At 43.2% G+C, this 548,593-nt stretch overlaps 23 protein-coding genes and 1 long non-coding RNA gene across 40 annotated transcripts; 15 read left to right on the top strand and 9 right to left on the bottom strand.

Moving 5' to 3' along the window:
* The first annotated feature begins 2,884 nt into the window (after positions 1-2,884).
* On the top strand, positions 2,885-10,598 carry pgls (6-phosphogluconolactonase). Its single transcript, XM_088932700.1, has 6 exons — positions 2,885-3,059; positions 4,247-4,531; positions 4,982-5,089; positions 5,866-5,967; positions 6,928-7,068; positions 8,932-10,598. Exons 2-6 carry the CDS (start codon positions 4,259-4,261, stop codon positions 9,076-9,078), a joined length of 771 nt encoding a protein of 256 aa, XP_088788826.1. The 5' UTR covers positions 2,885-3,059; positions 4,247-4,258; the 3' UTR covers positions 9,079-10,598.
* Positions 10,599-15,617: 5,019 nt separating this feature from the next.
* On the top strand, positions 15,618-30,019 carry LOC148820857 (protein Niban 1-like). Its single transcript, XM_088931510.1, has 14 exons — positions 15,618-16,102; positions 18,814-18,944; positions 19,062-19,187; positions 20,200-20,314; positions 21,346-21,507; positions 22,006-22,121; positions 22,942-23,046; positions 23,735-23,897; positions 24,343-24,521; positions 25,415-25,576; positions 25,657-25,773; positions 26,118-26,225; positions 27,205-27,316; positions 28,345-30,019. The coding sequence occupies exons 1-14, from the start codon at positions 16,048-16,050 to the stop codon at positions 28,821-28,823; spliced, it is 2,130 nt and encodes a 709-aa protein (XP_088787636.1). The 5' UTR covers positions 15,618-16,047; the 3' UTR covers positions 28,824-30,019.
* Positions 30,020-34,987: 4,968 nt separating this feature from the next.
* LOC148820856 (procollagen galactosyltransferase 1-like) lies at positions 34,988-64,661 on the top strand. The gene is made up of 12 exons (XM_088931806.1): positions 34,988-35,316; positions 53,882-53,992; positions 54,525-54,642; positions 55,060-55,194; positions 55,540-55,744; positions 55,967-56,086; positions 57,762-57,838; positions 58,612-58,718; positions 58,986-59,118; positions 59,572-59,699; positions 60,895-61,101; positions 62,507-64,661. The coding sequence occupies exons 1-12, from the start codon at positions 35,099-35,101 to the stop codon at positions 62,772-62,774; spliced, it is 1,827 nt and encodes a 608-aa protein (XP_088787932.1). The 5' UTR covers positions 34,988-35,098; the 3' UTR covers positions 62,775-64,661.
* Positions 64,662-67,432: 2,771 nt separating this feature from the next.
* nxnl1 (nucleoredoxin like 1) lies at positions 67,433-69,946 on the top strand. The gene is made up of 2 exons (XM_088933318.1): positions 67,433-67,758; positions 69,619-69,946. Exons 1-2 carry the CDS (start codon positions 67,433-67,435, stop codon positions 69,944-69,946), a joined length of 654 nt encoding a protein of 217 aa, XP_088789444.1.
* A 3,448-nt stretch (positions 69,947-73,394) lies between these two features.
* gmip (GEM interacting protein) lies at positions 73,395-125,653 on the top strand. 2 transcript variants are annotated; one of them, XM_088933166.1, is made up of 22 exons: positions 73,395-73,735; positions 78,701-78,844; positions 96,174-96,264; positions 97,968-98,055; positions 98,895-98,955; positions 104,882-105,007; positions 106,820-106,884; positions 107,466-107,573; positions 108,110-108,190; positions 109,342-109,527; positions 110,421-110,558; positions 112,487-112,677; positions 113,199-113,290; positions 114,805-114,891; positions 115,747-115,839; positions 116,774-116,943; positions 117,521-117,697; positions 118,311-118,448; positions 119,300-119,502; positions 119,875-120,169; positions 123,417-123,519; positions 124,293-125,653. In XM_088933166.1, exons 1-22 carry the CDS (start codon positions 73,468-73,470, stop codon positions 124,967-124,969), a joined length of 3,582 nt encoding a protein of 1,193 aa, XP_088789292.1. In that variant the 5' UTR covers positions 73,395-73,467; the 3' UTR covers positions 124,970-125,653. The 2 variants fall into 2 exon arrangements, with proteins under 2 accessions (XP_088789292.1, XP_088789293.1); XM_088933167.1 differs by lacking the exons at positions 73,395-73,735; positions 78,701-78,844 and adding an exon at positions 85,375-85,781.
* Positions 125,654-200,050: 74,397 nt separating this feature from the next.
* On the top strand, positions 200,051-212,294 carry ptger1a (prostaglandin E receptor 1a (subtype EP1)). Of its 3 annotated transcripts, none has more exons than XM_088933500.1 (3): positions 200,051-200,146; positions 204,202-205,075; positions 210,048-212,294. In XM_088933500.1, the coding sequence occupies exons 2-3, from the start codon at positions 204,236-204,238 to the stop codon at positions 210,312-210,314; spliced, it is 1,107 nt and encodes a 368-aa protein (XP_088789626.1). In that variant the 5' UTR covers positions 200,051-200,146; positions 204,202-204,235; the 3' UTR covers positions 210,315-212,294. The 3 variants fall into 3 exon arrangements, with proteins under 3 accessions (XP_088789626.1, XP_088789624.1, XP_088789623.1); XM_088933498.1 differs by lacking the exon at positions 200,051-200,146 and adding an exon at positions 201,075-201,466; XM_088933497.1 differs by lacking the exon at positions 200,051-200,146 and adding an exon at positions 202,987-203,207.
* Positions 212,295-220,152: 7,858 nt separating this feature from the next.
* On the top strand, positions 220,153-241,700 carry b3galt8 (beta-1,3-galactosyltransferase 8). 2 transcript variants are annotated; one of them, XR_016094159.1, is made up of 2 exons: positions 220,153-221,536; positions 241,684-241,700. XR_016094159.1 is itself a non-coding variant. In XM_088933366.1 (1 exon), exon 1 carries the CDS (start codon positions 220,480-220,482, stop codon positions 221,449-221,451), a length of 972 nt encoding a protein of 323 aa, XP_088789492.1. In that variant the 5' UTR covers positions 220,153-220,479; the 3' UTR covers positions 221,452-221,811. The 2 variants fall into 2 exon arrangements, 1 of the variants encoding a protein (XP_088789492.1); XM_088933366.1 differs by lacking the exon at positions 241,684-241,700 and having other exon boundaries at positions 220,153-221,811.
* Positions 233,848-236,339, bottom strand: LOC148820852 (CD276 antigen-like). The gene is made up of 4 exons (XM_088933401.1): positions 236,294-236,339; positions 235,490-235,804; positions 234,980-235,264; positions 233,848-233,876 (listed from the first exon to the last, which is right to left on the bottom strand). The coding sequence occupies exons 1-4, from the start codon at positions 236,337-236,339 to the stop codon at positions 233,848-233,850; spliced, it is 675 nt and encodes a 224-aa protein (XP_088789527.1).
* A 171-nt stretch (positions 241,701-241,871) lies between the features above and the next one.
* LOC148820850 (uncharacterized) lies at positions 241,872-254,015 on the bottom strand. Of its 2 annotated transcripts, none has more exons than XM_088933363.1 (8): positions 253,977-254,015; positions 253,437-253,579; positions 247,918-248,271; positions 246,342-246,626; positions 245,620-245,745; positions 243,981-244,317; positions 243,316-243,389; positions 241,872-242,473 (listed from the first exon to the last, which is right to left on the bottom strand). In XM_088933363.1, the coding sequence occupies exons 2-8, from the start codon at positions 253,480-253,482 to the stop codon at positions 242,160-242,162; spliced, it is 1,536 nt and encodes a 511-aa protein (XP_088789489.1). In that variant the 5' UTR covers positions 253,483-253,579; positions 253,977-254,015; the 3' UTR covers positions 241,872-242,159. The 2 variants fall into 2 exon arrangements, with proteins under 2 accessions (XP_088789489.1, XP_088789490.1); XM_088933364.1 differs by lacking the exon at positions 253,977-254,015 and adding an exon at positions 253,817-253,889.
* Positions 254,016-255,313: 1,298 nt separating this feature from the next.
* Positions 255,314-266,058, bottom strand: LOC148820849 (uncharacterized). Its single transcript, XM_088932587.1, has 6 exons — positions 265,975-266,058; positions 263,990-264,266; positions 262,548-262,673; positions 261,164-261,509; positions 258,712-258,785; positions 255,314-257,878 (listed from the first exon to the last, which is right to left on the bottom strand). Exons 2-6 carry the CDS (start codon positions 264,159-264,161, stop codon positions 257,610-257,612), a joined length of 987 nt encoding a protein of 328 aa, XP_088788713.1. The 5' UTR covers positions 264,162-264,266; positions 265,975-266,058; the 3' UTR covers positions 255,314-257,609.
* A 4,637-nt stretch (positions 266,059-270,695) lies between these two features.
* Positions 270,696-283,121, bottom strand: LOC148820848 (uncharacterized). Its single transcript, XM_088932219.1, has 8 exons — positions 283,002-283,121; positions 282,550-282,692; positions 276,830-277,183; positions 276,084-276,368; positions 275,362-275,487; positions 273,717-274,062; positions 273,077-273,150; positions 270,696-272,221 (listed from the first exon to the last, which is right to left on the bottom strand). The coding sequence occupies exons 2-8, from the start codon at positions 282,593-282,595 to the stop codon at positions 271,899-271,901; spliced, it is 1,554 nt and encodes a 517-aa protein (XP_088788345.1). The 5' UTR covers positions 282,596-282,692; positions 283,002-283,121; the 3' UTR covers positions 270,696-271,898.
* Positions 283,122-291,610: 8,489 nt separating this feature from the next.
* LOC148820847 (uncharacterized) lies at positions 291,611-299,426 on the bottom strand. The gene is made up of 8 exons (XM_088932734.1): positions 299,357-299,426; positions 298,827-298,968; positions 298,192-298,545; positions 296,974-297,258; positions 296,522-296,647; positions 295,359-295,695; positions 294,718-294,791; positions 291,611-293,860 (listed from the first exon to the last, which is right to left on the bottom strand). Exons 2-8 carry the CDS (start codon positions 298,870-298,872, stop codon positions 293,538-293,540), a joined length of 1,545 nt encoding a protein of 514 aa, XP_088788860.1. The 5' UTR covers positions 298,873-298,968; positions 299,357-299,426; the 3' UTR covers positions 291,611-293,537.
* Positions 299,427-306,168: 6,742 nt separating this feature from the next.
* ilf3b (interleukin enhancer binding factor 3b) lies at positions 306,169-334,124 on the top strand. Of its 3 annotated transcripts, none has more exons than XM_088931996.1 (20): positions 306,169-306,271; positions 311,076-311,193; positions 312,127-312,371; positions 312,773-312,953; positions 313,467-313,614; positions 314,935-315,026; positions 317,067-317,162; positions 317,726-317,837; positions 318,239-318,336; positions 318,986-319,097; positions 319,413-319,526; positions 320,111-320,316; positions 321,279-321,452; positions 322,838-322,975; positions 323,439-323,582; positions 325,610-325,739; positions 326,655-326,702; positions 331,584-332,054; positions 332,711-332,818; positions 333,274-334,124. In XM_088931996.1, exons 2-20 carry the CDS (start codon positions 311,191-311,193, stop codon positions 333,402-333,404), a joined length of 2,751 nt encoding a protein of 916 aa, XP_088788122.1. In that variant the 5' UTR covers positions 306,169-306,271; positions 311,076-311,190; the 3' UTR covers positions 333,405-334,124. The 3 variants fall into 3 exon arrangements, with proteins under 3 accessions (XP_088788122.1, XP_088788123.1, XP_088788125.1); XM_088931997.1 differs by having other exon boundaries at positions 306,189-306,271; positions 312,145-312,371; XM_088931999.1 differs by lacking the exon at positions 306,169-306,271 and adding an exon at positions 309,066-309,258 and having other exon boundaries at positions 312,145-312,371; positions 333,274-334,122.
* A 4,009-nt stretch (positions 334,125-338,133) lies between these two features.
* Positions 338,134-342,732, top strand: LOC148820845 (beta-1,3-galactosyltransferase 1-like). Its single transcript, XM_088932554.1, has 2 exons — positions 338,134-338,374; positions 340,630-342,732. The coding sequence occupies exons 1-2, from the start codon at positions 338,272-338,274 to the stop codon at positions 341,694-341,696; spliced, it is 1,170 nt and encodes a 389-aa protein (XP_088788680.1). The 5' UTR covers positions 338,134-338,271; the 3' UTR covers positions 341,697-342,732.
* Positions 341,972-343,967, bottom strand: LOC148820844 (uncharacterized). The gene is made up of 2 exons (XR_016094120.1): positions 343,665-343,967; positions 341,972-342,493 (listed from the first exon to the last, which is right to left on the bottom strand). It is a non-coding gene; the product is annotated as an uncharacterized LOC148820844 (long non-coding RNA).
* A 4,774-nt stretch (positions 343,968-348,741) lies between these two features.
* On the top strand, positions 348,742-365,983 carry acp5a (acid phosphatase 5, tartrate resistant a). 7 transcript variants are annotated; one of them, XM_088933115.1, is made up of 7 exons: positions 348,742-348,821; positions 355,751-355,804; positions 359,112-359,228; positions 360,255-360,460; positions 361,325-361,452; positions 362,201-362,546; positions 364,176-365,983. In XM_088933115.1, the coding sequence occupies exons 3-7, from the start codon at positions 359,132-359,134 to the stop codon at positions 364,413-364,415; spliced, it is 1,017 nt and encodes a 338-aa protein (XP_088789241.1). In that variant the 5' UTR covers positions 348,742-348,821; positions 355,751-355,804; positions 359,112-359,131; the 3' UTR covers positions 364,416-365,983. The 7 variants fall into 7 exon arrangements, with proteins under 7 accessions (XP_088789241.1, XP_088789242.1, XP_088789239.1 ...); XM_088933116.1 differs by lacking the exon at positions 348,742-348,821 and adding an exon at positions 348,919-348,932; XM_088933113.1 differs by lacking the exon at positions 348,742-348,821 and adding an exon at positions 349,222-349,788.
* A 2,397-nt stretch (positions 365,984-368,380) lies between these two features.
* On the top strand, positions 368,381-395,137 carry farsa (phenylalanyl-tRNA synthetase subunit alpha). The gene is made up of 13 exons (XM_088932046.1): positions 368,381-368,547; positions 369,708-369,845; positions 371,891-371,989; positions 373,133-373,251; positions 377,622-377,714; positions 383,140-383,268; positions 384,153-384,268; positions 384,589-384,673; positions 384,994-385,093; positions 385,345-385,513; positions 388,004-388,081; positions 391,784-391,898; positions 394,264-395,137. The coding sequence occupies exons 1-13, from the start codon at positions 368,401-368,403 to the stop codon at positions 394,367-394,369; spliced, it is 1,494 nt and encodes a 497-aa protein (XP_088788172.1). The 5' UTR covers positions 368,381-368,400; the 3' UTR covers positions 394,370-395,137.
* Positions 395,138-402,990, bottom strand: LOC148820841 (uncharacterized). The gene is made up of 2 exons (XM_088932047.1): positions 401,856-402,990; positions 395,138-398,808 (listed from the first exon to the last, which is right to left on the bottom strand). The coding sequence occupies exons 1-2, from the start codon at positions 402,085-402,087 to the stop codon at positions 398,540-398,542; spliced, it is 501 nt and encodes a 166-aa protein (XP_088788173.1). The 5' UTR covers positions 402,088-402,990; the 3' UTR covers positions 395,138-398,539.
* Positions 402,991-411,301: 8,311 nt separating this feature from the next.
* On the bottom strand, positions 411,302-413,074 carry LOC148820840 (inositol 1,4,5-trisphosphate receptor-interacting protein-like). The gene has a single exon (XM_088931640.1). It carries the CDS (start codon positions 413,072-413,074, stop codon positions 411,302-411,304), a length of 1,773 nt encoding a protein of 590 aa, XP_088787766.1.
* Positions 413,075-415,921: 2,847 nt separating this feature from the next.
* On the top strand, positions 415,922-418,458 carry syce2 (synaptonemal complex central element protein 2). The gene is made up of 4 exons (XM_088931513.1): positions 415,922-415,987; positions 416,792-416,883; positions 417,589-417,784; positions 418,264-418,458. The coding sequence occupies exons 1-4, from the start codon at positions 415,922-415,924 to the stop codon at positions 418,456-418,458; spliced, it is 549 nt and encodes a 182-aa protein (XP_088787639.1).
* A 2,561-nt stretch (positions 418,459-421,019) lies between these two features.
* gcdha (glutaryl-CoA dehydrogenase a) lies at positions 421,020-433,315 on the bottom strand. Its single transcript, XM_088931546.1, has 12 exons — positions 433,172-433,315; positions 431,650-431,760; positions 430,647-430,682; positions 429,679-429,819; positions 429,362-429,424; positions 429,110-429,280; positions 428,311-428,440; positions 426,954-427,170; positions 426,243-426,346; positions 425,188-425,313; positions 424,289-424,449; positions 421,020-421,732 (listed from the first exon to the last, which is right to left on the bottom strand). Exons 2-12 carry the CDS (start codon positions 431,747-431,749, stop codon positions 421,659-421,661), a joined length of 1,323 nt encoding a protein of 440 aa, XP_088787672.1. The 5' UTR covers positions 431,750-431,760; positions 433,172-433,315; the 3' UTR covers positions 421,020-421,658.
* A 3,975-nt stretch (positions 433,316-437,290) lies between these two features.
* Positions 437,291-484,573, top strand: slc44a2 (solute carrier family 44 member 2 (CTL2 blood group)). 4 transcript variants are annotated; one of them, XM_088931507.1, is made up of 22 exons: positions 437,291-438,389; positions 466,582-466,630; positions 466,985-467,058; positions 467,860-467,944; positions 469,554-469,638; positions 470,023-470,139; positions 470,987-471,047; positions 472,552-472,675; positions 473,613-473,696; positions 473,814-473,926; positions 474,389-474,520; positions 474,897-474,996; positions 475,085-475,177; positions 475,328-475,415; positions 475,752-476,014; positions 476,438-476,532; positions 476,894-476,997; positions 477,580-477,653; positions 477,760-477,830; positions 477,926-478,014; positions 478,431-478,515; positions 482,504-484,573. In XM_088931507.1, the coding sequence occupies exons 1-22, from the start codon at positions 438,353-438,355 to the stop codon at positions 482,608-482,610; spliced, it is 2,130 nt and encodes a 709-aa protein (XP_088787633.1). In that variant the 5' UTR covers positions 437,291-438,352; the 3' UTR covers positions 482,611-484,573. The 4 variants fall into 4 exon arrangements, with proteins under 4 accessions (XP_088787633.1, XP_088787631.1, XP_088787635.1 ...); XM_088931505.1 differs by lacking the exon at positions 482,504-484,573 and adding an exon at positions 479,556-481,999; XM_088931509.1 differs by lacking the exon at positions 437,291-438,389 and adding an exon at positions 460,735-460,948.
* A 4,636-nt stretch (positions 484,574-489,209) lies between these two features.
* odad3 (outer dynein arm docking complex subunit 3) lies at positions 489,210-505,496 on the top strand. Its single transcript, XM_088932203.1, has 14 exons — positions 489,210-489,294; positions 490,659-490,780; positions 491,379-491,456; positions 491,831-492,010; positions 493,236-493,271; positions 494,303-494,404; positions 494,808-494,933; positions 495,331-495,453; positions 495,783-495,929; positions 496,954-497,114; positions 498,898-499,054; positions 500,706-500,861; positions 502,986-503,070; positions 503,993-505,496. The coding sequence occupies exons 1-14, from the start codon at positions 489,210-489,212 to the stop codon at positions 504,121-504,123; spliced, it is 1,689 nt and encodes a 562-aa protein (XP_088788329.1). The 3' UTR covers positions 504,124-505,496.
* Positions 505,497-519,453: 13,957 nt separating this feature from the next.
* Positions 519,454-542,844, top strand: rgl3a (ral guanine nucleotide dissociation stimulator-like 3a). The gene is made up of 17 exons (XM_088933028.1): positions 519,454-519,651; positions 529,397-529,680; positions 530,277-530,333; positions 530,704-530,873; positions 531,172-531,305; positions 531,704-531,922; positions 532,217-532,320; positions 532,687-532,771; positions 534,805-534,876; positions 535,597-535,677; positions 536,206-536,238; positions 536,927-537,048; positions 537,632-537,727; positions 537,963-538,095; positions 538,267-538,503; positions 539,096-539,210; positions 539,539-542,844. The coding sequence occupies exons 1-17, from the start codon at positions 519,454-519,456 to the stop codon at positions 539,685-539,687; spliced, it is 2,289 nt and encodes a 762-aa protein (XP_088789154.1). The 3' UTR covers positions 539,688-542,844.
* The last annotated feature ends 5,749 nt before the right edge of the window (positions 542,845-548,593 follow it).

Here is a 548,593-nt window from a genome sequence, read left to right as displayed (position 1 = left end):
CATGTGAGGAGCTAATATATTCCATCCTCCATCCACCTTCTGTGGAAAGAACTGCTTCTTTGTTTCTGAAGCAAATGCTTTTGAATGTGCTGCTCTTAAACTCTGAAATGAACGATCGTGCTTAAAAGGGAGCTGGAAAATGGTACATGCTTTGGTGTTTTACATAAATAGCGTCTTTGTGTGCCCTGGATCAGTTTTTTTTTTATGAAGAGAAATAATTAATCCAACAGCTTTATCCAGTTTGGGGTTGCATGAGATGTTGGAGCCTGTCCTGGCAAGTAATGGGCGAAAGGCAGGATACACCCTGGATGGGACGCCAGTACATCTCAGGTCAAACACGCACACCAGGACTAGAGAAATGAATTTCCCCTAAAATAAAAATGATTTAATGTTCTAAGTATATGTACAGTATGTATAACATGAATTATCTCATAGTTGTGACCCTGGTATCTTCTGGTTTTCATTGCAGCTAGACATCTTTAGTTACCACAAATTATAATGAGTTCCTTCACTGTACACTTACAGTAACTGAGGGAATATTTAATTTGAACTTTTTCTGCACCTGTAAGGAGTAGATTTCATAAAGGTCTAATTGATAAAATGTTGGTTAAGTATGAGATTCAGTTATAATAAGCCAGGATCCCGAGTTGGAAACCCTGATTTGGGCTAAATTCTGATCCCAGCTTCTGTAGCTCTTAATTTAATATCCTTTTTTTTAATAAAGCAGAAAACTTTTTCTAAGTACCCTAGGCTGTTGAAAGGCCTTTGAATACATTTTGGGTGATGTCATTTAGACCCACATTAATTGCAATAACGATTTCCGGAGCTCATCAGTCTGCAAAAGATGGTCCCTTTTTTGTTTTCCTCAAGCCAGCTGGGGTGCGGTTTTCCAAAAAACAGGGCTGCGTTCATCAGCAATAAAGAGAGCTGTCAGTGTCCGGAACTGAAGAATTAGCAAATGCAAATGAGCCTTGTGCTTTGGAAAAGGATGAATGAGCAGGGGGCCATTTTTTATGTCCCACTGGGACTGTATGCCTTTTAAGAGCCAAGGGTGTAAGGGAGAAAGTAAGTCTCCAAAAGCCAACTGAGACTTGCAAGAGCGCTCTCATTTTTTGAACAACTAAAAAATGCTTAGTCATGCTGTCTGCGGCCATCTTTCCCAGCAGGCTTTGCAGTTCAAGACCTGTCTCGTTAGTACAACGAAGCTGGTTCGGGGCTAGCTGCTACACAAGCAGGAAAGAAATAGGATACACTCTGCAACTCATGCAAACTTTGCCAAGGCTCTGAACCAGAAGTCATACACTCAGCCAAAAACAGACAAAAAAACCACTTCCTTCACTCTCTGGTTCTAATCAATTTTGTGTGCTAATAGCAAAAAGCACAAAGTTTACTCCACATAGTCCTTACGCTTTGAATTGTATTTGTGTATAATACTTGACGTGTTATTCTCTATCACCTTATTCTGCATTTTAGGGAGTCAAAGAAGTCAATAACAGTCCCCCAGGGCTGCTGTCCAAGAGGATTCATAGATCCAGCTTTGTTTCATTTGTTTCAGCTTATCCAGTTAAGCAAATAATGAGTTTCATTAGGTTAAGAGCTCCAGTGGAAAGAACCGGAAGCCTTACACCCCTCCCTATGGAGAACTGGAAATGTGCCTCCCCCTTAGGTGGTTATGTTAGCTACAGGTCTTCTCTGGAACTTTCTGGAGTTTTCCAGTGCAATGTTAATTCTGTATTAAACCTCAGTTAAAGCAAAGTCAGATTTGACTGTTATCTACCTCAATACTTTGCCCACCTTTTGGTGACCCAGGAAACACTGCAGACTTGGGATGGGGTGTCCCCTTCCAAAATATGTGCTACTGATTGTTATAGACATTTTAAACACCCACGACCCACGACCACCATACACAACAATACTGAAGCTGCAGTTGGCACAGCTGTGTTAATACAAAGAAAAAGTACAGCAATATAATACATCTATGAAATTAATTAGGGTGACACAGAGTTTAGCACTGCTGCTTCAGAGTGCTGGGGCCCTGGGTTCAATTCCAGACCTGGGGTGCTGTCTGTGTGGAGTTTGTATGTTCTCCCCTTGTTTGTGTGGGTTTTCTTCCAGTGCTCCAGTTTGGACTCCCACACTCCAAAGACATGCTGGTAGGTTCATTGACCTCTGGGAAAATTGGCCCAGGGGTGTGTGAGTGTGTGTCTGTGATTGTGTCTGTCTGCCTTGTGATGGACTTGTCCTGTCCTGGATGTATCCTGCCTTGTGCCCATTGCTTGCCAGTATGGTCCCTGCCTCCCCCACAACCCTATACTGGATAAAGCAGTTAGGAAATGGACGGATGGATTGATATAAAGACAATTAAAATAGTTGTGATATTAATATTACAAATATGACACAAGCAACAATAGCTGTGCTTTTAACATAATTATTATGAGCGCTATGCCACAATACGGAAGCTGTTGGTCATGCAAAAAATCGTAAGAGTCTTATTTACGTATGTGAAGGCTGTCACGGATAAAGTCTGATCTTCGTGGCCCAGTATCTTTGTAAGATAAGCAACAAACGACATCTGCAGATGCACTTCCGTTTTAATTTTGCTAGCACTAAATGCTTAAAATCGTTTTTTATTATTATTATAAAATACTATTTTTATTATTACAGTACAACCAATGAATAGAGCATATCCCAGCAACAGTTACAACAGCAGACATTATTGCACAAAAGACTGGACTTTGCTTTCCAGCAAGATATGCTACTGAGCAAACACTGCCAGCTGCTGGTGAAGTGGTTTGCCTGGGATTTCGGATCGTCGTATCAAAGACTACGTATCCCGAAATGCAACGCGACAGGGGCACTGCGGGATTGGCTGTCCCGCGGCGTCATATGAGGAACTGGAGGTGAATTGGGGCGTGCTGAGCAGTTCGGTCTTTTGGAATGACTTGTAATACAAATAAAAATTGATTTAACGATTTTTAAACAAAAAAACGTGTGGAAGAGAATAAATCGGAAGCGCATTTACAGTAAGGAAGGCCTGGGACTGTTACTTTCTGAACATAGTAAGTACTCAGTGGATGCAGGATGTTGCAAATGAGAAGCGACATTAATACTATGTCGAATTAGAGCTTAAACCGATATTCCTTATTTGTGTAATTTAGTTGTTTATATGAAAACGATAAATTGTAATTTCAGGTGGAGCATCATTCTCTGAGCTAGTTTGAAAAAATCGGAGACGGGAGAGACAGTAGTCTTTTAATACATTTATTTTTAATTGGGCGAAGTAGTGTGTGATTGCAAAACTTTGCATTAAGCAATCTAAAAAACCGCTTCCTTGTAAAATGAATAAATATTTTCATACAGTATGAATGCAGTAATGTCTTCGAGGGAAATTGTTATAGGATACCCGAGGCTCTTCTGTTGTATCGTTAAGTTTTGTGGTATAAATAAATAAAGGGGTTCAGTCCATAAATCACATTTTTAAACAAACCTACAGTATTGGGTATTTACATAATTTAGTTAAGAGACTAAAGGACGGTTGCCTAAACTCTAAACACTGAAATATGCGTATGATACAGAGAACGTACACTGTGTTCATTTGACATATAAAAAATATTTTGCGGCTCAAAAGGAAATGTTAATGGACTTGTATTTTTCTACATAGCTCAGTATCACTGGTAACTAAAATGCATCACTCCCTTTTATGTGTTTGGGCTTAAGGCAAATCCTTTATTGATTTATTAATCATTAATTAGTTATAAGATAAGATCACTTTATTGGCCATATACAATTTCTTGCATTAGGAATTTGTCTTTTCACATACCCCAACTTGCTCTCCATGAGACACACAGACAGGGAAAGAAGCTTGGGGTCAGAGCGCAGGGTCAGCCATTTACATGGCGCCCCTGGAGCAGCTGGGGTTAAGGGCCTTGCTCAGGGGCCCAGCAGAGTAGGATTCCTCTGCTGGCTGCAGGATACGAACCGGCAACCTTCCAGCCACAGATGCAGATCCTTAGCCACAGAGCCACAGCACCGCCCCAACATTATAATTTTTAATAGTTTGTAGCAAAAAAACTTACCGTACAGTGGCAACAAGTTAGCATAGTAGAATGTTCCAGAAAGAAGTACCAAGTTAAAATTCCATTGGACATCAATTAATACAGTAGCAGGACCCCAAAGAGCAGTGGCTTTAGGAGTAAGTACTGTAGACTGTTGTAGACGGGATTACAGCCGTGTCTGTGTTTCTCAGCCCCCCTTGGAGATGTCCGGTGGCGGTCGGCGCATTCTTGTATTCCCGTCGGCGGCGGAGCTGGGGCCGGCGCTGGCTCGCTTCATTGCGGCGCGGGCAGCTCGGGCGACGGGCTCGGAGCGCACCCGCTTCTCCCTCGGCCTGTCCGGCGGCAGCCTGGTCTCCATGCTGGCCCGCGAGCTGCCCGCCCTGCCCGGCCTGGACTCTGCCAAGTGGCTGGTGGGCTTTTGTGACGAGCGCCTGGTTCCCTTCGAAGACCCTGAGAGCACCTATGGACTGTATAAAGTAAGGTTGTTGCACACATGGTGAGGAGAGCTGCCTGTTGCCCACTGCACACTGCAAGGCAGACCTTTCAGTGACTAAAGGCAGGGATTTTTCTGGAGGGCAACAGGTCAGCAGATTCAATTCAGTCACCAATTCAATTTTGAGCGAATAAAAAGCTGGTTTGTTATATGAGATCATTTTGAGATCATTTGGGACTAATGGGACTAAGTCCTGCCTTTAAGTGAAGAGATTGATTGATCAAGATGTTCACAGGCGTCCTATAAGACTGACTTATAGGACACTTATATGACTTATGGATTGGGTCTCTCAAGCAGCAGGGTTGGAGACCCCTGATCTAGGAGACACAGTACAGTAGGGGTGGAGTTGGGACTAATTCAGTATTTCATGGTCACTTTGTGGTATGAGACATGGTGTGGGAAGGGACATTGAAAAGCTGTAGCTTTGTTTCAGAGTCAACTGTTCTGCAAAATGAGCATCTCTGAGACTCAGGTCTTGGCCATCGACCCTTCGTTGAGTGTCGAGGAAGCTGCGAAAGACTACGCCAAGAAACTGAGTGAGGTAATTAAGGCCTTTACTGGTTATTGTTCCTAGTCTTGAGTAGAGACAACTACCAGGGGGGTCTGATAGATGGATTCATTGACAAAGTCTACCCAGGAGACATTTTATGAATGAACACTGAAACGCCAACCAGAAGGTATACTGGGAAGTATGTGAAAGTGCAAGACGTTGCTTCTTTATACAAAGGGTTGTGGGAGTATGGAACAAGCTGATACTTGGGTTCCTTTCCCCAGGATTGATCCCAGCTGGATGAGATCCTGGGATCAATTCAGGATTAACTACCAAACAGACTAGATAGGCCAATTGGTCTCCTCTCGTCTGTAACCTTTTTTCGTGTCGCCAAGCTTGGCTCTGCTTTTTCTCCCCCTCTCACCCTCTGTGCTCTTGATAACATTTAAGATTGGTGGATCTGAATTGACCTGAAAAATAAACATGCTTTGTTTTTTAAATGTAAAGTCAAATGTAGAATATGTTTGGTGCTGGTGGCACAGTATTAAGTGATTAGCATTGCTGGCTCGCAGTGCTGGGGTCTTGGGTTCAATTTCGGACCTGGAGTGTTATCTGCATGAAATTAGTATGTTTGCGTAGGTTTCTTCTGGGTGCTGTAGTTTCCTCCCACATTCCAAAGACATACTGATAGTTTATGTCGTTTCTGAGAAGACTGGCCCTGCTGTGACTGTGTGCGTGTCTGTCTACCCCATTGTAACTCTATAGTAACTCCTTTTGTCCATGTTGATTCTTCTGGGTTAGCTGTTTCCTTATCTGTTCCACTGCAGGCATTTCCAAACGAGGAGTTTCCGGTTTTTGATTTGCTGCTGCTGGGGATGGGGCCTGATGGACACACCTGTTCTCTGTTCCCAGGGCACCCCCTGCTGGAGGTAAGGGAGCACCACACCTTGAACCTTCAAATTAAGCAAAGCAATTATTCTGTTAATTTTAATAGGTTCTGTTAATTTTAATCTGTTAATTTTCTTTAGGTTTGTAGCCTAAAACTGTGTAAAATAAATTATATGTATTATTTTATATTTATATACAAATCTTTATTATATTGTATTGTATAATATTACAAAATATGTTATTATATTTGTGATCACACAAAATAAACGTAACGTCCAAAGTCAGTTTTTGCAACATTCTCTCTGCTGTTGCACATGCACTAAAATCATATGTTCATTTCAGACCAGCCTGTCTGCCTAGGAGAAAGTTCTGTAGGTGAATTTACAATGGGACTAGTTAGCTTCAGAAGCCTTGGGTTTTGTACAATATAGGCTTTTTGCTGTTCTACAACTGAAAGCGACATGGCCAACCAGTAAATCCTATATATATTTCCATTGTTCTTTTCAAGATCTTTACAAGATCAAAAACAAAAACTAAGAAGTCTTAATCAGAGCTTTAAATGGAATAATAGATTCAGGAGTCCCTTATGCCTGACAGAGGAAAGTCCTGCTACTTGCTGATTTCAGTCATTCTCCGGAGATGTTCCCGGGTGGAGAATCCTGAAAGAAGGAGCTGAGATCTGTAACTCCTCATAAATTCAAAGAAGATTTTAAGGAAGTGTATTCTTCAGTCTTAGTGAGTAATCAAGCATCAGACCTCTAAACTAACTGCAACTTTCAGAGCAGGACTGGTGGGGTCTCATGCTCTTTCACAGAGTTTTTATTCAGAAAGAAATAATTGTATGCCTGTGACAAACTTATTTTTTCACACATGCAGAACATTGGATCTGGCTTGCTCTTTACGAATTTATCACAAGCTGGGACTCAAATTTGCTTTAGGTGTCCTGCATGTCAGAAACCACCCGTTCTTGTTTGACCCCCCCCCCCCCCCCCCTCATTTAGGAGAACCAGCGGACAGTGGCACCCATCAGCGACTCCCCAAAGCCCCCACCTCAGCGCATCACCCTCACCCTGCCTGTGGTCAATGCTGCCCGCTGTGTGGTCTTTGTGTCAACAGGGGGCAGCAAAGCACCTGTGCTCAAGGTGGGTCTTTAAAGCACTGCTTAGCGAGTGTGCTTGTGATATTTTGTGACATTATTTCTCTTACATCATAAGTTTATTATGTCAGGGTAATAAGTTATATGGGTGACACAGTGGGGCAGTGGAGTGCTGTGTGCGTGTTGGTTGTGTGTTCTCCACATGATTGTGAGGGTTTTCTCCAGGTGCTCTGGTTTCCTCCCACAGCCCAAAACATACTGGTACGTTAACAGACTTCTGGGAAAATTGGCCCTGGTGTGAGCGTGTGTATATTTGTGTCTGCCTGCCCTGTGATGGACTGGCACCCCGTCCAGGGTGTACCCCGACTTGTGCCTGTTGCTTGCCAGGATGGGCGTTGGCACCCCCGCGACCCGGAATTGGATAAAGCAGTTAGAAAATGGATGGATGGAATAACTGATATGTCAGTTGTATAGAATTGTCTTGATTTTCACACTTCACAAGTTTCAGGTTTTCATACAAACTGTACTGCTGAAACAAGAAAGCAATACATTACTATTATTTCAGCTTTTCCTAGCCTTCCCTGCAGCTCTCCTGATTACACAAAATAGGATTAAAAGTTGTTAATGCCTTAGAACATGTTTTATTGCTGAGTCTTCTTTGCACAAAGGGTGGTGGGAGCTGTTAGGGCATCTTGTTGAACCTGTTGATACTCTGGTTTCTTTCAAGAAACAGCTGGGTGAGATCTTTGGATCAATTAGCTACTAATTACCAAATGGGTTAGATGAGATGAATAGCCTTCTCACATTTGTATCTTTTCTTATGCTATTCCATTCTTGCACATTAAGTCCTGTTTCTGTGAAGACATAATAGCTTCAGACTAAAGCAATTTTAAAAATATCCAAAACTAAACTGCCTCTATCTAGCAACTATCAAATGATTTTCTGCATATTTAAAGTGACAACAGGTATAAGATCGTGATCATTTTATCACGCTCTGCCCTTAAATTCTAAATCCTTATGAAACCAGCTTCCAGGGTGGTTGAATTTCACAAAAATAAGTAGCTAATGTTTAAGGGAAAGGGCTTTGAAGCCTGTTCATTTGTGTTCTCGTCACAGTTCTGCATGCTTTGGCTGGGGAGAGGCTTTTGGGGGTTGTCAACAATGGAAAATGAGTGAAGCATAAATTGTTAAACAGAGCACATGTGTTAATTAATTAGATTGCATTAATTAGAAACTTACAGAATATAACAGATGTCCTCACTGTGGTTCTCCTTAGGAGATATTGGTTTACTTCATTTTTGGTATTAATTTGGACAAAGTCATCCAAAGACGTGAAGGAGACCTCTGGCACACACTTCTAAAACTTGCAGGGCAATTCTCTTTTATTGAAAAAAAAATTAACAGCTGATGAATCATTCCACCCGGAGGTCAGGAGCAACCGTGACACCAGAGGATGCAAGTGGGAACGAAAAGGAAGTGCATGATTTAGGACTAAAACCAGGAAGGAAGTAGTTCTTTACATACAGAGTTGTGGAGGTCTGGAGCAAGTGACACCACTGAAACAGAGGTCCGTGGATTCCTAAAGAAAAAGCTGTGTCTGTCCTCTGCTCAGTAAGCCACTAGCAGCCAACAGAGCACAGGATGGGCCAGAAGGCTGTCTCTTACTTGTTACTTTTGTATTGTTCGGATGTTGAATTAGCAGTTATTTATTTGAATCTGCACTGCCTAATGAAGCCCAATCCCCTTCCACACTGCCTTAACTAGGCTTTCATCTGATCACCGCTTCAGTCAGTAGAAAGTAACAGACATGAAAGGTTGTGTTGAGAGCAGTGAATTGCTGATGCTGGGAGTGTTCTGTGTCCGGGATGTCTGGGGCCTGACCTCTCTCTGCCTCCTCTGTTCTCCACAGCACGTTCTGGAGGGAGGTGAAGGCCCGGCGCTGCCTGCAGCTCGAGTTAACCCAGCTGGGGGGGAGCTGCTGTGGTTCCTGGATGAGGCAGCTGCTGCTTCCTTAACTAAGGATGTGGAAAGGCCGTCAGCCACTGCAGTGCTGTGATATCCCACCCACCTTGGCCCCCACCCTACAGATAGACACCTAGGAGAGGTTTCTTATCTCCTGGAAAGGGTTTCCCAATCTCACACTCACGGGATATTTTCTGTGTCACTGGTAGGGATTTCCAATCCTGGTCCTGGAGGTCCACACACCCCCTGGTCTTCATTTTTCAGAGCTTCATGACCTAATTGAAGCTTTAATTGAACTAACAGCTTGCTTGAGTGAAATATGTTAAAGTTTTTTTGTCTGCTCGAAAGTATGAGATTTTGTGTTAACTTATGCAGTATCTAAGAGGCAAACCTGCAATGTGTTTAAGAGCTGAAAGCAGTCAAGCAGTTCCAATTAAGTCAATAAGCGTTTGTTTCGCCGGAACAAAAAATCTAGTAAGTGTGTGGAACTCCTGGACCCGCATTGGGAACCCCTGCCTTTGGATACATGCAAAGAACAGATTAGTGTCTCCTACTGCAAAAGAAAGCAACATTGGTACCCTCAGTACAACACAAAATTTCATTTGGAGAAAGCATGGTTTCTATGCTACAGTGGCGATGTGGTTATTGATGGTAGCACGTGGTTATTCACAAATACATGCCGTCTCACTTCAAATAGGATGTGAAACGGCTAAAAATAAGATAACAGGAAGCACCTTTGGGTTCATTACAAGCAAGGATAACTGGGCTTCACCTGCAGATACACCCAGATACACATGGCCTGTCTCGCCTCTTTTAGATGAGCGCTGGGGATGCCATCTGTGCCACCACAGCCCAGAGCAACAAGAGAAAGGGCAAGGAGTGAATTAATCAGGGCAAGAGTGAGCCTGAGACGTCTAAGAACATGTCTTGCAAGTTTGGCATTAGGATTGAACTTAAAGTATCTTGATCTTGCCAAGGCACCTTTTCAAAGACTGTAGGGGAGTCAGCATTCCCTGTTGACAGTTTGCTTCAGACACTGGCTACTCTTTTGGTAAAGAAGCGCCTCTTCATGATCAGATTTTCAGTCCACAACATGTATCCTCTTTAATTTCCTACTTGGATCTTTGACGTTCTTGTTTCCTAGCTGAGCCGGAAGCGGTTTCTCTCTTGGCGTCTACTTGATTTTATTCTTCCTTCTCCAGTGGCCTAAACGTTGCTTCCAGCTGCAGGGGGGTGGCAGCCCATGAGCCACAAAAGAACAGCGATGAACGCTTCCGTCTGAATCATTGTGACTTCTGGGCGATTGTATCTTTCCACCAGGAGTTTGTTCCTGTCAGAGAATACATGTGAGACCTCACTAGGGCTCGGAGTTCAGTGTCTAGTGACCAACTTTAATAATGGGTGTAGCTGACATAGCTCTGTGTATTTTTAATTATTATTCATGGAAGGCTCTAATGTCAGCACACAGTGGTGTGATTAGTGGGATATTTCTAACCTTAAAACTGCTTTAGTTTACTTTTGTAATTCTTCCCAACAATCAGAAAGTGTGGAAACTAGAAAGCTGTGTCCTAAATGCTTTGTTCAATAAAGCAGAGTTTTTCCGCCTTCGAAAAAGCTGCAGTTTCTCTTTTTCACTTTCTTTTCCTGTGGTCTTTTTTCTCGCCACCCCCCATCTTTCCATCTGCATTTTCACGTTTCTTTCTCTTCCTCTTTTTTTCCCCACCTGCCCTCCTGCAGCCCCCATTCTCTTTCTCTTTTTTAATCTTTTGTGATTTGCCATGCTACACATCTGCCACGAATAATGCATCCCGCCCCTTCTCCTTGCTTTTAAAAAGTAAAATGTTCAATTTTGTGTATCTCGCCTTTCATCTCTGGCATCGGCACCGGACATTACTGGGACCCCAAGGCTGGAGGGTGTGGAGGCAGGGGGAATCGAGACAACTGGGACACTCTCTCCTCTCACACCCACCTGCCCTTCTCTCATAGCTGTTCGATATTTAACATACTACGAACCCCCTCACACACACCCCTGCCCCGTAGGTGAGTGAAGAGGTCGGCGCACCAGACTGCGACGCCCACGGTGACCTGGGGGTTGCCATGACGAGGAAGTGAGGGATACCCTCGCTGACTCGAGCGAGTCCACCCAGCGCCCTGGTGACGCGTGGTCAATTGTACGCCCACTGCCTGAGGGGACCCCCAGCTGTGAGGGGCAAATAATGTACAGTAACTCCGACCCGGAATCAGCTTGGTCTGCTCCCGTACTGTTTTGAGTCGCTTTTATTTAAAAAAAATACCAGTTGCTATACCAGTTTGGTATTTGCTTAACCTGCTGTTACTATGTTGATAACCATCATGTGCTACAATGGATGGGTTAGCAGTGCTAACCACTGTGCCACTGTGGCTCCCACCACATCATTCCATCCTAACCAAAATGGACCAAAGCAAAAGTGTCCATCCTGGTCCAGGAGGAACCGCAGTCTCTTTACAGCAGGCAGCAGCACTGTGGGAACTAGAAAAGGCTGGTAAACTGGTCCAGTTAAGACAGTAACCAGCTGGTTTAGCTCATTAAGTTAGAATAAAAACCTCTGGACACACTGGTCCTCCAGGACCAAGGTTGCCCACCTCTGGCCTAGAGGCACTGTCATCTCTGAGCCATCCTTGGAGTTTTGTGGTCAGAGAGGCGTGGTGGTGCTAATTCCTCACCAGGCTGCGCAGTGCGGCTGTTTCATACTCGGCCCTCAAACAGAGAAGGCCTTTTTCAGACGGGATAGAAAGATGTTTTGTTCTGAGGTTGTGTACACAGCAGTGCTTATTGTTTCACTACAGTGGAGAGAAGCATGGAGGTGGCAAGAGACGTCTGTTGCCTTGATGTGAAACAGCCTTTATTTATCCAGACATGACTGGCAGCTGGCCTGAAGAACCAAAACAATACAAAAGTCCCATGACCTCCTAAAAATAGAAATTAAGAACCAGCAGGAAAGATCCCGTGTAGTACACCAGCTTGCTGTCTGATCTGGTTCAATTCAATAAAATAGCAGATCTATTTTACTGTGAAGTTCAAATAATCTGGTATTTAATTTGGTGCCTTTGGAGTATTAAGAGTCCTGGTTTCAAAAGCATGGGGTTGGAGTGGCAATATTGCCTTCCAGTGCCTTGATTTGCTAGAAGATAAGCATCATGTGCTAGAAAGGATGCATGTTCAATAAGGTTGAAGGTATGTATCATTAGCAAATAATAATGTGCTCCTTACATTTAATTGGTAGCTATTAACTTTGTTTCAGATTCAGGGGGAGAATACATATGTCTGTGACTGTAAGAGATACTGGTTTCTAATGAATAAATCAATGAACTTGAAAACTGTGACCTGTGTAGTTTGCCTCTTTAATATTATGTTTCCAAAAACACAACAGGTCTAGGATGATGAAAATAAAATCAGGACAGTTGAAGCCAAGTAGTCATGGAAGAGTCCTGCAGTAGTAATAGTAAATAACTTTATTTTATATAGTACCTTTCAAAGCATCTTTTTTAAGCGCTTACGAATTAAAATTTTACACAATGAAAACAGTAAGAAAGATTGTAAAATTAGCACAAAGACACAAAAGTTTACAGTGCAGTAGAAGATAAGATCTGCGCCTGTGGCTGGCAGGTTGCCGGTTCAAATCAAGAGCAAGTTGGGGTATGCGAAAAGACAAATTCCTAATGCAAGAAATTGTATATGGCCAATAAAGTGATCTTATCTAAAAAGGGGCAGACAGGCAACAGTTCAATAAAAGCTTTACTGTCACAGCCCTCGGTAATAAGAGCAAACGCGGCTCCTGGTAATCAGAAACAAGCACCTTCCAATTCCCGCAAACACTGGTGCTTGGCCTAATCATCCTATCACCCAGAATACTTAAGGGCTCCTTACCTTCATCACAGTGCTCGGTATTGGGTATCCCAGTGGAGCTCCTTCCCTAGTTTTCCTCGTTACCTGTGATCTTCCGGCTAATTGACCTGCGTTTCACTACTACAACGATTTCGGATCCGACGTATTGTCTAAGTACACCCGGCTTTCTCTCTCACTCTCTAACTCTGTGCTTAATATCAGTTCGGATACAGCATAGGGTCCTACCTCAATCTTGGCTCTGTGCCGTTACATTTACAAGAAGCTTTAGAATTTAGTAGAAGGTTTTAAGTCTGGATTTGAGAGCTGATATTCTTTGGGATAGAATTCCAGAGCTCTGGGGTGTAAGCAGTGAAGGCCCCATCAGCACATAGTACTGTATGTAGGGCGTTGAGGGACAAACAGGAGACCAGTCTCAGAAGGGTGTGAGGCAGGGAGAAGGACGATAGTAGCTCAGACAGGAACTGAGGTGCCAAGCCACGCAGAGCCTTATAAGTGAGCTTGAGGATTTTGACATCAACATAAAATCTGAAAGAAAGCCAGTGCAACAACTCCAGACAGGAGTAATGTGATCCCTTAAACTAGACCTGGTCAGGATTCTGGCTGCCGAATTCTAGAGAAACTAGAGAAGTTTGTTCAGTGTGGATCAAGATACCCCAGCGACTAGGGCATTGCAGCAATAAATTCTAGAGAAGACGAAAGTGTTACAGTAAGAGACAACACAAGACATACTCTGGCGATCTATAAAAATGGAAGAATGCTATTTCTGCAATGTACATCAAATGTCAAGCAGGAAGTCTTCAATTTAAGATTGCCGTGAATTAATGAACGGTGATGATGATGATGATGATGATAGAGTGTGGAAGAGGACCGTAGAAGACAAGTAATCATTGATGAGTCTTGGGGTGACCCTCCTCCCATCATTAATCAATAATAGCTGATGATAATACATTAAGGTTTGATGAAAAACTATGATAGTTTTCTTCATACAATAATTTAATGTTTCAAATAAGATATTAGCATCACCAAAAATGATCAAAATTGATCAAGTTCATAAAGATGCAATGATATAATTGTCTAGTCAGGACATAGTGGGATTAATGTTTCTTCGGGTAGCCCTGTGTGTTTTTATTTACGATTTTTATGATGTTCAAACAGGTGCCTGTAACCATTAATAGTAAACAGATTTCTGAATTCCCCACATACTCCCTATAGGCCCTCAGAGACTGATAGAGAGTCATTAGGTGCTTCAGTGGTCTGGAACTTTCTGTGCTGCCTAACCAGTTTCCATTCTCACAGGGCCCTGTACCCCGCAAGGGAAACGCCAGAAGGGTGTGCCGTTCCTTGTGCACGTGAAACTGGAAACTCTGCCATTTCTGATCCCTCCTCAGTTCTGGCTCTTGTCTTTGTCTGTTCGATGAAGTGTTAGGTTTGCTAGTGCATCTGTGACCATTCTCCACTGTTCTGTTGGAAATTGGTTGGGTTTTGAGTCCCAACAACGTTACACCTGTCCTGCTATCCAATTTAGGATCAAAAGCTGTATCAAGATTAGGATTGATTTTTTGTGTTGCTGCTGTGCCTGGATAAACAGTCTTGGTCTCACTGCATTAACCTATGATCCACAGTCCTTACACTTGTCCAGAATAAGACTTTGCTCTCTGATTGTTAGACTGTTCATCATTTTGGCTGCAGGACTGTTCTTAAAGTTCTCAAAAATGTTTATGTTGCATCTTTTAAAGCTTTCTTTCTTTTGGCTTTATAGTCTTATATATATTTGAACAATTGAGCAATTTGAAAAGTTCTAAACAAAGGGCTGAACATAAACTGGTACCAAAGAAGACGTGTGCGAAGATCACTGTAAGGTTTGACTGTTTGCAGATCTGACGGTTTTTGCGTGGGTAAGAAAGCTCAGTGGGATGTTTATTAATGCCTCAGTCGCTGGTTGCCCAGTGTTTTGAGAACGGCAAGCGAGTGCAAAGAATCGGAACAATTTAATTGCTTGGTGAAGGGAAGGACAGGGAGCTTTGAGGGCGGGTGAGGGCACACTCAGCACAGATCCGAGGCTCCAGAGGAAAGCAGGACAGAGGGTGAGTGGCAGGGCGTAAGACACAGAGTCAAACTGAACCACCAAGGAATACAGTGGAATGGATACTAAACAATAATTGATGCCCAAGCATGAGAGAGGGATCAGGAGGGAGACTACACTTACAAGCAGAGAGGAGAGAAAGACGGAGCAAAAGAGACAGGGAGAGAAGACCCAAGAAGATGGGGGAAAATAATGCTTCAAGGAAAAGAATTGTGCAAGATGGAAAACACAGTTATAATTAACACAAAAGGTGCAAAAATGTATTAAAAAGCAGCTGGTGTTCTGCATAGTTGTTGGGAGTGTTCAAAATGGGAAGAGAAGAGGATGGAAAAGACAGGTTTGAGTTCTGAGGAAGAGAGGAGGCAAAACAGCTCTTCTCCTCCTCTGTTACAGCTCTTGAAAGGCACAAAGCAGAAGGGGGGTCTTGGTAGTGGAGGACAATTAAGACAAGTGTCCCAGAAGCAGGACTGAAGAGAGAAGAGAGCATTTGAGAATCCTCAATGGAGGAGGTAGAGATTTCCTAGCTTGCAAGATCGAGAAAAAGCCGGAGAGGACAGAAAGCGGCCCCGTGTTTACAGCAAACAAGCTGGTATCCAGAAAGGGAGTGGAGGGGGGCGGGGTGTGGAGAGAGAGAGAGAGAACAACACAGAAAGGGGAAGGATGAAGAGACCTGGGCCAGAAGATGCAAAGAGAAAAGTCAGAGGCTGGGGGCAGAGATGCACAAACCGTAACCGCTGATATTTGTAAGGCGCAGACTTGATAAACATCACAGGGGAAGCAGAGATAAGTCTGTGAGCTGACCTGGGAAAGGAAGATCAGTCTCTTTCACCGTACTGCAATCACAAAAGAGCCACAGCGTTAGCAGAGTGGGATACAACAGAAACCTGTCTTTACTACTTACCTGCTCCTGATCAAAAGAGAAGCCATGTGGTTAAGACTCCCTATGTCCTGAGTGCTCTTTTGATATCTGGACGTATGGTATCACATTTCAGGAAGACCATCTGTCAGTATTTCATTATTTGTACTCTGTGGAGCATTTGTGGGTTTCTGCATTGCTGATTGTTCTTCTCTTATTCATTTCAAGACTTTGAGAAATGGGGGGACTACATTCTGGACATCTAGATGCCAGACAACGCAAACACTTAGCAGGTAAGGTTGTAGTGACTTACACTGTATCATACCTTTCAGGTGGCACTGTGGAAGTCAGTCTGTTGCCATTGTCAATTCGTGTGAAAGGAGAAATTCCAATAGCAAGTCACAGTAGCACTTCCATCAGGACCAGACAGCTAGTAACAGAGAGATCTCCTTAGGTGTTCTCTTTTTTAACACCAGTCTTACAAAGAAGAGCTGAAAAGAGAAGATGTTCGATTATCAGATGTGAGTATAGAATGAGGCAAGCACTGGGGTCATGGTTGTAATCCTACCCTACTCGGATGAATGAAAGATTAATTTCTCAGAATGGAAACCGGACGAAAAGCAAAGCTTCTTGTTTGCGATTTGTGTGTAAATTTAAAAAGCTGTCTGACCTTGATAGGTGGGTGTGAGTCTGAGCCACGTAGCTGTCAGGGACTAAATGAGCAATCCTTGTTTATTCAACATACCTCAGTTTCGGGCATCAATGCCACTCTTTACTATCACTGTACACAGTCCAGGGATATAGGCACAACTTGGGGAATGTGAGATCTGCTGATGACAAGCATTACGTTTTGGCATAGGAGTTCTGCTTGTTTTGTGTGAAATGATTCCCAAATACCTGTCTTATAACTGGTGCTTGATATACAATTTTTCTGGTTTTGCACATGGAACTGTCATTTTCCTAGCAAAAACTGGCTTTCAGGAAATCTATTTAGCATTTTGTGTTAGACCATTCACTGAAGTCCTGGTTGAACACCTGAACTCCCATGTGAGAGCCAAACTCATAGGAAAAGACTGATCCCTTGGCCAGGGGTTTCAATGCTATTGAGAAAACAGAAGTGAAAACATCACCCTAATAGACTCGTTAAACACTGCTCCCACAGTGGCTTAAGGTCATTTTTGATGAACTGAGATGAGATTGCTTTTTAGATAAGATCAGATAAGATCACTTTATTAGCCATATACAATTTCTTATATTAGGAATTTGTCTTTTCACATACCCCAGCTTGCTCTCAATGAAACACACAGACAGGGAGAGAAGCTTGGGGTCAGAGTGCACCCCATCTTCTAATTTAGGAATAGAAGATGGGGTGCAGATGTCAAGAAAGGTAAACCACAAAATACGTTTCTGTGCTTCGTGGTACTTTAATCTAATCTGACTTGGGCTGTTGTCAGCAATGCTCAAACAAAAAGCAGTATTAGGTGAGATCTGTGTTGAATGGTCACCGAGAAATTGAATAAGCAGAATAATTCTTGAGATATCATTAATATAAATTTATAATCAGTCGCAAATGGGGACTCTCAGAACTTAAAACCATTTTAAAAGCTATATGACTTAAATGTTTGGACATTAAACACTAATGTCCAAACATTTCAAATTCTCACATGCCCGAGTCTTGAACAGGTTAAATGGTATGAAGAAATTAATGGGAAGATCAATACAGAAAGATGCATTCATGTGAGATTCCCAGAATGCATAATATTCTTGTAAGATCAGTGTGCTATAGTGCCAATTTCACTTTAAAGCACCCGCCTGCTTATCAAAAATAGAAAACTCAAAATCCATTAGTTCCTTGCCATCTTTCCAAACTCCCAAGTGTGTAAAGTTGAAGGAACAATTGATTGTTGTGGAGCTTGAAACAGGCCGTCCTGTCTTCTCCTGAAGAGTCTCAATTCCCCCATTCTCCCCGCCGACTGTGGGGAGGGTTCAAAGTTCAATGTCAGCTGTCCCACAATGAGACGTCTTTGTCTAGGTGTCTGGTGATCTCACATTATTTCCAGCATCAGACGCCCAAAATAGCGGAACTGCAATGTCACTCTGAACTGTAATGTGACATTCTCTCCAAAAATTAATATAGTATACAGTTTGCATTGTTTTGAAAGAGGAACTTGACATTTTTATAAGCTAGAGATTTAATCTGTAGTTGCATCATTTAGATGTTTTGAGGAGGCTTTCACAGACTTGTGGAGTTATACAAGTTCCAAAAATGGTAATAATTGCCTTGTTATGCTGGTTTGTTGACACTGGTTAGATGATCCAAGAAATCTATCTAGACATGGTTCCAAGCCAAGGAAGGGAGGTTATCCCACTATACCAAAGACTCCATTTGCAAAGAAAAACCTCCTATTTACAGTTTCCTCGTGTCCCAGGCCCCTTCTTCATTTTTTTCTGAACTTCAGAAAATTGAATTATTACAGTCTATTTCAAAATTGCCAGTTACTTAAAACTCAGCTTTCGTACTTCAGTACCTGAGGAATGGCTCTAAGACAAACTCAACTGTCGGAGCCACACATCGTTTTTGACATGCTGTGAGCTCCACAGAGTCTTACGGGTGCTCTGGTGCTGATTGGAGGAGAGACACGTCCCTTGCTGATGTCACAGCAAGCATCGAGCTATTGGAACTATTGGCTATTCTGCACTCATTGGAGAGGATCCTCTCTGGCCAGGTGACGCCCATCCTCCTGCTTTCTTCCAGCTGGCTGGTCAAGAGACCCCAGGATCGTTCCGGAGACATCTGGGTGATAAGGGCTCAGCTTGCGCTCTGAGCAAGCACCTTTACCTGCTTGAACCTCCTTGGAGCTCTGCTTGTTTGATTTGCGAATGAGATGCCAAAACCCCAGACTTGATCTCTCCTGCTCAAGAGGGGAAAAAGGACGCAAATGCAGTGATTCCTGCCGATCCGCATTTTTCACTGTGCTCTAATCTCCGTCTCTCCTCCCTGCAGGTTACACAGGAGCAGTGCTGAAGGATTTTGCCCCACACTATCAAAGACAGCTGCCGGTCGCTCTCCTGGAGCACATCCAAGAGGAAGTGGGGCACAGGAAAGGCTGTGACACTCGACTTCTGCACAATACAGTAAGGGTTACGAGTCACAATTTCTCATATTATGCCACAAACAAATCTGTCGCTCAATAATGCAGTTTTTAGCAATTCCAGGCATGACCAAATTGTATGTATCATCCTGTATCCCAGGATGCAGTGTCAGGAAGTGACGTGGTTTTGGAGGGGAACTTGCAGGTGTTCCACGATGGCAAGTGGAGAGAGCGCCACCTCCTGGTGACAAAAGAATTTGCAGTGGAGAGTCGGGACTCCAAAGAGGTAGGGAGTGGAATTTACTCATTGATAACCATTGTTATCAAAATTGTAACATTTTTATTCAGGATGACGTAAAAATGTTGCTGTTTTCCAGATGCAATGTTTTGTCTTTTAACAATGCAATTCTCAAAATTAACACAGTATAATAATACAGTACAGGTGTTGCCTCGTAGCATTGGGTTCAATTCTGGACCTGGGGTGCTGTCTACATGGAATATGTATGTTCTTCTTAGATTTCCTCCAGGTGCTTCTGTTTCCTCCTACTGTCCAAAGACATACTGGTCCGTTATTTGGCTTCTGGAATATTGGCCCTGGTGTGAGTGTGTGTGTTTGTGTTTGTGTTTGTGGACTGGCATACCATCCAGGGTGATCTAATGTTGTGTCCATTGCTTGGAAGGTTAGGCCCCAGCTTCTCCTACTACCTTCTTCTGGATATGCATTGGATGTACAGCAGTAATTGGAATGGGTTAGCCTTGCCCAAGTCTTAAGCTTTTTATAATTGATAATTGAAAATCTCTCTAACCCCCCATTTGTAGTACTGTGTTATTAAATCAGAAGAAGCAGAATTGATCGATTTAAGGGTATTGCAGTCTTGGAATACATGTCAAAGATATATTAATATCTTCTCTTTTTTTATTATGATATTGCCAGTTCCTATTTTTATTATTATGCAAACACATAGTTTGGCATTAGTAATTGTTTTAATGTACAGTAGCACCCTCTGAAAATGTGCCCGGGAGAGAATGAGACACGTGGACAGGCTCCTGTCCACATGGAGGAGTCTCATATCTCTAACATTGTCACCAGCCCATGAAGTATGGGAGACCCTGTTTGCCAGGAAGTCAGAAAAACGGATCCTCCGTGAACACTTTTCACATGAACCACAATGCAAAGATTAAATTAAGCAGGTGTACAACAAGGCAAAAATTGAATGAGTGAATGTTTTCTCCTGCTGTGAAGTGTCAGGTTGTGTTAATTCAAGAAGTCAACAGCTCACCCACTTTGTGCTGTGCAGGTATTTGAGAAAGGCTGGGAATGCAAAACCACTCTAATCTTAACGGGCTGCCAGATCTCCACATCTGTAGAGGAACACTGCCGCCTGCTGGACACAATGTGCCAACACATCAAAGGTATTTGATGGACTGTGCATACAGCTTTTCTACACTCTGTTAATGTTAAATTCATTAAATTCAACAAGTGTTCAATTAAAAGTCACATCATTGACAGATAAACACAAGGAAGTATTTTCTAGCTAAGTTTCATTTTCAGGCTGCCTATATACCTGTAGAGATCTGTATAAAACTGAGCAGATTTATTGGATGACCTTGAGGTCTAACTAAAAATGTATTGGATAACTTTGGAGGTGAACTTTCAATTGTTTTTTTCAGGCATAATTTAAATCCAGCTAAGGCATAATTTGAGGTACAATTTACATCCAACAAGGCCAAAATTATAGTTATGTTTGAAAATGTCTTTAATTTTAATACAGCCAACACTGGCACTTGTATTTGCTTGGCTTGTTTTTTGGTGCTGTGGTTTTGTATTTTCACAATGTTTTAATTTTTTGCCTGGCATTCTAGTATTTTTAACTAAAAAAATTCTAAACAAATTCTAACTAAAAACAATCAGGATGCACAACGAATGCAAAGTAGTGCAAAAACAGGGTTCCTTTTCTCAAATGTGCTTGTGCAAGGAAAAGCACAAAAGAAGGGGTCAAAACACATTATTAAAAAATTAAATCTGTAGTTTTCCAGAAAATTCCCCACCAACAGTTTTTAAGAAGTGTAAAGTTAATACAGTCCCAGCTTTGATACAGCACTCACACCAGGCTACGCTAACCAAACAAATACACAGACTGACTAGGAGTGACAGGTTAAATACCTCCATTTAAACTAGAGGCTAGTCAGGATCTGTAACCTGAGACAACATGGTGCAACAGACAGGAGATATTGTGAATCCAGGACAGGTTAGACAGAAATAAAAATATTAGTTAATAAGAAGTGGGACAACAACTTTAATAACCAGCAACGTGAATAAAGAATATGAACGGTCTCATAAGTAGTCATGCAACGAGGGCAAGAAATAGTCCTTAGCCACTCAGTTACTTGCAAAATCACATTTCTCAGTGGTTCTCCGTCCATTAGAGTCTGTTATATTCTAGGTAGCCAGGGTGGCAAGATGCCCTTTTCTGAATGCCCCACTGAGTTCCCTGTCTTCATCCACCACCCCTACCTCGCCCCGTTGTGCGTGGCAACAAACTCCAAGGAAACGCAGCTACAGTGGCAAAGGGTTCTGCAGTCCGTTGTGCTGCACCATAGCACAGGTAAGAAAACACCCTGTTCTCAGTGACACGGGAGGCGAGTTTCAGAGCCTATAGTGCCTGAGGAAAAACAATCCTTCTGTAAATTACTGAAGCTACTCATTCGGCAAGAGGGGAAACAGATATGGAAGAGAAATGAAATGCTAAAATATTTCCACTTGTATGCCAGATCTCTGGTTAAATCAGACTAGGATATTACAATTGTGTTCTTTTTTTTTCAGTGCTCTCTTTTGGCAACATGGCAGCATTAGGTTATAAATGAGGGGAGGCCATAGCTGTTGGTTCTAGCTGTTTCCTGAATGAATCCAAGGTAGTGGCTTAAACAACATGGCTGGGTAGCTTGTTCCATACTCCCACAATCATTCAGTGGATTTACTTTTGGAGGTCAGGGGAAGGGGGTAGCTGACTTTAACACCCAAGGAGCTGGTGCTTGCAATTGCTTTAGACAGTGACATAAAAAGAGCTTGGACAACAGCTTCACCCAGAAATTATATCTTTCAGTACTCCAGAGGAAAGGGAATGTTGAAACCAGAGCCTTCTTGGAAGCTGTGCATTTTTACAGGCAAGAGAAGGGCAGCTATGCCACAGGGGTCCTGGCAATGGGGTCAGAGGAGGAGGTAAGAAAATGGCTCCCATCTCAAACAAATCCCTGGTACTCTTTCCATTATTTCCAACATATTTTGTTATTTATTGAATACAAAGAAACAAACCAACAGAGGGTAAATAAGAGGAAATTGGGAAATTAGTTATTTGTTCTGGCTGAAACACTCATTTTGTTTTAATGGGTGTCTCAAGTTGTTTCCTGGCCATCTGGTGTGCATTTTGTTGTCTAAATTTCATTTTTTATTAATCCAATTTTGTGCTTTCTGTTGCTCATCTCTATGACCTCTCATCACTAAGGAAGGTTTACTGTGTAACTTTTGCACAGTACGTTGGAGGTTTTCCCATGTTCTTTCCAAGCTTATACCATGAACTGTGCCATGGTTTGCCATGTCTATCAGAGTGTATCACCTAACACACTATTTTGCCATACTTCACCATGCATTTACTCTGCTTGCCTATACTTTGATGTGCTTTCTTGAGATTTCATGAGGAATACCATGAAAGATGGACTTGTTGTAAGAGTGGATTTAACTGACTTGGCTTGTCAGCGTTTGATCTAAAACCATGACAATTTCTCATAAAGTGTATTTAAACAGTGTTTATATAATCTAATTCTTAGTTGTACCTCTTTATATAAAACCACCACAGGGAAGCAAATAAATGCCACCCTTCTTTTTTTAAGAAAGCACCTGTTCTCAACTGCCGGAGAGAGTGACAGCTCCTCCTGCTCGTGTTTTTGTTCATCACATTGGCTAGGTTTTTCAACAAAGGCTGTGACAGCTCTCACCTCCGAGCGTGCTGTACATCCAGCGTATGTTCTATCTGTGTCTTTAGGTCTTGTCCAGCGTCATCGTCGAAGATCTCCTGCCTGCTCTGAGAGATCAGCTCTTTCCCCGATTGGTGCATTCGAAGAGCAAGAAGGGATATGTGTGGTTACAGGTGAGATGCCTTTGCTTCCTCCCTTCACAGAACCTCAGCTCTCTATTAATTTCCGATATCTTGTGTATTGTATGTTTTACCATGTGGATCACAGGCATCAGCCTGCCAGAATGTCTTTGTTACTGGCGTTAAACTGTGATTTTTTAATGAATTAAAACAATTAAAGTGATGTGAGGATGATCAAACAAGCCTTAGACATTTTTATCACCACTTCTATTTGTTATCACAACCTGTTCACTGTACAGTACTGGCTTCTTTCCTAATACCAGCGATCCTTGCACCAGGTCTTGAAAAGTTTCCATTCAACCCAAGCTCTTAATTAGTTAATTGGATTAATTACTGGTGTACATGGAAGCAATTTCGACTGGTTCTAGGATTTTGGTTATCAGGGAGTTTGGGTTCCCTATAAAAGCTGCAGAGCTATGACTCATGAGGATCGAGATTGAGGGGTGATGTATGAGGCTTAACAATTCATAAAATAAAATTAAATGCTCAAAGTGATATTTTCCTGTTGGGAATCGCACCACTAGGTGAAAGCAATGGAAAAAAAATGCAGAAAGAGCAGGGAAATATCTGGGTCAATTAATTACTTGTGTGGGTTTATGAAATAAACAAAACTTTATGAGAGAAAAGCCCAGAATGCGTAATGAGTGCTTGTATTAATTCTGTGCCCTATCTTTTCTCCTAGCTACTTTCACAAGTGTACAGTCTAGTCCTGTCCCAGGTGACTGTGGAGCTCAGTGTGCTGATGAAGGAGGTCACTCAACGGCGCCCCCAGCTGGAAAGACAGATTCGCTCTGACCTTGATCAGATCAGCACACTGCAAGACCAAATTGCTCAGAGTATCACAGGTAGAGAGACATTCAGAAGGAAGGTTTGAAGACTCAGAGCCAGTCACGTGCCCGGTTACAGTGTAATGTCATTGGCAGAATTAGAGGATAAAAGGTCGATCAAGGTCAACAAAGTTTCCTCACGTGTGGTGGATAAATCAGGCATTTACAGATGTGGTGTTCAGGAAAGACCTGCTTTTGGTTTCTCTGCCCCAGCAGGTGGATTGATATTTCGGGTACTAATCCAGAGGGCAAGAAACGGATCAACGACATTCTCGCATTTATTATTTGCCCACAAACTGAATATCAGAATGTGAAAGGTACACAAAAATGTGAGATATCTTGATCTCTGCCTTACTGAGGGAGATGAAACATCATGATAATGATACTTTGTAGCTGTGTTGCTTTTAATCATTTCACCATGACATCCAACATCTGTCTTTGTGTGTCCGTTTCCTTTTGGCAGATGAAATGTCCCTGGAGATCGAGCAGTGTGTAACACGTCTGGTCACTCCTACTTTGAACTCAACCTACGAGGAGCTGGCCGCGCCCCTCCACGCCGGATTGGCTGCCATCAGACAGCTGTTTCTGGATGTCTGCGGTGACATCATCTGCACAGGCTGCACTGGCCAATCACTGCAGGAGGTGGGACGTGAGATATTTTATGATTATAATATAAAGAACCAAGGTGTGAAGCTCATTTAAAACAGACCACAGTTAAGCTGCCCTAGCTGTGCAGCGGCTAAGAGTCGACTTGAAACAGTGTTTCTTTAAAAAAATATATAAGAAAGGTTTCAAACAAGAGGAGGTCATTTTGCCCAGGAAGCCTGTTTTGTAGTTTGTAGTTTTATTGAGCCAACTATCTTATTTACATATTTCTCAAAAGAAGCCAGGGTATCAGCTTCAGTAACACAGCTGGGTAACCTGTTCCATACTCCCACCACCCTTTGGGTAAAACAGTGCCTCCTATACTCAGTTTTAAATGCACTTCCACATAGTCTATTCTTGTGTCCTGAGTTTCATGTTTAACTGTTCGTTCTGAAATTTCACTGGTCATTCTGAAAGATGTCACAGGCAAGTTAGTTCTCCACTGTTCCTGTGCTGATTTGAGATGAAGACATATACACAATGAAATGATGGCAAACCAGTCTGATTCTGTTTAAAATCGGCATAGGCTGACTTGGGTATTGCAGCATATTCCCAAAGAAGGGGATTTAGCACACCATTTACAGACTAGAGTTCTGCAAAGGACATGCATGATTAAAGATGGACCAATAATACTTCACCTCACAACTTTTCACATAATGTAACCTGACAGGAAGTGGCAGGAGGAATGCGGGGCTGTTGTGCACAGGCCTGAGTGCCTGGGAGCTTTGCTACCTTTGTACCATGTTTGTACCTTGCTTCCCTCTTAATAGTTTTTAGAAGTTTTGTCAAAATTGAATGAGTACTTCAGTAAGTAGCAGCATTGCCAATAACAGCCCAAGAAAGTCAAGAACCACGTGTTCCACTTAGCTGCGGCCTCCGTCTCTCCACAGCTGGTGAGCCCTTTGTGTAGTCTCAGTGTCGGCTCGGCACGGCTGTCAGACTGTCTGCTGCTCCTGGAAACAGCAGCAGAAAGGCAGAAAGGGTGGCAGGAAAGCTGGGGGATTGAGAGCTGTAGGCCTCTGGTACTCCAGGCACAGAGCGCTGTGCAGCAGGTAGGTGGCAAGCACGCTATTATTAAGAGGCCAAGATTGTTAAAGGCCAGGGGCAAATTTAACCCTCTCTGACCCTCCAGCTGCTGGAAAGTGCAGTCTTCACCTTCCGACGTCTTCTGACGCTGCAGTTCAGCTACTCCCTGAGCCCAGCGCAGCTCAGCCAGGCTCTGCAGAGGGTGCACGACCGCGTCCTCAAGGTCAGTCTGCGCTCAGGAAAGTGGTTTTCCTGCTGGTGAGCGAGAGGTGATCGTGTGCACGCTTTCATTTCACATGTTCACACAAGTTCGCGCAGTGGAGTGGGCAAGTCAAGCCCTGCACTTGACTGCATTTTGCAGGTATTTTGTCAGCAGTCTATGTTTGAGGAATGTACTCCTGTCAACCCAGCTATGTAGGTATATTATGAGAGTTAAGTAGTAATGGACTAGCACTCCATTCTATGAGACTTTAAGTTTGCTTAATGTGATGTGACCGGAGCCAGTGACTGGAGCCACTCTGCTTTGCGACACACTTTAATCTAACTTTACCTGTTTCCTGTCCACAGCAGCTGGATCATGACCTGGTAGTACTGCAGGGACAGCTGGCAGGCGACGCCTTGCTTCACATCGCCCTGCCAATGCTGCTCAAGGAACTTGTGCCCAGATGCAAACTGGTAGGTGGAATGCCAGCCTTCCCCTGGCATCATTATCTAGCCACGTGGTCTATAAAGAGGGTATTCTTACCAAATGCCTATAAAGGGGAACTGCAGTCCCAGTTTCTAGACTGGTCATTAAATCTCGGTAACAAAAAAAACTCATTGAAATGTTTTTTTTACAAATTTCAAATTGAGCACAAAATCATGAAATCTGTGAAAGTACTAGAAGTCACCATTTTATCACAAAGCCCTGAACTCGCCAGAAAGTAGGAGTTTGCGCTAATTATGACCTCCTGCTTGCTAGCCTCCATAGTGACTAATGTAATGTGATGTGAGAGCAAATGAGTGCAGGTTGTGCAGCAGACATTTCACCACAGAAGTGCTCCAACGTGTTCTGAATGCAGAGTTAACAAGTAAGTTGGATTTGTCGGCAAAACCGTCTCGAAATCGAGAGCCATTTTTCTATTGGATTAAAAGAGACGTACTGCATTCACAATCCTGCTTGTTTACAATGTAATTGGGCTGCTTTCACATCACCGGAAGTTTTTTTGCCTCATTCTAAATCGCAGAATAAGGTGCTGCACATTCCTGGAAATTTCGTCTACTTTATGATGCAAATTGGAGGTTTTAGGAGCTTTGTGCACATTTCACTTTTATTGTGGTTTGAAATGCACTCATCAATGCTAATTCTTTCTAACCCCGAACTATAAAAATGGCATTGCAGTTCCCTTTTAAAGCTGTTGCATTTTTTATTTGTCTTTGTCCTCATCCTTTGATTAAGGAGCAGGTTATTTAACTACAGGACTAGCTCAAACATTCTGCTTCATGAAGACAATCATTTTGTTCTGTTTATACTGCTGGTTCCATAAATGAAAAAGATTCCCTTACTTAAAGGTGCCCTTGTTAAACTGATCAACAAAACCCCAGATACTAACCAAAGAATTAACTGAAAGAATTGGGTTTGGAATTACTCTGTTCTGTGTTTCTCTGTGTGCAGCATTTGACCAAGTATGAACAGATGGTGTTTTCAGACTACAGCGATTTCCTCCACATTGACAACATCTTCCACAGCGTGCTGAAAGAAGCTCTGACAACAGAGATTAGAGGCGGTAGGAACTGATTTTCAAACTGTCTTGTTAAGGGGTGGTTTGACTGAGAAAGTCCCGACTACATGCTGTTCCAAACCAAAAATAGGATCGTGTGAAGACAAAGCAGATAATCCAAATGTAAATCTATGTAAATGTAAATCTAACTAATGTAAGTTTGGTATACCATGATAGTGAGAAAAATTAACGCTGCATTAACAGTTAAGAACAGAGGTGTGGAAGTGAAAAGTTGCACAAACTGAAAATCCATTGTAAAGCAGCAGCAATAATGTTCCAAGCACAGTTAAACCACAGGAAGACACCAAAATTGATCAGATTTGCAAGGAACCACATTTGAAAGCCAAAACTTTTGTAAGTTGTAAAAAAATATACAAACATTAGATTAATGCCAAAAAGTTTAATTATGCAGTATTATGTCACATGTAGAGCATTTAGTTCCACTGAAAACTAAATGTCAAAGACTGACTCATAGGCTCATTATAGCCCTATAATGCTTGCAAGCCATAGGCCAGAGGTCAGATGTCAGTAAGGCTGTGACCCACTGTCATTCTTAATAGTACACTTAAAGATACTCTCAGAATTCACAACTGTGAATTAATTTTTTTAACTAATAATTCTCAAAAAAAAAATTGTTCTGAGGTGAAGAGCTATTTTTTAATTCCAACTAAACCATAACAATAACTATGTTCACTAATAAATGAATAAATTCCTGCGGCTACCTAGCAACCTGCTCCCCACTCAAAATTGGTAATTTTGAAGAACTGTATTTGTGAATCTGGCAAATTTATATCTGCAAATATTCTAAGTGTATACAGTAAGGCTAATATAAAAAGCTGGCTGTGTATCATTTACTGTACTATATATGTCTATTTTGTCAAGATTAATGAAGTCAAAAGCTTTAGATTTGGTAGAGTGGGTCAGAAATGTCAAATAATGAGGTGCTTTAGTGAAGCTGCATGTCAGTGCATATTCACTAAGAATATAAGAGTGTATATTGCTAGGACACTGACTGCGGCTCCATTCTATTACAGTTCTCAAGGACACACCCAAGCAGTACAAACTGAGCTTGCATTGTCCCAGCCTGGCTTTACTGAACAACCCCGAGCAATCATATGGTGTATGGCCAGCAAGTTCCCGAGACAGGTCCTACAGTCAGCTCTCGGGCTCCACCACGCTAACATCAAGTACCAGCTCCTATGAGAACCTATGGACCAGCACTGAGGACAGCACAGTAGACAATAGCATCACCAAGCAAGCTAACAACCTGAAAACCAGAGCCATGTGCCACCCAGTGCATGCTGGGAACCCAGAGGACACCACCAATCAGATGTGTCCAAACCAGAGGCAATGGGGACAAAACAAAGGAAGAAGGGTTGCTGTTTCAAACATGGACAGTTCAATGCAAGATTTCACTACAGCAGGGCAAGCTTCTAGGCTGAATGGGGACTATATCTCTCTGGTTGGCACTGGCAAAGATCGGCATCTGTTTCCTGAAGGAAAGCAGCAGTAAGAATTTGAGTCTGGGCAAAATCAAACAGAATGTTTCCCGAAGATGTCCCACACTGTCAAATTCCTTGAGACTTTTTACTATCTTTTACATATCCGTGTATACATTAAAATAAATGGTTTCTCAGACAGCTTCTTAGCATTGAAGCTTTTGTGGAGATGAACAATAGTGCAGTACCAATCTCTAAAGCACAGTGCAGTGAAACCTGTGCAACATTATTATGGATTCCCAAGACAACGCATCAACCAGCATGAAGGATTAAGTTTAAATTAAAGAAATGGTACCAACCACTCCATTAAACGTTGCCCTTGTGCTTTATTTTAAGGAGAAAATGCTGAATTCAAAATCAACAAGACACGCTAAGACTGTACAAGTGCAATATCACTTAGGATATTGTGTCCTAATCTAGTCACTGCATTACATAAGGATATTGTGGCTATTCTAGACAACGTTCTACAGAGAAAAAATCCCAGATGTGTAATTCAGAGTTATAATTCCGGCACTATGGCATGTGCATAGAGGGGAAAAGACTGAACCTCTTCATTGTGGAGTGTTTTGGGAGATATGGACCTATTGACAACGCTGAAAGAGAGTGGCAAACAGTAATATCAAACTGAGCTCAATGATCACCCAAGAAAGTATCATTCAGGTAGATTCAGGACTAGGGACTGGTGGCAGAGAAACAAGAGTTGAGAACTTGGGAGGAGAAAAGGCCTGACCAACTGGTTTCACATTCCCATTCTCACACTGGCCAGTTCTCAGTCCTGCCTAAAACGCACTCCAGGAGATACCGGCCCAGGTGGATCTTCATCTCGTAATTTCAGTTCTCTTCAACACTGTGGGAGATTTTAACTCTTTTATGAGCACATGCAGGCTGCAATGGGCTGACGTGACCGAGCACACAGCCAGCTAGAGTCATGGGACATGCAATGCATGCTGGGAGCACCAGCACAGAAGACCCTGCAGTCAACTGCCTGAAACAGAGACATGTCAGTAGAGTGGACGGATGTTTTAATGGTCATTTACTATTACCTAATGCCCTAAAGAGCTTTTATTTTTATTCTTACTTTAATAGGGAATCCTTTATAAGGCTTATTAACATTTATAGTTTGGGTTGTTTGTTTCAATTGTTTCTTAGTTTGTTGAAAGCTGATTTAATTTATTATTTCCTAGTGTAATAAACTGCATGTCCTAAAACATTTTGATTTGAAATGTACAAGAGTTTCAGGAGATCACTGCTGCTCAGGATGAAGGGTAATTTGTTTAAATTAGTTATGGGATGGTAATGCAATTCTTGCCATATTTAGTTAAAATGAAATGAAGGGTTTATACAAGAAATCAACAAGTCATACAAATAGACAGCAAAGGAACAAGTAATAGGTTTATTCCATGCTGAAAAAAAGAAGAAAGATAACACAATGTTTCGGCCGTGGAGCCTTCTTCAGGTGTGAGAGAGACAGGGCAGTAGGCAAAGGTAAAGTAGCAGGAGAACAAAGGTTGGGAGGGAGGAGGAGTGAGAGGCGGGAGTAGGGGACAGAAAGAGAGGCCTATCAAGAGGTGTGAAGTCAGAATGGGTGCAAAGAGGTGTGAAATGAAACTTCCAATGAATGGAGAAAATTTAAAAGAACAGTAGTCTGTTCTTGTAGTCTATACAAATAGACATGCTTTTAGGGAGCTATGACTAACGTAGGTAAAAAAACAGTTTTGAAAATGTTGCATTAGCCAATAGTTATGAATGAAAGATCCACCTTTTCAACAGAAACATGGCTGTAAAGGAATTTTACATTGTTGTGCCTTAAAAAGCTTTTAGTCCCAGTTTTAATTTATTTTTAGTGAGAAAATTGTTTTTCTGTTTTTGAACTTTTTGAAATATTTTGCTTACAGGTTGACAGTATAACGGTTCTGTTTGAGAGTGTGAAGTCAGTCAAATGTCAAACCAGTGTTTAATGCTGAAATGCAGATGTCATTCAAACTGTCCAGTTAAGCTCCAGGCTGTTCACTTCCATTTTTAATCTTCTGTTCTGCTTTGGGTTATAGAACCATATTGTATCTCTAACTAGAGACTGAAATAAATATGTTATCTTACCTATACCTTTCTAAGAGATGTAAGTTATTTTAAAATGGCAGAACATGCTGGAGATACAGCTGGTGGGCTTGCAGTCATTTTATAGCACCAAAATGCCATCATAATAATCAATCATCTGCGTGTGAGTTGCAATACAGCATTATGCCAAAGGGGGGCAGTGCACACCAGCTTTATGATGATATCAACAACAGCTATTAAAGGTATAGGGGTTTAGAAATCACCAATCTCTTCTTTCCAGAAGTTTCAAAACTAGTAATCATGGCATCTAGCTGAAAACACGACGACAATTTTAAGAAGAAACGGGTTTTTCAGACAGTCATGCCAAACGTGTCTTAACTTTTTACTATTAATATGATACTGTATTTGTCAGAGTCTGGCTCGAGTTTCTCTGGAATTTCTACAGAATTCTGCTTCATTCCTAACCAATGTTTTCATTCACTGCTCTGGATATAATTACATCACAGAGAACAGCAGCAGTCCAAAACCACGGAATGTGGGAAGATGAAATCCGAATCACTCTCTGGCAAATTAAATAGTGTGCCGGCATTATGTTACAGCAGTTCCAGATTTGTATTTGGAAATGCAGTTTTGTTTCTCTTTTTTTGCTCCTCTTTGCAGATTTTGTTTTTATTTCTGACTGTAAATTCTAGGCCGTCTGAACAGCTGCTTATTGTCTGATGTGGGTGGCGGGATGTAGTCTTTACAATGCAGACATCTCCCAGCTGTGTGTATGTATATATAGACCATATGTGAAGTGGAATGCGAGCAACTCCTTATTCTGCATTCTCAGGTACTGTTTCTCACCATGTAGTGTCCAATGTGCTCCATCGATAGAAGAATGATCTACTGTTCAGTTTGGTCGAGGAGCTGACAGTAAAACAGTTTACATGCTTACTGGAATGTGCCAATATTGCATTTGTGAAAAAAATTCCCACTGAGCCATTTACAGGTAACTTTACAGTAATTAAACAGCAGTGGACACACAGAAGTGTCATCTCTTCCTGTAGTTTTTATAAACAGAAGTCTAGTAGAACCCTGTCTTCACTTTCAAGTCAAAAAAATCCACTTACTGAAGTATTTTCAGGAGCTGTGATATTCAACTGCATTGGTAAAAAATGTTCAGGATCCTAGTTTTTTTTTAAATACAATGGTGCATTTATAAATTGATTACACTTTGGAGTGGACCAACATTAATTTTTAAATTAGTATTAGCAAATTTATTACTGTCTGTGATGGACTGGCACCCCATCCAGAGTGTATCCTGCCTTGTGCTCATTGCTGGCCAGGTCCCTCATAACCCTGAATTTTATGAAGAGGTTAGAAAATGGATAGATGGGTGAATATTTTCGACTGTTTTATTTTTTACCATAATGTGCAATTTTTCTTACTTTCACCCAGGAAAAACATTCCCTTACACACCCTTTTCAAGCTTTGTTAATCTACAATCACATGGGTTGCAAAACAATTGGGCTAAAGCCATCTCTCTCCTCTTCAACGACATAAGGAGTCAACTAATGAAAACGAAAACCAGTCCTTACTCGGAACTGGAGCAGCACGCTTTCTCTGACCTAGTGAAATGATTTAAACAGCAGCTCAGAAACTGTTACTGGAAACTCTCCATAAAATGGACTTGGCTTTGGAAATGATATATTTTTTTTTAATTTTAGAAAACTGCCGTTAGAGTAAATCTTAACAGGCACACCTTGTGGGAATGAGTTCACTGGAACTTCGCTGTCCTTCTACTTTAAGGATTTTAAAAATATCACCCCGCAACTCACAACTAGCAACACACTGAAACTTAGCAGGTGTGAGTCTAGTCAATGCCAATACCTGAATGGGAGACCTTCTGGGAAAACTACTGTTGCTGCTGGGAAAGGTGGAAGTGAGACTGGGCAGTGAGTAGGGGCAGTCTGTGTGGGTCCTAAAGCCCCAGCGCTGTCCTTTGGATGAGATGTAAAACCGAGGTCCTGACTCGCTGTCCGACTCTCATTGAAATCCCAGGGCGTTTCTCGAAAAGAACAGGGTGTTGTTTCCCTGGTGTCCTGGCCAAAATGTCCTCCTGGCCTTTACCAATCATGGCCTCCTAATAATCCCCATCTATACATTGTCTTCATTACTCTGTTCTCTTCCCCACTGATAGCTGACGTGTGGTGAGTGTACTGGCACAATACGGCTGCTGTCATATCATTCAGGTGAGGCTCCGTATAGGTAGTGGTGGAGGGGAGTCCCCATTACCTGTAAAGTGCTTTGAGTGGAGTGTCCAGAAAAGTGCCATTTAAGTGTAAGGAATTATTTTTTGAAAACATCTGCTTTATTTTGTATCGAGTGAGCAGTGGCTTGATAGAAACTCCTATTTACAGTATTTCATTTTTTGAATGATCCTCATCATTTTTTGTAAGGATCTTTTATTATTGGTTATCAAGGTCAAAGATCCCCAACGATTATGGTCCTGAGGAGCCCCAGCCCATCAGTCTTACAGGTCACCCTTAATCCCCTGTTATTAAAGATGAGGACCACAAGTGAGAAATTGATCAATAAAGGGAGCTCGGGACCCTGAGGGCTGATGGGTATTCTGATCTGTGTTCCACATGCATCACTGAATTACCACTTTAACAAATCACCCACAAAAAAGGTTCACATTTAACTTGTTCCAGGTCTTTGGAAAACTGAATCTTTGGATTATTTAGTGATTACTACCTCTAAACCCAGTTTTAGGTATGGAGGATTCCCCATCCTAGGAAATAAAGCTGAGAGATGATCGGCAATGATAATTTCCTGTGAAGTGCTACTACTGTTACTTTTCTGCTCTGTATATATTGTACAATACCTCGGCAGCACATATACTCAGATCGGAACGATACAAACAATATTAGCATGGCCCCTGCCTGAGGATGTACCTTGTATATATTGGCTCAGTGAATGGTGACAACTTTCTTACCTCGCAAAGTATTTTCGTCCAGTGTAAAAACAAGCAATTCTCTTAAAATAAAATCAGGGAGAGTCCAGCTCAGTTTTCAGATTTATGTGTAAACAAATAAAAACGAAGCTATATCCCTGTTTTCAGAATTCCTCTTTTCTAGATCTGTAATTTTGTAATTAAGATTTTAACACTTTTTGGAGAGGTTTTTAATATTGTTAAGTTGAACGGAAAACTAAGAGGGGATTAGTTAATCAAAAGAACGATTAATAGGAAAGGTTTTTAACAAAAACAATTAAGCCCTGTGATTTGTTAATACCCACGAATACACACTCGCTAACAGTCCAGTGCTGTGAAATTCTGTGCCTGTTTATTATTCTACTGGGACTAATAAGACTGCGCCTACAGTAGCCCATCCCACCCAGACCTTCTTCAGCCCTTAAGTGTCCAATCAGCTGCCTTCACCACGCCCACAGAACGTTCTGGCACATTCCAATTTAACGCCGCGATCTGCACCTGGATTCTCTTAAAGGGAGGGATAAAAATTAAAGAGATCGTGAAATGCCGCTTCTGTATGAAAAAATAAAGTTGATCCTGGATTCAGCGTCCGCGTATGTTTTGATAATGTAACATGAACACTAAAGGCGAAGCACCTTGTGAAGTTAATTCTGGTATTTAGATTCTACTTTAAAACGAACGTTTTATTTACTCTGGATACCATTTGGCTCCCGGTCGGTACTTCCGATCTGTCTATGCAACAAAATCCTTTAAAGATTTGAGATAGAAAGCCGGACGTCTGGCATCAAAACACCTATCCTGGAGTTCGTTGGTTCCTATGGGTCCCATACGGAATGATGGTGTCGTGTCTTTCTCTCAAGGCTGATGTACGTAAGGAGGAGCTGTGTTAATGAATTTGTATTGGAAAGTAATACTTAAAAATGACTGACAGTGTTTTACTCCACAAACTAAACCATCCCTCTTCTCTCTTATCCGTCTTAGTACATACCGTTTCCACTCGAGGCGGATAAAATGCCTTTAAAGGAAACGTCTCCTTTTTATCTGCACACACAAAACGTAAAATAGCCGAACTTCCCCTTTAAGGAAGTTTTTTTTCCCCTTTAATAACGTCTTCCCCCTTAACGCCAAAAAAAACGCTCTGCGGCGTTGTATTTTTGTCGGTGGTCAATAAATCGTGGATAACGTTTTCGTCAACCTTACTCTCCGTTTGCTGTGCGTCTCCCTGCTGGCAATTCCTCCCCAAAACCCTCGTCTGCAATGTTCCGGCTCCCCTTTCTGCTGCCTGCCCTGCTGTCGCTTCTCATCCCTGGGCCGGCCCGAGGATATTTCCCCGAAGAGCGCTGGAGCCCCGAGTCCCCGCTGCTCGCACCCAGGGTGCTCCTCGCTCTCATCTGCCGCAACTCGGCTCACTCCCTGCCGCACTTCCTGGCGACTATAGAGCGCCTCAACTTTCCCAAAGACCGGATTGCCCTGTGGTAAGCCCGAAACCGGAGAGCGTTTTAAAAAGGGTTTTTTTATGTAGTAAAGCAGCGTGAAAATGCAAGGAGATGCGGGTTTCTTGGAGTTGTAAGATGAAAACTTTTGCTAAAATGTTGGAATGCTGTTGACATATCACTGCAGGCTGGTGAGGTCCACTGTCCTAGCCGAGTACTATAGTATTAGCGAAGGAATTATGACACATGCATGACTTTTTAATAAACACGAAATTGGGTGACTCGAACTTTTCCAAAGATCTTTTTCTAAAGTTATCTCGCAGTTATCAGAAACTCGTTAATGTGTCGTGATCAGCATTTGTAGTGTCTGGGAGTTACGTTATAGAAAGTGGGTTTTGTGAAACAGCACAGTCCGGATAAAAAGTTATGTGCCTGCATATAGTGAGGTTTTAAATCTCTGTCAGCGCGTGAGTGAAGTAACTTTTAAAAAAAAGTTTAGTAGTCCACATGCAATAACGGGTCGCTGTAGTTTACCATATAATTCTCAGTTCCTCGCTGTTTCTGTAGGAACTTGAGCAAGTGTGGCAGTTGAGCATCGAAATGTGATGTATGATTTAGTAATTGAGGGTAATAGAGTTTAAGTGCAGTGGATTTTAGCGGATCGCTTTGCTTTTCCCTCAGGGGCTGTGTATCTACGTGTGAATCATCGCACAAGCTGTCTTGAGGGGAACAGCGCATCCGTGCTCTTGCGCATCGCAGCAGCTGCTTTTAGCTCCTTTTTAAGTTATTAAAAAACCAGGCCGATACATGTTCAGAACCTGGAACAAAGGCACCGTTTTCACTCCATCCTTTCGTAATGAGGTGAACAGTGCAGATTTGCAGACTTTTCCGTTGATAAGTCTATACGATCGTGCAACGAGAGGGAATTTAAGAGAACTCCTTAGGACCGATATTCCTTATAGTAGTAAAATACTTTGGGGAGGACAAAAACGACACGTGCAGGCTGTTTGAAAAGAGGAAATGTCGACGTACAACGATCATATGAGAGGCACACTTTTACTGTGCTCAAAACAGGAACGTAGAAAGGCTGATGTACCAGGACGTCACCCTGGCGAGCGGTATTCAAATAAAACCTTAAAAGTTTCCAGCAGCAGCCCTCCAATATAAATGACTCCAGGCGTTAACCATTCATTTTAATAAGGTCTCAGCCGAGCGTCCGTCGGTATGACTCGGAGGCAATCCACCACTTAATTTTTCTAAAACGGTTTTCTGGTTTGCGGCAGAAGCAGAGTAAAACCCATTGCAGGTTTATATGAACTACATAATGGAAACAATCCCTCGTTTCAGTTACAGTTCGAAAGCCTCAGACGCAGGAGGATTTCATTACCATTCAGGGGAATCCGCGACGTCGCCTACGTGTAAATCGCGGGACCTCTTTGGAAATGCTCCAGAATTTCACATTTTAACTTTTGCTCGAATTTAACGCAAATCCTTAAAAAAAAAACTCCAAAATTGAAAATGCTCCAAAATGTGAAATTTTAACTTTTGCTCGAGTTTAACGCACCTGGTACGACTAATTCTTTGGTGACAGCAGTAGTATAAAGTATTGGCGTGTTTGTATCCGTGCGTATTTGAAACGTGTTAAGCAGAGGAGACGGACTGTGTAAAATACACTCGGTCGGTTTCGTGTCGTTTGGCACGTCTGATATTTTGATGAGGATGCACAACAGAGTAGTTCGTATTGAAGGCAATAAGCTGATCACCAAATTGCTTATCACTTTCCGTAATATAGATATAATAGTTATATGTCTATGAATGTACGAAATAATCAAAGTTTTTGTCAAGGAGTTTGGTTAGTTATTTGTGCTTGGTGGAACGCAGTGTAGCAGCCCGTGGGTCTCCAGAACCAGGATTGTGAAACCCTGCTGTAGGTAACTTCCTTCAAAAATGAACTGGCTGTTTTCGACAATTGAAGTGTTTTGCAGTATCTGCGATGATGTGGTGAATAGGGTGCAACACAGGTGAGACGAGGTGTGAAAGTTCAGGTCTAATAAACTAAAGGTTTCCTCACTCAGTCCCTGTGTTTGTGGCTCGGACTGGACCGTTGGAATGCCATGTAGACTGTGTTTACTTTGTGCCTGGCAGAACTGTGGTGCTTTGCCTTCAGCAGCCAGCGTGTAATTACAGTGGAATAAAAGACCCAGTGGTGGTTATCTCACGCCGCAGAACTGTTGCCAAGCCCAGATATTATGAATGGACAAACCTGATTTTTTTCCCCCTTCACTGGGCATTAGATTAACCAAAGAAATTGTCCTTTAGATCCCAGAATCAAATGCCCCCAGCCTTCCTTGCTCTAAGGAAGAACTAGAGGTTTATTTGGGCTGGGAAAAGTCATTTTAATCTTTCATTTAATTCCCCCCCCCCCCCCCCCCCCCCGGGATTCTTCTCTGCTTGTACCGTTGCCATCTTGCTTCAGCTGCTGTCTCCTCGAGCCTCTTTCCTATTTAAAGCCGAAGAAATGTCGGCTCGTTTTGATATAATCATCAGAAGTCCCGCACAGTTCGGTCCAGGCTCTGTTAAGCTTGCTCTTTGTGCACTTGCAGCATGGAGAGGTCTCAATTTAAGGGCGCAAAGGGAATATAGCACTCCTTGATCTTGCGAGCATGTTTTGTTGTTCTAACACCTACCTTAGCTGGAGCTGGCACACTTTTGCCGCATATCCAAGCGTTCTGCTGGCTATCGTGTGCTGCTGTACGCAGGAGTGAGCAGGTCTCTTGGGTCGAAGCAGCCTCAAGTGTTGCCAGTGGGTTTAAGAGCCCGTTCTGTTCTGAAGTGCATCAGGGCCTGGCTACACTAGCTGTTGTAGGCCACGGTTGGGCGGTCAGGCCTGAGTCTGGCTGTGTGGGCCTGGACTGCGAGTCTGAAGCGTGCCAGAATATTCCCCGCGACTGGGCTTTCTGAGGGCTGATGTAACTGTGGAACCTGAAACGGCGCAGTGAAGGAGCTCTGCCTCTTTCCTTCGGGGGAGTCCTGGTTTCCTCTCCACGCTGGCTGTGTGCGCAATACAAAAGAAGCTGTGTGTCTCATTGCTCACCACACCTCGGCCTCAAGAAGCCTTTTAATAGCTGAAAGATGAATATTTATGACCCTTTTCCTCTAGACTCAAGATGTCAAACTCCAAACTTCAGAGACTGCGAGCATCCTCTTTTTCTCTGCATTATTGTACAGTGAGCACTGTTTTATTGGACCTTCTCTGATCGATTTAATTTGCTTAGTTTAGTGAGTATCTTGTCATTTTTCTTGTCATTCTTAAAGTGGGCATCCGTTTCAAGTCGGATCTCAAAGTGTTGTTTGTTTCTAACATAAGAAAATAGTTTATGAATGGGAACACTTATAGGTCCCTCTTCCTTTTCCTGGTTTGTAGTTCTCTCCATGATTAATCCAGGGATCTCATGTGTTTTGCAAGATTTGATGGTGTCGGCTTCAACAAGGTGGATGTGCATGTTCCAGACACCCACCCCCCTTTGTGTAAAGATGATCTTCTGGTTCTCAGATCTAAGTGCACTACCTCTTGATTTGCTTTTGCACCCCTGGATTCTCATTTCATCGTTGATCCTAAAGTTCGCTGGATTAACTCCTGGCAGTGTCTTTGTACAGTATATTTTGTCCCATAATAATCTCCTCTTTTTCCATTTTCAAATTGCTGTACCCCATCAGCTAGAAGGTAAGAAAGGTAATGCATCACTCTCAGAACTGAGTTTGCTTCCTCTGGTTTCTGAGGAGTATTCCAATTGCATGCATTTAAACTTTTCAGATTAGCAATATCTAATTTTTGTGCTTATAACCTTGTTGGTCCTGCATAGTAATTTGTGATTTTTACATTGCTTCCCGTAATCAATATTGTCTAATCATTAAGCCACCTAAGGGATCAAGCCAGAAGATTCAGGGTATCTCCAAGATCAGTTGGAAAAAACGGATAAAAAAATTCTGCCCAGTCAGGGACATAGATCCTGCCCGGAATTCTTCACAAGAAGATCTCTTTATCCAGCATCCATATCACCCTGCAACTCACAACTGACAGCCCACTGAAGCTAAGCAGGTGTGAGCCTGGTCAGTACCTGAATGGGAGACCTCCTGGGAAAAACTAAGGTTGCTGCTGGAAGAGGTGTTATTGGGGCCAGCAGGGGGTGCTCACCCTGCGGTCCATGTGGGTCCTAATGCCCCAGTATAGTGACGGGGACACTATACTGTAAACAGGTGCTGTCCTTCGGATGAGGTGTAAAACCAAGGTCCTGACTCTCTGTGGTCATTAAAAATCCCAGGGTGTTTCTCGAAAAGAGTAGGAGTGTAGCCCTGGTGTCCTGGCCAAATTTCCCATTGGCCCTTACCAATCATGGCCTCCTAATCCCATCTATGAACTGGCTTCATTACTCTGCTCTCCTCCCCACTGATAGTTGATGTGTGGTGAGCGTTCTGGTGCACTGTGGCTGCTGTCGCATCATCCAGGTGGATTGGTGGTGGTGGAGGGGAGTCCCCATTACCTGTAAAGTGTTTTTGAGTGGAGTGTCCAGAAAAGCGCTATATAAGTGTAAGCAATTATTATTAATTAAGAAAGAGGAACCGCTCACTTTTATATTAAGTTACATTATGGTAGATAAATATTTGTGTTGGGGACATGATCTGTGTGCTTAATTACATTCTGAAAGCATTGAGCACAATAAATGATGGCTTGGCTGGGTAGTAGCATTCAGTCATAGCTAAACTGTTCAGATTTTTGAAGCCTGCTCTTTAAGCCGTTTTACAAGATGTAAAATGTTTTAATTGGCAGTTTTCCGGAGTGGCAGCATTTGTGAAAGTAGTACTCCCTCTTATCATAGAGTGTTTAGAGGGTGGCCAGTGTTTATGATGGCTGTTTTCTCCAAATATCATTGTCTGAGGGAAAAGGTTCTTGGCTGCCATCACACGTCTCCCATTGAACCACACACAATGCCAGGTATTCTTTGCTCCGGCTCCAGGGACCACATGTAATGTGACCCAGCAGCTGTGTCCTATATTGGTGTATGCACTCTGCCAATAGAGCCCCTTGCGCTGTAGATCAGAAGAGAGCAGTCTTTGCTATAAACCTTCAGTTCAAAGGGATGTTGGAGGCTTTGGGACGGATGTTTTGGATTTTTCTTTTAGATCTTGTTAACACTGTTCCGAGGCACGTAGCCCCTGCAGGCAATGGAAGAGCATGTCCCAAAATGTCGGAAGAAGAGCAGTTGTTGGCAAAGGGGTTGAGGCAGTAGTGCAAGACCTTACTCACCGCTCCTGAGAGATGTGTCCTGTCGCCTTTCCGTTTTGTCAGCATGCTTCATAATGTGCACGAAAACAATTTGAAATCTTCCGATGCAGAAGTATAGGTGTTATATGGTCGTACTTTCTGCTCCTAGTAACAATTCTAGCTGCTGCATTCTGAATTCGCTGTAAGGTGTTGAAAGAGTGCTGTGTCCTCCCTGATAGTAGGGCATTGCAGTAGTCTAACCTGCTGTATACAAGAGCATGTATTAATTTCTCTGTCTTGAGTGGAGAGAAACTATCTTAGTTTTGCAATATTTCTTAACTGTAGGAAGCATGTTTTCGATACTGTTTTAACATGAGAGTTAAACGAGAGGCTTGTGTCTAATATGACACCAAGGTTACGAGCTGAGTCTTTGAGGCAAAATCCTCTGAGTTAAGTGCTGAAGTGATGGTAGTCCTGTCAGTATTGTTTCCTCCAAACAACAGAACCTCAGTTTTATCAGAGTTGAGTAGCAAAATGTTTTCACACATCCAAGTCTTTACTTCATTAGTGCAATTAACTAAAGGGATAATAGACGAGTTGTTGTGAGGTGTAAACGAAATGTATATTTGAGTGTCATCAGCGTATGAATAAAAGTTAATATTATGTTTTTGTATTATCCTACCTAGCGGCAGCATGTACAGAGAGAACAATATTGGTCCCAGCACTGATCCCTGTGATATCCCAAATTGAACTGGTGACAGTAACGAAGCAGTACAATTATTAGATATTTGAACATAATGAAAACGATGAGTTACATATGAAGTAAACCACTTAAGGACGGTTCCACATAAGCCAACCTCAAACTCAAGCGTTTTTTGTAACAAAACAGAGTGGTCAGCCGTGTCAAAGGCAGCACTAAGATCTAGAATCACAAGCACTGTTGCATTCCCCGCATCAGTAGCTAACAGAATATCATTTACAGCTCTATTTAATGCAGTTTCAGTGCTGTGGCCAAGGCGGAAACCAGACTGGAACTTCTCAAGTACATTATTTGAGTCCAGATACGACTGAAGTTGGGCTACAACTATTTTCTTAAGAATTTTAGATAGAAATGGGACGTTTGAGACAGGCCTGTAGTTGTTAAGAACTTGCGGATCTAAATTTGGCTTTTGTTCTTCTGCTATATCCAGTTCAAGGTTGTGGGGGAGCCAGATCTTTGCAAGTAACAGGCTCTAGGCAGAACACCAGTCCATCACAGGGCAGACACGAACAGTCATGCACACACTTACACCAGGGACAGTTTTTCCAGAAGCCAATGAACCTCCCAGTGTGTCTTTGGACTGTGGGAGGAAACCGGAGCTCCTGGAGTAAAACCATGTGAACACTGGGAGAACATACAAACTCCACACAGACAGCAGCCCAGGTCTGGAATTGAACCCAGGGCTCCAGCGCTGCCAGCAAAGCTAACCACTGTGCCACCGTCCCCTCAGTATGAATTACAGTGTTCAGACTTCTTTTCACCATAGTCTTTTGTATTGATGTTTTCAGCAGTCCTGTGTGGCTCAAAGTACTTTTTTGGGAAGTGTGGGGATACAGTTCGAGATCTGGCTCATTGGGTACCTAAATGAATGTTCTTGCGAACGAGGTTTAGGATTTAGCACGTGCCGATGCATGTCTCTGCACAAGACTGGCCCTGCAGCAAGTGAGGTTATAGGAAATGAATTCCTCCTGTCGGCTTCCGTGGTGCTGACTGACACAGTGTTCTGCCCTGGTATTTCTTCACAGACAGCTTACAAGAGCTGGAATATTGTTTCTAGCAAATGTGTAAGAGTCTTGTTTATTTGCTTCAGACTTCTGTCTGCAGGTGCAGTATATGCAAAAGCTTCGGTTATTTCCATAAAATGTAATTTATTAAATGTTATTTTGCTGCTTGTTATATGCTAGTATTATTCCTTTCACGTGAAAGGTGCAGTTGAGTTTTGTCAAAACAAAATTCTATTGCTTAATCTTGTCTAGAGTAAGTGCTGTTTTACTCTACCTGTATACATTCAGACATGTTTCCAGTCTATGACTGGTGCTGCAGGTTTTTTCCAGGTATTCTATAAAATGCTTTACAAGCCTAAAATTCCCATCTGGCCTGTCGAAATGGAATTCACGCACACTTAGCATGTCAACCTACACCTTGATTTCTGAAAACAGTATTGGTCGTTCCCCTCAGAAAGCCGAAAATTCCCAGTAAGGATCACGGCAAAGCAGAGCTTATCCTAGAAGCATAGGTTTGAAAAGGGGACGTCTTCAATTGACTATCGTGTTAGCAAACTATTAATGTCCTAGAAAACACATTTACATAACAACTTGATGTTGTCACTTTGGACAGAATGCCAGTCATAGCTATCGATTGCAGAAAAATCTGAGGACAGTGCCACCAGCGCGTTGCCATCACACTCCTGGTCTTTTTCTTGTAGGAATGAAACTTGTCCTGCAGTGTTGTAAAAGTGCAGGAAGAGCCAGGTGAAGCAGTTTCTTTCTCCATTCGGATGAGGTTTTGTGGGAGGGGTTTGGAATGATCCTGACTGAAAGGGTTGACTTGTCAGCTGAAGGATTTTTATGAACAAGTGCAGGTGTTTAACTCATTTACTGAGGGCCATCTGGCCCTTCACGTAGAAACCTGTAGTAACTAATGGACTCAAGGATCTCGTCCTGCTGTTTCGTGACAGAAGCCAGCTTACCTGCTTCAACAACATGGTAGCGTAGCTTGTGCCAGTCTCCTACAATCCTTTGTGTAAACAATGTGCCCCCTGATTTTTTTAAAAAAGTGCTCTCCTCTAGTTTCCACTTGTTCTGGTATGTGTTTGTGTCAAATTTCCATTGTGCTGCCTTTCTCGATGCCTTTGAGGATTCAGTATTCAAATGGTAGCTGTTCTCTTCTCGGTCTTCTCTGTTCAAGAGTCAAGACTAAAACAAATTTGGTTCTTTTACACTGTCAGAGCTGTACGTTTTTTAAGCCCTTAAATATACAATGTATGTTCTTTCTTTTCTAGACTGATTTCAAAACAACTGTATATTTATAGGAGCATCCTGACCAAAACTCTCCTCAGTATTCGTATTCAGATCTTACTAGTGTATTATACAAATTTAACAATTTTAATAGGAATATGTTCTTTATTGCTTCCCTTCACTGTCTAGAAAACAAAAAGGATTTATAAACGGGACATCTTCATCATAGATGACTACCAAGTAAACATCCATTCTTTGCAAGCAAACTTGAAAAAGCTAAAAACGGTGTGGGTTTATTTTCATCATTCTTTTCATGTACTACTATGGTGATATCAATATGAGAACAGTAAAAATAGACCTTGAAAAATAGTATAATACCATAATGAGTATCATCAGTGGTTCTAAAATTTTGTGTTATCTATGTTTAGGTGTATGACACTCTTCTAATACAGCCTCTTGGTTAAGGACCAATGGAAAATAAGAGTCTAAAATAGTTTTTATGGAAAAAATTAATTTCTCCTACTATCTTATCTATCAATTTTTTTCTGGATCATCCAACAGAAGCCTGATTTCAGAAAATGTCAGAATAAACACCTACATTGTTTATCATAAGTAACTTCTTTGAGTTAATTGTTTTTGCTTTTTAAACATATTTTGCTTTTCCTACTCGCATTCATCACTCCACAAATATTTATTTTGAAGTCATCTGCTAGGCATTTCCTCCGATACAGTACTGTTGTGTTTGTTGCCACTTCTACTAAGTTTACTTTCCTCCTAGTTTGGCATAAGATACAAATGTTTCTGGTTGACTGAACCAGATTATAGTTCAGAGGTGACCAGTCCAGGAGAGCTAAAATTCAGGTTTCAATTAAATATAATGAAGAAAAAAGAAACGCAACATTTTCTGGAATGGGAATTTATAGTTACAGCTTATGTACTTCCACAAAAGTTGTCAATTTGTTTTAAGCCCTCTGACCAGCAATACAGCTTGTGCAGTGAGGCATTGCAACTTGCCAATCACACAAAAGCTCGTTAGGTGCACTTTTACCCAACAAGGTCCAGGTGGAACAATGCCTGATCAGGTCACCTTTAAAAAGGCCTTCATTCAAAGCTTAGGTCACTGCAAGAAAAAGGCCACACTTAGTCCGTTTTCTGTGCATTCCATAATGCCTCAAATGTCACCAGAAGCAAGGGAGAGGGCCATTGGCATGCTGCAGGCAGGCATGTGCCAGAGTTGCCAGACACTATGGAGTAAGCTGGTCCACTGTGTCCTGACTGCAGAGAAGGTTTCAGGAGACCAGCAGGACAGATGACCATCCAAGATCCGGTCACCCTCAAGTGACCACACTAGAGCAGGACCAACACATCAGACTGGTCCATCTGAGAGATCGTTTCAGATCTGTCACCTGTACTACTGATGAATCTGCCGGCAGACACAATGCCCGCATCACTGACAGGACAGTGAGGCTCCATGCTGCTGGCCTTAGAGCAAGGTGACCTGTCAGAGGCCCTCTGCTCACACCCGACTGGCTTGGGCCAGACCGAGGCTGCCATGGACTCGTCAGCAGTGCCATCAGGTCCTCTTCACGGATGAGTCGCCCTTCAGCCTGTTCCACTCAGACGGGAGGGCCAGTGTGGAGGAGAAGGTGTTTCTTTTTTCCATCAGTATAAATTGGGAAGGGCAGTGGTCCTATGTACAGCACTATGTATAATCAAAGACTTAATGGTCTGTACAGTATGTTCTATTTTTATTCATACCCCACATGAAATATTTTAAACCTTAAAATATCAGAAAGATTTACAGGTTGGATATTGTTTCTTCCTTAATTCTCAAAATTCGGTAAAATGTTTATTACCTTTGTCTTAAGTGGCTGTTGGCAAAGATCCTTATTACCTTGTGTAATCAGCCTTCAGTGGGAACAGACAAAACAAGGCGATTCAGAGAGGGGCAATTAAATGTTTTTTTTTAGACCGATGAAAATAAAGTCTAATAAGTTGGTGTTGATTTGGTTAGCATTGCTGCTTTGCAGTGCTGGGGATATGGGTTCAACCTGGATTCTGGAACTGGGTGCTGTCTGTATGGAGTTTGTATGTTCTCCCCGTGTTCACATGAGTTTCATTCAACTGTTCTGACTTCCTACATCAGTCCAAAGACATACTGGTAGGTTTTACTGACTTCTGGGGAAATTGGCGCTAGTGTGAGTGTGTGTCTACTGTATGTCTGCCAGCCAATGGACTGGCATCCTGTCTTAGTTGTATCCCGCGTTGTACATGATGCTTGTTGGGATAGGCACTGGCTCCTCCATGACCTTGAATTGGGAAAAAGCAATTCTAAAATAAATGGTTTTCCATTAGTTTTTTAACGACTATTTAAGCAATTTAATGGAGACATTTTGTGCTTTGCTCGTGCTATTGGAATGTGTGCTCTGAGCTCCAGACATAACCTGGAAGCTCATTTCTTAAGCAAATCTAAACATGAGAAATGAAGGGAAACAGTTTTTCTGGAAGGGTGAAAGAGGGCCAGTGACGGAGAGGAAGGCACGTGGCACTCGTGTAGCTCCGTCCTGTGTGTGGGTATTTAGCACAAGGATGCTGTGCACTGACAAGTACGTGTGAGATACCAGCAGGGTGTAGGAAGTGTCCATTCACTTGCACAGGGGCATGCAAAGTTAGGATGGGTAGTTCTCGAAATTCATACTATCCTGTGAAGAGTTGAAGGCCTTCTGGAGAAGGGATAAGGCCCCTCTTATAATAATGTTGTATCTGGCTTTTTTTATTGTTTGTTTTTCTCTAGTGTGCATGCTTTTTTCTGAGGTTACCCAGATTTCACCCTGCTTTCCAACTGTGGACTATAATAAGACGATTGACTGGTGTAAAGTGTCAAAAGCAATTGTGATCCAATTGATACCTCTGTCTTTGAATTCCACTATTAGGACAAATTCACTACCACCGGATATTCCTGTTCAGTTGAGCTTTCCTTTATTTTGTAAGCTTTCAGCTATTTGGAATAAATCTTTTTTCAGATTCACAGACCTTTATAAACCCATATACCCACCCTTGTCCCCCAGAGTGTGACCGTTTCTTTGCGACCTCTTTAATGACAACAGCCTGGACACATCTCAGGGACCAGGGGAGGTGTACTCCCTGAACATTCCCATGTTTTACATCTCAGTTCCATTCAGCCTTTCTTCTGCGCTCTAACTTTAGTCTCGACTTTATCTTGGCTGGAGATGGAGATTGAGATAATCCTGATTGGACTGCAATCTCAGACCAGCGCTGTCTGTTCCTTAGAAAAGCATTAGTGTTGGCTGAAATCCATCCTCCTTTTGGACAAAATAAACACGTTATTTGCCATTCACGTTAGTTTATTTGCCATTACATTTGTTGTTCATAGACTGATTGATAATACAGACATAATAATACATTTAATTTATATAGCACATTTCATTACAGAGAAGCTCAATGTGCTTCATATAAAAAAAAGCTAAAAGAGAGGTGAGGGAACTGAAAACATACTAAGAAGGAAATGTTTATAGTGCTGTAAATTGATAGAGAAGTCTTTCAAGATCTCTTTTAAAGGTCTCAGTTGTGATTTGCATGATCAGGGATGGCTATTCCTCAAGCAAAGAGCAGAGGCAGAGAAGGCATGGTCTCTCAAAGTACGTCCTTTGGTTCTGGGTTAAAGACGGTTATTGTGGCAAGTCTAGTTCTCAGTCCAGCAGTGAATGGTGAGAGAGGGGGGGCATGCATGTAGACAGCACTCCAGGAGCGGTATCAAACATCTTCTCAAAGTTCATCAGGTAGGGACACATCCTGTTCTCTCCGATCCTTGTAAACATCTCCACCCTATCAGCCGCAGTAGTTTTCCCTTCTGGTGTTTCCACATGCAGGCATGCAGAAACAAAACACTCAACTGCTTTTGAAACCTTTTATCCTTACTGTAAGCATGGATGTTACCGGGTACTGGGACACGGGTCTGCAAAAAAGGCTTCTCAGTCCCTGTGAAGTGGCCCTAGAGGAGTTTGCTTGAAAGCCAGTTCCACAATCCAGAAGGTTTAGGTTCTCCAGTAAAGCACAGATCTGAGGCTACAAGTGGAAAGTAAAAGCAAGAGCATTTAGGCTTGAAGGAACAGGGATGTTTGGTTACTGTATGTCACAGGGTTTGAAAACAAATTATGCAGCTGATGTTGTTGGACATCCTTCAGGGAAAACCCTGGCAACTGGATTATGAGATAATCCAACTGCGATGGGAGCACAGACTTTAATGGGCGTCTCTATGGTAGGATTAGTCAAACAGGGCTTTTTTTGTCTTCCAGTTTAAATGCAGTGCCTGCAGTGACACCTCACCACCAACTGTAACTTTCCTGTCAGTTGTGTAACACTTCTGAACATGAATGTGCTCAGAGCATGTCATGTGACAAACAGCTGTGAAGCTGTGCGCAGTGGAAGTACATGTCTGAGTGTCTCTACAGCAGGGCCAAGAGCTGAAGCCGCAAGGCCAAGTCATTAAGAAAAAGGGCAGTTTGTCATTCGGGTGGGTAGAAAAGTAAATCGTGATTCCAGTTTTCTTGGAGGAGAGGGGGAAAGATGCTTTATGAGTGCTTAGAATAATAAACTTCAAGTTGTTTGCCATTTAATTGTCACCATACTCCACTGTGGTTTTACTCTTCTCTATTGAACCACTGTATTGTGCTACATATGCAGTACATAGTTGCAGTAGCATGTCCCAGAGGACATTATTAGTCAGCTCTTTGGCAGCAAATCATTTTATCATGACTTAGTGTGGGAAAGTATAGTAAACTCTGGATAAATCCAAAGGAAAGTGACCTTAAAAGGTGCTATAGTATGTGGTAAAAGTGGTTGTTAATCTTTAGATTTGAGGAAACCTGCAGTAAGTTTCTTACAATGCTGTTGAACTGATATCTTCAGTAGCCTGCACATCCATGCTGACAACACAGCAGCCTTTTGCTAAACACACACAGATTACCATCCTGCAGCCTTCAGCCATGTCTGTCTGCCAGACTGACCCTTCCCTGCTCTCGACCAGCACCGAAACCCCACACCCCCCCACTTTATCATGACTAAGGTCGGGGTTGAGAGGCAGGCCAGGTGGGTGTTGTGGAGAGAGGGGGGGGTTATTCCAAGCACATCATTATAGGGCTGTTTATTGCTTCCACCTGCAAGTGCGTTGTGCTGTAAGAAAGACCTGAAATTGGCATGGATTTTTGGAGCTCTTTTTCTTTCATCCTCATATCATCATGACCTGATTTAAAGGAAAATGCTTCCTCTTTCTTCTCTCTCAGGGCTTGGCTTGGCACTTCCTGTGTCAGCAGAAAAACGAATAGCCTCAGACCATGCCATTCTGATACACAAGCAAAAAAAAGTCTGTTCTTCTGCTTCCTTAAATTTTACACTTTAGTGCATTTTCAACTTTAGTGCATTATCTGCAGTTAACCTCCCCTCTCAACGTTTTTTCCTGTGTTTTTGGCTTCTCTGACTGCAATTTCCGTTTTTTATTTCCTTTTTCATTCCTGTGCTGCTGGGACTGCAGGACACATTAGTAAACACCCATTAGTAAATCAGAGGAGACTGAGATTTGATCTCGCTTTGTTTTAAAGCTGACGCAGTGGCCACCAGTTTTTGTTTCATGCCAAGATCAACTTGTTCACCCACTGTGCAATTTAGAATCTATGCACAGATCGACACTCACTGGCCAAAATATTAGGAGCCCCACTGCAGTAACCTCCTGGGCTTCTATAAGAACAGCTTGAATGCGACTTGGATGCAATAAAATATTTGCCAGTTGCACTGAGCTGCATGCTCTCCCATTTTTCAGCAGGATTAAAAATCTGCAGTTTTGTCTGACCATGAAAGGCAAAAGAGGTCTGGGCTTCTGCCTCACTACCACTGAATGCACACCAACTTATTCAAAGCATGATTGACTACAATAGAAGAAAACCCAAGTCCTTTATTATATCGAAGATTATTATTGGTTGCAAACCCTCAACTTTGAAGTGCTGGGCAAGGCAACCCTGGGTCATCTTCAGTGTATTGCCACTATTAATTGCAAACAGAATTACAGTGGCTTTTATGGGAAATTGTGAGTTTTTTGATCCAGCTGTGTTCCAGCTGCACAGGATTTAGCCTCCCACAGTGCACTTCAACGTCAGGTCTGCTCCGCTCACTTGGGGTCAGCTGGTTTGCCTCCAAATGATCTGAGTCTCTTTCAAATGTCTCTGAATGCCACAGGCTATTTAGGCCAGTACCTCTCCTTCAGAAGCATTCTTATATATTCAAGAAATGGCTACATTCAGTGCTGATCAGATTTAGTTTTTTGGCAAGATCTTGTGCTAAAGGCTGGGGCCCCTGTAGGCAGATGGCAGCAGTACAGCTTATCAGAGGTGACTTCTGTAAACCTCATTATTTGGAAAACCTGTGACAGAACTGGAATTGAAACAGTGCGTAAAGATAATGAAATGCTTGGGGGACTTTTGACCTCCGATCAGGAATATATTATTAATAGAATATGTCTGTGCCCATCACCTGAAATTCCAGTGGGCTGTCGCATATTAACTGTTGCTTTCAACTATGGAGAGGCAGGCCGGCTCTCTTGTCCTTTGTGATTTATGTCCACGTTGCCTGTGCCTTTCCCAGTACAATGTAAACCAAGAGGACTGTGGTTTTGGCAGTGCAGCTAATTACAGGATCAGCCAGCGGTGCTCTGTAAACACACAGAGTGCTTCAGGCACCAGAGTCCCGTGCATCTCAGTTCATTTTTCAAAGGGAAAACTTACAAATGTGTGGAGGATGCCAGTATGATATTCATCCAGGCAGCCCATCTAGATGGTTTTTGAGATTCCATTTTTTTCTAGTTTCTAGAAGGTGTTTAGGGAGCGGATTGTTCCGATCCAAGCGCCTGTACCTCTCACGGTAAAGAAGCACCTCCTGTGTCCTGCCTCTTCCAGGATCTCTTCCGTTACTTCAAGGCGTTCTGGTTTCTGTACTGATTGCATTGAGCCAAGCTCTGTTCGTTTCTCCTCTCACCTTTCTACTGCTGCTGAACCTAGTTAGATGTGCTTCTTGTAAAGGAAATCCAGCACTTCATAGATGCATAAGGCTTGATTTTTTTTAGTCATTTTCGTGTCTTTTATGGTTCCTGTGCAGACAAAAAGCATAAGCATAAGTAGTATATTGTAATTGTTTATTTATATTTCACATAACTAACTAAGGGAGTGGAGAGGAACGGTGGTGTAGTGGTTACCATTGCTGCCTCACAGTGCTGGGGCTCTGGGTTCAATTCCTGACCTGGGGTACTATCTGCGTGGAGTTTGTATGTTCTCCCTGTGTTTGTGCAGCTTTCCTCCAGGTGCTCTGGTTTCCTCCCACGGTCAATATATTGGCTTCTGGGAACACTGCCCCTGGTGTGAGTGTGTGGGTGTCTATGTCTGTGTGTGTCCTGTGATGGACTGGCGTCCTGTCCCGGGGAATCCTGCCTTTTTGGCTGGAATAGACTCCTGCTCCCTGCGACTCTGAATTGGATAAAAGTGGTTAGAAAATGGTCAGGGGAGCAACTGACTTTGAGAGTGGAGTGTTGAGAGGTGCGCTCATAACTCCCAGGCAGGATGTTGCTGTAGTGCGTTTGAGGAAGGTACTGTATGTCAGTAAAATATCCTACTGTATGAAGGGGTACACAGTGTGGAAACCACTCTGGATAGTGTTAACCAAGTGAATCCAGTACAGCACATGCTATTCATAACAGCTTGTGTTATGCTTCTGCATATTTCAGACTCTTGCCTTTATTTTAAAGTGTTGATTTTGCACTCCTTGTGTTCACATCCTGTGCAACCTCCCTCAGCCAGCTCCTTCACTGACGTGCAGCAGCATGACCACAAATTTATTGTTCTTTACAATGTTTGTAATGTATTTTCTACAGTATGTGATGTTGTCTGTCGTACTGTGTTGGCTGCTGTACTGCGTATGCCCTGGGAGATCGGTGTGAATAAGAGTTCCAAGGTACATGTACATATAATAATAATAATGATAATAATAATTGCTTACACTTATATAGCGCTTTTCTGGACACTCCACTCAAAGCGCTTTACGGGTAATGGGGACTCCCCTCCACCACCACCTATGTGCAGCATCCACCATATGTTAATAAACTCCTCTACTGTACTCTGTGATTCTGAGCTCACGACAGTGAGTCTCGCAGTGATGTCAGATCTACTGCAGCAGAGTAGCCTCCTGATCTGTGAGCCAGAGCTAACATGACAGCAGCTTTTGTTAGATGTTCTTTGTCATTCCTGACCTCCTCCGGGGTTTTTTTGTGTGCGAACCGCAGAAAATAAAAGTATCTCCGTTTATAAAATGAATCATTCATAAGATGCTTGTCTAATACCTTGTCCTATTTAAACAATGGTGTCGGGGGAATTGAGCACTGGGAAAGAATCGGATTTGATAAATGTGCAAATGGGAGAGTGAAGACGGTTTGTATGGACAGTACAACGCCAGAGGAAATTAACATCACATTATCATCTGCTATTCTTAGAACACTGTCTTCTAGTGGACACTTGTGGTTCTTGTATCAGGTACAAATAGTACTGATGAAGTAAGACCATGTTGAAATCTTATTACCACGTCTGTTTATTGAATTGATTTAGAATAGGGTGAGAGTCTGGAGTTGGCTGACATGCAACAGGATGTATTGGAAAAAACTGGGATTCAACTGGGAACAAGCAGAGGAGGAAATGGACCAGCAGCACTCTGGGAACTCACCCTTCAGCCTCTTGGGTAGTTCAGGGGGACACTCACTGTTTCACAGTTTAAAATCCAAATACCACACTGGAAATATGTGGAGATACACATCAAGATAAACTTCCTGAGGACGGCCTTCTGGAATTCAAACAATTTCTGTCATGTCTGTTTTTCATATTTAAGCCTCCACATCTACAGTATAACCAATATTGGATTATCACTAGTTTAAAAACACTATTATTCTGTTTTGGGTGTAAAAAGATTTTTTTAACTCGCTGTGTGGTTCTGTGACCTAAAATGGACCCACACTTAGATGTAGGGCGGCCTAGTGCAATTATACAGGCAGGTCTGCCTATAACTTTGCCATTGAAGAGAACATAGTGGTCATTGCCTGTTCACAGCAATACCTCTGAAATCTACCCATAACTCTGAAATCTCTAAAAATTCCCAGGAACCCAGAAAGCACTAAAATAGATGCTCATTTTACTTCCCTTGATGTTTATTAATTTACTTTTTTCCAAGGTTTCCATTAAGGGGCACAGTTGTTTTCACGCCCAGGGAGTTTGTTTTTCCACTCTTCCTGTCTGGCTGAAGCGCAATATCCTTCATGATGTTCTGCTTTTGACTGTGTTGCAAGGGCACATTTGGACAGATTTTTGTATAAACAACACTTTGTGTATAAACTCCTGCCAGCGTTGGAGTTCCTCGGTTTCCCCCATGCCACCCTCGATGATCACACTGCAACACAAATCTGTTATACATACACTAGAGTGATGAGTGAGTTTTATTCTCATTTTGGTAGATGTCGATGCATTCTCTTGTATGTCACACACCAACTAGTATTAGCCAGGTTTAAAAATCATTTGCATCAATGCAGGATTGACTAAACCATAATTTGTACATCTAAGTGTGTTGCTTTCAAACAAAAGGGTAAATATTAAGTTATATAGACTATTGAACACATTACAAAAACTTACATACTGTATGTGGTTTCAAGCACAATTGAGAACTGAATGTGGTGACCCACACACCTGCTGGTTTCATTCCATCCCTCTTTCATTAGATAACTGAAGCCTTACACGAGAGAGGAAGTTGCTTCATTGAAATATTTGCAGTTTGCTTCTAGTCACAAGTTTGGGATTTTATTTCACTTACAAAATACAACAGTTAGAGCTGAGAAAGTAAGTCAGCGAAGGTTCAAAGTGTGTAACCGACGGCTCGGCTGGAACCAAATCCAGCAGATGTGTGGGTCACCCAGACCAGGATTGGAAACCCCTGCTTACAGGAAGAAGGACTGTTAGTCAGCATCCTTGCTCTCGAGGGTAGTGAGCCATTGGCTCTTACAGTCATGTTTGAGAAAGCAAAAGATGTCAACAGTACAATTACTGAGTCCAGTGCATTGGATCTGACTAGAATGTCTTTTAATAACTGATGCAAAATTTGATATCGCTGGGAGCTCTGTTTATCATTATATACGTTTGTTTTCAATAATAACAGTCCCATGCTTTCCCAACTCTTTCCACCCTACAGGACAGTGCTCTCATTACCTGTCCTTTGAATACCAAAGTCCTGTCCTTCTCTTTGTGTCCACAGGGTGGCGACCGACCACAATTCAGACAACACAACAGCGATCCTGCGTGAGTGGCTCATCAAGGTGCAGACATACTACCACTATGTGGAGTGGAGACCGCAGGAGGAGCCACAGTAAGGAGGGCGGGAGCCTGCGATGGAAATACAGAGGCAGTAGTGGTTGATGGTCCAATTTCACAGTGTTGTAGAACAGGTCCCCTGTCAGGACACTACGGTTGTACCCTTGATCAGAAATGCCACATCCTGTTTGACAAAATTAAGCGATTATCCTGTAGATGTTGACTCATTCTTGTGCAACCCAAGCAAGAGCAGTGCTTTCCTATCATCTCATTTATTTGAATATCACTTCAGTTATTTATTCCAGTTCTTTTTTAAACTATCAGAACTTCGAGTCCTTCAGTCAAAGGCTCCTGGTTATTTCAGCTCAGTTATTGGATTAAATAACAAAAACACCCTTCTCCAGGACTAGAAGCATGTTATAGATGCTGTACTTTCAATCAGTCACATTTTTGCCCTTTAGCTTTATACAATAAAGGAGAACATGTACACAGTAGTGGAAATTGAAATAAAATCCAGAAGGTGACACAACACTTAAGTAATGGTGTTTAAGGGCACCTGCTCAAAACTGTGACCTTTTTACTTCTAGAGCTTATGAGGATGAGGCAGGGCCCAAACACTGGACTAACCTGCGCTATGAACACGTGATGAAACTGAGACAGGCTGCGCTGGAGGCAGCAAGAGAAATGTGGGCTGACTACTTCCTGGTAAGTGTCTTACCCCCTGTAGCTGTCAGCCTGAACTGTTGTTGGGGGAAGGAATTGAAAGGTATACACATGGCTCTGCAGTGCTAATTAACCTCTGTCTCTGAGTCTGAAAAAATGAATGCAGTGAGAAATCGGTATTTTATATCTTTTACTGGTTTGTGTGTAGCATATTTCAGGCATTCTGTGAGACAATCTACACTGTGTGAAACTTTTTTTAAATTCATACTTATCCAATCTATTTGGATATGACTTTTCAGAGTGTCTTAAGTGTTTCTTTTTCACTTGGACGTTGTGTGCTACGATGTGTAAATAAAGGTGAAATAAATTCTGATTTCATGTGTCTTGATTTCAGGCTGTTAGGCCACAACAGGGCTGTTAGTTCCCTTCCGCCACTCCATTTTTCTCCCTGCGTTTCAGATTGTAGACTGTGACAACCTCCTGACAAACCCTGAGGTCCTGTGGAAGTTGATCACTGAAAACAAGACCATCGTGGCTCCCATGCTTGAGTCCAGAGCCGCCTACTCCAACTTCTGGTGCGGCATGACTACGCAGGTAAGATGGCAGGCCAGGAAAAAGGCCTGTGGTCACCGAATTTTCCGAAAGTACAAAAACCAGGAGGCGCAGAGTTTGGCTTAACAGAGCCAAAGCTACTTGCTTGGAACAGTCTTGACTCACACATATACAGTATGGATATATGGTAGGTATGGGAACCAACTTCTAAATTGACATCAGATGAATGCCATTTTACAATCTACAAAGCAAAAATGGTTGATTTGACTACTTCATTGCCCGTGGAGGCTGGCTGCTTTGTGCCAGCCAGTTTTCAGCTGAACTGTTGTCTCTTTTCAACGCTGACGTTCTCTGTGTCTCTCTCCGTCCACCCCCTGCCCCTCTCAGGGTTACTACAAGCGCACCCCGGCCTACATGCCCATCCGGAAGCAGGAGAGACAGGGCTGCTTTGCTGTTCCCATGGTGCACTCCACCTTCCTCATCGACCTGCGCAAAGAGGCGTCCCGCGAACTGGCCTTCTACCCCCCTCACCCCGACTACACCTGGGCCTTTGACGACATTATCGTCTTTGCTTTCTCTGCAAAAATGGCAGGTGAGAATAAGAGATTTGAAACCCCTTCAGTTGCTTTTGGCTGATACTCATGTCACCTGGTGTAGAGAAGGGCCATGCTTCCTTACAAGTGGAACACTCAGCCCTGTAGCTGACGCTGCGTCATCAGGGTGAGGTTGTGCCACGTGGCATCAGAGGTGAAAGGTCACCATGAAAGGGGATGGAGTTCCCAGGATTCACTCTGGCGTTTTGTTTCTTTTGCAGACATTCAGATGTTTCTGTGCAACAGAGAAAGTTACGGGTTCTTCCCAGTTCCCTTGCGCTCACACGGCACTCTGCAGGATGAGACGGACAGCTTCCTACACACCATGCTGGAAGTCATGGGTGAGGCGACTTGGCGTCAAAAGTTGACCACGTGGTTTTCAAGTCCTTTGATAGCTTCATATGTCTGCGTGTCCTGACTTTGTCCCAGATGCGTGAATTGGATATTCAGAGGGCATCTTAGTTGGCCATCCCTTTCCTCTGTAGCTGTAAATTTGCTTTGACAATACTTGTCATCTAGACTTTTCTGTTCTGAATCCCTTAAATCTGGATGTGTTGTCCTTTGTTTTTTAAATCAAAGCCAAGTAGCCAGTTTAACTTTCAGCAGTCTATTAGAGTTACACTCTGGAAGCTTTTCTCATGCTGATAATAGGCAGAATGAAAAGTATCCAAGGGATGGGCTTCAGCAATATGGGTAGTTTATTTCACACCCTCACAATCCTTTGCATCCAGATTTAGAAATATCCTTCCATGTAGTTTCCACTTATGTCCTCTGATTCATGTGTCGCAGTTTATTCTGAAAATGTCCACTAACACATCCAAATAGATTTTGCCATTGCCTTCAAGGATTTTGAATCTTTGTATTGGGGCCCCTTGTACCCTTCTCCTTTCAAAGCTAAAGAGGTTGATTTGTTTTTAAATAAAGATTTTCGCACTGCCTCACTTCCCAGGCAGGTCAACATAGTTTCCCTCACGAGGCAGGTTTTATCAAATAGCAAAATGTGCCTTTAGAAGGTTTTGAAAAGTGGTCCTTTATGTAGGTCTTCAGATTTGTACTGGCCATAACAGAGAAGTGTTTCCATATGTTGTAGAATGTGAAACCATCTTACCTGTTCCATGCAGTGTGGAACAAAGAATGATTGAATGGCAGAGAACTGACAGGACGTGACCCCATTTAGTATATTGCTATTACTTGTTTGCCGTTTCTCCTAATGGTTTTCAGTCTGCCTTTGAATGAAAATATAGAGCGAGTCTTTTCCTTTTACCAGTATTTCAACTTGTGTCTATCACTCCAGATTTTGCTAGGCATTTTCTGCTGAGGAATAACTGCAAGGGAAATCGTTTTAGTGAAAATTCTACACCACTATACAGTAGGGTCTTGACATTCGTAAGGGTTTGGTGCAGAGAACAGTCTTCAGTAGCAAAATTTATCTATAACTATGTTCACTCCTATACTGTCACATAGTGTACAATACTACAGTTTATAGTATGGATAGTTGAAAGACATAAGTAATTCTGCCTTATGTATTAATTAAAGTGTTAACTTAAAATAATCAGTTAATATAAATAACATCCAGCCTGCACATTCTCTCTCTGCCTCTGTGACCTGCACACCCCACTGTAGTATAAAGATCAATAAAACTGTCATCTCCAGCCTGTCGTTCCCCACACTGCTGACACAGAACCTGGAGTGTATGTTACAATACATAAACAAGACCTTGCGGAGATGCATAGTGGGTATTTGGTCAGGGGGGCAGGGAGAGGCTCACTCACAAGCTACTGTAGATTCATCTCGCGATCCTCGTCTGTTGCACAACTGAATTGAAAGTAGCTCTAAACAACTTTCAATTAAGATTCATCCAGCTCTGCTCTTCTTCCTTCTAAGACACCGTCGGCCAAGACCGAATCGCTCATAAACAACATTCGCAAATTTAGGTAGATGTCAGGACCCTACTGTGGATTTTGTGTGAAATCAGGATTTACAAAGTACAGCACTGATTTTTACTCTCTCCCCCAGTTCGAAACCCACCTATAGAGCCCTCTCAGTTCATCTCCGTACCCCCCAAAAACCCAGACAAGATGGGCTTTGACGAGGTAAGAGGGTGCTGAGGGAGTCTGAAGACAGACAAAATAAATTGTGTGGCCAATAAACCAAAAGAGCTAGAAGCATGTGGATGATATCAAGATATCAATGTGCTTTCATGGGTATCACATGGGTTGTTGTACAAGAAGGATGTTTTCTAACAAAGGACCTAGGTGTTTTTGCTGACGGGTCAGCATGCACTTCGAGTGAGGAAGGAATAGAAAAGATCAATGTCGTGCCAAGCTGGCTGGTAAATGGCCCATGTTCCTAGAACAGGGATACTAAACCAGTAATCTCTCCATTACAGAATTTTGCAGCAACCATCCCCTTATTTAGTTAAATAACATCAGACTGGATCAAAATAGCAAGGAAAAAAGCTGGTGGCATCTAAATACTGTAATCAAGTACATTTGAAGGGCAGCCATAGGCATTCACATGCTGTCAAGGTTCAGTGATCCCATGGGGGAGCTGGGCTGCTTCCTCTCCCACTACCACACCTGGAATGAGGAGAGGGTGCAGGGGCAAGGCCCAGGCTTCGAGGCCTGCATGAGGTGGGTTGAGTTTACCCTGTCCAATGGTAGGCAAACTAAACTGTCTGGAGGGCTGCCTTTGTGGCTCTCATGTGCCGTAGCACACCCCAAAGTACAGAATTGATAACTGAAGTGAGTAAAATCGTTAGCACAATGCTAGAAGTACTGTATTTGCCACTCCATAAAGACCAAAGTCTGTGAAAAGCACCATTCCCTAAGCCAGGGGTGATGCTGGGATGCGGTCAATCTTACAGATCTTCATGATCAACCTGAAGAGGAGGAAGGACCGCAGAGACAGGATGTTGCAGACTCTGCACGAGCAAGAGATTGCCTGCAAAGTGGTTCCCGCTGTGGATGGCAAGTAAGTGTCCCACAGTGGCCAACCAGTTCAGGCACGCTGTTCTTATCTCCCAATTCGTACCAATTTTTTATTTGGTGCAAAGAAGGCCATTTAGTGTGTGTATCCAACAATATTTCAACATAACAAAAACTAAAATTAGGTATAATTTGTATTAGGGATTCTGTTTGGTTGTCAGTAATGTCACTTTTCACTATTTTATTGTAAGAGTGGCAGCCGTATCCACCGTGACCGTCTCTTCTTATCTTTGACTCTCTTTTTGTGTGACAGAGCTCTGAATGTCAGTGATATTCACAACATGGGCATTCACATGCTGCCAGGGTACAGTGACCCCTACCACGGCCGTCCACTCACCAAGGGGGAGCTGGGCTGCTTCCTTTCCCACTACAACATCTGGAAGGAGGTGAGGGCGCAGGGGCGAGGCCCAGGCTTTGAGGCCTGCATGAGGTGGGACAATATGTTTGCCTGAAAAGTCTTCTCCCCTTGGATTTAATTAATTTTAAGACATAGGCGTTACTATTTCGGTATCCCAACAGGTGTCTGTGATCATGTGTCATAAGTCAGATTGTTAATGACAGTATTATTTTCTCACCTTTTTAAGCTTAACAATCATACAACAAACTTTGAGAAGGCATCATTGATGAAGTAGGTCATTTTAATTGCACTTAATTAAGTAATGTTTCCATTATCGTGACAAGGTCCAGTTACTAGTGTCTTGTGATTGTGTAGATAAAGTAAATGTGACTTCTGAGCAGACCTGGGGGTGGGGGTGTCTGCTGTATTGCAGACCCGGAGCGTTTGTGTGTTTCTGTCTCTGTGTGTGTGTGAACACGGTTCGGACTGTGTCCGTTCACAGATCGTGGACCGCGGTCTGGAAACATCTCTCGTGATCGAGGACGACTTGCGGTTCGAAGTGTTCTTCAAGAGACGTCTTCAGAACCTCATGTATGAGGTGCAGAGTGAAGGCCTGGACTGGGACCTCATGTGAGTACAGAGGGGAGAAGAATATTTGTTAGAGCACTTCAAAATCCGTGGAAGATTGAGCTCGGATCACAAAACAACATGTTCTGAATTTAATTAAATGTTTTTGGAAACAGTATTATTGTGGAATAACACAGGAGTAACTGAATTAGCAGCTGTTCCTGTGCTGTCATCCCCTCTCTGTACACAAGATGATCAGAAGAGAACACAGCCAGATGTGAACTATGGGTCAGTCAATATCCAGCTGTTTAGAATTGCTTTTTTTGCATGCTCTTAACCCAGCTAGTAAATTCTTTACCTAGGTTAGTTTAAGACCAAGCAGGGACTGGTCACAAGGTAGTAGTATTCGTGAGCTCAGAGAAATTTCAGTGCTGGAGAGACCTGACCAAAGGGTGTCCCTGTAACATACAGAGATAACACACCAGTGTGTCTCATGAGCTATCTATAGGAAAGGGTGCTCGTAAGAAATCTCCATAGTGTTGTTCTCCCAAGGTGGGACTCGGAGTGCAATCCAAGAGTTTTAAAAACCCAATTGCTGAGCGAGAGCAGCCGAGCCCCGGAGGAACTGCGAGCAGTGTGCTGACGGTGTTGCAGGAGCAGGGCTAAGCAGGGGTCGCGCACAGTGAGAGTGTGTTGCTGAAGCAGGGTAGCGACAGAGCAAGGTGAAGGAAAAACACGGTGCAGGATGTGAAATCCAAACAAAGTCAGGGTCGTAACGGGAGTAGATGCAGTCCCAAATGAAGCTGAGGGAGTGATCTGCGGACGCGGTCAGGAAAAAAGCAGGGGTCAGAGCACAGACAAAGCCAGACAAGGGGAAAATACTCCGAGACAACGCTCGATTGGTCCAAGTATTTATTCTTATGGGACGGGCATGGTTGTAAACCAACCCCAGGTGCTCCGAATCTCCAGGCGATTAGTCGTTTGCGGCAGCCGGAGAAGGGAGACAGGTTGATGACGCCACCACCTCCTGCGCCCCAGCTAGCTCACCCCCCAGTCCATCTGCCCGGACCAGAGCGACAACCTCCATTTCAAATTGTCGGTCAAGACGTTCTTCGGGGGTTTCTTGAGGATGTATGAATTGGTGAATGTGAAGTGTCATGCACAACTGCACCCCCGCAACAGGTTTAGAAGCAAGAACAGGGAGCCAAGAAGGCTTGCCAGTTTTCCTGAAACTCTCCTTCTTCTCCTCCTCTCGCAGTTATATCGGCCGCAAGCGCATGCAGGTGGATCACCCCGAGAAAGCGGTGCCCAACATCCACAACCTGGTGGAGGCTGACTACTCCTATTGGACCCTGGGCTACGTGATGTCACTGCAGGGCGCCCGCAAGCTGCTGGAGGCGCAGCCCCTCAGCAAAATGCTGCCTGTGGACGAGTTCCTGCCGGTCATGTACAACAAGCATCCAGTGTATGTATCCCAACACAAGGAACATGGGGGGGGGGGAAAGGAATTACAGTTCCTGCGAAATAATATAGCCAGATCCTGCATGGGTTAGAGATGGAAAAACTGAAAAACTGTCAAGGTAGGATGTGGAGTTGAGACTTATTTTTTACTAAGGAGCTATAGAGCAAGGATGAGTCTCTTGTATAGAACAAGCTATCCAGCCAGGATTTTGAAGCCAATGGCTTCTTCATAGAAACTGGATGAGATCCTCAGTTCGATTTGCTACTAGCTACCAAACGGGCCAGGTGGGTCGAATAGCCTCCTCTTGTTTGTAAACTCTCTTGTGGGTTTTTTTTAATGAGTAGCGATCTCTCGGTCCGTCATATGTGTTGCTGTGATAATAAGAGGGATCCATGAATTATGTCCACCCTGCAAAAGCCATAGGAGAGCTTAGATTTGGAAGTCAGGAATGTGCAACATTTGGGGTAGACTAATAGACTAAGTTACTAATTCAGAATTCATCATTACTATTATGAATTATTAAAGTGTAGTGAGTAACCAGTGGTGTTCTGTGATATTCCTGACTGCATTCTGGCAAGAAACCAGTCCAGATCTAATCCATCACATTAACTTTATCTAGACATCAATGTCTATGTGCAGTAAGGTCTCAGGTTGAAAATTTAACAGTTGTGGATTTGTGATTCAGTCTGGCTGGAGGGGTCTTGTGTGCAAGAAGAGTAGAGCTGGATAAAACCAAGCTTAAAGCTGTTAACTGCTACTTTCAAATTAGTGGTGCAACAGACTCGGGTCATGAGACCAATCTAGCTCATGAGTGAGCCTCGCCCTATCCTAGTACCCACTACCCAGCATTCCCATCTCAGCATGGTCTTGTTTTTATACAGTAACGAACGCTCCAGGTTCTGTCAGTAGAGTGGGGAATAACAGGCTGTAGACAGCTTTACGGGCTCACTGACAGTTTCATTTCCCCTTTCATTACAGTGAGATATGTTTATTAAGAGGCTGAGAGAGAAAGTACAGGGATCCAGGAGGGATTTGTGTTATTTTAGCTAATTACTATGTGATTACTGTTGTTTCTTTTAGTTGCTTGATGTTATTTAACTTAAAGCCAATGCATTAGTACTTTAATTATCGTATAATGGAAGATTACTTATGTTTTTTAATGATACATACTATATGTATACTGTAGTATACAACAGTATAGGGGTGGATTTGGGTATATGTAAATTTGGCTGTTCATGATGGTTCTCTGCACCGAACCCTTGTAGGGTCTCGGCATCGACTATATGCTAGGAAAGACATATGTGCTTAAAGAAAAACTTCAAAATCCAATGCATTTTAGAAACGCAACAGCCTATTTAGCTGCGACTTAAATTCTGTAATCCAGCTGCCTTCCCCTCCATCTCCTCAGGTCGGACTACATGGAGCAGTTTGAGAAGAGGGACCTCAAAGCGTTTTCCGCCGAGCCCTTGCTGGTCTACCCCACGCACTACACGGGCGATCCCGGTTATGTCAGCGACACGGAGACCTCCACCATCTGGGACAACGAGCAGGTGAAAACGGACTGGGACAGGGCCAAGTCCCAGAAGACACAGGAGCAGGCGGAGCTGAGCAGCGAGGCCCAAAATTCTGACGTCCTCCAGTCGCCCCTGGATAGCACAGCCCGGGATGAGCTATGATCTTCGGGGTGACTGGACCTGAAAGCCTTCTTGAAAGATCCACTAGCGTCCACAGGCTTCACTGGAACACTCCCAAGATGGATTCGAAGGTTCCATTCCAAGAGAAGATCCCATCTGGGGATCTTTAAAGACTGCCCTGCTCAGTCCTTGTCTGCAGGACTCTTTCGAATGCCTTCTCACTCCTAACCTGAATGTCTGTCCCTTTAATTTGAAACATTTTATTCTGCGGGATCGAAGATTGAGGCAGGAAAACCCCTGTTTCGGAAAATCACTCTACTGGACTGGAGCGTTCAAAAAAGGGTTATTGCTTTGGTTTTGGAACACAAGCTTTATTCCTGTTTTTATTGTCAATCTTGTGTGATTTTAAAGTCTTTGGGTTTAAAGGTCGGTTTTAGGATGAGGCATTTTTAAAATGTGATCTAGGTTTCATGATTTGCTTTCTGTATTAGGCAAAAGCATATCCCTACCTTGAACTTGGACAATCAAGTTGACCTCTTTGTTTTTATACAACTGCAGATTTCATTTTTTGTTTGTGCACAGAAGAATTCAGCGTTGCATTGTGCCTTCCGTTGACCTGTTACTCCGCAGCAGTTGTTACCAGAACTAACAATCAGCAAATTATACTGAAGCTTTTCCTGGACTTTGCAGATTTTATACTCAGAGGGTGCAGTTCTGGTCGTTGCCATAGGAAAAACAAATATCTCTTAGTGCAGTCTTGTGAGAAACCTCACAGTCAACTCTGCGTTTTAACTGAAACATCTGACACTACTGTTAGCTTAAATACAGAGTGAAAAATCAGAGATGAGATGTACTGTTAAGTAGCACCCACTAGGGACAAAATCTTCAAAGTTATAGGCTTTGTTCATCCTGTATATAAATATACAGTACATACACTGATGTGTTTCAGGATGCACAGGAGGGTTAGGATAAAGGGCTACATAATAGCCTGCTGTACCATGTTTTTTTTCCTCCAAATGTTTGATAGAAGTACAAGAATTAAAGGATAGAAATTTACTTTTTTTTTAATTCATTTCTCTTTTAATGCAACCCCTGCCTGCGTCTTTATTGTGCAATATCCCATTGTTGATTTTCCTAAGAATTGTTATGGCACCTGCCTCCTCAGACATGCACAGATCAGCTCAACATGTCCGAGTTGGGTTTGCAGTCTCAAAGGAAATGTATATCCAGTTCCATTAAAGTAGTGAATACTATCTTTCTATTTGCTCATTGAAACAGAGTATAGTAGTGTAATTTTAGCAGTCCTTTGTAGGGTAAGGGTTTTCTGATCATGTTTTTTAGAAGTTGCATGTCCAGTTTTGCACACTCTGTGTTTATTTTTGGACCTACTTACTGTGCTACAGAATGAGGAATAATTTTAGAACCAGAAGTATATGGTCAATATGATAATTTGTAAAAAACTAGAGCTTAGCATATAGTAGAGAAATGCCTAACATGCATATTTAAAACAACCCTTTAATATAACAAGCAATAATAGTTTGAATCAGAGATTGGATTTGAAGTACAAGAGAAAAAACCCTAGTACCTTTTGTTTTTTATTATTATTGAAGGAGGGGGTTGTTGTCTTTATTGCGTGTTTGGTTATAGAACACATTCTATGATCAGTGTAAAATGATCTTAACGTGTGCTTTAATTTATTGCCAGCCCTGTCAGTGCTGATCTGTTGAGGGGGCCCGATTTGCAGGGCTATCACGGAGTCATGGTAAAGAGCCGATTGCCCTAGCCTATAGCACACCCCCCTGGCCTCGCGGTAGATTGCAGGGAACCTGTGGGAGCCCTGCTTGTGTGCAGCCTTGGCTTACATTTCGTTCCATGTTCACCTCCCCCCAACGTGCCTTCCTGTCAAAGAATAAAATATTTTTACCAAAAGCTGCCTGGGCTTCAGAATTTCTCATGAGCTGATTTTGGTTTAAATTGAACAAGAACAGAACTGGAAGAAGTGGGCTTGACAGCAGCTGTCCTGGATCTGCAACTGTTTGTGAGGATGGTTACAGTAAACTGCAGAGGCTCTGCTGGTCAACCCCGAGAATCACGATCCAGTTGACTGCTAGGAACATTAGTCAACCCACTCCCCATGATAAATGGGAGATTTAATCCTTTTTTTTAAACCACGGAACTTAGATTCCTGATTCTGAAAGGAAGCTTTCCAACAAGTCAGCTCCTTTCAGAATCAAATTCTAGGTGAAGTCTTGAAAGTTGCCACTTTTACTCCAATATGTATCGCATCATAAGCATAATCTGAATGATACCCTGTTAAAGTCTAATGTCCTTTTTAGCTCTCCAGTTGGCTGTTTGCCAAAAAAAGACCTAGGTCTGTTTTTTTTTTTGCAAAGATTCAATGTCCTGCAAGTACTGCTCACACAGTGCAGAGCAGTGACTGGGGCTCTGGACTGGAGTCTGGAGGTATAAATCCCAGGTTGGATGCTGATGATGTTGGACCCTGAAATGACTCTTTGCTCCAGTGGCTCTGGTGAATTCCTAACTGGATAATAGCAGGATCTTCAGGTCGACCTGTAAATTATAATTTGTTCTCCATCGACTTCTCTGCCTCTAAACTATCCCCACCCTGCTTTACAAAAGCAGAGTGCCTGAGGTTTGTACTTCCCAACCTTTCAAGCTGCTCAGAGATTAATTAACTGAGTGTATTTCTGGCCAAGGAGGCTGATGGGATTTGTGACATTCTAATTCGAGTCCAAAATTAGCAGTCCATAGAACATACCTCAATGCAAAGAGGCTGCAGGTTGCCTTTCTGAAAATATGTCCTTAACCTCAGGGGTTCGCTGTCCTGGTCCTGGATGCCCACACGCCTGCTGGGTTTTGTTCTAGCCTTGCTCTCAGTTTCACAATCCAATCCTTAGTTGACTTAATATGATTGACTTTGGCTGTTTTTATCTCTTAAACATGGTAATTAAGCTGGGCTAGAATGAACACCAGCATGTATGTGAGCCTCCAGGATCGGGATTGTTTTAACTCAGGTTTTTCACAGAGGGGTTGTTTTGTGTCACTTGTGTGTGATGAACTGTTTCGGCTTTCTGCTTAACAATATCCCTTTGCAGTTCTATTTACTTTTACTTCCATTTCTGTTTTAAAGTGTGGCGGCAATAGTCAACCTAAAAGCTCATGGAAGTACACCGGGTCTAGCTCAGATGGTGGCTGTTCCAAGGAGCTCAGCACACCATATGACAAGAGGAGATTGAAAAATGAGAATCGGTGTCATGTGTCAGATCTGGAACAAAACCAGGACTGCAAAAAGCTATTCCCACAGTTACAGTAGACTCTGTCTATCCCGGAGTGACCTCATCTTTTATCTTCTGTGATGCTTTCGTGACAAATCGAGATAGGAAAAGGCTGTGGCTGTAGTGCCGCCTGCTGGTCAAAAGTAGAGCTGCACCTGAGTGGTAAATAGCAGACTTGTTTCTTGCACTGTGGGTCCGTGCTGTTACAATCTGAGCTCCTGGTTAGCTTTAAACACAGCCAGTCTTTCCTAATAATTAAGCAGAAAACCAAGAGCAGGATCCATAATACCCAGTACAGCAAACTTAATAAAAGCTTAGACACTCTTGCCTTTACACACTCCGTTAAAATGTCTGTATGTTGGCGATCAGAGGATCTTTGTGGGCTTAAAGGATCCCAAGGCACTGGATTCAACAGCAAGTGGATTCTTCCAAAAATGAAAAACGCAGCCCTGCTTGCACTTTTTTTGCAGGATGTGTTTTATCATTCCTGCATTAACCACAATGCTCCTGAAGAGAAGTCATTGGTGATCGTATCGCCCAGCACGGGACTCCTCTCCTGTAAATCCTCTTCAGTTCAGCAGAGCTCAGTCTCTTAGGTACTTTAAGCTGAAAGCAGGGGCTGCCTCCTCAGATGCGCTTTCTGCATTTTACAGACGCAGCAAGATTAACTAGCCCATCTGCTGCAGTTCAGAAGCTGATCTGACCACGGGCAAAAGAACAGGACTGAAAACCGAGGAGGGACGAAACTTCGACTGCCGGCTCCCCAAAGTTATTTTGTTTTGCACGACCCATTTAACACCGGCAACATCATCACCAACGTCTTCGTCCTGATGCAAGCCAGCTTCTGGCTCACGGTAAACATCATTGGATCTGGCTGTGTCTTCGCCCCGTTCAGCACGAAGAGGGAAGCGCTGCTAAGATTTTTACTGAGCAACTGCAGGAAAAGACGAGCACCGGGCGCCTTGTTGAAAACAGATGCAGAACAACACAGTTGCGTGGCTTTAAGAAAAGCAGACTCGGGTTTGTTCCTGCAGCTTTGTACCAGGAATCATTCCTAAACAAACCACGTGGAATTCACTCTTCTGTTCCAGTTTTATAGCTTACTACTATTGACATTAACTACCTCTACTGTAGTGAATGTCAGTAATGGACAATAACCTTTTCAAATGACCTCATATTGCCAGAACCGTGTTTAATAGAGATTTTGGTACCACTGTGGAAGATCGGTTCTGCGGCCAATTTAATTCACCCCATTTCTATATGCATTTGTGTTATTCGTAGCAAACACAAAAGCCTATTCGGGCTTTTTTAAAATGTAAAACACTAACTATAGAAAGCAACGGAGCTGTGCCTAGCTCGCCTGCCGAAACGTTTCAGCGTGTTCGTTTTCTTTTGCCTGGCGAAATGGTGGACTTGTTCGTCGGTAAAGTGTTGGTGAAAAACAACAAGGACCGCGACGAGCTGGACACGGAGCGCGAGGTTCTGCTGCGGCTCCAGAACCGGGTCGTCCTGCTGTTCTTCGGCTCGGGGGACTGCCCCAGGTGCCGGGAGTTCGCGCTCACCCTCAAGGAGTTCTTCGTCCGGCTGACGGACGAATTCTACGTGGAGCGAGCCGCCCAGCTCGTCCTGCTGTACGTTTCTCTGGACCAGAGCGAAAAGCGACAGAGCAAGTTCCTCAAGGACATGCCCAAACGGTGGCTTACCCTCCCTTTCGAAGATCCATACAAGAAGTATGTACAGTAGTTTGGTTCATACGCTTGTCTTTTTTCAGCTTTTTCAGCGTTCGTCTATTTTTATTGGTTGTTTTTCCAAATGAAATACCCCAAATATATGTTAATAGACGTAAGAAGCGAATAAATAAGGCTTTATTTTTCTTAAATTAGGCAGTTGATAAGCAACTATCCTTGGAATGAGCACACTCTTTCCAGACTTCAGTGGAATGGTTTTCAGTGAAGCAACCCAGTACTTCTTTGTTTCATCCTTTAAGACGAAACGGTGGCGACTGTAGCAGATTCCTAACTTTGTCAGTTTTGTATTCCTCTGGGAGAAAGAAGAGCAACAGTCTCAGCTGTCATGCTTAGTAGGGCTTCTACAATAATAACTGTACGTTTTCTGTTGGATAGAGGGCATCTTCTTACGGTATGTTATTGCTGCATAACCCAGCACTACGAAGTAATAACCCCCCTCACAAGAGTACGAGAGCCTCCATCCAGTGATGATCCAGAATTATTTCTAAAAATAGGGCTTTAGTCAGCACAGGGAGGCTCACCCATGAAGCAAAGACATGCTTTCCTCTTGTTAAGCTGGTGTTGGCTATCAGTCATTAGCCTGCTTTGCACCTATGGGGAATGGTTTTAAAAATGTCTTTCTCAACAATTATTTTGGCAGTTTTATCCAGACATCTAAGAACCAGTGCATACCTGCCCAAAAAATAAAGATATTAACAGAATCAGGTGACACGGTGGTGCAGTATTTAGCATTGCTTCCTCACAGAGCTGGGGCACCAAGTTCAATTCCTGAGGTACTATGTGTATGGAGTTTGCATGTTCTCCCTGCATTTTGCATGGGTTCCTCTGGGTGCTCCGATTTCCTCCCTCAGTCCAAAGACATACTGGTAGTTAAATCAGCTTCTGAGAAAACTGGCCCTGGTATAAGAGTGTGTGTATTTGTACCTATGTGTGCCCTGCGATGGACTGGCATCCCATCCAGTGTGTACCCCTTGCGCCCATTGCTTGCTGGAAAATGCTCTGCCTCTCCCACAATCCTGAATTGGATGAAGCGGTTAAAAAAATGGATGGATAGATTCCCAGAGAAGAATGTCTGGGACAGAATCCCAGAGAAGATGAAAAGTGGCAGTGTTGAGCCAGACATGATCTGGGTCCTTCCAGGATATATCCCAGAAACTGGTCAGACAGCATAGCGATGCATCCTGTTCAACCCTGTTGATTTGCGACTGGGTGTTCATCACACTTTTCCAGAACTCCAGCTCGTCATTTTCAGTTTTGAAATGTACTGAATTCCTCGTTGTCACTTGGTATTTAATTACCAATGGACATAAGGAAGTGTGGGGTCGTGGCCAGACTGAGATTCTTCATTTTCCTTTTGTGACCAGAATAACTGGTCTCCAGCCTGATCAAAAGTAGAAAAGACTGAGAGTCATTAACTCCTCTGCTGGCGTTTGTCTGCCAAAGTCTGTGAGGCAGGAAGCAGCACTGTTTGTGGTTTTCTGGGGAATTTGACTGATTCACCCTTCCAGTGATCTGATACCCTTTCCATACCGGGATGTCAAACAGACTTCCAATCCACAGCTGTCTGCTCCATTTCAGGTATTACCAGCACAAGGTTGGGACCTTGTTTCCAATGCATTAATGCTGTGGACAAGCTTATAAAGTTAAAAGGACATTAGTGAGGTGGTTTGTTGATTTCAGATTTCATTCCTTCCTTCTCTGAAGCCCGTGTTATTCAAGCATTAATCCATTTGATAAAGGAAGTGAAACGCTCCTTGCATTTCGTCATGAGCCTGCACACTCAGGGACTGTGAGGGCTAAAAAACTCTTTTTAATTCTCCTTCTCTCCCCCCTGTGGCGCAGGGAGTTGGCGCTTATGTTCGAGGTGGCGGAGATTCCTACGGTGGTGGTGCTGCGACCAGATTGTACCGTGATCTCCCCAAACGCGGTGGACGAAATCAGCCGGCTCGGGCCGGACTGCTTCAAGAACTGGCAGGAAGCGGCCGAGCTCATCGATCGCAGCTTCATGATGAACGAAGACTTCGATGACATGCGCATGCGCAGCGCCACAGACCCCCTGCGCCGCCTGAAATACAAGCTGGAGAAGAAGAAGAAGAAGGAGGAGGAGGAGTCAAAGGAGGGGGAGGGGTCACAGAATGGGGAGGGGGAGGGGCAGGATCCATGGGGTTGAAGGGGGAGGGGCTTGGTCTGAATCAAGCAGCCAATCAGCACTGGCTCTCGCTGAAAGGTAGTTCTAGTGTAAAGATCCGTGTAATGGTCCTTTCTAGGCCTGGATGAACTAATTGGAAGTGTTCACATATTATTAAGAAAAAATACTTGATTAGAGTTTTTTCTTTACTTCCTCCAGGCTTATTGCCCCTACCCAATGGAAGCTTGCCATCATGTTCTGGGCAATTTGCAAATTACAGGTTGGTCATCTTTAATCAACACTTTGATTAAATTCAAACTCGGGTAAGACTAAGATCTGTTCAAGAAGCAGAACACTATGTAACATTTTCTGCTGAATGCCCTGCTAGCTCATAGTGCTTTTTAAACAGGAGCTAACATTCTGAGGGGCTGACTGACTGGACATGTGTATGAGAGGAAAGATGCAACAGGACCTGCAGTCGGGTTCTGTACTTACCGAAAAAGCAGACCATACCATTCCTGTGTCTGCTTTGAAGAACAGGGCGTCTCTTTGGGGAATAGCACTTCTCTTTGAGGAATGGGAGGTCTCTTTTAGGAACATGAGATGTCTCTTTGAGAAACAGCACATCTCTATGAATAGCACATCTCTTTGAGGAACAGAACATCTCTTTGGGGTATAGCACTTCTCTTTGGAGAACAGCACTTTTCTTTGAAGAACAGGACATCTCTTTGGGGAATAGCACTACAATGTTTTTAGATGTACTTATTGCTTATCCTTTCATAAACTCACAGGTTACCTTATCTTAACAGATGGAGGACCGAATATCATTTGTCTAGAAGGATAATCATCCAAGTGAAAAAAATCAATATTATGATCCAAATGATAAATATATATATTCTCTGTGGGGAACTGCAATTGGATTATTCCATAACTGCTTCATGAATATTTATTTTTGCATATTTTTCCGTTTTGTCATTTCATATTGCATTTTTGTCAACAGAAGTTGTGTGTACATATTTGTCTGTGTAAACAATTTTTGTTTTGCTCTTCTTATTGTGTATAATCTGGCTAGGGGTGTAGCTTCTCAGTATGCCGAATTATAAATTACTGAAGAGATTGCTACATGTATTTTAACTTTCCCCATAATTCCAAAGAAAATACAGAATTCCCAGTTTCTTTTTTAGCCTTAATTTGACACAGTGGTCAACTATTCCTATGTCATTATATAATGCATCTTATGACACAATTAGTTTTCTTTCTAATACAAAATGTTTGTTTTCTTATGTTAGAATACAATTATGTACAGTTAGTGGATCTGTTTCCTCTTGTTTTATAATGTCTTCTGTAAATTAATATGGAAATTGTTGTAATCAAAATGACTCACAATTAGTGTGTATAGATATAGATATACTGTGAAGCGTTAAACACACAATATTAAATTAGTACTGCAACCAGTAGCATTTGTTGTGTTTTTAATGCCTCACAGAATATATAGATACCAAAAAAATACCATCTGTGTTAATATAATCATTTGTGCTTTAATCAAAATATTAAATTAATCATCGACAAAATGTACAAATATACTACAAGCCTTATGGCACTTTAAACAGTGTCTTTCTTGTGTTTAATGTAAAGGCCATTAATCCAGACGCCATCAAAATGTGGCTTCCTGCTTTTTAGAGAGCTTATTAATTTGATAGCTATAAGCAATTTGTATATGCATATTGAAATGATATGCAATGATGTGTCCCCGTTGAAAGACCTTTTGAACAAGATTCAAGGAAAACGCCTTGCCTGCTGTATGCAAAATGTCCACTGGGTGGAGACATTTAGCAAAAAAAAAAATGCCCAGCTAATGTTGCTCCACATCGTTTGTCATTAGGCGATTAAGAGGTTCGCTCATATCACTACTTTTTGCAGTACTGGGATACTTGAGATTCCTAGACAGTCTACCTCGGAATTTAAGCTTTGTGATTGCTGTGACAGGCGACATGGCAACGCAGTGGTTAGTATTGCTGAGGCAGCGCCAGAGCACTGAGGTCAATTCGGGACCTGGGGTGCTGTCTGCGTGGAGTTTGTATGGTCTCCTCTTATTCGCCTGGGTTTCCTCCCATAGTCCAATGACAGGCTGATATCCTGGCATCTGGGAAAACTGGCTTTAGGCATGAATGTGCTTTTCTGTTTGAGCCCTATGATGGACTGGTGTCGTGTTCAGGGTGAACCCTGCTTGGCGCCCATTGTGCCCTGAATTTGAAGAAGCAGTTAGAAAATGCATTGAATGAGAAGTAAAAATGCTTACACATCATTCAATCAATCAAATTGCTAGTTCAATTAAGCCTACAATCAAGTAATTATGATGAGCTGGAATGAAACCCAACAAGTGTGCAGTCTCCACAGCCAGGCACCTCTGGTAAAAGTGACCGTTTGTAAAGATTGGGAATATGACATTAACATGTCCTAAAGCATTTCTAAATTACTTACTGTAATCTAACAGGTCACTTGGAAAAAGTGGTTAGAAAATGACTGGATTTAAGATATATCTATTAAAACGTGTACTGATATGCCCGATTTTGGCGTGGGTTGATTCAATTTAATTAAAATTGAGGTCAGGTGGAATAAAAAAAAAACTGGGTATCTCAGACAATTCACTAATCACTTGACTATTGAAGTACTGCTGGCAACAAAGGCAAGCGAGCGGCCGGATAGAACGAAAGCCTTGCCTACGTCTAACAAGTAATCCTGACCTTAATTTTCTCACCAAGACTGTAATCAGCTAACCATGGCAACCACTTAATGTCCGGGGGTTATAATGACTCAAATTGGCCAGACAGGGGGCCGCTGTGTGAATGAAAGCGGTGTCATCGTGGGCGAAGTCTCTTATCAGAGTCCTGCTCTGCAGTCGGATTCATTACACCTTATCTATTGCGAGCACGCCAGGAATGTCGTACAGGAATGCGGTTCACCAAGTTGTGCTCCAGTTCTGCCGAGTTTTACGTGAACCGTAGCTCGCTCTCTGCTTACTCAGTTACGGAAACACTTTTTTTTTTTTACTTATGATAATCACAGGAAACAATATTTCCCCCCCGAAAACAACAAATCAAAACTTTGTGTAAAGTAATTAGCTAGCACACGTTGCCACTTGTTACCTAGCAGAGACACTACAAGATAGAGGCGCGCAAACAAGTTTAATTTATTGAGGAGTTTTGTATAACGCAATCCTTTTTAGAGTATCTTATGTCAGACCTGATTTAATGGGGCAACCATTTAAATCAGCTTTATTATGGTAGAACATTAGTCTTAAAGCACTTTGTTATTGTTTTTAATTACCGTGCAACAACCAAATCGTCTTTAAATTTTTGAAGGCGTGACTGTTTTGAAGGGTCTGTTGTAACCGGACAGCTTTGGGATTTCTCTGGCGAGGTTGTGTTTTAAACCGCTGCAGGCGTTCGGATTAATATTAGAACAATTTGTCTTCGCGTGTATATGAATATGAGTCAAAGTCGAAATTTTGAGCAGCTTCTAGCGATGTGCCAAGATTGTTTTGCGTTTTAAAGAAATCGCAGATGTCCTTCGAAAAAGGACCCCTTCTTTCTGAACGAAATTCGTGGAACATGGAGGATCTCGATGACCCCGGGAATGGGGCATCTCGTCCGGCCTTCGGTGCGGGCTCTAACTACTGGGTGAGAGACGAGAGCCAGATGATGGAGACTCTGCGCTTTCTGGCCCGGGACCCGACTTCGTTAAACCACGACCTGTCGTGGATTGTATCCAAATTGAGAGCCGTAGTCTGCAGTCTCCAGGAGCTCCGCCAGCTGTTTGTGCTTAGTGACGGTAAGATTTCTCTTTAAATGGTTACAGTAGTACTGTCACTTGAACTTTGGCAGTAGTGGTTTTAAATGGTATAAAACGTAAGTACTGATACCCTCGGCGAATACAGTACATTTGTTAATGAGTTATAAGCAAAGTATGTCTGTGGACTACTGTATATACTGTACAATTGAACGTTTAATGGTTTACGCTGTGAAAGCATATCTGTTTCATGTGGTTTTGTTGATCGCGAGCAACACTGTACTGTAGCTCCGTTCACAATGGGGAATCCAACCGATTTTATGCCTTAGGAAAAGGCACAGCCAGGGATAATTAAATGAATAACGCCCATTTTATTTTACCGGGGCAAACTGCAAACTTCCTAATTGAAAAGACGACACCCAGACAAACGAATGAAATGTAAAACTTACACCCATTTTGTATTCTAAGTTCGGTATTTGTGACATCATGTTGGAAATTTGAGTACAAATACTGGGTAGGTGTTGGGTATTTGGCAGGGAAATTCGTTCCTGGCCTGAGACAACTGCAGACCATTAGGTTTTAGAAGTAATTTATCATCATAAAGACCTGGAAACTGTGGTATCCAAACCTGTAAAAATTCCTGAGTCTTTCTAAATTATTGAGGTGTGTTTTAAATACTGTTGAGTTGTCCTTGATAAGATTGGGCCCATTTTGTGCTGGGATGAAAAACCATTAAGAAAAAATGGGCTGCTGTTGTAAGTCAAGTAGGTGGAGCAGTAGGTGGCGGTCCTCCTTCTCGCTGAGGCTTTTCAAACCAATGTTCCACTTACTGTAGTATGGGGACCAGAGACACTGTGGTCTAGGAGGTGCCATCCTTTGAAAGAGTTGTCCAACTCATCAGGATCTCAGTTTAACATTAAAGATCCCATGGCACAGCTTGTAAGAGTAGCGGTGATAACACTATTGTTTGCGCTAGATTCCGCTATAGTCTTGTATAATCGGGCTTCCCAAGAGTTTCCCCTGAATTCAACTGTCAAAATCTCTTTTCTTCTTCTGATCTGTTCTGTAGGGGAGCAGCTGGTGAATAATGTGTCGCTCAGCTGGGTGCTACAATTCAGATGTGGATGAAATGAGTCTTCTTTTTCTTCAGGAATTATTATTATTGACTACTGAATTGATCTAAAACAGCAGTTCCCATCACTAAGTCCAAGAATCCAGAATCCATCAGGCCTTTAAATCAATGCCTGATGCCAGTGAGCAAAATTAATCCAGTTAGATCATCAGTAGATCCCATTCACATGTGATATGAAAAACCTGTGGGGTTCTGGACCCCTATAACCAGCGATGGGAACCCCTGATTTAGACACTGTACTCTATAGGAACTCCAGTATGTGAGGACCAGCAGGTATTCTACGTCTCTCCAGACCTCCAACAGATGATGTCTTATGAAAATTGATCAGGTGATTAAGAGCAGAGGTGAAATGAAAACCTGGAGATGCTGTAGTCCTCCTGGACTGGACTCGTGCATCACAGCTGTGTTGGAAACCAGTGGCTCTCAACTTTATTACTGAAGGACCTCTGTGTCTGCCAGTGATGTGTCAGCCGAGCCCCATCAATTAAAACTGATCTCTAGACCTTTGTTCTTAACTGACATTAAGAAATTACACATTTGGATGGTTCTCATTCGTATCAACCCAGAAAAAAACCTTGGTTTCATGTCAACTCTCAAACTCTCTTTGGGTGTGTGGATTGTAAGTCATTAGGAGTATTTGAAGGTTGTTCCCATCTGCGTTCATCATTTATTGGCTGCCAGAAATAAGAAAGCAGTAAGCAAGCAAGTTAAAGACTGTGCAAGATTCCCTTCCATTTGTTTTCAGCAGATGAGTGTTTTTGAAATGTCTTAGAGCACAAATGGCTTCCAAAGGTCTACTCAAGCAGGTAGTTCAATTAAATGCCACAGTTTGTGGCAATGCAGCATTCTCTTTGCCAAACTGTAAAAATCTGTGTTTAAAAACTTATTAGTGTTGCTATCGTCGTTTTGTAAAACAATGAAGGCATTTGTTCTTAAGACGACTAATTGACATGCATAGAAAATGTGAGACAAGTGAGAAATTTAAACGGGTGAGAATGAATGCTTGATTTTTAAGGAATGTAACTTATTTCTGTAATCTAATCGTACCTTAGACATCAACATGTAAAACTTCAGCACTTGATAAAGCGTCTTTAAACTCATAGTTGGAATGATGGTCTGTTGAAAGAATTCATTTAGGAATTTATCCTGCGGTTTATGAGCATTTACCTCTTGGCAAGTGATCGCTAAATTCTAGTCACACTTTGGGATTTAGCATTTTGGACATTTTTTATGTTCCCAGGACTTGTTCGCTCTGAAACAATTAACCTGGTTCACACGGCACTGTAGATGGAGGTGTGAAATTTTGTAGATCTGCATTATAGTCCTTCGTTTGACTCTTTTTATGGAGTAATATTGGTTACCTGTTGAATTAGTGATAATTAAGCATATTATAACGCATACGGCCATATTGCAGGTTGTTCAAGCCCGCTTACCAGCGCGGTGACGTCACCGCCCTTCCCTGTGAATAGCAGGGACCTCAGCTGCCGGGCTGATGGGAGATTTCCCTTTAGCTCAGGTGCCTGGGTCCCTGTTAAATGACACCGAAGGCCCGGGTTCGAGTCCCCAACGGTAGGGGGCCAACCTGAGGTGGCAGCAGCGAGGGCGCAAACACACGTGAACCCCGGAGCATTACATTGGTGTTAGTAGTGGGATGGGAAAGCCCTTCGCCAAGGACAGTGAATTAAGCGGGGGAGAGTGTAACGCAAACGGCCACCATTGGTTGTGAGAGCCGGCTTACCAGCATGGTGGCGTCACCGCCCTTCCCTGTGAATAGCAGAAAGGAGATTTCCCTTTAGCTCAACTGGCTGGGTCCCTGTTGAGTGAAGCCAGAGGCCGGGGTTCGAGTCCCCGACGGTGGGGGGCCGACCTGAGGTGGCAGCGGCGAGGGCGCCAACGTGAACCCGTGGGCGTTACATTGGTGTCAGAAGCGGGGTGGGATAGCCCTTCACCAAGGACGGCAAGTTAAGCGGGGGAGAGTGTAACGCATACGGCCTCCATTGCAGGTTGTTCGAGCCGGCTTACCAGCGCGGTGACGTCACCGCCCTTCCCTGTGAATAGCAGGGACCGCAGCCGTTGGGCTGAAGGGAGATTTCCCTTTAGCTCAACTGGCTGGGTCCCTGTTGAGTGACGCCGGAGGCCCGGGTTAGAGTCCCCGACGGTGGGGGGCTGACCTCAGGTGGCAGCGGTGAGGGCGCAAACCCACGTGAACCCGTTACAGTATTATGAATCTAATCTCAGTATATTAATTTTAACTGTGATTTTGTTTTTTTTATGGTGTAAAGAAACCTAAAGGAAACTGGCCATCAGTTTCAGGGTAAGATAGGTTTTCAAGTGTAGAAATTATGAAGCAGAAATCTCTTAAATTTGTTAGTTTTAATATATCCGGTTTTAATGCACCCTGTATCTACAGTATAATGCAGCATACATTTTCAGGAAAAAATAAAACCACTAGAGGGCGCCCGAACGTAAGCGGTGACGGGAGACAGGGCTAATCAGATTGATTTCAGCCTCATTAATTGCAGACTCCTTCAACATGCTGTGTGAAGACGTGCTCTTGTTTCCCATCTGAATAGCCTATATTTAGTTTCCACTTGTCTTTGAGCTCATAATTTGTTTCATATTTTGAAGTTTTTAAACCCAGCCTGTCTCAGAATTAGGAAAACTGAACCATCTACATGCAAAATCTGTTCTGCGCTAAAAGGATTCAGTTCTCTGGTATTAATTTGTCTGTGCAAAAATATCATCCTCCTTCCTGCTGGAAATAATGTAATCTAGTCGCTCTACATTCTGCCGTCTCTCAAACAGTTATATCTTTCTTGTAGTGTGGCGAACAAAACTGAACGCAATATTCTTATTCTCTAAACTACTTAAACGAACATTTGAAAAAACAAATACTACTCTTATGGTTTTGAGGATGTCTGTTTAATTTAACAAACGAGGTGTTTAATTGATCACAAATTTCCAAGTGAGTCTTTAACTTTTGCTTTAGGGTGTCCAGCAAGATTATCCGAGCTGGGGCTCTTTAGGTACAAAGTGAGAAATACCTGCTCTAGAAAGGTTGCTTGCTAACCCCCTGATCTGGAAGATGAAGGGCTGTACCAGTATTGTGCAGGTTCCCTGTGTTAAAATGATCCTGGTTCAGTCACATCCTTCCTTGGAACTCTGAGGTGGTCAAGTGGTGATGGTGTTATTTGGCAAAGATTAAGATAATTAATTAAACAGAAAGGCAGGAACCTTTGTTGTCCATGATGGCTTCCCAACAGATTCATTTCTTTAGTTTCTCTGTTGGAGAATACAGTGGCCCATTCCCAGTTATCTGTTCCAATGAATACACTCTTGGTGGCCAGGTAACGTCTGGCTGATGTGATGAGTGCTGAGATAGCCTTTCCTGGTCAGGACAATCCCCACATCCCATATACCTCATTTTCCATTATAGGAGCTGGAGCATATCCCAGCAAGCCACAGGTGCATGGCAGGGTACACCCTGGATAGCATGCCAGTCCATTGCAGGGGAAACACAGACACAAACACTCACACTAGGGCCAATTTTACAGGAACCAGTTCTCATCATAACTCAGATGATAGCACTCAGATGGGGATTTGAACCCCATTCCTCGGAATAGCAACCACTTGTCTTAAGTGCTGTGGACACCAGGGCCAATTTCACAGAAACTCAGATGATGGCATAACCAGCGGAAAACTATAGTTCAAAATATTGATATGAAGTTGTTTATCTGCAGTTTGAGTCACAGCTTTGAGTAGGTGTGCTTTATTTTCCCTGAGCCCCATTTTTTTGTTTTCCTCCAGGTCCTTTTCTGATAAATGTGGGCGTTTCATGACTGCCGATGACACTTTTGTTGGTGTTTGCATTTCAGAGCTGGCCTGCCCCTCTCAGCACCTGGTTGACGTCAAGCTCCGCCATTTTCTGGAGGCGCTGCAGCCACTGAATGAGAAATACCCAAGATTCCAGTCCCTCCCAGTGCGCCAACTCCTCTCTGATCTCTATCAGTCTCTCAGTGGTGAGTCGATGTCTTGGTTGAACAGAAAACCTTAACTCAAAAGCTGAATGCCGACGTAAACTAATAAGACCCAATTCAGTTTCAGTTCATCTTTTCTTTTTTGTTCTGTGGCAGTCCATTGTAGAGCCCAGTTTCGACAGGAAGCTCCAAAAGCCTTTGATGCTGAAACTCTGAATAGGCCACATGGAGTACAACGAAACAATCCAGTCTCATTATTTGTGATGTGTTGTTTCTTTTCTTTTATGTGGAGTTGATTACCAGTAGACTATAACGGGATGCTGGAGAGCTCTAAAAGAAATCAATGAGCTGATGAGTTTCTGCCATCGGGAGTTTTATGACCATGTCTGCTGAAAACCAGGCAGAAGCTCTCAAGTGGCTCTCTCCACCAGTCAAAGCTTTTGTTTGGAGTGCAGGTAGGCCTGTCTCGCAGGCTTTTTTTCGAGTCTGGGCTCTTGCAGTAGCTTGTTGTGAGCAGGACTTCCCCAATGGGTGTATATCTTTGAGCGAGAATTTCTGGTGTGTTGTCTGACTTAAATTGGAGACAGGGGACTCTCTGCTTTGCTGCCCTGCAGCCAACCCTGAAACTCATTAAACAGTTGAAGAGCCTGTGGTTTCCTTAAGGAGAGCTGAATCGCTCCTCTAGCGTGTTCTGTTTCTGTTGTAGGAGCTGTGGAACTGACAGAGTGAGTAGTGCTCCTTGTGGAGGAATCCTGCCTGTATGTGGTGCTGATTTGGGGCTTAATGCCATGAACTGAGTTGACAAAAAGAGCAATAGTTCCCAATGGATGAAAATGCTTAATATGGGCGGGCAGTAGCTGCACAGGAATGACCCCTTACTTTTTTACAGTCTTGTCGTTCATGTCCATTTTAACCGAATGGAAGAAGTGAAGTGTTTTTTTTTCCCAAAAAAATCTGAGGCATGGAGGAAATACGGTATTCACATGCTGTTTCATTGTGATGATAAGGTTGTGCAGTGAAGTGCGTTTTTTGACCCTCTGCAGGTGAAGTCCATAACGCAGGCAGACAATTTTCAAGAAAGCAGACTAAGAAGGAATGAGACAGGTCTTGAGGAGAATGAAACAAGGTATAGATCAGGGATCTTGGTTGGGAGTGGAAATGCTGAAAGGATTGGCCTCAAGAGCACAGAAAGGCTGGAAAGCAGTGGCCCAAATGGTTTATGAATCAATAAATAAACTAGACAGGAAAGACCTCTGATAAAATCATTAAAACAAAATGGTACCCAGGTATGTAAATTAATTCCAGTTACCGAGGAATATTCAGAAGGCTAAAATGTTTTCTGTATTGCAACAGCAAAAGAACAGTTAAGGATAGTGTCTCAGATAAATAGAGAAAACCTTTAGGTAATGAAAGGGAAATGACTGTATTAACTTAATATTTCACACAGGTATTCACCAAGGAATACATATGCCTCAAGGTGCAATCTAAATTGAATAGCTTAGACATAGAGGAAACAGACATATTACAGGCACTTAAAGCACTTAAGAAGCACTTGACATTTTCTACTAGTTATACTTAAAAAAACAAGCTGTTAATCATCAACCTTTAACAGAATTCATTCCACAGTCCTTTGAGACTGTGATGGTATTAGTTGTCTAGACAATAGCAAATATAGCAATGAAAATGGTTATAAAACCCAATTTTTGGATAGTAAAACTAGTATATGAAATTATGAAAACAATTTGAACTTAACTTAGAGGGTAATCTGTATAGCAATAGGATTTTGGGAGATAGCTACTGTAGAATGCTTTTAGAAAAGGCAGATCATGCTTAACTAATGTCAAAGGACCCCAACAAGCAATAGTGGTAATGCAGACAAACAGAAGTTGTTATGCTTGATTTTTAGATGGTTTTTCACAGAAGTCCTCTATTCTGAAATTGCAGGTGGTAGGTATTCATCTGTATTAAGACCACTGCTCTTCCTTGTTTATAGCAATGATGTAGGTTCTGTCGTAGTCTGCAAATTAGTCCAGTTTGTAATGGGTTTTAGTCCAGTTTGTAGATGGATCTGCAGACTCTAGAATCAGCAAATGAAATGTATAATAGAGAAATGATCAGCAAATGATATGAATAATAGAGATGAATATTGCATGAATGACTTTTGTTCTAGCTAGGGGACAGGTAGATTGTTAGTTGCAAATAAAACTATGACCTGTAAATCTAAAAAGGGGAACATTCAGCTTGAAAAAAGGGATTGCCAAAGACTTGGATACCTATTTGCCCAAATTTATGTGATTAGTTAAGCAATAAAAAAGGCAAACAAGTTTAGGATGTAGTTAATAACACAATTTTTAAATCAAGGGATGTAAAATCATAATTAGAATATGATGTACAGTACATTTAATTGCAATATGAGAATATTATGGCTCTGCAAAGCATACCAAGACAAGAAACCAGATGTATTCCCAGCTTCAAAGTCACATCCTTTTCGTAAAAGGCTAAAAGATTTTCCAAACAGAGAAAACGATGCGAGTATCTGGTTCAAGTACTCACAATCCACAAAGGCATTGACAATGTCAACCCAGTTGACTTCTTAAGAATCAGTAAAGAAACATGGAGAAGGGGATTCAGATGGGAACTGTGGGAAAGTGGATTTACACAAAGGGTTGTGGAGGTCTGGCACAAGAGCCAGTTATGTTGCTGAAGTTAATAGCAATTGTTCCTTTCAGTAAAAGGCTAGATGAGATCATTAGATCAGTTATATGCCAGCGATTAACTTAACATAAGCCAGATGGCCTCCTTTTTCTCTCTAAACTTTCTTTCCCTTCTAACAGTTAACAACATTTCCAGAGTGTGTACGTGCATTTTCAGTTGTCTGAAATCATTGATGTTTTATAGAAGTCCCCACTTTTAAGGTGATTTAGTTACCCCCATTTGTAGCAGATACAGTGGTGTGAAAAAGTGTTTGCCCCCTTCCTGATTTCTTATTTTTTTGCATGTTTGTCACACTGAAATGTTTCAGATCATCAAACAAATTGAAATATTAGACAAAGATAACACAAGTAAACACAAAATGCAGTTTTTTTTAAATGAAGGTTTTTATTATTAAGGGAAAAATAAAATCCAAACCTACATGGCCCTGTGTGAAAAAGTGATTGCCCCCCCTGTTAAAACATAAATCAACTGTGGTTTATCACATCTTTGGAAAGCTGAGTTCAATTTCTCTAGCCACACCCAGGCCTGATTACTGCCACACCTGTTCTCAATCAAGAAATCGCTTAAATAGGACCTGCCTGACAAAGTGAAGTAGACCAAAAGATCCTCAAAAGCTAGACATCATGGTGCGATCCAAACAAATTCAGGAATGAATGAGAAACAGAGTAATTGAGATTTATCAGTCTGGAAAAGGTTATAAAGCCATTTCTAAAGTTTTGGGACTCCAGCGAACCAGAGTGAGAGCCATTAACCACAAATGGCGAAAACATGGAACAGTGGTGAACCTTCCCAGGAGTGGCCGGCCAACCAAAATTACCCCAAGAGCGCAGCGACGACTCATCCAAGAAGTCAGAAAAAAACCCACAACAACATCCAAAGAACTGCAGGCTTCACTTGCCTCAGTTAAGGTCAGTGTTCATGACTCCACCATAAGAAAGAGACTGGGCAAAAATGGCCTGCATGGCAGAGTTCCAAGACGAAGACCACTGCTGAGCAAAAAGAACATAAAGGCTTGTCTCGGTTTTGCCAGAAAACATCTTGATGATCCCCAAGACTTTTGGGAAAATACTCTGTGGACTGACGAGACAAAAGTTGAACTTTTTGGAAGGTGTGTGTCCCATTACATCTGGCGTAAAAGTAACGCAGCATTTCAGAAAAGGAACATCATACCAACAGTAAAATATGGTGGTGGTAGTGTGATGGTCTGGGGCTGTTTTGCTGCTTCAGGACCTGGAAGACTTGCTGTGGTAAATGGAACCATGAATTCTGCTGTCTACCAAAAAATCCTGAAGGAGAATGTCCGGCCATCTGTTCGTGACCTCAAGCTGAAGCGCACTTGGGTTCTGCAGCAGGACAATGATCCAAAACACACCAGCAAGTCCACCTCTGAATGGCTTAAGAAAAACAAAATGAAGACTTTGGAGTGGCCTAGTCAAAGTCCTGACTTGAATCCGATTGAGATGTTGTGGCATGACCTTAAAAAAGTGGTTAAGGCTCGAAAACCCTCCAATGTGGCTGAATTACAACAATTCTGCAAAGATGAGTGGGCAAAAATTCCTCCACAGCGCTGTAAAAGACTCATTGCCAGTTATCGCAAACACTTGATTGCAGTTGTTGCTGCTAAGGGTGGCCCAACCAGTTATTAGGTTTAGGGGGCAATCACTTTTTCACACAGGGCCATGTAGGTTTGGATTTTATTTTTCCCTTAATAATAAAAACCTTCATTTAAAAACTGCATTTTGTGTTTACTTGTGTTATCTTTGCCTAATATTTCAATTTGTTTGATGATCTGAAACATTTCAGTGTGACAAACATGCATAAAAATAAGAAATCAGGAAGGGGGCAAACACTTTTTCACACCACTGTAAGTTGAAGTTTGGTTCTGTTTTATTTTGACCTCTGTGTTCTCTTTGTAAGAAGCGTGCCCCACTCAGGAAAATGCTGCAAAAGTCACACTTTAACCACTTCCTTAAAGGAGCTGTGTGTGTATGTGTAATATCTTAAAGTGAAACTTCCACCAAATCCCCTTGCTAAGTTTTGCAAATATTTCAAATAATGCACTGCGTTCTGCAATTGCTCTTTCTGAACCTTGCAGCCTTTTTTTTATGTTAATTGCTACCACATTTCCACTCTTATGTACCATAAACTGTTACACTGGATTTTTCGTAGAGTGCCCTGGGGCTCTTTTGGCTGTCCTCCTGGCCCATGAAAGTCTGTCCTTTTTCTAACCCCTTCATCCAATTCAGGGTCACGGGGGCGTCGGAGCCCATCCCGGTAAGCAACAGGTGCAAGGCAGGGCACCAGTCCATCACAGGACACACACAGGCACAGACCCACCAGGTCCAGTTATCCCAGAAGTCCATTAACCAACCAGTATGTCTTTGGATTGTGGAAGGAAACCTGAGCACCTGGAGGAAACCCAGATGAGCACAGGGAGAACATACAAACTCCACACAGACAGCACCCCAGATCCGGAATTGAACCCAGGGCCCCAGTGCTGTGAGGCGGCAATGGTAACTGCTTTGCTACCATGCCAGCCTGGCCCATGAAACTGAAAAGGAAAAACATTTTAACGGAAAACATAGACATAGGTATGGTACAGCAAAACAGAAGAAAATGAAATGGGCCCACTAACACTTCAGCGCAGAAGCTGCCTACATATATCTGTAACTAATGACAAGTTTGCCCTTTTCACTTAATTGTTAAAATGATATCGAAGAATGTTTTATCTGAGTAAATTGCGGGGGTAAAAACAACAGATTGGATGTAAGCTATTCATGCATGTAATTTTAAAAGTAATCTCATCTGAAGTTTTGCACGCATGTTTTTAGGAAAATCAGTACCCAAGATTGGAATCCTTTATTTAAAGGTTTTGGCATCCTTCTAATAAGTTATTCATGTAACTTTGATTGTTGTATATGCACTCAGCTGAGAGGGTACAGGCAATGAGGCAACCTGTTGAATGTCAGACCTGGTACCCAAGTCCCCTCTTTCGTGATGAATCGGGGTTTGCACAGACCTTGCTGATGGACGTAGGTGAGTTTGGTGCATATGGTACATATTGATGCTCTAGTTGTTGAATGGAAAAGCTTGATTGATATGGGGGGTCTCAGTGTGATGGTCTGGGCAGCAGTGTCTCCACCAGCAGTGACTGAGGGTAACCGCATTGCACAGCCCTCCATTGCTTGAGTCCTGAGACCTGGGCTTTCCCCCATTCCCGTGGTCATGTAGACATAGGCACTGCACTGCATACCCGCACACTGTTGCTGTAGCCACCTCTTTCTTGTGTGAAGAGAATGGCAAGACGATCTTCTGCTCTCCAGACTTGAGCCCCCCCCCGTCCATAACATGGGATGTCGTGTGGCTTCTAGGGCTCAGTGACCAGTGAACAGGCCCATGCATGTCTGGGCAGAATCTCACAAGGCTGCAAGAGAGCATCTGCCACTTGGCACACAGCCTGTGTCCCAGTGTTTCACTGCTGGCCTCATGCACTACAAGCCTATGACTTTCATAGGAGAAAATCTGGTGATCACCAGTATTAATGGGTTGACTGATTTTTACCCATATCATACTGGTGCTCCTGCTACAAAAGAAGATGGACGTTTTCTTGACCCCTGTGGATTTGTTGCTATTATAAATGGCAAGTTTCTTCTTACTCAGTATGTAAATACTACAGGACACCCACAGCTTGCCTGTCTTCCTTGTTTGGCTTAGCGTTAGTGATTCAATCATGCGCAGGAGTAGATAATCGGAAAATGGAGGCAGTTGCGTTTTCTTTTTAAAAAAAAAAGAACTCGCTCTGACAGTCTAAGTCATCCTGCTGCAGGAGGGAGACTGAGGCACTTCCTGTACACAGCGGCAGACGAGGAAGAACATTGGTTTGCTAGGCAGTCGCTGTCATCTGTGGCTTTTCTTTTTTGCGAAAGGCGCTCACTGAACCTTTTCCGCTTTGAAGAAGAAAACTGAAGGGAACTCTAAAAGACAAAAGAGCCTCTCATCCTGCTGTGGTGTGGTGGGGTTGGGGGGGGGAAACAGGTTTAATTTCTCTCTACAAGTCTTCGTTTTTCTGTGGACGGATTTGGACCAGTCTAGTCATATTTATGAACGAGCTCCTACGGAAGGGGCAGTTAGGGGAGAGTGGGGTAATTTGTATGGCAGAGTCTGGGGCTCAGAATTGGATCTAGAAACCGCCTGGGCCTGTCCTCTGGAGACAGAGCGACTGCAGTGGGATTGGAAGGAGAAATGGACGACTCTGTAGAAGAGGGTGAGTACTCTGCATGTGAGAGTGGGTTACGAGCTGTCAAAGGGCTTTCGCAGACATTGATGACTGTGCTTGCACTGGGCCATGGGCTTAGACTGGCTGGGTGATAAGAAGTATGGTGCCCCTTTGTGGTTCTTTAATTCCAGCAAAACCTGTTCAAACCCAAAATGTACTAAATTGGAAGCCTGCACTTTATTTCCAGTTGATATGGCCATGTGCAATGTTACTGGTTTAGGATCCCAACTAAGTAGCCAAAGGAGGCCTTTCAGCCTGGTATGCTTTTTTCAATGGTTAGGGTGGTGATCATACGCCTTTTCTGCAAGCGGTCTTGGTAAATCTGCATGCAGGACTTGATCTGGATGTTCCTTCTGCACTCGCATTGCTTTCTCCCTGTTCAATAGAGCTGTTCGTACCCTCAGATATGAATGTGTAGAATCCCGCCACAGAAAAAATTACCCCTTTTTCAAAATAAAGGCCGTCTGTGCCCAAGGTATAGATGCAACTTGGCTTTGCTGCTTCAGGATTTACAAGAGACTGAGCTATTAGAAATGGACATTTGGTTTTGCCGTGTTTTATGTTTGGCATTTTGTCATCTTTTCCTGCCACTTTTACTCTGTCCCCCTTGTCAGATCTGCACATTATAAGATATCATGACGGGATGGAATGTGCTCTTGAGCTTTCTGGAAATTCAACTGGTCCTGAAAGTAGAGAGTCAATCTCGTTAAATTGGCAGCTCTTCCAGGAAGGCTTATCGCAGTGCTGCAGAGAAAAGCTGTGAAGGCTATTAAGACTAGGCCCGGGAAGGATGTGCTGCTCACTTTCAGTCACGACCACAGGCATGTGCTGGCGTTTAGGTATAGGGACATGCCACACAGGATGACTAGATTTTCTTTTGTGATGGGTTAAGTTGCAGTGGTGAACCACAAATTGTTGAGAGCTCAGCCATGTCCTTGCAATCGCCCACAAATAATAAATGAAAGAGAATGAGCAGGCTTCAGAGACCACCCTTATAATAATAATCAAAGGTTATGGGGTTGGCTTTAGTGAAAGTGGCATTGGGAAATTGGGCGGGGAGCTATGCATTACAAAACATGGCTGCAATCACTTCAATCATATGGCTCTTACAGCCCATCCAAAACAGCACAAGAACATTAAGCAACTCGTTCAGGGTAGCGGACAGTGAGTCATTAGCCATGCTGAAAACTCCACTGAGTGTCTCCTTTATAACCATGCAAATACCTTAAGCACTGCACTAACTACCTAGATGCTGTTTTACTGTATATGTGGGCGGGCATTGTTCCTTCTTGCTTTTTAAACAACGTTACCTACAGCAGACTTGTCTATCTGCCCAGGAGCTAAATGGCGTTGCGTGTCGCTTCCTGTAAGATCGTATTTCTCAACGTATGGTTTCGGAATGCTCAAGATGTCAAGGTCGCTCAGCATTCTGGCAAAGCATACTTGACCTAGGTTTCTCGCGGGCCAAAGAAAGTAGGCGTACAGTCTTGCTTTCTCTTCTTTCATTGCCCTTACTTATGCAGTGCTCAGAATAAGAAGCACAGTCACTAGTCTCTGCAGGGGCAGTGGAGGTCTTGAAGCCAGGCAAACAAGACCGGATGCTGTTCACAAAGCACTTTGATCCACGGGTTCCTTTTGAAATCAGCGTCCATCTCTACCATATGAATGGCTTCCCAGCCTTTGTGTATTTCTGTTCTTCAAAATGGCTTTTCGCAGAGGAGCTTTAATCCCTTTCAAAATTGAAACAACACTCCACCCCAAAGCTTTGTTGAAGGACTCAAATGTAAAATTGCCTCCCCCCACCCACCCCGGGTGGGTATCTTCCCAGTCCTGTGTTAAAATGGCCCCTGCCTCTTTTTTAACAACTTGCCCAAATCGGACCTATATGTCCTGAATACAAAGTGATTGACGTCAAGGAAAGCAGGATGTGGTTGACCTAACTGGAACGCAACCTTGCAGAGAACCGGAGAGAGAGAGAGGCTTGTAAAAACTTCAGCCAGCTGCAGTATACACGCGTGCGCCTCAAAGCTAAGCTAGAAAACCTTGAATTCGGGCATGGAACTTCAAGCAGGGGCCTCACAAGGCCCTCTTGAGTCTCATTTTGTTCCAAACTGAGTGTTCAATTAACCCATTTTCTAAATAAAGTGTATTTACAGTTTATTACACAAGTCCTTCACGTCATTAAAGATGGTTACCTACAACTCTCCTCCAAGCCTGGTTAGAGATGTAAGTTATGCAGCTAATTTAATAATTCAACCAAATATGGAGCAGAGAATGTGGAGCAAGTGGAGTGTGAGACCCCTATCTTATAGCCATGCTACAATTAGGACTGTTCTTGTACCCGTCAGAAATCGTAGTCCAAGTTTCAGTAAACGTTGTTCAAGACAACAAACTGCAGATGGATCTTGGAGCACTTTACAGTACAGAAGATTAAGGCAGTTTCCACAGTGGTTCCAATGCCAAGCACAGACTACACATGCCAAGATCAGCCTGAGTGAAAGGCAGTGAAACTTAAAGAAATAAGATGATAAAGGTGGAGAGGACACAGTCTGAAAGAGGTTCAGCAGATTGGAGGTGGTCAGGCTGAATTCCTGGCCTGTACTGCGCTCTCTCCTATGCTCATAGAGCTCCCAGCGGTGGCCATGAGTCTGTCCACGCTGCAATGGGGTCAAGTAGCTTGATCGCTATCATAAAGTTCTGGGTTGTCTCTGTGCCAGTATTTTCTTCCAATGTGTTATTCAAAGCGAGTATTTGCAATTCTGATGGTTTTTGGTACTATTCCGCTCTTTTAAAAGTCCTGCAGTACAACCAAGCTGGCAGGCTGATGCTGTGCAGTAATGCAATGGCCTTAGAGCTCAGTGCTTCCTTTCTGGCTAGTGGTGTGGAAATAGACAGGGTTGAAAGTGGGGGAAATTTTGTGTTCTTCTGAGGCTTGGCCCAGATGTGTGTGGGCCCAGAGTGGGGGGTGGACTGACAGTAGGCAGTTCTCAATGGCGGCGAATGTTTCTTGGAGAGGGTGGGTGAAGATTTTGGACTTTTAAGGTGCTGCAGCTGCCCCAGATAGCTCTCCCCGCTCTTGGTCGACAATAGCAGAAGTTCAGCGTCATGCTGCTTTTCTTCAGTTTTCACTTCTTCACGCCCTCAGTTCCCGTTTGAGCGAGCTGGCAACGCCGGCCACCTAATCACAAGACTCGATCACACCCTCTGCGCGTCTGTTTATAGAATTTTTCTTGACCATTGTCGTCATCCGTTCTTTGAACCTTTACATTTTCTTCTGCCTAGCGCAAGCTCGAACGTTGCTCTGCAAAGGCGACAGAGGGAGATTTCAGTTTTTGTCTGCACTCTCACCTATTCAGTAAAAGGAGTTGAGGGCTGGTGTTTTCCTGGTAACTCACTAAATTTGTCATTAATCTAGCTGGTCACTGTCGGCTGGAGGCATGGTGAAGTCATTTGTCTAGACGCAATGCCACACAAATCCTTTCCTGCACCAGCAGAGCAATAAACATGAGCAGGATGAGAATGAGCCTCCATGCTCCTTCATCATACCCATTCATCTGCAAGCTCATCAGTGCTGAGAAGAGTTTGAAGAGTGGTGTTTCTGTTGCTGATACCACTCGGTAGAAGTTGCTGGTTTTGCCGTTTTATATTGGTGATCTAATCTAAGCCCCAACCCCGATGGTCTGATGTGTTCTGAACTGCATGCTACATATGACGACTGTGTGGTCTAGTGGGTAAAGCTCAGGACTTGGAATAGGAAGGTTGTGGGTTTAAATGCCATGTGGGACACGGCAGTGTATCTTTGAGCAAGGTTTCTACCTGCGCCGCAGAAATTCCCAGCTGCTTATATGGGCAGAAGTTTTGGTTGGTTAGGATAAATATAACATTTTTTCAGCTTAGTTGTCTTTGCTGTAATTGGCTTACCTAGGTTGTTGAGAAAAAGAGAAATGTTTCTTATACAGTATGTCGCCTGAAGGACCAAAGAGTGCAAAGAGTGAAGCTATAGGTATCAACTGCTTACAGTATTTGACAGTCTTTATGAATGTAGTTGGGAAAAAGTTTGAGTGATGGAAACAATCTCTTCATAAAATAAGTGGTCACTTTTCTTATAATGGGGAAAGTTCCTGGTCTTGCTAAGGCGTATTTAGAATGCCCTCTTGTGCAAGAAAAAGGGCTGACTTCTCTTCCTTTTCCTTGAATTTTGTGCACATTTTGAAAGACCTTAACAGAGTAGGGTGGAGGGAAGGGGGGGGGGGGTGGAGTAAGATTAAAGAGCAAGAGTTTGAGATAGAAGAGCGAGGCTGCCTGGCAGTGAGAGAGAGGGAGGTGGTTGTGAATGGGAGGATGAAAAAATGAGCGAAGATTTGTGCTTTGAATGGTGGCCTAACAGAATATCAATGATAAATTCCAAACTGGGAGGTACAGAATCGGAGCATATTTATTAACACTTCTAAACGGAGTGTACAAGTGACAAGAGCAAACATACAAAGAAACTGGGACATAATGAAATTGAATCTGTACTGTAAGTGCACATGCAGTAATAGTAATGCTTTTCAGCCTGTCTGAATGCATACATGTTCTAATGTTTACAAAAGTGCATCTGTCTTGTTCCTTGACTAATTTAAATGCAAATAAAAAGTTTGTATTTAAACAAATACTGTGCAACAAAAAAAAAGTTCATGGATACTTTAAAGAGAATGTGCTCCCAACCTGGTCTGGGGAAACCCTGGTCTCTTCTTTTTCTGTTGCTCCTGAGTTCTTAATCACAGGCTACTTAATTTTTTATTTGCAGTATGTTTTTAAGCTTAATTTCCTCTCCTAAAATATTGTCCCTGGAGAAGGAAAATTTATTTTTTGGAGGAGTATCTGATCTCTGTAAATTTGTCATATCTGAGAGCTTTTCAGTCATAACTAAGGAAGCCGGTTTTTCATAAGATGATGAGAATCCGTTACACCAAGTTCAAGCGTTTGTGTAAGCAAGGACAGTGCAGGAAGATGGGTTTTTAGAACATTTAAAGGCCTTGACTAGCTCCAGAATGTTTCAGCTCATTTGGAAAGAAAATCGGCAGACTGAATTTACCCAGGACCAGGATGGGGAGTTGCTGCTAGACTCAATCCTTTCTTCCCTTGGATCCTGTAGATCTTGGAGAAGGCTGTTTTTTTGGTGGAATAGTTACAATCAATAAGTACAGCAGTGAGTGTAGCAGAGCACAGAACCATTAAGTAGTGAAAACACCCAGATAAGGTGGGAAATGTACCTTTCAGCCTCCAGTACATTTCCTTCTAGATGTCACTGCTGTTGTGGTCTTGAGCTTTTATTGTTTCACAGGCAGGAAGCTGTTGCATTTCAAACCAATGTTCGTGTGCAGATTTGGAGATAAGCATCAAAAGCCAGCTTGTTTTAAAGGTTGACTGTACCTGAGTATTCGCAAAAAAAGGGCCGCTTTCTGATCAACATTGACTGAATGCCAGTTTGCATATTTTTGTGTGCAGTTTAAGGAAGTTGCTAGATTGTTTCACTCTTTGCTAGGATAGCTTGGACAAGAAGTGGGACACCAAAGACAAAAAAAAAAGTATTGCTGTTAATAACTACTAGGGGTAAACTCCAGCTACCAATATTTATTTCATGTAGGTTTAATGTAATTTATGGGGACCGTAAAAAAAGAATGTTAAGCAGGGAATTATTTCCCTTAAAAAAATAACAGGGGTTAAGGGACCAGGAGTACAGAAATATTTCCCAGAGGATGTCAAGTGTGACTTTTCTCTAAGAATCCATTTCAACAGTATGAGAGACCAGGACGTGATGACGGAAGTCTACAGTAGTGTACGTTTGTTTTCCCTGTATAAACCAAATGGTTACTGTAATAATCCATTAAAGTGGGCACTTAAATGTACTTTATCCTTATCTGAAACATTTTAGAAACACTCAGGATTTGAAAAATAATGAATGAGAGAGCGTGTAGTATGAGGGCTGAACATTTTTTTAAAACATTTAATAATACTGAACAGTACACATGAAGATGAATGCAACACTGCAGAATACTTTGAAATTCAACTTTATGTGCCCTGTAATACTATATAGTTGCGTTAAATACCATGTGATATTCAAGCGCATCTAATAGTGTATACTACTATGTTACTAGATAAGTTAAAATAATATTAAATACAGAGTAAATTACTTGGCTTATCTAGCAACATAAGGGCAGAACGGTGGCACTGTGGCTAAGAATCTCTGCCTGTGGCTGGAAGGTTGCCAGTTCAAATCCCGCAGCTGGAAGAGGAATCCTGCTCCAGGGGCACCTGGATATAAATGGTGCTCTGACCCCAAGCTTCTCCCTCTGTGTGTCTCATGGAGAGCAAGCTGGGGTATGTGAAAAGACAAATTCCTAATACAAGAAATTGTATATGGCTAATAAAGTGATCTTATCTTAACATAGTCTGCTTGAACTTTTCCACTTTTCTCTAAATGCCAGGCATAGAAAATACATAATTAAATAAACATCTCAAACTAATAGTTCTATATATATATAATTTTTATGTGACACAAAAACAGTTTTGCAATGATTTGTTTTTACTAGAAATTTGCCATTTTCACTCTCTGCTTTTTAGGGTGGAGTTTGTCATTTGGGCATCAAATCAGGGAATTATTACATTCACGGTCACAAATACTCAATGGCCTAAAAGCAGGGAGATGTTAAATATGTACCCCTGTAATGACTTAATTTCTGGGTGCAGCATTCAGGTCTGGAATTGTTCTCTGTTCCCTCTACAACATGGATGCCTGATCTGTCTGATTTGAGTGCCACCTGATGAGACTACCAGCCTCTTATTTTTTGTCTTTGCAATTGTCTGCTTATGGCTCTGCTGACATTGAGAGAAATACTCCACCAAGCCGCCTGTTTCCATGGCAGTGGTGGTTTAGAAGTAGCATTCGTTTGTAAATGTATCAAATACACAGGAAACCCCAGTTCTTTGTACATTGGCTTGGTGTACAATTCTTTCCTGTATCTGTTTTTCTCGCCGCTAAAACAGAATTAATTTGACTTTGTAAGCACTGGTATTAACTGGTTGCAGTTTTTATTTAATTTATCCTTTGCTGTGTGGAAAAGAATGGGCAGATGCTCTTCTGACCTCTGCTTCTACCCATTAGCAATATTGATTTTTTTTTCCTCGTGATGCACCATTGATAGTAATAATAATTGCTTACAATTATGGACACTCCACTCAAAGTGCTTTACAGGTAATGGGGACTCCCCTCCATCACCAGCAATGTGCAGCATCCACCTGGATGATGCGATGGCAGCCATAGTGCTCCAGAACGCTCACCACACATCAGCTATTAGGGGGGGAAGACAAGAGTAATTAAGCTAATTCATAGATGGGGATTATTAGGAGGACATGATTGGTAAGGGCCAATGGGAAATTTGGCCAGGACGCCAGGGTAACACCTCTACTCTTTTCGAGAAACGCCCTGGGATTTTTTTAATGACCACAGAGAGTCAGGACCTCAGTTTTACGTCTCATTTGACAGACGGTGCCTTTCTACAGTATAGTGTCCCCATCACTATACTGGGGCATTAGGGCCCACATAGACCTCTTCTAGCAACAACCTTAGTTTTTCCCAGGAGGTCTCCCATCCAGGTACTGACCAGGCTCACACTTACTGAGCTTCAGTGGGCTGCCAGCTGTGCCTTGCAGGTGATATGGCTGCGTGCATATCACCAGCATAGTGCCTTACAGATGAGGCAGCACCGATTGGAGGAGGAGTATGTCTCTTGCTGACATTACTGTAAGCCTGGGAAACTGCAGATGGTGCTGTTTTGCTAAGAGAGCTCTGGCTAACTGACCCTATGCCAGTTGAAAGTACAGCTGTGTGCTGCTCTTTGGACAGTCCTGGGCAAAACGTTCAATGATCCAGTATCTAACTCATGCTGTCCGGACCATACTGTAGATGTTTTCATTCATGTTTTCCCATGTATAAACAGAATGATTACTTTAATGACCTCTTAGATTGAGCACTTAAATGTAATTTATCCTTATCTGAAACATTTTAGAAATGCTTAGAATTTGAAAAACAACAATGAATGATAGAGAGAGAGACCATGTACTTGAAGTGAGAGCTTATACTGGTTCAGGCTCCGTTGGGACGATTTTCAAATTTACACGGTATATGCAAGTATAGAATTGGAACATAAAGCATTAAACATTTCTTAATGATTCACATGCATTTCTGAGTGGTCTAAAAGTCTTGGCATTTGGAAAGTCTTATTTCCAAGTTGTGCACGTGGAAGTATGCCTTCTGGGAGCTTTATTGGGAAGTAGAAATGAGGGATTGTGTTGACTTGTCTGCCTTTAGTATAAAACTCCATTCTGGTTCCTCTTATTTAAAAAACCCCAACACATCTTCATTATGATTCATAACCGCACAGGCCACCATTTCTAGGTATTAGAACCTGGATGTTTATTTAAAAATGGGCTTTGCTAATTTTGGCACCTGTGTGTAATTGTTTCTGGGTAATGTTGACTGCAAGAAGTCGTTTCTTTAATTTAGCGTTCTGTCCCTGTGAGAGCTTTTTCGCTGTCTTGGTTAGAGGGAGGGTGGTGTGTTGCTGCTCGGTTTGTGGACAGAGAAAAAGAAGAAAAGCCGAGTCTTACTCTCTTCTTTCTCTAAAATACTACTTCCCCAATGCCCCTCTCACACGGAGCCTTCCGTGTGAGCGCTAATGGGCGCAGATAAGGTCTGAACTTGGCTGACTGGATTGCGCAATGAATTACAGGAATAACATCTGAACAGTTTATGCATTTCCAAATGCAACCAAATAGTGTTGCTTTGTAAAACTGGAAACGGAGCAAAAAAATGGGTATTAAATACAGCTTCATCTTGTTCACAGGTGATCACTGTAGCTGTCCTCTCTGCAAACAACTAATTTAGAAGTTGGTTGCTTTTTTATTCAGTGGCCTTGGGTTTGGAAAGGTGCTACATAAGTTATTACTCTTTACAATTCCTTGGCAGTCGTACTATTCCTGTCCACAGCTATCCATTATGCATGTATTTATGAAGCACAAAAGACAGGGGATCTCAAACTCTGCTCTTGGAAAACTAAAATCCAGGGTTTACAGGTAGTCTTTAAATACTTCATTTCTAAAGGCTTGGAAAAATATAAGTTTGATCGATTTAAAGAGGTGGTTTGAGATTTTAGAGATCTTTTAGGACACAAATCAGAATATCCTTCTGTCTTTGAAGACAGGCGTTCCCTTTATTTGAAACATTGCTTGCTTAGTTGCTTACTGTATACTGCTTATACAGTACAAGGATTCCCAGTCTGTAAATACTGTAGGTGATTTAGGATTCGACTTGAAATAGAATCCAATATGAAGACTGAAGCTGAGCAGTAATTGTGGTGATATAGTAAAACAGCCATGGGAACAGTAGAAATATACAATCAGCTGGATGTAATTGATTATATGCAATTAACTTGACCAGTCAACTGAGTGCAGACCTTTTCTTTTAAGGCAAAAATTCCACTTGGTTATACAAATAGACAAAATTAGTGGTCAGACATGTGGACAAAAAGGCCAGATGTGGCTCAGCTCTGTCAGACTGCTGACTTAAGGCATCCTTTGAATGCAGCTGACCTGATTTTAACTTCTGCAGTACCTCGTTGTAGTTACTGGTTGCTTCAAATTGAAAAGCCTTCCAAAGGTAGCAGAGACTTACAGAAGAGCTGTACAATGTTCATGTACTGGAACATCTGGAGGCCTGGCTTGCAGCCCACCAGCTAGGGAGCATGGGAGTGGCCCAGACTAGAGAGCACCCAATGGTTTAAAACTCGTATTAATCCATATTTGACACGGAGAACCTCTCTACATGTGCTTTGGTTTGCAGCAGGACTCCAGACGCAGACATCTAAGCGCAAGTTCATGCAGAAGAAAGCAGCCCTCCAAGTCTTAAGCATGCATAGGAGCTGGAGGGTCTAGACCTGATTGATGAGACCTCCGTCTGAGGTCCTGACAACCTGACCATTAAAGATCCCATGATGCCATGGTGTTAAATTCATCCGTTACATTTGCATAAGAGCTACAGCTCCATACTTAAGTGGTTGGTCCACTTCAGGGTGAATGGAGGTCCCCTCTTTTCGTGAATGGTGTTGTGATCCATTTGGAGAAGTATTGTATAAGTGCAAGCAATTAGTATTATAAACAGAACTGCAAACAGTTCGACAGTCCTCCACTGCAATTAAAGAACTAGTGATGTGTGAAGATGGCATTGTGAATGTGCTGGAATAAAGTGGCAAATGCATTTTTCTTTGAATGTGTATTTGTTTGCTTCCCTCTGTGGGAATTATGCAATAATCCTGTCCCTCTGTCTGTTTTTGTTTTCAGATGTGACCAGTCACTCCAAAGGAAGTGATACCAAGAGGTACAGCGAGATTTTCCGGGACTTTGACGCCTTGGAAATGTCCCTTGCGCAAACGTATGTATGCTTGACCCTGTGTGCTTTTAGTCCTATTTATATTTCACCTACTGTTGTCAAGTCTGTCCCAAGGAAAGTGGGGGTGTTGTAAAGCCTGCTTATTTGCCTGGCACAATGCTTGTGCCATCTTGGCCATCTTCTGAGATCTTCATCACCTGTGTCCCACCTCACAATTGTACCCCTTTATTTAGGTAAAATAGATGCATGCCTACATGCATATAATCATAACATTCAAAAAACATTTTCTTTGAGCTTTTTGGTATATTTCTTCAGTCCCTCTCTAAAGTACAGCTGGATAGCTAAGCTGCTTATAGGCTTCAAACAAGATTCTCTCAAAATTTCTTCCCCAGAAGAAGAGCCATGCCTTACTTGTAAAACCTCATCAAGTCTCTGGCCCCTCCCTGCACATAATGACACTTTGCTACCTTTCTAGGCAGCCTCAGCTTCCTGATTTAAAATCTTACTCTACCAATTGACTTTTACTAATTAGCCAGGTGTCTCAGGGATGGCAGAGCAGCCCCCACAGCTTTCTGGGAAATGTATTTCAAAAGAGCTGCCATTCTATCATGCCACCTGGTTGTGTTGGAATGTAAAGAATAGCTCTTGGCCCATGCTTTACTGTCATGCCGGTCAGTTCCATTAGCTCTGAGGAGAGCTCAACTGTATCCATAACTGCCTGGATGCTTCTCCCCCAAACACACACACAGACACTCCACCAGACATGCTAGATGTTATCTGGAATACACTAGATAAGATTTTCTCTTCAAAAGGCACAGATGCCAACAGAGATAGTGTTGTTTCCGCTACAGTGTGCAACATCCTACCTGGTGCCAACAGTCAACCAAAAACACTCACTGACTGATGGTGCCAACCACAATGGCGATGCTATCACAAATACTTAATGTTGTTTGTCCTCAGCATAGCTATTGCAGTGTGCCGCTGTGGTGATTCGGCTTGTGTTCCAGTTAAAGAAGGCTACCATTGTTTCTCACTGTTGTGTAAAACCTAAAGCAGTGCTCTTTCTCAGCCTTTCTGTGGGAGGAAACCTTTCATGCTGGAGTGCTGCTGGGATTGGGTACTTGGCTGGTGAAGTAGAAACTCCAGAGGTCACTGCTTGGTGGCCTGTGAACGAAAGCTACCTGTCCTGCTGTTGGCCATTCGCCCTTAAATTGGGAATATATGTGGATCTTGCTGCCGCTGTGGAGATTAAGTGCTGCAGCTTTCATTTAGGGGAGTAAAAAGAAGTAAGTTTACCAGGCGTGTAATCAAGGAGCCCCAACTCCATTTCGGACAATACATTCTCCACTGTCTGAGAGGCTGTGTTATGTCCGTTATGGCTGCCTGGAATGTTTCCAGTAAGGCCTATTGTCTGAGGCCATAATCCTGGGTCAAGGACCTTTTTAAACATTTCTGCTAGAGCCCAGGAAGGTATGTTCCCTGATCACCTTAATTATATAGAATTAGGGCATTTGTGATCTCATGGTTTCTTTGGCCAAATGCAAAGGCATCTTCCTAATCCCTTCCTAAGATGTGGTGGGTGTGATAAACGTACTTCTCATCAACCTGTAAAGAAGCAGGAGTTACGGTAGACCTTCAGATCTGGATCATTTGGAGTCAACGTTACATTTGTTTTTTTTAACTGAGGGCTATGTTGAACTGGGGAGAAAGGAACTATTTTATGTTTCCTGTCTTCTATCCTTCAGTACCGTGGATATTCTTGCCACAGACCCCGACACCCAGTCCATCACAGAGACTGTATCTTCTGAAACCACAGAAATAGATGAGCTCACGGTGAGTAAGAATTCCGCTAACCTATCTACTGTGTCCAAACGGCACAATTGCATTTCACCTTGACAGAAACCAGTTTACACCAGGGGTTCTTGATTAGGGTTCTACTGGGTCGTAGAGGTCCTGGGAGACTGTCCGGTGGGACTTCAGGAACAGTGGGACAATACTTCATCTCCTCATCTAGCACACTCAGATTGGCATGGCTATACTGTATGTTGCTCTGGCACTGCCTGATCTGCATTTTTTACCTGAATTGTTACTTTTAAGATTTTGTAATGATGGAATCCTTATTAATTGCACATTTTATGGTATAGTTCAGGTGCGTCAGTATGCATAGGCTGCAAAGAAGCAAGTGGTACTGTAGGTTTATTCCATGCTGACAAGAGAAGAAAGAAACATTGTGTTTTCTTTCTTCTCTTTTTAGCATGGAATAAACCTATTACTTGTTCCTATTTTATGAAATGTTTATTGGGAGCAATGTATTGAAAACAAATAACTGAAAAGACTGACAAACCCCTCATTTTACAGTACTAGTTAATTAAATTTAGTGTAATGTTTGGATCTCTATATATCTCATTCAACTTTAGTTCAATTGTGTGAGCTGGCAGAACTTCCTGGGGAGGGAATTAGTGTTGCACCACTCTATAAAATCCACAGGAGACGAGATGTGTGTAACACTGATATTCTTTCTCTGGACCATTTCCTGTCCTTACAAGCTTCACAGAATCCATTTTTCCTTCAGCTGTCTGCATGTCAGATTGTGTTACTGAGACCAAATCCTAGAAGACTACAAAGAGAAAATATAAAGTCAAAATGGGTAACCATTTTGTTTTTCATTTCAGTCTGATGACACATTTTATTTGGAGTACCGTGATGGGGAAGACCGGGAATATATGTTCACTTGTAAGTAAAATGATGAAGTTGTTTTCATTCTTTTGCATTTGCTGTGCTAAGAAAACACCAGTGCATTCATGCTGATTAACTGGGTGCACAGCACAGACCCTTGGACAGGAGCCCCAGGCTGCAGAAGTGAAAGGCTGGTGTCTAATCCCATTGCTTCTAATAATCCCTTGGACTGTAAACTAGGCTTTCGGAGATTAAATTGCTGCTCTGCCATATGTTAGGCCCTTTGGTGAAACGGACTTAAATCCAGGCCTGCAGAGCCAAAGAACTTGATGTGTTAATATTACTTGACAGAATCGCGCAGTGTCATGAGTTATGGCTTTTGAAGGATAATCATAGCATAGATATTGATGCAACAGAGGCAGTTGCCTGTGTATTTTACTGCGCAAGTACAGTATAGCTTTATTCTTCAATAGTTACTGAATTATACAGAGCAGTGCTGGAAACATTGACTATTTCAGCAGACTGTTCCATATCATTTGAGCAAGCTGAGGATGATGCCTTGATACATTTCTCTGCCTTTACCTGAAATATGAAGAGCTGTGAGGGCATCGGGGGATCCCTATTCAACACGTCCAGGGCATGAAGTTTTGGGGATATCCCTTCCCCACCTTGCAAGTCCTTGGTGTGGAGGATGTGTGCCTGAGCCCAGGGACGAATTCTGTAATTGGGCAATGGTCAGCCACAATGCAGTTGGATCACAGATCTGGAATATTATACTTATTTGACTACAAAATAGGGTGGATATTGGTCGAATTAAAAATTGTTTAGCTCAGTTGGATGGTGATGTGGTCTGGTTGTAGTCCAAAGGACAGCATTTTGAACACTTTTCAATGGTGTTTTAGAACTGCGCTTATCATGTTCCATATATAGACTAATCGCTGCTTGGATGTTCCCAGTCGTGTTCTGCTTTGCAGCATGCGTGTCATGTTTTAGTCGCTAACGAAATAAAGGAGAGACTTTGATCACTCCATTGGTCTGTTACTCTTGTAATGGGCCCTGGTATTGGCGGTTATACCCTTGTGTGGCCGTTTGTGGAGGTTAAAAGTTAAAGTCAGATCATATATCTTATGGCATTACCATAATACATTATGTGGGGCAGATTCACTATATATGCTTTTCCATATGATACACCTCCAAGATATTAAAGACTACACCTTAACAGTAAACTGCCCTTTTCTCCCCCCTATCCCCATAATTTCCTATGGTTTATCTACTGTATATTTGCTACAGAAAGCCCTGTTAATACCATAATTTCCCATACTATAACATTGGGGAGGGCTATCTGATGCAGCCCTTTAACATTTACTGTAGTGCTGTCATAGTCTGTTGTAGGAATCTACTGAACACTGTCACACTGCATGCTGATGCAGAATACACCCATGGTATAAATTTCCATGCAAATCCACAATGTGAATTGTTACTGAATTATACGGAGCAGTGCTGGACTGTGTTTTAACAGCCTAGTCCTAGCTAATTTGCTCTTGATTGTTTGTAATTAGTCACACTAACAGATTGCCCTTTGGCAATGGGATTAGGAGTTGTGGATTATTCTCAGATCACATCTGTTTAGAGTCCTAATAGTACAGGCTGATCCAACCACTGAAACACTTGCAGTAATTGGGGTTGGAATCCGATGCTGTTTAAAAGAATAGAATAGTCTTCCTACCCACTGCTAGAGCTGTAATGTACAGTTCTTAAATGTCTCTGCTTTTTAAAAATGAACATGCAATTTGTGTTTAGTAAAAAAAAATCAGGCAGAGCTAAAATTTTCATAATACAGGTCCTCACTCTCAATCAGTTGTGCTGTCTGTGCAGATCAAATAACTTTCTAATTTCTTATCTTCTTGTTCTTTGGAAATGGTAAAAATAAATCAATTTTAATGGGTTTCACTCTCTTCCATTTTGGTAAATCAGCAGTTTCTGTCTGGGCATCCCTGTTGTAATAGTAGTGGGAAAGAACGGATGCTTATCAGGAAGATGAGTCAGTTGTACAAATAATGATTGGCGGTATATTGGGTTACATTAGTTTCAGCTAAAAAGGGCTTGAAGCTCCCTTGGGTTCTGGAACAAAACTGTGTCTCAGCAAATGGCTGGCCTTCATGGCTACATAGTAATGCTTACAGGAATGTAGAATGCCTAAAACAAACAAAATGGTTTTAAGGAAAAGCATCCCAGAAAGTGTCGTGGGCACATTCAGAAATGGGGAAGTTTTCACAGTGACTTATTTACAGCAATTCAAGAGAAATCATCTCATGTGTGACATTTCTGATGTACCAGAGGGTTTTCCCCATAGATTTCCATCAGTGTTTTTGTGTCGGGGGTGGTGATGCGGGTTTTCTTAGAAATGCATTTTGATTTTTAATGAACTTTCAGGAAATTAAATCCCACCATCAAAATAAACGAGTGCAAAAATCAGCACATCAGTGCTGTTTTCCTTTCTTTTCTGGGGTGACCTAGGAAAATCTTTGCTTATTGACAAGGTCCGATCGATTTTTTTTCACCTCATTCTGCAGCAGGTTTGCAAGCTACTGTACATGTAAAATCCACATTTGAAAAAGGCACAGGACGACCGATTCCTTTGACACTCCAATATAAAAGGGAACAGGCAGTAATGAATTAAAAGGTTTCAGTAAATAACTGCAAATTTAAGTGCTGAAACCGGTGTGAAACAAGTAAATGGGTTTCTTGCTAAGTTAGTGACAGCGGGACTGTTGGAGGTGCATTTCAGCAGTGAACGCTAGGGCAAAAATTGTCTCCAATTTCTCCCCTAGTGAGCATGTTGGCCTTAGCTGGGCTTTGACTTTCCCCTAAATCTGGCATGACAGTCCAATTTACAGTGACCTCAGTATTGATATCCTCCAGCATTGGTTCTCCGTCCAGGGCAGGTCTGTCATTCATATGCTCTCTCACACACTGTAATCTTGGTTCTACCTGATTTAATCTGATTTTCAGTCAAAGACAGCTGTCTCTTCAAAGACGGGCAGACCACACAGCTGGATTTGAAGCTGAAGAGGATTTCGGCTTAGGTGACAGATGATGGCTATTTAAGGGATATAGAGAAGTGCCAGAATTCTGTCACAGTGTATTAATTGCCTTGATTTATCAAAGGTTAATGTGGGAAATCATTTTTTTAACTCTTTCACTAAAGCTGGACAGTTGTCCAGTGGCTGTTGCCACATTCTTTCCCCATTTAGTTCTAATTACTGTACATTGAATTGAGTGGGTGGGGTTTGGGATTCTTGCTCACATCAAGCAGTTGAAAATATTGGCATTGTTAACCTTTAACATTTACAAGTGAACCAATTGTTTACATGTCAGGGTTTTCCATTGTCTTTAATGACTGTCCTAATAGTGTTTCTCCAAAGGGGTCCTAATGTCTACAGAATACTTTTTGGGATTACATTGTGGGCTCAGTTTGAGGGCCTCTGCTAGTGTAGCATATACCTTGTCTTTCTCACACCTGAAGAAGGCTCCACGCCCGAAACGTTGTGTTTTCTTTCTTCTTTTTTTCAGCATGGAATAAACCTATTACTTATTCTTTTGCAGCCTACGCATGCTGACACAGCTACCCACCTGAACTAGTCTAGCATATGTTCTTTGCATTGTATCAAGTAAATGGATCAGTTGATAGACTGACTGGAATTTCCCTATAGGACCGTGCTAGTCTGTTTTTGGATGTTCATACATCGGATCTTTCAATACTGCCATTTCGCTGTTATGATAATTCACAAAGCAGTGTGGTTTGAGATCACACAGTTTATTGGAGAGATGTAAAAATCAGCTATTCTAAAAGAATTGGCCTGCGGTAGTGCTTCCATTGAAAACACAATAGTGTAGCTTGTTCCACACTCCGACAAGAGTCTTGTATTGTGTCTTGTATGTATATGGAGAGATTACAACACTGCTGTAGTGCAGTTACCTCTAAAGATTCGATAATGTTTCAGTTCTTGATTATAAGACTACATACTTGCTTCCTACAGCAGAAAAGATTCAGAAAGGTGTGAATTGCACTGGTGTTCCACCTACCTGGAGGTCCAAGAATTTTGTTAATGTCCCGGACAAGTGATTCCAAGTGCACAGAGGCCAGTACTGGTGATTCATGGTTTCCAAGGCCATTGGCCACCCTTGACTTACGTCAAGTACCAGATTTTACTGTGTCCCACAATGCAAGGCAATCGGCCCGTTTGCTGTTTCTGGCAAGGAGCTTGGCCCAGCCCCGCGAGATAAAGAAGCTTCCACCATCTTCCATGGCAAGCCCTGTCACACTGTTGGTGCTAAATCCCATTCCTCCTTAATGCCTGTCACTGCCACAGTCTGCTCCGGGACAGAGCTAATCCTGATCCTGATGCAGAGAAAGATGCGGAGAGCAAGAGGCAGAAGGGGAAAAGCAGTCTGTTTTACAGGCATGTCTGCGTTGTTGGCTTTATAATATTTCTCAAACTGGAGGACATCCGAGTGGTCTAAATCGGCCGGAGTGAACATACAAATTTACCCTGTTGGACTATGTGAGCACTTGCACCCATGGGACTGTGAAATCTGGAGGAGTTCTGTGGTTGGAACCGTGAGGTGGCTGTCTTGGTTAGAGACGCGTGAGGTTACGGAATGGCCTTGGTGTCCTTACAAGAAGGAGAGTGAAAAAGCTAACTTTGGGTTAAGGGATTAGACGCTGATGCTCACTTATAAAACTGACAGTGAAAGAGACTTTTCTTCTCTGTTATAATTGAACTTAATGCATGTTAAGCTCATACGAATATGTATGTATATTGAACTTAAGATGTTAGAACCTCTCCTGTAAGAGTCGATAGTATTTATCAAGAAAGTCAAGAAAAAAGCAGTTCATTTATAGGTGAAGCTGGGAAGGGTCTTAGTATTGGTGTGACCATAGTAATGGAAAATGAAGGAGGTGTGGGAAGTTAGAAGGCAGTATAGTTGGGAATTGATGTGTCAGAAATGTCTTGGTGTCAAGGATGGCTGGATGACGAGCTGTTAGGAAAGCGAGTATGCTGAGAAACCAATAAGGAAGCCTCAAACTGCAGGTTAAGGAGGAAGGCAGAAGCTAGCATTCACAGTCATTCCAGTGGTACAGAGAGGTGAGAGTGCACTAGGGAAAAGGTACCAACCTAGGAGCAGCTGCGGCTGTTGATCTTTCAGGGTGGCCAGGGGAACACAAGAGTTGCAATGCCGAGTGTAGGAACAGCGGGGGAAAAAAAATTGGTCACACTGTGACGCCGTGCAGGGAAACGAGTCGCCCTGCGTGGGAAGAGGCTGGGAGAGGCGATTGCAAACCTGCGGTGAAATCCTTCAGTGACGGGAGACTTGAGAGAGACTGATCAGCTGGGGATCTGTTAGAAAGGAGGAGGTGTGCTTTAACAAATCCCTCATAGCGTTTGGACCACAAATGAAGGAGAAAGGTCTAGTAAACCTGTGAAGCAGATTGGTCTGTTGAGGTGAATAGATGAACTCATCTGTATTGGGCATCGAAGACATGGATAGAGAGAGAAGTAAGCCAGTCCTGTTTGTTGTGCACGAGTGTGTTGGGAGAGTGACAGTACTTTAAACTCCAGTGTATCTGAAATGGTCTCGAATCAGTCATAAATCCAAAGCAGTTTGTCTTTCCTGTTCCGTTACCGCCGTGTGAAGGATCTGCCAATTTTCACAATTTCTTAGGGAAAGATTCTTGCGCTGGGCCAGTGGCAGGTGCCCCTTCTCCTGTTCCCGTCTGTGAATTCTCTACTGTGGCTGTGAAGATGTGATTGCTTGAATTCTGGAGGTGGAATGTTTCTGTACAAATGGCCAGTGATTTTGGAACTGGGACATTGGGGGAGCAAGGGGAAACTACAGATTGCAGAGGGATAGGGATTGCTGTTCTCCAACAATACTTCAGGCTTTTACTTGGCAATAATGCTTGTGTACACTCTCTCAGTCCAGGATGCTGACTCGGCCCTGCAGCGCAGTGAGGGGGGTGTGGAGATAGCACTCCAGTATGCTAAAATGTGGTGCAAATATGCTAAAGATCTGCTGACCTGGATGGATAAACGATTCACTCTAGGTAAGTTCTGTTCTACACTCTCCTTTTAAAAGATTTCCTCGTAATGGCCAGGTCTGTGCAGAATTCTAGCCTTTTCAAAAACGGTCACAACTTGCGAGCATCGCATCCTTAGGCCCATATTTGGTAGTCATTAGAATTAGTCAGTCATTCGTCAGGAACTTGGAAAAACATCACTTGGGCTCAGTTCTCAAAGTTAAAATTATGGGGATGTCGAACTCCTTCAAAAGTTGGAGCATTGGTTAATACTCCTGAGCTGAGGTGCATTCCTCTATATCTAAAGTCCTGGCAAAAGCCATCAGGAAATTAACACAATGTTGTTGTTTTTTTCCTGAAAACTTAAGGTGTTTATCATAGCATTCCAATGAAAGTGACCTGCATGGGATTAGTCTGACCATTTTAATTCAGGCGTGCGTGACCTTCTGCACAACACCAGTAACTCAACATCGTAACTCATATGTGAACTCCAGTCTCGCTCACACATTACACTGCCTTAATAGACAGTATTCTTCATGCTTGAAAACGTTTACATAGACATGTCTGGAAGTGTCCCATTAATTGCAGATACCACTGAGTAAACTCTGCATAGCACGTCTATCATTTGTAAGTGTCATAATATTTACAAATGTAGCATAGCTCATTCAAAGGCGTTCTGTCTAGGGATTTAAGCAGCTAATTCCTGAACAAAGTCCACTACAAAATACTTGGAAATCCAAGAGTGAAGAAAGCCAGAATCTGGCTAACATTCAGACATCAAGCAATTGTAAGTTAAGTTGTAGAAAACTCAAACTAAATCATCTATCACCTCTTAAAAATGCTTTAAATAGATTAGAGGTCTAGCAGCATGAAGTCTGAGCATTCCTCGACGGTTTTCTGGAGTGTGGGCTACTGGTATGTTAGTGGAGGGGCATGGCAACATGGCAAAAAGAGAACTAACAATAGACTTGGGTGATATTCATCACGGGAGGTGCCTACAGAAGGATGCAGGCCATGTACATTGGTTGGTGAAATTTCATGCAGTGTCTCGGTTGAAATCAAATCCTTGATAATTGCCTGTCATCCTCAATGACCTACCCTGATCTTGAGAGGTGCGGCACGGGAGATTATAAGAAGATTATGGAAATAAGCAGATTGTAAATGTGGTGCGGGGATGACGGCATGGATTATACCGGACAAGTGATAAGGAATTCCACAGACTGGAGAGAAGTGATCCTTTATATAACTTTTTGCAGTTCATCCACTGGCAAACTACCATTCCTTTTACAGGACTACCAGGATTTCCATCTTTAACCGTGTGGAAAGATGGTTGCTGCTACCTGTTAATTGCATTTGTGTTGTGCTCTATATCATGATTTCTTTTTCTTGTATAGAAATGTTCTCCTGTTTCATCTTAATTTAAAATCCCACTGCTGCAATAGGCATCTGGTGTGATCAAACCACAAATGTAAAAGTGGAGAAAAAAGTAAGATGGTTAGATGTCTTCTTTCTTAAGGGTTGCTCTGGAAAACCATGTATTAGAGCATAGTGAAACCGAATAACGCAGGCAAGATTTTGCTAAGCTAATGTAATTTGTGCACCAGAAGAGCATGAAAACCTGGCCAGATCATGAATTTACTGTGCCAATTCATGAAGATGGGTTTTGTCTGTCGAATGGTAACATTTACCCAATCTGAAATTCTTTCCAGTAGTGAAATTATTGATGCATCTTAGGATCATCAGACCCATCAATGTCGCTTACAATACATTGCCACAGAAAGGAAAACTATATGATGTGCTCTTTTTAAAGAGCTCTGAATGTTTGCCTTTCCCTTCCAGAACAAGAGTTCTCGAAGAACATGGTGAAAGCAGCAGAGACCGCCAAGTCCATTGTCGCTCAACAGGTCAGGGGTCAAAGTGATTTCATTGCTCAATGCATGGATTGATCTGTTGAATTACCTCTTTGTAGCATAAGTGTCTCGCCAGGACTGCAATCAAGAAGCATAGTCTTGGTGGAAGCTTGTCAGTGTGTGTGTGAAGGGTGATATTCAGAAATCGGAGAATTTAATTTCAAATCACGTTTCGATGCCCTGCCCATGCTAGTCTTCATTCCAGACAATCTTGCTGCTTCACTGGAACCTTCCCAAAAGTCTTCATTTTTGCAAAAGTTGGAGACTCTTCCAATATGTTTTAATAGCTGGGAACAAGTGAAAATGAATCACATTTGTCCCCACATCAAGCTTCAAGCACCTGACTAAGAGCTTTGCTGAGACCCAAACACCTGCTATGGGGGTCTCGAGGATTAGAATGCTCTCCTTGTAGAAATAAGACAAGGAAAGCCCTCTCTCCAACTTCATCATTTATCAAAATTCCATCTGTTCAAAGTTAGTTTTTAATTAATAGGTTTGGTACTTTATTTGTGAAAGGCTCTGTGATAGATGTGTGAGGGGTATGATGTCATATAATTAGTTCTCTTTCTCTATAGGATCTGATGCCCCTGCAGTACATCTACACCATGGCCATAGAACATGACATCAGCTGTGGGGCCAAGATGAAACATTTCACAGAAACTATACAGCATCGTTGCTGCCAGGTATGGACACATAACCGTGGCTTTAAAGCTGAAGGGCTCGCACAGAGGAGCTGCAGCATGGAGCAGTGGTTAGGTCTCTGGACTCTAGACCAGAAGGTTGTGGGTTCAAATTCTGGGTGAAGTGCTGTAGGAAGTTATTACCCTTAAATTGCTCAATTGTGGGGAAAATGAGTCCACAGGTTATTGCTCCAATATTTTCGGTTGGCTTACCTTGTAAAATAAATGAAAGGAGACAATCCCAATGCTATTAAATAGAGCAAGTGTGTATGCAGCCATTCTTATGAAACTCTTAATGATGGGTTTAATTGGTCCAATTAGAAAGGTGCTGCTGCTATAAAGAGACCTAAAACACCTGAAAAAAAACAAACCTAAATTTAGTATAGTTTACACAACCCAATGTGATAGACTCGTACTCAGCCCACAGTGGTTTAAATCTTCCTGGGAGTTTTCCAGGTGATGGAAGACTTTCCACATGTACTTGCCTCTTTGGCTTTGATTAGGTACTGATTAATTATTGATGGTCTTACCTTTTCCAGGCTCTGGCTTCTAAGAGGAATGAAATTGACAAGTGGCGCCGAGAGTTCAAGGATCAGTGGACTCGGGAGCAGAGGAGAATGGTGGGACCCTTTAACAGTCTCTCCCCACCCCTATTCCCATCACCACCAGCGCATTTTCATGTCTATGTGTCTGACTACCTCAGTTATCTGTCAGTTTCTCATGCTTATCTGCCTAACGTGTTTCATATTTGTCACTCTTAGCTGTCCGCATGGCATATCTGAGCTTCTAGGGGAAAATCATGTGGAAGTAGTGTTGGAGGACCAGTAGGTGGCGCTCTTTCTTCTATGCCATACATTCCAAATCAAGGCCTCTGTCTAGTGACGAGGGGAACTGTTCTATCGGGTGTTGTCCAACACATGAGAATATAAACCAAGGTCCTATTTATGGTCATTAGAGATTCTGTGACATTACTCACAAGGGTAGGGATTTTAGCCCTAGAATCCTGGCTAAATTTCACAGGATTTATTAGTAATTTGTGAATGGGATGACTATTTTATGCACGTTTTTGGCCCTTGTAAGCATCTCAGATTGATTTTTGAGAGCCAACAGTTAGACACTGAAGAGCATGGAGTTGATCACCTGGGGCGGAGCACGCTACTGGCTGTTCTATACCAGCCTGACGCACAAAACTAAGCAGCATGAAGGAACAGAACACTGAACAAGAGAATTGGATCATAGAAACAGCTCGTTCCTGAGTAGTAGGTGGATTGTAACGTACTATTTGACGAGCATTCATGTAGAAAAATACAAATTGTTACATGCTCAACTTAAAAGCACCAGGTCACACCAATCCTGGGAAACAAGGGTAATGTGGCACAATGCTGTGGTAACAAGAAGCAGACATGGGTTGGAGCATCGGCACTGTGGCTAAGGTTCTGCGCCTGTGGCTGGAAGGTTGCTGGTTCAACTCCCGCGGCCGGCAGAGGAATCCTACTCTGTTGGGCCCCTGAGTAAGGCCCTTAACCCCAGCTGCTCCAGGGGTGCCGTATAAATGGCTGACCCTGTGCTCTGACCCCAGGCTTCTCTCTTCCCATCTCTGTGCCTGTGTGTATCACAGAGAGCAAGCTGGGGTATGCGAAAAGACAAATTCGTAATGCAAGAAATTGTATATGGCTAATAAAGTGATCTTATATTGCCTCACATCGTGTCGCTTCCAAGTGAATTCCGTGCAGCCCATCTCTAACATCCTGGGTTTGCCTCCCCCCGGCAGAGCGAGGCGATTGCGGCTCTGAAGAAATCCCGTCAGCAGTACATCCAGCGCTGCGAGGAGCTGGAAAAGGCGCAGGCTCTGAGCGCGCGAGCAGAGGAGGAGAACAGCAACGCCACTGGGGCTGGCGCCAGTGGCAGTAAGATTGTTGAGAAGCGGAGGCGATCCCGAGACGAGGCACAGATCAAGGTCAGAGTTCGCTGTGCACAAATGCTATGCTTGATGCACAAACTGGGTTCCTGTATTTCTTTGCACGGCCGGAGAATTGAATCCAGCTTTTATTGACTAGTTACAGATGGAACATTCATCTGATGGGGTATACTGTGTATGGGAGGCAAATTGATATTGAATGAGCATCTGAAAACTATTGTTGTTGGCCCAATTGCACTAGGAATGCAGGATAGAAAAAATGACAGTAAATTTTTAAACCTTTTTTTACAAAAAAAATATTTAAATTATGTTTAAGAAGCAAAACAAATATTTTTCCTTTTACTTTTGAAGAGTATATGAACATCCAAAAATGAGACTTCTTTAAATTTCTTATAATCAAAAGCCATCTATGGTCAATTGCTAAAATAAACTTGAATTTCTTGCCAAATCATTTAAAATGGATTTTCTCAAATGGATATTCAAAACATCCTTGTATTATCTGGCAAAACTTGATGGAATCAACGTTGCTTTGTGAATTTAAATAATTACTTACGAGATGATCACTTTTAAAAACCACTTATGCAATTCAAGGTCACGGCGGAGCCAGAGCCTATCCCAGAAAGCACAGGGCACAAGGATACTCCCTGGACATGATGCCAGTCTGTCATAGAGGACACACAGACACACACTTGCACACCATTTTCTGGGAAATGTAAGGGCTATTTTTCCCAGAAGTCAGTCAACTTAACCAGTAAATCTGGAAACTGGAGCAGTCTTTCTGACAAAAACACAGTCAAACTCGAGGAAAACATGCAAACTCCACACAGATAGCACATCAGGGATTGAACCCAGGGCCCCAGCACAGAGATGCAATGCTGACCCCTGCACCACCGTGCCACCCCCTATCACAGGATGATGTCTTCTCACATTAGGTGCAGGATGCTGAGATTATGTACAGAAGCTGTGTGAATGATGCCACCCAGCGCCAGCTGGAACTGGATAAGACCAAGGAGAGGATCATTGTGCATACCCGCAAGCTCATCTGCCAGGGGGACTCTGTACTGAAAGAGGTGAGTGTGTGGACATGAACGCTGACCACCTACTGGGAAGCTGTCCAGTCCCGCTGTTGAAGCTAGTACCCTTTTAGTGAAGTACAGTGGCTCCAGCAAAGGGGTAGTCAAATTCGGTACTTCCACACCGGACTGTGAACCTTCTAATTAAAGAATTGCTGAATTCATCCGTAATTGCTTAATTGACTCAGCTACTGAAGACCACTTTGATCATTAAGCATGAGTTGGCGCAGTGACCTTGCTGTGGGCTGGAATGGAGGTGCCAAGCTTGATGACCACACCACCACTCTTTTTCCAGCCCATACAGGTGCACAGAAATGCACAATACATGCAACTACCATTCATTCATGCAACAGCTAGATGGGATCCTGGGGTTAATTAGCTGCTACAAACAAAATGGGCCAGATGGACCAAATTCCACCTCTTACTGGTAAATGTTATGAGAAATACCCGGTCTTCACATTGTGGATTATACTGTGCTGTTCTCAAACTTCATTGGTCCATCCTCATACCCTTGACCATTATATAAAGTTGCTTGTCCTCTGTCAGGGGTCTGTAGCCCTGGACCTGGAGAGTGTTTGAGTTTTATTCAACCTGAGCTCTGCATGACATAATGGGATCAATCTGTTGCTTGATTTGGAGAAGTTAAGCTTTGCAGACTCCTGCTCATCGACAATGTAAGATTTACACCTGCAGGACTGTGGTGTGGATTCAGGTTCAGTGAACAACAGCAGTGTTGTTTTATACAGCCATGTTTTGTGTACAGTGCACTTCCAATCATGCAAGTCATAGTCAACAGCAGTGGTGTTCTTGCTGAGCTGATCTAGTGCCCTCTGGTGTGAACTGCCAGTACTCCCCATGGATGTATTTGTACAGTATGTTACATTTCATAATAATTCCTTTCACTTATATATCGCTTTTCTGGACACTCCACTCCAAGGGCTTTACAGGTAATGGGGACTCTCCCTTACTACCACCAATGTGCAGCCCCACCTGGATGATGTGACCACAGCCATAGTGTGCCAGTATGCTCACCACACACCAGCTATCAGTGGGGAGGAGAACAAAGTGATGAAGCCAATTCAGAGGGGATTATTGATTGGCCATGATTGGTAAAGGCCAGGGAGAAATTTGGCCAGGACGCTGGGGTAACACCCCAACTCTTTTGGAAATCACCCTGGGATTTTTAATGACTGCTGAGTGACCACAGAGTGGTCATTAACCTTGGTTTTTAACCTTGCCTCCAAAGGACGGCACCTTTTTTTTACAGTATAGTTTCCCCATCGCTATCCTGGGGCATAAGGACCCACACAGACTGCAGGGTGAGTGCCCCCTGCAGGCCCCTCTAATCTCTTCCAGCAGCAACTTAGATTTTCCCCAGGAGATCTCCCATCCAGGTACTGACCAGGCTCACACCTGCTGAGCTTCAGTGGGCTGCCAGTTGTGAGTTGCTGGGTAATATGGCTGCTTGGTCTCTAGTGCACAGTTCTCACAATACAGTTTTTCAAGCTGTAAGAGTAACCTTGCAAGCGCCCTTAGTTTCTTGACACTAGATCAACATCAGTTACTAGATCTAGTTTCTCATATTTAGCTCATACTCTCTAGAATTAATTCCTTTGCCTGTGTTGCACCCATTCACTTTCTTATAGGAGCCAAAGGGCTGTAACGTGATGTAGGTTTTCAATGCTTTCAGACTTCCAGGCTTCAGCTGACGTTAAATGTAAATAGATCAAGGGGTTTAGTTTCAAGCAGCAGGTTTGCTTTCAGTGCTTAACTTCAGCATAGGATGTGACGCATTAAACACAACGGGTCTTATATGCACTCAACTATGAAGATCTCCCCCCAGTCTAGCCTCAGTGGAACCCATCTGTTATAGATTGCTCAGACAATGTCTTTGTTCCTCCCTCCCTTCATCTCTCTGAATCCAGAACACCATCAACATGTTCTACTATCAGAGGCAGATGACCGAACCTCTTCCCCAGGGCTACCACAACCTGGATCTGACCTGCCGTCCCTTTGAGCCTGGGGAGTCCTACATGCGCTACATCTTCAAGAGGCGCCGCAGGGAACAGGTTCAGAAGACCTTCGCCTTCCAGGAGTTCAACGAGTCGAGCAAGAGGTGGGACGGAAGAGCACGGCTTCACTCCAGCACTGGCCATCGGCTAATCGTTGGCTCCTTAAGGGCCTTGTCTTGATAAAACGAAGCTGCTGTCATAACACCTGACTAAAATCACCATCTGCGTTTTCCAGACTATAATCCTCAGAAAATATTCTATTTATCTACAGAAATTGAATAACTTAGTATGAAAAGCAGCAGCAGGAAAGGAAACACTCAAAATGTGTTCAGGTATTGCAGCAAATTGCAGGACATACATGCATTTCTGTGATTCTTAAATTAAATCCCCATCTAGTTTCACAAGGCTTTAATGCAGTGGTTCTTTAGCTGTGCGACACATTCCCCTTGAGGTTGTGAGATGCTCTTTCTGGGGAAGCACGATGTGCCAGATTTGCTTTAGAACATAATATTTGAAAACACGTCAAGATTACTTGAAATTACCTCAATAATTTTTTTAACATGTTGGATAACCAAAGAGGTGCAGGCTGCAGTCAAGAACAACTACTTTTAATGCATTCTCTCAGGTCTCCCTCTAGTGGTCGCAGGAAGACCAATTCTCCCTATCCGATTCCTGAAGAGACCTGCGTCAAACGACCCTCCAGTGCCACTGAAAGCGGTAAGCCCTTACATTATTCTGAGTATCTAGAAGTTTGATCTCGTGAACCGTGCAGAACATGATACAGATAATTGCACAGATGTTGGTGACATGAGGGTATTTCATTCCATGTCTGCTCTTCATTTACCTAAATTATCCCAGAAACCCTGCAGGCACACGTGCCCTACTGGATAAGGATTGCACACACCGCTAGTTTAAAGAGCTGACAATATTTTAGCCTGCTTGACTCTCCAAGATGGGAATTTTGAATATGCGGTAGTTTAACATGGTTTTTAAATTTTGATATGAATAAATACCTCGAGGCGTTGAGATTTAATTGAGCAAATTAGATGTTTTCGGAAAACGGGAGTGTTCAGTTATATTCCCCCTGTTTTTCTGTTTCTTTTGTACAGGTCAAAAGGTTTTGTTTATAACTACACGGTTCACGGATGTACACAATAAAGAGAAGCTTTACTTTTATGATTCATACAGAACAAATTGGCAGAAGGACAGTTAGCACTCTAAAAGAAGCTTTCCAACAAAGCAATTAGCAGAAGTCAAAGCTGGCTGAAACAAAAACCATTATGTTCAAAAGCTAAGCATGTAATTAATTTAGCTGTTTACTGAACAGCATACAGCCTACTGTATATATACTTTTGGGAAGTGAAGTATAGTGGCTCTAGCAAAGGGGTAGTCAAACTCTGTACTGCCACTCAGGACTGTGAACCTTCTAATTAAAGAATGACTGAATTTATCCTTAATTGCTTAATTGACTTGGCTACCGAAGACCACTTTGATCATTAAGCATGAGTTGGCGCAGTGACCTTGCTGTGGGCTGGATTGGAGGTGCCAAGCTTGATGACTGCACCACCACTCTTTTTCCAGCCCATACAGGTGCACAGAGACGCACCATACAAGCAGCTACCAGCCTAGTGCATGTGGTTAATTCAAGCCGAACCAAGTGGGCTCCCATATCAGTTCGGTGTGCCTGACTGTGGGGGGGTTTTACTGGGCTCCTCCTTTTCCTCCTGCAAAAAACCAGTAGAATGTCGGATTGCTTTTTATTGTCCCTTTCAGAGGAGCAGGGGCCTGATGTCTCATCAGATGGTCCTAATACAGCCAGTGCTGGTCAGGAATCCTGAGGGGAACTAACCAAATGAACTTAAAGGGCCCAATGGCCCTCTGTACATTCGAACCCTTGTTTGTGGCCTTTCTTTCTGAACCTTTCAGGCCCATTTGTGTCAAATTGGTTGGCTTGATTTCCTACAACTGCAGAGCTGATTAACCAGTTCCTTTAGCTTTCACAGTGATAGGACCTGAGGTTCCGATCACATGTTCCTGCACAGGCATGGTTGTGAAGTGTTAAAACAAGACAGCACTTCAACAAGGGCTGAAGTTGAGATCTGTGGTTTTCGGCTTTCAGTGAGCAGAACGTCCTCTACTTTGGTGTACTGTGGTACATTTAAACCTTTAACTGCTGGTGTTTTTATTTCCTTTCTTGCCTCTCTGAAGGAGACTTGTTTTATGCTTTTCAGCTGCACGTAATTCTGGATGTACAAAGACTGGGATTAGTGACACTGAGAGCACTGGAGGAAGCCTGGAATCCCCACAGTCAAGCCCAGGTGAGGTTCTAATGTGCAGATACACGGTGCTTTCAAACAACTGTATCATGTGGACTGTGCACTCCAGAGCTATTATGAGACATCCAATTGGAACCACATGATACATTACCATGGTTTCCAAGGGTTTAAAATTGTACAGAATACTGTCAAGAGTGCACACGGTCCTATTTGTATATGTGCCACTTGTCCATATTGCAGAAGCCTCATTATATTATATGAATAGACCAGCTAACTTTTAAAGCCCTTAAAGTGGGGGGGGGGGGGCACTCTTCTTGGTCTAACCAGCTCTTGGATGGAAAATCCTTAAACTGAGCTTCAATAGCATGATTAATGGGTTCTGTGTATCATTCAGCTCATCAAATGCTGCAGTGCAACCATGGTGTTCACCTTCTTGTACTAAATGCTGCTGTGTTGGCCATCCTTTAAGTTGGTCAAACTTAAATTTAAATCCGCATTAGGGCTATTCCTGCAGAAGTACCGCTGAACAATGTACAGTGTGAAACGCACATTGTTCCTAAATCTTGAGTTCCCTTTTCAGTCTTTTCAGTCTTCTTACCCCTTCTTACCCCTTCTTACCCCTTTTCAGTCAACATTTTCCATTGTTTTTATTCAAAGTACCAAATTATTCCATTCTTTGATCTGTTAAACATTTTGCATGGGCTGTATTTATCCATAGCTCTTTTGCTGTTGAAGGTATGAGGTGTTAGTGTGTTTTTAAGAGCTGTGCTCAACCAGCATGCCATGTCCCATTTCAGCAGCAGCTGGGGAAAATTCAACTTTTGGCAATAGGAACTGAGCGAGGATTGAATGTGGCCTTATTCACATCTCCCTCCAAGTAATTAATCTCTTTAACAGCTCACCCAAACCGGAAACTTCTAAAAGCGCCCTCTAGTGGTACAGTGTCCTCCGAGGACCTGGAGGATAAGGAGGCGGGACAACTCTATGAAGGCAAGTGTCACACCTGCACAAACACATACGGTTTGCCCTGTGGTCGTATTGTAAAATAGAAACTTCAGCCAAATAGATTGGTGAGTCAGTAACAAATAACTCAGAGATCAGTTTTCTGCAATTTCCTTCACAGGATAAAAGTAAAAAGTAGATACAATAAAGTATCTATTTATCTAATTCTGTCCATTATCCACAAAGATAAACCCTTTACATAAGATTACATGCAGCAGGTTGGCACAGTAGTTTACATTGCTGCCTCACAGTGTTTGGGCCCTGAGATCAATTCCAGACCTGGGGGGTGCTATGAGTCTGTATGTTCTCCCCATGTTCACCTGGGTTTCTTCCCACAATCCAAAGACATACTGGTATGTTAATTGGCTCTGGGTGAGTGTGTGTTCTTTGTGTCTGTGTGCCCTGTGACGGACTGGTATCCCATCCAGGGTGTATCTGCAATTCCAAGACAAGGGTTTTTCGCATAGCATCATCACAGAGCACTTTGCCTTATCAATCCCTTTGAATAGTAGTTTTAAAGATCATGTAAATCCCTACTCCCAAAATCTGGCTGACTAATTTAAATCCTTCAGTCTATCAGTAAACGGCACATGTGGTACTCACTAATTTTCACTAGCTTATGACTGAGATATGCCAACAGTAATCCTTTTAACTGAAAAGCAATAATAATTATTGCAATAATGACACCTACAACTTTTAAAAAAATTATGATTAACAGTGAGTGTGTGTGTGTCCTGTGCTGGACTGGAGTCCTGTCCAGGGTGTACCCTGCCTTGCACCTGTTGCCTGACAGGACAGAATCTGGCTCCCCCATGACCCTGAATTGAAAGAAGCAGTTAGAAATTGGGTGGATAAAAGAAGGCACTAGAATTCCCGGTTTAAGAGGAAGGTGATGATGGGCGTATCCATCTCGTTCTCTCAGATGCCAGCGAGTCGTCGTCCGAAAACACGGGGACACTAGGGAGCATCTGCAAGATCCGCACTCAGTCCCGAGCTGCACAGACTCACCGGCTCCGCAAGATGAAGGGAAAGATGGCGAAGTGCCGGCAGTGCGACAACTTCATCCTGGTCAACGGGATTGAGTGTGAGGAGGTAAAGGGAAAACCAGAACTGGCAACGCCAAAGACGAGCGAGCCAGCTCTTCGCTGACAGTGCCTTTGAGCAGCCCCCTCAAGTCTTATACCGTGTATAAGACTTGAATTTTGGAGAGCAACCATTGGTCAGATTTCCTTTTTTAAAACCAGCTTTGTACGTTTTTGCCTTTGTGTTTTTGTTTTGCTTAAATAAAATGTTGGAAACTGCATATGGAGTATAGCTTATTCGTCTCATCTGATCTCTCCAGATGCATTGATGTTATTAATACCACTTTCTTTTAAGCTGCATGCAATTTAAGCCTTTTCTCGGTTGGTATCCCGAGATATCAACGTTTTTTTTATATAACACCTTTTTTTCTTAGAAAGAAAATTGGTCATGCACTCTAGCACAGCTGGCTTTCCAGAATGACTCGAGCATTCGGGACAGTATTGCTGTAAAACACTGACATTTTCCCATGTGTTTTGGGGATCTGAAGTGTTACATCACTAAGCTTGTTAGTGTTAAACACAGTGGCAGGGCAATGCTTAATAAGAATGAGAGTGAGCTTCATGGTAACTATCTTGTTGTCCTGCAGTGCAATCTGGTCCTCCACAGGAAGTGCCTGGACTCGTGCCAGCAGGAATGTGACCAGAGGCAGGGTTTTGTGTTTGGTTTGGACTTCTCCCTGGTACCCAGGGACTTTCCAGAGGAGGTGCCCTTTGTGGTGCGTCGCTGCACATCTGAGATTGAGAGCCGGGCCCTGGCCGTACAGGTAGGCATTACGGGTCTCTGCAGATGAATGGCCTCCTTTTTGCCAATAATAACAATTACTTGCACTTATAGTGCTTTTCTGGACACTCCACTCAGAGCGTTTTACAGGTAATGGGGACTCCCCTCCACCCCCACCACCAATGTGTAGCCACACCTGGATGGTGCGACTGCAGCCATAGTGCACCAGTACGGTCACCAAACATTAGCTATCAGTGGGGAGCAGAACAGAGTGATGAAGCCAGTTCACAGATGGGGATTATTAGGAGGCCATGACTGGTAAAGGCCAGGGGGATATCTGGCCAGGATGCCAGGGTAACACCCCTACTCTTTTTTAGAAACACCCGGGGATTTTTAATCACCACAGAGAGTCTGAACCACCTTTTTACAACAAAGTGTCCCTGTCCCTGTCACTCTACTGGGTGACTCACACGGACCGCAGGGTGAGCACCCCCTAATACACCTCTAATACAACTTCCACCTACAACCATAGCTTTCCCAGGAGGTCTCCCATCCAGGTACTGACCAGGCTCACACCTCCAGAACTTCAGTGGGCTGCCAATTGTGAGTTGCAGGTTTATATGGCTGCTGGCATTATGCGTTCGCATCTCTTTCAGGGCGTCTATCGCGTCAGTGGCTCCAAGCCGCGCATTCAGAAGCTGTGCCAGGCCTTCGAGATACAGCGGGATCAAGTGGACCTGTCGGAGCACTCGCCCCATGACATCACTTCCGTGCTCAAGCACTTCTTCAAAGAGGTGGGGGCTGCTGATTTCAGTAACTCCAGTTCAGGTTCGACTGACATATTAGTTGCATGGCAGTACCAAGGTTACCTTCCCCTGCTACATGAGATGCTGTTGGCAAACAGTCTGTTGAATGAGTTGTTTAAGATGGGTGGGTTTTTTTCACATTTCATTGAGCATTTCCATCCCATTTTTAGATTACCGTTCTAATTATTGAAATTGTGGCTTTGACAGCTTGCAGCAGTTACAATTACACATGTAATGGGAGTGCCCGAGTGTCTGAAACAGTGAAGGTGGTCATTCAGAGCGCAGAATGAGCCTTAAAATCCAGACTTGGCTAGTCTGATCCTGGTTGAGTTTTATTGGGATTCCCGTAGTGGTGCTGTGCAATTCATAATGTCAGCAGGGTTGGCCTGGGATTAGACATCCAAGCCTCTCTTGGCCTTCTGATAGACGAAACTGGTGACCTAAAGGTTTGCAGTGACATCAGCGAGAGATGTGCCATTCTCCCTATCAGCCCCGACTCTCCTGTTGAGCGCTGTGGAGCTCGCATCCCCTGCCAGTAGTTGCAAGTGGACATTTAAAAAAAGGCACGACTGTACAGTAGGTCTTGTTCTCCCGAGAGGGGAATGGGAATTGCTGGTGTGGTTGAGTTTCAAAAAGTAAAAGAAGTTTTTCCCTATGGAGATGTATACTGTATGTATCGATACAGATTGTAAATTTTTGCTAGTGGCAAAACTAGTGGAAATTTGTCCTGCTTTCAAAATGCAGTGCGTTCTTCACAGGATGCATCCGAATGGTTGTGGACGTACCATAACGGACGAATACATGGAACTAATTTGGGTTTTTGATTTGTGGTGGTTTAGCTGCCTGAGCCTTTGGTGGTCTTTGACCTCTACGATGACTTCATAACTCTGGGAAGGAACATCCAGCGGATGAGCGAGAAAGAGACGACCGCAGAGACTGTTTCAATGGAGGGGGACCTGGTGCAGTGTTTGAAGGACCTTCTGAGCAAACTGCCAGTGTCGCATTACAACACCCTGCACCACCTCATCACCCACCTCTTCAGGTACCACCTAGGCCATACTCTGCTGCTGCTGTGGTGGATTAGCAATGACTACTGGATGTTTTCAAAACTTTGCAAATTTAACACTTACGTCCTTCTCAGCTAACCCTTTTAATTTGTGATAATATTTCCTAACTAAGTTCATCTAACATAATGAAAGAATTAAAATGTCAGCTCCAGTATTAGCTGACCCTATGATTCCTAGATGTCAGTGCTAGAAGGAGCTCATGTACATAGAGAACTGTATTCGTACGGGAAATTCAAGTGTTAAACTCTGAGTTTATAGACTTAAGGGCAGGAGGAGGGCAGAGAAATCCTAAATCTAAGAAAACAATTTGTGGTCTACAGATGATGGATTCGTCTCTCTCCCCTCAGGGTTTCAGAGCAGTTTGAGGTCAACAAGATGTCCCCGGAAAATCTGGGCATCATTTTTGGGCCCACCCTCATGCGCCCCCTTGTGGCGGGGGATGTGTCCATGATCAATCTCTTGGAGACCAGCTACCAGGCCGTGTTAGTGGAGTTCTTCATTACCCACTATGAGCACATCTTTGGGACGGATAACTTGCCACGCTCTTCGCCTGTCTTATCAACGGAGCCAGGAAGTCCCAGGACACATCAGCCACCCCAACAGGCTTCCCCAGTCAGCCAGGAGCGCCCGAGGTCTTTTGAGGTATTGTGGAATTAAACTGGATTACTGGACAAGCACGAGCCAGAACCTAGGAAATCAAAAGACTTAAATCAAAGACATGCAAAGCTAATCCAAAATGATGGCAGACAAAGTCTGAGCATAGCAGACAGTGACCGAGATTACCCAATGGCAGTGCACCAAGTACCACTGGGTGTAGGGTTGGTCAGTCTTTCCAGACAACGTCAGGTCCGATCTAGACCATATCATTAGTCATTTAAGAAATATGCAACACAGTAAAATTCAATTAAGCAACACGGTAGCGCGGAGGTTAGCATTGCTGCCTAACAGCGCTGGGGCTCTATGTTCAGTTCTGGATCTGGGGTGCCATCTGCGTAGAGTTTGTTTGTTCTCTCCATGTTCACTTGGATTTCCTCCAGGTGTTCTGGTTTCCTCAACACAGTCAAAGACTTACTGCTAGGTTAACGGGCTTCTGGGAAAATTGGCCCCGGTGTGAGTGTGTGCCCTCTGAAGGTCTGGCATCCCATCCGGGTGTATCCTGCCTTATGGGATAGGCTCTGGCTGCCCTGCCCTGTGACCTTGAATTGGAAGAAGTATTCAGAAAATGGATGAATGGATAGAATCCCATTGGCCCAATGCAATTGAGTGGGCCTGATGTGATCCATGGAGTTCATACCTTACCACACAACAGTGGCTGTGAACTTTCTGTGATGTCAGTGAGGGCTACAATATGCCTTTCCTGGTATGCTCTAGACACTGCCTTGTCTTTGATGGTAGGTCTTCCCGAGAGCACATCTGTCAAGCAGGTTTTAGTAGGGTAGATGCATTCTCTTTATATCAGGCAGAAGGCAATATCCAGACTGGTTCAATGACTGCTGCCATAAAAAAAAGTTATCTTTCTTTCACCACGGTACAATACCTCAATGGTATATTGTGATTTACTGTTTTGTAGGTGGTAAGAAACCAAAGCGATAAACTGACTCCATACATATCACTGTCTAGTTGTGTGTTTTGGCCAATTCTAAATGAGACGGAGATTAACAGTGTCTGGGCTTCAATAGTTTGATTTTCTTTTACCATAATTTAAAGTTGAAAGGTTATCATCTCCTTTATTATAACCTCTTGACCCATGTCTGTTGTTGAACATTGAGTATTAAATTATGTGTGAAAATATAGTTGGGTGAGATCCATAGAAAAGACAAGGCTATGAAGCCACCCCTTTGTGACAGAATCAGTTTGGAGTTTTATTAATGAACACACAAAGCACTTCCTCCGCCATTCTGCAGTTACGATTTATTTTCTTGCCAGAATAACCGTGCACAAAGCCTAACCTAAAATTAGGACTAATGCATTTGTGGCTTTCAGATTAACATGCCGAGTCTTGCTTTTTGTGCTGAAGTGTGCAGTCAATGCTCTGTGCTTGAGTCCTAATGCTGTGTCCTTTGATTTTATTTTCAGCTTTTCTTAAAAAGCTACATTTTGCTCTGGCTTTTCTCATTAGCAAAGTTTGATAATGTGGGCAAAGTCAAATACATAAGGAAGAGGAGAATGTTAGACACTCTTAAGAACATGGCTTGATTAAACTACGCTGCCTTGAGTTCTTGAGCAGCCAACCATTGAGAGAACTGTAAAATGAATCCAGTTTAGTGTTAATTTGTCCTGAAATATTGCTTTCTACCATACAAAACCTGTTTTATTGATTTTACTTGTTCATTTTGCTTGACTAGCTCTTTACTGTGTATAGTTGTTTCTGGTTAGGTGTGCACTTTAATGTGTTGGATGTTTGGATATGCTGGTGGACATGTGGTTTTTACCGATTAAGTATTAAAGTTCTTAAAGGGGAACTGCAGTCCCAATTTCTCAGTTATTAAATTGCAGTAAAAAAGAAAATTCATTGATGTTATAGAAACATTTTATTAATTTTGAATTAAGCACAAAATCATGAACTTTATACAGTTAAGTTGCCATGTCACAAACTCGCATTCGAGTTCCCACAAACCGCAACATGATGTGGCCCTTCCTGCTCACTAGTCACCGTAATGACTAATGTAATGTGATGTACAAGCAAAGAAGTACAGGTTGTGCAGCAGACATTTAAGAAATAATCCAATGTTAACTCTGCATGCAGTTCACAAGTAAATTGTTTTTATGCCAAGTAATTGTTGGCAAACCCTTATAGAAATCAAGAGATGTATTTATAAGCCTGTTTGTTTACAGTGTAATAGGGCTGCTTCACCTAAACAGACGTTCTGTTGCCTCATTCTAAATCGCTGAATATGGCTCTGCACGTGCCTGGAAATTTAGTCTATTTTGTGATGTAAATTGGAGGTTTAACATGTAACTGTGTACATTTTACTTTTGTTTTGGTTTGAAATGCACTCATCAATGCCGATTCTTTCTAACCCAGAAATATAAAAACAGCATTGCAGTTCCCCTTTAAGGGTTTTTACATGAGCTACAATTTACGCTAATTGGATGCAGTCTGTTGCGATCCTTGTGGTCTTATTGTTGGTTAGCTGGGAGACTCAAGTCACCTTGGTGCACCTGTGATAGAGGCAGAGAATGTGAGACAGTAAGGTAAGAGGAGAATGTAAGCTTATTCTAAGAATGAACTTTAATGAACTGCTTGCAGCGCTCAATGCTTTGAGCATGTGAACATTTAACAGCTAAATAGACTCATACCCCAGTTGTCTTCCAGCATGTTGTGGAGTGCATAGAGTCAAGGCAAGGCTTTGGACTAACTGCTTTGGGGGTTTTGACCCGTTTGGACTCCCATAATAGGCACAGCTGCTTCCAGAGTGGTTGTAAAATGCCGTTCACCCACTATGGAACTTGCATGTGTCATTTGCTTGCATACTAAGAGCTCTGAGTTACAAGATTAACCTGTCTAGGGAATGGCCCTGTGCGTACTCAGAGCCCATGAGCAGCTGGAATCGAATCTCTGCAGACCAGGGAGGCAGCTATACTTATCACTACCACCCTTCCCTAACATTTTAAAACTTTTTATACAAGATATCCAGGAGCTCTCTCACTTGACACAAGCCACAAGGACCACAAAATAGGAGGGACCATTGTCAGTTGACGCTTGGAGGCCTAATAATTCTATGCCAAGCATCGGCCAGACTGTACTGCACACATAAGGGACAAAGGCAGTGGTCTGTGACATTCTGAGAGAGTCAGGGAGAGAAATCAACCTAGAGTTGGCTCTTTACTGTTGCATAGCATACGTGACACTGGCACCCCTCTGTGCCTCTCTCTTGGTCTCTAACAGAACCTTGCAATGAAGAGAGACTCGAGCGAGGGCTATATATCGGACAAGTCTTCGTCCAATGAGGCGGTGGATCAGCTCAGCCCAGAGGCCAATGACAGAGCAGGTAGGCGGGCCAGTGAGGGAGAGGGTACAGTGTGAGGGGAGGGGCCTGGTATCTGCCAGTGAGAGCTTACCGAACAGGCATGCAGCGACTGCTTTCATTTGCCATTAGAACTGAACGTGGGGCCACTTAAAGGCAGTTGCTGCCCCAAACTGAACACCTGCTCATAAATTACTGGCACCGAGTTGAGTCTATATGCCGATGCCGAAGAATTCCATCTGAAGTTCCGAGTTAATGGAGTATCCCCTTGCTAATGAGTGTTGTCTGTTTAGGGTTCCAGATCGAGCTGGTTTTAAAAAAGTAGTTTTCATAGGAAATGACTTGTCTTTTACACACAGTTTAGGACATCTAATGCATCTCTTACAGTTGTTAAAGGCCAAGAGCCCTTTGCTGCACCTGCTTATTTTGTATTTGATCAATTTGCAATGCCTGCTGTTTCTGCCACATGCCAGTTTCAACTGTGCTCGGCTACTGTATGTGGTTCATTATTTGCTTGTTGGCGCTACGTTGTGTTATGAGCACAACCATCTAGGAATTGAGCTGAGCTAGACGTCACTGATGTTAAAATGTTGAAAGCGGGGGACATTGTGAGCGTGTTCTCTACAGCTCCATTTCTCTTTCTGGCATGTGTGTTTGTTTTGTCTTGCTCCTTGGCCTGTGTCCGTACATCTCTGTTGTGTTTCTGAGTTGCTCTCCTCATCCATTCTTCTCCTTAATTCTCCAGCTCCTTTCTTCTCACTCCTTCTCCGTCCTTCTTTTCTCTCTCTCTCCCGCAGCTGTGGACTCACCTGTAAGCGAGGCCGGCGTTCCGGAGGAACAGGCCCAGGAATCGGAGATGGCCACAGGAGCTCAGTCGAGAGGTCACTTCAGTCGGCTTCCCATCAAACACTCCCGGCAGGCCACTCCCATCGCAAAGACCCTGACTGGAGCCCTCCGGGACGGGGGGAATCCAGAGGGTGAGGGGTGTTCCCCTCCTCGGCGAACCGGGCCCGGCAGCGCCGACAGCAGCCGCAGCTCTTCGCCGGAGGCCGGCACGCTGCGGCAAACCCGGCGCAGGCTAGAGATCACCCCGGAAACCGCCCGGCTGCTCCTGAAAGCTGGACGCCACCCAGAGGTGGAGCTCCTCCCCGTCTCCTCGGGCCTGCGTGACCTGCCCGTCCCGGTGCGCAGCCTGGAGGTGGACTCGGGTACCAGCTCCACCAGGCAGCTCTCCCAGGCCGGCTCGGGCCTCAGCCCTGAGGCCAGGCCTGCCGAAGGCCCCGCTGGCAGCCTGGCCAACCTCAACACCAACCAGTCCAATAACAACACTGGCAGCAGGGCCAGGCCCCCCAGCAGGGACAAGTTATCTTTTAAGAGACATCCGGGGGAAGAGCACACAGCCCAGAAGGTTCTCTCTGGACTGAAGCTGCGTCGGAGCGACTCAGAAAAGGGCAGCCAGGTCCGCTTTGTGTGATCTGGTGGTACTTAACCTCCTCCCCCACACCCTAGGCTCCGTTTAAATTATGTGAAGGGTCGTCCTAGACAGGTCTCATGCAGACCAGGCACTAGAGGTGGGCAACGTGTGTTGTGATGAGAACACTTGAAAAACGTGGCCACCTCATTGCCCCCCACCGAAGATAAACTGGAACACCTCCATTTCCTTCCGTTCCTAGCTGGAAGAAACCAATTATTTCCTCCCTTTTCCTAAGGCGGGAATGAACTCCACGTTTTCAAACGCTGGCGATCTCTGGCTTCTTGTAAGGCACGCAGGAAGCCAGCCGGCAGTACGGAGGGAGACTGGTCACCTGGCCCGACCTGGAGAGCTGCAAGTCCTGTGTCCTTCGGCGATTTGAAACCGACGTGGACGATTGGTGTTGGCAAGGAGTCCGTTTCCTTTCCCTGAAGGAACAAGTGCTGCTGCTGAGAGCTGAGGGCCAGCCGTCTGTTCTGGGCCGTCACACTGCCATTTTTGTTCAAGGAGGTGCTGGGACACATGCTTGTGGTCACATTTGGGATATGCTGCACTGTGTTTTGTGTATATATATTTTAAAAAGGTTTTTTAAAAGCAACTGTAAGGTTATGTGCTGTTAAAGGTTAAAGGAAAAAGCACTTATTCCCTCTCATGATGCGAGTTATTAAACTAGATTTTTCCAATACACATCTTGGGTATATGGATTGTTTCATGAGTTGTCTTTGGTATTATCAAGTGTTTTTTTTTTTAGTTACAGCTTTAATCATTTTAATGCTGAACAACCTGTGTGTCTGTATATTTTTAACTCAATCCTTTGGTGAGTTTGTTGTTGCTCTTTAGATTGCGATTGTGGTAAGCTCTATTTATCGTGTCTTTTATTTACTTCCGGATGAACAGCGACACATGAACCAGAGACTACAGGACATTTAAAACTGGACACAGGAAGCACATATTTACCACAAAGAATGGGAGTGTGGGAAGAGACTGTTACTTTTTACTTGCACAGTCCTAAAAATGTAAAACGAGCTAAAATCTAGCTGATATCAAAACGGCATATAAAGGGAAGGCAAATATGTTTACACGCACGGCCGTCAGCGGTGCGCACCGAGACTTGGTACCTCCCAGCGTACCGCGCTCCTGACATGACTTCCTTTCAACTCCCTGCTCCTCTTCAAAAACAACCCATTACAGAAAGGACCAAAATACCTTGGGGGCTGGTAAATTCCAGCAAGTATATGTGCCAGGGTATTGTAACTGGACATTATGCAACAATAGTTACAAATGATAGATCATTCAGACAATTTAGCCTGTTTGGTAGTTAGTAGCTTATTGATCTGAGGATCTAATCCAGCTGTTTCTAGATGGTAGACAGGGTATTGGTTTCTACAACGTGGCTGGGAAGCTTGTGCCACACTCCCACAACATTTTGTGTAAAGAAGTGCCTCCTAGCCTGACTGTAGGATCTCATCCAGCTGTTTCTTGAAAATCAGCTTCAACTGCCAAGTAAAGTTGTCATGCGCACATTTTGTGTTTGATTCAAAGCTGGGTTCGGAAAAACTGTACAGCACGGTACAGTGTTTAATAACATGGTCTGGTTTGTAGATTTCAGTGGGCAATTCCATCTCCAAATATTTTGAAAAGAGATCAAATTAACATTATCATTTTCAGCTGGTATCTGTTGTATAGGGGAATGTGGACTTTCGTATTCACATACAATTTGTGATTTAAATAAAATTGCAGCGTTTTTAAAGGCAATCCAAAACAGGGCGCACATTTATATACCGCGTCGTTACTGCCGATAACCGCTAGATGGCAGTGGCTTCGGCACTTACTGAAAAGAAATCCCTCACGAATGAAAGAGCGCAAGAGTGATACGGCCTTGCCGAAACCCTGTATAGGCCACTTTGAATTTAAAATTAGTATTCAAATATTAAGTTTCATTTCCCGGTAGTTCCTGAAAACCTTTTGATAAAGTCATTTTGAGTTTAATTCCTGCCAGTCTTTTACTACTTAACAAAAAAGAACCATTTATGGACATTTAGACAATTATGCTTGAAGTGAAACAATTAGCACTTACTAGTACACCAAAGAATTTATACCTCTGCGTGAAAAGATGCTTCTGGCACTAGACGTGACGAAACAGCATTAGGGATGTTATTCAAGTTCCAAGTGCAGCTTAACGAGAATACCTTTTCATTTCCCTTTCAAATAAAAGAGAAATCTCAAGCGTGCGGGCGGCTCTTGCACTTTATATCTTTAAAAGGTAAACTGAAGTATCAGCAGTGCTCAGAACTATTGTGGCGCAATGACGTCGGAGAGCGAGTCAAGTCCACAAAAACAAAGGCCCAAGCTGCTAGGGTTCTTAATTCATTTTTAATTTTAACGTCTCCAGATGTGCTCCTGTTCATTGAGCCTTCTTGTGTTCCTGATTAACTTGTCATGTTCCAAAATCGGACATGGCAGCAATAAACTGGAAACCCGCTACCTTGTTTTCCGAGATTAAGTGCGTTAAGCATCTCCTTCAGACATTTCTCATTAGAGAAGCTTTAGAGTCTAGTGTCTCTCTCGCTCTCTCTCTCTTAGTAAATCAGAGCTCTCAAACTCAGGTGCTGGAGGGCCTTGTCTCTTTCTGGTTTTATGTACCAGCACGAAATCTTAAAACAAACTACTGTATGTGGAAGTGAATGTAAAACCTTTGACCAGTGCACTTTCCTCAGAGGTTTGGTGGGAGTGTGGAACACATTACTGAAGCCAATACCTTCTAGACATTAATTTACTAATTGCCAAACTGGCTGAATGACCTTCTCTCATTTGTAACCGTTGTTTTTCCTGAGGCCTTTCACAGTCGATTGTTCTTCTTTAACAGTACACCGATTTCTAAAACTCATCACAACCTGGGTTGCAAGTATTAGACTTATGCAGCTAAATTAGAAGATCAACTCTGTAACTGAAAGCCCGAGTGGCACAAAGATCTAGAGTAAGGTCTTGCAGCTGGTAAGAGGTCTGTTGTCCATAGTACTCCATCTTCTGTCCAATTGCATCACAAGACAGATGCTTACAATTTACCAAGTAAATAGCTACTAATTTTTTTGGGGGGGTCGCTTTTGCCACTTTGATCCAAAGTAACATCTATTCATACTTATTTCTACATCAGGGTATTGTTATTCTAGAACAAATTGCATGTTTGAGCAAGGTATGATACCCAACAGCAGTCTCGCTGCTGGGACTGAAACCACTGTGCCACACTGCTACCTTAATGGAGTATCTCGACCTTGGTCAGTCCTGAGAGCCATATTCCTGCAGGTTTTCATTTCAGCTCAACGATTAACGATATGACTGAAGTAATTAGTGGCTTAATGAGAACACTGTGGCGGACTTTCCCGGCTTTTCGGGTGTTACTGATTTAAACGCGCATGGCACACACGCAGGAATGCGGCCCTTCAGGCCTGGAGTTGGGAATTCCATCCTTATAATGTGCATACTGGAATTCATGTGGTTTTCTTTTCAGTTTTTTTTATTTTAAAACGGATTTTAAGGTTGCTACATCACTAGATTTCTTTACAAATCTGCTTATTAAAAAAAAGTGATTCTGAACTTGTTTACGCAGCATACCCTTTCTCTGGCGTGATGTATGCGGAAAATAATTAATCTGAAGGGTTGGAATGAAAGGCTTAAGAGCTCCCGCTGCTTCCAAGGAATGGAGGTTGGGGGCCCAGCTTTCACTTATAGAGCTTAGCCAGGGCTCCCCGTTACCTCTGTACTGGTGACGGTGATTGATTGTGCAATACGCATACCTAGCCCAGCACGCTTCCCATTGCACACTACACGCACGGCCGTCGGCGGCGCGCACCGAGACTTGGTACCTCCCAGCGTGCCGCGCTCCTTACATGACTTCCTTTCTGCTCCCTGCTCCCCTTCAAAAACAACCCATTACAGAAAGGACCAAAATACCTTGGGCGTTCGTTAACCGGAAACTGTACATAAAACGGACAGAATTTGGGATTTGTAAACGAGGTGCGTAAAGAACACACATCGAAGCACTCCACGCAGGAAAAGTTTTAATGGGGAGGCTATCGCAAATTCTGAATTATGAGCACCTCTATAAACATAACCCTGACCTCTCCCAAACCTTAAATCACTGTAGCCGAGCCCTCATCGCAGACGTGGAGAAAGACGGGAACACACTGACTGAAAAAAAGACTGGATGTCCTAATGAAATCAGTCTAGCATGGACACTGATAGAGCTTAGAATGCTGACATGTGCCTTGCGGGCACTGAATGATGCAAATACTGTACCATCAGCGCGTGTGGCAACAAATGAAAATGTCCATTTACTGTAACATCAGGAATCATTTCCTACCAATACACTTAAACAGTTCCTTCGAAACGACATCTCGAAGGAAAGCATCTTAAAAATGTATATATTTACATATAATTACCGAAAGAGGAACAGTGTTATACTGGCAGAAGATGACAAACTCCCCAAGTGATGTTTTTCAGGGTTGAATAACACTAATTGACCTTGTACATATCTTTCTCCTGGCAAAAAACAACAACCCTGAGGAATGACAAAACTTAGCAGCTGAAACCAGCCTGTACACCCAGCATTGTTCAGTTCACGCAAAACTCATTTTGAGTTTTGATAGTGGCATAGCCAGGATTTGAACCTACAGTACCAATCTTACTGATCAACCCGATCCTTTCCATAGAAGGTTTGACCATCTTCCAGGTTCTTCTTCTGAAAATGCCCCCCCAGAAATAGCCTAACTAATCCAGACAGTGCGAAGCTGAATATATTTGTTTTTCCCCTCATGGTTATTTGAGATATAGGTGAGCGTCCATTTACATCCAGCCAATCCTAGATTCCTTTTGTAACTTTGACTGATTGAACAATATTTACAAGCCCCTTTCCAAATGCTTAAATTTGTACCGTTGACAATATCCAAATCCAAATAAAAAATTCCTCCTGTTATAATAATCATAATTGTACAAGTTAATGATAAACAGACACAAACTGTTTTCATTCCGTGTCTCGTTCAGGCTTAAAGCTGCAGACATCGTGTGTTCGTCCTTCAATTTCTGCAACGTTTTTTTTTCCCTTTGCTTTGTTTGCATTAGGATGCGCACATCGCGTAGGTTGTTATAAACAGATATGTTTGCCTAAACCCTGCTAGGCACGTGTCCCGCGGGTCAAGCAAATAAATCAGAGTAAAGTTTAACCCTTCACTGTGCGGTTTGATGTAACAGCCAATCCATGTTTGTGGCTAAACGCCTCTCACTCAGTATATTTAAGCGTCGACGAGATAACGACTCTTTTTAATCACCATCTTGTTAACCAGGAATTTCTACCTGAGGGCCCATACTGGTTTTCCTCACAGCTCGTGATGCTATCTCGGAAATACATCAAAGAAACCACAGGCGTCCCTTTAAAGATTTTAAATCTGCAGTTTGTCAAAACGTCAAACTGATGTGGGGGACATTTTTTTTTCTAGACGGGCTGATAGGGTCGTTCTCAGATGGGCTTTGTGTACCATGCAATCTGTTCGTTGCAAGATATCAAAACAGCAATCAGGACTTTTCTGAATCCAGCTGGACTTCAATTCGGTGGAACGTTATCCAGAGGATACTCAAAGTGCTGTACAATAGCACTTACAACTTAAGTAAAAAGGGAAAATATACAACTAAAAAAAAGCAAAGCAGCACAGAAAATTCAGTGTAGAATTAATATTACATTACAAGCTACAGTGAAAAGACTTATTTGACTTCCGTGTGTTAAAATGTTAAGAGTCTCTAATCCAGTGTTTCTCAGTGATTGTCCCGGAGTCTTCAGGTTTGTGCTCCAGCCCAGTTCTTGATGTTAATTTATTTTAATTTTATATTTACGGTGGAGTTTATTTTTAATTCACCCTGCCTGAAACAGTTCCAAGAGCTCATCAGATGCAAGATGAGGTTATACAGTAACTCAGCTGCTGCAAACTATTCCAGAATTGTTTCAAGAAAAGGGAATTTCGAACTGAGACAGCAGTTGTTGAGTGGCATAGTGGTTAGCAATGCTGCCTCACAGCGCTGGGGCCCTGAGGTCAGTCCTGGATCCAGACTGCTATCTGCGTGGAGCTTGTATGGTCTCACGTGTTCGTGTGTGTTTCCTTGCGGTCCAAAGACGTACTGGTAGGTTAATTGGCTTCTGGGAAAATTGGCCCTGGTGTGAGTGTGTGCGTGTCTGTCTGTGTGGTGCGGTGGACTGGACAAGGCAAAGTGTATTCTGCCTTGTGCCCATTGCTTGCCAGGACAGGCTCTGGCAGAGCCATGACCCTGAATCCAAGCCAAATCTGCACTGGAAAACCAGAAAGAGACAAATCAGAGAATTGCTTCATACTGTACACCAGGCATTTCTACTGATCTGTACTGATCTGCAAATATGTGAATGTCCCAGTACCCCTTCTTGAGAACAGATGTTCTGGATTGAAGAAAATGTAAAAGTAGGACTAATAGTGGCATCCTTACAAATTTTAGTTCTATAAATCTACCTAAGAGCTACCGTATAAAGACTGTGATGACTGCACCTCTTTGGGAGATCAAAATGTAAAAGGGCCCACTTCTGGTTAAAGAGCTGTTAGACAGCCATTAAAACAGGAATACACAGAGAAGTGTGGTGCAATTAGATATGTCTGAGAAGCATTCATCTGGACAGTCTAATGGGCCTTGGGCAACAATCCAAATGCCAGCTTTATTGTACACAACTGACAAGCTTATTAAAAGAGCAGGGACAAGTAGAACTTATCAGACAAGGCAGAGGCTAAAGTTGTCAAGTGGATCACTTTGTTTGCTTCCTGTGCTTGAGGATTTTCTTAGAAATCATCCAGTTTAAGGTATAGGTTCTCAGCCATAGACTGGGGTTCTCTAGGTACTGTCTTAGGAGAAATCCCTTTGGATTTGGGGACCCCCCAGTAGTTTGCAAAATTAAGTCTAAAATTGGACCTGTGTCCTGCAGGTCTAATTTTAGTATCTAATGAATAACAATATTGCATTGTTTAAAATAATTGTATCTTCAGCTTCGTTTGTATAAATTGTGAGCTTTATTGTAAGAAACGGGCTGAAAAACCCTGAGAACTTTTTTGCAAAGGGCATCCCTTATGACTAAAGCCTGCAGGTAAGAAACAACTGGAAACAGCTGTTCACACAATAATTTTGGCATTTGAGTTCAGCAATAGACAGGCACGTACTGGAACTCTTCACCTCCCACACTGACACAGTCATTTAGAAACTCTGCCTGCTAAACTGGATTAAGAACCTGGGATTCATTTGATCACTTTATATCATTTCCCACTCTATATAAACTATGACTTCAAACACACTGTGAGACGTTTAATTTGAGTTAGCATATTTTGCTATGCCGTTTTTTGTATATAATGTTATAATGCGGGTTAATTTTTACAGATATGTTTTATTTAGTATAAGAAAAGTTTTAGCTGACCTTCGACCCAAGCGGGAGTGTTGTGGTGTGTGGACGGGAAGAGGAGAGAGCAAGCCCATGTGGTGAATCTCCTGGTTTTTTTTTTGTTTTTCTTCAGTTGTTTCAGTAAGGTTTGATTACTGTCCAGTGAAGCTGTCTTTCCTTGACATGAATGCCTGCAGCCTTAAACTAAACCCAGCTTTTTACAATGCTTTGATAAATCCAAAGCACAGGGCATTGTATTATAATAATTCCTTACACTTATATATTGCTTTTCTGGATACTTCACTCAAAGCGCTTTACAGGTAATGGGGACTCCCGTCCTCCACCACCACCAATGTGTAGCCCCCACCTGGATGATGCGACAGCAGCCATAGTGTCCCTGTACGCTCACCACACACCAGCTATCAGTGGGGAGGAGAACAGAGTGATGAAGCCAATTCATAGATGGGGATTATTAGGATGCCATGATTGGTAAGGACCAAGGGAAAATTTGGCCAGGACACTCTTTTTGAGAAATGTCCAGGGATTTTTAATAGCCAAGGAGAGTCAGAATGTTGGTTTATACGTCTCATCCAAAGGCTGGAACCTTTTTTTTACAGCATAATGTCCCCATCACTATACTGGGGCATTAAGACCCCACAGACCACAGGGTGAGCGCACCCTACTGGTCCCCAGCAGCAACCTTAGTTTTCCCGGGAGGTCTCCCATCCACGTACACCAGGCTCACACCTGTTGAGCTTCACTGGGTTGTCAGTTGTGAGGTGCAGGGTGATATTACTGCTGTCTTGTTTTTCCCAGCAGTGAGCTCATATTTTATATCTCCTGATTCCATATTCCCACAAGCTGCCACAACCTGAAAACACAATCCTTCCTCTCAACATTACTCTCAGTGATGGTTCCCAGTGCCATACAGCAGAGCTGAAGAAGAGAGCTGTCAGCACACAGCAGCACTTAAAAGAGAAGAGGCCGCTCATCTTTACAATTCTCGCTCCCACAGCCTCATCAAGCTGTTTCTCAAAGGGCCCAAGTAGCCATAAGCATAGCTGGGAAGTTCTATGCCTGAGAAACAAAGAACTACTGTACATCTGTTCTTCACAGTCTGCTTTCCAAAAGCTGTGGTCCTAGACATTATGCTGCTGATCACTGTTAAGAAGTTGCAGGCCTAAGCATCATCTGCCCCATATCAACTTTATTACCATAAAACTAACAAAGAAATTAATTTCTTAGTCTGTTTATTCAGTGACTACATACATTTCTTAGAAGTCATCCCTTCAAATGCTTCATACTAACTAACGAAAACAAGCTGAATGGCCGAATGGGCTTCTCTCATTTGTGAAGTGTCTCCTGTACTCTGGGTACACTTTGCCAGACATTACCATGTTGTCAACTGTACTGCATACCTCAATAATGCTTATACTGGCCTTGGGAATAATTGGGTTAAGTAATACTAGGCTGCCTGGCTGGTGGTCTGTGAGTTGTGGAGTGCTAGCAAGATGCCAGGGAATTCTTCTTCGTTTTTGTTTTGCTACCATTATTCTTACAGTAATGCGAGAGCATCTGTTTTTCCTAACACTAGAAAGTGGACTTCAAAAATGTATTCAAACGTAGTAGCTGAACGCCAGTTTTGTTAAATATTTCTCTGTGCAGTGGAGGTGAAGCTCTAAAAAGGCGCCATCAAATTTATGGATTTGGCCTGATTTTCCAGCACAGCATCCTGCTATCCCTGTTTCACAGAACATTGCAGGAGCTGTCACACACAGACCCAGACTTAATATTTTTCACTGTGAGAAGTACTTTCTCTAAAGAATATATGAGGTGTGAAAGGGAGCTCCAGAGTCCTCCATTTTACTGTATGCTGAACAGAAACACATTTTGTGTGGAGTTTACATGTCGTCCACATAGGTTTTCTCTGGTTACCTCCCACGTTCTAAAGCAGGGATCTCCAATCCTGGTCCTGGACAGTCCCAATCCAGTTAGTCTTTTAGGTCACCTGTTTTTAAAGGTCTGCATCTCAAGCAATCATTTCAAATTGAGAGCAATCTGGTCCTTGGAGGAGCAGCCTAGCATGATACAGATGTTAAGCCTCTGGACTCATGACAGACAGGTTGTGGGTTCGAGTCCCTGCTGTGTTACCCATTTGTATTGTAACGCTTACGGCCGTCAGGTACTGTGTAAGAGCCAGCGTACCAGAGCAGGTGACGTCACCGCCCTTCCCTGTGATAGCAGGACTACAGCTACTGGGCTGTAGAGAGATCTCTCTTTAGCTCACGGTGCTGGGTCGCTGCAGAGAGACGCGGAAGTCCCGGGTTCGAGCCACCTATACTTTGGGCCGACCAGATGCGGCAAGGGCGCCCGCCTGAGCCCCCGTTGCGTTACATTGGTGTCAGAAGCGGGGTGGGATAGCCCTTCGCCGGGGACGGCGATTTAAGCGGGGGAGAGTGTAACGCTTACGGCCGACAGACACTGTGTAAGAGCCGGCGTACCAGAGCAGGTGACGTCACCGCCCTTCCCTGTGATAGCAGGACTACAGCTACTGGGCTGTAGGGAGATCTCTCTTTAGCTCACGGGGTTGGGTCGCTGCAGAGAGACGCGGAAGTCCCGGGTTCGAGCCACCTATACTTTGGGCCGACCTGATGCGGCAAGGGCGCCCGCCTGAGCCCCCGTTGCGTTACATTGGTGTCAGAAGCGGGGTGGGATAGCCCTTCGCCGGGGACGGCGATTTAAGCGGGGGAGAGTGTAACGCTTACGGCCGTCAGGTACTGTGTAAGAGCCGGCGTACCAGAGCAGGTGACGTCACCGCCCTTCCCTATGATAGCAGGACTACAGCTACTGGGCTGGAGAGAGATCTCTCTTTAGCTCACGGTGCTGGGTCGCTGCAGAGAGACGCGGAAGTCCCGGGTTCGAGCCACCTATACTTTGGGCCGACCAGATGCGGCAAGGGCGCCCGCCTGAGCCCCCGTTGCGTTACAGTATAAATAGAAACCAACATTGCTGGAGGTAATCTCTGCAATAGACTAGCATCCTATCCAGGTGGGGAGTTACTTTCTCTCTCATCCAACACCATGGAAACTAGGATAATAATTCCTTAATTATAATAATTCCTTACACTTATATAGCCCTTTTCTGGACATTGCACTCCAGTCCATTGTGCTGATGTAATTCGGATTACCTTCTTGGTACTCAAGTGTTGTAGAATATGTATTAGTAGATTTTAGTCCTAACTGACTTAATTTTTCCATATCTTTAGACATTTATTTAATGGAAAGCTACAAAACCTGCTGGACTGGGGCTTTCCAGAATGAGGATTGGAGATCCTATCCCTGAAGATATGCCATCCAGTATAATTGGCATTTATAAATCGTTCGCTTGTGTGTATGAGTCAAAGTGTGTGTATCCAGTCCAAGTTCAGTCCAGCCTTGTGCTCTGTGCCTGCGGGGATAGGCTCCATTTCATGGACTCCTCTAAGAATAAAGGGATTATGGAAATGGGAGGATTTTTGCTGTACACTTAGAGTTAAAGACATTATTAATATGTATTAGTTCTATAAATTCCTCACCTGTGTTTACACTGGAATCATTGAAGGACAAGTGCAATAGTCCACAATTGCACTGTTATCCTCAGTTCACAAGATGTTGAATTACCATGGAAATGGCTAACTGACAAGTGTTGGTTAAATTAGCTAGCAATTGATTGCTATCAACTGCTGCCAAGTGCAGCTACAACCAATTATAAAGCAAAGCTGCTCTGGGTTTGTCTTCATGATCAGACAATTGCCCAAACCTTTTTATAACCTGAACTTTAATTAACTTCAGGTGATTAGCATTCAATCATTGCAATCATGCTCCAATGCTCTCTACAGTCAATCTTGTTAACTGGTCATGCCCTCTTGTTTCCACTATTGTATTTTTACGTACTTTATGGAAGCTGGAATAATTTATGGTAGATTTGTGGGCAAGAAGGTGAAGTCGTGTGTCCTGGGAATGTATTTTTCTCTTTTGGAATACAGATCATGTTTGTGTTTTCTCCAGGGATGGAGAACATGGTCTTTTGTCTAGCAGGAGGTAGGCTAGTTTCACTGCTGTTTTGTTTTCTTTTGTGCTGGTTTGTCCTGTTTGAATTGGGCTGTTTCAGTAACAGTGCTACAGTAGGGGTGTTCAATCCAGGTTCTGGAGGACTGTGCTCTTTCCAATTAAGTTCTTAACGAAACAAAAGCTTAATATTAGGTTTAGCTTTATCTAGATCAATATTTATCTTTAGCTTTATCTACTGTAGATCAATATTATAACTTCTCTGATCTCTGAATAAAATTCTGCAAGCACAATGACTCAATGTCTCAGAACTGGACACCTGAGGTATAAATGCTCTATGTGTTAGAACCTTAAGTGATTCAATATTCTGAGCTATTATACAGTGTAATTATAACTCACCATAGTAGGCTGTCAATTTAAATGTTTAATGGTTGTAAAAGCATTTTAGACCAGCGTTGTTCATTCCTGATTCAGAAAAGCTCCATCCCTCCTTGTTTCATACCTCACCTAAAATCTTTCATGATTTCATTCAGAATGAGTGCTGGATCATTCCAGTTAAGTGAATTAATCTCATTGACTAACAGCTGAGATTGAATTATATCAGTGATTCTCTATGACTGAGAGTGAGAGGCACTTCTGTCAAGGGAGCTTGGGTGTAGTAGGTTTTGCAAAGATGGAGAAGCGCCAAGGAATTTTGTTTTTAATGCTGTGTTTTCCATCTGGGCAATAAGAAATGCTGCCAGCCTCTGATTCCTTATTTCTGATTTATATTTTGGCTTGTGAAATACTTCAGGATTCTTTCCTGTCTTACTGTTCTGTCAGTCTTGTCTGTCTCACAGGACCTAAAATTCTGGGCCCACAGTGCTCTTCTGGAGAAATTGTGCAGAGTGTTACTCTGTGTTCTCTGCAGTCAGTCTTTGTGTTGCAGTGCTATTTTTGTGGTTTAATATTTACAAAACGTGTTGCTGCACAGAAAAAAAACATTAAAACTTTGATACCAAGCTAAAATGCTTCCTTTTCTGTGTGACTTTTAGGGCTTCTGACTCTATGACTTGGTTATGTTAAATGTTGTCTTCCTGATTATTTACTGATAGGAGTTACATACAGTACTTTCACTTAATTTACACAGTAGGTGATTTCACTTCCATACTTTCTGTGCTACATTGCCCCATTGTCTCTAGGGTTATACAGTCTGTTTTCCTGGAGGGTTGCACTGTATGCTACGTTAAGCAAAATGGTTCCACATTGTATTTCATCTGCATATTGTTCGTGAGTTTGAGACTTTTTTTTTTTCTGGGGACCACTTGGCAAATGCACAGCAGTAAAATCAGAAATATTCTAGGGGAATAGTCTCTTATTGTAATATGGGTTTATTTTTCCTCTTTGGAATAGAGTTTCAGTTTCACCCTGATATGTTTTCAGTCTGGCCTGTTACTTTTTGCTCTTTTGGTCTTAATTCCCAGAAGTTATCAAGAGTTCCTTTCAACCAATAGACCATGATCTAACCTAACCAGAATCGTCATGCGATTGCTATGGGCTTTGTTACTAACCAAAATGGTCACTGAGCTTAAAGTTTCCAACCACTCCATATCCTTTGTAGACATTAGACCCTGTTCTGTTTGCATTACATTCTGTACAATTCTTAAGAAATATAAAAGTGGCAGATTCCTGGAAAGGCTGCTTGACCGTGTACTACTCATAGCAGGGTGTGTTGTCTATGTGAGTGGTAATTTACTAATGAACCAGCCCCATTACTCTCAGTACTCACAATATAAAAAGTGTTTGACTCATCGAGCCAGTTTAGTAGTGAGCAGTCTATTGCCATCATATTTTTGAAAAAGAAGCCAGGTCTTTGGCTTAAACAACTTGGTTTGCTCCATGCTCCATTAAGTATTGGTGTATATTGATATAACATGCCCTACTCTGTTTCCTGAGTTAGAAAACACTCCCTGGTGTGAACAACCTGAGTCTATCCTCTCTAGAGCACAATCTTCAGTAAGAGTTGTCATGCCCGCTCACAGACTCCGTAAACTTAGCTGGTGCCTGAAAGCAAAACCCAGCAAAGGGTCACGTGCAACTTACAAAATTCAAAACCAAATGTTTATCCCTACATTTCTTTAAATGTTTCCTTTGCAGTGAAGGAGCCTTTTAAAAAAAATCAAGACCTGGTACACTAATGGCAAGCTTGGTTGGTCAAACAGTTGTAGAATTCTATTAGTGAAATGATTTGTCACTGTTTACATACAGTATTATCATCTGGTGTTGTAAAGAAGAGAGGTGGTACTATAGTAAACTGCAGACTGCAAGATGATTTAAAACTGTAGTGAGTGAAAAGTACAGTAAAGCTGCAGACATACCCCGCAGACTTTCTCATAGGAAAATTGCAGTTTCCACATAATGTAAAAGTTAGGGAAATTGTGGGGAAAATATCCCACAAACATGACCAGTGGTTCATTCTCTTCATTGAATCGCTATGGCCCTATTTTTCCCTGAAACAAGAAGTAAAGGGACTTTATGCTGGATGTAGTTCAAAATCCTGGAAGGGGTTGGTATTGCAACTATAACATCTACCCCCACTTGAGTCATAGAGAGAAACAAATTGGATTGTAGAGTATGTACAGTACTGGTTCTTCATTTACACAAAAGAAAAGTTCAGAAGATTCTGGAACGGGATTCTGGAAAACAAGGGGCAGAATGCTTTGCGTTTGCTTGTGTTCTTAAGATTTTTATTACTCTTGTGAAATGTGTACTCGTAGAAAGGCAGTTTTTTTTTATAGGCTCCCTCTGGTCCTTTTTCTGTCTGTCCACACACCTGATTTAGTCTGGGTTGGCCTTTCCTGCCTTGGCCTGGTTCAGTGCAGACTGGCATGTCTGCAGTCGTTCCTTCTGCCTCTCTGCTACATCTGTGCTGCTTTTCCTCCAGGAAGCTTTTAAGGAAGACAACCAGGAAGTTCGTGAACAGAAAGAGGCCCTTTGGCCCAAATGGCTCTCATCCTGCTGCTTGATCCTACCGACTTGTCAAGCAGCGATGTTGGAAAAAACACAGTGAATCAACGCTGATGACAACATCATGTCTTGGCTTGTACTGGACGCCTATTATTTTCTGTTTGTTTAAAGTAGGGCTTCCTATCGCTAATCCCCATTCTATGCCTGTTGCCTTTCTTGGTATGACCACTGCATTTGAAGCAGCAGATGATGGGCTCTACACAGTCATTGGATTACTGCTTGTTTGTTTTTTTTTGGATTTATGAATTTCTAGCTTTTGTACATATTCTACTGATGAAGCATAAAAGCCATATACTGTATATTACTGTTCTTTTACATTGCTTCAGCCTGTGCACATTCAAACCAAATATGGTCACATCTGGGAGATGTTAACGCCAGGTGCTGAAGAAGATCCTATGCTGCATATATGAACTAAATTAAACTTACCAAGCTGGAAAAGCCTCTGTCCCTTTTCTTGCCATCTTGCCATGAAGTTTTATTTGGCTCCCAAGACCCCTCACCTATAAGGCTCTACATGGCTTGGCACCTCAGTACCAGTATCTGACTAATCATCCTACTTCCAACCTCGCAACCTTCATTCATCTGACAGTGGTCTCCTGTCTGTCCCCCAAGCTCATCTACACTCTATGGGTGAGAGGGTCTTCTCCTGTTCTGCCCCAAAGCTCTGACGTGTCCTAAGGATAGTGGACAGTCACCTTCCCTGAATGCATTCAGATCCAGACTCAAGACCTTCTTCTTCAGAAAGGCTTTTATTTAATTGTTGCCTGGTGTCTGTTCCTCGCATCATCTATTGTATTGCTAAGTACTTCTGTTTACTTGTGTTTATTTTATCTCCTGTCTTTAATTTCTCTTTTGTTTTAGCTGTTTTTTTTTACTTTTTCTATAAAAGTGCTTTGAGAAGCTCTGAGAGTGTACCCTGCATTGTGCCCATTGCCTGCTGGGATAGGCTCCAGCTTCCCTGTGACCCTGAATTGGAAGGCGGTTGTAAAATGTCTGTAAGAGGAAAACTACAAAGTTTAGAAAGACTTCTGTTTTGTGAATAACATTGTATTAATTTTATTTTTTTCCTAACAAAGCAATAATACAAAACACAAGCTAAAACGAAACACTTTGGTTCTGGTGTTCTCCTCTGTGTACAGCTGCTGTTGTGTCAGAACCAGATGTTTTTCTGTCTTAATAGAGATGGCAGCATTGGTACATGTGAAAACCATTAAGCAGAAAATTCAGCAGTGGGCGGTACCCATATAGCAGAGAGACTGACAACTGTTGTGGGGTCCATGTTTCTTTTAATGGTTGTGCAATATTATGTTAAGTTCCCATGAGAGGGAAGCAAAATAAATCTTACAAAAAAGGGCAAGGCAGTGACCTGTAATGGCTTGGAGGCAGCCATTTCGATTAATTTCTCTCTATGAGAGTCAAGGGGTTGTGGCCACACAGCCTGATACAACCTAATATGGCTGTGTTTGCCACATTCCTGAAGCAACCTGATGGATCAAGCTGGGGGCTCAGCTTTAAACTGAGCCACGTGACAGTGTTTTGCAGTGCGGCCAGGATTTCTTTTGAAACCAGCTTTAAGGCGACGAAGTCCGTGTCTTTTCCTTGTTGCTATTAGTTCCTGGCTTCTGACCTGTATGTCCTTGTGCTGTGGGGTCGAACCAGTTCTCTCTCCTTACCGCTTGGATTCCTTGGCATCCCAACCAAAAGGGTTTTCTGGAAATGCTGGCCGAAGATGGATCAGATGAGATGTTTTTGGAGCTATACCAGCATTCCAGATGCCATCATGTTTTGGGGATGTCACAATATGCTCCTCTTTGCTTTGTGCATTGCCCTGATCTTTTCATGTGCTTTGAGCTAAAATTCTTACAGGTGGAGTTAAAATCCCTTAACGTGTTTGCCAGCAGACCACAATTTATGGGTGTGAATCACCTTGTTATGTGAGTGATAGGAAAAAAGTAGATGGTGCATTTAAAGGCACTGAAGGGAGTGCGCAGTTCTGGCAAAATGTCACAAAAAGGAAATCGGGCCTCATTTTGCTCCTCCAGTGCATGGAAAGCACTAATTCAAACTGTCAGGTTTCCATGTCCTGTGACTATTCCATGAGACTGGTTTATTTAACAGAGAGGCTGTGACAGGTTTTTAAACACTGGCAAAGTGCAGCGTTCTCAGATTAGCTCTCTGTTCCTTTGATTGGGACCTTGAAATGGTTCACAGCAGTTTAATAGTCCTGTTGCTTTCCACCCTAGAGTTTTCTGGGCATGTTTGGTTCCAACTCACTCTGTTACTTTAATTGCTCCTCTGCTGCTCCCATCAGGCATTGTGAAGCTTGCAGACTGTCAGAGGGTGATTGGAGGGGCATGTCTGCAGGTCCTCGTTCTCCCCATTGCTAGGCATTCAGGTCTTAAATCGGTACAATTCTCTGGCTGCGCTATTGTGAGGAAAAAAAACCCAAATGACATCAGGATGATCCTGGACTCTAAGTGCCAGGATGGGAAAAGCCTTGATTTGCAATTGTTGCTGCCTGCAAGATGCATCTTCCAGGAGGAAGTGAACAATTAGGAATGCTCTCCACCAGAGCTGTCTCCCGCTTCCTAATTACTGGAAGTCAGTTAAAGCTTTGTGGTACATCATGACTGTATTGGTCATCTGTGCCAAATCCAGCAGAGGGTGCATGGCTAGGGCTTTTCACTACAGGGGAGAAACAGCATAGCAAAATTTAACCCCAAGCACCTCCCAGGCAGGTGTGACCCTTTTGCTAGCAGTGGTATTATACTTATTTGAAAGGCTAGGGGACAGATCTCGAACTCCATTACCTCTTGTACCTTGGTAAGCAATTTGGTTATTAACTGGAATTTCTCCGTCAATCCATGCTAAAATCGCTATTCCCTAGGTCTGAATTTTTTAAATAATAATTCCTTACACATATAGCGCTTTTCTGGACACTCCACTCAAAGCTCTTTACAGGTAATATGGACTCCCCTCCACCACCCCACTACCTATATGTAGCCTCACCTGAATGATACAACAGCAGCCATAGTGCACTAGTATGCTCACTACACATCAGCTATCAGTGGGAACAGAGAGATTAAGCCAATTCATTTTAGTTTTCACCCTTTCAAAACTCCAAATCTTCACCCCTACACCTAAACTTTTTCCTCTAATGGAGTAAAGTCGTCTGGTAATATAAAAAAAAGACCTGAGAATTTTTTATATGGCATTATATTTTCCTTTATATGGGGAGCTCCTATAATATCACAGTTAAAGTGACTAAACCACTTTTGTCTTTAGAACAACTTTGTTGTCTTTAGAGTAACTTTGAGAGGGACAGTCAATCCAGGTGGAATACAGGACTGAACATTCAGACAGGAAGCACACCTTTACACAAAGGGTTGTGGATGTGTGGAACAGCCTACTTTGGCCTTTTTGATGCAGATCATATAAACAGAGCAGATAAACAAGTAATTGCCAAACAAAAGAGTTTAGCAGGCAAAATGGTCCTCGTTTTATTTTATTTTATTGATGTGTTCTTGCATTTAAATTAAGAAGCTGGATTGCACTGTCATTAAAAGGACAGAAGCACGGCCAAAATAAAAACAGAGGATCCCTCAGTAAAGAGGAAGAATATTGCTCAAAGGGTGATCTGCCTCTTGGGTTCTCTAAGTGTGCCAAGTTTAAATTACGAAAATGAAAGGCCAGCAAGAGCTTACAGTTTTTTAATGACTTCTACATCTTCCAACTTGGCTGAGATTGCAGTGTTTATCTTGGCTGGACTGCTGCATTATGACTTGCACTAAAACACTGGTTTTGTTTATGAAAAAATAACTTTAAAAAATGATGATGTCCGGCATATAAAAATAGCCTTTGTCCAAAAAAGATAACTTAAAGAACACTGGATTTAAATACAAAACGTTTTTGCTATGCACATTTTGTTGCAGTTCCCATGTGAAACAATGACTTCTTTTTCACCTGAATGCAGTAAATCCCATCGCAGTCATGGCTACTGTTAGAAACAGACTAACAAGGGTCTCCCGAGTCTTTCATGGAGCTAAATGAAGCTCAGGCTAACCAGAGATTCAGTAGAGGCCTGTATTTGTAGAGAGCTGGAGGACCTGAGACCAAGACTTTTTGACCTGTGGGTTTGTGCTTTTGGTCAGCATTCTGATGTTTCAGCCTGGTGAGCTTAATTTGAGACTAAAAGATTAGGATTGGACAGCCTCGCCATAAAGAGTCAGTATGCCTGCAGGTCTTCTTTTAAGTCTCTTTGAAACAGCAGCTCCTGAAGAGCTGGGAGAATCTGTTAAACTAGTCCAGATGAAGGCCACCTTTTCGGGGTTAGAAAGAATTGGTATTGATGATAGCATTTCAAACCACAATGAAAGAAAAATGTAAATTGAAGGTTTTATATGTTATTGTGTACATCACAAAATAGGTTAAATTTCCAGGTATGCGCAGTGCCATGTTCTGTGATTTCAGAATGAGGCAACAAAATTTCCGTTGAGGTGAAGCAGCCCTATTATATTGTAAACAGGCAGGTTTGTGAACACATCTCGGTCAATCCGATAGAAATATTGCTTAATTATAAACCCATATTTAATGCACATCTGAACTTAAGTCTTAAAACATGATAAAATGTCATTTCGGTAAATGAAACGAAAATATATTTCATGTTATGAACTGTCAGGCTTCATAATCGTGTAAACTCCAAAGCAAAGAACCTTTCAATACACATTTCCCATCCCAAATAAACAATATTTGAAAACAATCTATTTCTGTTGCAATAATGCACATGGTTTAGACCAAGCGAATTTTGCTACTAGATTAATTTATATAAAATGTTATGAAATTGACACATACAAGCAACATGTTTTTAGATACTTTAACTAAACTGTCAATTTGAATGTGTGCAATTGAATTGAATTGAACATATCGGCTTGGAGACGGCTTTGCCGACAAATACTACTTGTTAACTCTGCATGCAGATCACGTTGGAACATTCCTGTGATGAAATGTCTGCTTAACAACCTGTACTTTTTTGCTCATATATCGCATTACATTAGTCATTATGGTGACCAATGACCCAGGAAGGGTTGCTTGACGTCACAATTCTTGCAAATTCTCGCTCTCCCCCATGATGAGACAACATGGTGACCATACAGTACTTTCACAAAGTTCACGATTTTGTGCTTAATTTGGAATATGGAAAATTTTGAGATACCATCAATTAATTGATTATGTTACCGAGATTTAATAACTGGTTCGAGAAATTAGTGCAGCAGTTGCCCTCTAGATCAGCTCATTATTGGCTTAAAGCATTAAGAACTGAATTGAATAAAAACCCCATAGGATGTGGACTTTTGCTTTAAGAGAAAATGCTTTTTTAATAGACATAAATCACTCAGAAACACATTCTTCAATTTCAGTGGGCACTCATTCATTCACTGGCACTGCCTGAGTGATGTGTCTTGCTCAAAAGTTCTACAACAGTGCCCCACCTGCAATTTGAACCTGCAACCCTGGGTTTCAGAGCCTTCACCCCTGCTCCAGCCCTTGCCCCAGCCCTTCAGCCCTTGCTGAAATGCATGGGTGGCCCTGAAGATTGCTGGTTCAGATCCAGGCTGAACTTCTTACACAGGGTTGGAACACAGGGCTCCCAGGGTTGGAGTTGGCTGTTTTTCTCTCCTCTTGTCTGCAGACAAGGACAAGGTGGGATCTGCAAACATGGACAAGGTGGGATTGGTCCACCTGACATGATAGGCAAACTGACTGTGAAGCTAGGATGGAGCACTGATGGAGTTAGGATGGGAATGTCTCAAAGCCCTGATCTTTTGCTCCACTGTGGGGCTTTGACTGGTGCTTTTGTTTATAATTGAACAGTTGACATTTAATCCAATGATCCGATAAGTGAATTCTAAAAACTGAAATTCTAAAGCCAGAATTTTAAAAGGTGAAATCAGACTTCCTGCTGTTTTTCTTCAGAATTATTGCTGTTTAATCATTAGTTATTTTTAATATGAAGAAAATATTTAATTTCTTTGCTTATAAAAAGGTTTAGGCTTTCTGATAATTTGCTCAGAAAAAGGGCCCATAAAACAGAGAGTTTATGGTTTTAACATAGGAAGTGGCCAACAAAACAGTTCTGTGTGAGGGACCTTGGACAGCATTTAAGGGCAACTCCTGTCCACATGCCTGGAGACCTTTACGTTCTACAGGACTTAACCTGCTGATTTCACTTATGAAAATAGTTTAATTAAGTAATTTAGAGCAGAGGTGGAATGCAAATTGGGACACCCCAGGTTCAACAGCTATCTATTATTTTAACATCTTCCTCTTTCCGTTTTTGTAACATCGCACGGAAGTGTCTACACAGCTTCCCGATTTCTCTCCTCGCTTTTACTGGAAAAGCTGGGAAGGAGGGTGTGAGATGATATCTGCTCCAGCTGTATGCCTTTAGCCAGGAAGCCAGTTTCTATTTTTGCTTCTTCTGTAAAGAGCTCCGCGGAGCAGCAAAGGTCGCCACCCAACTGGCTGACTGGACTCTTCTTTCCGTCTGTTTTTCCTCTCCGCCTGACCGAAGTGACAGACCCTATCGCCGCTTAATCTTTCAAGAACTAATAATTCTCCAGTAGCAAAGATGGAATGCAGGTTCTGAACCATGGTAGCCTGTGTTGTTTAACTTTTCATTTGTATCTAAGGAATGCGTCAAAATATTAACACTTGTGTGTACTATCGCCAAAAATGTGAAAATCCTTTCTTTATCTCGCTCAGTTTATAAACTGCAATTAATACCGTGCTAAACTGTGTATATAAAGTCGGAATTGAAAAAGATCCAGAGCAGAAACTATCTAAATAAAGGGGGAGGGAAGGAATTGAGGATAGAGAAAGAATAAGAAAAGATGGGGAGACTGAAAGAGAGGAGTTGAAAGGAGGGAAAGATAATTAACGGAAGGTGAGTGATGAGACGGGGGGATGAAACATTGCCTGTAAAATGCCGTAGGGCCTTGAATTTGAGTTCAGCGGTGTGCGCCCAGCAGCTGGGTGTGAGTGAGTCGCGGAGAACGCGGTATGGAAGGCGGCGTGCTTGAGTACCCGCGTTATTCACTTATATAATTCTGTAGAGGGCTCCTTGGCGAACTATTTGTAAATGCTCTGTATCAAATACAACGAATTCATTCTTTTTTTCCGTATACCGAGCTGCATCTGTGTGTATATACTGTATAGCTTTAATTGGCAACAAACGTGAAGAATATTGCAAAATACTGCCGTTATTGGACAGAAAGTGCACTAAAACTTAACTTGCTGCATCCTCTGCAGCTGCTTCTCAGAATTTCTCAGAAGTTTTTTTTTTTATCCAGCCATGAGGTTTATTACGTATTATACTGGCAGCATGGATACACCATTTGGAAAAAGAACTCCATAAATCACTGATGATGGGTATAACAATGCTGACCCCTCCACCCCCACCCCCATACATAAAGAAATTGACTTTCTTGTCTTAGAAAAGTAAATTTTCAGATGCTGAAGGGTAGAAAGCTGTATTTGCTACCATTGTGTCTGCAGTGGGATCCATGTTGCTTGCTCAATTCATCTTCTCACATTTGTGACTCAGCTGGACAAAGACCTTGTCTAAGTGTCCTCCTACTTAACAGCTTGTCATTTAACATCCCTTACAAGAAGTACATCTTCTCCTCACTATGCTCTGCCAGCTGTACTCCACCAAATGGGAATCACAATCACATCCAGCTGCTGACTCGGTGCAGGCTCAGACCAGTAGTGTCTGGGTTACTCTCTGAGCAAGCGCCCTTACTCTCCGAGTCATGTACAGTAGGAAGTCCTGAGACCTGTGCCTTAGATCTGGGGTTTCTGAACACCAGTCTAGTTGGTTTTATTATTATAGACCAGGGCCTGTGACTACAGAAAACTTCTCATATTTCCAACATAGATCTTTGATTTTGCCAGTTGTGAATAATGTACACACTGTAATTGCCTTTTCCAACAGTAAAAACATCATTTTCTGGTCCTCAGTGGGTCCTCTTTTTTCCCCCACTGTACTTCCGTCACTAGGACATCTCCAATCATTTTTTTTTAATGTGCCTTTCATTTAATTACTGTTTTGGCTTTGGAGCCTCAAGCAGTACATCTTTATTTATAGCAGTGGCTTTTTCTTGTCTGAGGCAGAGAATCCATATTGTGCCTCTTATTTTTAATTGGTTTCTTTACAGGTTTGGCTGCACTATTAGTGAGACCGTAGGTGGCTATCTCGCAGTCCGACTAGTCTATTAGCTCCAAAGCATATTCTTAGCAGGGTGTGTAAGTTCCTGTCTGGTTTTCTTGTTTTTTTTTCATTTCACATCTGTTCAATTTAGAACTGCTAATTACCCATTTAGATCTCTGCTCACAATTATTCCTGTGCTGCACTGGGAGAAACACAATGGACAAACCAGGCTACAGGCTCCACAGCGCCTTACAGGAGAGTTGGCACCGATTGGAAGGGATTCATGTCTCTCACTGATGTCATCACAACACTAAAGGTTTCTGAGACGTCATAGGAGTCACTGTTTTTGAGAATTTTGAGAATTGAGAATTTAAGCAAGTTAGGTGGCGCCACAACTTCCTGTGTTTTATTCCGAAACATGCAGGATGGATGTCTTGCAATAGGCATTTACAAGGTGCGTGAAGTTTTAATAAAACTTGGGTGACTAATCTCTACAGCTCTACCTCACATTCGGTTGCTGACTGTAATCCTGGTTATTTAAAACTAGTCATGTTTTAGCATGCTTTGTAAGTAGAGGTCCTCAGTCTTTCTCCCCTTTACATTTTTAAGCACTTGAATAATTCCTCTCTTCTCCACTGTGCAGAAAAGCTTTAAGTTTGTGTAAAACAGAGATTGCCACCCTGTGGTTTGGAATTAATTGAGTCTCCCCCTTATTGTAATGAAATGGTCTTCTGTGTATGAGTGCAGGGTATTTTTAGAATTGGGATAAAACAATGATGCTCTACTAAAGTCGGCTTAATCAGTCAGAAAAGGCAACATCTCTTCTTGCTGATGTCAGTCCTGATTTTAACCAGGCCCTATCTATTTAAAGTGGAGTTTATAAATGCAGTGGTTTCGAGACGGTTCAGAGCATATTTTGATACAAACCACAATATCAGTCCTGCCTTATGCTTCTTGAAAGTATCTGTGCTTGGCTGTTTGTTAACATTGCAACATTTCCCACAGGGTTCACATGTAAGACAGTGTTTTTTTAAATAAATGGCTTTCAGTCCAAGCTTAGTCCAACACCTAAAGCTTGAGGGTGTGAGTCTGAAAAAATTACCAATAAGCCCGGCTTCTATCCCATCGATGACTCAGATCTACTTTTTCTTAGTTTCTTTTTTTTATCTGCCTAACAAGATAAGTGACAGTTTACCACATAACACATTTCTACCCCTCTTAACCAATTCGGTGGGTTTGAGTTTTCCAGCTGAGAAACGGGAAAGAATTCAAATCCTTGAAATTTGCAGCCCAAGAAAGACCTGGAGTTGCCAGGAAAAAACACTAAACACTATTGTTCGTTGTTGTGCATTGCCCAGCTCCCATGTATGGAGAGATCAGGGGAGAGAAAAATGGTTCTTAATCGCCTCTTCTAGATTTAATCATCCTTGTATATCCGAGGACACATGTCCTCTTCCTTTTATGAAGATTTATGGACTTTGAAGTAGAAGATCTTTAAGTGTGATGGCAGTTTAATGTGTCCTCCTTCTAGTAGGAAAACTGCAGATGGAGAGCGAATGTGTGAAGCCTGATAATTCATCTTTACATACTTGCGTGTTAGAGACAGTGTTAACTGCTCTAGGAGGCTCTGTTTAGTAATTACTAGTTATGGAAAAAAACATGTACAGGAACTTGGAGTGATCTTAGTGTTCCCTTTCACTCTGAATCCACATTGCTAACATCTCTCGACTTTTTTACTGTATATTTCTTGTTTTATTGTTTTGGCAGTCAGGCCAAGCAAACGCATCTAAAGTGTTCTGTCACTGTATTTGGTACAGAGCTGGCAGGCTTATTTAGACTAAATTACATGCCAGAATTGGATCGGTATCATCTGCATACGTACTCAATTATGGGAGGTTACTAGCCCATTTAGAAAAACGGAATTACAGTACTGTGTTTTAAACAGGTGCTGTAGTGGTGTCAATATTTTAATCTGTATTGGCCCATGCCAACAACGTGTTGGAAATAGACTGGAGTTGTTTGCTTAGTTATATGGTCCAGGGCTGGTGAAATGAACTCGTTAGGAGACGGCTCACTTCCCACAAAATGTAAAACCTGAATAGCTTTATACCGGTAATCTGAATGGACACAACACTGCCCCCTATTGGACTGTTCGGTATCGCATGATTTTTTCATTGTTTCTGTACTGTAGATCTTCAAAGCACACTCAAAACGAAAATAAAATCGTCAGTACGTTCACTTACCCATGACTGATGATCGATCGTTGAGAAATTATCACAAAATATCGTTTTCCAGAAAACAAACGAGACCTGCTGTTCCTCTATTCCGGCCTGTAGCGTTTCAAGACGGAACGCAACTGTCGGAGTTGGTGGGGATTTGACGGATGGTCGCTTACACTACGCTTACGTGTGGCTTCCGATGTGAATTCGGGGTAATGTCGTGACAATACTTCTGTGAAAACTAGCCCAGGTGTGGGTGTGTCCATGTCTGTGAGGGTATATCCTGCCTTGTGCCCCTTGTTTACCAGGAAAGACTCCAGATCCCCTGTGACCCTGCACTGGATTAAACCGTTAAAAATGGATGGACACACATACACGTCAGAATTCCTTGCGTTTTGCAAGTATTACAGACAAAATATCTTGAATTCGAAATGACTTTCTGTACCAGGATTTCATCAAAAGCAATAGTATGCAAGTCGATCTTGTGTGAAAAAGTGTGATTGCCTGTGCAATTTACAGTTTAACTATTGGCATAAATGCAAAATGGCAAAATAAATCCATTTCAGAATGCTAACTTGTTTTCACAAAGCTTAAATTTATTTCTTCGGGATTTTGAACAATAAGCAGGCCCTTTATTTAGAGTTTAAACAGTGGTACAAGCTAATTTTATATATGTTCAGGCAATATTTTTAATGCAAGCTCCCTGATTATGCCAACTCTGATGATATGCTTGCACGTTTAAAAAACCCTGTCGTCTGGGCTTCTGTTTACGGGTGTTGTGGACCCGTGTTGGAGCAACAAACTCTGGTAAGGAATGCGGACACAGATCCAAACATGGACGGAAATTCTGCCGAGTGATTTACGTACGGCACGCGTGATGCCCTGTCCAGGAAATCTGCCCTGCTCCAATAAGACATTGCACATCTGCAGTTGCATGTGGAAAGATATTCTAAAAAGTGATGCATATTTACAGTTCTTAAATGTATATCGAGTATATATTTGTGAACCAAGTCTGGACAAACCACATTTTCCCCTAAAGTGTGCTGTCTGCTTTCCTCGGTTTTTGACACCACGCTATTCCGTCTCTTGGCATCACTTTCAAGTAGAAAAGATGAAAAGCGAAGTAAAAAGACTCGTTTGGTCTTCTTTCCGGCTCTTTAGGCGAGCCAAGAGTAACACTCTAGGGCCAATAGGCATTTTTTTCTCCGTGACGCAGCTCTTCCCCGACATCCAAGTGCCTTTGATTGATGGAGGACTATATATGGCGCTAAAGGAAGACCGGCGCTTCACGAGCTCCCTCACAAATCGTGGCGTGGGAGTTACTGTATGTCTTCTCTTTCGTCACGGACCGATTTGAGGTAGCCAAACAATTTAGTTCCGTTCATGACCAAGGAAGTGGGGAAACAAGGCGGTTCTTATTTATTAAGGTACTTAACCAGGGCTTAGTCATGGAACTGAGAGCTGACAATCGGGGCAAGAAATATGCTTACAGTCGTGCCAGTTCACGGTGCCTCAGAAATGTCAAGTGTGCTTATTTTACTTCAGGCAGGCTCTCCTGGTACAAAAGTGCAGTATTGCTCTATGAAGGACAGGAAGCAGCAAAACATGCAATTTAATTGCATCTTAGCTCTGTGGCTAAGGATCTGCGCCTGGGGCTGGAAGGCTGCCAGTTCGTATCCGGCGGCCGGCAGAGGAATCCTACTCTGTTGGGCCCCTGAGCAAGGCCCTTAACCCCAGCTGCTCTAGGGGCGCCGTATAAATGGCTGACCCTGCGCTCAGACCCCAAGCTTCTCTCCCTGTCTGTGTGTCTCGTGGAGGGCAAGTTCGGGTATGCGACAAATTCCTAATGCAAGAAATTGTATATGGCCAATAAAGTGATCTTATCTTCAAAAATGTACATTTTGTACATTGAATTTCAGCCGATGGCAGAAAAAAACACTGTACCATGGAAATTGCTGCCGCCCCAGACGCATCTGAAAAAAGGAAAACAGTTCTACAGCCCGTTGCTTCTTTTGAAAGTTCTTCTATAATGGTGAGCGTTCTGGCGCACTATGGCTGCCGCCGCATCATCCAGGTGGATGCTGCCCATTGGTGGTGGTGGAGGGGAGTCCCCATTACCTGTAAAACGCTTTGAGTGGAGTGTCCAGAAAAAGCGCTATATAAGTGTAAGCAATTATTATTATTATTATTATTTGATCGCTCGCCCTGAGGTTCTCTTCGAAGTTGAGATCTGGCGACGAATGCGATAAAGATGACGGCTGCGTTTTGTCGGAGACAGCTCCAGTGAGGGTTAGGAGAGTAGTACTTCTGCTGCCTCCCAGCTCTTGGGTTCTGGGCTCCTTTTTCAGTCAATTTGCACCGTCTGTTTCGGTGTTTGCATGTTCCTGTGGAGTGTTCACTGAATGCCCCGATTTCCTCTCACCAATGACGTCAGCATAACTTGTAATTTATAGTCCCTATATGTGTGTGAGCTCCCTCTGACCTGGCATCCAGTTCAGGTGTAATCCCAATTTGTGGTCTACACTGTCGTGTTTGCCACAGAAGCAAACGTTTTCTGATAAGAACTGGATGAATGAAACCAGGCAAACCAGGAAATAGCGCACCCTCCTGCAACGTCGCCAGTTGCAGGCACTGGTGTGGGAATTTCTGGTCGGAGGTTATGTCTGAAACGTACTGGTCCAACAGCAACAATTCCTGCAGCGACTGAACTTTTCATAGAAGATTCTTTGTTTGCCAGTACAATTGGTCATGAAAGAAATAATGTAAAAATTAAATTGGATTAAAAAAATCTCAGCCAAACTCACTGACCATATGAAATTAATTATCTTAATAAGACCAGCCTTCGTTCATTGCATGGAACAAAACACTCTGTGATAATGAAGTCAGCGCGCCGTTTTTAATTTTAATAATTCTTTCTGGGTGTTATGAACAAAGGGAAAGTTATAAGATCCGATAACTATCATTTTCAGGGAATTGCTTGTTTAATATCAGTTAAGTGAGGAATTTGTCAGTTTATGATGCCGACAACTTTTTGTAAGCGCCATATTGGGGGGGGGATATTTTAATGAGATCTTTGAAGCACAATTCGTTAGACGTGCCAATACATGTTTCACATACATTATATACAGTATATTGCATTTTGCCTTTTATTAACAAAGCTATTTATAATCAAGCAAATATTATTTAGTCTTTCTGGCAATTTGGTGACATTTTTCCTGAAGACTGTTATCGTCCATGTAATCTGTAAAACTTGAAATTCACTTACTCATACACCGCATTACTAATATAACGCGAAAACTGTTTTATTGTACTTCTTGAATGTGTCGGTGTTAGCGTATTTCTGTTAAAAACTGTCTAGATATTAATAGGTTATTTGCGTCTTTCTCCTAGCCACTGTCTTATTGCATTCTCCATTAACGTGTCAGCAGTGAAAACTGAATTTCGTCTCTATTTTCAGTGGATGCACCATTTGTCCCTTGATAAACATGAAAACCTTTCTCCTGTATTTTTTCGCAACACTGTTCTATGGAGATGCTGACTCACCGAGAACTCTAGAGAAGCTTCTCTCTGCACCTGCCTCGCCTTCACTGCCAAATAACTCGTCCTGTCATTCCCAAATCATGTTTCCAGACTGGAAAGAAATCTGCACAGACTTACAGGAAGGTTTGGGACGTCCTGAACTCGATACAACCTCGGAACCTCTTTGGAGCAGAATCAGACGGCGGCAAACTTTGAAACGTATAATTAATACAACCTTCCACTGTTAAATATGCTGCGGTTGGACTGCTGTGCCATCCAGTGTATTTTCAAATCATTACCAGACCCATAGGATTTTATAGACAGATGTTGCTGGCTCACAGTAACACATTCAGAGTAGAAATGCTTTTTTGTTTTATTTTAACGGGATTCCTTCTGACGGGTCTACCCACCTTTCGAGTTCTTTACGTCTTTCTAGACAATTTGGAAAGAAGGCCTTCAATTAAAAAAAATAGCTGTGCTGAACCACATAGCCTGATTATAATAAATCGAAATTCTCCAACCTTGGCCCCAAAGATCCCTAACCATAGTATTCTAGAGCACCCAAAATCAGGGATTTTCACAGGTTAATAAGATTTGCAAATGTTCCTATTTTAATTACGTCTTATTGATCAATTAAATGCTGAAGAATCCTTGGAGTTTTGTTCCAAACGATTACTAAATAAAATTATTTGATGTCAATTTCAAATGGAAATTTTTCATTACGTAGCAGAGCACGGACCTTACTTCATGTAAGAGAACGCCGCTGCGTAAACGTGTTACTGTATTAAGAAAACAGGGCTCTGGTTTAACCTGAAAGGACCAAAAGCAATCACCGGTCAACCCTTGATTTATTTTGCGTCATCGCTTGCAGAAAATGCAGAGTAGTGAAGGTCCGCATTTAACGCGTCCTTCATCGGTCAGACGATTTACGCGCCCTGTTGCCATGTCTCTTTCGTAACAACGGGTGTTCGGCTCGCAGATGTTGCAACCTCAAGGCCAAGCTCGCCGGCGAAAAAAATAGCTTCACCTCTCGCCGAGATTTACAGCTATGGTTTAATGACTTACGAATTAAGAATTACCCCAGAAATGTTCCACGAGAAGAATGAAAAATTAGGTGTGCCCATTTTTGAAGTGTAAAAATGAACATAATTTTCCCTCGTAGCCCCAGAAGTGAGACTGGGCCTGAGGTATTAGCCCCCAAAGATATCGTTTTCTCAAAGAGACCCACAAGCTAAGTTTATTCTCTTGGCTGTACAGAGGCCGATTCACCCACTGCCTCTCTATATTCCGCCGTTAAAAACATTTAAGACCTCCAAAGCTTTGAGGTTTGGTCTAGTTTTGTGTAAAACGGCTGTAGGGGACAGATAGCCTCTGCACATCATGAAAAGTAAGATGGGGCGGGGGGGATCACACGTATCTCCAATTTGTAATGTGCAATCGAGAATATTTTAGGTCCAAAACCACCTCCTACGGGCCCGTATATTGTCGAACAAATCGCAGTTTCTAGCCACTTTGGTTGTAATAAACTGAATTACACAATTTCATACGGAAGCGTATTGCTACCAACCATCAAAGAAAAAAAATTGTATCTCGTTATTACGAGATACTACTGATCATTTGAGTGTATGGACAATTTATTACGGTACATTGTGCAATAACAACACCTTTAAGCTACCGAGAGCTCAGCGGGTACCGTGGGTTTAGTGTTATTGACAGTGTCCAATGCTACAGAATATCCACAGAGTTACTGTCGACTGGGGTTTAGTCATAATGAAATGTTACAATTTATACGTACTATGAACACAGTATAACCATGAGGACAGGGTACGAGTCCCCGACTGTGTGGGGCAGACCTGATGCGGCAGCGGCGAGGGCTCCCACATGAACCCCGAAGCGTTACAATACTATCTCGTGACCCGTGAAATATTTTTTCTCTTAATGGCAGCAATGCGCTTCCATAATTTCAACACTGCAGTTGAAATATTTGGACACTCGCCAGAACACTATCAAAAGATTCGGACTAGCAGGACTATTCTTGAAATGAACTATGCTCTGAGTCGCTCCTCACATGGCGCGCGGGCGAGTTATCCTAAGGAACGTTCTGGGATTCGGGAGCAGAGAACAGGGAACATCTGGAACTGCCTGATGGTGACTGGATTCCTATTTTTAACAAGGGATATCTGTTAATACCCATTTTAAAGGGCCAGCCTTAGGACAATATATCTATGGCACGAGTCTGCAACCCAGGTCCGGAAGAGTCCAGTTGTTTCCTGAATTTAAGTGTGGCTGGGCGCTAAATGACGTCATTGGTTAAATGGCCTATCCGCTAAACCTGGTAAGTCATCCGTTTGTCCAATTTGTAATTTACAAGTAGGATAACTACAGACCTGTCAATAAAATCAATTGCAGTATCAGGTTTGCAAACCTGAAGGGTGTGAGGTCTTCTTAATTGCTAGACAAGCTGAATTTTGCTTAGTAATAGTTAAATCCAAACTGAGATATACAGAACGTGCTGGTAAATTGGGATTAAATCAGTGGATTCCTGGTTATCCACTATTTAGGTACCACAATCCGGAGAGGCAAAATGAGACAGGTTAATGGAATTATGGAAAAGTCGTGCCAAACTTTTTGTCCAAGTCCAATTTCTTTTATTTAAACATTTGGACCTTTCTGTGAAATAAAATGACGAGAGATTGTAAACATTGTTAAACTGAATTGTACACGTGGGTAAAACCGCAGATTGTTTTGATCATTATATGATAATCATGTTTTCCATATAAGAGTTTCCTAAGATTCTTCACTACGCCCCCCCCCACCCTCACACACACAAACTTTTTAGATAATGAGTTCAGTAATGATTGCCGGTAAATGTCTCCCCCCTCTACATTTCTCACTCGACACGTCTCCTTGGCCAAGAAAGGAAACAGCTGGAATCAATGCAACTGGCTCGGACCTCCAAGACTATCGCTGCATCTACAGAAACGAGACGGGCAGTTTCGTTCCAAGAGCCAAGGGTTGCTCTCTGTAAGCCTTTCGGAAACCCGACTAGAGTCTGAACGCTCTTTAGAAACATGTTCGTGTCAACTGCTCGCAATATATTCGGGCAAAAAGCGCGGTGGCCGGTGTCCCTGAGCGCCACATGCATGTCTGTACTCCAGTCCGGGGTTTAAAGAGACCCAGAACGTATCAGAAAATAATTAAAGCTTGTATTGTAGGCGTATAAAGACGAACTCCAAAGAGACTGAAGTGGTATGTTTTGTCAGTATCCTGTACCACAGACAAGAGTTAAAAATGAGATACTATACAGTAGCTGTATGAAATGCTCAAAAGTAGTTGGATTCACAATTAGCGGGAGTGTAAATAATGCCCATTCTCTCAAGGCTACCTTCGGGTGTAGGGGATTCAGGCTTGCTGGATGTTAACTACTGTACAGTAAATATCTTTTATTTGATTCGCCTTTCCTTTAAAAAAACTCGGTAGTCCTCTATGCCGAATGAGACGTCTGGAAAATATGCTTTTCAATAGACGAGAGATGTGGTGTACATAAATCACGACTGTTTCTTTTAAAATGATGGATAATAAACAGTCGCGGGGTGGGAGAAGACGACCCTGTATATACTGTACACCAACTTAATAGTTTGCTTTTATGTGTTTTTTACTCATTTCAAAACAAAGTAAAACGCCAACGCCGTTCTCTACCTCGCAGTTTCTTTAAAGGAAAAGTACAAATGCAGACAGCGGTAAAATGATTATAGTAATGCAAATAAAAAAGTACAGGGACCGACGTCTGTATGGTTATCTTGATGTTATGAAAGATATTGATCTCTTGTGGAATCTGCTTCTGAATCAACAACAGCAACAGCTCCCATTCCTATGGGCTTCAACAAATACCGAATTAAGATGTTAATTCTTGTTGTGGGAAATTCTTCATCAGAGGGGCAGGACACAGTCTTGTGCAGATTCAGTTTTATTGAGCTCAGTAAGTTCAACAGCGCCTGCCGGGTCTGCCCCACATAACAGACAAACTGCAAGGGTATCCCAGCTCTTACAGTATATACAGTCAGAGGAAAGTTTGTTTCACAATCTGAGTGCTTGTCCTGTTCTTTGATATGTAATTAAGTCCTTTGATATGCAGCAGACATTGGTCTGCTTTATCCTGTTTGTGGGTGTTGTTCCTGTCTTTTATTATGTAGAGTTAAGCCACTGGGGCTCCTAAAGCAAGTCAGCTTTATGGCATCTTAGTGTAACTTTTGTTTGAGGCTAAATTAACAGACCCCACCAACACCTCTCACAATGTGCTTAAGTGGTGATACTTTGATGGTGGATAAGTGAGATATATACATGTCCCACTTCAATTCTTAATTCTCTTAATAAGATTGGAGGTTCATTTAAAACGTGAGCGTTACAGCTGCCGTGAGTGTAATCCAGCTGCTGAAGTAAAGTGATATAAGCGGAGGTCTGAGCGTCTGCGCAGGATGCTGTAGGCTGGTCGGTCACACTCCAATTTCAAGTAAAACCGTTGTTTCCTATTACAACTAAAACAGCCAATGTCTCGAATTCACCAGAACACTGTGTAATTGAGCAGTTCAAGCGCTAAAACACAATTTTAGCTTTATTTTCGACGTGAGGGTCCGTTTGCACTGACATCTAACAAGATATTCTCCTTCAGTCCCGTCTCGGCCTGAAAGCGATTCAATGGCAGCGAGACTGGAGTCTCCTTAGGGAATTCTCCTAAACAAGAACTGTGACATCAACTGTAGTTACATATACTGTAACAAGGCGTACGCGTCACTTCATAGTAACTTCACAAACAATTGTACACCTTCAAAAACGGGTAAAGTTTTTTAAAAGCTAATTAAGCATATGTTTGCATGTGCCGTGCAACGAATATTAGAAATGAGTAAGAACCCAAACAGAGAAAAACTTGGAGAAGGCTGTTTTTTTTGCTGTCTACCAGTATTTACAGCTTTCCCTTTACTCACAGTGCGCTCTGGAACCGTAATACAATAAATCCAAGAAGACATCAAAATCTCCCTCTCGCTGAGCTTGCTTGGTGCGCTGCCACACATTTTATAAAGATGACCAGTATTTTAATTTCCTGTTTTTTTTTGTCCTGGAGGGGACACCTTGTTCCAACAATTCGTGAGGCTAGTATTCGTTTGTTTTATTATTAGAAGCACGTTCCTTTTAAGCTTTTTTTGTTCTTTTGTGGGCTCTTCAAGTCAGGAGGTTACATTACTAAGTGGGATCTCCTGTCTTCCTTCTTTCGGTAAATCCACGCTGTTTCGTCTCTAGCCACAGACAAGACTGCACTGGTGTACTGTGGAGAGCCGTGGAAGGGAAAGAAATCGTGTTTATAAAGTGAGTTTCAGGTTCAGGATCTTTCTGTCGTTTTTTCAGCTGTTGAATCAAACATTTAACAGCTGTAAAATTGAAACAAGCTCACACGTCCCATTGAAATTCTAATCAAATGTTTCTGGTTCAACCGGTGATCTAGGTTTCAGGTAAAAAAAAAATATGTATTACATTTAATATCAGTGATTTTTAAAGCGATTTCGCGAACTGTTTGGGACGGTACAAGTGAGACAGCAGGGAAAGATGTTTGAAACGGTTATGTATAAAACTACATACAATTTTAAAATTTAGGTTTAGGCTTTTAAAAAGGAAGAATTTAGGTTTGAATAAGGAATGCCACAACCACTGCATTATGGCCATTTTGTCACGCGGGGAGTCTGAGGGACTTGACGGCTATTTTCACCGAGTATCTGCATCATGAGCTCTCTTTGCTAGAGCTAATTTGAAGACCTGTGTTTAGCGGCAACTAAATCCTGTTCTGTTCTCGGCAGATCCAGTGCGGACCTCGGTTGGTACCGGGATGGGTGGTTTGAGGCCTTCTCAAATCCTCGACCTTCATCTCCATTCACTCAGGCTGCTCCCTCTTTTGGTCTCAACAGCTCAGTTGGGCCTTGTTGCTGTGCGATAATGGCTGCATTCTGCCCGAATAGGGCGGGGGAGCTGGGCTATTTATTATATACCATTACCCATAGAGCAGGAATGGATTGGTTGCACTCTTGGGTCACTCTATGTCTTGCAAGGCCATCATAAAATGGCAGGCATCTGCCTCCCCACCCCAGCCTTGGAGCTGAAGGGGAAGTTAGATGACTTGGTAAGATCTAAGTAGGACAACCTTAGCACAAGTGCTTGAGGAGTGAGGAGCTTCGCTGCGTTGAGATGCCAATGACTAAATTTCCCATCAGGTTACCAGGGTTACGAAAGCAATGCTAGGTCATTACACGCGACCTGTTTGTAGTCCATTCACTGCTAGTCTAACAAAATGTATTTGTTTACCTTTGAGGGTGTGTCATTAGCACCAGAGACATCCTGGGAACCTACCACACAAAACCATCTAGGTTTACTCCCTAACAGGCTGACTGGAGGAAACGAATGACAGTCGCTTGGCCCTATGAACGCTGCTTCATCCTTGCTTTGGTCCAGAGGTGGAGCACCAGAGAATCCTGGGAGGGACTGGGACTCCCTGGCTGTTATCGAGACTTAAATCTTAAATCTTAATCGACTTAAATAGAACTGTGAGAGACGCTGCAGAATAAAGCCTTTTCTCTTTCTGTGAGAAGAGCAAGTTGGTACATGACATACAGTAGTTGTCACGGATGTCGGAAGGGACGAACCATGGAATGGCAGGAGAGCGGAAAAAGACCCTATGCGTAGCGGGGGGGGGTTAGCCCAGGCTCAGCTGTTCAGGAAATACCGTATAGAAACCTATTCCCTCAGTTAGTGACCTGGTGCTAGGTGGGTCTCAGGACATCCGAACCTCAATGCTGAGTGAGGAAGAAAGCGTGACCCAGAAATATATAGCCCCAGACAGAGACACACAGGAAACTAGGGACAGGACAGAATAGAAGCGCCCTCTAGCTGTAGAGGGCATGACAGTAGTTACCATTCCACCTCATCCGCTCTCGTTGAAGGGCTTCTGGTTTCTGAAGAATGAGATGAATAGCTATTTCAGACCCTTCTGCATGTCAGGTGGAATGTGATGCTGTAAACTGGTTTGTTTTCCACTGGATCTGAGTTTCAACTGAAAACTGAAACTGCGGAAATGCGTGAAAAGATATCTGAGGTGGTTGGACAGGATGACTTGATAAGAGGTGAGGCTTTTGGTTTTATTTCAGGTGCTTTGATAAAAGCTGGATTTTGTAATGGATATCATTTGGATCAGGGATGGCATCCTGGCATTGCAGTTAATGCTGCGGCCCACAGTTCTTGGTTCCTGCAAGCAGGTCCAGGTTAGGGGACCTTCTGTGTGGAGTTAGCATGCATTAATGCCTGCATTGTTTGTAGGTCTCCAGTTTCCTTCCAGTTTCAAAAGACATTTTCTGGCTATGTGAATTATTGTCTCTATATTTTGCTTGTGCATGCTGTGCAAAATATTTGTCTTCTCTCCAGGGTCCAGTCCCAACATCTGCTGCGTGCTTCCTGGATAGGGTTTGAGTTGCTGTGACTTTCTCTAGAAATAAGTGGCTTTCAGGTGATGGTTGCATTTGGGCTACTAAATAAAAGCTTCTTTCTTATACCAGGTTAATTATTATTTCCTTTAATTTCTTCCCACTGTACCGATTAATAAAAACTAAATCTTTCTTCAGTATTGGACATCAATTACTTCAGTAGGTGTAACCCTAAAATTCAGCATGTTAAATATTAATTCAATCTATATTTTATATATTCTTAGATTTTCCAGTGACAGGTGTGAATCCCATGTGCCATTGAATTATTTGCTTGACAGGGTCACTCATCCAAGCAGTCTTATTGCATTAAACTTTATTTTATGTACTGTAGCATCTTTTAAAGCAGGCACCTTGCAGAACATATAAAGCATTTAGTTATAAAAACACAAAGCATGGTTACCTTGTAAGACAGGATCTTTCAAACCTCATGTCTCCATCTCCAAGAATGTTTTTCACTAATCCTCTAAGTCAAACAAAACTGTTTAAGGTGCCCAAATAGTTCCACCGAGACCACATTCAGATAAATTCATATTTCTTTAGATTCTTTCTTTAGATTTATCTCTAAATGAGAAGGCTTTATTTTTTTGATGTTGGTAGGGATTTTGCTTAGGAGTAAAGATATTCAAGCTAAGGTAGAATTGGTCAAATCAACCGGGACATTATAGCACTAAAAATTTGTATTCAACAATGTTTCTTATTATTATCTTAAAGGAAAGCAAATACAGATTCCCCTCACTTCTACCATTCCAAAATGGCTAAAGCCGATGTAATCTGGCAAAAGATTCTCTCGTGAGCAAAATCAGTTGCAAACGCTGGTTCTGCTGTTGTGCAGCTTGCCTGAAAGTTAACAGACATTTTTCTGCTTTTCTCCTGTCTGAAATTGCGCGTGCTTTCTAAGTGATCTGTTCTTCACAAAACACAGTAAGAGGAAAGTTTGCAGTAAGAGGCAGGGAGGTGCGCCAGACATCTGCTTTCCGTTTGGGTGTCCCAAGACTGTGTGGCCAGGGCCTTGTTTTGGCAGGTGATGAATTGGACTATTATTGGTGCCTTGGCCTGAGCACGGTCCAGATCGCAGCGGGTCTCCGAGACTGGGTGGGTTTCTCATCAGGCGAAGAGAAGCTACATTTCCCATTTGCCTCGTCTTTTACAGTTTCAGCCTGATCAGTATTGGGTACTGTTGGTGTGATTGCATTTCGAGGTGTGTATATTGGTGTTAAAATCGTATTCTTCTAGTACAGCAGGTACCTGAATGGAGTAAACCTTACTTAGGGAATATCTTCTGTCCCTCCATCCCTCCATCCCTCCATCCATCTTCCACTTCATCCAATCCAAACTCGTGGGGGAGCCGGAGCCTATCCCAGCAAGCAATGGGTGCAAGGCAGGGTATGTCCTGTAGGGGATGACAGTCCATTGCAGGACAGACACAGACACAAATACGCACGCACTCACAATTTCCCCAGATTCCAATTGATTCACCAGTATATCTTTGGATTGTGATGTGCTTGTGTGAAGTCTGACCAAGAGAATCAAGTCAAAATGTGGGGGGTTTTTATGCTACATCGCCTTCACCGCTGCTTTTGGAAGAGAACACAGCCAGCCATTAAATCTTTAAAAAAGCAAAGAGGATTCCTCATAAAATTTAGGTTTTCAAAGATAACTGGAAAAGCTCTAGCTTGAGTGACCTTGCAAATATGCTGCCTGTTGGAAGCACCTTTTCCTTGGCACTGGGCGCACACTCGTTTCAAACCTTATACAGCCATCAGAAGGGCCAGGGCAGGCTGCTGGAGATCATCACAGCCTGTGTTGGAGAATAGATGTAAAAAAATAATCCTCTTTGTGAACCATATTAACCCGGAGAGATCATGAGCTGCATATATGCAACAGTACTGTGACATTTCAATCGTCTGATCCATTTGAGAAAGAAAGTACACTTGGGCATCACAGGGTCAAAAGAATAAAGCTGTTTTTTTTACAGAATGCTGATTAGGGACAATTAACCCCCTGTGCTTTTACTGGTAATCCATCTTAAACTGAGGATTGCATTTGTATCATGTTGCACAAATCAAAGATCAGGGTTTATACTGTATTTATTCCTTATTTGGGAAGGGGAGATTGTGCCTGTACCTTCGTCTGAGGTCATTTAAGACTTTCCACCAGTGAATGGCTATATTACCTCTGTGTTATGAAAGGGGCTTATGGAAGTAAATCCAAGATCTCCAAGTGGCTGAGGGTTCGGGCAGAGTTTACTTGCAGTGCTGCCTATCTGCTGTTGGGGCTCAAAGTGCGAAAAGTAAAGCTACACGTCTGGGCTTCTTCAGTCAAAACCTTTCTAAGCTGACTTAAAACTTGTTACAATATTAGCAAATTCTAGTGAATGCTTGTGTTAAATTAGTGATGCCTGTATTATACATACTGTATCATTATTTCTCACTAGATCCCAGACCTTTACAGAACAGTGTCTAACTCCATCTCCTTTGAAGTATACTCTCCACTAAGCCAGGATCTCTGGAAATAAACTAAAAAGGTGGCTTTTCAAATTAAGATGCCTTAACACAGACAATGTCATTGTCTGAATCATACATCTAACTCCTACTTGTCTTTGTGCAAACATGCCAGCAAAGTGTATGTTCCGTCATTATAGTTACGGCTTATCTTATATAACAAAAGCCCCGCTGACACTTAGAGTAGGAATGTTGAATGAGAAGAGAAGAGGGGAACGTTTTCATGTCAGAATGACACAAAGCAGTCATCTTGCTGGTTTCCTGTTTGCATTTGCCATCTTTCCTGTTTCTCTCTTCAATTTTAAATGCTGAAAGATGCTATTGGTGTGGTCACAGTGCTACCAAACACAATACTTTTACATTGACATGATTAAAAATGGCAGAAGGCTGAAAAAGAAAATTTAACCCCCCCGACACACACACATTCACTAAAGAACAAAGAGCATTCTGAAACTGTATCCTCTGATGTTGCTCATTTTGAATTATTTTCATGGGACTTTCTCCCATCTTGCAAACTTAAATTTCTTTTTAAGAGCTTTGGAGTGAAATGATTGGTAGAAGCTATGTGGGGATTTAATGTGTAACAGGGAAATCGCAGGGTGAATGGAAAAAGTCTTCCTTCAGAAAAGGTCTTTGAATGGGATTGTTGTTATTGTGCAAATAGTTTCAGGGAGAAAGTGAAGTTTGTGATGCTCTGAGCGTTTGTTGATGAGAGTTCAAGCCCTGTTCACCCCCTGAACAGCTGAGCAGAATCGATTGGGATTTTACCTGTTCCAGTACCTGCAAGGAGGAGTATGCCAGGCTAACCTGCATTTTGAGGACTTTAACTGAACGAATATCCCAGTTATTTCAGTATCGCCTAATGCCCTTTGGTGTGTTGACCCAGTCGACTGTGTATTAGGAATGTGATTGACCACAGAAGCTGAACATGCTTTTGAAACAAGGTATGAATTTCCTGTATTTAAGGATAATTTACATGATGCTTTGCAGTGTTACAATTAAATTACTAAAATTCCACATCCACGCATAATTGTTGGATGAGCGTCTGTTCATTTTGTGCCAATACATTTCATATTTAGTCACTGATTGAATGTTTCCTGATGGACTGTTTCTAAAGGGTGATGGGACCGATCCAGACACGTGTTTCCGATACCTTGCTGTCTGCAGAGAAAAACCGCCGCATGACTCTTTATTGCGCAAGGCTTAGAGTCCTAAAAGGACTGCCGCAATTAGATCAGCACCAATAATGTGGTGTGGGGCGGGTTTTCTGTATTATCAAAACCAGTTCTGCAGTAATGGTGTTGTATCAACCACAAGTCACGTGTATTTTACATTGGAAAGGGCCACATACTTTCAGTATTAGACTTTACTAGAAACCTAGGAGGTAAATAAGGCTGGGCCTGGATGATATTGGAATGGGAGACCTCAAATTTAAAACCATGTTGTTAGTTGTGGAGCTGTTGGTGGACCAGTAGGTGGTGCTCTTCCCCCCTGGGGCAGAATTTCTAAACCGATGCCCTGGCGTGATGAAAGGGAACATTGTGTTTTAAGGAGGTGACATCAGATGAGCCATTAAACAGAGGTGTTGATTATCTGATAATCAAAGATCCTGTATCATCAATGTTCGTTAGAGTAGGAATGTTAACCTTGGTGTCCTAACCAAGGTCTTCTCTGGGCTTGCACAGTCTGGTCTCCCTACATTTACCCCTTCATTCAATTAGTAAGAAAGTAATTTTCCACCTCATCAGCTGTGCGGTGGAGCTGTTTGCTCGAAAAGCACCAGCCCGCCAGGAAATATATTTTTAATTTCAATATTAAACATTTTATTGTTGAAATTTATCTAATTGTTGTGACACCCGAAGAAGGCTCCACAGCTGAAACATTGTGTTTCTTTTCTTTTCTTCCCTTTTCTTCCCTTTTCAGCAAGGAAGAAACCTTGACATGTTCCTTTGCAGCCTGCGCAGGCTGAGGCAGCCACCTGCCTGAAATATTTTATTGTTGGATGAGTACCTCCATCAGTGCTGGTGAAAGGCACTATAATTAATTCAATTCAATTTGTTCTGAGCAAGCCATGCATCTGCTTCTATAGAGAGCACAGCATTGTCTGGGTGGAAAACTGAGGTTTTAAGTTCATGAAACGAGGTTTTAATTAACCATATTTTCCTTGTTATGTTAATGAATTAGGACTCCCTGAAGAAGTAGGAAAAGCAAAACATGTTGACATGCTTTTAAGCTTGTTCACAGTCTGTAACTCTTCTGGGTAGAATTAAACTTACAGAACATCAGGAACTTACAAATTTTATCCTGCTGCCTAATAATTCTTGGGCCTTTTACTTCTAAATGGCCATCCGAAAACCTCTGTTCCCTATTTGTTATAATAAATGCATTTCAGATCAAGAAGTGCTTGGAGAAAATAATGTGCTTTTTCATGCCAGTTCTTATTCAGCAGATTATTATGCCAGTGCTGTATTTAACTGATTAATGGAGATCATATTTCATCTGTTATTGCTTCCCCAGTGTCCATATTTCACAACAAGATAGTTTTCCAATCACACCTACAGAAGAGAGGTGCTTTCCTTTACTTTAAGAGGAGAAATTTCATTTGTCTAGGGGCACAACAGACATGATTTACACTAATGAGCTGGAGCAAACAGGTAGGAATCACTGCTGTTATTGAGCAGACAAAATGAGCTCAGAGAATACCTTTCTGTACAAACGGGGGGAGAATGGGAGATTTATTTATCCAAATTCAGGAAAGATATCTAAATAATGACAGACTTTATTTTTATTTGAAACACTGAGGGCCTTTTTTTTTTGCAGATTCTAGAAGCTAGCATATGGTTTACATTAGGAAAGCGGTAAAGATGTTTGTTGAAAAACCAAAATAAAAATAAATGTTTCCCTCCCGTGGTCCTGCTCATTTTGGGAACAGCGAAATTGGGTTCTGTGAGAATTTTACAAAACCAATATCTTGTTTGAGAACAGAAAGTAATGTGGGGACGATTGTGAATCAGTCCATAACCCCAATTTGAAAAAGAATAGAGTAATTACCAAAGAATAAACCATTTTTCAGGACACTTTCAAGTAATGTCTGCAGGTTCTAAATGAATAGGGACCTTTTCGTTGGAGGTCTGAAGTTGACCCTGGTGAACACAGTTGTATTTTTCTGTGGTTTTCAATCACTTTGGTATCCGTCTTTATGCAGAAACATGTTTTTTTCATTTGAATTTTGGCTATTTTATTTTAGGCTGCCAGTAAAGGCTTATAACAATCCTTATCCTTTCATAAAACAGTATTTTGGAATACAAAAGCCTCCTTTTGGCCATTTTCTAAAAGTGCAGAGGGAAAGCAGTGATGTTAATGGTGAGGAACGCCTGGGTATGAGATTTGACTGGTAAATGTGATGGATTAACTATTAGCCACTGTGTACACTGGCTGCACATCTATCATTTACATTGCATTGCCACAGTCAGGTTTTTGAAGATTGCGATCACTGTAAAAATAAAGATTGCTAGTGTCTCGCCCAGACCACATTGTAAATAATAACAGTTTGAGTTGTTATAATAATGGAAAACACGAGTGTCTGTGATGCCCATTGTATACATGCTCTATAATACAGTTCCTGATTGTGTTCAAGATGTCTAAGACTTGAGCAGCGCAGTGTCTGTATTCATGTCTTTTGAAGCACATGCTCCTCCAAGCCACGGTTTGTGTTGAAATGTACTTATAATACACATTAGAGCAAATAGCCATATGTTTTCTGAGGGATGCCCATACAGGTCTGCAATATCAATATATACACAAAGGTGCTTCTGTATGTGAAATTCATGTCTAAAATAGTGAATACAAAAATGCAATATTTTTTTTTCTTCTGCTGTGTTTCTACAGTAAACACTATTGTGTGATTGTGATCTAGCCTGGCAGTTTTCAAGGTAAGCCATTGGGTTAAGTATTTCCACAGCCAAAGACTAAGGACAAAAGTTTGCTTACAATGTGCTTACTGTGATCAGCAGTTTCGCTACCACCCAGTGGTCTCTCCCTCCTTCTGTACAAAAGACTGTACTTTCCAATGAAATGAAAATGGCATGCATGCAAACTCAAGCCGTTATTGGAATATACACCATTCATCCTACAGCCAATATATAATCTAACTCATCACATCTAACACTCAAAACTTAACTGTCAGGTGGTCCTTGTTATTGGCATGATTTGGTCCTCTTTGTACAGCCATAAAGCTAAAAGGCTGTTTTTTTATTACAAAATATACTGTAGATCTCTCAGGCATAACCATTGTCTTTAAACAGTATGGCAAACTTTTCACAGACTTGTATGGTATCTGCATAGAGTAGAATAAGAGATGAGTGAAAAACAGAACAATGCAAGATATCCAAGACATTTCCACATTAATGTATTCTTAAATGCTGGAAACGCATTGAAAGCAATAATATTGTTTATTTTTCAGAACGTGTTATACATTAACAGAACATTTATTTGTTTGTTCAATAACCTGGTAGGACCTAATCCTTAGTAATGATAAGGTGTTTAGCTAATTATATTTTGTCCTTGTCATTAATAAAACATTCCTGATTACTTCAGTGTTCATATTTCTTTATTCTATGTTTATTAGGAGCCATTTTCATACTGTGAGGTGGTACTGAGATATGATATGATATAGTGGTTGGTTTATCACTGTCAATATTGTGATAAATGATAAATGTTAGCAGTGTATTTGCTGTTCTTGAATAAGTCATTAATTTATCCTGGTCCAAAAATTGTATTTTTACACACAACATTTGTAACAAGTATTTATTATGAAACATCTCTCTCAGTCTAATTGGCTGTTTTGGATTCCTTGGGCTGTGTTTCCTCTGTGCTTTTCCAGTCTGGGGTACTGGCTACCATCCAGCTCCTATAGAGCATGTTTATTTTCTTATCAAGTGAAGCGTAGCTACAGTAAGCTTGGCACGTGTCAGTTTTCATTTTGAAACACTGGCTCCTGGCTTATCGTCAGTTGCAAGACTGACGATGATGATGACCCTGATAAGAGAGATGTTTTTAAATATCAAATATCACCTCTTGAAAAATGAAATATGTAGGTATGGGTAGGATAGTAGGATTTGGTTTCCTTTCAGTTTTTTGGTGCTTTGAGCCTTGGTTTTGAAAAAAGAACCCAGTTCACACAAAAGATCATAAGATATTGTGTTTAGGCTATGTGAGACAAAATGGTTTAAGCAAGGTTTTTAAAATCTAGTGTGTTATGTGGGTACAAAATTCTCTAGATGAACATGAGTGTTGCAGTAGTATGGTGTTATTATTGTATTTTGGTTGTGACTTCATAGAGTTAGTGCATTTGTGTTGCCACAGTGCTTCTGCGCAGAGCTGCAAATGTTTTATGATGATGCCACTTCTGACCTACAAGTGGGACTCTTTCAAAATGGGATTTGCAGGAGTGTTGTGCCAGGTCTGAGGGAAGCTAGCACATCTCTCTTAATTTACACCCTTGAGCGGCAAATCCTATTGGCATGGGTTTCCCCTGGGTGCTCCAGTTTCCTCTCACAGTCCAAAGATGTACTGGTAGGTTAATTGACCTCTGGGAAAACTGGCCCTGGAATGTGAGTGTATGTTTGTGCCTATGTGTGCCCTGCAATGGACTGGCATCCCATCCAGGGTGCAGCCCGCCTTGCGCCTGTTGTTTGCCAGGACAGGCTCCAGCTCCCTTGTGACCCTGCATTGGATAAAAGCGATTAGAAAATTGATGTATCAACAAAAAAAGCAGCATGCTGTCTGAGAGCAGAAGTGATCTGTAAATAAGTTCCTTCTGCTTCACAAGATACACCAACATTTAAGCAGGGATCTGTTTTCAGCTTATTTACGTCTGGGCTGCAGGCTTCTGTGAAACTAGATGAAGGGCTGCAGGATTAAAATGGAAAGACTTAGGTGCAAGCAATGATTATTTATTTATTTTGGTGTGGTGACAGCTGTAAGAGCTTCTCAAGACTTTGTTTTGAACATTAATCTTTCTCGTTTGCTACGGTTTGGCATAGTGCGCCTACCCGATTCTTCCTGGCGAAGAGCCTGAACCACTTCCAGGTCAATGCCCAGAGTGGCGCTCATCCGGAAGTCAGCTTTGGCAGGGTTTCAGGACTGATAACATCCTGTTCTCATGGAAACTAGTAAAAAGTGGAGAGGGCACCACTTTCTATGTCCGTGCATTACTTTTATCAGACCAGTCTAATTAGTGGTTCCATGATTGTTGCCCAGATACATGCAGTAGCCAGAAGAGAAGAACGGAAATTGACTGATCCCTACATTATCACCCAGTGTTACACTGTGTGCTGTAATCCTGCAATCCCAGCTCAAGTAATGATAATTTGATTGATAAAGTCAGCTTACAGTTTTGAAAATTTAGAGTACAGTAGTTTATATGATGTATTATGCCTGTACTGAGATGATAATGAGTAGCACAGTGATTAGCACTGCTGCCTTGCAGGCCTGGATCGCTTCTGGACCTGGGGTTCAATCGGTGTGGAGTTTGCATGTTCTCCCCCATGTGGATTTCCTCTGGGTGCTCTCGTTTCCTCCCACTGTTTTTGTTTTTGGACAAAAATAATAAGGTTAATGGGCTTCTGGGAAAATTGGCCCTGGCGTGAGTGTATGCAAGTCTGTTTGTATGTCCCCTGTGATGGACAGGTAACCTGTCCAGGGTGAATCCTGCCTTGCTCCATTTGTTTCTGGTATAGGCTCCGGCTCCCTTGCAAGCCTCAATTGGAACAAGAGGTTGAAGATGGATAGATGAGAAGGAAATTTCTAATTGTAATTGGTTGCATGGCATGTAATAACGATGATGCATACAATGTATGTACAGTGTACTCCTTTTAATCCCAGAGGACCCCAGAGTACTTTACTTCTTGGAGGAAACCCATCAGACACACCCCTGAAGTGCAGCCTCACGTGAGGGACACGCAGCAACCTTTCTGCACCAGCAGCCCCACTGTACAGTGCATAACGGGAGGAGAGTGAAAAAGTTTTGTCATTAGAATAAAATGGGATTTTTAGCCAAGCCAGATCGTACAAGCCAGGACACCAGGCTTAATACCTCTACTTTTGACAACTGGGCTCTTCAATAGGGTAGTAAAGATTACACCAATCTTTCACAAACTGTCATTCCTGCTTGAAATGTTCTTTTTTATTTTCTTTGTGTCTCTCACTGTAAATCGCTCCTTTGTTGGTGTCTATTTTCCCCCTGAGTCTGTACTTCCCAACTGGAAAAAAAAAATCTTGTTGTCAAGATGGGATGAGGGCACAGCCAGAGCCTTGGCCACAGCTGATTTGGTTGTTTGTACCCATCGCTAACGGACAGGAGTGGACATGGTTTTGACTTGGTGTTATGTGAACCCTAAACAGAAATCCAGTTGTGCTCACTCATTGTCATCTTGTTGTTATTCCTTTTTTTCCCCTGAAAATCCCAGGATTCTGCACATAAAACATACTGGGATAATAGCCCTAGCCTTGTACTGCTAAGCTTTAATGAGTACCATAGAGAGCAAGTTTAATAATAATGCTGTGTACTAGTAATGCTGGGAAAACATCAGAGAACATTGCAATTTTTATTGCATTGCTTTAATTTTTTCATTTTAACTTGCTTAAGTCCATCCCCAGGGCCTGTTTTTTTACACATTCAACACTGGGCCAGTTAGATCAATGATGTCCTTGTGAAGTGCTTGCCTCAAAACTCAAGTTTTATTGAGAATGCAGAGCTCTGACATGAATATGCTCCAAATCTGACGGTACATCCCAATTGAAAATAAGCTGAGCGAGCTATGTTAGAAATACAAAATTTTACCATTAGAAGCCGGGTATAACATAAGTACTGTTCAATATGCAGTGTGATGATCTTCAGTAAATTGACACACATTGTCTCATTTTCCCAAAGAATCATGGGATAAACATGATTCTTTGGGAAAGACATACAGGGAGGAGGGAACACAAGCAAGCAGAAAGAGATGTGGGGCCTGCAGGGGCTGGACGAATCAAGTCTGACCTGATATCCATGCTGAGAAAGACCACTGTCTCCCTAGATGACACCGCAGTTTCAAGGTTCACCACAGGGGCAGCGCCATACCCCTTTTGCAATTCATCTGACAATCATATATAGTAATCTACTGTTTTAAAATGTTTATACTCTGTATTTTATTATCTCAAGTTTATAATATAAAGAAATCTGCTTGGCACCCTGAGTCCGGGGAGAGAAACATGCAGATGCCTTTCCACGTGGTAATTCCTTTTTTCAGGATATCATGTCCCTAATTTCATTATTGTCATGTTCCCCAGCATTGCAGAGCTTTACATCATTTTGGCAAACTGGAGGTGCTCAGTCGCATCTGGCAGCTGTTATCCTTTTAGGCAGCAGCAGATTTCACAAATGGCCTTTCAGCCTTGATAAGCTGGGATTTGAACTGGGATCAATTCGTCATCATTAGCAACAGTTAGCCAGCATGAATTATTTGGAAATAATTCAAATCCACAAGTGTGAGAGCCTTTTAAATTGTACTGAATCTGATTGTTCTACCGCCTGCTACGCCACATGAGAGCACTTATTCTTTTCCTCAGCTGTTAAAATGCTGGTCTGGTCTCATATGCAATGTAGAGAGAGGAGGTCTTGACTCTTTTGCATGTATATTCATAACAATTAATTGGCCTTTACTGTGCACAGACCAGTCTCAAATAGCATTCATGGTTTGCTTTTTATTAAATAATACATTGAACAGGTTTTAACATCTGAGCTTAATACTGAAAAGGATAAAAGTTCCATTGCATAGCAGTTTGCATAACAGGCTCACTGAAGGTAGAGAACTAAAAAATAACAGCATTTCCATAGTGCAAGCAAAATACCTAGAATACATTGTGCATTATTGACAACTGAGAGCATCGTCTTTTAAAAGATGACCGCAATTAGTTCCACATACCCACAGTCTCTCCAGAACTGCCCCTGGTCTTACAAAAAAAAGCCACAGCTATTTTATAATGTGATTCACTGTGGAGAGAGGTGGTTGTTACATTAAGAATTAACAGTAAGAAAAGATCTAGCACATCAGATGTTAAATGAAATCTGATGGTTTCCTTTACGAGAACCGGGTAATTAGCAGATGAGGACTCACCCTTGCTTTCCTGTGTTTGATAAGGTTAGGAGATCTTGATGGCACGCCTGGGTGTTAATATGTGAATGCCTGTCTGTTTATAAAGACAGCTTCTCTGGTAGCCCCATATTTCCTGAAAATCACTGTATATCCCTCCCCCAGCTTGTTGGGTATTTGGCTTTGAATGTTGTTCTTAAGGGCAGCACAGTGACTCACAGAGGCTCACAGTGCTGGGGCTCCAGGTTTAATTCCTGGGGTACTATCTGTGTGGAGTTTATATGTTCTCCCCACGTTCGCATGGGTTTCCTCCCAGTCTAAAGAGATGGTGGTAGGTTAAGTAGCTTCTGGGAAAATTGGGCCTGGTGGAAGTGTGTGTGTGTCTGCCCTTTGATAGACTGGCACCCCATACAAGGTGTACCCTGCCTTGCGCCCATTGCTTGCCATGTTAGGCTCTGGCTCTTCTGTGACCCTGTGATGGATGAAGTGGTTTAAAAAGGGATGGATGAATGATGCACTTGTCACCGCTTCTTTAAAAACAGTTTCTCTCTTTTTGGTTTTTGTTCCAACCTCTAATGTCAATTAAACAATAAACCTAATTGTTTTCTTACTTAAAAACATATGGGCTGTTTCTTAGGGACTTTCATAGTTAATTCACTTTGTAACAGAGCTAGTGTGGTGATGTCAGCGCCCTCACTGCGCATAGCAGGGACCTCAGCTGCCTGGGCTGAGGGAGGTCTCCTTTAGCTCACGCGGTTGGTGCCCTGTTGCGTTACGCCGGAGACCCGGGTTCGCATCCCAGGTGTGCGGGACGGAACGGGTTGCGGGGGGCACAACCCCACACGGAACCGCGATGATCACAACTACATTAAAAGAATATTTGTTTATAAATCACTAACTATTACGCAGTTAAATAATTAGTGATCTCAGGTGGAGCAAACTGATTTCCTGGTCTGGCATCTTCTGGTTACTAACAGATTCGGTGACAGAGCTAGGTTTTCAATAATGACATCATGACAATGGAGTGCATTTGAGGATTTAAATTCTTTGCTGAGTATTCACTTTTGTTTAATCAAGATATTAAATAAGTCCGAATGGAGGTGACGTGTGTCATTTCGTCCTGATGATGGTCCTTTGGGGATTGCAATATTATCTTATATATATTTTTGGAGCAACTGATTGCAGTTGGTAGTTCAATTTCTCATTTTCTCTATTTATTGTGCCTTTTTCTAACCACACTCCTGAATCTCCTGTTGGTCTTTATTCCAGCGGAGTCCTTGGTTACTTAATTGAGCTCCTAATAGTTCTTTTAAATTTGCTCGATTGTACCTTCTTCGTTGCTTCAGTTCTTAAACAGCAGGAGCTCGCTAGCCACAGCCACTAGTACAAACTTTATAAGCAATTTGAAAGTGCCAAATCTTTAGGAGCTGAAAGTAACAGGAAAGGAGTAGTTAAGTCATTTGGCTCCCGTAAATGTTAGCAAAAAAAAAATGAGAGCACAGCTAAAAGGAAAACCAAACTAATCCACACAGTGAAAACGGAACTCACTTGTTATTCACAGTTATCTGCAAGAAGTTGAATAGCATGAGAATATGGATGATGCAAAATTGCTCGTGGCAGGGCACGTTCACACTATCAGAACTTTATCATGCATGTCTATTAATAGGTCTAAAAAACTGGGCTAGAGGTTGGAGATCAGGGGCAGCTCTGGGAAATCTGGGCCATCCTATTAATAGATAAATGTCTTTAACTGAAAATGGACGCTGTGAATGAAATCCTTTTGTCATTTGTATCCGGTTCACTAATTGGAAAGGGGTTGCAGGGCAGGGGGTTCTCTCCCTAGGGAAAAGTGGTGTTAACAGCATCCATCAAGTCAGTGGTGCATTCCCCTTCAGCTCTTTCTCTTTCCTCGAGCATCGAGGAAACAACCCGTACCGCCTCTGCAGTTTCACTGCAGCTGGCCGAGCCAGTCAGGACGGGAGAGAGGAGGAAGCTGAAGATGGGAAGAACAAGAAATAAAGACAGAAAAAGAAGAATTGAACAAGGAAAAGAAAGGGGGACTGGGATACAGGAAAGACAGGAAAGGACTGAGAGACAGAAAAATAAAAGGGAAAAATCTAGATGAAAGGGAGGGAGTCTTTGAGATCAATCATTCGACCATGGAATGCTACAATTCATACAAAATACAGTTCAGAATTTTGAAAAAATTTCTCCGGGGCTCAGCTGAGGTCTCAACAGAGAGTGTCGGTGATGAAATCCCAAAACATCATATTACAGCCCGAACTAGAAATGACCCAAAACTCTGGAACCTGTTTACGTCCACTCCTGTACACAACAGAAACACTTAATCAATAGAAAAGCTCCCCTCCAACAAAAACAGACAAAAAAGCCAAAAAGTAACACATCCTCAAAAAAAAAAACCCAAAAGGAAGGGGAAATAGGCAAGGGGAATGACAGGGTTGATCCAGGGTTTAAAAGAGGCGCCTCCTCTTCAAGTACGGAAGGTGTGGTTTTCTGGGAACAAGCGAGCCGGTTTACCGGGGCTAATTCAGGAAAGGTTTAAAAAGCTTCTCAGAGCAATAGATTTTCAAAACAGGACAGGCTTGACAATACAGGTCCACCAATCTCCTGCTTTTCAATAACCATCACTGTTCTGAATGTGTGGCCATGCGATGATGAGATCATATACTGTAGTGTTTTTTTTTTTTAATTCTCCAAGGGTGGTGTATTTATTTACACAATAAAACACTTTCCAAGAAGCCAGCGATGGATGTCACTCATTATTCTGGCCTGTGATTCAACTATCCTGGCTAAGACACACACACACACACACACACACACACACACACACACACACACACACACACACAGTAATCAGTTCAAGTCCACAAGCTCTTCTCTTAGTGGAAATGTATCCAATTTTTTAAGGCTGCACTCCAGATACTGCATGTCTTGTTTTTAAGAAAACAGACAATACCCCAGGAGCAGAAGTGTCTAAAGACACGAGGTACTAGGGAATTAAATGTGTTTATTATCAATCAATATGTGACTGCGTCATGACTTTCTACTTAACAGATAGAACAGGACTTATAAGCCTGTTTTCCAGGGGAACGGTCACATTTAAAATGTCAGTTATTGCTGCAAAAATCCGTGAGTCCATTCTAGAGAACCCTTCATATCCTTTGTTTAATGAATTCTAATTACTCCCCTCAGAATGCAGGTACAGGTTTCCCTGTTTAAAAACAAACAGGCATAAGTTCTAATTTTTCCTGTGGCTATAACCTTGCTTAACAGATTATTCTTAGTCTATAGTACGTAGTATGTACAGTACATGTGTCCTGTTTGTTTGCAGGATTTCTTAATACTGTCTGCTGCTGTAAAACAAATTGCCCTGTTGGGGAGGATAAAGACTCCCTCTCCCTCAAAATTCTGTGTTGAAATGCAGTGACCTAAAGCAATGTCAGGATATGTATTCATTTCAGTAATATGAACTGGATAAAAGTGATTACAAAAATGCTTGTAGTAAATGAAGGTTTTTACCTAGAAGTTGCTGCACTGTAACTACAATACTGCTTCAGCAACTCCACCACATAAACACCTCAGTACCTTTGTAAGAATATAGATAGAAGACTATTAATGAGTTGACTACTAACCTGCTTATAGCCAGCATATCTTAACCCTGCTTTTATTATTCTCATTATCCCTGAAAAAGTGTGTATCACAGCACATTAATTCACTTATAAATGTTCACTTTTGGATTAGTTATTTTGCACATTTTATGGTGATAAAACTGTATTGTATCCTTCTCTGTCCGTATTCATTATGCTTAATCAGTTCCTAGTAGCCACAAAAGTACTCTTGCAATTACTTTTACTAATTAATAATTGCCTATAAATCACCTCAGAGCCAGGTTAGAGGTTAGAATTGTTATATTTATGCAGCTAATTAGACCAATTATGTAACGGTGAACATGAGTGGAGCAAAAATCAGAAGATCTTCAGAAGATCTTATGACCTTAAATATGAGACCCCTGGTCTATATTTTTTAAATAATGCAAAGGTAACCTAAAGAGCTTAGATGAAATAAGAAATTGGCCCCATTAAGGGAGCAATGAGTGGCTTTAGGTTTAAGGGCAGAGTTGGAAGAAAAACCTGGAGATGTCCTACACCTTCAGGATCTGGAGTGGACACTCCTGCTTTAGAGGGATACTTTCATCTGAAGTTGAGATGATAGGAGCTGCAGGTTCCATGTTTCCCATCCTTTGTCACTAGGATGGTGGTGGGAGTCTCCTCCTCCTAATATTTTGGCCCTAATGTTTTGTGCAACGTACCTGAGTTGAAATATGGAACTGATTCCAGGCTCTGTGTAAACTGAAACTGGTTTTTCTCGTCAGCAGCCTCGCCAAAGCAGCCACATTTGCTCTTTTCCTGTCGTTTATTTAGAGTTTGAGAAAATAAAATTCCTGCTTTCGTATTAATTACGAAAAAATATGCCCCTGGCAAGTGCAAAAATAAACACCGGAGCCCACGTCTGGGCTGTGGACAGCGAGTGGCGCAACTGTTTAAAGTCGGTTTGAGCAGCACAAAAGAAAAAGAATCTGTCACGGAACAGAAACCACAAGGAAAAATAGTCCATCAACCCTTAAGGAATATTGCACAGCCTGATTAAGAGCAAAAACCATAAAGTGGACTCTCATGTGTCTCATCCATACTATCGAATGTATGTAATACTGACATTACCCATGGGGTGGGGTGAATGGTGCTGAATTGTGGAACAGCCAAGTCTTGGTTTACTTTGTCTGTTTACTCATTTTTATGCTTTCAGCAGAGTCTCCCCCCCCCACCAGCTCCACTCAAGAAAAACAAATCTCAAGTAGACTATAATAGGATTGGCCCAGAAGTACTGTAGGCCTGCTGGGATTATCTGCGTTTTCAGCTTCGCAGAAGCTTTTAACATTGTCTCACAAGTTTATGTTTCTTGTCCAAATGGAGCCTTCTGAAAACTCAGATGTTGTTGTGTGTCGGAAGCAGAGATTTGGGGCCAACTTAAAATATGTCCTGCGACGCATTTACAGTGGGTCCTATCGTCTCGGGAGAAAAGGAGAATTCTGTGAGACGCTGCGAATTGTGGCATAAATCTTTCAAGGTTCAGGTTTAAGGGTCCCGTTAGATGGCTGAATGTCTGGAGAGCTTTGCAGTTTCCAAGAAAACGCTCATTTGGCAACAGTGATGTTGTCTGTCCATAGTCTCCTATACATCTAATGACGAACCAAACATATTGCACTTATTGCGCCTCGTGTCGAAAGTCTTTTGTTTTTGTTTAGTTCTTAACCCCATAGCTTCTTATTTTGTGATGGATTCACAGGGTCTAAAATCCCTCTTTTACCTGTCTATCATTTTTAAATCAGGCCTTGTGTAAACCTCTCTCTTTTTTGGGGGGTTGTTTTTGGGTTTCCCACATTTTTAGTCTGGCCTGGTTTTGTTACTTCTGCCCTGCTGTGAAGCAGCTGGGTGTGTGGCAGCTGTGGTGCCCATGTGCCATGCCTCCTCCTTCATGCCTGCTCTGCAGGAGTTGCTGAGAACAGGAGGACACATGGAGCACCTGGCTGCAATCGCACACCTCATTCAGGTGCTCTGGGATATTCAAGTCCTGTTTAGGTTCTTCTTGGGAAACCTGCTTTGCATCTCCTGCATCCCTGCAATGGGCTTCACGTGTGAACCACCAGTCAGCGTTCTCCAGCCTTGTTCCTCTTTCCAATGTCGGATTACCCATTAGGCACTGTGGGCACAGTGTCTGGGGCCTACGAAATATTTAGGGCCTACGAAGGAGGGAAACACTAGTGACTAATGAAAAACGAGCTGAAACAACATGCTTCCGATTCACTCTAGGTGCTCCAAATCAATAATCATATGCTATCTAGCGGCTGTTCTAGAAACTAGAAGGATCGTTGCCCGAACAATCACTTGGTTTAGTATTAGAATAGTTTAAAGTGCATCATGTCAATCGACATGATTCAGTTGCCATTTACCCCTCTTTTAGCACATTTCAGAGTGAAAGTGCCCAGGGCCTACGAACACCAAAATCCAGCCCTGCCTCTTTCCCTGCTTGCCTGGATTTTCCCTGTTGTTCCCCCACTTCCTTGCACACCCAGATTCCACTTGGGGGGGTCCCATCTGTTGCTGTGCTTTCCAGTACTGATCTGGACAGCTGGGTGTGGCTTAGTCTGCTTGGTTCCTGGCGTGCTCCTGGTTGACTGTCTTGCCTGGCTCCATGTGCAGACCCTTGAGCCCTGCCCTGAACCCTGAACTACAGTGCAGCTTCAGGTTCTTCCCTTCCTCACTTTGGGCCCTGTAGTGGGAGGCACTGTCCAGTCTCTGGAGTAAACCTCCCTGATACCGTGCAGATTCTGATTGGCCCAGTTCTTGGTGTGCCTTTGGCAGACTCTGCTGTTGTACCCTTAAACAAGGTACTGTACTTAGCTCAGATTGCTCCAGTAAAATACTCAACTGGGTACAAGTGTAAATTATTTGGGGTTAAAACCGTCAGTCCAAACAAAAGGAATATGTTGTAGATTTGAACAGGTTTGTTCCATGATGGAATATATTCCATCGTATTCCATCATTTATTCCATCAATCTGATGATGATGAACTTATTCACCCCTGAAGAAGGCTCCACAGCCGAAATGTTGTGTTTCCTTTCTTTTCAGCATGGAATAAACCCATTACCTGTTCCTTTGCAGCCTACGCATGCTGATGCAGCTACCTACTTGTTGTCGATTAGCAGGCATATCAGAGGAGACCAGTCACCTTGCTGTGTGGGTTTTCAGCTCTCATTAGGAATAGCAGGGTAAATGGTCATTTGAACTTCCCTTCCTCACTTTGGGCCCTGTAGTGGGAGGCACTGTCCAGTCTCTGGAGTAAACCTCCCTGATACCGTGCAGAGCCTGATTGGCCCAGTTCTTGGTGTGCCTTTGGCAGACGGCTCCAACAACGTGCACCCTGTCTTGCCTGGCTCCAGGAGCACACTCCCCAGTCCTGCCCTGTCCCTGATTCTCTTCCCTGCTTCATTGCTGCAACACAGAGTCCGTTCTGGAGCAGTGCCCCTGGACTGTGACACCCTTGTTCTTGGGCCTGTAACAGGTTTCATATGATGACTGAGATTGTGTATGTAAGCCTACTGAACCCTCTCCAGTGCAACTGGTCTCCTGTACGGTACAGGAGAACTGCACAGACTCTGATAATGTGAGGATTAGTGAGTATTGATGGCTAAACCAGAACAGGTTTTGCTGTTAAAAAAAACAGGTATAGTTTGTCTTGGAGTGACAGCACTAAAATTGTGATTAGTGCTCTATTAAAGACGTCTGCTCCCCTGCACTGGGATGTACATGTAGATCTGTGTTTGTCTCCTCTGTGTTGGTCTTGAAACAGGTGCTGCCTGTTGTCTTTGGTAGTCTTTGCACATGTACCTTAGTCCTCATCAGCCACTTTGATCACTGTCTTGCTGGAAAATGGATATAGTCTTTGATTTAGATGTGTTTGATATTCTGGTTTTATACACCTGTGTGTTCTTTTCTGAAGAGACTGTGCACGTTTTCTGAAACAAGGCCTGTCAACTTTGGCAATCTGTGCTGAAAGAACATGCACTTGAAAGTTTTGGTGAGGTAGCAGTAAAGTTTTGGTATGGTAACTCCTTCTGGTTTCTTAGAATGCCCCCTGTAGCTGTGGTGATCAATCCCCTGAAGCTAAAGAACTGAGTTTTTTTTCATTAAATGAAAGTCGCAGACCCCCAGTTTTAGGAAACTGGAGATTTTTCAAAACTCCAAATTCCAAGAATGCATGCCGCTTAGTTGGCACAAACTATCCAGGGCAACTTTTCCTGAGGGGTACGTGCCCAGGGGTGTGACACTCCTTCTATGCTTTGGCTTAATTTCATTATAGTCATTTACTCCAGTTAAGCCATCCTAAGGCTGGCAGTGCACATGCAAGGGAATGACTTCATAAACGCTGCTGAGAAAAGGTTTGGTTTGGGCAAACATTCTGAGGAATGCAATGGCACAGCTTTGAAACGGAAGTCCATATTTACTAAGCTAAATTATTATGGGGGAGTATATTAATGACATGGTGGCTAATAAGATATTTCCCTTGTGGGTATTGCTGAACTGGTTCTATGCTGCCACAGTGGGAATGAATGAAGACAGGTCAGATAACCACAGCTATGTCAGTCCTAATAGAAAAAAAGTGCAGTGATTTCATGCACAACGGATCCATTATAAGGAAAGTAAAAGCACAGTGTGTTGGATACCGGTAAATGTCGGGGAGTTGCAGGGAGATGTGTGGTAATACCAAGCATTCTAAAGCAAAACAGATCTACAGTATGTTGTACAAGGGCCTGTGTGTCTGCGGGTTTCTTACAGTATGTCTTCCAAGCAGCAGCACCTGAAGAACTGGGAGAAGCTGAGAAATTGGTCCAATTAAACCAATAATGAGCTGATTGAGCTTAAGAGCTGGGTTGGAATCCCTTGGATCAGGACCTCTGGCCTCTCAGCTAGAAAGCTGAGGGTTTAAGTTTCAGGAGGGACTCTGCTGTTGTACCCTTAAACAAGGTACTTAGCTCAGATTGCTCCAGTAAAATACTCAACTGGGTACAAGTGTAAATTATTCGGGGTTAAAACCGTCAGTCCAAACAAAAGGAATATGTTGTAGATTTGAACAGGTTTGTTCCATGATGGAATATATTCCATCGTATTCCATCATTTATTCCATCAATCTGATGATGATGAACTTATTCACCCCTGAAGAAGGCTCCACAGCCGAAATGTTGTGTTTCCTTTCTTTTCAGCATGGAATAAACCCATTACCTGTTCCTTTGCAGCCTACGCATGCTGACGCAGCTACCTACTTGTTGTCGATTAGCAGGCATATCAGAGGAGACCAGTCACCTTGCTGTGTGGGTTTTCAGCTCTCATTAGGAATAGCAGGGTAAATGGTCATTTGAACTTCATTTTCTTCACAGCTGAAACAGCATGGCAAGCCAAAAAGCGCAATATTTTATTTTGACTCCATCTGATGATGATGACCAAAAAACTGAATGAAATTAATTCTACCATTGATGGCTGGGTGTGATTTGTTGCTCTGTCTTATCTCACTTGTGATGATGTCTATAGCATATTGAAGTAGTAAATAAAATTAGATGGGCTCTCGGTGGCTAGATTTGCGCTACAAACCAAAACTACTTATACAGTCAAGAACGGAAGACATTAATTCAGACGACGGTCACACTGCACACTGACAGCACAGTCGGTAGTTCCCAGCCTCAGGCAATTTTATTTCTCCTTGGAATAAAAGCGCATGCATGTAAGAAGAACATTGTGCTGGTGTAGTTCTCTGAAATGTATCCCAGGAGCGCATGTCTTCGTTTCCCCTATAAAAGCATTCCCAGGAGCGCACGAAAGCCTTCATGTTTTCACATTTCCCATAAGGATTTCAAAAGACGGTGTGATGACACATTTGTGCAACGCAAAAATAGTACTGTACATTTTTTTTTGTTCTAGGCTCCGGTCTCTCAACTTTGTCCCAGCAGTGCATCACTGCCTAAACATTGTAAGCTGTTGCTGCGCAGCAATCGAAAGTCAAGTGGATGAGGTCACACGCACCCAAGATCTTGCAATTATCCTGATCTCATTATTTGCCAACTATTTTCCAGCATTTCCTTTTCATATCAGCAATCAAAGCGTCCAGATCTAGTTCCCTATCTGAGGTAATTTAATTTTCCACTCTTGGTACATTCCTAGATCGGCAGCCGTCCCCTGAGGTTCTGAGACCTGTTGGCTGTTGGCCACAAGGACGAGCCTTAGACAACAGTTTACACAAAAGTACGTTCCCTTCACCTTTGTAGATCTGTGGCTTTCTCTAAAGCCCGTACGTGTGCATACTCGCTTCTACATTTATAGGAACTGGCTCCTTGATCTACAGCTGGCTAAGTTCAGGTGAGCTACTGTAATTCCAATGCCTGTGTGCGATTGAGCTCTTTATATGCTGCAGTTAATATGGAGCTTATAACCATTGCCTGTACTGCAAACTGACTTCTTGAAGGAACCCTTGGAACCCTTGAAGGAACAATATAAAGACGGAGGGTGTAGCAAAGGGCCAAGATGCTACAAGGCTTTGCAATCATTTGTTCCTGGTGTAGTTTGTGACAGCTTCGTGATATTACACACAGCCTTTCAGGTTTACATTCCTGTTTGTTTTGTGTGCTGCAATCATGAGTCATTATACAGTCCGTTTTAGCCAGAATGCTCTGGTGTTACCGTAGTAGCTGTAGTCTGAAGCGCATTCTCAAAGCGACTCAGTTCTGTAAAATGTTTTGCTGCATCTCTCCAGCACTGCAACGAGAGAGCCAGCCTGTTCTGGCAAGAGGAAATGAGGTCGCAGCCCCATAAAAAACATGACTCCTTAACTAATTCTTCTAAACCATACACATAGAGTGGCTCCACAATGTCTCTATTCTCTGCTATTATATATGTTTATTTCCTTCTCAAAAAAATACAGAACTGCATTGCATTTGGACAAATGGGTTTCATTGTAAAGTGTTTCTAATATTCTGGCTGTAAATACAACCTAGATCAACTCTAAAACATCCTGGTCTGTTTGCAATTACAGTATTTAAGTTACAGATTTAGCTTCTCGACCACTTTAATAGAGTACAGATAGAAGTGCAAGATTGAGATAGCACAAGTAAACTAGCTGGGGGTCACAGTTTTCCTTTGTTGAATGGTGTGTCTGTCACTAATGCAGATTACCCGAGTTCTATAGATCTTGTCTTAGCGTACATACCCAGGAGTCAAAAAGAGGGAAATTTCGCCTGTCTTATCAGTTTACACAATTCCTAGTGCGTAATTGTCCGGAAAGCCATTCCAAATGGACAAAGTTTATGCACTGAGTAATCCAAGGACATTACTTAATGGAAATTGTCACAAGGAATTGGAGCCATGGATCCCATTATTTTAAATGGGAAAAAAAATCCAGAAATTAAGCTGTCTGCCTCTGGGAAAACAAGAAAAAAACATCTCTAGCTCTTTCGGCCCTGTAGAATATCAGATATGGGTCTGCTTTGAAAGAGAGGAAAGCAAACAAAGACTCATATAAAAAATTATAATATGATTAATCTGTTTATTTTAATCATACTTTTAAACGGTCATTCACAGAAAATCAGATGGTATTCTGCAATATGGTTTGATGAGATCTGATATTTCTTCCTGCCTTTCATTAATTACTCAGGAAGTAGTGTGCATCACCTGATAAATCCAATTTAATATGTAGAATTATTCCTCTGTACGTCTTTTTTTCTTCCAATGATCTCTGTATTTCTAACAGAAAGTCTCTGCCGAAATGCCAGCAAGAGTCTCATAAATAAATCCTGCTGTGACTAGAGCACAACACTTGCTTTTTTCACCCTGAAAAGCAAAAACGTCCTGCCAAAAATTCTCAAATACCAGCTGCATTGTTGTCCCTGGCAGTTATTTCCCAGGCAATTATTTTTGATGAAAAAATAAACTTTATAACTATGAAACATTATTATAACTTTATTTTTTACAGTCATGTTTTAGTTTCTGATTACAGCATAGAGAAGGAATGCTCATTACAGGGCTTCAGAGGAGACGTATCCTTGAATTTAAAGATATCAGCATCTTTCCTATCTCTGTAACCTTGCCTATCAGCATTTACTAGACAACATTCCATCATTTCCTTTTTCAACTTTACTTTCAATAAGACAAACCTAACTGCCTAACATTGTGCTTACAAGACGATTTTAAAGCCAACATGTTTTGGTGGAAAGGCAATTAGCTCTGCTCGAGGAGAATGTAGAGTTTATAGATGTCTTTAGCTCATGGCTAAGGGTTATATTAACCTGGACTGATAAAGCCCTCAATGAAAACACATTAATATTAAAGAATAAGCTGGAATGAAGACGTTGTAGCTCACAAGAACCATGGAGTCCCCCTCTGATGTTATGTTAATAAATCTGTATTTTTATATAGATTCAGTTTTTATTCTTTATATTTAAGAATCAGTTAATTAACTGAAGAGACCAACTGCTGCCACAGAAACAGAGATGCACATGCCTGTATTCTCCACATTTCTGTCCATTGACCCATCACCACCAATTACACACCGCATGAGACTAACTGAGGAATGGAAGACGTTTTGAGAGTTACAAATGAGAGGTCCGTCTTGTCCAGTTGGAAGTTAGCCATTCATTGATTTGAGGTTCTCAACCAGCTGTTTCTTGAGAAATGCCAGGATATGCACTTCAACAGAGTGGCTCGATTGTTTGTTCCACACTCGTACTTTATGTAGCCCTTTGCGTAAAGAAGTGCCTCCCAGTCTCAGTTTTAAATGCACGTCAATGTCATGTTCCCAGTGACCCCTGGTTGGCGTTTTACTGTTGATTCTCAAGATGTCCCCTGGGTTGAATCAGGTTGTCCTTCTCTGTTCAAGACCAAGGATAATTTTAGCCTGTCAGTATAGGACATTTTGTTTGTAGTCTTGGAATGTATATCCTTCTCTCTTCTCTGGACTGATTCCAGAGCCATAATATTTTTTTTTTTTGGTAATTTTGTGACCAATGTTGTACATCATGTTCTAGTCAGGTCTAACTAGTCAGGTCATTATATATGTTTAACATAACATCCCTTGAAGGTTTGATTTTAAGCTGCATCCCCACCATTTGGATTGCTGTGCTCTTTTTCTGTAAATAATCAGTTTGAAATTTGAAATCTCAATTCCCTATGTGACCTGAGCTCCAGGCCCTTACAATCCTTTTGGCCTCCCCTACCAGAACAACAGAGTTGAGTAAAGGCTTACTTAGGGCTTAATGGAATTTGGATGGAATACTTACTTATTACTCAGTATTTGGAAGAAACTTCCAAACCATATTGAAGAAGCTCATTTAATGGGGTCTTTCACTAAGGCAGTGCCTGATGAGCTTTTGCATCCATATTTCATGAAATAGGATGACACTTGAATATTTGCTCCTTGTTTTGAGAGAGAGACTTGATTTAGCCCCAAGTTACAAGTGGATGTTCACCAGGAATAACATCAACTAATATGAAAATGTATTTAGGATTTAGGTGGAAGAAATTTGGCTTAACCTGCTAGGCTAAGGGCCAAAGATAGACCACAGGAGAAGGAAGTCACGACCCCCACACAGAGAGAGGAGTGAACCAAGAGGGGCTGTACAGGTGAAGATGAGGAGCGATGCAGAAAGATTAGCTCAAGAGGGAGAGGCTCACTATAGTAAATATAGTTCTTCAGGAAGTGACATCATAAAGATGGAGAACTGGGTAAAAACATAATCTCAGGACAGACAACTTCTCAGGTTTCTTGCTGCTGATCAAGAATGCTGTCCGATGCTGTAAACTTTAGAAACTCATCTCTCCCACTAGTATTTGCATGGTTACTACTTATTTTTTTTTTTTGCTTTAATTGATTTGTTGAGGACTATAAACCTACAAAAGCTTGCAGACAAGGAGTCGTCTGGATTCATCTGCTACTGTGCCAATATTGTTGGGTCGTTTTGACTGCTGCTTAATATTATGCCGAATATGATCTCGATAAATGCTATCAGCAGGTTCAATAGTTACTAGAAATGGAGCAAGCATTTTCGTGGTCATTATTCAGAATGTATTTTGCGGTTCAGAAATCCTTTCGCTCGCGTGAGGACTGAATTCAAACTGTGTTGCTCCTCGGGTGATTTGTGTTTTTTGGCCTCTCCCCCGAATAATTTCTTTCCTCTTTTAGAGGATCCAGCCCCCGGTGGCCATATCGATGGAGGCAAGCTTGTGGTTGTTGAAGACTCACAAGAGCGTGCATTTTTGTGTGTCTGTGGTCAAGCCGTGCAGATTAGAAGAACACTCGTGCCTTTCAGGGATTTGGGGAAGGAAGACGCTATGTGGCTGTGTTTCCTCATCCCAGCTTTGTAATGCTCCAGTCTGATTTTATTTCCAGTATCGAGTCCAAGTGTAATCACCCCTGCCAGAAGAACTTACAAAGTTCATGCTGGAGCAGCAAAAGTAGTCAGCGACCTGAGAAGGGGTCCTTGCGAGGACAAGTTAAAATCACTTACTGGACGTAGCTCTAGGCTTTGGACTACAGTGCACAGTGTGAAATTACTTTCTCTTTTTGTGGCCCTAAAACAAACCATTCCTTTTTTTTTAAAACCCCAGGAGTAAATCTTTCTGTGGCACAACAAGAGCTTTTTTTTTTAAATCACATCTCTAATTCTTCCAGGGCCCAGAGCACAGGCTGATTTCTGGGGGGGTACATGTCAGGTCTGAGCTACTATATTGAAGTCCGCATCATGCAGAAAGGGAAATGCCCAAGTCACAAGGAGGGATCCAATTTCATAGGGAAAGCAGGACCAAGAGGAAAAAGAATGGAATATTACGAGGATTTAAGGAGGCTGACAAGCTGCCCGAATGTGCTCTGTATGTGAATTCTCCGTGAAGTTTTTGAAACTTTTATGTACCTTACTTTTTGTTGTGTTCCTGTGTCATTCCATTCTCTACTGATCCCAATTCCAGCAAGAGTTGCGTTGTCTCAGCTAGGGAATCCTGGTCTCAACAACTTGGCAAAAGAGGAAAAGGCGAGGCACTGCGGAGTGACAACAGGGGTCACTTCCTTACACAAAGGATTTTGGGAGGTCTGGAATGAGTTACCCAGCCATGTTGCTGGAACAGAAGAATCCTTGGGGTTGATTCCAGAGAAAGCTGAGAGGAATCCTCAGATCTAAGCTACTGGCAACCAACTGTGGAAGAAGGGTCAACTGGACTCCTTTCATTTGTAACCTTTTTTATGTTCTCTTCCAAGAAACGGAGCCACACAGCTTCATTCTTGTGGAGTTTTCTCAACAACAGGCAGGCTGTTACAGAAACTCAGCACACTGATGAAGCTGAAAAGAATGCGTGGGTGTGTGGGCATGTGTTACTGTCAACAAGTAATGTTACTTACCTTTTTATATAAACCAGATAGCATTATTTTACAGTTTTCCAAATATTTTTCTGGAAGGAGTTGGGGTCTTATTTCACCCTGTGTGGACTTTCACTTGGAACTATAATTGAGACAGGATGAGGTTGATGGGGAGGTCCCTACCTATATAAGAATGCAAAAATGTGTGTGTGTGCATCCATACTGGACTCTAAAGGACAAGAAACAAAGCAGAAGAGAACCTTCTGCGAATCCAAAAAGTCACAACCTATGTAGTAGAAGGTGACATGAGGATCGCCAAAGACTGGAATTTATAGAGAACATTTACAGCAGCTGAAGGTGCAAATGACTGATCTAAGCTTCAAATATTATTATATTAACATACAACAGACCGTGCAGACTCATGTTTCTCCATCTCCTGGTATTTGCTGATGCCTAAGAACCTAAAACTCTGAAAACCTGGCACAGCTCAAAGCTCTACAGAGCGTGATCTCGTTTCCAACCCTGCAATGAGGCAATGCTATAAGACAGGAAGAGATGATTTGTAGCAGGAGCTCACTTCGGTGGGCACCCACTTGCTCGGTGTCAGATTTTATTGGGGCAATAGCGAGGTAAGGGGAGGGATAAAGTAAAATGAGAGCTGCCAAAATGAGCGGGAGATTTTCTGAAGTTTGTTTAAAATTTGACCTCGTTATCAGGCGGCAATACTGTTCCACTTCTTTATCCAGCAGCACGGCGGTCCAATGAGCTGAATCGGCGCGTAACTGTTCATCATCTGGCGATTAAGAAGACTCAGCCTCGTGTTTTAACCTGCTGTGGCCAGCCAGCTGGTCAACTGCGGCAAACAAGCTTCTATCTGAGTCCATTCACTGAGGCAAATCTGAAGCGCAGATGTATGAAAGGTATGTGTGTTCCCTCTTAAATGAAAATCATGTGCTGCTCATTGTCGGCCTTGTTGTGGATGGCCTGTGATGGTGACTCAAATACCCTGGAGGAGCTGGAAACAGCTTTGTCAGTTCAGATCCCAGATCATGTTATGGAGCTGTGTTTGTGGCAAGAGAAGGGGATGAAAGAGAGAGGGGTTGGCACTGCCTACTTTAAATGAGAACATTTATTAAGAAATAGTGGGTTTTCCCAGAATCTCGTGGGAAGCACGTTAGGGCATCTATGACAGAGTGTCGAATGAAAACAGCATCTCATACCCTGCTGTGCAGCTCTTGCTGTCAAAACCAATTATGCAAGAAGCATATAACACTGAAGATGGTGAATTCCTCCATTGGTACCATTATGCATGTAGTCCCCTGTACTGTGCTTGATTGCGATGATTGCAGTGTGCCTATGCTGCCTGCACTTCTCGTTTCCCCTTGGCATTTGTGCAGGTGACACAGTCATTGTGGTATTCAGTTCCCCAAGACAGACCCCCGAGCTGAGAGCATGCAGTTCTCCAAGAGAGACCCCCGAGCTGAGGGCATGCAGTTCTTCAAGAGAGACCCCCGAGCTGAGGGCATACAGTGGTAACACAGGAGCCGAAGCACATAAGGGGAGATGTTCCCTTGGTGAAGGGAGGTCTCTCCTCTGCAGGGAACTGCTCTCACCCCCAGTGAGGAAGACAGATATTGTAAGGCTTCAGGGAGTGCAGTTTCTGCAGAAGTGAAGTGCATACAGTGTTTCAGGCTTGCTGTAGAAATGATGTGGCCAGTTGTTAATTAACCCACTGATACTGGTGTTTTCATTGTAAATTTAGACATTTTTCACTGTAAATTTATTCTAGGAAGCCTGATTTTGAGGTATTAAAAATGTAGATAATTTTATGGAACCCCATGCTTCATAAAAAACAAGCAGGATTAATTCTGCTTAGTTTCAGATTGCATTTACAGGGACCAAATCATTTATTGTAATGGTGATACAAAATGTAATTTTACCACAGAACGTCTGGCACAGTAGTTCTCAGTGAATACCATTCATGCCTTAACAGTGGGAGTAAATACACGCCACATAATCATGGAAAAGTACGTCATGTCTGTCCCTTGTTTCTTTCTCAGTACTTCTCCCATACTGTTAAGAAACAAAACAAACAGCTGTGCTTCAATATGTGAACTAAACATGAAATGAACGAAAGAACAAGAAAACTGAAAAGATATGAAATGGAAATGTATATCCATAGACTCATCATTGTCCAATATATTTCAAGCAGAGGGACTGCTGTTAATGTGAAACTCCTGCTATATTTCACATTGCCACAAAGAAACTGTTTTGAGGGGATTAGGACCATTTTCTGTGGAAAACCCAGTTAATACCAAATTAAGAAACATCCCTTTGTTTCAAATATATAATTCAATTTTCTCCATGGCTTTGACATTCTTGAAATTTTTATTTGGTTACTGTAAATGTATCTGATTGTATGTCAAATTGTAATGTGGTTAATGGGACATGGGAACTATAATGACATAGGACTGGAGAGACATTTCTATTTAAATCCCTCCTAGACAAACTGTAGAATAAAATATGCTGATAAGACTTACCATTCTAAGAACAGTGCCAATATCCTGTTAACATTAACATCTATTAACAGTTCCACCAAAGTGATGATCACCATGGTCTATCTCATGGGCACATTGTTACGCCGGGCCCAACAAGGTGTTGAGACGGGCTCGGTGAAAATTAGTCGATGAGCCAAGATATGCGGCGATCAAGGTAAATTTATTTGGTGGCAGCACTAAAGAGGATCAACAGAGCTGAAACTGAGAAAACAGCTTAAGCAGGCGAAGACTGAAGAGTGATACTTTTGAGAACCTGAGACTGAGAAACTCAAGCTGAGTTAGCAACTCAATGTCTGAGCCCTGAGGAAATATTCCTCAGGGCTTAAATACTGTGTGAGGTTCCCTAATTGGCCTGATAGGCCTGGCCTGATCTCGTTGAGGATGGCCCCAGTGAGTCTCCAGCATGTGTGGAATGCGCATTGACAATTGGTGGAGCTAATGCAGCAGTGCTGGAGCTCGTTGGGGCATAACAGTGCCCCCTCCTGAAGGAGCGGCCTCCGGGCGCTGGACCAGGCCTTCTGGGGAACCTCGCATGATATGCCCGGATCAGTCCCAACTGTCTCGCTGGGACCCAGGACCAATCTTCAGCTCCACGCCCCCGCCAATGAACAAGGTATAGAGCACCGCACCTACCCCGACTTCAGATGCGTCCACCTCAATTTCAAACTGTCGCTTCGGGTCAAAGGTGATGCAGAATAGGTGCAGAAATGAATTTTCTTTCGAGTAGTTCAAAGGCTTCTTGAGCCCAGGGGTTCCACTGTCCTTGCGTTGTGAGAGAACTGAAATTTTTAATGAAGCACCTGTAGAAATTAGCAAAGCCGATAAAACTTTGGATCTGTTTCAAGGTACTGGGAGTAGGCCAATTCTGAATTGCTGAGACTTTGGATGGATCCATCTTCCTGCCTGAACAGGAGAGAATGTACCCCAGGAAGGCAATTTCTGAGCAATGAAATTCATATTTTTCTATTTTAGCATAGAGATGATGTTCTCGGAGTCAGCTTAGCACCATTCGTACCTGTTGCACATGCTCCGTGTAATCACGGGAGAACACTAGGATGTCGTCGAGATAAATGATGACGAACTTATCTAGGTAATCCCGGAAGATGTCATTCATAAAGTGCTGAAAAACAGCTATTGCATTGCACAAACCGAATGGCATCACTAGGTGCTTGTAATGTCCAGTTTCTGTACTGAAGGCAGTCTTCCATTCGTCTCCTTCTTTTATTCGAACCAGGTTATACGCCCCCCTGAGGTCAATCTTCGAAAAGACAGTAGATCTTGAAGCCTTGTCCAGTAATGCCGGTATCAGAGGTAGAGGGTACTGGTTCCTTCGGGTAATTTTGTTGAGCTCTCGGTAATCGATGCACGGGCGTAAACTGCCATCTTTCTTTTTAACAAAGAAAAAAGCAGCCCCAGCTGGAGAGGTACAGTGTCGAATAAATCCTGAGGCGAGATTTGAGATATACTCCTCCACAGCCTTGGTTTCTGTGGGAGACAAGGAATATAACCGGCCTCGGGGGGGTAATTTCCCTGGGACTAGGTCTTGAAAATCCCGATATTCAATAGGTAGCTTATCAAGATCAATGTCCATAGAGGCCAGTAATTTGGCTCCAGACAAGCACTGGGAGTTACAATTGCGACTCCAACAAAGTAATTCTCTCTTTTTCCAGTATATGTGCGGGTTATGTTTCTGTAACCAGGGAAAGCCGAGAATTAGTGGCGCCTGTGGAGCCCTGATGCAGAATAGGGAAATAGATTCCTGATGGAAAGAGCCGATCTGAAGACTTAGTGGGATAGTCTGTTGAAAGATTCGGCCTGACCCAATAGGGGAGCCATCTAGAGCTTGGACCTTTAGGGGAGAATTACAGCGAACTAGAGGAATCTGTAATCTTTTTACGGTGTCTTCATCAATAAAGTTACCAGCCGCTCCAGAGTCTATAAATGCAGACAGATGCACTTGACCATCTGCCCAGTGGAGAGAGGCTGGTAACAGAAGTTTATCTGTGACTAGAGGAGACTGAAGGGCTCCGCTCAGCAAGGCTCCTTCCCTTTTTACTGAGCGGACCCCGTTTCCTGATAACTCAGGACAAGTCCTTTTCCAATGGCCCTCCTTTCCACAGTACATGCAAAGTTTACCTCGATATCTTCTTTCTCTTTCCTCCACCGAGAGTCTCGTTTTCCCAATTTGCATGGGCTCTTCCGAGTCTGAAGCCTGCGAGAGTGGAGTCTGAGGCAAGGGAGTTAGAAGTGGCAATGGGAGGTTTGGTCTCACCCTTTCAGAATTTTTTCTGAGCGTCTTTCCCGGAATCGATTATCAAGCCGAGTTGCAAGTGATATGAGCTCCTCCAGGGAGTCCGGGAGTTCATTCCTTGCCAGCTCATCCTTGATCCTTTCAGCGAGGCCGTGATAAAAATGTGAACACTGGGCCGTTTCATTCCACCTAGTTTCCAAGGCTAGGGTCTGAAATTTAATAGCATAATCACTAACAGAGGTTGCCCTGAGACAGCTGAAGGAGTTGATGCTCCATTCTTTTTGCATACCCTGGGGGTTGAAAAACTCGAAGCAGCTTTTGTGTAAAGGCCGAATAATTTTGGCAAACTGGGTCTCCTCAGTACCACAATGCTGTAGCCCATGCCAGAGCTCTTCCTGAGAGCAGAGAAAAAATAAAGGCTAACCGGGAGGCATCACTCGGAAATGCTGAGGGCTGCAGAGACATGGCCATCTCACATTACATGATGAAGCCTCGACACTGGTCTGGAGCTCCATAGAAAGAGCTTGGAGGAGGCTATCTTGGCTCATGCCCTCTTGCAGGAAATGGTGGGAAAGGTGGCCACTGACCTGTATCCTGAGACTGAGGCAGCATCTGAGCTGGAATCTGGGGCTGAGGCTGGGAAGCAAATCCCCCTGGGGCAAAAAACTGAGATCCGGGTTCCGAGGTGTGTGACTGAGGCTGAGGTCCCGGCATCTGGAAACCTGGAACCTGATGCTGAGGAAAGGCTGAGACCACCTGAGGTGAGCACTGACCTGTGGGCTGGGTTGGCAACTGGGGAGGTCCAGGGCTTGAGGCAGAGGCTATCGTATCCATGGAAGAGGCAGAAGGAGTTAACCATGGAGCCTCTGGAAGAATTTCCTGGAGCAGGGTTCTGAGGTATTGTGCTGCAACAGCGGCGCTGCGTCCTGATTTCTTCTGCCGCCTCCTGGCTCTAGACTTGGGTGGCTCAGACATTCTGTTACGCCGGGCCCGACAAGGTGTTGATACGGGCTCAGTCAAAATTAGTCAATGAGCCAAGATATGCGGCGATCAAGGTAATTTATTTGGTGGCAGCACTGAAGAGGATCAACAGAGCTGAAACTGAGAAAACAGCTTAAGCAGTAGCTGCACAGCTGAATCAGGTGAGGGCTGAGGGCTTATACTTTTGAGAACCTGAGACTGAGAAACTCAAGCTGAGTTAGCAACTCAATGTCTGAGCCCTGAGGAAATATTCCTCAGGGCTTAAATACTGTGTGAGGTTCCCTAATTGGCCTGATAGGCCCGGTCTGATCTCGTTGAGGATGGCCCCATTGAGTCTCCAGCATTTGCGGAATGCGCATTGGTTTTTGGTGGAACTAATGCAGCAGTGCTGGAGCTCGTTGGGGCATAACACACATAATGTAGGATCTATGACCATTCCACTACACAAAAGGAAAGGCCTTGTACCTTTAACTCTGACACTGTAGTGACCGACAGCTTATTCTTCAGGTGGCCAGACAATTAGATACACCACATTTCCATGATGAGAGTTCACTCCTGTTCTTCCTGGATTATTACATTCTTGCAGTAAAGAAGAAAACATTTTAACCCAGTGCCCTTTAATCCCTGAGATAACTTGAAGTTCAGAGATTTTCATTCCTGGTTGAATTCATTTGTAGAATTAATGACATTTTAAATTTACATTTTGCAAGGGCAAAAAATGACACAAAGGCAAGATGGCTTCTACATATGAGCTCCCATTTTTTGCCTTTGTTGTTTTTTTTTGGTTCTGCTGTTTACATTTCCTTTAAAAAATCATCATGCATTTGTGCACATTTCCACCCATGCTTACCTATGCACAATCAAGAGAGATCATACTGACTACAGAAGGCTGGAGTTCATCCAAAGTTGAGAGCTGCAAAGAAAAATTGGAAAAAGTGCATTGTCGGGCACAATTCTTAGCCCATCAAACATCTGTCAACAGAGCATTGTCATGAACCGGAGCAGAAGCAGATCCGTGCAGATTTTCCACAGGTGTACAAAATGAAAAGCCTTCAAAAGGCTGGGATTAGAAAAGGATTTGTTATCCCAATCTGATATTTTCCCTGAACTTAATTTAAACCATTACGTAAAGGAAGAAATTTGTCGTGTCAATTCACCTGGTTTCTTAGGATTGAAGGAACCACAAGTTCTGTAGTGTAAGTTATCCAAATATATACTGCCTTGAATGTACTATATTCCCCCAAATGAAAAAGGAAAATGAACAGACACAATATATACATGTTATTTATATATACAGTATTTTCTTCCTACCAGCTCTTCCTGATTTATATCATTGAGTTAGATTCCGGTAGAGCTAGTATACTGACCATGTTTGCAGATATAAACAAAATAAGAGGATTAACAAACACTGTAGAAGGAGCAAATGAAATTTAAAAGGATTTTGATAAAAGTGAAGACTGGGCAAACACCTGGCAAGTGATATTTATTACAAACAAGTGCATAAAATGAAGAAATAGCTACATATGAAAAAGACCTAAGTATTAATATTGACTAAATGTTGGCACCTTCACTAGACAATGTGGAGAAACAGTCAAAAGGAAATAAACTTTTAACTATGCCAAAAATTATAATGTACATTAAAATTGCACAAGACACATTGGCACACTGGTTAGTGTTACTACCTGGCAGTGCTGAGGCCCTGGGTTCAGTTTCTGGAGTTCTATGTATGTGGAGTCTGTACATCCGACCTGTGTTTGCATGCGTTTCCTCTGGGTGCTTCGCTTTCCTCCCATAATCCAAAGACATACAGGAACGTTGATTGGCTTCAGGGAAAATGGACCCTGGTGTGAGTGTGTGCTTTGCAGTGGTCAGGCATCCCGCCTGTGGTGTGCTTTGCCTTGTGCCCATTGTTAGCTGGGATAGGCCCCCCTGTGGCCCTGTACTGGATGAAGCAGTTGGAAATTGGATGAATGGGTGTATAAGGCACTAGTAAAACAAACATATATTGTGTATGGTTGTGGTTGTCTCATTATAAATGGAAATATAATCTAATGGAATATAAATGGAAATTAAAAAAACAAATTCCTGCTCTAGAATCAGTCAGGTGTCAAACAAAAAGAAACATTCCCAAGCAGAATGAATGTTCTACATTGACCGGATAAAAGAACTGAACCTTTTAAGTCTTTAAGACAGAGGATCACAGTCCTGTAACCTGATTCAAGCATTTAAAATTAAGTCAGTAGGTTTTTTTTTATAATGAACTATGAAACACTTCATTACATAGTAGGTGGTGGGTGTGTAGAGCAAGCTACCCAGTCATATTGTTAAAGCAGATACCACAGCTTCTTTCACAAAAAAACTGGACATGGTCCTTGGATCAATTGGCTACTCACAAGAAACCCACAAGCAAATGGACCAGATTGGCCAAATTACCTACTCTTGTTTGTAGCCTTTCTTGCAAGGGCAAGTGAGGTTTCTCAGGTGATGCTACAAAATCCACTTCAACAATATGGCTGAGCTCTTGGTTCAGTTTTGTGCAATCTCTTTCAAATTAAGAACATACAGTCTCTTTTGTTTTCACACAGTCCTTATTTAAGATTACACAACAAGTCCATTTCAACCTTCTTTAAGGTTTTTACATGCTTTTCTCCTTTGCAGCTGTCAGGCTGGGTTTTCCTTTTGGTTAACAATGTTCAGCAGGAATTTGAACAAACCCTGCTTTATAAACAATTTAAAAATAATTTGGACCATATGCTGATTTGGTGAAGTTCTTATTAAGAGCTTTGCTTCTTTCAGCATCATCAGCTACAAAAATACAATCTAAGACAGTGGTTTTAGAATCCCAGACACCTCCCTCTGTTCTGAAAGATACTGGCTTTCTTTGAGTAAACGCTGTAATGTAACCACGTGCTTCCTGAAGATGTTATTCTAAGCTGGCCTCCAGACCGTCTAAATTAGTTCCAGGGTCTGATTAGTTTAAACAAACAGACGCACCTGCCCGAATGAATGCTATGTGCACTCCATAATTTCATACCATTAAGCTTCCCTTAAGAAACATGGTTTCAAGAAGCTCACACCGAGAAGGCATTATTATTTTTCAATAATCATTCATTAAAAGTGCTTTAACTTAATGACCATTGAGGGCCTTTTTAAGCATTGTTAAGCATTCTAGGCTGTAAAAACATCTAAAAAAGAGCTAGTCTGAAGCTCACTGTTCTTTGCCTGTGCTCAAATTGTAGCTAAATCAAGGTTTGCCAAATTACAGCAGAGGTCTAGTTCAGCTGTATGTGGAGAGAACTGCCCATAGGCAAGTTTATCCTCATTTCCTCTGGAGCCTTCTAATTCTGCAATGAAAGGGATCCCCAGTCCCAGTCCTGCAGGGCAGAGCTGCGTCTGCAGGTTTTCTTGGTCTCTTTAAACACGTCAAGAGCTGGTTGAAAACAATTGATGAGCTGATTTGGGCTGTTCCAAGCCCAGCTGGACTGAAAACCCACAGACATACCGGCCCTCCTGCAGCAGGATTGTCGAACCCGGCGCTGCGGTTTCAGCATGATCATAGCTTGCATGCTAACACCCCTCTGCCGCACTAGTCTGTGCTTTACTGTAGTTCAGGTGGGTAGCTGCGTCAGCATGCGTAGGCCGCAAAGGAGCAAGTCACAGGTTTATTCCATGCTGAAAAGAGAAGAAAGAAAACACAACGTTTCGGCCGTGGAGCCTTCTTCAGGCGTGAGAAAGACAGGGCAGGAAGCAAAGGAAATGTAGCGGGAGAACAAAAACTGGGAGAGAGAAGAAGCAGGAGGCAGGAGCAGGGGACAGAAAGAGAGGCCAATCAGGAGGTCTGAAGTCAGGACAGGTGTAGAGAGGTGTGAAATTAAACCAACAATGAATAGAGAGAATTTAGAAGAAAATTAGTTGAGAGAAGGGAAAAGGTGTGATCCTAGCTGCAGGATAATTGTAGTTTCTGTAGGCTTTCTGATGTAGGAGTTAGGAAACTCCTGTGCTTTACTGTGCTCTTCCAGTCACTTCAGTGCACTTCATTGTACTTTTACTGTGGTTTAACGCAATGGAAATGCTGTGAACAGTGGCACAGAGCTTCGAAAAGACTATGTTTATGCTAACATTTAAAAAAAACGTCACCACATCTGATGGGGAACATTAGGGCGACCTATATGTCCCTTAGGTAGTCACAGTGCTGAGAGCCAGACTGAAACCACCAACCAGGGAGCATGCAACACCAACGACGTTGGTCCAATTCTCATGCACTTCTTCCCCTGTATTTCTTTTTCTTGGCGGTGTCACGAGGCATCGTCATATAGCAGATATCATATTGCACCTTGGTCACAAGCCACAGCTCTAACGTTGCTATTTAAGAAATGGCGTTTGAATGATGTATGAACTGGACAAGTCAAGTGCATTGAAGTGCACTCTAAGGGGCCTGCTACTTTGTGACAGAACAGCCCGAATAATGACGGCATTGAAGAGAGCCCCGCAGAATCTGTACATCTAAAAACGAGACAGTCGTGAAGCATGGTCACTTGGGACAGATCAGCGTGGGTTCTGTACTGGGGGGGCTTGTATTGCAGTCATGACCCCACCCCCCCATGCAGGACGCATGCCAGGGAAGAGTAGCAGAAATAGCTACACTTGAACACACCCACCTGACTTTGCACACAGCACAGCCCGTGGGTGGGCAGAGCTCGAGTTGCTCACGACTGCTCCTGCAGGCCCCAGACAGATGGTGGAAGGGTTAAAACACTCGACACGAGGACATCCCGTTCTCGGAGACAGATTCCCAGGAGCATGAGACGATCCCAAACGGGGGGGGGCTCTCCACAATATCCTGTACCGGAAACCATGCAGTTATCTTTTTGGGTGCACAGTGGGGCTGTAGTTGGACACATGCAGTGGTGGATTCGATTCAACAATGCATTCAATTGAATTTCACAGTCTGGGTGTTTTTAATGAAATATTCTGCTCTGCTGTTCACACTGTCTTCTAAGTCCACAGAGCAGGGAATAGATAAGCAGGTATTAATTAAATTTGTGACTTGAATGTGGATGATCTGTGTAACAGGATGCTTATTTATTTTGTGGCAACGCAGAGTAAAGTATGTAATACCCCCCAAAATAGTGATGGACGAAATGTAAGAATATGGCTATTTAGTTTACAGGGCTCTGTGTGTGTCACTTGTCAAACTGCTTTTAAACCTGGAAACTTCATTCTCAGTCATTGTCCTACTTATTGTCTGCAATTAGCAATGCTCCTTGAAAACACCCTCTGCTTAGTCTGTAAAGTAGGGTTGAAATCACACAATAAAACCTTAATTTGGATCAATTTAATCTTTTTTTCTGGGTTAATGGAATAGGCTACTCGGATGTGTCTAAGCCTGGCTTAAAAACAGATTCTCTGAATCAATCAACTACTAACAACCGAGCTAGACGGGCCCAATGACCTCCTCTCGTTTGAAGCCTTTCTTACAAACTGATGCTCTCGTGTTTTCTTTCTCAGGTCTTGCGCTGCTCATGTTCTGAAGGTGCCAAAGGAAAATGTCCTGGCTGTGCCCCTTGTGATGCGGGGACCTCAGAGACAAGAGGTGTGACCCCACAACACAGGCAGGAATCTTGTGTGGGCGTGGTGTTGCACAATAAACACAGCTGGAGGCGATCCGAATGAAGCAGAACAATTCACGGCACAACTGCAGTGGCATGTCGCATGACAAATGCAGGGCCTGAGGCAGATACTCAAAGAGAAAAGGGTATTGTTGACAGTGGCTTAGAGGCACTGTAACGCTGCTCTGAAGAGGTGAAAAGGATCCGATGCAGATACAGGAGTCGTTGGGAGGTAAGTAAGCGAACAGAGCAAAACCAGGAGCTGAGTCGTAGTCCGAAGGCGTAAGGTAGGTCGAGATCCGGTAAAGGCACTGGTGGCGAACAATCCAAACGTGAGACAGAATCGTGGTCGAAAAGAGAGCGGCAGGGTCAAATCCGAAATAGACACAGATAGCAAACGATCCAAGGGGCGAGACAAGATCCGAAGTCCGAAGGCAAAAGGTGTAGTCAGAATTCCAGGAAGGCAAAAGGTAAAGAAACGCTAGGCAGAGCAACAAGAAGTGAACTCAATACTGAGCAACGGGAAGCAGGTTAGAACAGTATAAATAACCCGGCGTGCCGCACGGTAGAGCAATTGCAGGTGTGTTAACTCGTGCGGCGGCGCTTGTTAATAGTAACCTGCTGCTGGTGCTGATTAGCTCGCTTACGCGTTGATCTCTGCTGGCTGGCGGTCGTGACAGGCACTCCTGAGAAAATAGACCACTCCTGTACTTTGTGGCGTCCTTCTCCATGTAATACAGCAGGGCTATGTGTGTGCATTTCCCTAATAAAACTGTTTAAGGGCCAGCGACATCCTTACTCATGCCAACAGCTAATGACCTGAATTAAGCTGCAGCTGAGTTTAACTGGAATTAATCCTAGGAAACTATACTGTCTGTGAAATCTCACTTCCTTGTTATTGCCACCTTACGAATAGGAGAGATATTGAACGATGATGATTGCAAACAGCTTTGGCCAAAACTGTAGAGGTGACCTGACACCTTTTTACACAAGGTCCACATAGATAAAAAAAAGTAAGTGGCAAAGGGTGCCTTAGAGATCCCCGCCCCGGACTCTTACCATGGCCAGCTTCCAAATTTTAAATACAGCACTGACACTATTTTCTCTGTTTCCAGGCACAGCTCATGCAAGAGCACTCTGGTCACCTTCTTCTGGGCTCCAAGGCTGTTTGTGCTGGAGCTCTAACTCTTCCTCTTTGGTGGGGGATACTGGGATACTACAGGTACAGAATGTGCATTCTGCATGACCTTTCACCTTTCTGAGGGGTTTCAGTCATGTTCAATGCCCGCTACTGAACCCAAAACAGTTCATTTAAAGTTTTCTCCAGTCCTGCCAGATATAAAGGTACAACTCAGGAGAGTTAATTAGTGTCGCACCGTGCTCTGAAACCCATCGGTGATAAACTGTACACTGAAATTTGTGTACCACTTGTGGATGTCCTCCATTTCGATTTGGGTTTTTTTTATTCACTGGCAGTATTATTAGGCAGTAATGTTTAATTAAAATTATAATACTTCCTTGTCAGGTATGCAAAGGCAAACAGTGTGCTTTGAAAAGCTGTTTCCAAACGTTTTTGTTTGACAAAAAAAGCAAAAACTTAATAAAACCGCCTTGCAGTTTGATGCACGATTCAATTTTGAAGAAGGGCCGTTACTCATTACTGCGTAAAAACAAATGGAAACTTTCAGGAGCCCACCGCCAGACTAGAAAAAAACAGGCGTTTTCAAATTTGTAATTCCAAGGTGTCTTTCTTCTCTCGCCTTAGTGTGATCCGCGATACTCTTCTAAAGAAAAACTAAATTTAACAACTCTGGGGTTATTTTCCCGAGAGAATTCTGTTCAAAGCCGTAGGAAGGAAGGGTGGCTCGGTTCTCAATCTTTTTTTTTTTCCCGTTTTATTTACCTTCATGTAAATGAAACTGTTACAAGATCCCTGAAACACACACACACACAGACTGGATTTGCATTAAATACTTGGACATTAATCTTGCTGAGTCTGAAGACCCGCTGGTTTCCATATTCACTACAGCTCCTCTCTCGTAGTACCTGGCACACGCTGCTGTTTCCAAATCGATTCGCTTCGCCGCCCCCTCGAGTCGCCGCCTACAGGTTAAAAATAATATAAATGTGGTTGCCTGTGAAAAGGCATTACATCGAGATGGGGACATACAGTACACAGATGGGTCTAGCTTTACATGACTAAACGCGTGAAGGATCATGTATTTGTATTTTCTTTCAAGAATAAAAGGATATTTCACTCCTGCGTCACGCATTAACGGATTTAAAATGAACGGCATTTATTCCCGAATCAGTCATTTTGGAGACGCGCTGCAGGAAGAATTGAAAACGGTTTTCTCCCTGAAACGGCTTGATTTTGAAGTGTACAAGACTGTGGTTTGGACTTCGTGAAGAACTAAAAAGCAAGAGAGCGCCTTATCGGAACAGGAGTTTAAACAGGGAAAGCTGAAAATTATTTAAAAAGCTAAATCGGTTTCAAATCATGTCATCTTTCACCGTCGCCAAAGAATCTTTGTTTGAAACGGTAAACTCTTGGAAAATGTACTTCCCTTTCCCTTTGAGAGCATTTTTATTAACTATCCCTGAAACCTTTTGATGTAGGCATTAATTTCAAAACGTTGTCGTGAACAGCCTGATGTCATTTGCTTAAGAAGGGCCTTTTGAAAGGGTTTTTGGTATGAATTATAGTGAAAAGAAGGAAATTCACCTGTGCTTTGACAAGCTTAATTTTGTCATCATGTACCTACAAGAATGAGTGCTATCAAGGGAATTTCATGACTTGTCAGTGTGCCTTTGTACAGTAGATCTGTACAGTATGTCTTTATAAGTTATAAAGGGTGTCTGCACCTGCACGCGAAATTAAAAGGGAAAGAATGTTATTAAAATGTTAATAGAAACACTACAGCAGTAAAAAGGCTAATATCATTAATGTATCTTATATAATGAAACTAAATAAGATTATTGTGGACATAACTGATTTTGAAACAATCATTGCTGTCACAGAGGAGCAACAATGAGCGCTCTGAGAAATGACCACTTCTTAACTATTTATAAAAACAAGGTAGATAAACCGAATTTTCTGTTTAGCTTTAACGATCATTTAAATCAATATCTTTAAATGTAATTAAAATATTTTTCACAACTAAATAGCATTTTTAGTTCTTCAGAATGTCTCATAATAATAATTACTTTTTTTGTGCAAAATAGCTAATTTCTGAGAAGCGGTTTCCTGACTGATGACTCGATCATTATTACAGTGTCTAAGACCGGAATGAATGAGGAGAAGTTTGCATGCAAAGCGTCTGCTATCCAATAGCTTTTGCCAGTTCGACTCCCAACGAGCCCTCGTACCAGAAACTGTTGTAGTGCGGAGAAAAAATAATTGTACATAACCTACAGGTCTGTTACCGTCGACGAATTCTGTGTCTGTGCAACGTTGATTTTAATTGCCTGAAGTTGAGCATTAAACCTATACATATTTTTAATTGTGTCAAACTGCGCTGTAAAATATCTAAAACCTTTTTCTACTTGATTTTTTATTTTTATTTTTAACCGGTCGTTTGTTTTCTTCCTGTTAGTCATATTTTCTCTGCTATTAATCCACTGAAAAAAACATTTAATTTAGTGTATTAGACTGACTACGTCTGGTTCTATTCTTTTATATTATTGAACAAATTGGGTGAAGCCTTAGTATTTAAATACAAGATGTTTTCGTCACTTACATTTAAAACAGCATCATATTTGTTAATGATTAATTCCGCTCAGTGATTTTTTTATACAAGCTTGAAATGCGGATTTGCAATGTATTAGGGCGACTGGAATCATAAACTGTATACTGGTCTCCCAGGTCTTTTAAATTTTTATTCGTGCTAGATACAAAAACTGTGGCAAGTCGGAGATAGCACAGCATTGATCAGATTAAGAAAGAACGATTCATTCTCCAAAAGATAACCATCACTTCTTAAAATAGCGCCCTGTCTGAGCAGGCGCGTTCGTGATAGTTTCTGGCATCTGAACTGTCCTAACTTGCCTTGCTCTCAGGCATTAAAGACAAATGGCACTGGAGAGTCTACATGGCTTGGAACAATCCTGGGCACTAGAAATTGTAGAGAAATGCATTTATAGGAATGCTTCTATAGTCCGCACAGTACTCGAGACACTCGGGAAAAAGTTTCTATTACATATGCATCGTTTAATTATTTTTGTTTTTTATAAAACGAAACGCACACGATAAGAACGTACTGTATGTTTTCACCGACACGTGGGTAAGATCGCGTTTTTTGTATTCTAAAATTCCTTTTTTCTAGGCTGTCATGATTTATTCTCGGCACTGTCTCGGTTCTTTCGATGGACCGATACCCCTGAAATTATTAATTTATAATACGGAAGTTCTGCACTTCCAGAAAAATAAGTATTAGAAAAGGATCAAAAAGAAGAGCAACAGACGTCTACACTTCAAAAACAAAAGTTTGCTTAGGGGATTCTCTATTTGTAAATAACCCTGATTTTCATTTTCCCACCGCAGCTACGCAGAATATCTGTTCAGAAACGCCGTTCTCACCGTATTAGCTTGACTTTTCTGGGGTATATCTACAGTAACAATCATGTTTCTAGTGTTTCTGGCGAAGCCTTATCATTTTTCTGTTTTATCAATCACCATCTGTGAGTATAAACGAGAAACATATCTCTCCGTAGACGGGGAGCGCCATGTTTTGCTCTTGTGGGGAAAAAAATCATTTTGTAGTCTCTTAAGTAAAATTGAGTAATGCAGCAATAACAACAGGATTCCAGTCGCCCTAATACATTGCAAACCCGAGATTATTCGAATTCATATTCCCTGTAGGGGAAGGGAAGAGTCTGGTTTTCATTTCATTGCAGCTGTGAAGTTTTCAATCCAACCGTCTTCCGTTTCAGATGAGCCGATTGAGGACACCTATAAAAAAACAAAGTATTGCAGCTCTCCAGGTGGTTGGAGACACTAAGGCTCTACAGTATATTATATATCATATACTGTATATGCAGTCCTTGCTATAGGCTATATCAAATGGTCCTTCTGACCCATTCCATTGCTGTGCACTAGTATAGAGGCTTGACTGCTGCATGCCAGCTGATTTTATCAGTTCTTTAGGTAAGGAGCTGGTTGTAGCCAAACTCTGCAATGTAGGGGAATATACGTGACATACGCTAAGTAGCTCCGATCTACAGACACACTTTCCCAACACAGTATAATTTCTTCTTTTTTTTCCATCTGTCCTCCAGGCCCCCTTACACCAGCCCTGACCTGCGGAGCCCCATGATGTTAGCTGTGCATCAGTTTAACACGTCGGGGGCTGACCAGGACGCCGCCGACTCCCGAAACCACACCTGGATGCTCGGGGACAACATGACTGTGGTCGACGAGAGAGTCTTTGCTTCCAAACCTACAGATCCGACGGCTGCCGGGCTGTCCATGACTCTGGGCATCCTGTCCAACATCATTGCCTTGTTCATCCTGGCCAAAGCCTACGCCCGCATGCGGCGGCGCTCCAAAGCCACCTTCCTCCTCTTCGCCAGCTCGCTGGTGGCCACCGACTTCGCCGGCCACATCATCCCGGGGGCTCTCGTGCTGCGGCTGTACCTAGTGCCGGATTCCTACGCCTCCTCTGACGCTCTGTGCCAGTTCCTGGGAGGGTGCATGGTGTTTTTCGGCTTGTGTCCGCTATTCCTGGGCTGCGCCATGGCGGCCGAGCGCTGCCTGGGTGTCACCCGGCCCCTGCTCCACTCGGCCCTGGTGACGTCCACCCGGACAAAGCTGTCGCTGGCCATCATCTGGCTCTTCGCCCTCTGCGTGGCCCTGCTGCCCTGCTTCCAGCTGGGCGCCTATGGCATGCAGTATCCCGGCACCTGGTGCTTCATCAAGGTGGACAGTGACATCACCGCCTCAGATGTCATCTTCGTGCTGCTCTTCTCTGGCCTTGGCCTGACCTCCCTAGGGGTGTCCATGGTCTGCAACACCACCAGCGGCCTCACCCTGGTCCTGGCGCGTCTCCGCAAGAGGACCTACAACCGCCGGGCCAAGTCCCACGACATTGAGATGGTGGTGCAGCTGGTGGGCATCATGGTCACTTCCTGCATCTGCTGGAGCCCCCTGCTGGTGAGTGGGAGGGCACGAGCGCCGGACTGCAGGGCCGCCATTGCCGGCTGGGGTTCGGGCGAGCTCCTGCGTGATACGGCTCAATCAGGCCGTGGGGAGGGCGGTGGCTTCTCACAGGACGACAGAGGCTCACAAACACCCGTTTTAGGGACAAACATGAAGTACTTCACACTCCCAACTGGCTTTCAGAGCTGGGGCACGTCCCTGATCCTGTAGCATTAAGGAGGAACATAAGAAGTTGCAGACTTGTTGCAAACAAGGTTGCTGCTGGAAGAGGTGTTAGTGGGGCCAGCAGGGGGCGCTCACCCTGCAGTCCATGTGGGTCCTAACACTATACTGTAAAAAGGCGCCGTCCTTCAGATGAGACGTAAAACCGAGGTCCTGACTCTCTGTGGTCATTAAAAATCCCAGAGTGTTTCTCAAAAAGAGTAGGGGTGTAACCCCAGGGTCCTGGCCAAAATTCCCATTGGCCTTTACCAATCATGGCCTCTTAATAATCCCCATCTGTGAATGGGCTTTATCACTCTGTTCTCCTCCCCACTGAGGAGAGCGTACTGGCGCACTATGGCTGCTGTCACATCACCCAGGTGGGGCTGCACATTGGTGGTGGTGGAGGGGAGTCCCCATTACTGTAAAGTGCTTTGAGTGGAGTGTCCAGAAAAGCGCTATATAAGTGTAAGCAATTATTATTATTATTAAACGAACGTTAGCTATTCAGCCCATCTAACCAGTTTGGCAGTTAGTAGCTATTTGAGCTGAGAATCTCATCCAGTCATTACGTGAATTAAGCCAGGGTATCAGCTTCAACAACCTGGCTAGATAGTTCGTTCCACACTCCCAATACCCTTTGGGAAATGAAGTGCCTCCTGTTCCTAGTTTTAAATGCACTTCCATGTAGATTCCACATAGGAAGTGGAAGCACTTAGTGGGAAGCGGATGGGACAGCCTATGGACGGGAGGTCTGTGGCACGTAAATCCCCATTGCTGACTGGTAACTACACTCCCAGTTTCCCCAGAGATCCAGAGTTGGCACTGCTTCCAGCTACCCCAGAGATCTCTACTGAACAGTCACATAGTGTTCAGTGCTATGGGGGTTTCACAAGTGTCTTCTTGCTGATTGATTATGTAGAGAAGCAGTAGAAATAACGTACTTTGCTCAGTTTTCTCAGTGAGAAGTGTCTGCATTGAGAGCTTGGAGCCAGAGACCTGAACACTTCTCCCAACTACCCCAGAGATCCTACTACACACATAGTGTTTGATCAGTGCTGTGGGGGTTTCAAAGCTGTCTTCTTGCTGGTAAAGTCTGTATGGGAGCTGATGACCAATAGGAAGCCAATATATTCAATCAGTATCTTGAACTTGTGTAACAAAGGGATCTCCAGATGATAGGATGAGACGTAAAACCGAGGTCCTGACTCTCTGTGGTCATTAAAAATCCCAGGGCCTTTCTCGAAAAGAGTAGGGGTGTAACCCCAGCGTCCTGGCCAGATTTCCCCCTGGCCTTTACCAATCATGGCCTCCTAATAATCCCCATCTATGAATTGGCTGCATCACTCTGTTCTCCTCCCCACTGATAGCTGGTTTGTGGTGAGCGTACTGGCGCACTATGGCTGCTGTCACATCATCCAGGTGGGGCTGCACACTGGTGCTGGTGGAGGGAAGTCCCAATTACCCGTGAAGCGCTTTGAGTGGAGTGTCCAGAAAAGCACTATATAAGTATAAGCTATTATTATTATTATTATTATTATTATTAATTATAGGAAGACAGACAATCTTGGTACAGAGCAATCTGCCTGTGTACTGAGCAAAACAGAGGCTGTGGCAGGAGAGGCTAAGTTCTGACCTCACGAGCCTCCATGGCTCTGTTTTATCTGAGCTTCATACGTTCTTCATTTCTGTATTTCTGGCATTTGTTTTCCAAGAGTCATTTTCTGACATGTCATATTCTGGGTGGCAGAAATAGAAAAGAGGCTGTTGAGAGGTGTCTAATAGCTGATTAAGAGGAAGCTTTTTACAGGAAACAAAAACAATAATGAGCCACAGTGTCTGAACCATCCACTGGTGATGCATTAGCCACTTGGGGACTCAGATGAATGATGCATTAATACCTGCTATTTCCCACCAGTCATCTCTCAGAGGCTGTTTCTTGAACACTTAAGATTGCAAATAGCAATGAAAGCTGAAGAGGGAAGATAATCACTCCTGAGGCGTGCAATCAGACATTCAAAAGCTCAGGAAGGAAACGGCAGGAAATAGCAGACACAGGCTGCACCTTTGACCTGTCTGTGAATATGTAATGTATACAGTGCTGGGAACATGTGCATTTCTCGGGAATTGTTCTGGTTCTGTCTGGGAGTCCTTTAGGAAAGTTCATGCACTTTCCACAGGCAACCACTCCCCTTACTATGGTTACAATTTTCTGTGTTTGCACAGTAATAACAGTGTATTACTACAGTAACATATGGCTATACTGTAATGTCAGAGAGTAAACATATTCCTAGGAGCTGTGTGATCCTTCCCAAGATTTAGTTATAAAAACCGTACAATGACTGTAGTCTAGTAGACTAGACATTGAAAGCTTTGTGGAAATAGTGGGTTTAAATCCCAGATTGTTGCACTGTTGCTGTAGCCTTGAGCGTTACTGGGATTTCTCCAGGAAATCCATCTGTACAAATATTGTAATTACCAAACTTTGTATTGAAAATGAGGAAGCAGGAAAAAGGAATCACCCAGAAAATCCTTCCTAAACTCCTATAAAGCAAGAGTTTCACTAAAGTCACCACATCCATCACAATGCTTCAATGTAACTTGGCTGTGCAATCGAATCTTAATAACACAAACTGACAGACACTTCTGCTTCAGTCTTTTTCAGTGGGAATACTGGGTTTGTGCTTTTTTGCTCGCTTATTGAGAAGAGCTGTCGATAATTTAGCATTTTTTGGCCTCTACATCCAAATCTCAGTCATGGTCTCTGTGGAGAAGCTGAATAATTTGGAAAGCTGAAGTTTAAGTGTCCGGCATTTTTTTTTTGTGCAGTATTTCAGTGCGTCTGCCTCCAAGCATCCTTAGATTTTAGTACTGCTTGAGCAACAGATCTGGGGCTCTCTTTCGCGACACGTAAAGATAAGAAAATTAAGCCCATCTAGCCTGTTTGGTAGTAAATAATTGAAATAAACCAGCATATCTACTTCAGCATGGCTAAGTAACTTGTTCCATACTCCCACAACTCTTTGGGTAAAGCGGTGCCTGCTATTCTCAGGTTTAAATGCACTTGAACGTTATTTCAGTGTTCTAGACTAAAAAGGTTCTGTCTCTTTAGTCTATCAGTGCCAAAGGAGATGAACCTTTCCTGAGCACAAACACTAAAGAACAGAAAGATTCAATCTTTGCTGCTCCGTATAAAGTCATCTGGAAAGTAACAAATGATTTCAGCCTTTCAACTCGTTAGCAAACTGTGGTACAGGGGCAGACAGAGGTCACAGAACTCCTCAGGAGCCTGCACTGTAAGACCTAAGCAGCAGGCTGCTTTGTGTAATCATTTATCATCTCTTTTGTGAGCAAGTTGAAGCTCAAAATAGCCCAGCTTTTGGCCTTGTGACTTGCACATCTCTTACCTTGGTATCACAGTATGAAAATATGACACACCATTTCAACATGTTCAGCTAGTGAAATAAATGATAGCCTCCATCTGTTTTTTCCTTTATGAGTAATTCTAAAATGCCACTTTTTCATTGTCTGTAAAGCCAAAAATAGGATGTTTTGTACCCATTTTAAACAAAGCCTCACATCTTTTTAACAGCTTTTTTTATACCAACCCAAAATGGAATATCAAAATTTCATTTTCACAAAGCCTGTTTTTGACCATTTTTTTATTTTGCTTTGTCTTGTCCCCCGACTGCCAGACGCAGAGTATTACATGATGTTTGCTTTGTTTTTAATTGACGAGGCAAACCATGACAACAGAAGAGTGTTTCAAATTCTCTGAAAAGCTGCTTTCGTATGTTTTGTTAAGGTGTCACATCTAAAGCCAGATAACAGTGTCATTTTGCGAAAACGCCTCTCTGGTTATAGATGGAGGAAAGTGACAGGGAGAGGATATTAACAGATAAGCCCAGGAACAATGACTAGTGCACAGCTGCTCTCCCAGGCTCAACTCTGTCAGCATGTCTGCAGAGTCATCAGAATGCGTTGCCAATGAACTCCTGTGTAATTGAGTATACTGTATACTGCATGGCTGAACTGAAAAAGCTCTGAGTGGCATGAGGGTACAGTGGTTAATATTGCTGCCTTGCAGTGCTGGGGCCCTGGGTTCAATTCCAGACCTGGGGTGCTGTCTGTGTAGAGTTTGTATGTTCTCCCCTGAGATTCCTCTGGGTGCTCTGGTTTCCTCTTACAGTCCAAAGACATAGTGGTAGGTGAATTGGCTTCTGGGGAAACCGGCTCTAGTGTGAGTGTGCGTGTTTGTCTGTCTTCCCTGAGATGCAGTAGCATCCTGTCCAGGGTGTGTCCTACCCATTGCTTGCCAGAATAGGCAACGGCTCCCACGCAACTCTGAACTGGATGAAGCTGTTAGAAAATAATGGATGAGTGAAAAGGCAGCAAAAAGCAAACTAAATAGAGCATCTGTCACAGTGTGAAATGTATAGCTCAGTTTACACTGCCCTTTTGTCTTCGCCAGTCGTGGTTTTCCTTTACTTCAAGGTGTTGTGTCAGAAGAATTTGAAACTTGTTTTCAACAACTGTTTATTTAAAACTGCACCCTGCAGGGGCTGAAAAAAGAGTTTGTGTTTCTGCATCGTCAACAGAATTGACTTTGCAAACTGTGCAGGAAAGCATTTTCTCCAGAGACTCAGTTTCAAGGTAACATTGAATCTTGACTGCCTGCTTTAGTCTCTGTCCTTTTTACTTCTCGTAAAGAAGTGGTGAAAAACTGGACAGAAAAGCTGAAAACTTGCGGTTTTGTCTCCCTCAGATCTTCGGCATGATTTCCGTGACCAAATCTTACAGCAACTGCGAGGCGGACCTCCAGTACTACAAGCGGCTGATGGTTCTGGGGGTCCGGCTGGCTTCCTGGAACCAGATCCTGGATCCCTGGGTGTACATTCTGCTGCGGAGAGCTGTGCTGCGGAAGATCTACACCATCGCCAAGGGGCAGAGTGACCTGAAAGGGAGCACGTTTCGGCGATGGGAGATCAGCTCCCTCCAGGGTTCGGAGAAGATGGCCGTGAACCGGGTGTGAGGACACTAGCCTGGATAGAGGAGCCCATTCGAGGTCTGGAGGACAAGCAAGGTGGTGGGGAGGGGACACTTGTTCATTAATCAATGTTCCTACCGCTCCCCCAGAAGCTGGGCTGGTTCTTTCCATCCGTGGAGGAGATCGGGGGTCTTGGCGAGTTCCCACGAAACAGCCATGCCTCCCGATTCAGTGCGTTGACAGAAGGCACTCAGCCTGGAGACAGGAAACGCATTGATGGGCAAGAAGACTAAACATCCCAGTCTCAATCCCTAAGAATCCCTAAAGAAGGGGAACGGGGGCAGAGAACGTTGGGGATCCTGGGAAGGAAAAGCTGGTGCATGCAGTTTTAAGGGGCAGGGGTTGCGACATGGGGAAGACCTCCCTACGACTGCCTGCTCAGTCACAGGGGAGGTGCTGATGGGCAGAGAAGAGGTCCTGTTTCCCACGCGGGCTGCTCTGCACTGTGCCCTCAGCAGCAGCAGGGAAGTGAACAGGAAAGCAGTGTGGGTTCGCATTTCAGGCACTATAGAAGAGGGGAAAGCTTGTCATCCACTGATCCCATGGGACTGCTCAGGGAAGTGACAGCAGTAGAATCAAGGTCTTGGTAGGTTCAGATATACAAGGAATACATCAGTGGATCACTGCAAAATGGAGCATATTTAGGTTGATCCAGAGCAACGTTCTTCATTAAATCTCTAGCTGGAGTGTGGAGCTGTACAACCGATTTGCCTTAGTGATGTAGAACGTCAAGGGAGACGCTACGATTGCGATACTAGATGTGGGTTCTGTTCTCTTGGGAACAGGAATGGGACATGTAGAAAACCATCCCCTTTTCCTTACAACTTCCCTACACAAAGCAGGGTGGGAAAATGACGGATTTTTCACAAATGATTGATTTCCACTTGGCTTAGGATTTCCATGCTGATGAATGTAGAAAATTCATGTGGAAACATTTTATCTGTTCCTCCTTCTGTACTTTCAACAGAAAATCATGCTGCATGTTTACACTCAGTCCCTCCTTAGTTGAAGCTGGGGTAGGCAAAGGCCGGGTCCAGAGAGCCACAGGTGCATGGGCCAGGGTAGCCGAGTGGTCTAAAGCACTGTAATGGAATGGTCTGCCGGCGATGGAGAATTGAATTTCATTCCTTGCATTCTAACAGCTCAGTATCTCTTCCGCCCCCTCCTTTCCGAAATGAAAGAAGCAACGCAGGAGTCTGGAACCAGCAGCCCAGCCATGTGGTCGAATCTTAACTGCAAGGGCGTTAAACAGACTCAGCTAAACAAGCCATTTCCTGCTTGGGTGGGACGGAATATCCAGAAGCCAACGTAGTCCTCAAAAACTAAACCTGTTCAGATGGGATTTAGCACTTTACATATCAGTGTGAAGGGAGCAAAAGAAGGTTACAGTCATGAAGCTGTTGGAGGTGTGTAGGTGTGTGTATGGAGCAGAGGTTGGTATTGCTGGGGTTTCTATATTGGAGATCAGTAGTCGGTTTGAGATGCAGTGTATCAGTAGTCTTTTTCAGGCTTTTCTCTGTCGCTCTGGAATGCAACTGCAAAGCAAATAAGTGCCGTTCCAGCTTTTGGATGTTTTTTATAAACATCTTTAATCCTATCTGATTCCACAGGGAATCTCTAAACATTATTAACAGCTGCCCTCTTTACAGTTTCACCCCCCCAAGCCCAGACTCAAACTGCTGGGCGTTTTCTGAAGGACGCCCTGAGGCTAGGACTCAAATGCAGAGTGCTACAAAACTGTAAAAGGCTGGTTTTGCTGAATTGCAGGTGAATGTTGCTACACCAAGCAATGTCATGCTCTTTACCAGTGTTTGTTTGTATATGTGAGATCAAAAGCTTTCGTTGTATAAATACTGTGTATGTGTATTTATTATCTAAGTCGGTTTCCCAATTATCTGGGAGAAGTGCAAGCTAAGGTTTGTAAAGCTACTGAATGTACTGTAAATAAATAAACTATCACTGACGTAATGTTCTGCTGTTGTTTTTTCCTTTGAGGCATTCGGGAGTACAGCTGATCTTAACTGCTATCGAGAGGTTTTGTTTTTTTTAGCTCTCCAAGGTTCAAGGCTGTTGTTCACTGCCTGCAGTGGACCAGGAATTCTCAAACAGCCCCAGACGCCGGCACTGTCTGATTTTGAGAACGCGGGCATGGCCTGGCACGCTGCTGCTCTCGTCATCATCGGGAAGCTGTGTGTAACTAAGGCGACCAGCATGTGCCAGTCCGAGCCAGCAGCCGCGTCGTGGACGCTGCGCTTTGGAGAGATGAAATGTAGAGATGGGACCTTGGGGAATACTTCCCCTCGGACAAAGACAGTGTGGCCCGGAGGGCACTGGATTGGCAGTACCCAGGCAAGTGCCCTTTGGCATGTCCAGTCAGTCATTCCTTTGAGTCCCATCTGTAGGTGAACAGAGGAGCGATATTCACGATATTCACCCTTGAGGGCCACAGCACACTACCTCTTATAGGTCAGGAATTCCCAGTCCTGGTCATAGTGGCCCCCACACATGCTGGTCTGATTGCAGCTGAGTCTGATTACCTAATTGAACAGTTAAAAGGTATTATTCCACTCAGAGGTTTGGGGATTTTATCTTACTTATGAAACGCAATATAGGGCAAACGTGCAGCAGTGTGGACTTCCACAGCCAGGACTGGGAACCTCTGTTATAGGTAACATAATCCCAAATGAAAACCAATAAATTCACACCAGAAAACAAAGTAACCCCTCAGGCTAAGGAGTGGAGAGAGCTGGAACAGAACTAATCTCTTGAGCACTCATGACCACGCAGTATTCGTGAAGTGGCTGCCTGGCACCCTACCATAACCATTTACAGGTATGATAAGGATATTATCATCCTGAGGGCTGGAGTTTAGATTCAGCTTCAAATTGAGCATTAATCCACAGTCTTTTGTGGTTCTTCCTCTGAGATCACTAACAAGGTGTGTGCTCCGTGACAAAACTTTGCTGAACTCCTTTTTTTCCCTCATATTCGAGGTTCATCATAAACCACTGCTGCACGTGGTTTAACTCCACTCTTCATCCCTACAGGAATTAATTAACTATCCAGTTTGAATCCAAGGCAAAGTAAATCCCAGAAATTAAATCAGACAGTTGTTGGTCATGTACAGTAGCTGTTGGTCTACCAATCCCCTTTATTCAGTAGCTAATAGTTTAAAATATTCAAATAAAGAGATCCTTATTAATGTGATCACTCAGTATTTAATTTCTGATAATTAAAAGTGTATGGCATGGTGGTGCAGTGGTTAGCATTGTTGCCTCGCAGTGCTGGGGCCCTGAGTGCAGTTCCTGTGGTGCTGTCTGCGTGGAGTTTGCAAGTTCTCCCTATGATTGCATGGGTTTCCTCCAGGTCCTCTGATTTCCCTCCCACAGTCCAAAAACTGGCAAGTTAATTGGCTTCTGGGAAAGTTGGCGCTGGAGTGAATGTATGTGTTTGTGTCTGTGTGTCTGCCCTGCGATGGACTGGTGTCCCATCCAGGGTGTATCCTGCCTTACACCCCGTTGCTGGCAGGGATAGGCACCAGTTCTCCCATAACCCCGAACTGAACCCCGAGTTTGATGGAAATGGTTAGAAAAAATACCAGCACTCACTCCTGCTCCTGCTGAGCCACAGTATTTTCTGTACAGAGCTCTCCTTCATGACATAGGAATTATGGGCAGTGTATCTGCAGGTCTTCAAGGTCTCATTAACATAGCTGTGCCTGAAGAGAGGAGGGGGGGGGGATGTCTAGTTCAATATATTACAAGCTGAAGAGGTCAATAAGAAAATGAAAACCTGCAGACACACTTGCCCTCCAGGCCAGGGGTTGGATAATCCTGGCCAAGATGACTGTATGCTGTGTCAGATTTTAATCAAATTTAAATATAACTGATGTTTTTCTTGTGACGAGGGACCACAGTTCTAAGCATTTGATAGATGGCATTAAATAGTCAGTGAGCAGGGGTGTTTTAAGGAAATAACTGATCTGAGAAAAGCTCATGGATTTCTATAGGCATGGCTACACAGCCTACATTCCACAAGCTACAGTGGATATTAAAAGTATTCACCCCTCCAGATTTTTTCACATTGTATAGTGTTACACATGGAGTTATAACACAAATGGAATCTTAATGTATGTAATTGGGATTATTTGCCACTGATGAACACAAAACATACTACAACGTCAAAGTTTATATCTAATTTGAACATTTGGACACTAATTTTTGCCCATTCTTTCCAAAATTGCTCAAGCTCCCTTGAGCTGGATGGGGACCGTTCCAGAACAGCAACCCAGTTAGATTTCAACAGATTCTCAGATGGAGTGTGGCTTCGGCTATACATTTTGGGTCATCGTCCTGCTGAATTTTCTCCCTAATCCCAGGTATCTTGCAGACTGTAGCTGGTTTTCCTCCAGGATTTCTCTGGACTTTGCTGCATCTTTTTGCCTCCTCTCTTCACAAGTCTTCTAGGCCCTGGTGCAGTGAAGTATCTCCATGACATGCTGCTGCCTGCAACATGCTTCACAGTAAAGATGGTGTTCACAGGAAGATGTGCACTGTTAAGCGTACACCCAACACAGAGCTTAGCGTCAAGGACAAACACATCCATTTTGGTCTCATCAGACCGTAGAATCTGGTTCTGCTTGGGCTCACTTGGGCTCTGGCAGTCAAGATCTAATGTGGGTTTTTTTCAACAGTGTTTTTTGTTCTACCACTCTTCCATGAAGTCCAGATTTGTGAAGCACCCAGACTTGTTGTATGCACAGTTTCTCCCATCTCAACCATGAAAGACTGCAGTTCCTTTAGAGTTATCACTGTCCTCTTGGTGGACACCCTACTCGTGCTCTTCTCACCTGGATACTCATTTTTTTAGGATGTCCTGTTTTTCCTCTGTTTCTTTATAATGACTTCACTGTAATTTGGGGAATATTTAATATCTTGGAAATGTTCCTATATCCTTCCTCTTCAATTACCTGATCCCAGATTTGCTTTGAATGTTCCTTAGTTTTCATGATGTGATTTTTGCTGAGAGCTGTACAAACCAGTTGTAGGACCTCCCAGATATAGACGTTTTTAACCTGAACTCATTAATTAAGGAGAAATTGCACACAGGAGAACTCCATACAACTAAAGATGTGACTTCCAAAGACATTTGGTTGCACCACAATGTATTTAGGTGTGTCATAACAAAGGGGTGAATACTTATGCAATCATCTATTTCCCGTTTTATATTTATAATGAATCTAAGAGGATCTGTAGAATTTTGTTTTCATTATGACATTATAGATGGTTGGGTGTTCACCAATAACAATTAAAAGCCCAATTAAATATATTATGATTCCATTTTGAAACAATAAAATATGAAATACCCAAGGGGAGTAAATAGTTTCGATAGCTGCAGTTATTATAAATATTATAAATTTAAAACAGAAAATAACTGATTGCACAAGTCCTATGATAAGTACTTTTGATGGCCACTGTACATTCCTGATCCCAGATGACCACTTGGTCTACTGGCTTTTGCTGCAACTAGCTTCTTAATGGCCTGGGCCTCTACATAATTCATGCACACCTGAAAACGTCAGAGATAATCAGTTGAGGCCTCATCAGCTTAATCCGCTAGTAAAGCGAGACAGAACTGTAGCCCTGCACTGAGAGGGAAAGGAGTTCCCTGCTCCGAGAATTGTGAAATATCATGACCAGAGAAACTGCAGACAAACGTAATGTGTAATAGTACTTTGCTGCCACCTAAGGGGAATTTTTCCTTTATTGAATCACTGATTTAGCAGTAAAGGTTTTGACCATTATTCATCTTTGGCAGAGTTCAAGTTTTACTGAGCTACAGCTGACAGTAATTCATGTGGTATTTAGTCATCTTCCAAAAGTATCAGAGTTCTGTTCAGTTCTAAAAATGTTTTTGACAATCAGTAAAGAATAATTGGATAAAAAGAGTCGGTGAGTGGTGGTTCTGATTAAAGGGTGACATTTTTTTTCTCTGCATGAAGTGCGCGTGTCAAATGCAACGAAGAGTCTAAGATGGGCAGATAAGCGGACGCAATTTTGTGCCTTGTTTCATCGCCACATAGAGGTGATATCCATACTTACTGTCCAAGGAAAATACGCAGCGGGGTACCCTGAGGAATTTTTTTTTTTCCACTCAACGCGACAAAATGTTTCGTCTGTGGAATACCTGCTTGGACACTCCATCTACGCCATTGAACGTGTACTGAAAAGCTATAATGGCGATAAAATTGTATCCAGCAGAAGCGGGTTAGGGTCTGCACTTCATCTTGAAAGGTCGTTGCCTTGTCCCAATTGCCCCCTTTAAGCCCGAAGCCCTTCCTCCAAGCCCGCACCTCTGTGACTCAGCGCCAGTGTGGACTGTGCTCGAGCATGCGAGGGCGCGCCGTTATAAAAAGGGTCGGGGGGACACCATTTTTATTATCTCGTCTGTCCCTGCACAGAAGTAGAGACACATCGTGTTGAGCAGGCTCGACTCGAAACGGGCAAAGTAAATTCAGTAAAACTTTGGCAATACCACTGTGTATTCAAAACTTTGTACTACTAAATGCATTTCATATCGTCTGTCCCAGTACAAAAATGACAGTACGAGGAACAAAACGCATTTATTTACGTTCATATTGTAACGCCCTCGCCTGGTGGTGAGGAGGAAGCGCCCCTAGGCACTCGTAGTACCGCTGGGCATGCTGGGAGTGGTAGCCGGGGAGAGTCTGAGGGTCAGCACGATGACCAGCGGCTGACCCTACCTGTGTAAATAATGTCCTAGTAGTTCTAGTGCCCTGTGTAGTCTTATAAAAGTATAGCGTGTTGTTAAGTAATTACCACCCTAAAGCTGTGTACGTGTTCCGTCAGTCTCCTCATGTGCGTGTAAACGCTGTGTTTGATTTTGGGTGGTTGTTAATGAATGAATCGAGTGCTTGGTTTGGTAATCGTGTCTCCACTGGTCCTTAGTTCTGAAAAGAACCTGGGAACGCTGCAGTATAAAGTAAGATATAAAAAGGTAATCTTGACAATACTTCAAAGCTCAAAACTTTAATGGTACACATATTTATTAAGTACGTCTACTAAACGAATATATATCAGTCGTATAAAAGCTTTATGTCAACACTTCGTACTTATAATACGTACAGTATGAATCTTAAGTAGCCTAATGAAGTTTTGTTTTGATATACAATGGGTTTAAAAACTGTAAAAAGTTCATTTCAACAAGAATATTTTATACCCCCACGGCAGTTTTTCTCCGCTTTAATAGGTTAGAACATGAAACGTCCCCGTTTCGCTAAGAATGGGAGGAAGTTTCCTTTAGAGTCCGCTCCGATGCGGACTTCAGAGAAGGGGCGCATTATTAAGGGCTCGCAAGCACCCTTGTAAAACACAGATTTAGAAATAAAGCACCCTAAACCCTTGCAGATTTGAGCAAGACCGCAAGTGCGCATACTGGGACACGGCCGATGATACCGCGGTAAAGTTAGCTTGAAGTTCGAAAACGATTTTGATACCTGGACCACTCTGGTATCAACACCCCCAAACCCATATTGGTGCCATATTGAAAAAATCATAAACAAATAAAGAAAGGGGCCACAGCCACAGCAGGGTTGTATAAGGTGAGGGGGACTGTCTGGTTTCAGCAGTGTGGCTGTTGTACTTGAAATGCTATTGAGCCATGAAGAAGACCCACCTATCCCAGTGTATTACCTGTAGTGTTATCTTCAAAAAATCATTAAAAAATAAAGAAAGGTTCCACAACCCAAAACAAAGCTGGGAAAAGTCAGAGGACCTGCTTAGTGTGCAAAACACTTACTTGCAGCATTGTGGGTGCTGTGGTTTAAATGCTATTGGTTTGTGAACAGAATACCCCTATCCCAGTGCATTGTGCCACATTAAATAAAAGCACGAGAAAAAGAGATTCAGAACGCAAAGCTGTGTCAGTGTTCTGTGTAAAAAATCGGTTTGAACATCATGGGAGCTGTTTTTAATAAGCTTCTGAGTAAAGAATATTTTAATCTTCCTGCTGTCAGTAGTATTGTGAATATAGTTGACCCTTACCTGAATGAAAACAGGACGTAAAGGAAGGGTTTCGGAAATCAAACAAAGCTTTATTCCCGTGCTTACAGTCTGAGTAATTGGAGACTGCGCTATTCTGCTGCCTATGGTCATATACGGGTTTTTTGCACGAAGCCGTATTGAACAGTATTTCTCGCGTTGTGAACTTGTGTATACAGTGGTCCCCCGGGTTCCAGTTCGTGTGTAATTACGCATCGATGAAAAACCGGAGGTTTAAAAAAAGATAATTAGCTCACTGATAGTTTGATGTAGAGGCTGTGGAAATATCCACAAGTCGTAGTCTTTAAAATGCATTTGGTTTGAAGGTGTTTTGTGCTTCCATTGCAAAGATATGGACAAAAGAATATTCGTGCTTGGTCAAAAAATGTCATAAAAACGAAAAAGTAAAGGCTGAGAAAGCATTCACAATGTATTTTATACACAAAGCAAGTATTCTCGCAATTCTAAGAGGTTTTGTGTAAACGCTACAGGCGTGCCAAAATCGTTTTCGAACTTCAAGCTAACTTTACCCCGGTGCCGAAGATCTAGAGTGTCTATTTATTTACAGGTAATTCGCTCTCGCGGTCTTGTTAAATTACCGTGGCTTTGACAATCACCTGTCTTTGGTGACTTTTGGTGAATTTATTTTTAATAATAATCTTTGGGTTCAAGATAAACATTTTGCACTGCTCAAACAGTCACAAGAGGTCTTGTGGTCTGAGCTAAGTAGGACTAATTCTTTAAGGAAAAATGGCGATTCTGTTTAGAAACAAAACACTAGGCCAATTAAAACCAACAGGGCAGCTCCTGTGAAGATGAGTTTGGTGCTGTAATGACTTTCAAGGTGTGTTGGGGGGTGGGGAGGAATGTTGAGTCTGGGCGTTGTCCTGTTGCTGTCTCCATGCGATCTGAGTAATAACACAGTTCTACAATGTGGAATGCAGTGTAGGAATTCCAGAGCCTTGAGCTCAGAGCTCATTATAGGCCAGCTCATTTTACGGCTGTGTTTAGGACAAGGAGGGTGTAACAGGGCAGGTAAATCTGGTTTGAGAAAACAGTGCGGCGATGAGACATCACAAGTGCCACATTCTCAGAATCAGAATCCACTTCAGTGGCCTCATACAGTGTACATTTCCCTTTGGCCTTACTGAGATAACAAATAAAACAGTGTATATACAGAGACATAAAATATTCGGTGGATTTTACAGATGTTGAGGTGGAACAGCTACTGGAAAGCACTGAGGGGCCTGAAGATGAGTTTTTCACCATCTGAAAGCAAACTCTCTGTTTTGATTATGTAAAATTACCAGAATCTGTAAAGTACCTTGGTTATAAATGTGACAAACTGCCATTTTTTGAGTATTTGTGAGGTGGAAAAGATATTACAAACATCTGAAAGCTGTAATAAGACAAACGGCCCAGAGGGGTAGGCTGGTCAGGGGAGCCTGTCTGTTGTGCAGGGTGAACAGTTTAAAGAAGTGAACCTCTTGATTAGGAAAACCTGGAGAATAAATCTGCAAGTCATTCCTTATCAGCTTGTGCTGGACTAGGGACAGGGAGAGGCTGGTATCTGATAAAACAAAAGTTGCTGTTTAACCAGCCCATGCCACTGGCGCTGTGTTGTGGATTTGAGGGGGAAAAAGAGAGACAAAAGGAAGCTCTCTGTGTAAAAGCCATTTTGTTTATAATGCTTTACTTTCTGATCCCTGGTGTTTGCTGTTTACTTTATTGAATCATTGTCAAACTTGAAGAATGAAGATGTCAGACTGCTTGTCCTCCCCCTCCGTTCTTCAGGAAACAAGTTTGTTGATCTTTAACATAGGTGCTGCAGGGGAGGGACTGTGCAAATTTCTTGTAAGCTCAGGGAGGAGCTTCTCTTCAGCTAACAGGGGAAAGAGAAGTACTGTAGCTTAGAAACAATTAGAAGAGGAGCCGGAGCTACAGAGTGCAATGCTCCCAGAAAGGTTGGAGAAAAAAAAAACAGGAAACCAGGAAACTCCATGCAGGGCATCTGGCTGAGGCGTCGCTCCTCTGAGGAAGTTTGTGAGCCGCAGGGATGGGGCTGAAGGAGAAAGAACGGTGAAATCAGCATGGTGGGAGTGTGGCTCTGGAGACGGGGAAGATGCTTGCTCTTTACAGGATTGCTTTCCCTCTTGATCTACCTGGTTTGGTTCCCCAGAGATCAGCATCAGAGACAGCAGCTTGTGGAGCCCAAGCTGTACGAGGTCATCTCTCCGTCCACGTACAGATATGTCCTCAACGAGCCGGACAAGTGCCAGGACATGTCTCCCTTCCTGATCCTCATGATCCCAGTGGCTCCCACTGATCGCGTGGCCAGAGATGCCATCCGGAAGACCTGGGGCCGAGAGGGCCTGATCCCAGGGGTGATCATCTGGCGGATCTTCTACGTGGGGCTGCCCCAAGGTGACCAGGCCCCTCGGATCCAGGCGGCACTGGAGGAGGAGAGCCGAGAGCACCGGGACATTGTCCAGAAGGACTTCCTGGACAGCTACCGCAACCTGACCATCAAGACCATGATGATCCTGGACTGGCTGGCCACCTACTGCCCGGGGGCTTCCTACGCCATGAAGATCGACACGGACATGTTCCTCAACGTGGACTACCTGGTCAACAAGGTCCTGGACCCTCGGAGTGTCCCTGCCAAGCAGGACTTCATCACAGGAGCGGTCATTGCTGACGGAAGGCCTCGCAGAAGTAAGCAAAGTAAGTGGTACATGCCAGAGGACGCCTATCCCGAAGATACCTATCCGCCCTACGTCTCTGGGACGGGTTACGTCTTCTCCGTGGGTCTGGCTAAAAAGCTGCTGTCTGCTTCCAAGTTTGTCAGGCCCGTTCCTCTGGAGGACATCTACCTGGGCTTGTGCTTGCAGGTGCTTGGAGTCCCGCCCAGGCGTTCCTCATGGTGGCGCAGCTTGTTCAACATTCGGTCCATGGCCTATGAGAGGTGTGTCTTCTCCCAGCTCGTCACAGTCACAGGCTACACGCCCAGCAAACTGCTTCACGTCTGGCATGACTTTAGCGAAGCCAAGTTCACCTGCTGAATCCAGCCAGGCAGGAAGTGTGAATCAGGACTTGGCAACCAACTTCCTTTAAGGCAGCACGTTCCTGAAAAGTGCCTTCATACAGGTGATTATGTTTTTAAGACCTTGTGCCTTTCGAAGTTCTAACTGCTTGTTCTCAAGCTGACATTTCAACTGGTTTCTTTTCTTCATGAACCTCAGAACAAGTGTATTTGGGTCACCAGGTGATTACCGTTTAAAATCTATAATGTTGCACAGCTGTTATCATAAGACAGATAAGCAGTCCTTATTAATGCGTGCAGCTGTATAATCCTGAACCCCTGAAGCAAATGTGAGCTAGTGATGTAATGGAAGTTGAATAAAAACGGGACATGGATAATAGCCCGATGTGCATTGTGTTTTCTGTGTTGATTATTGATTTACAGAGTGGCACTCAAGTCTCGTGTTTCATGTGGTTGTATTGAAAGCACATAACGGCAAAAATGTCAGATGGAATACGGGTCATATAGCATCAAGGCCAGAAATATGTGTAGCACAGAAAAAAGTCTGTGCTTCTGGAATCTAGGGAATTCAGGAATTTGCCCTGAGTGGTTGCTCAAAGACGTGGGTTAGTAACCTCTCCAAAACCCAAGACAGTTTCCTTCCTGGTTGTTATTATTACTTTGGTGCCACTCTGAAACTCTGCAACACATAACAATTCAGAAGGAAATCAGGTGGAGAGGAAGGAAGTTAAAGCACTGTCGCTTTGTCATAAGTTTTCTTTCTTTTTCATTTGAGTGTCTGAAGTTGCAGGAGGGCTCTAGACAGGTCCTTGGATGACAGCGGACTAAAGAAATGCCTGCAAGCGGGGTTCTAAATATTGGTCTGGGTGAATTCTGCTTTCTCTTCGTTTATTTTAATCTTCTGTTTTTAATATGTGCAAAGGGACATGATTTAGTGCTCCTGATTGTTTAATTTTGTTCTATCCACTAACTTAACTCTAATTTTAAACTTTATCTGGAAACATGCAGTCTTTGTACAAATATACACAACTGTCTACAGAGATAATATGAGTTGTATTATTAGTATTAGTGTGGAAACAGGATTCTGTTTTGATCCCGGTCTTAATGTGGCATGCTGATATGAATTCAGCTGTAAACACAGCTGTTTGGTTTCCCGTCTCCAGTGGCGACAGACCTGGCTTCTCTCTCTTTCCTGTCCAAGGACAACTCTCAACATGGCTTCTGTCTCTCTGTAGTCTCCCGGCACTTCTCGAACCTGGCTTCTCTCTGTCCTCCCCAGGCTGACTCTCGGCCTGGCCTCTCTTTGTCCTCTAGTAAGTAAATAGTTTTTGACCGCAAATCCGTCTCTAAATCAAGAGCAATATTTCTATAGGGTTAAAAGAGATATATTCACAAGCCTCACAGTTCACAGTGTAATAGGGCTGCTTCACCTCACCGAAAGTTTTGTTGCCTCGTTCTGAATCGCAGAACATGGCACTGTGCATACCTGGAAACAATCTATTTTGTGATGGAAATTGGAGGTTTAACACTTTACTGTGTACATTTTACTTTCATTGTGTGTTTGAAATGCACTCATCAAAGCTGATTCTTTCTGACTCCGAAATACAAAAATAGTGTTGCAGTTCCCCTTCAAGTTATTCTAATATGTGTTGTCTCAGTAAAGCCAAAATTAAAATTTCCACTGAGTTAGGCTGACATTTATCATTGATCTACATCCCCGTGTTAAATTTCACAATGACATCTCCATTTCATTTTCCCTGCATGTTTGCAAGCCACAGTTCCTGAGCCAAAAAGTCTCTCTTTGAAAAGTCTCTTGGGAGAACAAGTTTTGATTACAGCTTGCTTGCAAAACACCTAGCTATCTCAAGAAGAGGGTGTGTGCAGATTTTCTGGGTCTCTATAAAGTACCAGCATCTGAGATGCCAAACTGTGATACTGGAGCCAATATTGGACTGAATGAGCTTTTTAAATCTGAGCTGGAATGAAACTTTGCAGACACATCTGGTCTCCAGCACCAGGAATTGACAGTGTCTGCATCCATTATTGATTTATTTCAGTATGCATTGTATTAAATTTAATTTGAATATAATGAGGCACTGGGACTTTGGGTTTGGGTATGTGTGCTGATTTCAGGTATGGACAAGGAGAATTTTATACATGTGGTATAGTAGTTAGCATTGCTGCCTCACAGTGCTGGGGCCCTGGGTTCAATTCCTGCAGTCTGTGTGGAGATTGTATGTTCTCTCCATGTTCATGTGAGTTTCCTCTGGATTTCCTCCTACAGTCCAAAGACATTCTGGTAAAGTAAGACATAAGATAAGATCACTTTATTGGCCAAATCCAATTTCTTGTATTAGGAATTTGTCTTTTCACATACTCCAACTTGCTCTCCACGAGACACACAGACAGGGAGAGAAGCTTGGGGTCAGAGCGCAGGGTCAGCCATTTATACAGCACCCCTGGAGCACTTGGGGTTAAGGGCCTTGCTCAGGGGCCCAATGGAATAGGGTTTCTCTGCTGGCCGCGGGATACAAACCGGCAACCTTCCAGCCACAGGCGCAGATCCTTAGCCACAGAGCCACCGCAAGTCATTGGCTTCTGGAAAAAAATGGCCCTGGTGTGAGTTGTGAGCCCAATTCTTGATTGATAATCTCAGATAATCTCTGGCTTCCCCATGTCTTCATGAATTAGATGAAGTGATTAGAAAATGGAAGGATATTGCTTATATAGGAACAGATAAAGTTTTATTCCATGCTGAAAGGAAAAGAAAAGAGACACAAAGTTTCGGGTGTGGAACCTTGTTCGGGTGTCACAGATAAAGAAGGTTTCACAGTCGAAAAGTTATCTCTTTTCTTCTCTTTTCAGCATGGAATAAACCTTTACCTGTTCCATTGAAGTCTATACATGCTGATGCTGTTGCCTGCTTGAACTACTCTTGCTTATATGTGTGCTGTTGTCCAACATAAAGTTGTTTTTGTTCATCTGGATCTGGAGAGTTACCGTCATAAATGTCTTATAGGCAGTCTTAAGTGGTCAATAAAACAAGGTGAGTTCCTCTGATTGATCCAATAATATCACTCCGAGCTTAGCTGGAATGGAAAACGGAATTCACTCTCTACATTGGCCGGAGATCCAGACTTATGCTGTAGGGGGTTCATATGCATTTTCTCCAATTCCATTGTCTTAGTTAAAAAAAAATAAGAAGGTAGTGTGTTTAATGGGGTAGATCTTTATCATCAATGAAACGCATTACTGCGCGATGCTGCTGTAGGAAAAAACACGCTTCTCTTCAGAGAAATAATGACACAATTGTGACACCTGTTGGCTGTTTGTGAAATCACATCCACCTGTGATGAAATGACCTCCAAACTAACTGTTCGTTGGTAAATGACAGTAATTTCCATGGAAAAACTGGCCGTGAACAAGTATTATTTGCCATTCAGTGGCGCTTAATTGTTCCATGCAAATCAACATAACAAAGGGTTTTATTTAAAACCGTTACGATAGAGGATTATCATCAGACCCCCTCGATATTCACTCTCTGGACAAAGGGATTAAAGCAGTTTTTCGAAAAATGGTCGTATTCAACTTTCTAATTCACAGTTCAAGAAAAGGAGGTCTTGCTGTAGCAGTTATATGTAGTTTTTTTTTGTCTTTCAACACATTCTGCGCAGTCTGGGGGGGTTCTTTTATGAGGAAAATTTATAGATTGAATTGAATAATAGTGTTGCTCATGAAGACGATGCTACCTCCCACCGCGGCATCAGCGACGACAAGTGGAGGTAGAAATTATTCCATGTATATTGCTTCTTTTACTCCGAATTAAAAACTTTGCAAAAAGAGGTCATGGGGTAGTAACCAATTTCTGATTTGCGTTTTTTGTCTTGGCCTGCAAGGTGGCGCAGTGGTTAGCATTGCAGTCTCACAGTGTTGGGGCTCTGGATTCAATTCCTAGCGTGAGATCTGCGTGGGGTTTGTGCGCTCTTTCCCTGCTCGCATGAGTTTCCTCCGACAGTCCAACCACGTACCGTAAGGTTAATTACGTTCTGAGATAATTAGCTCTGGCGTGAGTGCATGCGCGTCTGGGTGTCTGCCCTGTGATGGGTATCCTGCCTTGCCCCCGTTGCTTGCTGGGATAGAGTCGGGCTCCCCCGTGACTTGATACCGGAATGGAAGAAGCGGTTAGAAAACAGATGTTTGTTATTCAAGGAAGTTGTATATTGACCGAAACATGTTCAAGAACTGAGAAGAATCAGTTTATCTTCAATAAGACGGAACCTAAACACGGAATGAGTGTCCAGTTTATTTAGATCCCCGAGTCTGACTTTTCTTCTTCAAAGTAATTTAGAATTGTAAGAGCGTGATTCATCTTTGATGGATGGTAAATGCACATAACATGGAAAGTGGTTTCTAGTTATACAGTCCGTGCACGTTTGAAACCGCACATTCATGAATTGGACCATGGCCTGGATTAGAGCCGTTCTCTTTTGAGGAAGGTCAATGTATAATATTGCAACATGGGTCTTCTTGTGTCCATAGATAAATCAGACGCCTATAATTCAGAGTCGCAAACGGCGAATATTCGTATTCAAACTGCTGAACGACGAGTAAACTTGAAGTCTAGCCAAGGAGTAATTTTTATCTGTTTTATGCATTGCTTGTTGTCGCCGCTTGTTGACTGTTTTTATAATAACGCCATACCGATATTAAGTTTCACGGTAATCTCCAAATTTAAATTATTTGAAATCTAAAGATTTTAAAACCTCTTTAAAATTATTCAGACAAGTGAAAGTCAAGGGCCAATACAATAGCAGCTGCATCAGTGTGGAGGTTATACGGGGCTTCAAGAAAAGGTTTACCGGTTAAGACTGCGCTACAAGAATTCGTTATTCTTCCGGATAACAAATGTTTAATCGGCTTGTCACTTCAGATAAAGACGTTCCCTAACCTCAGGAGCAAGAACGAAAGTGTCAAAGATGCTTCAGAAAAGCCGTTAAACTTGTTCAAATGTGTAATCTGAGTACGGACGCACAGATGGAGTGCTTTTTTTTAACGTCATAATTCTGTGGTCTGCAAGAGACAATGGCAGCATTGTTGTTTTTAAAACGCTTAGAGACGGTTTGAAGAGTAATTGTTCTTTCATCACGGTACTGACATTGTCACACTTGTGGGTCGTATTTTGGAAGTCTCAGTGGCGATTGCGGGTTACTGTATTGCAATTTAAGAAAGAACATTTTGATGTACAGTATATGAGGAAATCCACACCCGCAAACAAACCAGGTTGAAAGCAGACATCTGGCATCAGTTGATTTCTTCTTATTCCATTTTCATGCGACTTTTTTTCCTTTTCGGGTTCTTACAGCGTTTGAAAAGTATTTTCAGATAAAATGTAAATATTCCAAAAATTTCCAAGGAGTGAAATGCCCTTTAACGCAAGAAACAACGACGTCTTGTATAACTCTTTCATTCGTGCTTCAGACGGGAAAAGTTGATTGAAAATTGAACATATGTCATGGCTGTCCCAGTCACCAGATCTCAACCCAGTTGAACACTTGTAGAAGATACTGGAGAGGAGTCTGAGATGGCATTTTCCACCACTATCAACAGAACACCACATGATGGAATTTCTCGTGGAAGAAGAGCGTCGCATCCCTTCAGTAGAGCTTGAGACGCTCGTAGAATCTCTTTCAGGGCTCATTGAAGCTGTTCTGGTGGCTTGCTGTTGCCCAACACCCTATTAAGACACTTTGTTGGCACTGCATTCCTTTGGCTCCTTACCTGGACCTGGAGGTCATCCTCCCCCTCTTTTCCTTTTCATATCTTTAAATAAGATATTTGCAACCCAAAAAGGCCACCCTCAATAGAGAAGCTGGAACCTCCTGTTATAACAATCAGGTTCTTCTATCAGGTGGGTAGCTGCGTCAGCATGCGTAGGCTGCAAAGGAACAAGTAATAGGTTTATTCCATGCTGAAAAGAGAAGAAAGAAAACACAACGTTTCGGCCGTGGAGCCCTCTTCGGGTGTGAGAAAGACAGGGCAGTAAGCAAAGGTAGTGTAGCAGGAGAACAAAGGTTGGAGAGAGTAGGAGCGAGAGGCGGGAGCAGGGGACAGAAAGAGAGGCCAATCATGAGGTGTGAAGTCAGAACAGGTGTAGAGAGGTGTGAAATGAAACCGACAATGAATGGAGAAAATGTAGAAGAAAAGTAGTCTGTCGTTTAGAGAAGGGGGAAGGTGTGAACCTAGCTGCAGGATAAGTTTGGTTTTGGTAGTCTTTCTGATGTATGAGTTCGGAAAACCGTCTTTTGAAAAGGTTCTTCTATCTGCTGGGCCAGAGCAACTAAGGGGCAAGACACCAACATGATTTAGACATTTATTATATTCAAATAAGACAATTCCAACAAAAACAACTCCAGCTGCATTAGGATAGTGAAACAACCCACTCTCTCCACTTCTGAAGGACCACCCGATAAAGTTTCTTATAAGGCCACCCAAACACAGCCCAAGAAATAAATTACAAACTTTGGCCACTATCAGTCCGCACACACGAAATTAAAATAGAATTCAGATCGTACAGAAATCCAAAAACAAACATTCAAACTCAGTTACGATTTCAACATTAACTGTACGTGAAACTGGAAAAAAAATCTGTGCACAAGATAAATAAAAAAAAAAACAATACAGAAAACTTCCATTCCTCCCAGCTCAGGTTCTGGAAAATCTCTGAAAATCTTCAAACAAGCTGCCTTAATACTTGCTCAAACCAAGCGGAAAAATATCTAGAACTCAGTAATGTATGGAAGTGCATTCCTGTGTTACCTGAGATAGCAACAATCATATCGGTGTATGAGCAACCTGTTCCAGTGTGCAATGACGGCACCTACAAGCTACCGCTGGCTTTGCTGGCACAGACTTACTTTCCCCTGGGGTGTACTCAGAGTGAAATGTTACAGTTACCTCATGTGAGCACAGTTTGAACCACGAGGACACTCGCATGTATCATTAAACAAGAACGAGGGTGCCCTGCACTCGATTCCACTGCTTGAAAGTAAAAGTCAGATAATGATCAAATAAATTGTTTTCTTGGCTACAATATCAAATCAAATCAAAGTTTGTTTATCAAAGGCACAACAATACAGCGTGCAGCAGTAGTTGCTGGCAATGAAATGTCTTTTCTGCGAGCTCACAAAAATCACAAGAATCACAGAAATCACAAAAATCAAAAACACAAATCACAAAATTTAGGTTATAAAAATAAGGTTATATAATAATAGATGTAATAGAAACGGAATAAAACCCAATATGAGTAGAGCTGCTATGTGTCCATGGTGTAAACAATATATACAAGTAGTGCGGTTATGCTGAATACAGTGAAAACTGTGTGTCCATGTAGCCATTACAGGTGATTTGCTAAAGGAGCTGCAGGTTGGCTATTTAGCTTTTTTTTTCTCATTTTTTCATTTTTTTTAAGAGAGCACTAACACTATCTGGTTGTAATAGGTGAGGTGGCGGATGGAAAATTTCCCAGTTAACATAAAGATGGAGAGAATGGAAAGGAGCCTGGAATCTCTGACAACTGGACCTATGTTGTTCAGAATAAAAGGGAGTGAAATTATGATCCCAAGGCTTTTTCGGCTGAGAAACGCTTACGACATGATTATCGGGAACCCATTGTTATATAGAGTTGTTTTCATGCAGATAAGGTTTGGATCAGAACTACTGCTTCTGTGTAGGATTATTAATGATATGGGGCACCTTCTGTCCTCATCTGTTTAGTCCATATTTAAGTCCGGACTGCGGACCTAGTGGGAGAGGATTTTCCGCTGTTGCTTGCTAACTAAGGGTTTATCAATGGAGTTAATGAAGTTGCAGAGCTGGAAGGGGATGGGTCAAGTTCTGCCTCATCAAGACAGATGTTCAGGAAATCCAGTATGTCGTTATCTCTGTCTGGGCTTCTACTGTGCTCATCGATGTTGTAGTTGTGCACTAAAACCACATGTTGGCATCCCAAGCTTCAACTTTTCTTCCACTCCTCTGTCCTTCTTGGTCAGCACAGTAATTGGGTATGACCCTGCCCGGGAACAGAGACAAAGTAAGTGGTGTGCAGGCTTGGCAGAATGAGCTTAAACTAACAAAGGGCATCTTCTTTTAAGAAAGCACCTGTTATTACTGGTCTGTACATGTACTTGCTATGTGATTACATTAAAATATTTTCTAGGGTAAATGTGTCACTCAGAATGCTTTACATGCAGTATTACAAGTAAAGCAAGAAACATTGCTTTGGTACTGTGGATACCTAATGCATCGAAGTAACAGGGATGGTAGTTTCAATTTCCGCCACTAGAGGGAAGGTTAAGGATACTGCAGAGAGGAAAACAAGGTTTCCACAGGAGGTTATGTGAGGTATCGAATCCAGCTGATTATCATTAGCTTCCTCTTCAAACAGGTTCAGGAATGACAGATGTCTGCCTACTGTTATGATAGGAATACACAGGTAAAGTCTTGTAATGAGACAAGTTCATTTAAGAGTCTAAAAGTGCCTGACTATCCTCACCGCAGCAACTCAAGTGCAGTGTGTCAATAAGTTCAGTCTTGAGGTGAGACAAAAGTTGCGTGGTTAGTTTCAGATTTGACATGTTAGGCTCAGTGCCTGTCTCTCAGTTGAGGGTAAAGGGGAAACAGGTCAGTAGGTCACAGACAAAACTAGGGTTTGGAAGGTTATTATATCAGGACCAGGGCGCTGGACAAATCAACACTGCATCTCCCACACGCATGCAAATAAAGACTCTGTTCCAGCTGAAACCTTTTCGTCTGCTGAGTAATGTCCCAAGAAAATGTTCTCTAATGCCATTAAGTATATTTCTCATGAAGTATATTTAAGCTTCTAGAATCATTACACTAGGATTTTTATACATTCTTGACAAGCATAACATCAAATTGTACCTAATGAGAAAGTAAACCAATCAAACAGGAGGGCATCTGTGGATTTTAAGCAAAGAAAGTACCTGTTAGTAGCTTCACATCTTCAAAAAGTTGCTTAATTTCTTCCCAAAGAACAACATTTAGTGTCATGTCACCCCTGTGGAGAGACAATGGTCTAATATTACTCTGCATCATTTTGTGCCGGGTGGATAAAAAAAGGTGTTTGGAGACTAAAAATAGTCCTTCTCAGAGTGGGAATGAAACTTATTTGACATGAAAATGTGGAATAGTTTTGCTTTTTGAGTTTTCTTGCTTTTACCAGAGAGTGAGTGGATATTTCACTGTTTCAACACAATCAAATTTGAATTTCTAAACAATGTTTAAGAGCAAGATTTATTTCCTTTTGAGTTTCAGAATAACGTTCTAAGACAAAATGGAAAACCGCTCTGGGTGTCAAACATTTTTTTTATTTTCTCTTGTCAATGGGATGCAAAATATCATAAGGTATTTTATTACTGTTCTGTGCCTGAGGCCACACCTCATTCACTTGGTACATGATAAACAGCTCATGAGGTGACTAACGGATCTGAGGTTTCACAGGAGGCACAATTCAGACTTTTCTAAAGTCTTCAGTGAAAATGCTTCCCTTGCCATCCCTTTCTGGAAGATTCTGGGGGCTACGATCCCACTACAGTTCACCTTCAGCCATCTCTTAACTTCTTTATGTATCATGGAATAAAACTGAAACCTGAGCAATGCAGATAAATCTGTTTTCTTACCTGTGTACATATACAGGGACAAAGTCATTACTTCTCTCATCCCTCCATCTGGATAAATACATCTCCCTTGAATCTTTAGAGGTCCAGAATTTTTCATCTTCCACTACTTCAAATATCTGTTCTTTCTTCAAAGTGATGCTTTCAGTGAGCTGTATTTCCAGAGCCTGAGTACTAAGAGGTGCTGGAGCACGAGAGTTTGCTACATTCTGGTACGGCTCTTTATCTTTATAAACATACAGGCAAGAGTTCAGCAGGGAGGACAGTCCTTGATGTCTCAGAGAAAGCATCCGAACAGTAACTGGCTGTGAAAAACTACTGATTCGCTTGCGTATTTCCTCAGGTGCTGCATAGAAGAAGAAAAACATGCAATATTCAGAGAAATTATTTTACAAGCTAAGCAGCCTTAAAACTTACAAGCCATACTGTGTGTTCTAGGTGCAGGTACAGTTAATTGGAATTTGGCAAAGGTCTAGGTTTGTATCTACAATATTCAAAGTCCACTTAAAAAGGGCTCTTTAGATCCTTTTTGGTGAACGAAGGAAGGAAGGACACACAACTGTTTTGCAAGCCGGAAAGGTTTAGTGTGACAAGTACAGATATCTCTGCCCCTGCCGAGATTCAACCCCACTTGCTTGAGAGCTCTGAGCACACGCAGCAGACAACTCCACCACACCAACATGCCTGGTCCACAGCCATGGCAAGGTTTTCTACTGTAAATATGATCTTTTCAAACCTCCAGTGGCTGAGATTTATTTTCATTGATCGACACAAAACACTTAATAATGTCAAAGAGGAAAAGTATTAACCCCTTTACTAACACACACTTAAATAGGCTCTGATGCAACAAAATGCCTTTAGAATTCGCATCATTTGTTGAATGGAGTCCACCTGTGTGCAATTTGGGTTTTTCACAGGAGTTCTCTCTGGGAGGTCCCACAATTGATAGGTACAGCTCCCAACAACAACTACATCAGAATGACAAAGGTACTTCAATAGAGTTATTGAAGAAAATTACCAAGACATTACATATTCCCCAGTAAAATCCATTATAAAAAAATATAGAAAATATGGCACAACTGTGAAGATCAGGGTGTCCTGAAAAATCAAGTATCCAGGTGAGAAGAGCACTACTTAGGGAGGCCACCAAGAGGCCTGTGACAACTCTAAAGTAATAAAAGTCTTTCTTTTATGGGAGGAACATACAAATTTGGGCCTCATGGGAGAGTGATAAAAAAAATCACATCAAATCTCAACTACACTTTGCCAGCAGGCATGAGGGAGACTCTGAGACAACACTGACGAAGATTCTCTAGTCTGGCAAGATTCAAATGGACCTTTTTGGCTTCAATGGTAAAAGCGTATGTTTGGCACAAGCATAACGCTGAACACCATTCCTACTGAGAAACATGGTGGTAATAGTATCATGTTATGAGGATGTTTTGCTGCATTAGGGCCTTGGAAGACTTGTGAATACGGAAGGAAAAATGGAAGCAGCAAAGTACAGAGAAATCCTGGAGGAAGCCTTCTGCAGTCTGCAGGAGACATGGGACTTGGCAGACGACTCCTTCCAGAAAAAGTACATTTTCTGGAGTGGCGTTGTCAAAGCCTGGACCTCAGTGCAATCATGAATTTGTGGCAAGAGTTGAAAATTGCTGTTCATCGACTTTTCCCATCAAACCTGAGGGAGTCTGATCAATTTTGCAAAGAAGAATGGGCATTTATGCCCCCAAAATGGGCAAACTCTTGTCCAAATGTGCAGAGCTGGTAGAAACCTATCCAAGAAGACATCCTAGCTGTAATTACCAAATGTGCCTCTACCAAACATTGACTCAAAGAGGAGGGAAAACTTAGGCAATCTGTTATTTTCTGTTTTATATTTATAATTATTTTAGGAGTATCTGTATAATTTTGTTTTTACTTTGGCATTGTAGTTTTATTTCTGTCGATCAATGACAAAAACTCCCAGTTAAATACATTCTGATTCCATGTTGTAGCACAATAAAATATAAAAAAGTCCAAGGGGGTGAATACTTTTGATAGCCACTTTATATACTTAGCATGATTGTTTTACATATTAGACAAAACTGTCATCACTGCAGTGTATGATAAACACTTCCAAAAAGGTTCTGCTCAATCATCAGTATTAATAGTAATGAGCTTATGAAAAACTCCAGAAAATCTGTCACAAAGTAAACACTCAAAAGTGTACTTTGTTTTACGTTAATTGTTTGAATTTAAATTTAAATCCCAAAGCTTTCACATACAAGCAGAGACCATTGAAAAGCAACCCCACCCCCATTCTTCACCAGCAGCCCCACTACACAGCAGATCAGATGAAGTGAGTAGCTGATTCACCAATAGAGTTAGGGAGACCACACTGAGCAAGCCCCAAGTGGAGTTTAGTCAAGACATTGAGTTTAACACCCCTGTTCTTAAGAACAGTGCCATAAGATCTATAATAATCAGAAGTCATGATTATTTGTTTAAAGTGTACATCAACCTTACACCTCCCAAGGGATGTGTGAGTGGCTGGCATAGCATTGAAGAGGGCAGTAAAGGATCTAGCAGAAGATGTGGAAAAGGGAAGCTTCTGGCTATTGCTAAGGAGAAGAAAAAGGAGCCTGGGAGCCCAAAGGCCAGCTGCATGAGGAGGCACTTGTCACTGCCCCACCACTAGGACTGGGGTAAAGGGCAAAACAATGAATTGTGGTCCCCGGCTAAAGACCCTGCAGCAGGTCTCTTGGCACTGTAGGAGGTGTGGAAGGCAAAAGCAATACAGGGTTACATCCACCTGTATGGATGATGGTTAATGCCTCATCGAAAGAGCAGTGTCCCCTGTCCCCATACTGGGACACTGGTTTGGAAAGTTGAGAGCAGGGATAGAGCACCCCCTACTGGTCCAGCATCACCCCTTGGAATAAAAACTAGGTTTTGTTCAGTGGTCTCCTGTCCCCTGACTGACCAGGTCCTGTCTGCTTACTTGTTCAGCTCTGACTAGATCAAGCTACAGCATGTTTATACAGCTATGGAGTACGAGTTTATGAAATGGAATGAATCAAACGTTCAACACAATTCAGACATCAGAATCTGTTAAATTCAATGGGTCAGGTCAGTTTAATAAATGTCATAATCCCATGAAATATGTTATTGTATAAATAATTCTGCTTACCACGTAACTTTTTTTATGTTCTTTTTCGAAAATACCAGTAAAACAATAAAAACGTGAGGGCAATTAAAACTATCACAGGTACCACTGGAAAGGAGGTGTTTTGTGTTTTGCCATCTGCTTGTTGCCCTGAAGGTTAACGATCATTTATACATGCTTGTGCAGCATTTTCTTCCTTAAAACAGCAAAACAACAGAAACAGGAGAAATTATGTATTGATGCAGGTCGCTGTTGTTAGATTTTAAATATTGGAATAGAGGTAGTTTATTTCTAAATCTGCCCATGTCAACCACACGCTTGTTTGGCAGAAATGTTCTCAAGCAACAGTACGTGGATGGGTCAAGGAGAATTCATCTCTAAAGAACTGGCTGGTAATATTGTAGGACAAGGAATTCTAATAAAATATTCCATCTTGCTTTATAAAGATGGATATTATAGGAACATGAGCATTTTTCCAACAGAAACCCAAATGCTGAAAAGTTTGATACAAACAGTATCTGATAAGATTTTGGTTATTCTAACAATATCTTGCTTACTTCTGTGGCTTGACCTAGGTCAGGGTTCGGGTTAGCTCTACAGAGTTCTGACAGTGTTTGACAATTGTTTGCACAGAATTTTTAGACACCACTCCTCATGAGAATAATTTGCTCAGAGAGGTGCCTGCTGATGTTCTAGTGATTTACCTGCTCCGAGCTGAACGCAGCTCCTCTTGCTCTCCTGCAGGGGGCTGTTGGTGATGATGCAGCAGACGCTGCGCTGGGAGGTGAAAGCTCTCTTGAGGCGACTGTGCACATCGTATAGCCCCTCTGGGGTCAGTGTGAGCTCTGTGACGGCCTCCTGACTGTAACTGTCCCCCCTGTCATCAATCCAGCTCACCAGAGCTGCAGGAAACCCCTTCCGAGACACACAGGTCAGAGACACAGCCTCCTGCTCCAGGACCTGCTGCAGCTCTGGCTGCTCATAGGAGGCTGCAGAGAGTGAGAGAGTCTGTGTGTCAGACCTTGAACAGCCCTGCCCTTCCCAATGTTACAGTACCAGCATCCCACCACCAGAGGGCACCTATACTACTACAGCCTACCTCAACTAGTCAGGAGAGGCGTGGATCTACCAGACTTCATTAGCCAATCCCAGTACTCCTTCATCACCACGCCTACCCACTACTGTCAACACTGCGGTGTCTCTGTAACCAGCACCATCCATCACAATGAAACAGGTGTACTCGCCCTCGTCAGTCAATTCCACATTGGAGATCAACAGGGACGTGTTTCCATTGGCGAAGGCAGTGGGGAACATCCTGCTCCTCCCACTGACATTGCGGTCCTGAACGTGTGACAGCTCTGGGCTCTGGTAGAACATGTGAATGGTGTTTGTATGTCCCCGTCTCTTCTGGAGCCAGTCGACATCGAAGCCTTTCCTCATCCCTGAAGTGTGGAACTGGCAGTCGATTTGGACATCACTCCCACGCAGCGCAGTGATCGCTGGCGTCAGCACGTGAACACGTGGGGTCCCTTGTAAAAGGAAAAGACGAAAATCAACATCTTCACTAAGGAGGAAATTAATAATAGAGCGTAACTCAGGAGCCTTGTCCAGCTTCAATTTAAACCTGGGTCCCAGATACTGTACAGATGATTTTTCTGGATCCTTAGGAAGAGTGCAAGTTAGATAACTAATGTAACTCAGTGGATTAATGTAACTGTCCTGTACTGGTCTGGAGTTTCTGGATTCAGGACTCCCCGAAAATCTACTGGACTGTTGTTCCGAGTTCAAAGACTTCAGACTGATTTCATAGAAAACTATTAAAGTAATTCGGCGTGAGTCTTTTCTTCATCATGAACAGTCTCAAATTAAAAAATTGATTTTAAAAAGTTTTTCTTCCTTTTACTCTTTATTGTAAATCGCTAAAATGCGGCCACATGTCACGTTTTAAGCTTCAAATATTCGTTATGCTTTAGATATTTACGCGAGAGCAGTATCGCCGAGCTGCACAGACAGATTACCTTTAACACCCTGAAGAACCAGCACAAGGATGATTAACGACTTCATGTCGCAATCAAACACCTCCAGAAAGGCTTCAACTGACAAAATATTTTAAACTTATTTGCAGCTCCAGTTGGTCAGTGTAACCGCCTCACAGCAGGTAAACCTACACAGGAATAGACAGATATACACAATTCACAAAACATCTGGAATGTCTTAAGAACCTGTTGAATAAAATGTAATTTGAGTGTTTCTTTGGAGAGACAATTTCGAAATTAGAAACATTCTACATAGAATGGCGCATGCTAACAATCCCCTGTATTAAGAATTTGAATACTGTTTTATCAAACGTATTTTTAGAAGTAGAACAGCGTTTCTCTTGCGGAGAGAGATTAGAATACAGTACCTTCCACTTGCAGCTTCGTGTTAATGAAGTGGAAACAACCGAGAGATTAACGCTTTTTCAGTAAAGCGGTTCTCAGTGAGAAGTCGAGAAATTGAAAGTAATTATAAAACGTTTTCTGCAGACGTTTTTAAAGTGGATTAAAAAACAAACGATGCTTTGACTGTAATTATGCGTTTTCTTTTCATAAAGATGTTGCCAGTCATGCGAAAGTGAAAGTTGATTCAGAGGGCAGTTTTTTTTATTTTTTAATATTTTTATTTTTGTTTTTTTAGAGGGCAGGTTTTGTTACCGTTTCTTTAGTTTGTGTGACGTGTAAATTCACACGGTGAAGTTATATATTCTAAACTCCGGAATAAGGGCACTTGCTAAGAAAATAAATAATAAGTCACAAATACGTTTTTGTGTAGCAGTAATTGAACAGACAACAGTACTGCCTTTATAGCAAATTCAATTACTTCACAAAGATATAATTGGACTGTAAGTGTTTAAATGAACTGCAAAGAGCAATGAGCTATAAATAAAACAAGTACGTTTTCCACAATTATTACAATGTGAGTTAAACCCCAGATTGTCCAGATTGACAGATTGTCCAGATTCAGAGTCTTGTAGGCTGACAGAATTCTGTGCATTTGCAGCTGTTTCTGAGTACAGAATAGACCAGGTTTCTGAATACTGTATGATTTTTTTAAAATGCAAATCAATTGCAAATGCAATTGAAAACAAAGCAACAGCGCAACAGGGGGTTTATATATAGCCAGATATTAGATGGGAATATTCTTTGTATGTTTTGTGTATTCGTAAAAATGACAGAACTGTAATAATATTATACGCTTAGTGTTACGGTTCCACCATCCGGCCACCAGAGGGCACCCCAACCTCTATCGCCTACTCCCATTACCCAGGCAAAGCAACAACACAGCCGAGGGTTTATATACAGTATAGCCAGATATCAGATGGGAATATTTTTTGTAGGTACTGTCATACTATAAATAAAAATGAGAGAACTATTATAATAATATACACTTATTGTCTTCATAATTAGTTGTGTTTGAGTTGGCATTAGCAACTTTATTAGCCCTCTTGAAATTGCCTCTGTTGAGAATAAAATTCAGTTATCTTTTTCCACTAAAATTAGCATTCCATCATTTTTCATTGATTTACAGAAATACTCCCAAAATTAAGTTTTAACATCATGTCTTGTCCCACAGTCCTATGAACAAAATTAAGCATCCATTCAAAATTTAGATAATTGTCCTTAAAGCAACATAAAAACATTCATTTGTGCTCCTAGTTTTGTTACACTGTGTAAAAATCTGTACAGTATTTAATTTTGTTTCACATAGAAATGTAAAAAATGTACTAGTGTTAAAATAATAGTATCCAGTTAAAGTCTAATACCTTAAGTACCTTGGAAGAAATATCTTATATCGCTCTAATGTATATTTTTTAACTAAACATCAGAAGTTCAGCAACATATACGACAATAGTACAATGATAGTACAAAACCATAATACAAAACAATATTCAACGTCACTCAATCCTAATTCTTCCACCACCATATAAGGTTAAAAACGGATGTGACGTTCGCGAGGGGCGCGGCCAGTGTGGAGGCGGAGCCCTGGTAGAAGGGGAGTTTTCGCCGACAGTCTCGGAGCTGATTGCAAACGCGTAAGGTTTTCTTTTTCTTTTTGCCTGTCTCATCACGCACTTTTACTGGGGTAGGCATACAAACGCATCCTTGTTACGTACACTTCATGTTTTGTTTCGAATTTACGCGCTCTGCTCACCAGACTGGACCCCGCTAAATAGTGTCAGTCCAGTCTGCTCTCCGCCATGCTATCGGCTCTTTTTTTCCCCAGGCTGGACCCCGTTAATTAGGATCCCACTACACACTGTCACACAGGCAATTAACGCGTAAAAAGTCTAAAAGCAAACATTTCCTGTATTATTCACCAATTCCATGCTTTTAGTTATTAAAGGAAATAAATTCCGTCTTAATCTTTACACAGGGGATCTGGTGTGTCCGAAAGGTTAATAAAAGTATAGTTTACTGATAGTTAAACTGTCTTTCAAACAATAAAGGAGTTACACACGCATGTCTCAAGTCATTCAGGGTTATGTTTGTGCTCTAAAGAACATTTCAGGGAAATTGTGTGGCTTTAAATTATTTTCCCCGATTTTGATTTTTTTCTGAAAAACAAATTAAACAGTTCTCATTGTAATTAATGTATATGCAGTAGGGATAGAAAATCACCACCCCCTTTCAAAATGTTTACCTTCTTTTTGCCCTAGAGCCCAAAAAGAAAACCAAATCAGACTTTTTCCAGTTTTATTTACAAATTGTACCTTGTAACATCCAAGAAAGCAAAATTTCTGAAAAAAAGTAGAATAACTGGGTTGGATAAGAGAACACCCACCTGAGTTAATATGTGGAGGAAGCACATTTTGCTTGAATTACAGCCTTTAGTTTGTTTGGATACATCTCTACCAACTTTGCACAGCTAGAGGGAGGAATATTTGCCCATTCCTGCTTACAGAATTGTTCAAGCTCAGTCAAACTGCATGGTGACCGTTGATGGCCTGCCCTCTTCAAGTCATTCCAAAGATTTTCGATGGGCTTTAGGTCAGAGCTCTCACTAGGCCACTCAAGGACATTCACCTTCCTGTCCTTCAGCCACTGTCATGTTGACAGGGGGATGCTGCACATTGGTGATGGTAGAGGAGAGTCCCCATTATCTGTAAAGCGCTTTGAGTGGAGTGTCCAGAAAAGCGCTATATAAGTGTAAGCTATTATTACTATTATTATTATTATTATTATTATTATTATTATTATGTTGAAAGGTGAACCATCTTCCCATTTTCAACTTCCTGGCTGAGGGCTGCAGGTTTTCTTCAAGAATTTACCTGCATTTTGCAACATCCATCTTCCCTTCTATCAAGTCCCCCAGTCCCAGCTGAAGAGAAACACCCCCACAGCAGGATGCTGCCCCACTGTGCTTTACTGTAGGAATGGTGTTCTTTGGATGGTAAGATGTATTGGGTTTTCGCCAGATGTACCGTTTTGGTCTCATCTGACCTAGAAAAACATAAACAACACTTGATGTGGCTTTTTTTTTGCCACCCTCCTATACAGGCCAGATTTGTGGAGTGCTTGTGATATTGTTGTCACATGCACACAATGACCAGTCATTGCCATAAAGGCCTCTAGCTCGTTCAAACTTGCCATCGGCCTCTTGGTAGCCTCTCTGATCAGTCTTCTTCTTGCTTCGTCATCCAGTTTGGAGGGATGGCCTGATCTAGGTAAGATCTGGGTGGTGCCATACGCCTTCCACTTCTTAATGATGGTCTTGACTGTGCTCCATGGGATACTTAAAGCCTTTGTAATGTTTTTATACCTATGACTTGGGCCTTTCCACAACTTTATCTCAAAGTTCTTTTGAAAGCATCTTTCTGCCCACTTCAAAGCAGTGGAATCCTCTAGAAACAGTTGTTTTTATTCTGAACTAATCAAAATCGCCACAATCGATCACAAATAGGAGCCAATTAGTTTCTTGTGTGATCTGTTAGGTGATTGGTTATACCTGAGCAAATTTACAATTGTAAGGGGAGTGTTCATTTATTCAAATAAGGTATTTTACTGTTGTAATATTAATTTTCAGAATGTTTTAGAATTTTATTTTCACTGAATCGCTCTCTTAGCGACACAACGTTTTGCCGTTTCTTGCGCTAAATGTACCCTGGCACTTGGCCAAGTGTGACAGATAAAGCAAAGCGTCTTTCCTGTGCGCAACATGAAGTGCAAATAATGAATAATAAAGAAAACTGATGATAAATAGTTTTTATTTTCATATTTCTTGAAAGACTAAAGCATGCTTCGAGATTACTATTTTACTTTTTGTAATAGCAAAAAAAACACCAGAACACAGCATAACCACATGAAACACATTAAAAAGTAAAACTACCGAATAAGGAAGCACTGGTGAGTCACAGGGTTGAAGGTTACAGGTCCCAGTCACCAGATCTCAACCCAGTTGAACACTTATGGCAGATTCTGAGACGTCAATTTCCACCACCACCAACAAAACACTCCATGATGGAATTTCTCATGGAAAAATTGTGTTGTGTCCCTCAGCAGAGTACCAGACACTTGTACCTGCTGATATGGTGACTTGTTGTGGCCCAACACCCTGATGAGCCACTTTATGTTGACACTGCCTTCCTTTGTCTCTTGTATTTCACACTGTTTCCACAGTTGACAATGTTTCCTTTATTTTTCCAGTTACCTGTACAGTATGTACTCTTGTCTAACAAAGTTGTCTTGTTAACGTGGACCTGGAGAGCTTCAGTAACGAATGTTTATAGACAGTCTTAAGTTCAACAGATCCAATTATGTCACTCAGAGCCCTGCAGAATACGCAGTCACTCTCCATCACGAGAGTTGCAGACCTCTGCAGTAGAGGAGTCATATTCTTTTTCTCTCTTTGCACGGTCTTAGTGATATATAAAAAGCAGACACTGTGTTTTACACGACAACAACGAAACGCCGTACTGCGCGAGGAAAGGAAGACACGCCTCTTTTCAGAAAAAGAATGACGCAATTGTGACACCTGGTGGCCGTTTGTTAAACTTCATCCACCTGTGACGAAATCAACTCAAAATGTTTTTCTAGTAAAAGACTGCTGTGGAAAATTTAAACTTCCGTCTTAAAATTGGCCGTGAAAAATAATTCTTTAACAAAATTAAAATCACGATTATTTAAAACCCATGCGTTGGTGGATTAGCGTCAGATGTGCTCGAGATTGATAGTCACATGATAAAGAGATCAAAGTAGAACTTTCAGATAAAGAGTTGTATTCGATTTTCTAATTCACAGCTTAAGGCAAGAAGGTCTCCCCGTAGGAGTTATACTGAATAGTGTTTAGGTTTTTTTTTTTGTATACCTCAACACAAAGAAAATACTCCAAACTCTCCCAACACATTCTGTGCTGTTCTTATTTTTTCAAGGAAATTGTTTTAGATGGAAAAATTAGGAAGTATTGCCCTTGAAGAGGATGGGACCTCCAACCGTGGTGAACAGGAAGAAAAGTGGAGGTAGGAATTATTTAATGTATCGTTGCTTTTATGGGGAATTAGGTAATTTGCAGAAAGATGTCACAGTACCCCAAACCACTGTAAAACATTGAGTAAAAGCATTCTAGGGCATGTTTTATTTATAATCAGCACTAATAACTGGGTAATGCATATAATTCCATACAGAGAAATCTATTTATAATCAAGGAAAAATGTAGAACTGAATTTAAAGTAAAAAACATCACCAGTAACATTATTCACAGGTCATTTAGGAGGCAAAGGACTACAGGTAAGTAAAAATGGCTTCCAGGCACATAGAAATGTATAGACTTCATTGGTAAAAAGTGGAATTAAAATGGAGTGAAAAACACCCCTGGTCAGTTTATTAAAGGACTCCGAAATTGGGACCTTTAATATGTCTTGGATCCATTCTGAATGATTTTTTTCCTTGATAACAAAGTGTTTATCAATGGAGTTAATGAAGATGCAGAGCTGGAAGGGGATGGGTCAAGTTCATGTGTTGATCTCGGTGCTTCTGCCTCATCAAGACAGATGTTCAGGAAATCCAGTATGTCTTTATCTCTGTCTGGGCTTCTACTGTGCTCATCGATGATGTAATTGTGCACCGAAACCACATGTCTGCATCCCAGATTGAGAAAAAAAGGCTTCAACTCCTTTTCCACTCCTCTGTTCTTCATGGTCAGCACAGTAATTGGGTACGACCCTGCTCAGGAACAGAGACAAAATAATTCTGTAAAGACTGCACACCACTTACAGTTAAGATTAACAGAGGCCAATTTCTTCCTTTAAGAAACGACCTGTGATTGCTAGCCCTTACTTATTCTTCTTTACAAGGTAATAAGTATCTGCTAGTGTACATTTGCCGCTCGGGACGCACTCCAGTATAAATTAAGTTTTGTACTGTGGATACTTGAATGTAACAAAGCAACTGGAATGGTAGGATCGGTATTGGATTCTGGCATTAGAGGGACACTTAGGGACACTCCAGAGAGGAATATCAAGGCCTCCTCATGAGGTTATCAGAGGAATTTAATACTAATTGTCATCAAGGTCCTTAATAAATAGGTTCCAGGTTTTATTGTGGTGAGACAAGTGCTGTGTATTAAAGGAGAAATAGAAAGTCAGTAGGTCACGAACAAGAGTTGGATCTAGAGTTGGGAAAATTATTACATCAGTGTCAAATTGTCCAAATCCCTGGTTCTGTATCTCCCTGTAATTCTTCATGTCCAATTCCTGCACAGCCACACTACTTAAAGCGGACGTGTCACACTGAAATGCATATTAACAGCCACATTCCATGAAAGGTAATGATGAGCACATATACAGTATATTACCACCACCAGGACAAAGAACTATTGCTTTCTTCTTCAAGATTGTAGAAATTTAATGTCTCTCCAGGTTACGATGTTCTCTTTAAGTGCATTTAAAATTCTAGAATTATTACACTAAAGTCTATAAAAATCCTATACACTACTGACAAGCGCAATGAGAAAGTATACCAATCAAACAGAAGGGTCATGTGTGGATTTTAAGCAACAAAAGTACCTGTCAGTAGCTTCAAGTCTTCAAAAAGATGCTTAATTTCTTCCTGGAAAACATCACTTAGTTTCACATCACCCCTGTGGAGAAACAGTACAAAAATCAATGTACATACTGTACATGGTACAGAGTGGATTAAATAGGTTTTTGTAGAAAAAAGTGCAGACAGTCTCAGAGTAGGGACGAAATGTATTTGACATGAAAATGTGGAATAGTTTTGCTTCCTGAGTGTATCCTTCACTGCTTCAGCGCAATCAATTTTGAATTTCTGAAGAATCTTTAACAGCAAGTCATATTTCCTTTTGAGTTTTACAATGAAGTGGTAAGAAAGAGTCCCAAAATGGAAAACTGCTGTGGGTTTCTAAAACATTCCATTGTACCAATTGTTTTTAAATTTCTCTTTTCAGAGGCATGCACAAAATCATGAGGTGTTTTATTAGTGTTCTGTGCTACAGGCAATCCCTCTTGCTACATGATTAACACTGAGGTTTCACAGGAGGCAAAATTCAGAGACTTTTCTAAAGTCTTCAGTGAAAAATGCCTCCCTTGTCATTTCTTTTTTTTGGAAGATTCTGTGGACTACGGACCTACTTCGGTTCACCTCCAGGCATCTTTATGTATCATGGAATAAAACTGAAACCTGTGCAATGTAGATAAATCTGTTTTCTTACCTGTGCACGTATACAGTGACAAAGACTTTACTTCTCTCATCCCTCCATCTGGATAAATACAGCTCCATTGAATCTTTAGAGGTCCAGAATGTTTCATCTTCCACTACTTCAAATAGCTGTTCTTTCTTCAAAGTGATGCTTTCAGTGAGCTGTTTTTCCAGAGCCTGAGTACCAAGAGGTGCTGGAGCACGAGAGTTTGCTACATCCTGGTACGGCTCTTTATCTTTATAAACATACAGGCAAGAGTTCAGCAGGGAGGACAGTCCTTGATGTCTCAGAGAAAGCATCCGAACAGTAACTGGCTGTGAAAAACTGCTGATTCGCTTGCGGATTTTCTCTGCAGCAAAAGAAAGACAAGCAGTATTCAGAGAAATTCTATAACAAGAGGTAAGCAACCTTAAAGCTGATAAGCCTTACTGTGAGTTCTAAGTGCAGGTACAGTTAATTGTAACTGACAGAAGTCTGCAGTTTCAAGTTAATGTTTGATTATTTGAAGGCAGCGATCTTGGTTTATTGCATCTAAAATATTTATACTGGGCTTCAAAAGGACACAACTGATTTTTGTCCTTTTTGATGGCTGAAGGAAGGACAGCAGATAACTCCGCCACACCAAAGTACCAGGTCGTCAGACATGCAAAAGTTTGTCAACATGATTATTTCAAACCTATATTGTCACGTCCCACACTCTCCCTCGCAAATGCCGTTACATTCCCAAACAATCCCACTGTTTCACGATCTCATTCCTAACTGAACCCATCCCATTCTCACAGGCACCAGATTCCACAGATTCTCATTCCTGAACCAATTATCCAACCACATCCCTCTCCCTTCAGGATTTAAAGTTCCCTCACGCACCAACCCTGCTCACTATTGCGAAGCGTCCTTTAGAGTTCTCTAGTGCGCGTTTTTGTCTTGTTGGATTTCACGGTTTTTGGACCTAACTTTTTGATCTTGGCTTTCGGATTTCGCCTTTCAGATTGTCTTCTTGGTTTGTCTCGGATCTATCTGGTTATCTGATCTATAGCTTCCCCTATCGATCTTGCTTCTGGATTATGATTTTGGATTGTTTGCCTCTGCATCCCGCAGAATTCACAGCTACGCATAGGATCCTCATAAAACTACCTGCCAGTTCCCTGACATATACCTAGCATGATTGCTTCACATATTAGTCAAAACTGGCATCACTGCAGTGCATGATACACACTTCCCATAATGTCCTGCTCATTGATCAGTAATCAGCTTATGATCAATAGAAGTCATGGTTATTTGGTTAATGTCATGTCTAAAGAACAGCATCTCTTACAGAGCAGTGTCCCCTGTCACCATACTGGGGCACTGGTTTGGGGAAGAGCGCCCCCTACTGGTCCAGCATCACCACTTGGAGTAGAAACCAGGTTTTCCTCAGTGGTCTTCTATCCCCTTACTGACCAGACCCTGTCTGCTTACTTGTTCAGCTCTGACTAGATCAAGCTACAGCATGTTAATGCACCTAAGAAGTAAGAGCTTATGAAATATGATGCATGAATCAACAACAATTTAAACATCACACACATTCAATTCAATAAGTCAGGTCAGCTTAAGCAGAACAGATGTGATGTTTCTCTTTAAATATTTGTATTGTACAATTACTTCTGCTTACCAGGTGACTTCTGTGGTGTTCTTTTTCGACAATACCTACAATATAATAATATGAGTAGGACTATTACAAACATCACAGACACCATCAGAGTGTAGATGTCTCGTGTTCTGCCATCTTCTTGTTGCCCTGAAAGAGAAGGTAAGTGATCATTTAAACAGGTTTGTGAGTGTTTTCTTCTTTCTTACAACAGCAGAATAGCATGAACCAGAGAAACTATGAACCAAGCAGAAATGTATTAAAGCAGAAAAAGAACCAAGCTTCTTGTTAGATTTTAAATATTGACATATCAGTACTTCATTTCTAAATCTGCCATGTCAACCACACACCTGTGTAGTACCTGGCAGACATTTACTCAATCAACAGTACTTGTGGATGTGTAGAGGAGAATTCATCTTTGTGTGAATAGGTTGGTAATATTGTAGGACAGGGAATTAAAATAGAATATCCATCCTTACAAAATACGATGGAATTTTACAGGAACACAAGCATGGTTGCAACAGAAACCCAAACACTGAAATGTTTGGAACAAACAATATCTGACAAGATTTTAGTTGTTCTAACAATATCTTGCTTACTTCTGTGGCTTGACCTAGGTCAGGGCTCGGGTTAGCTCTACAGAGGTCTGACAGTGTTTGACAATTGTTTGCACAGAATTTTTAGACACCACTCCTCATGAGAATAATTTGCTCAGAGAAGTGCCTGCTGATGTTCTAGTGATTTACCTGCTCCGAGCTGAATGCAGCTCCTCTTGCTCTCCTGCAGGGGGCTGTTGGTGATGATGCAGCAGACCCTGCGCTGGGAGGTGAAAGCTCTCTTGAGGCAACTGTGCACATCGTACAGCCCCTCTGGGGTCAGTGTGAGCTCTGTGACAGCCTCCTGACTGTAACTGCCCCCCCTGTCATCAATCCAGCTCACCAGAGCTGCAGGAAACCCCTTCCGAGACACGCAGCTCAGCGACACAGCCTCCTGCTCCAGGACCTGCTGCAGCTCTGGCTGCTCATAGGAGGCTGCAGAGAGTGAGAGAGTCTGTGTGTCAGACCTTGAAAAGCCCTGCCCTTCCCAAAGCACAGCACTGCTGACCATTCCAACTGCTTAATTTCAAGGAGAAATAACAATAAACTTAAGGAGAAGACAACTTTCCATAAATAAAATACAGTATGCATTCCTTTTGAGACATTGTGAAAGAGCTGTTCCATGCTTACTAGTAGTGGATGATTTTATTCTTAATAACATCACTTTATTAACCCTATACAATTTCTTGTATTAGGAATTTGTCTTTTCACGTACCCCAGCTTGCTCTCCATGAGACACACAGATAGGGAGAGTAGCCTGGGGTCAGAGTGCAGGGTCAGCCATTGTACAGTGCCTCTGGAGTAATTGGGGTTAAGGGCCTTGCTCAAGGACCCAACAGAGTAGGATTCCTCTGCCAGCTGTGGGATTTGAACCAACAACCTTCCAGCCACAGGCGGAGATCCTTAGCCATAGAGCTACCACTCCATCCCAACAACTGAAGGTGATACACCAAAGGATGACTGGCCCAAAATCATTTCTCACAGGTACTGTACCTTTTTTAATTTATATTTATTTTTATCAAAAATAAAATAAATCTGTAATCAAGCCAGTGGTGTAATTGAGCCAATAGCCAGCAGCCATATCACCCTGCAACTCACAGCTGGCAGCCCACTGAAGCTAAGCAGGTGTGAGCCTGGTCAGTACCTGGATGGGAGACCTCCTGGAAAAAACTAAGGTTGCTGCTGGAAGAGTTAGTGAGGCCAGCAGGGGACGCTCACCCTGCGGTCCAAGTGGGTCCTAATGCCCCAGTATAGTGACGGGGACACTATACTGTAAATAAGCACCGTCCTTCGGCTGAGAGTCTCTGTGGTCATTAAAAATCCCAGGGTGTTTCTCAAAAAGAGTAGGGGTGTAACCCCAGTGTCCTGGCCAAATTTCCCATGCCTCCTAATAATCCCCCTCTATGAATTGGCTACATTACTTTGTTCTCCTCCCCCTCCCACTCCGACGGCAGGCAGAGCAATGCGCCGGTCGGAGTATTTCTTGGTCTCTGTTAATGGCAACATCAGCTCAAAGATTTGGTTCAAACCACCAAGTGGAGACTGGTGTGCCGACAAGTGGACCCTGCTGATGCGGGATTAACGCTAGGAAAGAGAGGTGTAATTGAGCCAATACATTTTAGCTAAATGACAGAATCGGTTGCAATGTATTTCCAGTAATTGGAGCTAAGTCTTAATTTACACAATGCAACAAACTGTAACTGGAATACAGTGCAGCTGTACCTACCCACTACTGTCAACACTGCGGTGTCTCTGTAACCAGCACCATCCATCACAATGAAACAGGTGTACTCGCCCTCGTCAGTCAATTCCACATTGGAGATCAGCAGGGACACATTTCCATTGGCGACGGCACTGGGGAACATCCTGCTCCTCCCACTGACACTGTGGTCCTGAACGTGTGACAGCTCTGGGCTCTGGTGGAACACGTGAATGCTGTTTGTATGTCCCTGTCTCTTCTGGAGCCACTCGACATTAACGTCTTTCCTCATCCCTGAAGTGTGGAACTGGCAGTTGATTCGGACATCACTCCCACGCAGCGCAGTGATCGCTGGCGTCAGCACGTGAACACGTGGGGTCCCTTGTAAAAGGAAAAGATGGAAATCAACATCATCACTAAGGAGGAAATTAATAATACAGGGTAAATCAGGTGACTTGTCCAGTTTCATTTTAAACCTGGGTGTCCCCGCTCCTGGACGGCAGATTTTTGTAGGTCCTTAGGAAGAGGGCTAGGACCAGATTATTGGCGCCATGGAGAAAAAAAATTGTGTTTATAAAAGAAAGTATTGCGTTAAAATGTGATAGTCAATTCTGATATTTATGAGAGAGCAGTATCGCCGAGTTGAACAGACAGATTACCTTTAACACCCTAAAGAACCAGCACAAGGAAGATTAATAACTTCATGTCACAATCAAACACTTCCTGTCAAGTAGAGCTTTTCAAAATATTTTTTAACCATTTGCATTTCTGGCTGGTCATTGTAATCACCACACAACAGATAAAACTACACAGAGATAGAGAGATATACAGCTAAACAATTTACAAAACATTTGAATGTCTTGAGAACCTGTTTGTGGTGTACTATGAAAATCAGTTATACCTACGTTTTCCCAGGGGATGTGAGGGGTTTATGTTTTGTGATTCCAGGAGAAGTAGTTTTAGTAGATTAGTTTAGTTAGCTGTTCTTTGGAAGCTATGCTGTTCAATAAAGCTACCACTCTGCATATTCCCCGACTGCTTCCGTGTTCTGAGGTAGATATAATACTGGCAACAAGGCGGACAGAAGAGGTAGGATGAAGATGCACATATACTGAACTCAAGCAGGGAAAGAAATACAGCTCCGCGCATGAAGGTGATTGTGCATCGATGTCGATAAACTATCAAGAGATTAAGATTGATTTGATGGTGTCCTGAGGTGGCTGATGAGTCCAATCTGGGCACGGAAGTTTCTACCACAAATATGGCATATAAGACCAGTGTTTGCTGTGGTGGAGGTGCTGACAGCTCTGGCTTTTCATATCTCACGCTTGCTTTTGGCCTCGGCTATGTGTCGTCTTTCTGCAGCCTCTGTTCCTTTGAGGATCTCGCTGACCATGTTGACTCTCATGGACAGGGATCTTCTCATGCTGCCTGATTTTCAGCAGCTTGCGCAGGCACCTCATGTGGACATGATTAAATTGTCTGGCGTGTCTGCTGTAGATGGTCCATGTTTCACATGCATAAAGTAATGTTGGAAGTACTATAGCCTGGTAGACTTTCAGCTTTGTGTTGAGACTAATATGTCTACATTCCCAGTCGTTGACTCTCAACCTCCCAAACCCACTACTGTCCTTAGCAATTCTGCAGTTAATTTCTTCATCTATGTTCACATGCCTGATTTCTGCCCAGATAGGTGAAGCTATCTACGACGTTAAGTGTCAATCCCGTGACTGTGATGCAGGGTTTCTGATAGGGCTTACGAGGGCTGGGCTGGTACATCACTTCTGTCTTTTTTGTGCTGATTGTGAGAACGAAGTTGTTGCATGCTTCAGAGAACCTGTCCATGCTGGCTTGCATGTCCTGCTCGCTGGCAGCATTGAGTGCGCAATCATCGACAAAGAGGAAGTCCCTGATGACTCTCTCCTTCACCTTGGTGACTGCTTTCCTGTATCTGATGTGGATGCCTTCCTCACTGTTGCGAAAAGTGTCAGACAGCATGGCTGAGGACATCATGTTGAGCAGTGTTGGGGCAAGTACACACCCTTGCTTTACTCCATTTGTCACAGGGAAGGCTTATGAGGTCTCACCATCATCCAGCACATGAGCCATCATGCCATGCTGAAACTGGCGTGTAATGGTGATGAACTGGTCAGAACATCTGAACTTGGCCATTATCTTCCAGAGTCCGTCCCTGCTGACTGTGTTGAAAGCCTAAGTCAGGTCCACAAAGATGGTGTACAAATCCCTGTTCTGCTATTGACACTTTTCCTGAAGGTCTCTGGCCGCAAAGGTCATGTCCCCTGTACCACGCCCGGTGCGGAAGCTGCATTGACTCTCGGGGAGAAGATCTTGCTCCAGAGGGTGGATGAGGCGGTTTAGCATGATTCGGGCCAGTATCTTACCAGCTATAGAAAGGAGCGTAATGCCACAATGGTTATCACAGGACTGACGGTTGCCTTTTTGCTTGTACAGATACTGAGGGCATAAGCATTGTTTAAAATGGCGGCTTTTGGACGTATGGAAGAGTTTACGGCAAACAGAGAGAGTTTGTGGCTAGAATATGCAGAAAGGCTGGAGTATTGTAAGAATATGTGTTAACATAAATGACCCTCTTGGGTTTCCGTAGGGAGTATATTAGGTGAAGGTGACAACAGAATAAAGTCATTTACTGAATAGATGCAACATCATGTATAGTGTAGACTTATTACACAAATGACTTTGTGAGACCTGAAAAGAAACGTTCAGTTCTTTTAGCGTTTGTGGTGCAGCTACATATTCAACGCTCAGATCTCTTGTAGCCTCATGAAAACCTACTGAAGTAGCTTATGCAGAATGAATTGAGTGCTTGCGAAAACATTATGACCCGAAGCCGTCCACTATAGTGCAGCGATTTCATTTACATCATCGTACACAGCAGCCAGACCAACCCATAGCAAGCTACATAGTGGCACTGAGGAAACTGTCGGTGCATTTTGAGTGCAGAGACCAGCTGGAGGACATGCTGCGAGACAGGTTAGTGTGTGGCATCCATGATGAAGCGCTGCAGCGCCACCTACTGGCAGAACCAACCCTAATTTTTAAAACGGCTGAGGAAAAAACACTGGCTGCAGAAAAAGCTGCCATAAATTCTCGCCAGTTGAGGCCAGAACCTGAAACAAGCACTCTAATACCAGTGGAGGTGCATCAGACCAGACCTAAGAAAACCAGACAAAATAGGGCTCAGTATGACAGCAGAGAACATGAAGAAAAACCTTGTTTTCAATGTGGAGGTTTACACGATCTGAATGATTGTCACTCTTCTACAGCTGTGTGCCACAGCCGCAACAAAAGAGGAGATTGCCAGGTGAGACGGATCTCAGTAAAACTGCTCTCAGTGACTGAAACAGAGGATAAGGAGCTCACGGGACAGATGAGGTGTGTTCAGAATGACAGGAGTATAGAGTTTACAGTGTACATCAAAGAGAACAAAGGAGAATGCCGTATTATGCAGAAGTCATGATTAGGGACAAGAAATATAAAATGGAAGTGGATTTGGGATCAGCCTGCTCACTTCTAAATGATGCAACATGTCACGAAGCATTCTTTCAGGGCCCTATGCAGACAGCACGATCCGGAGGGAAGTGAAGAAAACATGGGGAAAGAGGCATGCTAGGGGCTGGAAGGAAAACAGGGGGCGTGTCCATGGTGCGGTAGTGTTCCGGGGAGGTGTGGCCGAGGCAAACAGTCCAAGGGAGTCCGAGGCAAATCCATGAATGAAGCAAAAGTCCAAAGCCGGGTAATCCATCCTGACAGACATACAGAGTTAAAAACCGAAGCGGGATCCGGCGGAGGGTCGGGGGAATATAAAGGGGGTAACGGGACCAGATGCTCCTTGATCCCGGACACAGATGGTCAGGACGCCGTTGTGAAGCCTATGCCGTCGAGTCGCTCCTGGACTCGCGGGTAGGCGGGCTTCCGGGTGTCCATGTTCCAAAGCTAAGCCCCGATAGGCAGGAACGTCTGGTTTATATAACACGGGGGGCTGGAACCGGAGGCAGGTGCGGGAGATGAGTATAAACAAGGTAGGGCCTTAAGAGGAGGGGTTTACGATCGTGACACAACGCATCAGTATTTGTGGCCCAACACACCGCCTGAAATAAAACCAAACTCAGACAGTGGTGGGAGAGATCAGGGTGGATGTATAATATCATAATAAGCGATGCAAATTACCACTGCTCATCATTGAAGGGAGAGGGACCAGTTTGCTGGGGCGTGACTGCTTTGAACCACCTGGCATCAAGGTTACAGGAGTAAAAGAGTGTGGGGGTGTAGCTCGTAGATTTGAACTACAGGATCAGGTGCAAATCCGTAGTGACGCTGGGGGCCCAAAGTTGGTGCCTGCTACAGAGGTGGAGGCAACAGGACCACTGTCATACAGGGCAGTGATGGCTGATGGCCGCACTCATCCCCACCATGTGGATCAGATGCAGGGATGGTTGCCGGTTGAACCTGATGGCTTGCAATTGTCTAGTGTTGAGGATTCAGGATGTTTGGACCACTCTGTCCACTCGGACACACCCTCTATTCCTGTCCCTGTTTCACCAGCTATGGACACCACTACAGAGCCTGAGAGTAAAAAGGTATAGTGTCCCCTGTACGAGACATCAGCATCAGGCCCCTCTGTGGATGAAGGACTATGTGGACTAGAGGTAAGGGATGTGGTGTATTGTGGAACTGAACGTTAGTTGTACCTCTCTTTTAACAGGGGATGTGGGGGGTTTACGTTACGTGATTCCGGGAGAAGTAGTTTAGATTAGTTTACAGGTAGTTCGCTGTTCTTTGGAAGCTTTGCTGTTCAATAAAGCTACCATTCTGCATAATCCTCGAGTGCCTCCGCGTTCTGAGGTAGATATAATACGGTTGAATAAAACAATTTTAAAAACGTTTGTAATTTTGGTGTTTCTTTGGAGAGACATTTTCGAGAATCGGAAGATTTTATATCGAACCGCACAAGCTGACAGTTCCCCGTATTTACCATTTGATTATTGTTTTATCAAAAGTATTTTTAAAAGTAAAGTAAAACAGCGTTTCTCTTGCGGAGAGTTATTATAATGCAGTGCTTCCTTTTATAGCGTCGTGTTTACGATACAGAAACAACAGAGAGATGAACGCAGAATTTGTTTAGCAAACCGGTTTTGCAAGTACCGAATCGAGAAATTGAAACTAGCCTTTTCTGCTGACGTTTTTAAAGTGAATTCAAAGCCATACTATGCCTGGGCTGTAATTACGTTTTCTTTTCATATAGATGTCTACAGTCGTGCGAAAGTGAAAAAAGTGAATTTTATTACATTTTATTTTAAAAATGTAGTTTGTTCTTCTATAAAGTAAAGAGACTATTATAAATAGCTAATGTGAATAAATAAGGAATAAGTAAGGGTTTCTTCCATACTAAAAAGAGAAGAAGAGATATGCGGATAAATCTCGGGTTTTAAACTTCCAGTTCAAATATTCATTTGCTTTTCTTATTTACATGGTAGCAGTATCGCCGAGTTTAACAGGTATCTTACCTTTAACACCCTGAAGAACCAGTACAAGGATGATTAATGACTTCATGTCGCAATCAAACACCTCAAGTCAGCTGTAGCTTTTCAAAAGATTTTGAAGCGATCTGCAGCTCCGGCTGGTCAGTGTAACCTCACAGCAGGTAAACCTACACAGAGAAAGACAGACATGCACAATCCACAAAACAATGGAATGTCTTGGTAACCTGTTGAATAAAATATAATTATCTGGAGAGACTTTCGAGAATCGAAAAAAAATACACAGAGCAGCATAAGCTAATAATTTCCCGTATCAGGCAATTGATTATTCTTTGGTTTATCAAATCTATTTTTAAAAAGTCAAGTAAAACTGCGTTTCCATTGCGTAGAACAATTAAAATCAGTACTTCTCTTGGGAGCGTCGCGTTTACGACGGGGAAACAACCGAGAAATAAACGCAGATCATGTTTTAGCAAAGCGGTTTTCAGTGCCGAATCGACAAATTCAGACTGATCATTAAATTATTTTTGCAGACGTGTTTACAGTGGATTAAAAAACATACTGTACCTTGGATGTCAGTTCGCATTTTATTCTAATCGAAAATGGAAGTTGATGAAAGAGGGCGGGTTTGTTATTGTTTCTGTAATTTGAGCTATGTGTGAATTCGTTAAGTATCTGCTTTGATTTGATCGGCTTTTTCTGGTTTTGAGAGTTTAAGGATTAGGAAGTTCGGACGCTATTCGATTCATCCAACAATTCTAACCTCTCCCGTTTCAGGATTGCAGAGAAGCAACGGCACAAGCCGGGGGCTGGGGCATACACCCTGGACCTGCCCCGTCCACCGCAGAGCACACGCTCACATTTTAGGGCCAAATATCCCAAAAGCTAATATATCTTTGGAATATGGGAGGAAGCCAGAGAGCCTGAAAGAAATCCCTAGAAAGACAGAGAAAGAACAAACTCCATGCAGACAGTACCCCATAGCCTGAACTGAACCCAGGGCCCCAGCACTACTAACCACGGTGCCACCCTATCACATACGCCAGTCTCTTCTTAAAAACAGAATGGACTTTTGCCTTTTCTTTTGCAGCTTACACATACTGTCACAGTTCCCAACACGACCGAATTCCATGGTCTGTTACCGTGTATTATCTGTTGTCTGTGTTATATTGTCTGTTACCCTGACAGGGATTTCTCACTAGTTTGGATCAGTTTAATACTTCTCCCCAGTGAATAGCTCTTCAGGGTTTAAGAGGACCTTGACAAACTGTTGGATTTCAGACCAAGTTGGGAACCACTGACCTATAACCTATGACCCACAGGTCAAGACAGCTCATTCCTGATCTCTACCTAATCTTGTACCTTTCACAGCTTGAATGAAACGTAGCCACTGCAGGTTCTTGATCACTGCAAAGAGTTCCCATGGGAGGATGACTGTAGCAGATGTTGTTTCTTGGGGATCAGCAGATGATCGTTTTGCCAACCAGAGTGGGGGGTCATACGAGGTGAAGTTTTAATATTTCGAGCCTGAGTCATTTTGTTGAAGCGAATAAGGCAATAAGACCTTTCTTGTGTTACAATAATTGGATTGACAGTAGTAAATCCTATACAACAAATCCAATTACTTCACAGAGATCTAATTGAACCATAAGTGTTTAAATGAGCCTCAAAGAGCACAAGTATATTTTCCAAAAGGGTGTGAAGATGTGGTTTAAATGGTCTTTCCTCTCGTGCTTTACACTGTTGTGTGAATCATTTCGACTTGACTTGCTGTGAAGGACGTCAGACAGGCTGTAGATGAGAGGCCACTGAGTGTCCAGACAGCACTCTAGATTCAGAGTCTTATGGGCTGACAGACGTCTCTGTATTTACAGCTGTTTCTGAGTACAAGAAAAGATTTAACAGGGTTTCAGAATATTGTATTTTTTTAACTGCAAATGCAATTAAAGACAAAGCAATGGCACAACAGAGAATGTATTTATAAACACAAACCTATATTTTGCTACTACAATTACACAACAAATTACATAATTTCTTACTTGATTGACAGAAATACATCCAAAATGAATAGTTTTAAATCGTGCCTTGCCCCACAGTTCCATGAACAACATCCTCTCAAAATTGCTCTTCACAATATTACAGTAAAATGTGTTTTTTGGACCCTTGTCCCTACAGAGACATAAAGCATCAGTAATTTTTGTTCCTAGTTTTGTTATATTGGAACAAATGTATTGGCATCTGTGCACTGTTTAATCATTTCTTTCACACTGAAATGTAATGAATATGTATGAGGATTAAGCCTTAAGCTTCTGGGGAAATTGGTGCTATAGGTAAGTGTAAATGTGTGTTTTTCTGTCTTGCAATGCACCTACTTGATTGCTGGTTTTGGGTCAATGAGACAGCACAGTGGTTATATCGCAAAGGTAAATATACTGTATGTGTGATATAGCAAATAGCAAAGTGAAAAAAGTCCTGGGGCCCTGGGATTAACTCCTAAAGTGTTATCTGTGTGGAGTTTGCATGTTCTCCGCATGTTGGTTCAGGTTGGTGTTTTAGGTCCGTATGTGCCCTGTGATGGTGTATTCTGCCTTGTGCCTCTTGCTTCTAGGGATAGACTCCAGCTCCCCTGTGATCCAAAAGTGTGAGAGGCAGTTAGAAAATGGATGGATGGATTAATTCCATATGAGTGTCCAATTAATCGACACCCACTCGTTGTTCCAATACCCTAAGCACCTTGGAAGGAAAATCTTATATTCTGTTACAGTACCAGCATCCCTCCACCAGATGGCACCCAAACCGATAGTACGTCCCTTAACCACTCTGGGGAGCCGTAGGTTAATCAGACCTCGTTAACCCCTCGAGCCTACTTAAACCTTGCTACCTGTCCCAGCTTTGCTAAGTATTGGGTTAGACTTTGAGAGCTCATCCTCTGTACCCTGCCTTGCGCTCGTTAGTTGCTCGGTAGGCTCTGGCTTCCCGCGACACCGTATGGTATAAAGCGGTTTGGCAAATGACATAATTTTCTGGAAAATAATAAAACAATGTTTTAAGATCTTTTTTTTTGTTTTAACAGCAAAAAAAAACGCAAACACAGCATAACCTTGTGAAACACATTTAAAGAATTTAACTGCTCTATAAGGCACTGTGACTCAAAATATACGTCACAAAGTGAACATCAACCCACTTGCTACCCTAAGGCTACAATCCCACTGCTGAAGAGAGACTTAGTGAAAAACACCTTTTCCTAATTTATAGGAAAATGCCTCTTTCGGGTACTGAGCTTGTACTGGAGGAAAAGCATAACAGCTGATGTTTCCACTTGAACTTTGCATAAAGTGCCTTATACGTATGTCGAATAAAAACTTTTTTGTCCTGAGACGTTTCTCACTCAAACGGTGTTTCATCGTTTTCCTGACTTTTGCTGTGTGGATTAAGACAAATACCTGAGGTAGGTGGAACTATTTTAACACTTTGCTACAAGTTATTTATTGAAAGTGTCTTAACATACTGTCTCCCTTGTTGGTTTGGCAACATCAGGACCGTTAATTGTAATTAGCTGGGAAAATTAGTGAAAGTAAGTAGCAAAATAACTGGGACAAATTTAAATATTTAAATATTACATATTTATACAAAGGTCTTATCCCCTCCATTGAGAATTTACACTGCTCCCATCTTGGAGATCCCTCTGTATCCCCAGGTGAAAAATGTGTAAAACTAACAGAGTCAGGAAATCTTTCATCCTCACTGCAATATCTCTCTCAATGTAAAGGAATTTTCTTATCTCCTGTAACACTACATTACTTTTGGTAATGATCATCTTCCTTGTTCTTATTGTTTTACAACACAGTCGTATATAACAAGTTTGAACTGAATTATGACAGCCAGACCATTTAACTGTGAGACATTTATGAACTGGGTATTAGGAACACTTTTCAGGCAGACTGGGTCTGGATCAGTTTGTGTGAAAGTATCACCAGTTGGAGCAGAACTGACATGGCACACCTTCCACCCACAACATCCAGGTGGGACTGCACATTGGTGGTGGTGGATGGGAGTCCCCATTGCCTGTAAAGCTCTTTGAGTGGAGTGTCCAGAAAAACAATAAGTGTAAGGAATTATTCATTATTACATCTGCTTAGTCCATATTTAAGTCTGAGCTTCGGACCTAGTGGGAGAGGATGTTCTACTGTTCCTTGATAACTAAATGCTTATCAATGGAGTTAATGAAGATGCAGAGCTGGAAGGGGATGGGTCAAGTTCACGTGTTGATCTCAGTGCTTCTGCTTCATCAAGACAGATGTTCAGGAAATCCAGTATGACATTATCTCTTTCTGGGCTTCTGCTGTGGTCATCGATGATGTAGTTGTGCACTGAAACCACATGTTTGGATCCCAGATTGAGAAAAAAAGGCTTCAACTCCTTTTCCACTCCTCTGTTCTTCATGGTCAGCACAGTAATTGGGTATGACCCTGCTCAGGAACAGAGACAAAATAATTCTGAAAAGACTGCACACCACTTACAGTTAAGACTAATAGAGGCCAATTTCTTCCTTTAAGAAACGACCTATGATTGCTAGCCCTTACTTATTCTTCCTTTACCAGGTAATAAGTAAGTATCTGCTAGTGTACATTTGCCGCTCGGAATGCATTCCAGTATAAGTTAAGCAAGAAACAGTGGTTTTGTACTATGGATACCTGACTGTAACAAAGCAACTGGAATGGTAGGATCAGCTATTTAGTTTCTGGCACTAGAGGGACACTTAGGGACATTCCAGAGAAGAATATCAAGGCCACCACATGAGGCTATAAGAGGAATTTAATAGCTCTTTAATAAATAGGTTTAGGTTGTATTGTGCTGTGTATTAAAAGAGAAACAGAACGTCAGTAGGTCACGGACCAGAGTTGGATCTAAATTTGGGAAAGTTATTACATCGGTGTCGACTTGTCCACAGCTCTGGTTCTGTATCTCCCTGTAATTAAGGGAGTTCTTTGTGTGCAATTCCTGCACAGCCACACCACTTAAACAGGATGTGCCACACTGAAATGCATATTAACAGCCACATTCCATGAAAGGTAATGATGTGCACGTATACAGAATATTACCACCTCCAGGACAAATGAACTATTGCTTTCTTAAAGATTGTAGACGTTTAAAGTAACTTTAGATTAAGAGGTTCTTATTGTGTGCATTTAAAATCCTAGAATCATTACATTACAATTTTTATACACTACTGACAAGCACAATTACAAAGTATACCATTCAAACAGAAGGGCCATATGTTGATTTTAAGCAACAAAATTACCTGTTAGTAGCTTCAAGTCTTCAAAAAGTTGCTTAATTTCTTTTTGAAGGACATCACTCAGTTTCATATCACCCCTGTGGAAATACAGTAACGGAGTTTAGAATGAAAGTTCGGGAGGGATGACAACAACCAAGTTCAATCAGACAGCCGTCAGCAATTAGGAATCGCTCCTGACATCCATTCCTCTCCCAAAACGCTATAAATACCTGGAGAGATAGGGATCTCGTCTTGTGCATGAGTCTCGCTGTCTCCACGGATCCCCCCCGCGTGCGTCCTTGCATGAACAGTACTACGACACTGCCTACCCTATACAATCAATATTCCTGTTTGCTGCTCCGAAGCCCAGTTTGATCTCAGCCAGGAACCGCGGATTTCCTCATTCTCTGCGTACCCCAGCTTGCTCTCCATGAGACACACAGACAGGGAGAGAAGCTTGAGGTCAGAGCGCAGGGTCAGCCATTTATACGGCGCCCCTGGAGCAGCTGGGGTTACGGACCTTGCTCAGGGGCCCAACGGAGTAGGATTCCTCTGCCAGCCGTGGGATTTGAACCGGCAATCTTTTAGGCACAGGTGCAGATCCTTAGCCACCGCTCTGTCCATGTAGTGTGTGGTAATAGTGATATAGGATTCCGTTGCAATGGACGTCCACGCATCACAAGTTATTGCCACCCTATTTGCTTTCTTCAATGATTCCAAAACTTGAGTTTTGGTGTCATTGTAGAGCATTGGTATTGCTGTTTTACTGAAGTGACGCCGAGACAGTATGTTGTACCTCGGCTCCAGTGTTTGCAACATTAAGTGAAAGCCCGGGTTTTCAACAACGGCGTAGGAGCACAAATCTTTTGCGATAAAACTTGTAAAGCAAATCACCAGGTCTTTAGCCCTTTCTGAACTACAGTATGTAGAAGCTTTGACACGTGCTCGAGGGTTCTCTGTTCAGCAGGAAGAACAGGCTGTTCTTCCTCCAACTCCGGATGGAAACGTGAAATGTGATTTCGCATGTTCGTTGTATTCCCGAAATATTTTATCTTGGTATGACACAGCTTGCACACTACATGGCTCTTCTCCAGTTCATTTTTACCTTTTACTACATAACACCTAAAACGTGCCCATGTGGTGGCTTTCCAAGTGGACGGTGCAGGCCGGAGATTGTCCATCTTAATAAACTGGGTAGCTTAGCTTAGTTCAAATGTAAGCATGGCGCACTTGTTAACTTATACGTCTTTACATTTCACCACGCAGTTAGTTTCTGTCACGGAAGCCGGGTTGATCTCCCAGGTTGTGGAGTGTGGTGTTTTAGACCCTATGCGAGGCGGCGATTCCAGAAAAAGGACCATAGACTGGGCTCAGGGAAGACAAACGGGGTTTATTGTGCTCATAGTGAAGTAGGGAGGTTCCTGAAGACGTGTGGGGAAAATCCCTAGGCAAACATATCCAGGGAAGTCCAAAGGGTAGTCAGGAAGCAGTCCTTAAGTCCATGGTCGGGAGATCCTTCAGGAGACGCAGACAAACAGGAAACACAGACGAGACGACGGGAATCCAGGGAATATGGGTCTGTCTTCCAAACCCCGGGCTCAGTGGGTCGGGGAGCATTAACAGGCCTGTGCCCTCAGGCCACGGCCGTGGGGCGACTTGGTACTGCGCGCCATCAAGCTACCGTGTACCAAAGCTGAGCCCGGGGCTTGAAAGAGAGACCCATATTCCCTGGATTCCCGTCGTCTCGTCTGTGTTTCCTGTTTGTCTGCGTCTCCTGAAGGATCTCCTGGTCATGGACTACCCTTTGGACTTCCCTGGATATGTTTGCCTACGGATTTTCCCCGCACTTCTGCAGGAACCTCCCTACTTCACTATGAGCACCAATAAACCCCGTGTGTCTTCCCTGAACCCAGCCTATGGTCCTTTTTCTGGAATTGCTGCCTCACATAGGGTCTAAAACACCACACTCCACAACCTGGGAGACCAACCCGGCCTCCGTGACAGTTTCGTCTTCAGCCCAAAAAACTAAACCATTATTGTTTGCTCTATTTGTCCTTTTACTTTACGTTATATTGTTTTGATCTGAAATGTGTAGTACTGTGCATATTTTTTTATTAAAAAGATCAATTATGGAGTTTTGTGCATCGATGCAGAATCATACAAGAGAGAATCACGGTGCATCTAAGATTAAATTTTTTTCCCCCACCCCTAAAAGAATCAGAAGGTATTTTATTACTGTTCTGTGCTTGAGGTCACACATGTTGCTATATGATTAACAGTCCTGTAATCCTGAGGTTTCAGGGAAGGCAAAATCGGAAACACTTTTCTAAACTCTTCAGTAAAAAGTGCCTCCCTTGTCATCTCTTTCTGGAAGATTCTGTGGACTACGGACCTACTTCAGGTCACCTTCAGGCATCTTTATGTATCATGGAAAAAAACTGAAACTTGAGCAATGCAGATAAATCTGTTTTCTTACCTGTGTACATATACAGTGACAAAGTCTTTACTTCTCTCATCCCTCCATCTGGATAAATACATCTCCCTTGAATCTTTAGGGCTCCAGAATTTTTCATCTTCCACTACTTCAAATAGCTGTTCTTTCTTCAAAGTGATGCTCTCAGTGAGCTGTTTTTTCAGAGCCTGAGTGCCAAGAGGTGCTGGAGCACAAGAGTTTGCTACATTCTGGTACGGCTCTTTATCTTTATAAACATACAGGCAAGAGTTCAGCAGGGAGGACAGTCCTTGATGTCTCAGAGAAAGCATCCGAACAGTAACTGGCTGTGAAAAACTGCTGATTCGCTTGCGTATTTTCTGTGCAGCACCTGAGAAAAAGAAAGACACGCAATATTCAGAGAAATTATTTTACAGGGTTCAGCAACTCATAAGCCTTACTGTGTTCTAGGTGCAGGAACAGTTAATTGTAAAAGACATAAGTGTGCAATTTCAAGTCGACATTTCATTTTTTGATGGTAGGGATCCTGGTTTATTTTAGCTAAAATATTTATACCGGCTTCAAAAGGACACTTTTGAATTTTGTCCTTTTTGATGGCTGGAGGAAGGGCAGTAGATAACTCCGCCACACCAAAGTACCAGGTCCTCAGCCACGCCAAAGTTTGTCAATGTGATTTTTTTCATATCCCTATAAATAGCATGATTGCTTTACATATTGGCCAAAACTGTCATCACTGCAGTGCATGATAAACACTTTCAATAAAGTTCTGCTCAATCATCAGTATTAACAGTAATGAGCTTATGATCAACAGAAGTCATGGTTATTTGGTTAATGTCATGTCAAAAGAACAGCATCTCTTACAGAGCAGTGTCCCCCTGTCACCATACTGGTGCACTGGTTTGGGGAAGAGCGCCTCTTACTGGTCTAGCATCACCACTTGGAATAGAAACCAGGTTTCCTCAGTGGTCTCCTGTCCCCTTACTTACCAGGTCCTGACTGCTTATTTTTTCATCTCTGACTAGATCAAGCTACAGCATCTTAATGCAGCTAAGAAGTAAGAGTTTATGAAATACGATACATAAATCAGCAATAATTTAAACATCACACATGTTAAATTCAATACATAAGGTCAGCTTAAGCATAACGTGATATTTCTCATTAAATATCTGTATTGGACAATTAATTCTGCTTACCGGGTGACTTTTTTATGTTCTTTTTCGAAAACACCAATAATATAATAAAATGGGCAGGGCTATTACAAACAGCTATGAAGTAAAAGTTTATGAAATACAATGCATAAATCAACAACAACTTAAATCTGTTAAATTCAATAAGTCAGGTCAGTTTAAGTAAAACAGATGTGATGTTTCTCATTAAATATTTGTATTGTACAATTACTTCTGCTTACCAGGTGACTTCTGCGATGTTCTTTTTCGACAAAACCAGCAATATAATAATACGAGTAGGACTATTACAAACATCACAGACACAATCAGAGTGGAGATCCCTCGTGTTCTGCCATCTTCTTGTTGCCCTGAAAGAGACATAAGTGATCATTTAAACAGGTTTGTGAGTGTTTTTTTATTCCTTACAACAGCAGAATAGCATGAACCAGAGAAACTATGAACCAAGCAGAAATGTATTAAAGCAGAAAAAGAACCAAGCTTCTTGTTAGATTTTAAATATTGGCATATCAGTAGTTCATTTCTAAATCTGCCATGTCAACCACACACTTGTGTAGTACCTGGCAGACATTTACTCAATCAACAGTACTTGTGGATGTGTAGGTAAGAATTTATCTTTGATGAATTGATTGGTAATATTGTAGGATAGGAAATTAAAATAGAATATCCATCTTTACAAAATATGCTGGAATTTTACAGGAACACAACCATGGTTCCATTCTGAAATGTTTGGAATAAACAACATCTGACAAGATTTTAGTTGTTCTAACAATATCTTGCTTACTTCTGTGGCTTGACCTAGGTCAGGGTTCGGGTTCGCTCTACAGAGTTCTGACAGTGTTTGACAATTGTTTGAACAGAATTTTTAGACACCACTCCTCATGAGAATAATTTGCTCAGAGAAGTGCCTGCTGATGTTCTAGTGATTTACCTGCTCCGAGCTGAACGCAGCTCCTCTTGCTCTCCTGCAGAGGGCTGTTGGTGATGATGCAGCAGACCCTGTGCTGGGAGGTGAAAGCTCTCTTGAGGCGACTGTGCACATCGTACAGCCCCTCTGGGGTCATTGTGAGCTCTGTGACGGCCTCCTGACTGTAACTGCCCCCCCTGTCATTAATCCAGCTCACCAGAGCTGCAGGAAACCCCTTCCGAGACACACAGGTCAGAGACACAGCCTCCTGCTCCAGGACCTGCTGCAGCTCTGGCTGCTCATAGGAGGCTGCAGAGAGTGAGAGAGTCTGTGTGACAGACCTTGAACAGCCCTGCCCTTCCCAAAGCACAGCACTGCTGACCACTCTAACTGCTCAATTTCAAGGAGAAATAAAATTAAACTTAAGGAGAAGACAACTTTCTGCAATTAAAATGTATGCATTCCTTCTGAGAGAGATGGGAGAGCTGTTCTGTGCTTACTAGTACTTTTCCAAGTTTGTTTTTGTTTTTAAGGTGGTACTCCAAAGGATGACTGGCCCAAAATCATTTCTCACAGGTACTGTATCTTTTTTAATTCAAATTTATTTTTATCAAATGTAAAAAAAGCCTGTAATTGAGCCAATAAATTCAGACTGAATGACAGGATTGGTTGCAGTGCATTTCCAGTAATTGGAGCCAAGTCTTAATTTATTATACGATGCAACAAACTGTAACTGGAATACAATGGGGCTGTACCTACCCACTACTGTCAACACTGCAGTGTCTCTGTAACCAGCACCATCCATCACAATGAAACAGGTGTACTCGCCCTCGTCAGTCACTGTGGTCCTGAACTTGTGACAGCTCTGGGCTCTGGTATAACAGGTGAATGCTGTTTGTACGTCCCTGTCTTTTCTGGAGCCACTCGACATCGAAGCCTTTCCTCATCCCTGAAGTGTGGAACTGGCAGTCGATTCGGACATCACTCCCACGCAGCGCAGTGATCGCTGGCGTCAGCACGTGAACACGTGGGGTCCCTTGTAAAAGGAAAAGATGAAAATCAACATCTTCACTAAGAAGGAAATTAATAATAGAGTGTAACTCAGGTGACTTGTCCAGTTTCAGTTTATTCCTAGGTGTCCCCGCTCCTGGACAGCAGATTTTTCTGGGTCCTTAGGAAGAGGGTTAAGTGTTCTGCACGGGTCTGGAGTTGCTAGTTTTTGGACTCCCAGAAAACCTACTGGACTGTTGTTCTGAGTTCAAAGAGTTCCAACTGATTTAATTGAAAATCATTAATAAAATAATTCGGCTCAAGTCTTTTGCTCATCACGAGATTTTAAAAAAATGTAGTTGTTCTTCCTTATAAGGTTGAGGAGAAGTTTCCGCACTCCCTGGCACAACATTAAAACAGTCAATATCACTGCAGGCCGCAAATTCATCCTAGTGAAGGACAAGTTAAATTATTCATTTCAAGAAGTGTAATTTCTCCACTCAACTCGGTGATCTCCAACAGCTACTTACTGCAGGAAAAGCACGGCAAATATTAACTTGTACGGACACAAACCATTTTAAAAAGATTCAGGCCAACAAAGCAGGAGGTCCAGATGGAATATGTGGCAAAACGCTCAAGTATTGTGCTGAAGAACTGGGTGGAGTCTTTCAACACCTATTCCACCTCTCTTTAGACATTGGCACTGTTCAAGCTGTTTGGAAGCCCTCTACAGCTGTTCCTAAGAACAATAAGCCAATAGCTTTGACTCCATTAGTGAAGAGGACTCTTGAAAAAATAGTCAAGTCACATTTTGTGACTGCAGCAGAGTCAGATCTTGACCCTCTCTAGTCTGCCTACCGTCCTTGAAGGGGAGTTGACTGTGTTAAAAGTTTGCTATTAGATGTTCTTCATAAACGGTTAGAGAGGGAAAATTCTTCTATGGTGAGTCCGTTGGTATAGTTCACAGTTACCAATATTCTGGACTCTGCGTTTGACGATAAACTTAAATTCACCAAGAACACGGATGTCATTATGAAGAAATCCCAGTGGCACTTCTATGGTCTGAGAAAACTGAGCTCCTTTGGAGTCCAAAAAAGAATTCTTTCAACATGCTATGGCTCTTTTATCCAAAGTATTTTCTTTTATCTGTTGGTGTACTTCTCACTATCAAAAAGACTTCAGGCTGTTGTAAACCTCAACTCTAAAATCACTTGTGTGCCTTTAAGACCCCTGGCACAGGTGTATATGCCCAGTAGATCCTGTGGAGGGCCTGTGCCACCATTGAAGATCCAGCTCACATCCTTCATCAGTCTTTTGAACTTTTGCCTTCAGGAAGAGGTTTTCTCTCTCCACAATGCAAGACAAATAAAAGCAAATTCAGCTTCATTCCAGAGGCCATCAGTCTGTAGAACATGATGTCTATTGGACAGAGTCCCCTCTACAAATGTGCACGTACTTTAATACCTTATTAAATATTGCACAGTTACTTTCTCTCACGTTTAGGGTCCCTTTGCTGTTTCAATTTATGTATACACTTTTTTTTAGCAGTGTTGTTTCTTGTTATGTGTTGTATGTTTGTATGTTGATTAAACTGCCCCACTGGGGATGAACGAAATTTTTTTTGAAAATAAATTGAAATTTATTTGAATTGAATTATGCGGCTCAATGTCGGGTTTTAAGCTTCCTGTTCAAATATTCATTTTACTTAAGATATTTACCGGCGCCCGCATCGCTAAATTGATCAGACAGATTACCTTTAACACCCTGAAGAACCAGCACAAGGATGATTAACGACTTCATGTCGCAATCAAACACCTCCAGTCAGCTGTAGCTTTTCAAAATATGTTGAAGTTATTTGCACCCAGTTCGTCAGTGTAACCGTCTCACAGCAGGTAAACCTATGCAGAGATAGAGAGATTTATAACAGAGACATGTTTAAAGTTTGGTAATTTTAGTGTTAATCTGGAGAGACATTTTCGAGAACAGAATAAAAGAACCGCTAATGATTACCGTATAATTCCTCATTTTTTTAATCATAAAAGAGTACTTAGCGCGTTTTGTTCACAACACGGAAACGGGCGCCGCGTTCATAACAGAAAGTAAAACGACATTAGAAAAACAGTTTTCGATGCTGTATCGAAACAATGAAACAGATTAATAAATGTTTTTTTGCAGACCTTTTTGAAGTGGATTAAAAGCCATAGTATGCCTTGGGTATAATTTCGCGTTTTCATTTCATAAAGATGACTATAAATTTCATATAAATGAAAGTGAAAGTTGATTCAGTGAGGGCGGGTTTAATTTGCATCAAATGTAAATTCAGGAACTAAGCGACACTGAATAGTTATTTGATATGAGATCGGCCTTTTCTAGTTTTTGTTGATAAATACCGGACGGTGGGATACATGCTGGACGGGGGGCAGACAGACACGTTTACAACAGAATCCAACTAGTTTACCAGCATGTCTTTGGACTGTGGGAGGAAACTGGAGCACCCGGAGGAAACCCACGTGAACGTGGGGAGAACATACAAACTCCACACAGACAGGAGGTCCAGAATTAAGCACAGAGTCTAAGCACTGCAGGGTAGCAATGCTAACCATTGCACCACCACACCACTTACCTTATTCTATATTTTTTAAATTGAATTAACTTTTGCTTTTTCTTTTGTAGCCAACACATGTTGTCTGTATCATTTTGTCTGTTACCCTGACAGGGATTTCTCACTAGTTTGGATCAGTTTCAAACTTCTACCCAGTGAAGAGCTCTTCAGAGCTTAAGAGGACCTTGACAACCTGTTGGATTTCAGACCTTGTGCACTGCAGTTGGGAACCTCTGACCTATAACCTGTGACCCACAGGTCAAGACAGCTCAATCCTGATCTCTACTTAAACTTGTACATCGGACAGTTTGAATAAAACGTAACCACTGCCGCCTCTCACTTATATTAAATAGTTCCCATGGGAGAATGACTGTAGCAGATGTTGCTTCTTGGGGATCAGCAGATGATCTTTTTGCCAACCAGAGTGGGGGTCACACAAGGTGAAGTTTTAATATTTCCATCCTGACCCATTTCAGTGAAGCAAATAAGGCAATGGACCTTTTCCTGTACACTATGTAAATTTCATATACTGTATATTATCTAGTCACGAATAAGGGCACATGCTAAGAAAATAAATTATGACAAGCCTTGCAAAAACACATTTTTTTGTGTAGCAATAATTGGACTGATAATAGTAAAGCCCATATTACAAATTCAATTACTTCACAAAGATGTAATAGAACCATAAGTGTTTAAATGAACCGCAAAGAACAATGCTATAAATAAAACTAATATATTTTTCAACAGCTATTAAGATGTGGTTTAAATCCTTTTCTTCTTGTGCTTTGACCTGTTGTGTAAATACGGTATACTCTTTTTTAATAGAAACATCTTTTGCTTTTTCTTTTGCAGCCAGCGCATACTGTCGCAATTCCCAACATGACAATTACAGTACATGCTCTCTTACCTTGTATTTCCTATTGTCTGTTACCCGGACAGGGATTTCTCACTAGTTTGGATCAATTTAATACTTCTCCCCGGGTAAGAGATGGCCTGATCTTTTTGCTAACCAGAGTAGGAGTCATTTTCTTGGAATAAAAAGGGTGATACATTTTTTCCTAATACACAGTGTAAATTTTGCATATATTATGAACTCCGGAATAAGAGCACCTGCTAAGAAATAAATAATGATAAGTCAGAAATACATGTTTTGTGTAGCGGTAATTGAACAGACAACAGTACTGCCTATACAGTTGCAAGAAAAAGTTTGTGAACCCTTTGGAATTACCTGGATTTCTGCATTAATTACTCATAACAATGTGGTCTGATCTTCAACTAAGTCACAATAGTAGACAAACACAAGCTGCTTAAACTAATAACACACAAACAATTGTACTTCTTGTCAGTACTGAATACATCGTTTAAACACTCACAGTCTAGGTAGGAAAAAGTATGTGAACCTCTTGACTAATGACTTCTCCAAAAGCTAGTTGGAGTCAGGTGTTCCAATCAATGAGATGAGATTGGAGGTGTGGGTTGGAGGTGCCCTGCCCTATGAAAAACGCACACAAAGATTGGTTTCTGACAAAGTCTGCTCTTCTCAAGAAAGACCTGTAATGTGAACCATGCCCTATCAAAAGACATATCAGAGGACCTTAAAAGAGATGCATAAAGCTGGAAAAGGTTACAACAGCATTGTTGTAATAGCAAGGTCTGGGTGTTCATCAATCCACAGTAAGACAAATTGTCTGCAAATGGAGGAAATTCAGTACTGTTCAGTACGTGATCCTGTGAAGATCATGGAAAGAGCACAGTGTGCAATGCTGAAGGAGGTGATAAAGAACCCTAGGGTAACAGCAAAGGACCTGCAGAAATCTCTTGAACTTGCCAAACTTTCTGTTCATGTGTCAACTATAAGAAAAACACTGAATAAGAGTGGTGTTAATGGAAGGACACCACGGAGGATACCACTGCTCTCCAAAAAAAAACTTTCTGCATGTCTCAAGTTTGCAAAAGACCACCTGGATGTTCCACAACACTTCTGGGACAATGTCCTGTGGACACATGAGACAAAGAGTTCAATTTTTGGCAGAAATGTGCAATGCTATGTTTGGAGGAAAAGCACTGCACACAAACACCAAAACCTCATCTCAGCCCTGAAGCATGGTGCAGAGAGCATCATGGTGTGGGGCTGCTTTGCTGCCTCAGGGCCTCGGCAGCTTGCTATCAGAGAGGGAACAATGACTTCAAAATTGTATCAAGAAATTTTACAGGAGAATGTGAGGGTAGTGGTCCGTCACCTGAAGCTTAATAGAAGTTGGGTGATGCAACAAGACAATGACCTGAAACACAGGAGTAAATCAAGAACAGAGTGGCTTAAACAGAAGAAAATGCATGTTGTGGAATGACCAGGTCAGAGTCCAGACCTCATCCCGATTGAGATGCTGTGGCATGACCTGAAGAGAGCTGTTCACGTCAAGGAATCCCAGAAATAGCAATGAACTGAAACAGTTTTGTAAGGAGGAATGGTCTAAAATTCCTCCTGACCTTTGTGCAAATCTCATCAGCAGCTACAGGAAACGTTTGGTGGAGGTTATTGCTGCTTAAGGAGGTTCTAGCAGTTACTAAATACAAGGGTTCACATACAGTCCAGGCTGGAAAAAAGTGAATGTTTAAACGATGTGTTCAGTACTGACAAGAAGAAGTACAATTGTTTGTGTGTTATTAGTTTAAGCAGATTGTTTGTCTATTATTGTGACTTAGTTGAGGATTAGACCACATTTGTATGAGTAATGTAGAAATCCAGCTAATTCCAAAGGGTTCACAAACTTTTTCTTGCAACTGTATAACAAATGTAATTCCTTCACAAAGATATAATTGGACCATAAGTGTTTAAAGGAACTGCAAAGAGCAATGAGCTTTAAATAAAAAAAAAGTATATTTTCCACAATTATTACAATGTGAGTCCCCTATCCTTTAGTGCTTTAACCTGTTGTGTAAATACTCTGCTATCATTCTTGCTTGTGTAGGACATCACACAGAGAGGCCACTGAGTGTCCAGATTGACAGCACTCTAGATTCAGAGTCTTGTAGAATTCTGTGCATTTGGAACCGTTTCTGAGTGCAAGACAGAATGGACAGGGTTTCTGAATACTGTATGATTTTAATTGCAAAGGCAATTCAACACAAAGTAGTGCCAGAAGACAGAAAGAAGGGAATGTTTTGTGTCTACTGGCATAATAGTTCTTCCTTTTTCATGCATAGCATCATAAAGTATCTCAGCGTCTTCATTATGAGTTTCAACAATGAAACGCCGTACTGCGCGAGGGAAGGAAGACACGCCTCTTTTCAGAAAAGAATGACGCGACCGTGACACCTGGTGGAAGTTTGTTAAACTTCATCCACCTGAGACGAAATCAACTCAAAAGGTTTTTCTAGTAAAAGACTACTGTGGAAAATTTAAACTTCCGTCTTTAAAATTGACCGTGAACAATAATTCTTTAACAAAATTAAAATCACGATTATTTTAAACCCATGCGTTGGTGGATTAGCGTCAGATGTGCTCGAGATAAAGAGATCAAAGTAGAACTTTCAGATAAAGAGTTGTATTCGATTTTCTAATTCACAGCTCAAGGCAAGAAGGTCTCCCCTTAGGAGTTATACGGAATAGTGTTTAGGTTTTTTTTTGTGTACCTCAACACAAAGAAAATACTCCAAACTCTCCCACAACGTTCTGTGCTGTTCTTATTTTTTTAAGGAAATTGTTTTAGATGGAAAAATAAAGAAAGTGTTGCCCTTGAAGAGGATGGGACCTCCAACCGTGGTGAAAAGGAAGAAAAGGGGAGGTAGGAATTATTTCATGTATCGTTGCTTTTACGGGGAATTAGATAATTTGCAGAAAGATGTCACAGTACCCCAAAACACTGTAAAACATTGAGTAAAAGCATTCTAGGGCATGTTTTATTTATATTCAGCACTAATAACTGGGTAATGCAAATAATTCCATACAGACAAATGTATGTATTATCAAGGGAAAATGTAGAGCTGAACCTAAAGTAAAAAACATCACCAGTAACATTATTCACAGGTCATTTAGGAGGCAAAAGACTACAGGTAAGTAAAAATGGCTTCCAGGCACATAGAAATGTATAGACTTCATTGGTAAAAAGTGGAATTAAAATGGAGTGAAAAACAGCCCTGGTCAGTTTATTAAAGGACTCCGAAATTGGGACCTTTAATATGTCTTGGATCCATTCTGAATGATTTTACTAAAGGGTGTGATGAGCTCACTTCGAAGTTAAATGTGTTGAAAACAAAGGATCTGGTCTTTTAGGAAAAATGTAACACCCCTCCAACCTTCTGTAATTAACAGTCAGAGTGTAGAAATTGTCACAGACTGCAGGTACCTGGGGCTGGACATAGACAACAACCTGAGACAGGAGAAATCTTGTGACGCTGCTTATATACAAAAAGGCCAACAGATTCCTTAGGAAACTCACAGATATTTTTAGTTAGGTGGAACTATTTTAACACTTTTCTACAAGTCATTTATTGAAATTGTCTTAACACACGGTCTCCCTTGTTGGGTTGGCAACATCAGGACCGTTAATTGTAATTAGCTGGGGAAATTAGGGAAAGTAAGTAGCAACATAACTGGGATGAATTTAAATATTTTCTACAAAGGTCTCGCCCCCTCCATTGCGAATTTACATTGCTCCCATCTTGGAGATGCTTCTGTATCCCCAGGTGATAATGGTGTAAAACTAACAGACTCAGGAAATCTTTCATCCCCACTGCAATACAGAATATCTCTCAAACAAAGTAAATTAATTTCCTTATCTCCTGTAACACTATTGTAATGTCTTCCCTGTTAGTAATGATTGTCTTCCTTGTTTTTATTGTTTTGCAACACAGTCCTATATCACAAGTTTCCCTCTGGCAATAATAAAGACTGAATTGAATTTTGACAGCCAGGCTGTTTTACTGTGAAACATTTATGACCTGGGTATCAGGAACACTTCCTTAAATATAGCAGGTTTCACACAGGTTGGGTCTAGATCAGTTTGTGAGAAAGTATCACCTGTTGGAGCAGAACTGACATTAGACCCCTTCCACTCACATCTGCTTAGTCCATATTTAAGTCTGAGCTTTGGACTTAGTGGGAGAGGATGTTCTGCTGTTCCTTGATAACGAAATGCTTATCAATGGAGTTAATGAAGATGCAGAGCTGGAAGGGGATGGGTCAAGTTCACGTGTTGATCTCGGTGCTTCTGCCTCATCAAGACAGATGTTCAGGAAATCCAGTATGTCTTTATCTCTGTCTGGGCTTCTACTGTGGTCATCGATGATGTAGTTGTACAGTGAAACTACGTGTCTGCATCCCAGATTGAGAAAAAAAGGCTTCAACTCCTTTTCCACTCCTCTGTTCTTCATGGTCAGCACAGTAATTGGGTATGACCCTGCTCAGGAACAGAGACAAAATAATTCGTAAAGACTGCACATCACTTACAGTTAAGACTAACAGAGGCCAATTTTTTCCTTTAAGAAATGGCCTGTGATTGCTAGCCCTTACTTATTCTTCCTTTACCAGGTAATAAGTAAGTATCTGCTAGTGTACATTTGCTGCTTGGGACGCACTCCAGTATAAATTAAGTTTTGTACTGTGGATTTTTTAACGTAACAAAGCAACTGGAATGGTAGGATCAGGTATTGGATTCTGGCACTAGAGGGACACTGAGGGACACTCCAGAGAGGAATATCAAGGCCTCCTCATGAGGTTATCAGAGGAATTTAATACTAATTGTCCTCAAGGTCCTTAATAAATAGGTTCCAGGTTTTATTGTGGTGAGACAAGTGCTGTGTATTAAAAGAGAAATAGAAAGTCAGTAGGTCACGGACCAGAGTTGGATCTAGAGTTGGGAAAGTTATTACATCGGTGTCAAATTGTCCAAATCCCTGGTTCTGTATCTCCCTGTAATTATGGGAGTTCTTCATGTGCAATTCCTGCACAGCCACACTACTTAAAGGGGACGTGCCACACTGAAATGCATATTAACAGCCACATTCCATGAAAGGTAATGATGTGCACATATACAGTATATTACCACCACCAGGACAAAGAACTATTGCTTTCTTCTTCAAGATTGTAGAAATTTAATGTCACTCCAGGTTATGATGTTTTCATTAAGTGAATTAAAAATTCCACAATTATTCCACTAAAATCTATAAAAATCCTATACACTACTGACAAGCACAATGAGAAAGTATACCAATCAAACAGAAGGGTCATGTGTGGATTTTAAGCAACAAAGTACCTGTCAGTAGCTTCAAGTCTTCAAAAAGTTGCTTAATTTCTTCCTGGAAAACATCACTTAGTTTCAAGTTACCCCTGTGGAAAAACAGTACAAAAATTAATGTACATAGTGTACATGGTGCAGAGTGGATGAAATAGGTTTTTGGAGAAAAAAGTGCAGACAGTCTCAGAGTAGGGATGAAATGTATTTGACATGAAAATGTGGAATAGTTTTGCTTCCTGAGTGTATCCTTCACTGCTTCAGCACAATCAAATTTGAATTTTTGAAGAATCTTTAACAGCAAGTCTTATTTCCTTTTGAGTTTTACAACGAAGTGGTAAGAGAGTCACTAAAACATTCCATTGAACCAATTGTTTTTAAATTTCTCTTTTCATGAGGATGCACAAAATCATGAGGTGTTTTATTAGTGTGCTACAGGCAATCCCTCTTGCTACATGATTAACAACATGTAACACTGAGGTTTCACAGGAGGCAAAATTCAGAGACTGTTCTAAAGTCTTCAGTGAAAAATGCCTCCCATGTCATCTCTTTCTGGAAGATTCTGTGGGCTACGGACCTACTTCAGTTCACTTCCAGGCATCTTTATGTATCATGGAATAAAACTGAAACCTGAGCAAGGTAGATAAATCTGTTTTCATACCTGTGTACGTATACATTGATGAAGTCTTTACTTCTCTCATCCCTCCATCTGGATAAATACACATCCCTTGAATCTTTAGGGCTCCAGAATGTTTCGTCCTCCACTACTTCAAATATCTGTTCTTTCTTCAAAGTGATGCTCTCAGTGAGCTGTATTTCCAGAGCCTGAGTACCAGGAGGTGCTGGAGCACAAGAGTTTGCTACATTCTGGTACGGCTCTTTATCTTTATAAACATACAGACAAGAGTTCAGCAGGGAGCACAGTCCTTGATGTCTCAGAGAAAGCATCCGAATAGTAACTGGCTGTGAAAAACTACTGATTCGCTTGCGGATTTTCTCTGCAGCACCTGAGAAAAAGACACGTAATATTCAGAGAAATTCTATAACAAGCGATAAGCAACCTTAAAGCTTATAAGCCTTACTGTGAGTTCTAGTTGCAGGTACAGTTAATTGTAACTGACAGAAGTCTGCAGTTTCAAGTTAATGTTTGATTATTTGAAGGCAGCGATCTTGGTTTAGTGCATCTAAAATATTTATGCTTGGCTTCAAAAGGACACAACTGATTTTTGTCCTTTTTGATGGCTGAAGGAAGGACAGCAGATAACTCCGCCACACCAAAGTACCAGGTCCTCAGCCATGCCAAAGTTTGTCAACATGATTATTTCAAACCTATATTGTCACGTCCCGCACTCTACCTCGCAAACACCGTTTCATTCCCAAACCCACTGTTTCATGATCTCATTCCTAACTGAACCCATCCCATTCTCACAAGCACCAGATTCCACAGCTTCTCATTCCTGAACCAATTATCCAACCACATCCCTCTCTCTTCAGGATTTGAAGTTCCCTCACCCACCAACCCTGCTCACTATTGAGAAGCCTCCTTTAGGGGTGTCTGGTGCGCGTTTTTGTCTCGTTGGATTTCCCGGTTTTTAGACATAACCTTTCCCTTTTTGACCTCGTCTCTCGGATTTCGCCTTTCGGATGGTGTTGGTTTGTCTCGGGTCTATCTTATCTGATCTATAGCTTCTTCTATTGACCTTGCTTCTGGATTATGATTTTGGATTGTTTGCCTCTGCATCCCGCAGAATTCACAGCTACGCATAGGATCCTCATAAAACTACCTGCCAGTTCCCTGACATATATGTAGCATGATTGCTTTACATATTAGTCAAAACTGCCATCACTGCAGTGCATGATACACACTTCCCATAATGTCCTGCTCATTGATCAGCTTTAACAGTTATTAGCTTATGATCAATAGAAGTCATGATTATTTGGTTAATGTCTAAAGAACAGCATCTCTTACAGAGCAGTGTCCCCCTGTCACCATACTGGGGCACTGGTTTGGGGAAGAGCACCCCCTACTGGTCCAGCATCACCACTTGGAATAGAAACCAGGTTTTTCTCAGTGGTCTCCTGTCCCCTAACTGACCAGACCCTGGCTGCTTACTTGTTCAGCTCTGACTAGATCAAGCTACAGCATGTTAATGCACCTAAGAAGTAAGAGTTTATGAAATATGATGCATAAATCAACAACAATTTAAACATCACACATGTTAAATTCAATAAGTCAGGTCAGCTTAAGCAGAACAGATGTGAGGTTTCTCTTTAAATATCTGTATTTTACAATTACTTCTGCTTACCAGGTGACTTCTGTGGTGTTCTTTTTCGACAATACCAACAATATAATAATATGAATAGGACTATTACAAACATCACAGACACCATCAGAGTGTAGATGTCTCGTGTTCTGCCATCTTCTTGTCGCCCTGAAAGAGACATAAGTGATCATTTAAACAGGTTTGTGAGTGTTTTTTTATTCCTTACAGCTGCAGAACAGCAGAAACCAGAGAAATTATTAACTAAGCAGATATCTATTAAAGCGGAAAAAGAACCAAGCTTCTTGTTAGATTTTAAATATTGGCATATCAGTAGTTCATTTTTAAATCTGCCCATGTCAACCACACACTTGTGTAGTACCTGGCAGACATTTTCTCAGTCAACAGTACTTGTGGATGTGTAGAGGAGAATTCATCTTTGTGTGAATTGGTTGGTAATATTGTAGGACAGGGAATTAAAATAGAATATCCATCCTTACAAAATACGATGGAATTTTAAAGGAACACAAGCATGGTTGCAACAGAAACCCAAATTCTGAAATGTTTGGAACAAACAATATCTGACAAGATTTTAGTTGTTCTAACAATATCTTGCTTAATTCTGTGGCTTGACCTAGGTCAGGGTTTGGCTTAGCTCTACAGAATTCTGATGGTGTTTGACAATTGTTTGCACAGAATTTTTAGACACCACTCCTCATGAGGATAATTTGCTCAGAGAAGTGCCTGCTGATGTTCTAGTGATTTACCTGCTCTGAGCTGAACGCAGCTCCTCTTGCTCTCCTGCAGGGGGCTGTTGGTGATGATGCAGCAGACCCTGCGCTGGGAGGTGAAAGCTCTCTTGAGGCGACTGTGCACATCGTACAGCCCCTCTGGGGTCAGTCTGAGCTCTGTGACGGCATCCTGTCTGTAACTGTCCCCCCTGTCATCAATCCAGCTCACCAGAGCTGCAGGAAACCCATTCCGAGACACACAGCTCAGAGACACAGCCTCCTGCTCCAGGACCTGCTGCAGCTCTGGCTGCTCATAGGAGGCTGCAGAGAGTGAGAGAGTCTGTGTGTCAGACCTTGAACAGCCCTGCCCTTCCCAAAGCACAGCACTGCTGACCATTCCAACTGCTCAATTTGAAGGAGAAATAAAATTAAACTTAAGGAGAAGACAACTTTCCATAAATAAAATAAACAGTATGCATTCCTTTTGAGACATTGTGAAAGAGCTGTTCCATGCTTACTAGTAGTGGATGACTTTATTCTTAAGGTGGTACTCCAAAGGATGACTGGCCCAAAATCATTTCTCACACGTACTGTACCTTTTTTAATTTATATTTATTTTTATCAAAAATAAAATAAATCTGTAATCAAGCCAGTGGTGTAATTGAGCCCATACATTTTAGCTAAATGACGGAATCGGTTACAATGCATTTCCAGTAATTGGAGCTAAGTCTTAATTTACACGACAACAAACTGTAACTGGAATACAGTGCAGCTGTACCTACCCAGTACTGTCAACACTGCGGTGTCTCTGTAGCCAACACCATCCATCACAATGAAACAGATGTACTTGCCCTCGTCAGTCATTTCCACTTTGGAGATCAGCAGGGACGCGTTTCCATTGGCGACGGCACTGGGGAACATCCTGCTCCTTCCACTGACACTGTGGTCCTGAACATGTGACAGCTCTGGGCTCTGGTATAACAGGTGAATGCTGTTTGTACGTCCCTGTCTTTTCTGGAGCCACTCGACAACGAAGCCTTTCCTCATCCCTGAAGTGTGGAACTGGCAGTCGATTCGGACATCACTCCCACGCAGCGCAGTGATCGCTGGCGTCAGCACGTGAACACGTGGGGTCCCTTGTAAAAGGAAAAGACGAAAATCAACATCTTCACTAAGGAGGAAATTAATAATAGAGCGTAACTCAGGAGCCTTGTCCAGTTTCAGTTTAGTCCTGGGTGTCCCAGCTCCTGGACAGCAGATTTTTGTAGGTCCTTTGGAAGAGTGCTAAAACCAGATTATTGGCACCATTGAGAAAAAAAAATGTGTTTATACAAGATAGTATTGTGTTAAAATGTGATAGTGAATTCTGATATTTACCCGAGAGCAGTATCGCCGAGTTGAACTGACAGATTAGCTTTAAAACCCTAAAAGAACCAGTACAAGGAAGATTAATTACTTCATGTCGCAATCAAACACTTACTGTCAAGTGCAGCTTTTCAAAATATTTTTTAACCATTTGCATTTCTGGCTGGTCGTTGTAATCACCACACAACAGATAAAACTACACAGAGATAGACAGATATACAGCTATACAATCCACAAAACATTTGAATGTCTTGAGAACCTGTGTGTGGTGTACTATGAACATCAGTTATGTGAGGGGTTTATGTTACGTGATTCCAGGAGAAGTAGTTTAGATTAGTTTAGTTAGCTGTTCTTTGGAAGCTATGCTGTTCAATAAAGCTACCATTCTGCATAGTCCTTGAGTACCTCCGTGTTCTTAGGTAGATATAATACTGGCAACGAGGCGGAGGGAAGAGGTAGGCAGAAGATGTACATATACCGAACTCAAGAAGGGAAAGAAATACCGCTCCGCGCATGAGGGCGATTGTGCATGGATGTTGATAAACTATCAAGAGATTAAGATTGATTTGATTGTGTTCTGAGGTGGCTGATGAGTCCAATCTGGGCACGGACGTTTCTACCACAAATATGGCATATAAGACCAGTGTTTGCTGTGGTGGAGGTGCTGACCGCTCTGGCTTTTCTTGTCTCACACTTGATTTTGGCCTCGGCTATGTGTCGTTCTTCTGCAGCCTCTGTTCCTTTGAGGATCTCACTGCGCCATTCTGAGTGTTCAAATACAAAGCTTTCCTAAGTGTCTACAGAGATTCCTAGGCTTTTCATGGAAGTTTTTAGACTCTCCCTAAATCGCATCTTGTGTCTCCCAACTGGGCGCTTTCCCTCCGCCAGTTCACCTAACGAGAGCTTCTTGGGAAGACACTCGTCATCCACGTGTAGGACATGACCAGCCCATCAGGCCTGAGTCTTCTGCAGCAGGGTGTGAGATCCTCATTGTTAGGAATCTTATCATGCTGCCTGATTTTCAGCAGTTTGTGCAGGCACCTCATGTGGACATGCTTCAATTGTCTGGCGTGTCTGCTGTAGATGGTCCAGTTTTGCATGCATAAAGTAATGTTGGAAGTACTACAGCCTGGAAGACTTTCAGCTTTGTGTTGAGACTAATACGTCTACATTCCCAGTCATTGACTCGCAACCTCCCAAACCCACTACTGTCCTTAGCAGTTCTGCAGTTAATTTCTTCATTTATGTTCACATGCCTGATTTCTACCCAGATAGGTGAAGCTATCTATGACGTTGAGTGTCGATCCCGTGACTGTGATGCAGGGTTTCTAATAGGGCTTACCAGGGGTGGGCTGGTACATCACTTCTGTCTTTTTTGTGCTGATTGTGAGAACGAAGTTGTTGCATGCTTCAGAGAACCTGTCCATGCTGGCTTGCATGTCCTGCTCGCTGGCAGCATTGAGTGCACAATCATCGACAAATAGGAAGTCCCTGATGACTGTCTCCTTCACCTTGGTGACTGCTTTCCTGTCTCTGATGTGGCTGTCTTCCTCACTGTTGCAAAAAGCAACATGCCTGAGGACATCATGTTGAACAGTGTCGGGGCAAGTACACACCCTTGCTTTACTCCATTTGTCACATGTCACGCCCCACACTCTTACTCGGAAACGCCGTTCTGTCCCTGTCACATTCCACACTCTCCCTCGCAAACAACGTTACATTCCCGGAACCTCTGCTTCCCAATCTCATCCCTGATTGAACCCAGCACATTCTCACATGCATCAGATTCCTCAAATTCTCACTCCCTAACCAATCATCCTATCACACCCCTTTTCTTTCAGTATTTAAACCCCCTTCGCACACCTTCCCACGCTCACTATTGAGAAGCCTTTCATAGTATTCTCCAGTGCGCGTTTCCAAACCTTTCGACTGATCTCCCGTGACGAATCTTCTGCTTCCGCTCCTTGACCTCGCCTTCTGGATTTTGTCTTTTGTATTGTTTTTGAATATCTCTGGTTACCGGACCCTCTGCCTCCCTTATCGACCCAGCCTTTGGATTTTGTCTTTTGGATTGTCCCTTTGCTACTCTGTGTCCTGTGGGATTCCGGTCACGCATAAGGATCCTCCTATTCCACGTACTGTATAGGTTCCGTGACATCACAGGGAAGGTTTCTGAGGTCTCACCATCATCCAGCACATGAGCCATCATGCCATCCTTTATGCCACGATGGTTATCACAGGAGTGACGGTTGCCTTTTCGCTTGTACAGATACTGACGGCATAAGCATCGTTTAAAATGGCGACTTTTGGACGTATGGAAGAGTTTACGGCAAACAGAGAGAGTTTGTGGCTGGAATATGGAGAAAGGCTGGAGTATTGTAAGGATATGTGTTAACATAAATGACCCTTTGGGGTTTCCATAGGGAGTATATTAGGTGAAGGTGACAACAGAATAAAGTCAGTTACTGAATAGATGCAACATCATGTATAGTGTAGACTTATTACACAAATGACTTTGTGAGACCTGAAAAGAAACGTTCAGTTCTTTTAGCGTTTGCGGTGCAGCTACATATTCAACGCTCAGATCTCTTGTAGCCCCACGAAAACCTACTGAAGTAGCTTATGCAGAATGAATTGAGTGCTTGCGAAAACATTATGACCCGAAGCCATCCACTATAGTGCAGTGATTTCATTTACATCATCGTAATCAGCAGCCAAACCAACTCATTGCAAGCTATATAGTGGCACTAAGGAAATTGTCAGTGAATTCTGAGTTCAGAGACCAGCTGGAGGACATGCCGCGAGACAGGTTAGTGTGTGGCATCCATGATGAAGCTCTGCAGCGCCACCTACTGGCAGAACCAACACTAACTTTTAAAATGGCTGAGGAAAAAGCACTGGCTGCAGAAAAAGCCACCATAAATTCTCGCCAGTTGAGGCCAGAACCTAAAACAAGCACTCTAATACCAGTGGAGGTGCATCAGAACAGACCTAAGAAAACCAGACAAAATAGGGCTCAGTATGACAGCAGAGAACATGAAGAAAAATTTTGTTTTCAATGTGGAGGTTTACACGATCTGAATGATTGTCCCTTTTCTACAGCTGTGTGCCACAACCGCAACAAAAGAGGAGATTGCCAGGTGAGACGGATCTCAGTAAAACTGCTCTCAGTGACTGAAACAGAGGATGAGGAGCTCACAGGACAGATGGGGTGTGTCCAGAATGACAGTCAGGAGTATAGAATTTACAACGTACATCAGAGAGAACAAAGGAGAATGCCGTATTATGCAGAAGTCATGATTAGGAACAAGAAATATAAAATGGAAGTGGATTTGGGATCAGCCTGCTCACTTCTAAATGATGCAATGTATCACTATTTGTGGCCCAACACACCGCCTGCAATAAAACCAAACTCGGACAGTGGTGGAAGTGATCAGGGTGGATACCTGGCATCAAGGTTACAGGAGTAAATCAGATCATACAGCCCTCAGCACAGGCTATTGTACAACAATACGCACACGTTTTCAAAGAGTGGGGAGCCTGTCGTAGTCCACCAGTGACCATTGAGGCATTGGACAGCTTAGTGCAACAGGGGATTTTTAGAGTCTGATAGACATGAAGACCCTGTGAGTTTTGCATTGCGCACACTGACAGCAACTGAGAGTTATTATGCCCAGATTGATAAGGAAGCACTAGCGATCATTTTTGCCATTAAAAAATTTAACCAGTTCCTCCAGGAGCGACATTTTGTAATCTATACAGATCACAAGCCATTGTTGGGTCTTTTCAGTCATGCAAAGCCAATGCCACAAAATGTTGCGATGGAGTCTCATGCTAGGAAGATATGACTACGAGCTGTGCTACAGGCCTGGCAGACATCTGACAAATGCTGATGCTTTGAGTCGTCTTCCCTTGAAAAGTGAGTCGACAAAACACCCCCACCATTGGAGGTTCTTTGATTGGAAAAGATCCTACCTTGTCATGGGTCTCCATTGGGTTTTGCAAGAATGGACAGCTGCAATTAGTGACCGCCATTACACACCTTTTTGTCCGGAGTCAGAGGGAACTCACTACATACAATAATGGTCTTTTGTGGGGCTGCCTTGTGATGGTTCCTGAGTTGGCAAGACATGGAGTTCTTAGGTTGCTGCATGAGGAACATGCAGGGATGGGGCTCCTGAAAGCTCTGGCAAGACGTTATGTGTGGTGGCCTGGTTTGGACACTCAAGTAGAGCAGGTGGTAAGGTGGTATGCGAAATGCCAGCAAACACGCCATGCACCACCAAAGGCAACTCTGCATCCCTGGGAGTGGCCTGCAAAACTATGGTAATGCTACACCTGGACCTTGCAGGCAAGATGCTGTTGGCCATTGTAGATGCCTACTCAAAGTGGCTAGAACTCATTATAATATCATCCACCTCTTCAAAAGCCGTGACTGAAGCACTACATTGATTATTGGCAACATACGGGGTATTGGAAACAATTGTGTCAGACAACACCTCGTCTTTCACATCAGAGAGCACAAGAGTGGGGGTAGATTATTATTTATTATTAGTAGTAGTATAAACCATTTGATTATTGTTTTATCAAAAGTATTTTTAAAAGTAAAGTAAAACAGCGTTTCTCTTGCGGAGAGTGATTATAATGTAGTGCTTCCTTTTATAGCGTCGTGTTTACGATACAGAAACAACCGAGAGATGAACGCAGAATTTGTTTAGCAAACCGGTTTTGCAAGTACTGAATCGAGAAATTGAAACTAGCCTTTTTTGCTGACGTTTTTAAAGTGAATTCAAAGCCATACTATGCCTGGGCTGTAATTACGTGTTTTCTTTTCGTATAGTTGTCTACAATCATGCGAAAGTGAAAAAAGTGAATTTTATTACATTTTATTTTGAAAATGTAGTTTGTTCCTCTATAAAGTAAAAATACTCTTTATTATAAACAGCTAATGTGAATAAATAAGGAACAAGTAAGAGTTTCTTCCATACTAAAAAGAGAAGAAGAGAAACAACATTTCGGCTGTGGAGCCTACTTGAAATGCGGATAAATCTCGGGTTTTAAACTTCCAGTTCAAATATTCATTTTGCTTTTCTTATTTACATGGTAGCAGTATCGCCGAGTTTAACAGCTATCTTACCGTTAACACCCTGAAGAACCAGTACAAGGATGATTAATGACTTCATGTCGCAATCAAACACCTCCAGTCAGCTGTAGCTTTTCAAAAGATTTTGAAGCTATCTGCAGCTCTGGCTGGTCAGTGTAACCTCACAGCAGGTAAACCTACACAGAGAAAGACAGACATGCACAATCCACAAAACCATGGAATGACTTGGTAACCTGTTGAATAAAATATAATTATCTGGAGAGACTTTCGAGTATCGAAAAAAGAATTTCGAGAATCCATTGCGTAGAACAATTAAAATCAGTACTTCTCTTGGGAGCGTCGCGTTTACGACGGGGAAACAACCGAGAAATAAACGCAGATCATGGTTTAGCAAAGCGGTTTTCAGTGCCGAATCGACAAATTCAGACTGATCATTAAATTATTTTTGCAGACGTGTTTACAGTGGATTAAAAAACATACTGTACCTTGGATGTCAGTTCGCATTTTATTCTAATCGAAAATGGAAGTTGATGAAAGAGGGCGGGTTTGTTATTGTTTCTGTAATTTGAGCTATGTGTGAATTCGTTAAGTATCTGCTTTGATATGATCGGCTTTTTCTGGTTTTGAGAGTTTAAGGATTAGGAAGTTCGGACGCTATTCGATTCATCCGACAATTCTAACCTCTCCCGTTTCAGGATTGCAGAGAAGCAACGGCACAAGCCGGGGGCTGGGGCATACACCCTGGACCTGCCCCGTCCGCCGCAGAGCACACGCTCACATTTTAGGGCCAAATATCCCAAAAGCTAAACATGGTGCCACCCAGTCACATACGCCAGTCTCTTCTTAAAAACAGAATGGACTTTTGCCTTTTCTTTTGCAGTCAACACATACTGTCACAGTTCCCAACACAACAAATTCCATGGTCTGTTACCGTGTATTATCTGTTGTCTGTGTTATATTGTCTGTTACCTGACGGGGATTTCTCACTAGTTTGGATCAGTTTAATACTTCTCCCCAGTGAAGAGCTCTTTATAACTTAAGACCATAGCTTAAAACCTGCTGGATTTCAGACTCTGGGCAATGCAGTTGGGAACAGCTCATTCCTGATCTCTACTCGTACTTTGACAGCTTGAATAAAACGTAGCCACTGCAGGCTCTTGATCACTGCAAAGAGTTCCCATGGGAGGATGACTGTAGCAGATGTTGCTTCTTGGGGATCAGCAGATGATCGTTCTGCCAACCAGAGTGGGGGGTCATACGAGGTGACGTTTTGATATTTCGAGCCTGAGTCATTTTGTTGAAGCAAATAAGGCAATAAGACCTTTCTTGTGTTACAATAATTTGATTGACAATAGTAAATCCTTTACAACAAATCCAATTACTTCACAGAGATCTAATTGAACTATAAGTGTTTAAATGAGCCTCAAAGAGCAGTGGTAAAAATAACACAAGTATATTTTTCAAAAGGGTGTGAAGATGTGGTTTAAATGCTCTTTCCTCTCGTGCTTTACACTGTTGTGTGAATCATTTCGACTTGACTTGCTGTGTAGGACATCAGACAGGCTGTAGATGAGAGGCCAATGAGTGTCCAGACAGCACTCTCGATTCAGAGTCTTATGGGCTGACAGACGTCTGTGTATTTGCAGCTGTTTCTGAGTACAAGAAAAGATTTAACAGGGTTTCAGAATATTGTATTTTTTTAACTGCAAATGCAATTAAACACAAAGCAATGGCACAACAGAGAATTTATTTAAAAAACACAAACCTATATTTTGCCACTACAATTACGCAACAAATTCCATAATTTCTTACTTGATTGACAGAAATACCTCCAAAATGAATAGTTTTAAAATCGTGCCCTGCCCCACAGTTCTATGAACAACATCCTCTCAAAATAGCTCCACACAATATTACAGTAAAAGTTGTTTTTTGGACCCTTGTCCCTACAGAGACATAAAGCATCAGTCATTTTTGTTCCTGGTTTTGTTACATTGGAACAAATGTATTGGCATCTCTGCACTGTTTAATCATTTCTTTCACACTGAAATGTAATGAATATGTACAAGGATTAAGCCTTAAACTTCTGGGAAAATTGGAGCTAGAGGTTGGTGTAAATGTGTGTTTGTCTGTCTTGCAATGCACCTACTTGATTGCTGGTTTTGGGTCAATGAGACAGCACAGTGGTTATATAGCAAAGGTAAATATACTGTATGTGTGCTATAGCAAATAGCAAAGTGAAAAAAGTCCTGGGGCAGGGGGATTAACTCCTAAAGTGTTATCTGTGTGGAGTTTGCATGTTCTCCGCATGTTGGTTCAGGTGGGTGTTTTAGGTCCGTATGTGCCCTGTGATGGTGTATTCTGCCTTGTGCCTCTTCCTTCTAGGGATAGACTCCAGCTCCCCTTTGACCCAAAAGTGTGAGAGGCAGTTAGAAAATGGATGGATGGATTAATTCCATATGAGTGTCCAATTAATCGACACCCACTCGTTGTTCTAATACCCTAAGCACCTTGGAAGGAAAATCTTATTTTCTGTTACAGTACCAGCATCCCTCCACCAGAGGGCACCCAAACTGATAGTACATCCCTTAACCACTCTGGGGAGCCGTAGGTTAATCAGACCTCGTTAACCCCTCGAGCCTACTTAAACCTTGCTCCCTGTCCCAGCTTTGCTAAGTATTGGGTTAGACTTTGAGAGCTCATCCTCTGTACCCTGCCTTGCACTCGTTAGTTGCTCGGTAGGCTCCGGCTTCCCGCGACACCGTATGGTATAAAGCGGTTTGGCAAATGACATAATTTTCTGGAAAAGCATAAAACATGTTTTAAAATCATTTTTCTATCTGAGCTTGTAGTAGAGGAAAAGCATAACAGCTGATGTTTCCACTTGAACTTTACATAAATCGCCTTATACGTATGTCGAATAAAAACTTTGTCCTGCGACGTTTCTCAGGTGTTTCATCGTGTTCCTGACTTTTGCGGAGTGGATTAAGACAACAACCTGAGACAGGACAAATCTTGTAACACTGTCTATATACAAAAAGGCCAACAGATTCCTTAGGAAACTCAGACAGATATTTTAAGGTAGGTGGAACTATTTGGAACACTTTGCTACAAGTTATTTATTGAAAGTGTCTTAACATACTGTCTCCCTTGTTGGTTTGGCAACATCAGGACCGTTAATTTTAATTAGCTGGGGAAATCAGTGAAAGTAAGTAGCAAAATTACTGGGGCAAATTTAAATATTTAAATATTACATATTTATACAAAGGTCTTATCCCCTCCATTGAGAATTTACACTGCTCCCATCTTGGAGATGCCTCTGTATCCCCAGGCGAAAAAGGTGTAAAACTAACAGACTCAGAAAATCTTTCATCCCCACTGCAATCTCTCTCTCAAACAATGTAAAGGAATTTTCTTATCTCCTCTAACACTTCATTACTTTTGGTAATGATTGTCTTCCTTGTTCTTATTGTTTTACAACGCTGTCATATATAACAATGACAGCGTTGACAGTGCAGTGCCCACCAGGAAAGTGCACTGCTTCTCCAATAATAAACCCTGGGTCACCAGTGATCTGAAGGTCATCCTAAATAGGAAAAAGAGGGCTTTCCAGGCAGGTGACAAGGAGGAGCTGAAGCGAGCACAGAAAGAGCTGAAGGTGAGGGTTAGGGAGAGCAAGGTGGCTTATGGGAGGAAAATGGAGGACAGGCTGAGGGAGAGCAATGTGAGAGAAGTGTGGAATGGCATGAGGAAGATCTCCAGATACAAGTTGTCCGGCGGCCAACAGAGTGAGGGAGGCCTGGAGAGGGTCAATGAGCTGAATCTTTTCTTTAACAGATTCGATACAGGGTCCACTGTCCATTCACCTCACAGGCCTTCACCCCAGACACCCTCTTCATGTCCTCAGTCACCCCATCATGTGATCCCTCCTATTCCTACTCCATCTTCCCCTGCCCTCCTCGGCCTATCCATCACAGCTGACCAGGTCAGAAGGGAGTTGAGGAGACTCCATGCAGGGAAGGCAGCGGGTCCTGATGGTGTCAGCTCCAGGGTGCTAAAGATCTGTGCGGACCAACTGGGTTCAGTGCTACAGTACATCTTCAACCTCAGCCTGAGATTAGAAAAGGTTCCGATGCTCTGGAAGACATCTTGCCTGGTGCCAGTACCCAAAAAGGGGCACCCTAAAGTCTTGAATGACTACAGACCAGTGGCACTTACATCACACCTAATGAAAACTCTGGAAAGGCTTGTACTGGACCACCTCAGAACCCTGGTGAGTACAGTACTGGACCCCCTGCAGTTCGCCTACCGGTCACACCTGGGAGTGGAGGATGCAGTCATCTATCTGCTACACAGAGCTAACTCTCACCTGGAGAAGACGGGGAGCATTGTGAGAGTTATGTTCTTTGACTTCTCCAGTGCCTTTAACACCATCCATCCACCTTTACTGAGAGATAAGTTAAGGGCAGCGCAGGTGGACACTCCCCTGCTGTCCTGGATTATAGACTATCTGACCTGCAGGCCACAGTATGTACGGCTACAGAGCTGTGTGTCCGAACAGATTGTTAGCAGTACTGGGGCTCCACAGGGGACTGTCCTTGCTCCATTCCTGTTCACCTTTTACACCTCTGACTTCAGGTACAACTCTGAGACATGTCATCTGCAGAAGTTTTCGGATGACTCTGCAATTGTGGGGTGTATTAGAGAGGGGAGGGAGGAGGAATATAGGAGCTTGATTACCAATTTTGTGGAGTGGTGTCATCTTAACCGTCTCCAGCTTAACACCAGCAAGACCAAAGAAATGATCTTTGACTTTCGAAGGAATAAGTCTCCGCTGAACCCTGTTTCCATCCAGGGTGAGGACATAGAGGGCGTACATTCCTACAAGTACTTAGGGGTACACCTGGATGATAAGCTGGAGTGGTCTGGTAACACTGATGCCCTGTACAAGAAAGGTCAGAGCCAACTCTACTTTCTTAGGAGACTCAGGTCCTTTGGTGTGTGTGGAACACTGCTACACATTTTTTATGAATCAGTGGTGGCGGCCATCTTCTACGCTGTTGTGTGCTGGGGCAGCAGCATCATGACAAAAGATGCAAATAGGCTCAATAAACTTATCAAGAAGGCTGGCACTGTGTTGGGGATGAGCCTTGACCCCATGGAGGTGGTGGCTGAGAGGAGAATGCTGACCAAGCTCACAGCCATCATGAACAACACCTCTCATCTGCTTCATGGGACTGTTACTGGGCAGCGGAGCACATTTAGCAATAGACTGCTCCAGCTACGGTGTTCAAGGGAACGTTTCCGCAGGTCTTTCCTGCCGGCGGCTGTCAGGGTGTATAACGCTGCCCTAGGCTAGGACTGCTAGACCTTCATTTGCTCGTCTATGGACAGCATGTTTGCTCCATTGTACTTTTTGAAAAATCAGTCTGTATAAACCTATGCACATTTTGCACATATTTTATTGTTTTTACAGTGACTATGATCAGCACATTTTGCACACACCTATGTATTTATTTATTTTTATTTATTTTGTTGTCTTTTGTTTTATAACTATTCTGATGTCTGTTTTGCTTGTCTTCGGCTGGACTGCTGTAACACATCAATTTCCCTACGGGATTAATAAACTATTATCTATCTAACAAGTTTGAACTGAATTATGACAGCCAGATTGTTTAACTGCAAGACATTTATGAGCTGGGTATCAGGAACACTTTTCAGGCAGATTGGGTCTGGATCAGTTTGTGTGAAAGTATCACCGGTTGGAGCAGAGCTGACATGGTGCACCTTCCACTCACAACATCCAGGTGGGGCTGCACATTGATGGTGGTGGAGGGGAGTCCCCATTGCCTGTAACTCTTTGAGTGGAGTGTCCAGAAAAACACTATGTAAGTGTAAGGAATTATTATTACATCTGCTTAGTCCTTATTTGTACTTTGTACATTTGATCTTTATTATGGTTTGAAATGCACTCATCAATGCTGATTGTCACGGCTCTCGGTTATCAGAAACAAGCACCTTCCATGTCCCGCAAACGCCGGCGCTTAACCTAATTATCCAATCACACCCATCGGTCATTACCACACCTCCCGGTTCCCACAATACTTAAGGCCTCCTTCCCTTCATTTCAATGCTCAGTATTTAGTATTTCTACGGAGGTTTTTTTTTTACACTACTACTACTACTACTACTACTACTACTACTACTACTACTACTACTGTTGTATCCTAATCTGTGTGTTGTAGTTCTTGGACCTACTGGCTAATCGACCTGCGCGTCCCAAAGACAATGCTTTCTGATCCGATGTCTCGGCTAAGTACATCTGGCTTTTTTTTCCTCTCTCCGGTACTCCGTGCTTTACAGTATATCGATACAGATACCCCATAAGGGTCCTAAACAATCTGGACTCCGTCGCTACAGTAATTCCTCTAAACCGAAATATGAAAATAGTGTTGCAGTTCCCCTTTAAGTACACTGTGAAAGAAGAATATTTTACAGGCATGATAACATTTTTCTTATGTTATCATCCGTTTCCAAAACGGAACTTGATTGTTCTGTTATCTCTACTTGAAAAGCTACTGTATGATGTTTGTGTAGCCTGGCAAAGAATAATTAGCACAGGACACAAATATAATTTTGGGGTTCTTTATTTCTATGTGAGTATGTGGTCTGATCTGTTTTTAGTTTAAAAAATAAAAATTAAGAACAAAAGAAATGACATATAACGATATTTTTATATACACAAAATACGGCAGTGGTTCTTTCACGCAGAGGGGAAAACAAAGAAAACATGTTTAGGTTTACAGTTTTTTACATTCCATCTGACCGTTACAGAAACGCATCTACACTGAACAACAATAAAATAAATAAATAAATTACATTACAGTTGAAGTTTAAACAACCCACCACGCAGCGCGCGCAAAAATAAGCCGCTCACAGGCTGCGCAGGCCACCTCTCAGCCCTCACTGAGAACTATATTACGACAATTAATACCCCTTTATACTCATTTAGGGTGTAAATAGGGAAACAACACCGTATTTACCGTTACAACTCCCTGTAGTAATTTCAGGTTCTTTTAAACGGTAACTCACTACTTCTTAGTCCCTACTGCCCATGCGCAGAACGATGAAATCAACTGACAGGAACCGCGAGCTAAGAGGCAGCGCCATCTAGTGGATTTGGCATAACAGGCCGCTATTCACCACTGGGTCACATTTAAAACAAAATTTTCTTTTTGAATAGCACATCCAAAAAACGAACTAAAGAACCGAACAACTTTGTATCCTTGCTCTGGCTGAGTTCCTTCTGCAGTGACATTTTCTGACTCGGGTACAGTTTTCATTTTGAATGGACGCACATCAAGTGATTTGACGTGGCCATTGCAGACTGACACTGCTGTCACCCAGAACAGCAAATCTGTGTCTTCTATTCCCATCCATGTTTTAACAGCTTCTTCCAAATTAGGGCTGTGGGGGAGCCAGAGGACAGGACATCCTTCACAGGACCCAGACACAGACATGCTTTCCTAGAAGAAGCCAGTTAATTTGCCAGTCTTGGGACTGTGGGAGGGAACCAGAGCACTTGGAGGAAACACACATGAGGAGAACATATGAATTCCACACAGACAGCACCCCAGGAATTGAAACCAGGGCCCCAGTGCTGTGAGGCAGTGTTGCTCACCACTCTACAACACTCTCATTGACCCAAAATCAAGGAACTTCAAGTAGACCAGAAGAACGTGACTTGTTCACAGCAGCATCTTCAGGGACTGTGCTGTATATAGTGCAGAGCTGTCTGAAGTGTTAAACTACAGTGAAACTGCCACCATACAGTCAGAAACCTTTAATGTCTCCTTTCACTTCCTGATGAGTCTCGGTCCCTGCTTTTGAAAAACCTCAGTCAGAGTCTGTCAACGTTGGGCTTGGGAACATGGATCTGTCCCCTCATGAGACCTCTTACCAAAGACATGAACAGAAGACCTCTTCCTCTCAAGGCTACAGTGTATATTTGGCACTGCTGCCCAGAGCTCAGCGCTGGGACTTACTTTGACAAACTGCATCTGTTCAAAGGCAGTTCTGTTTGTTTTAAATGTTCTTGTTAGTTCGGTTGTTTGCAGTCTGTGTTGTGGTGAGAGCATTGCTATGAGGAAAGAGCTGTTGAAAAAGAGTCAGCTGTCTGGCTCAGAACCTGGTGCCCACCAGACTCTCCTATTACCTGTTCTGACACACTGGAGTCACAGGGTTGAAGGTTACAGGTCACTTAACATCGGTGGTTACATAAAAACCTCATCCAGACCCTCTAGGTCCCCTGTTTAGATGTAGAAATGGGGAATTTGTGTCTCTGTCTTTTACTACACATTCAATCTTAACTGCTTGATTGAACATATGCCAGGGCTGTCCCAGCCACCAGATCTCAACCCCGTTGAACACTTATAGGAGATTCTAAGACGGCAATTTCCACCACCACCACAAACAAAACACCCCATGATGGAATTTCTCATGGAAGAATGGTGTTGCGTCCCTCCAGCAGAGTACCAGACACTTGTACCTGCTGATGTGGTGGCCCAGCACCCTAATGAGACACTTTATGTTGACACTGCCTTCCTTTGACACTGTCTCTTGTATTTCACACTGTTTTCACAGTTGACAATGTTTCCTTTATTTTGCCAGTTACCTGTATGTTTTCTTGTCTAACAAAGTTGTTTTGTTAACCTGGACCCAGAGAGCTTCAGTAACAAATGTTTTATAGACAGTCTTATATTCAGGAGATCCAGTTATGTTACTCAGAACCCTGCAGAATACGCAGTCACTCTCCATGACGAAAGTTGCAGACCGCTGCAGTAGAGGAGTCATATTCTTTATCTCTCTTTGCATGGCCTTGGTAATATATAAAAAGCAGATACTGTGTTTGACACGACAACAATGAAACGCCCTACTTTGTCGGGGGGGAGAAGACACGCCTCTTTACGGAGAAAGAAGGACGCGATTGTGACATCTGGTGGCAGTTTGTTAAATTGCATCCACCTGTGACGAAATCAACTAAAACAAATTCTCGAGTTAAAGACTATTGTGGGGAAAAAGTGGTCGTGAACAATAATTAGGATTAACACAATTAAAAACATATTTATTTAAAACCCATGCGTTGGTGGATTGGCATCAGATGTGTTTGAGATTGACAGTCACATGATAAAGAGATCAAAGTAGGACTTTCAGACAAAGAGTTGAATTTGATTTCCTCACTCACAGCTCAAGGCAAGAAAGTCTCCCTGTAGGAGTGATACGGAATAGTGTTTATTTTTTTGTGTACCTCAACACAAGGAAAATACTCAAAAACATTCTGTGCAGTAGAAGATGGGACCTTCAACTGTGGAGAAAAATGGAGGTAGGAATTATTTTATATACAGTATCGTTGCTTTTACAGGGAATTAGGTTATTTGCAGAAAGATGTCACAGTAACCCAAAACACTGTAAAATATTGAGTAAAAGCATTCTTGGGCACATTTTATTTATATTCAGCACTAATAACTGGGTTATGCATATAATTTTATACAGAGAAAAATCAAGGATAAGGATGTAGAACTGAACTTAAAGTAAAAAACACACCATTGACTTTCACAGGTCATTTAGGAAGCAGAGGATTAAGTTAAAAAAAATGGCTTCCAGGCACATTGAAATGTATTGGCTTCATTGGTTTGAATGAAAAACAGCTGTGGTCAATTTAAAATTGGTACCTTTAATATGTCATGGATCCATTCTGAATGATTTTACTAAAGGGTGTGATGAGTTCACTTTGAAGTTAAATGTGTTGAAAACAAAGGATCTGGTCTTTTGTGTTAGGAAAAGTGTAACACCCTCCCGCTCTTCTGTAATTAACAGTCAGAGTGTAGAAATTGTCAAAGACTGCAGGTACCTGGGACTGGACATAGACAACAACCTGAGACAGGACAAATCTTGTCACACTGCTTATATACAAAAAGGCCAACAGATTCCTTAGGAACCTCAGACAGATATTTTAAGTTAGGTGGAACTATTTTAACACTTTTCTACAAGTCATTTATTGAAAATGTCTTAACACACGGTCTCCCTTATTGGGTTGGCAACATCAGTACTGTTAATTGTAATTAGCTGGGGAAATTAGGGAAAGTAGCAAAATGACTGATTAATTTAAATATTCTCTACTAAGGTCTCGCCCCCTCCATTGAGAATTTACACTACTCCTGTCTTGGAGATACCTACCTGGTCCCCCAGGTGTATCCCCAGGTGAAAAAGGTGTAAAACTGACAGACTCAGAAAATCTTTCATTTTCTCTCTCAAACAATGTCAAGTAACTTTCTTATTGAAGGAACGCTTTCCTTAACTATAGCGGTTTTCACACAGGTTGGGTCCAGATCAGCTTGTGTGTGTAACGGGAGCCGGCCCAGGCTTGCGCGAACCGTAGTTTAGGACCCTATGCAGACGGTATAATCTGGAAGTGAGTGGAGAAGCACATCGGGAGGAGACGAAGAGGATCAGGACGGGTTGACAGATGGGGGGGGTGTCATTACGGTGATCCGGTGCGCAGGGGGGTGTGGCGATGGCAAACTGGTCCAGTCCAAAAGGGGGAATCCGGGGCGCAGTCCAGTCCAAAACCAAGAAATCCAACCGAGACAAGACGATTAAAAAAAAACAGGGACATGGAACATGGAGATCAAAAACGGCGTGACGAGGCCAGGCGCTCCGAGCCCTGGACTCAGCTTGGCGAGGATGCCGATAGGAGGCCTATGTCTTCAATCCGCGGATGTTGGGTGACTTGATGGTAGGCGGGCCTCCGGGCATCCGTCTTCCAAATGCAGAGCCAGGAATAGCGAGAGCGCCAGGCTTAAGGAGGGACAAACAGAGGGCAGGTGCACAGAATCAACTAAAATACGAAAGGGCAAGAGCGCCCTTAAGAGCAGGGATTCCGATCGTGAAAGTGTGAAACTATCACCTGTGCAGGAGCAGAACTGACATGGGACACCTTCCACTCACATCTGCTTAGTCCATGTTTAAGTCTGAGCTTTGGACTTGGTGGGAGAAGATGTTCTGCTGTTCCTTGATAATGAAGTGTTTATCAATGGAGTTAGTGAAGATGCAGAGCTGGAAGGGGATGGGTCAAGTTCACGTGTTGATCTCTGTGCTTCTGCCTCATCAAGACAGATGTTCAGGAAATCCAGTATGTCTTTATCTCTGTCTGGGCTTCTACTGTAGTCATCAATGATGTAGTTGTACACTGAAACCACACGTCTGCATCCCAGATTGAGAAAAAAAGGCTTCAACTCCTTTTCCACTCCTCTGTTCTTCATGGTCAGCACAGTAATTGGGTACGACCCTGCTCAGGAACAGAGACAAAATATTACTTTAAAGACTGCACACCACTTACAGTTAAAACTAACAGAGGCCAATTTCTTCCTTTAAGAAATGACCTGTGATTGCTAGCCCTTACTTATTCTTCCTTTACCAGGTAATAAGTAAGTATCTGCTAGTGTACATTTGCCGCTCGGGACGCACTCCAGTATAAGTTAAGTTTTGTACTGTGGATACTTGAATGTAACAAAGCAACTGGAATGGTAGGATCAGGTATTGGATTCTGGCACTAGATGGACACTTAGGGACACTCCAGAGAGGAATATCAAGGCCTCCTCATGAGGTTATCAGAGGAATTTAATACTAATTGTCATCAAGGTCCTTAATAAATAGGTTCCAGGTTTTATTGTGGTGAGACAAGTGCTGTGTATTAAAAGAGAAATAGAAAGTCAGTAGGTCACGGACAAGAGTTGGATCTAGAATTGGGAAAATTATTACATCAGTGTCAAATTGTCCAAATCCCTGGTTCTGTATCTCCCTGTAATTAAAGGAGTTCTTCATGTCCAATTCCTGCACAGCCACACTACTTAAAGCGGACGTGTCACACTGAAATGCATATTAACAGCCACATTCCATGAAAGGTAATGATGAGCACATATACAGTATATTACCACCACCAGGACAAAGAACTATTGCTTTCTTCTTCAAGATTGTAGAAATTTAATGTCTCTCCAGGTTACGATGTTCTCATTAAGTGAATTTAAAATTCCAGAATTATTACACTAAAATCTATAATAATCCTATACACTACTGACAAGCACAATGAGAAAGTATACCAATCAAACAGAAGGGCCATGTGTGGATTTTAAGCAACAAAAGTACCTGTTAGTAGCTTCAAGTCTTCAAAAAGATGCTTAATTTCTTTTTGCAGAACATCATTTAGTTTTACATCACCCCTGTGGAGAAACAGTACTAAAATTAATGTACATACTGTACATGGTACAGAGTGGATTAAATAGGTTTTTGGAGAAAAAAGTGCAGACATTCTCAGAGTAGAAATGAAATGTATTTGATATGAAAATGTGGAATAGTTTTATATCTTGAGTGTATACTTCACTGCTTCAGCGCAATCAATTTTGGATTTCTGACGAATTTTAACAACAAATTGTATTTCCTTTTGAGTTTTACAATAAAGTGGTAAAAGAGTCACTAACACATTCCATTGTACCAATTGTTTTTAAATTTCTCTTTTCATGAGGATGCACAAAATCATGAGGTGTTTTATTAGTGTGCTACAGGCAATCCCTCTTGCTACATGATTAACAACATGTAACACTGAGGTTTCACAGGAGGCAAAATTCAGAGACTTTTCTAAAGTCTTCAGTGAAAAAAATGCCTCCCTTGTCATCTCTTTCTGGAAGATTCTGTGGACTACGGACCTACTTCAGTTCACCTTCAGGCATCTTTATGTATCATGGAATAAAACTGAAACCTGAGCAATGCAGATAAATCTGTTTTCTTACCTGTGCACGTATACATTGATGAAGTCTTTACTTCTCTCATCCCTCCATCTGGATAAATACATCTCCCTTGACTTCTCAGGGCTCCAGAATGTTTCATCTTCCACTACTTCAAATAGCTGTTCTTTCTTCAAAATGATGCTCTCAGTGAGCTGTATTTCCAGAGCCTGAGTACCAAGAGGTGCTGGAGCACAAGAGTTTGCTACATTCTGGTACGGCTCTTTATCTTTATAAACATACAGGCAAGAGTTCAGCAGGGAGGACAGTCCTTGATGTCTCAGAGAAAGCATCCGAACAGTAACTGGCTGTGAAAAACTGCTGATTCGCTTGCGGATTTTCTCTGCAGCAAAAGAAAGACAAGCAGTATTCAGAGAAATTCTGTAATGAGGTAAGCAACCTTAAAGCTTATAAGCCTTACTGTGTGTTCTAGATGCGGGTACAGTTAATTGTAGCTGACATAATTTCAAGTTATTATTTGATTATTTGAAGGCAGCAATCTTGGTTTATTGTATCTAAAATATTTATACTCGGCTTCAAAAGGACACAACTGATTTTTGTCCTTCTTGATGGCTGAAGGAAGGACAGCAGATAACTCCTCCACATGAAAGTATGAGGTCCTCAGCCATGCCAAAGTTTGTCAACATGATTATTTCAAACCTATAGATGTAGCATGATTGCTTTACATATTGGCCAAAACTGTCATCACTGCAGTGCATGATACACACTTCCCATAATGTCCTGCTCATTGATCAGCTTTAACAGTAATGAGCTTATGATCAACAGAAGTCATGGTTATTTGGTTAATGTCATGTCAAAAGAACAGCATCTCTTACAGAGTAGTGTCCCCTGTCACCATACTGGGGCACTAGTTTGGGGAAGAGTGCCCCCTACTGGTCCAGCATCACCACTTGGAGTAGAAACCAGGTTTCCTCAGTGGTCTCCGGTCCCCTTACTGACCAGACCCTGACTGCTTTCTTTGTCAGCTCTGACTAGATCAAGCTACAGCATGTTTATACAACTATGGAGTACGACTTTATGAAATACAATGCATAAATTAACAACTTAAACATCAAAATCTGTTAAATTCAATAAGTCAGGTCAGTTTAAGCATAACAGATGTGATGTTTCTCATTAAATATTTGTATTGTACAATTACTTCTGCTTACCACATGACCTTTTTAGTGTTCTTTTGAGAAGAAACCAGCAAAATATTATAATGGGTAGGACTATTACAAACATCACAGGCACCATCAGAGTGGAGATGTCTCTTGTTCTGCCATCTTCTTGTTGCCCTGAAAGAGAAGGTAAGTGATCATTTAAACAGGTTTGTGAGTGTTTTCTTCTTCCTTACAGCTGCAGAAGAACAGGAACCAGAGAAATTATTAATCTGACGGCAAACAGAAATGTATTGATGCAGTATCAGAACTGAGGTTCTTGTTAGATTTTAAATAGTGGTATGTCAGTAGTTTATTTCTGAATCTGCCCATATCATGGGCTTGATATGGGTTAGTTCTACAGAATTTTCAGACAGCAGTCTTTTCAAAAACAATTTTCTCAGAGAAGGTGGCCTGTGATGTTAATAATCCATACAGAGAAGCTGCAGAGATGGTTGGTTTACCTGCTCCGAGCTGAACGCAGCTCCTCTTGCTCTCCTGCAGAGGGCTGTTGGTGATGATGCAGCAGACGCTGCGCTGGGAGCTGAAAGCTCTCTTGAGGCGACTGTGCACATCGTACAGCCCCTCTGGGGTCAGAGTGAGCTCTGTGATGGCTTCCTGACTGTAACTGTCCCCCCTGTCATCAATCCAGCTCACCAGAGCTGCAGGAAACCCCTTCCGAGACACACAGCTCAGAGACACAGCCTCCTGCTCCAGGACCTGCTGTAGCTCTGGCTGCTCATAGGAGGCTGCAGAGAGTGAGAGAGTCTGTCTCAGACCTTGAACATCCCTGCCCTTCCCAATGTTACAGTACCAGCATCCCACCACTAGAGGGCACCTATACTACTACAGCCTACCTCAACTACTCAGGGGAGGCATAGATCTACCAGACATCATTAGCCAATCCCAGTACTCCTTCATCACCACTTCTTCCCTCTCCAGCCGACTTCAAGCCTGTGCTCTGTTCCAACTTTGCTCAGTATTGGGTTTTATCTGGTGGGCTACATACTGTATCTGATCCTCTTTGCAATGGTCGCTCGACTGTTTCTTGGTTTATGAATTGTCTTATGACCCTGATTTCTGGATCTTGTCTTGAGTATCGTATGATTTGTCTCTCTTCTGGCTTTTGACCTTTGTGCTAGTCTTTAGACTTCGAATTTGGATTTCACTGATCATCCTGTTAATGGCTTCATCGTGATCTCGTCACCCACATAGGGTCCATCACTTCCCCACGAGCTGGTGTCCAGCGTAACACCCAAAGCACAACACTGCTGATTCACCAATGAACATCACCATTCAGACTGCTCAACTGTGTGGAAAAAATAAAATTAAACTTAAGGAAAAGACAAATTTCCATAAATAAAATGGATGCATTCCTTTTGAGACATTGTGAGAGAGCTTTTCAGTACTTACTAGTAGTTCTCTAAGTTCTTGTTTTTATTCTTAAGGTGGTACTTCAAAGGATGACTGGCCCAAAACTATTGCTAACAGGTACTGTATCTTTTTAAATTTATATTTATTTTATCAAAGAACTATAATTGAGTCAGTGCTGTAATCAAGCCAGTACATTCTGGCTGAATGACAGAATCGGTTACAGTTCATTTCCTGTAATCAGGGCAAAGTGTTAATTTACATCATACAACAAATGAACTGTAACTGGAATACAATGGGGCTGTACCTACCCACTACTGTCAACACTGTGGTGTCTCTGTAACCAGCACCATCCATCACAATGAAACAGGTGTACTCGCCCTCGTCAGTCAATTCCACATTGGAGGTCAGCAGGGACGCGTTTCCATTGGCGATGGCACTGGGGAACATCCTGCTCCTCCCACTGACACTGTGGTCCTCAACGTGTGACAGCTCTGGGCTCTGGTGGAACATGTGAATGGTGTTTGTGTGTCCCTGTCTCTTTTGGAGCCACTCGCCAACAATGTCTTTCCTCATCCCTGAAGTGTGGAACTGGCAGTCGATTTGGACATCACTCCCACGCAGCGCAGTGATCGCTGGCGTCAGCACGTGAACACGTGGGGTCCCTTGTAAAAGGAAAAGATGAAAATCAACATCTTCACAAAGGAAGAAATTAATAATAGAGCGTAAATCAGGTGACTTGTCCAGTTTCAGTTTAAACCTGGGTGTCCCCGCTCCTGGACAGCAGATTTTTGTAGGTCCTTAGGAAGAGGGCTAAGACCAGAAGATTATTAGCGCCGCTGAGAAAAAAAATTGTGTTTATACAAGATAGTATTGCGTTAAAATGTGATAGTCAATTCTGATATTTACCCGAGAGCAGTATCGCCGAGTTGAACAGACAGCTTACCTTTAACACCTTGAAGAACCAGCACAAGGATGATTAATGACTTCATGTCGCAATCAAACACCCCCAGAAAGGCTTCAACTGGCTTCAACAAAATTCTTTGCAGCTCCAGTTGGTCAGTGTAACCGCCTCACAGCAGGTAAACCTACACAGAAATAGAGAGATATACACAATCCATAAAACATTTGGAATGTCTTGAAAACCTGTTGAATAAAATGTAATTTGGGTGTTTCTTTGGAGAGACAATTTCGAAAATCGAAAAATTCTTCACAGAATGGCACATGCTAACAATCCCCCGTATTAAGTATTTGATTGTTTTATCAAACGTATTTTTTTAAGTAACACAGCGTTTCTCTTGCGGATAGTGATTATAATACAGTACTTCCTCATGCAGCTTCGTGTTTAAGATACGGAAACAATCGAGAGATTAACGGTCTTTTTTTCAGTAAAGCGGTTTTGTGCTGAATCTAGAAATTGAAAGTAATTATGAAATGTTTTCTGCAGGCGTTTTTGAAGTTGATTAAAAATCATACTATGCCTTGGCTGTTATTACGCGTTTTCTTTTCATAAAGATGTCGACAGTGATGCGAAAGTGAAATTTGATTCAGAGGGCGGGTTTTGTTATTGTTTCTTTACTTGGCGTCACGTGTAAATTCAGGAACTTTTCTAGTTTTCGGGGGAGTAACGGGCACAAGACAGGACACACCCTGGCCGTGCGCTAGTCCATCGCAGGCTGACAGACACGCACACACTCACACAACGGGAACATACAAACTCCACACAGATAAGACCTCAAGAATTGAACCCACGACTCCAGAGCAGCGGGGTAGCAATGCTAGCCACTGTGTCGCTTACGGTATACCTTTTTTAATAGAAATATCTTTTGTTTTGTTTTTTTGTAGCCAGCGCATACTCTCTTAATTACTAACATGACAGAATTACATGCCCTCTTACCTTGTATCTGTTACCCTGACAGGGATTTCTCACTAGTTTGGATCAATTTAATACTTCTCCCCAGTGAAGAGCTCTTTATAACTTAAGACCATAGCTTAAAACCTGTTGGATTTCAGACTCTGGGCACTGTAGTTGGGAACAGCTCATTCCTGATCTCTACTTAATCTTGTACTTTGACAGCTTGAATGAAACGTAACCACTGCAGGCTTTTAATCACTGCAAAGAGTTCCCATGGGAGAATGACTGTAGCAGATGTTGTTTCTTGGGGATCAGCAGATGATCTTTTTGCCAACCAGAGTGGGGGTCATACGAGGTGAAGTTTTAATATTTCCAGCCTGACTCATTTTGTTTAAATAAATAACGGGACATTTTCCTAATACACAATGTAAATTTTGTACAGTATATATTCTGAACTCCAGAATAAGGGGACCTGCTAAGAAAATAAATAATAAGTCAGAAATACGTCTTTGTGTAGCAGTAATTGAACAGACAACAGTACTGCCTTTATAGCAAATTCAATTACTTCACAAAGATATAATTGGACCATAAGTGTTTAAATGAACTGCAAAGAGCAATGCGCTATAAATAAAACAAGCATATTTTCCACAATTATTACAATGTGAGTAAAATCCCCTATCCTTTAGTGCTTTAACCTGTTGTGTAAATACTCTGCTATCATTCTTGCTTGTGTTGGACATCACACAGAGAGGCCACTGAGTGTCCAGATTGACAGCACTCTAGATTCAGAGTCTTGTAGGCTGACAGAATTCTGTGCATTTGGAACCGTTTCTGAGTACAAGACAGAATAGACAGGGTTTCTGAATATTGTATGTTTTTTAATGCAAATCAATTGCAAATGCATTGAAAACAAAGCAACAACACAACAGAGGGTTTATATATAGTCAGATATCAGATGGGAATTTTTTTTGTATGTACTGTCATGATAATATAAAAATGGCAGAACTATTATAGTAATATACACTTAGTGTTACGGTTCCGCCATCTGGCCACCAGAGGGCACGCAAACCTCTATCGCCTACTCCGACTACACAGCCGAGGCGCAGAACAAGCAGACGTCTGTAGCCAATCATTACTCGCCTAGTGTCCCAGCTCTCATGCCTCCCCTGCTCCAGCCTACTTAAACCCTGCTCATGGTTCAAACCGTGCTCACTATTGTTGCCACTACTCTGGTTGCTTGTTTGAGACTTGGGTACATTCTTCCTTGGTTCCTGTTTTTGTCTCCTACTCCTGTTTACCTCCCTATTCAATGTTCACCTTTTCCTCTGTTCCTGAGTTCTGTCTGTAGCTTTCTGAATTGGTTTTCGTCAGTTTGGTGTTTTCAGCCCTTGATCTTTTTTTTTTCTCCTGTACTGCTTACCTGTATTTTGGATTTTGGCCTGCCCCTTGACTCTGACTTTTTGGATATTGTTCCTGGATGTTGATTCTGGATTTCTCCTTGTGGCTCTGGACTCCCTTCTCACCTTTTGACCCTGGCCTTGGATTACTTTCATTTACTGTTTTGGTTCTTTGTGTCCATGGAACCTGCATAGGGTCCATTCCATGTGTTCTGAGCTGTGGACTAGTCCAACACGGTGTCTTCATTATTAGTTGTTTCAGTTGGCATTAGCAACTTTATTAGCCCTTTTGAAAATACCTGTGGAGAGAAAATTCAGAGTTATCTTTTGCTGCTGAAATTGGCAAATTAATTCAATTTTTCATTGATTTACAGAAATACTCCAAAATGAATAGTTTTAACATTGTCTTGTCCCACAGTCCTATGAACAAAATTAAACATCCATTCAAAATACCTTTTAAACAATTTGACAGTAAAAATTGTTTTAGTCAATTGTCCTTAAAGTAACATAAAATCAGTCATTTGTGCTCCTAGTTTTGTTACACTGTTAAAATGTTTTATTTATTTTATTTTATTTTTTATTTTATTTATTAAGTATTTAATTCTTTCTTTCACATAGAAATGTAAAAAAATTACTAGGGTTAAGACAATAGTCTCCATTTAAAGTCTAATATCTTAAGAAGCTTGAAAGAAATATCTTATTTTTTACTGTAATATTGTTTGACTATATACTGATGGGGAAAAAAGAAAAGCAACACCTCCTCCTCCACACTCTGGCCCTCCCGTGAGTGGAACAGGCTGAAGAGAGACTCATCCGTGAAGAGGACCTGATGGCACTGCTGACGAGTCCATGGCAGCCTCGGTCTGGCCCAAGCCAGTCGGGTGTGAGAAGAGGGCCTCTGACAGGTCACCTTGCTCTAAGACCAGCAGCATGGAGCCTCACTGTCCTGTCACTGTGTCACTGTCTGGGCATTGTGTCTGCTGGCAGTTTCAGCAGCAGTACGGGTGGCAGATCTGGAACGATCTCTCAGATGGACCAGTCTGATGTGTTGGTCCTGCTCTGGTGTGGTCACTCGAGGGTGACCGGATCTTGGATGGTCATCTGTCCTGCTGGTCTGCTGAAACCTTCTCTGCAGTCGGGACACAGTGGAGCAGCTTACTCCATAGTGTCTGGCAACTCTGGCACATGCCTGCCTGCAGCATGCCAATGGCCCTCTCCCTTGCTTCTGGTGACATTTGAGGCATTATGGAATGCACAGAAAACGGACTAAGTGTGGCCTTTTTCTTGCAGTGACCTAAGCTTTGAATTAAGGCCATTTTAAAGGTGACCTGATCAGGCATTGTCCCACCTGGACCTCGTTGGGTAAAAGTGCACCTAACGAGCTTTTGTGTGTTTGGCAAGTTGCAATGCCTCACTGCACAAGCTGTATTGCTGGTCAGAGGGCTTAAAACAAATTGACAACTTTTTGTGAAAGCACATAAGATATAACTATAGAGTTCTCATTTCAGAAAATGCTGTGTTTCTTTTTCTCATCAGAATATATATTTTTTCCTACACATCAAAAGTTCAGAAACATATACGACAATAATACAATGATAGTACAAAACCATATTCAACATCACTCAATCCAGTTCTTCCACTACCATAAGGTTAAAAACAGACAATTAACTTATAAAAATTCTAAAAGCAAACATTTACTGTACTATTCACCAATTAAATGCTTTTATTAAAGTAAATAAATTCCGCCTTAAACTCTACACAGGGGATCTGGTATCTCCGAAAGGTTAATAAAGGTATAGTTTACTGATAGTTAAACTGTCTTTCAAACAATAAAGGAGTTACACACGCATGTCTAAAGTCATTCAGGGTAATGTTTGTGATCTAAAGAACATTTCAGGGAAACTGCGTGTCTTTATTCACATTATCTTCCCTGATTGTTTACTTTGTTTTGTCAGAACAGACTCAGATATAGTTGGCATCGCAACTAATGTATATACACGCTTTCTCTTCAGAAGCTAGATTTCTGTGATGAGCAGAAGTAAAAAAACGGAATCGCGGAAACCTAACTGAATCGCTCTCTCGGCGACGAGGCGTTTAGCTGTTTCTTGCGCTAAACGTACCTGGCACTTAGCCAAGGACGAAAAGAAGAAAACTGATCATAAATCTTTTTTATTTTTCTATATATTTCTCGAAAGACGAAAGAGTGCTTCCAGACTACTTATTTTTACTTTTGGTAATAGCAAAAGAAAAACACTCGAACACAGCATAACCATGCGAAACACATTAGAAAATAAAACTGCCTTATCACTTAAAATACATTTTCAAAAGTGAACATCAACCCTCTCGCCAGTCTCAGGCTACCATCCCACTGCTGAAGAGAGACGTGGCCACAGACCTTTTCCTAATGCACAGCGAAAACTCCTCTTTCGAGTATTGACCTTGTCGTAGAGGAAAAGCAGAAGAGTTTGGCGTTTCTACTCGATTCAACTCTTCGTCGACTGCCTTACGCTCATGTCAATGTAAACTTGAGATACATTACGATTAAAAAACGCCCTTCCAAACTTGTCCCGAGTCACGCTGACTGGATTACACTGGTTTTAAAAATAGTGTGGCTGTATGTATCTCTCCATACATGACTGGATTACACTAGTTTTTTAAAAAGTGTGGTTGTATGTATCTCTCCGTGGTCCTGAACTCTGCGCTTTACGTACATGAACAACAACTGGGAGATACGAGATCTGGCCGGGAATATAAATGTTTTCGAAGGCAGATGAGGGAAGACTAAATCCGATATGGCGATGACGATTATCATTACAAAAGGTTACTTTACTCAGCGAAATTAAGAACCTAGGGCTTTGCACAAACTATAAATCACTTTGCTCCCGTATAAATTACGTCGTAGTAGAAATATACTGTGAAAAAGAGGAGAAAATCTCTTCTCTATGCTGAATATTAAGACAGAGAAATATGACTAAAACCCATTTGTTTTCAAAGACATGCTAAAAAAATAACCGGTATTACACAGTTCATGCTCAAAGAGGGAAAAGTTAACAAACGGTAACAGTGTTTTTCTAACACGACTTCTGTTATCAAAGAAACCTAATAAAGGTTGTGTTGTCTTTAAACACAAGCGGGGTCGCATTCAACATTACTCTTATTAGATTACATTGTTAAAATATTTAATAAGGAAAAACATGTTTTTCTATTGTTGTCTTCTGTTGCCGGGCCAAAACTTGACTGTGTTGTCTCTTCTTGAGCACCTACTGCATACGTTTAACACCGTATTTTCTTTTGTGAAGAGCAAATTTCAAAAGAAACTTCTTGTTGTGTCCTTTTCTTGCAGCAGTTAACAGCTCAGAATGTACTCCTGTTGCTCTGTGTTACAGTTCCAGCTTCCCAACACCAGAGGGCTCCCTCTGGTGTTGGGAAGCTAGAACTGTAAGTTTTCTGAGCGCTCGGTCTGCTCCGTTTACAACTCCGCCGTTTCCTCTGCAATGACGGTTTTTTCTCCAACTCAAACTGTATTCAAGATAAAACAAATGCTAAAACATTCAAAGCAGCAAGCATGTTCGATTTGTTTTTTTTTCCGACTCGGGTACAGTATTCATGTCGAATGGATGCACAAAGAGTCATCTTTGAGGTGGGTGTTACAGACTGACCACTGGTGTCACACAGAACTGCGAATCTATAGCTCATTGACCCAAAACCAACACGCATCAAGTAGGTCAGTAGGAGGTTATTGTTCAGGGTAGCATCTAAACTCTGATAAATAGTGCAAAGGTGCCTAAAGTGTTAAACTACATTGAAACTGCCACCAATCTTTAGTGTCTGTATTCACTTCCTGATGAGTCTCGATCCCTGCTTTTGAAAAACCTTAGTCAGGAGAGTCTGTCAACCTCAGGTTCAGGACCATGGATCTGTCCCCCTGTGAAACCTCTTACCAAAGACATGAACAGAAGACATCTTCCTCTCAAGGCTACAGTGTATAATCGGCACTCCTGCACAGAGCTCAGTACTGGGATTTACTTTGACAAACTGGATCTGTTTACAGGCAGGACGTTTTAAATGTTCTTGTTAGTTTTGTAGTTTGCAGTCTGTGTTGTGGTGAGAGCATTGCTATGAGGAAAAAGCTCCTGAGTCGACTGTCTGGTTCAGAACCTGGTGCCCAGCAGACTCTCCTATTACCTGTTCTGACACACTGGAAGCACTGGTGAGTCACAGGGTTGAAGGTTACAGGTCACTTGATATCGGTGGTTATATAAAAACCTCATCCAGACCCTCTAGATCCCCTGTTCAGATGTAGAGAAGAGAAATTTGCTTCTCTGTCTTTTACTACACATCTGATCTTAACTGCTTGGTTGAGCTGATTTGAACTGAAGAGTGTGGAGGTGTGCCAGAGTGGCCTGGAACTACCCAAGCCTCTTTGAAACATTTGCCTTCTCTTCTTCTCTGTAACTCTATAGCTCATTTTTAACAGAACTTTCTCCATTTAAATAACTTCTGTTATAGTTAGGCACTAATATATAATTTGGGAAAATTCAAGCACTCAGGCAGTCTGTCTATCTTCATTGTTTGTAGAAGGATCCTATGCAAGTGGTAGGGAAATATTTTGTTTCAATGTATTTCTGTTTGAAAACTCTCTGATACTGTATATAATTTTCTATGACCAGATATTTCAACCCGAAGGGGTGTGTAATTCTGACAACAGAGCTGTTTTCTACCCAGAAACGGTCGTGTGGAATCTTACACATAAATTCTAAGTTTTTATATTTTTACTAAACCGACATGGCTCCACATTTTTAAAGAAAGAAATAACAACGATTAGCTCCCTGGAACTCGAATGTGGACAATAAAATAAACGGTTCTTTCTTTTATGTAAAACATTGAAGTAATTCTAGGGAAAAATAAACCATAAAAGACACGCTCGGCCGTATTCTTTGGATTGTTTCTTTTTCTGAAAAGAAGCCGTAGTAAAATCTCACTGACGTCACGTCCTCTTGCGGGGACGAACGTGCTACTCGGATTGGCTGTTGCCTTGGTGACGTGCAGGCTCGCTCTCTACCAGTTGATACCCTGGGTGACGCGGACGGCTGCTGTCCTCAGTGTTGGTCGTCTGGCGCGGCGGTTTTCGTAGATACGGTGAGAATGCAAAATGATTTTTTTTTTTAGAATTTTACACATCTCATGCTTTCCTGGTGTGTTTGAATCCCTTTGCGAACGTGTCCAGTGCTTATGTAGAACCCGCGAGTATATCGTACACTTTCACCTCTTTGTTTACCTGTGATTGGGGAGTGCTGGGAGGGGGTGACTTTATTTAACCTTTGATTGGTACCTAAACCTTAGTGCATATCTATCAATCCTTATAAAATAGTAGAAAAACAACCGAGCGTTAATCTGTCCGGTTGCTTTCCCTCATATAGCATCCAGTAGATTTGATGTGGTCTAAAATGGCATGGTTTTGCTGCAGCTACACTTTTGTATTCTAAGATCACGGCCTTTTTCTGCAGCAAAAAACCCGACGATGTGGAGCCGAGATTAGAAGGGTCGGTAAATGAAACACCCGTCGAGTCCGCAGCTCTGCAGACGGCAAGCCTTGTGCGGTGCGGTTTAGTTCCTGCAGCCGGCGTCTTTCCTCCCCCGGCCGGTGTAGCTGTAGCAGCTTGCTGCTGCCCGGGGCTCGGCTGCGCTCCGGCTCTGAACAAAATGGCGGCTTCGGCATTTGTGCCACACGAGGAGCTGGAGAGAGACACGGGGGGGCGTGCGTTAATGGCGATGGCCGCAACCTGGCCGGATTGGTGCCTGTCTCGGACCTGATTGCCCCCCTTTTCAAACTGGGGTGTCTTCGCGAACGCGTGTGCCGTCCTCATCGCCCGGAAAGACCACCCTGCTCTTTGTGTGCTTTGTATTTTCGGGGGGGAAAAGATGGCGGCGAGGTGACATGGGTGCTCTGCTGTTTGTGCCCGAGGGGGGCGCGTCTCTTTTCACAATTATTAAATCGTGTAGCTCGCTTTAACCCCAGACTAATCCCCACAAATACGCTTTATATACATTTGTAAATTAACCATCTGGCAAAACAAAATAGATTCATGTGCAGCTGCTGAGGGCGACAGTTGGAAGTGATTGAGTAACCGTGCGTGGGTTTCCAAAATTCTCCATTTGATACCTCGATTCATAAGCTCATTGGTCGACGCCACAGTGCGGTGACAACCTCGATCACGATTTTAAAGCATTCGTGGACCGAGACTGAATTGTTAACCTTTCGGTTGAATGCAACCGATATGATTACTTGTGAAACATAGTTAACTTAAAGTATACATTCAAAACGGTTTGATCTCTGTTTTTTTTGAAGTGCAAAACTCCGTTTTAAGTCCAGAGTTCTAACGTTACGGATTTTAACATTTTAAGCACTTGGAATCTGCTAATGCCTGCTCTCAGCTGTTTCTCCCATCATGTGTTTTTGGGCTTCAGATGTCTGGTAAGTGTAGAGGGGAGGTTTGCGAGGCTCTTGTATAAGCATCTGCCTCTTGTTGGCTGTGCTGAAACTGCCTGCCACACAACATGATTACTTTGCTACTTGAAGAAAGTTGAGGCAGTCGCTGGTGAGATACCCTTACAAATACACAATTCTGTTTTCACTTTTGTGTACATTTAGGCTGCTGCTTTTAAGCCTGTTCAAATTGCATGGTTTTTGTTCCATTTGGGCCACGATTGTCCAGTCTTGATGTATTTTGAAGGTTTTTACCCCAACCCCACTATTCAACAAGCTAAATATTGTGGTTACTGCTTTGACTGGACCACATTTAAGTGCTTCTTCCAATTGCAGTTGGAAACCAACAGACATTCAATGCCCACCCCCCCCCCAGTACCAGGGTTGAAATCCTTACCTTGGGTTAGATCGCAAAATTGTTTCTCAGAGCATCCTGTTATATCTTGGAGCAAGTAGGAGGGGCTGATAAATTACACTGAAGACTCCAAAAAATCAGCAGATTCTTTCCTAGGCACTTTTTTCCTCATGACAGCGGATTTTGAAGCCTCTAGCGGGACGCGGATGTGCGGTTATGTAATTCTGCTGTGATTTGGATGTTTTATGTTTTGAGTAGATTAAAACTGGATTATACAAGAGTCACGATTAACAGAGACGAATTGTAAATCATTTGATTTCCAATGTCCAGTTTCGCTAGGCAGATGTGTTCTCCTAGAGACTGGATACTCTCATGTTCACTGAGGGGAGGATGTCAGCGGAGAAGTTAATTCTGTGGGGGGTTTTTTAACCTGTGTGCATGGGTGAGCATCATTGTAATGAAGATGTACTGGTAGAACTGTTTATGGAGTTGGCTGAGCTGGACACTGGGAACTATTGAATCTTAGGAGTGCCCAAGGGCATTTGTTATAGGCTGGGGACAGGCGTGGCCACTTTCACATGTTCGCGGTTTGTGCCAACCATGAAAAAGCACTGCGCTTTACTGATGTTAAGTTGTCAATGCTGCTGAGTCTTAAAAAGGCTTTCGTATAATATTGACTTTGCATGTTTTGTGGCCTCAGTCCCAAAAATTATGCGTTATGGGTTTGGATTTGTAATCTGGTGCGATCCAACACGTTTTCCATTGTGCAAATCATAAGGGCTGCAGCGAGCAAGTGGCAGAAGGAGAGCTGGGGTTGTTGGGTGGCTCTTTGAAGCTTGAAGTGAGCTTCAGTCTTGGCCACTGTCTTGCTTGTGTTTTCCCAGTCATTATTTCCAGAGCCCCAACTTCAGGTCACACCGTGGATCGCTTCTGAGAATTTTAATCTGGCCGGGAAAAATTGGCTGGGGCTGTCGTGGGTTTTAGGAATTCTTCCTGGTCTGAACCCGGGTCAGCGATTGGTCTGCGGAACCGGGCAAGCATTTGGGCACTGCTAAGATGACAAGAGAACTTCCTTGGTTGCCTTGTACGTCTGTGGGTTGAAAGGCTGACCGTTTAATTGCAGGCAATGGGCAGAGGTTGCGGTCAGAAAAGGGGTGGTAAGACTAAGAGAGTCGAGGCGGTGCCGATGCCAGTTTGGGACGAGCGCCTGGCGTATGAGGAGCTCCTATACTGGGACAATCTGATACAGCATGGCAGGCGCCTTCACCCACAAGACTACGATAGGTAACTTGCAAGGAAATCGTAGCAATTCAGCCAGGCAAAAAATCAATTCTCTTTCCCCGCAGCGCCTCTCCAATAATCGGCAAGTTTATCGTGGAGCGTTTGATCCTTTTTGGCCCCCTGCTTGCAAGAAATGCCTCGCTTTGATGCGGGGATTTTGAAAATCTCGGCCCTGTCAGCTCGGTCTCTTTCAAACTCCTGCTCGTGGCAACTTGCAAAGCCGTCTTAATAGGGATGGTACTCCGCAACTCCCACTGCGGCGTGAGAGGTGTGAGAACATGCCCAATTTGGACCATTTCTTGAACGGATTTAACTGATGGTTCTTGCACACCCAGTACACCCAGGTTTTGGGTTTCCTCAAGCCCAGGGTAGCGTGTCTTCTCCAGTTTCCAGCTGTCCGCTGTTCACAGCATTCGCCTGCCCTGCTTGAGCAACAGAGAAATGGATTTTTGTCTGGCTTTGTGGAGGGTGCCGTTTTCAAATGGTTTAAGCCTGTGCGCTTTTTGAGCTGGGTCTTGAAGCAAGCCCCCCCCCACCACCACCACCACCTCTTCCCTCCTAGGCTGACTGTTGTCTCTGCATGGGGAAAGTGTCCTGTTTCCAGTACAGCCTTGTCTTACGCAGAGGTTCAGAGGGAGATAGAGTTCTGTGTGTATGTACTCCACGAGTGTTGGGTTTTTGCTGCAACAATGCAGTTTCAGAAACGGAGATGATACTTTACAGCTGTTACTGCTGGTAATATAGGGATAGTCCTCTCTGTCCAGTTGGAAACGTGCATTTGTAGTGGCGTTAAAAAGCAGGTGGTGGAATTGAGCACGGGCTGTTATTCCGGCAAGTGCTTTTTACCGTTGTCACAGACAACAGAGTGCTGTGTAAAGCAATTGAGCTGGAAGTGTGTGATCTGATTTGTGTACTATATCAGTCGAGCATTTTGCGTATTTAACCAGTCTCAACTGTTTTGCGGCACTCCTGTGTCTCCCCGCTCCTCAGCTCACTAATTTACATTTTTAAAAGGTTTCATTTCATCTTTGGCTCTTGAGCTGCTCCAGGCTTGCCCCACAGTTGTCCGTCACACCTGGGGCTTAATATTGTAACGCATACGGCCACCATTGCAGGTTGTCCGAGCCGGCTTACCAGCACGGTAACGTCACCACCCTTCCCTGTGAAAAGCAGGGACCGCAGCCGTCGGGCTGATGGGAGATCTCCCTCTAGCTCAGTTGGCTGGGTCCCTGTTGAGTGACGCCGGAGGCCGGGGTTCGAGTCCCAGGCAGTGGGGGACCAACCTGAGGTGGAAGCGGCGAGGGCGCCCACGTGAACCCCGTAGCGTTACATTGGTGTCAGAGCGGGGTGGGATAGCCCTTCACCGAGGACGGCGAGTTACGCGGGGGAGAGTGTAACGCATACGGCATCCATTGCTTGTGAGAGCCGGCTTACCAGCGCGGTGACGTCACCGCCCTTCCCTGTGAATAGCAGGGACTGCAGCTGACGGGAGATTTCACTTTGGTTCAAGTGGCTGGGTCCCTGTTGAGTGACGCCGGAGGCCCGGGTTCGAGTCCCCCGACAGTGGGGGGCCGACCTGATGCGGCAGCGGCGAGGGCACCCACGTGAACCCCGTAGCGTTACAATATACTCGGCAGTGGTGTGGCGGAGGCTCAGAAAACCTGAAATGGCTGGAGACGCCAAGTTTGAAGCACCCTGATGCTGTTAGCGTTTCCTTCCTTTGCGCTTGTAAAGTGCTGCTGTTAGTTGTCGAGCGCTGGGATGGCTGACGTCGGTACAGCCTCGTGCCCTGTTAAGCCCTGCCCTCTCTATCGCCGTAGATACGAAGAGCTGCGTTACTGGTACGACTGCCTGTGCTACGAGGAGGACTTGAGGTTGTATCACCAGTACGTAGCCGCCACACAGGACTCAGAAGAAGGACCCTCGGAGCCCGTCATGGTAGGTGTTTACAGCTTGCTGTAGCTCCTGCACTGGTGCGTGTGCAATTTCAGGTCTCCGTGCAGGGAGAGCTTGTAAAACCTTTAACAGCAGCTGCAATGCAAAGATTAATCCATGGGCTTATTGTTTGTCATAATCCAGGCTTTGCAAGATAACGTTTCAGGGAGATTTTGTAAAGAAAATATTTCAGGAACCTTTTTCTTGAAAGAGAATGGGTTATGCATGTAGGTGTAGATGAGCTAACCTGTAAAAGTTTAGAGATTCCCTCAGAATCGAATATGACCCATTATCTGTGTAATCCTGTAGTCCTTGATGCTGCAAGTACTGATCTTCATGGTTTCTTTTGAGTGCCCTGAGGGTGCCTATGTTCACCTGCTAATATGCAGGTAGTGAAAGGATTCATGAATAAAACAAAGTCAAATAATTTACTGCTTTCATTTTACAATTATCTTTTTATATAATTAACTGTTTACATTATGCCAGCATAGATGGGAGGTTGCATATAGAAATAGTCAGCAGAAAACACAACGAACCACCAGCAATCCAGACAAAAGATTACTTCATCCTCTTTCGTAGAAAAAAATCAGGTCTCGGTGGGGCCACAAACCCAGTCCAGGCTTGCCAGTGTTCACTAAACCTCTCTGTGTGTAAACTAAGAAATTTGTTTTATAAATCTCCTTCACAACATTTGTTCATTGTTCCAGTGTTGGGGGGTTCTTTAGTAAACCATTTTCTTCTGATAGTTTTCTTACTGGCAACTAAAAGAATTCCTGATGTATATCTGTGGTTTACTTCCAGTTAAGTAGATATTGTAAGTGTTATAGCCAAAGGAAACGACTTTTCTTCCAGCTCTCTGAGTGTGATTTGAGGGTGTGTTTGTGCTGACTGACAGGGTAATGGTGCCGCAGAGCAGGGTGACTAACTTTACGACAGCCTCCCCCTTTCCGCCAGCGGCCCATGCGCATCTTCGTGAACGACGACCGCCACGTCATGGCGAAGCACTCGGCCGTCTACCCCACGCAAGAGGAGCTGGAGGGCGTGCAGAACATGGTGTCCCATACGGAGCGCGCCCTCAAGGCGGTGTCCGACTGGCTGGACGAGCAGGAGAAGGTTGTCGTCGTCGTCAAGCAGGAGCCGGACGCTCCCGCGGAGGGGGCGGCGGAGGAAGAGAAGGAGAGGTGAGGCGGCCCAGGGGCATGACTTTTGGTTTCCTCTTTTTTTTCCGGCCCCCCCCTTGCTGTGACCCTCACCTCAGCAGGAATGGTTGAACGCGTCTGGTCTTGCCTCTTAGCCAGCTCCTCTCCTCCTCCTGCCCTTAGGCAGCTATTCTTCCAAATTGGTGACCTGGTGAATCTGGAATTAAATCTGTCTTGATTTTATTGTGTTTGGCATTTCTGGCTGCCATGCAACAGACATGGTTCTAATTGCATGATGTCAGAGTGATTTGCCGTTTGGGAAGCTTGTTGAAAAGCCAATATCTTGGTTCTTATCCAGATCCTCACTGATGCATTAGCATTTGTGCGCAATACAATGTGCATGTCCAGTACGGTCTTGTGACTGCGTTGTCATTGGTTTTCAGTGAACAGAAGCCTACAGAACAGGCGACAAGGACATTACGAGGTGTGATGAGGGTGGGGCTTGTGGCGAAGGGCCTCTTGCTGAAGGGAGATTTGGATCTGGAGCTGGTCTTGCTCTGTAAGGACAAACCCACCATCACTCTGCTCAAGAAGGTGGCTGAGAACCTGGCAGTGCAGTTTGCAGTAAGTTGTTTTTTGATTCAGAGGAACATTTTGAGTCCATATTTTTTAATGTGCTTTTGTCAAAGCCCGTCCATTGGTTGTCCTTAATTTCTAAATGCATGTACCCAGACCCAGGGTGTTTCCTGTTCGAGGCAGTCGGGGAGTCAAGTCTGCTGGAACCTCTAAATCTCACTTTCAAACTGTGCATTACACTAAAGTGAGTGCTTATCCTTCAGATGCCATGTTAAACCAATTCCTTAGTCCTGACAGCTTGGCTGTTAAACGTCAGTTTAAAAAATAGATTTGCCATCTCTCAGGTTTGATTTCAGCTTTAGTAAATGTGATATAATAGTACTAGCGCTAGCAGTTAAATGTTTTTCATCTTTTTAAAAATCGGTGGCGATGACTCTGAGTTCTTTGGCGAACTTTTGACCCCACGGAATTTTGGTCTCTCCGGACCGTTCCGATCAAGTTTTGTCCGATTCTGTAAAATAAAAGTAATTTTGGGGTTTTTTTTTCCCCTTTGCTTTGCAGAGCATCACAGAAGAAAAGTACGAGATCATCCAGAGCATCCGCGAAGCCGCCATCGTGATCAAGAGCACGAAGGAGCCCGTGCTGACCCTTACCATCCACCTGACGTCCCCTGTGGTGCGGGAGGAGGCGGAGAAGCAGGCCGCCGGAGGTAGGCTAGTCCGGAGCAGCCCCGCTTTCACTGCAGACTCCCTGTCCATTGTTTATTGGGCCTTCAATAGAGCTGAGTCCTCTAGCAGTAATGTACTGAGCCTTTGCTATTTTTAGCCTTTAGTCCTTTTAAATGTAGCATTTTTGATGGCCCAATACACAGTAAAGCAGTAACTAAACTTTTAAACCTGTAACGATTTTCTTTCTCTTTAATAAAAGTAAAATATTTATTGAAGGCTTTCTGAGTTTAAAAAAAATCTCAAAAACAAAACAAAAAAAATAATTGCATGTGTTTTTATGCTGAAATTGTATTAACAGTTTGTATTGCAGCAAAAATGAGTAGCAAGTGTGTACCGTTCTGGTTGCTAGCCACTAGAAGGCTATGGACTTGAAATTGTGTTGTAGGAGGGAGGCATGGGTTATAGATAATGTTGGGCAGTTTGGCTCTGCGTGGTTGAATGCATATTCACCCAGTCACAGTCAAAAAAAATCGAGCAGTGTACTTGATGGAGTCAGGGAAGGCTGGAGAAGATCATCCTCTAGAAGCAGTTTTTTCCCCAAAATTAGGTTACCGCAGGAGAAAGTTCATAATGTGGAAGTTAAGGTGAAGGTAAAGAGGAAAGAAGAAGCATACATTGTAGGAAAAGCAAGATCACAGTTTTCCTAGGTCACGTTTGGAAATAGCTGTGCCAACAACAGGATGACTGGCCTTATCTAAACCCCATGCCAAGAGCAAAACCTTTGTTGGTTGTGAAGCGATCAATTTTGCTGCAGTGCAGACTCGTTTTTATACTTGTGCACCTGATTCTTGCTGCCTGTGGTTCAAATCTGATTCATGTCTATAAAGCCTTCTAGTTTGTCAATTTTAGGGACGCTGGACCTTTGACCAACTGGACGCGCTCTGTCTCGGAAGGGGCTATGCAGTATACCCAAAGGGGCAAAGGGGTGGGGTCGACTCCCTGATTATATATACACACGCACAAGTGAATTGCTCAGCCAAGAGCAGGATCATTTAAAGATTTAATAAGCAGGGAGATGAAGTCCCTGACTTGTCCCCTGTATGGGACGTGATAATACATTTGATCCCATCACCAGTCTTGGCTGTAAGTGAAGCAGTGAACCAAGCTGCTAAGCTTGAGTTTATTTTCTGGTGCTCTGGCAGTTGTTTTTTTATTTTTGCCAGACTTCATTATATTTTTGGGGGGACCCCCTCCCCTCGCCCCTTCTGCCAGGGTTGGGAAAGCTGCCTCTTCCCCCTCGCCGTCTGACAGAACCCCCTTGGTCAAACTGTACCTTGTCTTCTTATTCCACCCGCCAATAGAAACGCTATCAGTCAACGATCCCCCGGATGTTCTGGACAGGCAGAAATGCCTTACTGCCTTGGCGTCTCTCCGCCACGCCAAGTGGTTCCAGGTTTGCATCTTGTTCTTATTTGTCTTAAAGTAGTGGAATTTTTTTCTTGTGCATTTGAAGTGTTACCACTGTTAGTTTTTTTTTCTTTTCTCTTTAATCGATGCAGTTAATGTATAGTGCCGGATTTGGCACTTGTCTTAGGGAGAAATACTTCAACTCTTAATGTTTTCAACATCAATTTCCCTACGGGATTAATAAAGTCTTATCTCTATAAAGAGTACACCGTTTCTTTTAGGTTTAGCTTTTAACTAGGCATAATGGTTTTCTACTTCCTGCTTTTTAAGAGTATGTTTTAATACACTTGTCTTGTGAATATTAATTCTAATGGACATTTCCCATTTTATTTTGTTTATCCTTGTCAAAATAGCAGACATTGTATTAACCTAACTTGCATTTACTGTTTGTGGGTGCAATATTTCTTTAGGGTGTAAGCCATGATCAAACGGATTTTCAAGTGATGGGTTTCAAGTAGTTAAACCAGGTTTTGTTGAGGTTTCCATCTGCAGATATCTCTGAGTTTAATTGCATGTTTCACCTTGTTCAGTAAGTCCATAGATGCCATTTACCACTAATCTTTACTGCATAACATATAATTAGGAAGGGAATTATAGAACAACTGCTAATCAGGTGCTGATGAAGTGTTATTTTCCTTATAGGTCCATTAGTAAATCTGTTGTAGTACTGAGTGTTCCATCTGTTTGGTAATTTTATTTTGGTTTACAGATGTTTCAGCTCCATGCTCATTGTTCTTCATCCTTTATGGCGGAGGTTCCCTCTGCTCCTCCCATTCTGCTTCTCAGACTCCCCCCCCCACACACAGCTGCTGTTATTTCATCCAGTCAAGCTGTTGCTAGATCGTTCTTGAAGGAATCATTATCATTCCTTAGATGAGACCCTTGTCTAGGTCTCCATTTTATGTTTTAAGTAATTTAATAAGACGAGACCAGTAAAAACACATTGCTGGCATGTTCAAGTTAAGTTTTCAAATTAACTCACATGCGTTGACTCGTCCAGGAGTGCAACAGCTCAGCTGGAACACAAACAGAAGATGTGGATGGGGGGGGTACTGAGAACCAGAATTTTAAACCCCTTACTCTGTAACACTCAGTCCAAAAGGAATATTGCACCTTCCATTGCCTTTTCTGTCACTGTAGAGTAGAGGTATACTTGTTCAAATAATGTAGAGGCCTTTTGGGATTTTGCTAGTTACAAAGTTGCTCAGGATCATTTCTTGCCTTAATGTTGTAGCAAAATTACCGGTGAGGGCCAAGTTCAGCCTCCATTGCCCGTTAGTTGGATGACAGCTTGGGCCAAAAGGAACACCCCCACCAAAGTCCTCATGTGCCTTGCCATCCAGTTCAATTTCAGTGCGATTTTTGGGTGCAGCCAGCTCCTTAAATATTCAGCTGGCAAAAAAATAGTGTCTAGTCCTGGTCCTGGAGGGCCAACATAAGAGCAAGCTTTCTAGGTCTCTTTAAAGCAACAACACCTGAAGACCTGGGAGAAACTTAAATTAATCCACTTCAAATGGTAACAATCGAGCTTTGATAAGAGCTGGAATGAAAATCTGCAGAGCCTTTGGTCTGAATCAAATGGCAGGGTGTGTCACAATCATGCACTGCAGTAGACTGGAAAGGATGGCGTTAACCCAAAACTGACTGAGGTTGGGTGGGCATCCTCGGCTTCTGCATTTTATTACAAATCTTTGTTTCAGCAAAGTCTGTTTCGAACTAATACGGTAAAATAATTGAAGATCTTGTTGCACTAAAGTTCTGTAATACAATGGCAAGAGCCAATAATGGGGACGCGCACTTGTACCGATCTTTAACTTTTGTTAAGCAGAGTTTCTTATTCCTAGCACGGTCTTAGATGGTTTTGTATTTGAAGTCATGGTGTGCCACCTGCGCTTTAGACTTCTCTGAATCTGTGTTAACGGCCTGAACGTTTGACTGGTATACCTCTGAATGTTAATCGCAAGGTGTAAGGATGGTGATTCTGCACGCTTGCTGAAGCCTGCTCTCCCTCCCCCACTTCTTCTAGGCCAGGGCCAATGGGCTGAAGTCCTGCGTCATTGTGATCCGAATACTGAGGGACCTGTGTTCGCGGGTCCCCACATGGGCGCCGCTTAGAGGATGGGTGAGTAGCGGCACAGAGGTCAATCTATACTTGGACTTACGTTATAGAGCACACATAACAATGAAAATGTACTGCCAACATTTCCTGAAGCTTGTGGCAAGATTATTAAATGCCCTTCAATAAACAATATGATCAACTCGGAAGAGTGTGCTGATATTCTACATCTGGTAGTTATCTTCTGTTCAGATAATTCTATTGACCTACTGACCAGTCATGATTTAAGTCATCAACCCTCGTCCTGGAGGACCCAATCCTTGTAAATTTATTGATGATCCCAAAACCCTTATTTTAGATTGGGAAGACTTGTGAGTTATGCATTAACCAAGTAGTTTGTTTAGTTAATGAAACTCTAGTCCTAAAGGGCAGAAGTATATTTAAATTTGTACCAAGCGTTTGCCACTTTATTCTGAAAATCACCAGCTTAATTGATTTTGTACTTTTTTTTCCCCAACTCGTGAGACCCTGATTCATTTGCCACCTGCAGAAGTGTTGCAGCTTTGCTTGAAGACCTGGCAAACTTAATAGATTTTTCACCATGATCTCTCCCTGCTTTACAATGTCAGCCACTGGAGCTGCTGTGCGAAAAAGCGATAGGAACTGGAAACAGGCCCATGGGAGCCGGAGAGGCGCTTCGCAGAGTCCTCGAGTGCCTTGCCTCTGGGATCCTAATGCCAGGTAAAATTAACACCTGGGTGTTACAAGGCACTTCCTGAAATAATCCTCTGTCGCAAGATTTCTTCAGTCTTCGATTGTGATCAGAAGATGAAGAGCGGGGTTAATAGTGAAAATGTATGTTGCAGTGTCCCGAAGAGCTTTTATGAAATTCTTAATATCGGAGTTGTTCGGGTTCACTGTAAATCATATTAGTTCCTCTCTCTTTGGTCCTTTTGTTAGGTGAACCTCATGATTGCTGGTGTTTAGTGACAGTTTTTAAATTCACATTGCCATGCATAAAAGCCAGTAACAAAACAATAATGGCCTTTTTTGATAGTTTTTTTTAAGGCTATGCATTTCATTTAGTGATCAGTGATCAAAGGTAAAGAAGGAAGTTATGTAAATGACTTTAAACCTTCCAGATGGTCCTGGGATCTCTGACCCCTGCGAGAAGGAGACCACCGATGCCATCAGCCACCTGGACCGTCAACAGCGGGAGGACATCACGCAGAGCGCTCAGGTGAGCCTTACCGCTCACCTGTCTGAGCAGAGAACAGACGGAGGGGAGAGCCCGCGGTGCTCTGAAAATCAGATGGGCTTCCGTTTCAGCATTTCCGACCTCACTGTACTGGCTTCCTGCCTTGCTGTGAATGCCCTGATTAAAGAATTCAATTCAGCTTGAAGTCCTGCCATAGCGGAATTGGCAGCTTGTGAAATAACAGAAACACAGCTGTGACAGCTGGGCACAGAACATGACTGGCAGCCTGTCTTTGTCCTTTGTGTAGGATCTGATGCAGAAGGTTGATATTGTTGCTCACATAACGGTTCTGTGTATTAACTGGATAGTTCCTCTGTTCTTTTGGTAGACAGGGTAATGGCAGAAAATGTGGGTTTTGAATCTCTTTGCAGAACCATTGTTATTCATATACTGATATATCAAGTTCAGATGCATAGATAACCTCAATCAATTGCAAATTCCAGCAAGTAGAAACACTATGCTTTATTTGGTATTGAAGTTACTTCCAAATGTAATTTATTTCTCCAGTGATCTAGTTTTCATGATATGAACATGCAGTGAAGTCTAGTATATGCGAGAATTGTACAGCAGCATCAAAAGTAATTTAGAAATGTATAAGGTCTATATGATTGAGTTTTTCTGTTTTTTACAGCACGCCTTAAGACTGGCTGCTTTTGGTCAGCTACACAAAGTGCTAGGAATGGATCCCTTACCTTCCAAGATGCCAAGGAAACCAAAAACCGACGCGCCGATTGATTATACGGGTAAACTTGTACTTTAAATAGAAGTGTTATAGATTTTGGAATACAAGAATAGTTCTTAGAAGAATGTGTATACACACAAGACTTTGGTTCCACCCCCCAAACTAATATATATTATACACATCTTATTCATGTTTTTATCAAAGATGACTTTTCTAAAATTCCTTTGCAAACCAATTTAGAAACAGTCTGGATAGTTTCTGGATAATTTCTACATATTACATGTTAACAACTATTTCTGCATTAAAGGGGAATTCCAGGCCCGGAAGGTTGCTGGTGTTAAGCAGTGACTTGATGTCTCGCGTTAATCTCTTACAGTTCAGATTCCTCCGAGTACCACCTATGCTCCTCCAGCAAAGCGGCCAATCGAGGAAGAGGAAGGAGGAGATGACAAAAACCCAAATAAGAAGAAGAAGAAGCTGCAGAAGAAATGTGAGCTTTCTTTTTTTTTCCGATCCAGATGATGGGGCCTGTGTGCACGCTGTGACTTGGTGGAGACCTTGTGCTAGTAAACAGGAGGCCAGGTTGGACTGTGCTGTGATCAAAGCTGTGCTCCTTTGAATATATTGAATAATATTAATAATCTGTTGAACAGAATTGAAGTAGTTCAGACTGTTTCTTAGCCATTTTGTAGTGCGGAAAAGCACCTTCTCCCTATTAGTCCGAGGATGGCAATAGCTTTATTTTGCTTAGCTGTAATTTTAGAAATACAAGGTCTAAAATTGTAGACATTTCTATGGGTAAGGTAAATGTGTATATCTTTTATAAGACTATTAATTAAGTGTAGTTGCAAAATATTTTGTCTTACAATATAACCTGAGGAACACAGCATTATGAGTCAAGTATGAAAAGCAGCGGCGGAGCACAGGAAGCTGAAAGAGTGCAGAAAGTGTTTTTTTCGTACCTTGGAATATCTTTTTAATCTCTTTTTAGCAGTAGCTGTTCCATTTGATCAAGAGTACAGGTTCATTAGTGTAGCTGTGGAAAATTGAGTTGCTCTCTTTTCCATTGGTTAGCGCCAGATGAGAAGGCCGAGCCTCCCCAAGCTATGAACGCGCTCATGAGGTTGAACCAGCTGAAACCAGGACTGCAGTACAAGCTCATCTCTCAGACCGGCCCGGTACACGTACCCGTCTTCACGATGGCTGTGGAGGTTGATGGGAAGACATTTGAAGCTTCTGGCCCTTCGAAAAGGACAGCCAAGCTTCATGTAGCAGTAAAGGTACATGTCCTCTACAGTGAAGTAGGACCTTACTGAAGGGCAGGACAGTGCTTTTCTTTTTTTTTTTGGCTTCAGTATTCAGGTGTAAAACCTGGGGGGGTTTGCACAGTCCCATTGGAAATGCAGTAGGGCAAGAAATCTCAGTCTTGGTGTGGAGGCAACTGCTGGCTTTCTTTCCACTTGAGCTTAATTACCTAATCGAAGCTTTACTTGAACTTAAATTTGAAATATATGACTCTTTTTGTGCTTAGGGATTTTGTTTTACTAAGGAAGTTCAATGGTTAAAAGACAAACTCCAATATGTTTAAGAGCTGAAAACGGTTTGAATAAATCAGAATAAGTATTACATTGTGAAACTAAGAATTCGGCAGGAGCAAAGTTCAGCAGGTGTGTGGTTTTCCAGAAATGGGTTTGGTGTCCCTTGCAGTAGGGAATCATCTTTTAATTGTTTCTGAACACAGTAAGTGGCCCTTCCCCTCAGGATTAAAGGAAATAGAATTTTAGCGGTAGATGACTATTTCATTGTTTGTCCAAAGGTAAAAGAAATGCCCTTTACTTAGATGTGTTCAGAAAGCTGCTGGAAGCTTTCCTTAGTGTGTGCCTCCTCTCCTACTTGAACCCACGTATAGGTTTGGTGATATAATCAGTACTCAAAGCGCAGGAAAAGAGGAAGAGCCCCTGCCTTCTACTTATGTGTTCTCAATTTAAACCCTTTATCATCTCAGTGTAAACATTTTGCAGATTCACTGGGTTTGCAGGACATTACAGTTGGGTCTTTCATGAAAAGTAAAATTTGACTTTTAATTGAAGTATTGCCCGTCTACCCTATCCCATCGGGGCACAATCCTTTTCCAACAGGAAGATGATTCCTTACCGCATTGCTGGTGGCTAAGTGTTTATCCGGATTACATTTCTTACCCTGGATGTTAACGGAATTTTATTTTCCCTTCCGTCCACTGCAGGTCCTGCAGGATATGGGCTTGCCTACAGGAGTGGAGGTAAAGACAACCGCCGATTCCACAAAAGGGGAAGAAGTGCCCAATGATGTGGAGATGAAGCCTCCTGCTGCTCCTGCTGTAGCTACAGATTCCAGCACCCCTGCGGCGCCGAATTCTGAGACTGCGGACAGCACAGAGGTGTGTGATCGTTGGAAAAAGTGTTTTCGATTTCATGTTAGAATTGAGCAAAACTGCATGGATACATTTTAATTTATCTGGAAGCACTTGTTTCTTTATGTAAAAGAATCCTATACTTTTTTAAAATATTATTATACGTAGTGAATCTGAATGTTTTTACTATGTCATCGTAATTTTAAGCTTTCCCATTAAGTGTGATGGAAACCCTTGCATTGTTTTTAAGAATGTAAAACTGGTTGTAAAAGATTAGGCTCATCTAGCTCATTTCTTCAGTAATTAGTCCTCAGGAATCTAGGCTGTCACTGCATAGCTTGTATCAGACATTCATGAGCCTTGCTGTAAAGAAGTGCTTTCTTCTTTACTCATAATTGTTAGTTTGTTCTTACTGTAGTTCATCATTGTGACCTGTAGTTCATTTTTAATTCTGAAGATGTGATTTGAATTGGCTTCATGAATGCCTTTGAAGATTTTGAACTGGATTCCCTCACGGTCTTCTCTGTTCAAGAGCAACATGGCTCAGTTCCTCCACACTTCAGTGTTGGACACTTCTTTCAGTGTACCTTTGTGTCCTGTTGCTCTTCTCTGGACCAATTCCAGAGCTCTAGTTTTTGGACCAGATTTATATAAACTATTGTAAATGATGTCTAAGAGAACTTTGCTAGTTATACTGGCCACATGAAACCATTAATTTTTCCTTTAACCTGTTTCCTATTCATTGACCAATTTGTAATCCAAGTCCATGCATTACGTTGAATGCCTTCCTCCTGCAATTTTTAAAATACCTTTACCAAAAGCCTGATGAATATCTAAATGTGACAAGTTGTGTACTTTTTTCCTGTGTAACTGGGAGGGTCATCTCTTCTGTTATCTAGACAGTTCAGAGCTCTGACACTGTCTTTAGTCTTGGCTACGCAATGTGTTGAGAGCAATGCACTCTTAACCAAACGTATTCAGCATTGAATAAAACCAGCCATGTCAACTGCCATGAACTGTTCAGTGTAAAGAAAAAAGGGTCAACAAAGCTATCTAAACTACTGTGTTAAAAAAATTAATACATGTGATTAATACTTTGAATGTGATGACATTTAAAAATGCTTCTTAATCGGCCTTCGCTTCTGTTTAATGATGGCTACAAAAGCTGGATGATTTAAAGTTCTCGATGTAGAGCAGCACCTGTGCTGATGATCCTCTTTGCCTCTTTTTGGCAGTGCTGACACCAGTGTCTGCAAGGTCCTCTTGTGTGCTGTTTCATTGCCTTGAGGAAGTTTTTCCTTGTAGTTGGCGTAGTATTTTTTTTTGCCACCAAATTAAATGGATTGATGGGTGGGCTTCCATTTCCTTTTGCGTATATGAAATATAAAGCTGCTTTTTTTCCTGTCCCCTAGAATTCTAGGCAGCAGGGTCCGATATTGACGAAGCACGGCAAGAACCCGGTTATGGAGCTGAACGAGAAACGCCGCGGGCTGAAGTACGAGCTGATTTCCGAGACGGGCGGGAGCCACGACAAGCGCTTCGTTATGGAAGTAAGTCGCCTCGCAGTGTCCTGTAGCCTTGGAAATAAATGAGTCCAGAATAAGATTGCTTATTCTCTCCACCTGCCAATCCTGTTTCTCTTCCTTCAGCTGCTGTTTATATGGGGTCATGTTTTAAAAGGAGGCCTTGTTTCACAGTATTAACTTTCATTTTAAATGTGTGCTGTCCCACACTTTATGCTGCCAGCTCATAAAAGATCATAAGTTTTGACAAGTGTTTTTAACGAGGTGAACATGGCAAGAAAGTTTTCCTTTAATGTACTAAATCATGGCAGCTGAAGTGCTGAAATGTTTTAGAGAAATGCATGGTGTTTGCAGTTTCCCATCCGTGTATCCTCTTGGTTTTGATATCTCGTTAGAAGTGTCCTGCCTAGGGAGAAAAAGAAATCGCTGAGCCTGCCTCTTCCTTAGCTAGTGTGCTCTGTTTGATGTGATCGTTATGCTCGTCTGTCAGGTTGAGATCGATGGCCTGAAGTTCCAGGGCACAGGGTCCAATAAGAAGGTAGCAAAGGCTTATGCTGCGTTAGCTGCACTTGAGCGCCTTTTCCCCGAGGGTTCAACAACAGAGTCTGCTAAAAAGAAGAAGCCGCCTCCAATGGTGAGTAGCAGTTATGTTGTGAGCGGGTTTGACCCATTTGAGTCTTTAGCCAGACAGCTTTACTGTTCTAGTTAGCAATATTTAATTACTTATCCTTGTTTGGTGTCATGAGCTCATATGGAGTGTTTGGATCCTGAAATGTTTTGGAATGTCTGTGCAGACTGTGTATACAAAGATGATGATGTGGGTCATTTTGACATCCAAAATAAACATGCATCTTTGCTTTTTTTTTTGTTTAATTTGCTTGGGTTTGGGCTAATTAGTTATGTACTTTTATAAGTATCTGACAGTGTAAAAAGAGCTTTCTTGAACTGTCTCCTACTCAGTGCTGCGTCAGCACATGTATAATAGAGACACTCAATAATGGGCTTCAGAAGATCAGTGAAGTGTTATCCCAGGTTGTGGATGGCAATAGTGAAATAGAGGAGGTTTCAGAGACAAGACACTGGTGATCCTGACTGTGTATTTTCTTCGGGAGAGGGGTCAAAGGAGGAATCAGCCATGACTTTGCCTTCAACCAATGAAAAATTTGGAATAACAACCATCCTCAAGAAAAGGGTTATGGAAACCTAAAGATGGGAATACAGAATGGTCGGCGTCGACATATCAAAATGGTGCCAAGGGCTACGGATTTGCAGCCACTTTAATCCATGACAAGATCAGCATTTGAACTCTTTATACTCAGGCGAGGGTGAAGATTATACTGGACATGACCAACTTGGAGGGGTGGTGTGCGATTTGAAAAGGACTAGAAGTCACTTGATCAGACCAACTAATATCTATACATAGGTTCTTTAGCTGATATTAGCTGGAGTTTACAAATCAAAGGTAGAATCAGCTGCTAGTTTATTGAATGCCGAGAATGGAAAGGCAGTTTTTCTGGCAGTCATGTCACTGGAATCATTTTATGACTTTATGATTTTATGGGGTGATTTGTTCTGATAACTGATACCAGACCTGCTTGATGTGAAAGAGACAAGCTGGCTGCAGTCAGAGATGTATGGGCACAATAGGTGGAGATCCTGCCTTTTATATACCATCATGGCTTTCGGTGTTACATTGGACGCTGTGCCTTTAGGCTAAGTATGGTATCAAAATTTGCATTGGCATGTGATGCAAAATCTAGCTATGCATGGAATATACAAGTCTATACTGGGAAAATTATCTGGATAAGCACCAGAGAAGAATCAGGGGATGCAGGTGGTGCTGGATATGAGTGAAGGGCTACAGGATTTGAAATAATGTTCTTGTTCTTTATGAATTTCCAGGTGAGCCTAAGTAAAAGTCAGTGCGTTTTTTTATTATTTGACTATTTTGAGTACATTTAAACTGTGTGGGTCAACATAGTGGAGGTAACTGTTTTTTAACTTTACGAGGGGTGTGGTATAAGAAAAGTCTACGGTCTGAGCCTGCAACACTAGTGGACGGACTGGGATTCTCCTACAGCAGCGCAGCGCAGGGGGGATAGGGTTCGAAGCGGTCGATCAGGGTGCTGTCTGATCTGTCATTCTAAAGGACAGCGTACTGTGACTTGGCTGTGTGCGCTCTTGTGGCAGTGCTACTGCGAGCGCACTGCTGCTCTAGTGCTGATGCTATGATTACGCACAGCCCACTGTCAGAAGATAACTGTGACAGGTTGGCATGTCTATCCATTCTCACTCTCCCTGTGTGGTACGGCAGTCTTGGGCAGAAACTCAATCTGCCACAGCTACAGTTCCGAATAGTGCGCCTTTATTTTGAATCAACTCAAAACCTGGCTTCCAGTTTATATAAACATGGAACTGCATGTTTTGTAAGATAGTGGGTACCATTGTTTTATGCAGTGCTCTGAGGATTTGCAAGAGCAAAGCGGTCAGAGTAAGAGTAGTTGGAATCATTATGTTTTCCAGTTCTGAGAGAAGAGAAGGTTTTCTATTACAGTTCTGGAATCCCCCTTCCACATACATACACACAGCAGACTAATAATGTTAGAAATCTGTAGACCATGGGTGAATGAATGAAGTTGGTTTGAACACATTCCCCTACAGCACAGTCCAGTCTTTGGCATGATGGGAGGTGCACCAGCGGACCCTGCAGTCAACCCCAGGGGGCGTGGCCGAGGTGGGCGTGGTCGGGGGCGGGGCAGGGGGTTCAACAATGCAGGAGGCTACAATCAAGGTACACTCTACCGCCTTTCATTCATTTTTACCAGTCAGTTTCTATACAAATAATGCTCTTTGGTTCTCTTGATGCTTTTTACCCATGTATTGGTGAGAAATGGGCAGCTTGGTTTTGGAGTATTTCACATTGAGCTGGGAATATGACCTAAAGAAACATTTGTTTGCACTGAGGATCGGTAAAACCGGCAGTGTAGACTTTCTAAATGGATGGAATCCTTGCTATAAAGGCTTTATTACCCACAAATGATATGTTGGGGGGGGGAGCTGACTACAACAAGGGCTCAATTTTCTTTGCCGTCCCATTGTAATCATTGCACTGCACTCCATGTTTTTACATTGGCCTGTGGGAACCTCTCCACTTGTCGATTGGCTTGCAGGAATGGAAGTGCTGTATTCTCAAGAATCTGCTAAGTAATGTTCCTCAATGTGCACTGGAGTTAAAGGAGATTCCTCCCAAATCACACTTCCACCTCACCCCCCAAAACAAACATTGGTATGAAAGACATAACAGTCCACATAACATTCATCACAAATTCTCCACATATGGTCTTCCGCAAGGTCCGTCAGGAGAAATTGGCTTTCGTTGATGCATGATGCTTCTTTGTATGCTCTCCTACTGCTTAAGAGGTCCTCTGTCAGTTGTCAGTTTACTCTCTCCACTGTCACCATGTTACCACTGAACACTGAACAGCCTCCAAACATGCAGATCATTTTCAACCGGATTTGATCATTCTCTGGCCTTCCTGCGCCTGGCCTGACTCTCCCTGCTAGTTGTTGAAAATAAAACATTTCATTCTCTAGCACGTTTGTCATCCAAACAGACTGCCTTGAATGGTGCTAACAGCAACTAGGTGATAGGGTCTTGTGTTTTTGGACTGGGAAACCCTAATCTGCTGTTTTATTCTTCCAACAGGAGGCTATGGAACCTATGGGTATGGATCAAATGCAAACTCTGGATACAGTAAGTACCCATTTTTTTAATGTGATTCTTTTAGCAATGCTCAGATTTATTCTCAAAAGGTTGTTGCCTATATTGTGCCCTTTGTTTAGGCACTCTTTATACATCTGCCAGTCCTCAGAGGTTAGTGCTGTGAATTGACTTGCAGGTATTTAATTCTGTGATTTCTAAGGCTCTTGGTGGCAATGCACACTTAGCACATACAGTGCCTTGCAAAAGTATTCAGACCTTTGACCAATTCTCTTGTTTTACTGAATTACAAATCCTACATTGAAATTTAGTTCTCTGTGATATTTTTTTCTAAGCACTGAAACTCCCAATTATTTTAATGTGACATTGTTTTATGTTAGAAAATATTCTTAAGTAAAATAAAAAACTGAAATATGCTGTTTGCATAAGTATTCAATCCCCACATTTTAATATTTTGTAGAGCCACCTTTTGCAGCAATAACAGCTTTAAGTCTTTCAGGGTAAGTATGTACCAGCTTTGCACACTGTTCAGGAGTGATTTTGGCCAATTCCTCCAGGCAGATTTGCACCAGGTTGTTCAGGTTAGTCGGATGATGCTTGTACTCTGCAATTTTCAAATAGTGCCACAGATTCTCAATTGGATTGAGATCAGGGCTTTGACTGGGCCATGCAGGACATTCACCTTTTTGTTCTTGAGCCACTCCAATGTTGCTTTGGCCTTGTGTTGGGGATCATTGTCCTGCTGAAAGATGAACTTTCTCCCAAGCTTCAGTTTTTTAGCAGACAGAAAGAGGTTCTCTTGCAGTATTTCCCTGTATTTTGCCCCATTTGTTCTTCCTAATATTCTAACAAGATGGCCAGTCCCTGTTGATGAAGATGCTACCACCACCATACTTGACTGTAGGTATGGTGTTTTTTGAGGTGTGGGCAGTGTTAGATTTGCGCCACATATCGCTTTGAATTTTGGCTAAAAAGCTCTGTCTTGGTCTCATCTGACCACACAATCTTTTCCTACATCGCAACTGGGTCTCTATCATGCTTTTTGGCAAACTCCAGATGTGCTTTCACATGGTTCTTTTTGACTAATGGCTTTAGTGCCACCCTCCCATACAGGCCGGTGTTATGAAGAGCTCTTCATATGGTTGACTGGTGCACCTTTACTCCGCTCTCAGCTACTGAACTCTGTAGCTCCTTCAAAGTGATAGTTAGCCTCTCTGTGGCTTCTCTCACAAGTTAATAATAATAATAAACTTTATTTTATATAGCGCCTCTAAAGGTGGCTTCTCAAAGCGCTTTACAGGATGACAACAACAACAACAATAAATAAGAAGAATACACAAGATAAAACACAATTACAATATAAAGAGGAGACCGTGGATGGTGGTACTAAGAAAAGCAGAGGGGTGAAGAATGAAACCAGTTAAGTAAAGGCTTATCTGAAGAAGAGGGTTTTGTGTCTGGATTTGAACGAGTTTAGAGAAGGTGACTCTCTGATATCCTTGGGGAGAGAGTTCCAGAGCTTGGGGGCATAACAGGAGAAGGCCCTGTCACCCATGGAGTGTAGACGGGCTTGGGGGACAGTAAGGAGAGCAGAATTAGAAGAGCAAAGGTTGCGAGGTGGGGAGTAGGGCGATAATAGTTCAGACAGGTACTGAGGTGCCAAGCCATGCAGAGCCTTATAGGTGAGCATGAGGATTTTAAAGTCTACACGGAATTTGACAGGAAGCCAGTGCAAGGACTCCAGGATAGGAGTAATGTGAACACTTGCACTAGACCTGGTCAGGATTCTGGCTGCTGAATTTTGGACGTACTGCAGTTTGTTCAGAGTAGATTTAGATACTCTAGCAAGTAGAGCATTACAGTAGTCAATTCGAGAGAACACAAATGTGTTGATCAGCTTTTCAGCCACAGTTCTGAGGGATGACATTTTCTAGGCAGTGTCTGGGTTGTTTGATGTAGCTTCCACTTCCTGATAATTGAACCAATAGTTCAATGTTCAACACTTGTTGCTTTGCTGACTGCCCCATCTTTCTTACACCTGAAGAAGGCTCCACAGCCGAAAGGTTGTTTTCTTTCTTCTCTTTTCAGCATGGAATAAAGCTATTGCTTGTTCCATTGAACCAACAGTGCCCACTGGGACACCCAAACATTTGGATATTGTTTTGTACCCTTTTCCTAATTTATGCATTGGTTTTACTTTATCGCTAACTGTGGAATGCTCTTTAGTCTTCATTTTCACAGCTCTCCTTCAGATTCACAGCCTGAATAATGATCCCTTAACTGTGGGGTTTTTATCCACAAAATGTGGCAGTTATTTTAATGATTCACAGGTAGAGGCCAATTGTAAGGCAATTTTGTCCTCGTTAGGGCAAGTGTTTTTCACCTGTGTAAACTCCGTTTCCACAACACAGATTGATTACTCATGCAAACAGCATATTTCAGTTTTTTTTATTTTTCTTAAGAATATTTTCTAACATAAAACAATGTCACATTAAAATAATTCATTTTAAATTTCAGTGCTAATAAGTAGAAATAAACATCTCAAAGGACTAAAATGAGAGAATTGGTCAAAGGTCTGAATACTTTGTGAGGCACTGTAGATTGTGCTATGTGGCCCTGGTGTCACGGAGTCCTGGATTTGAACCCAGGTCACGTCACTAGCTGACTGACTAGGAGTGGACAGGGGCTGCTGGGATAGGATTGGATAAACTAAGAATTTAAGCTTTTAAGCAAATGTTCCATTGCAACAATTAGGTATCCAAGTAGGCTTAGTTTCTTTTTTTAATCATTGGAAGGTGAATAGTAAAATTCTATTTTGTAAGTCTCCAAGTTTCAATATCTGGAGAATTTGCACTTAAAAGTGTAAATATGGCCATGCATTGAATTTTTACAGTTTTGAAGGAACTTCCCATCTTGTGTCCCAGGTCTGTAATAAATATTAACCTTGGCCTGGCTCCATGTGTGAGATGCTCATGAGTGTGACACGCAAATACTTCCAGTTTGGGTTGGGTTTTTTTGTAAACAACTGCTTTTATTGTAGTCAAAGGCATTTGTTAGGTTTCCGGTAAAGTTTTGAGAGGTTTGAAAAGTGTAATTCTTTTAATACATAAAACCACAATTAAAATTGTGCCAATTTTTTACTGTTTTCAATTGGTGCAAACGTTGCATGAATTCTGGTTTTTAAGCATGTAGTTTATTATAGTGCATGGTTAACTGACATAAATGTCTTTTTTAGTAATTATTCACTTTCATCGTGTTGTTTACTGGTTCTGCTGAAAAGATTAGAAATTATTTGAACCTTCAAAGCCTCATTATTTTTTGACTTGGGGATTTTAGTCTCCATCTTGAGAGACTCTGGAAGAAAAATCTGATCTGAGTGGTGAGTGTTAATTTGAGAATCATTGTAAGAGGTCCAATTTAGCATTCTAAAGGGCAGTCCCCTAGTCTGTCTTCCCTTTTAAAATTGACATTTTGTGACACTTTTACATTTCTCTGCTTTAAGCCACAGGACGCAATCCGTCACTTTTTTGATTCTCAATGGGAATTTCCTGAAAACCCCCTCCCCCCCAGCAGCTTGTTCTGAGGAAACGCCATCTTGAGGGTGACAGGAGCAGAGAAATCTAAAAATAAAATACTAAGATTGAGATGATAATGGCGAATGTGCCACTCTGAAAGAAAATCTAATTTTTTTTTCTCTGCTCTGTCTCACTCTGTAGGTGATTTTGTCTCAGACTGCTATGGCTACCACGATTTTGCATCATAGACGATCTAAACGTTTCACATTGTAAAGAAATCCAAGCATTTAAAATCCCTCCATCCAATATCAACTTCCAAAAGCCCCAAGGTTTAGAAGCCAATAGCCGAGCATCCAAGAGAACTCCCAACACCTCGACTTTTGCTGCTGCATCGTTTGTCAGGAACTGGACTTTCAAGAAAAAAAGATTAAAGACAGATCTTACCTGGATTAACAGCTTTAATCAAAAATGGATTCTGGTTGTAATGTAGAGGTGCTTTGATGGGGTGGGGGGGGTTGGGGAGGGGGGGAATGGAGAAAGGATTTGGATATAAAGGTGAATGCCCAGGTTCCTGGATCCTATATTTTGTACTACATAGCCAGGTCATGCATTGTTTCCATTTTTTATGACCAGTATTAACAGCAAGGTCCTTCAGCAGTTTTTAAAAAGTTGCAGATAGCTCACTACCTGGTCATTATGCATCCACTATGTGCAAGTTGTTTTTTAAAGGATCTTTCATTTTACCGATAGGCTGATTTTATTTTATTTTTACCTGTGTATGTTGGGCCAGTAGATCAAGGCTAGCCAATCAATAATGCTAGTTCAGGCTAAACTAGATGTAAGACATCCAATGGTTTTAATTCCAGAGTGGCTTTTTACGTTGAATAATGAGGCCATACACGATGATGTAGTAATAAGCTTGACTTTTCCATCGTAACAGTTTTAAAAGACAGTGACACTGCTGAATCTTGCACGATACTGTGATTTCCTTTTAAAACCAGTTGTTACTGTATGTAAGTAGTCATGTTGCTTTTTTTACACAATAAATGTTTTGTCCTTCTACAAAGAGGGCAGTAAAAAGGAGTGTTTTGTTTGTGTGTCCTATTGGTAAATGATCAGACATCTGTACAAAATCTTATCCTGCCTGAATACTAGGCAGTGCTGTCAAGACACTTGGAAGTGAAAGGTTGTTCACTTATCTCTTTATGTATTCATCTCCACACACATGCACACACCTGTTAAGAGCAGTCCACAGCTGAACATCATGAGATAGAGACATGTCATCCTCAGTCACACTGAATCAGATGCGTTTAATGTGTGTATCCTGGCGGGTGTCTGGCCCTGGCTGAGCCAGTGCTCTGTCCCCCTGCGAGCTATCAGCTGTTTTTCTCTGCTCCAGATAATTACTACAACAACAACGGTGGAGGCAGCGGCGCCGGTGGTCCGGGAGCAGGGGGAGCGGGGATGGGCTCCGGCACCAACGCCGGGGCAGGAGGGGGTGGAGGAGGCGGCGGCGGCAACTACGGTTCTTACTACCAGAACGACGGCAGCTTTCCCAGCCAGCCGCAGAACCCCAAACCCCCCGGCAAAAAGCCGCCCCACCACCCGGGTGGCACCGGCGGCGGCGGCCCAGGCAAGCAGCCTTTCGGCGGGGGAGGAGGAGGGCCCGGCGCTGGAGGCTACCAGCCTCCCCCGCAGGGCCAGGTCTCCTATAACCAGTACAACCAGGGCTACAACCAGGGAGGCCCAGGCAAGAAGAGCTACAGCCATAACCAGAGTGGCGGGGGGGGCGCGGGGTATTCCAACTACAGCACCGCCTACCCCAGTCAGGTGACGGGGGGCGGCGGCAGCCAGGATTACAGCTACGAAGGTGAGTGCCGCCCGCTTCCAGGACTGGGCCGTGTGGAACGCTGAGAATTAACCGTGGTCTGGTTAGATTATTCTCCCAAAAGCTTAACTTTGTGACAGATGTGCGGTTAAAAACATTGTGGAACTGTCCATTTTCGCAGATCTTGCAGCTCTTGGAAGCTGATTTCATAGACTGCTCATTTCTCCTGACTTGGTTTCTTGTCTTTTTTGTCACCTGCTTCTTGTGTCCCACCGGATAAAGAAGTAATTCCGTTGAGGGGGCCCGAAAGGTGTCTATATCGCATCCAGTTGACAACCAGCTGAATTGACTCCATTTTATTGAGAAAGAAGGAAAATCATAAATTGCAGTCTCCAAGTACAGGGCTGCAGATTCCTGGTTTACATCATTGTGATAATTGTAGAAATAGAGCAATCCCAATTTAAATAGTGAAGTTATTTCTAGTTTGTTTTAGTCTTTTTAAGACATGGCACATTCTAGCAGTGCTTTGAAACAGTGCTGAGTGCAGATGTTTTACTTTCAAACACTATCCTAAAGATACTGGCCCTTCTGATAATACTTTTTTCCCCTCCAAACAGATGTTTCTGTGCACAGCTGTTTATCTAACCTTGTTTTTTCCTGATGATGTTGGTGTTAATACTTTTTTTTTTGCTTCTTAGGTTATGGTAGTAACAACTCCTACGGGTCTGGAAGTGGCACATACGCCCCGAGTTCACAGGGGGGCTATGGGGGTGGAACAGGAGCTCCGGGTGCTAGCAACTACCAGGGTAAGAATATGAACTTGGGAGGCCTTTATATCTGAGCACTTGCCGATTCAAACCGCCAAGATGGAAGCAGGCACTGGCTACTTGCACGGATACAGCTGTGTTACGGCGGGAAAAATGAAGAGGGTTGGGCTGCAGTTGAATTAAGAGTTATTTTACATGCATTTTGTTTGGCTGGGGAAACTTGCGATCCGTATAACATGACTTTAGTAGGCTCTCCTGAGCAACGGTCTCGCCCACCCAGCGTCTGATGACTGCACGATTTCCCACAGCTTCCCAAAAACAAACTTGCAAGTCCATGGAAGTGGAGTCCCATTTTAGAGTTTTAAAGGGCTTAAGTTCTGAAAAAGTAATAGGCTTTTGACATATATGTAGAAGAAATGGGCAAGGTCAGACAATCATCTTCCCAGAGCCCAGTAAACGTCATCCACTAACCCTGGTATTCTCTCCCCCTTAAGGTTACAACAGCCAGTCAAACTACAGCACACAAGGAGGCGGTGGCCAGAGTTATGGGAGCAACCAGACTTCCTACCAGAACCAAGGAGGCTACGGGCGAGGGGATCACACCATGAGCTATCAGTACAGATAGACTGAACCCCGTTCCCTTTCCGTGTACCCCGCCTTTTCCAAAGGAGCAACATCTCGCGCATTTGTTTTTTTTTAATGCTTCATTGTCCCTGCATCGGGTTTTTTTTACACAACGGCTTAGCGGAAAACTGGACTCCTGGCATCATCCTCTTGAAATTCAAGTTGGCTTTTTATTTTTGGTTCAGAGTATTTGAAGCTGTGTGAAGTTGTATGTAGCCACATTTTATATTATTGGATCTTAGGAATTTTTTTTGTTCTTTTAAATAAAGACCAAAACAAAATAACCCTGCCAGTTTCGTACCACATCTCAGAAGTACTTGAGTCCATGTTCTGTGATGGGGATCCTGGTTTTGTTTTTTACTTTGACATAACTTTAACGGCCATCTGACACAGACATGATGTTGCAGTCAGTCAGATCATTTCACTGATGCTTTTGGAGTCCACATCATCTGCTGAACAGACTTGATTGTGACAACAGGAGACCTGCACAGGTTCTGAAGAACTAACTGCATTGGACTGTACAAAATCTACACCTTCTCAAACAGTTTGTAAAAAGAAAAACACTGATTTTTTTGTTCCTTGTACTTAAGCTTTTTTATGTGTAAAATTTGTTTTAGTTTTAACCATAGTTTTTTTTTTCTTTTTGTATCTTTAATTTCAGACATTTCAACCAGTCTTTACTGGTGAATGTAGATGACTGGAATAAAATAATAAACCTCAATGATAGTCTTGTTAGGTTTCAAAGAAACAAAGTTGACACTTGGACTGTCATGCGGCACTTAACTTAAAGGCTTCTTGTGTTAATGATTGGCACAAAAACTTTGGGTATCTTTGTAATTTAAGATTATTCTCAACAAATTTGATTTTTCAGTGTGTTTTCTGGAGACACCCAGTTCATTTTCGTGTACATAAAATGGCTTAACATGTAAATATTTGTATAAAAGCAACAAAACAATTGAAACTGGTTTCCAATTATGAAACAATATCCTGTAAAAGTTAATAATTTTAACTGATTTATTAATACTACAGGGATACAAGGAGTCACAGACCAGTGAAGGTTTAAGATTAGTTTAATTTGTGACGAAAATGGCCATTTCCAGCGAACACTGAAGGAGACACACACAAGGTGGTGTATTTCCCACAGTGTCGTGAATTACAGCAGTGTTTCTGAGGGTATCATATTCCACGTACAGCCATGATCACCTTACGTTATTACCGTGAGTGGGTGTTTATAAGTGATCATTCTCTTCCTGATAGTGTTATCTCCACCTTTCAAGCTATTCCTGAGACGTCGCGTACAACAGCTGGTGTCTGTTTAAAATGAACTCCGATCAGTTCAGGAGTAATGACCCCAAGCCACAGTCATATTTCTACAATACCAGTGGAACATCATAAAAAAAACGTTCTGGCTCCACCTGACATTTCCTTAACAACCTCCTTTGCTAGGTGATAAAATAGTTTTCAGGTGATGACTTCTTGTGAACCTCTTTAGAACAGGTGCCTGGGACAAACTAGCTCATGATCCTGGATTGGCAGTTTATTGAACTTAAACAGTTTAGGAGATGATGTGATGGTTCTTTAAGAGCTGATTGCATGAAATTACTGCTGTGGAGCAGATTAGGAGGAGTTAATACTTGTGGTCCTGAACTCCCACACACCTGCTGGTTTCCATTCCAGCTGAGTTTAAATACTTAAATGAATCCCTAATCTTGCTTGACTGTCATCCTGCAAGGTTGTCTTTTTTCTACTCAAATGTTCAGGATTCTATTTTGAATCCTGCAATGCAAGTTAAAATATGACCTCCAACATGTTAAGATTAAAACAGTCAAAACAGTTCCAATTAATCCTGTTAGGCTGCTTAAGGGTTTAATAGTGTAACTGATATGGCTAAAACGGAACCCAGCAGGGTTGGATCTATGACTGTGAACCTCTAAGTTAATAGCTCTGCTCTACGCCTGTGACTGTTTTGTGACCACTCCTAGTGTGACCTGGGAAAAAACTATGACCAGGGTTTTATGTGCATGGTTGAACATGTCTGATAGACTGATCTGCCCCTAGTTTACAGTTCCTGGACTTCGTGCTGATAGATGTCCAGCTGGCATGCATGTGTGTGTAAGTGCCTGTAATCAACTTCTGTCAATCTTTGTCCAGCTCGAGCTCTTTTAGTTCTTATTATTTTGGAACCCTAAGGAAAATTAGAAAGCACAATAAAGTATTGCTAATGCAATGAAGCATCTATGAGTACCAGTAGCTGTGAGCAAGCTTACTTTGAGGAACAAGTAATAGGTTTATTCCATGCTGAAAAGAGAAGAAAGAAAACACAACGTTTCGGCTGTGGAGCCGCCTTCTTCTCGTTTTCTTTCTTCTCTTTTCAGCATGGAATAAACCTATTACTTGTTCCTTTGCAACCCACCGGAACTACTAAAGCTTACTTTAATACGCCTATGGCCAACCAAAGATTAAAAGCCTATAAATCAACAACAATCTGAATCTCTTGACTAGGTGGAGACGGAAAGTCCTAAGTCCAGGTTGCTACTGTCCTTCACTTATAGTGTGAGAACGTGAGAGTGTGCGTCTTAGATTGTTAAACTCAACATTGTTTTGAGTTATCCAGAAACTGAGGAATGAAGTGGTGGTTTTAAGGAAATTTCCCCTGTTGTTACTTGAAAGGAGCCCTGTGGAAACATCTTTGTCAGTTTGTATTTTATATTTTTGGTGTTATTTGGTGGGTTGAAATAAATTGGGACAGTGCGTTCAGATAGTATGGTAAGGCTAGTAGGTTAAGAGCCTATCCCGGCAAGCAACAAGGGCAAGGCAGGATAAACTCTGGATGGGATGCCAGTCCATCACAGGACAGATAGACACAAACATGCACCAGGACCAATTTTCCCAAAAGCCAATAACCTGCCACTGTGTACTTGGATTGTGGAAGGAAGCCACTTGGAGGAAAGCCATGGAAATGTGGAGAGCATACAAACTCCACACCAATAGCACCCAATCCAGTGAGGCAGCAAAGCAAACCACTAATATACAAATATTTGGACAAACTACATGGAAATTGTCATTTTTGCTATGTACTGATGAAGTCTCTATTTCACCTCAAAATGTTAATATGAGGCAGAAGTATAGAATGTCAGCTGTTGTTTCTGGGTATTATTCTGCATGCAAGTTTAGCCGTGGTGAAACAATGTCAGTACAGTACACATCACGAGTTTGCCAAAGTTTCTGCTCTGTTGCAAAAATATAGGCAAAAAAATCCCTGGAGCTGGAAAGGAAGAAAGAAAACGGAAACATTAACATTAGGGTTCAGCTGGTTCAGCCAGCATTTCAGAATGTGAAATGTTTTTTTACCAGTTCCGCCTGGATTGAGGTGGCTGTCCCTGGTGCTGGCGAACCCTTACTCGGTTTTCACTGGAGCGCTATTTTCCCTGGCATGGGGAAGTATTTTCGGTAGACATTGGTGCTTAAAAGCAGAGGTGGCCAATTTCGGTCCGGGAGAAGGGCAGTCCAAGAGGCTTTAATTCATTCGACTTTATTGGTCACTCTTCGATTTCTTTCAATAAATGGAATGAAAATATACCACCCCCTGATTTCGAGCCATGACAGACGGCTTGACTTGGACATGTCCCGCATGTCAGCATTCCTGTTGGCGTCCCTGAAGGAAAAGTAACTTCTGTTTCGGATTTCCTTGCTGTAGAATATCTTTTTATTTTAATCAAACGAATAAAACATTATTTGTATGACCCTAATACGAAGCTCCGTGAGGTTGCTCCCCTTACAAACAGCACAATGTCCGACGTTCTAGTTTCCAAGATAATCGTGTAAACGTATGCCGTATGACCTAAGCTTAGGTTATGTTATTGTTGTTTTATTCAGTTAAGCAGTTTAAAATATTTTAGATGTATAGAATCCTCTCTTTCAGTTGTAGATAGGTTTAAGTTAATATAACTTTCTGTGTTTTCTGAATCGTTACGTGATAACGTGACTAGGAAAAAGGAAGAGTGGAGATAAGAGAGAGAAAATATTGTAGTGAGTTCGGGGGTTTTCTTCCCTTGCCGCTCCCGCCTTGGTTCGTCCCCTGTCTCGGTATCGAAGCCGAGTCTCCGGCGTCTCTCAAGACGTGGACAGCATCCCTGTGTGCCACCATCGCCCTGCAACCGGCTCGTACAACCTGTATGTCGGCCGTTCGTTTTAGTATTGTAACCTTACCGTTTCAGTAGCGTTTTTTTTTAATTAGGGAATGGCGTCATTCCGCTCATCAAATCGGAAACGGCACGAATTACACATTCCCCAAATACCACATGCGATTAAACATTGTAGTGCCAATTCTTGTTTTGGATTGTTACCGCGTGTTTATGGAAAGTGTCCAAGTTGCGTCTAATATTGTGTCCAATATGTCTGAGTTTGCACTCTGGTGTTCCTGTAGGAAGTCTGTAGCCCTCTTCTATTGTTAAGCGCAAAAACTGAATTCGCAACTTTCTGTACTGGGTGGACACCAGTTATAGGAAAACATGCCGGAGTTCAAGTCCGAGAATTGAACGTTTATTTACTGTGTAGGAGGTCCGTCAAAACACACTTATTTCCCTCGAACGTTTTAACTTAACTTTTGCGTAATGATTATGAAGGTCGGGTTTTTTTTTATCACAAGTGGCTCCTTGTGTTAGAGGGCTGCTATCACTCACGTCAAAAGTGAGAGTTCAAATATTAGTAACTAGTAATACCACCCCCTCACAAGAAGAAATGTGAGATCGCGTGTGCCCGCGTATTTTTTTCCCCACGAAAAAGAAACGACAAACTACAAATATTTGTTTCTAAAACAACCAGCAGCGTGGCCGCTGCATCATCATAAGACCTTGGTTTGCTGCTGAATGAAAAGAAAGCCAAAAAACTTCAGTACAACCTGTAACTCTAACTGGATGAAAAAGAACCAAGAGCTTGTGAAATCGACCTATTTCACTTCATCTCATCAAGGTAAGTGTTGTAGCGGAACATGGACGCTCCTTTCCAAAAGAGACAGGAGTAAGAACTATATGGCAGTTCACAGAATCCGTCGTATTTAATTGCAAGTTTTTCCAAATTTCTGGTTGGCTGTCTAAACCGCCGCACAATGTTCGAATATCGATTCAATGTTGAATAGCAAAGGTTTTTAATGAAGTTTTTGAAAATCTGGTCGCAAGCCTTTTTTCTGAACTTCTCAAACCCCAGGTTAACACGTTTAGTTTGGCAAGGTTTGTTACCAGTCTGAAGGGTACAAGGGTACAAAAATAATACTCGGATAAATCGGTAATTATTTGCTATTTTACGATTCGTTTCGGCGTTAGGAAAGTGCTTTCAATCCATAAAGCATTGCTTAGGCGCAGATACTGTCTGAGCGTCAGCTAATATTGTTAATTTGTAACCTGTTTCACACAAGGGGGAAAACAAGTCCTCACGTCGCCAGTCTACTGCAGGTTTTAACACCGTTATTAACACTCCAAAATTTGTATCGTTGTCGCACAGCTTTGTTATTTTTGATAAATTTTAACAAAAACGTGTCTCTCGAGACTTAGCCTGGCGCACTTCCATAAAGAAGTTCTAGTTTTCACTTCCATAAAGAAGTTCTAGTTTTGTTTCTGCCACACGGTTAAAAGTCTTGAAAACAGCTTTGCAGCTTCGTTGTACATAAACGTCCTGTTTAGTTCCAAGAAACGTTGCCATGTTGAAAATCTAGTATTAGGCGGTTTGTGAACTAATTTAAGTGGACCCACCGCTCGGGATATTTGTGAGGCGCGTGATTTGTCTTATAAACCTCTAGTTACTAAATAGTAATACATCAGAACTTATCAAAATTTATAAACAAGACACAACACAAAACGTTACGAAACATCCGCCAGTTAAACCAGTACTGTATAGTGTAACAGAAACGGCCTCCATTGCTTGTGAGAGCCGGCTTACCAGCACGGTGATGTCACCGCCCTTTCCTGTGAATAGCAGGGACCGCAGCCGTCGGGCTGAGGGGAGGTTTGCCTTTAACTGAGAGGCTGGGTCCCTGTTGAGTGACGTCGGAGACCCGAGTTCGAGTCCCCGACGGTGGGGGGGCCGACCTGATGCGGCAGCGGCAAGGGCGCCCACGTGAACCCCGAAGCGTTACAATAGACAGGTCAATATAGTCTCGGAAGCCGGACATCCCACAGACCCAAAAACTCACAATGTAACAGTAAACATTGTGCAATGCCTAGTACAAGCTTTGAGGGAAGAGAGATGTGATGATATTTCTTCTTGTTTGTCTTATACCTGAAAACCCCTTTTGATCATCCGTGGTACACCTGTAGCTAGGCACACACCTCAAATGAAACTCCCGTTTTGAAATTGACCCACTCCTGGGCAGTTAATAATATCACTTATGATAGTCACAGGCAGCATGGCACCACAGTGGTTAGCATTGCTGCCTTTTTTCAATTCCTGGGATACTGTCTGTATGAAGTTTTCAAGTTCTCTGTGTTCGTATGGCATTCAGTCCATAGTTGAAAGACATGCTGGTAGGTTAATTGGCTAGTTGTGGTGTATGTCTGTGCCTGCCTGTCCTATGATGGACTGGTGTCCTGTTAAAGATGTACCCTGCCTTGCGCCTGTTGCTTGCCAGGATAGGCTTAATTCTACCCTGAGACAGGGTATCAAATTTAACATGCCTACGGTTATCAACGGTGTCGTGGCATTTTTTAATGACTGAAACGTGTCTCCCATTACATGCTGGGATAGATTTGCTGGCTTTTAATGAAGATGGGCTCTTTACTTCAATGAATCTTGAACTGAACCAATAAACTGCTTGGTTACAACCTTTGCAAGGTTTTTCTACTTGGAGAATAGAAATGTTCAGTTGCTTAAGAAGTGCAGTAGTTAAAAGGCGACCTCCTACATGTTAAGGAACTGAATGCAAGTGACAAGTTGAAGTTAAACCACTTATTAGGTGTATTAGGGGCTCAATTATTGAAGTGAGTGCTCAGGTGGAACTAAAGCCAGTTGGAGTGGGGGTCCACAGGGCCAGGACTGGGGAACCCCTGAGATATGGTATTGGTGTGGAGATTCAGGTCTAGAGGAATGAGCACCACCTACTGGAGCCACAACCTGTACACCCCCAGAAGAACACCGTTCCACCTGGACATACTGCCTAATTTTGTTTTTTAACATAAATAATGATATGCACACTGGCTTGATCTTTATTTTTTTAATTTCCACTTTCCCTGCAGCGTATGGTCCCGTTCCTGCTCTGCGGGCTTCAACAGCTGCTGTCAGACAGGAAGTCTTCTTCAGCAGGAAGATGGCCGTCTTGAGGAATTGGTCCCTCAAGAGCACCGCCGTCTTCTTTTTCTCCGTCATGGCCATCTCCTTTTGTGTGTCCTTGACCAGGAGGATAATGGAGATGCTGAAAACTAAACCCACTTCCCTGGAAGCCTATAACATTGCTTACCCTGCCGTGTACAGGTACATCCTCAACGAGCCGGACAAGTGCCGGGAGATGTCCCCCTTCCTGATCCTCGTGATCCCAGTGGCTCCCGCTGATCGCGCGGCCAGAGACGCCATCCGGAAGACCTGGGGCCGAGAGGGCCTGATCCCAGGGGTGATCATCTGGCGGATCTTCTATGTGGGGCTGCCCCAGGGTGACCGGTCCCCTCGGATCCAGGCAGCGCTAGAGGAGGAGAGCCGAGAGCACCGGGACATTGTCCAGAAGGACTTCCTGGATAGCTACCGCAACCTGACCATCAAGACCATGATGATCCTGGACTGGCTGGCCTCCTACTGCCCGGGGGCTTCCTACGCCATGAAGATCGACACAGACATGTTCCTCAACGTGGACTACCTGGTCAACAAGGTCCTGGACCCTCAGAGAGTCCTTGCCAAGCAGGACTTCATCACTGGGAGAATCATAAACTATGGCATTATCCGCAGAGATCCAGGCTCCAAGTGGTACATGCCCCTCGCTCTATACCCAGGCTGTTTCTATCCCCATTATGTCTCTGGGGTAAGCTATGTGTTCTCAACAGACCTCGTGCCCAAGATCTTGCAGGCATCCCAGTCCGTGAGGCCCATCTTCCTGGAGGACGTGTATGTGGGCATGTGCTTGCAGCAGCTGGGTATCCACCCTACCTACCCCCCAGAATCCAGCTCTTTCTCTCCCTTCCCCACTCCCTACGACCGCTGCCGCTTCCTGGGCTATGTCTCTGTTACCCTGGCCCAGCCGGAGCAGCTGCTTCAGATATGGCAAGACTTCCAAAGGGCCAAGTTCACCTGTTATGAATGGCAGCAGGGACATTAAGCCGCTGGTATACCATGTGGGTCAATGTGGAATGCTGGTTGGTCATGAAATCGGATGCTTTTGCTTCTGGGTAGTATTTGACAGAAGTGGAAACGCAATGCTGTTGCAGAATTGTGCCCAGATCGGGGTGGCCCACAGATGGTAGCAGAATAAGGAGGGTAAAATGTGCAGCCAGGATGGACAAATCTTTTGACCAGGAACAGTGTCCAAGCTATGGAACTGTGTCACGGAAATCACAGTTTTCCTATCAAGGAAGCCACAAGAGAGAGCTCTCACCTGAGTAAGGTCTTTATTTCGATATTGCAGTATTGGGAGGCCTGCTGTCACTCTGCAGAGTGCGTCAGAGACTCAACTTGCTACAGGCAGTACAGGCTTTTTATAAAGATGTTGTATGCAGTGGAAAAATACAGCACTTAGTCCCTTTTCTAATACTTCACCTTTCCTTAGGACAAGAAAGATTACAACATAGAAATGAAAGAAGAAGCGCCACTTCCTGTCTTGACAAACTGTCTTCTGACAACCTGCACGCAGCACTCAGTCTCTGGTGCAGTGTCTTGGTGGCAGTGCAACGCGTAGATCCAGCGATCTCATCCTGTCACTCAGATGGCAGAGTCAGTAGTCAGTTGCACTTGATATGGTCCCTCCCCCGCAGGGTTGCAACATCTGGCAGGGTATATCTTCCTCACCCACACCCACTCACCAGGTATCAGGTCGCGTCTTCTCTCTACTGGAGGTCTCTAAGCGTCCAGCACCTGTTCACCAGCCCTGTGCACCGCTTCAATTAACAACCTACAATCCTACAATAGAGAATTAGCAAATTCAACGATCCATTAACCAGATTCGGCCCTCCAGGAAGTTTCGTTGATTGGCCCGTGATGATATCAAACAGGCTCTGTTACACAGACAACACAGACAGATAACGGACAATCACCGCCGTTCCGCCATTGTTTTTATTACGTGGAGTGTTAATGTGTGAGATGGTTTCTTTTGAGATGTTTTTTTTTCGGAATAAAGTATATTTATAAGAAAAAAAAAATCTCTGTCATCAAGTGTTGGGTAGACACAGAGGCAGTGGCAGCAACCCACTGGGAAAACAGATTATAAGAGCCCAGGTTTCCCTTTACAATTGTCAATCTTACAAAGATCCTTCATAGTTATGGGCCCCTAATTATCATATATAAATCATGTGCAAGTTCTCTTTTGAGGTACTGGCACATTTTGAGAGCTCTATTTCACATATTTACTAAGAAACTGCCTATATTATTTAAATAGCAGAAGTTTAGTGGTCCAAATACATTTGTCTCCTACACAAATGTTAATAAGTTCCTTATAGGTAATACATGTGGTTAAAAAAATAATTCTGCAGTTTCCTTCTCTATTTTCTATATATTTACACTTATGTTCTACTGTGCATCTATTGTTATCCCTGACGTCTCTTTCAGTTGATAAATATTTTCCCTTAAACCTATTACCCTAGCTTCACAGTTCATGAACATAAAAAAAAATTCTTCTTCTGGGACTCTTACCCAGACTATAATCTTTTATTTTTCTTCCTGCCAGGACTCTAACCCGGGCTTAGTGGGACTCTAACCCACCTATTCCTGCTTCTCTGAATTTGTCATACATGTACTTTTGCTGGACCGCTCAATCCCATTTTCGTCTTTGAATTTTCGTTCCCCATTTTTTACCGATCGGTGCCTTACCACATTAACTACCCCGCAGGGCACTAACCACACGTCTGTGTTAAGATTAGTTCTTTATATAAGTCCCAGACTCATCAAAACAGCGTGAGAATACCCTCACCGGCCTCCTATTTCTCTGCAACAAAACCACAGGAAATACTCTCAACCCTCTTTTAACTTGAGTCCCAGACTCACCAGGTCCCAAACCTGCTTACTGAAGCCCCAGGCTTATAGTAAGATTACTTCTACAGTCTAAAGCGATAGGTTCTTTAAAAGGATCACTTACTGATGTCAGACTGCTGTGAATTCTCCAGACGCGTCTCTGGAAGGATAAACAGTGTATCCCTCAAGGTTCGTACAATTTGCTAAAATTGTCCGAGTCCGGATGGAGTTTCAGCAGCCGTCCGCGCTCAGGTTTGTGATCCCGGACGAGCCCCCAAATTGTCACGGAAATATACCTCTCAAGGAAGCCACAAGAGAGAGTTCTCACCTGAGTAAGCTCTTTATTTCGATATTGCAATATTGGGAGGCCTGCTGTCACTCTGCAGAGTGCATCAGAGACTCAACTTGCTACAGGCAGTACAGGCTTTTTATAAAGATGTTGTATGCAGTGGAAAAATACAGCACTTAGTCCCTTTTCTAATACTTCCCCTTTCCTTAGGACAAGAAAGATTACAACATAGAAACGAAAGAAGAAGCGCCACTACATATTCTGCAAAGTTTAGCAATTGCACTCGGCTAATCTGGTAATCTAGACAGTATGTCCTGTCTTGACAAACTGTCTTCTGACAACCTGCACGCAGCACAGCAGTTACATCATTGTCATATATTTTTCTAAAGCTCTTTAACATTTTAAGAATCAATTTACCCATTAGATTTCCGTTTCAACTGATATGATGGTGGAGGTCTGCAAATAAATGAGTCTAAGCTGACTATCCCTCCATCCATCCACTTCTTCCAATTGAGGGGAGCCTGAGCCTATCCCAGAAAGCAATGGGGTACACCTTGGCCAAAATGCCACTCCATTGCAGGGCAGATGGACCCAAACACACACACACACACCAGGGGCAATTTTTCAAGAAACCACTTAACCTACCAGTTTATTGGTGGACTGTGGGAGGAAACCGGAGCACCTGGTGGAAACCCATGCTAACAAATGATGATGCCATTGTTGTGTGCTGCGAGCAGACTACAGCAGCACCAACACGTGTTGTGCTATAGGAATATGCATTACTAACCACTAAACCAATCGTCTGTGACCACGTTAAAGAAAATGACTATAGTCAACGTTTATTCCTATTCCACTTGCCTCTCGTTTGGCATCTCTTCTCTCCCTATGGTACATGAAGAACCACCTTCCTAAAGTGAAAAGGAGCGTTGTAGAAACTGGGAGCTCACGGTAAATCTTGTAGCGTGAATAACAGGCCAACTTCAGACTGAGTTGAGGAACAAGACGGACTTGAAATCATGTTTTGTTTACTTGCGTAAGCAAGTATCACCTGTGAAATAATTCGCAAATTCGAAACCCACCACTCTATCGAATTTATCACAGCTGGTCAATTGCAGTTTTACACAACGGAACAACCACTTGTTATAATCGAATCAAGGGCCACAAAAGAGCCAGCATTTTGGTCTGTGCTCGGACAGCTCCAGAAACTCGTCACTTTCACGTCCTGATATCGCTCTTGTAGAATAGTGGCACAAAACGAATCCATCTCATTTCCATATCTCTTGCTAAAGGTGGGGGCAGTGTTCTTTGTCCTCTGCCCTCAGGCTTGCTTTGCTTATCAATTCCAGTCCTGCTCAAACACACCAAGGGGCAGCTTTACATACTGAAAAAAACAGCCTTTCATACAGATGCCTTTGAGTTGATAATTCAGTTAATCATTTATTAGTTAACCAGCAGCTTTATTTCCCTCCAATTGGCAACTGACACTCAACTAAAGCTAAGAATGTGTGAGCCTTGCTGGTACCAGGATGGGAGACCACCTGAGAAAGATAAGGCTGCTGGAAGAGGTGTTAGTGGGATCAGTAGGGAGAGATCGCCTGTGTCCTGTGTGGGTCCTAATGCCCCTATATGGTGATGGGGACACTATACTGCAAAAATAATAATAATTCCTTACACTTATGTAGCTCTTTTCTGGACACTCCACTCAAAGCGCTTTACAGGTAATTGGGACTCCACCACCAGCCGTGTGCAGCCCCACCTGGATGATGCGCCAGAACGCTCACCAAGCATCAGAACTGATGGTGCTGAAGAGTCCCACAAATCGGCTAGACTTTCTACGCGCGTCAGAAGTCTGACTGTAGCTCCAGTTAGGCATCCATTGAAGTCGATGCTGCAGTGTACAACGGCATCGCGGGCAGCCGTCAGGCTTCGCGTCAAGTCTGTCGTTACGCGGCTGAGCGCGTGTAGTGGAGCGTAAAACGTAAGTGCGAGTTATAGTTAAGTAAAACAAGAACTTCAAAGATGAACGACTCAAGACTCGTCGAGGTGGAGAAATGCAAAGCGCACTCATTAATACTACAGCACGACAACAACAACAAAAAAAGATCTGGGTGTGAGTGTTCCATAAACTGTTTGCCAAAAACATAGCGGAATTAAAATCTAATCATTTAAACGACGTATGTTGTATAGTTATTGAACGTTTGTTTACACGGTTTCGGCAGTATCCGTGGTGCATTACTGACAGAAAAAAAATAGCGAAGACCCTGAGGATGTTCAGCTTCCTGGTATTTGATAGAAGCCGAAGACGGTTCGGAGAGGCAGCTAGTGTAGTCTAGATCACCAGCTGTGTACTGTAACGCTTACGGCCGACAGGTACTGTGTAAGAGCCGGCGTACCAGAGCAGGTGACGTCACCGCCCTTCCCTGTGATAGCAGGACTATAGCTACTGGGCTGCAAAGAGATCTCTCTTTAGCTCACGGGGCTAGGTCGCTGCAGAGAGACGCGGAAGTCCCGGGTTCGAGCCACCTATACTTTGGGCCGACCAGATGCGGCAAGGGCGCCCGCCGGAGCCCCCGTTGCGTTACATTGGTGTTAGAAGCGGGGTGGGATAGCCCTTCGCCGGGGACGGCGATTTAAGCGGGGGAGAGTGTAACGCTTACGGCCGTCAGGTACTGTGTAAGAGCCGGCGTACCAGAGCAGGTGACGTCACCGCCCTTCCCTATGATAGCAGGACTACAGCTACTGGGCTGGGGAGAGATCTCTCTTTAGCTCACGGGGCTGGGTCGCTGCAGAGAGACGCGGAAGTCCCGGGTTCGAGCCCCGGACGGTGTGGGGCCGACCTGATGCGGCAAGGGCGCCCGCCTGAGCCCCCGTTGCGTTACATTGGTGTCAGAAGCGGGGTGGGATAGCCCTTCGCCGGGGACGGCGATTTAAGCGGGGGAGAGTGTAACGCTTACGGCCGACAGGTACTGTGTAAGAGCCGGCGTACCAGAGCAGGTGACGTCACCGCCCTTCCCTGTGATAGCAGGACTATAGCTACTGGGCTGCAAAGAGATCTCTCTTTAGCTCACGGGGCTAGGTCGCTGCAGAGAGACGCGGAAGTCCCGGGTTCGAGCCCCGGACGGTGTGGGGCCGACCTGATGCGGCAAGGGCGCCCGCCTGAGCCCCCGTTGCGTTACAGTACAAAGTTATAGGCGAGAGCAGCGCACACGTATCGGGAGCACTGTAGATTCGGCTTTAGGGGTTAAATCGAAGTCTCAAGCAGGTAGAGATCATTTGGTTCAGACGACGTAATAAGTTAACTGGAAGGAAAATGAGGAAAGATTCCAGCCCTCCCACTTAAGGCCAGAATAACACTGGAAAAGAACACCATTCAGATTCGAATCTGTCCAATCCTCTTCCTGTAGGACCACCGCATATGCAGCCAGGATTTCTAGGTCTCTGTAAAGCAAATAGCACTTGAAGACTCGTGGGGAAACAGGGGAATTGAATAACCATAAAGCGGATATAGGTCATTTAACAGCGGAGTCACAACAATGAAAACCTGCAGACGGACCCATCTTCCTCAGCGGCCGGAGTTTGAGAAACCAGGGCGGAAGAATCGTGTTTTGCGTGTAGTAGAAAATTACTTTGTGTGTCCAACAGGGGTCAGGGTAAGATAGCATGTGTTTCATCACGCACTCCTTAAGCGAGATTTCGGGTATGAGTTTACGAGAGTTCCCATTAATAAAAACTTTGCTAAAACTTTGTTAAAAGCCTCTTAATGAATACAATGTGGGATCTCATCAGTTTATAGCTGGCAGCCCATTGAAGCTCAGCAGATTTGAGCCTGGCCAGTACCTGGATGGGAGACAAAAAGAGGTTGCTGCTGGAAGAGGAATTAGAGGGGCCATTAGGGGGCGCTCACTCTGTATCCTGTTTGAGTTCGAAAAGAGTAGTGGTGTAATCCTGGCGTCATGGCCAAATTTCCCACTGGCCTTTACCAATCACGGCGTCCTAATAGTCCCCATCTATAGATTAATCCATCTGTTCTCCTCCCCACTGATAGCTGGTGTGTGGTGAGCGTACTGGCGCACTATGTCTGCCGTCGCATCATCCAGGTGGGGCTGCACACTGGTGGTGGTGGAGGGGAGTCCCCATTACCTGTAAAGCGCTTGGAGTGGAGTGTCCAGAAAAGTGCTATATAAGTGTAAGGAATTATTCATTATTATTATTACAATGATGTGGGAAGATATTACTATGGAATTCATATAAACCGTAGGTGGATTTCAATACCCCAACAGAACAATGTTATAAGAGCAAAAATAAATGTATGTAGATTCGTATTTTAATTATTAAACATGACGCAAGAGCATTCCTGTCTATTCAATTAATTTCCGTGGTATTTCGTTCATTTAATTTTTTCCTTAGTAAATTGGTTTAGTTTTATATTGTAACGAATACGCCCCTGCCCATGACAGGGAATTTAGCCGCCCGGGCTGAGGAAGGTCTTCTTTAGCTGAGCGATGTCGGACACCCGGGTTAGAGCCTATGCGGTGAGGGACGAACAGGGGCGCGAACGAGGGCACAAGCCCAAGAACCCCAGAACATATTGCTACAATATGTTAACTAGTATAACGATGCGCGTTAACATCTGAACATACAGGACTACTACCGCCTACTATATTACATACAGTAAATTTGCACTGCATTTCTTTTAAATACCTCGTCAGGTAACACGTAGGTCTTGCGTAACAAGTTTGGTAACCGGTTTTAAAAAAATCTAGATTTGGAGTCACCTGCTATAGACTTGCAATTGCGCTTTCCACGGTTTCAATCCCAGCGCAAATCCTCCATTCTGCAAAACTGAAAAAAAAATATTTCCGCTGTGTTTTAATGGATTTGGTCACGAAAGTCTCAGAATGCGTTCATGATTAATAACAACACATGTCGTAAACCAGTTTGAACTTTACTCCATCTGAACAAACTATTGAATACAAGCAACGATCTCTCCTGGTAAATAACGTTTCATTTTAAGTATGCAGTAATACGACAATGGGACATGATTATAAACGACTTGGGTTCTCCACTAACTCGGACTTTGGGTGTAGGAATTTGGGATATTTTGTAAGTACGCTCTTTTAAGGTGTGATGTATAGAATTACGAGTGAACGAAAAAAAAATGCTATTTTTCTCTGCTAAACCTCACCTGAATTGATTAACCAAACAGCGTTCGAGACAATACAGTATTCTTCTCTTTTCTGTCCGCCGCTGTCCTCCCGCCCTCAATTGATTATCCAATAGGACAATTGATCAGAACGATCGAAGTTACAACGGCCTATCAGCGGCTGCAGTTCTAGGGGTTTGTGAGAAGGTTCAGTGCGCTTTGTGTAGCGGCGGAAGGGTGAGAGACCGCACGTTGCGCTTTTACGCACGGCTCCTGCAAGTTTTCTTTCAGTTGTTGAAAAGTAAAATAGTATTTTAGACGCGTCTGGTTTAATTTGGCTACATGGGGAGAAATATATTCTAATCGCTCATAGATTCGCTCAGACTTAAGCTGCAGCTCTTTGGGCAGAAGAGAGAAGTGTTTACACACTGTTTATACCTTTGAGAAAATTCGGAGATTCTCTCCGCTTCGAGTTTATATATTCTAACTTCCGGTACAGGGTTCTCTTCCCACGTGCAGTTTGTGTATGTGTGGGAAGTCGACTTTTTAAAACCTTTTAAGCTTGTGTATTAAAATGATACCATTTAAAATGTGCATTTTTTGCCAGCGTATTGGCAGGGGTTTGGTTAAATAGCAATGGGTAAAAGTATCCAGAGTATTCTCGGACTGTTCCGAATCTGGTGTAGAGATGTGTCATTTCTGACGGTAAATTGTCAGTAACAAAAAAGCAGAAATAAAAACTAGTCTGGCAGCTGAACTACAGCAATGTGACTTGGCTACGGTCGGTTTTCACCGAGACTTCCACATTCCTTGAAGGTGAGTAAAGCCAGCGTTGTTCTTGTTTTAAAGTCATGTTATTTATCGTATACATTCACGAGCGAAATAAATCTTCGTTAGTCTATGTTAAATGGTCTAAAAGGAGAGGGTAAGTTTCGTAAACAATGTATAATTATTAACACACGAGATTACAGGCTAAAAATGTGAGGTTAAGACTACTTCCATTTCGGTATCGGAAGGTTGGTCAAGATGTCGTTGTCAGCGTATCTTAAAAAATAGCTTTATCCCGCGCAATAGAATTTAGTTTTGGAATAAATAAACTAATAGAAAATACCCCCGCAGATTTATAGAACGGGTAACCGCTTATTGGCAAATAGTTATTGTGTTTGAATGTCTAGTGGTGCCAAGCTGATAGTACCGTAAACATTGGGTATTCTAACTACTAGTATCTGTAATAAGCAGTGTGCGTATTAGCACTATTATAATTACGATTTTGTCTCTTGAGTAGTATATCTAAGCCCTTTAAAATACAGTAAAATAAATATTTGATGATTCTCTGATAACCCAGAAGGGTTTTGAAAATTCAAATTAATTATAATAGTTCTGTCTGACATCTCTGTCCGAGATGATACTACAGTAATGTAAGAATTCAATTAAGGGATATAAATCGTGAGAGAAAGGTAACCACATATGACACAGAAAAACCGCCTTTTGCCCCAGAATATCGATGTTTGTAGGAAAGCATCTGCATTGTTAATAATAAACTTTATTCTATATAGCGCCTTTAAAGGTGGCTTCTCAAAGCGCTTTACAGAATGGCAACGGCAACAACAGCAATATAAAATAAACAAAAAATACACTACATACATAGAGGAGACTGTAGATGGTGGTACTAAATATAGTAGGAGCAGAGGGGTAAAGAACAGAACCAGTTAAGGATTAAATGAGAACAGGTGAGATTTTCGTTTTTAAAAAAATCCATTAAATTTCAAGTTGTGACAAATTGTTTTGTGATGTAAAAAATATAACCTATAACCGATAACCTTAATTACCAAAACTTTTCCTTCAGAGGGGAATGTGCTCTGTTTTTGAAAGGAACCCATATCTACACTTAGGTGCAGTATGTGAGTATAGCACATCAGAGGGTGGAACGGACTGTAAAGAGATTTTGCTTGTAGGCCACAGAGGACTGTGCAACACACAGTAGTTTCCCCGCACATCTCCCTTCCTGTCAGTTCGGAGAATAGAACACTGGATGTTATTTGTTGGAAAGCCGAAGCCATATGAAAATGGACAAGAATTCACAATCATGGATAGCTGGGTGGACATGCAGGATATATTCCTTATATCAGCAGATTGCAGTCACCGGTAGGGTTAGGATGAGTTCCAGTTTTTCAATTTCAATTCTCTTTTCACATCTAGTGGTTAGGATTCTTGATTTTTTTCATCCAGTCAGTTGAGGCTTGACCGCAGCTGTAGGAAAGGATATACAATCTTTTGCTAGATGATCTGAGTAGCTGCCTCTGGTTTGCCACTGTTTTTACAGGTTTGAAGAGGGAACTGCAGATGTGAAATGGATCACCAGCCCTTTGTCGGCAATAAACAAAGAAGCAGACTTGGGTTGTAGTACATAACCCAATGTTACAGACAGTCTTTGTACACAAGACTTTCTCCTGTTTGGTTTCCTCAAAAATCTGTCAGGGGACTTACTTGGCTGGACTAAATCAACACAAAAAAGTATCCGGTGCCAACAATCAGCTGTTTTAATGTCTAGCTTGTACATTAATCCAGTGTTGACTTAACGAGTCCACTTCAGCTGGCTGTCATAAACGCTACATATATATTCATGCACCTAGGCAACAAAGTGATTTTAAAATCTGATGGATAGGGATTTTTCTTAGGCAATTTTAAGCTTTGGTTTCCCCTATTAAGACTGTTCTCAGTCTGCTGAACCAGCAGTTGGTAAACATGTTTACAGCTAATTTAGTATTTTTTTCAGTCTGTTAATTGAATTAACTAGCTGAAGCTCACAGAGATAGTATAGAAAAGACAGGAGAATCCCATTGTTCTCATGCTACAGACAAAGCAAGGGTGCCTTGTTTTTTAATGATAGTTTTAGTATTGCAAGGTTTTTCAAGAAATTCAGTCTTGAGAGAAAAGGGTGCTTAATCATTTGCAGAGATTGGGTGATTGAAATTAGATGTGTGAGCAGCAAGTTCGGGATCCTTTGTTGCTGCTCAAGAACAGGTTCTATTCACGGTTGCACACAGTCTGGCATGGAGCACAGGGTGGAGCGCGTGGAGGCCCCGCCCCCTGGCGTCGGGCAGGGCAGAAGGCGGGTAGGCCCCGCCCCCTGGGTCAAGCAGGGCGGAGGGTGGGTAGGCCCCGCCCCCTGGGTCGAGCAGGGCGGAGGGTGGGGAAGGTCCCACCCCCTGGGGGGTCGAGCAGGGCCAGGGGGCAGGCTGGCTCTGTATCACAGTGTGCAGTCTGGCGTTGAGCAGGGCGGAGGACAGGCAGGCTCTGTATCATGGTTTGCAGTCTGGTGCCTTATACAGCAGCAGGAGAGCCTTTAAGTCCCTGCATCTCGAATGCAAATTCTGATTGGAGGTCAGTTTTTTGTTTGGCAGGGAAAGTGGCTTTGAAATACAGTGCTTTGTGCTGCTTTCTGCTCATCAGTGCTAGGTTTGTTGTGACCTTGTCATTTTATGCTGTAGGTGTAACTAAAGAAGTAAAGACAATCTGTTTAACCATTGGATCAATATCAGCCTTCAGTAAGTTGCCAAATAGGCACTGAAACATGTTATTTGCTTTGTAAAGAGAACTGACGATATTTATAGATCTATACCATTAGGTCTGGCTGCCCCATCCCGTGTTTTATTGTTAATTTGTTTGCGTCTCTTACATGTGAAGCAGTACTTTCCACTTTGCACACTGCCACATGAGTCCAGGAGGTCCAAGATTAGGTCTGAGGAACTGGCGACTGCTTATCGCAAATCTTTTTCTTGACTTTGTGAGGTTAGATTACTTCTGACCTCCTTTGAGGTGAGGTTATCTGGGTGAGCAAGGACAAACTCCTGAACCCCATGACACGAGTTCCCCAATGTTTTTTTTTAAGCAGACTATTGTGAAAAGTAAAAAAAAAACAAACAACACCTTCCAAAATGCAATGCTTAGTGTACGTTGGCACCTTCGGATTAATACCTATCTGTCTGCATGCACATTTCTTTATATCATCCATAGTTCTGACGGGGGGATTGTGAAGACCCAGTAGCTATCTCAGTTATAAGGCATGTTTTATAAAGTATCTCAGTTAAATTTTAGGTACTACGTACTAATCAGTAACATCCATTGTCTGGAAAGAGGAAAACTGTGGCAGTTATTCCAATAAACCCATATAGTTTTAGTTTGGCCTCTCACTGTGGGCAGGTAAATACGTGCTGTATTATACTGACCCAGGAAGGTATGACCCTGGACAGGAGGACCCTTCGGATTTGTGGGTTTCCTTTCAAACTGAGCAACTCAAACATGGAGCTGAGCTGATCCCATCCGTTGAGCTGCTTGCGTGATCAGATTGTTGCTGTGGAGTCATTGTTTTTAGGAATACTGCCCAGCAGGTGTTTTCAATAGCAAATCCATCCATTTTTTTATTTTGTAGCCACCCTATCCAGTCAAGGGTTGCAGGGGAGCTGGGTGCCCGTGTTGACAACTGGACGGGATCCGTCAGAGGGCAGCCAGACACACATACACTCGCACCATGGCCAGGTTCGCAGAAGCCAGTTAAACGACCAGTATGCCTTAGGACTGTGGGAGAAAATAGGACCACCTGGAGGAAACTCCCACAAACGAGGGGGAGCATACAAACTCCAAATAGACAGCACACCAGTAATTGAGCAAGGCATTATTGTTAACCACTATGCTGCCCCCAATAGCAAACATGTTTCATTCTTAAGTGGTTGTTCCCTTATGTCTAAGTACCTCTTATAAGTTAGCTGATGATGAACACTCAAGAAATAAGCACTTAATTCTGCACATGGCCCAATTTCTTAAGCACTAGCCAGCAGAATATTGATATTGATATTAACTGTATAACTGCTAACTGCCCGTCCAGCATTCTAAGCATTTAAAATTGCTCAGAGCACTGGAGTTTGCCCAACTCGATTTTGTTTGTGAGCAGCAGACCCAGGGGAGTAAATGTGACAACGACTTTCATGGCTCAACATGAGGTGAACAAACCTTTGTGTCTTGATTCTGTTTCATTGCTGATCAAAACCTGAAATGGATCCATCTGCTACATAATCAAAGCCATCCAAGTTGTTCTGGAATCACAAAACAAGAGAGGAATGCGTAGAAAAATTCATTCAGAAAAAATAAAAAGTATTTCAATAAATTGCCAAATCTTAAGGTCCCATGTTATGCATATTAAGCACAGGACAGTTATTTCTGTTTTCCTCACGAAAGCTTCCAGAAATGCAGAGACATTTTTCCACAAGCTCAGTTTCTGTTAACAAGCCCAGCGGAACATATAAGAAGATTCCCATGGAGGGAACAAGCAGGTCAGGTCTTGTTCCGTAAGTTTCTATGTCATAAGGCGATGTATCCATGAGTGCAAAAATATCTCCTCTGCAGAAGCAGCACTGACACTATGTCTAGTCATTAGTGTCTGGATCTTAAAATAAGATGGAAGTTCAATGAAGCATGTGAACTACAAGAGCATATATTACGTTTTTGCAACACCTTTCATCCCAAAGGGTGCCAGAGCTGTAAAGTCAAAGGCATTAATGCCACGATCTTGGAACTTAGAGTCCTGTGAGATAATTTTGTTGATTGCTGGCTTAGGTGAATGAGAGCACAGTATGTGTAGAAAGAGTTGATCAACATCAGGCCCTTAGTAAAGTAGTGAGCAATCTTTTCTCAGCTACATTGTCTCAAGGCTTACATCTGTCAAAAGTGTGACAGCTTTTGTGTTGGTGTTTTTGTAACGTATGTGCATAGTGCATCAATTTACCCCAGGAACTTATGGGGAAAGACTTAGTGCCAGGGTAGGTGCTGGCAAGTTCCACTGTCTCTCTGATATGCTCTGATTGTGTTGTTTAATATTCCATGTTTTGGTCTAGATAACAAGCTGAATAGAGGGCACAAGAGAAAACCACATAGAACTGCATTTCAAACAAAAAGCAGGAGGCACGTCTTTACACAAAGGGTTGTGGGGGCATGGGATAAGCCATGTGATTGAAGTGGGTATCCTGCCTTCTCATTCAGCCACTGCTTGAAAGATCCTGGGACCGAATGACTACTACAGAACGACTGGGCTAGATGAGTCGAATGACCTCTCATCTTTAACTTTTATGTCCTTATGAATAACCAGTGGCCATTTGTGCATTTTCCAGGTAATGAACTGTAATAAGTAATAATAAGCTGTACTGGAGATGCAGGGTTCTTTAGTCAATCCTGTGACTGTATTTCTTGTAACATGGTGTTTGTCTTGTTTCGATTCTTGTTTGCAAGTCAGATGTGGTCTGTGAAGCTGAGATTCACTGTGAACATGATGAAGAGAAACTAGAATTTTGAAAGGACCTTAAGTGTATTTAACTATATAAGCTCCTCGGTGTCCCTCCTTTATGTTCAGTAATTGCATAATCATAGCCTGTCCTGGGAGACAATGGGCACAAGACAGTAATCGCCCTGGCCTGGATGCCAGTCCATTGCAGGACACAAAGATACACGCATACAAGAGAGCTTCATATAGATGGCATATCTGTGTACATGCAGCAACCCCGAGTGGCCATTGTGATAACATGCAAACTCCACATAGAAGGTTGTTCCCCTGGTTGGACTTGAACCCAGGATCTCCAAACCGAGGTTGCAGAGCAGTCCAACACACTGCTTGTATACATGTCATTTGGAAAAAGTACTCTACTCAGAGTCACTTATTCTTTCAGTTTTTAATCTCAATGATGTTGAGTTATAGCCTGTTGATGCAGTACGTTTGTCTTTTTAATAGATCAATTGAATCCCCTTCAGGACTCGTGGTTCCCTGCCGGCTGGTGCCTGAAAGGTGATGCGTCGCTCAGCCTCTATGATGTTAAATGACAGCGCTTCTCACAGGCTGCATCTGTGCAGGATTAGGGTGACTACTAGTTGGAAAATTAAGAGAAACAGCCATGCACTGCAAGTGTCAAGACACGTTGCTCCTGGGAGTGATGGGTTGAGACATTTTTACATCCAAGCAAGCCCAGCATGCAGAAGGTCAAGGTGGAGTGAAAGCCTGAATTATAAACTGTTTCAGAATGTCCTCTGTGGCTTGTAAACCTTGGTGCTTAGGGACCGGGCAGTGTTTTCTTCTCTTTTTCCAGTAAATCTACTTTTCTTTTGCCCACTAGATTTTCAAAGCAAGCCCTAGTCCTGTTTTTTTCATTTTTACATATGAATTAAGTGAAAGTGGATTTTTTACATTTTTGTAGCAGTGTAGCTGAACAAAATAGCTCTTAAAAATAAGTTAAAAAATGTTAGCCTTCATGTTTTATCACAATTTGGGCATTGTTTCATAATGGTGTTTCTGCCATTCAAACAGTGGCCATCAGCCTTCTTTCACAAATAGGCTTCAAAACCCTGTGTGACATACAGTAACCATGTTTACGAATGGGCTGTTAATTACATAACTCAATCAAAGCCAGGAGATGAAATGACCACTAGGAAGATGTATCTGATGATGCCGCTGTGATGTCTGACTTCACACTGTGAGATTGTGAGTGCTGTGAAGTGTTAAAAAGCTCAGACTGGTGAAGCACCACCAGTGGGGGTTGTAGCTGAAAAAGTGCAGTCACATGCTGGCCGAGTGATTGTTTTGACACTGGCCTGAGTCACACCGTCAGCAGCAAAATGTGCACACGCACACACAGGCTGGTTTATCCCCCCTCCCCCCCCCGGACCCATTAGGGGTAACCTTTGGCACCGGTACTTCCCCTTTTATACATGTTGATAAAAGGCAGGGAGCGTGGAAGGTATTTAACACAGGCAGGACTGGCCTGAAGGGCTGAAGGTGAAAAAAGAGCTGAAGGGAACCCAGACTGCAGAGAGTAAGTTCCTTCCTGCCGCACTGTGTTACAGAGACAGGTAGCTTTGCATCAGCTGCATCCAGGTATGTCCACCAGCTGTTCCTGGGGTTGATTGAATTTTGTGGCTTGGATAAGAACTCCTTCAGTGTGATGGCTTTGGTGTGGCAACAGGGGTACCGTTTTGATTGATTTTGAGTCCAGTATTGAAAAGCATTCCCTGTGGATTCTGTAGAAGCGGTGTATTTTTCCATTAAAACATTATACATGTTTATGGATTTTTTTGTCCACTGCATGCACTGTTTTTTTTACTGAGGGTGGTTCTTTTCTGGCTGAAATTTATTGCTTCCAGATTAGGACAGGAGGTGTCTTTGAGCTTGACATTGTGCTTTAACACTTGAGTTAGAGTGATGTTGTAAGAGCTCATCTCTGTGGTTCATTGCGGATTGTTTGGAATTCTGTGGTTCATTGTCATTGAGTTAGGTATGAGAAAGCGTTTTGTTAGGAATCTTGTGTGTCCACTGTAGAAATGGAGAAAGAGTGAAGTATTACTCTGGTAACTATGCAGGTGCTACAAGTACTTCACTGCATTTAAAGACCTGTTTTGCCTCTCCTGAACATTTTGGCACTTTCCTCATTAATTCAAGCTTTAGGTTAACACTTTAATGTGGAGACAGAACCAAATATAAGTACATTGGGAAATTTATAGCGGGGAATTTTTTTGAGATGAGACATTTTAAGGCAGTCACAAACCAGCAACACAGATGGAGAATAAAGCTTCTTGTATTTTATTCCATTTGTGTCCAATCTGAATCCTTTTTTTCTACCACAATATTTGGTGTTCCATCTTTAATACTTTATGAATTGTCATGTAAGACAGCCGATTATGCTGTTCGCTTAAATCATTAGAATCATTTGGCTTTCACGTTTCTTTCAAAAGGAATATTTGCCATTTTACAGTGGTGGTGCATTCAGTGTTGCTGTCTCATATTTCTTAGTCTCTGGACTCATTTCCAGTCTGTGTGGAGCTTGCATGTTGCCCCCAAGATTTAGACTGAATTTCCTTTGTTTGCATGCCAGCCTTGAGGTGAACTGGCATGCCATCCTTGGTGGAGTCTTGCCTTGTGCCCTGTGCTTCTGTGACAGGGTCTGTTTTGCTATGACCCTTGCCAGGATTATCTGGCTTTCTGATAAAGGGTTTCATTTCCTTTTGACAATTGTTCTGTTGCTGGTAACTAGGTGAGAGGTTGATAGCATGGGAAGGCAGTAACTTTGCTATACTTTACAAAAGATTTAATTTAGGACTGAGTAGAATAGTGTTTACACAAAGAGTTGTGGGTGCCTGGAACGGCCCATGCTTTGGACTCTCTTTAAAGGACTGAATGAGATTCCTATTCATTTAGTAGGTTAGCAAAGCTGGCCTCCTCTCATTTGCAGCTTATCTTTTTTGTCAGATGGCAAGTATAGTATGTGACTAAGTGGATGTACTGTGATAGCTAACCAGTTTTACTGACACACAGTTGGAGGAGTTTCCTAGACTTCTTTCACACTTGGCAAGTGGCAAAAGTCACTTGCCCTTTAACTTCAGTCGAGATTCCATTGGATGTTTTCCACCCTGGCAAGACAGCGTGGCAATACGGCTTGTGTGATTTCACAGTGGAAGTGAGACATTGGTAAAACAATTTCCATGGATTTAATTGAATTAATCAGCATATGGGAGTGTGTTATCTTTAACTGCAAAATGTTGCACTGGGGCAAGTAAAAGCTTTTTATGGAAACTTTGCTTATAAACTTTAAGCTTGAAATCTCACAAGAGGCAATGTACTTGGGGAAAAAGATAGCATAACATAGCCATGGTTTTCCAAAATAAATACCAGTAGAGAGACACAGATACAGTTTAGAGCTGGTGTAAAAAGCCGAGGCTAACATACTGTAATTGTTCCAATATGTTCAGCAGCTTACTGCTTCTGTCTTTGAAATAGTTTGTGCCAAGTTGGTCAACAAGCAAGAATATCTTCAGCATGAGGAAGTGCTAGGGGATTGCTTATCAGAGGTGCCTCAGCCTTTTCCTGTTGGCTCACATGTTCGTTAGGATTGCGTATTTGCAAGGCTTCCTTCAGGTACTGCGTGTCCTTCTGCCTCCTGCAGAGGCTGAGGCTCCCATTGCAGAGCAGCCAGATCCATTTCAGGTTTTACTGGTTGGTTGAAATATCCAGCTCCTGATGTTGGTTTCAAATAAGGCAAGACATGAAATGGATCAGACTGCTGCGCAGTGGGAGTCGGTTTTTCCATTCTCCGTTTCCTCAGCAGGCTCTCGTCCGGTTTCCCAGATGGCGGCGCCCCTGCTTCTGCTCTCTGCCTTGCTGTCTGCACTTCCCGTGGTGCTCTGCTTCCCCAGTCCCTACACGGACCATGACCATCATGATCGTAAGTCCATTCCCAGCTCCTTTCAGACCCTTATACGTCCATACCAGCACATAACTCTCGTGTTGGGCTGTCAGAATAGGTGGAGTTAATGCATGAACTACTTCCACACGTCGAATATCAAGGGCCAGGGGCCTGGTCTTGGAAGATGGGTAATGCTGGGCACATATGGGCTTTGACTGGTGCTTTATTTATGCTGGAAATGTTAAACCATGCTCATTATAATACTGATCCCATCATGAACAATGCTGGATCAATGTCATTAGACCTGGGTGGGCCTCATGGTGTTGCGCAGGATGGCCCTGCTGCCTCCTGGCTCCAGGATTCAGGGTTGGTTCATGCCAGGCTGGAACATCTTTTGTGGGGTTTGTTTGTCCTCCAAGCCCTCCCCGAACCCATGGGATCAGCCCAGGTGCTCTGGATTCCTCCTACCTCCTCCAGGACGTGCGTAGCTGATCAACCCGACAGTTTAAGGGCCCTGTCCGGGGGGAGGGGCAAGAGCATCCCTCCCTTGTGAATCTGCCCTGTCTGGGGTAGCTCTGCTACAGTGTTCGCTCCAGCAGTGGAGCGTTCACTCCAGTGTAGGTGAAGGATCAGGGATAAAGCTGTGGTCAGAAAGGAGGAATGTTTAATGGGTCTGAGTATGGTTATCCCAGTAAGTTTCCCTGTATTATACAGCCATGATTGGCCTAACATGGGGATCTGTGTCCCAGCTACCAAAAAACTAAGGGGAGACTTACACTGTGTTTAGTGCTTACAATAAGTGTAAAGGTTTTGTGTGAAGCTGCTTGGGACACAAAAGTTTTTGTCACAAGTGAGAGAATATATACATGTCCAAACCTGAAGGTCTGCATTTAATTTAGGTGTCTGATAGACCCAAGGCCTGATTCTTGAGGGGTGAAGTATTTGCTTAGTTGGTGCAGGCCGGCATCTCCTAGGCCTCACTCTGCAGTCATTCAAAGCCCCTGTTAAATCTGCAGTGCCAGGGTCGTAGACGTCTGGCCTCACATTTGATGTTCCTTCTCCCAGCAAACAGGACATCTGCGTCCATCCGGTTTCTCGTGGTGGGCGACTGGGGGGGCCTGCCCAACCCCCCCTACATGACGCCCATCGAGAAGGCGACGGCCCACGAGATGGGCAAGGTGGCCAAGCACATGGGCGCGGACTTCGTCCTGGCGGTGGGAGACAACTTCTACTACCGCGGCGTGAACAGCGTGCGGGACCCACGCTTCCAGGTAAATGTGCAGCAAAACCCGTTTCTCCCTTTCCTCCTTGGAGTTTTACTGGCAGGGCTCCATTGTCCCATTTTTTGCGTCTGCAACCTCTGTTCCCAGTTTTTTTTTCCTAGCCAGTGACAGCGAAGATGCTTGTTTCGAATGCTAGGCACGCAGGTGCCCATGTGTTTAATGCCAAGATGTACGCACCAACTGAGCGGCTTCTAAACAAGCCAGTATTTAAATTGTTGAGCTGGAGAAAACCCCATTTATATCCACAGATGTGCTTGGAAGGAAACTGAGAGAGCTGTTATGCTTTCAGATTTTTTTCTCTTTCATATTATGTGCTTTCTGCCATACAAAGCATTCCTAATCAGCCATAGAGATGCCTGGAAAATGTGCCAAACTGTACTATTAATGGCAGCATGGTGATGCAGTCGTTAGCATTGCTGCCTCATAGTGCTTGGGCCCTGGGTTCCATTCCCGGGGTGCTGTCTGTGTGGAGTTTGCATGTTCTCCAAGGATTCTTTTGGGTTTTCTCCAACTGTCCAAAGACATGCTAGTAGGTTACTTAGCTTCTGGGAAAATTGGCACTGGTGTGAGTGTATGTTTGTGTGTGTCTGTGCCCCAGACAGACTGGTGTCCCATCCAGGGTGTATCCTGCTGGGATAGGATCCAGCTGCTCCATGATCCTGAATTGGATGAAGCAGTTGAAGAACTGTTAAAGATGAATGGATGTACCAATTATACCGATACGTGGTGCTATTTAGTCCTTGGTTGTTCAGCTAATGGAAAATATTGATTATACTGAAGAAGCTGTTTCTCCACTGAAGCCCACAGAGTGCTGTCCCAGGCTGCCCTGACCCTTGCCCTTTCTGCCGGCAGGAGACTTTTGAGCGGGTGTTCACCGCAGAATCCTTGGAGCACACGCCCTGGTACGTCGTTGCTGGGAATCACGACCACCTTGGGAACGTGGAGGCTCAGATCGAATACACCCGGCTCTCGAAGAGATGGTAAGCCCAGCTGGCACTCTCCAGGTGGCGCCCCCTTTAAAAACCAGCCACTACAGCACCTTGACCTGTTGTGTAAGTTCTGCAGTTTGCTAATGGATGCTGTATGAGGTGATCCTGTAGAAATAGTTGTGTTTGCAGAATGAGATGGTGACTCAGGTTCACGTGTGAAAAAGGTTAAAGCCAGCATGGTTTTTGCAGAGGTAGAAGGATTTAGGAAACTTGTCACGGGCCGATCCAGTTACACAGAGCCAGTGTCAGTGGTGCACACAGGACAGACCAGCATTTGGGCCTGACCCTGAGCGGGGTGGGAGTGGGGGGGCAATTCTTAGACCCTGCCCCCTGACCAAAAATGCAGGAAGACACAGGATAGCAATAATTAACTTATTGGACCCAGGTAAAAAAAACTAGTGCAGCCTAAAACCCTGCAGTTTCTTCATTCCTTCATTCATTGGTATTCTTAGGGGTGTTCCACCTCCCATTTGAGCTGCTGCTGTGATTTTGCTCAAGGTGAGCGACAGCCTGCAAACTATTCATTCCTCCCCCTTTTCAAGCCCAGATGGACTATTACAATAGGCTCCAAAGTCACCTAGTAGAAGAAATCTTCTGTTTGTGTATTGATGAAAACCCAGAAAACAGGGCCATTTTCCACTATTGGCACCGTGATCTCTTTGGATTAGGTTTTACAAACCGGGCACTTTTTCCCTCGGAGGTACAGTGTTCTGATCTCAGGCCCGCTCTCTCCCGTTAGGAATTTCCCTTATTACTACTACAATCTGCACTTCCGTGTGCCGCACTCAAACGCCACGCTGACCATCCTCATGCTGGACACCATCCTGCTGTGCGGGAACTCGCACGACTACCTGGATGAGCGTCCCCGGGGCGCCCCTGACCGCCTGATGGCCAACCAGCAGCTGCAGTGGCTGGCCAAGCAGCTGGAGACCTCCCGGGCCGACTTCCTGCTGGTGGCCGGCCACTACCCGGTGTGGTCAGTGTCCGATCACGGCCCCACCGAGTGCCTGCTGGACAATGTGCGCCCCCTGCTGCTCAAGTACAATGCCACCGCCTACCTCTGCGGCCACGACCACAATCTCCAGGTGGGCGGTCTGCCTGGGATTTCTGGATTTGGGTTTTATGGTAAACTTCGGCTGCGATTTTGAGAACCTGAGATATGTTACAAACACGGTCATTCAGGCTTGTTTGGGTGGTTAAAGGTTAAGAACCTCAAAATGTCATCTATCTGTTTCTTAAAAGAAACCTATGGAGTTGGTTTCGATCACATGACTTAGGAGTTTGTTGTGCACTCCCACAATCCTCTGTGTAAAGAAGTCTGCTTTTTTTCTGTCTTGAGATGTTAGTGAAGCTCTGCACTATGTTTAAAGAGACACTTAGGAATCTTAGTATGTGTGAATACAATATGTAACAAGTTAGTATAAGTTTCTGCTGGTTTTAAGTTAACATTTAGTCTCTGCACTAATTATAGGCTTCTTCCACACATCTTGAGTCTCCTAAACCAGTTGAGTGTCTGCTGCAACCCATGTATTAAATCACAGACTTCTCACTTCATATTATTATTAACTTAGTTATTATTTAGCAATTTTTCTGGACACTCCACTCAAAGCGCTTTACAGGTAATGGGGATCCCCTCCACCACCACCAATCTGCGGCCCCACCTGGATGATGTGACAGCAGCCATAGTGCACCAGTACACTCTCCACGCATCGGCTATCAGTGGGGAGGAGGACACAGTGATGAAGCCAATTCTTAGATGGGGATTATTAGGAGGCCATGATGGGTAAATGCCAGGAGGAAATTTGGTCAGGATGCAGGGGTTACACCCCTACCCCTATCTTTTTGAGTTTTAATCATATTTTGGGATTTTTAATGACCACAGAGAGTCAGGACCTCAGTTTTACATCTCATCCGAAGGACTGCTCCTTTTTACAGTATAGTGTCCCTGTCACTATGTGGCAATAGGACCCAGACAGACTGCAGGGTGAGAGGCCCCTGCTGGCCCCACTAACACCTCTTCCAACAGCAACCTTAGTTTTTCCCAGGAGGTCTCCCATCCAGGTACTGACCCAGCTCACACCTGCTGAGCTTCAGTGGGCTGCCAGTTGTGAGGTGTAGGTTGATATAGCTGCTGGTGCAGCTACATTCTGTACCTTAATTGTTTAATTGATGTCAGACAGTTTGACAATTTAAAAAACAGTCTGATGAAGGAAAGGAGTGGAATTAACTGTGCTGTTATTTCACGTAATTGACCGCTGGAGCCCAAGAGACTGGATTTGATGCACGAATCCCAGTTCCAAAGGAACTTCAATCAGAGTCTTCTGTGGGATGCTGGATTAAGCGTTATGTCCCATTCAAGTCCCCATTGACCTAATGGCTGTAACCTACTGTGCCTGAAGATGGTGTAAACTATCAGAGAAAGAAGCACAGAAGAACAAAGGACAAACTAGATGAGAGAGAGCATACAGACAAAGGCAGAGCTGGGAGAGAGGTTTGAAAAGCTGAAATCTGCAAATAAATAGAGTGGATCTTTTTAGATTAATCATTTTTTTTTGTTCCTTGGTTCCTTTGGTCCAGGTGAGCCAACAAAGCCACTCGTTTAGTAACGGGCTATGCTGGAATAACTTTGGAATCCTGTTGCCCTCCAGCAACAGTTGGACACCCCCGATCTCTCCCTCACCAGGGGGCTAATGTCTCCTTTTCTTCCCTCGCAGTACCTGGAGGAGTCGGGAGTGGGCTACGTGGTGAGCGGAGCAGGCAACTTCCTGGATAACTCCATGAAACACAAGAAGTCTGTGCCTGCTCACTCCCTAAAGTTCTTCTACGGCCAGCAGAGCTCCCTGGGTGGCTTTGCGCACGTGGAGGTCACCAAGAAGGACATGACCATCACCTTCATCCAGGCACGAGGGAAGTCCCTGTACCGCACTGTGCTTCCACGTCGCACCGCCCCCTAGAGCCAGGAAGACCACACTTCGCTTTTGACACCCTGCTGCCCGAGTCACACAGCTGAAGTTCTTGTTTAATTTTTTTTTCTTTGCTCATTATTCACGTTTTAAAAACCTCCATCCCTGAACCAAAGACAAGTGTGATGGGACCATTGACCTTTATGCAAGTTCTGGATTTTAAGATAGGTTATTTTACTCTGCAACCTTGTATTTTTACACATACAGAAACAAGATGGTAACTAGTTAGGTCACTTTTTGGCCCATCCTAAGCCATGCCTTTTATGCAGATTTATACAAATGTTACATTTTACCCTGCGCAATATTTGCAAGGTTAATTCCTTCACCTCTGAAATGTCTTAAATTAACCACTTTCATTTCTGTAAGGTTAATCACATGAAACCAGTTGTGGCTTAAATGCTTAAATGATCCCTTTACTCAAGAAACAGATGTTAGTTGAAGTCTATCGGTATAGATGGAAAGGATCTGTCTAAAAAAAAAAGAAGTACTTTGAAGTTGATATTCTAGGTTTCTTGTTAGTTTCTGACTTACATTTTAGTAAGAAAATACACATTTGCAGTTCTGTGGTTGTGTTCCATGATCTGTAAAACCTGCAACTTTATCTGACTTTGGGTACACCTGCATAAGCAAACAATTTCCTTAACTTTAATTTAACAGTAAATAGAGCAGTCTGAGGTCTGTGCAATGTTTCACCCCTTAAGAACCAAGGTCATCTTCGGATTATGTTCAGTACTCAAGCAAATCACATTTTCTTCGCTCTGCATTCTTACATGTGAAGCTATCTACCTCTGAATCATTGCCTGAACCCATTCATCTCAAGATAAGAAGCATTTTAGATCTGGTCTGGACTATGATTTGAATGACTTTTAGTTTCAGTCTATAAAGTATTAGATTCTTCTCAAATTCAAATTTTATTACACTGAAATTTTTCCAGGCAACTGGTGATTATAAAAAGCTTATTTAGAGAAATGAGGGACTAAATGAGGCCAATAATGTAAAGGTATGATTTCTAGCTGATTCTGTAGTACAAAAGTATAACTAGCTAAGAAAATAATATAACAAGATGGATTAAGAGATGTATTGTCTAAGACCAAAATGGATGTCTTGGTGAAAAGTTTCCTGAAAACATTGGTAGAAATCTCAAGCTCTTAAAAATCCACAGCTATTACTGTTAAATACATCAGTTTCTTTTACTTTGAAGCCTTTTATTCCGCTCAAATTGCGTTCTGCTATGTTGGTTTGATTAAAATTGGTTTTAAATGATTGAAGTAAAGATACAGTCATGTATAAGTAATAGGTTTATTCCATGCTGAAAAGAGAAGAAAGAAAACAACGTTTCGGCCGAGGAGCCTTCCTCATGTGTCACACCTGTGACACCTGAAGAAGGCTCCATGGCTGAAACGTTGTTTTCTTTCTTCTCTTTTCAGCATGGAATAAACCTATTACTTTTTCCTTTGCAGCCTAATGTATGCCTTCTGGAAAAAAAAGTTTTTAATTAATTGTTTTATCTGGAAAGATTTAACTGTATTTACTTAAATAAAAATGGTAATACCAGACAATTTGTGCCTGTCAGTCTTTTTTTGTTCTAGTTTTCTTTCAGTCGAATAAGATAGATACAGTATATACGTTATTGATCCTGTGAGGAAAATTGCAGAATAAGAGAGAATCTTCTTGCCTTCGGGTGTTTTCTTTCAAACATCACTGTGTTGTACATCACAAAGGCTACAGAAGGGACCTTGGGCTCAGTGTTTTTCATAGGGAGGCGATGCGGATGTGGCTATGCACAAGAAGAAGAATACATTGCCTCTACCTAGGCTCTCGAGGATTGGGACACAGGGGAATCCAGTTTCAGACAGTATCAGCTGCCCGTTTTGCATTACCAAGAGCACAATTTAATTAATTGCTTACACTTATATAGTGCTTTCATATACACTCCACTCAAAGCACTTCACGGGTAATGGGGACTTCCCTCCACCACCACCAGTGTGCAGCCCCACCTGGATGATGTGACGGCAGCCATAGTGCACCAGTACACTTACCACACACCAGCTATCAGTGGGGAGGAGAGCAGAGTGATGAAGCCAATTCATAGATGGGGATTATTAGGAGGCCATGATAGGTAAAGGCCAATGGGAAATTTGGCCAGGACACCGGGGTTACACCCCTACTCTTTTTGAAAAACGCCCTGGGATTTTTATTGACCACAGAGAGTCAAGTCCTCAGTTTTACACCTCATCCAAAAGGACAGTGCCTTTTTAAAGTAAAGTGTCCCTGTCACTATAGTGGGGCATTAGGACTCACATGGGCTGCAGGGTGAGCACCCCCTCCTGGCCCCACTAACACCTCTTGTACCAGCAACCTTAGCTTTCCCATGAGGTCTCCCATCCAGGTACAGACCAGGCTCACACCTGCTGAGCTTCAGTGGGCTGACATTCCAGAGCTGCAATGCTGTCTGTGTGGAGTTTGTGTGTTCTTCCCTTTTTGTGCTCCAGCTTCCTCCCACAGTCCAAAGATATGCTGACATGTTAATTGGGTTCTGAGAAAATTGGCCCTGGTGTGAGTGTGTGTCAGTGTCTGTCTGCCCTGTGATGGACTGGCATCTCGTCCAGGGTGTACCCTGCCTTGCACCCAGAGATTGATGAATTGGATTGAAGCAGTTGGAAAATGGATGGATAAGTGGATGTATTTGTGCTGTAAGATTTAACAGATCTAATCACTGGCTTAATGGGAGCAGTTGAACGGACGTTCCCAGGTCTTCAGGTGCTGTGGGAATGGAGCTCCCCCAGACACACACACAGGAGTAGTGCTGGGAACCTCTGTGACTGCAGGTCTTCAGGTCTCTGTGAAGCCAGTACCTGCAGAGCTGGGAGACGTGTGAGCAGTTCAGCTGAAAACAAGCCCAGCTGGACTCAAAACCTGTAACACACTGCCCCCCGCAGGACCACCTTTGGAAATGCTAGGATTAGGCCAGATAACTTTGTAAACACCCTGTACAACAAAAGGGTAGGAGGTGAACATTAAAATAATGTAATGAACATGTTATACACAGGCCTGGATGGTGAATAATACTGCAGAATAATGGCGCAGATTCTAATCCATTTTAAGATGCGTATAGCAGTAATTCATGGATTGGTAACACAGCCTGTTAAATTCTGCCATACTGCTCCAAGCAAACAAATGGAAAATTGGGAGTGCAGACTTTATGGTCAGAATGTTGTTTGCACTATTTCTCTCCATCTAGAAAAAGAGGAAAATATGTTCCCGACTAACTGTGCTCACACAAGGAAAACAGTCACTTGATTTCGCTGAAATTGTAGAGATGTAAATGAAATTGTAGTGTTATTTAATTACCTTGGGAAAGTGGGATTGTATTTTCATAATATTTGTTTTCAAAGAGCTGGTTATGTATATAGAAATTATTTTCAGTGAATATTTCATAACAAATATAAAAATAAATTGTTCTCAGCTTATTTTAATGGTGAGACATTCTCATATATCGGTTGATATTTTATTCTTTTTATTCAGAAAATATTTTCGTATGCATAGTTTCGTGTGGCAGTGATTCAGCTACAGGATATGAGTGAATTACAAGGAATATTGACTGTGCCACTCTCAAAATGGCGAGAAGAGACGCCTTAAACTTGACAGCATGCGCCTTGAAAACGTCACAGAAGGTATTATCGTATTTTATCTTCAATATGAGCATCCATCATTCATTACAAAAACTTCAGGTGGGATATATGTGTTTATTGTCACTGAAGCCTTACGTCGGTGTCAGTCATCAATGGTGTGTCGTTATCTTTATATCTGTCTTTTAATCTCTGAAAGTTGCATAGTTGAGTGGATTGGCAGGTACGTTTTAAGTGTTCTACGGGAGGTCAGATGAGCGGCACACCATGTTGCGTTTCTCTTTGGTAAAGTACGGTACAGCTCGCATACGTCACTTCCCCTCCTTGCGGCTGACAGTATTTTCAGCATGGCTGACGGTCTGTTAGCGGAGTCTCTTCTTCAGCGGGTGGAGAAGGCAGACGGCGGCATAGACAGCCAGGATGTCGCGGCTAACCTCGGCGTGGAGCACCAGCTTGTGGTCGGGGCCGTGAAGAGCTTGCAGTCCCTTGGGGAGGTAAGAGGACGGGGTTTAAAAGCCTCCCAACCCGTTTCCCCCAGCGGAATGAATGGGGAAAGTGATGCAATCCAGGCGTGTGTGTGTGAAAGCCGGTTTCAGGATCAGCACAAGTGCACGGGACTAGTTAGAGATGCACGCTAGATATTTACTGCGTTTTTGTAGAAGATAGAAGAACTCATTTAGCATTGACACTTGCAGTACCTGTTTGCAGCCGATTCTGTCTCTGGGCCATCTCTGCACCCTAAAGCTTTGATTTCTAGCATAATTTGAAATGTCTTGATTTCTCTTTGTAATGATTAACAGTGGTGTGGAGCGGGAAATGGCATTCGTATAGCTTGAATTGGACTATTAATAGCACGTTTCCCTTGTAGTATACAAATGTCTAGAAGCGCTGCTTCTGTAAGTCATTTTTTGAATTCCAAACCCAATCGTGACTCCAGCACGGGAAATAGCAGACTGCCACAGAAATGCCTGTGATACTTCAATCCTAAACACCCGTTAGGCTGACGTTGGGAATGCTTAGGATAGCTATCCATGAAAATCGAAAACAGCCAACACATTGTCCCTGTGAATTGTGGTCCTGGCCAAGAGACAGATATATTAAATAATGTATCAGCCGTTTGTTTGAACACATCTTGGTAAGTCTGAGATCAAGCAGCTGGGCATTTTGATACTGGGGTTACTTCAAGTGGGTGCTGCTTAAAGCCTCTAAACCAGGGTTTCCCTGTCCATGTCTTTCAGACTCCAGTATTGCCAGTTTTCTTTTTAATTCCTGTTTGGCGCCATATTATTTGTTGACTGGACCCGTTTTAAATCGCGGTGGAAAAGAACGATTGAAAGGCTGAATCAGTTGGAGTGTGTTCAGTTAAGTGACAACATCTAGCTGGATTGCAAACCATTTCATACTGGGAGCAGCGGGAGTCTGGACTGGAAAAGCCTTGCTCTAAATGTTCAGCCCTTAGAACAGTCCAACACTCAGTGTCTTCCTTCTGCTCTGCAGTATTATAGGGATGTAGGGATCTTGTTTATGAGCTGATGGTCTGACGAGGCCAGTCACATAGCCTTCAGGTAGACCACAGGCCTGTGCTTGCGTGTAGCCTCTCTCCCTGCTGGGACAGTGGCCACAGACTTTGGCGTGTCTTCTTCCTCCCCTGAAGGTGATTTCCGCGGAGCAGCGCTCGTCCAAGCACTGGGAGCTGACGGAAGAGGGCAAGGAGATTGCCGGGGAGGGCAGCCACGAAGCGCGGGTGTTTGCTGCCATACCAACCGAGGGCATGCCCCAGAGTCAGCTCATGGTGAGCGGCGGGGCGTCTGCTGTGTGATGCCAGCCTTCGTACTGCTACTGTACCGCTGGTAGAGCTGCAGTGTTTCCAGATAGGTTTGGAAAAGGATCAGGGGCCAAACAAGATTCAGTTTATCCCCTTTATGATGCCGATTCCCCTGTCTGAAGGCAAATGAAGTAATACCTCTGTGTAGACTGTTGTTTTTTAAAAACAAGACTAAGCTAATTAAGATTGGACTAAGGCAGTAGTTCTCAAACTTTTTGGACCAAGTACCACTCATGATCAAACCAAAGCATCCAAGTGCCACCTACAAGTCATCTTCTCATAGGAACCCCAGAAAATCTCAATGACCAACATGAGCGCGCGTGCGCGCACACACTCGCATAGGCATATATAATAAATATTACTATAATAAACTTTATTTGATATAGCGCCTTTAAGGGTGGCTTCTCAAAGCACTTTACAGAATGACAAAAGGAACAACAATTAAAAATAAACAATAAAAAAGCACCATTTCAGTGACAGGGATGAGCCTGTTTAGTCAAGCAAAGCAGATGTGAATTCATTGGTCGAGCCTTGATACAGTTCACAACGGAGTCTAACAAATTTTAAATTGTCAGGCATTTTCTTGGCGGCCAAGGCCTCGCGGTGGATGCTGCAGTTCATATCTGGAGCAACCTCTCTAATTCGTGCAACTACACCACTGTGTCGGCTTGTCATCGCTATAGCATCGTCTGTACAAACTCCGACGCGTTTTATCCAGTTGATGCCATTCTCTCCGATAAAATCATTCAGAAGCTGAAATATGTGCTCTCCTGTAGTTCCTGTTGGTAGTGGCTCACAGAACAGAAAGTCCTCATGGGACATGCCCTCAAACTCGTATCGAACGTAAACGTGCAAATTGGCCAAATCGACGACATTTATAGACTCATCTGATTGCAGTGAAAAGCATCTGCTCATCTTAACGCGCTCTATCAGCGTACTTTTGACATCATAACAATAATTCTATGAGTGGCTGTGCCTTTTGGAGGGGGCAGCAGGTCGAGCTGTTCAGCAGCTTTTTCTCCACACATAATACGTGTCAGTTTTTTTGCCAACGGTAAACAAAGTTCTTCACAAGTAGTGTGGGGCTTACCTGCTTTAGCAAGCCGCAAGATTGCATTTTTTTCCCATTTCCATTTCAGGAGTTTGTCTCAGAAGTTAAAAAGTTTTTATTTCATGCACATGGGAGTGAAACACAGAGACTCTTGGTGTATTTTTCTCAAATTAACCTAAAACAGTTCTTAAATATTTTTCTGTTATCTATCACGCTTTCCTGTGCTCACAAGATTGCCAGCGTTCGTAGTACGAATTTCTATGCTTTCCTGTGCTTACAACATTGGCATTGTTCCAAAATCACACACATTCTCCTACCTCGCTATTTGCTGGAGATAACTTTTTTTAAATACAATTGGTCACTTGCGTTCATAGCACGCATTCCTATAGAATGGTATAGAATTACATTGTAGCTCTTGTGCTCACTCAAGTATGAGCACGCGCTGTATCGTAGTACGTAGGCTGCGTATTCGACACAAACTAATTTTATTAAAAAAGAAAATATGAAAACCCGTCCCACTTTTTCAGTGCACACAACAAAGTTCCAGGGTCATATGGTGTACCACAGTTTGAGAACCACTGGACTATTCTGTTTACCCCTTCCAGATATAATGTAAAATAGTTCTAAAAAAGTGCAGTTGGGTATTTAAAAGACAAAAGAAAAACCCAGGCATGAAACATCACAGTGTTTACTTGTAAACCCTTTCAGCAGTAAGTAAACGGTTAATAAAAGGGGAAACTGGAACAGGTGTGTGGATTAAGAGTCTGTGCCGGACCTGGCAGAGGGTTCCCACAGTGCAGGTTGGCTTCTGTATGCCGGCCCATGAGCAGGCAGCACTGCAGCTGAAGGAGGGAAGGAGGGTATAGAATCCATGGGATCTCACCTTCCCAGCCGGAGGTGAGATCCCATGGATGACGTTGTGTGTTTTCCTGTCTCTCTGGCCCCCCCCCTTCTGGAGTAGAAACTCCCCAGCGGGAAGGTGGGCTTCAGCAAGGCCATGTCCAACAAGTGGATCCGTCTGGACAAGAACGCTGAGGGAGGCCCCCGCATCTTCAGAGCGGTGAGTTGGGCATCGCCCTCTCTCCCAGCGGGAGTCTCCAGAGTCGGAGCGTGGGAGCTCCCGATTGCTCCAGATTCAGATAATAGTGGATGATATCGCCTGTAAAGAGCCTCTAACTGCATGTGCACGGAGCCTGGTCTTTCTAAGGCTCTCTTCCGGATATATTTGATTCTTTTTTGCGAGACGCCTGCCCTTGAAGACTTGTGGGATTTTTTTCAGGATCTTTTTAAGTTGACAGTACCTTAGAACCTGAGGATAGAGCGAGTGTTGATTTTGCCCAGTGGAACAGCCAACTAACTCATGTGAGCCTCAAAGACCATCACTGTGCACCCCTATCCTGTATGGCACGCTGTGTTTGCAGGGATATGATGTCACACTACTAGATCACTTTATTGGCCATATACAATTTCTTGTTTTAGGAATTTGTCTTTTCACATACCCCAGCTTGCGCTCCATGAAACACACAGATAGGGAGAGAAGCTTGGGGTCAGAGCGCAGGGTCAGCCATTTATATGGCGCCCCTGGAGCAGCTGGGGTTAAGGGCCTTGCTCAAGGGCCCAACGGAGTAGGATTCCTCTGCCGGCTGCAGGATTTAAACCGGCGACCTTCCAGCCATGGGTGCAGCTCCTTAGCCACAGAGCCACTAGTGACTGCTGTGACGGAAATCCCACAATTCCAATTTCTGGAAGCGAGCAGCACAGCTGCTTTAAATCCGTGTGCTGCGGTTTGCTGGAGGTTATCAGAGATGTAATGGGCAGGCGTGCTGCCTTTCTCTCTCACATCTGTCGTCTGCTGAGGGAGTCTGGGAATTCTGTCATTGGTAGCTTTGCTCTTTGACTCACCTTTGGAGATGGCTTTTGTAGCCATGACTGCTGTTACATGAATTATTTTGCAATGATAGAATCGTACCTTGATATATATATATGGTGATTATGTCAGTTCTCTATAACTGCAAAGTTAAAATGCAGAAGCTGGAGGACTGCTTGGGGTCTTGACTCCCTTACGGATGTACAGGAGAGTCCTGGTGTGTGAGGCCTTGAAAATCCTTCCACTTTGCCCCTGGATGCCTTAATGGGAGAGATTCGGCCTCCGGGAGGGGGAGAGGCAGGGGGAATGACATCCGTCTCTGCTGCCTGTGCTCAGGTGGAGAGTATTGAAGACGCCGTGCGGGAGCGCCTCCTGCTGGTGCAGCGGGGCCAGGCGGACAGGCTGGAGGAGAAGGAGAAGAACGAGCTGAAGAAGAGGAAGCTGCTGATGGAAGTGTGAGTACTGGCCTCTCCTCGCTTGTGTCTGGAAAGCCCACAGGGCCCCCCACAGGAATGACTGCTCTAGGTTTTGTCATTATGCTAGATGTTCAGAGGAGTCCACCCCAATGGCTTAGCCTGCTCAAGCATCAGGTGTGATAATGCTGCCACCTACTGGCGAGTATCCGTACAGCAGCACAAACAGGCGCTGTAAGGTCCACAGGTGCTCATTGTCAGGGTTTCTCATTTTAGACAAAGCTTCAGCTTGCCAAGTTGCTTCTGAGCTCAAATGAGGCTATGAAAGCTGTAAGTCATTCGCTAACTTGGTGGTTCAATTAAATGGGGAAAAACCATCTGACTCTGAGATCACCTGGACCTGAACTTGGAAACCTGACTGGCTAGCCTAGGAGTGGTCGATGGGATTTAAGATGCATTCTGCAATTTTAATTATTGGGCTTGAATAAAAACTTGTATAAAGGTTTAACTCTGATGTGCCCTCCCTCTTTTGAGCTCAAATTAAAATTGAAAGCTAACTTATTTCTAAGGTGACTGAACGCCAGCATCAGGCAGCTAAACCAGCTCCGTGAAGTTGGCTCCCTTACCGACAGCACAAACGATGAAACCCACCTCATTCGTTAGTGCTACGGTTGTGCCGTTTAATGTAGCGTCTGTGCTGCTTTCGTTCCCGAGATATAGCGCCTTCTTTTTCGCACAGAAGATACTATTATTAAAAGCAAAATCAACCGCCCTCCCCACCCGGGCAAACAGAGAAACAGAATTGCAGAATTGTTACTCTAGCACCAGTAACAGAGCGCTTGAACTCGGCAGACGGGGTCACTGGAGGTCAAAGTCATCGTGCATGGTCACGTGATCACCCGAAAAAGAAGGTGCTATATCTCGGGAACAAAAACAGCTGGGAACTTACTTTCAACGGCACAAACTGGCAAAAACGTAGCACTAACGAATGAGACCAGTTTGGTTTCCCTACGACGTTGTAGGGGGTTGAGTGACGTCACGACCCCGTAAAAACAAGGCGCTATATCTCGGAAATGACAGCAGCACAAACGCTGCTTTCAACAGCACAAACTGCTACAAACATAGCACTAACGAATGAGGTGGGTTTCATCGTTTGTGCTGTCTGTAGGGGCGCCAACTTCATGGAGCTAGTGATACCCTGACAATGAGAATCTTGGGGTCGACCTTAGTTCTTGCTGCTGTACAGCTACACACCAGCAGGTGGCAGCACTATCACACCAGATGATCAGGAAGGCCTATGCCAATAGGGTGGAATGCCTTGCATAACCACAGCTGCCATCAGAAACTTTTTTTGTTTCCTGCCAGACAAGTTGGGTTTTTAGAATCCTAAGAGATAGCCAGTGCAGTAGAGTGCAGAGTTAGAGGTCTCAATCCTATAGGTTGTATGCATTTGTTTGCAGTATTTTGTGCATCACCCTGGGAAAGATGCTAATTGCCAATTAACGTCCTATTAAATCAGTGATTTGTTAAGAAGCCTATGGGGACAATGATAACCAGGTGACTTGAAGCAGTGCTTGAATTGGGGGGGGGAAAGAATGCCAGTATCCATTATCCCAGTCAGAAAAATGAATCTTGGTAAAATGCTTAATGGGAACAGACCTGTTCATAAGCATAACTCTTTGTAAAAGTAACCTGAGCAGCCATATCTTTTGGGGATGATCTGTATACATAGAGATTTGCCTCACTCTTTTCTTATGACTTGAGAGAAAAGATTGATCCCCATGCTCTGTGAAGAGATCAGAGTTTGTCTGGGGAGCATCTCAATAACGGGGCTGGAAACAAGATCGAGACTTTTTATCATCTCGGTTTAAGATGAAAAAGCGTTCCCCTAATCGAGCATTCGGTGTTTCCAAAATAATCGTCCGTTTGGAATCTTAACGTGATTTAAATCAGAAACGGAGTTATTAAGGGATGTATTTTGTTCCACGTACCATTAAAGTACTCCGACCCAAAAACAGCAGTGCCTGTGCTATATGTCGGGCAGTACCAACCCAATTTGAGCCCTGCCTTGAAGCCTGGGCTTTTGGTTTGTGTGTCTTTGTGTGTCTCTCACAGAAGAGGCACTGCCAGCCTCTGTGCTTGACTGCTGATCGGGGTGATTTTGTGCTTCTCTAGGGGGGTTGATTGAAAAGCTGGAGTGATTAACATTAAAACCTGAGTGGACACTGTTAATTATTGTGGACTCCTGGAGCGGTGGGCTATGTGTGATGTGTGCAAAATTTGTCAGATATTCTGAGATATCTGCCGTTGAGCTTTGGGACGTACTTAACGTGTTTTGAATTAGAACATCAGTTCTCTCTGGACTTCTCCCCTGTATTCTGTGAACTCTGTGTTGGACATAAGTTACTAAATGCCCCCCCCCCCAAGCCATTTTTTAATTTTTCCACATTAAACCCTGTTAAAATAACCAAGAAGCTGTTGCCTACCCTGACCGTCCTGCTGTTGTCTGGTGTGCAAAAATATAAAGAGTTCAGTTGCACCCCTGCCCAAGTTACACAGCCTCTGTGCAGTGTATAATAACACAGTAGGCTAAAACGAATACCACATGTGCTATATGCTAACATAAATATGTAGGCTTATTCTTTTAATAGGTGCTGGTGTTTTATAATTGTGTTGTATAAGTTATTGTTGTACACTGGTTTCTTATAGAACAGTGTGTATTTCATTTAGCGGATCCATAAATCAGTTCCATTAATAAAAGAGCGTTTTCTGTGCTGCCTTATTATATGTTAGATAAAAACACATATTGACATATTCAGACTGTTAATGAATCTTGAAGGACAGAACAAAAATCAAAACCAGTTGAAATATCATCTCCTTTACCTGGCATTCATTCATTTTTTTTCCTATCAAGTTATTGTTGGCATCCAACACATTGAAAGAGGGAGAGGATCTTGTGGTAGAATTCGAACCCTGTTCCGGGGCCTTTGGGGCACTGCGCCTTTGATGAAGGTTAACAACTCATCTTCAGCCGCTGCTGATGAGCTCCTGGTATTTCGGTACAGCCCACCCACCCCCCTTCCTCATTGCTTTTAGCTAATGGCCCTGGGGCTGCCACAGGGTTTTTTCTACAGTATGTCCCAGATGGAGCCTGTCCAACACGCAGCTTACAGGCTTTAGCAAAAATTAATATAGCAAATGGATGGCGGCGCTCTGAGGCCTCCGAGTGCATTAGCGGTAATAAAGTGAAGAGCAATCACCATTGCCAAACGGCTACCTGCCTTGTTTACAGGGCTCAGGAGATGATCAGATTGACTCTTCCTAAGGACAGCACTGCATCACTGTCTCCGACAAGCTGGGGTTGAGGGCCTCGGGCATCTTAAGTTAAATTTCCCTGGGGTTTTTCCTTCAGCGGTTCCTTGACTTGAAGGCTGCGGAACAGAGCAGCACGTTAAAGTCAGTCGCCTTAGTTGAGGGGGTTCTGAGGGTGGGTTGGGCTGTTTATGGGAACCACATCCCAGTTCTGCTTTTTGCAAGCAAAAGACCAAAGAATGATGATTAACGTTTTTCAGCTCAGAAATGCCTCATATTTTGAACCACGCCAACATTGTAACTGAGCAAATCTCATGCTCCTAGTTAGCCATTTTTGGTCAAGAACGTTGGTAATACCCTACGGTAACATCACACCTTTACAGTAAAAGTAAGCAGGACTACTATATACCTCCTAAAAGTGGAATCCAAAGATTCAGACTTGACAGAACTCACAGGTGTATTTCAGCAAACCTCTCAAATTAGTGGGTTACGCTAAATAATATAGTGGGAAACTACATGTAAAATCAAGAGGCTAGACTTTGGACTCCCAGCTCTTGCACACTGTGATTGATTTTAGCAACCATGTAGCGGGGTGTCTATTTTGTGTGTCGTATGAAGGACTGTGACTGCTTTTGACTGTGACGTGGGGTCACACTTTTTTAAAATGCATCAAACTAATAAACATGTCTGTTTCCTTTAAATTCCTTTTACCGAGCAGAGACCTTTTTAAATGAACTGCATTTAAGGCCTGCAGGAGAAGATATCTGCCCTGTGTCCTTCCTTCCCTACTCTAAAACCGTCAATCTCAAAAGACATAACAACATGGTTATATGTAAGTGAGAAAAAGGTTGTTCGGCCTCTTTTGTGGGTTTGGTTTGCTGGTGGTGTCTTCATCCCAGGATCTCGTCAGACCCATTCCTGAAGGATCTCAGGGAATTCTAGAGATCCCAGCTTGACCTGGTACCCAGAATGCCTGTTGGTCTGCGACTGTCGTAAAGCAGTGCTGGGGTGCCCCTAGTGTCCATCTGGTCTGGAGATAGAGCCCTGGCGGTGGTGTAATTAAAGTGTGAAGCATGATGCGCCTTGTTTCCTCTCTGCAGGACAGTCAAGTCCTACTGGATCACCAAGGGAAGCGCCTTCAGCACGAGGGTGTCCAGGCAGGAGACGGAGCTCACGCCCGAGATGATCGCCAGGTGAGCGCCAGCTGCCGTCGCTTGTACCACCATTTTACTATTTTAATGCACCTCAGCTCTTTGCCCATGTTTATTTTAGCACTGTGAGAAGCTTCCCACTAGAAAAAGCTCGTATCTATCACTCCATCCTTTTTTTTTAGCTGTTTTATCTTGTAGTGCTGGGGTCCTGGGTTCAATTCCCGCGGTACACTCTGTGTGGAGTTTGTTTGTTCTCTTTCCATCAAATGTTCTGGTTTCCTCCCGCACTCCAAAGACATACTGGTAGGTTAATTGGCTTCTGGGACAATTGGTCCTGGTGCGAGTGTGAATCTGTGACAGGCTGGTGTCCTGTCCAGGGTGGATCCCACCTTGTGCCCATTGCTTGCTGGGATAGAGTCCAGGCCTCCATGACTCTGAATTGGAAGAAGTGGTCAGAAAATGGAGGATAGGGTGGAAATGTCTGATTATTTGACTGGAAAAATCCAGAGTGCTCCAGAGCTCTTATGTCTCTTGGCACTAGTGGGAAACTGGTTTTTTTGTTCATCGCAAAGTGCTCTGGGGTGACGTGGGAGGAGAGCAGAGCAATCCAGGGAGCTCTTGAAGGGCCAGAAGGTGAACTATCTCGAACTGAATCGAGGCATCCTGGGGGGTGCGGACAGATTGCTGCTGTATTGAATTCGTAACTGCAGGCGGTCAATTATTAGGATTGCAGGCAGAGGGGAATATTCCAGATTTGTGTGGGTTTTTTTTTTTCTGCTATCTTGTTTTGATCTCAGCTCGCTGAGAGAGGATTACAGAGGAAATGGTTTTGCAATTGCCCTTCTTCCTGCAGGGGGTATGGGCATTGTCAGGATTAAACTGCCAGAAGCCCGAAAATATGTTCAGCTTGCGTTGGTGCTTTTTTAAGGGAACCATGAATTGGCATTAAAATGGCTTTAAGAGCATCTTGTATATCTGTTTTGCAGACATACTGTGTGAGCTCAGCTCTGCCACCTTTGTGTTTTCCTTCCATTGACTCTGCATTAATCCCAGTTCTGGTCCTCAAAATCCCTACCTGAATTTATTCCAGGAGAACTGTTAATAGCTAAACCCTCAATTGAACTTATGATAGGATTAAATATAACTCTGTAGTGTGTTTAAACCCCAAACCTGCTGGAGCCTTTCTTTTAGATTTTGCATTTTATAAAACAACTTGAAAATACCAAGTTTTGAATAGATGCACAACGTGAAAAATATCTGAGAGCGCCTTGTTCAACAAAGTAAGCAAGAGTTGCAAAGGGAACACAGGCCTGGAATATGGAAGCCCTGTGTCTGCCCTTGGATTGCCAATTGGAAAATAAGAACAGTTGCAATGGAGAAGAGCAGTTCAGCCCATCTGGCCTATTTGTTAGTTATTTGATCCAAGGATCTCACCCAGCAGTGTATGATTGGGTAGCTTGTTCTACACCCCCACCACCCTTTGCCTAAAGTGCCCCCTGTTGTCATTTTTAACTTTTAATGGAGTTTTGAAAACAAAACTGCGAATGGATGACAACAGAAGACGACCTTTGGTCTTTGTCTAAGAAAGGATCCACCTAAGTAAAAACAAGACTGACTCTTTGCTTATGTCTGGTTGACTTGAGAACATAAATATCTCTGTGAATATGAAACATAACCTGACAGTGCGAGTCCATTTGACGTGATGTAGTAGCTTCTATACAAATGGACTGTTCAGGTGGTGTTTAGATTTAGCGGTTGTGATACTGTTTTTAAATATTGCAATCAATGTGAAGTAGAGTTTGCTAAACAGTTTCTTCTCAAAACATTGTTTTAACACCAAAAAGTATGGGTGGAGGTTTTAAGTTAACTGGTTATGTTCATATCCTATATGGGAATTTCTGATTATGTAAGATGTCTAAACCATTTTGCACAGCAGCATAGATCTCTTCTCTTATGAAGTATACTCTCCTTCAAACCAGGGCATATGTTAAAATGTACTTTTAATTTAGCCACATTGTCTTGGATGTCAATGTTGTCTGATTGCTTAAGACTTTTGCAGGGTCTGTGCTGGTTTCTTTTCTTAATGCTATAGTTAGACTCTTGCATGCAAGTATTTTTCACACAAAAGTAGAATATTGTGACTAACGCTGTTTGAGTACAGCAGCACAGGTCTGCTAGGATGTGTTTTTCCACCCCCTTGTACCAGAAGCACACTGTGCTTGGAGGCGCTGTGTCCACAGCAGTAGCTGACCCGGTTCAGGTTAGATTGCACAGGGTGTGTCTGTATGCAATGCTGCTGGAGATTGGACCTGCCGCTCGTCCCTGGGACCAGCTGTTGCTATCCCGTAGCCTGCCATGGGTTCCCGAACCCAGACAGACAATCGGACCGAGACAGACCCAGGCAGGAGCGAGCTGCCGCGACCCGAGTTTGGAAGGCGTGCCTGTAATTCCCCCTGGACCGTGCCTGGGCCGGAGCATGACTTGAAAATGACAGGAATCGTCCTGACTTACGTGCATTTCATCTTACATCTCTGCCCCCCTCCCTTCATGATTCATTGCTCTCTTGCCAAGTTGCATAGATGGTTACAGTCAAGCCAGACTAAAAATCGGCAAAATTGTTCTAGGCACACTGCAGCCTTTGTGGTTGAAAGTGTCTTTGTGGGCACGTGCTCTGTTTAGCCCAGCACATCTGCTCTGACCGCGCTTACAGTGCATCTGGTGACTTACAGTCCTGCAGTCTGAATGTTTTGGGATTAAGAGTAAGGCTCTTAATAAATAAGGGTGTTGGTCCTTCAAAAGTCAGAGCTTTCCCTCCTCCAGAGTTCTCTCTGCTGACCACCGGCTTCAGACTGACCCATATGATGTTCTCCAATTAACCTGTACTTCCATGTTTCGGAAACGGAGGTCTGAGGGACTAGTAATGCCAGAAAATCTGATCGCTCCCGCGCCTCTCGGTTACGGGAGGTCAGCATGTGAGGGGGCAGATGGGACACGTCAGAGTGACTGAACTCCCCCATGCCCTTATGGAAGACTTGGCACAGCCCGACTCCAGATGTCCGTGCAAAACCAAGCAGGGGGTGTTAAGGTCCTGCCACTCAAGCTGAGACTTGACACGAGCCCCAGGGTGCTTTCAGCAACCGCATGGCTTGGCGGGTCACCACTTGAATCTGGGCCACAGGTATTCTTTTCTGCGTCTGTAGGATGGACCTAGATTTTGTTGTCTGGGAGACATCACGGTTAACAGTGTGCTTTTCTTTGTTGTTTTCATACAATGCATTTATAATTATGCATATACAGGAGGTCCCCTGGTATTTTGAAGGAGCTTGAACTTTTTTGCAAGGAAGAGTGGCATAAAATTGCAAAGTCCAGGTGTGCAAAGTTGATAAAGGCTTAATCACAAAGACCTACTGCTGTAATAAATGCAAAAGGGGCTTCCACAAAGTATTAGTTGGGGGGGTGCTGTAGTTTTATTAATTTCAGTTATTTTTCCTAATAATTAACTATTTGTTTTTTTCTTGAATTGTGTTGGTTGCAAGGTCACATTAAGAATGGAAAAATGTCTGATATGATTTCTCCTGATTTCTGGCTTTACGTCTAAAAAATTCCTGCAATTTCAATAAGGGTGTGTAGACTATTTATATCCACTGTATATGCCAAGGCTATTTGTGGTGACTTCCTTAGTGTCCTGATTCTAAAGCTTGTAGGGTTTTTTTTGGTGTCAGAGTTAACCAACTTTTCAGTGCCTTCTGAATCGGGAAATTGTGATTAACAGAAGAAAGCCAGCTGTCAAGGTCATCCCCTTGGTGATTTGTTTTTCCTGTGTACAAGCTGCTTGCGTTTTATGTAAACTGGGGGCTGTTTTTTTCCTCTTGCTGTTTCCTCACTCACCTCACTTGCTAAGTCGCTAAGCAGATGCATCCCCAGGCAGAATCCCGAGAAAAGAGGTGCTGACTGCTGTGAAGTGAGAATTGGCTTTCTGGTACAAGATTTGAGGCGTGTGGGATTTAAATGTGTTAAAATCAGCACAATGCCAAAAAGAGGAGACTGTCTGTTTCCCTCCCCCACCTCTCTTCCTCACAGTGCTTAAAAGCTACATCTTAAAAAGTGCTTCTGTATCTTAAGATCTGTAGGGTGTGTTATCCTTGATTTTGGCTGTTTGGAGAAACAAGTCTTCCATAGCTTAAAAGATGAGGATTTATTTAACATAAATTAGGCACGAAATGTGCAAACTATAATTTATAGATATCCACTTCACCATTACATACCTTACAAGCTTCTGGTGTTACTTTAGTTATGTGGGTTCACGAACACAGCATCTAACCTTCAACACTTAATTACTAACATTTGCCAACACTAATGCACTTAACAGAAGACCCACATCTTTATCTGGTGAAGTGTTTTTCACAGACAATTCCAGCTGGTTAAGCCCACACTCCCAAGTTGTTGTTTTGCTTTAACCATTAATTTATTTTTTAGCAGAAATGCATCTAAATATAGACAACAGTGGCAAACCTTACTTATTTGATGTTCAAAGGGAAAGTGGAATTTTCAACTTGGTACAAAAACTGATGTTCCTGGTCTGAGATTTTAAGATTGAGGACTCCCTTTCAGTGCCCAATACCTGACAGGTTTCAGGTCATCCATGAAGAATCCATGATTCCTGAGGAATGCACAAGTATAGCGTTGGTCACATGAGCTAGTCTGGTCAGATCCAGAAGGTTGATCCAGACACGGGTAGACCTGGTGTTTCCACTCATCTGGGGGCTGCTTACTTGATCAGATGGCCCTGAGCCGTGCCAGCCCCCAACCCATTCTTATCTAAGAGTGAGAGGCAAAACAAATGACCAGCTTGTGTTTCTAAAATTGACCCCACACCTTACAATATCACAATGCATTCTTCTGACGTAGAAAGGTAGAGCTGAAAGTAATATTTAATTTTATCTGTTTTTTGTTCATGTTTTGCCAGTTTTGATCTATTTTACTGGTTTACCTTTAAAAGCTGGTCAGAACACGTTTCGATCAATTTTACTCGGTTACAGATGAGAGAAGACCATTTGGTCCATCTGGCCTGTATGGTAGTTAGTACATAATTGATCCCACCAGCTTCTTGAAAGTAACCAAGGTATTGACTTTAAGTAGTTGGTTGAAGTTGAAGTGCCTTCCTCCATTCTTGGTTTGAAATGCATTTCCACATAGTTCTCACTGGTGCTCACTGGTTCATGGTTCACTGTTCTTGCCTTGTAAATGTCAGAAGGACCATTATATGTGTGATATATCAGTTGCAGGTGGTTTAGTGTGCTCCGTTTCATGCTAGGTGTTGTCATGGTGGTGTCATTTCACTGCGCCTCGTTCGGCTCCACGCAGCAGGCGTGTCGTCCACACCTCAGCCAGATTGTGAACCCCTTTCCCTCACAGGTGTTCTCTCTCTCTCTCTCTCTCTCTCTCTCTCTCTCTCTCTCTCTCTCAGTGGCTCCTGGCGCGACAAGTCATTCAAGCCCTACAACTTTGAGGCAATGGGCATCATCCCAGACTGTGGGCACCTGCACCCTCTCATGAAGGTGCGCACCCAGTTCAGACAGATCTTCCTGGAGATGGGGTGAGTGTGCCTACCTGTTCACCCGATTACTGCCACACGAATGCCTCAGGCCTTACCTAATTGCTCTGCTTTGAAAATTGCCTGAACATGCCTAAAAGTAAGTCATTACTGACCTCTCAATTGATTTCTGATCATGTTTTGGTTCGTTGTTTTAATATTTAGGAGCTCGGTGTTGAGTAATAATTATGTTAAGTTGTGCTAAGTCAACATGGCCCCCAGAGAGTGCGCCTTGGAAGATAATGAGGGCCAGGCTTGAATCATGAGCAAAGATGCAAGAACTAGCATGAAAGCAGTTTTTTTTTTCAAAAATCATAGGGAAACCTCCAGACCTTTCAAGCAGAATTGCAGTCCTGATTTCTCTGTCCAGTTATTAAATCTCGATAACAAATTAATTGACGGTATCAAAATATCAAATTAGCACAAAATCGAGAAAATTGTGAAAGTACTGTAGCAGACATTTCACTGCAGAACTATTCTTAAGTTATCTGCATGCTGAGTTAACAAATAAGTAGTATTTGCTGGCAAACCAATATGCAAGCAATATTTCTACTGGATTAATAGAGACGTATTCACAAGCCTGCTTCTTTACAATGTAATACGGCCACTTCACCTCACCGTTGCGTCGGTCTGAATCGCAGACAATAATGGCAATATGGCGCTGTGCGTATTTGGAAATTATCTATATTGGAAGTTTTAAATATAAAATACTGTTGCGGTTCCCTTTAGCGAAAGCCTGTGACCTGATTCCTCTTCCCCCCCTGACTGAGTTCAATTCTTGTGCTTCAGGGTAAGGAGGCAGGTTAGGCATCTGCCTTCGTTGGGGGAGGGTAACCTTTGTCCAGTGACGAAAGGGTGGAGAGGATGATGTTCCCGTCTGTTTCCAGGTTCACGGAGATGCCGACCAACAACTTCATCGAGAGCTCCTTCTGGAACTTCGACGCCCTTTTCCAACCCCAGCAGCACCCTGCCCGTGACCAACACGATACCTTCTTCCTATCGGGTAAGGAGCTCACGGGCCCCGCTGTTCCTCGAGCGATCTAAGACTACGGGCCCCGCTGTCGTGGCAGGGCAGTGTGCTGCTAGCTCTCACTCTTCCTCTTGAAGAAGAGGAAGCACGTAGGGGAAGATCAGCTGGGTGTTAATTGTTAAGGCTGTAATCGGAGAGACTAACGTGTAATGGACTGGGGGGGATCTTTCATGGCCAAGGCTCTTAGTAGACCACATCAGCCGTTCACTTAGAAGCAAACTAATGACAAATTCAATTTAAGGCCAAAGAGGTTTCTTCTCCTCATCTCCTCCTTGTCCGTCTCCTTCCCTCAGACCCGGCTCTGGCGCATGAGTTCCCGCAGGATTACCTGGAGAGAGTCCGCAAGGTCCACTCGGAGGGGGGCTTCGGCTCGCAGGGGTATGAGCACCGGCGGCTACTCGCTGTCCTGGGCCGAGACAGAGGCCTCCGGGCCTGCCTGCGCAGACCCCGGAAGGGGACAGCCTGAGCGAAATGGGATGTACTTCCGGGGTTGTAAGAGGGAATGTCGATAGGCAGGTCTAGGTGAGACAGACACACAAAGCTGTTGTAAGGTAAAGAGACGGTGAGAGGACAACACTAAGTACCCCTTTGAGATGCTGACTAGACTATTTCAGTTCTGTAGCTGGGCAGCTAAGCTGCTTATTGGATCCAAGAGTCCTGTAAGTTTGTGTGTCAAACTCCGTTCTCTTTTTTTGCAGGTACAAGTACGACTGGAAGATCGAGGAGGCGCAGAAGAACATCCTGCGGACGCACACGACGGCTGTGAGCGCTCGCATGTTGTACCGCCTTTCTCAGCAGGTAAGAGCCAGGCCTGGGCACGTGCCACACCTTCTTCTCACTGCTGTGAGAAACTGACCCATCCCCTTGCCTTCCTTATAGAACAAGTCATGCCCATCCTTGCTTCAGTACCGGATTGGCCTTTTTTCCCCTCATGTTTAAAAGGACTCAGTTAATACTTTTTAATGTTTTTACTTTTTTTTATCTTACTATTAACTTGCTGAATGACTATTCTAATGTATGTTTTCCCTCCCCCCCAAAAAAAAATTCAGGAGGTTTTCACTCCGGTGAAGTATTTCTCCATTGACCGTGTCTTCCGGAACGAGACGTTGGATGCCACTCACCTGGCAGAGTTCCATCAGATCGAGGGGGTGGTGGCCGACTATGGGCTAACCCTGGGTGACCTTATGGGCATTCTTCACCAGTTCTTCACCAAACTGGGTAAGAAATGGGTGCCGAATGTGTTACAGCCCCTTCTTCTTCTTCGTTGTTCTCTAATTTAATATCCTGGACAGCTTTCAAATCGGACAGGTTACTGAAATCGGCAGAAAAGGAATGCATAGCCGCCTCTGATAAAATGCATTTTGTTTTTTAGCTTTTTTTTTCTACAAATCGTGGATAGGTTGACTTAATTAACGGTAGGTGGAATTGCTGATCAGCCGTAATTGAGTAGCACTCATCTGTTCAGGAATAAGCTGATTTAGGATTCATTGGCAGTAACTCTACATTAGGGGCTGCAAATTCCATTTTAATACAATATATTATAAGTATTCAAACACTAGATCTTGTGGACCGTTCCAGTGCATCTCTTTTGTAAAGTAAGTTTCTTGATTACATACAGTGCCTTGAAAAAGTATTCATCCCCCATCCCTCTTTTTTTCCACACTTAAGCCTGCAATTTTTTTAATGGGAATTTTTAGGGGTGTTACCCCGGCGTCCTGGCCAAGTTTCCCATTGGCCCTTACCAATCATGGCCTCCTAATAATCCCCTTCTATGAATTGGCTTCATTACTCTGCTCTCCTCCCCACTGATAGCTGATGTGTGGTGAGTGTTCTGGCGCAGTATGGCGGCCGTCGCATCATCCAGGTGGATGCTGCACATTGGTGGTGGTGGAGGGGATCCCCACTACCTGTGAAGAGCTTTGAGTGCAGTATCCAGAAAAGCGCTATATAAGTGTAAGCAATTAATAATAATAATTATTATTATTAATTTTTACTTAGGAGTCACACATTCATCTTCACAGAATCCCTCAAGAAAAGAAAGATAATAGCCGTAAATTAATAATTAAAAATAAAAAAACTGCAGTATCATCATTTAATAAGTATTCATCCCCTGTGGCCAATACTTAGTTGAAGTCTTTTTGGATAAGTCTCTGTTAACTTTGCACACTGAGATGGAACAATATTTGCCCATCCCTCTTCTCAAAACTGCTCAAACTAGCTGAGGTCTGTTGCAGAGTGGCAACGGACAGCAGGTTTGAAGTCTTGCCACAGATTTTCCATGGGATTAAGGTCAGGGCTCCGACTGGGCCACTCGAGGACACATTTTCTTCATTTGAAGGCATTGTTGCTGTGGCAGTGTGGAATCATTTTGGATCACAGAGGAGGAAGTTTGTCTTGCAACAGGACAGTTTGAGCATTTTGGCAGAGGGTACCGGGTTTTTGTCTAGGGTTTGTCAGTCATGTGCACCATTCATCTTCCCATCAATCCCTACATGATTGCCAGTCCCTGCCACTGAAAAGCATCCCTGTTACATGACGCAACCACTGCCACACTTCACGGTGGGGATGGCGCTACTTAGCTGGTGAGCAGTGATTGATTTGCGCCATACATACGGCTCGGCATTCAGGCCAAAAAATTCCACTTTAGTCTTGTCAGACCACAAGACTTTCTGCCACATCTCTGCAGTATCTTCGTTTTGCAGATTCTTTGTAGGCAAGGGTCTGTTTTTCTTCAGCCAGGGTGTCTTCCTTGCAATGCCTTGGAGGTTGTTGACCCATGTCCATTTTCTTCCATCGCAGCCACCGACTTCTGTAGCTCGTTCAGTGTCACAGTTGACCTCGCAGTAGGTTCTCTGATAAGTGCCCTTCTTGTGTGGCAGCTAGGTTTAGCTTGCACTTCTGTACACTGGACTGCACTGAGCTCCGAGCGATGTTCAGTGCCTTGACAGTGGTCTTGTACCTTTCCCAGATTTCTGCGTCTCTATAATCATATCTCCGACTTGTTTGAAATGCTCTTTCGTCTTCATTTTGAGTCTTTGTTTCTCTCACTCAGAGAGGGATATTTATATTTACAAAAAAGCTGACAGCAGGTGACCCACTAATTTCTTACAAAGGAGGAGCCAGTCAATACATTGTGTGACTTTTGAGGTAATGTATTGCACCTGCGCTAATTACAGCTTGCAATTACAAGGGGAGGGAATACTTTTTAAATGTGATCATTTCTGTTTTTCATTTTTAGTACATTTTGGACAGGTTTTGGAACATTTTTTGTGGATCAGTTCCAAAAAAGCCTAATACAGGCTATTTCAAATTCAGAATCTGTAGCTAGAAAATGTGAAAAATATGTTGAGGGCTGAATACTTTTTCAAGGCACTGTAATTAAGTGAATTCTTCATTTGTCTTTATAATTATTAAGCTAATGAAGCAAGCATTTAAAGAGCTCGTTGTGCCAAGACCTTACAGTGATAGTTCAGTATCTGACAGCAGGAGCTTGCACCATCCAAATGAGAACGCCACGCCCTCTACTCATCAGCATTGGTGTCTGGTCTGGGCTTCACGGAATATTGAATGTGAGGTGTAGATTTACTTCAGGTGGTACGTGCATAGTGAATAATTAGGTATCAGATGGCGAAGGTGGTGTTCTAAATCTGAGCCTGGATGAGTGCAGAGGGAGCAGTTTCAATGTTTCCCTTGTGCCTCTCTTCTCAGGGATCACCAAACTGCGCTTCAAGCCAGCCTACAACCCCTACACTGAGCCCAGCATGGAGGTCTTCAGCTACCATGAAGGTAAGAGACTGGGGATGGTTATGCCGTGCCCTACTTGTCTGACGTGATCCCCACTGAACGCCTGTAGGATGAGCCAGGATGGTATTGGGCATCTAGGATTAAGAGACCAGCAAACAAGCACGTGTGTCCAGGCTCTTGTGGAAGAACGGGACCAAATCCCACAGGACAGCATCTGTTCCCTGTAAAGTCTGTATCGCAGGCGTGCAGCTTGTGTGGCTTCTAGCAGTGGTCAAGAACACAGCTGGACTGTAGCTTTCAGGGCTGATGGCATCTTGATCTTTCTTATTGGTTGCAAAGCTTCTGTCTGTATAAGGAAGTTACCAGTGTTGCATCTCTTCAGTAAAATATTAGTGGCCCTTCTGCAAAAACTGTTCTTGTCGGGGAGATATCTTGCGATCCCTCCATAGCGGGGAAGTGCACATAACAAAACAAGGTTGCAATAAATTCGACAAGGTTTTAAAATTCAGGAATATCAATGGTGCCTTATAGGGGTAGGTCAGTTGCTTACGAGTTGTTTCACTTCAGTGAATTTTATACATCATATTTATGACGCATGAAATGAAGAGCTTGTATATTTAAGTTAAAGAGGCACAGGAGCAGTTGGTTCAAAAGGCGGAAGGTCCTGGTTGAGTGCAGCCGTCACCAGCCAGGGCACTAGATGATTTTGCTTGCATGAGGAGAGAGAATTTGCTGTGTCCTGCAGAAGATTCAGCCCTCTGTCCAATCTGGAGGTTAGTTTTAGTTTTCTCTGGGCTTGCCAACATGAGCTCTAGCTCTTTGCTGCCCTTTGGTGATCGCTGGCGTCGGGGCAGTGGGTATCCTGGCAGGGGATGCCACGGTGTTCTGGCTAGGGAGGAAACACCCCGACCCATCAGTTTAAATTGGCAGTGGAGTGTGCAGTGGACGGAGGTGTTGCCACTCACTTTGTGGGACCTCAGGGAAAAACGTTTGAATCAGTGCAATTAACTTCATGCTCCGTTGGTCTCTTAAATGGTCTAGTTCTCTAATGTCTCTTCTGGGACTCCAGCAGGATATTTTTATTGCTCAGGCGCTGTTGTGAAAAGAAAAAAAAAAGTATTTGTATTGATTCACACATTGACTAGGGATAAAAAGAGATCACTTACAGCCTTGGTGGAACAGTGGCGTTTCTGTGAGAAACATTCTCACTTCCAGACCCAGATGCGTCTCGCTACATCTTCTGATGACATTGCTAAACAGTTTTCTCCAGCCCTGCAACTTTTAAACTGCCTGAGTAATAAGATAAATAACTGTGTTATTTAATCGCTGTTATTTATCCAACTACTGATGTGTGTTTAGGAATGGTACATGAAGGTGTGTTGGGTGCATGCTGTTCATGATTGGCTGTATGTTGTATATTTGTATTGTAAGTCTTTTAATATAGGAGCTCACCTAACCAAATCCCATGCAACTAGTTGGTATTGAATTGTGTATTCTCCCTGACCATGGCCTTCAGAATTGATATGGTAACAGGTTTGGTTTATTTCTGTATGGAGTGACTAGTGATTGGCTGGCCAGACAAGGGACATGAACAGTCTCTTCTTAAATTCTTTATATCTTCTTTTGTCTGTTCAGACAGGGGGCTGATCACTGTTGTGAGTGCTGTCTTAGAGGCCTCTGAAATTAAAGTGTGTATATATACTGAACACCACTTTTTGGGGATAGGAGAAATTTTTGTCTAACAGGAGATTACTAACCATTAAATAATCACAAATCCTTTATACTTTATTAAAATCTGTTTGTGGTTTTAGCACCAAAAGCTGTATCATGAACTAGATTTGGCTCAACAACACAAGAAGTGTTTTACAGCAGTTAACAATTAACTAGAAAGCATTCTGCATGGGAAACAGACACACTAAGGAGATAATCTCCCAATTGATTTGAAGTCAATTATAAACAGAATGCCTTTAAAATACACATGAAACATTAGTTCTAACATTATACAGTTAAAAAATCCATATGAATGAAATATATCCATCACCTAAAAGCGATCATAATCAACTGTTAATTAAATTACTATATTTTTTAAAAATGTATTTTTATGTAATATATAACTAACACTATAGAAATGTACTTGTATGCAGTACGTGAAAATGGTTATGAACAACAGAATAGACAATCTACAAAAATGGCTTATGATCTAATTAAGTGTTTAATCCATTGGGTATCAAAGAATCCAAAGGGTGGAAAATGCTTCCCTTTTTAAAGGAGCATCTTCACGTCTCCTAGAGCTAGAGGCTTTCTCACTCCCACAGGCTTCAGTGTGTGGTTATACAGCACTGGGCTTCAGGGTGTTGTGCAGGGTTAACTGGTTTCTCTAGCGCACTTTCATTCTGCAATAAGATCTCCTTTTTTGGGAACTGTTTCCTTATGGTACAGGTCTCCCTCCAACATAGCCAGAACATCGTGTGAATGCCCCTCTTTTGTCACTGATTTGCTTAGAATCTTTGTATATAACCTCTAGTACTTCAGAGCTGGTCTGTGGGCTGTCCCTGTTTCCAGTCCTCCTGGATTCAGGGCATTCTGGGATGTCTTGGAAATGACTGTCTAAAGACAAACAGTCTGTGGGTCAGCTGGGGCTTTTCAAGCATTTGTCTTTTCCTGGTCTGCTCTGTGGTTCTGAAAGGTGGCCTATAAGACAAGGGCTTTGTTTGCACAGCTGACTCACAGCAGCGGTCAGGCAGCTCCAGACCCTTAATTGTATATCCGTTTAGCAGATCGGAGTGATTAAAGCTGGTCTCGGCAGGGGCCTCCTTGGGACAGCGCCAGGCCAGACGCTGTTGTGAGCGCTCATTCTTAGCTGGCCTTGCCCGAGTAAGCAGTCCAGAGCTCCTCCCCATCTCGAACCCGGGCCAGCACACATATGGGAACCACAGAAGGTTTCCCCGATGAAGAAAAGAATTGGGCCGGCGTGTTCGTCGCCAGAAGCTTGGCGTTTCTTTTCGTTTGGACGCTAAGCGCTTCAAGCTCCCCCGCGCCTCCTGAGCGCAGTCCTGTGCAGGCTGGTGCCTGATCATCTGATTGCCTCGCGGGGTTACTTAACGGAGGCGCCAGTAACGTCACAATAAAACTGGGCCACAACAGGAGTTGATCATGGTCTGCGTCTTAAAGGTGTACTGGAAGTGTCAGTGAACTGAATACATTAGCATGCTTTAACAAGCAGTACTTGTTATTATTGGATTTTTACATTTGAAGTTTGAGGGGGTCAGTATATTTCTTTTTTATACTGCTAGCATCCCGGCAGAATTCCACGGGGATTCAGGACAGCAGTAGATTTTGTCTCCTGTTGAATAAATATGAGAAAAAAATTGAGGTCTAAGCCACAACAGATTAGGTATATATCATTAGTAATAGTGTGTACTTCCAGGAGACCAGCAATACTGTAAAAACGTTTGTGTGGGGAATTGTCCAGGAAGGAACTGTTAAGAATGAATGTCAGTTGTTTGCCAACCAGAAAGATAGTTTAAGCTTGAATTATTTTAAACACACAGAAAGATTAATTATTAAATCTACCAGGTTATTCAGTTGTCTTAAGGTTACTTACACAGTTTCTTCTGCACAGTGTAGCTAATGCTGTGCAGTAACAAACAACAATAAAATAGATCTTTAAACAATTATTATTGACTCCCCAAGCTCTTTCTGCCTTGTCTGAGTCTTCATGCTGCTGTTCCCTCTCCTTCCCAGGCCTGAAGAAGTGGGTGGAGGTGGGTAACTCGGGGGTTTTCCGACCGGAAATGCTGCTCCCAATGGGGCTCCCTGAGGGAGTCTCCGTCATTGCTTGGGGCCTGTCGCTGGAAAGGTGAGTCGGAAAGAGGAAATAACGGATTGTGGTTTTCCAATTGGGTAGGTGTCCCTAATCATGTCTTTTCCCACACCACGCTTGAGCGCTTTGGGTTGGAGGCTTCACTATTAACTAATGAAGCCAGAGCTGGTAGAAGAAATGTGCTTGTGGTGTTAAACGGAATTGTAAGAAGCTAGGCGTGGTGCCCTGACATCCCTAATGAAAATTTCTTTCTTCTGCAGTTACTGCACTTTGTTCGTAGTCAGCAGCTAATTGCCAGTTATTTGTCTAATCGTGAGTTGTGTATCTATCCGTTGGCAGCACTCTTGTCAAATTCTTGGTCGTTTGAGATCTTTTCCTATTCGTGAAGACAAACGAGGTTTGCAGCTTGCCAGAGACGCCCTTCAGTAATTCTGCTCAAAAGAGGGGGGGAAAGTGTCCGTAAACACTGGCTTCTGCAACCCCAGTGTCTGGACCCTCTCATCAGTAATGGAAACAGGTGCTGTATCACACTAAACTGGGGTGTCCCCCCCTCTTTCTGATTTTCACCCCAGTTCGGCTCTGAATGAGCGATAGAAGCTATTAACTGACTGAGCTGCACCAATTGAACAGAATCTCTGCTTTGAAGAGACCTTGGACACCTGTAGACTCCCTGGTCCTCCAGGACTGGACCAGAGTTGCTTGCAGTCAGTGTCATGCTTACAGCCAACAGCTATATATCTGGCAGCCCACTGGAGCTCAGCAGGTGTGAGCCTGGTCAGTACCTGGTTGGGAGACTCCTGGGAAAAACTAAGGTTGCTGCTGGAAGAGGTGTCAGTGGGGTCAGCAGGGGGCGCTCACCCTGCAGTCTGTGGGGATCCTAATGCCCCAGTATAGTGACGGAGACACTGTACTGTATAAAAGAGCCATCCGTAAAACCGAGGTCCTGACTCTCTGTGGTCATTAAATATCCCTGGGTGTTTCTCGAAATTTCCCCCTTGACCTTTACCAATCATGGCCTCCTAATAATCCCCATTTTTTAACTGGCTTCATCACTCTGTTCTCCTCCCCACTGATAGCTGGTGTGTGGTGAGCGTACTGGTGCACTATGGCTGCCGTCGCATCATCCAGGTGGGGCTGCACATTGGTCATGGTAGAGGAGAGTCCCCATTACCTGTAAAGCGCTTTGAGTGGAGTGTCCAGAAAAGAGCTATATAAGTGTAAGATATTAATGAATATTATGGGTTAACCCTCCCAATTAGCAAAAAATCCAACAAAAGCCGATATGATCGGCACGTGTCTTTTTTCATTTGCAAATCCCGGGACAGAGGTACATGTGTCAGAGCCACTGGCTCATTCCAGATGAGCTCTTAGTGATTCATTTCCATCAGTTTAGTCATTATTCCAAGGGTTTGTCCATCGAGGCCTTTCAGTCCTCTATAAATCCTGCAGGCATGAGTTCGGGACCAGAAAGGATTACTGTGCATTAGAGGATGGAGTGGGTGTGAGAAATGTTATTTCAATATTAATATTCATATTGAAGGATGCCATAGTTACCAAGGGCACCATGGCTTTCGGTAATTCTGTATGCCTGGCTTTCAATTCTAGCAGCATAGAGAGAGAACTGGAATCACAAGGTCGTGCCCCAGCCTCTTGGCTCTGGAAAAGACATGATTGGAGGAGGGGGGACTGGCTGTAATCCAATCAGCACTAATGAGAAGCTCAATCACTAATTGATTTTTAATCCAGGTTGGGGGGGGGGGAGTTCCCTCTGTTCTGTGGTTTAAGCAGATTAGCTGAAGCAGCCTCGTCCCCTCCACCACTTTCTCTCTGCCGCCACGAGCTATACAAGCTGTCTGTGGCAGGAATGCTCCTTTATTGAATGTGCCTCGGTGGTTTCCACAGGAGCCATTGTCTGCCGGGTCACTCTCTCCAAAAATCAGAAGAGGGTCTAGGTTCCCCACTTACCCTGTGCTCCCATGTGCACGTGGTGTCTGCTGGTGCCGGCTTTCTTCTGATCTTCGTGTCTGCTTGTTAAAAAAACAAATGACCCTAAATGTCTCCTGAGTGTTGCCATCCGCCTCTGCCCGGCAGATTCCTGGAAGAAAGCTTTCTGGAAATCTCCGCCTGGACATTTCTGGAAGCCGCCTGCTGTGGCGTCACTCGTGCGTCATATACAGTTTTTGTGTCGTTGTTTTTGGCCTGAATCTTATTGGCATGAGGACTACACGAATGGGATGTGTATTTGAAAGTTGGTTCAATAGCCCACCTTGTCTGGTTGGAGAATGTGGTGACCTTAATTCTGTGTGGGTGCATTGAAACTGTGAAATCTGCTGTTCCTTGCACATTAGCGTCTTGACATTGCCTGCTGGTCACTCACGTTTTTTCATGTTTTTTCTCCTAGACCCACCATGATCAAGTATGGCATCAACAACATCCGCGAGCTGGTGGGCCACAAGGTCAACTTACAGATGGTGTATGACAGCCCAGTGTGCCGACTGGACACCTAAATCCAATCAGGCGTCTGCACGGACGACCCCTGGTCCACTTTGCCACACTGGGCCAAGGGCTGTCACCTCAGGACCCCATTACCCATGGTTACCGCCAAACCTCCACCAACAGGCTCCTCAAACTTTATTTATTAATCTCAGTGGTGTCCCTGCAGGACACAGTCTAGGCAGTGATAGTATGGGACTTGTAGATTCTCTGGTTTAGGTAGGAAATGAAGTAAAGGAGATAAATATATACTGTACTTCCTTTAACAGAGAAACTGCTTCGTCTATGCATTTTATCCAACTCTAGTGACAAATTGTTATACATCGCCTGCTTTTTTTTAAACCACGATCAGAGTTCTTAAACACTTAAAAACACTGGTGAGGTTGACTTAATTCCAAAGCATTGTGTACCTACGACATAATCGTGCCTAACTAACATTATGAACTGCTCTGCCCAGGTCTGACAAGTCCTTATAACAGAAACTCACAGTTACCGCCTCTAAAAGGGATCTGTCACAAGCAGCATCCTTTGTCTGCTAAAAAACTGTTGGTTTGCTCACGGGGAGAGTATTTCTCTCAAACACAGCAGGGTATTTTGTTCATGCATATTTTTTCAAAATTCACCCTGTATGTGAACTGTTTTTCTGTATATTGTACAGCAGAGTGAAACTCTGTGATCATGTTGACCAATCAAGTCATTATAGGGTGGCACTTTTTCAAAACCATGCAGAGAGGCCAGCAGGAGAAAAATGCTAGTTGACAAAATAAACGCTCTTTAAGGCATTTTGCTTTTGATTTTTCCTTTATTAGGTCGTAAGTAAAGCCTGATTCTGATCTGACAGTGCTCAGTGGTTTAATCGATTCATACCTTTGACAGAAGGTTTGGGCCTTTTGAAACATTCAGTTCAAGCACTTTCTAACCTTCTCTCCCATCAGTGCTCAGTCTGCATCTGCTCTCTGACCTCTGACCTTAACAGGTAAGGTAGCTGTCATTGTCAGTCAGATTCCTAAAGGTTTTGTTCCCGCCCAGCAAGGAGTGTGTTGTGTGTGAGTTTCTGTAAGTCTTTTGCTAGGATTGCGAATATGCTGACCAAAAATGAACCAGGATTAATTCTGCCAACATGCACATTTTACTTTCTTAATACTGACAGTATTATTGACAAAGTACATCACCATGCCCTGGTCCTTTAATTCTATCACTGGCTGCTATGGAAAAGAGGGAGGAAGGAAGAGTAACTTAATTAGCGTTGTCTTCCGAGTTCCATGATAAAGTCTTGTTCCGGTTTCTTTTTAAAGTTAACCGCGGCTTTAAATAGTTAACGTCAAGGTGGTGAGACCTTGCCTTGATTCTGAAAGAACTGCCCAGTGACTTAAACCAGTACAGTTGAGCCCCTGCGGCACAGATATTGCTGCTTGAAACCGGGTTGTTTTTTTCTCCTGCTTCTAACCTTTAACCATTACCAGGAATAAGCAGCTTTCTGGCGCTGGATGAGTTCCTGACCCTTCCAAGAACCTAACGGGTATTACACCAGATAAAGCAAGGAGTGATTTATGTTTTTTCTTAAGCCCTCATTTTAACCCAGGCTCCAAAGCGGTTTGTATCTCAATCTCGTTCCTGAACTGTGCCCTAAAGAGAGATTTGACATGATCTCTAAATCATCTTTAAATTGTCTTTTCTTTTTGTTCATTTAGTCAGGAAAGATGCATCACAATTCTTGAGTGGATTTGTTCACTCCCCCCTGACATCAGAGTGCCAGATACAGCAGTGTAAAACACGTTGTTTTGCTGGTTTGCGTGTGTCCTGGATCCGAGCAATCAGTGTGCTCAAAGGATCAGGGAATTTACACAAGAAAATAGCATCCTGTAGAAATAATGACGTCCTGAAATTCTGCTGATTTATATGGGTGGTTTTATGAATTTTTATTACACCATCCTCAGCTCTGGAGAAAATGTATTTTTCTTTATTCTTTCTAGATTGTTTTACGTTGTTCTGGTTGCCTTATTTGTTTCGGAGGCATACTAACAGAATGGTAAAACTCATTCAGTTGATTCTTTTAAGAGATCCAAACAAATCAGCATGGATTCTTTGCAACATGTTTCATACTTTTCTGTAAATTTCAGCTTTCCTGGCTCAACCTGAGGATGTGTTAAAAATGTGGACATGTTCCACCACTTCTGGAAATTAGATGGGAGAGTATTGAATTGATTCCGAAGGATGCAACAGAACAACCCCCTGTCTCTTCACACCTTCCCGTACACCAGTCTGACACGCTCGAAAGGTGTGTGAAACGGACAGGGCCTCTTGATGCAGTTGTGGAAGAGCTGGGCACTTCGGTACTGTGATTGTAGCCTGGCTCTTGGGCGTCAGTTCAGCTCTCTGAGGTGTTGATTTGACAGCCTATCTTGAGCAGGTATTGTTTGTTGCTGCAGGAGATGACTTTGACTTGGAACATGGTCTTGTAAAAGACCCACACTCTTTCAGGATGATTAAATCCTTAAGGGTCCTGGTATCGTCCAAGGTTGTATTGCACTTTTTTGAGTAATTACTGACTTAATTGGGACATTTCCTTCAGCTGGTAATATAGAGACCTACAAAGCCCTGCTGGTTTGCAGCACTACAGGGCCTGATGCATACGCTCATTCACTCCTCACACTGTCTTCTCACATGGCTGCCATTCCCAGTTGCTCAGACAAAACCATTAAGACCTGTACAACATTGAAAGACAATAGTGGTGTGATTGTACATGACAGTTTTACCTTTAATTTAAAAAAAATCTATTGCATCAGAAGAGCAGGTTTGTGTCATTTGAACTGTTCTGCTGAGCTTTTTTTTTCCCAAACTGTTGTTGCCGACTACCTTACGATATACATCTGTATGGTTCTTGAACATTTGCACAAGTTACAGTTCAAATGCGATTAAGCTTTTAGAAACAAATTGAAAATCACATAAAAAGACACCTTACATGAGTACTGCAAATATTTTACACTTACAGGTAAAAAAACAACACATCGCACTTGGCATTCTTTAGGAGTTAAGAGGTTTTTTTTCCTAAACTACTGGTTGCAAGCTGTTTGCTACACTTCAGTACTAAATTCCTGAAATGGCACATCCAAAAGGATCAGATTGCCTAAAGCAGGTAAGTCACACAATGTTGTTGTGAGTCTGCCAGGATCCTTTAAAAGCTGGGCCAGCAGAGTTGGAGGTTTTAGGTTTCCCAAGTGCTTTCCAAAAACACTTTGGTTTTCCTTTTCCAAGTCTGGTAGAGCTTTTTCCCTTCTGAGTTCAAATGCAGCGAGTCCTGCGGGTTTTATTTTTACCAAAAGCAGCAAATGGAGCCCCAATTGGTATAGTTTATTCCAGTGGCAGTCAAGCACACGGGAGTCCAGGACGGAGAATGTGTGTCGAGTAACAGCAGGTGGGACAGTCCGTGTCTCTGCTCGTAAGAGAGCATGCCCCTGTTTAAAGATTATTGATTTAGATCGACTTAATGGTGGTGGTTTTGATTTAAAAAGGTCACGTTTATCACAATACATTTGTAACTAATCTACTCCCCCCCTCTGCCTGCTAAAACGAGCAACGAGCACCTTTTATTAGACGCATGGAGTGCTGCTGCCTCTTGGGTGGCTGTTGCTCAGTAGCTGGTGGGTCCCTCTGCCAGTTCTGTCCTCCCAGATCGCGATCTGACCTCGACGGACACACGCGCTGGTCCTTGATGGCTGAAAAGCAGGCAGTCCCAGGCGAGGGGATTTCCCGGATTGGTGGGAGGGGCGGGGGGCTGACTCTCCTTCGGGTGCTTCTGGCCCCTCTCGTGGCGGTTCAGGGGAGTTGAAGTCGAGACTAGCTGTTGCAGATCCCCGGAGGTGGCTATGGTTGTTGTTTTGTTTTTGCAGGAAGGTGGAACTAATTGCAGGTGAGTGATCGGGGACATAGTGCACTGAGGCGTGGAGGGGCTGAAGGCAGGTCAGTGTGTGTGCTCCCTCACAGTCCAGTTGCTCTCCAGGGTGGGGCGCTGGCGAGGATGGACAGCGTGGGGGATGGCGGGGGGGGATCGGTTGCAGGTTCTTGACTCTGGAAGGCCGCTCGGGGGGTGGGGTCTGGCAGGGGGCGTTTCTACGTGTCCCGGGGCGTGGTCTGGTAGGGGGCGTGTCTACGTGTCCCAGGGCGTGGTCTGGCAGGGGGCGTGTCTATGTGTCCCGGGGCAGGGTGAGGCTGCGGGCGGGGCTGTAGGTGGGGCTGTGCAAGGGGAAGAAGGACGGGATGTAGGAGGGCAGGAGGGAGGGGCTGGGCTCGGGGCTTTGGTCCGAGGACACGGGGATCTGCACGTCGTCCTGGTCCCACACGTGGAAGGCGTTGGTGTGGGAGGGGGCCAGTGGCGTGGGGATGCGGTTGGGCGTGATACAGCTGAGGTCATTCTCCTTCTCCAGCTCCTCCTCGCTTGGGCCCAGGATGCAGTCTGCAGGGGTGAGGGAGGAGAGAGTTTTGGAAGTGTGGCCTCTCTTAAGCTTACTGACGTGGTTCTGTCTGCATTGCCTGCATTTTTCTCTCCTTATGGTTTTTCTGTGCTTTCCAATCCTGCACCATAACTCCTGGGTTCCCACCCCTGGTCCTGGTGGCTCACACACCTGTGGAGCCTCAGCTGAGCTAACAGCTTGCTCGAGTGGAATATTCACAGTTCCTTTCTGCACCGTTTGGGAATTTTGGTTTCAGAAAAGAAACACTTAAAAGGCGATCATTTGCACATAACAATAAAACAGCTCAAATGAATCCTACTGTTATGTCAATTAAGGGTTTGATTGTGTAGCAGAGTTTGGCTGGAATGAAACACAGCAGGTGTGTGGACAGCATCAGGATTGGCTATCTCTGACATAAATTACTGTTGTAAAGGACTGTGCATCCTGTCTATTGAGCCCAACATATTTTCCTACATCCGATGGTTAAGACCCAAGAACTGATTTTAAAGAAAGAAGTTGTATAAGCGACCCATTAAAAAGTGCTACAGGTCATAGATGTTTCCCAGTTCTCTCACTGCTCCCTGCCCACCCTGAATACGCAGCCCCTGATACAGGAATGATACTGAACCATCCTGTGGGAGGTATTTACACCAGGGGCTTGGGGGTCTCTGAAGAGCGGGGAATATCATCTGTTTGGGTTCTGCTCTTCCAGACGTGTACCAAGGTGACCTCAAGCTGTCCTAGTCTCCCACTCTTTTAACGAATCATTGTGGTGTCGGTCTCTGCCGTTCTTTTAAAGCGATTGCTCTATAATCCATACTTTCCATATTAGAAAGAGTTGTGGGGGGGGTTGTATTTCTCTTGATGATGCGGGGCTTTGTGCGATTGTTGTCTTGCGTAATTCCAGCAGCAGCTGTTTGGATACGAGTCCCTCACTGTCTGTGAGCTCCTTTTTCCTAGACGGTTTCTGTCTGACAGAGTCAAACACTGTTCCTGGTTTCGCCCTGCCCACATAATACATCCTAATCAAATTGCGGTTTTTCAGGGTCCTGTATAGGGGGACAGGACACTGTGTTCCTCTGATCAGGGGTGACCAGCTGCAGTCCTGGAGGCCCACAGAGTCTGGAGCTTTGCATTCCTGCTTGGCTCTAAACGAGTCCCTTGAGCTAATCATTGCCCTAACTGGGGTAGTTGGACACCTTTTGGGCAGGTGGTGATTTTGGAATGACTTACAGGACTTGCTGGACTGCAGGTCTCCAGGACTGGAGTTGGTCCAGCACTTATACACCAAGAGACAGTTCGCAAGCACTCCTGGAGCAGAGGCTGCCTCAGGAACAGTCTTATACAAAGGACTCCAGCTGGACAATCTGTCCCTTAAGGCGGAAGCAAACCGTTTCATTTAGTTTTATGTATTGGCGATACTTAGAAGATGACCTTATTCGGGCAACGTTCAAGGAAGACAAAACTTACATTAAGTGTTATCTTTGTACCTTTGTTTCTTATAGCAATACAGAAACCGTTTCAACGGGTTCTTCTAGTTGTCTCGCCGTTTAGTTTTGCTAGACCTACCTTTATCGTGCTTAATTTAAAATATTGGTTTAATTTTTAACCCGTACATTGTAGACTGAGAGTGCTACAGCGTATTTTGTTGGCAACCGAGTTTTCTGCGAAAACAAACATTAGGCGTCAGCTTCCGGGGATTTTTTCTGATTTTTTTTTAAATCTTGAAAAACATCCAGCAGCATGGTTTATTTTTAATGTTTGTTTATACAAAATGATTCAGACTTGGCTTCGAGCATCGTATTTAAATTCCCCGCCCCCTAGATAATTTGTTCAGGTCGGTGAGTGATAAAAGGTTTAAAAAACTATTTAGGACTGTTGCGTTCAACTCTGCTGTGCATTAATATACCTTCTGTTCATTTACTGCAGCCCTGTACTAGGGTCACTGAAAAAACGGAAACCGACATGAATTTTATTCATTGGGTTAAAGCCTGACCTCGAATAAGATAATTATGTAGTGGCATTCGTTGTTGCATGCAGCGGTTTCCATTGGGTAAACACAAAAGGCTATACATTGTGCAAAATGAATTTGCATTAGTGCTCCATAAAAACAACACAAAGTCTTTCACTCTCGGGAGCTCAAAGCAGTCGGATTTTAGATTCTAAATGAACTGGGTTCATTATTTATACATATAACTCTTCGATATCTGTGTTATTAGAGTGGTTAACGTGTGGTCCGCAGACTTTGTTGGTTGATCAAGAGCTTTTAAAATTCGTTCTTGTCCAGAAGACTCGCTTGATGATGTAATCTCGGACTGAGGCTTTTTAAACTTGAGTCTACTTGAAACTACCCGGAAGACCTGCTTTGACTACAACAGGATGATGCATTATCTTCTAAAAAGGAGTAGCTAAATGATATATAGTAAATTTGTTGATACATCTTGAAGGATTCCTAGAAGAATCTCCGGAAGACTTCCAGGTCCGTTGTTCTGCGATTCTACTGTATGTCGCTTAAACTAAGAACAGTTGGCGCAGTCAGACACGTCTATCAGATGGTCTCACGACATACAAACAGCAGATATTTGTAGCTATTTCAAATTGCAAAGATGATTTTTAGATAAACCAAACTCGTTCGTTGAATTGGTTCTAATTTTAAAATGTTTTCATTCTTAAATTACGCTTTTCCATGCAAAAACGCCTCGCTTAATTGTTGTGGGGCTTCGTTTACAATGCTAAGCAGTTTATAAATTTAGGATACTTTGTTTTTTTAAATTAATGTCTATACTAAATCGAAATGTAGTTATCATCTCCGTTGTAATAAGTAATTGATTCTTATTTGTAAGATTGGTGGTCTTAAGACACTGTTTTTCAATTCTTAAAGTTAAAGGTTTCCTTGAACTGAAAACTAACGTTTTATTTTTAACGACTACGTCGAGAAGCTGTCTAAAATCCCATATCACACTTTTTGGGGGAGTTGTTCAGAACGCGCAATTCATTTTTGTCATCAGGGTAAACCCAGTAATAACCAAGAACAGACCAGTAGAATTACCTGCGAGGTCGTGGGCGAGGTCCTTGATAAGGTGACCCACGATGGCGTACGCGACAGCCACCACTACCAGAGCGGCCATCAGAAGATAGAGCACCGCTTTAGGCAGTGGGATGAGGTCCCGGGGCGTTGGTTTGTAGTCCTTATACAGCGGGTCGTTGTTGGAAAAGGAGTACTGAAAAGCGTGTCCAGCCTCATCTGTGATGTTGAAACTAGTGATGTTAGCAGAATCCATGGTTTTCTAGCTTTTTGGGTGATATCCTCTGCGGTTTTGTCCGGATTCTTTCAAATTCGTCAAGCGTGAAGCTTTTTTCCCCCCCTCTCCTAGACCTGTTGTACTTTTCAAGTCGCCGGGCTCCTCAACGTGCTCAATGTGTCCTCAATTCCAGCGCTGGCGATGCTTGTTTAAATTATTCTGAAGCTTGGGCGAAAGAAAATATTCATGAGATGAGCATTTCAACAATGGCAAAGTAACCATCGTTAATTCTAATGTAGACCTTTCGATTTGCTGGGTACACACGAAGTTCTGTAAAGAGCAACGGCTTAATCCCCCGTGCATACTTATTATAAACGAGAAACATTTAAGATAGTCAGCCCTGCCAAAACATTAAGGACGTTCTTTGTCATCACGAAACCAGCATTCAAATGTCGAGATGAGATTATATCCCCAAACTGGAATATTTGTGGGGTCTATATTTATGGGAAACTAAACGTTCGTTTCACGTTGAATAATGTTCTCCGGAGGTGACTAACAGGTAAAGGTTAGATAAGGATATATAATACGTACCTCGACCATGAATGAACAGAGGTCGCAGGAGAAAAAAATGCGCTTTTTTTTTGCTGGTTTAGTAATAGGTTAGAAAATGTCTCCGTCGAACCCCATGTTTTTGTAATAAAAAGTGTCAGCATTCCTGAGAAAAATGTCCATTTGAAAGTTCTTTTTCTGATCAAAGTGACGATTTCCAGGTGAGCAGTTTAAGAGATTAGATTTACTGTGGGCGCAGAATAAAACCTCAATTTGATAGCGAAGGTTCCTGCCCAGAAAGTACGGGACCATGTAAATTCCTCTGCACGCTTCTCATGAGGCTGGGCGGAGCTGTCCTTGGTCCTGACAGGTGCTGGCATAGCTTGTAACTCTGGGAAAGGGCAGTGTTGGGTCTTTCTTAAACCGCCTACGTTTCGTGTCGTTAGCGGCTCTCTCACGGCTATTGGTTGCTGGAGATTGAAGTCATTTCCAGTCTTGCCCCATGTTTCAAAACAGTGATTCTGTCAAACTTGCCTGTGGAGCGAAGTTGCATTTATTACAAAGCGAAATGGGTCGCGCAATATAACTTTATTTATGTGCAAACAGCTTCAAAAAGGAGCTGTGCCTTATAACGATCTAAAACAGAATAATAAATGCGTTAAACAGACTAAATGTAGAGAACACAAAAACAAAAGACAAGTATGTGCGGCAGTTGAGCAGTTTTATTACGGTTAGATACGGGCACTCGCTTAAGGGCTTGAGGTATCCGGTGTCTGCAAGCGGACACGGTAAGGCGCTAAAGATCAAACAACGAATTTGGTCAGGAACTAGCCTGTTTGGTTGGTCGTTAGTTGATCCAAGGATCTCAGCCAGCTGTTTCTTCAAAGGAATCAAGATACTGGCTTCAACAATATGGCTGGGTAGCTTGTTCCATGCTCCCACCACCCTTTGGGCAAAGAATGTCAGGTGACAAATGGCTCTGCTGTTGGGTGTGTTGAAGGGACATGTCTGCAGTATGTTCTATGTACAGGAGCTGTTTAGGGATAGCTGTGTTTTAAAGCATTTAGTAATTACAAATTGGATGAGCATATACTGTAACACAAAATGATAGATTCCAAATTAAAAAAAACAATGACAGATTAGAAATAAAATGTAGATCTTACCTTGCCCAAACTGTGATATCTGCATGAACCAAAGCCTTTTTGCATTCGGCTTGTCCATGACATTATCATCCATCCATTTTCTAACTGCCTTATCCAATTCAGGGTCACAGGAGTTCCAGAGCCTATCCCAGCAGGCATCTGGCACAGGGCAAATTGTCCCTGGAGCCAGATAACCTACCTGTACATTTTTGCACTGTGGGAGGAAACTGGGGACACCTGCAGGAAACCCATATGAACACGAGGAGAACATACAAACTCGACGCAGACTGCACCCCAGGTCTGAAATCGAATCCAAGACCCAGCACAGTGCCACTCTGATGCCCAAACCAATAAATGGTCATGATGCTAAATCATTGTGAGAATGGTTGTTGGAGAGCTTGAGAACCAAGCAAGAAAGAGAATGCATTGTGGTCATGAGCTGCGAGACTATCACTTTCATGCAGAGATGAGCCCTAAAAATTGTGCTCATTTGTATTTGGCCAGGAGGCGAACTGTGTTGGGAATTTTCTGCATGGAGACAGGTTGATGGGATGATCAGGGAGAGGGTTGCGAGAATAGTCAATGAGAGGGTGTTCTGGACAGAAAGCTAGATTACAGTTGGGCCGCAGCCAGAGCTCATTATCATTGACACTAACCCAGAGAACTGGCTGCTCCTAGTTTCAGGAGGAGGCTGATGGCAACATAATATGAGCCCAACTCTTGTCAGTCTCTGTCAGGCACCTGGTGCCGGGAGGGGGGGGGGGGGGAGTTGTCTGCAGAATGCACCTGCTAGAAGCTCAAGCAGTGCAGCACACATTGCAGAAAGCAGTTTTTGAGCCACAGTGAATGGATGCCCCTTTCTGCTCTGCTGTCCTAACTGAAATGAATAATCTCTGTCTTTTGCCATTTGCTTGAGGCATTTAAAGTTTATGAAATCCCCATCTCGACCTACAGAGTTTGGAACACTCTCGCTTAGTTATAGATGGCTATATGTGTCTCATATTGTGTGGCACACAGCTCTTTGCATAAAGAAGTGCCACTGATTTTAATTCCCAAAGGCGTCCTTGTTTAATTTTCAAGTTTTGCACTGTGCTGCGTGTTCTAGGATGAGCGCGGGATCTGCTCTAAACAGTTCCACCTACTGTTGGCTGACCCCATTTTAAAATAAAGATTGGGGTTGAGAAAGATCTCTCACCTCCCTGTTCAAACGCCCGGCTTTCCTTTCCCTCCTCTTTTCCTCTCTGTTGCTGTCCTATTTTTGTCGCGTCTTTTTAATTTTAGCTTGACTTTGTTTATTCCTCCTCGCGCTGTCGTCTGATGACAGGCCGCGCATTGATCGTGGCTGTGACAGTGCCAGCTTCCTGCTCTTAAAATGGAAAGCCTGCGTCTCCTTGGGTTCTCATGTTTTGTCGTATGTTCTTTCAGGGAGACTTAGAACCTGGAGCACTGATGGTTAGCCCTGCGTTGCATCAATAATCGCCCGCTGGCTTTCTCCTTTGTCATCAATTGTCCACGTGCTAGAGCAGAGAGACTACGCTCATTAAGAAATGAGGGGGGGGGGAGCTATAGTCTTTTCTCGGGTTCATGCTGCTTTCTTGCTGTGAGTATTAACAGTACAGCCAAAGAGGGTGGCAATGAGAAAATAAGCAAGAAATTCAACAACATGCGTAAAGAATAAAATTGTACAAGAATAGTCTTTTAGAAAAAGCGTAAGGGAAGCAAAAACAGAATGAGCAAATATAGGTCCATCTTCTCCCCCCAGCACAGCTCTTGTCTTGTAGAGTCTGTTGAGGCAGAGATTTGATCTTGCAGAGTTCCTTTATTCTAGTCACTGTAGCAGACAGTACAGCTGTCTCTGGCAGGAAGGGTGCTGACTTTGCTCCTGTGGCTCATATGCCTGTGGCCAGGCTGTGGTCACTGAGCCTGTAATGCTTCAGCCTATGTCTCTCAGTTGGGAAGACTGAGCTATTCTAGAGTTTGCAGTCCAGTGCCTTTTCCCTCTGTATTGTGCTCTAGTGGGTGGGGAAGTTCTGTTTGTGTTCAAACGCTCCATAGGAAGAAGGAAATGGGGAAAATGAACAACTGGGCCCAGTTTTGATGGCATCTGCAGAGCTGCCATAAGGTCTTGTCCCACCCCAGCTGATGGTTGGATGGTCTTTCCAGTTAATTAGGTCCATTAGCGTCCTTTCACCAGCTGTGCAACCAGAGTCCCACAACTCTTTGAGTAAACAAGGTTCTCCCTGTTTTTGAAGCACTTATTAAATGGGTTTTCCTGTCTGCAGTGAGCAAGCAAGTCTGGTTGGTAAGGTGGTGGTAGCCTGAGTCTACTGGCTGTGGACTCCAGTTTTTTGTTCCCCTTGTTTCTTGTTTTGCGATGAGATCTCGTCTCTACTGCAAGAAGCCCCTAGGAGTCTGGCAGGACGCCCTGCTCCGGGGATGTTCTGATGAGCCGCAGGCTATGGTTTCACAGGCACGAGATGGAGGTGCCCGAGGGAAGGAGGGTGAGAGTTTTCACTGAGAAACTTTACAGTTGTCTCATATACCCCCCCTCCCCCAAGCTGAGGGTGATGAAAGAGGAGGCCGCATGCCGAGGCAGAGCTCCCGGACTGAGACAGCCCTCCTCCTCCTCTCCCTCCTAACGCAGACAACGACAGCCACGCAGAGGAGCACATAGGCGAGCTCCTTCTGGGGTGAAATTAGAATCTCCATTTCTGTGGGAATTTCTGCCTTTCCCAGTCCCCACGCAGAGGAGAGGAGGATGTCCAGGTGGCTCCTTGAAGCCATCCATCCTGTGTCACCTTCCACGCTCTCAGGAGCTCACTGGAGGAGCGGCTGCCCAGGAAGTCACAGGAGGCCCAGAGCCAAGAGTTGTCCTTGCTGGCTACTTGCACCCATCGCCCCCTGGTGGCCCTTAGGTAATTTTGCAACCTCTCTTGGGGGGGATCAGGTTATAGGCAGCTCCTCACGTGACCCAGGTGTTACGTCCTCAATATGGCTCAGTCTAGGGGAGAATGGGGACTAACATATGAGCCAGGGTTTAACGGACGGAAATACACACAACTATGTGTAGGATGGTGGAAAATGCTAGGAAGTAAAAAAAAAAAATAGTGATAAGTGAACAGAAAAAAACCGAACTACATTATTCTACAACCCAACTACCCGCTAAACCTGTGTCCCAAGAAAAAAGGGTTGCAAAGCCGAAGAAAAGTCTTCTGCAAGCTGTCTTTCTACCCTCTACTAAACTAAGCTTTAACGGAAAACTAAAAAAAACAAACATGGCTGCCACAACAATCCCAACCCTACACCACAGCTAAGAAAACAAATCCGACACATCTCACGTTTTCACGGTTTCTTCTTCTTGCAGCTCTCTTCAGACACCCTCTCAGGATGTCCCAGCATTTCTTCAACCAATCCAGAGACAGACTTTCATTTAGGGATACGCCTACCTCCAATAAGAGATTCCTGCATGGGAGGGGAGTGAAAAAAAACAAAGAGAATGTAACACCAGGCCCGATAACCTCGACTTCTGGGTCATAGAGCCCAGTCTGCCTTTGGGCCAAGTGGCCGATTAGGATCCCCTTAGTACTGCCATTGAGCAATGTGTGCTGGGGTGTGAAAGAGTTATCAGTGACACAGCACAGCCCTTTACCTGGCTGGAATCGCATGCCCAGACCTAAGAAGGGGTTTGATCAGTGGGGTGCTGCTCTGCCCTGCTCTCTGCTGTCACTCCGGTCTGTAGAAGGTACCTGAGCAGAAACCACCCTCACTGCAGTGTTACAAACCCCTTCTCTCTCTCTCCTCACATTGAACTCCAGAGGAGGTTTATTTATAGGCTCTGGAAAGATGCTCTCACTGTATTATTATTCCTGTCCATTAATATGATCCAACGCCTCCCAGAGCTAAGTTTATCTCTCCATTTAGAGATTATAATCCTTTTGCATCAGACGGGCATCGGATGGGCTTTGTCTTTTTTTGTGTGTGTGTGAGTGTCTGCTTGAATAATTTATAAATCCTGAGGTGGGGGGCCAGTGGGGGATTTTGAACAATGTCCAGCCAAGCGGTTTAGAGGTTGTGTAACCAGGACTGGTGTGGGAGGAGGAGGGGAAGCAGTTCAGTGTTTTGGACTGTTGGGCCTTGTTGCCAACAGCGGCATTGTCTTGACTTCAGGAAAATTCAAAAGCGTGGCTTTTAAAGGCAGAAAAAAAAGAGTTTTCTGCTGTGGGCTCTCAGAAGCTTTGAGGTGGGGCTCGCAGCCGAAAGCGTTTTTTAAGTGAAATTTCGAGATACCACGCATCCAACGGCTCCAGTTTGGAGTTACCCTTGTTCTCAGCTTGAGACCTGTGGGCTAAATTCACACATCCTGTGAAGGTTTAACGTCCCTTCGCTTGATTTTTATCACCCTTCTACAGGCTCCTGGTGGAGGGCTGCTGCTTCTCTAATGACAAAGCTCCACATCTCTTCAAAGAGACCTTGTCCTGATAGCTCTCCACCACATTGTGCATCACCTTGAGAGAACCTATTTCCATACACCTGCTGGCTTTAAACCACACTCCTTCCTTACACAAGCCCATCGGGTTATTTTTCTGCCCGCTGGCATAATTTCTGTCAAAGGCCTTTGCTCAGGTGTGAAACTACCTCCCCCTTTTTTTAGTCTCCAACTCAAATCCAGTTCAAGTTTAAAATCCAGGTATAAGGACAGGAATATTCAGGTTATTCCTGTTTTCCCCTCCTACACAGTCACTTTTAAAGTTTTACCTATAGTAGTTTGCAATGACGGGACAGTACGGTGGCACAGTGGTTAGTGTTGCTGCCTCGCCCTCGCCTCACTGGAGCCCTGGGTTCAATTCCAGACCTGGGGTGCTGTCTGTGTGGAGTTTGCATGTTCTCCCCAGGTTTGCATGGGTTTCTTCCGGGTTCTCTGGTTTTGTTTCACAGTCCAGACACATACTGGTAGCTCCCAGAAGAAAAACAAAACTCAGGGCGAACAAGCAAACTCCACACAGGCAGCACCCCAGGTCCAGAAATGATCCCAAGGCTGTACTGTACCACCATGCTGCCCAGATTACAAAATCCTCTGAAAAACTTGGCAGGATCATGTGTGCTGGAGTTATTTAAATAATCCACAAATCACTTAGCGCAAGACCTTTTGCTGACCCGGTTAAACCTCCTATAAGTGCAGAATTCTTAGAAGCATTGATGCAGGGCCTACGGATTGGCACAAAGTGGACCTATGACATAGACTGCAATTTTACATAACCTGCACAACGTGTAACATTGTGTCATCCCATTAGAGCTCAGCTCTTTCTGGCTGGACGTATTAGTCCCCTAATTCCTTGCCATCCTAAACAAGACTCAAAGGGCAGTAAAAATAGCCCCACCCTTGCACTGCAAGCCAATGTAAGTCAATTGAGTTCAGAGCAGCAGGGAAGCAGGTTAATTCTTAATGAGTGGAATTTCTGATCTCAAGATCCCCAGTTGGTGTCATGTGCAAGAAGGCTAATCTGTTTTTTTCCACGAGCTAGAGCTATAAATATCCCGGGATATACTCAGAATACCAGGAATGGCTGTATCTGGCATGACCTTTTTAGTCTTTTCTTGACTGATACTATGTTTCCATACTGGTGAAGGTCAGGAGGTCTTTGGGTTCCTCTCTCCTCCAGCAGCTCAATGCCCTGATCTCTGCATTCTGACTCTGATCATACTGTGCCTTCATGGGTTTGCTTTGTTTTGTTCGGTTTATTTTCAATAATTTCCAGGGACAGAAAGGGCAACTTTGGCTTTTAGCTTGTCTTTAGCCTTTGTGGTGCTTCAGTGAGGAAGAAAGTGTGGAACATTAAGGCTCAGATATCTTCTCAATACTGCTGTTATTTTTTAAATTTCAGACACCTGTTTTAGTTTCAGTGATTGCTAATCTCTCTGATATCATGTAATGGAATTTTTTTTTGGCCGAGCTGAGCCCGTCATCCTACTTTCAAGAGCAGTAGCGGATGAATACCCCAATCAGGCCTCCCCAACATTCTCTGGCTACCATTACTAATACAAGCCCCACAACACGGAACACATGCGCAGCAGGAAACCGCTTTCTGGTTTTCCTTGTTTTTATATCCCACTCTTTCTTTGTACGCCTCCTCCCAGACAAACAGCTGCCTCTCAATACCAGGCAGATCGAGATAGATGGACAGAAAGACTGATGGACTGGCAGAATTTTTACCTCTTTTCCAGCTGTTATCCAGCGGCCTGACCTGCTGGGCCTTGAAAAGCACAAGAGAAGCTGTTATCGTTGCCGTGGTTAGTTTTGCTGTTGCTACACTACCATGTAATTAGGCTCCAGCTGTTTTTTTTTGGCAACGAGTATTGGGAGATGTCCTGGCGGGGAAGTCGAATGAGAAGTCCCACAGGGAATGAAGCTGCTGCATGCCACACTGATTTTTCAGTTCACGTCAGTCATCTGGCTCTTTCCCCCCATATTTTTGATTGTGCTGGTTTCTTTTCTCTCGGTTAAATGCTTTACAATTTAGACAGCCACCTGGGTCTGGCCATTGTGAAATCTGTGTTTTATTTTCGTTTGTGAGCTCCTGTAATGCTCCTCTTACTGGATACTTGATGCGTTTTCCCTTCGCAATGGCCTGGAGAATGGACGCTGGGAATGGGTCATGGTGGAACGTTCTGGATTTCATTGGAAGCTGCCCGTTGGAAAGCTCCAGGAGTCGGGAGGCGCAACTTTCTCTTTTATTATATTGCATTTTTAATGAGAGCAATCTGGAAAAGTCTTCATATGATCATTGTTTATACCTTACCTGGAACTTTACGTAAGATTTGATTGCTCGAGAAATGAAGCTGGGAGAAGCTGTTTTTTCCTGGTGTGGTGCGTCTCAACCTGAGGCTTATCCCAAAAGGAAAATGAGATACCAGTCTGTGACAGGACACCCGCAAACAAGCTCAGAGGGACATTGTAACAAAACCGGTTAACCTGCCTAGCATGTCTGTAGAAGGTAAGAGAAAATCCATATCGGTCTGTCTGGAGACTACATGCAAACTCCACACAGAAGGATTTTGGATGCCAGAGCCCAAGAGAGCAATGGAGCCACAGTGCTACTGTAATAAAACAAGTAATAGGTTTATTCCATGCTGAAAAGAGAAGAAAGAAAACACAATGTGGAGCCTTCTTTGGGTTCGCAGTCGAAATGTTGTGTTTTCTGTCTTCTCTTTTCAGCATGGAATAAACCTATTACTTGTTCCTTTGCAGACTACGCATCCTGACGCAGCTGCCCACCTGAACTTCTCTGGGCTACTGTAACTACACCTGCGCCACCTTACCGGGATTAAGATGATAATATATTTCTCCTCATAAATGCCATCAGGAACTTCTGGACAGACAAGTAATAGCAGGAAGTGAGCCTGGCAAGGGTCTGATCTGTAAATCAACCCTAATATTAAAATTTATTAAATTAAACAAATGCTAATACAAAACTGATTCAAGAACCACAAGAGGCAGAGACTCCTTCACTTTTTCTAATGCAAAATTTATTGAATGTTCTCGTGTTCTGGTGCTCTGGATGTTGTTATAGGTTGGACCTGGCTGTGCTCCCGTCTGGACCAGATGAAGCGGCTTCTGGGGTGACATCTGCGGGGGCCGGCGCTGCCGCCTCTGTGCCCGCTCCATGGGCGCGGGGGACGGGGGGCTCCTGCGGGCGGGCGCTCGGGCCGATGTCTCCGAGCCGTTCGAGGAGCCGGCGGAACTCCTTCAGGGCCAGGGTGCAGAGCGCGTGGTCGTCCTGCAGCGCTCGGAAGAGATTGAGGGGTGGGGCGTTCCGGAAGACGGAGGGAAGCCCCAGGTGCAGGCACAGGGCCTGGTTGCCCACCACGAAGTGGAAGAGCCGCTGTTTGTCCAGGCTGTGCTGCAGCATGTACAGCACTTCCCGAACCCGGTTGGACAGCTGCCCCCCGGCCCAGCTCTGAGGGTCGCCCTGCGAGAAGAGCACGTGCAGGAAGGCCGTCTTGATGTGGAAGGAGCTCAGGAAGGAGGATACCGGACCCCTGGAGCTGTTGGGCAGGGGTGGGGCGCAGCCTCCTGTGCAAGAGGCGTGGATGTAGGCCAGGATCTGGAGGCAGCGCATGTGACAACTGTCGGGGGGCAGCCTTTGGGTCATCTCCTGCAGAAAGCGGGCCTCATAGACGGCGAACCACTGGACCCAGTGCAGGGGGGGCCGGAACATGGGCCCCTGGGTGACCAGGTAGACGTCGGAGCCTTCCACCCTGACGGCCGGCACCACGTTCACCCAGAGCGCCTGGCCGGAGCCGTACTCCAGCCGCAGACGGCAGGGGCAGGCCGCCTCCCCGAAGGCCAGGGTGAAGTTGGCCTGCTGGCTCCAGCCCTTCTTCAGCGCCGCCCCCAGCCACTGCAGCATGCCGGTGGGGTCCAGGTGCTCCCCGGAGCGCAGGCCCTCTTCCAGCAGGCAGTCCAGGCTGTCCTTCCTCTCCGCTGCCAGCCTGCGCACGTCGGAGCCGGGCGGGGGCGGGGGCCGTCTGGCCCCCATCACTCGCACTCGGCCCTGTCCCAGGTGCTCGGGGAGGGCCAGCCAGGAGCCGGGCCAGAACCCTTCCCCGTAGCCCAGCTCCACGCGGAAGGACAAGCCCGCGGGTGCGCCGATGGCCACCAGCACGTCGTACACGGGCTCCAGCTTGCCCCCTCGAACACCCCAGCCCTCGAACAGGCTTCCCACGCCCACGCACTCCTCCCTCAGGACGTCCACGCCTGCTTGGCCAAAGCCCTTGGCTGTGCGGAGGAGAGAGTCCACTAGGCCCCGTACAACACTGCCGGCGCCCCACATAGCCTCGTCCCTTCCAGCCTGGCTCACTTCAGCCTTGTAGAAGGCATGCAGGGACTGGTCACACGGCCAGGGCGTCCGCTCCTTCCTGTGCTCCTCTTCCCTGAACACCACCCTTTTCTTGCTTTTCTTCTTGACATCTCTTTCTGCCCTCCTCTCCTCCTCCTCCTTCTTCACCTCCTCTTTTTTCTCCTTTTCTTTTGGTCTAGGACGACGCCGTCTGAGTACAAACAGGCCCAGGATCAGAGCCCCGGCCAGTGTCCAGACCAAGGGTTCAGTCGCCCAGGCTCCCGCCATACTTAAAACATCAGCCGGGATGGTCTCGGTTTCTGCCTGGAAGCTCAGGCGGTCAAACTCCTCGTCGAGCCGCAGCAACATCTGCTGCAAGAACAGCTCACGCTCCCTGTTCTTGTCCACCAGGGCGGCACGGCGCACTCCATCCCCCACCTGCAGGGGGCTCTGGAGACCCCCGCCCAGGATGAGGTAGCACAGTATCAAGATGGACATCCCTGCAAGGCCAAGAGACGGAGGCGTGAGACAAAAAAGAATCGAGAGACCCAGTCACAAGCTGGCGCCGTCAGGATTTTTCACATAGAGGTAATGTGTGATACAACACCAGTCACAAAATGGAGCAGCCTCAAACACTGTCACAAGTATCTGAGCACAGAAAGCACAGAGCCATTTTATGGTGTATTATTTCATTCAAGAGGGAAGAGACTCTGGCTATCACGTTTTTGGTTAAATGACTGAAGCTTACTGTAACTCATACATTTACCTTGCTTACTGGAAAAACATTTTTTTTCATTCAAGCTATGGTATTTCTACAAAAAAAACCAACCAGTATTGTCTCCACATGCACATAGCACAATGTCATGATTGTTGAGTCAATAGGACTGAGCACATGTGTGTAACCAAGTAGTAATGTGATGGGGAAAGGGAGGACTTGACATGGTGGCACATAGCTGCACAAGTAGATAGACACAAAATAGCGGCCATCTTAATCAAAACTGTAAAGGAGAAACAATAGACTTTAAATATATACTCCAAACTTACCTTAAACGTGTCTTAGGTTTCAGAGTCGTATCATCTGGTCAGAAGGGAAGTATTGTTTGTTTCTTAATTTGAATAAATTAATATTAAATTCTGTATATAACTATCCATCAAGAAAATAGCCTCCGAGAAATGCTGAGATTTGTTTAGATTTGGGTGTTGTTGGTGTTTTTAATTCGTCGCCCAGGTGTTACTACAACGTAGGGTAAAACGGAACACTCGCCCTTTGTGACCTCATCAAAAGCGTATCCGCTTTGGCATTAAAAAAAAAAACAATCTTGCATGAAAACGTAGAATACTGTAAAGCTATCACACCTTCTATACTATTTTACGTTAAAAGAAGTGCAAAATGACACTTGTAGAAAGTCCGTATTGAAATCGTCTTGCATATTTTACCGCATACTCCTTCCATGAGACTTCTCTTTTCAACGTGACCTTCATAGATACAAGGTTACTTAACAAATAATGTTACATTAATCAAATGTCACCGGTACCTAACAAAAAAAGAATAAAAAATAAATTTACAAAAAAAGCGAAGAGGAAAATCGCAGAATAAACGTGTAAATATCAAAATAGCTGCTGTAAGTCTGTAAGTTACCTCTGCGCAGGTACGGTAACTGGGACTAGGTACAGTACTTCATTGCTGTGATGGGAAATGGTTTACATAGAGGAGTCAATATAAACATAGTATGATACTTTAAAGGGCCCTGTTTTTAGCACGGCTCCCCTAAAAGCCAACTTTAAAACCCACGGGAAACAGCGCTCCCCGAGCACCCGCGACATACGGTCGCTGTAGGTTTGTGTTTCTTTCAGCCGCAACGGAACTGAAAAGACTTTTCGCAAAAATGGAAGAGCTGGGGTGGTACATCAGGAACACTACACCTGAAACTATGTGGTTAACACACACACACCAAAGGTCTGTGTTCCTATATTGCTGGGTCTGAGTCTTATTTGATCGACTATTTCAAATTGTGCACGGTATGTTTTAGACACCCGGTATTGTGCGAAAATGTTATTAACATTGTGATAACCACGTTATATGTTGGTTAGGATTTAGAAGTACAGTAACTGTCCACACAGGGACGTTTTCCGCCATTTTGTCCTCGTTCTGTCCCACCCGCATGCGCGCGCAGTTGTGTACCTCCTCCTCCTCGCCAGAGTCACCGCGTGCCCGCCAAGCCTGCGACGCGAGGACTCCCTTGTAGACGAAACCGTTGGTAACAGGAAAATGTCTACATTGAGACAGTTGTATTAATAACCGACACAGCGCTCAAGAAATCACGTCCTGAAATTGTCAGGTAATCAGGTTGTTTGTGTGTGTACCTATGTAGAATGTCGTTCCAACCTGGAGCATTACCAACGTAGTGGTAAAATGGAGGGCATGTTTTCAAAGGGCCAGATTAAGCCCATATCTAGTTGGACATAATGTAAAATCGCGTCTGCCACCGGTCTGCCGTGAAAATGCTACTTGTTTAGGTTGCACAGTTATTTTAAAAGTCTCTTAAGTCTCTTTCATCAATTTCCCTACGGGATTAATAAAGTATTATCTATCTATCTAAGTGTACTATTATCCTGAGTTGATGGCTACCACCTTGCCCCACACTTTGAGTCAGAACAATATTTAAAGGTTTTAGCAAATCTTTGTGAAAATGTAAGGTAAACAACTGCTGAACCTTTACGAAGTAAACAATATCAGTAATAATATCTTGTCATTTTTAATAGATAATTAGTTGCGATATTTTGTCATTTATTAGATAAATCACATTTAACCAATTTTTAAATGCTGCAAATTGTCTGTCATGGAGATTTGCATAACCGTGTAAAAGGTTAAAAGTGCAGGACTGATGACTTATTTAATCACAAGCTCTGCAAATGAGTGCAAGAGTATGATGACAATATACACTATCAGCTTTCAAGTAATGATGCTGCAATAAAGGGGTAGAACAAAATAAAAAAAATATTAAAGATGCTTTTTACTTGAAAATATGCAATAGATATCTTTTTTATTTGCAGATTTTTAGAAGATAGGCATGTCACAATAAGTATTTTGGATATGTGGATCTGGTATTAAAACAAATGTATTTTGCTTTTAACACATTCACACTGCAGAAGGATGCTTTTTGCTACGCAGGCGTATACAGATAGGGGTCTTCTATCCGAGCTACCAATAAGTCAGTTAAAATGTACAATAACTTTTTTTCCTAGAGAACAGATGCTGTAAGTTGATGTGAGAAAGAGAGTGTTGAAGAGCTTCTAATTTGCATCTGCCCAGGAGAACAACAGTTTCTACGGCTGCTGCTGAAAATGGATCAGTTCCTGTTTAGGAAAATAACCTCCACCCCAAAACAACAAGATCAGTGTTCAGCAGAGGTATGAAAGGTTTCAGCAGTACTTTCTGAGAGGCCTCCTTTAGAGAAATTCTTTGATTAGTGGGAGTCCACCAAACCAAACTGAAGTCTACTATTGGAATAAATAATCCATCTATCCATCTTAATGACAAAAAAATAGAAAAACCAACACACACGCTGGTGTATTCTTAAACAAATCATTTATATCTTTGATTTGTAAAAGTAAGGCAAGAAATGATCTTCTTATTGCCTTGCATTGTACTGTAAAACCCTAGAAGGCAATGGCTATGCATAACATAAACTAATTGAGGCACCCTGTAGTTTTATTCTTGTAAAAGGTGTTCGAAAATAATGAACTCTGTTTTATAAAATAAAAAAGTTAGTTCTCTATACCAATACAGTTTGTCTTTCAGATCAAGAACCCAGCTATCAATATAAAAAGCATGTACATATTGTGTGGCCATAGTATCAAGAATCTTGAAATGTTTTTCAGTGCTCAATTGGGGTCTCTTGTGAAAGTAATGAAATGCAGTAATGAACAAATATTTTGTTAAAAATAATTTGTATCTTTAAATAATCCATCCACTTAATTACTGTTTGATCCAGCATAGAGGCCACAGCCAGTCTTTTTTTAGCCTTAAATTACCCAGATTAGGAAGGTATTTGAGTAAGGCCTTATTGTTTGATTCCAAACAATTAGTAGACTTCCCCCTTTTATTTTCTCACCATGAAATATCCATAGATTGTCTTGGACTATTTAAAGGTTTAAATTGTATTAGCCTCTTCATGTTTATGTGTCAATATTTTCCCTTCTTTTCAACCTCAGGACACAGATGAAGGGTTAGGAACAGACGGTCAGTCAACAGCAGATAATTCTTTATTTCTGAACCTGGATGAGACCCATGAACACCAAGTAAGGTAAGATAAAGCTGGTTTTCATTTATTAAAATACATTCAGTGAAATATTTGCAAATATTAGGGTTTGGTAGTCACGAAGGGTCATTCTTGAATCTTGAATTATCCTATTTAAGTGAATATTCCCCAACCAGAATTTCTCCTTTATCAACAATCCTCAAAAATCATCTTTTTTTTAATTGTAGAATCTCATTTAGAGGATGATACTTCAGAACGGTGTTGGTGGATTCAGATATTTTTGTTTTGAAATTATTTGAAGTACAATCATTGTGAAGAAATACATGTTTTCTTTTAAGAATTAGGAATTTTAAAATAATCCTGGTTCAAAAGGACATTGAACCTTTGGAATCATGGAATTGAAACATCCAGTTTTTATTTTATGTTTAATATCCTAAATTGTCAGGCTTGCTTCTGCCACCAAGACCAAAATCTAATCAGTGAGACTCATTTCATTCCTAACAGTGAATTCCATTGCTTAGAGTCAAATGAAAATAGTAGTTTTCAGACTGAAGTGGATCAGGAAAAGACCTGATAACTCTGTGTTTGTAAAGATCTAATTACTGGAAACAAGAGTTTGGTATTAATAACTTGGTTTAATAACTTAAATTAGTATGTTCAGTACCAAGCAGATATCACACTCTCATTCAGCCTGTACATTCTTAACAGTCACTGCAGGCCATAGCATTTTGTTTGTTTTTCTGTTTGAAGTGATTCGTCTGGCATTGAAACCTCCAGCAGCGATGCAGATATGGTTCCTTCTGAGCATTCAATGTATTTCTCTGCTCTCAATTCGAGGATTGAAGAGTTAGGGAAAAAAGCTCAGGACTTGATTGAAAAGCTCAACGAGAGCAGGAAAGAAAACGATGAGTTAATGAACAATTTCCAAGACAAGATTATGATGAAGGTATTTCATTTTCTTAAAAATCGTCATAAAGACTTTTTTCCTTTATGCCATTGAGAAAATAATAAGATCCTTAACTTTCAGCTTTTCCTCATTGATATGTCACAGAAATAAAGAAAATCTCTCCCCAGTGATGCTTAATTGGGAATTTGTATTTTTAAGATAAAAATGTATCCTTTTTTATATGAATACTATGTGGTTTAATTTCAGGTGATTTGAAAAAGTACCTTTTGGATTGAGTTTAAATATTTTATCCCCTTTAGCTGAAATAGGCTATTCAAATAGTCTAGTACACAACACACAATAATAACAAATGGTACACTACACAACGTAACACATCCCAAATCTGACTTTTAAGACTCTCAGTGTACACTAACAGTCATTCACCTTCAATTTTGAAAGTAAGAACATGGCAGCATGTTCTCAAGAACACAGAAGAACCACAATCATCGGTGAGAATATAAAGATGTTTGTCCTTTCAGGTAGAAAGCCTATGCCAGCAGATGAAGGACCACATGTGTGAGGTGTATGAGGAGGACAACATGCTGGTGGAGGAGAAGCTGCAGCAGCTGTCAGAGTCCCTACAGAGGAGCAGGCTGCTTAACATGGAGCTCCATGGAGCCAGCCAGTCTCTGAGGACCATCAACAAGTGCTTATGTTTCCCAACAGACCTTTGACATTCTACCACTTAGAACTATAGAAAAGCTGTAAAACTTTAGAAGAAAGAAAATGTCAATTCTGGTCTCCCAAATCAGATGTGCATTCAGATTGGAACGTTGCTCCCAGGGGTGTGCCAAATTGTGATGTTCCCAAGTGTTTTCCTCAAAGTCCTGTTCTTAACAGGCGTCTTTCAGTGCAAAGGCAGGTTGCTTTTTGAGATGTCAAACTGTGTGCTGTGTTTAATTAAAAGCTTTTTTGACAGCTCCAAAAGCAGGTATGCTTCACATCAAACTTAAATTTCTGAAAAGTTTTTAATTGGTAATACAAATGCGTTATTCATATCAGTCATCAGTGAGTACTTGGGAGGAGCACTGTGATATAACGGCAGAAACAGAATACAGCAGTATTCTGATACATAACAAAACTGCATACCTGAATACTGCAGTAATCAGCCAATGATAAAAAAAATAGGTACAGCCATTGTATTTTGCATTACTGGCTGTTAATTATGGGTGTGTTTTTGTTAGAATTTCAAAGCTGCAGTATATAACTAGACTTAGGAGAAGGAGAAGTCATTGTGACAAAGATGTTTAAAAATGTTTAATCCTTGACAACTTATAGGCATTTGAAGATTGTAGATACCTGTAACCTGCCTTGAATTGGAATATATCCGTAAGGTAAAAGACTAAAAGGAAAATCTGTATTTGGCACTACCTGTTGTTTTTAGTTTAATCAGAAAGGGATGTTGTGCTAAAGCTTGACAAGATAAGTATATCTTTTGTATAATGTTTAAAATGTTTTTTTTTCATGATTTCAAAAATAGTCTCCTGTTTCCCATGTTTTCAGCATTCTTTAGAAGAGGTGTATTAATGCAATCTCTGTAAAGAAACATATTTCATTGATGTATTGTCTAAGTAAATTCCATAATAGAGATGCTGCATTCTCCCCAAAACAACCTTTGTTTGCAGTGTTTTAGAACCATTACTTTGATTTTATGAAATTATGAATTAGTCTGCAGAACAAATTGAAAGCTGGTCATGAACAGAATTCTGTGAATTCATTGAGTGCTCACTGTTATCATATTTGAACCTTCAGAAAATTCTAGCAGTCTACAATAACAAAAGGAAAAAAAATATATAGGCCATCAATTTACTGGCTATTTTCTCCTTTTGGTGGCTGTAGCGTAACTGCAGTATAAGTGCACAGATGCTCACATATAAAAATATAGGCCTCTGGTAATACTCAGTAATGCTTATAGTAATAGTAATGCCAATTACTGAAATCCTTTCAAAACAATAGAACCCTTTATCATAAAAATATAACTCAGTAAGAGTAAAATGATTTACTGGTAAAATTGCTTTTTAAGTTCATTTATGCATTGGGTAAATCCTAATGATAAAGTCAAATACAGATCATTCAGTAAACTGGACCAAGGTCATGAAGGAAGTAAGTCAATTTCATCTGCTGGACTATGGACTTCCTGATGGATCCCATGGAAGGCAGAAAGGGATGAGGTGTCAGGGCAGCTCAACTCCAAGCAGGACATTTTATTTGTCCTGCAAACACAGAATACCAGTGCCTCTTCTTGCCATCTCCTGCCCTTCAGCTTAGCCTCTGTCTTGTACACAGGCTACCTTCTAAAAATCTGCTGCTGCTTCCTGGTGAGTAGATTCCCCAGTACCCTATTTGTTTTTAAAGATGAATGATTGCAACATTATGTTTCCCAGAAGGTGAGAGGGCGTATAGGCTCAAAGATAGCAGGGAGAGTGAGGCATCCATATCTTATCCACACTTGCGTCATGCACTCAGTTTACTGGTATCTATTGGCACATACTATCATTTCTTTTTATTTGAAAAAACAGTGCTTTTAGTCTACAGGTCTTCTGTTTGTTGTCATTGTTACAGATCTATTATTTGTTGCCTGATTCCCAACCTCAGCTACTTTCACTTAATTTCTCATTGTGTAAACGTTTAAATGTCAATGTTCATTGTGAATAAAATACACCTGCCTAGATGATTGTATCTGCCCTAATATTAGTATAACAAAAAATAGACTCAAAAATCATTAAGTACTAATAATAATCCTTGCAGATTCCAGTGAGTGAGATTTCCATTTCATGCTGGAGCGCTGTTCAATACTGCCTACACATTATATCTGAAAATGTTGAGGAACAACTGGAAGAAAATGTGTAAGAAAGTTGACTCTTCGGTACATTTTTTAATACAGTAAGCCATACAGCTTTTTACTAAAATAATCTGCATTGAATTAAATTTATTTATTCTTCATTTACACAGCACATGGCTAAATATCTATTTCCAGCCAGAAAAAAAGACTTTCCTAGTATATTACCCTAAAACTTTAACAAATCCATCTGAAGAAACTGTTTCACTAAAAAGGTGTCTGCTGTTACTCTCTAAATAAGAAGCCTAGTCAATACCTCAATAAACTGTTCGAATTTAATAATTACAGTAAAGTGTCTGCTCAACACAGTCCTAAAGATGGAAAAGAGAAGTGGTAGATAGTTTAGGCTTGGACCTAAAATTATTTTTTTGTTGTTGTTTTAAAAATGACTCAATGTTGCATAAAGTGTTTTATTTCAGACAAAACAGAATCCTCCAACAGTCAACAAAATCCAGTTCTTTCAAGACAGATTAGATTAGTGAGAAAGTGGTGGAAACTGTAGAACAGTAAATTCTAAAGTGCACAATGTAGGCAGCTTTTTCCTCTTACACATAATCAGTAACTTAATGTTTTTTCAAAAATGAAAAAGTTCTGCTAAGTTATTAAGTAAGATGATTGACAACATTTATTGCAGAAAAAAATATGGTTTTACATTTTTTGACTATTAATAGCAAAAATAATCTTTAAACGTATAATGCTTGGCAGACCACAGTACACAAAACAAGTTATTTTCATTTTAGTGAGTTCTCAAGTCACAAAGAAATTTATAAGAACAAAAGCTTATATCCTGCTAGAGCCCACCTGATTTTCTTTTACATTTGAAGCAACGATCGGCACTAACGGTCTCGAGAGGAATCGTGGATGTGCGTATTTTCGATAGAACAGAAGTCCAAACTCCAAACTTGATTTCATGGGGAAAAAAAGTGCCATGCAGTTTCAGATTAAAAAAAAATTCAGTAGATTCCAGATTGGAAGCCTTTTTGGGAACAATTAAGAATCTCTGGACCTGATTCTTCACCCAAAGAGTCTGAAGATCTACTTCTGGACAGTGAAGGATTGCAGCCCAGTAATTGCTCTGCCCAAGATCAACGCGTGGATGTCATGAGTCCCTACAACAGGAAAAGGAAAAGGTGAACACCCTCATTTCACTTCGCAAGTACAATTAGAGGAAATAAAACAGGCAGTGTCTCAATTCCCATTTTAGGATTTTTTCAAGGCAACAAGATTAGTTTTTCATTAGGCATTCAGCTCAAGTTTTAAATATTATACCTCCAAGATATTCAGGTGTAAATGAAATGCAGAAAGGAAAAATGAGCATGATGATTATATCAACATTAAAACAGCTATGTTGAATACAATTACAATTAGTCATTTACACCAGCATTTTTCATTCAGTGTGCCATCTGAACTCCTCTCATTTGTTACCTTTATCATCATCTTATGTGATGATAGTGTGATTAGATCTTTTTCTTTAGACCATGAAATGCGTGCTACCCATGACCAGCCACAAATTAAAAAAAAAACAACTGTGTCATAAACTTGTTAAAACAAGTAATTTGTCATGGAGCAAAACTGTGAAAACTGCTGCAATTATAATGGTGTAAAAGATGGTTTTACAAAGCACTGCAGTGGTGTTTTTTTCACAGTTTCAGCTTCAACACCAAGACCTGTTAATCACTGGAGCGCAGACCTACAGATTTAGTTCCAATCATTCCTGTAGATTGCAACAATATATGGCATACGTGGAATGGCATGTGTCAGTTTTGGCTTTCTTACAATAAGATTATACTAAGTATGACTTTATTTTTGTACTTAATTTGATGGAATGTGCTGGGATTGTGTCACACAGAAAGCATGGAGTTGCTGTGAAAGTGGATGGGTTAGAATTAAACTCCCCTTTTCCATAACTGCTTGAAAACATCCAACTATAAAATAGCAAATCTTTGTATAAGCACAGTGGCATACAGTCTTGTACGCAAGCGCATTGCTGCCACCAAGGAAACAAAAATCCTCACCCTTACTAATTATCTCGTAATTACGAGATGGTAATTCTCGCGTACTTCATGTGATCATGCAATGGCACAATTGTCATACAATACCTACATTGCTACGTGTGGACTTGCAGTTTTAAGCAGTGGAAGTGATTGCACGTATAACTGTTCATAACGGAACCATCATTGCCTTGATTTCTAAATCCCACAGAACTGGTCCTCATGCTTATAATGATTCTGTTCACATTTGCTAAAAAAATTATGACTAAACCCCATTCGAAAGCAAATCCGTACAAATTCTGCAGCGCTGGACATTAAATCATTAAAACAAAAGTGCCAGCCACGTTCACAGTAGCTTCTAGACGCGTTCAATGCACAACGTAACAAGCTGTACATACACTGAAGTAATCATTGCTATCTCATAATTCTGAGAGAATTTGTTATCTCGTAAATATGAGATAAGGGGGTGACTTTTTGTTTTTCCCCTTTGTGGCAGCAATGCACTTCAGTAGTCTTGCTATTTGCAATCTATTGCAGCAGGTACAGTGGGTGTAGAAAGTATTGATCCTCACTGGAACTCTACCACATTTTGTTGTAAAACTTCAAATTGCATCAAACATGTTGACAGAGCATAATCAGTTTTTACTGTAAAAAAACAATTTGAGGAAAAATAGAAAACTGCTTGGACAACTATTCACTGTCCCCGAGACTTTAAGAATGTAACACTTATTCTCTCTCCCTCTTTGAACAATCACAGCCTCAGGTCTTTTATGGGATGTTGAACCCAGCTTTTTTAACCTTCGGGTTTAATTTTCACCAACTAAAACGACTTTGCAAGTAGCCTTACAAAGACAGGTGTTAATCGCTAAAGTGGGGAATACTTTTCCAATGGAGATTTTTAGAGGGAACATTTTTTAACTCATTTATTTTATACCCCCAAACTTTTAAACACTCTTCTGCTAAAAATACACAAGTCAGTCAGTCACGTCTTCCATTTGTAACACAACAAAATGTGGTAAAAATACAGTAGAGATCAATAGTTTCTACACCCACTGTAAACCTTTATAAAAAAACATACATCTTATTCAGCTACTTCATAATATTGTGAAAATCATAATAAACATTTGTTTACACTGCAGGTCTTTTTTTCACCCAAAGACTGTACATTAGTAAGTGAAATTAAAAACTATCTACTTCTGGCATTTTTGGGGGGAAGATGGCGCAGTGGTTAGCAATGCCGCCTCACAGTGTTGGGGCCCTGGATTTAATTTCAGACCTGGGGTGCTGTCTGTGTGGAGTTTGTATGTTCTCTCCAGGTTTGTGTGGATTGCCTCTAGGTGCTCTGATTGTTCCCACAGTCCAAAGGCATGCTGGTAGACAAACTGACTTCTGGGAAATTTGGCCCTGGTGTGGGTGTGTTTATATCTGTGTCTGTGTGTGTGTCCTGCAACGGACTGACAACCTGTCCAGGGTGTATCCCGCCTTGTGCCTGGTTCTTACTGACATGAATTGGATAAAGCAGCTAGAAGATGGCTGGATTTTGTGAGAAACGATGATTCGTGGAAGAAGGCACTCAGCCAATGACCTCCCACCTCAACCTGCAAATTCCAAACCGTGGTTATGCTGCCATCTAGTGGCGATGCGCTGCGCCAGCACTCAAAGCTCTTCCCCTACCCTCGTAGGTGTTGACGGCCTCCAGGTTCATGACGTGGCGAATGATGTGGTACTCATCGGCAATGCCGTTGCCCCCCAGCATGTCGCGAGCCTGCCGCGCGATTTCCAGCGCTTTTCCGCAGCTGTTGCGCTTCAGCATGGAGACCATCTCTGGCGCAGCCCTGCAGAAGGTAAAACACGCCCGTGAGACCCTGTTTAGTCATGAAGCATTTCCCCCGATGCTCCTTTCACACACATATTGAGCCTGCTGTATAAATAAGCAGGGCTGCGCAGTCTTCAAAATTAATTGAATCTGGCTGGGTGCATATAAAGCCTACATTAAAAACTGTGTTCACTCGTAAGGAAGCTTTTTATTTCACAAATCTAGAATACCGTCTATCAGCAGCCTTATACTCAAGAAACACTTAAGGGGTCTTTAGTTAATTGAGTTGCAAATGGAAACAGACCTCCCTTGAGGAACGAGGTGCTGCCCTCCCTGCTACTGGAGTTTATTTTCTCCAAAATATCCCTAAAGGGACAGCCCTAACTAAAGCAAAAAGCTTCTTTCCTCTCTTGTCTACAACACTCAAGTACAGTAACATCAGAACAGAGGTGAATATATCTAGAAAAGCCCCACGTAGTACAACAGTGCGGGGTATTTTAGGCATTCAAGCACGTTGGTTTTAAAAAATAGCTGGCTGATGCTTTAAAGCTTGAGGTGGCTTCCTAAGATCATAAGAAAGATAAGAAGAGGTCCATCAAGCCCTTTCGTAGCTAACTGATCTGAGAATCTCATCTTGAAAGAAGCTTCAACAACATGGCTGGGCAGCTTGTGCCAGACCCCCCGTGACCCCTCGTCTTTTTCCCCCCAGGAAGGGAACCGACACTGGTTCTCACAGGACAACCACAGTTCTCCTCACTTCTTGTCTTCTATGAGGCGCCCCAGCCGCAGACAAGCCTGCAGGCCCAGCGTGATCTCCGTCAGCATGTCGGCCATCTTCTTCTGCATCAGCTGATTGCGCGCCAGGGGCACGCCGAACTGGATCCTGGGGGAAACAGGCCTTTTACTACCCGAGCACCACCAATTCAGGTAACTCAGGTAAGATGACTCCCTCTGCGTGGTGTTTCAGTCTATTTCACACACACACACCCACTGGTAACCAGTTTCTGTGCCTGGCCCGGACCTGTTTGTAGCATTATTTCAGTGTGATCAAGACATCTGGAATGAGTGCTCAGAGCTTGTGGCTTGTAAAACCAGGAACAGCTCCTGAGCACCAGTAGACTCATCAGTTCCCCTGTCAACAGCTGTAATGTCAGTACTCAATCACATACTGACTGCCTGCTCAAAAGCAATTCATATGGGTGGAGACAACTGTAAAGCTTTACTGTAGCTCCAGACTCCAGGTAGCTGGAGATGTTTATAAGATTAAAATAAAAGGGTTTGTGTGCAAAGGTTGCAGTTGATTATGCTGTGTGTGAACATGGCCTTCACTGTCTACAGTCTTCAATGTAAACAAACTTAGGATACATTTTATGATGAGGGAAATGTGACCGTGTTTAAGTCTGAGAACGTAAAAGTTGGAAATAAGAGAGCCAAACTTTTGGCCTACCTCACGGTCTTGGTTGCTACTCCAAGATCCAAGGAATCCACTCGATTCCCTTCCAAGAGAATCTGTTAAAACCCACTAAAGAGGCAAAGAAACTCGGCCTCTTTTCGGATTTGCATTTTTTTGGTTATTAGCTACTACAAATCTTGCTACGCTGTTCTGTGAAATCCTCAACCTGTCAATTCGATGACATCTTGATTTATCAAGAGTGGTGAAGGAAAAATAATTTCAGTTCCCTTCACCCATTCTGAGCAGAACCAAAGAGACACCTAAAACTGGGACTCACAACAACACAAGAAATGGAGCCAACGTAAGATAAAGCAGAGGTTGTGCAATTGTCTTTACGATCAGAGGAATGGAGCACTCACCTGTCCAAGGTGTACTGACGAGCCGCATGGAAGCAGAATTCTGCAGCGCCCAGCGCGCCCCAGGCGATGCCGTAGCGGGCATTGTTCAGGCAGCCAAAGGGACCCTGCCAGACAAGCGAGAGGCGGGCAGAGAAAGTCGTCACATCTATGCGGGTTCATTTGAAGTGTGCCACCATCAAAGACAAAACTACTGGACTTGTGGAATTATCTTGAAGAAGTGCAGGGCTTGCGCCTAGAGGTCTCTCTCAATGCGCTCATTAGAGTTCCCATCGTCGATGTAGTAGTCAATGTAGGGTAACGTCATGGGCGTGATCACAAAGGAGAAATTCTTTCTGATATTACAAAGTAGTACAAAAGTGGATTCGAGTGCTTTGTGATGGATCTAGAATGTGAGATGTGTAGTAATGTGTCTAGAGAATGTGCATCCTGACTTTCATGTCCTTTCATCAGCAGATTGAACTTGCAGTCCATGCCCATCTTTGCGATCATGCGGAATTTCAACAGTGCAGATCTGATCTGACGCTGGCACTGCCCGCAGGGCGCAAAGCAGGGAAGGCTGCTCCCTGCCGCCTGCTAGCACAGCCTGCCGTTTGGCAAACCGTCCGTCTTCGCTCGTGCTCCTCCTACAGTGATCTCGGATGCCTGCCGCGCGAGCTTGGAGACAAGGACGTGAGAACTCGAGGCAGCTTTGCTGCCGCCCCCCCTCCTCACCCCCAGGCCGCTGGCATTGGGCAGCAGGTTCTCCTCGGGCACCTCCACGTCGTCCATCAGAATCATGCCGGTGGCCGAGGCCCGCAGGGAGAACTTGCCCTCGATCTGGGGCGTGGACAGCCCCTTCATGCCGCGCTCCAGCAGGAAGCCCCGCACCTTGCCGTCCTCGCACCTGGCCCACACCACGCACAGGTCAGCGACGGGGGAGTTGGTGATCCTGCGCGAGACGGCACCAGAGCCAGGCTGAGAGGTGACTGCCTTCAAGCATTAGGCAAAGACTACCAACTTCTGGAAGATCACTCCAAAATCAAACCTGATGTCTAGGAAAACTCAGCATTAAAGAGCAACTAGATCCTGTTCTGTTGCAATGCACCTAAACTAATGAAACGGACCACAGACTCTAGGGCCTGATGTTCCCAGGGGGAAAACTACTCATGTAATTATCTCACTGCAGAGCAGGTCATTGGCCCAAAGAGAAAACAAGAGCCCTTGACTCTACCTGTGCTTTTCAACCTCACCTCCAAACCTTTTGCTTTTACGTTTTTTTATTGTCATGTATAATCTACTCATTTTCGGTTTGTGCGTTCTGGTTATATTTCTGCCACACACAGCGGCAAAGGTTTTACCAACTCTGGCTTTACAGCTGGAAGTGTAAAGTGCGGATAATTACGCTGAAAGAAAGTTTTATCGGGTAATATAAGTTATATGGTCAAATAAAATAAGAACAAAAGTCACTGCACTTTCTCTCTCGAAACTCCACATACGCTGGGCTAATGTTAGCTAAGGTGCAAATTAACAAAATAGCACTTTTCAAGACCTATATTCCACACCTCCTGCAGAAGCCCCAGTTTCCCAACGAAGGCTTTAGCAAGTTTTATTGATATAGAACTGCATATCTATGCATTTGTGTTGTACATCTATATCGGTGGGCAGCACTGCTAACTTACAGTGCCGGGACCCTGCCTTCACTTCCAGACCTTGGGTGCTATCTGTGTGGAGTTTATATGTTCTCCCTGTGTTTGCATGGGTTTCCTCCCACAGTCCAAAAACACACTTGTAGATTAATTACAGGAAAATTGACCCTGGTGTGAATGTCTGTGTCTGCCCTGTGATGATGGACTGCCGTCCCATCCAGGGTGTATCCTGCCTTGCATCTGACAGGCTCTAGCTACCCGATGACCCTGAATTCCACAAAGGGATTAGAAAGTAGATGGATCTATATCTGTTGATACAGATCTACAGGGATGAACCTCTACAGGCTACAGGACTAGCTGACTTGAAGTCACGAGACTGGATCCCAGTCAGGAAATAACGAAGGCTTCAGAAGGCACTGCACTTCTATACTGTAAATCAGTACCATGTTTTAGAGCCGTTCAGGGTGAAGGTCCGGCTGGAGGAGTTGTAGCGGGCGCGGGTCTCCATGCTGCTCGGGTCGCTGCCGTGGTTGGGCTCCGTCAGCCCGAAGCAGCCCAGCATCTCCCCCTTGGCTGAGAGAGCACACAGGTCAGCCCCGCACACCCCCACCGCCGACAGCAGCAGCTCGGAAAATACCCCAGTGGGGTTCATCCTCCATTTGTAACTGACTACTCTAACTCAGAGGCCCCGGCTAGCTCTGTTGGTAGAGCACGAGACTCATTATCTCAGGGTAGTGGGTTCGTGTCCCACGTCGGGCACCAGGTCCTCCATGTTGAGGTTGGGCACAAGGCTAACAACTCTGTCCTGTAAAAAACTAATGTAAGGGAAACAGCAACAGGATGTTGCTGCCCTACATGCCGGAAGGCATAACGGGCAAACACACACACTCACACCTCATTCATTCTGTAAATGATGCCTTACAAAACCCAAAATTAATTTCGACAATATTTTCTTAAATCTTCAGGAATATTCAAAGCGCATTTCAGCACAGATTATTTTCCAGTTCCAGTTACTGATTGATAACTGCTTCTCTTGTGTATGGTTCCTGGCTAAACCTTAGAAAATGAAAAAGGAGCATTTTAAAGGGATTTTTTTTTAAATCCATAACAATCACAATAAAGGAAATATGGCTCCCTGAATGGACTTTATCCGAAACATAAATGTCCGATTACAGCTGTCTAATTAAGCGGTCATGCCCTCTGTACGGGTGTGCTGCACAGGGGAGACGAAGGCCTGTTTACCCAGCCTGGGCAGGTACTTCTTCTTCTGCTCCTCGGACCCGTACGCGGAGATTGGGTGCATGACCAGGGAGGACTGGACGCTCATCACGGAGCGGTAGGCGCTGTCCACTCGCTCCACCTCCCGCGCGATCAGGCCGTACGCCACGTAGCTGGTCCCGGCACAGCCGTAACCTGGCGAGACACGGTCCGTGAGCGCCGAACGGGGGGACAGCAGGGGCGCCGGAGCACGTCGGCTGCCTGGTCTCGACTCACCTTTGATCGTCGGGCCCAGGACTCCGAGCTCTCCCATCTCGGACACAATCTCCCGATGGAAAACTAGGAATAAGGACAAGCCATCAAACCCAGTCAATTGGAAGACAACTGAAAACCTCCCATTTGCGTTCAAATTTGAAACCGATTCTATTGCTTTCCTTCTCTAGAAGCCAGTGTGTACACTGTGGTTTAACTCTGGCCAAGAGGGACTGCATCTGCATTATACCCTGTACATGAGCCATGATGGGGACCCTTTTATCACAGCAGCTCCAGTACAACCCCAGACTGCCATGGTCTCCTTTAGTGCTCCCTCTTACCTTCGTTCCGGTTAGCCATGAGAATACGCGGCATCAGTTTCTCCTGGCAGTACGTCCGGATTGTGTCCCTGATCATGGTCTCCTCCTCTGTCAGCTGGCTCTCCAGGTCCAGGGCATCACGCCAGTCCATCTGCGCCTTGGCTGGGTGGGAGCGGAGTGGCACCATTAACATATACTCTTTGTGCCCTCCCCAGATAGTTCCATCACAACTCATTTAACGCAACGCTACAAGTAAGGACATTATGCCCAAGATCCATCCATCCATTCATTTTCTAGCTGTTTCATCCCATTCAGGCTAGCAGGGGAGCTGGAGATTATCCCAGCAAGCAATGGGTGAAAGGCAGGATACACACTGGATGGGACGCCAGTCCATCGCAGGGCACACACTCACACCAGGGCAAATCTACCCAGAAGCCAATTAACCTACCAGTATGTCTTTGGACTGTGGGAGGAAACTGAAGCACCCGGAGGAAACCCACAGAGAACATGCAAACTCCACACAGACAGCACCTCGGGTCCAGAATTGAACCCAGGGCCCCAGCGTTGTCATGCTAACCACTGCACCACCGTGCTGCCCTGCCCAAGATCCACTTGTTCAAGTTTAAAGTTAAAAGATCGAGTATTTTCACCTAGGGATTTACACACTGAGCACTCTCTGAACAAAAGAAAGATTACAAAAAAAAGAACACTTAGCGCATCTAGCTAGCTTATTTGTATATAGTAGTTTATAGCATCTCATCCAGCTACTTCTTGTGAGAAGCCAGAGTATCTGCTCCAACAATATAGCTAGGCAGCTTGTTCCACACTCCCACCACCCTCTCTGCACAGACCGACTCATAGTAGCTTGAGATGCTTTAGAAATGTACAGTATGTCGGCCCATTATCTCATGCTGTCACAGATCCCACTGGATGTCTGGATTAAAAGGCTATTTTTTCTGTACAGGAAGGATCATTCAAATTGCACTTACTTGTTTTGCTGGGTTTGTCCGTCTTCACCTCTGTCTCTGTAAGATTCAAAACCCAGGCTTTAGAACACAAATCTCCACCAAGCAGAAAACAGAAGACACTTGAGCTTGAGGACTCAAAATGTGCCTTTGTCTTTGATACAATGTAAAGTCTGAAAAAGAAATCCTGCATACAGAATCTTGTTTTCTAAAGAATGAAATTGGAAGATGCTCTGCCTGTTGGCTCCCTAATGTATCCGTGATGTAATTACACAAGGCAGCTTAGAAGAGATATCTGTGGTTATGCAAAATTTGAAACTGAATTTCAAATATATATAGTCCTCCACAAGAAAACAAGCTGCCTGAACAGACAGTACGGCTGCAACCAAACCACTTTTCAAGGAATCACATAAATAAATCCATCCTAAGATGCATGTCAGAAAGGTCACAAATGAGAGAAGGCTCATCCGGCTCATCTGTTTCCCACTTCCAAGAGACTTGTCCAGCTATTTTCTGAAGGATCTGCTTCAACCACATGGCTGGGCACTGATTTCATGTCCTCTTAATTCAAAACCCTTTGTGTAACAAAGTGCTGTCCATTCCTAAATGCATTTCCTGTCAGGTCCCACCTGGGTCCTTCTAGGTGGTGACATTGCACTCCTGCCTCAGACTGCGAATCGGTGTCTCTTGTGATTTTAAATACATGAAAGAACGCTCCTGGTAGCCTCCCCTCGCCAAAACTAAACCGATCTGGATTCAGAGCATCTTGCATGAAGTCTAATGCTACACCTCTCACCACCAGCTGCTGACACACATACAGAGGGCTGGTATTTCTGCCCCAGGGAGCAGGAGGACTGTGGGAGAAAACATCACTGGACATGCAAACCCAAGAATCGGCTTGCAAAATTTCAGCCAACGAAGACGAGCCCCGGATCGAAAGCCACGCAGCCCCTTGGGCCCCTCGAGGCCTGGAGATGACCATCGCCCGCCCCAGGGTCAGTGCCGTTAAGGAATCTGGCCGTCTTACCCCTCTGAGCGGCGGCGGTGCCCTGTGCTCTGACAGCATGGAACAGCGCCCCCCTCTGGACGGGCAGGAGCAGACGCACAGCTGCGCTTCTCAAGGCCATTGTGGGTTAGGCTGGGGAGGGAAGAGCAAACATCCAGTCAGCTCAACGAGACAGACCTGCCCCATCAGGCTCTCAGTGGTACAATAAGCATTAGCAGATCATACAGAGCAACAGAGCTGGAAGTCTATTGGACTGAGGGAGCTGATTAAGATGTTGACTGGGATAAGTACATAAGGACTCTGAGAACATTTCTGAGCTCTAGAAATCTCCTGTCAATTAGGTGTGTGGAAATGAAGTAACTGGACCTCCGCAGAACACAGTCACTTTTTTTTTCCATCTGCAGGAGTATCTGGGGGCAATTTTGTTCCCCGTCTTATGTTTGGAGTTCCCCTAGTCCATTAATATATCCGCCTGAACAGCTGTTAAAATGCTTTGTCAGAAAGACCACTTTATAAACAAAGAGGGTTGTTTGTGTTAAATCACTTCGCAACAACAGGCCAGACGTTCTGAACAGAAACGGGTTTAAAAGCGCGAATCAAACAAAAAGTTCAATTAAAGGGATTAATTAACCTCTGAGCTTGGTTAGAACCTGCACTGGAAGACACAGGTCATGATGCCCATCAGCAGCTGTGGAGCTGACAGGGAAACATACAGCACGACTGAGACATCAGGATCTCCTGTGTCAAAGGAGCAGTTTCCTTTTTGCATAGTCTGACATCATGCCAGTCTGACATTTTGTTTGGCAACCCGAACAGTACGGCCTGTTGAAGGTATATTTTAAGCTGGAAAAAGACTGTTTAGTTTATCCAATTCATTTTTGTTGGAGTTGTGTACAGACTTCAAACAGGAAGGACAGGCTTTACATCCAATCCTTGAACAGGATGACCTACATTTCCAGATGTTTTGTTAGTCCAAGAGTTTAAATTACTTTTATTCACCTCACATTCATATATTGAAAAGGATAACTCAAATTACAAACTCGTATTTCCTAAATCTTCGTCCGTTCGACATTTGAGAGATTAGGAACGCATCGAGATAACTCGAGGTCTCCCGTAACTGCCTTTGAGAATAGCGTGCCTATTAACAGAATAACGTGTTTTACAAATAAGAAAACAGCGAATAAAAATCAATAAAGGCTGCCTCTCCTGTGTTCAGTTTGTAATGAACGGTATGTCGAGACACATACATTCCATAGTTAGTAGCATATTACGCAAGCATAACTCCCGTGCGATTTCTACGAAGATACCACAACGTATCGTACTGTGAAACAATTCATAGGAGGCAAAAAGATAAACGTAGATATACTGTCGCAGTGACACTGTTGCAGTATAATTTAGCGGCGTCCCTAAAGCCAAAGTTTTATTGTGAGGTCAGTCACTCAGGTCAGTCAAACTCCGGTTACACAACCTGCAAATTAAACCCCGATCTCTTAACTGATCTCCTAAAAATACCACCCGTGCATCGCTACCTGTTTTTACTTACTCTGAGTTTGTGCTTCCTCGCAGGCACTAAGTAAAATCTTTGAAAGGGCTGGAAGGGTGAACAAGTTTATTTCCTTCGTGCTGCAGGACTTCGGCTTTCGCAGTTTGACAAGCCAGCAAGCTCACTGTGACGTGATAGTCGCACGCTGAGGTCGTCAGAAGCGGAGGGGCGGCTAAGCCGCCATGTTGAGTGTGGCAAGATAAGAATTGCGGTTAAAGCAACTTTCCAAGTTTTGTCAAAATGTAAAGCATGACACTGTAAAATAAACACTTCGAAGGAAATGGAAACAAACCATTAAAATGAAAGCATCAAGAGGTTTACAGTCACATTTTCAACTTACTTGTAGAATTATAATTAATCATACTTTGCTGCTGACTGATTTACAATTGCACTTCATAGAGCAATCCGTTTTGCAAACATTTCTGGGAAACGTAGTTACTATGATTGTTTATACAATAGATTTTATGTCCTACATGTCTGCAGACATAAGAACAGTTTTATTTTCGTTAGATTTAATGGGAAGTGAACGCAATTGGAAATGTTTATATGCACAATTCCATTACATATAATGGGACACCATGTAACCATATTTAAGTTATAAAGTGCACTGAATTGAGTAATCGATCGCAAGCTGCACTGTCATACCTACACTGCAAAATGGTTGGGGACACACAGCAAAGAAAATAAACTTTAACGCTTGTTTCTAGCTGTAATTCAGCTTTTCTCGTGAAATAACGCGCTTGAGTGATTTTCGAGACTTCGACCGCCTCTTTCAAAATGGCCGCCCCCTCGCGCTTGGGGGCGGTGGCTGGGAGCTCGGGCGCTCATTGGTGGAGTCGGAGGCGTGTGCGGGACTGGGCGAGGGGCCCGGTGATTTAAACATAGCGCCCGGCTGTTCCCGTACTGCGGGGGCGATTTTAGCTGACGCGTACAAGTGCCTTCAAAACGTCTAAGGCTAGAAAAAGTTTGTGTCGGGTTTGTAGAGCGAGGGCTATAACGGTGAAGCTTGTAACGACTCTCTCAGACAGCAGTGTATATCCACGAGGGAAGCGCCATGATTATTGATCATTGAATCGTATTTATCGTCCACGATTGAGTACCATTATATGCGATATTTATCTGTCGTTGTATGTTGTTGTTATTATTTTATTATTATTCAACAAGGATTCTTGGAGATTTAATTAAATGAACCCTTGACACATGCTAAATAACTACCCTTTTAACACCTTTCGATGTTAGGGATTTTCGTGAATTAATAAAGGAAGTGGGTTTTAGTTGACATACATGGAATGTGTTGTGCTTTTTTATTTCTATTTCAACGCCGGAACACTCGAGAAATTCGTAGCTCGACGGGGAAATGGCGATTTCTTTCGACAAGCTTCATTTGATACAAACCTCAGACTTGCAAGAGAAGGAATAGTTCAAGCAAGCATTCCTGGTGTCACAGGATTAGAAGAGACGAATACTAGTTCATGTTCTCATCTCTTTATGTACATTGGGACGTTCAGGTTTAGCACACATTGAGGTAATCAAGCACTGTAATGTACACGTCTACAGCTGCTGCGGTTCACATTGTTGCGGTAGCTCCAGCGCGTTGCAACATGTACTGGTTTGAGTCCGTGATCACTCCATGTGAGAATTGGAAAGTTTACACCAGATAATCGATTCTCAGGCAATAATAAAAAGATTTTCCTTATTCTAATGTCCCGGGATTTATCTTTCAGTTCAATACTGAAAGAACTGAAAGATAACTTCAGTTGAATAGAACTAAAGTAAATCTTAAATCTTTGTCCGCTGTGCCAGTCTGCTGTTGTACCCTGGGTGACGTCACTCCTAAATGTCTCTAGAGGGTGCCATTCTCAAGGGGAAAGAAATGGAAAACTACACGAACATTTTAAACCAACAGATCTTCTAATGAGACAAACCCAGCTCGCCCCCCACGTTGTGCTTTTGTCAGAACAAAGACTCCGCCTTAGACGTCTTATATTCAGCCCAGTTTGTGTCTGAAAGTACGAAAGTGTTCTTCAACGACGTACCTGGTTACATAAAAGATTAGGACGATTGTATGGGGTACATGACCATCTGACTTTTAACAATTCGAGATCTTTATTTATAGACACGTGAAATGCCGCATTTTAAGGAGGATCATTAAGGATGATTAATATTGTGAGACTTTTTTTAGGAACTGTGGCTGGAAGGTTACCGGTTCAAATCCCGCAGCTGGCGAGGAATCCTACTCTGTTGGGCTCCTGAGCAAGGCCCTTAACCCCAGCTGCTCCAGGGGCACCGTACAATGGCTGACCCTGCGCTCTGACCCCAGGCTCTCTCCCTGTCTGTGTGTCTCATGGAGAGCAAGTTGGGGTATGTGAAAAGATAATTCCTAATGCAAGAAATTGTAAAGGTTAATAAAGTGATGATGTTATGTTATGAAGCCTTCTTCAGGTGTGAGAAAGAGAGGGCAGATAGCAAAGATTAAATAACACAGAAGAACAAAAGCTGGGAGGCCACTCAGGAAGTGCAAAGTGCAGAAGGGCGAAAAAAGGTGTGAAGTCAAAACCTGCTTGAGAATAGAGAAGATTACACTAAAATAAGTCGGTCGTTGAGAGAAGGGGGATGGTGTGAACCTACTTTCAGGATGACTTTCGTTTCTGTTGTTTTTCTGCTATGGGAGTTGCGAAACCCTTCTTTGAGAACAGAGACTGAGAGATCAGTGTGATCATTGCCGTCTGAGCTGAAATGAGAAACAATAGGCTGAAGGGGTCTCCTAGTCTCCTTCCGGTTTCCCCAACGTAGATAGCTAGGCATTTTTGTTTGCAGGGGATATAGTAAATGAGGTTGCTGGAGGTACAGGATGTCGTCTGGGTGAATTGACCCGAGTGGCCCTGAATGAGCGCGTTGTTGTTAGATATGTATTTGCAGGTGATGCAGTGAGTTCTGCTGCAGGGGAAGGTGCCTGGTGGGGATGATTGCCGAGTGCGGTCAAGGGAGCGGTGAACCAGAAGTTTACGCAGACTGGGTGTTCGGCGGTATGAGATGATTGGGTGGTTAGAAAAAAGGGTACCGATGGAGGGATCGGCCTGTAAAATGTAGTAGTTGTTAATAATGGTCCTGGGGATAGCAAGTGTGTTAGAGTGGTAGGGAAGCACCAAAGGAAAGCGCTTGCGAGACCGGGAGTTCCTTGTTGAGCTGATGATCCAAGGGCTATTTTTGGCCCAGGTGTGGGCCCTCTCGATAACATGGGTGGATTTGCTTTTAACAGTAAGAAGCAGGTTTACATAATATCAATCTTTCAAAATAAAACAACATCAAAGACCATCGATACAAGAGGAAATAAAATAGACAATCGTGTATGAGGGGAGACCTTTAATGAACAGAACATTTTATGTGTCAAACATACAGACATTTCCATGATCAAATCTCTTTTCAAAACGCTGTGTGGACGCAACTGGTTTGCGATTACAGTATTATGTTCCTTTCGGTTGTCTGACAAAACTCGGAATGAAAATTAATCTACTGTATCACCACCAGACTGCATTGAAGGAAACCCATAGACGTGCACAGCGAAACTCCTAGCTGCCGGGTCGTGTTACCTGGAAGCGCTCCAGGTTATCGGTAACTGGGTGTAAAAATGTGAGCGCTTGGTTGCGGGAGAGACAAGGCTGCCGCTTGCGTTTAGGAATTATGAATAAAGGGTAATCTTCTTCCGAGAAAGCAAGGATTGAGATACTACACAGGTCCCCTGACCATATTTGTCAAGTTTTTACTTCTGCCTGTGACAGAGCGCGTCTGTGCCACACTGGAATCACACTGCGTCTCCGGCGTACATTAAATTACAAGGCTTTATAACAGCGTCTGGGGGCACTCTACAGATTGAAACAAAACGAACAAAAAAGAGAAAGCAAAAAAAATGAAATATGGACTGGAGAGAAACAAAGACTGAGATAGAAAAACGTGGAAAAGGAGAAAAATGCAAATATCAAACGAATACCTCCTTAGATTTATAATCTGTGAAAAGGTTAATGTATCTCATGCAGGGAGTGAGTTTCAAAGTTGAAACGTTTCAGGTGGGTAGCTGCGTCAGCATGCGTATGGCTGTAAAGGTACAAGTCACAGGTTTATTCCATGCTGAAAAGAGAAGAAAGAAAACACGTTTCGGCCGTGGAGCCTTCTTCAGGTGTCAGTTTCTAACTTTTGCAGTTAGCGAGCGCTGTAGCTATGATCATCATCCTCGTCATGTTCTGGTGTTTTCTCGTGTCCAATATTTTTTTCCCACCCTCGTTATTGATCTCGATCATTAATAGCCGCAGATTCACTTGGGGTTTTGTTTTGAACAGCGGAGACAGGCGTGTACGGAAACCAGAGAATAAGTACTGTTTACAGCAAAGACACGAACAGCTGGAACTACTACTTGCTGATGCTTTAATGTCTTAACTTCCCTTTCCGATGAGACTAGGGGTAATTAGACGAGACCGTGCATATAGTAAAATAATGAGCGTTACCACGTCTTCCAGCATCTTTGGACACCACTCGGTGTTCGTGAACTATAAAATAATTTAAGAAGGTGTAATGCGTTTCGTTGAAGGCTTTGCTTATTGGAATTGGTGTGGGTTTGATAAACGAAGGAGCTTCAGATTTCAAAAGGCACAGAACACGAGAAATAACAAAAAAGAATGACGAAATGGCCCCTCCCCCCTTGTCTGTTTCGAAAGGGTATAAACGATCAAACGCGAGTGATACGGACACATACACAGTCAGCTGCAACAAAAATACGGAACTTTTGCTTTTTACAGCAAAGATGAGTTACACACCGTCACCCGCCCGTACACCAGGGACATGTTGAAACTGGCTCATAATATTAACTCACATTCCTTCAGAATAGCGGAAAATATGTAACCTCTGAGCGGACCCGCCCACCGCTTAGCCGCCATTGGTCATTGTGTCCGTCGATCATAAAACCCTTTATTTCTATTAGCCTCTGTTGTGCTTTCTAAAACGGTGCGCCTCTCCCTTCCTTTGCCCGGGGAGGGCAGGCTGGGGTGGAGAGCCGAGCAGGAGGGGGGGGTGCGGGGTGCCTTGTTGAAGTCTGACGCCTTTTCTCTCCGAGGATGATGGACTAACGGCGCTGGTTTCTTGTCCAGGATATATATACATTTTCGTCCCCCTACAACTTTTAAGGAAACGATGGAACCCGAGAATAAAAACCCCGATTCTAAATACGGTAAGATGTGGGCTTGTTTCCCCTAATTACCCTGCTCCTGTATTGCAATGCGGACTTGCTTAGTTCCTGTGCATGAAGTAAATAAACACAAGCAGTCCTGAAAACAATGGACGAGGAATGAGCGATAGCTAAGTGGCGTGTGTGGTTTATAAAAACTGTATTTGATCAATATAGCGCTTCTGTGCAAAAACATAACAGTAAACTCGATTTAGCGCTCACTCAAATGTGCCTTTGTCCTGCAAAATACATCTACAGTATATACACTGATTCGCGATTGACAGTCCCGGCTTCATTGAAGCATCCTTTTCAACTCTTTTAGCGTACAAAACTAAGGAACGTGTTGTGTCAACGGATTAGGAGGGAGTATATATTGTTCAAAGGATTAAAAGGGAATATATATTGTTCACAATTCGAGACAGTTCGTTCATATTTTCGTGAGAGTGTTGATATTGTTAAAAAATTAAGCAAATGTAAGTAGACCAGTTTGCAGGTTTTTATACATGACGGGTGAATGAATAGGAAAATGTTACTCACAACAGAACTGGATTTGAAAGGCAAACGTTTTGTCACGTCGCCACAGCTGCCTGTCAAGTTGTACAGGGTTGGTTCACTATCGATTTTCCTAGAAACGGTATTCATGCTGGGCTGGGCGAGACATCCCGACTTCACTGTTCCACTGTGGACGTCAACATGCTGACGAGCATCTGTCTTCCCATTACTAACTTCAACATTACCCACGGAGCTGTTAGTACTCAAACCGCTAAAATGACTACGAAGTCTAAAACGACTTTGACAGTGTTGAGTTGTAAAAATGAAACTTAAATTCCACTTTGGCTACTACCGCGGCCAACATGACCATTTCTGTTACTATTACTATATTAGCATGTCGGAAAACCTACATTGGCTGATTAGACTCTGATTGGGCTCCAGGGCGTGTAGTTCTCACGAGACGGAGTACAAATCGCCACAGGCTGCGCTTTTTTTCATTAAAGATGACAGTAGGAGGGTGGTTTTGACGTTTTGAGTGGCGTGCATGTGCATAGCGTTGTCCAGAATATTCAATTCTTTCTTTTTGAGGAACAATTGGAAATAAACGTCCAGGTACTGAAAATTAAACTCCACACTCGCCATAGCTGAGTCTGTTATCCCTTCTCTGGGTTAAAATTGCCGTTTGGACGAGTTGGACGAGTGTTAACGACAAACTGACCACAGTCCTGTGCATGTCATTGTAATAGTGGACGGTCAAACTGAGAGAGGCTTGCTGTAATTCCCACAGATAGGAGGTCGCTGCCGATGCGGGATTTTCTTCCCCATAATGCATTTGTCCTTTTTAGGAGGAGAGGAAACCTCAACGTCTAAATCCCAAACTGCCTCGAGCTGGGAATGACACCTTCCCGTATGTCTTGCGCTTGTTTTAACCCAGTAAGAGGTTACTTCACGCCCCAGATAATGACTGGCAAGCCTGAGCGTGTCTCCCGTCCAAGTCCTACTGCGTGTTATTTGGGAATGTCCGAGTTAACGGGGAGCTGTTGAATGCCTCGCCCGTCTAAATATAGGTATTAATTAAGGACTACACTTACAGCTTTGCCTATTCTGAACGTCTTGTGTTAGTTGCTGTTCTTGTGTACATAACTCCGAAAGCGCATCATATTCACTTCTGAGGTGGCCAGTATAAGCCCAAAGCCACAAATCTTGAAACAATTGCCCATTTGCAACCAACACGAAATGTTATTTTTAATGTAAGCTTGTTTTGATAAAACTTGGCCCTTCAACTATCTGCCGTTATAAACTTGCCTAATTTTTTGGGTTTCAGTCCGACTGCAGAGCTATAGGATGCCTACCTGTACATACTTTAAACCTCAGCCCAGAAATACTGGGCCGTTTTCCGGTTTCAGGAATCGTTTCTTGTGTGTGTGTGTGTGTGTGTGTGTTATTTTTTTTGCCACTATCAAAATTTATTTTCAGTAGGTGAGTCCTGCTTGTGAAATTCCAGGCATTGTTAACCATTGCAGTGTGTTTTAAATCGTTTAGGTCATTGTAGAGAATGTTAGGGTGTAAGCAGACCAGATACCCTCTTTAACACACAGTGGGTGTGTGACTCCTCAGTCAGCAGAGGGCGGTCCGGTGAGCGATGTCAGTACTGACGCTGGAGTCTGTTAAGGGAGGAGCTCTGTGGCTTAACTTTCTGCAAACCAAAACTACCAAATGGAAAATGTTACTCCAGAGTTTCAGCACCCCTGGTAATAGCGCTGGTAATAGCGCCTTCGCCCTGCTTAGTTTGCCCATAGAAAATCTACGAAACTCACACACTCACAGCCTGAATGTCTTAATACAAGTACAGTATGTTTCCAGTTCTTTAAGGCGTGTTCACCAGAAGGCTGGACTGGAGCACTAAGGCTCAGTTAAGACTGACATACTGGCCAGGATCAGATTCAGCCTACTGTGTGCTGGGAGAGGCATGGTCACCCAGCTTTGTGCCAAGTGCCTGCACTGCCATGCAAATATTTCAGATGAGAGTAACTTGTACCCTCTTTTCCTCAGATTGTGGCATTAACAGGGGCTGCCCTGTTCCAAGAGGTCTGGACTGACTGTCCACTGCTATTGCAACAGCGCAGAAGTTAAAATAGCCCTACTGTATATGATATTTCAGCGCTTGCATTTAAAACAGCTGGGGCAGCTGGAGTAGGAGCAGAGGGATCAGTGTTGCCTCTGGTAAATTAGACTGGTATGGCACCTGTGAGCAGAAGGGAAACTTCAGTGGCTTATGGATGCCTGTGGACCTGAAAGAGGAACGTAAAAATAGTGTTAAGTGGCAGAAGGAGTTAGAATGGCCTATAAAAAAATCATGGAGTCATGGTGGACATGGGATACACATTTTCAACTTAAACAAGAATATGGTTGTTTTACTTCTTGGTTGTTACTGTCTGGGGTCCCTGAGCTGTTTTTATAAGTACATGTCCATCCCTCCATTTCTTTACCTCTTCTTCCAGTTCAGGGTCATACTGGCAAGCAAGGGGCGCAAGACAGGTCACCCCCTGGACAGGACGCCAGTCAATAACAGGCCAGACGCTCACAACATAATTTCCCAGAATTATCCTACCAGCATGTCTTTGGACTTTGGGAGGAAGCCCACATGAGAACATACAAACTCCACACAGACAGCAGCCAAGGAATTGAACCCAGGGCCTCAGTGCTAGAAGGCGACACTGCGCCAGTGTGCCTTGAGTGTGTGTACAGCATGTTAGGAAAATAAATGCTCGTGCTTTTCTTCTGCCATGTTATACTGGGCTTGTAAAAGCTGGTCTGTCTGTTTTCTGAACTACAGAGATCTGAGAAGGCAGGTCGGGACAGTCAAGACTTTGCCAGTGGTTGACGAGTTCCTTCATACCTCGCTTAAAATAGTTCTCAGAAGGTCCTCAGATGTCAGATTCCCCCCTGCCATGGCAGAGCGTGAGCTGGAGGAAAGCCAGCACAGGAGTTATTATAATAATAATTGCTTACACTTATATAGCGCTTTTCTGGACACTCCACTCAAAGTGCTTTACAGGTAATGGGGACTCTCCTCTACCACCACCAATGTGCAGCCCCACCTGGATGATGCGACGGCAGCCATAGTGCACCAGAACGCTCACCACACACCAGCTATCAGTGGGGAGGAGAGCAGAGTAATGAAGCCAATTCACAGATGGGGATTATCAGGAGGCCATGATTGGTAAGGGCCAATGGGAAATTTGGCCAGGACTCCGGGGTTACACCCCTACTCTTTTCGAGAAACGCCCTGGGATTTTTAATGACCACAGAGAGTTGGGACCTCAGTTTTACGTCTTATCTGAAGGACAGCGCCTGTTTACAGTATAGTGTCCCCATCACTACACTGGGGTATTAGAACCCACATGGACTGCAGGGTGAGCGCCCACTGCTGGCCCCACTAACACCTCTTCTAGCAGCAACCTTAGTTTTTCCCAGGAGGTCTCCATTCCAGGTACTGACCAGGCTCACACCTGCTTAGCTTCAGTGGGTTGCCAGTTGTGAGTTGCAGAGTGATATGGCTGCTGAGTTCATTACATAATAGAGTTGAGGTTTCTCTTCATTGTTGGGTTTCCCTGCCTGGGATTCCACTCCTAAGACTCATGTCTGTGTGTCGCTAATATGGTATCGCATGTCGGCCATTGGCCATACAGGATTCTCGTGCTGTGCGCCGAAATGCTTTTCACTGCTGTTTCATGTGACCAGTAGGTGGCGCTATGGCTCGTCGGTGTGCAGGTTAGCCTGTTCTGTCAGGGGTGTGAGCGATGTGGCCAACATAGGCCAAGGCAATGTATCAATCTGGGAATATACCTGAGGGCAGGACTTCCAGCCTCGCTTCTGGAGATCCTCATCATAGTTCACCGTTCCTAATCATCAATTTCTAAAGACCTGCAAATTGGCTCCCTAGGTAGAATGTTTGTCTGGAGAAATGCCTGTTGGATTTACAGGATAGGAGCACTCCAGGACCAGGATTGGAGGCTCTACCATACAGTGTGATCAGGCCTTGTGCTTCAGGCCGCACATCGCCTGCGTGCTTGTCTTAAATATTTTAAGCAACACATGTTTTGTGCAAGCTATAGGGTTGCACTGGTGCCATACCTTTCATTTAACACACAGACTGAGCATGTCACTAAGCCCTCCTTCCTTCCTTTCTCGTGGTTCGATAACAAAATGAAATGTGTGCTAAAGACTGCACTCATAAGGGGCTGCTGTGGAAATTGATATGTTTGTTTTATAGGCTCTTCTCGCTCTTGGCTGTATTAGGGAATTAAAAGGCACAGGCCCCAGGCAGTGAGAAACAGAAGTCCTGGCTCATACAAGAAGCTCTTCTGAATCGAGTTCAGGCTCCCTGTGGGAGGTACAATATGTAGCATGTCACCTTTCCAGGAAATGCACAATATCTGTTACAGCAGAAACCCCGAGAGGCTGGCTGTTAGATCCAATAAGGCATCCCTGGACCTGATTGCTTGAGCATCAGAGAGTTATTTTTTCCTCAGGAGAACAGTGTTGGCCAGTGTCTCTGTGGAAAGGGGTTGTTTTGGGTTTCTCGCTGAGGGCCAGGGCTTCAAAGAAGTGCAGAGCGGATCTTCCATGAAAATCATACAGGGAAAGAACAGCACGGAGCTCTCCGTTCTCCCCGTCTTGCTGTTTCCAGGTTTTTTTCATGTGAAATGGGGAAATGTCGCTCTCTGATTATCTGTGTCAAAGTCTGGCCAATAGAAAAACGTGGTGTTGGGAGTTACTCGAGAGGTCAAAGGTTACTTGAAGCCCCACTGATTACTGCTGAGCAATACAGAACAAAATTTCATTAGAAGGCATGCAATAGGCTGATGCCAAGTTCTGACTTTGTTGGCATTCACACCCTGTTAAACTTCACACATGGCAGACTATAAACCAAGAAGATAAAGTGCAGTCTTTGCCCCCCACTTCACTTCCTCCATCCTTAATAAACATTCTGCCAGGATAGTTTGCTAACGGGATGAGCGATCACCTTTGAAGCAGGAGCCAGTTGCTGAGAATCACACACTTAGCTTGTGTGATGCCAATCACAGTGGCCACCTGCGAGAATTGTTTATACAGCTGGGAATTTACTGGATCGACTCGAGGGAAATGCCTCGGGCAGGGCCTCTACAGCAGTGTGCCGCCTGGGATTCAAACCCATGGCCTAACCTCCACACTTCTGCCTCTCCTCTGCTTTCTTCTCCCTGTAATCGACCCTCTGTAATTACTGATTCCCTCTCCTCGTGCCTGTCTGAATAGTCATTAGAGCATAAACAGGCTGCTCCCCTCCTTCTCCCAGCCCCCCAGCTCTTCCTCAGACTCTGCCTGTCTTGGCACACTGGGCGTTGGTACAGATCAGATCACTTTATTGGCCATTTCGCATACATCCAACTTGCTCTCCATGAGACACACAGACAGGGAGAGAAGCTTGGGGTCAGAGCGCAGGGTCAGCCATTTATACAGCACCCCTGGAGCAGTTGGGGTTAAGGGCCTTGCTCAGGGGCCCAACGGAGTAGGATTCCTCTGCCGGCTGCGGGATACGAAGTGGCAACCTTCCGGCCATAGGTGCAGATCCTTAGCCACAGAGCCACCGCTCTGCCCCGACATGGGCTTGCCTAGTGGAAGACATGACCCCCCCATTACATTCATCTGGATTATTTGCAACATTTATTGCCTCAGATACAGGAAGGTCGCCCTTAGTTGTGCAATTTTTTTTTTTCTGCTTGCAAGGATTCGCTGCAGTGGAAACCCGCTCCTACCGTCCCCCATCACATGACAGTGCTGTTGGCCTGCTCTGTTCCAGCCCCTTGCGCTTTGTTTGTGGTTGGCTCTCATGACTGCTATTGAGAGCACGTGAGACTGTGTTCTTGGTACGTGCTGTTTACAGCCTAGGCTAACTTTCATGTCCCTCGGCCTGCATTCTGTACTTTATAATTACGTGCATGTGAAATGTGGGCGCAACCAGTGTTTGGCACAAAACCCTTCAGTCGTGGTTATTGTGAAATGACAGGCTTTCTTGTGTGCGGTTCTGAGATCTGAACAGAGGTGCATCCCTCTGGGTCCGACTGCCCTTCTCTAGAAGTGTGCTGCAGTTAATCCAGTTAACAGCAGCTCATGATTGATTTAAAAATGGAAGATTTTCATTACCCACTATTATCTGTTTTTTTAAAAGCCCCAGTATTTTTCCAAAGAAGAGGAATCGTTCTTCTATTTGGTTTCTAAGCACAGGGAGACAGATGAGATGAGATAATGTAGCAATCAGCATGTCTTCCATTACGAACTAACCATTTAGCACATCCTGCCCATTTGCCAGTTGGTAACTAATTGATCCCCAGATATTAGCTGGATGTTTCTTGAAAGAAGCTAGGGTATTAGCTTCAACAACATGGGTAACTTGTTCCTGACTCCCACCACCCTTTGTGTAAAGAAGTGCCTCCTATTGCCTTTCAGATGCACTTCCACGTAGTTTCCACTTGTGTCCCATGATGTTTCAGTGTTCGTTCTGAAGGAGTCCGCAATGTTGCCTTTTTCAATGCCTTTGAGGATTATGAATCCTTGGATCAGGTTTCTTGGGGTCTTCTTTGCCCGAGTCTAAAAAAAGTTCAGAAGGAGAACATATAAACTCCACACGGACAGCGCTCCTCAGTTGAATCCGGGGCTCCAACACTTGGAGCCAGCAATGCTGACCACTGTGCCACTGTGACGACCATTTAGTTTTTTTTGTGAACAAATATTTATGTGAAAAATTGTCTCATTTTTCACTTTATTAGAACCCTCCTGCACTCCAGGACAGATGCTTTTGAAAGGGATTCCACCCACTCTCTGAATTGTGAAGCAATTTGTAGACCGTTAAGCGCTAACGGCCCTTTTTATTTTGCTTTTGCCGGGGTGATGTTGCTGAGTACTCAGTTACAGGTTCATCTGAATTTGCACTGCCAGTCTCTGCACCAGGTGGGGGAGGATAGGGGCTTGGAGGAAGGAGAGACGTACTCATCACAGGGAGTTACCGACATGGCCTCCAGCCAGCTTCGTTTTTTCACCCATCCATTTTTGAACCGCTTCTTCCAATTCAGGTTCACGGGGAAACCAGAGCCTATCCCAGCAAGCAACAGGCACAAGGCAGGGTACACCCTGGACGGGACGCCAGTCCATCAGAGGGCAGACAGACAGGCATGCACTCACACCAGGGTCAAAGAAGCCAGTTAACCTACCAGTATGCCTTTGGACTATGAGAGGAAACCAGGGCACCTGGAGGAAACCCAGACAGACACGGGGAGAACATGCAGACTCCACACAGACAGCACTCCGCAGCTGAGCCCAGGGTCCCAGCACTGCGAGCCAGCAATGCTTACCAGTGTGCCACTGTCCCGCCACTCTCAGGATTTAATTGAAATCACAAACTGCCTTCCCTTCTCCAGGAAAACAATTATAAAGGAGCAGAACCTGCAGGAGGTCAGATACGTCAGTGGTTTTCTGGGCACTCATTTGAGTGAATGTTCGGGGTGGGTTTTTTTTTTAGGCTGTAACAGTAGGTTACTATTTCAAGCTCGGCCAGATGTTTCCTGTGCGCTGCAACTTAGATTTTTCTCTCATTTAAAAAAACACAGCTTAGGACAAAATCAGGAAAGGGAAAATACGTCCATCTGGCTGGATTTCTCTTGTTGGGCAAATGTTTCTAGTTTGGAGTGAGGCTGTGCCTGTGTCATCGCTTTCTTACTCTTTCTGTTTTCCATCCAGACTAAGTGGAACCACTTACTCTGCTCTGACACACAGATTTAAGCATCAGTCATCTTCTTTTCCATTGCTTGCTGCTGTCTGATGAGTCTGCACTCAGCAGACAGGTCCTGCCTTTTTATAACTGGACATCTTGAAAACAGGGATCAAAGTCATACGTCCTCTGCATAAGGACAACAGGGAAACGCAGACCCAAGGACACAGGTGGAAACAAGGAGGAAGTGAAATTGAGACACAACAGGCTCACCTTTACACAGATGGTTGCAGGAGGCTGGAACAAGTTCCTCTGCTTTCTGGCTTTCCTCAACAAAGGGCAGGATAAGATCCAAATCAGATGGCGGGGCCAAACGCACTCCTCTCATTTGTGACTTTTATTTTAATCTCCTGTTCTGACACCCAGCTGTCTTTCAGATCAGATGATGTACTGCTTGCGTTGGCATTGGAAATAACCACGCTCTTCAAAGGGGGATGTGAACGAGGCTAAATCTGGCATATGATGTGATCTCTTAGCTCACATCTCAGAAGGACAGACTAAGACCGTTCTCACTTCTCTTTTCATGAATCTGTGTGTCTTTCAAGAGCAGTGACTCTGCCCCACTCCTTGTTTCCAGTGCCAGCACAGCACTGTTCTCGTGATTCTAGTGGTCTGTGGACCCCATCCACTCAGGATAGGGGGGGACCTGACTGGCAGACAGCTGGGACAGCATCAGAGTGATTTAATCTTTTTGCCACTGGCAGGGTGGCGCAGTGGTTAGTATAGCTGCCTCACAGCGCTGGGGCCCTGGGTTCAATTCCAGACCTGGGCCTCTGTCTGTGTGGAGTTTGTCTGTTCTCCCTGTATTCATATGGATTTCCTCCAGATGCTGCATTTTCCTCCCACAGTCTAAAGACATATTGGGAGATGAATTGGTTTCTAGGAAAATTGGCCTTGGTGTGAATGTGTGCGTGTTTGTGTCTGCGATGCCCGTTGCTTGCTGGGATAGATTCCAGCTGCCCCGTGACCCTGAATTGGATGATGCTGTTAGAAGATGGATGGGTACAGCATGAACGTATCAGCTCTGTCTTATGTATGCAGAGAAGCCCTTATTGTGAACTGATCTGCCAGGCATGCCTCTGGTATTCAGCCATAATTATGTTGTTCCAAAAAATCATTTTCCATTCTAAGCTCATTTGTTTCAAGGCTTGCACCATCAAATGCTCCGTGATCTCGAGTGGTTTCCTTTTACAGTGTCCTATGAAGACCAGTTCCGTTCAGGAGCTTGGAGCTGAATCTCGCTCGCTGCAGAGTCCCGCTCGTTCCGTAGGTGAGCACTGTGGGAATCGATCCTCCTTACTTGAGGATGAAGAGGATAGATGAATGTGTTTTGCCTCTTGTCAGGGCCCGGGCTATCATCCCTGAGGCTGCGTTGACTCTGAAAATGCCCGGATTAAAAGAGAAACTAACTGTAGAGTCCAAATGGCAAAATGCTGTCAGAGCTTCCTCCCTCAGCTGTTTGGCTGCACTGTGCAGCAACAGTGCTTTCTCTCCTCTCTCACTGTTCATCAAAGGGCATCTTGTCCTTCCACATCGGCGAAGCCCATTATCTGCAGATAAAATAGAGTCATTCCAGGCTGCCAAGCCCAAGGCACTGTACAGACTGGCCTGTGGGAGAACCAGGATCAAAGGACTCTATTGTGAACTGCTGGCTGCGCTCTCTGTGGGTCATCTGATCTCTCCTCATCCCCTGCGGCGGAGACCGTTGTGCACTTTGGGATGGCGATTCAGGGAAAGAGACGACCTCTCGGGACGCTGGAAACGGAAGCTGAGAGCTTTAAACCGCGGCAGCCGTTGAGCTCGGCCACCTTAGGAAATGTCCTCATCTGGCCTAAGATCAGCAGTGGGCAGACTGAATAGTGACTGTATCTCGCTGGACAACTGTTGATCTGTTCTGTTTGCGTGTGTACATATTGGAACAAGTGCATTAATACACGGGCTTTAAAAACACAAAGAGGCTCCATTAGCGTCTGCTGAACATGTATTGGAGTGATGTTGAAAGGTAGCACTTAGAACTGTGACACACTGAACCAGCTGCAGGCACGCCCTAAATCCCATGCTGTGTGGCACTGATGCCAAGCAGGCATAATGAGCTGAGCGGAGACCCTTCTTACGCCTTTCTGCAACACCGCAAAGATTATAGGGCAAGACAAACCTTACTTGGGTCACCAGAAGAAGAAATTCTCATGAAATACACTTTGAGCACAAGTACAGTCCCAATCTTCTGGGTGTGTTGTTCTCTGCCTGTTTGAAGCCTGTGAAGACTCACACTGCAGAAACCGGATTTACAGTACATGTGGCAACTTCATTTTGCCGTTGTCCTGCAAGGTACTATTCTTGTCTTCACAAACTTTTCCACCTTTACCACACTGCACAGATTCAATGAATTTCTTATAATGGGTGTTCATTCCCATTTGACTTTGCGGATTCATATCTGGGGATTTTGTAAAAAAATCCTTTTGGTTATTTTTTATTCTCCAAAAAGCGTTTGCTTTCTGACTGTCTTTCCTACACTTCAGCACTTTACTCTGGCTCTGCTCCTGGTTTGATAGACAGTGGTCCTTATATAAGGCAAAAGAACAAGTAAAGGTTTATTCCATGTTGAAAAGAGAAGAGAGAAAATGCAACGTTTTGGCTGTGAAGCTGCTTCTGAAGTAGGCATTCACAGCCGAAACGTTGTGTTTTCTCTCTTCTCTTTTCAGCATGGAATAAACCTATTACTTGTTCCTTTGCAGACTACGCATGCTGACGCAGCCATCCACCTAAACTACCTTATATAAGGCAGTTGCTTAGGATGCATCTCATCTTCAAATTCTCCTTATAAGCAGGCTGTCCTTATCTTAAGACCTGTGCTGATTTCTGATGTGCATCTTAAGTGCATTTCGGTATGCTTATATTAATAGACCTTCATGGAAGCTACTGAACCTGCAGTGTTGTAGGACTGTGTTAGCATGCGTCTTATGTTTAATTTTAAGAAGCTTTAATAACTAATGATAATTCCTTACACTTATATAGCGCTTTTCTGGACACTCCACTCAAAGCACTCTACAGGTAATGAAGACTCCCCTCCACCACCACCGATGGGCAGCCCCACCTGGGTGATGCGACGGCAGCCATAGTGCTCCAGTCCTCTTACCACACACCAGCTATCAGTGGGGAGGAGGACAGAGGGATGAAGCCAATTCATAGATGGGGATTATTAGGAGGCCATGATTGGTAAGGGCCAATGGGAAATTTGGCCAGGACGCCGGGGTTACACCGCTACTCTTTTCGAGAAACACCCTGGGATTTTTAACGACCACTCAGTTTTACGTCTCATCCGAAGGACAGTGCCTTTTTACAGTATAGTGTCCCCATCAGTATACTGGGGCATTAGGACCCACACAGACCATAGGGGGAGCACCCCCTACTAGTCCCACTAACACCTCTTGCAGCAGCAACCATAGCTTCCCAGGAGGTCTCCCATCCAGGGGAAAACCAGGCTCACACCTGCTGAGTTTCAGTGGGTTGGCAGTTGTGAGTTGCAGGATGATACAGCAGCTGGCTTTACTGTATGAGGCACGCTAAATCTTCCCAAATTTGCATTTTAGCGGTCAGCAAGACGATTCTCGCTGCAAGCGGGGAGCCGTAAAAAGACTTTCTGCTACTGGGAGAAACCGTGACGTCCAGGTGACGAGTGCGTGCTGCGTGAAAGCGCGAAAAAACAAACAAAAACAGACGAACAGGAAACCAGCGGTTTTTCATGTTTCGAGTTTGTTCACAGGTCTGTTTTTTCTTCCTGCTGCCAGAGCTTTTCACAGCTATAGGAGAACAACAGGCGATGCTAGCAGGAGCTGGATATCAGGGCAGGACAATGCCTGTTGGATGTGATCCGAAGGCGTTTCTGCTCCGCTTGCTGCCCAGTTGTAATGTGTGGCAGCGAGCCCACCTCCTCTCTCAGCTGCAGCTCGTAACCTGGCCGGATCTGCAACACCTTTTTGCAGGAGACGAGTGCATTCATGCGCGCTGATCGCTGCAAGATTAGCACAAGGTAGCGCAGGAGGACGCGAACGCGAACCGAGTTCAGAACGGTTGCAAACAAGAAGAAGTCTTTTGGTCTCTATCCTGCGGTTGCTGAACAACGCAGATACAGCAGTTCCAGTAAAGAGTCCCTTTCCATGGCAGCTTAATCCATTTAGGGTTTTACTAAGAACTGCAAGGCAAAATCTGGTACAACACTGTTCAAGCTGGTTCTGTTATACAGAGGAGCTCTCTGTTAAACCGTTAACTCGACCTTGGAACAAACTTGGGGTAATTCCTTTTTTGAAATATCCGGGACTAGGGTGTTGGGTGTTAACTGGTGCTAAATCTGTCATGACAAAAATAAATGACTCATGAGAATTGGTATATTAAAAATAGAGCCTTCTTCTTTTCTCTGTAGCCAAATGTTTCCCCATGCAACAATCTGCAAATAATGTTGAATTAATGTCAGTTACGTCACTGCAGCAAAATATGTTTTTAATTCTGTGTGAACCCTGGTCAGCTAACATTATAGAAGGGAGCTCCTGTCTCCTGGGTTTCTGACAATGGTGCTGGTCAGCTTGTAGGCAGAGAATACTCTTGTACAGATGTCTGTGCATCGATGAGGCAGTGCTTGTGTAAACGTACATAAGGATGTGTGTCTATATAAATATATGGGGTCTGTCTTCCCTCAGTTCATTTTAATTGCTTAAAGGACCGTGATTCTGTGTCTCACGTTGTTGAAGAATCTGAATTCCTGTGTCATGTGTCTAATTCCGGAAACAAAGAAATGCAATTCTACAGTATATCTGTGTGTGACAATTCCACGGGCTTCGTGGAAATTTTAGTTCCACTGCCTGAGATGTAAAAGCACCTTGCACCCCTCGGTTACAGTGAGCACGCATTGTATTTCCCAGAGAAGGGGGCAAAGATATGACAGATATCTTGTACTTGGTCCGTCAGCTGACCAACACACCAGAGGTGAGAAACACAGGCGCTCTCTCTTGCCACCTAAATCGGATTCAACAATGCAAACGTGCTGCTCCCACAGCAAGCTCTCTTGCAGTTTGAAGTTCCAATAAAAGTCCAAGTAATAATTTTACATCGTTGAATATTTGCATCGTTGCTTCGTAGTTTTGAAAGCTGACCGCTCCTCAGCTCTGCAGTTTGCGGGGATGGAGCCAGACGTGTAGCTGGAGGAAGAAAAGCAGAGCGTTAAGGAAAATCTGAGTAAAAAAAGTTGAGGATGCACGCTTCAGCCAAAGCGCTTAGGCTCGGTCCCAATACCTTGCAATTCTCTGATTTTCTGTTACTGGCACCGACTCGTAGACCAGCGTCTCTGTTTCTGCCTTCTATATAAATATACGGGGCATAATTGACTCTCGGGTGAAAGACTTAAACTTCTGACACATTGAGCGCGTTATTATTGTTGTAATGCGCCCAGCCATTTTATTATTATTTTTATACACTCCTAATTTGGGTAGGCCGCGGATTCATGAACTCAGCTCATGGCTGCGATCCTAATACATACGGGAAACTGAGGACCGTGCCTACTTTCCTCCAATAGGCGCACTATTGGATGACTGTAATGTACTGTGAATGACGTATACGTTTAATTTCGATGGGCTCACGGAGCCTCCCACCAAAATTCGTCATAATCTGTCATTTATTGACTGCTACCAATATTCCAGAGCAGTTCAAGGATTGGAATAAGATAGGAGTCTTTTGGCTCGCAGCAAAACAGCGACCCCAGCGATATCCCCGGGTAACTGCAGGGTGGCATAGACATCAGTGAGTGACAAGCCTCTCCTCCAATCAGCAGTGAGCAACATGTATGCCGAACAAATGATCTCGTGGGTGGCCTGGGCCTGGTAGAGCCCATTCCAAATGGTTTGTGAAGTCCAGAAATTAAATCCGGGGAGATTTTTCTGAAGAAAAGATCTTACTTTAAATAAAGAAGTAAGGAAATATATAGCTTTGCGTCCAGGTCTTGTGCTTCCTGTGCCTTTCTGTGTCGTAGACTATAGAACTGATCCCTTTCTGTGTGAGATGAAGTAGCCCAGTGTCATACTGTCTGAGCAGTACCAACAAGGCTCTCACTGGGTGGTCAGGCTGCTGAAGGCCGGGAGTTCCCTGGCCATTGTCCTCTGGCCCTGCTGCAGTTTCTCGCTGATCAGCTTCACCCTCCTTGGAGGGGCTGGGGGAGGCCGCCATGAGAGCACTGCCCGTCAGTGGTGTCTTTAAAGAGGCTCTCGTCACTGAGTCAGGAGCTGACAGCAGCCGTGTGCTCAGTGTGATAAGCCAGACAGATCCTTCTGTCGGTCGGAAGAGCCTGTGGAATACAGATGTCAGTCGGCAAGTTGGGGCATTTTTCTTGGCTACACTTTAAGGGAAAAGAGAAGGCAGACCCTAGCAGTCAGCAGTTTTCCCTGTTCTTACCTAGTAGAATACCTGGATCGGCTTCAATGCTACCTTGTTTTACTCCGTGTGGGAAGAAGCCGAAAGAAGATGAGTTTCATATTCCAAGATGATGACCACGAATGTTTTTAGTTTTAAATTACATTCCCGGAAGATGGCCTCCAAAAGTGAATAATTCATGTGTGTAGTCAATGACTAATCCTGTGTTGTGATCTATTTGTCTTTTAAAGCAACCTAACATTTATTATCTGCTGTGCTGTCATTCTAACTCTTTATACATTACTTATTATTAATAAGGGATAGTTAATATTAACGCTTTCATAGTTAAGTAGAGTTGAGCTCTTTGGATAAAAGCATCTGCCAAATTAATACAGTCTCGGACTCACATAAATCCATCTTTCTGTTAAAAAAAATTGCATGCAGCTTAGTCTTGGTCTGCACTGTCCTGTGTGCATATCTTCTCTTCCATGCGTCTGGAATAACTTCTGCTGTGTGTTTGCAGTGTTACCCTTTTATTCACATTATTTTTTCACTTTTGATCACATCACTCCTATCCTGGAGTCCTGGCACTGGCTTCCTGTCACTTTTCATGTCAACTTCAAACTCTGGGTCTCCTATCTGTACTCCAAGCCCGTCTACACTCTATGGGTGACAGGGCCTTCTCCTGTTCTGCCCCAAAGTTCTGGAACTCTATCCCCAAGGATATCAGAGAGTCACCTTCTCTAAACTCCTTCAAATCCTGACTCAAAACCCTCTTCTTTAGAAGAACCTTTACTTAACTGGCTCTGTTCTTTACCCCCCTGCTCCTACTGTATTTAGTACCACGATCTGCTGTCTCCTCTTAACTGTGTATTGTCATCATGCATATCTTGTATATTTTTTAAATTGTTGTGGTTATTCTGTAAAGAGCTTTGAGAAGCCACCTTTTAAAGGCACTATATAAAATAAAGTTTATAATGTTTGTTATTATATATTATTCATGTCTGAAAAGCATTCTGCTGCTGAATTAAGGCACTGTTACAATTACTGTGCAAGAGTACTGTATACTGTAATAATATTGCAAAAAAGGAATGCACTGTTACAATTACTGTGCAAGAGTACTGTATACTGTAATAATATTGCAAAAAAGGAATGATTGAGGTAGGATGGAGCAGTGGCACTGTGGTTAGCATATCTACCTCACCGTGCAGGGGCCCTGGGTTCAATTCCCAACCTGGCATGCTGTTAGTGTGGAGTTTGCATGGTGTCACCCTTGTTTGCATGGATTTCCTCAAACAGGCCAAAGACATACTGGTAGTTTAACTGGCTTTTGTGAAAATGGACCCTGGTGTATGCGTGTTTGTGTCTCTCTGCCCTGTCTACCATCCAGGGTGTATCCTGCCTTGTGCCCATTGCTCAAAATACTGCAGCTCTCTTGTGACCTTGAATTGGATGAAGTGGTTAGAAAATGAATGGATGCATTGTTGCAGTACTGTAATAACAACAGTTGTATGTGTAATGTACCATCTAAGAGTGCATTCCGACTTCTGTAAATTTTGGCTTAAGTAAGGTTGTGCAGAATGAAACCCTTCTGTACTGCAAGTCGGTGAATACCTGTAAATGTGTGTCTAGGGTTTTTTCTATAAAGATAAACGCTCCCTGTCATTTTCAAGAGAGCCTTTCTGCTGTCATGGTCTCCATTCTGGTCTGTGAAACACCTCCCAGTGCTTCACTCTGTTTTAAATACACTTACACCTTTTGCTTTCTGACTGGGAGGATTGCACATCATTTGGAATTCAAATGTCTGGACTGGATGGTCCAGATCAAATCCTGGGTGGGGGAGCTACTGTAGTTCCTCTGAGCCGGGAGTCTCACGCGGACTGACTCAGGGAACACGCCTGGAATAGAAGTTACTCTGAGTAAGAGAGCAGGCCCAAATGGTCATTATACTGTTGTGCTTGGTAACGTAGACCAGTGCACCACTCTGCGTGATGGACATTCGAATGTCTGGGAACAGGGAAATTCTCCCACACCTCTGGGGCAGTACTCCTGGCAGAAGTATTCTTCACAGGCTGAGGTTTATTTATATAAAGCATGTTTTTGTCAACAAATATATTTCATTTCACCCCTTTAAATGGGTTAAACATCTACATAAGTCATGTTAATCTGTTAAAAGGAGCCTTTCCTGTTTTTCTGTGTTCAAACTGGGAGCTGGTTTCTAACAGTACAACAGTGAACAGCATCCTGCCTGATTCCTGTTTTGCAGAAATGGAGTCATATGCAAACTCCTATGTACTGGGGGCATTTCTGAGCCTAAAATCTAGACTGAAACTCCAGGGGCTTTTGCAGTTGCACTTCTGTACAAACTAGGTCAATTTAACTCCAACTCAGAAGCCAATTAACCCACCAGTATGTTTTTTGGTCTTTGGGAGGAAACCAGAGCACCCGGAGAAAACTCACATTTTTGGTCACAGGGAGAACATACAAACTCCACACAGACAGCACCCCTAAGAATTGAACCCTGGGCCCCAGTGCTGTGATGGACCTATACAAACCCTTGCACCACCGTGCTGCCCTGTTTTTAAAACATACGGGTGTAGTTTACTGAACTAGTTTTTAAATGAAGAGACAATGCAGAAATGAAAAAAAATGCTTTTATTTGTGTCATTGTTTTCCCCATCACCAGAGCAATTCGTCAATATAGAAAAAATTGACCGGAAAAAATTACACTGGTTTTCCAGCAGGATTGAGGCCTGGGGGTTGTTCTGGATAAGAGGGGGGAAGGAAAGTCTGTGTCGGGCCTCACAAAGCCCACCATCCCCTCCTAGTCCCGGAAAAAATCTATTCAGCTGACTTTTCCCAAATTCCCAGTACTTGAGCCGAGTGAGCACCCTCCCTTTGACTTTCAAAGCATCACAAATTCATACTATAACAATACTGACATTATAGTAGGAGACTTAACTCTACCTCAAAAATACAGAGCACAAAAGTGAGCAAAACAATAGAGAAAAAGTTGTAGCCTGTAGTTTGTCTTGCATAACTGCACCACATGGACTCTGCTGTAGATTTGCTTTGGTAAAAATGTTGGTCCATGGACTCATGGTTAAAGCAGGCTGCAATGCAGGGAGGGAGATGTGGTACATGCTGAGACGTCATATCGAAGCATAAAGAATGTAGGGAAAACTAGAAAACAATTGTCTACCTTTTACAGTTGTGGCCTTTCATAAAGATTGCTGCACTGGAGTTACGTCACGTGTTTCCATCTGCGTGAAAGAGTCTTCTGCACCCCCTCCGACCAAACCTGCTGTTCGAGCTGTGGCATCGACATGCATCTCTGTGTCTGCAGAGGCTCATGCCCTGCTGTCAGGACCTGGGCAGTGGAGAGGCTTGAACTCCTCTGCACTCATGGTTGGGCAACGAGGTGGGGGGGAGCACAGCTGCCTTCCTCATGATGAACCCCAAGCGCACAGTTCGAAGTGGTCAGTCACTTATGAGACTGTGACTATACCACAGTGGTCAATGGTAGCATATCTTTCAGCCTGTGAAAAATGATAGGATGTGCAGGCTTCCCTGGGTTGGAATCAAACCCGGGATCTGAGAAACAGTTGTGCTAACCGCTGTGCCTCCTGAGATGCACGTTCCAATAATGGTATTTTTTGCACTGTGCGTGCCGGGCTCAGGTTTCACTTTTGCTCTTGATGCAGTCACATGTGTTGTGAGTCATTCTGCATTGTGGGGCACAGCCCTTCCTCCTGCTTGGGCAAGCACAGATGCAGCTCTAATAATAATTCCTTACGCTTATATAGAGCTTTTCTGGATACCCCACTCAAAGCTTAACTTTAAGGGGTTGCTAAACTTAACTTTAGTTAAGGGCCGCTTAACTAGCTCACCGCCAGTGGTGAGCTACAGGGTGACATAACTGCTCAAAATGCCGCCTTCTAAAAATTGCTCACTCACTCTGACTGAAGCCTAATGATACAGTATATGCACCTCACTGTGTGCAGACCAACGTGTACCTCCTGTGGTTTTAATGTAAATGTCTGTGCAGTGTTTCACAGCCAGAACAGGCTGGGCAAGTTCCCTTTATTGAACAATAATCCATCCTACCAAGTGCTAGGAAAGACAGAAGAGACAGTGTGTTGCTTAACCTCCTTTCTGTCTAGACTTTCGGGGCCTGTTCATCTTGTCCTGAACATGTGGAGGATAGTGCTGTCCAGTCTCAGCCACACCAGTACGTGGGAATTCCTTCCCCAAATTCTGCCTTATTCTCCTCTTTCCCAGCTAGATGAGAGAGAGAAAGCTTGTAAAAGCTTCCGAAAGAGGCATGCACTTTCAAGCATCGCAGTTGTGAGCAGGAGATGCTGGGCACGTGACTGGAAGCATTCTGCTTCTGCAAGCATACACACATACAGACGTGTGTGCATCTGTGGTACATGCTGTATATGCTGCTGTATATTTAGGTGCCTGCTTGTAAGATTTTGGGTCTGTTTCCCTTCAAGGGTTAATTAATTCTTTGATATACACTGACCATATAGGCAGAGTTTCTGTCATGTTAATGCAGTGAACATTGTCACAGAGGTAGGCTTGCATAGCTGAGACAACACCCGGCACAAAATGGAGCAGACACAAACACACACTCATGCGTATCTGGCAGCTTAGCCTTTAATTTAGCCATGCAGCTGCTCTTGCTGAGGTCTTGACATTTTATGACAAGACAATGTGTATCCCAGAAGTCCTGTGAGAAAATCAGGTATCTCCCGGCTTCAGCAGGGACACCTCTCCTGGTATGTAAGTGCTGTGTGAGCTACTATTGCTGTCACTGCTGGTGCAGCAAATCTTATCCGTAATGACTTATGGACAAGCAACGTAACTCCCATTAACATTATTTGGGGTTTTCCTTGAAAAGAGGCAGGTGTAACGGTTCTTGGGGTTTCCGCCCTTGCCCCTCCTGCCCTGCCAGTTCGTCCCTCACTGCCTGGGCATGAGCCCGGGTCTCCGGCATCATGCAACAGGGAACTTGCCAGCTGAGCTAAAGGAGAACTCCTCTTCTATCCCTGTTATATGCAGGGGTGTATTCGTTACACAGGCAGCAGGAATAAGGTAATATTGAGAATTATGCATTTCAAAAGGCTGTTGGATTTCGTGTTCTGTAATACTCAGACAGCAAAAGCTCGCAGAATGGGAGCGGTTACTTAGATGTGGCTCACTCCCCACATGACTCCACCCTCTCAGGAGGGCCTCTTCTGCGAGAGCAGGCCGCATATACGCACGCTATTTGAAGTGGTTGTATACCACTTTGGCCACTAGGTGGCAGTATAATGTTGAGTGTCAGGGAGGGATAATGCTTTTTATAGGGCAAGATTGATTGCTGTTATGACAGAGCGCTAGAAAGAGGCCTTGGTGTAATGTTTGAATATTAGTCTGGGCAGCCTCCAGAATGAGCTGCCTGTTTCCTCTCAGAGCTCATAATAGAAATGGACTGTGGGGGTGTGGTCATTTTTCTTGTCTCAGAGATAATTAGATCACAATTCAGCCACCACTGGAACCAATTAAACCATCTTTTTGTTTGACTCACAAAACAAATAACACTGTACTATAGCGCTGTGAATGTGAATTTTGTTTTAAAACCGAAGTTCTGAATTAGAATCATTGGATGGAAAATTGCTGCAGCCTTCTTGACCCCAATCTTCTTCATATGAGAAATCTGTCCCTCATCTCCGGTTTATTTCCACTGTTTCAGAATTGCTGGGGTTACTCCTCTGCTTAATCTAATTTAGAAACATCTGAATTTGCAAATTACTGTCCTTTTTCTTGTCTTCCTCTCCTTTTAAAGCTATTTGGCTAGCAGCTACAGTATATCAGCTTGCAGTTCACAGCTGGCAGCCCACTGAAGCTCAGCAGGTGTGAGCCTGGTCTGTACCTGGATGGGAGATCTGCTAGGAACAACTAACTGCTAGGAACAACTGCTGGAAGAGGTGTTAGTGGGACCAGTAGGGGGTGCTCACTTTGCAGTCTGAGTGTCTCTTAATACCCCAGTATAGTAACAGGGACATTATACTGTGAAAAAGACACTGTTCTTCAGATGAGATGTAAAACAGAGGTGATGAGCTTTCTGGCCCACTATGGCTGCTGTCACATCATCCAGGTGAATGCTGCACATTGATGGTGGTGGAGGGGAGTCCCCATTACCTGTAAAGAGCTTTGAGTGGTGTGTCCAGAAAAGAGCTATATAGTGTGAGGATTATTATTATTTTATTATTGCTATATTAGAGAAACTAGTTTCCATTTAATTACAGTCTTATTTGTCCTCAAATGACCTCTTTGAGACGTTTGTCAGTAGTTTGTCTGGTTTCTGACCAGCCAACAGTGTTGAGACAACATGTGCGCCTGGATTGAAGTCTGAGAGAGGCTGTTCTCTACATTGAGAGTGATGGATCTATAGGACACTTCTAATTTGCAATGGCTTGCCTGCCTATGCAAATCTGTACAATTGATCAATCATTCACACATATTGTCTGATAATTAGAGTAGTGAATAGGTCTTCAGCAGAGCACCAATATAAATACATTTTTTTTAAAGTGACCAGCTGGAAATGTCAGGGTATCCCTACTGTCAATCCTCGTTCTACTTTAAATGAATTAATTTCAATGCCTCAGCTGGGCAGAAAGATTGTATTGTGCAGGTATTAGTCCTATAGATGGCCACTGTTCTATAGGTTATATCAGGTATCTTTAAATCCCTGTTATGTTCCTAATAGCAGCAACAGCTTAAATTATTTTTTTACAGCAGATGAAAGACTCAATGAACCTGAGGATTTGGTTTAAGCGCTTTAATAGCAATCAAATTAGTTATTGTGATCAGCTGCTCATTTTGTCTGATCAGCAGCAGGAAGACAGAACAGCTGATTGGTGTTATTGATTTCGGCGGGAGGGGTCTGCCCTCAAGGGCTTGAAAAGATCAACTCTGATTTTTAAAATGAGGGGGACAGAAATCAGAACAAACAGTGAATGGGCAAGAATGAAATAAATAAATAATGAAGAATATTTACAATGCTTATTGCAAGGCAGCAACACTCAGTAACTGAGTTGTCAGTCTGTTTTAGTTTAGTAGAACTGTGTTTATGTGCTAATTTCTTTCGCTTTAGGGGCAGCTCTATAACTGTGTCCTGTCTCAACTGGTTTAGAGGGCTTAGGAGGCCAACTGGTAAATGTATTTAATTTTTAGAAGGGGTAGAAATTGGGGTGAAGGGGGAAGTCCTTCAGTTTCTCAAGCAGTGAACCAATTTGCCAATTCAAGGAGTCCAGCTGTCTCGAATAAGCATGAATGGCCTAGATGCAGACTACTTTTTCTCATAACCCAACAGCAGGACAGAAAGAAAAAGCCATTGCTTGAGTCTGAAAGAGTGATGAAATAGTCCCTGAGTGCCTTGCCTGTGGGCTGCTGGGGCATAGTGACGTGCTGTTTAAGCTGTGGGCTGGTTTTATCTCTCAGTATCTGCTGTTTGAGTTGGCTGTGGAGGGAGGAGTGCTGTATGTGTGGGGCCTGCTCTCAGGAGAGGGAGAGAGAGAGAGAGAAGAAAGAAAGGGAGGGGGAAGAGACGGAGGGAAGGACTGTGCAGGAAACAGAAAGGTAAGGCCTAGTGTTATTTAAATCAGTCCAGTGCTGGTCTGACTAGTTTCTTACCTAGAGAGGAAAAGGAAGTGGGTGCTGAAAGAGAGAACGACACTGAGAAAGGAAAGAGCCCGCAAAACAAACAAAAAAAAAAAACTGCAAAATTGGTGAGCCTCTTCTTGCCGTAAAGGTGGACATAAAAACCAAACGGAGGAGAAGATGGGAGGTGAAGAAGAGAACTACTATGGAAAACATGGTAAAGTCACTTTGTTTGTCTGACTGCGTGTGCATGCATGTCCTCTGGGTGTGCTGGTGTAGGAGTGAGGAAGCTGAGATGTACAACGTGCACCAAATTTTCGGCAGACCTGCAAAAACAAACTGCCAGCTCTGGCAGTGCTCGTGCTGTTAAAACACAACCTCTGGTTCTTTATCGGGTGTTTGTAGAGCTCCTGTTATACCGTAGCTTGAGCTTAAAAACGGCTGTGCACTGTTGCCCAACCTGTTGTAGTCCAGAGCCTTAGATCAGTTCGGGTTTTTTTTAAGGAAAATGCAGGAGCCGGGCATTCCTGCGCTGTCCCTGTGCAATGTTGGGCTATCGAATTTCAGGGCTTTGTGAGTCACACCTCCTTTACAGCCTTGGCTGGGAATTCTCTGGGAATGTTTTAAGAAAGGTCAGATATCCTGGAGGTATCGAGGTCGAAGGCAACTGAGCGTTGCTAACAGGGTCCTGCCTTTGCCCAGGGACGAATTCCCTGGTACCCAGATGAGACTGGCCGCTCTGTCTTAGACTTTTTCTTTCAAGGTTCAGAAAATCTGCTTTCCAAAGCTGACTTGCTCAAACAAACAAGGAGGAGCCGCCTCTCGCCCACACCCGCTGTGTTAAAGACACTGTGGAAAGGTCTGGCCAGGCAGTAGGAATTGAACTCGTTGGGTTACCCGTCTGCATAAAACGCACCTTGTGTGCAGGTGAGCTAATTTTGTGGCCTTTTCTAACCAGATCAAGGTGTTGCTTCTCAACAAGCTGAAGTGATAATACTGGCAACAGCCCCTTGTCTTACCCAGAGACTGGGGAGTGACCGAGGCTGGGCTTGGTTAGTAATGGGGTGGGCAGAAGTGTCCAGTCCTGGTCCTGGAGGGTCAGGAGGTCTCTGCAGGGTGTCAAGCAGCTGATTAGCTGGGATAAGCTGTTAAATTGGTCCAGTTAAGCCTGTAATCAGCTGGTTTAGTACCCTGTGGGTACACCTGCCCTCCAAGATGAGGACTGCCCACTGCAGTAGTAAAGAGAAGCTGGTTGTTGCTGGAATTGGTGTTGGAGGACCAGTAGATAGAAACTGTGGTAACACTAGGTAGTGATAACCTCATTGTCCTGGCTCAAGTCCACTCTGGGCTTGTGTAATCTCCCAGGTCCCCGAATTCAACTGGTGAAGCAGTTTCTCACTCCTCCCCTTGATGGGGGAGGCTGTTGTGCAGCAGGAGTGGCTGAAGTGAGCTCCTTCATGTATTTCAAGAGCTTCATTGGCATGTATTCGTCATACCTGTGCTCGTCGGCCCACAAACAATCACACCAGACTCACAGCGACAATCCTGTCATTCAGTCTTTGCCTACCATAGCAGGTTGTTGTGGTTAATCAGTACCACCTTTCAGACTCTAATATCATCTGGTATTTAAGACCCCCCTTCTCATCCTCTGGTGCATAGTCTTAGTCTTAGTCATTAGTTATCAATCAAGTTTATTTATCAAATGCACAGCAATACAGCGTGCAGCAGTAGTTGCTGGCAATGAAATGTCTTTTCTGCGGTCTCACAAGAATCACAAAACTGAGGTAATAGATGTAATAGAAATGGAATAAAACCCAATATGAGTAGAGCTGCTATGTGTCCATGGTGTATGCAATATATACAAGTAGTGCGGTTATGCTGAATGCAGTGAAAACTGTGTGTTCATGTAGCCATTACAGGTGATTTGCTAAAGGAGCTGCAGGTTGGCTATTTAGCAGTCTTATTGCCTGAAGGTAGAAGCTGTTCTGTAGTCTGTTGGACTTGGACCGAATGCTTTGGTACCGTTTACCGGAAGGTAGGAGGGAAAACCATTTGTGACTGGGGTCCTTGAGAACGGACCTGGCCTTCTTCAGACATCTAGCTGAGTAGATATCCTGGATGTTTGGTAGCTCACAGCCGGTAATGAGCTGCGCTGACTTCATCACCCTCCGCAGTACTTTGCGATCCCGGGCGGAGCAGTTCCCATACCAGGCAGTGATGCAACCAGTCAGGATGCTCTCAACAGTGCACCTGTAGAAGTTGGCCTGGATATGTGATGGCATGCCAAACCTCTTTAGCCTACGGAGAAAGAATAGGCGCTGCCGTGCTGTTTTGACCACGATGTTGGTGTGGTGGGTCCAGGTTAAGTCCTCTGAGATGTTAACTCCCAGGAACTTAAAACTGCTGACCCTCTCCACTGCAGTCCCACTGATGTAGATAGGTGTGTGACCTCCTCCCTGGTGTTTTCTATAGTCCACAATCATCTCCTTAGTCTTAGTGATGTTCAGAGAGAGGTTGTTCTCCTGGCACCATGCTGCCAGGGTTTCAACCTCCTCCCTGTACGCAGACTCTTCACCATCTGTGATCAGGTCGATGACTGTTGTATCGTCCGCAAACTTAATGATGGAGTTTGAGTTATGCCTGGCGAGACAATCATGAGTAAATAAGGAGTAGAGGACAGGGCTAAGCACACAGCCTTGGGGGGCTCCAGTGTTTAGAGTCAGGGTAGAGGATATGTTGGTGCCCACCCTCACCACCTGCGGATGTTCTGTCAAGAAGTCCAGGATCCAGTTACAGAGGGAGGTGTTCAGTCCCAGGTCCTGGAGCTTGATGACAAGCTTTGAGGACACTATGGTATTGAATGCTGAGCTGTAATCAACAAACAGCATTCTCACATATGTTCCTTTCTTATCCAGGTGTGAGAGGGTAGTATGGAGGGCAGTGGCATTAGCATCCTCTGTTGACCTGTTCTGGCGATACCCAAATTGCAGTGGGTCTAGGGTGTCGGGCAGTGAGGAGGCGATGTATGCTTTGACCAGCCGCTCGAAGCACTTCATGATAACTGATGTGAGTGCAACAGGGCGGTAGTCATTTAGGCAGCTGACTCTGGGTTTCTTAGGAACGGGGACAATGGTGGTTTTCTTAAAGCAGGAAGGAACTATAGACTGAGCTAGGGAGAGATTGAATATGTCCGAGAAGACATCTGCCAGCTGGTCTGCACATGCCTTCAGAACGCGGCCAGGGATGGCATCAGGGCCAGGAGCCTTGCGTGGATTGGTCTTTTTTAAGACTTTACACACATCCGCTCTGGATGTGATCAGTGGGTTTCCGTCTTGGATTTCTGGAATCTTCCTGACTGGATCTGCGTTACTGACCTCAAACTGAGCATAGAGTGAATTTAGCTCATCAGTTACTACTCTTAGTGTTGTCCAGTCTCTTACTTTCTGTGGTTCAACTGTACTTGCCTTCTCTGTGTGTTCCTGGATTGGCCCTGTGTCCCTGTGGTCCTTCACTCGGAGCTTTCCTGGTTTGGACTCCGCCTGTTCCTGGCTACGGTTCATGGGTTACGTTTTTGCTTGTTTGCTTGTTTTCCAAACCTGCGCCTGAATCCTGTCTCCAGCCCTCAGAGTGCCTCAGTGAGTACAGGGGTATTAGAGTATTGGCTGCCTACTGACACAGGGCATAGGGGAAACTACTGAAGCCCCTTCTCCAAGACCCCCACAGGGGAGGTGGGTTTGGGGAGAAGTGGGCACCACTTGGTGTAGACCTATTTACCGTGATTGATGATCGCTGTGCTTGAAAATTGGAACTGCCTGCACCATTGACAATGCATGGCACCCTTACAAATATTCAATAATACATGTTTCAATATGGATTTATAAAAAATTAATATAAAATATTATAATTTGCCTAGGCCTACATCACGTATCTATGGCCTCAGAGATGAGTGTACATTTATGATTGTCCAGCAGAATGTAAATATGTGAAAGCAAAAAGGAATCCTGGCAAAGGTATTTAATATTGTGGAAATAAGGGGTTGTACAGTCCTTACTCCTTGTCAAATCTGGTACAGGAGAGGGCAGTTATTCGGCTGATTATTGCTCTTCTGGTGAATGCTGTACTGTCGCTTTCTTCTGTGGTGGAACCAGTGGCCTGACCGCACTGGGATCTCCGGAGCTGGTGGCGATGTTCTCACGGGGAGCCTGGGAATTGAAATTGTAGCTCGCGCGGGAAACGAGGGGTGGGGTGGTGCTGTATCTAGAAAGTAATGTACCAGACCCTTTTCTGTCGGCGTGGACCAAGTGTCGGCAAGTGTTCGGTCCAGCTCGGATCCGAGTGACCCGAATTCGAGACCTGACGGAGCTCTTTCCCCAGCTGGGCAGGAGCCGGTGGGGTGAAGAGATTCCGAGAACCTGCGGGCGTGTGCTGGAGAGTTAGACACTCCTGCCTCATCCCAGCCTTGCTTGAAAACATTCCTCTGTACGGGGGAGAGATCAAAGATCAAGCTATCAGGGTGTTGACCAATTCTGCTCCATCTCGGGAGTAAACACTGATGCTATTTTTGTTTTTGTAGGAGAATCTTAAGTTTGTTTTTCCATTATACAAGAAAGTGCCTATAATGCCCTTTTACACCAGTATTGAAATATTCACTCCTTAAAGAAGGGGTGTGGAATTGTTCCACAGGACGTTTCTGTGTAAACAGCCCTGACCTTTTGTATTCAGGAGAAATGCCCTTTTTTTTAACACAGCCCAAACTCAATTTTTGGATGACTTTCATTTACACGGTTGTTTTTGGCGCTAATAGAAGCACTGCGTGCAGTGCAATCAAGATTTGTTTTTTCCTGATCCCCGCAAAGAGCAGAAGAGATGTGTGTAGAAGAAGCACTGCTGTTTTCCCTTTGGCATCTGAAACCCTGACGTGTTTGGGCACTTGGACACCAAGGCAACTCGCATACAGGATCTTCTGATCCTTTAGGACAGAATCTGTGTCCATCCAGCTGTTTGGAGGTTTGAAAAGGTTCAAACCTTTGGAGATTTAAACTGGTGAAATTAAGCCCTAAATCGGAGAGTACTGTTTGGTCTGGAATATCTCCAAAAACTGTTGCTTCTCTGTTACACAACAGAATCCCGATGCTTGATAAAGAGGATATTTTAATCTTCTCTGCTTTTTCTGATTTTCCAAGCATGCTATTCTGTGGAGTCAAAACTGCAATACTTATTACTGCACTTAAACCAGCCTTGAGGAGCCTTGGAGGCTCTTTCTGGAGACTGTTTTCCTGGAGCTTCTACTTCTAATTTCTTTTCTTGCTTTTTTGTTTAAGTGAAACCAGAGGATACATATTTAGGGAAAATCTGAAATGTGTGCTCTACCTTCCTTAATTTATCACCACAATTTCTGAGAAGAGGGATACATTTATTCACTGCCTACCGTTTTATTTTCTGATTTTAGCAGTCCTCCTTCATTTGTTTTAAAACAAAAAATGAGCATCTCTTAAAACGATAAAACATTTTCTAGTGGCCATTTAACAGCAGTTTAGCTCAGTGCTGCCTTCTGGTGTTGTGGATTAAATACTGCAGCAATCAAGAGCTTTGAAAATGGAATGACAGTCATGGCAAGAATCCGGGAGGTTTCTGCTGGGTGTGTCCCTGGGCCAGGGTTTCATTTAGTGCGATGCAGGGCAGGGAGAGAAAACACAAGCTCTGTAAGCATTAGTAATAAATTGCCGAGTTAAACGCAAGATGACTTTTGGGCTCACAGAGAAAGAATCAATAAGTCAAGACAAGAGATATAGTAGTTCTGTGGGTTTGTGTTTTCTGTCTTTAAAGAGTTTATTTTCTTTATTTCTGCAGGGGAACCGCAGAAGTATGACCCCAGTTTTAAAGGACCCATTCATAACCGGTAAGAGAGAGGAAGTGTGGGCTGGTGGTCAGTGTGGGGAGACTGGGTGGAGGGGGTGTTACTTAATCTAAAGGTCCAGTAGCTCAGGGGTTCCCAGTCTTGGTCCTGGGTTCCTCCACACCTGAACCCTTAATAGACTGAATAACAGGTTTCATTTGAATGTTGGAGTTCCTTAACTACAGCATTGAAGTCACTTAAAATCTCAAACCTTTGAGTAGAAGCAGCCATTCAGCTAAGGACTAGGTAAGGACCTGGGCTACAGTAAAGTGATCCAGCAGGCATAGGGGTCCCCAGGACTAGGATTGGGAACCCCTGCGGTAGCACTAACTAGACTCTCCCCTTGCCCTCCCCCAGGGGCTGCACTGACATCATCTGCTGCATCCTCTTCATCGTCGCCATCGTCGGCTACTTTATCGTGGGCATCGTGGGTAAGTGTGAGATGGGACTGGCGCCATGGCTCTGCTGCTGGCGCAAGAGGGCACTCGGCTCTATCCTCCAAGGGCACCAGGCGCTTGTCCGGACACGCATTCATTCCCTGTACCTGTGCCTACCTCTGCCAGGCTAGTACAACGTGATCTCGAAGTTTCTTCATCTGAAATTCCTTGCTTACTGTAGTTGATAAGATAAGATAAGATCACTTTATCGGCCATACACAATTTCTTGCATTAAGAATTTCTTTTCACATACCCCAACTTGCTCTCCGTGAGACGCACAGATGGACAGAGAGAAGCCTGGGGTCAGAGCACAGGGTCAGCCATTTATACAGCGCCCCTGGAGCAGCTGGGGTTAAGGGCAATGCTCAGAGGCCCAACAGAGTAAGATTCCTCTGCCGGCTGCGAGATACAAACCGGTAACCTTCCAGCCACAGAGCCACCGCATTGCAGACAAACTCATCTTGACAGCTTTGAGTTATTTGAACCAATATGATTTGATCTTGAACAATTATCATTTTCAATTCATAAACTGCTTGAGACTTCAGAAATGTATCAGATACATGGAAATAATTTAAAATGTGAAATAAGTGACTAGACAAATCCGTTCTGGTATTCAGACATTGACTGGGTGTATAAATGCTCTCCTGGGGTGTCTGAGCTATTTGGTGCCACCCTGCACCTGTGAACAGCTAACAGGGCAACTTCAATGGGATACAGCTGATTGCTCATGTGGAGAGGCAATTCACTGGAGCTCCTGCTGTTGTTCTAATGGTGTCCCACTATGTCTTTGCCCAGCCTGGTCTCAAGGTGACCCAAGAAAGGTGATCTACCCCACTGACAGCAGAGGGCAGTTCTGTGGGCAGGCTGGCACCCCACTGGAGTGAGTATCACTGCACTACTCTCTCGGTCTCTGCTTTTCGGGTATATGTACTTCTTAGTCCAGTTTAGAAACGATGGTTGTTTCCGTTATTTAGGTCCTTTATTACAGAAGGACCTGAAATGCTGTTAAAGACTAGTTCTTGCAATCATTGTCATGTCATTTGCCAAACTACTTTATACCATACGGTGTCGCAGGAAGCCAGAGCCTACCTGGCACGCAACAAGCAAAAGGCAGGGTACACCCTGGATGAGATGCTAGTCCATTGCAGGGCAAGTGTAAGCCAATCGTACATGGGGACAATTTGGAGGCCACGGTAAAGGCAGGGGATATTTGGCCTGGACACCGGGATGACTCTCTACTCTTATCGAGAAATGCCCAGTGATCTTTAATGACCACTGATAGTCAGGACCTTGGTTTAACACCTCATCCAAAGGATGGCATCCACTACAGTATAATGTCCCCGTCACCTATACTGGGGCATTAGAACCCACACAGACTGCAGGGTGGGCACCCCCTGCTAGTCCCACTAACGCCACTTTCAGCAGCAACCATAGATTCCCAGGAGGTCTCCTATCCAGGTATTGACTAGGCTCAACCATGCTTATCTTACTGGGTAGCCAATTGAGAGCTGCAGGCCTGCAATCATTGTAATTACAATTAATTTATTTAATCAATATCCAAAATCCATATACTTGAATTTTCCAAAACCATGCATGCATGAATAGGGGTAGGTTTCTCTGGATGCCCAGTATAGTTTCTTTTGCAAAATTTTGCAAAGATGCTTTTTGTACACAGAGGCAACAGTGTGCTTTACTGACTTGGGAAGCATCTTAAAAACCTGTCGAGAGTTAAGAGTTCTTTTTTTTTCTGAGAACCAAGAAATTTATACCTCAGGACTCCTGTTTGGGGGGTTATGGATGTAGTGATGTACTTCAGCTAATCCTTCTTAAACTGTTGAACCTCTTTTGTCATCAGTACCCTAGAATGTAAGGAAGAGCATTGAACTTGTGCATTTTTCACTGGTGCCTGGTCCTGAAGAAGCAGGCAGTGTCTGCATTTTTTCTAGCTCTCTTTAAAGCACAAGAAACCCAAGAAGTTGCAGCTCATTACTGTTTAAGAGCCATTTTACTGGAGAATTTACAGATGCACTGTTCCTCCTGTATTAGGATTGGGAATCCCCGATTAAGGCCTAATTTTTAATTCTTAGACCTTAATGTCCACAGGTTTCATACTCTTCATTAAAAGCTAGGATCTGCAGCCTGGGTGCAAGAACGCAAGCCCTGCAGCTTTAAATTGTCAACAAGCAGAGACCGGGAAAGCTTAATTAAGATGCTTAATCCAATTAAGTTGTTGGGAGCTCAGCAAGTTGACGACCAGGAGACACTAGTTTTCCAGAACCAGAACAGTAGACGCCCAGTCCAAAGAACCCAGATCAGGCAGTCCTGATATTCTTTAAAGGCCAAACAGGATTAAAACTCCACTTATTTCTTTAGAATCCAGTCTTTTAAAGGGATGGAAAGCCAATGGGTGGTCATTAAGTAAACGAGTGTTTCTCTGCTCCCTGTTTGTTCTAACAAGGCCTTGGCTTTGCATGTTTCTTTATTTCCAGGAAAAAGGGGAACCTGTTCTACTTCAACATCATGAAGTGTGCCAGCCCTCTGGTCCTGCTGGAGTTCCAGTGTCCCACGACGCAGGTGAGGTCCATCACCCATGTGACCCTTGACCTCTCTTCAGGAGGTCCTGAACGCAAACGCTCAATGGGAGTATCGAAACCGTACGAAAATGTCTATTATTTTTTGATAACGGAACAGACTTCAGTTTGTAACAGTGGAACAGTTAACTACCATATGACTAGAAATGTAGAAGTGCAATTTGGGGTTTTGTTTCCCAGAAAGGCAAATGTCCAGTGATTGCACTGTAGTCATATATGAACGAAGCACTTGGCTATTGCACCTGCCAACACTGAGAACTGTCCTGTGCCAGCTTTCAGATTAAGATTTTCGAAGTGGGCAGTGGCCCATGTTCAGGGTGACTCGAGACGGTGCTAAGTGGCTGATGTGTGACTTCCCTTTTGGCAGATCTGTGTTGATGAGTGTCCGGATCGCTTCATGACGCTACTGAAGGCCTACACAAACGCAGCAGACCTGGAATACTATCAGAAATTCTGCAAGGAAAACATTGTTTCTTCTAAACTGGTGAGTTGCACCTGCAAAAGAAGGAGGCCTTTGAGTGGAAGGTGGGCAGGCCCTGGGGGGGACTCAGTCATTCAAGTGTTGAATGTCACACCATGGACTCAGTCACACCAGTGACGCTCTGTGGCGTGCGAGGCACCTACTTTGGTTTTATTTCTCCTTTTAAAACAACCTGGATTGCCAGCTTTATGATATCGTATCTCCAGCCAGTGTGAAGTTGCCGGTTGTTTATGACTGAGCCCATGGCTGCAGCTCATGAGAGAATGTGGGCACATCCTCCTTTTGGAGCCATTCCTTTCTCTGGGTCGAAATTCAGGATTGCTCATTTTCTGTTGGACCCACCCAGTTTGGAATAATTGAATGGACACGTGAAAAATTGGCTACTATGAGTCCTGTGACCACCCCCAGGGGAGATTCCTTGAGAGAGAGAGAGAGCCCATGTTGTCGAATGCCGCCCTATGGTAGTGAGGGGTCCCAGCTGCTGTGCACTAGTCAAATGACCCTGGCTCGAACCTGTGATCATTGAGCTCCACCTGTACCTTTAACAGTGGAACCAGTCTGGAGGCCCTAGTTCTCTTTTCTGGGCCACTCCAGTGAGCCTTGCAGCTCACCCTGTATATTAAAGGTCAGTTAAGCCAGTAATCTGCTCAGTTAAGAGACCTCTGGCTCTTGAGGGCCGAAGGGGACTTGGATCTCGGTCCCAGCTCTCCAAATCAAGCAGGTGATGAAACGGATCGCCTGCTTGATTGATCAGGGTGAAGTTGCTCCAGATCCCCAGAGCTCAGCCCCTGCTCCTAGCATCATCCCGTGTGCAGATGTGTTTGCGACAGCCATGCTTTTTGTCTTGCAGACGGCTGTGGAGGTTCTGAGGGACGGTCTGTGTCCAGCCATGCTGACCCCCAGTAAGCCATGTGAGTACCAGCTTGACCCCTGCTGAACAGGCGCTTGTTTTCCGAAATTCGTGCCAACACTCTGGGGAGTAAACCCTTTGGGGGTGTTCTTTTACTGTTCTTTTCAAAGCGAACCGCTACTATCAATGTGTTTCTGTTTAGACTCTACTACATTTCTGAAGACCTGAATACCAATGGTAAAACTTTGCAATACAGTGGCTTTCAAAAGTATTCACGCTCTTGGACTTGACCACTTTTTATTGCGTTACAATATGAAATCGCCCATCCATCCATTTTCTACCTGGTTCTTCCACTTCAGGGCTGCATGTGATTGCAGAGCTTATCCTGGCAAATAAGGGGCGCAAGGCGGGGTACACCCTGGACACACAGACGCACATGCATACTTGCACTGTTTGCCAATTTTCCCAGAAGCCAGTTGACCTACTTTACCCGTATATCTTTGGTCTGAGAGGATCGGGTGGAAACCCATTTAAACCCGGGGCTATATAATAACATACAAACTCCACGCAGACAGCACCACAGGTCCAGAATTGAATCCTGAGCCCCAGCGCAGCAAGGCGGCAGTGCTAACCACTCTGCAACTGCACTGCCCAATGTGGAATCATAATTTAATTGTTTTTTTTTCCATGGATTGACATGAAACGCTTTAATACTGCTTAAGTGAAAACAAAATTCTACAGATCCTCCTCAGTTAATTATAACTAGAAAATAAACACTATACACACTGGAAGGCTTGGTGATTGTCCAGGGTATTATTACCACAGTCATGAACTGGAGCTTGGAAATGGATCAACTCAGCTTTCGCATACCTAATCCCCCTCAGATCCAACTGAAGTGATTGATAAATCCATCTGCTATATCTTTCTGGGACCATAGGCCATTTTTAAAGGCATAAAAAGCTACTTGTGCATAGGACACAAGCGCTTGGTTACGTCACGGCAGCCTGGAACTCTGGCCCCGTGACTGAAATGTTGCAGGTTCAATTTGCGGATGGCACACTGCTGTTGTACCCTTGAGCAAGGTACGTTAGTTCATTAAAGTGCTGGACGGTATGATTGCATTTACCCAGGTAAACGACTTGTATCAGTACCCAAACACGGTTGAAATAATAATCACCAGAAGCTGGGCTCCCTTGGGGCAGGACTGAGATGCTCTTCTATGTAGTGCTGTTCTGAGCTGCTTGCTGGAGCTGGGGCCCATCTGATTGAGAATTTAAGGTTTCCAATGCTGTGGGTCTTAAGTGAAGCCACTGACGGTCCCAAGTTCTCATGTACCATTTTGCGAATGCGACCCATCGGTTTTCTTAGATAAGTCTTTTTCTTTGTTAAACTAGCCCTACACCTGGGTAACGAGATAATTGGACCAAGTTATGCCTTAACTGGTACGGTTTATCCCCCACACAATCTCAGATGTTGAAAGTTTAAGGAGTCTGATTCTCTAGGACCCTGAGGCCAGGAGACGGGGAACCTCCGTGTCTAAATTCTCTCTCCCCTCCGGCTGCCAGTCAGTCGCAGGTGCTTCCCCGCTCTCAAGACGAGTAAGGGGGTGATCACGGTGGGGAACGACACCACGTTCAACGACGGGCGAGGGAAGGTGCGCAACGTCACCGAGCTGCTGGAGGGCGCCAAGTGAGTCCGGCCAGCCGCGGCCCTCCTCGTGTTTCACTGAAGCCCGGCACACTCCCTCCGGCCTGCCGCCAGCTCCCCAGAGGACTGGCCCCCTCCCACTCTTCAGCACTTTCTCATCCCTGCAGGCTCCCACTGAACAGTAGTTAGATCCATTGCTGATTTAACCAAGTGTCAGGATCCTTCACTTCCACCAGTCTGTTCCTACAGCTTCCCCAGGCCTGGACTATCTCACCCGTGTGCCGATAGATTGTCGCCAAACTGCACGATTTCTCCCCGAGTGCTGACTGCTGGAAAGCAGCCGTCTTCACCGCCTCACAGTGCAAATAAATGCACTATGTAGACTTATGTAGTGTCTCATTGTTTTTAGGGCATCCAAATTCTAAATGTATAAGTTTAACAGTGACAGGTTATCTGGCTTCCATTAATAACCATGCAATTAGTTGTTCTAGTCAGGGCCACTTACTGTAAGGTTACCATATTGGTGCAGAAACGTTCTCAATAATGCACGCTATGCATTGTATGATACTCATCCCAATTTTCCAGGGATTTTGCTGTTGCTGTCTGGTGCAGTAGAAAACTTTCCCAGTACTGGTAGTGTTGTCTCAATTTACTGGCCCTGAAGCTTGTATGGCAAAACCCGGGCCCATTTTCTTGATAGGAGGAACTTCTGGCTTCTGTGCAGGGAGGTATAAACTCTCGAATGAGCTGAGCTGTTCATGTTGGCTCACAGCAGTCAAAAGCAAATAAACTTTAAACAATAAAGAATAACTCTATGTAGGTTTGTGAACACATGGGGATTAATCTTAAAGAAATGAGCGTGTGGGCACAATCCTGTTCTGCCCTGGATCTAATTTGCCGGAGTTCAGTAGCTTGCGGAGTGAACTGAACTCCCACCTGAGCTCTTCTGAAATGACTAAGGGTCGTGTTGCTTCTACAGGAAAGCCAACATGGTGCTGGAGGCGCGACAGGTGGCCATGAAGATCTTTGAGGACTACACACAGTCCTGGTACTGGATTCTGCTGTGAGTGTCCTCTCTCTCTACCTCCTTTTCCTTCCAACCCCTCCAGCTGGGGAAAAAAAAAAAATCAGAATGACTTCTTTCCAGGCCAGGATTCTAATCCTCTCTGTTTCTGTGCAGTGGCCTGGTCATCGCCATGATTGTCAGCCTCATCTTCATCGTGCTTTTACGGTACCTCGCAGGCATCATGGTCTGGATCATGATCATCTTAGTCATCCTCGTCATTGGCTACGGTACGCCATCTGACCTCTAGCTCTTATTAGGCCACCTATTGTAGGTGACTGTAATATAATACCATCTTCAGCTGCTAATATCCTTTTATGCTGAAAGGATCCATGAGCGCTTTAGCCAGCAGGAGATCAGGGGTCACTGCAGTGCAGTAGGACTCCAGTGGATGAGATAAGGAGGTCAGATTTGCAATGTCCAAACTGGAATTTTAGCTGACTATTCCTAAAAGCTCTCTCTTGACCACGGTTACACTTTGTCCGATTGCACTGTGATAGTTGGGCAGTTGCTCAAACATGAATAACCACAGCAAGTCCTCTCATATTGGAGAATGGACATGGGGACTTTTAGATATTGTATTGCCAGGACACTCCTGATTGGACAAGGGAGTGTGGAGATGGAAAATGAATTCCTGTTATTTCAAGCTCATTGCTCTTTTGATGCAAGATCTCGGTTCTTGGATTTTCCAGGAATCTTCCACTGTTACATGGAGTACGCTTCTCTGAAAGGCGTCCCTGGGTCGGACGTCTCCATCAAGGACCTGGGCCTGCAAACTGACTTCGCCGTGTACCTGCAGCTGAGACAGACCTGGCTGGCTTTTAGTGAGTCCACCCATCTCAATTCCAGGACCCTCTCTAACCCTCCTCCCTTTTCAAGAGCTCGATCCCCTTCCCCCACCTTTCTCTGCTCCCATGATCCTCTTCTTCCGCTCTAAGAACTGCTCCTAAGTCTGCAAGACGGCCTGGGAAAGAGTGATGAGACCTCATGCTAAATGAGTGTACCTGCGGACCCTTCGTCATAAAGAAATGTAGTTGTTTAAAACATTCTGCGAGACGCTTGAGGTCTTTGTTTAGATTGCACAGTGAGGTTAAAGAACAAAAATCTGGTGCTGGACTTTGAAACGGGTGGAAATTGGTTTTCCCTCTCTAGCCGGTCTGCTGTCCTGACACCACCCCGCTCCTTTGCGTTGTATTGCAGTGATCATCCTGTGCATACTGGAGGTGATCATCATTCTGCTGCTCATCTTCCTCCGCAAGCGCATCCTCATCGCTATCGCTCTCATCAAGGAAGCCAGCAGGTAAGCGATTCGCCCGTCGTGCACGAAGCTCTTCCGTTGCCCCGCACTCCAGCACAACCACAGCGACTCGCACCTCTTTTCTTTGCAGGGCGATCGGTCATGTGATGTCATCGCTGTTTTACCCACTGTTGACCTTTGCCCTCCTGGCCCTGGTCATTGCATACTGGGCCATCACAGCTGTGTATCCTTTTGAGAGGGGTGACCTCTGACCCCTTTTGTCTCTCTAATGTCTGCAAGATCAATGGCTTGTGGTTCAATGTCTGTCTGGCTAATTATTTGAGGCACACACGCCTTGCGGCCTGCGTTTTGTTTCCTTAGCTGCAATTCCTAGCTTCCTCTCGACCTCCAACGAGCCCGTTTACAAAGTGTTTGCTAATGAGACTACGTGCAACTACAGCAGGAGCACCTGCGATCCCGAGGTGAGAAAGCCGGCTTCCAAAAACATCCCGTGGGGACGGGGGAGGGAAACGAGAGCATTTCTGCTGGAGATGAGATATTTAAAGTCGGGGATTCAAGAATACGCCACACCCTTTCTCTGAAGGCTGTTGACCCCATTTTGAAATTGACAAAGCAAGCTTTTAAATTTAAAAATGTCATAAGCCCTCCATCCAAGATGCCCTCATACCAAACTAGCCCACAATCCTAATGTGGGATTGAAGGACAGATATGGTTCTGGACTGGCAGAGCACACGGATTGCAATAGCTGGGTTTTTGGTAGCCGGGTCGGTAACGGACTGCCCGTGCTTCTCCCACAGACGTTCAACACCACCAACATCCGAAAGCAGTGCCCCGACGCCGAGTGCCTGTTCGCCTTCTACGGCGGGGAGTCCTACTACCACAAGTACCTCATTGCCCTGCAGTTCTACAACGTCTTCCTGTTCTTCTGGTGCGCCAACTTTGTCACGGCGCTGGGCCAGATGACGCTTGCGGGGGCGTTTGCCTCCTACTACTGGGCGTTCAAGAAGCCCGACGACATGCCCACTTTCCCCGTCTTCTCCTCCCTGGGCCGGGCGCTCAGGTAAGAGTCGCTTGTGCCCCATCATGACCAAATGCAAGGCATCCCCTCACCGTTTTAAAGATGTGCGCGACGGGGAAGTTTGTGCCTTCACCTTGCTGGGCACAAGTTGCCCATTTGCTATATTTGTAAAACATCCTTAAATTTAGAAAAACCTCAGCTACCAAACAAGGCAAGACCAATCGATTTCCAATGTTCCTAAAAATTGAGCGGTCGCTCAACGCACAGTACAAACATGGTAAAATCAAATTTCTGTCACGGTGTATGATCTAGTTTCTCACGAGGCTTTCTGAATGTGCCATTGTGGAATGAGTGAGAGAATACAAGTTCAAATAACACAGCTTGTGTTATTTGGGCATATCTAGGAAACAGGTGTATCGCAAGTTGGTGATGCTAGTTCTGTTGTATCTTTGTCTCTCTGCCCAGGTACCACACTGGCTCCCTGGCTTTTGGATCTTTAATCTTGGCCATTGTCCAGGTCATCCGGGTTCTGCTGGAATACCTGGACCATAAACTCAAAGGTGAGTCGGGAGAGGTGGAATTAGCCCAAGGATATTCCCATCCATTCCATGGCTAGATTCCTGCCATGTTAGAGGACTCAATTAAAGCAATTAATTTGAGTTAAATAGTGCAAAATTTAGCTGTGGGGCATCATGGCTCTGGACTGGAAGGACTGGTTTTCTGCAGGACAAGTACCATTCTTGATGTTGCAATTAAAATTTGAGAAATCTGTTGTGTTCAAGTATTCCAAAGAAAAATTGGTGCCTATGGTCGAGGGTAATTCCATCCGAGTGACTGAATGGACACGGGCGGTTTTTCGAAAATGCCAGCGATTTTGCTTTGGCCCCTGATGTTTTCTGGGTGTATCACACACCTTTACAGGTGCCCAGAACAAATTTGCCAAATTCCTGCTGTGCTGCCTGAAGTGCTGTTTCTGGTGCCTGGAGAAGTTCATCAAGTTCTTGAACAGAAATGCCTACATCATGGTGAGTGTATATTGAAGTGACCCTGGGGCCACCATAACCCCTGCTTTGAGCAATGGAAGCTGAAAGAAATCAACATCTAAACTGAAACCTTAAATACTTGCACTTGTAGTACTTGTCAGCATTACAGTATGGTAGAATGTACAGGAGATTTAAATTATATCCGTCATTTACTTGATAGAGACTAGTCTCCAAGTTTCTGGAATATTGCATCAGATGTATACAGAGTAATTTTCAAAGATTCTGTGTTGATAATTCTTCTTTTCTGTGCAGGTTAGAGCACAGTATAAACTAGGGATTTGAACAAACTTGAGTAACCGCATGAACCTTACGATCTGCCAATTGAATTGCTTTGTAATTTTAAATAAAACCATGAAACCTTTGATAAACCAGTTTTGGATCGTTTATGCTCAATTTACACATTTTAATGTCTTTCAGGCATCTTTTAAAAAGTCTATATTGAATGTCCAGGTTTACAGTACAACTGACAGTTTACAAACAGCCTGAGTGGCCAGACTCTAGTGAAACGAGACTTTTTTGCATTGCGGTTTACAAGAACATCTGCCGTTTTGTTTTTTTGTCTAGATCGCAATTTACGGAAAAAACTTCTGCACCTCGGCCAGGGATGCTTTCTTCCTCCTGATGAGGAACATAGTGAGGTGAGATGGGAAGGGGGAGGTGTACCTACGCAGATGTCCCCATGCGGCCTGGCCAGGGTAGCTTGGGCTGAACTCTCCATGTCAATCTGTTTCTCGCTGGTTTCAGGGTGGCCGTCCTGGACAAGGTGACGGACTTCCTACTGTTCCTGGGGAAGCTGTTGATTGTCGGGCTTGTTGGTAAGTTGAATGCGAGATCCCCCTAACATCGCTGTTCCTTCGGGAATGTGTGTTAATTTATAACCCATGATCCAGTCCTGACCTCTTTTTTGCAGGAATCCTGTCTTTCTTCTTTTTTTCGGGGAGAATCAAAGCCATTGAGAACACCTCTCCAAACCTCAATTATTACTGGGTCCCCATCTTGGTGAGTGTGCCGGGAAGCGCCTGTCATTAATGGCGATTTATCTGAGAATGAGTTTCATGTGAGGGGAAGCCAATTCGTCCTACCCTGGTAGTTTGGCAGCTCCTGGTCTTTTTGCCTGAGTTTGGAAGTGGTTCTGACCTTGAGCCCTTGTCGTGGTTAGAATACAACATAGTAGAGAAACTTAAAATTTGCTAAAATGCATTGGTTTTTATGAATCTGAAATTTAGTAGCTTCTTCAGTTAGCATTATTTATTTGATTGTTTTATTCAAGCTATATTGTAAAGTATTGTTTATTCAGTACTGTATTGTAATACTTGTACATTAACAACTTGACCTTTTCTGAATTTCATTGGCGTTTTGAGTAACATGAGAGGCAGTGGCTGAGTTGGGTCTCTCTTTGTCTCTGGTCTCCTTAGACGGTGATAGTCGGCTCGTATCTCATCGCTCACGGCTTCTTCAGCGTCTATGCTATGTGTGTGGATACGCTGTTCCTCTGCTTCTGTAAGTACGCCTTCTCCATTGTGAACGGATTTGCATCCTCCTTGCAGGACCGCTTGGTCTCGTGATGACACATAGCCCACACAGGTTTCCTTGCAACAAATTATTCCGGGAAACGAGCAAGGAGGCTCGAGTGCAAAGCAACGTCGCTTATTCATCACTCTGAAATCTCGAGAGGGCAGTTGAGCTGGCATGGGGGAGATGCTCAGTAAAAGGGACCTTTTTTGACAGCGATCCCAAAGGAGAACTGTTCCTGTGTTTGTCAACTCCCGACGGTGCATGCCTGCACAGACTATCTCCCTTTATTGGAGTAGGCTTATCCTTCATAAAATCTACTGTACGAGTACAGGGTCCTTGCGTGTTAAGATCGTGTGGCGATGATCGGCTTGAGTAGAAATAGCCACCCAGCATTCGCTTTAATAATAGAACTGTGCAGCTGAATCTCATTGCTCAGCACTGTGACTGTTCAAGAGCTGTCCGTACTTCATTGGGTCTTCTGTCCAGTTTTTTAAATATCGAATCCATAAACTGCTGATTGTACACAGTGAAACGGGCATTGAGGTTAATCTCGCCAGTCTCCATGTAGGAAACAAGGGGGGTGCAGCAATTCTGATTTTAGCGCAGAACATTCATGCGGTCTTCAGCGTCGGAATGGCAAGTCTCAGAGAATGCATGGTGCCTGTTTCACTAATTCAAGTTTGTGGTCTTGGGACAGTGGCGCACATAATATGATCGGGGGGTTAACTTTTTATCTCCTGCACTGTTCTACTTCTGATACTGCTGATAGCACTGCAAGTTCTGCCTTTCTTCTATCTTGATTTTAACCAATCTGCATGTTTTACAAGTGTACTAACAGTGTGGAATCCCTAATGACATGCCTTCCTTGTAAAATGCAGATTGGCTCAAACTCTGGCAAAAATGATGGGACTTATCCTGGCTTTGCTTCTGACTCTTTTTTTCTATCTTTTTTTCCCCACTCATTTCTTCCCTTCCACCCCTGCCTTGTATTAACAAATGCCTGAACACCTCCCCCTCCTCGTAAGGTGAGGATTTGGAACGTAACGACGGTTCCGAGGAGAGGCCATACTACATGTCTTCCGAGCTCCATCTGATCCTCTCCAAGAGTGAGCCTAGAGAGGAGGAAGAACCGCAAGCTGAAAAACCTGATGAGGCCCAGGAGTAGCCAAAGGGAACTGTGGGGAGGCGATGTTATCTCCCCCTGGTGCTCTGGAGGCACTATTGCAAGAAGCTACCCCACCTCTTAAAGAGAACACCCTTTATTGCAGTGTTGGATTTTTCATTCAGCCTGAAGCAAATGCTTCTCTTGGATTGTACCAAAGTGTGTCTGTGGGGGAAGCTTGGCTGTACTGCGTCTTAAGGATTTAACCCACACATTCCAACCCTTTTCTGTGGGCGACTGGTGTCTATCTTGATTTAATTGCTAAGATGGATGGTGGATTTGGGATAGCAGGTTAAGTGTGGGGTGCATGAATGTAGAAATAGAATACCCCCCCCCCTCCTTTTCATAGCTGAGATGGTACCGGTACCTTCCTTTCAACAGTAAATTAAGATGTCCTGAAGTTTCCCTCACTCCTCTTACCCTTTTCACTCCCTCAGACTAAAGTGTTCAGAAAAGGGCTTTGCCTTCTGAATACTTCCTGTGTGATAGAACAGTATCTTGTTCCATCACTGTGTAGGAAAAACCTTGGATTGTGATCATATAGCAAAAGTTACAGGTGTCTGTGCTCAAGTGCTAGTAGCTAACCTGTCGCTGAATTTCATCCAGCCTTGTCTTGTAGAATCTCAGCCTGTTGGGTAGGTTGTGGTTGACAGATGTACAGTAGATGGTATGCTCAAGGCTTGTGCCCTTTGGAAATGAGAAAAAGATTGTTCGCACAGAATGGCGTTGGGATTACTGGAATCTGCAAATTCTAAAATTCAGGACCCACCTCTTGCACATCATGCTTGAGTGTAAAGTCACAGGGGAAACAGCCCAGTAATGGACAAGTATACTAGCTCTTTTGCTAAGCATCCAAAGATCTCTGGTTTTCTTTTGAACATGGAACCAAGGAGCCTTGTGTAAATATGACCCAGGATAGCTCATGTGCCTAATCTTTAGTGTCATATTTTCTCTTCAGTGTGGGTGTTGATATATGCAAAGCTACAGCTGCCACTTCTACTTAGGTATATGTTTTTTTTTCTGGGTCACAGTCCTGATCCCATTCTGAGCCTCTAGACCAGAACATGGTGGCTTGTCTGCACTCTGACATGCTTGTACGTCTGATTTTCTATGCATCAGCTTCTAATACTCATGATCCCAGGGTCTTTAAAAGACCTTATTCATCACGGTACTTTACAACCAGTTACAACGTCTCTACTTTGCCACAGGGCACAGGAATATTTCAAGATCATTTGCTCAAAAGGAAAATAGTTTCCTAACAATTTTACTCTATTTGTAAAGATCTGCACGATCATACAATTCTCTAACAGTAGCACCAAATTCTTTCAATGCGTCTTCCACAAAGCTAGCTTCCTCATGCGTCCGATAAAAGATCCAACATTTGTCACTACAGGAAACAATAACTGTCCCATCTGCCGACTGCAAAGGGAATTGTATGATTTGTTTGTGGCCTCGTTTGAACGGCTTCTGGTTTTCTCCATCTGCAAAGTATAAAATCTCATGAGCACTAAAAAAGCCTAAACAATCAGTCTTTGCTTTGTACCAGACTCCAAACTGAATTCCATTAGAGTTGTTTTCCTCCCTGCTTGTAACAGGGAATGAAACGGATTCATTTTTTGGTACCTGAAATTCTTTTAACATAGATTTCTGGAACAGGGATTAACATTTTTTGCAAACCGAAAGACCTAAGATCGATTAAGTTCTTCAGGTCATGCTATTGATCCTTAAACCACTCCCACGATGTAAGAGGTGCATTGGAGATGGGTGGACCTGGATGAACCAATCAAATGCTTGAGGGTGTGTCCGTAAGTGCTCTCCAATCCCCTTCTATTCTCACATTCATTGTACAGTATGTGAGAGATGGAGGACTCGGGGTCAACTTAGTCAATACACATAATGTATTTCAAAGACTGTCGCTTCATCCGTTGAAAAGATTAGTTTCAGGAAAGTTCGTTTTTTCTACAGGTCCATTTTAGATGTGCTTGGTCCCCTGAAAAATGAGCTTTTTGAAATGCAATCCTGGAAAAATATCCTAATATTTGTCCAGATAATCATCCAATTTCATATTAAGAAAAAGCCATAAAATGCTACAACCTGTGAGGAACTGGGTTTTGATTAAGTTTCAACAATATGGAATGGATCTTGTTTTAAAAAAATATACAATTAAGCACCTTGTTTGCCTTGGAACACTGATTGACACTGTAAATGCAATCTAATGCAGCCTTTTTGGCCCTCTAACCTCTGACTGTGCCATTACTAATCCTTGTCTGCATGCTGTAATCTTTATTAAAACCCAGCATCTTTCGACTCTGCGTTTCCTGCTTGTTTCTCTGGGAATAGGGGGGTTTCTACAAAAATTGAATTGATGATTCAGAACAGACTTTAAGGTTTAACTTGGAAGGTGTGAAGGCCGCTTAAACTGAAATTATTAATATTCAAGTGGACTTTTTGTGCTGGTATTTCAGGGGTTTTTCGCCCCATACTCAGTCACTCAAGCAGGGGGCAGGTTTTGAGCTGGTTTGGATCGATGTTCAAGCGCTGATCAATCCAATCTCCCCGTTGGGTTGGGAGTAGGAAGAGAACGAGTCTCCCTGTGAAGCTTGGCTGCACCGTAATTCAAAGTAAAATTGAAGACCTCAAGGTGAATCTGAAGATGAGAGAAGTGCAAAAAAGGACTCTAATCCCCAACGCCGCCCCCCCCACCATCCCTTTAAAAGTAGGACTAGTGTCTCCACTTGAAGATGCAGCACTCACCCTCTTCCCTTCTGCCTCTCCCTGTCTGTCTCCGGCGCGCTCTCTCTCTTTCCACAGTGGAGGACCTGGAACGCAATGACGGCTCCCAGGAAAGACCCTACTACATGCCTGAGGCTCTGCTCAAGATCCTCAAAAAGAAGAACGAGGAAAAAACCGTGGGATAGCTCCAGGCTCTGCTTTCCGCCACCCCACGCAGAGTGAACAAGCCTGCCCTCCCCGGATGCCCGTCTCTAATTTTTATGCCATTGGACGCAATCGGTTTCTTCTGTCCCTGCCTGGTGCGCAGTTTCCTCTGCTGCCAGATCTTTTGGAAACCGCAGTCTTGGACTTCAGAGACTCCACGAAATGTTTGTCTGACTTGTATTTTCTTTGCATTATCTTTCCTATCGGAGATCTGGGGGAAAGTCCACATTACTCCCTGCATCTTGGATTCATATCCAATCTTGAGACATTTGGTGGTTTTCATTCATGTACAAAATCTTCAACTACAGTGCTGTATGTTCAGATTGCAGCGTTTAAAGCATCGCTGTTTTTTACTTCAGTTTGGGTCTGTGTGATTTTGGTTTTGTCAGTAGAAGCTGGGTATAGTGGAGGGTCTTGTGACCTTTTTTTATGTGTTCTCATTCCACTAGGGGAATTTTGTAGACTGTTTCCTTAATCAGGAATTGTAACCCTGGGAACCACAAGAAAGGTCCAGTTTTTAGCCTAGCCTTAAATATATGGCTCAATTACTGCATTTAATATCACTTTATTTTTATTGATTTATTGACCAATTACCTGAAACCCTCTCTAGTGGCCCTCAGGCTATTCTTAGAATAGAGAAGCATAGAACTATATACCTGTGGGACCCATTTAAGGGTGTTTACCTGAATGCAATTTCTTGTTGGGGTGTGCCTCAGTCCACAGAGCTGATTCAGTGACAAAATTGTGGTCCTGTTTTTTTAAAGCACTGCACCGCACACTGGTTTAGCGGTACAGGAACCTGGTTGTCTTGGTGGGGGGGGGGGGAAGGGAAGAGTTATCCATCTGCCACATTAGGGAATTATGGGAAGAGTATGGGATTTGGCACCTACACAAATCTGCTGATCAGAGGGCGGGTGGCTTTTTTTCCTTTTGTTTTGAGTGAACATCCGTGATTTACCCTTGCCGATTGAAAATCTATAAGTATATAGATTTTCAGTATTGTGTATATATATTGTTCTATAAGTCAACGTCTCCCATGTCCCCCTGTTCTATAGCATTTGAGCTTTCCCACTCGGATTTTGAAAGATGGGGTGTAGTCACCCCGTTTTCTCTCATTCTTCTAAACTGTCACACCAAGATGTGGTTTGTGCCGAAACTGATCAAGGTATGGATATGGGACATTACCTGGAAGGAAGAAAACAAACACTTTTTTTAAACTTCTGTTCAGATCTGTTTTGGCAGAAATTATTAAACATTAACCATGTATTTAAAATTTATTTCATTTATACTATAGAGTTTTGTTAGCTCCACTGTTTTATTAATTCTGTACACAAACGTTCTAAGATGTTATGCTGGTATTTATTCGCAACTTCATGTCAAGGTAAGCTAAGGGAAACCTGAGGCCGGCCTAAGCGATAATGAAGATGATCGTCCCCCTTGTTTGACCTGGAAAAACAAGGATTCTGTAGAAAAAGCCTGTTTAAAGGTAAACATATTAACATGTCTGTTCTAAAAGGTCACAATATGAGCCTGTGTGCCTCAGTAGCTTGGTGTTGTGTAGTGATTCGGAGAGCTTACCCTACAGAGTTTTTCACTGGCACTCATGTCTGTACAGTCCATTAGGGAGAAGAAGTGCTTTTGGATTTCTGTTCTTGGAGGTGGACTTGTGGACCACCGAGCAAGGAGAAGAGGGGGGAGAAAAAGTGGGAAGAGAAATACTGTCTGATGTTAAACTGCCTTTGCAGATTTTTGTTGTTACTTATTTTTTAACCCATTATGCGAGATGAAGAATATGAATGTTGACTACGCGATCTGCGGTTTTAGGGGTTCACAGCGTTGCTGTACGAATGCACAGACACCCAAGTGGTAGTCCGTATGTGGGGTACGGCATTGTACAATCCATTTGTTTTGAGATGTATTAAAGTTGCCATGTGTTTAATCCAATTTTGGAGGTATGCTTGGACTGCGTGTTAATTTCAGGCTCCTCTTTTAGTCATGCCACTTGCCTGGAGACCGAATGAGATTTTGAAGTTGCTCTGAGGTTCGACTTAAACCAATGAGTAAGCAGAATAATAAATGTCTATCGTCATTTATAGGTCATTGGGATACAACACCTTTATTAAATTTACTTTCGGAATCTTGCATTGTTTTCTTTAAAAGTGGCAATGTATTCAACGAGTATCGATGTATAGATCTGATTGCCACGGAACCTCCTGATCCAGTACTGACAGGGAACAGCTGGTTCTCGGTCTGATCAGTGGCAGATCTGAACTACTGGTCACGGTAGGTATCCACTAAAAGATATGTATAACATACAACGACTGCTGAAACTCTAAAAACTTCTGAAAAATGATAGTGCTGTTTATGGGTAGTTTAGCCGACGTGCTTCAAGGCAACTAACAAAACTTAGGTTTGGTGAATATCAGTCTGGGAGCGACTCTGAGAAAGAATGAAATTTCAAGGTGCTTGAGATTATGGGCTACCCAGACTCGTACAGACGTTGCAGAGGCTTCTGTAAACTTGGGGTTGTGTGTGATTAACTAAAGGCATTTTTGCATTTTTCATTTGTGCATTTCTCGGTCCAGTCTAAGCGTTGCTCACTTGCCCCCTCTACAGGCAGAGCGGTGTCAGCAGCGAGAAGGGACTGGCCGCAGAGGGTTGCCAGAAAGGCGTGGTCCTCTCAGGGTCTGTGAGACTTTGAGAAGCGTTATCGGTACAAAAGCTGATGGTTTGTGTGAGAGCACAATGCCATGTGATATCTCTAACCACACCAACAGGGATGATTTGGGTTTTTTTAATCGTAGCAACTGATGGCTTCTTCATCTCTGGCTTAGGCAGGAATTTTGACCCTGGTATCATTGTAGTCTTAAATACCATCTAAGCATAACATTAATAGGAGCTAAAGCTACCAGCGTTAACCCTTTAATGGGCAAGTACCAAAAAACTTAACTGAAAATGTTTTACTTCTTTTTTTCTAGTGCATTTTGTCTCAAATAACATAATTACATAAGTTTTTTCAAAACTGTGTGTTTATTTTCCATTTTTCAAACTGTATCCCACAGGATACAGTGCCCATTTGGGGTATACATCTGAACTGTTTTTGGCAACTGCTCACATAGTCAAAAGAACCATAAAACTATTAAAACTCACTAATTTTTTATGTTTCATTAAAAAATGAATGCCAAACATACAATACACCCTTATCCCTACTTGCTTTGGTGTTTAAAAAATTACAACTGGTGTTAAAACTTAAAACTTACAAGTTACTCTGTTAAAAAATGAAAAATCTTACAAAAACCCCAATTCATTTGGGCCCAAAATTGCAACAGTTCATTGTTTGTTTAATACTAGTACTATGAACCTGTCCTTATGTTCAACAGTATTTCATCGAAGATGAAAGCAGTTGCATGCATTTTGTCCAGTGACAATGCAAAGCCTCACATTACACTTCTCACACATGATGGAGGTCTATCCATCAGGGCACATCCTGCATCTCCCTTTCACAGACAGAATTGGTTAGTGGCTGTTTCCATCATAGTGCATTTCATCTATAGGCCGTGGGACCTGGCTGCTTGACAACCGTCACTGGTGCATCATTCTCATTTCCTAGGGAAGGCCGGCCTCTTTTTTGTTTTTCTGGATAGATGAGACCTTTGGCAACATCTAGCCTGAAGGCCTTCAGTTTCTTCAGCTTTACTGGACCAATTGCTGTTGCGTCACGCCGATAGAGCAACCATGCATTACTGACAGCAAGGTCTATCAGTTGCCAGAATATGCAAAGGTACCACCGATGGGACTTGGCTGGAGTGCAATATAATGCAATCATTATGTCAGCCAAGTCCACACCTCCCATGTGATGGTTGTATTCTGCCACGATCTGTGGACATGGGACAGATATCTGTCTTCCCTTCTTCTTTGAGAAGCGCTTCACTTCACCTACAGGCATCACAGAAGCACATGTGCTCACCAAGGTGACTGTTTTGCTGTCAGCCCATTTGACTATTGCAAGCTGTGCATCGTTGTCAACTCCGTAATCAAAACTACCTCTTACTCTTTTCAGTAGTTCTCGATCATCTTCCAGTTTTCAGCCCATCAAACGATTCTTTCGAATGGTTCCCAAACTTCTGAGGCCCATGGAATCCTTCAAATAGGTTAGCAAGCTGAGAGATGTGAAGAAGTTGTCAAAGTAGACCATGCAGTCAGGGGGGTTCCTGACGGTTTTGCAAAGATGCAAAACTACATTGGCCCCTAAACCAAACTCTTTGAGTGGAATTTGTGTAGCACCATCAAATGTAGACTTCCCCGTGTAGACGAAGAAGTCATACACAAAACCAGATACCCCAGCGCACACAAAGATCTTAAAACCCCATTTCTTGGGTTTGGCAGGTAGGTACTGGCGCAGACTTCCAGCTTTTCGACCTTTGTAAGGCACCATCATTTCATCAATCGAGAACTGATTTTCACTTTCAATTTGAGAGCATTTCTTTCTCATATGGTCTATCACAGGCCTGATTTTCACCAGCCGGTCTTCTCAGACCAGGTTATTTTGAAAGTGAAGCATTCTGGACAAACATTTGAAGCGCTTAATTGGCATGACATCTGCTATTTTGTCATATTTTGTATCACTGGCCCAGTAATCTTCCACTGCAGCCATTTTCACTATACCCATGAACAATTTGGTACCTATGAATGCTTTGATTTCACTGATGTTGGTGTTTATGCTTCCACCAATCAGTTGACATGAGTACAGATTGGTCTGATCAGCAATTAGCTCAAAAATCTCATTATCAAAGAATTTGGAAAAATAGGTTAGTGGAGAAAAGATTCCATCTTGTGCCATTAAATATGTTGGTGTTGCAGCTAACTGGTGTTCAAAATCTGTTTTTTTCCACCTAGAAAGGAATGAAATATATAATGGTTTATTGGAAACCACTCACACTCCCCTTTTTTGCTCACTATATATTCTGTAAATAACATGTATTACTTCCATGTACACATTCTCATGGTCAGTTAGCAGTCTTGGACATAAAAGATTTTTGTCTGGTTTCCAGTCCACATGCATACATTCATGTACAGTAAGTGCACACACCCACATGAACACACAGTATATAGTGTTACTTTATCAACAATATCCTATTTATTGGTTTACATCACCTAAATTTCTTAATTTGTTTGGACGGGTGTCCTCCTTCTGCTGCCTCATCATTACAGCTACTGTCACTACTGCTATCCTCGCTGCTACTGCTGCTATCTTCTCTTCGGCCTTCTGCATCTACATAGGCTTCATCATCTTCCTCACTCGTCCCTTGCTCTGAATCTGAAGAGCCATCAGGTGGCAAGACTACTGGCTGAATCCCTCTCCTAGGCCTACTATAAAATATCTTTGTGGAAATTCCCTGAAATAGTAAATTATATTAAAGTTAATCAATAATGCACCTTTATGTGATGAAAGAATAAAAAAACGCATTTCACTTGTTGTTATTTAATATCCAATACTTATGGCCTTTAAAAGAACAGGCACCCATAGTGCTATTAATGACTGTTTTACGCCCCCATTTAGGCAACGTATCCCAGGGGATACAGATATTTAATGTCAGATTTGGAGAACAGTACAAATATAATTCACTTTTTTTCACATTAACATGTCATATCATGCTTAAAAATGAATAGCTTATAAAAATGTGCCCCCAAAATTTGCATTATGTATAAAATAAATACAGGTACTCACCATATGGTCAGTGAAGCCTTCTCCATCTTCCATCATGACAGATTCAAAAAGGAGTGACAAGTCTATCCCAGAATGCTCAGATGAAATCACATGACCTAAGCCCTTAACACATGACTCCCTCGTATGTTTTAATTGGATAAAAAAACACATGTTCCTAGCCCCTCCCACAGCTGGTCAAAATGTCTGTATCCAGCAGGATACAATACCCATTAAAGGGTATTGTAACTTTTGTAACTTTTAATGACGTTACATTTAAAGTTCAAATCTTTTGAACGCAGGGAGCAGGGAATCCAGCTGCAGGTTGTTGAAATGTTATGCAAACGGGACGAAACTGCTCCAATTACGAAGTTCTCCAAGATAGGTAGCTGTTGTAACGTAAGGAGATTTAGAAACACTGATAGATAGCAAGAACCAGCGATGCGAATCCTTACCTCCGCATCTGGGCAGTGCAATGAGGTGCATTTGGGTATTTTGAAAGGTGCTCGGTGTAGGCGATAGTAGTTTGCACGGCCATGATCGTCTTCAACTACAACGCCCAGCATGCATTGCGGTGGAACATTTTCCTGGCAACGTGATTTGTTTATCTCCCACTGTAGCCATGGAGACGGATGGCTGTTGCTGGGCACCCAGACAAGCTCCTAGTGTTTCACAGCTCCAGCCTAGGTAGCTGAGTGAAGAAGGCCCGAGTCCTTACAAGAGGAGAAATTAATTTTTCCGAAACTCGGCGCCAGCGCAGCACACTGAAATAACGGTGGCACCCGAAAGCTCTGGCTGCTAGGTCTTGACGTTATCGGCGTCAGGCATAGGGTTATTCACATTATCTTTTTCACATTCAAGGCGCACCTGGTAAACATGCCTCTCTCGTTTAATACCGACGCAATTAAGCCTCCTCTACACGAGCAGATATCGGAGCTCCAGAGGAAAATTCAGCTTCTTGGTAGGTATTTCTTTTCATTAACGTTGGACTGATATTAGCCTGTCATCTGAGGGAAGCAGTTCAACGCGTCAAAGTCCCTTAGCTAGAAACTTGAGTGCGTCTGGTTTAAATTAAGTGTACGCACCACGGTGCATAAAATACAATTTTAAAGAAACGTGTTAACTTAAAATCGGCAACTTTCGCGTAATTTAACAAAGGTGTGAGTTAAAGTTGATTTTGTAGGCACTTTATCTCGACTTTTACTGTACAGTCGTACTGTACAGTAAGTAGTACATAAATAGTAGATTATGTAAGGAGAGTGTTAGAGTTGGCAAGAACTTGTCATGATAAAACGTGGACCATATCAGTCGCTTGGAAGGACAAGCCTTCAATGTTTATAGGGCATGACTAAACTAAAACATTGCAGCTAACGCTGGGTGGGGGCCGCGCAGAAAGTGGGAGATTTGCGCACCAGATTCAATTCAATTCAACTTTGTCATTATACTTACACAGGTGCGTAGTATAATGAAAAGTGTTTCTCATTAGTATCTCAGGTGCAGTATATAAACAGGACAGAAGATAAGACAATAGAATAACACAATAACAATAACAGTAACCTGTACTACCATAACGTAATCAAAACTGTGCAAAATCCGCAAACAGAGAAAATATAACAGGACAAAAACAGTGCAAGGTAATTCGGGGAACAGTGCAAAAATAGTATGGTGATTAATAAATATTACAACTAATACAGTTTTACTGAGCTATCGAAGGGACAATACAATTTCGGCTTACATGTCGTGTGTGTAGTGGTGTTGGAGTACAGTCCTTGTGGGTACAGGAAGAAGTTAGGAGAGATCATAGTATGATGGGAGGGAGTGGGGGCGTCACCAACTTGACGGCTCTGGGGAAGGACGCCTTGCACGCCTTATTATGAATCAATCACCTGTGTGTTCGAGATGCCGGCGGATTATTGTAATATCTGCGCTCTCCTGACAATATCAGTGTTACGCGATTTCTCTGTACCCCAGAAGAGTCATTATTCCTCATCATCTCCTTGGTGCTGACTGTTTTCTGTTCTCCAGCATTGCCTGTGCAATGCGTGTTCATCCGTGGGGGTGGGGATGGTGGAAACGTCCAAAACCACACAGGTGGTTTCTGTTCTCATACCAGCTACTTCGGTGTCCAAGCTGCCACACGTCTGCTAGCTACACTGCATTTTTAAAGCACGTTGTGCAGGGAAAACCATTCTGCATAGCTCTAATAAAAGCACAAAAGAGCCTGGTGGTGATTTACTGCAACAATATGTGTTACAGTAGATTTTTTAATGGTTTTGATATTGAGGAAGAGTGGAGCGTCTTAAGTATGACATTTCTGACTCACAGAGGGGGACAGAAGCGCTTACTATGAGAGCTCCCAGTGGACCATCAAGAAGAACAAGGAAGCCATCCTGCAGCTCCGTCAGGAGAACAAGAGGCTACATAAGAAGTTGGCTGAAGCCCTAGCAGTAAGATGGTTTAGGATAAGAAGCCATTGGCCTCTTGCCTCGCAGCACAAACAGCCGTCATGTGTCTGTGCTAGATTGGTCCTGCCGAGTAGTTCACGTGAGGCAGGGATAGAGATTGGATCATTTTACATCCGCATTCTGGTTCTGTGCTTCACAAATCTAGACTTGGGGCTAATAAACTTTGCACACTGCGGCCTTGGAAGACCAGGGACAGTCGGAGTCTAGGCTGGGATCTCTTTGGAAGACCAAGTTTATACTTCCAAAACATCTACTTCTCAAGTTCCAGCTTGGGGTTCATCAACCCCCCTTTAATTAATTGCATTAAAGGAAGTTTTATTTTGTGAACTCCTTGGTTTAAGTCAGGTTCAAATGACAGCGATGCACAGGGTGGTTTCCTAGCCCATAGTCCATTTTTTGAAGGGCAGTTAAAAAGATAATTTTTCAGTGAATTTGGCAGAGAGCTGCATTTCTGAACAAGGCCCATGTGAAGCTGAGAACCCGGTGAAACAGTAATTGGGAATACTGGGTTGAGGGGATGATGGAAGAGGAGATATAACACAGATTCTAACTTTCCGCAATGTGCTGTCTGGTTCTGCAGGGAGATGAGCATGTGATAAAGGATGCCTTCCGGAACCGCATTGCAGAGAGTGCCACCCTGAGGAATAAGACAGGGAAGGTGAGGGAATTCCTGTAAGGCGGCCAGATAGCCTGAAAGCCACTGGCACACTGAGTAACTGGGAGTTAAGAGAAAATTGCCTGTAAAACCTGCATAGCTCTAGCTTTTAAGGACAGTGCCCATCATTGTACATGAAAAAAAATCTAAAAAAATAATTTTAATACTAGGTCTGTTTTTTCACTAATTTTCTTTCTTGTGTAATTTGAACACATGCATATAAAACCTGAACGTGTCAGGTTGGCTGTCGGGCTGTACTGCAGTCGCAGCCTTGGTTTTGTTCTGTTCAGGAATAAACTGGTTATGCTGAAACAAGTCTTGAAACGCACTTAGGTAGCTGTTATCTCACCTTATTCCTGTCTATGCTTGGTCCCTAGGCAGCGATTCAGATCATGGACCAGAAGGTGTGCGACAAAATGAAACGGCTGAATGCTCTGAAGCACAGCACCGAGACTCGCCGGCGCCGCCTGGAGGAGCTGCGGGAGCAGTACGGCAGGATGCAGCAGGAGAGCCAGGCCTTGCAGCAGGAGGCTGAGGCCAGCTCTGAGGAGGCCAAGGTAACTGCAGCAACCAGGGCAGAGATCCCGGCCCACACCTCTCTTATTCCTTGCTGGAATGTCGTCATAAAGCTGGGAAGCTATCCCGTCTTGTATGAGAGCTAGTAAATCAAATGGAAAGGCAGGGGATTCAGATCTGATACAAATTATTGGGAAACTAAATTAGCGGTATAATGAAACCTTTGGGAAACTGGCCAGATGTAGCATGGTAATTTCAATAGCAGTTGCACAGCACTTTGGCTTACTAAAGTTTAAAATAGACCTATTATATTTCTTGAAAACTCTTACAGACAAGCCTTGGCAATTGGGAGCTTACCCATGGTTGGCTCTTTCAGTCTGTCATAGTCTCCCATGCACAGCATCAGGAAAGGTTTGTCAGAGGGGAGCCAGAGAATGGCTGACTGTGGATTTCAACATGAAGATCCACAGAGCTGGGAATGGTGGCAGCATTGATGCAGTTCATTCTCTTTTTGTTCTGCTTAGAGAATTTTTGTACCTGGCATTGCTCGGATGTGCTGGATGTAACCGCTTAATATTTTGGTATAATTAATCACATCAACATTTTTAAAGAAATTCTATATACTGGTAAATGTTCAATGAGAGGGCAATGTTTGATCTTAGGAAGTGTTTTTAAGTTTTTCAGACTAGGCCTGCTCTGGGCTGTGAGGCATGGAAAAATCAGACTGTCTGGATACATTGAAAAGCCTGAAGATCAGGACTGACAATTCTGTAAATTTAATAACAGAATGTACATACATTATATATTAGGTGGTTCCAAAGCACAGTTGTACTTCTGAGACAGAAATGCAAATTGTGGACATTATGTAGATCTTTTAGGATGTGAGCACAGAATGGTTGGGAGACTTAGACATTTTAGATTTTCATCTTGGAAAAATAAGACTCCCATTGCATAGCAGTTCACGCCATTTTGGGTGTTCCAGGTTGCAGACTATTGTGTAAAATGCATCACAGCATTATTTATTTTGAGTTATGTATTTATTTTTTATTTATTAATGAATTCATTTCATTATTTATTTTCTTAAGACATGCCAAAAATAATGTGGCTCTTCAAGTGCAAAATGAATCAAATTGCCAGGCAACTGAAGTCTTTATTTCTATCCTAAAATTTGTTTTTCTTAAAATAACACCGCTGTCCCCACCAAAACATTTTGAAACCACATGACCTGGGGATTCATTGTCACTGACCTTTTGCTTCTATTCACAGAAAGAAAGAGAAGGCACAGAGGAGCAGCCCCAGCAGGTTAACACACCTCTTTATATTAATGCAGCCCTTTTTAAGTAGATGTTTGCCATGAATCCCCTTCTGTTTGATGAAAAAAAACATCACCGTTATCCTGATTGATCAGTTGTTCATGTAACACCACTAGTGGGTTCGCACCTAATTCTGATTGTTAGTATTTACTGCAAGGTGCATCTTTATATACATCTTTGCTTGTCCAGGTCTTCTGTGTTTGACCACTAGAAGAGTGTAGACTAATATTGGGCTGCATTCTGGGGATGACCAATATGCAAATGTTCAGGCCTTTGGGTCCTGAAAGAGGCTAATTATTTTAGCAAAATGATTTTTGTAACTGTACACAGCTTTCAGATAATAGAGCAGTAACATTTGGAGAAAAGTGTTCAATAGATAGAGAGAGAGAGCTGTCAAAGTAAAGCAACTCTTTACACAGGAGTGGATAAAATGATTACAGTGGAGTGTTAGGAAACCAAGCATATGCTATGAAGTGCTGTTTTAAATGTGGTGTTGATTGATTATAGTGAATAGGTGGACTCAGGAAGCTGAGGTGAGGTCAATATCAGACACTAATGTGGCAAAAGACAGTGTTAGGAACACCCAGTCAAATGAATGCGCTTTCTCAGTGGCAGAACCATCCCCCAATCTCAATCCTGCTGAAAACCAGTGAGACTGGTACAAAGGGTTGTTCAGTCCCACACACTGTTTCTCTCATTGCAACCTCAGCTAGATACAGTGCTGCTAGGAAGATGGGATGGGATTGAAGTTGAGTTACAGATATTTTTAAACCTTTTGATCCTGGTCACGTTCTGTCCAAGCTGTTCTTTTTGCTCACTGACTCCCTAATGTTACTTAGTAAGAGGTTTTCTTATTTTGACGGTCCGTGTGAGTTTTTTGCAAGGTTTTGTCGGGACAGCCAGGCTTGTAGCCAGAAGATTTTTTAAATCCATTAGGAGTGTCACTGTGAGGGTACACAGTGTGGACAATGTGGTTGCCTCTCATTCACATCTTTTGCTGTGTTGTTGTTGTTGTTTCAGACCCTACGGATGCTGGAGAACCGGTTGGAGAAAGCACAGCTGAAGGGCCAGGAAGCAGAGCACATCATGAACGTGTATCTGAAACTCAAAGCTCACCTTCAGGTGTGGATCTCAGATCCTATTTAATATAAGGTTTATGGATGCAAATTCGACTCCCTTTATGTACATTTACACCTGGTGCCAGTATTTTAAATCTCATGTTGGTTACGCTATTCTTATTTGCCATGGATAGTTCTTCAAACTTTATTGATTCCTCATTCATCGTAGAAGGCTGTAGTTAAAATCTGTTCTAGGCAGTGACCTAATTCTAGTTTGAACGGCAGTGCTTACCTCTGCGATTTTACAGACATTATCTTTTCGACATACCCTGGCATCTGCTTGTCTGGATTAGTGCAACTAGTAAGCGCCTTTGGGCCCTCACATGAAGGGCAGAGTTTTCAGTCTTTTCTCTCTTGTCTTCACCGCCTGCCTCTTAATTCCCCGTGTCCATCTCTTCTTATTTCAGGAGGAGAGCCTGACATTCCAGGTGCAGCTGGACGGTCTGGAAGCAGAGATCCTGCGTCAGCGGCATGAGCTCAGGGAGCTGCAGATCATGAACAGCGATGCACACCTCTCCAGAGACGCCGCTAAGGTCTGACCGACATCAGCCTGTCCTCATGTACCCGATGTGCTAGTGGAACTGCTGTAGACCAGTGTGCTTGTAGCTGTGTTATTATCTATTCAGTTTGTTCATTCCTTATACATTGTCCTTTGCTCGTTGACTAGACATAGCTTCTGAAAATGCAAGACATTCAGACATCAGCCATCCCAGTGTTTTGACCAGCAAAGGCCCTCTCTAGTGCTGATTCAAGGTTGGGTCATGTCACTTGCCCACTGTGTCTGAGATTCTCACACACCACAACTCGTACCCTAAACCACGTCAAAGACTTTTGCAAGATCAGCTGAACCGAGTTCAGGCCAGACGCGCTTTTTTCCGATCATGGAAGTGTCTGTGTTCCGACGGGGCGCTGTGCATGTGGCTGTTGCAGGCAGAGCTGCAGCGGCAGGAGGAGCAGGTTTACAAGGAGCGGAGAGAGAGGGAGCAGATCCTGGCCGAGTACAAGAAACAAGCCGAGGAGAGGAAGGCCCAGGCAGAGCGCGTGGAGAGGCGGGTAAGGCTGAGCCCGGGACAAAGGCAGTCCTGGATACTTTTCAGTTTTAATCTCTAATACTGCTTTACGTTCAGATAATGATGTTGAAAATGAACACCAGCCAGCAGCATTCTTTGTTAATTTGTTACTCGTTCATCTGTTATTTAGCTTCTTCAAAAGCCTTCTCATGTAATGTACCTTAGCTATTAATTGTGCCATTGCTGCACTGTAAGGACGCACGTCCTGGATGTTTTACTACTACAATAATGTTGTAATAAATTACTGATGCTGCAGTCTTACCGAGCTGTGTTCTACTGCCTTGTATTGCTGTGCTTGGTGGTCATTCGCAGGCCCAGCGGGCAGCCATGCACCCCGATGAGGCGGGCAGCGAGGCCCACCGCAGCAGCACCAGGGTGGGCGAGGAGGAGAAGGTCATCTCCACCTTCGAGGAGGCTTTCCAGCGTATCAAAGAGGCCACCGGCGTCACTGACACCCAGGTACCGGATCGCGGGGGCTTGAGACAGTCAAGCACTGCTCTCTCTCGCGCTTTCTCCATCATCGTACGCTTTCCCGGAGGACAATCTGAGAATCCCATCAAGCCCTTTCCTCAAGAAGATGCAAACAGAGATCCAAGAGTCCTCGTAGGGTCATGAACACCGCGAGTTCTGCAAGACTGCTAGACGGAGCCCGGATACATATTAAAACCTGGCAATAATCAGCATTCATCAGTGGTATTTTTTAAATCAGTATAAATTCACATTAATATACACATATACATTTTTTTGGAATAAATAACTTCAACAAATAGCTTCAAGTAGAGCTTAATTATTGCCAGAATTAATGTAAAGAGCCTAAATGGATTTTGGTGGTGTTTTACACCTGCTCCTATTTGTATGCAAAACAGTTTCCCTGCCCTGATTGTTGGTATTTCAGATATGCGACATAATCAAAGAGGACATAAAGAATGCAAAACGAATTCTTTCTTTCAAGAAACTTAACAGGTCTTTCGAATTACTCATTGATTGCAAGTGAATCGATGACTAAATAGTATGAAATTAGAACTTGGGTTCATTCTTGTTATTTCATAATTCTGTGCAACAGTTGACTACTGCTATTTACAATGTAACCGAACCAAAAGATAACCAAACCCACCAACATTCTAGTAAATCCAATGAGAAATGAAGTATGTATAATTTTAATGTACTTTATTCGTTGTGTAAATATCATTCTTGTGCATTTAAGCCAGGGCATAGCTCAACAAACAAAGCTGAACTCTCAGACCCTGCTGGGATTGGTGTGTTTCAGATTCTGTGTTGTGTGATAGGTATGTGTGATTTCTGTCGAGGATGTTTGATGGGCAGCTATGGTGTGTTTTATCACACTGTGTCAGTTACTGTCTTTCAGTAGACCACTGGAAGTACAATTACATCTTCAGGTGAATGAAGGGATTTCCGAAGTTGACGGCTATGACTCAAGTCAGGACACCCTGTTCTCCTCCCTGTCTGTGTTGCGCACCTGCAGGAAGTGGTGGAGCGCTTCATCTCTCAGGGCGACACGCAGAGACACCTGGAGCAGCTGAAGAGCGAGAACGAGAAGACCCTGCTCAGGCTGAAAGAAGAGAGGGAGCGACTGCAGGCTGAGTTCCAGGAGATGAAATACTCCGGGGAGGCCAAGCTCTCCAGGTACACAAGCTCCCCACAGATGCACTGCTCATTCTGCACATCCGGAATCCTACTGGCACAAGTCCAGTGGACATGCAACACTATAATTTAAGAATTCTGGTTTTCATTCTGTCAAAAGATCTTAATGATTTAATTGAATCATTCATTGGCTTAAGCCTAAATTCCTTTAAAACCTCTTGGCTTTCCAAGACCAGTAAATCGGATTAATTGCCCTAGATTCTTAAAACTTGTATTTGCTTTTATTGTGTATTGATGTTTCTGCCACTAGGCGTCCCCTTAGTTAAACCTATGACTTGGTATAGGGCCATGGATTTGCCCTTACAGTCTCTCCTGATGCTCTTTAAACTATGTTGTTTTTCCTGTTTATTTCTAATGAGCTATGTTTTTGCATGCCATATTTCCTAGAAATTCCTTTGTGCTCTGACATGCAGTTTCTGAAAGGGATTTCATGAAATGCCGTTGTTAGGAAGGGTAGTGTCTGCCACAGTATGTGTCATTGTTTTTGGCAATTATCCTCAGAACCTTTCTGATTAATGATTTTTCCTTTCACTGGCAGTATGGGGTTCTGGGTAAAGCCATTTTTGCCTGGTTTTCATCAGTGGCATAACCTTTCACTGTTTGTTCACGTTATATTTACTCATAGTCTTGTTGTCTACTTTTAGTAAAGTGTGTGGGGGAGGTTAATAAACAGATGCCCAGTGACTCATCGTGATGTATTTTCTGTGCTATATCCATGTGATGCCTGTGCATATTAGATGGAGTTCCTGCATTCACTGTGTGATTCTTTACTCCTGTTCTGAGCACTGTCTGCTAAAGTGACAGCCAGCATACATACTGAGAAAGTGCAGGAGGAGGAGGAATAAATGGACCTATATCGTACAAACCTACGACTTTCCAGGGAAAGAATGAAGGGGTACTGTGAGATGCAGACAAACAACAGAAGCAGACATTCCTGGGTGTTTTTATCCAGAAAAGATCAAAGGTCAGGTCAGAAGCTGGAAGATTACTAGATATGGGTCCACATTCCCTTACTTACTTACCTTATATAGTGCTTTAGCAGGACTTCAGGTTAACAAGAAAATCTATATAAGCTGTAGAAAACTTTGTATTCTGCAGCTGTTGTGCTGTGGTGGTTCTAGCTCATAGTAAAGCACACTGGAGGCAGTGTGCTGGACGGCAGTCTCTCCAAGTGACGCTTGGGGGCTTAAAGCAAGTTAAGCTGCCTTTATTTATAACAGCTGTAGTGTGCAATATCTGCAATATGCAGGTTTTCCATATTCCTGAGTTTTTGGGGAGTTATCTACCCCACTACATGTGGTCCCCATCACCATAAGGAGGAAGGATCCCTCAGAATTCACAGAAGTTACTCTGATCATTGAACAATGTTTTAACCTCCTGAGTTGTTTGGTGTAAACGGAACTACAGAAATTCTTATGCTATGGTCATTTTTATGTTTTTTTCTTTATGTGAGATTTTGACTCACAAAAGCAACCCAGACAAGAGAGCTAGCAACAACCTTTTGAATCCGTCTGTCTTCAGACTACACACAGCAGTTTTAGCACTTTTCGTTTGGATTGTGCACAGCGCCTGGCCAGATCTCCACCTTTTCTTGCATTTTTTTCTCCACCCTGCCCTTGAAATGAAGCACATGCTGTACGCCAGCCTGCTTGTCTAGTAAGGGAATAAAGCTGGTAATTGACTGAATTAGTTTACAGTCCTTAGCCTCCATAATTTCACGTCTCTTACCCGACAGCCCTATTGATGCCCGTTCTCTGTCCTACAGCGGGCAGCAGATGCTGGAGGAGTGCGAGGCTCATCTGAGGGCGGAGGAGAAGCGCCGAGACGAGACCAAGGAGAGGCTGGAGAGGCTGACGCGCACCCTCAACACCGTGAGGGCTGGAGTGGAGCACCTCAGTGACAAACTGCAGCACATCAAACTGGTACCTTTTCCGCAAAACAGATCCCAGCTGCACAGAGGGTGGATCCACTTCTTGACTTTTGAGCAGCAGGCTCTTGCTCAGACTGCGCTGATAAAGCACACAAGCAAAACATCTAATACTATTTTAGCTTTATGGAGTCATTAAAATAAACTGATATATCTAATATCTGGTCTTGGTTTATAGGCAAGAGCCTTACAGAACCAGCAACTGCAGAGATCGCTGTGCAGTGGTAGTCTGATCTCGTGATTTAAAATTGCAGATAATGACATTTTTTAAATGACTAACTTTGTGAGTATGGGCAGTGGTAAGGATTTATATGGTATTGGGAGATTGCAAATAAGTGCATCAACATTTAAATCACTCTGGATCAGCCAAATGTTCATTTTTCTGTAAAAATGATAATTTTTTTTTCTAATTTGATCTACAATGTGGGCATTTATGTGATTCTGATTTTCTTTAAGGAAGATTTGTTTTAAAATGTAGATCAGCAGAAAAAGACCCCTTGACACAGAGGGTGTTGGATGTCTTCCATGAGCTACCTAACCATCTCTTTGAAGCTCTTCTCTTCCCCCTGCTCCTTTAAGAAACAGCTGGATGAGATCCTGAGATTAGTTATTTCCTAGCAACCAAGCAAGGGAGGCAGCCCTAACTACGACCTCTCATTTGCAATATTCCTTATGCTTTTAATTAGGTTTGCATTGTCCAGCATAAATTAGCACATGCAAAGCACTTTTTGTTCTGTTATATGAGTGTAAACCTCTCAACTATTGTATAACTGCCTCTTTGAATCTATTCATTTTTGCTGCAGCGCTTCTCAGATGCAGTTGTATTTTGGTCTTTACAGATTGCAAAATTAAAATATAAAACTACATAATATCAACATGTAATGAATATCAACAAGAATAATATGTTAGAATGCTGTGTGTTCTAGATATTGCATACAGCAGTTCTCTTTTTATACAGTAGCTACTCCAGCATCAGAAATACTAACAATGTGTTGAGTATAAGCAATATGATTATTTTGTATGCCTCTTGTACCTGAATATGTCCTGTAGGATTATAAACAAGACAAAGCTGTTCCTACAATCAAACAGCAGCAATGGTATTCTGACTGCTCCAGATTCAACTCATGCTTTGACTATTATTTATATAAATGTGTATACATGTAATTTCATACTGAAAGGTAAAAATTACACTGAAGCATTGTTACACCATGCAAATAAGGTTTGTACTGATTTTATGCCAGATCCACTGAGCAGCATTTACAATTCAATTACAATTACAGAAAGATGCATTTTAAGATAGCTTTGTTAGATGCTTCCAGTCTTCACTGTAAGCCTTTGTTTCCTGAAGCTAGTCTTGAGTCTTTACTGACGCTTTAGTTTGCTAATCCAACCAGCACTTAACATTTCATTTGGTTCACCTGCATCACACAGTAAATTAAATGCTAAAAAAGTAACTTGAAAGTTTGCAATTTGCATAATTCTAAAATAAATAGGCAGGTTTTTAACTAAATATTTAGGTGGTGGCCAGATAACAAACTGGCCTGGAGCTGGGAATCACGTTTTAAGCAGCCAAGTTCCATCCTGATGAGAGAAAGGGCATGGAACTAGGTTCAATCAACATCTCACTCCCTTTCTGTCTCCCAAAGCCAAAAAGCCAGGTTCCGGCTGTCAAGGTACCCCCTACCTCAGAGGAGTATGTCCTGGAGCTGCTGTTTCAGTCAGAGCAGAAACTGCTGGAACTGCTGGAGGAGCTGCAGGGCAAAGACCTTGCTGCCATCCTCAAGGAGATGGAGGAGGAAGAGGTGAGAGCCCAGAAAGAAACTGAACAAAGAAACCTAAAATATATTGTAAAAATATTTAAGATTCACTATTTTTATTATGCCCTCCTTTACTAGGTTTCAGTTTATTGGCTAAACTGAAACTTAGTAAAGATCCGAAGCCTGTTAATTTCCTTTTAATCATTCTTGTATTAAACACCAACACCGCGGAACAACAGGAGTGCCACCGTATTCTGTGAGAGATATAGGCCACTTCATGTTACCAGCCTCTAAACACCTGAAACAAATAGACACTTGAAACCAAGTTAGCACAGAACCATAGCTGAAGTTGGTCATTCCTGACCAATAATGTCACACTCTCAGCCATGATATCTGAGTGTCATCAGGGAGATTAATTTTTGACAAGGCTCAGAAATCAGTATCCTTGTATCAGATTTCAATATGGAGCTTGGCAACATGTTGTACTGCCTCTCATATTTCATAATCTTACATGCCAAGATGACTTTTTTTGTAGAACAATTACTCGACTGTCAGTTTATTTCGGCAGCGTTGGCTAAAATATCCATGCCTTCTAAAATAGCAACATCCTCAAAATCGATGAGTCATTTTGACATGGTATAGCATGCAAAAAGTATTAGAAATGAGTGATTGATATACTAGTTTCTTTCACTCAGCATGAAAACAATAGTTTGGAGTTACCTTTAAGGAGAGCAGGTTTTTTTGCTCTCAGGTCTCTCTCTGTTCTCATGCAATGATGAAATGTTCCTGATGTTTGTATCTCTTTATATTGTAAAAGGTTTTTGACTTGGTCAAGGTTATTGCAGGTTATGAATTAAGAGATATTCACTTTTCAAAAAAACGTTTTGTGGTGACTAGAAGTATGCTGCATATATTTATAATTATATTAATCTAAAACATTACTTTAGAATACCTAGTAACGACTTGTTTTCTCTGATAGAGCACCAAAGTCCATTGTCAAAATGCATAATTAAAGCTGTCCATTCACAATACCATAAATAATTTGTTCAGAAAAGCATACGGGGTTTACAACAAAATAAGTATACACCTCATTTAGCTAGTGCTTCACATTCCTCGGCATCTTCAGATTCCATTAGAGTGTTTTTTCTGAAATTTGAAATGCGCTCTTTAGCTGGGTGGTTGACTTCTGTGTAGATCTGTATCGGTTTCTCAAAGAGTCTTAACCATTCTAAGATTCAGAGCAGTGTGTTAAATCAGAGTTTTCAGGTGATGTGCAATGATTGGTTGACTGCTGACACCATCTGTCCAGGGGGATAATAGGAGAGACATCAGGCAAATTCTTAACGCAAGTTGTTTGTTATGGAAACAAGACTGGCTTTGTCAGCAGGCCATACCTGCTGGGAAACGACAGTGCAGGCACACAGTGTTCTGACTTCTGACTTCTGTTGATGATGGTCTAAAATCATTCAACACCTTTGTTATTTTGCAAAGCATATGAGTTTTGCATGTGTCACGTCATTATTGACCCTTGAGGTCTGTCCTGTCAGGAATCATTCGCAGAGTTGTCTTATACCAATCGGTAATCCTTCTGCTAGCCAGCTCTATGCTTTAAGATTTATTGAATTGATTCCAGATGTCACAGGTTTGAGCCCGAGTTGTGTCAGGTTTGGGATTAGTCAGAGACAACTCTCTTGGTTTTCTAGCATTTTGTGGCTTGTGCCTGCAGGCTTGTCGTGACATTATTGAGAAATGTGCCTCTCCTCCAGCTGGTGCAAACTCAATTGTAAGACACAAGCTCACAGCCTGTCAAATGACAAAAGTCTCTGCTACACTGTGTTGTGAAGAAGCCACTACTGCAGAGCCTAGTTCTAAGAAATTAGTATTAATTGGATGGTTCCAAAATTGAAATAAAACATCAAATCATTTGCCTGTTTTCCTTCTCAAATAATTAACCAATATAGAAGCATAATAGAGGGTTAGAAAACCTGTTGAATTGTGGACATTATTCGAGTTTACTTATTTAATAAAAAAAATATTTTTTATGTAAATGCCCATAAGGTCCATAAAGAATATTCAGAATATGGTACCTAAAGGAATAAGTGCCTTCCTATTTTAGTAAACAGAAAATATAAATCTTCACTAATATTTCACAAATGCTCCTCTTTGTAGTTCCATACTAGCATTGAGGGAAAACTCCCAGCCTACAACATGAGGATCAAACTCCCTGAGACCCAGAAACAGGACCTCTATGATGGTGAGTGACTTAAATCAGCCAGATTCTAACCTACTGTAGTTTGTGTTTTCCATTTGAATTGTAAAAGATGGAACCCTGGGTTTGTAAGCATGTAAAATGCTTTTATTTGGAGCAACTCCATTCCTCCATGGACAAAATCCTGCAAGTTATATAGCAGCTTTTAAATTCTCAAAGGATTAATACCTGACAAACATGTTTTTATATTTTACAAGTTATTTTTATTGATGTAATCAAGATCTGAATTGTAATAAAATCCTGAGGAACCTATGGACATGGAAACTGAAGAAGCCCCTCACTAATCTAAGGATTTGTGGAGAAAAGGAATTTCTTCTCTAGAATGCTTTAAGAATTTTTAACATGCTTTCAAAATCTGTAATTTTGAGAAGCTGCACATCCAGTGCGTGCTGATAAAACCTTTTGTTGACCGAGTTCATGTGAACAGGAATCTTTGCACTGTGCATGACATTGTCAAGGTCACTTGCAGGTTAAAGATTTAGGTTTTCATATCTTCGTCTTGTTTTGCATTTTTCTAATTGTTTCCTCAATAGTAATACAGTCTTATTTTTCATTATGTAGGCTTAGGAAATTGGCCCTGTAATAATATTTAAGTGAATTAGTCTTGGATCCGTTGTTTCAGAAACAATAATATTGTTTCTGTTTTTTCTTGTGTAGTATTTAATTCTAGTTAAATCAAGTTGTGGTTAAATACTTTACGGCATACAGAATTGTCCTAAATCGGCAGGGTATGCATTTATTTAGTTCCTCCTGCAGAGTTAAAATCCATATTATGCTTCTAGTGTCTGTTTCTGGGCTCCTTAACACAGCAGCAACGAATGAAAGTACTGAAGTAAGCAGTGTGTTGCTGCCAAATCTGTGTAATGCAGTGTATAAAAAGAAGTATGTTCTCTCTTCTCTCTGCTAGAAGAGGAAGAGAGTGGAGAAGACGAGTCTGACATTGTAACTCGGGCCGCGCTGAAGAGGCAGTCCCAGCAGATCATCGACTCCAAGACCAAGAGGAAGACACGCACCAAGAAGAAGAAGGGCAAGCATTAGGCATGCTGCTGCTAACCCCACCAGCAGTTCATAGGACAGTTTTGGAGAGTAGAGGTCGGGTGGGTTTTGAGGGCAAACCCTGTTGACTTTCCCTAGGCCACTAACGTAGACCCTGTAAATCCAGTTTGACAAAACCAGCTCTATTTGCCAGTCTGTGAAGCTGCTGATTGTTTTACCGCGGTGAGGGTGCTAGCAATCCTGGCTTTCAAAACGTCTTGCTTCACTTGCTGCGCCAACTCCAGATGAACAGTTTTCCAAAACTGTTTCAGTGGAAAGAAAAACTAGAAATCTTTGCACGGTGTCCCGAGTGCAGTCCGCATAGTGCCATAGTCTAGCAGGTTGTCAGAGCCTCTTTCACATATTTTGACTGAAGAGAAGGGGAAAATTCGTCTAATTAAGGCTTAAAGTCTTTATCGTTCAAAGAGTCTTCAAATGCATGCTGGACTGTGGCCTTCAAATACCAGAGTAGAAGACCCCTGCTCTATTCTACGCACATATGAGTTCTTGACCTAGTTGTACCATTAAACTTAGAAACTTACTCTGCATCAGAATGTCTACTTCAGTCCCTAGTAATACAGCATTCCAAGCAAAAGAAGCTAGGAGTTTTTATTTAACAAAGTGCACAGTGTGATTTTTTACAGCATTCTCAATTGGGCACCCACGCACCCAGCCTGATCAGCTTTATATTCTAAACAACCATTTGTATTCATGTTGAAAACCCTTTATTGCTGAGGACACAGATCTAGTCCAATTTATAGAACATGTAGTTGTAGCTAACAATTTCAAGTATGAAGTCTGTACATGTTTCTTTTTTTGACACAGAAAGACCTGCAGGATCTTTCTGGGCTAAATCTGCCTCCTTGGAACCGGATTCTTTAGGATACTTTATTTCTCTTATACTGGACATTTATAGTCTTTATCTTTGCTAAATGTATATAAGATTAGATTGATGTACATACAAAAGTAAAATCTTCAACCCTCAAAATTTCCTTCTTAGTAATGGGGAAAGATTTCATTGCTCTGTGTAATGGATATATTTTTTGAAGATCTTTTTATTTGCCATCTTTAAAAACAAACCTTTGTTCCCTAACAAGAACTGGCAATAAGGATATAGGGCTGGAAATGCTTTTGATTTTAATGGGTATAGCTACTCTTATAGTGACCTCGATAACTCAAATGGAGAGAGACAGAGTCTTTACAGAACATCAAAGCCATTCTCTGTCCTCTACTTGTATTTGAAACTGTTGTATGTGTGATCTGGTCTAGTAAGTTTAGTTCTGACCTGCTTTTATTCCTCTAGATATTCAGAATTATGTCCACATTGTCTAAGGCGATGAGAAGATTCTCACTTATTAAAATATTACACAAGAAAATTCATTTTCAAGTTTCTTTTGTTCTTTTAGATGTTTTAATTATTGTAATAATAATTGTTATTAAAATATTATAAGAAGTATTTTGGCACCAAAATTACCACAGCTATGCCATAACCCCCGTGCATTAAATGATCGTGTTTTGGATGTGTTCCAGAGTGATCCTTTTTTGTTGTTTTATGACACTTGAAACCAATCCCAAACAGCCAGGGATGTTCTTTCACTGTTCTTTTGTAAAATGCTACCCTTTGTTCTGTTTTAATAGGTAGCCCCACATGACCTGAAGTTTGGATGCAATGCTTTTGTAGTGAATGTAGAGATACAGATAAAGGCACAACAGGAATTTAAGTGCACTATCACTGCTTTCAGTGTTTTGTCTACGTCAGTGTGTCATGGGAGCATTATCACATAGAGGTCTTTATGTCTGGGGTTCTTTAAAGGTATTCAGGGTATAGCATTTGCATCCAGACTACAGTCCTTCACACTAGCAAGTGAACATGAACAAGATTAAATGTTTTTTTCTTTATCCACCTTATGCAAAAGTGTTCCTTGCCCTGTTATACTTTTGTAAAATGTTGCTCTTCTGAGAGAAATCTATAAGTGGCTTCACCACACTTCCTGGCCTGCAGTATCTGAGTGTCCGATTCAGACTGTTCTGCTCTGACAGTTACACCCAGTGCTTGCCAACATTATAATGTTAAATGGATATAAATCCAATTAGCCTCTGATGCTGCTTGTTAACCTGGTTAATTGCTGTTAACTGTTGTTTATTTTAACTGCGTAGTTAAACATATTATTGTCAAAGCCATGTAATCTGAGATATGAATTTGTGATTCATATTATTGTAAAATTATTCCACACAAGTTTATCATCTTAAAACATGTTATGTATGCATTTAAAGTTACTGTATATATCCAGGTATATTCCAATAGCAACTAATCAACTCTAAAAGTTATATAATAACTGTGGTCATATAAATTACAAAAACCTAATGTTTTGAGTGGATAAACATATTCAAAAGGTATGCAAGGTTTTTTTTTTTGCACACTAATTGTATGTCAGATCATTTTTTTTACCCATAAGAAGACTACAGGGTGACCAGAATCAAGTATTTAAGATCAAGGCATTCTATACTCTAAACCAACCCAGTGGTTCTTCAGAGTCACCAGTGAAACACAAATAGAAACAATGGGAAAGTATGTTTAAGACTGCGAACATCTTACACACTGGGCTATGGGAGTGTGGAAGAAGCTACAGTATACAGCTGTGTTGCCAAAGCTGGTACCCTGGCTTCTTTCAAGAGATGGTGTGTGATCCTTGGCCCAATTAGCCACTAAAAGCCAAATGAGACAGGTGGAACTTTATGTTCCCATGCTTTTAGACTTTGCTAACCACAGGCTCATTTATATAGGTAGAAAGTAATAGTACTCAAAAATGGCAGTGTGAATGCTTCTGGACTAGAACAGTTGTGGACTCTTGTGGAAAATGGTACTGGACAGAAGCAAATGTTACTGTTGCATTCAATCCCAGTAGCATAAATGCTTGCAGCATCAACTAGTGATGTGTGACATAGTGCATGTTCTGAAACATTTAATTTGGATAAGAAATAGCTATTTAAATACTGTACTTATATATAGTTATATCTGCGCTGATTATAATATTGAATTATTATATTTTCACACCTTAGATTGGGACTCTAGAGAGACCAGTTCATTAGTATTTCAAGGTTGTTAGAGTAACTGATTTTCATATCAAAAGCTGATAAGAAGACCTTTCTCAGATGTACTTTGGGTTCTGTAACTTTCCATTTCACAGTACAGGTGCTGATTGTGCAAGTGTTGCAGTAAAAGGCACTAAGCATCTTGACACAGGGTTTTAGCACCTGGGAGGTGGTTAGTGCTTATGTTTGAATTTAGAAGGTTAGTTGTTCAGTTTTGAGACTTCAGTGTCTAACCCTAACCCTTCCTCTTTCAATCACTTGCAGGAATTAAAGGGTTTGTGACCAGAGTCTCTTATGGAGATTTGGCTTATTGTGTTAAAAAGTGGGCTGCACAGTGCTTTCTAGTGCTTTAGGCCCCGGGTTCAGTTCCAGACCTGGGGTGCTATCTGTGTGGAGTTTGTATGTTCTCCTCGTGTTCATGTGGATTTCCTGCAGGTGCTCTAGTTTCCTCCCACCAGTGCAAAGACATACTGGTAATTAATTTGCTTCTGGGAAAACTGGCCCTGGTGTGAGAGTGTGCATGTCTGTTTTGTCTGTCAGTCCTGTGATGGACTGGTGTCCTGTCCAGGGTGTTTCCTGCTTTGTGCCCATTGCTTGCTGGGGTAGGATCTGGCTCCACCTCAACCCTGAACTGGATAAAGTGGTTAGAAGATTGATGGATTTTTAGCTAGTTAGCAGCATGTCTGCAAAGACAGATTTTTGCAGCATGTTTCATAGATGCTTATAGGGCTAAGACTTAAATAATTTTTATATGCATTATGTCTTAATTTGACTTTTTTCAGAACCTTTTGGTAGATCAAATATGTTCAAAGCATAATTGGATGTAATTGTGCAAGGTGATGCCTCGAATGTCTTTGAGTACAGCCAAGGCCATGTTGAATGCCATTAACTTTGCTCTTGCAGCACCTCCACTTTTCTTTTTCTTCGGCTGAATTCTGTGGCCTTAGCTTGCCCTGTGCTCATGGACACTCTGGCAGTGTGACTTTCCATGTGATCATGTGTAACATTTTTAATGAAAAATGTTCACGTGCTCCCTGCGGAGCAGTGCATGACTTAACGTTGCATTTTCATCTGGCAAGTCAATGGAGCGAAACGAGGATTGTAAAAACAATACACCGGTTGAGAAACCTAGATTACAAATGTGTTTAAATGTAGTATATCTCTGCTGCATATTTATGACAGTTGCCATACATGCTAATAAATATTTGTTTTAATGTTACTCTAATAAGGCTAGGGTTTATTAATAGTGAGGCTGACACAATCACCCAAAGCATCTAGCAAGGGGTTAAATTATGAAAATATAATCATCACAATAATGGAAATACCAAGCCGTCTCCTCAGTTCACAAACCATAATTTTCATTTACTCTGACTAAAGTATATGCTCAGGAGTTATTTGTTTTTGTGCAGCTAGCTACTACATCAGTGTTTTTCTGTTTCTTTTGAAACCAGTGAAAATCTATCAAGAACAAATCAAAATGTGAGTTAAAGACAGCCAGTATTCTGATCATTTTTTTAAATTCTGAAATTGGGATTCATCCACTTATTCTCAGAAATATTCTTTATGCATCTACAATAACAGTGCTATTCTTAATGATTAATTTTTAACCAAACCACAGCACTGAGGTGAACTGTAAGAATTCAGGAGTTTCTAGCTACAGTAAGTAAGCTAGTAAGATGGCAAAAGTAAGTCAAACTTTGCTCTAGATTTGGAGCCAGTGGATAAATTGTATGCTGATACACAATCGGGCAGATTAAGAAATAGGGTGCTGTATTAAATGGCTATCAGAGTTCTCCTTTTCTTTCATGTTTAAAGATCTGAAAGCACTGATTTATTCTTAAGTGTCCAGACTACAGTACAATTCCATTGCCTTTGTATTGCAAATGCACAGTAATTGCAATGGAAAGTAATTTAAATGTAGTTGCGTATGCACATGTGCTCTTTGTGTTGTCCTTTTTCCAACAGGAAAAGCAGCAGTGTATGTGCTGAAAGCGCTGGTCCTGAAAAAGGATGAAAGGACACTTATACAGTTCATATATTTTGATATACAATTTTCTTTTAATAATAATGCAGACTTCTTGTGTATTGCCACCCAAGATTATTGCAAATATCAATATCTTAGCAAGACAAACTGGTGTACAAATGGAGTGTTGTATTTTTTACATGATTTGGAATAAGTATAACCAAAGGAAGTTTTTAACTCTGTCTTGAAGCACAGCAAAGTGCTGTTACCTGAAATGATTAGATAGTGGGATGACACCTTTGCGCAGTGGTTAGCTTTGCTGCCTCAGCACTGGGTTCTATTCTGGACCTGGGGTGCTGTCTGCGCGGAGTTTATGTTTTTCCTGTGTTTGCATGGGTATCCTCCGGGTGCTCCAGTTTCCCCCCACAGTCCAAAGACACACTGGTAGGTTAATTGGCTTCTGGGAAATTGGCTGTGGTGTGAGTGTGTGTCTGTGTTTGTCCTGCGATGGACTGGCTTCCTGACCAGGGTGTATCTCACCTTGAGTCCTTTGCTTGCTGGGATAGGCGCCGGCTCCCCCACGACCCTGAATTGGACAAAGAGCTTAGAAAATGCTGTTGCAGTCTCCGGTCATCTGGTCAAACAGATGCTTAATAATACACAAGGAATTATGTTCTATAGTGTTCCTCATCATGGTCATCCTATTGCTGAGTATTCAGTCAATGTCAAATCTTTGCTGTTTCTCTCCAAAGATTCTTCTGCACTTAATGAACTGCTGCAGTCTCCAACAAGATGGCTCTATACTTTGCACCACAGTTGAATCTACCTATAGTAAGAACAAGATGCTAATGCTGGCTTTGAGGTCTACAGGGAGAGCCATGACAAATGTTCACTTTCATTTGCCTTTAACACAAAAGAAAACCACATCAAAAGTATAATACACCTGGTATCCACCTCTGTAATTCAATGTAAGAGGGTGGTTAAGAATAGGTCTCTTGGTTCATATAAGTTCATGCACAACAGAAAATGAATTAAAATGGATGAAAAGGGTAAGTTTCTGAGTGAAGACTGAAACATAATGTACTGTTTGAATTGAATTTAGGATAAGGAAAAAAATAAGCATTGGAGTAGTGGCAGTGGAGTAGAGGAGTGGTTAGTGCTGCTGTCTCACATATCTTGGCTCCTGGGTTCGAGTTCAGACTGGTGCAGCTTCTGTGTGGAGTTTGGATGGTTCTCTTGTGTCTGCGATCTTTTCCAAGGGCTCTAGTTTCTGCCCTCCTTCCAAAGACTTGTTGTCTGTCAACCAGTAGCTCAAAATTGTTCCCATGTGTTCCCATGAAACCACACCTTGTACCCTGTACTTCCAGGACAGCCTCTGGCTGGCTGCAAACCAGGATAAATAGTTTTCTTATAAGGGATGGACTAAAATATTTAACAATCAGCCCCATTGAAACTGTCTGCATCCCTCTCTTCAGTGTTCAAGAAAATCCTCTCTTGTTGTAGATTCTATTGTTTTGTGTGGCGACTGTTTTTGCTGAAGGTATTTGCAATGCAAACGAACTCTCTAAGAACAGTGTCAGGAAAGGCCGGGATAGATGTGTATCTGCAAGGAGAAGCAAAACGGCCTGTTCTTCCGTGTGCTTTACTGGTCTTCATCACATCACTCTGCATTTAAATACAGTTTTCTTCTGGATCTGCACTTTACAGCAGTAAGGGAGACAAATTGGAGGGCTGTACACGAAGGGAGCTGTACTAATGGATGGGCTGTACTTGTATAGTGTTGTGTTCATGGAGGGCTGCACTTGTAAAGGGTTGTGTTCATGGAGGGCTGTGCTTGTATAGGGCTGTACTCATGGAGGGATGTACGCATGGAAGACTGTACTTGTATAAGGCTGTTTCCTTGGAGGGCTGAACAATCCAATCCAATCAATAAGATATTGTAGAATATGATGCTTTTATGTAACTGCATCTCATTAACTCTCTCCTTTTAACAAAGTGGGTGTTTTATCTCTTAGAATCACCTTTTTTCTTTTGTATCGAGAGAGAGAGAGCAAATTGTGGGCTGATACACATTTATTGCTGATCCAGGTTAGAGAATATTTTGATGTCTTTTTATTTTTAAAGAATCGCCTAGATTTAGAAATGCTTGGGAATTAGAGCTTTTGCTTTGATGCTTGTTGGTATTTTGATACTTCAGGCACGAGCATTAACAAGACCCTTGCAAAGGCTTTATCTTATCGCTTTGGTAATGGATACCATATATGAGGAGATGACAGAATCTGGCACGACATCAGAGGGTCCCAGACTAATGGATTTCCCAGCAGCCCTGGCTGACTTGACATTGGTGCTGATGTAGCAATCTCTGCAGAAGTGTAATGTGTTGCATTCCAGGAATAAAACCAGATATTACAGTATATCTTTAAAATAACCTGTGATCATTTTCCACAAGTCTCCAACCCCAATCCTAGGAAGCCCCAGTCCAGTCCAGCAGGTTTGCTAGGTAATTATCAATTCCTAACAACCTGGACAACTTTGATTGTGATCAGGAAAGTGAGTAATTTCTTAAATTAAGTAACTCTGAGATTATCTGGGGAAAAAAACTCTACCATTTTCCCCTCAATGACCAGAATTACTTGAACAAATCACACCAAGAGATCAATTACTTGCATGTATTCCCAGCTTTTAGAAACAGGACATCTGGGATGGCCTAGAAAATGTACGGGATTAGTGCTCTCAAGGACAAGAATTAGAGGCTTTGTTCTATGATGTATCTATCCATCCATTCATTTTCTAAAGGCTTTATCCAATGTGATGGAGCGGGAATTATGTATCACAATAATAGTTTCTCATTCTTTCTATTGAATTAATGATCATACAGTTTTCCAATAACTGTCATTATGATGCTGCAGGTAAATACTGTGGCATTTATTGCTGAGTAAAAAGGCTGATGTGACGCACTGTAGTTTATTGTTGTAGCCTGTATCACAGGGATTATTGTAGCTCCTTTACTGGTAAGACTTATGGAACTTCAGAGTACTTCGGAATCAAGTCCTTCTCATATATTATACCTACCTGGAAGAAGTTTTAAAAGTCAGCTTTTCAGCTTCGTACCCGCTTCCTGCATATCAGAGACATTCCACGAGACTGATTCGCTCTCGTCATGTGGTGTGATAGATTCACGCAGCTCCGAGCTGCTGTCCCTGTTGTCATGTGCATCATACCAGCTGATCTCTTGATCGTGCTCCGGGCTTCCTCGCCTAACCAGTTGGGCGATGGAAACAATTCTGTCTGCAATTTCTCTCTATCTAGCAACTCTGCTATCGCGAAACCCAAGAGAGGGGCAGCTGTCTCCCTGTGAAAGTGCTCAGAGCCTCACTTCGGGCGCTGTGACATCATTACTACCTCAGCCTTGACCAGCAGGGCCTGACCTGCTACGTGCTGCCATTGTTCCAGACAAACAAATTGTTCCGGCCCACCCCCACCCAAGGGATTTTCTTTGATCCTCCACCAAACAACCCCCTCCTGTCGTCTTAGCAACCTCACCTTGGCATGCTTAACAAAGCTCAGCTCCGCGGAGAGCCCATGAACTTGGCCAGCAGCATTCCTCGAATGCTTTTTGATCGAGTCTCTTCTATCGTACCTGATTTTAAACAAACGAGGCTTAAAACAATGGATCTCCTACACGGATTCTTAAATGCCGCGTGCTCTCATGAGACCAGGCGTGCTCGTGACGCTGATGCTGCTGGCGTGAGCAGGGCACGGTGAATGCAGGGATGTGGTGCGGGCAGGGCTGGGTGCATGCCAGCAGTGAAATTGACATGACTGTATTCAGTGTGCTCTGTTCTGCGTCTTCCCCATGGTCAAGAGCTAAGCGGGCGCTCCCTGTGCTTGTGCTGTCCGGATCATTACTGGGAAACGCCAGAGAGATCTGAAAGACTGGGTTATTGGCTCGCCTCTTTTTATCCTCCTTGACCGTCCATCTGCCGTTTTCTGCAAGTTTGCTTAAAAATCTATGGATGTAGTATTTGATTAAATCCATTAGCCCTGAGTATTGCTTGTCTTTTGTTCATCAGTACTGTATATCAAGAAGTGTTTCACATGCTTCTAACTAGTGTACCATTGTAACAGCATTTTTCACCTGATTGAAAAGTTGCCAAAAGAAAAACATTTTTGAAGAGAATGAATTTCCAAGAGTTTTTTATCAGTGGTTTTGATTGTTTCAGGTTTATATTTGTTGATGTGGGGACCATTTTCAACCACAGACGGAAATTGCAGAACTGCTCTGTTGAAACCCCGGCTAGGGTTAGGGTTAGCACTCTCACACTACTTAGAGATTTTTTACGCTCAGTGCTGGGTTTTGGGGTCCAAGTCAGCTTTGGGAAGAGGGATAATTTGCTCCTATCTTCACTTATTTTTCGGAGAGTTTTGGCTGCTTGTATTGTACGTACAGTATTACTATATGTGGCCTAGCAGTTATGATGTAGGGGGATTGTGATTGGGCATTTTCCTAGTTTATGCTGATTTTTCAGCATGACAGCAAGGATTGGGGCTGATACTTTATTCTTTCGTTCCTCTATGTATAGCTGCCATCTGCAGTATGCTGTGATGGGAATTATTCTTGCTGTCTGCTGTTTCCCTCTGTCTTGCAGGTATAGTATTGGAGAAACCAAAAGATGATTAGCTGACCACTTTGTTGTACCTATGCAAAACACTTGAAATGATTTCACAACATTTCCCATCGCCCATCAGTACCAGTAGCCACACTGTTGAAGACGCCACTATGTCTGCTAAATCCCTGCCTCCAGCAAACACAAAAAACAAAACTGGATGTTCAAACTGAGGACTACTAGGAGTTTCCGGAGTTCATCCACTGGTGTTGTTAACAAAAGCAATGAGTTTAAATCACTGGTTTTTCATTTCTTTCTACTGGAACACACTCTACCACTTGTCAGAAATGTTAATATATTATTTCGGAGAAGAGAGCGTCCTGCCCAGTTGATTGTACTACTTTTACTGATTTTTATGGGATTGTACCTTAATTAATTTGTACATTTGTTTCTCATTTGTCTGAAGGAAATGCTTTTTGTTTTTGTTTTACATTTAAACCTAGTGTGCGTCATAAACACTTTTCTTTATCCAGGCCTTTATTTGTATACTGCAGTGTATAAATGAAAAGGAAAAGTGTGGTAAACCAGGCTTAAAATATTTTTAGAATGATTTATGTCAGAAAGAAACATTCTGAAAGACATGAATTTTAGTCTTCTGTTATTCATTTAAACCTTCAGTATAACATATATATCTAACCCTCCACTCTGAAGATGTGCTAAGAAGCAGAAGGCCTCTCAGTACTCAAATTAAATTATAGCAGTTTTTTTTACGTCAGTCCTATGTGAAGAAAATATGCGTTTAGAGAAACTGTTTAATTTTTAGGGGGATTTCTTAAAACAAAATCAGCTTTGCTGCAGGTTTTCTATGGCAATGCATGATGGAGAGACAGCCCTCACGGGGAACACGCTACAGTAGCTTGCTCTCAGTAGCTGGTTCAGAGTGCAGCTGGATGGGAGATAGTATCTCTCTCCACCAACGGGGTGCAAAGCTTTGCAAGGGAGCAGTCGGACAATAATCAGCCTCCTAGAGAAATGTCACTGAGACTGCAGCGCTGCACAGGTTCCACACGGTCAGCATGTGATCCAAGAGCAAAAGAGGCCGGTGGCAATTAAAGACTTTCAGCGGCTATTCCTCAAGAATGAGTATGGCGGGCAGAATGAATGAGTTCTGGGGGCGGAGGGGTGGTGCGGTGGCTCTGTGGCTAAGCATCTGCAATGATTTGGGATTTGATCATTGTCATCTACAAGTGTCCTCGTTATTGTGCTGAGTGGCCCAAGTAGAATCTCCAGGTCCTTATGTCACAGCTGAGCTTGAAGAATTGTCTCCTGAATTGATCTGGCCGATGATTTTCAGGAGGTTGAGCAGCAACATCTAGCTCCCCACATAAACTTCTCTATTCTCTGGCTCAAAATGTTTATTTTCCTTAATTTGTGCAAGTACGGTTTTGTTCAGTTCAGGAATTATTCACACTGGTCCTCTGTGCTGCCACTAGCACACCAATATCCTTCCAGCAGTGCAGTAACCAAAGCCAAACACAGTACTTCAAGTGGGATCAAACCAATGTATTGTAGAATTTCAACAATTAGTGGTTTCTCCACTAATGATGTGTCTATGCATTTTGTTGGCCTTTTTTATTGCCTCACCACACTATTTCGAGATGGAGAGCAGAGAGCAAAAGGGCTGCATTATCCCACAGATGGGTGATCAGGAATATAAAAGATGGGGAACGGGAGAAGCAGGGCCTTGTTTTTGCCTTTAGGAAACAAGCGAAGCTGAATAAGTTGGTCTGACAGGAAGGGCTAGTGATGTGGATTCTCTGTGCCAGGAATTTGTGAGAGAAAGATTCCCCACGCCTCTCCCCCCCCCCAATGAAAAGCACATTGGCCATCACACATTCTTGGATCAGAGGCAGAAATGGAAAAAAATCCCATCGCAGAGTCAGTCAACCTGGGAAGCCGAGCCAGCTATAGGTGGTTTTATTCTTTTCCCGAAGCTTTGCAGTGTCACACTGGAGAATCCCATAGGACCTGATCCTGGCTGTCGGATATATCAGCTTTCCATGCCAGAATTCCAGAGCTGAACAGTAAGTGTAGCATTCCTAGGCTTCTTCGTGTCTTCTCTGTATTTATTGGGAGGGGATTTGGATAAGAACAGGGTTTTTAGAAAAGTCAGTGCAAGCTTCCATTGGTAACTTGGGTTTACAGAGAGAAAATCCCAGCAGTCTCAGTGAAACCAGACCCTCCAGGGTGAAAAACTCCAGAAATAAGGCCGGGCTTTAAAATGACTGATGTAGCACTTCTCTGAAACAGGTATGTTGGCCTGCTTGTTATACAGGTATATTTATTGTGTCACCCAAGAGCACTGGACATGTATATTTAATAGTTGGCAGTCTGGAGTTCATAGTCTGACTCTAAAAATGGAATTGCTCAAAATTACTTGCAAGAAACGTGCTTCTGCATTGTCTTGTTATAGATTATCTTGCAAATGAGAGATTGAAATGCACACAACATATTATCAAATGTGATATTAAGGAAAAGTAATATCTAAATGTATTGTTGCCTTGTTAATTTTCTTTCTTTTGCAACTAGCTTGCACATGCTTATAGTCATCCCAAGGACTGTAGGACACACAAATGTCAGGGACAGTTTAGAGCCACCTGGTAATGTAGCCAGTATGTCTCTGGGAATAGCAGACCTCCAGGAGAAAACTCACACAGACATGTGAGGGAGAACATGCAAACTTCACACAGAAAGACCTTAGCGCAGAATCAAATCCAGGACCCAAACACTATGAGGCTGCAGTGCATATACAGTATTTCTTAATAAAGGTGGTTTTACTTCCTTAATCTGAAATAGCTGTGTGTAGTAGTGTATGCTGGTCCCAATAAAGGCTTGGGTTTTCAAAAGCTGTGTGTTCCTGCACAACAGAATACTCGGAAGTAACTAACCAGCTCCTGAATCACAGAGCTATTAAAAAACAGATCTGCTTTGAAAAGGAGCTGTGCGACGGTCTGCTGTCAGAGTGGTGTCTGGGGGGCATTCTCGATCGATTTCCTCTACCTTTCTGAACAGGAAGTGAAGGAGGGGGCACTCCATGTTTTCCACATTGCAGTTTCGAATGACAGACCACGCTGACGCAGATTCCCAAAAAACTCTTAAGTAGAGGAAATAAAGACAACCCTCACCCCCCCGCCAGAAATCACAAAAACACTTCCTCCAGGAGCCTCGGCTGGACTGTCGGTTGTGCTTCTTCTTTCCCCTTTGAGTCAAGATGGAATCCGTGACACAACGGATCAAAAATAGCCTCATTCGAAGAAGGAAGTAGAGATCGTTTCCAGTGCAGTTCTTTTCTCGGACCATGTGGCTTTTGAACCCGCAGCGCAGAGAATCCAGGGTGATCAGGGTATTGATCAGCTCAATTCCAAGAAAGAAGACTGATAAAAGGGTTCATTGTTTTGGTTTTCTAGGTGATGGTGCAAAAAAACAAACATCTATGCTGCCTTGCCTTAACAGGGCCACTGGAGAAGAAATGAAATCCGTGTGTTTGTCCAGGAGATAGCCACAGACGCAGTTTAAAGGAGAACCTCAAGGCTATTCTTATATTTTGGGGTTAGAAAGAATCAGCCTTGACGAGTGCATTTCAAACCACAATAAAAGTCAAATGTGCACAGTAACTTGTAAAACATCCAGTTTACATCACAAAATAGATTAAATTTCCAGGTAGGAGCAGCACCATGTTCTGTGATTCAGAACTTCAAATTTACAGTGGCATGATGTGTCCTTAGCACATTATAAAGAAGTGGGAATCCATCTCTTTTAATCCAATAGAAATATTGATCTGGATATTTGGATGGTTTTGCTGACAAAGACTACTTACTTGTTAACTCTGTATGCAGATAAGTACCAGCACAGCTGGTACTTATTTGCTTGTACATCACAGTACATTACTCATTACAGTGACTAGTGAGCAGGAAGGGCCGCATCATGTCGCAGTCTGTTGGAACTGGAACTGGCGACTTACAGTACTTTCAAAAAGTTCATGGCTTGACATTTGTATATTTGCTCTATAACATTAAAGAACTGATTTTGTTACTGAGATTTAATAACTGGTCTGAGAAAGTATGACTGCAGTTTACCTATACAAGCTGAATTTCACTAGAAAAACTCGCACATCCTGACATAATCAGAAATGTCTTTCTCCTTGCTCCTTCTTAATGGAAACCTATGAGTGGTGCCATGATTTAACCGAATCAAAAACACACATGTACAGATAGTTACATGATAGGAAGACCATACGCTTTAGTCCTTCCTAAGAATTAATTAGTTATGAGTCACACATAGTCTTCTGCATGTGGCGTGCCATTCTGCAATTTCTTTCATTCGTTTTCAATTCCAAGAAGTCCAGCAGGTGAAAGTGAAACCCGCAGCTGGCGCAAAGACAAGGGCTCTGTTGCGGCACAGTGAAAATCCACATCTGAAAGACGGCAGAGGAACGAAAGGGGGAGAAAGAGAGGAGAGCACCAGCAACAAATACAGGTCATCTGCCCAAGGACTTCCTGCTTGTCTGCATGGGTCCGGACTGCTCTGAGAAGAAACATGCAGCGCCTGCACTGTTTTAGACATGGCCACATTTAAAACCGTCCTGTACAGCACACAGTTTAGATGCAAGGACTGTGGCGGTAGAACTGATGTTTTGTGCTTCCCTCTTTGAGCATTGACTGCCCCAGTAATGGGATCTTTATAGACTGCAGTGCCCCTGAGAAAATAATGCTGGTGACTGCAGTGTTTGAGAATCAACATAGGAGAGAGACAAATAATGCGACATCCAATCCCCATGTTTCATATAAGCCGAATGCATCATTTAATTATACACAAATAACTAAATTGAATAATTAGTCTTTTGAACTTTTGCCTTCTGGAAGACGTTTGCATTGTCCACAGCACAAGACAAATAGAAGGACATTTAGCTTTGTTTCAGAGGCCATCAGTCTGGCAAACGATGACTGTAAAGATATTTTATCAATATGATCTCTATTGGATAGAGCCCCCTCTTACATGTACACATACTTTAATACAATCTTAAATATTGCACACTCTTACTCTCATTATATACATATATTTCTTAGTAATGTCTTTTTATTTCGAACATGTTGTCTGTTGCACCATAAATTAGCTCCTTGGGATGAATAAAGTATTCTGAATTGAATTGAAAATCACGCAATTTGCAGGCTGAAGGAAACAGAAGAAGCCAGTGCAGAGGATCTGAAAAGGCCGGTGCATGACTGGCCCTGCTCTGCAGACCTGAGGCACACACCCCTTGTGTTCTGAGCTAAGAGGTTTTGATTCTTTCAAAGACAGCAGGGCTGAGGGTGTCAATCTCTTCCAGGTGCTTTACATGATGCCCAATTGTCCCAGCAGGTTCAATTCGCAAGTAATTCCAATGCTCTGAATAGACTCAGGTGGCTGATTTCAATTACAAATGGTGTTTTGCAGCCAAACTAAAAACAAAAAAACAGGGAGGAGATTTTTGAAGTTCTATTGTTTTCCAGTGCTGGAATGTGGTGAGTATCTGGGCGTGCTCGTCTGTCACAGCTGGGAGTGTGCTTGTAGTGATCTCTACAGATCGACACTCCACTGAGCCACTTCAAGCTGTAGCTCCATGTGTGAAGCATGAAGCTTGATGTGGATCCACTGCCCAGCCTTGTCCTTTTAGACAGGAGAAGGAGAAAAAAGTCCCTCCGGGCAGAGATGTTCGAGACGAGGAAACTATTCCCAGGCCAGCGCTGTCTGGACTTGGAGCTAGTAGACCTGGTGCCGGGAGTTTGGCTGAAGAGCTTCCAGTTTTTGGACACGGAGCGAGATGATGAGGTCAGTATGTTCCTTCTTCCTAGAGAGGCTACAGATGGGTAAAGGGGAGCTACTGGACTGTGAGTCCATTAGCTGGGAGACTAATTAAGGAGATTAGAAAGAGCAGGATTGAGAAGCTGAGGTGAAGGAAATCACTCACTTAAGCATTGTTCCTTTCCTGAATCGTTTGTCACGGTTTAATTACCAATTAAAAACTGGCAAATACTGTACAGTAGTCTTTCTAAGAAATTTGAGATCAAAATGTACCTTTATATGAATTCTACATTTTGCTCAGTGTATTTCTGCAGTTTATCCTTGATATCGATATAAATCTTGTTAATGAACCATGCTTTATAGTAATTTGCGCTGACTATATAGATCAAATTGAGAGCACTGATAAACTATTCAGTGGTTTTGTAATAGCAGAAAGAACGGGCAACTGATGAGTGCAATTTGTTGGCTGCCGTTTGTGATTTAGTGCCAGTGTTAATTTATCTAAGCTTTGATGGCTGATTTTGAGGGTTGGTGGGTATCTGAATGCAGTTTTAATATCCTAGCTGCTTAAACACAGTAAGGTTTGAAGTATTTTGACGTTGGCTACTGACCCATCATGTCCAGATGGTTTTGGAGCACGCTTGTAGTGCTTTATATGACTTAGTGATCATTTGCATTGGAGGTGCAGAACTCTGATCCCCAGGGGTCACTCTTTCATCCCCTTGGCCCTTGATTGATCAATCGATCTGCTTATTTGATTTATTGGAAACATATTTATCTACTGACATTTGAGCAAAGTGCATCTTTTAAATAAGGAGTCATCAGCCGAGATCCTGTACAATCCCAATTCAGTGTTTTTTTTTTCCTTCTGTGATGTGTCCGGTGTTGAGGAAACCTCCACAAATCATGCTGTAGTGTTCCTGTACAATAAAAAGACAGTGTTCAGCAGCATTAAAGATGCAATGATCTGATTGCTCTCTGATTTGTGTTTAGGCTGTTATTGTAATTCTCAGATCATTTTTTTAAATAATTTTATTCTAACTCTATATTTGCTTTGGCATCAGTTATGTCCAAATAGGCATATGACAAAAAAGACCCACTAATTCTCTGTGTTGTGAAAAAGATATTTCTGCTCCGGAGTATACAGAAGAGCAACCAGTTATTCCCAAGCCAAAAAGGAACCTGATTGAAGTATTCAAGGTCCTTAATTAATGAGGATAAAGACAAATGAATTGCATTATTCAGAATCAAAAGTCAGACTTGAACCAGACAGCACAAGTCGAAACAGAACGCAAGTGCATTTAAAACCGAGGACAGGAGGTGCCCCTTTACACAGAGGGTGGTGGGGGTCTGGAACATGTTGAACTGCCATGTTGTTGAAGCCGATACCCTGAATCCCTTCAGAAAGCAGCCAAATGCAGTCTGGGGTCAGTTCATTACTAGCAACCAAACTGACTTAATGTTTACCACTGTTCTGGCAAGCTCCTTGACTTTCCTTCTTTTTTTTTAAGTCTGTATTGATTAAATTAATACAAACCTCCTAGAACTTGGACAATCCTGCCTTTAGGAGAGTAAAGCTCCTTTAATTTGTCCTTAACAGATCAGGTGATGGTACAATGACACGATTCCCACACTTTTATTACTGGTGTTTTCGGGCAGTATTTTAAGTAGTCTCTCTTCTACCACGGTAGACTGCAATTGTTGATACATCCGGAGTTCTCTGTTTAAAGTCATAATAAATATTTTTGGGCAAGACGTTGACAATTCTCAGAGTCCACACCTGCTGTGCAGTTCTTAGTAAGCTAAGGTTTTGAGAATTTTTCTCCAAAGAGTCATTATTTATTTTCTTATGTACTTCTTGTGGTTTGTTGTGATGATTATTCCCGAGGAAAACAAACAGTGGACTTGTGGAATGACAGAGTCACGCAAGACGTTTGCTGACAGTCCTGGTGCCAAACTAGCGATGAAAAGCACTGACATGAGCAGGGGTCTCACAGGGGTGAAACCGGGGTGCTGCCAGATAGTTTTAGGGACCCCCTCCTCACAGGTCTGGCACTTAGACGCACATCGCTCAGGCATTTGGGACAGGGCAGGCTTGTGGCTCGCCTATAAATTGACACCGCATGTAAAGTGAATAGCAGTCTCTCAATGGATGATTATGTTTTAGCACCAGTAGGCACCAGGCTGGATTGTGATTTGAAAAAGATTAGAATATTTTATGTGTGGAAACTTTCGTGGACAAAAAAAAAGAGACTAAATCAACCCCGGTGTCCTGGGCAAATTTCCCACTGGCCCTTACCAATCATGGCCTCCTAATAATCCCCCTCTCTGAATTGGCTTCATCACTCTGCTCTCCTCCCCACTGATAGCTGATGTGTGGTGAGCGTTCTGGCGCACTATGGCTGCCGTCACATCATCCAGGTGGATGCTGCACACTGGTGGTGGTGGAGGGGAGTCCCCATTACCTGTAAAGCGCTTTGAGTGGAGTGTCCAGAAAAGCACTATATAAGTGTAAGCAATCATTATTATTATTAATTATGTAATTCTGCCCAGATCACAGCTTAATGTGTTTCAGTCCAGAGGCAACATGCAAGACCTGTCCTGTCTCAGAGTGGGGTGGGGTCAGCTGGAAAGTTAATCATCGTACCCCTTCTCCACCCTGGGGCTCACTAAGCCACCTACTTTGGCAACCAGTTCTAGTGCTTCAGCAAGAGGCTCAGGTCTCTATGAAGGAGTGGAGCTAGGAGGCTGTGCTACTTTTGGACATCAATACATGTAATCAACTATTCACACCAATTCTACATCAGTGAGAGATATTTTAATTAAATGCAGATTTGGTTTGCCGTTTTACTATTTTCATTTTTTTTATTTAACCAGTGAAAAACGCTTTGAAAGTCGTATACATGTAAATCGTGTATTAAAGTAACCGGGCTAGTGTTTTATCCTGCATTCCATTGTCTCTCTAGTAGTTGTAGTAGTTTTAGTCCACTCTTTCAACTCGGGTGTTTGAAATAAAGTTTTCCCAGTGGCGTCTAGCGGTGTCCTTGAAGGTGACGTTTACAATTTCTGACTGTCATCAGCCACGCTTCCTCCTTTAAAAAGTACAGTACGCTAAATGAAGATGCGTATAGCAGGATGCCCTCCCAGCACGGACTCGAATCGCGGGACAGGCCTAAAAAGGAGCCGCCCACAGGACAACCTCCCATCTGAATTATTCAGCGCGCCTTGGGCTTTATTTCTGAGTGGCGCAGCTCTCGCCGTGCAGGTGCTTTTGACGGCGCTAAGCGCAGGGCAGTAGCCTTGGAGCAGTTCCGTACTGTACTTCTAAAACAAAACTGATTTTCTGAATTCAGAAGCGCTCTCGACACGCTTTCGGTCGTTTGTAAGACATCTTTAGACGGAGCGATAACAAAAAAAAATATATAACAACGTCTTTCCATCATCCGATCTTTACTCCCTTATAAGACAGCCACGCACAAATATTCTTTTTTTTCTTTTTTCTTTCATCGATCGGATGGTAGTCTTAAATATCTAAAATGCACTAGTGCCTTAGTAGTCAATGCACCAGCTTACTCGCGTGTGAAATGTGAAAAGTGAAGCGAAGACGGAGTTCCAATTTTCGAAAAAAATGAGGAAATAAATCTGTTTAAACCTGGGATTGTAGTGTCCGCAAACCGATCTCTTTCCACCGTCGACCTACTGTGAACGCTAGGAAATATGGGCAAGGAGATAACGATGGTAAGTATTATGAATCACAGTATAGCGTGTTTATGTATTGTCGATTTTATTTTTTGAGTTTTTGGTGAAGTCGCGTCGGCAGCAGTCTTTTAAGCTTTCGTAAATCCATAATTTCAAGTAGTTATACAAGTTATACAAGGTTTGACGTCTATAATGATGATGTAGTAAACGTTCTGAGGAGCTCATTAATTCCCTTAAGGTGGCTCAGTGGCACACCGGTTAGCATTGCTGCCTTCCAGACCTGTCTGTGTGGAGTTTGTATGTTTCCCCTGTGTTCACGTGGCTTTCCTCCAGGTGCCCTGGTTTCCTCCCACAAGAAGATGGTGGTACGCTAATTGGCTTCTGGGAAAATTGGCCCTGGTGGGAATGTGTGTGTGTGTCTGCCCTGCGTTGGACTGGTGTCCCGCCCAGGGTGTACCCCGCCTTGCACCTGTTTCTTGTCGGGATAAACTCCAGCTCCCCCTCAGCCCTGTTCTGGATAAAGCTGTCAGAAAAAATGGATGGATGAATGGTTTTCCTTAGTCTTTGAAACTAGGCTTACAAATCACTTTAGAGATATTGTAAGATATGGATATACTGTATATAGATATTAAATATCTATATACAGTATATCCACTGAGTAGAGTTGTGGATATATGGGCGTTAATCGAACGGCCGCTCTGCGATGGCTTAATAACCGTGTGTCTCTTGGACGTGTGGAGAGGTTGTTCCAGTGCCCTTCTCTTAGCCTGTGACTGAAAGCCCGTGTCCTCCTGCCAGCGTGTTTGTGTGTTCTTGTGGTACGCCTGGAGCTCTCCTGCTGTCCTCCCGCAGTACCTGCGCAGGTGGTGATAGGAAAAGGGACAGAGGCACAGCTGAGTGCAGGTACTGAGGGCTCTGTGTGCAGCTGTGGTGGGGCGGCCTCGCACATGTACAGCGGAGAGGGTGGGTTGAGACTTGTTCCGTAGCCGTTCGGGGGAGAAATGGTTTCAAATGCTTTCATCTGCAGCCGGCTTCAGTTTGCCCAGAGAAGGGTCTGCTGTGGCCCTGGACAGTCACTGCAGGAGTCTGGCAGGTCCTTGCAGGTGGACGATCTTGCTTGGCAATCAGCTCAGCAGGTCACGCGCTCAAGTTGAGTCATGGGTTCTTGAAGTCTGGGTCAGAGCCCCGTGGGGATCATGAGCATCAGCCCGTTGGGTCCCAGCAAGGGGCCTCAGCAATCTGGGGGTGACTGCATGGGGCGGAGGGAGACATGACCCCCCACTTTCTCATCCTGTGTGTTTGCATCTGGGAGTGTTGTGGGGGTGCTACCATTCTTGATGGAGACCCCTCTGCCCAGAAATCTGGATCACGTGTACACTGTGTGTGTGTGTGTGTGTGTGTGTGTGTGTGTGTGTGTGTGTGTGTGAGAGAGAGATTTCTTTCAGTTCGGTTTCTAGAAAAGTTTAAGAACCGGTTAGGCTGTTTACATTTCTTTCGGGAGGAAAACGCCATCGCCCACCCCAAGGCCCCAGAACTCACAGCAAGCCCCCCTCCCCTCCCTTTGGCATGTCCGAACCCCTTGCATGCTGCAGGAGAAGACATTCTGTGCCGAAAATGATCGCAGCCGTTTTTTTCCCCAAGGTGCCTGGTCTCTCCTGAGTTAGTCCACTGGCTTGCCCAATCTGCAAATCTTTGTGTGGCCAGAAAAACTAAAACTGGCCCCGTTTCGAGCCCGATTGTCATTCAGTGCCTGTGCTGTGGTGCTGTCACAGCGGCAGGCGAGAGGGCTACGGATCCCAGCGCTGATCTAGGGTGTGACCATGGGGAACTGCTGCTTTATTGTGTGGGATCTTAGCAACAGACACCTGTCGCAGGAAACTGGCAGTAGTTATTTAGTTATCCTCCCCCTATTATTCAGAGCTGGAAATTGCTCACTGTCCCAAATGGGTAGAAAGGAAAAAAACGTCATTAAGTGTCGAGCTTTGGGAGTTGTGGCAGGGAACCTGTATCTCTCAGAAGAGATCTGATTTTTTTTCTTAACTTTCCTCTTTTTTGCTCAGTCTTTTAACTTTAAACGCACAATAGCTGAGACAGCAGAAAAGATGCCGGAGTCATCTTTTTTTTTTCTTTCCGTCCAGTTGCATTCAATGCAAAAGAAGGAAGACGGATTCCCTGGCTCAGATTGAGGAAGGATCTTGCACAAATGTGTTATGCATGACTTGATTTTTCACAGGGAGAGAGAAACTGGATCTTGTTTGCTGTGCGCCATTAATAGGCGCTGGGAAATGCAGGATTTATTTTCCTCCTGTATCTTTTCCTGAAATATAACGCACAAAGCCAGGTGCGATATTGTGCGAGACCCTTTATAAAACTACAAGAGAACTGCGTGTTCATGGCAAAAGTCCTTTTTATTTTAATCCGCTGCAGGTTTTTGAGGAAGCATTCAGTCTGGACGATTTCTGTATCTTTATTCCCAGCAGCTGGAAAAAATTGGTCTGCGTTTACGGAAGTGAGAGGGATAGCTTGATCGCTCTCTCTCCAGCACTGAAGATCATGAAAGAGTGTGTGTTCATGCATGGCCCTACTGCCCCGCTGCCCCGCTTGGGCTATCACGTAAAACCCGAGTTTACTGTACTTCAAAAAAGCCGAGCCTCTCTGAGGGGTCTGCCCACTCTTCCTCACTCTCCCGGCTCGTGGGCTATGTGTGGGGTTTGTGGCTGTGAGCTGAGACCTTCAAAACACACCAGATCTGGTGGGTGAAGGACACAAAACAATCTAATTTCTCTTCAGAAAAATGGGGGGAAACATTTGTGTGAATATTCATATTTAAATGTGCCCGAACAGAACCCACCTCTTTGAAGGGCATCATCTGCACAGGAGTCCTAAAAAAGCCTTTGATGAGTCAAGGCATCTCTTTTGCATGTGGGTGGACAGAGAAAATAGTTTCTTTTAAACACAAATGAGATGTAAAGTAGTCACGGCGATGGCTTCAGAACAGGCCTAGCTGGAACTGGACCGGGCCTGTCACTCAGTACCTGCCTCAAGTTAAAGACCATCAGCAGGTTAGGGCCACCAGGCTTCTGCCTGGGCCTAACAAACACATTTCTTCCTGCTCGGAAAATGGCTTACAATTCGACTTTCCGAGCCAGTCCCAGTACCTGACGGCCTGCAGGTGTTTCAGTGTGAAACCAGATTCACGTCGCCAGTCTGGTGAGCAGATCTTTATCAATCTTCACCTCTCTCGCGAAACCTGATGCTGCGGGTTTTTTTTTTGTAAAGCCGAGAGACTTTTGTTTTCGCTGCGGAGTTTCCACTCGCAGCTGAGTTTTCTTTCCGTCAGCTGGCCCCCGAAGCGTGAAAGAACCCACCCTTCTTTTCCCTTCCTCAAGACCGTCAGCCGGTAAGATAGGTGAACCGTTGTGGAAGAAAGGAAGACGATTCTGGCAAAGGTACTGTATCTGTGTCCTGATAGGAGAAACCCTGGCGCTCTTAGTTTCCTGACCCAAGGGCAGTTGGGCCCGCAATGATTTTAAGTAATCCAGGGAAAGACCAGGAAGTATTTTTTCCAACTTGTCAAGAACTCCTATGGTTTCTCCCTGAGAGCCCACGACCTCCATGAGGTTGCGCGACATTACAATAAGGAGGCCCTGGATTGTTTTCTGTGGGATATTCTGCTTGGAAAATGACAGGGATCTGAATACAGCCTGCGCTCTGTGCAGGCGTCTGTTGTCTGAGCCACAGCGACGCAGGTCTTGATCTAAAACCGTGCCTCTTAACCTCTGAGCTCAAGTGATCTTCTATACAGCTCACATCAGCCTGCGGCCATCTGGTTGGAGACTGTGTGTGCGGCTTGGCCGCCAGAAGAGAATTTCTGTTTTTTTGTCAAGCAAATGCATTACTAAGCAGGCCCTGATGTAAACAAGGCAGCGCCACAGTGAGGGTCTCGTTTGAAAACGTCCCCTGGCTGTGATAAGGATGTGTGATGAAATAAAATGCATTAAAGAGGCTGAGTGGTTCGTCCCTGTCAGTCAGACTCTGTAGATCAATACTAAGCCTATTATTTCATCCAAGACTGGTTGGCTGGCTGTCTAGCAAGTAATGTCATTGAAGGACTTGGAGCACGCCGGTTTTTAAGAAAAATCTGATTCCCACCTGTCACCCCCATCAGTGGCCCTGTGCTATTCTTTTTCAGACATAAAATCTGCTGAGTGCTGGGTTGTCCCGAGTACACCTAAGCCAAGGAGCTCTGTGTATTAATAAAACTCCTGAAATGCAATTAAAAAAAAAAAAAGATTGCTGGCGTACAGTGACCTATTTTGGAGGTGAAAATCAATAGCTGGCATGTAGTTGCAAAATGCTGCTTGTTGGGCTGCAGAATTTGATGGTAACCCTGTTGCCTCGTTTATTGATGGCAGCCAGTGCGCTTTAAAGTTTGGTTTGGTTTCTTTGTACCTGGTGCAAGAGTTGCAAGCCACTAGCAAGTATTGTATGGGAAAAATAGAAGGTTTTTTGAAGCTTAATTTGAATGAGCTTTTAACCCCTGCTTTAAAGACTCCAGATTGTCTTACAGGTTTTTTTGTGAGGTTAAAGGGATGTTCCTGTAAAGTCCCTGAGGAGCTGATGTCCCTGTTGTGATCACTTCGCACTATATACTGTGCAGGACAAGACCATAGACACAACACATTCTTGTCTTCGCACAGACTTTTAACATTGCTGGGCTATGCATTGTAATGTATTATGTATAATATCCTGCGGTCTTTCCTTACGTGTTAGTAGCACTTGAGGGTGTTAAATTAACATTTACTAAGATATTAAGGACAGATTACTTATCAATGACTTGGTATTGGAGTATATGGCAGCCTGATTTAGTTGCAAATAATTCCTAATGGTGCCTAGATTTAACTCACCTTGTTTTTAGCCTTTGTAATGTAACCAAGGGTTTTTGAAACGCAGTACAGTCCCACTCCGTATGGAAGAGTGAGCTGAGTTTATTTGACTTCATCGTGCGTGTGTGTACAGCGAAACCAGGGAGTATGAGTTTGTATTGGCTACAAAGCACTCAGCCATGCTTTCATGTCCTTTCGAAGGTCACGCGGTGACGTGCGGACTTCTTGTTTATCGTCTTGCTTATCAGCACCTGCAGTCTAGCGAGCCTGTGAGGGAAACAAGGGTGGGGTGTACTGAGGAGTGGGCCAACCACAGGTCACAAGTGGAAGCTGTGTGCAAGTGTCCTGAAATCTTCCCAGCAACTCTGTTTTGTTCCTTTTGCTTCCTGTACACGGCCTCCAGAGGTTTTTTCTTCGTTCCTCTTCCACCTGTCACTCTGCCTACAGCAGAGTGGTCCCGGGTTCTGGAGATCCCCAGTCCTGCCGGTCTGGGAAGAACCCGTGTGCTTCTGAGGGGCGGGTCTTCTGATTCTAGCCTCTGCTAAGCTTTAGTTTTTCTTTCAAGGTAATAGACTCCGGAAATCTTTCTTCCTCTCTGCAATTTCGTTCCAAGGCAATAGAATAACTTTCTGATCTTCTGAGATGCTGCTGTGCTGAATTCTTTATGGGTGGTTTGTTTGTATTGTTGTGTTGAACTCTGCTGTCGAATATATTTCCCCCAGGGGCTAGTAAGGCTTAAAGCTCGAATTGAATTAATGGAGCCAATCGCAGTTTTCAGGCAGCTGTCTGTTTAATGAGGCTCACTTAGTGTGCAGTGTGACTGAGTCGCCCATTCTCCTGTTGTTCCTGCATAATACATAATAAAGCCCCAATTCTGTTCTTCTGCCTAGGGAACTAGATTCCGCTTTTCCAAATTTAAAAGACTTTGATCCATCTTTAGGAATACATTGATTCCCAGGAACACCACTGGGAAATTAAAGAGACCCCCCTTTGCATGTAGGATTGTGGGAGTCTGGGACCACGTCCCGGGCCATGCGGTTGAAGCTGACTTTGTGGCAACCTTTTGGGACCAGACTGAATGGAATTCTGGGATTATTAAGCGACTGGCCATCAACCCGAGCAGAGCAGGGTCCGGTGGCTTCCTCTTCTCTTTAACTGTTCATGTTCTTTCTCTGTCCTTCTCCCAGAACCCGGTCCAGGAGTGGGGGGAAGAGGTGGAGGACGGGGCGATCTACGGGATCACTCTGAGGAGGGAGCCGGTACAGCCCCCAGAGGATGGGGAGGCCCAGTCCGCCTTCTGCTTCGTCCAGTACAGGACCTACAAGGTGCGGCGGCTCAAGGCGGCCACTCTGGACAAACTGACCTCTCGGCTGCTGGAGCCCGGCGACGACCCCGACTTCGCCAAGATCTTCCTGGCCACCTACCGCGCCTTCACCGACACCAGCACGCTCATCGACCTGCTCCTGCGCAGGTGGAGCCACTCCCCCCTCCTCTTTGAGCTCTAACTGATCTCTCTGTGCGGAGCCCTGCTTTGATAAAACTAAACTTCCTCGAATGTATCATACCGTGGCCCTGTTGTACTATGAACGTAAAAGCAGAAAGATCTGGCTTTCTTCCTGCATGATCCTTAGAAAATGGTAAAAACAGAGTAAAGTGAGGAACGTTCGCCTTTTAGTGGGAAATGGCAGAGTGGGTGATAGGAATTTTGGGAAAAGACCACGGGAATCAGGCTCTGACCCTCTTCAGTTTGTCCAATGAACGTCTCCTAGAACCTCCAGGATCAAATTCTCTATCTTTTGTTTATGTGGGAATGGTGGCCTATTTTGAAAGGGTGGATGCTTGCTTGTTTTGTGGATTAAACCGGCTTGTGGAATGCTCCACTGTTGGACCGCTCTGCTATTTTAAGGCAAGGGTTGGCCCAGCCGGACAATGGCAGGACCCTCTGCCATGCCCAGCAGGGTATGGATGGTAATAGATGATAGTCTTGTCAAGCTACCCTCAGTACTGGCAGAAAAACACCCCTGGACACTTGGGGAAGTGACCGCTTTTGTTGTTGTTGTTTTTCAGAGATGACCCCATCACTGATGTGGACAGCAACGTCTGCCACGTTCTTCCGAACAAGAGGTGAGGGAAAGGGTCAGTCTTTGAGGGCCTGCTTTGATCTTTCCTCCACATGCTCCCCGTTTCCAGCTGCAGCAGAAATCTGTGATCCACTCTTGAGCAAACTGCGGAAGATGTAGCACGGAGCTTTTGTGTCACACTGGAGCGGAATTAACTCCTAATTGAAACAATATCATTATATAGGCTCAAAGATGCAATTCTTGGTTGGGATGATGAAGAAAACAATGTTAAAGTGTTACTTTTTGTTTTGGGAGGATTTTGAGGAAGACAAAGGCGCAGTTCTGTAGTGAACCTGTTGTTTAACCTCTGTGAAACCCCTTCAAGCTTGTGCATCTCATCTCTCCCTCCCTTTCTCCTCCTTTCTTTTCCTCAGCACTCTGATCCCGCTCATCCAGATGTGGCTGGAGGAGTATGCAGAGGATTTCCGGGATCCCCCTCACTACTCTTGCCTGAAGGTGCTGCGGGGACGCCTGCGCAAGCGTCTGTGCTACCGCCGCCTATCCCAGCGTGCCGAGACTCTGCTGAAGAAGTTTCAGGATGCAGGTACGCCCATGGGTCACCCTGGAAACCTTATCCCCGCCCCCTAGGTAATCGCCCTGGAAACCTTAGCCTCACCCCAAGGGTCGCCCTGGAGACCTTAGCCCCTCCCAAGGGTCACCCTGGAAACCTAAGCCCCGCCCCCTAGGTGATCGCCCTGGAAACCTTAGCCTCACCCCATGGGTCGCCCTGGAGACCTTAGCCCCACCCAAGGGTCACCCTGGAAACCTTAGCTGCTGTGCATTGTGATCATCTTCCCACTGTTCATCCCTCACCCACCCTTCTTCCTGCTTCTCATCGGCAGAGAAAAATGGCAGACAGCAGGCCGCCCTTGGCTCTGGTAAAGGTGACTCGGAACAGGACTGCATTAAGGTGGTACGGGACTTCCTGGACTTCCCTTCCACAGACATTGCAGAGCAGCTCACCCTGCTGGACGCGGTAAGTCTCAGTCACTCTCCGGTTGTGACAGCTTGTGGTTGTCCAGGTACTGTATTGCAATTGGAGCTACAGCCTGGTCAGGAATGGCAAGAAACCCAGGCCTTCACCTTCAGGGATACTGCCCACATTGAGGAAACAAATGATTTTTGTAGATTTTATTCATTTTCTATGTTTATGGCTTTGTGGGAGGAAGAGATCTTCCACTTTCCTTTCTTTGATGGCCTGCAGCTAATCTAAGCGCCATACAGCTCCAAAAAGAGCACAAATCCCTCTGAGATCTATTCAGGTCCATGCCCTTACTGTCTTCAGGTGCTACAGCGTTGGCCCTTGGCATGATCTTGGCGTCCGTTTTGAATTGGACTGTAATGCCTCTGTCTCTCCCTGTCTGATGCCTGCAGGGGCTGTTCATGAAGGTGCTGCCATTCCAGTGCATGGGCTGCATCTGGTCCCAGCGCGACAAGAAGGAGAACAAGCACCTGGCGCCCACCATCCGCGCCACCATCGCCCAGTTCAATATGGTCACCAACTGCGTCATCAGCACCCTGCTGTGCCAGCCGTCCTCCCAGCGGCCCTGCGACCGCGCCAGGGTCGTCGAGAAGTGGATCAAGGTGGCGCAGGTCAGTCTGCTCCCAGAGAACCGCCAAAAAAAAACAGACAAACTTTGGCCCCATTCTAGCATGACCCTGTACACAGTGGTTAAAGACATTGAGGCTGTGATGTACAGAAATCTGCCATCACAGCTTATCCTCCTAGACATATTGAGCTGAGTCGCAATCAGTGAAGTCTTTAGATCTTAAACCCACAATCCTCCAACACCAGAGATCTCCACCTCCGAACAAGGGCTTTGGCCCCTCCCCTCTCCCCATCCAGTGGGCGTTTAATGGAGGTCCTTCCTGTTCTCTGTGTTGCAGGAGTGCAAACAGCTGAAGAACTTCTCCTCCCTGCGTGCAATCCTCTCTGCTCTGCAGTCCAATGCCGTCTATAGGCTGAAGAAAACCTGGGCATCTGTCTCTAGGTAGCACACCAACCTGTTCCCTCAGCCTACAACAATGCTCCATTGAGAAACCAGTTTCCTGGTCTTTGTTAAACCGGTGGTAATTTTAAAGTTTCCACCTCTGGGTTTGTGAATTCTGCCTCCCATGTGATTCCTTTGTTCTTGATTGGATTTTCAGTCGGCAGACAAAGGGGTTGTATTTTTGTTGTCTGTGAAATGGTCAAATTCCGTTTGCCTATGGATTGAAAATGGTTGAGTCCAGTCTCCTCGCTTTTATGTGATGTGAGGACTCTGGATCCCATTTCCACCTGTAAATATGCACCTCACTGCTACATGGACAGCGATTGCTGAAGACCTCATGTTTTTATGTTGATTTTTCTCTTCCAGAGAGAGCGTGACAGCCTTTGAACAGCTGTGCCAGACCTTTCCCGATGAGAACTGTGCCCTGAGCAGCCGAGAGATCCTTATGGAGGTAAAGAACTTCCTCTAATCTGCTTCGGTCAGCAGTGATAAGGAGGTGTTGTGGCTCATGCAGGCTACTTAGGTTCTTGAGATTCCCAGTCCAAATCAATCAATCAAACAATGAATCGCGCTTTTCAATATAGCATTCTTGAGGCACTTTACCTAAATTATACAATAATTACCTTCATTTGTCATCTCTTTTTTTATAACATTTGTTCAGTTTGTATCATGCCTCTTAAAGGCTGAAATACATGCAAACTGAGGCATGCTTTCAAAAAAATGAGGAACACAATTGTTGGAAGACAATTACTTAAAGGGGAACTGCAACTTTTTTTTATATTTCACGGTGAGAAAGAATCACGATGAGTGCATTTCAAACCACAATGAAAGAAAGATGGACACAGTAATGTGTAAAACTTCCAGTTTACATCACAAAATAGACAAAATTTCCATCATTGTCTGCGATTCAGAACGAGGCAACAAAACATCCAGTAAGGTGAAGCAGCCCTGTGATATTGTGAACAAGTAGGCTTGTGAACCCATCTCTATTAATCCAATAGAAATAGAAACTTGTAAACTCTACATGGAGATCACATTGGAACATTTCTGCAGTGAAATGACTGCCATACAGCCTGTACTTACTTGCTCATTCATCGCATTACATTAGTCATTACAGTGACTAGTGAGCAGGAAGGGCCACTTCGTGTCACAATCTGTGTGAACTCTTGCTCCTGCCCATAGTGAGACCAGTGGTTTGTGACAACATGGCGACTTACAGTAGTTTGGCAAAGTTCATGATTTTGTGCTTATTTTTGGAATTTGTCAAATTTAGAGATACCATCAATTCTTTTTTTACTAACCAGATTTTATAACCAGTCTAGAAAATTGGGAATACAGTTCTCCTTTGATGTAAAACAATCTCCTGCTTAATGAATCAAAATTAACATCACAATTTGTTCAAGGCCTGGAGAAACACAAGGAAGTGAGTCCCTGCCTTGTAATTGTCAGTGCTGCTTTGAGGTGTTTCCACTCTGAGTTTCTCTCTCCAGCCCTGCTGTTCTGTGTTCACGGAGCACAATGACCCTTAAGTGTTCTCTCAGAAACTCTGAGCTCCACAGTGTTCCCAAGACCTTCCTTAGTAAACACCCTGAGTGCTGAAGTGCAAATTGAACCCAGGGAGTGTTACCTAACAGCCCGGAAACAACTGGCACCTTTACCAGTAAAGGTGCAATTTGAGGCCAGTAAACAGCAATTTGAAAGTACAGTCAACTGGGAAAAGTGATCCCAAAAAAGGACTATATGTTTATAAGTGTTAAATCTCTGGGCTGCTTTTTTAACATTTTAACACACCGTACAGCATGCAAGGACAGGAGCACGTTTAATAATTAACCCCCAAGCGCTGGTGCCTGGGATTCTATAGAGAAGGGAAATGTGGTGTAAATCCTGTCCTGTAATCAGCGCTGGTGTTTGCTGATCAGGTCCTACAAGCCGCTGTTTATTCTGGGTTCATACAAGTATGATGGAGAGAAAACAAATAGCGAAGTGTCAATACCATTAAAAGGCCAATGGAAAGCTGAAAAGGTAGCTCTTGGCAGCTTTTTAGTTTTTTATGGCTTTTGAGCCTCATTCTGTACACATATATTTTCATTCAATATTTGTGAATGAAGTCTTGTAATTACTGGTTTCATTGCCCCTAACAAGCAGATAAAAAGTCTGGCACCTGCCACCAAAGTTAAGCTGATGTCACAGCCCAGATGGGATCAAAGTTTTGACCCCCCCCTGCCAGACTCTAGCCCTCTATAAGGGTTGAATGAATGAGTCTCTGACAATCCAGGCTACTGTAGGGTTTGTGATTCATGATGGGGAGGTACAGAGGCCAGTGGTTTGACTGTAGCAATGAAGATGATGAGACTTATCTGGTCAAGTATGGTTTTGTTTGCAGGACCATACCCATCTGTAGGTTTTACTGGGGCGATCTGGGAACTGTCCCACCTTGTAGAAGTTCTGGTGTGTGACTGTGGTTTCTCTCTGCTCTCTACACAGGATGGCAGCACTCCAAACGACGACGGCTCCTGCCCCAAATCTCCCAAGCACTGCCCCGTTGCCCAACAGACGGTAGGTCCCACAGGAAGGTCCTCCTGGCTCGAAGAGCCAATATGGACTTCAGGGCTAGAGTTCGGAGCAGGGCATTGGTGTGGATCTGGAGAAACTGATGGGACAGTACTAGGGGAATAACAGGAGGAAGGCCATAAAAAGGGACTGCAAAACAAAGGTTGGGGAAGAAGTCCCTGGGTTCAGTGATGAGATTTATTTCAGGAGAAGTCACGGCAGAGAAGTGGCAGTGAAATAGGTGATTTTTTCACACAAATGAGCAAATTAGTTTTCTTCCCCCACACTTAAAATGGCGTCAGTGTTCCAGTCATAGCTTAGTGTCTTTATTTTGCTTTGCAGAAAGGCGCCAAGCGAATAAGACTTTGTGTGACCAATATTTTCTTCCCGTCTGTCATACAGACAGGGGCAGAGTATGAGGGGCACCCCCACCTCATATTGGGGCAGAGCCGTGGCTCTGTGGCTAAGGATCTACGCCCATGGCTGGAAGGTTGCCAGTTCAAATCCCATGGCCGGCAGAGGAATCCTACTCCGTTGTTCCCCTGAGCAAGGCCCTTAACCCTAGCTGCTCCAGGGGTGCCGTATAAATGGCTGACCCTGCGCTCTGACCCCAAGCTTCTCTCCCTGTCTGTGTGTCTCATGGAGAGCAAGCTGGGGTATGTGAAAAGACAAATTCCTAATGCAAGAAATTGTATATGGTTAATAAAGTGATCTTATCTTATACAGAGCAGAGGCAGTGTCCCATACCTGGGTACTTTCCTCACTGTGCTGACCATGCTGGACACCGCCCTGCCTGACACAGTGGAGGTGAGTGGACAGACCGACCGCTGACCGCTGACGGACACTGGCTTGTGCGTTACTCTGATATGCTGCCATCTCAGTTTTCTGACTTGGGTAGAAGCGTGCTGGGGGAAAATGTGCTCACAACCAGCATACCAAGCACAGCCTCATTTAACTGCCAAAGCAGGATTTCAGTGAGATGGCATTTGGGAAGCTGCACAGTTTTTCTTTCTTTGCTGGATTGAAGTGAATAAGTATATCCTTAATTTACCGATTGTAAGAAAACCACAGAGAAATGCCAAATATTGTCACTTGTTCTGTAGCGCCCCTGCACAGCTACAACAACAAGTACTTTGGCAGGCCCATCTGTCAAGAAACCCCTGGTTGAGGTCCTTGAATCAATTAGCCACTAAAAAATGGCCTGCTCTCATTTGTGATTAATTAGAATGTGGTCTGCGTTGGGCTCAGAACATGACAGCAGTTTTCTTGGGCTCGGTGGTGCTAAGGACTCACTCTTCTTGCCTCTCAACCTGCGTTTCTCTCTTTTTCCTCCAGGGGGGGCTCATCAACTTTGAGAAGAGGAGAAGGGTGAGTGTTACTTTATGTCACTCTGCAGTTATTTTACCCAGTAAACCCAGAGTTAGGGGAGAGCACTTACATTTACTTTGGTTATTAAAAGGGAAAATATTGCTGCTGACCTGTAATTATGCCCATGAAAGAGTTATATTTCCATCCTCATTAATTTATTGGGCTGACATATTTATTACTTTGCAAGTGACTCATATTTATACATGTTGAGGCAATTTTACTGTAGTATCTTGCCTGGAAGTACAATCCCAATTCCCTGCCTCGAATGTAAACATTCAACACTGCTCCATAATACAGCTCTCAAATATTTGTCTACTAGTTTTATGGGGAAAATGATTAAATGGTTCTCGTGCCTCTTTCTAGGTGTCAGCTTTAGCTTCTGTGTTGGTTTCTGTAAGGTTGCCAGTGACAAACTGTAATTATTTCACGTAAAGCTCGCTGCTCATTATTTGAACCTGTGCAGACCATGGTACCTTTTAGATTTAGTAAAATGAAACTTGTTTTATTTTTGGGGATGTACAAAGGAACAAAAAGTAAATGGTTAACAAGCATGTGGAGAAGCTGTGGTTTATCCATAGAAATGTCTCTGAGTGTCATGGAAAGCCATTTTGCTCAGAATTGAGAGGTACTGTATCTCGTGTGGCAGGTGCCCATGTAAAAGTCTTGCTGGCATTCCCTCTCTCCCTAGGAGTTTGAGGTTCTGTCTGAGATCAGGCAGCTGCAGGCCGCCTGCTCCCAGTACAGCCTGAGTCATCATCCCTGCGTCTCCACCTGGCTGCAGAGCCACAGGCCGCTGACCGACCAGGAGAGGTGAGGAGCTTTGGGTGCCGGTGGGGGGAGGACAGACATCCATGGTTCACAGGCGCTTGACACGGCTCTAAGACCACCTTTGTTGGAGTCTCTGTGGTACTTTGTGGAGTCCAACCGAACTTCTTCGTGACCTGATAGCAATGTCGTATCCGAAGACAAACACTGGCATCGCTTGGCATAGATCCCGAGCAGTTAGAAACGCAGGTTTTGTTTCCACCCTCCTGGCAGAGAAAATAAGGATCTGGGAACAAGTGCGCTGCAGTCAGAGACCCGCAGCTTCCAGCGTCTCTAACAGGAAGTGAGGGTCAGGCCACATGGGTGAAAATGGGGGAAGGAGTGACGAAGGCCAGGACAGGGGTACATTCTTAACTGATTTATACTTAGTTGGGCACAGTAGAGGGATTCACCTTCCAAATTCATTTAAGAGTGTTCCCCAAGTCCTAAACAATTGATAACTCAAGCATGCCTATCCATTCTTGTTGGAGTCTCTGTGGTACTTTGGGGACCTAATGAAGGTGTACCCTGTAATTCTAGAGGAGTTTTCCCTCCTTTGGTGGCTGACCTTTGAACTCTGTGTCCCTAGCTATGACTTGTCATGTCAACTGGAGCCCCCGGTGGACACCTGCCCTGGGTCCCCCAGCATCAGGAGCCACCGTCTTCTGGCCAAGAAGCTGACCTCGTGAGTGTCCCGGGAGAGATGCAAAACACAAATTATGTTTTTTGGTGTTAGGAAAAAACAACTTTTTAAGTGGAGAAATGTGTTCTTCCAATATACGACTTGTTGGCCATAGAGTTCCCGATTCAGGGACTATTCCGGGATTTAAAAATCAGTGATGTACGCATCGAAAAGAGAAGCTATTGTCTCATACCGGAGTCTCACACTCTGGGTAACCTCATTTTCCTGCTGACAATAGGCTGCTCACCGTGACTGACGGATCCAGTGGGAAAACTCTCCCTGACCAGATCAGCGTGTCCTCGTCGGGATCCAGTGGATCGGAAATAGAGGATGTCTCCTCTCCCCACTCCCCTTTGCAAGGCAAATGCAAGGTACCGACCAAACAACTTTTATAACTTTTACAGAGGGGAGCTAAGGCTGGTCATGGAGGGCTAGATCCTGCAGCTTCTGGGAAATCTGCTGTGATCAAGAAGTACGATCCTGGAGAAATCAGCTGGTGATCCCCTTCTAGGATGTGACCTGGCCCTACTTGCCTCTTGCAGCCCCTGTCCAGCTCCTGCCAGGATGTGGCCGAGGAGGTCTTCTCCCCCACGGGCTCCTCCAGCTCCTCCAGCTCCTGCAACTCCCAGCCCGACCTGCCCTCCGCCCCCGCGCACCTGCACCACCGGCGCTCCATCTCCATGAACTCCCTGCCCGTCTACAACCGGCAGGTGGCCGACTGCTGTGTGATCCGGGTCAGCGTGGAGTGTGGGAACGGGAACGTCTACAAGAGCATCCTGGTGAGTGCGGACACCCCGAGCTTGTGCTCCGTCAGCGAGGGGGCAGCTTGTGGCTTGTGTTACACATGGAAGATCAGACATGGGCCAGATCCAGCAAGGGGGGGTCCCGAGAGGGGGAAGAACAGTCCTCCTTGTTTCGTCTGTGCATGGCGTTACTGTCACAGCGGGCCGTTTTTCCTGTACATTGAATCTCGGACTTCCAGCTGCAGAAACGTCTGGTTTTATTGCCATTGCTATGGGTGATTGGGACACATCCATCTCCTGAAGCGCGCAGCAGAGGGATGAGCGATTAAGTAGATTCCATCGTTAAATGGGCTGGTGGATGGAGTGAATTGGGCTCCTCACGTTTTGCTTTGGAATTTAGCATGCTCGGATTTTAACCTATATAACCTATATATAATAAAGTGCTTCTGTGGGCGATTTTTGGAAATTCCTTCAAGAGGTCCCCACCTAAAGCAGTCTTGTAGGGGTTATTGTTTTGTTACCGGCACAAGGAGTGAGAATGGGGGCGTGGCATGTAGTCCTGGGGGCGTGTCCGGCTGTGTTTAGTAACAGCTCATTTTCTTTCTCCCCGTTTCCATCTCCCGTGCAGCTGACCAGCCAGGACAAGACGGCCCAGGTGGTGCAGCGAGCCCTGGAGAAGCACAACCTGGAGAGCAGCAGTTGCCAGGACTTCTCGCTCAGCCAGGTCCTCTCCCAGGACAGAGGTGAGCTGCAGTGTAGAGTCGGTACCACGAGTGTCAGAAACCTCCCCTCTAGGCCACTTCCGTAGAGATCCTGCTACCTCCTTTACTTGTTAGTAGAGCTTATCTTTGTACTTTCCTCACTTGTAGGCAAGATCAGCTGTTTCTTATTTTGACTAGCCTTTACTGATCTGAAGCAGAAGAAAATTAAATTGTAGCAACAGATTTATCCTGTTGGGATCTAGGAGTGTGTCAGGGGTTATCGCTCTTCTGTTTGACTGCTATCGTTTGCTTGCTCCGCAGTGTCAGTCCTTTCACTTGTCGCTCTGCTTTCCCCCGTGTCCCCGTGCAGAACTGGTCATCCCTGACAAGGCCAATGTCTTCTACGCCATGTGCACCTCCGCCAACTACGACTTCATCCTGCGCCAGAAGTGGCGGGGCAACAGGGCGCTGCTAGCATCCCCCTCCAGCATGGGTTCCCCGAGCCGGCCTGCCAGATAACAGGTTTTCGGCATGGCGCCATCTGCTGGAGAAGGGGAGCACTGACAACCGCAGTGGGAGGGATCGCAGCAGAATGTACTAGAGACCGAGGTGCTCCTGCCTCTTGCATGTTGAAATTAATGACTGATGACAGAAGAAGATGATTTATGTTCAGTCTGACTGATCATGGCAGTAGAACAACTTCAGCTACCTGAAAAGAACTGTTACAGACTTCTTCAAGCTATGAAGCACTTTATGTAGATGACCTGTCTTGGTGCAGTGAAATACATTGCGCTCGTATTTTCACTCCTATTCAACAAAAAAGCTATGGAAATGAATTCCAACGGGATCCTGTGCAATATTGACAGCATAGCAGAACGCTGAGGAGCTCATTTGACTTGTATCATCATCGTCCACAAAGAGTGACGGTTTAGTTCTGCAAAGCAAGAGCCTCTGGGTACAGCGCAGCAGCCAGACACCTCCAGAGGGGGTGGAGTGTAAGGCACTGGGCTACGAGAGACCTGAATCCCTGCATTTGTGCCCGACCCAGAGGAAAAGCAGCTGGGCGTCCTGCAGCACAGAAGAGAAACGGCCCACTTGGAAGGACTTGTGGAAAGGCAGAGTTTCTCGGTAGGGTCTGCAGTGTCCAAAAAGAGCTTTTTTTGAGCTCGTTAAATAACCCTCAATTTAAAACTACAAAACAACTTGTCCTCTGTAGCACATAGATATTTAATTTAGTCGCAGCCGCTGTGCAGTCTTGGTGAGCCCTGACACTATGCTCATGTTTCTCATGGACTCTTAAAAGCCCTTACTGGGAAGCACTAGAAGGAGAAGGATTGTGTTGAAATGCACTTGGCTTTCTGGGGCACAGAGACTGTCAGAGGTGCAGCACCAGTGATGGAGTTATAACGTGAGCGTTACTGAGGTTTATTGTCCAGCAGGTTCTTTGTGTAATTTTACCTGGGAAATATCGGTACTTTTAAAGAACTTGGGAGCTGCTAGATTGCAATGAGAGACGTTTGTTGTGAGGAAGAGCCAAGAATGTTCCAGTTTTCCCTTTTCTCCTCTGTGGCTCCCATCACATGCATCCATCATATTAAAGGATGGAAGGACGGGGGCAATGCCCATATGGGCAAAGGAAAGGAAAGCGGACTTTTTAAATACCTGTTCGTTGCATTTCAGTGTTAATTGTCCCAGTGGATAGAGATGATTTCGACAACGCTGCAGTCCTGGGCCCTGTCTGAGACCACCTGTAGCTCGACCCTAGTAGCTCTGGATCACATTCAGAAGCTTACTGTTATTCTCAGAACCTGGTCACCTGTTTCTAAAGACCAAGGTGTAGGTCAGTCAAGCAAGTAATTATTTAATCTGGTCCATGGGGACTGGGATTGAAGGCCTTTTGTTTCCAAATGATTTCTAAATTCCTCCTTTTAAGAAACCAGCTGCTACGTTTATTGCAATTAAATTGTTCTAGGTGTTTGGAAAGTGCTGATTTAACCGTGGTCTATGAAACCTGCTAGATTTGATGCTCCATGGGACAGGACATTCCCTCACTCTTATTGGAGTTGGTCAGAAGAAAGCCTGGGAGTTGGGGGACAGTGTCCTTTGGGTGTTCTTCGTGATCGAACCCTGTGTCCAAGTGAGAGAGGCCTGGGCAGCAGGAGATCGCAATGAGCCCGAGCAGGGAGTGTCAGAAAGGGCAAAGGGGGAAGGTATACGCTCTAAACGTTCAAAATGCCTAGAAATTCCAAAGGACTCAAAAAAGTGCAGTGTTACCACAGAGACAGGCATGGCAGTCCGCTTTCCTTTACAACGATGGCAGACGTGGAGAATTTATAAAACACATGCTCTGGAATATATAAAACGTCCTCCGAAAGCACTAAGCACCATCTTTAAGAGACACAAACCAGTGGTTAAACCATGAGGCGGTGAGCTAATGAACAGCAAGGCAGGCCCATGCAGTCAGGTACCTTTGTAAGGAAACAAGCTTTCCTGATTGGAATAAGCGTCAGTTTAGATGCATGCCGTTCCCTTGGGACACACACCCTATTCTTTCTAAATTTAGCAAAGTGTGGGTTACAATTACTGCCTCCAGCAGGGTTTCTGCTTGCAATTGGAGACGGAGATGACATCACAGCCTGTTGGAGTTTCAGTGTGGATTCCTGCCTGTGTCACAATGACCCATTTTTTGTTCCCCGCTGGTATTGTATTACAGCCAATCCTGGAACACATGCTCTTTTCACAGCTCTACAATACCCTGACGTCACCCTCCCCGGCCAGGTGATGTCATTCCCTTCTAAATACAGCGTTTTTTTTCTTCACAGGAGGGGGCAAATGTCAATTCTTATGAGCGGCTTTTTTTCGGTTCTCTTTGTGATCAAAATGCAAAAACCCCCTCGCAGTATTCATCCTTGATCCGCAGGTGGATTTGGAGTGTGCTTTACAATTTGCAAACGAGATCAAAATGCTGTGCTCCAAGCCGACCGTGGAAGGGGGTCTGTTTTTGTACTGCGAGTAGTCGTGAAGAGGCTGTGATCAAGACCTGTCGCTGCTTTTCGGAGGAGGAGGAGGAGTTTCAGAGGACAAACTCTGAGCTGGCACACGGGCAGGATTTTAAGATTCTCCTACAAACACCACGCAGAGAGTGGGTCCGGAACTAGCAGGTGCTCAGAACTAAAAGCCTAGCTCTGCGTTAAGAGACACTGCACTTTTAGACGCACGTAGTTCCTGATACTATTGAGTCAAATGTACTTCCTCCTGCTTGGACTGAACAGAGGAAGTTTAGAGATTTAACTTTCCAAACCCATATGCTAACACCAAGTTACAGTATTTGTATTTTAGCGGGCAATGAAGGATATTTGTGTTTGTTTGTGTCTGAATTTATGTGTGTAAGGTCTGTGTTCATCAGGGACATTGGATACAAGAGCAGGCAGCACCTGAACTCTGGAATAATTGATTCAATTAAGGATGTGAATAGTCGACCTTCTCTTTCAACAAAGAATGTTAGAATTATTTGGATTCTTTGACGAGACCCTCCTTGAGTTCTTGTCCAATGTCAAATGTACATTTGTGTTTTTATAGAACCATTGAACTTAATTTAAGCACTTGTCTGATTGTTTTATCCATGTATTTATTGATGCTAAGGATGTAAGAAATTAATAAATGTATTAGTTCCCTACTGGTGTTGCTGGTTTAATTAATTTTGCTGTCTATGGCAGCAGCATGGAGGAGTAGTTAGAGCTCTGCCCTTGGAATTGTAAGGTTATGGGTTCAAATCCTGTGGTATCTTTGAGAACAGTGCTTCTCTCTAATTGTTCCAATAAAATACCCAGCTGAAATGGATACAAAATTACCAGACTTATAATAGTCCGCAGTGCACAGCTGTAAGGGTAAAGTATGGGATGCTACACAGAAGATTGCTGATGTGCAGCTGTACTTGGTAAACGCATGAAATATTGGCAGCCTGTTTTAGCAGGCCGGTGCTTTTAATGAACTGTAACCATTCAGGAAGACAGTCTGTGCCTACTTGACGGTCAGGAGTGAAATGAGTGAATTGGCTGATCAGCAAAGTTACGGAAATCGGGTTTCATCAGGTGGGTTGTTGCAGTGGGAAGAAGTGCCTTGTGGCACTGGGGCCCTGGGTTCAATTCTGGAGCTAGGGGGCTGTCTGTGTGGAGTTTGTAGGCTCTCCCTGTGTTCGCATGGGTTTCCTCCAGGTGCTCCGATTTCCTCCCACAGTCCGAAGACGTGTTGATGGGGGAAACTGGCCCTGGTGTGTGTGCGTGCCTGTGCCTGTGCCTGTTCCAGTCCCCCTGCGACCCTGCATAGGAAGAAGCGGGGTCAGAAAATGGATGCAGGGGGTTTAATATGCCCCACAAACAGTACTCTGATGGACTACACATGAAGTGAAATAAACTTTCCACAGGCAGAAGAAAAAAGGTTCCTCTTCTCTCCTGTCCCATCTCCTCTGTGCCCCAGCTGCAGTTTCACATACTCAGACATGCCGCGCCGTGTCTCTCCAGCGACAGAGATTCCCTGGAGCCGATGCCGTAGACCTGCGCCTGTCCCTCTGTCCCGGGTCATCAAGTGGATTTGTATCGCCTGGAGAAAAAAAAAAAGGTTTCATGGCAACAGGCTGCCACTGGAAAGATGTTCCAGCTGACAGTTTTACCAATTACAGCAAAATACTTCGCATTCTACAAACATAATTTATCTGTAGAATAGCTCATGTGCTGTATATCAACTTCATAATTTACCAACTTACATAAGGCTTTGGTAACAGCAGCAGCTATATCACCCTGCAGCCCACTGACGTGCAGCAGGTGTGAGCCTGGTCAGTACCTGGAGGGGAGACCTCCTGGGAAAAACTAATGTTGCTGCTGGAAGAGGTGATAGTGGGACCAGTGGGCACTCACCCTGTGGTCTGTGTGGGTCCTAATGTGACATTATAGTGATGGGGACAGTTTACTGTAAAAAGGTGCTGTCCTTTTGGATGAGATGTAAAATTCCCCCTGGCTTTTACCAATCATGGCCTCCATATAATCCCCATCTATGAATTGGCTTCATTACTCTCTGTTCTCCTCCCCACTGATAGCTGGTGTGTGGGAGTGTTCTGGAGCACTATGGCTGCTGTCGCATCATCCAGGTGGGGCTGCGCAGTGGTGGTGGTGGAGGGGAGTCCCCATTACCTGTAAAGCGCTTTGAGTGGAGTGTCCTGGTCCTGGAGGAACACTGTCTCATCTGGTTTTTACTCCAAATGAGTGCTAAATCACAGGGTACTTAATTTTAGGTTTCCATTTGTGGGGTTCAGTTGTGTAAGGGAGATCTGGGCTGGAACAACACACGGCAGGTGTGTATATGTGTGTGTGGTGTGTGAGGGGTCCCCAATACCAGGATTATGAATATATAATCTTGAATACATATAGAAAACAAACAAGACCTAAATATGTAAAGCTAACCTCCAGCTTGAGTTCAATCTTCCTAGCTCAGTTTATAGAACATGTATAAATTCCCAGGTAGAGCTATGAAATACAGAAAAACTGCAAAATTCTTTTGAATTAGATTGTAACTTCTCCAGGGTGGCAGGGAGCACAATGGTTCGCATTGCAGCCTCTCAACACTGGGTGCCATCTGTGTGGAGTTTATATCCACAGCTTTGAGTAGGTTTCCTCCAAGTGCTCCTGTTTTCCTCCCACTGTCCAAAGACAGTTAACTTTTGGGAAAACTGGGCTTGGTGTGTGTGTCTGCCCTGCGATGGACTGGTGTCCTGTCCCGCATTGCGTCCTCTGCTTGCGCGGATAGACTCCAGCTTCTCCGCAAAGGTTTAAATAAAAACTTTCACATTTACGGAAAGCACGTAAAATTGTGCTATATTAAATTGACACCGATGTCCTTTAATCCTGGGCTTGCTTTCAATTGCACATGTAAACCTTTTCTTAATTAAAAAAGCCCGTTTCGACCAGCGTGACCGACTGTACGCATGCGCATTAGCTACGCGCTGTGTCCGAGAAGAGCTCGTGAGAAGCTGCACATGAAGTTGGCCGGTTTTCAAGATTTGTCTCTTGACGCAGGAAGCAATAGACGTAAGTAATGGAAATAAAATTAAGAAGATAAATTTGGCTCACCACGTTTTTTCCGGTAAATGTCACTGGAGCAGGAGCTGTTTAACAAGCTGTGCATTTAAACACAATTGTCAAACCCTAAAAAGCACAACGGTATCTGTTGGGTTTCATCCTTAACGCCGTCGTTTTTAATACGCTTAATAAGTCTTACAGTGCTTATCAGTCGGGTTTCACCGTTTCCCCGCAAACATAATGGGAGAGACCTTTGAATTGTCTTCACCCTCTGGGAAATTCTAACTGACATTGCCCGGGGGAACATTTTCGCTTCCTTGTAGAAAGAGTTTTTTTCCGAATTTGCACATTCCTGACTGGGCTCCTGCACGCCGTGACCGCAGCCTTCTGCTAACTGGGAGATCGGATATTGGCTTGTTGGACTCCTAAAACCGAGTGGGACGCTAAGGATAGCTCATAGGTACAGATTTTATTTCTTATGGAACGTTGTAAATGATTGAGTATATAATACGTTGCCCCTTTTAGTCCAGTCTTTTCAGATGTTAGAAGTTATGCCAGGCTGGGCCAGGTCAATAATGGAATGGAAGGCTTCTAAAGAGCAACAGGCTGCTGCTGTAATTGATGTTGTACACCAGTAGGTGGCATTCTGGACCTGATATTCCAAACCAAGGCCCCAGTATGTGGTGACACTGTGCTGTAGGAGTGCCATCCTTCAGATAAAGACAATAAACTGAGATCCTGACTACTTGGGCATTAAAGATCCCACAGCACTGTTGGTTGGAGTAGGGGTGTTAACCCTGGTGTCCTGGCAAAATTCCCCTCTGTCCTTCCTAAATGCATCTGGTGAAGCACTTCCTTAAGTCTCCACCTGATCAGCTGAGTAGTGGGGCTGTTGCATGACAGTGGTGGATGAATTGGATCCCCTTCATTATGTAATTAATATATATTGTTTTTGATCATGCGGTGTGAAATATTGTTATCTCTTTAGGCCTTGCCCAGTGGAGTTACAGACTGCTCATGTGACCTCATATTCTTGCTTTGTTGCAGCTGCACACTCAAGTCCAGATGTTCTTCATGAAGAGGGGTGCTGGCACAACTGGGTGCCCCTGCAGCGAAAGCTCCCAAAGGAGAACTCTGCCCTGACAGGTGCCCAAGGGTTACCCGACAAGTCTCAGTCTGTGGCAGGAGGGGCAGCTTGAAGCAGTACGATCTTCCCATCGTCTGCTGGCCTTTTAGATGAGGTATGTTGGTGGTTTCTGTGACAGTACCAGTTCTTTAAAGTACAGTAGTTTTTTTTATCTACATCAGACTATTCAGCTTGTATAAATGGGCAAGCATGGTAACATGAAATGTGTGTGACACCACCTAAGAAACCTATAAAAGTCAACTTTTAATTTTATCTTCAGTGTCAATTTGCTTGCCTTCCTCCTCTTTTGTCATTTCCGGGGTCATAAATGACCAAAGGATTTTATGGGGTCAAAGCAGTGTTCAAGCAGGTTGCGGTGCTGTCGATGCCTGATCTGTGCCTCTTCAGAGAAGGCAGTGGGTTTCCTGGAATACATTGTTCTGGCACTAGATGGTAGTGGTACACAATGCAAACTAACATTTCTGTTACGAGCAGTCCAGCACTTTAACTTCATTAAGTGCAGCTTAACAAACAAGTCTTACGTTTTTGTTTTTCTGCTGTTTGTTGGCTGATTATAGGCTTCCTTTCTCTTTTTGGTCTTTATTTCTACCTCTGTTCCTTTCTGCTTTTTTCTTTTCTTCTTTCGTCTCTGGTCCATCTTGCTGGCCTCACTTTCTTGTCACTGGTTGGACTGTCTTCACTCTTGGTTCCACTAATTTATGTTGACGTTTAAGGTTTGTATTGTCTTTTTTTTATTCAGACATGGTCCAGATTTCTGGATTCCCTATATCTTCAGCTCTGTGTTGCTGATACTTTATCACCCCTACACTTTCTATGGATTTCCAGAAAACACTAAAATCTTGAAAGCATTAGGAATTAATCTTACTCTGTCCCCTCTCTCTCGCTCTCATTCATAAAGATGGTGTGTATATAATTATGTAGCTAAGGTTGTTCTCCTGTCCTGGTGTTACCAGTGGGAACACTTTCATAAACGCACCACAAGATGGCAGGCTTACCCCACATGTTCCCTGTTTTGTTAGCTGTTCATTTTATATTTTCAGTATTGTCCATCATGTTTTAGGGAAGTGTCCTGCCAGTGGGGTCAGGAGGCAGGGGTAGAAGAGAGAGAAGGGGAGGCCGTGTCAGTTAATATTTAGAGCTGAATAATTGTGAGAGAATAGGAGGCAGTGCGAGTTATTGGTTACAGGAGAGGAGGCAGTATAGAGATGCACAAGTTTGGGTAGGTATTGCAGACAACCACAAGAAGGAGCAGTTTGATTAAATGTTGTGGTATTGGTGGCGATCTGCTGCTTTTGTTTGCCTTTTAGAAATGTTATGTACCTTAGGAAAAAGTGTATGCTCTTTCTTTAAAACACCACTTTAAGGTTTTATTGGTTCCCCACTGATTTCTTTTCTTTTTTTTTAAATAAAGGAATGGATTTATTGGTGTTTGTTTCTCTTGTGCATTTGAATTACTAGATACTAACTAACGTACTAACTAACTAGTAACTGTCCACTTTATGCTTGTTAACTTTCTGTTCATTTTTATGTACTTTCCGTCCAGCTGCACTTAAGAAGCTCATGGTCACAAAAAGCTCAATTTATTGTTTGTAGAGAGATAAAACACAATTACCCCATCTGTGTTTCAAACAAGGGTGTTGATAAAAATTATTTAAAAAGTAGCTATAACAACCTTGATGGCAGTTAAAGCTTTACTTTTCTTGACGATTACTTGTAATTTTTTTACAGAATGTATTCATGCCATACAGTTAATCCCAGTTAATTGTTTAACCAGTTAACTTCTTTATGACAGAGGAAGATGATAATTATGAGAGCAGCTGTGTATAAACTGTAACAGAATCCAGTGAGGGTTTTCTCAAGACTTATAGATGCCATTTTATGAACAGCACTATTTTCAAACAGTTTTTAAATTTGCTTGTAACTGAAACAAATTGCAGCAAAATGCAAAAGAAGAAGAGTTTCCTTGACATAGCCCCCTTGCTAATTTAACTACTAACTGAAATAAAGTAGAAATAGTTTGCTACATTCCTTAAGTATAGTTTTCTAAGATGTGTGCTTTACATAAGTGTTTTATTTTCTGGATACTGTACCTTTCAATCAAGTACTTTGGTTTAGAAAAGACAGTACTTTTACCCTACTACATTTCCCAGAAGCGTTTCTGTTACTCGTTCTATCCTGGTTGTTGATGTTTACACGGGATGGGATTC

This window comes from Atractosteus spatula, chromosome 14 (genome assembly GCF_055471065.1).
Source record: "Atractosteus spatula isolate fAtrSpa1 chromosome 14, fAtrSpa1.hap1, whole genome shotgun sequence".
In the NCBI taxonomy this organism is placed as follows: domain Eukaryota; kingdom Metazoa; phylum Chordata; class Actinopteri; order Semionotiformes; family Lepisosteidae; genus Atractosteus; species Atractosteus spatula.
The sequence above is the reverse complement of the archived record's forward strand: the minus strand, read 5'-3'. Positions and strand labels throughout refer to the sequence as shown.

Coding starts and splice junctions, on each gene's coding strand:
- LOC148820850 (XM_088933363.1), bottom strand. CDS start 253,482: ATGAAGTCATTAATCATCCTTGTACTGGTTCTTCAGGGTGTTAAAG. Junction 243,390..243,980: donor GTCACTGTATACGTGCACAG/GTAAGAAAACAG, acceptor GTTTCTCCACAG/GGGTGATGTGAAACTAAGTG. Junction 242,474..243,315: donor AGACTTGAAGCTACTGACAG/GTACTTTTGTTG, acceptor GTTCCTGAGCAG/GGTCGTACCCAATTACTGTG.
- LOC148820847 (XM_088932734.1), bottom strand. CDS start 298,872: ATGAAGTCATTAATCATCCTTGTGCTGGTTCTTCAAGGTGTTAAAG. Junction 296,648..296,973: donor CTGCGTTCAGCTCGGAGCAG/GTAAACCAACCA, acceptor CTTCTCTTTCAG/GGCAACAAGAAGATGGCAGA. Junction 293,861..294,717: donor AGACTTGAAGCTACTAACAG/GTACTTTTGTTG, acceptor GTTCCTGAGCAG/GGTCGTACCCAATTACTGTG.
- ilf3b (XM_088931999.1), top strand. CDS start 309,101: ATGGGCAGAGGTTGCGGTCAGAAAAGGGGTGGTAAGACTAAGAGAGTC. Junction 317,163..317,725: donor GGGCGCCGCTTAGAGGATGG/GTGAGTAGCGGC, acceptor TTACAATGTCAG/CCACTGGAGCTGCTGTGCGA. Junction 325,740..326,654: donor TGCAGGAGGCTACAATCAAG/GTACACTCTACC, acceptor TTCTTCCAACAG/GAGGCTATGGAACCTATGGG.
- odad3 (XM_088932203.1), top strand. CDS start 489,210: ATGCCTCTCTCGTTTAATACCGACGCAATTAAGCCTCCTCTACACGAG. Junction 494,405..494,807: donor AACTCAAAGCTCACCTTCAG/GTGTGGATCTCA, acceptor TTCTTATTTCAG/GAGGAGAGCCTGACATTCCA. Junction 500,862..502,985: donor AGGAGATGGAGGAGGAAGAG/GTGAGAGCCCAG, acceptor TCCTCTTTGTAG/TTCCATACTAGCATTGAGGG.
- LOC148820852 (XM_088933401.1), bottom strand. CDS start 236,339: ATGAAGTCGTTAATCATCCTTGTGCTGGTTCTTCAGGGTGTTAAAG. Junction 235,805..236,293: donor GGTTCTTCAGGGTGTTAAAG/GTAATCTGTCTG, acceptor TCCTTTTACAAG/GGACCCCACGTGTTCACGTG. Junction 233,877..234,979: donor CTGCGTTCAGCTCGGAGCAG/GTAAATCACTAG, acceptor CACCTCCTACAG/TGCCAAGAGACCTGCTGCAG.
- b3galt8 (XM_088933366.1), top strand. CDS start 220,480: ATGGTGGGAGTGTGGCTCTGGAGACGGGGAAGATGCTTGCTCTTTACA.
- farsa (XM_088932046.1), top strand. CDS start 368,401: ATGGCTGACGGTCTGTTAGCGGAGTCTCTTCTTCAGCGGGTGGAGAAG. Junction 373,252..377,621: donor AGGAAGCTGCTGATGGAAGT/GTGAGTACTGGC, acceptor TCCTCTCTGCAG/GACAGTCAAGTCCTACTGGA. Junction 377,715..383,139: donor ACGCCCGAGATGATCGCCAG/GTGAGCGCCAGC, acceptor TCTCTCTCTCAG/TGGCTCCTGGCGCGACAAGT.
- slc44a2 (XM_088931505.1), top strand. CDS start 438,353: ATGGAACCCGAGAATAAAAACCCCGATTCTAAATACG. Junction 475,178..475,327: donor TACTGGGCCATCACAGCTGT/GTATCCTTTTGA, acceptor TGCAATTCCTAG/CTTCCTCTCGACCTCCAACG. Junction 478,015..478,430: donor ATTACTGGGTCCCCATCTTG/GTGAGTGTGCCG, acceptor TGGTCTCCTTAG/ACGGTGATAGTCGGCTCGTA.
- rgl3a (XM_088933028.1), top strand. CDS start 519,454: ATGAAGCTTGATGTGGATCCACTGCCCAGCCTTGTCCTTTTAGACAGG. Junction 532,321..532,686: donor ACCTGGGCATCTGTCTCTAG/GTAGCACACCAA, acceptor TTTCTCTTCCAG/AGAGAGCGTGACAGCCTTTG. Junction 536,239..536,926: donor ACTTTGAGAAGAGGAGAAGG/GTGAGTGTTACT, acceptor CTCTCTCCCTAG/GAGTTTGAGGTTCTGTCTGA.
- ptger1a (XM_088933497.1), top strand. CDS start 203,188: ATGTTTTCACCGACACGTGG. Junction 203,208..204,201: donor ATGTTTTCACCGACACGTGG/GTAAGATCGCGT, acceptor TCTGTCCTCCAG/GCCCCCTTACACCAGCCCTG. Junction 205,076..210,047: donor TCTGCTGGAGCCCCCTGCTG/GTGAGTGGGAGG, acceptor TGTCTCCCTCAG/ATCTTCGGCATGATTTCCGT.
- LOC148820856 (XM_088931806.1), top strand. CDS start 35,099: ATGTTCCGGCTCCCCTTTCTGCTGCCTGCCCTGCTGTCGCTTCTCATC. Junction 58,719..58,985: donor GTTCCCGCTGTGGATGGCAA/GTAAGTGTCCCA, acceptor TTTGTGTGACAG/AGCTCTGAATGTCAGTGATA. Junction 61,102..62,506: donor ATGTACAACAAGCATCCAGT/GTATGTATCCCA, acceptor CCATCTCCTCAG/GTCGGACTACATGGAGCAGT.
- LOC148820857 (XM_088931510.1), top strand. CDS start 16,048: ATGGGGGGACTACATTCTGGACATCTAGATGCCAGACAACGCAAACAC. Junction 16,103..18,813: donor ACAACGCAAACACTTAGCAG/GTAAGGTTGTAG, acceptor TCCTCCCTGCAG/GTTACACAGGAGCAGTGCTG. Junction 25,577..25,656: donor CACAGAGCGCTGTGCAGCAG/GTAGGTGGCAAG, acceptor CTGACCCTCCAG/CTGCTGGAAAGTGCAGTCTT.
- LOC148820841 (XM_088932047.1), bottom strand. CDS start 402,087: ATGGATTCTGCTAACATCACTAGTTTCAACATCACAGATGAGGCTGGA. Junction 398,809..401,855: donor CCTCGCCCACGACCTCGCAG/GTAATTCTACTG, acceptor TCACCCCTGCAG/ACTGCATCCTGGGCCCAAGC.
- LOC148820849 (XM_088932587.1), bottom strand. CDS start 264,161: ATGTCGAGTGGCTCCAGAAAAGACAGGGACGTACAAACAGCATTCACC. Junction 262,674..263,989: donor TGCAGTGTTGACAGTAGTGG/GTAGGTACAGCC, acceptor TGTCTCTTTCAG/GGCAACAAGAAGATGGCAGA. Junction 257,879..258,711: donor AGACTTGAAGCTACTAACAG/GTAATTTTGTTG, acceptor GTTCCTGAGCAG/GGTCATACCCAATTACTGTG.
- syce2 (XM_088931513.1), top strand. CDS start 415,922: ATGGATCAGTTCCTGTTTAGGAAAATAACCTCCACCCCAAAACAACAA. Junction 415,988..416,791: donor AAGATCAGTGTTCAGCAGAG/GTATGAAAGGTT, acceptor TTTCAACCTCAG/GACACAGATGAAGGGTTAGG. Junction 416,884..417,588: donor ACCCATGAACACCAAGTAAG/GTAAGATAAAGC, acceptor TTCTGTTTGAAG/TGATTCGTCTGGCATTGAAA.
- acp5a (XM_088933112.1), top strand. CDS start 355,103: ATGAATAACCAGTGGCCATTTGTGCATTTTCCAG. Junction 355,805..359,111: donor TGCCGGCTGGTGCCTGAAAG/GTGATGCGTCGC, acceptor TTTCCTCAGCAG/GCTCTCGTCCGGTTTCCCAG. Junction 360,461..361,324: donor TGCGGGACCCACGCTTCCAG/GTAAATGTGCAG, acceptor TTCTGCCGGCAG/GAGACTTTTGAGCGGGTGTT.
- gmip (XM_088933166.1), top strand. CDS start 73,468: ATGTCCTTCGAAAAAGGACCCCTTCTTTCTGAACGAAATTCGTGGAAC. Junction 107,574..108,109: donor TACAGCATCGTTGCTGCCAG/GTATGGACACAT, acceptor TACCTTTTCCAG/GCTCTGGCTTCTAAGAGGAA. Junction 108,191..109,341: donor CTCGGGAGCAGAGGAGAATG/GTGGGACCCTTT, acceptor TCCCCCCGGCAG/AGCGAGGCGATTGCGGCTCT.
- gcdha (XM_088931546.1), bottom strand. CDS start 431,749: ATGGCCTTGAGAAGCGCAGCTGTGCGTCTGCTCCTGCCCGTCCAGAGG. Junction 428,441..429,109: donor GAAGTACCTGCCCAGGCTGG/GTAAACAGGCCT, acceptor GTGCTCTCTCAG/CCAAGGGGGAGATGCTGGGC. Junction 427,171..428,310: donor CTGAACGGCTCTAAAACATG/GTACTGATTTAC, acceptor CGTCTCGCGCAG/GATCACCAACTCCCCCGTCG.
- pgls (XM_088932700.1), top strand. CDS start 4,259: ATGTCCGGTGGCGGTCGGCGCATTCTTGTATTCCCGTCGGCGGCGGAG. Junction 4,532..4,981: donor GCACCTATGGACTGTATAAA/GTAAGGTTGTTG, acceptor GCTTTGTTTCAG/AGTCAACTGTTCTGCAAAAT. Junction 5,968..6,927: donor CAGGGCACCCCCTGCTGGAG/GTAAGGGAGCAC, acceptor CCCCTCATTTAG/GAGAACCAGCGGACAGTGGC.
- LOC148820840 (XM_088931640.1), bottom strand. CDS start 413,074: ATGTCCATCTTGATACTGTGCTACCTCATCCTGGGCGGGGGTCTCCAG.
- LOC148820845 (XM_088932554.1), top strand. CDS start 338,272: ATGAAAAGAAAGCCAAAAAACTTCAGTACAACCTGTAACTCTAACTGG. Junction 338,375..340,629: donor TTTCACTTCATCTCATCAAG/GTAAGTGTTGTA, acceptor CTTTCCCTGCAG/CGTATGGTCCCGTTCCTGCT.
- LOC148820848 (XM_088932219.1), bottom strand. CDS start 282,595: ATGAAGTCATTAATCATCCTTGTACTGGTTCTTCAGGGTGTTAACG. Junction 276,369..276,829: donor CGCAGTGTTGACAGTACTGG/GTAGGTACAGCT, acceptor CACTCTCTGCAG/CCTCCTATGAGCAGCCAGAG. Junction 273,151..273,716: donor ATCAATGTATACGTACACAG/GTATGAAAACAG, acceptor GTTTTTCCACAG/GGGTAACTTGAAACTAAGTG.
- nxnl1 (XM_088933318.1), top strand. CDS start 67,433: ATGGTGGACTTGTTCGTCGGTAAAGTGTTGGTGAAAAACAACAAGGAC. Junction 67,759..69,618: donor TTCGAAGATCCATACAAGAA/GTATGTACAGTA, acceptor CCTGTGGCGCAG/GGAGTTGGCGCTTATGTTCG.